The sequence below is a fragment of the Rana temporaria genome, chromosome 6 (assembly GCF_905171775.1).
Source record: "Rana temporaria chromosome 6, aRanTem1.1, whole genome shotgun sequence".
Lineage (NCBI taxonomy): Eukaryota > Metazoa > Chordata > Amphibia > Anura > Ranidae > Rana > Rana temporaria.
Genome location: NC_053494.1, coordinates 144101751 through 144678466, shown reverse-complemented (window position 1 = coordinate 144678466; position 576716 = coordinate 144101751). Strand labels below are relative to the sequence as shown.

Here is a 576716-nt window from a genome sequence, read left to right as displayed (position 1 = left end):
ACCACCTGGCCTTCAGGAGAAAGATCAAGACCCATCTCTTCTGAGGGCCCAGGGAATAGATACCAAGGGCCCAGAGGCGATTCAGTTCACATGTGTTGCGCTATATAAGTTTCTCACTCACTCACTCACTTACTCACTCAACAATATGTGTAATATGTCTAACCACTCACTAGAAAGTAGAAAAAATCCAACATCAAATTATTATTATTATTATACATGATTTATATAGCGCCAACAGTTCACGCAGCTCTTTACAATGTAGAGGGGGGACAGCACAATTACAGTACTGTTCGATACAGAAGGTACAGGAGGGCCCTGCTCGTAGAGCTTACATTCTAAAGGGAGGGGGTGGTGGAACCAAAGGTAATAGCTGCAGAGAATGATTTGATGGGGGTGGCTCAGGGACAGTTGTTAGGTGGGTGTGGGACAGGCTTCTCTGAATAAATTAGTTTTCAGGGATCTCCTAAAGGTGGACAGGGTAGGGGCTGATCGAACATACTGGGGCAGGGAATTCCAAAGGATGGGAGAGGCTCTGGAGAAGTCCTGAAGGCGAGCATGGGAGGAAGTAACAAGGGAGCTAGAGAGCAGGAGGTGAGCAGCATCAATTAAACATCACCCAATGTGTTTGGGAAAGGTCTGTCACAACCGTGCATTTCCACCAATCTAAACACTCACCAGATGGCAAACAATGATACACCCTAGACCGTTACTCTGAACCGAAGAGTCATCTTGCTCTGGCGCTCACTTTTTCTTTTTTGTTTAGAAAAAAAAAATTGCACTTACACTAGGATAAAGTAGTTCCAGCATTAAAATCAGCCTAGTTTGCACTCCATCTGCGTTCCAAGCTGGCAGAAGTGACGTGTCCCGGAAGTCCCACCCAAGAACATATACTTTAGCACAATTGATAGCACCATTTGCTTCACAGTTTCTGTCCTTTTTGTGCAGGTTTATGACTTTCTAGCCCTATTGTTTAACCAATAAATTTTCACACCATAATGTTGTGATAAGGAGCAATAAATTAGGACATTTCCACAAAAAAACCTGCATAAACAATTGAAATGCTTGCTTACAAGCAATTTCACAGGAAATGCCATACATAAAAACAGTAAAAAAACTTTCCACGTTCAATGAAGCACTTTCAAAATGTTTGATAGCACTTTCTAACACACATACATTTACATATGCTATTGCTAGGCCTTTTCAAGCATTTCTAGTTTTCGCAAATGCCGACTATAAATATCCCTAGTCATATAAAACGTCTGTGCATTCAGGAATAGCTGTTATCTACTCATTGTAGACATTGTAAGTGTTACTCTCTCCCTTGATCACACATCTTTCTTTGTCTTAACATTTTTATCACACAATTCCTCATCATTTGTATATTGCAGTTATGTGCGTAACATATCACATGATCCAACACTAATCACCCATGCTACTGCTAACTCTGCTCTTCACACCTGTATAGTGTGACTCACACTTCATAATCAGAGAATCTCTGCTGCCCCCCACCACTAGACATCTCCATAGCACGTCTATTTTCTCCACACACGTCAACATATACGTCTGTTCTCCCCCTCCCAATAACACACATCTCCCATCACACACATACTATGCTGGACAGACTTCTCCAATATTACCATTCTATGCCATTATTGTTCTACTTTCTGCAGATTCTACACATTCTAGACTGCACAGTCTAGAATCCTCTCTGTGTACCTTATAGCAGGACAACCAACACAACCTTCATTATCTCAGTGTAGCTACAGCCTACCATCCACACAACTATAGAATGCAGAATTCATACATAGAATTGTATGGTAATACGTTTTTACGGCAGCTGCGCCAAAAATTGCCAAGATCGTGAACAATGCACAAACCCTAGTGATACCGGGGTGTTTTTTTTTAACCTGTAGTAAAAACATTATTTTTAAATTGAGCTTTACATTCACATTACACGTCTTAGGAAAGAGATACTCCTAAAGCTATACTCAAACAGAACTGTTAAAGAGCTAACCATAATTCAATACAAAGGCAGGTTACTAATTTACTGCTAGCTAACTCGTTCTGCACTTATTGTAAGCAACTGGTGATATTCTTTAAAGGCATTGCACAAATGGTGTGGCTGGTGCCATCTGTCTACACATGAATAGAAGACAGCGTGACATCTATTGTGTCGAAATAGCAGCCTGTGTTAATTATGATACACATACAATATATATATATTTTTTTTTTAAAAACATGGTATTGTAAAATATCATATAATCAGAAAGACAGATGGACAGACAAAGATGACAGCTAGCTGGATATAAATAGATAGATAGATAGAGAGATAGATAGATAGATGGCACTGATAGATGTCTTAAATGATAGACATAACATTCTAGATAGATATGGAATAAGAAGCTACTCCTTTTAACTTGAATCAAATACAACTGCATTAGAGAGATTACTGTTCTGCTTTTAAAGAATTGTGCATTCTAATGTCCTTATTTGTGAAATGAAGGTTGCCTGCATATAAATGCAATGGATTCATTGCTGCATGGGCATAAATGCACAGTACTGGCACAGCCATAGATGCTATAATAGATATTTGTATCCGTACCTTTTGTCTTAGGATCAAATCCATCCTTCTGCAGAGCAGATTTCTCTGCAGGTTGCGGATCCCTCATTTTTTTCCAACTGAAGACTGTGCTGAATTCACTTGATGCTCAGTGTTTGACTGCAAAACTGCACAGGCAGCAGCTGAACCAACACAGGTGGGGAGAGGGGGAGAGCAGGAGGAGAGCTGCAGCGGTACAGTCAGTTCTCTAGAGTGAACCAATGCAGCTGCTACCCATAGATCTTGAATATATCAGCCCCTCTGATACTTGAATCTTGAGTGTTATACATTTGATTAACACATTATTATTGAACTAGATGGAAACGATAGTAATCAGATACCATTCCTACAGCGGTAAGATCTGATAAAAAGAAAGTGATGCAAAAAATGTGTAAAGGGGCATTGATAAATGCTTTCATTTATTGCAAGGAATAGTCTTTGCAAAAGAAGACATTCCAACCTTCTGGGAAAAAATAAATCGCCAACGTCAATAGAATATCATCTCTGATTCTGTGGACAAAAATAAGTAAAGATTTTCCTTGTTTGTGGCTCATCAGTCTATTCCGGCCACAATTTCACTTTTTAAATATAAATACCCCTGTAATACACAAGCTTAATGTATTCTAGTAAAGTTAGTCTGTAAACTAAGGTCCGTTTTGTTAGGTTGTTACAGCATTTAGACACTTTATAAAATAGAAATTGACTGGGGCCATCTTAAGTGTGGGCATCATGAAGCCAAACTGTATGACTTCCTGGATTTCAGCCTTGCAGATCTCGCACATCCTCAGTGCTGCACAAGCAGTGTAATAGGTTTCAGATCAGGTTTCAGCACCTGTACTGTCCAAGTCACATGATTCTTCGAGACTGGGGAGTGCACAGACTCCTGCACAGACTCCTGGAAAGTTACACCCACTACATTCCCAGGAGTCTGTGCGGTGTAGGTTAGGAAGCTTAAGCACCTAGGTGCAGGAAGAGGGAAGATTAACTATTTTGCCTAGCAACAACACTTTGAAGGCATCTAAAAAAATATTTTTTTTTCTTAAAGGACTAATGAGATTTTTTTAAAACTATTGATGTAATGTTATATTTATGGGTGGAACTCCACTTTAAGTCGATCTTTAAAAACAAAAAAGTGGGCCTTGGTAGACACTCATAGACAGATTTGCCCAATCTTTATGAGAAATCTGCCTGTTTATGGTCACAGAAAGCCTAAGGAATGTTAGCAATTTTCATCTTAGGAACCAAACTCTAAATTGCAGAAACTGAAAGTCATTGGAGTCAGTTTGATTTTACTCATCAGATATTTTAAGCTGATGGGGCACAAAGTTGGTCATGCATGAATGCTTTGTGTTACAGATAAAAGGAAACTCCACTTTCATAGGAAAAAAAAAACACAAAAAAATACCAAATATATATATATATATATATATATATATATATATATATATACAGTATATAGCATAAACAATTGTGACACAAGGTGTATTGTAATTAAAAAAGTAACTCCACTTTCGTGGCGAATAAAAAATAAAGAAAAAATGATATAGCGTATACAATTGCGACACAAAAATTACCTTTCCCTTCCAATCTGCAGTGCTGTAATTTTCTGTAAAATACAATGCAAAATGGCAACCTGGAGGCATTCTGTACACAGATGATATAAAGAACGCCCACCAGATATGTAATTTCCTGCTTGTGTGATTGCCTCTCTGATTTTCCCAGAAGTCTGCACTAAGATACAAGTCAGATTTTGAGCACCCCTGTCTGTCCGTGTTCACCTGATCCGATCCGCAGACGGATGGAAAAATAGGATTTCCTCCGTCTGCAGAATCGGAGCATTGCAGACCCGGATGAGATTGGGTGTCAGCAGATGTTCATCCGCTGACGCTCACGATCCCATAGGGATACAAGTATGTCCCGTTTTCATTCGTAAACGGATGGCTGAAAAAGCGGACATACGGTTCACAGGTGTGAAAGGGGCCTAACAAAAGGTAGAAACTTGCAACAAAGTTTGTTAAAATCCCTGCAATGTACATTGATCACTTAGAGGGTAGTGTTTTTTTTCTCAACAAAGGTGGAGTTATCCTTTAAGTTTTGCTTTTCGGCTACAATGGATGTCCACCGGAAAGCAAAGTTTTCCTTGAACAAGATGTGAAAAAAAAAATGTCATCTATGTTGTCACCTGAGCAGGAAGTGAAGGCAAATCCTCCAACAGTAACACCTGTTCCTATGACAATTTTCTAAAATAAGAATATGTTCATTTTGAAGAGATTTCCTTTTATTAAATGTTGCATCACCAGGTCAAGAAATAAGGGAAAATCTTCCCTGCAGGACAATGAAAGGTTTAAGCTTTAAATACACCCTTAAGTACTTTTGTCACAAACCTGGGAAAACGTAGTCGACGAGTGCTTTTAACAGGCGCAGCTACTCATACGGTATTGACACCCACAGCACCATAAGATCAATGCTGGAGGGCATATACAGTGATGAAGGGGAGTGAAGATTTCAAGGAACATAGCATTCACCAGCACATCACTGTTCATTCATGTAAGTATCATTCCTGGTACAGATTGTTTTTAAAAATCACTAGATTTCAAACACACAGCTCACGTCCTGTTCAGCTGAAAAAATATGAACTGTCTTATTTTGCTTAACATGGCAGCATATGGCAGCTTGGCATAATTTATAAATCCATCTGTGTAATTATAAAAGCATTTTTTATTAAATATGTTTAAACTTAAATTTGAAAATGTTTTAGTAAAATAGCTGTAATAACTAATCAGGATTGCATTAAAAAAACTGAAAATTGTACCATACTTACCGTAATTTTATTTTCCTGGTGTCTCTCCATGGCAGCATACCTGTGACAAGCTCCGCCTTGGCTCCTCCCTCAGGACTAGTGAATATTATAAAAGAGTTGGTTAACACAGCCCCCACATTCTCCCTAATATAGAATACCAAGGGTGGGTACTCAGGTATATTGCTGTGGGAAACCAAGGACGTCTTGGCCAATATGGTAGAACCGCTTTTACCGTTGTGGTTTCTATCATGATTCTTGACAGGAGTTTTGGAATAAGAGGCCATGGAGGGGAGGCATAGGCCAGATTGCATGCCCAGGGGGCTGAAAGAGCATCTACTGCCTCCGCCTGGGGATGCGGGAGCCTTGAGATTAACCTTGGAAGCTTGGTATTGCATGCTGCCGCAAATAGGTCCAGCTCGGGGGGGCCCCCACTGGTTCACTAACCAGTTGAAAATTCTTGGGTGCAGGGAGCATTCGTTGGTATCTAGGAACCTGCGAGATAGGAGGTCAGCTCTTGAGTTGAGATGATCAGGCAGGTAGACTGCCCTTAGGTCCTTTAGATTTCTTTCCGCCCAAAGAATTATGGGTTCCACCTCTCTCAGCAGGGACCTGCTGTGCGTCCCTCCTTGTCGGTGTATATAAGATACAGCGGCTCTGTTGTCCATCCGTAGAAGAACTGGTTTCCCTGTGATCTCGAACTCTAGGGCTAGTAATGCACGGTAGGCTGCCCCGGATCTCCAGGATATTTGATACCAGGCCTGTCGCATAAAAAAACCCCATCTCCCCTGCACTGAGATCTGGTTGCAGTGTGCTTCCCAGCCTGCCGAACTGGCATCGGTGGTAATTGTGATCCAATTGACATGCCCTAACGGACGTGACTTCATCAGCGTGTGCTTCTTCATCCACCAATGAAGACTTCTGAGCATCAGCGTCATCAGGTGTATGGGTTGAGATAGATATCGTTTGTTCCACTGCCTCAAGAACTCCAGTTGGAAATATCTCAAATGCCAATGGGCCCAAGGGACCATAGGGATACATGACGACATCCGGCCTATCAGGCTCAGACAGTTCGAGGTGGTCAGGTAGGGTCTCGCACTCACATTCTTCATATGCCGTATAATGGACGTAACCTTCTGAGGCGGAAGGGATACTGTACCATTCTCTGTATTGAACAGTGCACCCAGATAAATCATTTCCTGGGTTGGAGAAAGGTGACTCTTCTCCTGGTTTACCTTCCATCCAAATTCTACTAGCGTTGTCCCTGTGTTCCACTAATTGGGCTGGATCCTTCGCTAGAAGAAGAAGGTCATCTAAATAATGGTATACTTGAAGCCCCCGCTCCCTTAGAGGGGATATGATGGCAATCAGGGTCTTTGTGAAGACTCTTGGTGATGTGCAGAGGCCGAACGGGAGACTGCGAAATTGAAGATGTACCTGGCCTACTGCAAACCTCAGATATTTCTGGAAAGGAGGGAGTATAGGTATATGCAGGTAAGCATCCCATAAGTCTATTGATAACATCCAGTCCCTGAGTTGGATTACCTGAATGATTGTAGCGATTCCATCTTGAATCTTCCTAGGATGATGTAGCGATTTAGCCTTTTCAGGTCTATGACAGGTCTCCAACCTCCGTTCTTTTTGGGAACTAGAAACCGGGTGGAGTAAAAACCTGAAAATCTTTCTGGTGGAGGTACGGGAACTACTGCCTGCTGTTCTTGTAAAGAGAGAAGATACTGCTGTAGTGCCTCCGCTTTTTGAGGGGACTTTGACACCCTCGTTGGAGAGAAGAAGTGTTTGGGGGGTTTGTCTAAAAACGTCCAGAAGTGCCCGTATTTGATAGTGGAAATTACCCAAGGATCCTTGCACTTTTGCTCCCAGATCTTTGAGAAGTGTTGGAGCCTGGCTCCCACAGGGATCGCAGGGATCGCTTGGGACGTCAAAAGGACTTAGCAGGATCCTGTGTAGCAGGCACGGTTGCCTGTCTACGGTTCTTGAGAAAGGTGGACTGCGTGCTTCTCCAGTTTTGTCTAAAGCCTTTTCCCTGCCTGGACTGTCTGTAGTCCTTGTTCTTAGAATATTGGAATCTAGGTGCAAAAGACCTGGAGCGCCTGGATCGCCTGTCTTGGGGTAACAAGCCTGACTTCCCGCCAGTGACGCGAGAGATGGCTTTATCTAATTTCTCCCCAAACAGGGCTTTCCCTTCAAACTGTCCTTACACTGTCCTTACATGCAATGTGTTGGATACTGATATCAGTGCTATCGCAGGTTTACAGGCATTACCCGCCATCTGGTAAGCTTTCTTTAGGTCGAGATCCATTCTTCTGTCGAGTGGATTCTTGAACGAAGTTGAGTCTTCCATGGGCAGTGTAACATTTTTTGCTAACTTTACCACGGCTGCATCCACTACTGGAGGGCCCACAAGCATTGTGGAGTCGGCCTCTGAGAGAAGGTATAGCTTTTCCAGGCGATTGAGGGAGAATCTTTTCTCCGTATTCTTCCTCAATCACACTCTTAATCTCATCCATGAGAGAAAAAAAGGAAACCTGGCGTTTAAGAAAGGGGAAGTACTCTTTAGACTTCTTGACCTCTGTTTCGGTCTCTTCCCAGCCAATTGCTTGCTTTACTGCCTGTACATAGGGCTGGACCACGGCAAAAGCAAAGCCAGAGACCTCTAGGTCATCAGAGGATTCCCCTGAGATGTCATTCTCTTCCTGATGCTTAGAGGGAGAAGCCGGTGACGGTCGAGAAATTCCACTTGTGGACGGCCTGGAAAATGGCCTCCTCAGTCGGATGCTCCTAAAGAGGAGACGCTGCTTGCTGCTGTGGCATTGTGGCTACCAATTTCGCAAAGAAATCTTTTATTGCTTTCTTGTGGAGGTCCGCCACTTGGAGGCCCTCGGACTCTCTGTCCGCTGTATAGTCTCTTAGGCAATCTTGACAGATCAGTTTATGTGGAAATGGGGTGGCTCTACAGGCCTGACACTTTGGAGATCTAGGTCTCGGAGAGCGTGAGTGACAGCGTTTTTTGGCCGATGACTTCCTGCCACTCCCATGGTCTCCTAGCCTGGAAGACCTATCTCTGCTGGGACTTGAGTCAGAGTCTTCATGTCGCCTTGAGGTCTTCTTAGACAACTGCTGGCGTACAGGGCTGCAATACATAAGGGTACCAGCCTCAGTGCACTCTTTTTTTCTTTATCGTGCGAAAACTTACCTGGACGTAGGGCCTTACCTTAAGTGTAGAGCAGGATCTTGTATGGGCGGAAAATGGCTCATGTTAGGGGGCTTAGCAGAGGAAGCAGCTAAGGAAAGGAATAGGAAAGGGTCATGACCCAACCTGGTTAAACGGGACAACCTCTCCATGGGGGGGGGGGTTTCTTGCACATAAGCAAATATACATATACAATTAAATTAATTACAATTTTTTTTTTTTTTTTTAACTATTTCATATTTTCCTCCCCTTTTTTCTCTTTTTTTTTTACTGCATTTTTTTTCTTTCCTTACCTGAAAAGACAGGTATTTTTCCTGGAGCTCTCTGTGAAAGATATTCCTGGACAGCCTCAGCCATCCTACTGAGGCAGCCAGGGAGATAAAAATGGGAACCAGGTGGACAGAGGATTGCCTCTTCCCTGAAATTGGAAGAAATGGCAAAAATCGCCATCCTGCCCTATTCAAGGATGGCCGCCGTGGCCTCCGTGACCATCGCGGATGTGCGAACCGGCGGCCCTTGGACTTGGAAGTCCCGACCGTCGGCGCATGCGCAGAGCATAGTAAAAGACGCCGCAGGTAAACAAAACAGCTGGGGGTGAGCGCGCGCGATCCCTAAGGGAGGTGAGGAGACAACAGGGGAATGAAAATGAGAGAACATAAGATAACATAAGAACACAAGAGAACATAAGATAAGAAAAAAGGGCCAGAAGGAAGCCTAAGAAAGGGGGGAGGGAAGGGAATAGCTGCTGCTTCTGTTGCCAATTTGAGCCAATGCCTGAAAGATATGCCGCAGATAAAGCTCTTGGTTAAGAGACAAACTGCCTGTCCCAAAAGATCCTACAGAAGGGACTCCCAACCTTATTAGTGCGTTTTGCTGCCCAAGAGAAGGGACCGCATCCGGGAGAGGCTAGAACCCGGATGGACGCTGCCGAATGCAGAAGGTAAGGACGTTCGACCAGAATTCACTGCCATGAGGTATGAGGAAAAAAAGGAGAATGTGGGGGCTGTGTTAACCAACTCTTTTATAATATTCACTAGTCCTGAGGGAGGAGCCAAGGCGGAGCTTGTCACAGGTATGCTGCCATGGAGGCCTCTTCTGTTTACATCTCCTTGGCTTCATCAGGCATCTGCCATGCCAACCTGAGCACACCTTAGCTACACGGCCCTGCTGTCCAATGCATCTTCCTGGAACCACTGTCAATTAAAACAGCTGAGGGCATTACAAAAGGAGTTTCTGGGGATTCATCCTAATGTGTCAGACCAATGTGTTTTGACACGTGACCTTACAATTGTGTTTGCAGGCATGCAGCATAGGGTGCTACTACACTGTACAATACTGTACGCTGCTATTGCATCAAGACAAAGTGAGTGAACCTTGCTATCCTATCACAGCAGCTCCCTGGAGAAGGACATGATCACCAAGTACAATTACAGGAATGCAAGGCAAAGCAGAAGAAAGAAGAAAGGCAAGCTACCATATATTTGACTTTAAACTTTAGATTACTGCACACTTTAAACTTTCAAGCATGCTGTACATTAAAAGAGAAGTATGTTTTGTTTTTTTTCATACTTATCTAAGTGAATACAGCATCAGACCGATGCTGCAGCTGTCTCTGCACTGAGAACCGAGCCACCGAACATCGCTGATGGCTCGGTTCTCTGACCTTCCCCAGCAGAGAGCTGCTGACTGTCAATGAGCATCTCTCCTGCTCTGTTCCCCCACGCTCACTGGAGTGCTGAGCTGTGGAGGGGCGGGGAGCAGCCGTCTCAGTGGCTCAGCGGCTTCTCCTTTAAAGTGGTATGAAACCCAAAAACAAAAATATAATATATTACAGCTTACTATTAAATGTAGTGGTGGCATCTATTTTCTTTTTAGCCATTATTTTCACTTGGTGATTTGGGCAGTAACACACTTCCTGTCTTGGGATGTCCCCAGTCCACTGAAGGAGCAATAAAGACACCTTTGGAAAGCAGCATTGTCAGTCTGGGGAGAGGGTACAGTTAGATGTGCTAGCAGATACACATGGACTTGAATAACAAATTAAAGCTGAGTTTCAGCTAACCCTTTTAATGCAGTTACAGCATGAGTTTTATTCTCCTCCTTGGATAAAGGTTTTCCATAAATGTAAAAAACTGACCAATGTAAACCCCCCTGCCACTGTCAGCGCTATAACTCCCACTTTTGTTGGATAGCTTGGTCTGTGAAAGGAAGTTGAAAAAATAACTGATTTCCTTGCAGGATCATGGGTAAAAATTAAGAAAAAAACCCTAAAAAAAATGAAAACCAATGCAGACACCACATTTACAAATTGGTATAACACTATATTACATTTTTGTGGGGGTAGGGGTGGTTACTGCTTTAATAATGAGTTGCTAAATACAGACTAAAAGGTGTTTCCTTAAAGCGGAACTTCCTTAAATGGAGCTTCCGCTTATCCGAACCTTTCTGATACATGTATTTGCTCCCACTTCTTGTGAAAGATCGCTGCAGAATCCCCCTCCTGTGCCCCCTGCTGTCTTCTGGGAGACACACAGATCCCAGAAGACAGCAGGGACCAGTCAGAATGCGCAGCACGTCTCACACACATGTGCAGTAAGGAACCAGGCTGTCAAGCCGCAAGGCTTCACTTCCTGATTCCCTTACTGAAGATGCCGGTGCCTCCATCCGGAGCTGGGGGACGGGTGGGTTTCATGTGAAGGACATCACGGGCATCCTGGACAGGTAATTGTCCTTATTTTAAAAGTCAGCAGCTGCAGTATTAGTAGCTGCTGACTTTTGTTTATTTTTTTTCTGGCGGAACTCCGCTTTAAGTTTAATGATATTGGTGGCTATAGTGGTAGAAACATTTAAATAATATAAAGAACTTTTACCTAGTTTGGATGCGGTTACGGATATATTGTAAGTAATTACAGCACTAACAGATGCAGTCAGCATGACCTCATTCTTTGTAAAGCCTCACAATTAGCAGCCGATTCTCAAAAAGATGTTATTAACTCCTGGCTCATCTGTTCTTTGAAACTACTTGAAAGTAAAAATGTAGGCAATACTCTTCTAGAGTAAATTTCGAGATGCAAGCTTTCAATCCTCAGTTCTCTTTACAAGGCAGGGTTCATAAAATTACTCGGAAATCAAACTTCTACATACAATATGCACAAATACAGAAGGCATCAAAGAACTGGTGTCTGACAAAGAGAACAGAGTACAGAATTTTCAAATGCTTTCCCCCTGAAATATATTACATGGGGTTTTACCTACAGTTGTATCTTCCTCTTGCTATCTTTGACTAATGCACAAAGAAGGAAAAGCGATAAAAAGTTGTGGGCCAGATCCACATAGATCGGCACCGGCGCAGCGTATCAAAGATACGCTACGCCGCCGTAACTTACTTGGCTTTGTTTCAAATCCACATTGAATTTGCGCCGTAAGTTACGGCAGCGTAGTGTATTTCTGGTGGCGGATTTCAAATTGGGTGGGTAGGGGGCGTGTTTCATTTAAATGAAGCGCGTCCCCGCGCCGAATGAACGGCGCATGCGTCGTTCTGAAATTTCCCGCTGTGCATTGCGCTAGACGCTGGACATCATTTTTTTAACTTAGACGTGAGTTACATCCATCCCGATTCACGGATGACTTACGCAAAAAAAAAAAAATATCAAATTTCGACGCGGGAACGACAACCATACTTAACATGGCAAATCTAACTATACGCTGCAAAATACCTGCTTTAACTATAAGCCGGAAAAAGCCGACTAGAGACGACGTAAGAGAATGCGACGGCCGCGCGTACGTTCGTGGATCGACGGAAATAGCTAATTTGCAAACCCAACGTGGAAAACCCAGCGGACGCCAAAGTATTGCATCTACGATCCGAAGGCGTACAAAGCCGTACGCCTGTCGGATCGAACCCAGATTCCGTTGTATCTTGGTTTGAGGATTCAAACTAAAGATACGACGCGGGTAATTTGAAAGTACGCCGGCGAATCAGTAGATACGCCGGCGTACTCTCACTGTGGATCTGGCCCTGTGATTCTAAAAACCAGCACAAAAAAAAAAAAAAAATCCATTTGGCCTGAAGCAATGATTTTTTTAAAGCGGAGTTCCGGCCACAATTTCACTTTTTATATATAAATACCCCTGTAATACACAAGCTTAATGTATACTAGTAATGTTAGTCTGTAAACTAAGGTCCGTTTTGTTAGGTTGTTACAGCATTTAGACACTTTATAAAATAGAAATTGACTGGGGCCATCTTAAGTGTGGGCATCATGAAGCCAGACTGTATGACTTCCTGGATTTCAGCCTTGCAGATCTCGCACATGCTCAGTGCTGCACAAGCAGTGTAATAGGTTTCAGATCATGTTTCAGCACCTGTACTGTCTAAGTCACATGATTCTTTGAGACTGGGGAGTGCACAGACTCCTGGAAAGTTACACCCACTACATTCCCACGAGTCTGTGCGGTGTAGGTTAGGAAGGTTAAGCACCTAGGTGCAGGAAGTGGGAAGATTAACTATTCTGCCTAGCAACAACACTTTGAAGGCATCTAAAAAAAAAAATCTTTTTCTTAAAGGACTAATGACATTTTTTTAAAACTACTGATGTAATGTTATATTTTTGGGTGGAACTCCACTTTAAGCACTGATATTTAAAAAGGAAAATGGCTTTGATTTGCCAGCATATGACATTTATCTTTGGGCTTCTATTTAGGGTTGAAACTATATTTATTGATAATTTAAGAGATAATGCAAGGAACAACATATAAAGTTACAGTCTGGTGACAACTGCAAGTAAACATGTGTGATGAGTCGGCACAATGGCTATCGCCCATAGCTTAACTCTTATTGTCATACGTTATATTATTAAGGGCGACAACTGTCACTCAGTGCAAGGAGTAATTTTAATGGGGGATAGTAGTGGCATCATTGATAAAATGTGGCCATGGCCATATTTGGTCAATGTCATTGCCTAAATATAGCCAGTGGCCAACATGGCTGATAATTTCTGGCCATGTAAGCAATGTGCCAGTGAAAGCAGTGGTTTCTAGGGGTGCAGAGGGTGCCAGCATCCTCTGCTTCTTTAGGAATCATTGACAGGGGGAAGCTGTCATACATACAAGTTGTAGAAATACCACTTCTATATATGATGCTTGGCCCTTACTAAACAGGGGGCATTTAACCCTAATTACAAACTAAGCTCATTTCCATGTTTAAAACCTAATTTGTGCAGATTTGTTTTTTTACATTTTGAGACCAAAAATTAGATGTAGATTTATTATAACTTTCCAATCCTTCAAAATTCCTTATAAATCTATCCACACATCCAATATTTTGCATTTGTTATAATAACTGTGTATAGTAAGATTTAGAAACTAATAGCTAGATTCAGGTAGGAGAGCCTAACGTTAGGCAGGCATAGCGTATCGCATATACGCTACGCCGCCGTAAGTTAGAGAGGCAAGTGCTGTATGCACAAAGCACTTGCGTCCTAAGTTACGGCGGCGTATCGTAAATGTGCCGGCCTAAGCGCGCCTAATTCAAATTGTGAAGAGGTGGGTGTGTTTTATGCTAATGAATCGTGACCAGATGTGATTGATGTTTTTTACGAACGGCGCATGCGCCGTACGTGCGCATGCTCCAAATTACGCCGCAAAGACTTATTGGTTTCGACGTGAACGTAAATTGCGCCCAGCCCCATTCACGGACGACTTACGCAAACGACGTAACATTTTTACAATTCAACGCGGGACCGACGTCCATACTTAACATTGGCTGGGCCAGCTTTTTGGTGGACTAACTTTACGCCTGAAAACGCCTTACGTAAACGGCGTATCTTTACTGCGACGGGCAAGCGTACATTCATGAATAGGCGTTTCTTGTTGATTTACGCGTTCTAGGCGTAAATCAGCGTTCACGCCCCTAGCGGCCGGCCTAAATAGAAAGCTAAGATATGACGGCGCAGGCCGTCGTATCTTAGCTAGATTTAAGTGTATCTCAATTTGAGAATACACTTAAATATACGACGGCTTAGATTCAGAGTTATGACGGCGTATCTACTGATACGCCGGCTTAACTCTTTCTGAATCTGGCTATAAATTAGAACCAGAATCTTGGATTTTGCTAAAGAAACGTATCAGTTTGCAGGATGGATGGTTTTCCAGCTAACTAGAATACAGTACATATGGACTTTAGCTTACCATCCATTGCTGTGCATACATCCTCAATAAGCACATTGGGGCAGATTCACGTACAATTGCATGGGCGCAGCGTATGTGAGATACGCTACGCCGCTGTAACTTACTTTTCAAAGCTTTGAATCCAGAAAGAATTTGCGCCGTAAGTTACGGCGGCGTAGTGTATCTCTCGAGGCGTAACGACACGTAATTCAAATCGGCGAGTAGGGGGCGTGTTTCATTTAAATGAAGCGCGTCCCCGCGTCGAACGAACTGCGCATGCGCCCTCACTAAATTTCCCGTCGTGCATTGCGCTAAATGACGTCGCAAGGACATAATTGTTTTGAAGTGGACGTAAATTACGTCCAGCCCCATTCACGGACGACTTACGCAAACAAAATAAAATATTTTCAAATTCGACGCGGGAACGACGGCCATACTTAACATTGCGTACGCCACCAAATAGCATCTTTAACTATACACCGAAAAAAGCCGAACAGAAACGACCTAAAAGAATGCGACGGCCGCTCGTACGTTCGTGGATCCTCGGAATAGCTAATTTGCATACTCGACGCGGATTACGACGGGAACGCCACCCAGCGGACGCCGAAGAATTGCATCTACGATCCGAAGGCGTACGAAGATTTACGCCTGTCGGATCTATCCCAGATGCCGTCGTATCTTGTTTTGAGGATTCAAAACAAAGATACGACGCAGGAAATTTGAAAGTACGCCGGCGTATCAGTAGATACGCCGGCGTACTTCCTTTGTGGATCTGCCCCATTCTCTTTATTCAACATTGTGTGTAAAAAAATATATATATTTTTTTTTTGCATGATCCGATTACAGTAATATCTACATTTTACCATTGGATATACTGACCAAGGATACTGGATCATTACTCTAATAAATAGACGTTAAGCGTTCATTTAACACTTTAAACTGGAAGAAGCCAATCACCACAGAAACTACTGAAAGATGTGTAATATATTTTAAACGTAGGGACCCTGTCTTCAAACCTTGTGTATTGTACTGAGTTTGTCATTTGGTTTATTTTCTCAGGCCCCGTACACACGACAGAGGAACTCGACGTGCTTGGCACGTCGAGTTCCTCGTCGAGTTTTGGGATGAAGCCGCCGAGGAGCTCGGCGGGCCGGCTTCTCCCATAGAAGAACGAGGACAACGAGAAAATAGAGAACATGTTCTCTATTTTCTCGTCGAGTTCCTCGGCGGCTCCATCGAGCCAAAACTGTACAGACGACAGAGTTTCTCGGCAGAATCCGGGTTTTGACCGAGTTTCTCGGTGAATTCTGCCGAGAATCTCTGTCGTGTGTACGAGGCCTCAGGCTAACATAGAAAGTCAGTGCTATCACCTGTATTTGCTCATTGTTAGTGTTATTTTTAAAACCACACTGATAGCTGTTGCACTCACTCGTTTTTTTAAATGTTCCGTGGTGCAGATTTAATTGTTTTCTCATTGGTAATTTTCTATTTTTTTGCCAGGGGACCCCTAAGTTTTTAGATTCCCCTTGAATATCATTGACTTGTCATTGTGTTAATGCTGTGCATACTGCAACATTAGTTGCTTCGGTTTTAGGTAGGTCAGACTTTTGACAGTAAGTGCCGGGTGAAAGTTCTTTGAATCTTGTGTGCAAAAATGTAAAAATAAACTCCATAGTGTAGTTACACAGACATGAAGGACATATCTATTATTTCACTCACGGTCTGTGTGCCTCTATGGCAGCAATGGAATGCTGTAGGGCAACTGAGCTGATGTTCAGCCATGAAATGTCTAAATCAAGCATCCCTTATTACATCTAATGTCATTGCTTATGTAATCCTGTTACATGAAAATGTTGGATATTGAAAATCAGCTTTGTTTTTTTTAAACAGGATGCAAGTAAATGAGATAATAGAAACCATAATCTATGTAAAAAACAAACAAACACAAACATTCTCTCTTTTCTTTTCTATGTCAGATTTATTTTTTAACAATGCTTCAAGTACAGAAAAATAACTGTTGATCTACCAGATAGCCAGTGTGATTCCATCTTTCTGCTTGAGCTGACAATACAGTGCCATTGCTGCCCTAAAATCTCTACCACCATTGTCAACGCTGCCTGCTGGACTACAGAACTCCTCCTATCGTCACTTCTCTTTGTCCCCCTGCACATTCATACATTGATTTATTTGCCAGCAAAACCATGATGTTGCCTTCACTCCCAAGAGCCTGCCTACAAGAGTCTTTCAATTCTTGTTTGAGGTATCTTTGCCCATTCTTCCTTAAAAAAGTCTTCCAGTTCTTTGAGATTTCTGGGCTGTCTGTCACGCACTGCTCTTTTTAGGGGATGACTGCCATTTCTTAATTACATTCCGAACAGAGGATATTAACATCTGAAAATGCTTTGCTATCTTCTTATAGCCTTCAACCAGGGCTGGACTGGGATAAAAATGTGGCCCTGGACTTCATCCAGACTTTCATCCCACTTTGCGCACCCCCCCCGGTCACCCAAGCCCCCTCTCCCCCTTCACTAGCCACTAGCCGTTCAACTTTATTAGAGTAGAATGGCTGGTGCTGGTACTCTTATAGGCAGTACCAGTGGGAAAGCTAGACATTATTTCACCCGGGGGAAAGAATCAGTTTGGTGCCCCCCTTATGGGACAAGATTAGGCAGAAGTGAGAAACTCCCAGGCCATAGCTGTTGAGTCAGCTGTCTGTCCGCTCCACCCATGCTCCTCTGTCGTCGTCCCTGCTCCTCTGGTCCTCCCCCTGCTTCTTTGTTCCCCCCAGGTGAGCGCTGCAGGGAGAGAGAGACAGAGGAGTGGAGGGACGCGGCATTCCGCTGTCACTGAAGCCAGCCCACTGAGCCATCGGCCCACCGGGCCTGTAGTCCCAATGGCCAGTCCATCCCTGGCGTCAACTATTTTCAGTTTCAGTTTTCTAGATAACTGCTTAGAAGAACCCATGGTGCTGATTGTTGGGGCAAGGTCAGATGAGTCTGGGCATTTAAAACCTTTGAGATTGACATCACCTGGTCTTCCCAGATGATGATTGAGAACAATCCATGACACTGGCAGGTCTCAGCTTTGCAAAGGGGGCAGTGCATGCTATAAATTCTGCAGGGTGCCCAAACTTTTGCAGATGCCATTGTTTGGTTTTCTGTAATTTTGAAAGTGTAAATGATGGAAATAAAATCTAACTTTTTGACATATTATAAGAATGTCTAATCTGTAATTTGATGCATTTTGGAGATTTTTCCATCTTTCCTTGGCTTCGTTATGCACATTAATACATTTTTTTACCTGGGGTGCCCAAACTTTCGATCCCCACTGTATATATATATATAGTCTATTTTAGCTGGCCGGATTGCACTCTTATGCCCCGTACAGATGAGCGGACTGTCCGCTGAAAACGGTCCGCCGGACCTTTTTCAGCGGATATGTCCGCTCAGAGATTTCGGTCTGATGGTTGTACACACCATCAAACTGAAATCCGCGCGGACAGACAGCGCGGTGACGTGGCCGTGCCGTCGCCGCGACGATGACACGGCGACGTGCGCGACCCTGAAAGGTCAATGCTTCCACGCATGCGTCGAATCACTTCGACGCATGCGAGGGATGGCGGCCGATCGGACATGTCCGGTGAGTCTGTGCAGACGACCGAACATGTCCGACGGACATGGTTCCAGCGGACATGTTTCTTAGCATGCTAAGAAACATTTGTCCGCTGGAAACCTGTCCGATCCGCCGGACATTTGTCCGGTCGGCTGTACAGACGACCGAACATGTCTGCTGAAACTGGTCAGCGGACCAGTTTCAGCAGACATTTTCGGTCGTGTGTACGAGGCCTGACACTTCTTTTTGCAATCCTTGTAGTATTGGAATGCCGACAATGACTCCTTGGCCCTAGATTTTTTTAAAGGTAATTTTCTTCCTATTTGTAAATCTGTTTACCTCAAAGCTTAGCCACCCACGTTTAACCTTAGCTCGTATCTATTTGTTGCTCATTGGAATGCACTGGCTATTACCTTTATTTAATATGCTCTTAAAGCACTCCCATTTTTTCTCAGTGTTCAATGTTTCTAGAATTTTATCCCATTTAATATATTGTAGTAGAGTTGGGCGAACAGTTCGAACCAAGCAAAGGATTATTTCTGACATAACCTGCTTCACAATTCAAACCCTATCTCCAACTCCAAAGTTTCTGGTGAAGACCAGTTACTTCTAGAGTCTGCACCTAGGCCAGAGTCCGTTCCCATCCTGCATGTGCCTTAAAGTGGAGTTCCACCCATAAATATAACATTACATCAGTAGTTTTAAAAAAATGTCATTAGTCCTTTACGAAAAAACATTTCTGGGAATGTAGTGGGTGTAACTTTCCAGGAGTCTGTGCACTCCCCAGTCTCAAAGAATCATGTGACTTGGACAGCACAGGTGCTGAAACCTGATCTGACACTGCTTGTGCAGCACTGAGCATGTGCGAGATCTGCAAGGCTGAAATCCAGGAAGTCATACAGTCTGGCTTCATGATGCCCACACTTAAGATGGCCCCAGTCAATTTCTATTTTATAAAGTGTCTAAATGCTGTAACAACCGAACAAAACGGACCTTAGTTTACAGACTAACTTTACTAGACTACATTAAGCTTGTGTATTACAGGGGTATTTATATTTAAAAAGTGAAATTGTGGCCGGAACTCCGCTGGTATAAAAAAAAAAATACACATTTTACATACCTAAAATCACAGTCACATGATGCACATTCTCTTGCCCTCTGTTTAGTTCCTCTCTATTGGGTGTACATATTACTACCTACATGATGTGTACCTCTTTCTGATTGAGGCAACACTTCCAGCAGCCAGGTCCCCCTTTATACTCTCCAGAGCCAGGAGAACTCTTGGGGGCGGTGAGGGACACGTTTTCAAGAAGATAAGAAGCAAGGAAAAATGTCTGGACCCCAAGGCAAGAAATTAGCTTGGCTCGTAGAGGAGACTTTGCCTTTGATTTATTTCCCTGCAGGATGGTTTATGTCCCATTGGGGAGATTTTACTTTACTTTCTGTCTTGAGTACACAACAGAAAGAAAGAGGTAACCTCTCCAAAGTGAGTGTAAATTCCCTCTTGCATAGTTGTCATCGGAACAGTGTCCCAATGCACTGGACCTTGATTTCACTCTGCAAACAATTGCCAGAGACACAATTAGAGTCTGCCCATCACAAATGTGGGTCACAAGCTCACTCTGCTGATACTGACAGCACAATGCATTCATATTATTTCTACCTCAGGCTCTCTCAAGGAAATGGCTATATCTGAACCTGGCTGTCAAATTTAATAGTAATCATTGGCTTTTGGGCTCAAAGGCCCAGATTCACAAAAGAGATACAACGGCGTATCTCCTGATACGCCGTCGTATCTCTGTTTTAGGGTCTTCCTAACTATGCGACTGATTCATAGAATCAGTTACGCATAGTTAGCCCTAAGATCCGACAGGTGTAATTGAATTACACTGTCGGATCTTAGGATGCAATACCTCGGCCGCCACTGGGGGGGGGGGGGTTCGCGTCGTAAACCAGCGTCGGGTATGCAAATTAGTAGTTACGGCGATCCACAACGGTTTTTCGCGTTCGCTACGTCGCTGCTAGTCTAGTTTCCCGTCGCAAAGTTAGTCGTCGTTTTTGCTGCCCTAACTTTACACAGCCCACGTATGTGCTGTATAAAATATGGGCGTCGTTCCCGCATCGAAATTTGAAAATGTTTTGTTCTTGCGTGAGACGTTCGGGAATACGAAAGTACGCTACGCACGTCGCCGTTCGAAAAAATTACGTCACTTCGCGCAAAGCACGGCTGGAATTTCAAAACGGAGCATGCGCAGTAGGTCCGGCGCGGGAGCGCGCCTAATTTAAATGGCACACGCCCCTTTGAATTACGCGGGCTTACGCCGGAGGCCGCCAGTGTAAGTTTTCATGCAAGTGCTTTGAGAATCAGACACTTGCGATGAAAACTTGCGGCGGCGTAACGTATCTACGATACGTTACGCCGCCGCGATTCTACGTGAATCTGGGCCAAAATGACCACTAACTGTAGAGATCTACATAATACTATTATATAAACCTTTCTGTGTGTATCATGAAACTCTGCTTGCTGCTTTTTCACAGCAGCATCACCGATGACTGACCCAAAAATATTCATTTTCTAAATTCCGGAAGTTTAGAGACAGGAAGAGGACGGTGCATCCCTGCAGTGACGATTTCCACAGTATCCAGCTGCCTGCACAATGTGGAACATCCTTCATTACATGTAAGTTAGCTCTCTTAGGTTAAAGAGAATATTTTTATGGCCAAACTTTGGCTTCAAAATGACACACAGCTGCATTTTCTAGCATTTGGATGAAGATTTTAATTGAACCATACAGTTGGAATTTATTTTACTAAAACAAATGTCTAACTGGTTCCTGTTAGACATGTGCAATTTGTTTCGTTCTGAATTAGTTTTTTAACAAATTTCGACAAATTCATTAATTTGGAAATATCCGAATTAACGGAAACCCATTTAACCACTTAAGACCCGGACCAATATGCAGGTTAAGGACCTTGCCCCTTTTTGCGATTCGACACTGCGTCGCTTTAACTGACAATTGCGCGGTCGTGCGACGTGGCTCCCAAACAAAATTGGCGGTTCTTTTTTTTCCCCATAAATAGAGCTTTCTTTTGGTGGTATTTGATCGCCTCTGCGGTTTTTATTTTTTGCGCTATAAACAAAAATAGAGCGACAATTTAAAAAAAAATCAATATTTTTTACTTTTTACTATAATAAATATCCCCAAAAAATGTATAAAAAAAACTTTTTTTTCCCCTCAGTTTAGGCCGATACGTATTCTTCTACCTATTTTTGGTAAAAAAATCGCAATAAGCGTTTATCGATTGGTTTGTGCAAAATTTATAGCGTTTACAAATTAGGGGATAGTTTTATGGCATTTTTATTAATATTTTTTTTTTTACTACTAATGGCAGCGATCAGCGATTTTTTTGTGACTGTGACATTATGGCGGACACATCGGACACTTTTGACACATTTTTGGGACCATTGACATTTTCACAGCAAAAAGTGCTATAAAAATGCACTGATTACTGTGAAAATTACAATGGTAGTGAAGGGGTTAACCACTAGGGGGCGCTGTAGGGATTAAGTGTGACCTCATGTGTGTTTCTAACTGTAGGGGGGCGGGCTGGACGTGTGATGTCAGTGATCGTCGTTCCCTATATCCCTGACTTTGCCACACAGAAGAACGGGGAATGTGTGTTTACACTCACCTCTCCCCGTTCTTCAGCTCCTGTGACCCGATCGCGGGACACCCGCGGCGATCGGGTCCGCGAGTCCCGCGGGCGTGGTCACGGAGCTTCGGACCAAGTCGTGGGCGCGCCACTGGCGGCACGCACACGACCCACGGCTGGGCTCTTAAAGGGGACGTATATATACATCCCTGCGCCCAGCCGTGCCATTCTGCCAACGTATATTGTTGTGCGGCGGTCCTTAAGTGGTTAACGAATTTGTCAGAATATTCGTAAATTTTTATATTATAAAATTTGTAAATTCGTAATTCAATATTCAAATATTCGAATATTCGGAAATTCGAAATTCGAAAATCCAAAAATCCGAAATTTTGGAAATTCGAAATTCCAAAAATCTGAAAATAAGAATGAAAATTCAAAAGACCGAAAATCTGAAAATAAAAGCAAAAATCTAAATATTCAAAAACCGGAAAATTTGAAATAATTACTAACTAATAATAACTTAAAGGAGTTGTAAAGGAAAACATTTTTTTTGCTGAAATGACTGTTTACAGGGTATAGAGACATAATAGTATAAATGGAAAGACTCCCCAATGGGGTTTTTAGGCAGCAAAGGAAATAAAGGAATGCAACAGAGTGACAATTATGTAAAAAAGTAGAAAAAATATTTAATTGGTAGAAAAATATAAAACAATAAGCTCTGGTATAGTTTACACTAAAAACATATACACATGGAGTGTTGCACCAAAGTACATGACATCAATTAACATGAATGGTTAATATTCGGGTCAAATGGTTTCTGACGCGTTTCAACCCTTATGAAGGTCTTCTTCGGAGGAAATTGAGGTGCAGACTGTAACAAAGAATAAACGTATAACAGTAAAACAATAAAGCATATAGTGAAAAGTGCTAATGAAGCAAAATAAACTTTGAATGCATAGTTACCAAATCACGGTGTGTACGTTTTGGTTGTGTCTAGACCAGAGTTTGACTAAAATCCACAGAAGGACCCCTGGTTGATCATCTCCGCAAGGATGGCTGGAACACCCCGACGTTCTCGCAATGTGCCATAAGGAACGGCCTACAGAGACCCGTAGCAAAAAAGTGGGAAGGATCCAAGACACCAGCCAAGGAAACCCGGGCCGGGCGGGGGGAGGGGAACCCCAGCAAAGCGACTGCCAAAGAGTTACCTAGTAAAAAATATGATTATAAATAAATTAATATTAAATAAATCGTGTATCATATTTAAATTATATAAGTTTAATCCTTGAAGATAGTTAATGACGCTAGGCATGCACATAGAACCCATTTTATCAATAATGCACAGGGAGAGGAATTAATTGATTGCAATGAAGGTTAAGTATATTGTATTGGGATGGGTAAAGATATGCACTGGATATTATATATATAAGTAAAATTATATTAAATATGAAAATGTCATGTTGTAGTAAATATTATAAATAATGCTCAATGAGTGGAGTGAACGATGGTGAATGTGGGTATAAGTGCTAGTGTAAAAAATATGCAAATATTAGAATACAGCGTAATGCTGGATAATGGGTGAAAATGGCAAAAATGTATAAATGAGAAAGGGGAAAGATTGTATATAATAAAAATACTTGCAAAAAAGAATGGCCCGGATTCAAAGAGAATTGCGCTTTTTTTGCGGAGGCGCAGGGCAACGATTTTGCCATGCGCCCCCGCAAATTTGCTCCGCTGCCCTCGATTCACGGAGCAGTAGCTCCGTAAATTGTGAGGGCACGCCGGCAAAATTGCCCGGCGCTAGAGCACGCAATTTAAATGATCCCGTAGGGGGCGGGAATCATTTAAATTAGGCGCGCTCCCGCGCCGAGCGTAGAGCGCATGCTCCGTCGGGAAACTTTCCCGACGTGCATTGCAGCAAATGACGTCGCAAGGACATCATTTGCTTCAGAGTGAACGTGAATGGCGTCCAGCACCATTCACGAATCACTTACGCAAACGATGTAACATTCAAATATCGCGACGCGGGAACGACGGGTATCCTTTAGCATTGGCTGCCTCTACTATTAGAAGGGGCAGCCTTACGCTAAAGACGCCGTACGGAAACGACGTAACTTGCGTACGCAGGGCTCGCGCAACATTGTGAATCGGTGTTAGTATGTAATTTGCGTACTATACACTGAGCACAATGGGAGCGCCCCCTAGCGGTCATCGCAAGAATGCAGCCTAAAATCTGCGTGGCATAAGAGCCTTATGCCACGCAGATTTTAGGCTGCAGTCGGCGTTACGATGTTCCTGAATCAGGAGCATTCGTAACGCCGGAGCAAGTCAGCAATTGCGCTGCGTAACTATGGTTACGCAGGCGCAATTGCTCTCTGAATCCGGGCCAACGTGATCACAATAAACGCGCCTTAGTGACTCACACCGCTGCGCTCAAGATTGAATACAGTAAGAAGTTCACAGCTGCTGTTTTAAAAGGTACATGTGACAAAGTATATATAACGTATTCAAAATAGTGAAATTGAAATAAAATTATATATAAACAGCGCTAGTGTGTGTATGACCCACACAAATAAATATTAAAGAGTGTATAAGCAAATAAGATAAATAAACAAATGAGCAGAACCCGTGAATGAAAGTGTTCATAAGCAAAAATAGTTCATAGGTGTTAGAAGAAGCAAAGACAAACACTCTCTCTTTCTCAAATGTGAAATCTTCAAAATAAATCTTCAAAGAAATCTTCCACCACACCCGATGTGTAAAGTGAATCCTCCACCAATAAAATTGGCCACTCACCAGAACTATTTGCCTGACACTCTCGTGTTTCGGCACAATAGCATGTAATAGTTGTTCAAACCATTAAGTGAGCTTCCATTTCCAACCGTGTGATGAATAAGATCCTCATAAATAATGAAGAAAGCATATGATAGTGTGATAACGTAAAAACAGTTTTAATAACACACCACATAAAAAATCTGCAAAAGTTGCACTCACAAAAAATCTAAATCAAACTTGTGAATCAAAACAAAGCAGAACTCCTTCAATATTCGTATGGCTGATGAACTACGGTCACGGCGGACCTATGTAAACAACCAGGTGTTTCTCACCACTCGATCCGCACTGTGCTGGTAACCCACGTTGATGGAACAAAGCAAAATTCAATCGCTGGTCACTAGCCTCTCACGTTCAGGCCTCTCACGTTCAGTTCAAATGGTCAGAAGTCAAACTGTAGCCATGCCCCCGACATGTTTCGTCATACAATTGACTTAATCATGGGATTGGCTACCTGTGCTCCAAACGATCTTTAAATATCCCAAGATACACTTAAAAATTAAGCATCACCTGTAGCGCTCCGAGTCGTCCAATCAGGCGACTCGATCGCCAAGCGTCAGCCTCTGTGCGACGCATTCATCATTCGATGCGTCCCGCCAATCACCTGTAGCGATACCTGTAGCGATACTTATAGATAAAGCGAGATTGAGTTTAAATGTGATTGTAAATGGTAAATGATTTTTCTTAGAGACATAATAGTTAACTGATTCCTTTTGAAAATGATTAAAAATAGATAAAAATCAATCATATAATGTACCTGTAGTTTCAGTTTTGTTTTTGTATGTTTCCTGCTTCTCTGCTGCACAGAGCCAATACAGGGCAGTGATGGTTTGGAAAACAAAACTGATTGGTGTTGAGGGGTTTTAGACACATAGGGCCAGATTCATGTACAATGGTGCAGATTTGCACCGGCGTGGTGCATCATTTTTAGACTACACCGGTCCAGCGCAGAGCGGCAGTTAGGTGATTCAAGAAACTTTTTTTGTCTACGATGCCCCAGCGGGGCGGATTTTAGACGGCGTAAGGCGGGGTAAGGCCAAATGGGAGTCACCCTATGCTAATGAAGTGCCGACCGTGGCGCAGGGGTCACGCCGGGGCGCATCTTAGACCGCACATGCTCAGTGACATCCAGGGGTAAATGCCCCAATCTGCACATGCTCAGAACTGCGCCCTGGCGTGACCCCTGAGCTACGCCGGCCCACTACCAACACCCAGTCCATAAATCAGCCCAGACTTCCGCCCTGCAGGTGCAAATGTACTGAAGCTTTTTTTTTCCAAGCTAGGTCACTTGATGTGTTGTCCAGCAAGTGTTGTTGCTCAGCTTGTCTGTAACGCTGCTGCTTTAGCTGCTCTCCAGCTGACCTGTGCAAGTCTGGTGCAAAGTTACCCCTGCTTTTATGAGGGGTAACTTGGCACCGGAAATTTCAGTTCCGCACACCAGGAGTAGCCTGCGCCGGTCAAGCTTAGGTTGATGAATCGGCCCAAAAACCTCATTTGCATATTTAAAACACAAAAACCATGGCCGTGCCAGATCGGACCAGTGTAAATCTGCGCCAACGCCGCGCCGGCGTGGAAATGTTACACCGAGGCGATGAAGTCTATTTGGAAGCGTAATCTGGGTCTCTGGGTACGGCGCAGCGATCCGCCGGCGCAAATCTGCACTTACGCCGCGCATCTCCCAAAAAAACGGTGTAAGTGCTACATGAATCTGCCCCACAGTAATCACACCTCCTTGATTAGTGACCACAGAGAGAAAGCTCCCATGACTTTTTTCATCAGGAAACAGACAACCAGGAAGTGTTCAGAACAGAGAAGGATTAGAGCAAAAACGAACAATGAGGACATGAAACCAGGACTGCAGTAAGGTAAAGGAAGCTATTTAGCTAAAAAAAAATGTTCCTTTAGTGACCCTTTAACTATTAATAACTAATAAATTATAGGTATTGGAATTATTTTAAATTTGGCTGTTAGTGAACGTAACAAATATAAATTTATCTGAAGTTATGAATTATCGGAAACAATTTTTGTTGTTTCGAATTTTGGGATTTTATTTTTTTATTTTCGGATTTTTGAATTTCTGAATTATCGAATTTCTGAATTATCAAATTGATACATTTCCGAATTTTTGAATTTTCGGATTTTCTGATTTTAAAATTTTTGGATTTACGAATTTCAGTCAGTGTGAAAAGGCTGCGGTTGTAGGGACGCCTCCCATCGAGGCAGAGTTTTTCAGTTTTTTTTTTTCAGTCCGTCTGTGCTTTGATTGAAGATGGATTTACAGCACGGGACACTTTTTTAATATTTTTTTTTATTTTTAATAAAGAAATTGCCAAAAACTGTCTCCTATATTTAAACTTTTTTGACACTTTTTTTTTGTGAATGAGTAGGGGTACAATATATTCACCCATTCACATGGGGGTGGGATCTGGGAAGCCCCCTTGTTAAAGGGGGCTTTCAGATTCTGATAAGCCCCCCGCCCGCAGACCCCCACAACCACAGGGGAAGGGTTGTGGGGATAAGGCCCTTGTCCACGTCAACATGGAGACAAGGGACTGGATTCAGATAGATTCGTCTATCTATCTGCGGGCGTAACGTATCTCAGATACGCTACGCCGCTGTAACTTTGGGAGCAAGTTCCGTATGCAGAAAGAACTTGCGCCCTTAGTTACGGCGGCGTAACGTATGTGTGGCGGCGTAAGCCCGCCTAATTCAAATGGGGATGTTGTGAGCGTGTTTTATCTAAATTTAAGCTGACCCCGCATATTTTACGTTTTTTGTGAACGGCGTATGCGCCGTCCATGAAATATCCCAGTGTGCATTGCTCCAAAGTACGCCGCAAGGACGTATTGGATTCGACGTGAACGTAAATGACGTCCAGCCCTAAAATGGGTTTGAGATATGCGCCCAATCTAAAAAAACATCAAACAAGTGCTCTTGGAAAAATAGACCAGATCTAACGTATTGATGAAATAATTGGCTGTAGCTGCTACCTTAAAAAACAAGTTTTCAACAAACCAGTCAAAAATATATATAAAAGGGGATAAATTAAATAGATATGGATGTAGATACAAATCTAAATATAACCCAGGCAGCGCTTATGCATATATGAAAAATGCACATATAATATCCTTCTGGTTAATAAATGTCCATGTTGTGAAATTACAGTTGTAACACACAAATGATGAAAATATAGGGTATGAGAGTCCGCTTAGTCCCAGAAAATGAAGTAAAGAGGTCTTGTTGTGGACAGAAGATATCACCTCCACATGTGTGCTCACAGAGAACATGATGGGGTTTCTGTGGATAGTCACCCCCTCTTGCATAAACTCTTACCCCAAAATAATCAAATCACAGCATGTAGTATTCAGTGGAAAGGCAATCTCAGCAGATGTCTCCTGATCAGCGAGGCTGGTTACTCATGATTAACATACAAAAAGAGAGGGAGCGGACATAGCGTGACTCTGTTTAAAACTTTTATTCATACAACACTACAGAAATCATCAAGATGTACACTCGCATGTAGACATAGAGCAATCAGCTCAATCACAATTATAAACGTCAGCCCAGTGTCAGTGAAATGTGGATTCCCCAACCGCACGCTGCTTCCCCTGGTGCCGAGGATTGCGAGGATGGATGCCCCTACTCCTGACAGCGTCTGACGTCACCACTAGCGTTACTCATCCCAGGGGGTCCAAAGAATCTCCTCTTGTGTAGAGTGCACTGTAAGTGAGATAAAGTGAGGGTTGAAGGAAAAGGCAAACAAATGTGCTGAAGTATCAACTACACTAAATAGAAACATAAGTTACCTCAGTGTAATATGAGACCTTCCCCTCGTAGAGGTGTAGCTGGTGTGTGCATAGTCATGAATGCAAAAAGCTGCCATATGAGGCTGCAATTATACCCCCAGGGGAGGGACCAAATGCTCCGCCCCCAATGTCATGTACGAGCAAAGGAGACACACGTCGCTGCTGGGGCCACGAATGCGCAGTGTCCCCCATTGTTCAAGATGTTCCACACAGCCCAAATGTGACTACGCTGAAATTGGCGCCACCCGATGACCATGGAAAGCATGACATTGATATGTGGGTGGCCCTGCCCGATCATAAGGGCAGGAGGGGACAGCAGGAGATCTGGGAGCAGGCCCGTCGGCACAAGACAGGCAAAACAAGCAACTGCTTGGGGCCCCGAGCTGGCCTGGGGCCCCCAAGCAGGAGCCTGTTCGTTCCGCCGCAGGGATGGGGGCTTTCGTTTGCTGAGGGGAGAGAGAGAGAAGACAGCCTGAGACTGTGGACTGCCCCGCCCTCGCCTATCCAGGAACAGAGAGAATGTAGGGAGGCGGGGCAGACACTGCTGACACCAAGTGAGAGAAGGTCGTGGGGGAGGAGCTGCAGAGACACATGGAGCAGAGGGAGCCGAGAGAGACATGGAGCCATGCAGGGGAAACCGAGAGGACACTGACAGAAAGTAAGTGTCTCTGATTCCGGCACCCAGCCAGTCCCCACCACCACCACCGCTGATTCCATCCAGTCAGTCCCCCCCACCACAGTCACTCATCCCTAACCCCCCAGCACTGACACTCATCCCACCCCCCACCAGCACAGCCACTCATCCCACCCCCCACCATCACAGCCACTCATTCCTACCCCCCACCACTGACACTCATTTCTACTCCCTACCACTGACACTCATCCCTCCACCACTGACACTCATCCCCCCCACCACTTTAGCTATTGTGCACTTTTTTATGTATATTAATTGATTTTATGGTACAGTGGTGTTTTTTGCAAATGTTGAATTGTTGAAAATGTTCAAATTGTATGCACATTGTAGGCAACAGTAGTATTTGCACTGTAAACATTTTTTATTTATATAACGTGTGGGTGAACTTAAACTGTATCGCTATGTTGTGGTTCCTGTAGGCTTTGTGTGCGTGCGTGTGGGAGGGGGGGGAGGCTGGGGTTTGGGTGCCTCCATGTCCATTTTGCTTGGGGCCCCCAAATACCTTCAAACGACCCTCCTTGGCACATATCACAGCTCCCGAGATGGACGACGGGAACTGCCACCGACAGGGAGCAGCAAGAGGCATCAAGGACAACCCAAAAACCACCTGCCTATTTATACACGGCCAATTGTAAATATGTGCCGATATAGATGATTAATGGCTGATAGTGGCAACAGACCAGGTTTTGTGCTAAATCTTCCAAATCTAAATCTTTCTTCGAAAGTCTTCCACCCGAGTTGCATAGAGACATAATAAAAGGTCTGGTGTCACCCCAACATTACCTCCATCCCAAATTCAGCACATATATACATAGGATTTGCCCTGAGACTTTGAGTGAGGTGAGTATGGTTAGCCAAAAAACATATGATGGTATAAAAAGTCGATTTATTACAATATGTTGCGCATATAAAACACAACTGCAATGAATGCAGGCTGATAAAATATGCATACAATGTGAAAAGAAGACAATCCACATACATGGTAAACAGTGTATAACCAATACAGTATACAAACATCAGAAAAATGTGCTAACATCAATAGTACCCAACGACTATTCACGAGACCGTGCTCGCTCTTCAGGGGTAAATGCTTTACTATATCTGTAATACAAGTAGTAAATTAAATGAATGTATGTTGCATAAGATTGGCAGGGAGGTGAGTAATCATCAGGGTCAGAGTGAAGGGCCTCATACTCACACTTTACAGGCAGACTAAGGAGACCCCCCAGGCACAATATTTCACTTTTTCATTATTAAAATTGCTGCTCCTGAAAAATCTTCCATTTTTAAAACTTTTTTTTGCACTGATACATGTCCCCTGGGGCAGTAACCGGGTCCCCAAACACTTTTTATGGCAATAACTTGCATATAAGCCTTTAAAAAATGTTCTGGTTCGTGTCCCATAGACTTTAACGGTGTTCGCGTTTGAAAAAATGTTTTGCCTGTTCGCATGTTCTGCTGCGAACTGAACCAGAGGTGTTTGGCTCATCCCTATTGAGAACCACTGCTCTAGGAGAGCTGGACAGAGCCGTAGAAGGTCCTTAACCCATCAGCAGGACCGGTGTCTGATCCTTTGTGCAAGGAGGAACAGGATGAACACTGCCAGAGCCCTACAAAATTACCTCCAGCAGGCCATTGATGTGAATGGCTCTAACCAAACAATCAGAAACAGACATCATGAGGGTGGCCTGGGGGCCCAAAATCCTCTAGTGGGCCCTGTGCTCACTACCCTGCACCATGTAGCTTGATTGACATTTGTCATTGAACTCCAGAATTGGCAGGTCTGCCACTGGTGCCCCATGCTTTTCACAGATGAGAGCAGGGTTACCCTGAGCATATGTGACAGACGTGAAAGAGTCTGGCACAGCCGTGGAGAATGATATGCTGCCTGTAACATTGTTCAGCATGACCTGTTAGATGGTGGGTCAGTGATGGTCTGGGCAGGCATGGAGGGAGGTCTCATTAGGAGTAAGCCTCAACGTTGTCAGCCATGCATATGTAGCGGTACTCCCGCAGGAGCTGCTGATTAGTTTTGGGTCTACTCTCTGACCTATCAACCCCTTTAAGTGGCTCGAACCCTCCCTTGACACAACATGCAAATGCAAATGTATTGTGGGTCCCACGTTTTGCTAGGACCACAATAACACATGTAAAATACACAATGACATGCAATAATGTTGTTACCTTCTTCTGCATGCAGTCCTCAGGAGCAAACACACCTCAAACAAGCAATATAGTAAACCAAGGGTAACATTACTTGGCATGTAAAATAAAAAAATAAAAGAGCAAACAGCAGTTTACAAATATATATATATATATATATATATTGTACAGGACGCCATGGCTGGGTCCTGGAAGGACGTTATATTTCCCCTCTGTTTGGACTGTGGTGCCTTTAAGGGAATGGAAAGGGTTAACGCACCTGTCTAAGGAAGTAGTTTAAAGCAGACAGGAAGTGCAGGTGAGTGTGGAGGAGTGTAGGAGAGTCTATGCATGGTGAATGGTGGACAAGGAAAGCTGTGGAAGCTATGAAAAGCTGTGAAAGGACTTGGCAGTGTCCTGCCTGAAAGCCTGCTACTGAAGGACTTACCTGCAAGGACTGTTTAACTGCGATAGCAGTTCTGAGCTGTACAAGTCGGTGAGACTGTTATTTATTTTGTTTTTGCTGCTGCTAAGCCATTTAAGTTTAATAAACCTCAGTTTTGATTTAAAAAGCCTGTGTCCTGCGATCAAGCTGGTCCCCCAAACATTACACTGGTGGAGAATGCGGGCAGGACAGAATAACAGGCATAAGAAGAGAAAAAAATTAAAAAAACGTTTTTTTTTTTCTGTTGCATTGGACTTTATATTGAACTGACATTTAAAGGGACAGTACATTGAATTTATGTCCTGGGTTAAAGCTGCACAAACATTGAAAGTTGAAGCAATGGAAGAGCTAATTAAACAGCAGACACTGGCTAACATACAAGCGCAAACTTACCACAAAGAGGCGCTGGCTCTGCAGCAAGAAAATACTCGCCTGTTGGTGGCCCAGTTAGCAGCCCAGCAAGCAGCCCAGCAAGGGGTTATGCAGGCTCAGGTGACTGCCTTAAAGGAAGCGGTGCAGCAGCTGTCTCAGGTTCAGGAGCCAGCGGCTGTTGCCCCTGGCAACCAGGTGACTGTGAGGGCAAGCCATTTTCTACAGAAATTGTCCCTGAGCGATGATGTAGAGGCATTTCTTGCTATTTTTTTAGAGGACAGCGGAGAGAGAAGGATGGTCTCAGGACCAGTGGGCCTCATTGCTCCTTTTCTCACTGGAGATCCTCAAAAAGCCTACTTTGACCTGCCACCAGATGATGCTAAAGACTATCAAAAGCTAAAGGCAGAAATTCTGGCTTGTCTGGGGGTGAGTACGGCCGTTCGGGCCCAACGTGTACACCAATGGAAATATCGTCCAGATCGGCCACCCCGGTCTCAAATGCATGACCTGGTGCAACTAGTAAAAAAATGGCTGCAGCCTGAGGTGTTGTCTGGCCCCCAAATTGTGGAGCGGGTCGTGCTGGACCGATACCTGAGGTCCCTGCCAGATGACCTCCAACGGTGGGTCAGCCATGGAGACCCCAAAACAGCAAACCCCCTTGTTGAGATGGTGGAACGATATACAGTGGTGGAGGACCTGCTCGGACCTACCAAGCACATAGGGCCTAGTCTGCCACGGCCTGTTCGACCAACTGCTGCCCTTCGAAAGGATGTTCCAAGGAGCCCTGGGACAAACACCCCGGAAGGCCAAGAGATACTCCCGGTACCTTCGCAGCGTTCTGTTCCTGTTCGGAGAGGAGGGGATGTACAATGTTGGCGATGTCATTCCTGGGGTCATACCCGGGCACACTGCCCACTGCAAGAGGAGCCCATGGAATGCGGGGTTCTTCGGAGGGGGTCTTTTTGTGCCCATAAAGTGTGCACCACACACCTCGACCTGGATGAGGAAAAGTTTGAGTGTGAAGTCCAAGTGAACCACCTCCCTGCCCGGGCTTTGTTGGACTCTGGAAGCATGGTAACCCTGGTTCATCCTAGAGTGATTGGGAAGATCGGTCCGGTAAGAAAAACTTTACGGGTGGTATGCATTCACGGGGACACTAGAGAGTACCCGCTCATCACGTTGTCTTTCTCCTCAGCATGTGGCACTGTTACTCAAGAGGTGGGGGTGATAAAGAACTTGCATGATGTTATAATAGGACGAGACTGTCCATTGTTTACAAAACTGTGGGAACAAGGAGAACAGTTCAGAGACTGGGGAGAAACTAGCCCCCCTGTTCCTGCTGCTGAGAGGGATAACCCTGAACTGCCAAACGTTAATGTGGACCCAGATGAGGAAAATGCTAATGATTGGGTTAATGGTGATGAAAGTAGTGTTGATACTATTGAGGATGTCAAGATATGTGGTCCACAGACCTACCAAAACACTAAGGGGGAGGAGCCTTTCCCACTTCAGGTAATGCTGGGGGAAGAGGATGAGGAAGTGGCCTCTACCCCTGCGCTGCCAGATTTGGGTGTTCCCCAGGGGGCATTTGGGACTGCTCAGATGCAGGACCCCACTTTGGCCCATGCACGGGAACAAGTTGTAGTAGTAAATGGGGTTCCCCATGAGCCAGGTGCGAATAAGAGGTGGCCACACTTTGCAATATATAATGAATTGCTGTATCGGGTTACCAAGGAGAGAGAAAATGTGGTAGAGCAATTGTTGGTACCCCAACAATATAGATGAAAGGTTCTGGACCTGGCCCATGACGATGTGTTAGGGGGACACCTGGGAGTTGAAAAATCGGAGGCACGGATCACCGACCGGTTTTACTGGCCAGGTCTGAAAGCAGAGGTAAAGAGATACTGTACCTCTTGTCCCACCTGTCAGTTGACCGCTCCGGTGACTCATTTTCGGAGCCCTTTGGTCCCTCTGCCCATAATTGAGGTCCCATTCGAGAGGATAGCCATGGATATAGTGGGTCCCTTGGTAAAGTCAGCGCGAGGTCACTCCTACATATTGGTGATTCTTGACTATGCCACCCGATATCCTGAGGCGCTACCCCTGCGGAATTCCTCCTCAAAGGCCATTGCCCGGGAATTATTCCAGATGTTTACACGGACTGGTTTCCCCAAGGAAATACTCACAGACCAGGGTACCCCGTTTATGTCAAGGGTTATGGCCGATGTGTGTAAGCTGTTCCGGATTAAACAGCTACGCACATCGGTCTACCATCCCCAAACGGACGGGTTGGTGGAACGCTTTAATAAGACCCTTAAGTCTATGCTCAAGAAAGTGGTACAAAGGGATGGGAAAGATTGGGACTGCCTGTTACCAGCTCTCCTGTTTGCTATCCGGGAAGTGCCCCAGGCCTCCACGGGGTTTTCGCCCTTTGAGTTGGTATATGGGCGGAGACGTCGCGGACTTCTTGACGTGGTTAAAGAGGAGTGGGAAAGTGAACCTGTTCAGCATAAGAGTGTCCTGGAATATGTCTCCCAAATGCAGGAAAGGATCCAAACCGTGATGCCGCTAGTCAAAGAGCATTTGCAAAAGGCCCAGGAGGCTCAACGACGGTTCTATAACAGGGCTGCTTAAATAAGGCACTTCCAAGTGGGGGATCGAGTAGCGGTGCTAATTCCCACTGTGGAAAGTAAGTTCTTAGCCAGGTGGCAAGGACCCTTTTGAAGTTGTGGAAAAAGTGGGAGAGGTCAATTATAGAGTCCACCAGCCAGGCAAGAGGAAACCGTATCAGATATATCATGTCAACTTGTTAAAGCCCTGGACAGACAGGGAACCGGTGACCTCCCTGGCTAGTGCAAGGCTTGGGCCACAGGTTGGGGTGGAGAGTGTCCAAGTAGCAAATACCCTATCTAAATACCAAAGTCAGCAGGCAAAGGAGTTCTTGCAGAGAAATAAAGAGAAGTTTTCAGACTTGCCAGGGCTAACTAATATCATAGAGCATGATATTATCACGGAACCTGGAGTCAAAGTTTTTGTCAGGCCCTACCGCATCCCAGAGGCTCAAAGGAAGGCCGTTTCAGAGGAAGTAAAGAAGATGCTGGACCTGGAGATCATTGAGGAATCGCAGAGTGAGTGGTCGAGCCCGATTGTGTTGGTACCAAAGCCCAACGGGACTCTGCGATTCTGCAATGATTTCCGGAAACTTAATGAGGTTTCACGGTTTGATGCCTACCCCATGCCTGGGTAGATGAACTTATTGAGAGACTAGGTCCAGCCAGGTATATCACAACATTAGACCTTACCAAGGGGCATTGGCAAATCCCATTAACTAAGGCTGCTAAAGAGAAAACTGCTTTTTCTACTCCAGAGGGGAGTTTTCAGTACAAAAGAATGCCTTTTGGATTGCAAACTGCTCCAGCCACGTTCCAGCGAGCAATGGATAGGATTTTACGACCGCATCGGGAGTATGCCTCAGTGTACTTGGACGACATAGTCATTTTTAGCAGAGACTGGGAGTCACACTTGCCCAAAGTCCAGGCAGTACTGGACTCTCTCTGGAAAGAGGGGTTTACAATAAACCCTGAAAAATGTGCTTTGGGAATGGAGGAGGTGAAATACCTGGGCTATATCGTGGGTAGAGGGGTGGTGAAACCTCAGGTCAGCAAGGTAGAGGCTATAAAGAGTTGGCCCCGCCCCCTCACAAAAAAGCAGGTACGTGCATTCCTGGGCATGGTGGAATACTACAGGAGGTTCGTACCCAACTTTGCCACATTGGCGGCTCCATTGACCGATCTGACTAAGGGTCGGAAATCGGTCGTGGTGGAGTGGAATGCAGACGCTGAGAAGGCTTTTTTGGTGCTCAAGTCAGCACTGTGCCAACACCCTGTCTTGATAGCGCCCAATTTTTCAGAAGAGTTTGTTGTCCAAACTGATGCTTCCGATGTAGGATTGGGAGCTGTGTTGTCACAGGTTGTTCGTGGTGAGGAACCCCCAGTAGTCTTCCTCAGTAGAAAGTTGACACCAGCGGAGAAAAACTACGCTATTATTGAAAGAGAGTGTCTGGCCATTAAGTGGGCTCTGGAGTCCCTCAGGTATTACCTCTTGGGGAGGAAGTTTAGGCTCATTTCTGATCATGCCCCTTTAACATGGATGAGGCAGGGTAAAGGGACTAATGCCAGGATTACACGTTGGTTCCTGGCACTCCAAGAATTTAAGTTTGTAGTGGAGCATAGGCCCGGGAGACTGCATCAAAATGCAGATGCCCTCTCCCGAGTCCATTGTTTGAGCTCCACTGTTGCCTCCACCTCCTTGGCGTTGGGGCACAGGGGGGGGATATGTACAGGACGCCATGGCTGGGTCCTGGAAGGACGTTATATTTCCCCTCTGTTTGAACTGTGGTGCCTTTAAGGGAATGGAAAGGGTTAACGCACCTGTCTAAGGAAGTAGTTTAAAGCAGACAGGAAGTGCAGGTGAGTGTGGAGGAGTGTAGGAGAGTCTATGCATGGTGAATGGTGGACAAGGAAAGCTGTGGAAGCTATGAAAAGCTGTGAAAGGACTTGGCAGTGTCCTGCCTGAAAGCCTGCTACTGAAGGACTTACCTGCAAGGACTGTTTAACTGCGATAGCAGTTCTGAGCTGTACAAGTCGGTGAGACTGTTATTTTTTTTGTTTTTGCTGCTGCTAAGCCATTTAAGTTTAATAAACCTCAGTTTTGATTTAAAAAGCCTGTGTCCTGCGATCAAGCTGGTCCCCCAAACATTACAATATATATATATATATATATATATATATAGCTGACTCTGCAAAGGCCCTTGCAAGAGTCAATAAGAGCAAAACTAAAGTGTTAATGTAATCAAAACTGCAAGTAGCTATAAGTAGTCTATGCTCGCGAGCTCCCCCTAGTGGGCAATTCCTTTAAGTACAGTTGCTGGTAATCTCAATTAGGCCTGGCCCAGATAACTCCAGATAGTTCCTCAGTGGTGAAGTCTATTGTAGATACGTTGGTGCACTTTAACTTATTTGTAATCCAAAGGGTTCTCTAATCAGTGAAGTAATATAGAACAATATAGAACAGTAACTTCAATTGTGCAAAGTATCTGTGCACTCCTTCCTGGGAATATACTTCCAGCAGCAGTCACTTGATAATTAAATTAGGCTTAAGGCCTATACACACGTAACTGTATTGAACTGAACTGGTGCTGACACAATTATTGTTTCTCTCGGTATAATTGTCTATTAATCTCAGAATATGAGTCCCCAAAGCAGTGTGGAACTTAGGCCTATTTGTAACTCAGTTCAGCTTAATGAAGTTTTCTGCGAGGAACTACAAGTTCCAACAACACTGTAGTAGTAAGTCTAAGTGTAAGAGTGTATCAAGCAACTGTGGGCGGCTGCCCTGCTCACCACACTGGGCCTGGAGGAACTGGAAACCTCTGCTCCGGCTGTCCCTGGATCCTGCTTTCAGTCAGCACAAGCAAGCCGCTTAGCTTCACAGGACGGCTGGAACCCGCAGATGTCTCTGGATCCTTCTTGATCCCGTTCCTCTGTCTCTTCAGCTCAGGGATGTGACACAGGATCGCTGGATGTTCTTCCCCACAGTCTTGTAGGCCCCGCTCTCTGGATCACCTCCTCACAGCTCCCTGTAGGCAGGCCACACGTCCAGAAGAGACCCAAGATGGCCACGACAGGGCCTTTTTTCTTCTACCCAGCATGCACTTCAGCCCTGAGGGTTCATAGGTAGGTTATTTGCATAAAATCTCACCATGTTCTTGAAAAATTTAAATAAATGAAGTCCATTTCACGTTTTTGCCACTAGATGGTGCCACATACCAATTTATCACATAAGTCATGGATTAACACTAGTATAACATTTGAGAAGCAAAAATGCCCACGCTACACATACAAGCACGTGGGAGCCATACAAACTACCGAGTACCATTTTGAGATGCTGCAATAAAATTTCAGCAAAATGAACTAGCCTACTGCATAATTTTTTTACTTTGATTTTCAGGGTGTCTTGGAAATCAGCCCTCTATAGGTTGATCATTTTCATTTTCATCAAACGATGTGGCATCCTTTCCTTCTTAACACATTACCCAGTCCATATTAGTATAGATATCCAGCATAATATTTTTCTCCATTGAGATCTGATGTGTTTTCAAAGTGTTCCTTAAATTTTTATAAGCAGTGTATATACACAGGTGCAAACTTTTATAAATAAAATGTATTAAAACATGGACATGTAGGGCAATGAACAGTGGCAGTAGGGCAGTGGATGTTGTCAGTAGGTTTTTAATATTATGTTTTTTATAATTTTTTACAATTGTATTATTTTTTTATGAGCCCCATTGGGGGGCATTGGTGAAATATCAGGGGTCTAAGCAATTTAGCATAACATGTGAAAATCACTCCACTACATGTGTTTGTGTCAGGGTCTGGAATTGAACCAGAACCTTTGCTGTGTCGGGCAACATCTCTTCTTGCTGAGCCACCTGGAATGCTGGACAGTCCCTTGAATGATCCTTCCTTGAACCTTGTTTGTCTTGAACCTTGAACTCTATGCTCCTCCCATTAACTTACTGATTTAAGCCATGTCTCTGCACTTCCTGTTTGCCTGATTATTGTGCTCTCACCAGCCAGTATCTTGCTTTTGTCTTTCCTGCTGCTGTCCATATCTTTTATGCCACTCATTACTGACCCATGGCTTGTTCCTTGACAACGCTTCTGTTTAATCACAACCTGCAACTACTTGTTACTGACCTTTGGCTTGTTTACTGACTATGCTTCTGTTTGATCCTTAACTGCTATATCTGCTACTGGACCTCGGCTTGCTCACCTCCTGGTGGGACGATCCATGCAACTAAACCTGTCTCCACTATCAGGAGCTCTGGTGGACACTGGTTAGTACTTGAACTCCGCACCTCAGGTAAGCCTGCGTCATCTGTCAGGGTGACCTTCTTGTATACTAATCCTGCTGTCGGTGGGAGTCCCCCTACTGCTGTAGCTACTGACCCCTGAGCCTGACCCCAGAACGTGACAGTCTGTCAGAATTTTACCAATGGAAAGAACTTTGCTATAAAGGATGTCTAGAAACAGGAAAACAGGACCGATGTTTCTGGCAGGTAGTGATGATCCACGGTTGGTGAACTACAAACAAGTTCGTGTGCCGACCTGAACCCAACTGAATTCAATCAGAGCTGAATCTGTCAAATTAAAAATTACCATTTTCTAGACTAATAGCCAAGGGGTTGTCACAAAACAGCACAGCATGTGTGCACTGCCCTAGGGAACATGTACCAATACTAAGAAAATTCCATACAGCTGGGAGCAGTGGTTTTTGAAAGCACTGACACAATTGCTGGCAAATTACATCTCCCTCTTAACTTCTTTTTTTTTTTTTTAAAGAAAGAATGGCACACAGGTCCCTAAAAATACATGGCAGACCCCCAAATGTCAATTTAGTCTCCCCCAAAATACCTACCAGATCCTTTGAGTCTGGTATGGATTTTAAGGAGAACTCAAGCAAAAAAAATTAAAATGTGTGAGGTTCCCCTACAAATCCATACCGGGTGCTTAATCTGACCACACAGCATGGCTGGCTAGGAAAGTGGGGGCAACATGCAGCCATCTCCTCTTAAACCATACTAGGTTACTTGGGGAGTAGTGTTGAGCAGAATACGCCATATTCGATTTCGCGATATATCTCGAATATATAGTCGAATATTCGAGATATATTCGCTAAATTCGAATATTCGTGATATTTTATCGAAATGAAATGATTGCGAATTTTCGCTATTGCGAATGCGAAAATAATTGCGAATTTTCGACAACTGCGGTAGGAGCACTCTGATTGGCTCAGAATATTCTTGATATTTTTTCGAAATTTCGCAAAATGCGAATGCGATATTTACTGCGCAATTTCGACAAATGCTGTAGGAGCACTCTGATTGGCTCAGAATATTCGTGATATTTTACAATACAAAATAATTGCGAATATTCGGCAAATGCGGAAGGAGCACTCTGATTGGCTCAGAATATTCTTGATATTTTACAATACAAAATAATTGCGAATATTCGGCAAATGCGGAAGGAGCACTCTGATTGGCTCAGAATATTCTTGATATTTTACAATACAAAATAATTGCGAATATTCGGCAAATGTGGAAGGAGCACTCTGATTGGCTCAGAATATTCTTGATATTTTACAATACAAAATAATTGCGAATATTCGGCAAATGCGGAAGGAGCACTCTGATTGGCTCAGAATATTCTTGATATTTTACAATAGAAAATAAAAAGTGTTTTGCATTGGTGGTGATTCTTTACTCTATCCATCTGTCACAGCCGTTTGTCAATCAAACACCTTGAAGATTGAACACGTTCATGCTGCATGCTTTGGACTTTTTTTCACTTCACATATCAAAGACATTTTTATGAAAGATTATTTTTCTATTATTGGGACTATATTTCTTTATATATTTGTTTCACTGTGTATTTCACAAGTTATTTGCGCTTGCTTATTTTATAATTTGCCCACATGTCTTGTCACTAGACATATATTTTTTATTCTTGTAGAGCGACTCCATTTTCTGTCTTGTATTAATTTATGTTGTATAACATTTTTGAGTTGCTGCTGTATTCTCCCCTTTTTTTAAGGTATGCGCAATTTTTTCCTTCTTACAAAAAATAATAATATCAAACATACAAATATTCATAACAGAGACATACACAAAGCCCCCCCCTTTTGCATCAGAGACAATCAGAGTTCTCCTACCACAGTTATCGAAAATTTGCAATCATTTTCGCATTCGCATTAGCGAAAATTCGCAATTTATTTTTTTTTATATTCGGCAACATAAAAGGATCGCCTCAGCTTAGCTACTCGGCCCAGGGTCTCTAATCATACCAGCAATGCTTTTAGACGTCGATAGGATGTGATCTGTTTTAAAAATAAAATTGAAAAAATGCGAATATTCGGAATCGCGAATATTCACCGCGAAATTCGAAATATATCGCGAATACTCGAATATGCCATATTCGAGCCGAATATTCGCAATACGAATATTCGTGAGCAACACTATTGGGGAGGGGGGAGAGGGGGGGAAGCACCAACCAAGAAAGACATAGGCAGGATGCTGAACAATTTTGTGTTACATGTTTCATGGTGAAAACCCTGTGTGGGCAAACAACCTGAGCTAACGCCCCCAGAATATGATTTTATTTATATATATATATATATATATATATATATATATATATATATATATATATATATGTATATATATATATGTATGTATATATATATATGTATATATATATATGTATGTATATATATATATGTATATGTGTATATATATATATGTATATGTATATATATATATATATATATATATATATATATGTATATGTATATATATATGTATATATATATATATATATATATTAGGGCTGCGGAAATTAACGATTAATTGGTCGATTAATCGTTAATTTCTTTGGTCGATTAAAATTATTTTGATCGATGACGATCCGCGGAGTGAGCTCCGCGGTCTCGCCCATAGGAAAGGCCGCGGCTTCGGCCTAGCTCTGGAGCCGCGGCGCGCTGACGTCATCATCACCTGCCCGCCTGCTTGTATCTTCTTCCCTTGCGCACGTGTGTCCATCGGCTACGCTGCAGATGGGTCTGCCTGCCTGATAGTCAGGTAAGAAAGGACAACCATCTGTGTGTGGTAACATTATGGGGCAGATGTATATATTCCTGGAGTATGGGGACAGATGTGTATATTAAAGCATGGGGGCAGATGCTGTAATGTACACATCTGCCCCCATGCTGTAATGTACACATCTGCCCCCATGCTGTAATGTACACATCTGCCCCCATGCTGTAATGTACACATGGGGGCAGATGTGTATATTCTTGCAGTATGGGAGGCAGATGTGTATATTAAAGCATGGAGGCAGATGCTGTAATGTACACATCTGCCCCCATGCTGTAATGTACACATCTGCCTCCATGCTGTAATGTACACATCTGCCCCCATGCTGTAATGTACACATCTGCCCCCATGCTGTAATGTACACATCTGCCCCCATGCTGTAATGTACACATCTGCCCCCATACTGCAAGAATATACACATCTGCCCCCATACTGTAATGTACACATGGGGGCAGATGTGTATATTCTTGCAGTATGGGAGGCAGATGTGTATATTAAAGCATGGGGGCAGATGTGTACATTACAGCATGGAGGCAGATGCTGTAATGTACACATCTGCCCCCATGCTGTAATGTACACATCTGCCCCCATGCTGTAATGTACACATCTGCCCCCATGCTGTAATGTACACATCTGCCCCCAAACTGCAAGAATATACACATCTGCCCCATGCTGTAATGTACACATCTGCCACACAACTACTTTTAGCTGATCTCCTTGCATTGCAACTCTGCATTAGCCACTGGTAAATGTGGTGGGGGCAGTATGGGGGGCAGATGTGTATATTCTTGCAGTATGGGGGCAGATGTGTATATTACAGCATGGGGTCAGATGTGTACATTACAGCATGGGGGCAGATGTGTATATTACAGCATGGGGGCAGATGCTGTAATATACACATCTGCCCCCATACTGCCCCCACCACATTTACCAGTGGCTAATGCAGAGTTGCAATGCAAGGAGATCAGCTAAAAGTAGTTGTATCTGTATGTGCGTTAATTAATCGAAATTAGTCGATTAATCGATTAAAAAAAAAACCGATTAATCGAACACAAAAATTTTAATCAGTCACAGCCCTAATATATATATATATATATATATATATATATATATGTATATGTATATGTATATATATATATATATATATATATATATATATATATATATATATATATATATATATATATACTGTATACATATATTCACTTGCCTAGTTTTACCGAATAATTGCCTATCTCTGAATTTCCTTCAAATTTCAGTAAGATTTTTTACCTTTCCTGCTACAAGCTTTTGAAGTGGTCTGCTGCCACCTGCTGTATACATTTCATAAGACATTGCTGTAATTTAAAAAGTATCTACAGTAATTCCAAAAGCAAATCTAAAATGGATCGCAGTTTACTAATCTTTAAATGTAAGTTTTCAGGCTTTTTTTCTTTTTTTTTTTTTATCAATTAGTGATCTCCATTTTTTTCAACTTTCTTTAATAGACCAAGCTGTTTAGCAAAAGTGGCTACTGAAGGGTTAAGACAAATAAATGAACACTGACAGGCTGCTATGATGGAAAGCTTTTATTCATATAGTTAAAACCTTTCTCTGTTTACACCTAATCATTTTTGGGCATTTTTCTGCTGTAAGCCTCAGCTCTAAATACGCCCAACAAGACAAATCCCATTAATTATAATAGCCCCTGTTCACATATGAGCGTTCTGTCGCCTGAAGCGAAACACCAGTCGCTCAAAAAATTACAGGAGCTTCTTTTTTTGGCAGATTACAGGCATTTTCTGCTTTTTACATTGGTGACCTTTTGACCTGTACAAAATCACGCCAAAAATAGTGCAAACAAAAACCAACAACACAAAAACGGTTTATGTTACTGCTTAAAATTTGTGAGTTTGAGTTAGGCTCTAACTTGTTAGTCACTTATGTAAAGTCCCTCTCCAGACAATGCTGCTATAAAAGGGTGTCTCCATTGCTCCTCTATAGACAGAAGGACTGTTTTGGCCAGATAATCAGGTGAAAATAAAGAGGAAAAAAGCCTGAAAACAGAAAACAAATGCAGCCACCACATCCAAGGATTGGTAAGCTGTGATATACTAAAGCTTTGCTATGGGTTTTGGATATGCTATTCTTTGACTGCAATTAGCCTTAATGCTTAATTCCTTCCACTTCATAATTATATGTCACTTTGTGTTGGTCTATTAAATAAAATCCCACTAAAGTATATTTATGTCATGGCAGATTTTTATCAAGAATGTAATTGTTTCATTCATCCTTCCTTAGTGATATGAAGTTTTCCAGTACCATATGGTGAAAAACATTGCTGGATTAAGGACACTTTTATGCAATTGTTATTGCTTTTATATGGTTGCGCATTTTTTTCAATTTTTTCTAATAATATTTCATACACATTACTAAAGACATCAACACAACAATAAAACATATCCCTATGGGTAGCCCCAAACGACTATGTTAAAAGGGTGTGGTTAACCGCACCTTAACCTCTTGCCGACCGCCCACCGTAGTTTTACGTGATTTTGCATTGCAGCCACTAGGGGCGCGCGCCCCTGGTGCCGATGCGAGTGCCCGGTGGGCGCGATCACCGCTGGGCACCCGTGATCATTCATTACAGAGCGATCTGTCATTTCCCCTAGTCAGTCCCACCCTCCCTTCAGTTAGAACACAATGAGGGAACATAATTAACCCCTTCCTCGCCCCCTAGTGTTAACCCCTTCCCTTCCAGTGACATTTTTACAGTAATCAATGCATTTTTATAACACTGATCGCTATAAAAATGCCAATGGTCCCAAAAATGTGTCAAAAGTGTCCAAAGTGTCCGCCATAAGGTCGCAGTACCGATTAAAAACCGCAGATTGCCGCCATTACTAGTAAAAAAAAATATTAATAAAAATGCCATAAATCTATCCCCTATTTTGTAGACGCTATAACTTTTGCGCAAACCAATCAATAAACGCTTATTGAGATTTTTTTTACAAAAAATATGTAGAAGAATACATATCGGCCTAAACTGAGGAAAAAAATAGTTTTTTTTTACGTATTTTTGGGGGATATTTATTATAGCAAAAAGTAAAAAATATTATTTTTTTTTTCAAAATTGTTGCTCTATTTTTCTTTATAGCACAAAAAATAAAAACCGCAGAGGTGATCAAATACCACCAAAAGAAAGCTCTATTTGTGGGAAAAAAAGGACGCCAATTTTGTTTGGGAGCCACGTCGCACGACCGCGCAATTGTCAGTTAAAGCGACGCAGTGCCGAATGGCAAAAAGTGGCCTGGTCATTGACCAGCAAAATTGTCCGGGGCTGAAGTGGTTAAATTCAAAAACACAATGGCCCGGATTCACATACATCGCCACATATTTATGCGGGCGTAGCGTATCTAATATACTCTACGCCGGCACAGCGCAGAGAGGCACGCACTGGATTCACCAAGCACTTGCTCCCACTCGCTCTTAAAGATACGCTGGGTTTCCTCGGCGTAAGCCAGCGTAGGTGGAAGTGGGCGTAAGCCATGCTAATGAGGCGTGACCCCATGCAAATGATGGGGCAAGCGCCATAGAAGTACTTAAAATGAACAGCGCATGCGCCGTCCCGTGGCTGCATCGGAACTACGCCCTAAGATACGACGGATCACTGCCTACGACGTGAACGTAACCTACGCCCAGCCCTATTCACGTACAACATAAACGACAAAAGATACGACGGCTTGTGTTCCCTGGTCCATACCTTTGCATGAGTTGCACCTCCTATATGGGGAATAACTTTACGCCGGACGTACGACTTACGCAAACCGCGTATATTATGCACCAGGCGCAAGTACGTTCGTGAATCAGCGTATCTCCCTCATTTGCATATGTACATTGAAAATCATCGGGAGCGGCAAATGTGCCCAGCGTAAATATGCGCCCACGATACGCCGGCGCAGGAAAGTTACGTCGGTCGGATGAAGCCTATTTTCAGGCATATCTCAGTTTATGGGCACGGTGCATAGATACGACGGCGCATACTTACACTTACGCGGCGTATCTCGAGATACATCGGCGTAAGTACTTTGTGAATCAGGGCCATAATCTCTTGCTACTCGGAAGACAATTTTCTGACTCTCTCTGGCCGGTAGAAAGGCCGAAAATATGTCTTGAGGAGCCAACAGATAGATATTATCAATTTGAAAGAAATCTTAATTTAACAGGGCTACCAGATTGGATTGGGCAATAAATAATTTTCCTGGGACCAAAACAGCCAAATTAGTTGCAATTCAGGTTGATCTTAACTTCACCCAGACACGGCTTCAACACCCAGCAAGACAAATAATGTGGGACAATTATTAAATACTAAACTACCCTTCACACAGTACTTGATAATATTAAAGTGGAGTTCCACCCATAAATATAACATTACATCAGTAGTTTTAGATGCCTTCAAAGTGTTGTTTCTAGGCAGAATAGTTAATCTTCCCACTTCCTGCACCTAGGTGCTTAAGCTTCCTTACCTACACCGCACAGACTCCTGGGAATGTAGTGGGTGTAACTTTCCAGGAGTCTGTGCACTCCCCAGTCTCGAAGAATCATGTGACTTGGACAGTACAGGTGCTGAAACCTGATCTGAAACCTATTACACTGCTTGTGCAGCACTGAGCATGTGCAAGATCTGCAAGGCTGAAATCCAGGAAGTCATACTGTCTGGCTTCATGATGCCCACACGTAAGATGGCCCCAGTCAATTTCTATTTTATAAAGTGTCTAAATGCTGTAACAACCTAACAAAACTGACCTTAGTTTACGGACTAACTTTACTAGAATACATTAAGCTTGTGTATTACAGGGGTATTTATATTTAAAAAGTGAAATTGTGGCCGGAACTCAGCTTTAAATTATAAAAAGGAAAATATGATTCCTATAATTTTGGGAAGAAAAAATTGATTAATATTTATATGGTCAGTATCTCACAACTGTTTAAAAGGGAGAAATGTATATTCGATTCATCCTAACAGCAATGTCCAACGAGATATGGAGTGGTCACTTATCACCAAGCTTGTGTTCGTCCAAAAAGTGTGTGTCAGCGTGTGACTGTGTGCTCCTCGGTTCCTTGAATCATGTGTGTTTCTGCTTTTGTAGGGTGCAATGCCATTGTTGAGTTGTTACCTCCACCTCCTCATGTTTACCATCTTGTGATTGGTTGGTTCCAAATATGGGAGGTAACTGCCCTAATTCTCACCCACCCATCTGTGATCATGGTAAGGGTGAAATCAGAATATGATGTCTAGTATTTTTATGAAATGTATTTTAATATGTTTCAAGATAAGATAATATGGTGATTGCTTGCCTTCATGTATGTTATATGCTGCCCCCACCTTGTTTACTTTGCCGGCTATAAGAAATTTATACCTAACCAAATATATTGGTATTGACAGAGATTTATGGAATTAAACAACACAACCTTTTAACCATGAAAGACTAGTTTCAAGTCCTTGTCCAATATGTAGATGACTCCAGTATACATTGATTCTTACAAAATGCAACCTAGTAATGTAATATATATGTATTATATTGTAGTTTTTGTTTGAACTGAAACTGGGCTATTTGGTGTATGATTACCTGTGTATCTACACCATTGTTCTGGGCAAAAGCTGAGTTGACACTAGGTTCTTACTGAAGAGACGGTCACACCCTTTGAAACAATGGGGCTTTTTACCATGGCTTTTCCTTTATCAAAGGCCTTGCTATCCTGATCTCAAAACACCAGGTCATTTTATTGTCAGTTGGTTTCGTGTAAAGTGGCACCATTGTTCAGGTTATTCTGTTTCAACATAAGGGCTTGTATATTGATCTTCACCCTCCACTGGAGAGGATAATCCAATCAACCTTTCCTCTGGTGGGGGACAGATGGATGCTCCTCTGGTATGACGACTCCTTGATTGAGTGTTTCATGAATTATGAACATTTTTATGTATCCATGCTATGACAGTTCCCACCTCCAAACTTCACTGTTGGCATGGGGAATATGAAGCTGAGCACGTGCACTCAACTTCTTTGATCGACCATGGTGAGGCCTGTTCTGAGTGGAACCTGTCCTGTTAACCTGCTGTATGGTCTTGGCAACCATGCTTCAGGTCAGTTTTAGGGTATTGACAATGTTCTTACAGCCAAGGCCAGTGATGGCTAACCTTGGCACCCCAGATGTTTTGGAACTACCTTCCCCATGATGCTCATGCACGCTGCAGTGTAGTTGAGCATCATGGGAAATGTAGTTCAAAAAACATCTGGGATGCCAAATTTTCGCCATCACTGGCCTAGGACATCTTTATGTAGAGCAACAATATTTTTTCTCAGATCCTCAGAGAGTTCTTTGCCATGTTGTACTTCCAGTGACCAGTATGAGAGAGTGAGATACGTACCTGGCAGGGGAGACACCATGATCATGAAGGTGGTTCTCCCAGGGCGAGGCTCGGCTATTGCACACTCTAGGCCGTGCTGATCGTGGTTGTCTTCCCTGCCGCTTCTCGGCCTTTTGGCTAGGACTAGGTGTGGTATCTGTCCTTATCAGTTGTCAGCGGAGCGCTGAAGCACCTCCATTGGGAGGGTGGATGCAATCCAATGACGTCATTGCACCTGGAAGGATGGTTTCAGCAGGGACTACGCTGTGCTGCCCGACAGATACTGGGGGCCGGCCCATGGTTGAGTCTGAGCCATCTGGAAGGGTGCTCCTGGTGAGGATGGGTGCTGCGCTTGGTCTTGGTCTTTTTGCCGAGTTCTAGTCTGGCCTTCTGGCTGGCTGGTGTAAGTGCTATCTCTGTCAGCGATCCGGTTGGAGGAGCTGGTAATGCCCTGTATGGTGGAACGGGGTAGAACCATGCAAATCTGCCGGGTTGGCTGGCAGGGGTGGAGGGCTGCACTGGCCGGTCGGGGGGTCGGGTATGGAACGAAAAGCCTATGGTGCATGTGCCCCTGGAGTGGCAGTCCAGGGGTATCTGAAGATCACTGTGTGTGAGGGACACATTGATTTAAGATACCACGGTCACTGCACCAGATACACGCTTTTTTTTAGCACCTGCCTCCTGGGCCGGGCCTTTTGGCTAGGACCGGAGGAATTTTTTATTCCTGGCCGGAGGGCCTGGTCATTGTTGAACACAATGACCACTTCATTCACTCTCCTCTTCACTATCCCTTTCCCCCACTTTATTTAATTTAAGCCTGTGTTTGTCACTTTTTTGTCTTTTTTTGTTGTGCACGTTTTGTGTCACTGTGTGATTAGTAGGGTGCGGGTCCTCGGGCCAGCCCTGAACGTCTTGGGAGTAGGTGGACATGGCCTTCTGGCTTAGTTCACTTGCTCTCATGGGGTCTCGCTTCGGGGGAGCCCCACCTAGTACTGGGAGGGTTCTGTTTCGGCAGTCCCTCCGAGGAAGTTGGGTCTGTGTCGGCTTTGGTTGCTCGGACCACAGTACCTCAGTCCCCGTCTGGAGCCTAACGCCCCGGGGGATCAGGGTTTGGGTCCCTCTTCACAGGAGGACCACTTGACGTTGCACCCGTCTGCACATTTTTGTGAACACTCTTTATGTGTGTGCACATTTTTTCTGCACCGGGTGGAGTTTTTGGGTGTGTTCACACGCCATAGGCTTTTCAAAAAAAAAAAAAAGTATGAGAGAGTGAGAGCAATAGCACCAAATTTAACACACCTGCTCCCCATTCAGATCTGAGACCTTGTAACACTAACGAGTCACGTGACACTGGGGAGGGAAAATGGCTAATTGGGCCAAATTTGGAAATTTTCACGTAGGGATGTACTCACTTTTGTTGCCAGCGGTTTAGACATTAACCACTTAAGGACCGCCTCCTGCAGATATACTTCGGCAGAGCGGCACGGCTGGGCACAAGCACGTACCTGTACATTTTCTACATCCTGTACGTCCGAAGCTCCGTGACCGCGGGACCCGTGGACCCGATCGTCGCTCGAGTCCCGCGATCGGTCCCCGGAGCTGAACAACGGGGAGAGCTGTGTAAACACAGCTTCCCCGTTCTTCACTGTGGCGCTGTCATCAATCGTGTGTTCTCCGCCCCCTACAGTTAGAAATACAGATGAGGTCACACTTAACCTTTCAGCGCCCCCTAGTGGTTAACTCCCTAACTGCAATTGTCATTTTAATTTTAAATGCATTTTTTGCTGTGAAAATGACAATGGTCCCAAAAATGTGTCAAAATTGTCCGATGTGTCCGCCATAACATCGCAGTCACGAAAAAAAACGATGATCGCCGCCATAAGTAGTAAAAAAAATAAAAATGTATAAAAATGCAATAAAACTATCCCTATTTTGTAAACACTATAAATTTTGCGCAAACCAATCGATAAACGCTTATTGCGATTTTTATAACCAAAAATAGGTAGAAGAATGCGTATCGGCCTAAACTGAGGAAAAAAAAATGTTTTATATATTTTTGGGTGATATTTATTATAGCAAAAAGTAAAAAATATTGCATTCTTTTCAAAATTGTCACTCTATTTTTGATCAAATACCACCAAAAGAAAGCTCTATTTGTGGGGGAAAAAAGGACGTCAATTTTGTTTAGGAGCCACTTCGCACGATCGCGCAATTGTCAGTTAAAGCGACGCAGTGCCGAATCCCAAAAACTGGCCAGGTCCTTTACCTGCCTAAAGGGCCGGGTCTTAAGTGGTTAATGGCTGTGTGTTGAGTTATTTTGAGGGGACAGCAAATTTACACTGTTATACAAGCTGTACACTCACTATTTCCTTGTAGCAAAGTGTAATTTCTTCAGTGTTGTCACATGAAAAGATATAATAAAATATTTGCAAAAATGTGAGGGGTGTACTCACTTATGTGAAATACTGTATAGATACATACATACATTTACATTTTTTTGTGCTATGAAAAAACCCCAGCAATTTTGAAAAAATTGTATTCTTTTTTTACTTTTTGCTAAAAAACATATTTAATAAATAAATTTAAATCAAAAATCGAATTTCTTAATACATTTAGGTCTATATGTATTCTGCTACATATTTTGGTAAAAAATTATTGGTTAGCGTAAAAGTTATAGTCTACAAACTATGGGATATACACTGGAATTTTTTTATACTAGTAATGGCAGCGATTTGCGACTTATAGCGAGTTTGCGAAATTGTGGAGGTCAATCGGACACCAACTGACACTTTTGACACTTTGTGGGAACCAGTGACACTAATACAGTGATCAGTGCTAAAAATATGCACGGTCACTGTACTAATGACACTGGCTGGGAAAGGGTTAAACATCTAGGGCGATCAAAGGTTTTAATGCGTGCCTAGCCAGTGGTTTGTGTACTTTGTGAGGTGCTTTTACTAAGGGATGTGATGGATTTTCTTTCCCTGCTTTGCAGGAATACCCTAGGAATACCCATTTTTAGACCTTTGTCACAAAAACATTGGTCCCCACTGAACCATTTTCTCTTAATTCTTGCTCTCATGACCACTCTAAAATGTGGGATTTCCCCCACTTTCTGGAACCCTAACAATTACCACTAACCCTAATACCTTAACTCTGGACTTCTATTAAATGAACTGCACCATGAAGCCTTTCTCTTTCTGCCCCTATTAACAATACCGGTATGGTGAGCAAGTTTGCATATCCATTTGATGTGTAGAATCCATTGAAAAAGGAGTTTTGCATAGCATGGACGGGACATCTGCACCTTCATTGGAATCCTCAGATGCTGATCCCTACCTGGCTGATGGTGTTCTGACATGCCTTTTTGATCTCTATAACCGGAGATCCAACAGATCTGGTAAGCGGCGGTGATTGCCTTATTTTCTTACCTGCAGACAAGTTGTCATTATGAGATGGGATGAGCCGAACAACCCCCTGTTCAGTTCGCACCAGAACTTGCGAACACACCAAACGTTCGTGTGAACTTTAGAACCCTGTTAAAGTCTATGGGACTTGAACGTTTGAAATATAAAGTGCTAATTTTAAAGGCTAATATGCAAGTTATTGTCCTAAAAAGTGTTTGGGGGCCTGGGTCCTGCCCCAGGGGACATGTATCAATGCATAAAAAAGTTTTAAAAACTGACGTTTTTTTATGAGCAGTGAATTTAATAATGCTAAAAGTAAAACAATAAAAGTGAAATATTCCTTTAAATTTCGTACCTAGGGGGGGTGTAAAGTTAGCATGTGAAATAGCGCATGTTTCCCGTACATAGAACTGTCCCTGCACAAAGTGTAATTTCTGAAAGAAAAAAAGTCATTTAAAACCGGACTTGTGGCTATAATGAATTGTCGGCTCCCGGCAATTCAGAGAGGATTCATTCATAAAAAATAAAAATAGCGTGGGGGTCCCCCCAAATTCAATTACCAGGTCCTTCAGGTCTGGTATGGATATTAAGGGGAACCCCGTCGTCAATTTAAAAAAAAAATTACGTGGGATCACTTCTCCCTGGTCCTGGGGATCCCTACTCCACCAAAACTGAGGGTGACACCCTTATTTAATCAGGAATGCCACCCCCACATTCACACATCATTCACACACATTAAACAAATCATAAGTACAGTATACTAAAAAAAAAAAAAAAAATCAAAAATCAAAAGTACCCCCAAAAATTTACGGCGGCGCCCACGTGCACGGCCACGGCCAACCAGAGGCAGACGCTCGGCCACCCCCCTGGTCTCATGGGTCGCCATCCTGCCTGCAGCTGAGTCTTGTGGCCTGGGAGGAGGGGAGAGAGAGACCCTTGTGGGTGGAGCCCTGTTGGGGGAGGAGTGGGAGGGGCTACCCCTGATGGTGGTCTGACTGCTGCCAGCCTCAGGGGTCAACAAATCCGAGGCCAAAAGGACTTCCCTGGCAATGTCCATATCTTCATCCTCAGCCTCCACCCCCTCATCCTCCTCCCCCTCAACCTCCTCATGAGGGGAGGTGTGGCCACTCCCCTCTTCTGGGGACTCCTGCCCTTCTTGGGACTCTTCTGCAGCCTGTTGTCCAGGGGATGGTGCAGCAGCCTGGCCTGATGGCCCAGCAACCTCCTGGCCTGATGGCCCAGCAACCTCCTGGCCTGATGGCCCAGCAACCTCCTGGCCTGATGGCCCAGCAATCTCCTGGCCATCTGTGGAGGACACAAAACAATCACAGGTTGGAGGATCCACACACTTGGCACATCTTCCCTTCCCCCACCCACACATGCTAATCACCAGATAGAAAAACCCAAAACTTACCTGTCCTCACAGGAGAATCAGATTGATAGCCAGGCAGGCCCACCACCTGCTGTGGGTGGAAACACCGGGCCACTGCCCATTCCTCCTCACTCAGTCTGACGGCTCACAACAAACAAACACAAATACTCACACAACAAACAAACAAACAAAAAAATCAAACCACACAAGCAGACAGCTAATACAAATTCAAAAACAAACTCTGAAAAAACAAACAGAAAATACACTCAGAAAAAACACACAACTACTACACTCTACTACTCCTCCAAATCTTTTAACTAACACTAAACTCACCAACACACACCAACAGACGACAGAGCAGAAGCAACTTGCTCTAGGAAGGGGAACACAGGGATGTACTTTTGCAAGGGAAGTGTGTTTGTCTGGGGCTATTTATACACAGGGCGATTCTCAAACTAAGTACGCTTGGCCTTTTTCCTATCTCACTGATTGCGCCGAGCCAAGTTCTGCACATGCCCAGTGAGGTGCAGATTTGTGCGCGCATGCGCAGTACAGCCGGCCCTTCATTTGCATGGGGTCACGGCTCATTACAATGGAGCACGCCCACTTCCTTCCCACTTGCAATAACCCCGCCTTACGCCTCGGGATTTAAGTTACGCTTGCGCAATTTGGGGCGCAACAGTGCTGTGGATACGGCACTTACGACACAAAATTAAGGCGCCGTAACTTAAATGACATACGTTTTGAGTAACTTAATTTGCGCCGCTGTTTGTGAATCTGGCCCTCAGGAGGCAAGTGCTTTGTGAATACAGCACTTGCCTCTCTGATCTACGGCGGCGTAGCATAAATACGATATGCTATGCCAGGTCAAAATTACGCTGCCCTACCAGAATCCAGCTAGGTGTGTTTACTTTGTCCTAATAACAGCCGGGGCAGGACAGGATTTATATGTAACAAGCAAATGTAGGTGCTTTTGAGTACATTCTGTAGGAGAATTATACTGTACCCTAAGGCTCTATATTGCACCCTAAGGCTCTATATGGCGCCTGCGCAGTCAGCTCTACACGACGGGCGCAGGCGCCGTATAGCGCCGACTCGCATGTCGGCTATTTACGAAAAACTGGTGACGCTCTTTATGCGCCATGGGAAGATTTTCACCAGACGTCCATCAGCTAAGCTTTCAATAAGAACGCCCAGTCCCGCGGGAATCAGAACCTGGAAGCCTGGGCGAAAATAACAATTAAACAGTATGTACGGAGAAAAAAAAATACCAGCATACTTTACATGTCGTTAGTATGCTGGATGTAATGTTAGATTTTTTTTTTAGGGTGAACCCCCGCTTTAAAGCATTGTTTAATGTTTATCTAAATGTGATCTCTTGAAAGTGTACAGTATGACATTTTATGGGCTTATCAATATATATTTGATATATTTGTGTGGTAAACTGGCATACATTTTATCTGTGGACGTAGGACAATTACATTGAGGTGCTGCCTAAGGTGCTGTCAGGGCCGATCCTAGGCAGGGTGCTCGGGGTGCTCCGCACCCAGGCGCAGCAGAGGTGAGGGCACCGAAGCTCCAAAGTGCTCCCCTCCCTCCTCCTTGTCTGAGTCCAGAGGCAGATTGCATTTAGCGGGTGCTGCAGTTCCCCATCCCGCTTGCTCTCTCCGCTGGCAACCGACAAGAGCGCATACCTCCCGCTGTCCCTGGAATCCGGACTGGGTACCACAGTGGAGCCTATTACCAGAACACGTACACAGCGGAGCACTGGGCTCCACTAAATAATTCTGTCCGGTGTGCATGAAGCAGTCTCCTGTCTGCCCCTCTGCGTGTGTCGGCTCTTTTCCCATAGGCGGTGTGATGAGAGGCTTCTGGGTTGGCCAGAGCTGCTGCCAATCATCCCGTGCACTCCCAGAAATGCTCCCCGAGTGCCACCCTCCAAGTAACCAAAGATGCCACGTATGCCACGCCCCCAGTAATGTGCTTCTGCTCCCAGCGTGCACGAGCTACAGGGATCTATGGGGACACCTGATGTGGGGGGCTTCGATGGGGACACCTGCTGTGGGGGGGCTCTGATGGGGGACACCTGCTGTGGGTGGGGGCTCTGATGGGGGGCAACTGCTGTGGGGGGCTCTAATGGGGGGCAACTGCTGAGGGGGCTCTGATGGGGGACACCTGCTGGGAGGCTCTGATGGGGGACACCTGCTGGGAGGCTCTGATGGGGGACACCTGCTGTGGGTGGCTCTGATGTGGGACACTAATGAAGACTTCTTAGGGGAGCATCTCTGTGTTTGAGTCGTAGCCATAAAAACATGTGTAAAGGAGAGGAGTTAGTAAGATGACCACGCCCATGTGGGGGCGCCAGAAATATTTCTGCACCCAGGCGTCTGTGACCCTAGGTTTGGCCCTGGGTGCTGTGCTGGAAAATTAACAGCTAGAAGCTTATTCGTTTTAGTGAGCACCCTACACGTTCCTCTATTGCTGTTTTAGAGAATACACCAGTCACTAGCAAAAGACAGCTCACAGAAAATGCTGCATGAAATGTAAAGCAAATTTTCCATAGCAACCAGATCATAGAACCATGCAAAGATTCTTGTTACTGAACTTATTTTTTTTTTCACTAGGTAACCCTTTTGGCTCCAGCAAAGCAAGCAGTGAAACTTATAAGGCCCCTTTCACACGGACGGATAGAATGGTGCTTTTAGCTGCGGATTTTCTATTTTTCTACCGCAGCTAAAAGCACGCAATGCTTTCCTATGGTCCCATTCACACACAGCGTTTACCTACGATTTTGTTACAATAGAAAAAATAGAATTGAATGTGTCCAGGTGCGATGTAGCACAGCTATATGCACATAACCGCAAGTAATGCAGTCTTTTTTGTCAACTGCGGATAGCAGGGTGAGAAAAAAAAAACAACAGGAAGCACATCATAATCAAAAAAATAAAAAGTGTTGCTATGGGAATGACTACCGGAGCTAAACGCGGCCGCATGTAACCGCAATGTAACCGCAATGTACTAATGCAGCTAATCGCAGTGCCTGGAGCCTTGAATTTCACAAAATATTTTACATGATTTTAATTGCTGCAAAACAGCCATCCGCGTGAAAGGGGCCTAAACCTTTTGTATAACTAGATTTTTTAGTTTAAAAAAATGATATCAAAATGTTACCATTCCTTTACAAAAGCTATAGCGCTATGAAAAATTCAAAATGCTTTGAACCCAAATCATAACAAAAGTGTTTATTGATTGAACTAGATGGCTTTTTTTTCATGTAACTATGTACTATTAGGTAGATTCAGGTACAGGATTATCTTTAGGACGGCGTAGCCTAGCCTGTTTAGGCTACACCGCCGTAAATTAGCTAGGCTAGAAGTGATTTTCAATCTACTTACCTGCTAATCTACGGCGGCGTAGCCTCAAACGAGCGGGCGTAAGGGCGCCTAATTCAAATGACTTGGAGGGGGGCGTGTATCATGATAATGAGGCTTGACCTCACGTTTTTGACGTTTTTTGTCACTGCGCATGCGCCGGGCGACTACATTTCCCAGTGCGCATTGCGGCTAAGTACGGCGTACGGGCCTATTGATTTCCACGTGGACGTAAACTACGTAAATCCCGATTCGCGGACGACTTACGCAAACAACGTAAAAATTTCGAATTTCGCGGCAGGAACGGCGGCCATACTTAACATTCCTATTCCACCAGAGCATAGCTCTAACTTTAGGCGGCCTATCTCTTACGTAAACAGCGTAAAAGTACTGCGTCGGCCTGGCGTTCGTTCATGAATCGGCGTATCCCCTCATTTACATAATCTACGCCGGCCGCAATGGAAGCGCCATCTAGCGGCCATCAGCAACATTGCAATCTAAGATAGGACGGCGCAAGCCGTCGTATCTTAGATATGTTTAAGTGTATCTCTGTTAGAGAATACACTTAAACATAGGTCGGTGCAGATTCAGAGTTAGGTCGGCTTATCTGTGGATAACCCAGCCCAACTCTTTCTGAATCTACCTATCTATGTTGGCTCTAGCTTTTACCAGGCAGTTTTAAGCACACAGAGATCTGCTGCCCTTTATTGTTAGCTTCTAATGTCACAGTGTTATGTATTAGCACTTCCTGTCTTTGGGAGGCTGTCTTTAAATGCCCAGAAGGAGGAAGTGAAGAGAGTTAAAGTATGGGTACACATGTCCTGTCCATGGGAAAGCTGTTGTATTTCATAAGGACCAAAAGAAGAGACCATTACACAAATATTACTATGTTTAACTGCAGCTGCCCATAGCTTCTTGAGTGTATATCTAAATCCTTTTGACAGACTTACCCTGACCTAATATTATCTTACATGCACAGTGCCAAATAGCTAGGCCTGTGCTACTATATGTTCAGTATGTAGTGGTCACCTTGCTGCATATTAGAAGTTGAACCTGTTAATTGCAATAGAGTTTATAGGCAGTTTCTGTTATTTTAGTTAACCATATCCCCTCTGGTCTGGAATGTTATAGCTAGTTTTAGCTTAGGGCTCAATACCCAGCATAGGCTAAAGCCAGGTTAGGCATTCAATGGTTACTTCTGGTAGTTAGAGTTCCAGTTGCATGTCAAATTATAAACTACTATGGATAAAAGCACAGTAGGCGACTCTGATTTCCAGCGCCACACCACAGTTTCTACTGGGAAAAAGCTGTGTTCCAGGCTGGTTGGGTAATGACTGAATGGTCACATCATTATCGCAGCTCTTGTCATCAGGTCTCCAACACCAATATGAAAGCCACAGCATAATCTTTCTCAGGGGCTCCTGCAACTGGACCTTGATTCAACATTTATCTGGTGTTATTTCTATTAATATTTATATATACCTGGGTATATGTGCACCATTCTAACAGAACACTTGCTGGGTCCTTTGCTGTTAATAATACCTCTTTGTACATTGGATGTATGTACTATTAGTAATATTTTTATAATATATAAAGTTTGTTTTTCTATACTGGTGTGCACCTACTGTATATACTTATGGTCAATGTTATATACTGGTTGCAGTAATTCCTCTGCTCCAAATCACATTTATTAGATAACTGGTTAATTTCCCAGGAGGGGAATCCCCTCTATTCACAGAGACCCTGTCTTGGGTGGAGGCAATGCCAACTTAATTATCAAACTCACTCTTCCACGTAGCCAAAAATCTGGCTCTCTTATTTATCTAAAGGTTTAGCACAATATCCTGTTTGGGGAGGGCCATTTCTCATAACCTCGCCCCCACCAAAAGAGGGCTACACACAGAAATGTTTATAAGCTGAAGCTTGTGTTGAGAAGGACATTTCTGGATGGTTCCAGGAGCTATTCCTGATTTTTCAGTTTGTCTCTGGTGATTTTTGCCCTTTTAAATGTTCCTATTATTTGTACTAATACATTGTATCTTAAATTGCATTTTTATCTGAAATTTATATATTTGCTTTATATATTCTGAGTTTTACATTTAAAGTATGACTATTTCTTGGTGCTGAATTCGAACCATTAGCAGCGCCATTAGTAAGGCTGGAAAATAAATGTTATTTCAAGGGCACTGACAGAAATAGTTAAATCCCCATGGCGAGTTGCCACCACGCAAGGTGGTTGGGTGCTGTCCCAAAAGGCCAATTAATGAAGATCAGGCGTAATTGTGACAATGTCGGACTATTTACATCAGTCAGAGATTGTGGTTAATAAATTCAAAGAAAAGGGATACCGTGATCAAGACATTAGGTCTATTCAATTACAGACTATAGATATGGACAAAAAAGTACTTTTGGAAGATAAACCTAAAAATATATCGGACCTAGATTTTATAGCTTTTTTGAATAATTTCAGCCGAGAAATATAAAACATTGCCCATTACTTTTGAGAGACAATATACTATCAAAACTATTGCCCAACCGCCCCAGATTTATTTATCTAAGGGCACCAAATCTAAGGAACAGACTAGCCCCAAATGTATTGAACCCTCCAAAAAAAATTGGCACGTTTTTGGTGTAACTCAAAAGAATTTATGTACCCGCATCAATGAACATCTAAACAACATCAAAAATGGGTTCCCAAAACATAACCTTTCCAACCATTTCAGGATACATCACAATAGGGATCCTAGCGTGGCCAATCTTTTGGGATTGATAAAATAGACACAGATTGGAGGGGAGGGAATATGATCCATAAAATATCAGAAAATTTAACTGAATGGATCTATAATTTAAACACACTTACTCCTGTGGGAATAAATGTAGATATAGATTTAGATTTATAATTATCAAATTATTAGGAACCAGTATTTGTATAATGTTATTTTGTAAAAGGTGTAATCATTCATTTGAATCCATTCTCTATATTCGCCACTAGATGGCTCAATTGGTTACCTTTCTACTCTTCAAAATAGACTATGCAAATAGCCCATACCTGAACATCAGCTTTAAGGTAAAAGGAGGCTGGAACTAGTTCTAGGCTAAGCCATCTTTCAGTTTATTCATCTCTATTGTGTTGCTGACCTATAATAATGTAAGGTAAACCGGATCTTCACCACTAAGAGGCCAGTGCGGATACTTGCGCATGCTTGTGCACATTGCACTCATGCTAATATTCGTAAGCAAAGGATCAACATAATTTCTGCAATGCCAGTTCATCGTGCACGTATATGTGTGCGTGCGCACATGTGCTCGCAAGCGGGCGTGCAAACGCGTGCACGCACACACACCGGTTAGCACTTGGCACCCAATGGCCTATTTAAGCTGCTCTGACTTTGTAAACGATTGCTGGATGATCTTCAGCTTATTCCTGACTTCCCAAGACCTGATCTGCTGTTCCTGTCTGTTCGTGCATTAAACGGCTCACCTTTGGACTTTGCCTCTGCTTGTTCCCTAACTCTGTTTTCTGGTATCCTGAACTTGGCTTGTTTACTGGACTTGATCTGCCTGCTGACTTGGTACCACATTGTCCGGCTGTTCCTGACCCTGGCCTGCCATCTGGACTTGCTTTGCCTGCTGATTCGGTACCCTGCTACCTGTTTGTCGATGACTGCTGCTCTTCTCCTGGTTCCGCTCCTGTCCCATGCTCTGGTGCCAAGCTGCTTGTACTTCCTGCTCCGAGGACTGTGACTACCAGCTCTACCCACCTATAGAGTGGAAATCACCAACCAGCTACTCGTCACTCTTGCCACTCCTTGCCTTTACACTTCCTGTCCGATCAGTGTGTATCTGCAGAAGGGGAGGGCAGGATCTGTTAGGTAATTGGGGAAAAGGGTGGGGGGAGGTGTTTGCAAAAAGAATAAGTGCACTTTGTCTGAATGTACACTTATTTTTTAAAGTGAAAAGCCACAGTTTGGCAGCCAATCAGTTGGTGTGCCCACATAAAGATACTACGCCTAATTTTATGCCTATATACAGATGCCACCCCAGTTACAGCAAAAGATGGTACCTGCATGTACCTGTATTAGCTAACAATTCCTCCAAACTGTATCTTCAGGACTGATATACTGTGGAATGTGGGGTTTTCTAAAATGTTGAAATCTGCAACAGAATAACTTTACACTAAATCTCCCATGTGTGTTCTACATATATGATGTACTTTTAGAATGTAAATTGTTTTATTGTTGTAACCATCACACAAAGAAACAATAAAAATCATATATAAAAAATAGAAAATAAGAGAGCTCTTGGGGCGCAATACAAGCTAGCACTTTTTGGTGTCTGCTTTCATACCAGCCGCTTTAGTTTACATTTTAAAATTTATGTCAAATATACTTCAGCAGGTTTAGAAAAAAAACATAGGTTGACTGAGAGGGTATTTAGGCCTGAAAAAGGGTACCTAGAGGTGCTTACATGAGCTTTTAGAAACGTTATTAATCTCTATATTAGCCCAGAATCTCTGGAGATTAATTATGCAAATCAGAAGAGTGTGGCTGACCTAAAGAAGCCAGGGGCTTAGAAATGGCCAATAACTGCAGATAGTACTCCAGATCTGGAGTAGTTCTTGTAATTATTGGACTGTCTGATTTGTCCTAAGTTCTGAAAAATGAAGAAGGCCACACATTATGAATTGTTTATTAGATTCCAGTTATGTTTTATAAGTAAGATATTTTTTGCAAAATGACCACACTTCTATTGGCTATAGACAACTCAACTTAAACCATTTACAACCAGATTATAGCATAAAAGCAAGTGAATGGATACAGCAGCCTTATCTCTGAGGCCTCGTACACACGACAGAGTTTCTCGGCAGAATTCGGCGAGAAACTCGGTCAGAGCCTGATTCTGCCGAGAAACTCTGTCGTCTGTACACTTTCAGCCCGTTGGAGCCGCCGAGGAACTCGTCGAGAAAATAGAGAACATGTTCTATATTTTCTCGTTGTTCTATGGGAGCTCTCGGCCCGCCGAGCTCCTCGGCGGCTTCAGGGCTGAACTCGACGAGGAACTCGACGTGTTTGGCACGTCGAGTTCCTCGGCCGTGTGTACGAGGCCTGACACTTATTGTTCCACGTTGATTTGTTTCTGTTATGGAAAGCTTGTTAGAAACTTTTGGTTTTGCCACAAAATCGCCTATGGGATGGTCAGTATTACAGCACATACACACAGGTGTCACTTGCTGAATGCCCCCAACAACAGCCTTGAAAGTCAAATCTGCCCATGTTTGCTGGGTGTGAACTTGTTTTGTTCTATTCTGTCTCAGTATAGCTTGGGTCTTGCTAGTGTAGCGCTACCCCCTCAGGAGCCGCTGATTGTTTTGGGATCAGCGTATTAAGTTACCTCTATGTGTTGTCTAAGGGTGAAGGTAGTGAGTAGAGCAGTAATTGAATGTCCAGTCTGCAGATTAAGTTTTCTGAATGCTTTATTTCTTGGTCCAACACGACCAACATCAACTTGAGGTGGACAGGAAAGGTTGATGAAATAATGGAAACTCTGCAAACCTTGGATAAGGAAAAGCAGTCCTGCTTTTCTAAAGCTGTAACTATACGACGCCACTCTAGCCAGAGTGGGTGAAGTGCCCCCGGACAGACCTCTGCCACAGGCCTGGCAGCTGGGATGCCACTTTAGATTGCTGGGAAGAACAAGTCTCTGCCACCGACTTGGCTCTGATTAGATTAGGATGCCAGATGAAACCTCTGCCACAGGCTCAATGCTAACAATGTGAACAGCAGAGCGAATCTTCCCAATGGATCACGTCAGGGTCACCGGTTGACAGTGCAAGTGTACCTGTCAATGTCCGGTCACCAGATCCCCGATGGTTCGTTCAAGCCCTTTTGGATAACCTGCCTCCGGGTTTTCCTCAAGCCGATCCCCCACCGAACAGCACACAGCCTGGGATCTCCTCAGTAGAATTGGGGACCCAGTAAGTCACTGGGGCCCCTTTGTGGCATCAGTTTCTCCAGGCCAGAAGGGCCCAGAGTCTGGAACTCCGCGTGGCGCGCGACCCCAGGCCAGGTAGGCCATATTGGTGGGGCCCGCAATGTGCGCACACCCTGAAGGTGGGTGCCGCACCTGGAACCAGGAACCCACGAAGAACCCAGAACAACGGCCTCCGCAACAGAAATACCCCCTCCCAGCATGCACAGCGAGGCTCCTCTCATTGGCTGCTGGGAAGAAGCGGCTCCGCCTGGACCCCTGTGGCACCATCTGCCGTCCAGAGATGAGACCATATCTCTGGACGCACAGACTGACCCACAGGACAATACAGGATTTGGCGACAGACAAATTTAACAAAATTTAGAATGAGAGCAACTTACCTCTCTCATTCTCCCATTAACTTTAGCGTAGTGCCCTTACTGAAAGTAAAGGGGGCGCTACACTAGCCATTGAAGTATACTGCTTCATCCAGCTGCCAGAGATGTGTGAGCATATATGAATAAACATTTCTTCATCCAGTGTCTCTCTATATACAAGTCGGCAGACATTTAGTATGTGTAGAATTGCTACTCAGCATTACAAACTTTCCAACAAATCTATTTTTAATGAATGTATTTATTGTTACCTCACAGATGTAATACAATTTTCACAATTTACCTTAGCATAGTAGATTGGACAATGGAATTGTAACATGTCTGGCCAGCCTAAACTAATCCCATGCTTCGCTCATGTTAGCCAAAGCAACAGGTTCCCTTTAATGCTGGCCTTTGCACCATCTTATGCCGTGTACACACGATCAGTTTTCTCATCGGGAAAACTGTCATGTTTTCTCTTGGACGAGAAAACCGGCCGTGTGTAGGCTCTCCAGCAGTTTTCCTGACGAGAAAACTGCCGGGAATCACGACGGGAAAATTTAGAACATGTTCTAAATTTTCTCGAGAATGGCTGCGTTTTTTTTTCTCAGCAGTTTTCCCATAGGGAAACACTGCTAGGGAGCCTACACACAGATGTTTTTTTCGACTAAGAGAAAACCTGTCGGGAAAACCGGCCATGTGTACACAGGGAAAAGGGACCAAGCCGGTCCTCGGTTTTCCCGTCGGGTTTCTCGGCATAAAACTTGCTTTCCTCGCATGGACAAAACCATGGGTTCAATTTAAAGGGGTTTTCCACCCATTTTTTAAGTTTATTAAAAGTCAGCAGCTACAAAAAGTGTAGCTGCTGGCTTTTAATAAACTGACACTTACCTGCTCCAGTGTTCCAGCGACGCGCCGGCCGGGGGTCCGCTCCTCTCCCCCCTCCCCGGCCGGCATCTTCATTGTCACTGTGGGCACACGGCCGTGACAGCTTTCGGCTTCACGGCCGGGCACCCACTGCGCATGCGCGCGCGGCCCGGCGATGCGCTGTTTGATTGGACAGGCGATCGCCTGGGACCTGTCACGTGTCCCAGGTGATCGGCTACAGGGAGGGGCTGCCAAAAGACGATATGACGTATCGCCTTAGCAGCCCCTCGGCGGAAGGAGGAAGTGGGACAGGAAGTCCCCTTCTCCTGAAGCCCCCACTCCCCCCCCCCCCAAAAAAATTACATGCCAAATGTGGCATGTAAGGGGGAGAGGAGTGGGTTAAGAGGAAGTTCAATTTTTAGGTGGAACTCCTCTTTAAGAATGCATAGGTCTTGTGTTTGAAAGGTTTGACGAATAGCATGTTTGTTCCTTCTTGCAACCAATTAGTGTTTACTCTTCTTTTTTTCAACTTTCCATAACAACAGAGCTGATTGGTTGCTAGGAGAGAACTACAGAAAGTGGTATGGTTAGGCACATGACAGAGCTGTCAAGTATTCTTGGAAGCTAATGAGACATTGTTCTTACATTTTCTTTCCTCCTGCAGTACATCAGTAGGAGATTTCCCCTCACAGCCTGAATGTAGTTCATGCTGTACAGGTTCACCTCTCATCCACTAATTATATTCAAAGGCTCGAAGCTCTCTGTCATTTCTAATGGGAACTAGCTTATTACTCCACAATAGTGACTCAAGTGAATCATTGTTTAGGCTTATAATCTTAAAGTGGTTGTAAAGGCTCAAGATTTTTTTTTACCTCCATGCATTCTATTTAAAAAATAACCACTTTATTGTGGTAATAAACCCCAAAACAAAAATGTATTATATTGTATTTTGTCAATCCTCAATCGCTTCCCGTACAAACACTGTACATAAATGGCTGGGGAGACATAACCGTACGTACCCTTGGGGGGTGCATAGCAACATGACAGCAGATTACAGATCAAGGTGCAGGGCCAATGTCATTGGCTCTGTTCCATGTCTTTGCTGTGACCAATTACAGCGATCCCAGTAACGATTGTACCCAAAAGCTTTCATTCATGATGTCCTTGTTTACTACAGTGGTCTCTTTGATTTTCCCAGTGATTACATGGTACAGAGCTAATGAAATGGTACCATGTGATCACTGTGACCAATCACAATGATCACAGCAGTAAACAAAGACTGCATGACTACAGTCTTTAAACAGTTTTAGGGAACTGATTGCTTACAGCTGTCATCAAAACAATTGTAAGCAATCACAGTGTAAAAAATACCAATCAATTCTGAAATAAAAAAAAACAGAGCAGTACAGTGTCACTATGGTTTCTGCCTGGTGCCTGGAACTGATCCTTTGCCTGTTTGCTGATAAGATTTCATTCTGTCCTCTGAACTGACCCATCTGCCTGTCCAACTGACTATGTTCCTGTGAGACAACAGCTATCCCCTGCTGACAACCTCACTCTTTGCACCACAGCAACTCTTTTACTCTTCCTTTGCACAGCCTTCTGTCCTTCCTGGCCAGTGAACATGGCATTCCTGGGGGCAGCTACGTACCGGTATGCTTGGCTTGCTTGGCTTATATTACAATCCAACATTCATTTAAAGTGCTTCTGTGCATAAGACTCTGCTTAATGACAGGAATGATACTGACTGATACAGTGTTTTGAAAAAGTATTCATACCCATTGGAATTTTCCACATTTTATCATGTTACATCCAAGAACATAAATGTATTATATTGGGATTTTATGTGATAGACCACAGATAGAACACAAAGTGGCACATACCGTATTTATCGCGGTATAACGCGCTCCCGCGTATACCGCGCACCCCTAAAGTTGCCCCCAATCCTGTGGAAAAAAAGTTTTTTTTGTACTTACAGTTTTGGTGTCTTGCGCGGCGTCCATCGGCGGCCTTGTCGGGTCCGGCGTCCTTCTGCGGCTTCGGGTGTCCTCTTCGTCGGGTCCGGCGTCCTTCTGCAGCTTCGGGTGTTCTCTTCGTCGGGTCCGGCGTCCGTCTGTGGCTTCGGGTGTCCTCTTCATCGGGTCCGGCGTCCTCGCGTCCTCCCCGCTCGTTTCCCGCGCCGAGTTTGAATACTGCGCCGACATATACAGAGCGCAGTACACTCGTGTATTGTCGGCAATGCTCGGCTACCCGCGCTGATGTCCTGTACGTCCAGGACGTGAGCGCGGAAGGAGCCGAGACTGCCCAACTATACCCGAGTGTACTGCGCTCGGTATATGTCGGCGCAGTATTCAAAACTCGGCGCGGGAAAGTGGGTATCAGCGTACACTGCGCACCCACGATTTTGCCCTGATTTCCAGGGCAAAAAAGTGCGCGGTATACGCCGATAAGTACGGTAATTGTGAAGTGGAAGGAAAATGATAAATGGTTTTAAATTTTGTTTACAAATAAATATGTGAAAAGTGTGGCGTGCATTTGTATTCAGCCCCCCGGAGTCAATACTTTTTAGAACCATCTTTTGCTGCAATCACAGCTGCAAGTCTTTTTGGGTATGTCTCTGGCTGGGTTCACACTGGTACGACAAACGCTCCGACATTGGCAGCTCATATCGCATGACGTGTGAAAATCAAAGTTTTCCTATGTTTTCCTCCATCTTAACTGGTCCGACACAAGTCGGTCCGACTTTGAAAATGCTCCCTGTACTACTTTGGTCCAACTTTGATCCTACTTCAGCCCATTGAATATCATTGAAGTCGGATCAAATTAGGATCCTTGTCCTAACCATCCGACTTGTGACATCTGACATAAAGGTGAAATTTGAAAAATTTGAATATTGTGCAAAAGTTCATTTATTTCACTAATGCAACTTAAAAGGTGAAACTAATATATGTGATAGACTCATTACATGCAAAGCAAGATAGTTCAAGCCGTGATTTGTCATAATTGTGATGATTATGGCTTACAGCTCATGAAAACCCCAAATCCACAATCTCAGAAAATTAGAATATTACATGATTGTATATAGAACAATATCGGACCTCTGAAAAGTAGAAGCATGCATATGTACTCAGTACTTGGTTTGGGCCCCTTTTGCAGCAATTACTGCCTCAATGCAGCATGGCATGGAAGCTATCAGCCTGTGGCACTGCTGAGATGTTATGGAAGACCAGGATGCTTTAATAGCGGCCTTCAGCTCTTCTGCATTGTTCAGTCTCATGTCTCTCATCTTTCTCTTGGCAATGCCCCATAGATTCTCTATGGGGTTCAGGTGTCAGGCGAGTTTGCTGGCCAATCAAGCACAGTAATCCCACGGTCATTGAACCGTGGGATGTATGTATGAATTAAAATGTATATTAAACTTAAATGATAAATAAAGAATAATCATGCTACTAACCTTAGGACTAAAACTAGTGTTTTACAATTAAACATTAAAGGGGTTGTAAACCCTCATGTTGTTTCAACTTAATGCATCCTATGGGCACCCCTGCTATAATATATATCCCCAATTTTTTAAAAAAAAACACATTTCTTCCTCAGTTTAGGCCAATATATATTTTTCTACATATTTTTGGTAAAATAAATCACAATAAGCGTATATTGATTGGTTTGCGTGAAAGTTATAGTGTCTACAAACTATGGAAAAGATTTAGGGCATTTTCATATATTTTTTTTTACTAGTAATGGCGATTATTAGCAGTACTGTGACATTGCGGATTTGACACTTTTAACACATTTTTGGACCACTGACATTTATACAGCTATCAGTGCTGAATACTGTATACATGTCACTGGCAGGGAAGGATTTAGCACTAGGGGGAGATCTAGGGGTTAAATGTGTTCCCTAGTTAGTGTTTCTAAATGTATGGGCATAGGACTGACTGGGAGAGGAGACATATCGTTGTTCCTACTTAGTAGGAACAAACAATGTCTTCTCTCCCCTGACAACAGGGATATGTGTGTTTACACACACAAATCCATGTTCCTGCTCTCGTGCACACGGTCGCGTGAGGCCGGCGGGGATTGCGCCCACTGGCCACGCACATCATGTTTACTGCTGTGCAGCGCCCCTATCGCCCTTATAGGTACAGACAGCCGATATGGCGATTTGCGGGAAAGAACCACGTTGCCGACGTATATCGGCGTGAGCCGGTCGGCAAGTGGTTAATATATCACAGCTATGTGGTGGCTGCATTCGTTTTATGTTTTCAGACTTTTTATTCCCTTTATTTTCACCTAATGATCTGGCCAATAACAGTCCTTCTATCTATAGAGGAGCAATGGAGACACCCTTTTATAGCAGCATTGTCTGGAGAGGGACATAAGCGACAAACAAGTTAGAGACAAACTCAAACTAACACATTTTAAGCAGTAACAGAAACCGTCTTTGTGTTGTTTTTTTTTGGTTGTTTTTTCAATGAAGGTTTTAACTATATGAATAAAAGCTGACCATCATAGCAGCCTGTCAGTGTTGCCACTGCTTGGTCTATTAAACAAAGTTGAAAAAAAATTAAGATCACTAAATGATAATAAAAGGAAAAAAAGCCTGAAAACTCACCTTTAGTAAACTGCAATCCAATACATATTTGCTTTTGGAATTACTGTAGATACTATTTAATTTACAGCAATGTCTTATCAAATGTATCCAGCAGGTGGCAGCAGACCACTTCAAAAGCTTGTAGCAGGAAAGGTAAAAAAAATCTTACAGTACTGAAGTTTGATGGAAATTCACAGATAGGCAATTATTCTGTAAAACTAGGCAAGTGAATATATGTATACAGGGTTGCCACTTTTTCTTCAAGCTAAACCCTAACACTTTAGCGGTGCACAACTAATACATTATAGGATTGTAACAGACGGGGGGCCCATCCATTAAAGTGGTTGTAACGGCAGAAGGTTTTTTATCTAAATAGCTTCTATGCATTAAGATAAAAAGCCTTCTGTGTGCAGCAGCCCCCTTAATACTTACCTGAGCCCCATCTAGATCCAGCAATGTTGCAGGAGTGTCTCGAGTGTCTCAGACTCCCCTCCTCATTGGCCGAGACAGCAGCGTGGCACCATTAGCTCCTGTTCTAGTCAATCAAAGTCAATTAGCCAATGAGGAGAGAAAGGAGGGCAGGGCCAGGCCATGGCTCTGTGTCTGAATGAACACAGGGAGCTGTGGCTCAGCTTGGGTGCCCCTATAGCAAGCCGCTTGCTGTGGGGGCACTCAACAGGAGAGAGGGGCCAGAAGCACTAAAAAGGGACCCAAGAAGGGGAGGATCTGGGCTGCTCTGTGCAAAACCACTGCCCACAGCATGTTTGTTATTTTTAACAAAAAAAAGGGAGACTTTAGAATCACTTTAAGGGTGCAGCCCCTCCCTCCCCTGTCCATCGCCGCCTCCCCTATCCCCTATGCGACCGGCATCTTTCGGGACACCTGTGCATGGATTCCAATGCGGAGGGGCTGTTTTTTTGAAGCACCAATTAGAGCCAGAGGCTCTAATAGGCTTTAATATAGGGTGGGCTTGGATCGCAGAGAGTGCGCTCCGAGCTCACCCAGGTGTGTTACAACAGTGAATTAATATTCACTGTTGTAACACTGGTCCTCCTCCCGGCCAATCAGGAAGCAGGTTTTGACACCGGTCACCCGAGTGGCTGAAAGGACAGGCGATCCTATTGGAAGCCTAGGAGGAGGGAGGGGCCACACAGATGCAGAGAGGACACAGGAGTCGCTGCCCACCGCCACTAGGAGCCCGCAACTCACCGCCCATAGGAGCCCGCAACCCGCCCATAAGAGCACGCAACCCAGCCCCTCCATGCAGGAGCGTGCCCGCCTGCAACCGATGGGGTGAGTGGCAGGATTGGGGGGGTGCCACTGGTAACAGACCTGGCTGGGACACCTTAAAGCGATCCAAAGAGAATAGTCACTCTCCTATCAGGAAATTGTTCCGAGTCACATTCCTCTCTGAATAATGTGTCTGGGTTTCAGGTGGACTGAAACCAGGATGCATTCTTTAAAACCCGGACTGTCTGGGTGAATCCTGGACAAGTGGCAACCCTAACCCCCCCTCCCCCCAACATGTTGAGGGCATGTAGCCTAGTATGGTTGAAGATCCATACCAGACAGAAAGGATCTGGTAGGCTTTTTGGGGGAGGCTCTACAGCAAACTAAAGCAAAAGTGACATTTGCAACCAAGAAATCACACAATTAAAAGTGAAATGTGAATTGTAATTGGATTGACCGGGGAGCCTATGGGATTTCTTGAAGGCTTTTAACCACGTCAGCCCCAGACCATATTGCTGGTCAATGACCGGGCCACTTTTTGCGATTTGGCACTGCGTCGCTTTAACTGACAATTGCGCGGTAGTGCAACGTGGCTCCCAAACAAAATTGGTGTCCTTTTTTCCCCACAAATAGAGCTTTCTTTTGGTGGTATTTGATCACCTCTGCGGTTTTTATTTTTTGCGCTATAAACAAAAATAGAGCAACAATTTTGAAAGAAAATGAATATTTTTTACTTTTTGCTGTAATAAATATCCCCAAAAATATATAAAAAAACGATTTTTTTCCTCAGTGTAGGCCAATATGGATTCTTCTACATATTTTTCTAAAAAAAATCGCAATAAGCGATAGCGTCTACAAAATAGGGCATAGTTTTATGGCATTTTTATTAATATTTTTTTTTACTAGTAATGGCGGCGATCAGTGATTTTTATTGGTACAGCGACATTATAGCGGACCCTTCGGACACTTTTCACACATTTTTGGGACCATTGGCATTTTTATAGCGATCAATGCTATAAAAATGCATTGATTACTAGGGCCCCTAGTGGCTGATTCACGAGGTGACGTATAACTGCTGCGGCTGGTCGGCAAGTAGTTAAAGGAACTCTGGTTAGAAAGATCTTTTACAATACATTTCTTTGGTAATTATACACCATGTATTTTTTACTACTAATATTTAACCTTGGTAAAGAAATCAAATTTATAAATATAATCTCTTTACATCAAACCAATCCTCTGACAAAGACCCTGTTTATTTGGGTCGAAACGCATCAGTTTGTATACATACATATGCATTTTGATATGTAATGCTGTGTAACAATTTTGTGTTTGCATTTTTTGTATATGGAATATCATTATTTTCTCTACCATATTCTCTGCTCATATTTTAACTGTTATGACTATACTATACATCTATATTTAATAAAGAAACTACTTTTAACTAATACAGTTCTGGTAGACATTAAACTTTTCTGCCCAAAAAAACCCATTGGGGAACCATCCCATATTGAAATGTAAATTTTTGGCAAATAAAACTTCATTGATGGAAAACACAGCGATTTCTGTGTGCCATTCTTTCTTTTAAAAAACGTAGTTAAGAGGGAGATGTAATTTACCAGCAATTTAAAAAAATAATCCTTTGTAAGTGTCAATGCTTTCAAAAACCACTGCTCCTAGCCGTATGGAATTCTTATAATTTTTACAATTTTTTTTTGGTATTGATACATGTTCCCTAGGGCAGTGCCCCCATGCTTTGCTATTTTTTAACCCCCCTTGCCTATTAGCCCATAAAACTGGCATTTTAAATTTGACAAATTCAGCTCTGATTGAATTCAGTTGGGTTCAGGTCGGCACACAAACTTGTTTGTAGTTCACCAACCGTGGATCATAACTACCTGCCAGGAACATCGGTCCTGTTTTCCTGTTTCTAGACATCCTTTATAGCAAAGTACTTTTTCAAGGCACTGTATCAGTCAGTACCATTCCTGTCATTAAGGAGTCTTTAAAAGTTAGGAAGAGTTGGGATAAAACTGACTATCACTGAGCAAAGTTCTCTGAGGACTCACAGGTGTAAGCCATCAGGGGTGTGCTTTAAAAAGTCTCACCTTGCTTTGAATGTGCAAAGACTGGTCAAAGTTAACTTGTCAGACATTTAAAACTTTTGAGCGTAGAAGTCCTATCAAACAGCAATTACCGTGACGTGTTATTCTCTTTACAGCTCTCTAATTTAGTTTCACCTTGTCACTAGGGGCTTGGGGTCTTCTAAACTAAGTGCAGCCCACTTGCCTGCAGTTAGTTTAACTACATGCGGACTCCTCACCACCCTTTTACTGTGATAGGGTGTCCCCACTGTGCTGTACCATGTACAGGGCCGTCTTTAAGGCAGGGCAAAAGGGGAAGCTGCCTTGGGCCCTGTCATAGTTGTGGGGCCCAAAGCAGCTACCTCATACTTGCCAACTATTCCGGTTTAAATTCCCTTGTTCCTTGAAGTTTTAGTCCCATGCTGTGTCCTGATATCTCAGTGTGAAGTGTGAAGTGCTGCTACAAATGCTCCCCAGCTCTGCCCTATTGTTGTGTACAGATGACTCACCTGCAGACCCTGGGCCAGATTCACAGAGCGAGTACGCCGGTGTATCTACTGATACGCCGGCGTTCTTTCAAATTTGCCGCATCGTATCTTTAGTTTGAATCCTCAAACCAAGATACGACGGCTTCTGGCTTCGATCCGACAGGCGTACGGCTTCGTACGCCTTCGGATCAAAGGTGCAATACTTCGGCGCCCGCTGGGTGGAGTTCGCGTCGTTTTCCGCGTCGGGTATGCTAATTAGCTTTTTCCGTCGATCCACGAAGGTACGGGCGGCCGTCGCATTCTCTTACGTCGTGGCTAGTCGGCTTTTCCCGGCGTATAGTTAAAGCTGCTATTTTGCGGCATATAGATAGACTTGCCATGTTAAGTATGGCCGTCGTTCCCACGTCGAAATTTGAAATGTATTTATTTTTTGCGTAAGTCGTCCGTGAATAGGAAAGGACGTAACTCACGTCTAAGTTAAAAAAATGACGTTGGTGAGACGTCATTTCGCGCAAAGCACGGCAGGAAATTTCAAAACGGAGCATGCACAGTTCATTCGGCGCGGGGACGCGCTTCATTTAAATGAATCACGCCCCCAACCCGCCCAATTTCAAATACACCGCCAGAAAAACACTACGCCGCCGTAACTTACGGCGTGAAATCGCTGAGGATTCGAAATTCCGCCAGGTAAGATACGGCGGCGTAGCGTATCACTGAAGTGCAAATGTCTGTGAATCCGGCCCCCTGTGTTTATATGTAAATAACTGGCATTGATATGTAAAAAGCGGCTGCATTCATATGTAAACAGCCACAGACTGGCAGCATTCATATGTAAATAGAGGCAGCATTCATATGTATATCATGCCCCCCTGAGGTCAGATCCACAATCACCTATACTGAATGCTGCCCACTGGGGAGATAAAGGAGCATGCTTGAAAACTCCTCTTTATATTATAGTTGGTAAAAAAGTCAGTATTGCCGTTGATTACACCCTCCCCTTCACCCATCACTGCCAATAATCCCAGGAGTTCTAGAGTTCTATTGATGGGTCCCCTCACCACCCCAGTCCTTGGTGTACAGGCATGTGTAGAGTGAAATTGCATGGAGGGGGGCCTAAAAGAAAATGTTTGCCCAGGGTCCAATCAATATTAAAGACGGCCCTGATCACGTATATGTACGTGATCTGGCATTTCTGGGCAGGGGGCACATGTGTGCTTCCACCGCCACGTCTGTGCTGTAATTTGCTACAGCACAAGTCGGTTAGCAGGTCCCATGGCTGGAACCTGCTGATTGGCTTAGTAAACACAGGGCTCTGTACTATAATTTGCTAACAACACAGGGCTCTGTACACAGAGCAGATATGTGGTTGAGATAAAACAGTCATATCTCTTAGTAAAATCAGAACACATTAAACATTTTAGGCACACAGTTAACCCTTTAGTACTGTGACATTGTAGAGTATTATCACTGATCGCAATAAAAGTCCATATAAAAGTAACTGAAGCTGACACCCAGTGATACAGCGAAAACTCTTCAAACGAAAGTGATGTAACCTCCACCAACAAGAGAAATGCTTCCTTACCAGATGGGATGGACCATTTGCGTTAACAACTGGTCAAAACAGCTTGGTCTCACCATAGGAGAGAAGATGCGGATGGATCCAGCCGCATCTTCTCTCCTATGCTGAGACCAAGCTGTTTTGACCAGTTGGTAATGCTAATGGCCCATCCCATCTGATCGGATTACTTACCACTTTGCTGGATCCATCCGTGTCTTCTCTCCTATGCTGAGACCAAGCTGTTTTGACCAGTTGTTAACGCAAATGGTCCATCCCATCTGGTAAGGAAGCATTTCTCTTGTTGGTGGAGGTTACATCACTTTTGTTTGAAGAGTTTTCGCTGTATCACTGTGTGTCAGCTTCAGTTACTTTTATATGGACTTTTATTGCGCTGCACTTACATATTTTTTCATCTGCTACATTTGAGGTCGTGATTACCTTTTTTGTGTTCAGCTTGCAATATTTTTAGTTTAACTGTATTATTTGTGGACTGATTGTTGCTTTTATTGTTTATTTTCACTGATCACTGTATGAGTATCACTGCAGATGTCAGTGTCAGTTCCAATCCAGTGTCAGTTAGCGTGGGATTGTCCGCCACACTATACCAGTCCCACTATAAGTCGCTGATCACCGTCATCATTAGTATATATAAAAAAAAATCACAGTATACAGTATATACCATAGTTTGTAGACACAATAACTTTCACACAAACCAATCAATATATCCTTATTGGGAATTATTTTTTACCAAAGGCATGTAGCAAAATACATTTTGACTTAAATTTATGAAGAAATATAATTTTTACATTTTTTTAATTAGATATGTCATACAGCAGAAAGTAAAAAATATAGTTTTCCACATTTTCGGTCATTTTTCCCCATTGGTGATCAAATACCACTAAAAGAAGTTTCTATTTGTATGAAAAAAATATATAAAATGGCATTTGTGTACAGTGTTGCATGACTGCACAATTGCCAGTTGAAGTGGCACAGTGCCAAATAGCAAAAAATGGCCTGGTCATGAAGTGGGAAAAATCTTCCGAAGCTAAAGTGGTAATATGAGTATCCTTATTAGCTACTAATATGCTCCCTTCGGACGGGAGTGGGGTGGGGTGACAATTTGAAATACATTCTAGTATATCCAAATATGATCTTTGTTCTGGGAAAACCAACCTGGCGCAAAGCCATGAAATGAAACTTTAGCGTGTATTTGTTCAGTTTCTGAAATGATTTTTATTTGCATTGTCAATAAATGTTTCTAATCTGCAGCAGTACGATAAAATTGTTAGAATTTCCTTTTTAGATAAAATATTATTTGTGACTCTATTTGAACCTGTGACTGTACTTCAAAACTCATTTCTGGATGTCAGGTGACATCCATATATTTATATATCTGATCACAAGATGAATAACTAATCAGCACAGCCAATCTTTTACATAACACAACACCTATAGGCATTTCACGTGCATGTTGATTAGTCATGGGCTAAAGCTCAAAAGAGAGAGGATGAAAGTTAGTTTAAGTGAATAGTTGGAGAAGGTGTTCTGTATGGGGATCTCACACCCTGCCTCTTTTCTTTTGTGCCTATGCTGCCTACGCAGTCAGATTGTCATATTTTAACTGAACCAACAAAGACTCCCCCACTCCCCGGAGAATATAATGGAATTTACAGTATTTCCAAGCTCAGTCCAGAGTGCAGAGTCATCAGGTGTGGCCCCATTATGACAAGGAGCTTGCTTTTCCACTTACATCACCGCAGTGCCTGGAAAAATATACCATGATCGATCTGTCTGTTAGGAGAAAACATAGGTAATAGCGTGTTCAACTATTTTGGTAATTGGAAGAAACCACTTTGCAACTTTCTTCAAAGGAGTTTTTTCCTTTACCTTAGTGCACTTACCTCCTTCACTTACCTCATCCTTCAATTTTGCTTTTAAATGTCCTTATTTCTTCTGAGAAATCCTCATTTCCTGTTCTTCTGTCTGTAACTCCACACAGTAATGTGAGGCTTTCTCCCTGGTGTGGAGTTTCGTGCTCGCCCCCTCCCTTGGACTACAGGAGAGTCAGGACGCCCACTAACACACAGCTCCTTTCTCTATCTGCAACGTAGAGAGCGTCCCGACTCTCCTGTAGTCCAAGGGAGGGGACAAGCACAACACTCCACACCAGGGAGAAAGTCTTGCATTACTGTGTGGAGTTAGACAAAAGAACAGGAAGTGAGGATTTCTCAGAAGAAATAAGGTCATTTAAATGCAAAATCGAAGGATGAGGTAAGTAAAGGAGGACTGCACTAAGGTAAAGGAAGCTATTTATGATTTTTTTTTTTTACATTTACAACCCTTTATGTAATGAAGATTGCCTTTTAGCATGATTTATTTTGCTAATAAAATACGGCAATTGTTAAGGTAAAGGATACGCCTTAAAGAGGACGTAAACCCTCTGAAAGTATTGCTAAAAGAAAAAAAAAAAAAACTGCCCCCGTTCATCGCTGTTCCGGCCAGTCACAGCGCCGGAGCAGCGATACCCAGAAGTCACTCCTGCGCATGCACGTGGGAGCCGTCAGGGACGGTACGGTCCTATTCATTAACGGCACGCTCAGTGCGCCTGCGCCGTTGTCTACGGCGTGCATGCACCGTAGACATCAGTGCAGTCTTTTCTGCAAATATCTCCTTAACCATGTAAGTTAAGGAGATATTTATTGCACCTACAAGTAAGCCTTAATCTAGGCTTACCTGTAGGTAAAAGTGGTCTGTAAGGGTTTACAACCACTTTAAACCCCTTGTCTAATTCTCTGCGTTTTTTATTTTTTGCGCTATAAACAAAAAAAGAGCAACAATTTTGCTATACTTTTTTACCTTTTGCTATAATAAATATCCCAAAAGAAAAAAAAATGTCTTCCCTAGTTTAGGCCGATATATATTCTTCTACATATTTTTGGTAGAAAAATCTTAATAAGTGTATAAAAAGTTATAGCGTCTACAAAATAGGGAATAGATTTATGGCATTTTTATTATTTTATTTTTACTAGTAATGGCTCTGATCTGCGTTTTTTAGGGGGACTGCAACATTGCAGGGGACAGAACTGACATTTTTGACACCTTTTCTGGGACCAGTGGCATTATTACAGTAATCAGTGCTAAAAATATGCACTGTTATTGTACTAATGACACTGGCAGGGAAGGGGTTAACACCAGGGGCGATCAAAGGGTTAATTATGTTCCCTGTATGTTGTTTTCTAACTGTATGGGGGATGGGCTGCATCGGCAAATACACAGATCTATTTTCCTGGGTCACTGGTGGCCGATATGTCCTGGTCCAGGGAGAAGTCAGCACAGGATGGACGGAGCTGTAGATGGAACGCTGTGGTAGTCGAAACAACCATGCAGAGAGACAGCAATCCAAGCGATCCGTCATACGGAGCAGCGTGCGTCTCAGCGTGGACCGCAGCCAGGGATCGTTCGGATTGCTGTCTCTCTGCATGGTTCTCTCTGCATGGTTGTTTCGACTACCACAGCATTCCATCTACAGCTCCGTCCATCCTGTGCTGACTTCTCCCTGGACCAGGACATATCGGCCACCAGTGACCCCGGACCATAGTCACCGTAACATGCCTGTTATCTTTTAGCAATTGTGAGTAGCCAATTGGCTGTGTGCTCTATTTTTATTCAATTTTATTAAAACCTTCATACTGCACTTAGATTGGCGCATCCTCATCTGTGTGATCTCCCCTGTCAGAATGGAGATCCCCGTTCTGTCACTGCAGGGAAAGATTGCGGATGGCGGGCGGACATCGCGGGTGGCTGGCCGCCTCAACCGCTGATTGGCTTCCCCCGCTGGCCAGCGGGCGTGGTGACGTGCCTCCGGTGGCGTCCACACGCCCACAAACTAGAATTCCCGAGCCAACGTAATGAGCTGACCTGCCACAACTGTTGGCAAAAACCCTATTAGGTATTGGTAATATGCTCCATCAGGGGAAAAGTAAATTCCATCTTGATCCCCCCCCCGAAGGCAAAAAGATATTCTCTGTGTAGCACTACCCCCAAAGGAGCTGCTGGTTTAATTTGGGTGGCATGTTACCTCTGTATCTCCGCCTAGGTTACTGGATGAGGGTACTGGATGAGAGCTGGAATAAAGTTAATGTCCACACTGTCGATGTCTTTTCTGTGCTTTAATTACCCAACGGGGTAAAAATGGTAAATAGTAGAGAGGTGAAGAGATAGAAGAAGTGGAAGATGGCGGATTCAGGGTTAACTGGTTACTGGAAACAGTCCTGCTTCCAACGACAACTTTCTTCACCACTCTAGCCAGAGTGGGTATAGTGCACCTGGATAGGCCTCTCTCACCAGCCTAACAGCCAGGGTGTCACTCAGAAACTTTAGGGTGAAGTCTCTGCCACAGACCCTTCCTAAAGGAGGAGATAGTTTCGGTCCAAAATCCTTCTCAACTGGATTCAGCACCCGGATCTCCTTCAAACAGCTTTAGTTATGTCAGGAACTGATAGGCGACCATCGTCCAGCCTCTCAGATACGAAGTGTCATTCGATGAGAAAGTAGGCCTCTCCTGAGACACCAGCCTTGTGCTGGGTATCCCCCAGACAGGCTATCCATCGATCAGCTTCCTCCCATGGGACAGACAGCCCAGGATCACTTGCAAATTTTACACTCAGTCTACCTACTGAGTCTGCGAAGTAGATTAATGCTCCGGACCAACGTGGCCCCGGAGCCAGGAACACTGCAACACACACACCTCGGCCAGGAGGGCCACACACGGGGGTGGTGGGACGACTGCCCAGGTGGATGGCTGCAAGGCGGTGACGCAAAGCAATGGCGTCTGCCCCCTAAATACCTCTCCCCAGCATGCACAGCGAGGCAATCAATCCTCCTGATTGAGCACTGGAGAGAAGCATCCACATGACCCTGACCTTACTGCTGACACCTGCTGTCTGGGGGAGGGGGGGGTGAGAGTCCCCAGACAGCAAGCATGGGCACCCAGTATAGCCAGAGCTGGAACAGAGGCCTTAAATTTAGCCAAATAAACATGGTCAGAGGAAACTAACTCTCTGACCCCCTCTAAATTTACAGCAGCACCTGCTATGAAAGTAGCCAAGCGCTACATCTGGATCAACAATCTTTGGCGTTATTACCTAGAAATGTTAACACAGTCTACTGAGCTGGCCAGATCAAGTTCTGGGGGAGCCTTTTCCACATTTTCACAGTTCGAACTGTAAAAAGGCATTTCTGTATGTCGAGGTTAAATCTCTTTTCCCTTCTTTCCCCTGTAATGACCTTAAAGAGGAAGTAAACCTTTACAATAAAAAAAAACACCTGCAAGAGAAAGGCATAATGAGCTAGTATGCATAGCATACAAGCTCATTATGTGTCACTTACCTGCGATCCAAGCCCCCAAAGTCCTCCTCTGTCCCGTCCACCGCCGCCAGCATGTCCACTTGTAGTTGCTTCCTGTTTTCGCTGCTCCGGCGCTGTGATTGGCCTGGACCGTCGATGACGTCACTCCCGCGCATGCGTGCGGGACCGGCAGATCCCCGCACATGCCCGGGAAACAGGCATTAACACTGTAATGCCATTCACAAAAAACGCCAGGCTCAGTGCGCCTGTGCCGTCGTCTGCGGCGCGCCTGGGCCGTTGTCTACGGTGCATTGGTGTATTCCTTATTGCAAATATCTCCTTAACCGTGTAGGTTTAGGAGATATTTCTTCCACCTACAGGTAAGCCTTAATCTAGGCTTACCTGTAGGTGCAAGGTGAAAGGGGGGGTTTAAAACCACTTTAAAGTTAATAAATGTACAACAAGTTTACTATATGGACAACGTGTATATTTATATATGGTGATCATATCACCCCTGAATTGCCGGTCCCATCTGACTCCCCCCAAGGGCACTTCTCCTAGAATGTATGATGCGTGTATGATGCGTGCATGTTTTAGGTCCCAAGTGCATAAATTTACATTTATCAATATTAAATCTGATTTGCCACATAGTTGTCCAATCGGAAAGTTCATTAAGGTAGGCTTGTAAGTTGGAGACATCCTGTATTTCATGGGATGTTATTGCACTACATAGTGAGTGAGTGAGTGAGTGAGTGAGTAACTTATATAGCGCTACAAATGCAAATTAAATCGCCTCAAGGCGCTTTGCATCCAGTGTCGTCCTGATCCTTCAGAAGAGGTGGGTCTTAAGTTTTTTCCTGAAGGCCCGATGGTTTTCTTCAATGCGGATGTTTGTGGATAGAGTGTTCCATAGCCGTGGTCCTTGGACTGCAAATCTTCGTTCTCCTTTAGATTTGTAGTGGGTCTTGGGGATGTGGAGGAGGATTTGGTTAGTTGACCGGAGGGGTGTAGTGTTTTATTTTCTCGCATAGGTATTAAGGAGCGTTTCCTTGTGTGCATAGCTTGGTGTCATTTGCAAACACAGAAATGGCACTTTAACCAGAGCACTTTTTGCGATTCGGCACTGCGTCGCTTTAACTGACAATTGCACGGTCGTGCGACGTGGCTCCCAAACAAAATTGGCGTCCTTTTTTTCCCACAAATAGAGAAATCTTTTGGTGGTATTTAATCACCTCTGCGGTTTTTAGTTTTTGCTATATAAACAAAATTAGAGCGACAATTTTGAAAAAAAGGAATATTATTTTCCTCAGTTAAGGCCGATACGTATTCTTCTACATATTTTTCGTAAAATAAAATCGCAATAAACGTTTATTGATTGGTTTGCGCAAAAGTTATAGCGTTTACAAAATAGGTGGTAGTTTTATGGCATGTTTATTAATATTTTTTTTTACTAGTAATGGCGGCGATCAGCGATTTTTTTCGGCACTGCGACATTATGGCGGACACTTCCGACACTTTTGACACATGGGACCATTGGCATTTTTATAGCGATCAGTACTATAAAAATGCAGGGAAGGGGTTAACACTAGGGGGCAGGCAAGGGGTTAAGTATGTTCCCTGGGTGTGTTCTAACTGTAGGGGGGGTGGCCTCACTAGGGGAAATGACTGATCGCTGTTTATTCATTTGATGAACAGACGGTCAGGGATTTCTCCCCTGACAGGACCGGGAGCTGTGTGTTTACACACACTGCTCCTGGTCCTCGCTCTGTAACGAGCAATCGCGGGTGCCCGGTGGCGATCTCGCCTGCCGGGCACGCGCACAGGGAGTCAGGGACGAGTGGGGGGTGCGCGCGCGCCTCCGGCGGCACGCGCCCCTAGTGGCCACTTAGAGAGCCGACGTATAGCTACAGGCTCTCTTGCAGGGGAGCCAACCTGCCGCCATATAACTGCGAAGGCTGGTCGGCAAGTAGTTAAATTCCAAATTCTATATAATTTATAAAAAGGTTAAAAAGTAAGGGTACCAACACTGAACCTTGGGGCACACCACTAATAACCTAACCAGAAAACATTTAAAGTATGAATCACTAATCAATTACCTCTGAATGCCTTCCTTTAGCCAATTCTCTCTCCATTTACAAACAGAATGAAAAAAAATCCTTTTTTGAATCTGTCTTTGCCTGGCCTTTGCAACCAGGGAAACATCTGATCAAACACAATTTGTTTTTGATCATATGCTTTGAAGGGCATCAGACCCCTAATGCCTCAATATAAAGTCCCTGTTCCTGCCCAAAGCTATCACAAGGGGCCTTGTTCGGTGTCCTTGTGATAACAATAAAGTTAAATGAAAAAAAGTGTAAAAAAATATAATATAATAGAATACATTTTTTTTTTTAAAGCTCCCTCCCTCTCATGCTTAAAAGCAAACACACATATATAAATGGTTATTGTAATACGTGAGTTAGGTATCATCAGAGTGAGAGCAATAAATCTAGTGCCATAGCTCACATTTAACTCTAAACCAGAGGTAGGAAACCTCTCTAGGCCCTCTAGCTGTTGCAAAATTAAAAGTCCTGTCATGTCTCTGGGAGTAATTGTAACTGCCAGCCTTGCAATGCCTCATGGGAAATGTAGTTCCACAAAAGCTAGAGGGCCCCAGGTTGCCTACCACTGCTCTAAACTACTGACCTGTAAAGGCTTTAAAAGCATTGCTTATGGACAAATGTAGGTACTGTCGTTTTTTGCTATTTCACAGGTGTGTGCAATTATTTGGGCATCTATTTGCACAACGCAGCATCATTTTTTATAATTTACTAAACCAGTGAGTATTATATTTTGTTTGTGTGCAGTACAATGAATTTAAGTGTATTTTTTCAGGGAAATTTGCATTTAATAAACTGCTGCGCTAAAATCATTTGACAAAAAATTGCAAGAACCACTATTTTATTTTCCGGGAACCTCTGGTTTTAGAAAATATATATAATATTTGGGAGTTATCGGCATATAACACGCACAGGCGTATATAACACGCACCTTAATTTTAGGAGGGAAGTTTCAGAAATAAAAATACAATTTTAATTAGAAAACTTTGAAGCAAAATAAGTGCCCCTCAATGCAGCCTCACCATTGCCCATCTGTAGCCTTACCATTGCCTATCAATGCAGCTTGATTAATGCCCACATGCAGCCTCACCATTGCCATTAATGCAGCCTAACCAATGCCCATCTGCAGCTTCACCTCAGATTACTGCTGCCTCGGAGGGTTATACACAAATAAATACAGTAATTTTCTTGCAAAAAATGCAAATTTTAACAGGAAAAATTTAAAAATTTCCCCAGATGCAAAGCAGGTAAATATATGCATCTGATTGGCCTTGCACAAATCTAGTTGTACTGAGCCTATAATTAAAGCGGAGGTCCGGTTTAAAAAAAATAACAAATTAAAAGTCAGCAGCTACTAACATTGTAGCTGCTGACTTTTAATAAGGAGACTTACCTGTCCAGGGTGCCCGTGAGGACGGCAGCCGAAGCTGAGCAAACGCTTAGGTCTTGGCTGCCCCGCAGCCATCCTCGGTGAGGGAATCAGGAAGTGAAGCCTTGCGGCTTCACTGCCTGATTCCCTACTGCGCATGCACGAGCCGTGCGGCGCGACGTGAATGGGTGATGTCTCCTGGGACACACACAAGGTCCCAGAAGACAGCGCTGTCACATTTTGAATGAAAATTGCGTGGTCATGTATCACTGTACCCATAAGACAATTGTTGACATTTTTTTCACACAAATAGAGCTTTATTTTGGTGGTATTTTATCACCACTGGGTGTTTTATTTTTCGCTAAATAAACTAAAAAAAAATCTTAATTTCTATTATAAAATTTTGCAAATAAATAATATTTTTTCATAATTATAGGTCACCAGTGCAGTGCGGCATTGTCATGTAACTGGTGTGGTGGTTAACAGGGACACTGACTGGTGACAGTATGTAAAAAGTTAGTCTTTTTTTTTATTACCTTTTTTTATTACCTTTTTTTGCAGTAGGTAAATTGTCAGGCTTGGCTGGCAGCCAAGCCTGTGTGTTTTTCTGGGACAGGGTTTAAGTTACTCAGGGAGGACTGTATGACCAACAAGCAGCCTTTCTAAGTCCTCCCCCTACTTCTAGAAACATGTCGAAGATTCTAGAAGGAATGGGCGTGGAGGGGAGGAGGAGCTGCCTGGAGTATTCATGTGGGCCCTGGCCAATCCCCAACAGATGGGTTAGCAGGGGACAGGCCCCTTAAAATACTCAAGTTCAGCCCAGCTGGGGGCAGTGGATTTTGGGTGGAAGATGGAGATGGAGTGTTAGGCTCTTGGTGGCCCTTGAGGTGCCCCCTGGTCTGGGGGGTGGAGGACCTCAAGTGCTGAAGGGTCCCTTCTCATGACACATGGAGGGATTCTAACCAAGAGGGCATGGGAGAAAGGTTGGGGACAGCAGGAGAATACTGCCAGGAAAATGTTCAGGAAGTTAGACAGCCAGGAGGGCTGGTGGGTGTTAAGTCATAGGAGTGAGAGGCATACCTGAGAGGACTGGGTGGAAGCAGTCTGGGATGGATGCAGAGTCAGTCTGGGAGGACTGTGGAGTCTTAGCCAGGAAATCTAGTGAAGGGGCAGCTGCAGCCAGGTGTCTGTCACTGCCAAAAGAGGTGGTACTGGGATCAGTACCCAGTAGGACTGTGGTGGATGATTCTAAAATTCCTATTTTCAAATTAGGTTAATTCTTTTTATTATTAGAATCACTGAAATGTTTCTCTTTCCTTTATTCCTTATACTGTTTATTTGTTTTTATACGCATTATGCAAATGTATGTATGGGAATGATCAATACTGCTTATTTTCCTTGAGGATTTTATATCAGATATTGTTTTAAAGTTATGAACCCAGCATTGAAAATATGAAGAAGCAGATATTACATTGTAAAAAGTTACCATTTGAAATGAATAGCAGATGTCATTCCCCCCTCACTCTCCACTCTTCGCTCTCACTCCCAAACCACCCCTCCCTTCTAAATTCCTCAATTGTAACAGGAAAGCTTTCCCCTCCCCCTTCTTTTCACTCAGACCTCCTGAAAGCTTGTGTGACGCTTGGAAGAAAACTAGCAGAGCTGAATGAACTTTTTTACACTGGATGATGTGGGCAGCATGCCCAAACATGGACTTCCATCTCCTTGCTCCCATGGCCCCTGCCATCGTCTGAAATCAAGATGGCTCCTGGACTTTAGCAATATGTGCCATGTGCTACAGACAGGGCCGCCATCAGGAATTATGGGGCCCCTTACACAGCTTCAGTCATGGGCCCCCTGGAGCAGAGAACCGAGGGGGGGTGGGGGGTGCTGCCGTCTGAAATTGAAATTGAGAAGCGGGAGGGGGGGGGGGGCTGCTGCGAATTGAGAAGCGGAGGGGGGCCCTTTACAAATTATTAATAAAAATTAAAAATTTAAAAAAAATATTAAAAAAATATATAAAATAAATAAATAAACATTCAGGGGGACCTCTAATAAAAAAAAAAAAACATTAAAAAAAAAAAAAAGGGGGGTTTGCCACATGGGGCCCTGGAGACCTCATGAGCCCTTTAATATATATATATATATATATATATATATATATATATATATATATATATATATATATATATATATATATAAATAAAAAAAAAAAATATAAAAAAAAAAGAATTTATAAAAAAAGGGGGGTTGCCATCCGGGGCCCTGGGGACCTCTGGGCCCTTTAATAATAATTATCCGGGGCCCTGGGGACCCCCGTACCCCTAAGAAAAAAAAATTGGCCCTTTAATAAAAAATATATATTAGAAAAAATATATATTTTTTATAAAAAATAAATAAAAAAAAGGGGGGTTGCCATCCGGGGCCCTGGGGGCCTTCGGACCCCTGGGGACCTCCGGACCTCTAAAAAGGTCCGGGGGTGGGTGAGTGGGAGGGTAAACTGGGAGTAAAATGTATAATGTGAACCTATCATATGTGCTTGTGTGTGTGTCATATTGTTTATAAAAAGACCAATAAATGGGTTTGGTCTCTCTGTTGGGACTGAGCTGAGAAAGGTGAGGATGTGAAATCTGGTTTGCATGCTCTCACTTAATAATTTGGACAAGCGGCAGGATGGGTTTAATCCTGAAATTGTGTCAGGAAATTAATTAATCTATTACATAGCTGAGCATTGGGACTTCTTTTTACTACATTACCAAAGGGGCCCATGGTCCTTGCCTGCAAAGGGCATTTGCTATGGTCTGATTACGCTCTTGTTAGACCATCCTTACAGCGATCGCGCCCATGGATTACAAATATGTCCAGCGATCTGTTAATGCTAGACACACTGACTTTATGCTTCAATATGCTAAAGTAAAGTGTCCATGAAGACGTCTGCTGTTACCCATGGTGATCGGGGGTAAGCCAGCAAGCGCCTCCAGGAGGGAGTTTGCCAGTTGTCCAACCATGGCTGATGGGAAGGACTGTCCTAATTCTGCTAACTACAGTGAGATATGTGCCAGAGACTTTACTGTTACCAAAGACAACCACATGCGACTTCACTCTGCAGCTTGATGTAACTTTGATGCAACTTTGGATGAGTGGCACTTTGTTACGACTTTGACCAATGTGATAATTTTTTTCATGCTCTACAAAGTCGTTAGACATGTGCAGAATGGAAAAAATTGTTTAGTTTCATTTTTCCAAACTTTCAGAACGATTTGAATTTGAATTGGTCGAAAATTGATCGACCGATTTGAATTCTGTGTAAAGAATAGCTGGTTGTAACCACTTAAAGCGGGGGTTCACCCCCAAATTTTTTTTTAACATTCCATTTAGGCGAGTTGACATAATGACATTAGGCTGTTTTTTTTTTTAAATGCTTGCCCTACATACCGTATTATCTATATCTTCACCCCGGCTTCCGGGTATGTAATCTGCGGGACTGGGCGTTCCTAATTGATTGACATGCTTCCGACCGGCTCATACAGCGTGTCACGAGTTGCCGAAAGAAGCCGAACGTTGGTGCGCAGGCGCCGTATAGAGCCGACTTGCAGTCCGGCTTCTTTCTGCAACTCGTGACGCGCTGTATGCGCCGGTCGGAAACATGTCAATCAACTAGGAACGCCCAGTCCCGCAGATTACATACCCGGAAACTGCCGTGAAAATGTGGATAAAACGGTATGTACGGCAAGGATTTAAAAAAAAATGTCAACTCCCCTGAATGTAATGTTAAAACATTTTTTTTGGGTGAACCCCCGCTTTAAGGACTGTCTCATGTAAATATATGTCATCACTTTAAAAATGAATATCTCGGTAACGGCAGCAGCTGCTGCCACAACTGAGATATTAATATTTAACGTAGCTGGTCCTGTAAACAATAACGGTGGTCTCCGCGGCGGATTCGCAGCGAGATCACCGTTATCGGCAATGGGAGAGGGCCCCCCTCCCGCACGCCCAGCAATTCACACCTCCTTGAAGTCTAAGGCCTCGTACACACGACGGGACATGTCCGATGAAAACGGTCCGCGGACCGTTTTTATTGGACATGTCCGCTGGCAGATTTTGGTCTGATGGCTGTACACACCATCAGACCAAATTTCCCGCGGACAGCGAACGCGGTGACGATGTGCGCGACCCTGGAAGGTCAATGCTTCCACGCATGCGTTGAATCGACGCATGCGAGGGCTTTCGGCCGAGCGGACATGTCCGGTGAGTCGTACAGACGACCGGACATGTCCGACGGACAGGCTTCCAACGGACATGTTTCTTAGCATGCTAAGAAACATTTGTCCGCTGGAAACCTGTCCGATCCGCCGGAAAATTGACCAGTCGGCCGTACAGACGATCGAACATGTCCGCGGAAACTGGTCTGCGGACCAGTTTCAGCAGACATGTTCGGTCGTGTGTACGAGGCCTTACACGTAGAGAGTGTCCTGCCGCACAGATGTAGTTCCCAGGAGGGGGGGAGCACGTTACTGACCACCGCAGTAAACCCTCCCGTCACGGTGGTCAGTAAAATCAGACAAGCAGGAAGTGAACAGAACAGAGAAGAAATAGAGCAACTTCTGAGCAAAAACGAACAATGAGGAAGTGAAAAGAGGAATGTCTGCAGGTAAAGGATGCTTATTATGCAAATTTTTTTTTTCCTTTACATCCCCTTTAATTTGTCTACTTCATGTCCACAGGCACCAACTCTGAGTTATCTAAAAGGTCCACATACTCACACCTGACCTTTTTACTATTAATATATTTTAAAGAATTTTTAAGGCGTTGTTTGCAACCTGTCATTAGTTTTGAACTTTAGTGCCCTTTATTTCCGTTTTACACATTTTGTTACATTCTTTGTAACTCTCAGTTGATGACAGTGTTCGTTTATAAAGACTGGAAAATTTTCCCCCTTAAAGCGGGGGTTCACCCAAAAATATTTTTTTAACATTACATCCAGCATACTAAGCATACTAAGCATACTAAGGACATTTACTGTATGCAGGTCATTTTTTTTTCTCAGTACATACCGTTATATTGTCTTTTTGTCCAGGGCTTCCAGGTTCTGATGACTGTGGGACTGGGAGTTCCTATCCTTGGATTACATGATTGACCGCTTGTGAAACAGTTCCCCTGTCACACAACGCGCGTCACCAGATTTCCGGAAATAGCCAAGCTGCGAGTCGGCACTATACGCCGCCTACGCCTGCCGTGTAGAGCTGACTGCGCAGGCGCCGTATAGTGCCGACTCGCAGCTCGGCTATTTCTGGAAATTTGGTGACGCGCGTTGTGCGACAGGGGAACTGTTTCACAAGCCGTCAATCATGTAATCCTAGGAACACCCAGTCCCGCAGTCATCAGAACCCTGAGGCAGGGATAGAAACGCCCAGTTCCGCAGTCATTAGAACCCGGAAGCCCTGGACAAAATCAGAATATAACGGGATGTAAGGAGAAAAAAAAAAGACCTGCATACAGTAGATGTCCTTAGTATGCTGGCTCTAATGTTAAACATTTGTTTTTAGGGTGAACCCCCGCTTTAATGACCAGGCCATTTTTTTGTGATACGGCACTGCATCGCTTTACCTGACAATTGCGCAGTTGTTCAATGCTGTATCCAAACAAAATTGACATGCTTGTTTTCCCACAAATAGATTTATTTTGGTGGTATTTGATCACATCTGTGGCTTTTGTTTGTTTGCGCTATAAACAAAATAAGAGTGACAATTTTGAAAAAAAATGCAATATTTTTTACTATAACAAATATCCCCCCCCAAAAATATATAAAAAAAACATTTACCATATTTCTCAGTTTAGGCTGATACATATTTTTCTACATATTTTTGGTAAAAAAAAAACGCAATAAGCGTATATTGATCAATTTGCGCAAAAGTTATAGCATCTACAAAATAGGGAATAGATTTATGCCATTTTTTTTTTTTTTTTTTTTTACTGGTAATGGCAGTGAGATGATTTTTAGCAGGACTGGGACATTGCGGCAGACAGATCGGACACCTAACTGACATTTTTGACACTTTTTTGGGGACCAGTGACATTATTACAGTAATCAGTGCTAAAAATATGCACTGTTATTGTACTAATGACACCGACAGGGAAGTGGTTAACACCAGGGGCAATCAAGGGGTTAAATGTGTTCCCTGTAGGCGTTTGCTAACTGTATGGGGGATGGGCTGCCTGGGAAACACACAGATCCATCTTCCTGCATAGCAGAAAGATAGGAGCTGTGTGATCTCTCCTGTCAGAATGGAGATTTGCCTTGTTTACACAGTCAGATCCCCATTCTGTCACTGTGAGGAACAATCGCGGGAGGTCGGCGGACATCGAGTCTGCCCCACTAGAGTTGCGACCTTTTCTTAAAGTCAAACCCGAACACTTTAGCGGTGCACAGCAATTTTTTCTATAGTATAAACTATACATATATTTTTCAATTAAATAACATTTCTAATCATATCAAGTTAATCACAAGAGCCCCCCTTTACATCAGAATCCACAGAGTTCCCCCTTTTACATCTGAATCCGCAGAGTTCCCTTTCACTGTAAGATGGGACTCTGAAGACTCTGATGTAAGGGAGAACTCTGGGGTCTCTAACATAAGAGATGCTCTGGGATAGGGTGACCACGTATCCCGGATTGCCAGGGACAGTCCCACATTTTGCAGGTCTGTCCCGGGCACCTTCATTCCAGGACAATGCAGTGTCCCGGAATGAAACTGACACAGCTACCCCCCAAGCCAAACTAATGCCCCCAAAAAAGGCTGCCACATCACAGCTTTACTCACTGACAGTACTTGTCCTGGCCAGGAATGCCTAGAGGAGCACAGTCCCCACCCCCTGCTTGTGATTGGACACAAGAGGCGGGATTTATGATTTCTCCAATCACTGTGCTGTGATTCGTTACACCACAAGCTGATTTTTAGGAAGGGACGTGTCCCTGAATGGTAGTTTGGAAATGTGGTCACCCTACTCTGGGAACCCTTTATTAAGAGGGAGCACTGAGTAATCTGATGTACGGTGAGGACTTTGATGTAAGGGGTGCTCTGAAAACCCTGATTTACCTTAGTGTACTCACTCAGAGGCAGGAGAGAGAAGGAGGGGAGAGGGGAGACTTCAATCACAGACAGGAATGGATGGTGAGCTCACTCACCCTTTGGCAGTCAGCACCTCTCATCCAGATGTATCTGAGGTTGCTGGACTTCAAATTATGCCCCCCCCCCCCCCCACTTTCTGAGGCACAGCGCTGGGGATTGGAGTGTGGGCAGACACAGAGGGGTAGGGATCAAGCCCTCTCTCCTCTCATTTGTATGGGGGGGACTGTTAGTGCTGGCTGTGGGCAGTGTGAAAGAGAGGGTAACAGACACTCTCAGCTTAGACAACTGCAGCCAGCTACACTGCTGGAAAGCCAGAGTCCAGTCTGAATAACGTGTCCGGGTTTCATGCAGTTTGAAACCCGGACACATGATTCCAAACCTGAACTGTCCGGGGGAATCCTGGACAGGTGGCAACCCGCTGATTGGCTCCCCCGCTGACTCTTCTTATTCATTATGGCTGTTTTTACACAAGCTGATCGGAAATGTTCTTATTTCTGCTGTTTTCTTTGATGACAATAATCTCCCCTGGTAATCTCCCCAGCATTTAGGGGGTTAAAACAGGTGGTAAGGAGTGGACATATTGCTTCCTGTCAAATGCCTCTGAACAGTGCGGATCACTTTTCAGAGGAGTGTCAGTCCTTGCAACTATTATACAGTAAATCAGCCCTTAGGGCTCTTTCACACAGGTGTTAAGTTTAATTCAGATTGTCTTCAGAGAGCGTACGTGTTGCAATGGCGTTCAAATAACGTCAATCCATGCTCCTCAAACACCCTATGATATATATTTTATTTTTTTACAAGGCTACAATGCAAAATAGTCACTTTTGAGGCTTTGCAACTGCAGCCTGTGTTTACAGTGGGCACGTTTCAGTTGAAGTGAATGGAGGAGGTGTGAAAGGGTCAACACCCGTCAAATTCTGCAGACAGCATTATTTTTGGCTTACCCCAAAGTAAGGCAACTCTAAACCTGCAGTGTACACTTCCATCCACTTCCTATATATTTTTTTAAGTATTGTTTATTATTTCAAATACAAGTAACTTACAATCACAGTAAAATAAAACCACTAACAGGGTCTGTACCCTGAATAGCACCAGATGTACAATTGTCACAATGTGAAAGCTCGTTACAGAAATTTAAGTTCAGAAGATACAAAAATGAAATAGGAGACAGTGATGTACACAAATAGGGACAGGTCAGACTGTGAGAAGGGGTTGATGCCAAAAACTTTTTGGACAACCCCTAACAGCGGTGGTGTCACCCAGTGCAGTGAAAAATTGTGTCACACCCACCCCCCACCAGCAAGACAGGCAGTAGGGAATTACACGCCTCTCACGTCTCTATCCCCCCCAGCCTGCCACAGTGCTAATTGATAGTGTCACCCAGGGCATTCTTCTCAGGGAAAAGGTGCATGAACTCAACCAAGCACCTTACCCCAAAGTAGGAGGTGGGGGGGTTGAGCGTGCCACAGCAACTGAGTGTGGGAGGGTCCTAAAGGGTCATTAAATGAGGGTGCTACATACAGAATGCAGAGTTCAGGTGGGCACAGGGTGCAGGGTGCAGGTGGGTGCAGGGTGCAGGTGGGTGCAGGGTGCAGGTGGGTACAGGGTGCAGAGTTCAGGTGGGTACAGTGTGCAGAGTTCAGGTGGGTACAGGGTGCAGGTGGGTACAGGGTGCAGAGTTCAGGTGGGTACAGGGTGCAGAGTTCAGGTGGGTGCAGGTGGGTACAGGGTGCAGAGTTCAGGCTGGTACAGGGTGCAGAGTGCAGGTGGGTGCAGGGTGCAGGTGGGTACAGGGTGCAGAGTGCAGGTGGGTACAGGGTGCAGAGTGCAGGTGGGTACAGGGTGCAGAGTGCAGGTGGACACAGGGTGCAGGGTGCAGAGTGCAGGTGGGTGCAGAGTTCAGTAGCTGAGTGAGCTGGTCTGGTGGGGGAAGGGGAGCGGCTGGACATATATATATTATCTATAGCTGTGTCTAGCAGCGATAGAAGTGTATGGAGTGTAGTGAGTGACGTCACATCATCATGTCTGCAGTGTCAGCGGAAGATGTGACAGGCTGAGGTTCGCTGGCTCCATATGGTAGGGAGGAGGAAGAAGAGAAGGAGGACACACACCAGGCACGGCCGCGGCGCTGGAGGTGTTGTTTCAGTGGGCTGCGGAGTGTAAAAAAAAAATTACCAGTGCTTTGACTTTCCTCACCCTCAGGAGAGTAGGGAGGGTGTCACCCCTCTAGTGGGTGTCACCCGGGTGTGGACCACACCCCCCCCCCCCCCCCCCAGAAATGCCTCTGCCTAACAGTATAAGTGAAGTGATATTATAGGAGAGCGGCATTAAAGCGGAACATCACCCAAAAGGGGATGAAGTTTAGTTTGTCTGCTCCCCCCCCTTCTCTTTACATTTTGGCTCTTTTTTGGGAGGGGGGTGGCAGCGATCTGAGCAGAAGTTCAGCCCCCCTCCTTCCCTTGCAGCCTTCTGGGAAATGTCGCAGGTCCCAGAAGGCTGCGGGACCATTCACAAGGCTCAGTGGGACTCGTGCATGCTCAGTGGGAATCCAGCTGTGAAGCCGCAAGCAGTCACAGCCGGCTTCCCGAAGACATGCGAAGAGCCAGCTCAAGTGAGGACATGCTGGATCCCTGGACAGGTAAAGGTCCTATTAATAAAAGTCAGCAGCTACAGTATTTGTATCTGACTTTTAATATTTAATTTCTAGGGTGTAATCGGTTGTTTCCATTATGAGAGGGTTCATAGGAGTAACACAGTTTTTGGCATGGAAGATAACCAGAAGGTCCTCCACCAACCCTAACAGGCACATGTTAGGACATACAACATTTGGGAGGCCCAAGGCTGATTCAAGAGAACCATATATTTTTTGACTACAACAATTGTATCTGTGGGCATGACCATAGAGCATGGAAAAAGTCTGCATCCCAGCCCCTTTTTAATGCCTTTTTGCTCCATTGTTCTGCTTGCTACTGCCAGATCCTGTTACCATTTATCCTGATTGTGTTCTTGCCCTATACTCTGTTGCCTCGTCCTGATTCGAGGTGTGGTTCTCTCTATCCCATCTGCTCCCTGCACCCCCAGTTTTCCCTGCTTTTTTGGTATTCCCCATTGTGTATATATTGTACAGTACATAGTTAGTTGTAGGTAGGATTTCTGTTTGTTTGCTTTATTAGTCAGGTATTCTGTCACTGGGTTTTTTGGTTCATTTGTATTTTTATGTTTGCTGTGCGCTGGTGTTTGAACGGATTTTGTTTCATTGTAAATAAATCTCACTTAAAACATATACAGTCTGGTCCCAGTATCCCAAGTATAGCCACGCAGATTTGGTTATCTCTGCTGCTGATTCCTGACACTTAGGGAGGAGAATTACGTTTTGAGTAGTCCCCGATTATATCGAGAAAGCAATTTGGACTCATCAGATGACAGTAGGATGTTTCCCAAGGGGGGTTTGTTAAAGCGACATTCATAGGAAATTAAATTGGCTGTGAACAGTGTGTTGTAATTGGTGAAAGTGTGGTGATAAATGTCACTGTCAAAGAAGGGGTTAACACTAGGGGCGATCAAGGGGTTAAGTGTGTCCTAGGGAGGTGTTTCGAACTGCGGGGCAAGTGTACTGACTGGGAGTAGAGCGATATTGTTGTTCCTGTGTAGTGTAGTGCCCTGCTCCTGTTGAGTAGGCGCTTTTTTGTAAATTTAGTTACCTGAGCTGTTTAGCTCAGAGGATTATACCAAATTGTGGGTTTCTGTTCCAGTCCAGCTGTGTTGCACATGTTCCCCTTGCCTGCAGGTGTCGCTGTCACCGGCAGTCAAGGTTGGAAATGCAATAGGCTGGGTGCATTGGGTGCCTTCTTCCCAGAAGCAGCCCAGTGGGCATAGTCAACCCGCGGTGCATTCTGGGGGAGGGTACTTAAGGGACAGACACCGTTCCGGCGGGGGCCCAGGAGTTTCTGGACCCTACTGGTCCAGGGGTGGTCCTGTGCTGTCTTCCCTGCAGGAAGAAACCGAGCAATTGGGGACTCAATTGAAGGACGCATCCAGACCAACTTGCCTAACTGTGCTGCCGGCCTGGTTGAAAGATCCTGGCACCGTGAGCTGTGTACTTTCTTTGAAATTTCTCTAAGTGTGTGCGTGGTTACACGATCCTGTGGCAGAGGACTGTGTAACGACTCAACGACACTCATCAAGTCTGTGGCAGAGACTTTGAACGAGTTTCACACTGGCTGCTAGGTCATTGAGAGTGGGCCTATCCGGTGGTTGCTAAATCCGTTTCACACCAAATGCAGCTTTAAAATCGCACTACTTTAGCGCAATTTCAAAGCCCCTGATCATTGCGATTTCATGTGCGGCTTGATAACATCTGTGGAACTTCATGCACAGATGTCTATGCAAGTCACACATGAAATTGCCAAAAATAGTGCAGGAACCTTTTAAAAAATCGGTGCAAGGTGGAGTCACACCAATCTGAACGGCTTCAAATAGGGTGCGACTTGTCATGCAATTTTTAAAGTGGATGTAAACCCAAAAATTTGTATAAGATTTCCTATCATATGTGCCCATTGCCACACAGAGTTAATCCATCTCTGGGCAATCCTCTTATTGTTCAGTGAAAATTAACAGACTTCCAGATAAAACCCTGTCTAAATAAAAAGTCCTTTCCTCTCTCCTTGCTTTGAGTGACAGGTTATTTACATATCTAGCTTGGACATGTTTATCATATGTTATGTTTATCATAATATGAGGTGATCCGTAGTATAAAAAATGAGAAATCCACCCCTCCCCCACATAACACATCCTGGTAATATACACGGAACTGTGAATCACCTCATATTATGATAAACATAACATAACATATGATAAACATGTCCAAGCTTGATATGTAAATAACCTGTCACTCAAAGCAAGGAGAGAGGAAAGGACTTTTTATTTAGACAGGGTTTTATCTGGAAGTCTGTTAATTTTCACTGAACAATAAAAGAGGATTTCTCAGAGCTGCATTAACTCTGTGTGGCAAGACTGGGCACAGATGATAGGAAATCTTATACTCTACATTGTGACATCAAAAAAATAAAAAAATACAATTTTTGGGTTTACATCCACTTTAACCACTTACCCCCCCGGACCATATTGCTGCCCAAAGACCAGAGTACTTTTTGCGATTCGGGACTCTTTTTTTCCCACAAATAGAGCTTTCTTTTGGTGGTATTTGATCACCTCTACGGTTTTTAGTTTTTGCGCTATAAACAAAAATAGAGCGACAATTTTGAAAAAAATGAATATTTTTTACATTTTGCTATAATAAATATCCCCCAAAAATATATAAAAAAACATTTTTTTTCCTCAGTTTAGGCCGATACGTTTTCTTCTACATATTTTTCGTAAAAAAAATCGCAATAAGCGTTCATTGATTGGTTTGCGCAAAAGTTATAGCGTTTACAAAATAGGGGGTCGTTTTATGTCATTTTTATTATATATTTTTTACTAGTAATGGCGGCGATCAGCGATTTTTTTTTTTCGGTACTGCGACATTATGGCGGACACTTCGGACACTTTTGACACATTTTTGGGACCATTGGCATTTTTATAGCGATCAGTGCTATAAAAATGCATTGGATTACTATAAAAATGCCACTGGCAGTGAAGGGGTTAACACTAGGGGGCGGGGAAGGGGTTAAGTATGCCTGGGTGTGTTCTTACTGTGGGGGGGGTGGCCTCACTAGGGGAAACACTGATCCTCGGTTCATACATTGTATGAACCGAAGATCAGCATTTCCCCTGCTGACAGGAACGAGAGCTGTGTGTTTACACACACAGCTCCCGTTCCCCGCTCTGTACCGAGCGATCGCGTGTGCCCGGCGGCGATCGCGCCCGCCAGGCACACGCACGGGAGTCGGGGGCGAGCGGGGGGCGCGCGCGCGCGCCCCTAGTGGCGGCTGGGAGAGAGGACGTCATATTACGTGCTCTCGCCCAGCAGAGCCACCTTGTGGACGTATTTCGACGGTGCGGCGACGGCAAGTGGTTAACTGTCAAATTACATGACAAGTCGCACCGGTGCAAACCGGGGTTTCGAGTGATGGTCTTGCCCCGGGGGGAGATTAGACAATATCTATGTTCAGTGGATAATAAACCTCTAATGACTGTGCTGTAAACAAAAAAAAAAAAATCACATAACTTAAACAATAATATATAGTGATGAATAAGTGTTTAAACAATTAATCTATAACAGTGAAATCAATCCTGCTGTCTCCTTTACAATAAATATATCTTTCCTATGAAATCAAATCAATGTTAATAGATTCCAGAAGACGCTAGATCAATGTTAGAAATTCAAAGTTTGAAATGTTAAAGTTAATTAAAAAGTCAGTGCAAAAGTCCAACACATAACATGAATGCAAATAGCTGTGTTCCAATTGTGCAGGAAAGATGATGCGATTATCCCACTCTACAAGCAATCACCTCAAGTGTGAATTGGATTATGAAATTATGCAAATCTTTGTTTTGGGAGATTTACATTTTTTCACAACTACAACCAAGTAATTCAAGTTTGTTTATCCATGCTATTTTGAAGACAAGTGACACAAATGATATGCTTAAAATATATATATTTATTACCGGTAACTAAAAATACAGTGTAAAATAATATCAGGTATATTTTGTGATGATACAAAATGGATAATGGATATCAAAGAATTATGATGATACAGATGATATTCACATTTCTACGCAAGCTCTTATTACAAAATACCACATTTCAATACTTGAATGATAACCTGGTAAATTTTAGACTTGGTAACTTAGTGAATATCTTTCCGTGGCTTCACGGACTTGTGCAAACAATAGGCGTTTTCTTTAGCACTGTGATTCCATCTCAAAACAAACAGATCTTAAAGCCAAAAACACTTTTTCAATATATGGACAATTTGTTAACCATATAAAAACTTGGTAATTTTAACCAAGATTCACATTTAACTTTAGAATGAATCAATGGTTTAACGCTTGGTAAATGGATTGGTTTAATCAATCCAATTCTAATGTCGTGTACACATGATCGGAATTTCTGACAAATGTTCGATGGGAGCTTGTTGTCGAAAATTTCGACCGTGTGTAGGCTCCATCGGACATTTACTGTCGGAATTTCGGAATCAAGCAGAAGAGCCGCACTGCCTATTGAACTTCATTTTTCTCGGCTCGTCATACGTCTTGTACGTCACCGCGTTCTTGATGTTCGGAATTTCCGACAACATTTGTGTGACCGTGTGTATGCAACACAAGTTTAAGCCAACATCTGTCTGAAAAAAATCCACGGTTTTGTTATCGGAATGTCCGAACGTCTGTACGCGGCATAAGACTTTGAAGTCAGTTTTGTGAGATATGACAATATATGTATTTCCCTTGTTTTAAAAGCAAAACAAATTCATACTGCGGTTAGAATTCGCTGCACTCCAAAACTGAACTGTCACTATTGATTGGATTAGTCAAGCATATGTTCAACCAAACTTCAATTACCTAAAAGGTAAAATAAACAGAATAATACTTTACCAGGACTTAAGAATTCTGTTGTTTTGAGAAGCATCAAGTAGGTGTCCCACAGGACCTCTTTCAACATTCCTACATCTCTCCGTTATCTCCTCCTCTCATCTTTCAAGACTCTCTCCGGCTTTTCTTCAGATATTAGCTGCTTAGCCTCTCATCACCTCGCATTCTAGCCTCCCTCTTAACAACTGGTGTTGATACTGTTATACTGTACACATGGCTTGATAATTTGATCAAGACTTATTTTTTAAATTTAGAATGAATCTATTTCTAATCACATATCATGACAAAACCAGTGTACAGATGTTGGCCTTAGCTTTTGAGAGACAGACAAAAATGTGTATGTCCCTTACTATTTGGAATATAATTATTTCATACTGCAGTTAAAAATAATATAACTCCAATTTGCTCTGCCATATATTTAAATGGTTTTAGTAATGTATATACAAGAACAATTCAATTGCCAAAAAGGTACACATAAAAAGGATTAATATAGAAAAATACTTTACCGATGGTCTATGAAACTTTGGTTTTGAGAAGTATCAGACTATGAGTCCCAATGGACTACTTTCAACCTCCTACATATTTCCGTGCCTTTCAAGGTCTCCCAGTCTCCTTCTAGCCTTCGCTTCTGCTATGTATAATCACTTTTATACCACCTAAAAAAGTGTGTGTCACTACTACATAATGGATGGTGTAAGATGACGGTTTGTTTTCATGTTACCATGACAAACACGTATGTGCAGCCATCTTGAATTCTTAATATTTTCACCACCAGGGGGCGATGTTGTATAAGAATTGACCTTAAATGTTATTTTTGTTTATGTCTAAGTCAATTTATGAAAACCCTTGACTTAGATTTAGCAGAAAACCATTAATTGTCTAAGGTTGACAATCATGTGTCAATTCCCTCCAGACATTGTGGAGCCCCTCTAAAATATATGGGTTGAGAAAATCTCCCCACACAATTAGCTAGTATTGTTAAATTCCTTTTTAACTCAGATCATTGGAATTTAACCCTGTGTATTATTTCACCAATACAACTTCTAATTAGGGCTGTTACTGATCAAAAATTTTCTGTTCGATTAATTTTTTTTTTAATCGATTAATCGACTAATTTCGATTAATTATAACGCACATACAGATCCAACTACTTTTAGCTGATCTCCTTGCAGGCTGATTCCCAGTGCAGCTACCAACCACTGGAAAAATGGATAGCAGGATACAACAAACACACAAAGGCAGCGCTCGATGGGAATAGCATTAAAACTTTTATAGTCTTCAAGTAGGTAACCAAATAAATAATGCACTGGAGATAAAATCGATGTAGCTACATAAACTGTAAAAATGGTGCGAGTAATACCAAACGGTAGCAAAAGCAGTCATAAAAACATGTAGTTAAGTATGATACTGGTATAAAATGTGTACAACGATACCACTGCTAAATCCAGATGAAGAGAGGTTAACATCAGTCCGTCGGCATGTAGATGTCCCATGAAGGGAACTATCCCAACTCCCAGTGGATGGTTGTAGAATCCCAGGTTGATAGAGGGAAGTGTAACAGCCCTTGCGTGTGGCAGATAGTGAGGTCCCGCCGGCATGCAGATATAAAAGGAAAAGGAGCCCTTCAGATGGACACGGCAAGCCCCGCCGGCGTCCGTGATGTTACTGGATCTCCGACAGAACTCCCTGAAGGCCCAGAAGCCGGCGGAGAGGTGAGTACCAATCAAAAGAATTTTAATCGATCAAAAAGATTAATCGATTAAAAGTTAATTTGCACAGCCCTACTACTAATACTTTCAAACTTTTCATAGGATCTCATATTTGTTACCCTTATTATAATAATTAGGGTTGTCCCGATACCGATACTAGTATCGGTATCGGGACCGATTCCGAGTTTTTTCGGCGGTAGTCAGACGCCGATACCCCGCCCCGATACACAAATAGAATACTTAACCCCCCCCGCGCCGCGCCGCCACCGCCGCCGCCACCGGAGCGGCAATTCGCCGCTGCGATCCGCCGCTGTAACGCCGCTGACTGTGTAATACGGGCGGGAACATTACAGCTTTGAATAGCTGTAATGATTTGCGCCACGCATAGACACTCCCCCTTGCTCGGGTGAACTGTCCAATCCCGAGCGAGGGGGAGTGTCTATACACGCAGCGTGGCGCCAATCATTACAAAGCTATTCAAAGCTGTAATGTTCCTGGCCGGCCGTAGTACACAGTCGGCGGTAGCAGGTAAGCGGGCCATGGCTGCATATGGGGGGAGACACACAGGGCTGGATGGGGGGAGACACACAGGGCTGGATGGGGGGAGACACACACGGCTGGATGGGGGGAGACACACACGGCTGGATGGGGGGAGACACACACGGCTGGATGGGGGGGGAGACACACACGGCTGGATGGGGGGAGACACACACGGCTGGATGGGGGGAGACACACACGGCTGGATGGGGGGAGACACACACGGCTGCATGGGGGGAGACACGGCTGCATGGGGGGTGACAATGGCTGCATGGGGGGTGACAATGGCTGCATGGGGGGTGACAATGGCTGCATGGGGGGTGACAATAGCTGCATGGGGGGTGACAATGGCTGCATGGGGGGAGACAATGGCTGCATGGGGGGAGACAATGGCTGCATGGGGGGTGACAATGGCTGCATGGGGGGTGACAATGGCTGCATGGGGGGTGACAATGGCTGGATGGGGGGATACATTGCTGGATGGGGGGTGACAATGGCTGGATGGGGGGATACATTGCTGCATGGGGGGAGACAATGGCTGGATGGGGGGATACATGGCTGCATGGGGGGAGACAATGGCTGGATGGGGGGATACATGGCTGCATGGGGGGAGACAATGGCTGGATGGGGGGGAGACAATGGCTGGATGGGGGGGAGACAATGGCTGGATGGGGGGGGAGACAATGGCTGGATGGGGGGAGACAATGGCTGGATGGGGGGGAGACAATGGCTGGATGGGGGGGAGACAATGGCTGGATGGGGGGGGAGACAATGGCTGGATGGGGGGAGACAATGGCTGGATGGGGGGATACATGGCTGCATCTGTGGGGGGACATCGCTGCATTTGGGGACACATTTTAAAAAAAGTATCGGTATTCGGTATCGGCGACTACTTGAAAAAAAGTATCGGTACTCGTACTCAGTCCTAAAAAAGTGGTATCGGGACAACCCTAATAATAATATATATGTATTAATGGGTTTTATGAATATCCACACAATACATTATGAAAATATTAAGAAAGAAAAATATAATTAAAATACATAAACTAATATATGTGACATTAATCGCTTAATGATATATAATATATATTCAATATAATAATACCACATAACTTTGGTTAATATTATTACTTGTACTTGAGTACACAACACTTTTTAACCAATGTTAAAATACATCTCTTTCCTTACTTCAATTTAAGAAGAAAACATATTGTCTCAGTTCAGTGATATCTGAGACCTACCTTATTTTAGTCAACTGCTTATCTTGTTTATTTTACCAAGTGTCCAAACCTCTAATTTATGATTTGGGATAAAAATACAGACAAGATTTACAGTCTCCTTGTGAGACATTCTTGAGTAATCATGAACTCTGATTCAACTTTAAAGAGAAACTGGCTTCTCTCATGTTCATAGTAAAAATATACAGTATTCATGTCAGGAGACAGTGACTGGCTCTCAATGGAGCCGGTTCACACAGCTCCGGGACAGCTGCGGAGCGAATTGCAAAAGTGCGTCTTTTGGTCCATTTCAGGTCTGAATTCAGATCGAAATCGGACCTTAAACAGTGAACAGGGACGCACCAGACATCTGCTGTAAACCCAGCCTCATTCACCAAAAAGTTATGCCTCGTATATAAGATCTATGCAGTCTGCATTTGATCTGTTTCTGCAGTGCTTTTTGCTGTGCATTTTTATAGTTTATACACGTGTATTGGACGCATTTTTGATGCGTTTTGCATTTTTAATGCTCTTTTTAGGCCACTTCGCATGCTGATGTGGTGGGATATTGGTGCTGTATTTAGGATTGAGAGAGGGGGGGGGGGGATATAGTAATTTCAGTCTCTTTCTTTGTCTCAAAAAACTGTCAGGAGAGATTATTCTGGGAGACAGATTTACCTGAGAGAGAGGGGGAAGGATTATACTAAGGGACAGACTGACCAGGGTGATTATACTGCAAAACAGACTGACCTGACGGGTATGTACTGGGGTACTGACTGACCTGTAGGGTATTATACTGGGGGACCGACTGACCTGGGGGGTATATACTGGGGGACAGGCTAACCTAAAGAGGATTATATTGGGGTACAGGCTGACTTGGGGGGTTATATTGGGGGACAGACTGACCTGGGGGGATTGTACTGGGAAAAAGAATGACCTGAGGAGATGTTCTGGGGGACAGGCTGACCTGGGGGGTTATACTGGGGAACATAATAATGAAAGTACCACTCTAAAAAACAGAAAGTTCAATGTGGTCAAACAGCGCTAAAAATTGGTAATAATTGTCCAATTTCAATCAAATAACGTGCAGGCATTCATCTGAAACGAATTAAGGAGATCAAGGTAGTGAAGATAGTTGATAGAATATCCTACACCTCTTCCCAGGATAAGTCACCACTTGTGGGGCACACTCCCCTTCGGGGTACTCACTCACCAAAAGGCATAATATAGTATACACTGAAAGGTATCTTTACTCTCTGGATCCTCCGTTTCTCAAGTAGGTATCAGGCAAAGGATAAGGCTCCACATAAAAACAAAGAAGGGTACCAGACAATAGTGTAATCCCGTTTTTATTCCATAAAATGAAGCAATCCCTTTTAAAACAACAGATCCCCGCTCTAAATGCACGTACCGCACAATAGATGGTAACACACGTAAATCCTCGGTAAGTGAAGGTGTCCTCTGACCGGCATCCAATCTCCCAGGTAAACTTCACAAACAAACTTGCTGGCCGAAGTATGCAGGAAACCGTCGCATGGAAAGAGTACACTTTGAAACGCACGCTTGGAGCGCACGCGTCACTTCCGGGTCGCCGTAAGAATCTTACCCTGACCAGTTTCGCTGTCCAATCAGCTTCTACAGAGGGCGTGAGCTGACGGCGAGAATAGCTACTATATATGCACAGCCCATTGCTTACGTAGCACATGTGGGCGGCGCACCCTAGCAGCATCCACAATAACACCGATACGGAAGCCAAGAAGGCTCAGAAAGGTTTCTATATATCGGGGATTTAAATCTTTGCTGCACAAGTCGGTGGACAGAAAAAATGACATTTCTTTTAATATCACTATTCTGTATATACAAAAGTCAATAATATAGGATGAGTATATAATAATGCTTCAAAGTATATCATTAACACCTTATTAGAAAGGGACTTTGTATTTAAAAAACAAAGTATCTATAGAAGAAGCGGATGTTATATGTAAAGTGCCCTGGGGTCAAGGGTAACCGATCAGACACACCTCCTAAAAAACAGGAAAATACAGTATAAACTTAAGTGAATATTACTCCTAATATATACAATCTCATTTGCAATAGACAAATCGGTGTATATTTAGTAGGTGTATATAAATATTCCAATGACTGGTTTAAAACGCATTAAAATACTTTACATATAATTAAAAAATTACATTATAAATATATAACAAACACGGAGGCAATAGGTTTCAAACAAGAGACAATATTCAAAACCAAGCCCAACTATATGTTTACGTTTCTAAATTTCATAATTAGCGGAAATCAATTCATAGAAACTGGAAAATGAATAAATGGTAGATATTGAAGGAGATAGTATAATGATATCATAATTAATATAATATTAGAAAATAATTAAAATTGTTAAAAATTTCTTTATTAAAAAAATTCTTTATTAAAAAAATTATTAAAAATTTTTTTTAATTAAAAATCACTAATAAAACAATTGATATCCAATTCCACGTTGAGGCCTCTCGGAGCTAATGTGTCAATACAGTGGATCCATTTAGTTTCAAGCTTGGAGAGCTCTCTTACTCGGTTGCAGCCCCTCCAATTGGGGCTCAGATGCTCTATTCCCCAAAATTTCAATCCAACTGGATTTTCATCATGGAACATCTTAAAGTGTAGAGACACGTTGTGGTCCTTATAGCCAATCTTTATGTTGGCTATATGTTCCGCAATCCGTATCTTAAGTTTCCTTTTTGTACGGCCTACGTAGAGCAATTTACAAGGACATTCTAATACATACACTACATGAGTGGTGTTGCAAGTGATAAAGTCCTTAATCTGGAATATAGTATTATTACGGGAAGTGAAATTATCGAGCCCTCTCATTTTGCATGCTACCTCTTTGCACGGGCCACATTTTCTACATGCAAAAAAAACATCCTTTTGCCAAAAAGTGGCAGGTTTAGTAGGTGGGTCTAAGATTTTTTTCACAATCCTATCACCGTAATTCTGGGCTTTCCGATAAATAAAATTAGGTTTTACAGGAATCACATTTCTTAAAATTTTGTCCAACATTAAAATGTGCCAGTGAGCAATAAAAATCTTCTCGACTTCTCTATACTGTGAGTGGAAGCCGGAGACGAAGCTCCATTCATGATTAGTCAATGATTTAGTTGAAGGTACATTATTAAGATTAGAGGAAGAAGGTAGAACAATCAGTTGTTCAATAATGACATCCAACTTATTTTCATTGTATCCCTTTTCCACAAATTTATTCTTTAATATTAGGGCCTGTGAGTGGTAATCTTCGTCATTGGAGCAGTTCCGTCGGACCCTCATAAACTGCCCTCTAGGGATGTTTCTTAGCCAAGTTGGATGATGACCACTTTGGGTTGGTAAAAAACTATTGGCATCGGTAGGTTTAAAATAAACTCTTGTTCCTAGTGTATCCTCATCTCTGTATATCTGCAAATCCAGGAAGTGTACACTTAATTTGTTATATTCACAAGATAGTCTGATATTTCGGTTATTATTATTTAGTGTAATTAAAAAGTTTTCCAACGAGGTCAAGGTTCCTGTCCAGATAAAGAAGAGGTCGTCTATATACCTACGGTATAATAATAACTCATCTATTTTTGTGTTAAAAATTGTCTTATCCTCCCACTCAGACATGAATAGGTTTGCGATGCTGGGGGCAAATTTAGCCCCCATTGCAACGCCGGTCTTTTGGGAGAAAAATGAGTCATTATACCAAAAAAAGTTGTGGCTCAAACAAAAATCCAATGCATTATGTAAAAAAACTTTTTGTGTATAGCATAGGTCATCCCTCTTACATAATGCCCAATTCAAGGCCAGCAGAGCGTCGTCATGTTGTATAATTGTATATAATGAAGCGACGTCTGCGGTCACTAAATAAACTTCATCCTTTCCAACAAGATTGATGTTACTCAACAGGGCCAATAGATCCTTAGTATCTTTTAAATAGGCCTTTGTGCATTTAACACTGTCCTGTAAAAAGTGATCAAGATATTGTCCCATCCGTGACATTAATGAGCCAATACCATTGACAATAGGACGTGCTGGGGGGTGGAGTTTATCTTTATGGATCTTGGGGAGGGTATAGATCGTAGGGATCCATCCATTACTCGGTATAAGGTACTTCCTCTCTTTATTTGAGAGTACTCCTGTGCGGTGTCCCTTTTCTACTAGTATTTTAAGATCTTTTTCATATTGAGCGGTAGGATCTTTATTTAATCTTTGATATGTCGCATCTTCCATCAGCATATTTGTTAATTGATCTTGGTAGTACGATTTAGTCATGATTACTACCCCTCCACCTTTATCCGCTGGTCTTATTACTAGTTCTTTTCTCTTTTCCAGAGATTCTATACCCTCCTTAATGTAGCGTGGATTAACATTCCTTTTAGGTACAATGTTCTCCAAATCACGTAATACTAGACCTTTAAACACGTCCAAAGGTTGATTCGACCCCACAAGGGGGTTAAATAGTGATTTGTTACGTAATCCTGAATCAATTGGTAATACCATAGTATTGGTCGTTATAGTGGTGCTGACAGGAGTATTTAGATTTAAATTTCTATTAAGGAAATATTTCTTCATGTTAATCCTTCGCACATATTTATGAACGTCGATATAGACCTCAAATTTGTTAATTGGGCGATGTAGACCGCATTTTAGTCCCAAATTTAGGACATTAGTTTCTTTATCTGAGAGTATTGTGTCTGTTAAGTTGAAGATGCCGTTTAGTCGTGATTCTTTTCGTATTCGTTCCTTCCTCTTTTTTTGGACGAACCGTCCCGCCCTGCATCCTCTTCTTCTACTCTCGTGGATCTTGGTTGTACTTGTTGTTCCTTCTCCCGTTGTGGTGGATTCCTCCAATATTGGTTTTCGTTGTAAGTGTGATATTGTTCCCTGTATTGAGGATTGTGTTGGGGCTGCGAGGAAGACCTCCCTCTGTGGGGGTTCGAACCTCTGCCCCTCCTCTGCCATCCTCTGCCTCTTCCTAAAAAAGGTTTCGGAGACTGATAATACTGGCTATTATTCTCATCTCTTATAGGTTCAAACCTATTATATACAGGTGGATAATAGTCATTAGAGTAATGTTCGTGAGAATAATTTGAAGAACCCGCATTCACTGATCTACCCCTCCCAGAATTCGTCTCTTTTCTGTTCGGTGTAGATTGGTGAGTTGAATTTTTGTGAACCAATGGCACTTTGGATCTTACTACATTAGGGGGTTGACATACAGGCATCTGTGATCCCATTGCACTTGCCCCCTGTTGTGTTTCCATATTGTTGGTCACATCTTCTTCATCAACTGTAGTGACCAAGTGAGTAGCTTGCCATGAATATACATTCTTGGTCCTAAAATCTTTAAGATCACGATGAAACTTCTTGGTTTTCTTTTTTTGCGTCTCCTTATCTACTTTTTCCAGTTTCTTTTTAATACGTATATTAAAATCAATGATTTGTTGCGACTCTTTGATTGGGTCTAATTGGTTTTTTAAATCATTGATTTTTTTCTCTAAATTAGTCATCTTCTTCTTTTTCCGCTTTAAAATCACCGCACAGGAGTACTCTCAAATAAAGAGAGGAAGTACCTTATACCGAGTAATGGACGGATCCCTACGATCTATACCCTCCCCAAGATCCATAAAGATAAACTCCACCCCCCAGCACGTCCTATTGTCAATGGTATTGGCTCATTAATGTCACGGATGGGACAATATCTTGATCACTTTTTACAGGACAGTGTTAAATGCACAAAGGCCTATTTAAAAGATACTAAGGATCTATTGGCCCTGTTGAGTAACATCAATCTTGTTGGAAAGGATGAAGTTTATTTAGTGACCGCAGACGTCGCTTCATTATATACAATTATACAACATGACGACGCTCTGCTGGCCTTGAATTGGGCATTATGTAAGAGGGATGACCTATGCTATACACAAAAAGTTTTTTTACATAATGCATTGGATTTTTGTTTGAGCCACAACTTTTTTTGGTATAATGACTCATTTTTCTCCCAAAAGACCGGCGTTGCAATGGGGGCTAAATTTGCCCCCAGCATCGCAAACCTATTCATGTCTGAGTGGGAGGATAAGACAATTTTTAACACAAAAATAGATGAGTTATTATTATACCGTAGGTATATAGACGACCTCTTCTTTATCTGGACAGGAACCTTGACCTCGTTGGAAAACTTTTTAATTACACTAAATAATAATAACCGAAATATCAGACTATCTTGTGAATATAACAAATTAAGTGTACACTTCCTGGATTTGCAGATATACAGAGATGAGGATACACTAGGAACAAGAGTTTATTTTAAACCTACCGATGCCAATAGTTTTTTACCAACCCAAAGTGGTCATCATCCAACTTGGCTAAGAAACATCCCTAGAGGGCAGTTTATGAGGGTCCGACGGAACTGCTCCAATGACGAAGATTACCACTCACAGGCCCTAATATTAAAGAATAAATTTGTGGAAAAGGGATACAATGAAAATAAGTTGGATGTCATTATTGAACAACTGATTGTTCTACCTTCTTCCTCTAATCTTAATAATGTACCTTCAACTAAATCATTGACTAATCATGAATGGAGCTTCGTCTCCGGCTTCCACTCACAGTATAGAGAAGTCGAGAAGATTTTTATTGCTCACTGGCACATTTTAATGTTGGACAAAATTTTAAGAAATGTGATTCCTGTAAAACCTCATTTTATTTATCGGAAAGCCCCGAATTACGGTGATAGGATTGTGAAAAAAATCTTAGACCCACCTACTAAACCTGCCACTTTTTGGCAAAAGGATGTTTTTTTTGCATGTAGAAAATGTGGCCCGTGCAAAGAGGTAGCATGCAAAATGAGAGGGCTCGATAATTTCACTTCCCGTAATAATACTATATTCCAGATTAAGGACTTTATCACTTGCAACACCACTCATGTAGTGTATGTATTAGAATGTCCTTGTAAATTGCTCTACGTAGGCCGTACAAAAAGGAAACTTAAGATACGGATTGCGGAACATATAGCCAACATAAAGATTGGCTATAAGGACCACAACGTGTCTCTACACTTTAAGATGTTCCATGATGAAAATCCAGTTGGATTGAAATTTTGGGGAATAAAGCATCTGAGCCCCAATTGGAGGGGCTGCAACCGAGTAAGAGAGCTCTCCAAGCTTGAAACTAAATGGATCCACTGTATTGACACATTAGCTCCGAGAGGCCTCAACGTGGAATTGGATATCAATTGTTTTATTAGTGATTTTTAATTAAAAAAAATTTTAATAATTTTTTTAATAAAGAATTTTTTTAATAAAGAAATTTTTAACAATTTTAATTATTTTCTAATATTATATTAATTATGATATCATTATACTATCTCCTTCAATATCTACCATTTATTCATTTTCCAGTTTCTATGAATTGATTTCCGCTAATTATGAAATTTAGAAACGTAAACATATAGTTGGGCTTGGTTTTGAATATTGTCTCTTGTTTGAAACCTATTGCCTCCGTGTTTGTTATATATTTATAATGTAATTTTTTAATTATATGTAAAGTATTTTAATGCGTTTTAAACCAGTCATTGGAATATTTATATACACCTACTAAATATACACCGATTTGTCTATTGCAAATGAGATTGTATATATTAGGAGTAATATTCACTTAAGTTTATACTGTATTTTCCTGTTTTTTAGGAGGTGTGTCTGATCGGTTACCCTTGACCCCAGGGCACTTTACATATAACATCCGCTTCTTCTATAGATACTTTGTTTTTTAAATACAAAGTCCCTTTCTAATAAGGTGTTAATGATATACTTTGAAGCATTATTATATACTCATCCTATATTATTGACTTTTGTATATACAGAATAGTGATATTAAAAGAAATGTCATTTTTTCTGTCCACCGACTTGTGCAGCAAAGATTTAAATCCCCGATATATAGAAACCTTTCTGAGCCTTCTTGGCTTCCGTATCGGTGTTATTGTGGATGCTGCTAGGGTGCGCCGCCCACATGTGCTACGTAAGCAATGGGCTGTGCATATATAGTAGCTATTCTCGCCGTCAGCTCACGCCCTCTGTAGAAGCTGATTGGACAGCGAAACTGGTCAGGGTAAGATTCTTACGGCGACCCGGAAGTGACGCGTGCGCTCCAAGCGTGCGTTTCAAAGTGTACTCTTTCCATGCGACGGTTTCCTGCATACTTCGGCCAGCAAGTTTGTTTGTGAAGTTTACCTGGGAGATTGGATGCCGGTCAGAGGACACCTTCACTTACCGAGGATTTACGTGTGTTACCATCTATTGTGCGGTACGTGCATTTAGAGCGGGGATCTGTTGTTTTAAAAGGGATTGCTTCATTTTATGGAATAAAAACGGGATTACACTATTGTCTGGTACCCTTCTTTGTTTTTATGTGGAGCCTTATCCTTTGCCTGATACCTACTTGAGAAACGGAGGATCCAGAGAGTAAAGATACCTTTCAGTGTATACTATATTATGCCTTTTGGTGAGTGAGTACCCCGAAGGGGAGTGTGCCCCACAAGTGGTGACTTATCCTGGGAAGAGGTGTAGGATATTCTATCAACTATCTTCACTACCTTGATCTCCTTAATTCGTTTCAGATGAATGCCTGCACGTTATTTGATTGAAATTGGACAATTATTACCAATTTTTAGCGCTGTTTGACCACATTGAACTTTCTGTTTTTTAGAGTGGTACTTTCATTATTATGTTTTGATGCATACGTCTTTTTGATAGTATGTTTTAAATAGCTGCTTTTTACACACTTTTACCTATTTATATGATATTTTGGTAAATACTAATATATCCACATTTACTACTTGGAGGTTTGTGTGTCAGACCATTAACCTCTAGGTGATTGACTGAATTGTCAACATATCATTTGTGGCCTGGCATCCTGGCGCTAAGGTGTGTCACTAGGCCTGGTGTGGCACTGTATTAATACTATACTGGGGAACAGACTGACTTGGGGGGATTGTACTGGGGACAGGCTGACCTTTTTGGCCACACCCACTGTTCATCATGCCACCGTATAACCACTCTTCTTGGGGCACCCAAAGGTGTCCCAGGTCTTTTACAATCCTGCAAAAAAAAATTGCTGTACGCCACTAAAGTCTTCGAGTTTGGCTTGATGAAAAAGGTGGCAACCCTTTGTAGAAAGGAAGTGGCTGCAGAAGATTAGGAGTGTCAAGATGAAATAAAGGATACAAAAGGTGAAAACAAGTATTTTTTAAAAGAAAAAAACAGGACAATTATTTGATGCACAGTGTTTTATCAAACTGAATGCTTTAGGCTTTAGTAAATATCAGTTTTATTAAAACGGGACTAATAGAGACTGAGTGCTCACATCAAAGCACAGCTAATCCTATGTACACAAATCCTTCTGGCATCTAGCACATTGCAGGCTTGTGTCAGTTCTTTACATGGATACACAAACTGTCAATCCCAGTCACATAAATCAGTAGATACTTGCCGCTGGAACTCATGCCAATGAAGCCTTACTGCTATTAGGAAACAGAATCAATGACTACTCTTGCTGCCTTTTTGGACCCTCTTTAAACAGCAAGACTTTTCATAGCCAACCAAAGTACCACCAGCGCACAAAACAGCTTTTTATATCATCCCAGATAGCAAGTAATTGTGCTGCAAGTTTGAAAATGTCTTGGTAGACTTGCCAAGCCTTACAAGCTTGTTGTACAATTGCAGCAAGTCTACATTGCATGACTCCAGATCAACTTTCTTTACCAACATTCTGCAAGTCTGCTGCAAGTTCTGGTTCAGTTATGTTGTGTAATAGTCATCCCACCACAGGGGTCACTGTGGCTGAATTTACATCATTACTCGATGCTGCGTGTAAAGTTTTTCTTTAATTGGTGCTGGTGTGCAGAGAGGTGAGCGGTATCAATGAGATCTGATATGGAGTTCAGAGTGGTAGAAATCAAGGATTGCCTAACTTTATTATCCCATTGGTGGAGCACAATTTAGAATGTTTTATTTTTCCTTGTTTATATTCTAGCAGCTCACCTTAAAGTGGTTGTAAACTCAACCACACAACTTGCACCTACAGGTAAGCCTAGATTAAGGCTTACCTGTAGGTGAAAGAAATATTTCCTAAACCTGTACGGTTTAGGAGATATTTACATTAATTACAGACAACGGCGCAGGCGCACTGAAAGTGCAGTTTTTCACAATGGCATAACCTGGGTTAATGCCGTGTTTTCGCACATGCGCGGGGATCTGCCAGTCCCGCACGCATGTGCGGGAGTGACGTCATCGCCGCTCCGGCCAATCACAGCGCCGGAGCAGCAAAACAAGGAAGTATCTGCGAGGGGACATGGCGGCGGCTGCGGCGGCAGCAGCGAACGAGGAGGACTACGGGGGCTTCGATTTCAGGTAAGTGGCAGATAATGAGCTAATATGCTATGCATACTAGCTCATTATGCCTTTCTCTTGCAGGATTAGGTTTTCCCCCGTTTTTCACGTGGCGGTTTACTTCCTCTTTAAACAAAGACCACAACAGGTCTAGTGGCACTTTGGAGTGGAGTGGAATGCAGGATTTAGATGCAGGTGAGGAGAGGAGAGTGGAAAGTGAACTGTCATTGAGGTTTTGTATACCAAAGCGCCACTAGACCTGTTTTGTTTAAGGTGAGCTGCTGGGACACACTCCAGCTGGATGCCTGGATGGTGGGAACAGTTGTGTTCACAACTTTGAAGAACTGTTTCTGAGCATGTGATCTTCACATCTCATCACTTTTTGATATACTTTATTATTAGGGACTTATTTTATAGTTTTTTTTATGTAAAATCAGATGAATACCTGCTTTTAATTCAAGAACTTTTATCACTGTTTCACATATTATCACATATTATAGAGAGATGTCGTGTATGTACAAAAATTTTATGAGTGGTACCTTCGTCCCATCGAAATGAAAAGATAAGAATTGGGAGAAGGCTGTGTGTGGACATTTGAGGTACCGTATATTAACTGATGATACAGTCAAAATTAAGAAATTACAAAAAGATTTTATTACAAAATTAAATATGTTAACATATTCATAGAATAGAAGAATAAATTATGTACAGTGATTTTGTATTGTAGGACAGACATATCTTAGATATAAAATTTGATTATATTTTATGTATCTATATTATGTAAATGTTGTTTTATGTTTATGTGATTTAAAACTGACATCCGTTGTTTGAAAAGTTTTCTTTGGGGGATTTCCCATAGAGACACAATGTGGGTGTCATATGGTTATTCTCCAGTGGAGGGCCCACCATGGTTCTGTGTCTTCCTGCACGTAGACAAGGCAATGGCCTTATCTAACATGGCTCCATGGTCTTCGGTGCTGGGAGAAGCGTTGCGAGTCTGGCGTGATCTGGGTTTATGTGAACCCCAGTGAACATGCAGTCCCGCATGGGGGACTTATACTGCCGTCTGGTAGTTTCTGTTCCCATTGCCAATATGGCGGAGCACCAAGAAATTTAAAGTGGTGCTTTCACCGTACGGTACCTCAAAAGTCCACACACAGCCTCCTCCCAATTCTTATATTTTCTTATCACATATTATTGTATTTTTTTGTTTTTTTAAATTAGGGATAGTCATTTATGCATATTTGTCTTTTTGCTGTTTAGCTTCTTGAATGAGTGCATAGTATCACATATTATCGCATATTACTGCAATTTTTGTTTTGTTTTTTCTATTTATTTTTTTATTAGGGATAGGTATTCATGCATATTTGTCTATTTTTGCTGCTTAGCTTCTTGAAAAAGTGCACTTCATCACTGTTTCACATAGTATCGCATATTACTGAAATGTTTGTTTTGTGTTTTTTTTTTATTGTATAATTTTTAAAGTTTTTGAGAATGTTCTTTTTCATATTATAAATGTTCTTTTTTTATGTTTTTTTAAATGTTCATCCTAATAAAAAAAAACAAAAAAGCTAAGATGTAATCCAGAGTTATGTATTGAATTTATTGAAATATTTAAATAAATGTTTTTATAAAGATACATTTTGTCTTAGAGGGGTTGTTAAAGTGGGGGTTCACCCTAAAAACGACATCCAGCTCACTCTCTACATTGACAGTATGCCATTATTTTCTATTTTTTTGCTGTACATACCTCTGTACAGCTATTTTCTTCCCCGGCTTCTGGGTAGGGCATCCCGCGGGAGTGGGCGTTCCTATCCAGCAGGTGATTGACGTGATGACAAAAACGACATCCACCCGTCGCATAAGGAGCGTCACGGGTTGCCGAAAGTGGCCGAACGGCGATTCGTCGCTATACGGCGCCTGCACACCGGCTTATTTCGGCAACCCGTGATGCTCCTTATGCGACAGGTATGCTAGGTATCCTCTTCTTCAGCCGGCGGTCCAGTTTCCGATAATGGTGGTCTCTGCGGTGGATTCACAGCAAGATCACTGTTATCGGCGGCGGGAGAGGGGCCCGCCTCCCGCCACTGCCCCGTGTCCTCCGCTGCCTACCGGAGCCGTATGCAGCGGCGGAGGAAATCGGGTCCTCGTCGGGGCAGGTTATGGAGCGAGTGAGGGGAAGATGGCCCCCACCCGTCTCCATACCATAGCATGGCGGAAGCAACGTCAAAACGTCACTTCCGCCCATAGCTCTTAAAGGGCCCATCCCGCTGAGCTTGCATGCAGAAGCGCCCACACATGTGAGGTATCGCCGCAATCGGTAGAGTGAGAGCAATAATCTAGCCCTAGAACTCCTCTGTAACTCAAAACTTGCAACCTGTAGAACTTTTCAAACGTCGCCTATGGAGATTTTTAAGGGTAAAAGTTTGTCGCTATTCCATGAGCGGGCGCAATTTTAAAGCATGACTTATTGGGTATCAATTTACTCGGCGTAACATTATATTTCACAAAATAAAGAGATATTGGGCTAACTTTACTGTTGTCTTATTTTTTTATTTAAAAAAAAGTGTATTTTTTCCAAAAAAAGTGCGCTTGTAAGACAGCTGCGCAAATACGGTGTGACATAAAGTATTGCAACGACCGCTATTTTATTCTCTAGGGTGTAAGATTTTTTTTTTATAATGTTTGGGGGTTCTAAGTAATTTTCGAGCAAAAAAATTGTTTTTAACTTGTAAACAACCAAAGAAAGAGGCTCGGTCCTTAAGTGGTTAAGTACCGGTGAATCACCAGCATGTGTGTGTGTAGCCTATTGCATTGGGTGCGAACCCCAGAGATCAAACACACATGCGTGTGTGATTGTGTGTATATGTGTTGTAAGATTGGGGTTATTAGACTTCAGCAATAGATGCGTTTTCCAGTGAGTACGCCAGTCCAGAACTGAGTTTTTAAGGGCCTGGTAGCCCACTTTTATTTAAAAAACACGAAAGTTCACAAATACAATAGTAGCCCTCACAGGGGGTTCCACCATTCCTGTATCTTGACAAATTCAACAGTTTAGCCTCCTGGCTTTCACACACTTGCCATCCGGCTGTTTCAGGCCTTTAGCTTAGGCCCAAGTTCTGCTCCTCAGAACTACCCGTTTCCCAACGGTAAGCACACACCTAGCTTCTTCTGTCAGCGTCTTGCTGCGCAATTTCTGTCCCTTAGAACAGTTTCCTGGAGTCAAGCTCAAACCTTGCTTTCTCCAGTCCTTAATGACATCTGCCTCCTGCAAAGATGCATCCACTCTCTGACTTCTCTCAGAGAGATTTGGGAGTCACCTGACTCCCAGCACAGACCTCCTGTCTGTGGGGTGGGGCCCTGAGCCATGTCAGATCAGAACTATATAGCTGGACACACAGCTGTCCAATTAGTGTGTCTTTTTCTCCAGAATTTGGCGTAAACCAGCAATTTCTCACACAGCACAGGGTCCTACCCTCACAGTGTATATATATATATATATATATATATATATATATATATATATATATATATATATATATATACACAAACACATACAGACACACACACTCTTATGGTAGAGCCGATACAGTGAAAGAGAAGTAAGGTAGCACTTCATGAATGACAGAACTGGTCAGAGAGAGATATTTCCCATCTCCCTGCCTGCACACAGAGCCATAATGCTAATGCGCTTGGGGTGATTAATGTGTGCCCAGGCACACCTGGCACACCCCCTACACATGCCCATGATCACCAGATAATTGGCAAGAAAAAAGAAGCAAGCATTGCAAATCTATAATTCCACAATCTGGTGATAGTGAACCCACTGCTATTAACTTAATCCCTTACTGTACACGTGTGAAATGCATTCAATCCAACAATCGTGTATAATGATAAACTCTGTGTCATTGCATAAAATAATAAATCTATCATACAAAAATGATTTGTTTCTATGAAACAAACCGAGTGCAAATGCTGTTAAAAAATTGCAAAAGAAAAAACTGTGTGCTGACACAGCAAGTAAACAAAAAGTGCTTAGTGCAAGAAAATATTAATTAGTAAAATGCATGCCTCCAAAAATCTTATGTGTTAAATATTTGAAGTCCATTTTGCAATCCCAGGAAAAATCCAAGAAACTGATTATAATAATCTTTGATTTTTCCTGGGATTGCAAAATGGACTGCAAATATTTTGAACACATATGTATTTTTCAAATAACAGTTTGAATTAGCCACAGGTTGACACCCGTGACACAAAAAGAACAGTACAAAACTTCAGCAGAACAGTAGCGTAAGTAGTGTATATCACAGTGCAATAAGTCACAAGGCAGACAACAGAGGGAACCCCGCGGCTCCACATATCAGCAACTAAATCTCAAATACACTCTGCCGGAAACCTTGTTAAAACATACATAAAGGAAAACCATGGAAAAAAAAAAAAGAGAGAGAACAGAAAGGGAAGAACAGAAAGGTGGTGAAATAGGGGAAACAGAGAGAAGAACCTGAAGATATAGAGGGAGTAGGGGGGAGTAGGGGAGGGGGAAACTCGGTCAGTGGCTCAGAGAGAACAGAAAGGGAAGAACAGAAAGGTGGTGAAATAGGGGAAACAGAGAGAAGAACCTGAAGACATAGAGGGAGTAGGGGGGAGTAGGGGAGGGGGAAACTCGGTTAGTGGCTCAGGGTGGGTCTTCGTGTCGGCGCCACTCTTCCCAAATCGTGTCATGCATTTCCAATCTATCCTGTAATCTGGCTGTCATTTTTTCCATCAACTCTACATCTTTTATCCTAGCGTACAAGACTGCCTGAGACGGAGGGGATAGGCGCTTCCAATGAAGGGCAACCAGGCACCTCGCGGCCATCAAAATATGCATCAGCAATTTTTTGGAACATTTCGGAATTTGCAGGGGCGATACCCCTAGCAGAAACAGTTTCTGGGACCTGGGAACCGACACTCCTAGGAGACGGGACAGCAACTGCTGTGTGTCCGTCCAAAATGGTACTATCTTGGGGCAGGTCCAGTATATGTGGTACAGGGTGGTATATGTGGTGAAATAGGGGAAACAGAGAGAAGAACCTGAAGATATAGAGGGAGTAGGGGGAGTAGGGGAGGGGGAAACTCGGTCAGTGGCTCAGAGAGAACAGAAAGGGAAGAACAGAAAGGTGGTGAAATAGAGGAAACAGAGAGAAGAACCTGAAGATATAGAGGGAGTAGGGGGGAGTAGGGGAGGGGGAAACTCAGTCAGTGGCTCAGGGTGGGTCTTCGTGTCGGCGCCACTCTTCCCAAATCGCGTCATGCATTTCCAATCTATCTTGTAATCTGGCTGTCATTTTTTCCATCAACTCTACATCTTTTATCCTAGCGTACAAGTCTGCCTGAGACGGAGGGGATAGGCGCTTCCAATGAAGGGCAACCAGGCACCTCGCGGCCGTCAAAATATGCATCAGCAATTTTTTGGAACATTTGGGAATTTGCAGGGGCGATACCCCTAGCAGAAACAGTTTCTGGGACCTGGGAACCGACACTCCTAGGAGACGGGACAGCAACTGCTGTGTGTCCATCCAAAATGGTACTATCTTGGGGCAGATCCAGTATATGTGGTACAGGGTTCCCTTGGCTCCCTGGTAGCGCCAACACCTATCTGAGCTGGTTGGATAAATAGCGTGGAGAACATCCGGTGTCAGATACCAAAAGTAGAGAATTTTGTAAGCATTTCCCTTATAAAGTGTGCAGAGGGAGTTTTTTGCTGCCTGAGACCAGATCGTCTGCCACGTTGCCTCAGGGATCTCCTCCCCCAACACCTTTTCCCAGCGAAGCATGTATGCGTGCTTACCCAGGGTGCGGAAGGAGTGAGAATTTAGTAGTTGATATATGTCTGATATCAACTCGCGGCAGGCAGATCCCTCTAACACCAGCTTTTCAAAAGGGGTTGGCGCTGAGAATTGGAGCTTCGGGGCAAAGGATTGTGCGTAATGTCTTATCTGCAGATACCCATAGAACACCTGGCGAGGTAAATCAAATTTTTTTGTAGATCAGAGAATGGGAGCTGTTTACGGGTTATAGGATCCACCAGATGGCCAAAGTGGAACAGGTCTCGCGTCGCCCAAGGCGACGACATCTGATGAGTCAGCCCAGCAGGCATCCTGGGGTTGTACAGGAAAGAGGTCAGAAGAGACCTGAGCCGGCCTGAGTCCACCTCCGCGTTCGCGTACCAGAGCAGGCTATCCGGGTGTGTGGGCGCGAGGCAAATTTTCTCAATTTCTGTCCATTTGTTGGAACGCTGGAGGAACCAAGAGGTAATAGCGCGCAGTTGGGCTGCCTGGTAATACTTGAGCAGATCGGGGAACCCCAACCCCCGTCAGAGCGAGACGCCGTCAGAACCGTTCGAGATATCCTATGCCTCCCGTGGTTCCAGACAAAGCGCACCAAGTCCGCCTGAAGTCTCCGTAGATCTGTATATGGTACTGGGATGGGCAATGTAATAAGTGGAGAAGTTTGGGGAGGATGACCATCTTCACAGAGGCCACCCTCCCCAGGAGGGAAATGTGGTGGGCCCTCCATTTCTGCAGGAGCTCTCTTATGGACCGATAGAGGGGGGGAAAGTTAGTCTTCTATAAAGTGTCATAGGACGGGGTGATCTGGACCCCCAAGTATTTCAAGCCTTTCGTCGTCCAGTGGTAGGGGAAGCACTGTTGCAGGTGCCGGACCTCCGCGTCAGGGATGTTGATGGGGAGAGCTACCGATTTAGCCGCATTCATTTTGTAGCCCGATAGGGACTTGTATAGATCAAGTTCCGCTTGCAGATTGGGCAGCGAGGTCCTGGGCTGGGTCAGTGTGAGAATAACGTCATCAGCAAAAAGTGCCAGCTTGAACTCCTTGCCCCGCACCGGGACGCCTCGAACATCTGGATTCCTGCATATGGACGCCGCCAGAGGCTCCACGCAATAGCGGCGACAGTGGGCATCCCTGGCGGGTCCCGTTGGTTATCGGGATAGGGGTTATGGTGCAAAAGGGGTCTTAACCTGAGATGTAGGGTTTGTGTAGAGGTGTTGGATGGCCCGCAAGAAGGGGCCCCGGAGCCCCATGTGTTTTAACGTGGCAAACGGGAAGGGCCAGCTGAGGCGGTCAAACGCCTTTTTCGCGTCCAAACTGAGAGCCAGGGATTCTAGGCCGTCCCTGTTTGCCACATCTATCAAGTCGATAACCCGTCTCGTGTTATCCCCGCTTGACGGAGGGGGACGTAAACCACCTGGTCCTTGTGGACCAATGAAGGGAGTATCACGTTCAGACGCAACAAAAGGAGCTTGGTGAATATTTTTAGGTCCGAGTTTAAAATCGCTATTGGCCTGTAGCTAGCGCACAGGGAAGGATCCTTGTCAGGTTTAGGGATCAGTGTAAGGAACGACCTTTGCATATCCGAGGGGATGAGGGTTGCCTGAAGGAAGGCATTAAACAACTTGCACATATGCGGCAGGAGAATGGGGAGGAACGTCTTGTAGTACTCATAGGGGAGGCCATCCGGACCGGGAGATTTATGTGCGGGCAAAGTCTTGATGGCGGCTGTGAGTTTTTCCACCGTTAAGGAAGCTTTAAGGGAAAGGAGTTCTGATGCCTGGATTCTGGGAATTCCGCTGCATTCCAGGTAGTGGTGCAAGCGATCAGTCCCGCATGGGTGATCATGCGGGATTTCAGGATCGCTATACAGGGCCGTATAGAATTCCTCAAAAGCATGAGATATGTCCCGGGGGTAGGATAGGAGATGGCCCGTCACATCTTTGATCTGGTGAGGGGTGGTCATGTGGGAACGTTCCGACAGTTTGTGCACCAACAGGGAGTGGGTCTTGTTTCCCTTGTCATAGTACTGTTGTTTTAACTGGAGTAGTGCCTTCTCCACATGGCCGAGGGCCAGATCTCGAAGTGTTGTTCGTAAACAGATAATCTTTTTAATAAGGAACAAGGATGGTGCGGTTTGCAATTGGAGCTCTAGGGCCCTCAGGTCCCTCTCTGCCTGCATCTTAGATGCCCTTGCATCCTTCTTCATGGCTGAGGATAGCGCTATACAGCGGCCCCGAAGGACCGCCTTGTGGGCCTCCCAAAGAATGGCCGGGGAAATATCAGGAGTATCGTTTTCCAGAAAGTAGTGCTGCAGCGCAGATTCCAGTTCCTGTTTAGAGGGGCCATACTGGAGCAGAAAATTGTTCAACTGCCAGTGGTAGGGTCTATGGATAGAGGCACCTAAGTCTAGGGTCATGACCATGGGAGCGTGGTCAGATCAGGATATTGGTAAAATCTGGGCCTCCCTGGTAACGCGGAGGGTGACGTTATTGACAAAAAGGTAGTCTATGCGGGAGTGCATGCGATGCGGGGCGGAGTAGAATGTGAACTGCTTATCCCCTGGATTGAGGGCGCGCCACGCATCAAACAGGGCATAGCGCCTAGTGAGCTGACGGAAAAGTTTGGAGTCCCTGTGAGCCCGGGTCTGTGGATCCGAGGGATTTAATACGTGGCGATCAAGGGCCACCAACTGACATAAGTTGAAATCTCCGCCAATCAGCAGATATTCGTTAGGCGTTTGGAACAGCGCGAATACTTTAGAGAGGAAGTGGATCTGGTGGGTTTTGGGAGCGTGCAGAGTGCACAGCGTGATGGGTTGTGACTGCTATGAGTTCTGGTTTAGTTATGTTGTTCAGTAGTCATCCCACCACAGAGGTCACTGTGGCTGAATTTTTATGCTGTATACTTGCAGAGCTCTTGCTGTAGACTCACCACTGCAACTTTGCTCTTGATGGAGACTTTCCACGCAAATTTGCTACAAATTGGAAAAGATTAGAACTTGTGCTTCAATTGCTCTGCAAGTGTACAACTTGCCAGTGAAAATGTGCAGCAAGTTAACAGACTTACAATTCAACACTGCCACAAATTTGTGGCAAGTTATCCTTGCTATGTCGGTATGATACTAAATCAAGGTATCTCCTGTCTCTCATAATCTACCTCAACATGTTATAGACAAAAATGTGCTATTGCATAAAAAACAACTTCACAAATCCCCCCCCATTAACAATAATGTTGTGTGAGCTACTGTTGCAGCCAGAACATACAGCAGACACATAAGCTGCTATTACATAGGCTAACTGGTGATTTTTTTTTATACCTTGGCTGGAGTTCTCTTTTAATGTCATTGACCCGCATATTTATATAACACCCATTATGCAAAGTAAATGAAGAGGAACATGGGTGGTCTTATATACTATGGCCCGGATTCACAGACATCGGCGCATATTTATGTCACCGTAGCGTATCTCCTTTACGCTACGCCTATGCAGCGCAGAGAGGCAAGCATTGAATTCACAAAGCACTTCCTCCCAAAACTGCGCTGGGTTTCCTAGGCAAAAGCCGGCGTAGGTGGAAGTGGGCGTGAGCCATGCAAATGAGGCGTGACCCCATGCAAATGATGGGCCGAGCGCCAGACAGATACGTATAACGAACGGCGCATGCGCCGTCCCGTGGACGTATCTCAGTGCGCATGCTCACAATTAAGTCGGAACAACTGCCTAAGATACGCTGGATCACTGCCTATGGCGTGAACGTAACCTACGCCTAGTCATATTCACATCCAACGTTAACTACGTAAAATACGCGGGCTTGAGTTCCCTGGTGCAGACCTTTCCATGTCTGCTGCTGAGTTACACCTGCTTTATGGGGCTTAACTTTACGCCGGACGTACAACTTGCGTGCACCAGTCGTAGCCTGCGTCAGGCGCATGTACGATCGTGAATCGGCGTATCTAACTCATTTGCATATTTGAATAGAAAATCAATGGGAGCGCCACATGCGCCCAGCGTAAATATGCGCCCACTCTACGCCGGCGTAGGCAAGTTACAGATGAAGCCTGTTTTTAGGCGTATCTTAGTTTGTGGGTATGGCGCACAGATACAACGGCGCATATTTGCACTTATGTGGCGCATCTGGAGATACGTCGGCGCAAGTGCTTTGTGAATCCGAGCCTATATATTTACACTGTGATCATTTGATGGATTGCAAATCTTGTGCAAACTGTAAAGTAATCTATTTAGAGAAATGTATTCTGAGAAAAATATAAGTTCTACACATAGCAAATATGGGTGGAACTATCCTCATTGCAACATTGTTTGTAGAAGGTCACATCGAGAACTTGTGACGTATGATTACATTCCTCTGGATCCAAGATAAATGGTAATGTGACAGCTGTACCATACTGTAGATAGGAAAGTCATCTTGTGAGAAATACGGAGGCCGTCATTGACTTCTTCTTTTTCTTTAGATGCAAGAACTCCAGTGGGGGTTCCTGTGATTAGCTTGGAGAGGCAGCCCAATGAAAGCAATGGAAGCTCACACAGCTAATTGTCCTCAGCAATGAACTCTCCCACACCTGCCGCAACAATTGATTTCAGGTTGGCAAGCAGGAGAACATTGGGCAAGAGCCTTCCCTGATCTCCTCTGATGCGTACAAAGCCAGATGTGTTTAGCTGCTGTGGCTGGGGAAGCAGCTAATTAAGCACAATCTAGGCTTAAATAGCTGCAGTGGAGGGCAGGAGAGTCATTGGGGTGGTCTCATAAGCCCCCTTGCTATAGCAATAAAGTAAAAAAAATCTAAAAGTAAAAAAATAAAGTATTATAAAATTGATTAAAATAACAACAAAAATAATTTAAAAGAACCTCCATCCTCCTGTGTACACCCACAAATGCAAACAAGTACGTAGGGTGCACACCTGTATGTTAACAGTGCTTGTGCCACACATGTTGTACATCGCCCCAAATGTATGAGTGAAAGCAATAATTCTAGCTCCCCATTTACAATTTACCCTAAAGTGACGAGCAGTAAAGGCATTAAAATGTCACCTAATGATAATTTTGAGTACCGACATTTTATGCAATGTTGTGGGTACATGCAGTTTTAAGCTTGCTGTATTTGGAATCTACTTACTTGATACTATCTCATATTTTATTTTACATAAATAAATTGGGGATTAAAGGATACCTTCACATCTTTTATATATATAAAAAATAATAAATGCACTTTTTTGCAGGTTAAAAAATGTGCATTTTTTTTTTTTAACAGAGGAGCCTGCAAAGTGTTGCACCCTCGATCAGCTGATTGTGCATGCAATTTCAGGCTTCTGTACAGTCTCCCTCTGGCCCATAACTCTGTATGGGCTGTCAGCTTGAAACTGTTTTTACGCTCCATCGGACAATTGTCCGATTTTCTGCGTACAAATGTTGGATGGCAGACTTTAAAATTTTCCGCGAACATCGATCTGTTTTCGGATTTTCCGTACACAAGTTCTTGTCAGAGTACAAAGTACAAACACGATATTGCTCACCAAACACGATATTAGCAGAAGGTGCCCGAAAGGTGGCGCTCAAGAGCTGAAAAAACATGTACGTTCGTGTTTGTTGGCTGACAAATGTGTGCCGTTTGTATGCAAGACACATTCCAAGCACACGCCCTTCGGACAAAAGTCAGAGGCTTTGTCTGCGGAAAATCCGATCGTGTGCACAAGGCTTTAATGTAAATGGATTATGAGCATGCTAATCAGTATGATTGCGGCCAATTAAAACCACAAGGCCCAAAAATATGGGTATTATATTGTGTACATTGAAATTCATTAAAATATATTTATGCATTAGTGTGTAAAATTGCATTAAAAAAACTGCTGTGCAAATAACGAGTGATATAACCATTTTATTCTCTAGGGCCTCTGCTACAAAAATATATAATGTTTGGGTGTTCTAAATAATTTTCTAGCAAAAATAGCGATTTTTACTTGTAAACAATAAGTGTTGGAATAATGTCTGGCCCTTAAAGTAGATAATGCCTGAAGGTGCTCCTTGAATGTTGTGCCTTTCTATGTTGCTAGGCTATGAATTAGTCTCACACATGTGGTATCACCATACTCAGAAGGAGTAGCAGAATATTTTTTGGGGTGTTTTTGCAAGTATGCCTATGCTGTGTGTGATTAAATTTGTGTTAAAAACTAAAATGTCCAATTTTTTTTTTAATTTTTTTTTAAATTGTGGGGAATAAAATACATTTTGGGGGGGTTCTTGTACTGTCTTGGCTTGTTAGGGCCTCAAGAAATTAGATAGGCTGTCAATACTTCAGGTGTAATCAATTTTCAGTGATTGGTACCATAGTTTGTAGACTCTATAACTTTCACACAGACCAAATAATATACACTGATTTGGTATATTTTTGCCAGAGTATAAATTTTGGTCAAAATGTATTGAGAAATATTACTTATTTGCAAAATTTTATAACAGAATTTAATTTTTTTTTTAACACAACAATAAAAAACCCAGAGGTGATTAAATACCAACAAAAGAAAGCTCTATTTGTGTGAAAAAGTGATTCAAATTTCATATGAGTACAGGGTTGCATGACTGAGTGATTGTCATTCAAAGTGTGACAGCGCTGAAAGCTGAAAATTGGCCTGGGCAGGAAAGGGGCGAAAGTTCTCAGTATTGAGGTGAATGAACTCAAGCTAACATTTAGCATTGACAACCTTTTTTTTCCGTCTCTGAAGACAAATTTCTTGTGACTAGCAGGCTATACTGTATGCTGTGCTGAGAATGTTTCTATTTATTCTGCAGCTGTGTATATGTAACTTGATGGTATCTGGCTGAGCTCTTATGAGGGGAATTCAGACCCCCCCCTCATTGTACTTGCATATGCATTTACTTAGGTTTATATCAACGGAATTTATATGTATAATCGTGTGTAGAGAATCCTCCTTTTTTTTCAGTCTCTGGTTGACAAGAGATAGTGTTGTTTTACTGTTTATGCCCAAACTGCCATTTTAAATATCCTGGCCATTTTTTTTTCTTTGAACTTAAAGGGTTACTAAAGGAAAAAAATGTTTTAGCTGAAATGAATGTTTACAGGGTATAGAGACATAATAGTTAACTGATTCCTTTTAAAAATGATTAAAAATGGATAAAAAACAATCATATAATGTGCCTGCAGTTTAGTTTAGTTTTTGCTGTTGTTTGCTGGTTCTCTGATGTACAGAGAGCCAATAGAGGGCAGTCAGCCAATAGAGAGCAGTGATACTTTGTCTAAAACTCCTCAGCACCAATCCAGTTTCGTTTTACACACAGTAATCACACCTCCTTGATTAGTGACCACAGTGAGAAATCTCCCAGTACTGTGGTGATCAGGAAACAAACAACCAGGAAGTGTCCAGAAGAGAGGATTTACAGTAACATCAAAGCAAAAACGAACAATGAGGACATGAAACCAGGACTGCAGTAAGGTAAAGGAAGCTATTTAGCTAAAAAAAAAAAATCCTTTAGTGACCCTTTAAAGATGCAGCTCTTTTTTGTCCCCTGACTGTCCCCCTTTTTTTAAATGTCAGCTGCAGTTTTTCTGACGCTGGTGTTCCCTCTTTTTTTTTTTTTTATTCTTTTTTTTTTATAGTTTTTACTGTTAGTGTCAGTCCTTAATTTAAGGTGCACCAAACACCACTTTTCATTCAATAAGGTGCATCCAATCACACATTACCCTGTTTCTATTAAATTTGGGCAATAAGCCCCCCATTATGCCTGGGAGGGCAGGGGCTTATTACCTTCCTTAGGCAGGGTAAATTTGTCTCTGTTTAGTGATGTTGCCCATGCTATCCAGCCACAGAATTGCAGAGGAGGTGGTGGACTGGCTTACTAAACCATCCTCATCCTCCTCATCCTCTATGACCCAAACTGACACTAGTGCACAGTCCACCGTAGGTGCCAGAGGACTTATTCTGCCTCCTTGTCCACATCTACTCCTGCCATTGCCCCATCATCATGTGTAGAGAAGTCAGGTGAATTATTTGAACACAGCGCCAGCCACTTGCTTTTTGAGGATGCACAGACATTACTTGATTCTGATGTTGGTTCTGAGGTAGAGAAAGCGCGTAGCATGAGCCTACAGAGAGAGGAGAAGACTGATTAACAACAGATTGGCAGTCATGTTCCCAAGGTGGCTCCAGTGATGATGAGGATGGAGGGGATGATTATGATGAGATCACTAATGGGACTTGGGTGCCAGATAGAGCAGAGGAGGAAAGTGAGGGGGAGAAACAACCTGTAACGTAACCCCAAATGGGACAGGGGTTAAAGCCGTTTAAGATATTCCTTTCCCGGACCCAAGACAGCTACACTCCACAGTCAGGCAAACGAACCCCAATAACGGGACACACAGCTCTGTTTGAGGTTCCACACGAATAGACCCTTGTTTTGAGAAAATCAGGTTTTTATATACAGTTAGGATCCTGCGGTAACCAAAATGAACAATGACTCAACTCCACCCACAACATCAGACAATGGTTCCTAACGAGCCTTAATACACATGTTTCAGAGCCATTCTGGCTCCGGCTCTGACATAATTTACATGAGCTAATTAACTACAGCTGATAATTCCGACACCTGACCTTTAGGATGTCTGTTAACGCACAATACACATTTATCATCAATAGACCTTCACTCAATACAGGGTGAATTAGCACAAGCCACAATGACAGATCCTCAGAAGTTAGTCTGGATTCAATACACATCGCAACAGACAATAGAATGCAATCACAGCAAGCTTTATAGTACACTACATCTAACACACAATATATATATATATAATATATACAATATACACAATATATACAATATTAAATCTGACTAGCCCAGACCATAGTGTAGTTCTCATTCACCCTGTGCCCCTATTAGAGACACAGGGTTATCTACACATAAGAGCCATCAGGGAGCATCTGGGTCGCACAGGCCCTTTCGTTACACAACCCCAAGGCAGAATGTTCTCCAAAAGCAGCCATCATGGAAGAGTAGCGAGCAATCTACCCACTTCATCAAATTGTGGAGCTGTTAGCTCCCGTCCCACAGCTCAACTGTGTGAGCCTTTTTTAGCACATGTGCAGCCGATCACACTGTTGCAATTTGCAAACTCTACTGCAAGTAGATCAAGCGTAGCAAAAACACTAGCCATTTGGATACCACGTGCTTGAAAAGGCATTTAACCGCCCACCACTCAGCTCATTGGCAAGAGCACCTGAAAGCCACACACACAATTCTTCTCCTCCTCACTCCTCACCTTTTATGTCAACCCCCACTATATCTCATGACCTCTCAGCAGCCTCCAGTTACAGGGATAATAGTATAGCAAATGGTGTCACAGGTCCTTCCAACATGTCTACCCGCAGCACACTACCAGCTGTAGAATATAGCAAGCAAATTTCTCTGTTGCTGCATCAGAAAAAAAATACACTCCCTGCCACCCACATGCCCAGCGTCTAAATTCCAGCTTGTCCAAATAAATGGTACAGATGCGCCACATTACATGCAGACTAAGGGGACCCCCAGTCACTATTGTTAAAGGAATTTTTAATTTTCATTGTTTCACGTTAAGCATTATTAAAAATCACTGCTCCTTTAAAAACAATCTTTTTTTAAAAAAAATTGCATTGGTACATGTCACCCAGAGCAGTAGCCAGCCCCTATGCCATTTTTATGGTCAAAAACTAGCAAATAAGCCTTAACCAGGGCTTTTTTTCAGGGGGAACTCAGTTCCACCACCTCTGGCTCAGACCCTTTGGTGCCTGCTCACCACAATCACTTGTAAACACAGAAGTCTGGTTTCTGTGTTTACGAGTGACAGCTTTGTAACCCCCCTGAACTCTGCACTCTGTATGTAATGCAATTCTGGTATTTAATGCCCCTTTAAGACCCTTCTACTGTTTGTGAAATCTGAATGGGTCGTGGTTGAGTTCCTGCACCTATTTTCTGAGAAAAAAAGCTATGGCCTTAACAATTGGGAATTTAGATGTTTTGGGTTCGGGTCCCATAGACTTTAATCGTGTTTGTTGTTCAGGTCCAAACTTTTGCGATGTTCAAGAGTAAAACGAACCAGGGGGTGTTCGGTTCATCTCCAGTCCTAAAAGAGGTTCTCTAGCTCCCAGATTCACTATATCTAGGTGGATTTGACAGCTTTTTGTGGAAGTCTTTGAATTTTGAGATAAAGTGCTTTATTTTCCTATTAAAGCCCACTCCACTTGGGCAGTAAGTATTTGGTGGGCTTTTGTAACTAGGCTTAGGTGTTACAGATTTGTAAGGCTACAACCTGGTCTTCTGTATGCACTTTTTAACAAGGTAAATGTTCAATGTGTCTGCATCCACAGATGCTAACTTCAGTCAAAAGGTTCTGCAAACATTTTTTGTAATGCCCTTACCTTCCTATTGTTTTTTTTTTTTGGGGGGGGGGGTGGTTTGCCTGTGTTGTTTGAGTGTTCCAGGTTGCTTTTAGATGTCCCTAGTTTGATTAATATATTTTAGCGTTTTGTGTCCTATTTCCTGCCCTTAGACACGACAGAAGCTAAACGAAAATCTTCCAAAGTGAGGTAAATTCCCTAGACTGTTGTCACAGGGGAAAGTTACCCACATGTAGCCCCCAAGTAATTCTGCTGATTTTTCCCTTACTATCGTTTCTGGAGACAATGATCAACCAAGACAAGCACAGATTTTTTCCTGCTCACTGTATAAATGCTGCACACAACCACATAACCTGTCAGGGATCAGTGGCTAAGGAGACCAGACACTTAGCTACACAAGGGAACTGAGACCAAACAAAGGATATATATATTAAAGTGATATTTATTTACAATATATGTTGTGTCGTGTGTGGTGTGTTCTCAGCTGCTGACAGCCCAAATGACCCCCCTTCTTTCCAACCAGGTCTGTGAGAATGTAAAACGGATTGTATTGACATGCAAATGACCTGAGCCAAGAAAAGTATCTGTAATAGTGAATTGAAAAGTGCCTTAACTAAAATGTGTTTTGTTTTTACAGAGTCTTGCGAGAGGTTGTGATGACGTACAATGACTGAGTTGACAGGTACCTGCCCTGTCGCCTTTACTACTTTTTTTTCACTACTTGCCAGAACAATCCATGTACTGATTATAGTCCTTCAAAAAATTAGCCTGGAGATTTTCCAAACGAAATAGTTTAATCCCCCCGTGGACTTTTCCAAAGTATTCTAAAAGAAATGCTTACTGTACCACAGGGCTTTCCAAGCGTTAAGCTTGATTAGACCCTTTGATTGCTTGTAGGGCAGGAGACAGTTTAACTGATGCCCAATGATTTTTAGCAGTCACAATATAGCCAGTGTTTACAGATCTAATTACAAAGCTTACAATCCCCAGTTAGTAGTTTACACAGAGAGATAGATTCACATACATCCAGATAATTCAGGGTGACCTAGGCCCACAGGTGCAATTCAATCTCAAAGATTGGGAAGCATCTTGACCTAGACTCAAGGGTCAATCAGAAGCGCTTGTTGGCAGAAAGGCCCAGATTTCAATTCTTTTCACTGCCTTCAAGCATCCAATCAGAGCCCATATCATTCACGCTGACACCCTGCTGCAATTTCATTTTATATACATACATTATTCACAACCATTCTCATCAAAATATTTGCATAGACAAAAAGGTAAAGTTCTGAAAAGTTAGTTTGTTAGGTATTCAGACAGGTTAAAACAAAAGACATAAAACACATTTCTGGCATTAGGACCAGCTCTATCTACCATACAAGAAATAATATTCACCCAAACTTTAAACTTCCTCACACGGGGCACCAAATGTTATGGAAATATTATATTACCTCACTTAAATAATTAAAATAAGCGATTAAAACCTTTTTGTCTATATAAAAATTAAAAACAAAGAATAGCGGTGCAAAAAAAAGAAAATTATTACATTTATTGATACAGAAAAGAAACTTCTATTAACCCTTTCACGCCGAGCGTACGCATATATGCGTCCTCGGCGTTCGGGGGTTATACCGGGATGATGCCTGCAGCCGCAGGCATCATCCCGGTACCGTTGTTTAGAGCGGGCGATCGGCTTTCCAAACATAACAACCGATGCGGCTAAAAGCCGCTCGGTTGTTATGCCGGAGGAGCGGGAGGGGACATCCCCCCCCTCCCGCCGCCTCTCACCGCTCTGACCGGGCCTCCCGTCCCACCGGGAGACCCGATCCACGATCCGGCGCCTCCAGCGTCTCGGCGCGCTCTGAAACAAAGCCGTAAACGGCTTTGATTCAGTGTCCGCATTGAAACCACGGAAGCGGCGTCATGACGTCACTTCCGGGTTTCTCGGCTGCCAATGGCGCCGGATTTAAAAAAGTACACAGTATTCAGAATCGCCGTTTTCGGCGATCTGAATACTTTGAAGTGCAAAGGAGGGCTCGGAGGTCTTTTAGACCCCCGATCCCTCCATAAAGAGTACCTGTCACCACCTATTGCTGTCACAAGGGATGTTTACATTCCTTGTGACAGCAATAAAAGTGATCAAAATGTAAAAAAAAAATAAAAAAAAATTTAATATTAGAAAAAATAAATAAATAAATAAGAAAACAAAAAAAAAAATTTTTAAAGCGCCCCCCTCCCCGCGAGCTTGCGCAGCAAAGAAAGCGCATACGGAAGTCGCGCCCGCATATGAAAACGGTGTTCAAATAACACATGTGAGGTATCGCCGCGATCGTAAGAGCGAGAGCAATAATTATAGCACTAGGCCTACTCTGTAACTCTAACCTGGTAACCGTAAAAAAAGTTTAAAGCGTCGCCTATGGAGATTTTTAGTTACCGTAGTTTGTCGCCATTCCACAAGTGCGTGCAATTATAAAGCGTGTCATGCTTGGTATCTATTTACTCGGCATAACATCATCTTTCACATTATGCCAAAAAATTGGGCTAATTTTACTTTTTAATTTTTTTAAAATTCATGAAAGTAAATTTTCCCCAAAAAGTTGTGTTTAAAACACCGCCGCACAAATACCGTATGACATAAAATATTGCAACAATCGCCATTTTATTCTCTAGATTCTCTGCTAAAAATATATATATAATGTTTGGGGGTTCTAAGTAATTTTCTAGCCAAAAATATGGATTTTAACTTGTAAACACCAAATGTCATACATAGGCATAGGCATGAAAGGGTTAATCTGATATTCGTAACAGTAACATAAATGATATCATCTTTAAAAGAAAGATGTTACCGATAATACACAATAATACAAATAGGAATATTGCTTTTATGGACACATTAGTATATCAAGACAAGTCGTAGGAAAGGAAAAAGTACAGAGATAAAGAAAATTAATGATTAGAAATGACCAAATATCCCTAGGTGATGTTACAGGTATAGTGCTGCCAGGTTACAAGGATAACTAAGGCCTAACTCTGGTATGGTTACAATGGACATCAACCGACTCCTATTATACTCTTAGGCCCCGTACACACGGTTGGACCGAACCGATGAGAATGAACCGGAGTTCAGTTCCATCAGACCAAACCGACCGTGTGTATAGGCCATCGGTCTGTTTTCCTTCGGTCCAAAATTTTAAAACATGCTTCAAAACCGAACCGATGGACCGCTGCCTGATCGGACCAAACCGATGGTTAGTACAGAAAAGCATCGGTTCAAAACCCGCGCATGCTCAGAATCAAGTCGACGCATGCTTGGAAGCATTGAACTTCGTTTTATTCAGCACGTCGTGTGTCTGACGTCACCGCGTTCTGACCCAATCGGATTTTGGACTGATGGTGTGTACACATATCAGGCCGTACGGCCACTTCAGAGGTGAACCGATGAAAACGGTCCAACGGACCAGTCACATCGGTTCGGTCCGACCGTGTGTACATGGCCTAAGGAAATTCTTAAGATACAAGGAAGTAGGGAGAGAGAGAGAGAGAGAGAGAGAGAGAGAGAGAGATATTACGTCACCATGTGTGTCAGGTAATCATCTCCAGGGAAAAGTAAAGAGATGGAGAAAAGGGAATACATTACAGAGAGATCCATGTCTCATTCAGATCAGATCCTCAGGCCAAAAGGGCTGAGCTATGGGCTGCATTTTGATATATACACATCTTCGTAAAACCCCACCCCTCCTCAACCCCCCTTCTAGGATTCAAAATCCCTAGGATACGATTGGTGTAAAATTGCCTTACAAACTGATTGGTTGCATCTCAAGCCTAGATATTCATTGGTTCAAAGTTGTCTCAGATCCCGATTGGTTGAATCTAAAGCTTTTTTCCTAGCATGCCCAAATCTAAAAACCTCTCAGTCTATGGTGTGTGAAGCGATCCTTTGATGCATAGTTTGACCATTTACTACATTAGTATGCTAAGGGCCCCTGCTGTGATGGAGCCTTTCCTAGCTCTTCCTCAAGATAAAAGGATAATTTAACTAATTTAATTACCACCTGACACCTTTTACTGGTTCCCAAGACAGGAGATGAATACAGTATAAGCAGGGCCCTGTCATCATAGACAAAATATAACCAGTCCAGTAAGACATATACATCCATCTATGCAATGGTTCCCCTGGTCTAAATATGAAATATAACATTTCCACCACAGTGAAAGATAGCAAACCATGAACACAGCAAATACAGCACAGTAAACATGAACATAAACAAACCCCAAAAGACAAATAACAAATTAACCTAACTAGTATCTATATACAAAAACTATCTAAGGGAGAAGGGTACAGGGAATGCAAGGTTGCAAGAAAGGGGATCTCAATAGTGTACTCGAACAGAAGCAAGGCAGGGGAGGCAGGAACAAGTCAGAGAGGTACAGACTGGATCAGGCTAGGCATCAGGAACAGGTAGCAAGGAAGGGACCAGAATTGTGAAGTGCCGGGGGAAGGGAGGAGAAGCCTTAAGTAGCCCCCAGGCAACTGTACACTAATTAGCCTGATTACCTCAGCCTGCTGGCTCCTGAGAGACACCTGCTGGTGGACACTGGAGCTGCAGCAAACACAGAGCATGATAGTGCCACCAGCAGGTGAACTTAATCCTAACATAAACAATACCAGAGAGAAGTTAGATATTGTTTAAGGTATTTTTTCTCAACTGCAGTCCTCAAGGTGCCCCAACAGGTCATGTTTTCAGGCTTTCCCTCAGATGAAACGGCTTTGGTGATTATTAAGGCAGTGAAACTGATCAAATCAGCTGTTCAAAATAATGGAGCATCTGAAAACATGACCTGTTGGGGCGCCTTGAGAACTGGAGTTGAGAAACACTGGTTTAACCGCTTAACGACCGCCGCATGTACTTATACATCGGCAAAATGGCACGTACAGGCAGAACGACGTGCCCGCACGTCGCTGCCTTTCCGCGGGTCGGGGGTCCGATCGGGACCCCCCCTGGTACATGTGGCGGTCAGTAAGCCTCAGGGAGCGATCCGGGATGAGGGCGCGGCTATTCGAATAGCCGCCCCCTGGCGGTCGCTCCCCGGAGCTGAAGAACGGGGAGAGCCATATGTAAACATGGCTTCCCCGTGCTTCACTGTGGCGGTTGCATCGATCGTGTGATCCCTTTTATAGGGAGACACGATCGATGATGTCAGACCTACAGCCACACCCCCCTACAGTTGTAAACACACACTAGGTGAAGCATAACTCCTTCAGCGCCCCCTGTGGTTAACTCCCAAGCTGCAACTGTCATTTTCACAATAAACAATGCAATTTAAATGCATTTTTTGCTGTGAAAATGACAATGGTCCCAAAAATGTGTAAAAATTGTCCGAAGTGTCCGCCATAATGTCGCAGTCATGAAAAAAATCGCTGATCGCCGCCATTAGTAGTAAAAAAATAAAAATATATAAAAATGCAATAAAAATATCCCCTATTTTGTAAACGCTATAAATTTTGCGCAAACCAACCGATAAACGCTTATTGCGATTTTTTTTACCAAAAATCGGTAGAAGAATACGTATCGGCCTAAACTGAGGAAAAACAAATGTTTATATATGTTTTTGGGGGATATTTATTATAGCAAAAAGTAAAAAATATTGAATTTTTTTCAAAATTGTCGCTCTATTTTTGTTTATAGCGCAAAAAATAAAAACCGCACAGGTGATCAAATACCACCAAAAGAAAGCTCTACTTGTGGGAAAAAAAGGACGTCAATTTTGTTTGGGAGCCACGTCGCACGACCGCGCAATTGTCTGTTAAAGCGACGCAGTGCCGAATCGCAAAACCTGGCCTGGGCATTTAGCTGCCTAAAGGTCCGGGGCTTAAGTGGTTAAGGAACAAAACCTGTGCACCAAACATTGTAAACCCAAGTTTACATGCATACATTACAAAGATTGGTAATATACTGCAAAGGGTAATGTGGTATTAAAGTCTGACCCATGTGTTAAGCTTTTGTGGACTAAAGATGTTATCTTTGATTGAAATGACAATAATGTATAGGCGTCGGTATACAAGGTTAACCCAACCAAATACTGGTATTTTAGAGTTTCTGTAATAGTGAATTGAAAAGTGCCTTTACTAAAATGTGTTTTGTTTACACAGGTCTGAACATGTTGAGGATGATACACTAAAGGAATTAAGAATCTTCAATGATTAAGTTCAATAAGAAGTCACTTCAATTATCCAATTCTGTAATGAAAAAAATCCCTGTTTACTTTAAAAATTTGTGCACATGAAATAAGAAAAAAGGAATTTGCTTTTCACATGAATTGATAATGAAAGTAAACATTCACACAATTTATTGAGTAAAAATTCTCATATTCTTTAGTAAATTAGGGCCAGATCCTCAAAAGGGATACGCCGGCGTAACTGCTGTTACGCCGTCGTATCCCTGTTTCTAACTATGGAACTGATCCACAGAATCAGTTTTCCATAGTTAGGCAGAAGATCCGGCATGTGTAAGGGACTTACACTGCCGGATCTTAGGATGCAGTACCGCATCCGCCGCTGGGGGCATTTCGTGTCGAAATGCCGCCTCGGGTATGCAAATTAGCACTTACGGAGATCCACGAAGCTTTTCAGCTTCGTTTTTTCTCCGTAAGTTTTAGTTTGCAAACGCAAAATTAGGGCTGCTTTTACAAAGTGTAAACTGTTTACACCTTGTAAAAACAGACCCTTCTGTCCAGTGACGCGATTTTTTTTTTTTTTTTTTCGCGCCGTATCTTTTTTTTTTTTCGACGCAACTTTATTGACCCGTCGCAATCTACAAAGCTCGGCGTAATGTAATTTCGCGCTATGCACGTCGGGAAAATGACATCACGAGCATGCGCTGTACGGCTGGCGCGGGAGCGCGCCTAATTTAAATGGGAATCGCCCCCATGAAAATAGGAACGCCTTGCGCCAGCGGAATTTAAGTTACACAGCCCAAAATTTCTAGGTAAGTGCTTTGTGGATCGGGCACTTAGGTAGAAATTTTAAGGCAGTGTAACTTAAATGGGAAAAATTAAGTTACGCCGGACCTTTTATTAATATTCACTTTGTAATGATTAAATACATTTGTATAAGAAACCTTTCCCCTGTCAAATTATTTAAAATGGGAATGCCAAAGATGTTATCATCCAGAAGCATGTTTCTGGTACCTTTTCTGGCCATACCCAAGATTATAGTGTCTATGAAAGATGGTTACAATTCTGTTGTCCCACCCCCTGAACTATGAAGTATGCCTTTTTAGGCTGATCAACAATGACCAACAACTTATTTTCCACATAAGACCATTATCACCAGGATAAATGCCATTCTACCCTAAATCTAATACCCTTTAAATAGGAGTGACCTGTAAAATAGCATGAATTTTTTAACCCCTTCATAGCTCTACATCAAAATATGCGATCTGGAACTCCTGGCTCAGCTCATCCCATAAAGTGCCTGAAGAATGACTCCCAGGCCTCCCCAGTGTGAAAAGAAAACAAACGCGCTGACTTAAAATAACAAACAATAGCAGCCGGCACAACATAGGATCAATCTGTGAAATTAACAAAGTAAAAATGGTATAGTGCAGCGCTAAATCTAATGATTGAAAAGAGTGGGGCTCCTGCTGTTCAGACCAAAGCTGATAGCGGAGATTCACTAAAGTGCAAAAAACATATAGAAATTAATCTAATAATGACACTCAATGTGACTAATACATGATAAACAATAACACATGTACATGAAACAAAGGTGCATGTGCATATTTATATAGTCCATAAAGTGATTCCAGTGGATAAAGTGACTTTCCAAGGTGAGTAGTTGTAAACCAGGTTGTCTGTAGATATTTCACCACCAATAGAAAAAGAGGCTTACCAGACACGTTGAACTCAACTAGGCATACGTCCAATGAGTCAACAGAGCTTTTGGTGTAGCACACCCAGGGGAGAGAAGTATGTCAGCATACACAGCTTCCAATGTGGATATATGAAGCGCAGGTACCAGGGGTCAAGTCCTGGGGAAAAAAGTGTGGGAACTCCCACCCAAGATCCACTCCCCCACCAAAAAAAAAAAAAATGATACGCTCATATGCATAATTACTAAACCGCATGTTTGTTTGTTTTTGTTTTCGATCCACTGTACCTTAGTAATCCTTTATGTTACTGGCCGCTTCCTGTATATGGATTCATCGGGTAGTGTGCGGGTATTCCGTCACTTCCTCGATGCCGCAATGACTCCTGGGAGCTTTTGTCATTGTTCCCAGGAGACATTGCAGAGGTCTGCCGCGAGTTATCGCGGGATTTAGAAAGAAGTTCTTTCTAAATCCCTCATTAACTCGCGGCAGGATTACTAAGGTTCGCCTGCCCCTGACAGTGACTCGAGCTGGGCATCGCCGCTGAGTGAAGGATTGGCTCGGGCGGCTCGGCTCCTCTCGGCTGCTCTAGTCCTGCAAAGGGAACTGCGTTCCTGCTGTGAAAAAAGTGCAGGAACTCCGTTCCCACGCGTTCCTGCAGGACTTGAGCCCTGGCAGGTACGTCACACTATTGTCGCCAATAGGTCTCAACCAGGAATGTAGTGACCAAAACTCAAAGGCAATTCATCCAAATAGTACATTGATAAAAGGAGAGAGAATAGGCCACATAGTGTGATACCATTTAGACAAAAAATCTATTTATTGTATAAGTAAAAATGGACACTCACATTTGAGAAGTGGATAAAATCAAATAATCGCAGTGGCTTCAGCAGAGCCCATCCTGACGCATTTCATCCTGATAAGGTATCATCTTATTGATGCAGGATGTTGGACACACTTTGAATTGTGATTGTGACTCTCAGAACCAAAGCCTTTAAAAAAAACTTTTTCTACCAATACATGTGGCCACTGTGAATGAATGAATGAATGAATGAATGAAAAACTTATAAAGCGCGGCGCATGCGAACTGAATCGCTTCTGGGCGCTAGTTGTTCGTGTCTCATGACATCAAAAGAGCAGAGTTTTGATCTGTCTTCTGAAAGTCAGGTGGTTTTCCTCCAACCGAACGCTGGTTGGTAAAGCGTTCCATAGTCTAGGACCCTGGAAAGCAAACCTTCTTTCTCCTTTGGATTTGTATTTGGTTTTTGGTACCCTGACCAGATTTTGGTCGGTGGATCGCAGAACGCGATTCGAATTGTGAGGTTCTATCTTGTCGCAAATATATTGCGGAGCCTTCCCATGGATGCACTTATGTGTCAGGCAGAGTGCTTTAAATGCAATTCTGTCTTTTACTGGCAGCCAGTGAAGGGTTCTCAACGAAGGTGAGATTGATTCCCATTTTTTTTTCCCAGTCACCAGTCTGGCGGCCGTATTCTGAACGACTTGCAGACGGGAGATTTGGTACTTTGGGAGTCCGAGGTACAGGGCGTTAGCATAGTCCAGTCTGGAATTCACGATTGTTCCCACCACGACTGCTACGTCTTCTTTGGGGATAAATGGAATAAGTCTGCGTAGTAGGCGCAACAGATGGTGCGCTCCGCTGACTACTGACCCTATTTGTGGGTCCATTGTCATGAAGGTGTCGAAGATGACCCCGAGACTTTTGACTTTGGAGCTAGGGGTGATGATTTGGCCCAGAATGGGCGGCGGTGTCCAGGTTGTTGCCAGTTGACTCTTTCGGCTGGCGTGAAACATAAGGCGTTCTGTTTTTGAACTGTTGAGTTTAAGATAACTCTTAGTCATCCAGTTTTCTATCAAAGAGAGACATTTCTCTAAACTGGGATGATGATCCTTTTTGTTGCAGATGCGAAAATACAGTTGCGTATCGTCTGCATAAGAGTGATAGAGTAGTTCTTGGCTACTGATAATATCAAAGAGAGGGCGAAGATAGATGTTGAAAAGCACCGGTGACAGAGGGGATCCTTGGGGGACTCCACATGACACCGTGCGCTTTTCCGACGTGAAACAACCCAATTTAACTGTTTGTGATCGGTTTTCAAGAAAGGAAGAAAACCATGGTAAATCACCTTCTGCGACTTCTGCTACCTTGGCTAGTCGCATCAGTAACAGTTTGTGGTCTACCGTGTCAAAGGCTGCGCTTAGGTCCAGCAGAACCAGGAGACAAGATTCTCCTTCGTCTGCGGCCTCGAGGGCATCGTCCCATATTTTGAGTAAGGCCGTTTCTGTCCCGTGTCCGGGACGGAAGCCTGATTGTAATGGATCCAGTAGATTGTGGGTATCTAGATGCTGTTGCAGCTGTTGTACCACTACTTTCTCCATTATCTTGGAGAGAACATTTAGGCCTGTTATGGGACGGCGGTGAGTTGGGTCCTTGGGATCCAGGTTAGGTTTTTTCAAGATGGGCTGGATTGTGCCCTCTTTCAACAGGGATGGCACTGTGCCTTCCTTAAATGACTGGTTTATAAGCTGTGTGATGGGTGGTGCCAGGATGTCGGCACATTCCTTCAGCAGTTTGGTGGGGATGATATCATTGGGCGATGTGCTGTTCCGCAAAGAACCAATGATATTGTTTGTGGTATCGATGGAGATCGGTTCCAGAGTGAACTTTGTTGATTGTAGAGCGTTTCTGTGGGTGTTTTGTGGTTGATTGACGGTGGGGTTGAGGGGGGTATTGTTTTGCATGATGCTTTCCCGGGTTCTTTCAATTTTGTTGATGAAGAAATCCGATAGTTCATTGCAGAACTCTTGGGTGTCTGAGTTGGGGACTTCAAGACATCCTGGATTCATGGTCTGGGTGACCATCTTGAAGAGTTCGCGGGGGCGGTTTAGGGCGCTGTTAATCGCCATAGAAAAATGATGTTTCTTGGCTTTGAAGATTTCTTTATGATATCGTGTTGTTATTGCCTTGTAGATGATGAGGTTATCCTCTGCAGGACTTCTTTTCCAGGCGGCTTCCGCCCTTCTGCGCTCTTGCTTCAGAAGCGACAGCTGGTTGTTGAACCAGCCGGACTTTCTTTTTCGGATGCAGGCTTTGCGTTTCGGTGCTACAAAATCGGCTGACTGTAGCAGGGCTGCGTTTATGGCATCCAGTGTATCTGCGGCTGTTTGATGTGGATGGATTGTTTTGATTCTGTTTCCCAAGGTAGATTTGAAGAGTTCCGAATGGAGCTTCTTCTGAGATCTAGCCCAGTGTATTGTCACCGGCTTGGGTGCTTTTATCACTGGGGGAATTTTGGAGATTATGAAATTAATTGCATGGTGGTCTGTCCATGGCAATGGTTAATTTTCTAAAATGCTTATTTTCAGATTTTGTCTGAAAATTAGGTCGAGTGTGTGACCTGAAGCATGTGTTGGCCCGCATATAAGTTGCTGTAGCCCTAATCCCTCCAGGTGATCAATGCAGGCGTCCGCAATGGGATCCTGTGCGGAGTTGGCCCACAGATTAAAGTCCCCGAGCAGCAAAAGGTGTTTGCTGTTAAGGGTATAAGTGGATATAAACTCCGTTAATGATGGCAAAAACTGCGATTTTGGCCCAGGTGGCCTATAGCAGAGGAGAATGTGAACAGTCTCCTGGGGGGAAGTTTGAAGTTGAAGAGTAAGGGTTTCCATGAATGGAAGAGGATTTTGAAGGGCTGGCTTAGTGATTGTAATGCGATTCTTGTGGATCACCGCCAGGCCTCCTCCTCTTTGCCCTATTCTGTTTTCCGTTATAATGCGATAGTTTTCTGGCACCAATTCTCCGAGAATGGTGTTGCAGTCGTCTGAGAGCCAGCTTTCTGTAATAAAGAGGCAGTCTAGATCGTTTTGTAGTAAGAAATCGTGGATTTCTAATCGGTGTTTTACTGCCGATCTTGTGTTGATCAAAGCACATGATATGTGCTCGAGCTGGGTTAAATAGTTAACATTTTTGATGGTCGATCGTCGATCGAATCTCAAAAGTTGCTCTATTTTTAAGGCCTTTTTGGTGACGGCTGGTAATGCTGTTGCGAATTGTCTCAGACCCCGAATAGAGTCCGCAGATTATCGCAGATTAGCCATTGTCGCCAGTCACATTGTCGTCAGTCTTTCCTAATTGCGGCGGCCGCGAATGAGGCCTGGTCTGGCGCGGATGCGGGAAGAGCCGCGAGACGCCGGACGTGATGGGTGGAAGACTGTCCAAGTGAGCCGTCACTCGTTGAGTCTTCTCTCCCCGATTGGTCCAGAGGAAGGCGAAAAAACCCCAGGCGTGCTGTGCCAATCTGCAGCGATCGGGGAAAAAATTCCTTCCTGACCCCTTAACGGCGATCGGTGCAACCCTGGATCAATTGGCTAGGGGGGTGTGGTGGACCCTGCCTGGCTGCACTATCCCTGGGGAGAGCCGACTAGTTTGAGAGCGTCCTGCTCTCACTATCCCTGGGGTGAGGAGACTAAGATGAGAGCGTCTGCTGCACCGCTGAATCTATATAGCAAGAGTTCCAACTTTATTAGCTGCGAGCTTGTTCTGGATCAGTGATTGAAAAAAAATAATGAAGACTCCTGTCTTACCTCCTGTTTCAAACTCCTGGTTTTTAACTCGCACTTTTGATCAAAGAATGCACTTCTGGTCAGAGAGTCCACATGTGAAGCCACCATCAACTGGGAGCTTGTACAGCCACTTTATACTCACCTGTGAAGACCTGTGAACAAACACACACCTGTGAACAATTAAACCCTCCCCTTAATTAGCAGAAAGGAAAAAGAAAAAAAGCTGTTTAAAAAGTGTCAGAGAAAAAGAGGGGAAAAAAAATCTGCAAGCAGAAGCAGATGATAGCCAAATCCTGGTTTTTAACTCGCACTTTTGATCAAAGAATGCACTTCTGGTCAGAGAGTCCACATGTGAAGCCACCATCAACTGTGAGCACAGTATGTAGTTAGTATTCACTACACAAAGTAGACAGATCTGGGTTTACACAGAGATATAGGCACTTCCCATGCACTGCCTGGAGAAATAAAAGTTTTGATGATCTCTAAAATTTTTATCAAGGATTCTGAGGTAGGTGGTTGATGTCACAATCACCCCTACAATTCAGAACAAGCCTTGCATGCATACAAGTTTTCCTTTATATAGTAATTATTGACAATTATTTCTGTAAGTAAATGGGTTGTTCTTGTAAGATTGAGAAAACAAAAAGCTGCTTACTGTGCTCACAGTGCCCATAGGTATTAACAACAAAAAAAAATTGACCACATGTGACAGTGGAATACTTGAACTTCTTGTGATTTCTGCAAGTAATGATTGTGACTGATCTTATCACACCTGCAATATTAATTTTAAAAAGTGCTGAATACCTGCAAATGAAAGTTTTTATCAACATTGGTAATATGCATGTTTACAATTTTGTATTTCCAAGAACTAAGGTCTTCATTCTTTGCTTGAAAAGTTTGTTACTTGTTTACATAAAGCAAACAGAAAAATAAAACCCAAAAAATGGACAAAGGCCTAAACTTTTTTGTGTTTGATTTTATCAAAAATTATTAAATCGGTCTGCTTTCAATGTTAGATTTCAAATCTAACTTTTAAAATCTAAATTTAATTGATACCCTTTTTTAGCTAATTTAGGCTTTTGGCCACTCAAGGGTATCACCTAAACTCCATACTTCCCACATTAACCTATGGCTAACTTAGTACAAGTCTCCACTGAAACCCACATAACTGTTTATGCAAATACTTATATTATACCTTATACTGCTAGTTGGTACGGTAAGTAAGCTAATCTGATTTATATTAGCTATGATTTTAAACACCTTTTTGATGCAGTTTTTAAAAATTAAGGACCCACTCACACCAACCTGGTCCACTGTGGAGTGTTAAACACCTGCACGTTAACGCGTGTTGCAATACGCCAGCCTATTCATTTGAACGGCTTACAAATGCACCCCAACTAACCAAAATTCATGTATGCAGCATTTTCAGCAGCATACCGCGATATAATCCAATGACAAGGACTTACAATTTAGAATAAATGACACCACGTTATAGCAGTGCATGCAACCATAACTAGTGTTATCATCACACATGATATTTTTGAAATATGTAAAGATTTGTTCACAATAGATCGGCTGACATCATTGGCTTTGTGAACCTCTAAAGTACATAACGTGGTGTTGCCATGTCACTTCGTTATACAATGTGTCACAGTCATGTGGATCACCTAATTCAAATTTAACATCATATTACAATGGGCTGTTACAAAATTCAAACCAGTTTTATAAACTCAATTCTATCACACAACATAGATAAAGCCACCAAACACCATTGATAATTTGAATCATGCATGTATGGTCATGTGTATTTATATTGAGTTAACCAAGATAATTCCTAGCTAAGATCAACAAAGATTATTGTTACATATTCATGAGTTCCACCTTTTTGAAACAGTGTTTGAATACCGAATGGCAGTTCTGATTAGATAGCTTTGACGCCAGTCTGGTGGCTTTTACATTTTTAATACTGGTCTGACTATATTTTGCTTAGTGAAAACTTAAAAATATACTGTGCCCTGTCCATTACATATATAGCATAGACCTTGTGGTTACCATAAAACACAACCCTCATACGGGAAAAAATTTCCCCCTTCCTGTCCAGGAAACAGGCAGCAAAACATAAAGAGAAGAGAAATCTCCTGTTTGTGGACAACATTTAAAATCTAACAGATCTAACAGAATGTCAACTTATTGGGTACATACCACATTTAAAACATGACAGTTATAACTCTTTCCTACTCTATACAAAACATTTAAAACATTTTGGCTGGAAATAGGTTTGAAAATGGAGCTTCACTCATAAAAGGTGGCAGTGGAGCATTTTTACGTTACAAGATTATCTGTGATCTGAGTGTAATGCCGCGTACACACAATCATTTTTCGGCATGTAAAAAACAGCGTTTTTCAGCATCTAGAAAAAACTTTGTTTTTTCCAACTTCATCATTAAAACAACGTTGCCCACACACGATCGTTTAAAAAAAAATACTCTAGCAAAGTGCGGTGACGTACAACACGTATGATGGCACTATAAAGGGGAAGTTCCATGCAAATGACGCCACCCTTGGGGCTGCTTTAGCTGATTTCCTGTTAGTAAAAGACGATTCGCACTTTTCTGTCTGTTACAGCGTGATGAATGTGCTTACTCCATTACGAACGGTAGTTTTACCAGAACGAGTTTTCCTGTCTCATTACCTGCTTCTGAGCATGCGCACGTTTTAGCCCACACACGATCATTTTTTACAACCCGAAAAACTCACATGGTTTAGAAAGTCGTTAAAAAATGCAGCTAGTTTGAAAAAAAAATTGTAGTTTTTCAGAGCCCGAAAAATGATGTGGAGCCCACACACCATCATTTTAAATGACATTTTTTTAAAACGTCGTTTTTTTCATGCTGAAAAATGATCGTGTGTACGCGGCATAAGACATTGGCGTAGCATAAGGGATGCAGGGGTCACAATTGCAACCCCACCCCTAACCCTGCAGCCTCCCTGTCAAATTATCATATCCTCCACAAAGTGCAGTTCCAATCTGCCCTAGGGCCCCACAGCCACACTCCAGTACTGGGCTTCCACTATGCCTTTCACAGTCCACACCCCTCTGTTCTCATTGGCTGGGGAGAAGCTGTGAGCCATTTCCTGAATGGAGAAGAGCATGGGGTGAGAACAGCCCAGGATAGGGATGTGTTTGTGCTGTGTGCTGGCAACATGGAATGGTAACCAAGCTCAGCAATTTAAGGGGCGAAGAGTGCCGTCCTGTAGCCACAATGGGACCGATGTCACTGATGAGGTAAAACACCACTCAGTGTCTCCTAGTCACCAGCTGGGATTCTCTGAACCCCACCCGGGGATGTCCACTTACCCCACTTCCATGACAACTGGGGAAAAGACACACCTGTGGTGACCTTCCCCCAACATCTGCCAACACTGACGGAGAAACCTTCAGAAATTGCTAATAAAAAATTAGGGGCTGCAGGTTACAGATTTTGTGTCACATGGCTTTGCCCCCTAGATCTAAGTTGTGCCCCACCCCCCCTCACCCATTCTATGCCCGGCTGCTGAGCTCCTTTCATATTACAGCACTCTTAGGCCCCATACACACGATAGAATCCATCCGCTGAAAAATCCCAGCGAATGGGTTTCAGCGGATAGATCCTATGGTGTGTACACTCCAGCGGATCTTTTTCCGCGGATATTTATCCCCTGGGATGGATTCCAGCAGATAAATATTTGCTGACATGCTAAACAAATCTCTCCGCTGGAATCCATCCCAACGGATGGATCCGCTGGTCTGTATAGACTCACCGGATCCATCCGTCCGAAGGGATCCCCCGCATGCGTCGTAATGATTCGACGCATGCGTGAGAATTCCTTATATGACAGCGTCGCACACGTCGCCGCGTCATAATCGCGGTGACGGCGCGACACTTCATCGCCAGAGGATTTCGGCACGGATTTCAATGCGATGGTGAGTACACTCCATCGCATGGAAATCCGCACAAATCCTCGAGAGGATTTATCCGCGGAAACGGTCCGCTGGACCGTATTCGCGGATAAATCCTCTCGTGTGTATGGGGCCTTATACTGCTCTTCCTCCGCAAGGCTGAAATCACATTCCTTTACAACACAGCAAGTCAGCCACAATCTGCACAAGGTGTATCTGCTTACTGAGACTACACTGCCATTCTAAACAGAGAATTTCACAGATCAGAACGCCAAAAAAAAAAGTCTGATGGAGCATACACACGGTGGAAATTTCCGATGGAAAGCTCACATCAGACTTTTGCTGGCGAAAATGCTGCTCGTATGTATGGGGCATTAGTGCTTACGGCATCTGGGTTTGGTGTTTCACTTAACTGCTTGCCGACCAGCCGCCACAGTTATACGGTGGCAGGACGGCTCTGCTGGGCGAGATCACGTAGCTATATGTCATCTCTCCCAGCAGCCAATAGGGGCGCTCGTCCCTGATGCCGCCGGGCACCTGCGATCGCTCGTTACAGAGCGAGAACCGGGAGCTGTGTGTGTAAACACACAGCTCCCGGTCCTGTCAGGGGGAGAAATGCCTGATTGTCTGTTCATACAATGTATGAACAGCGATCAGTCATTTCCCCCAGTCAGTCCACCCCCCCTTCAGTTAGAACACACCCAGGGAACATACTTAACCCCTTCCTCGCCCTCTAGTGTTAACCCCTTCCCTGCCAGTGTCATTTTTATAGTAATCAATGCATTTTTATAGAACTGATCGCTATAAAAATGCCAATAGTCCCAAAAATGTGTCAAAAGTGTCCGAAGTGTCCGCCATAATGTCGCAGTACCGAAAAAAATCGCTGATCGCCGCCATTACTAGTAAAAAAAAAATATTAAGAAAAATGCCATAAAACTATCCCCTCTTTTGTAAACGCTATAACTTTTGCGCAAACCAATCAATAAACGCTTATTGCGATTTTTTTATGAAAAATATGTAGACGAATACGTATCGGCCTAAACTGAGGAAAAAAAATGTTTTTTTATATATTTTTGGGGGATATTTATTATAGCAAAAAGTAAAAAATATTCATTTTTTTCAAAATTGTCGCCCTATTTTTGTTTATAGCGCAAAAACTAAAAACCGCAGAGGTGATCAAATACCACCAAAAGAAAGCTCTCTTTGTGGGAAAAAAAGGACGCCAATTTTGTTTGAGAGCCACGTTGCACAACCGCGCAATTGTCAGTTAAAGCAACGCAGTGCTGAATCGCAAAAAGTGACCTGGTCTTTGACCAGCAATATGGTCCAGGGGTTAAGTGGTTAAAGATAAAAGGTGTCATTATCAGCATGCTCTATCCACCTAAAAAGCAGAAAACATAGCAATGGCAAGGTTATATACAGTAATTGCTTTGTATTGCTTTCAAGCTGCTAATCTTTTTCTGTATTTTACAGCAACTTTGGGTGAGTGTTAATATTTATTTCAGTAGGGAAAGGAGGGGTTGGGTAAATCAGAAAATCCATAATTATAGGTTTTCGCTATCAAGCACTTTAACCTGGGAGTTTTGGGTTCACACAGTTAGTCCTTGTAAAGCAGTTTGCTCTGTGACATTTGTTAGGATTAGTATGCATTGTTATTATCTGATGGCAATTTGAACACATAGGCCCGGATTCAGAAAGAATCGCGTATCTCATATGCGCTACGCCGTAACTAAGTCAGGTGAGTACCGTATTCAGAAACAATTTCCATCCCTAGTTACGGCGGCATAGCGTATATGGGCCGGCGTAAGCCCGCGTAATTCAAAGTAGGTTGGCAGTGGGCGTGTTTTATTAAAATGAACCGTGACCCAATGCAAATGAGGGGCCGAACGAACAGCGCATGTGCGCACATGCTCAGAGTCACGTCGCAAATACTCCCCAACATACGTCGGCTCAATGCTAAGTCGATGTGAACGTAACTTACGCCCAGTCCCATTCACGTACGAGTTACGCAAACGACGTAAAATACGACGCTGTTCCGACGCTTCCGACGCCCATACCTTAACATGACTTACCCCTGCTTTATGAGGGGTAAAGTTACACCGGACCGACGCCTTACGTAAACGGCATAGCTAAATCCGACGGGCGCAAGTAGGTTTCTGAATCGGCGTATCTACCTCATTTGCATATTCTACGCGTAAATCGACGGAAGCGCCCCTAGCGGAGAGCGTAAATATGCACCCAATATATGACGGCGTAAGAGACTTACGTCAGTCGTATCTTGGAAAAAAACTAACGTAAATGCCTTTCTGAATAGGAGTAAAGATGCGACGGCGCACATTTAAAATTACAGGGGCGTATCTGGAGATACGCCGCCGTAAATCCTTTCTGAATCCGGGCCATACAGTCCAGATAAGGCTGACATGAAAAGCCAGAGGGAAAAATGTTTTATGAAAAAGTGAGTGAAAAGATTATTTTTTTTCAAATATTGTATCAGTTAAATCTTCATTGGATTAGTATACTCTTGTATATGCTCAAAGGAGTTTCTCCCTTATGTATTGTATTTGTTATATGTTACTTGTACAATTTTCTCTGAATCACATAATAAAGATATTTTGACAAGGAAAAGATGGTAAAATGTATGCTTTCAGTGATGAAGGCCCGCTATCTTCCTTTTTCATAGCCAACTAGCTGCTAGTTCCAGGTCCTGGAAGTCACCCCTCCTTGCCATCTGCTTTAGGTCCTAGACCTCTGATGTCCCTGAGGCTTGGTTCACACGAGTGAGAATTCAGATGCGACTTGAGTCACACAGAATCACATGACAAAAAAAATGACATTATTTTCAGTGGTGCTTGTTCATATCAATGCATCACAGTCAGGGGCGGACTGACAACTCATGGGGCCCCTGGGCAATAGAAGATTATGGGGCCCCTCTGGCTTACAGATGACCACCACGCCAGGAGGTAGTGCAGAGGCGGGCAGCTAAAATCTTGGGATATTCACATTAAAAGCATGTCATTTTCGGACATATCAGGGACAGATCTAAAAAAAACACAAATTTTTACATACTGTCCCTGGTTTTACTGAGCCTGGCAACCCGGATGGGGCCCCCTAGTGGCATGGGGCCCTCGGGCAGTGCCCGAGTGACTCAATGGTCAGTCCGCCCCTGATCACAGTTCAATTTTGGAAAAGGGTCCTGTGCTAATTTGGTGCGATTCCAGCCCGATAGAATATGCAAACCACATACAATTAGCAATCAAGTTGCAAAACTTAATTGCATTAAACATCAGATCAAAATCAGATTGTAGCCTAACCTAAGACGGAGAAGTGTTGCCACAATATGAACTAGTATTGATTAAACAAAGTTATCCTGATGATGTCATCTATTTTATTTACAGCCTGCACAGGTTCTATTTACATACTGAATGTCTAAAACAATACCAACAGTAGTGCCGGTTCACACAGGGGCAACCCGTCTTACAGCGCGACTTTACAAGGCGACTTCAGCGCGACTTGGAGCAACTTACAACGCAACTTGAAGTTGCCTCCAGGACAGGCGACTTTGGCTGTGGCCAATCACAGAATAATCAGCTCTGTGGGAGGGAGGGAGGGAGGGGGTTGCCTGAGTAAATTATTTTATTTTCCTGTAAAGTTGTTTCAGTTAAGAGAGTGATCTGACTTTGGAGGCAACTTCCATTGAAATCTATGGGTACAAGTCAGATAGAAGTCGCCTTGAAGTAGTACAGGAACCTTTTCTGAAGTCGGAGCGACTTCAGTAGTGTACATTAAGATGGCTCTCACAAGTCGGATCCCAAGTCGCGGTAGTGTGAACGGGCACTAAGGAAACAACTAATAAAACAATAACGATATGCTGATGTTAGACTCTTTAGCAGTGGCGGCAGGTGCTAAATTTTTTGGGGGGAGGGCGCAAACAAACAAAAAAATACAGAAATAACAGAAATTGCATCCTCACTGTGTCCATCAATTGCAGTCATTGTGCCCATCAATTGCAGTCATTGTGCCCATCAAATGCAGCCACTTGTGCCCATCAAATGCCACCACTTGTGCTCATCATATATAGCCACTTGTGCCCAACAAATCCTGCAACTGTGACACCCCGCCCGCTGCCCGGAATTTACCCCGTCTTGGTGGCGGGTGACAGCAGCGAGCTGTGGGATGGCTCCTGTGTCCTCCATGAGTCCCTTCTCATTTTGCTAGGCTTCCAATTGGGGCACCTGTGCCTTCAGCCAATCAGGTGATGAGTATTAGACCTGCACTCCCTGATTGGCAGAGAGGCAGTTCAGTGTTAGAAAAGCAAATATTCATTTGCTTTTCTAACACATCTGGGTGGACAGCAAGAGCAATGCTTTGCGCTCGCAGTCCACCATTTGAAGCTTATTAGAGCCTACGGCTTTAATCAGGTGCTTCATTAAAAAAAAAACGCCACTGGAATTCAGGCGCCTGGCGCCCAGAAAGGGGCCGGATGCCTGAATAGGGGGTGACCATGAATAGATTCATGCAATGCGTAAATCTATCCATTATTCTTAGAGGGGGGTGGCGTAACAGAGGGAGCTGCACCCATGCACTCTTAATGGACACATGCTCTTTAGTCAACCTAAAGAAGAACGGCAAACTGCTAATATAAGTTGTAATAAAAACATTTTTGCTATTCTGAAGCTTTCCCTTAACCACTTTGCATATTATTTTATATATATTGTGATTCTGTACTTGCCAAATATGCTGCAGAAATCTCCCTCCACTAAGTCTGGCTGCATCCATTTTAACTGCTGCCTGTTCACTTCCTGGATTTACACAGACACACAGCGGCACAACTCCAGATTTGCAGCCCTGCAGCTTTCATTGGCCCTCTTATGATTCACCCCCTCCCTTTCTGGCAAACTCTCATGAGAGTGAGAGAGAAAGCTGTGCATGATGTCATAAGCCTAGGCTAACCTGACAAGACGGAGGAAGTGGGCTGTATAAGGTATTTACTGGCAGAAAAAGTTTTACTGGCAGAAAATTTACCATCCAAAGTTAAAACAAGGGCAGGAGATTTAATAGGTGGAAAGTTGAAAAAATGACTGAAGAGCCATTTTAACCACTTGCTGACCAACCACCGCAGATATACTGTGGAATGGCGACTCTATTGTGCAAATCGCCGTACCGGTATGGTGCTCCGTGCAATAGCTATAGCAGGCACACGCTTCCGGAGGCACCTTGGTGAAACCGATGCGTGTGGCCGGCGGCCACAATGTCTGCCAGCCACCCGCGATTACTCCACAGAGAGCCAGAACGGGGATATGCCAGTTTAAACAAAGCAGATCCCCATTCTGACAGGGGAGTAGAGAGAGATCATCTGTTCCTAGTGATCAGGAACAGCGATCTCTCTCTACTCCCAGTTAGTCCACTCCCCCCATAGTTAGAAACACCTCCTAGGGAACTCTTAACCCCTTGATCACCACCTAGTGTTAACCCCTTCCCTGCCAGTGTCATTTATACAGTGATTAGTGGCTATTTTTAGCTCTGATCGTTGTAATAATGTCACTGGTCTCAAAAAAGTGTCTGATCTGTCCACCACAATGTCGCAGTCCCGCTAAAAATTACTGATCACCGCTATTACTAGTAACAAAATCATTAATAATAAAAATGCCATAAATCTATCCCCTGTTTTGTAAATGCAAACTTGTGTGCAAACCAATCAATATACGCTTATTACAATTTTGTTTTATCCAAAAATATGTAGAAAAATACATATTAGTCTAAACTGATGAAGAATTTTTATTTATTTTTTTTTTTATATTTATTATAGCAAAAAGTATAATTGTCAGTCTTTTTTTGTTTATAGCACAAAAAATAAAAACAACAGAGGTGATCCAATACCATCAAAAGAAAGCTCTATTTGTGGGAAAAAAGGCCATAAATTTAGTTTGGGTGCAGCGGCGCGCGCCCGCGCAATTGTCAGTTACAGCGATGCAGTGCCATATCGCAAAAAATGGCGTAGTCATTAAGGGGGTAAATCCTTCCGGGGCTGAGGTGTGTAATGTCTTCTTGTTATTTGACCTGTATTTTGATATGCATACCTAGAAACTTGTCGCATCTCTGTTGACAATGCTGTTTTTTCTTCTCAATGCTGGCTTTCCAATTTGACACCGATGTAGAAGGAATTTTTTTACTGCACCTTGGACATCATCACATGTCTTTGTATTGACTCACTGAATAATCCTAAAAATAACACAAATTAACATTCCTGTAACTTCCTTTTCCTCCTGAGCAGCCTATGTATGTCTTCTGTTGTGGATTAGTGGAGAACAGTGTTGCCAACCTACCAAATTGAAATTTACCGTCACGACACCCGAAATTTACTAGCGCAGCCACGTTTTTACTAGCATTTCACAAAAGTTACTAAATTACATTTTTAGGTGCACATTTTAGTATTTAGACTACAAACAAGTACGCCAGGCAAATAGCAATGTGATTTAAGGTAGATATTAAGGTAAAAAAACATATTTTTGTTATTTGCGATATAATAAGGGCAAATTATTTAGTCACATCACCCCCTGCCTCCATCCCCCTCTGCCACCAACACCCCCTGCCTTCACCCCCCTCTGCAGTGCCACAATCTTCCCCTGCCTCCAATCTCCCTCTGCCTCCAATCTCCCCCTGCCTCAAATCTCCCCCAGGCCACCTGCCTCCAATCACCCCCTGTCTCCATCGTCCCCTGCCTCCATCCCCCTCTGCGGTGCCACCAACAACCCCTGTCTCCATCCCCTACCCTCTGCGGTGCCACCACCCCCCTCTGCGGTGTCACCAACACCCCCTGTCTCCAATCACCCCCTGCCACTAGCACCCCCTGCCTCCAATCTTCCCCTGCCTCCAATCTCTCCCTGCCTCCATTGCCCCCTGCCTCCATCCCCCTCTGCAGTGACACAGCAGCCACCATCACCCCCTGCCTCCAATCTCCATGCACAGTTCCAAGCCGAACTGATCTCGGCTATTTTTACTGGCACATTCACGCAACCACGGACATTTACAAACGGGGAAAAAAAGTGCCAGTTTTTATGAACTGTCCGTAAAAATACGGACGGTTGGCAACACTGGTGGAGAAGTGAGTGCTGAACTGCATATTACTAAGAGCCAGATAGGTGCATTATTATACTGGTCAAATCAGAGCCTATTGCCAGCAATAGGAGCATCCCAAAAGACGCTGACTTTGCGGCACCGCACCAATATCCAAAAGTAGGTCCTGCACTACTTTTGACGAATTTGGGTCCGATTTCAATAGACATCTGTGCATGAACCCGCACAGGTGTCTTTCAAGTTATCCCCAAAGTCTAATTGAAATGCGGGTTTAAAACTTGCATGATTTCAAAGCCGTGTTCAGTGTAAAAGAGGCTAAGGCTGGGTTCACACTGGTGCGACACGACAGCCGTCCTACTTTTTATCTGACTTTGCCCTCCGACTTGAAACCGACATACGTCCGACTTTCAATGAACGGGGATCCGACTTGGATCCCCGCCAATACCAGGCACTGTGTTTGGTATGAAACTTGAGGGGGAACTCCACGGCAAATTTTAAATAAAAAAATAGCATGGGTTCCCCCTCCAAGAGCATACCAGGCCCTTCGGTCTGGTGTGGATTTTAAGGGGAACCTTAAAAAATGGCCTGGGGGTCCCCCCAAAATCCATACCAGACCCTTATCTGAGCACGTCGCCCGGCCCGTCAGGAAAGGGGGTGGGGACGAGGGAGCACCCCCCTCCTGAACCGTACCAGGCCGCATGCCCTCAACATGGGGGGGTGGGTGCTTTGGGGCAGGGGGCGCCCTGCGGCCCCTCCACCCCAAAGCACCCTGTCCCCATGTTGATGAGGACAATGGCCTCTTCCCGACAACCCTGACCATTGGTTGTTGGGGTCTGTGGGCGGTAGGCTTATCGGAATCCGTGAGCCCCCTTTAATAATAAGGCCCCCAGATCCTGGCCCCCCACCCTATGTGAATGAGTATGGGGTACATCGTACCCATTCACCTGGGGAAAAAAACACACCAGACAGGTTTTTAAAGTCATTTATTAGGCAGCTCCGGGGGTCTTCTTCTGACTTCGGGGGTCTTTTTCCGACTTCGGGGGTCTTCTTCCGACTCTCCGTTTCGTCTCCCGCTCTCCGGTGCCTTCTGCCGGGCTCCTCTGCTATCTTCTTCCAGCTCTTTTACTAGCGTAGGCCCGGTCTTCTCCGTCGTCTCCTTCCGTCTTCTTTTATTCCGATGTTGACACAACGCTACTCTCCCACTGTGCGCGGTGTGCAACGATTTATATAGGCATGGGGCGGGGGTCACCGGGTGATGTCACCCGGTGACCCTGCCCCTCATGACGTCACAGTCCCAGGGCATGATCCTCTTTAAATCCATACCAGACCAAAGGGCCTGGTATGCGCTTGGAGGGGGAACCCATGCTGTTTTTTTTATCTAAAATTTGGCATGGAGTTCCCCCTCAAGATCAACAGAGCACAAGTCGCATGCCAAAGTCGGATCATGCAAGACGGTGTTCCGACTTTGATCCGACTTCAAAAGATATTGAATGGGCTGAAGTAGGATCAAAGTCGGACCAAAGTAGTACAGGGAGCATTTTCAAAGTCAGACAGACATGTGTCGGACCAGTTAAGACTGCTCCCATAGGGAAACATTGATTTTCACACGTCATGCGACATAAGCTCCCAATGTCGGAGTGTTTGTCGCACAAGTGTGAACCCAGCCTCATAGTCAAAGCTTAATTGAACAAGCTGATGTTAAAATCTGATTGGCTACCATGCACAGTTGCACCAGAATCTGTGTGCTCCAGTTTTAGCAAATCTTCCCCTTGATTTTTCTACTGTACAATGCAATGGGGTGGCATTTATAATAAATAGCACTGCAACACATTACATCTAAATTGATGTAGATGGCACTGCAACACACAGCACATGCAATAGTTTCCACAGTGCACAATGTAAATGAACCCTTAATAAATGTAAGGTAGTCTAACATTGATTGTCATTGCTCTGTCAGTGTTGGTGTAACAGAATTGTAAATTAAAGTGCCACACCACTGCTAAAAAGGTCCAGATAAGACTTTATTCCAGTATAGGTCCGGAGGACAATCAAAAGAGTATCAAATGTATTTTGGTGGTCCAACACTGCCGACTACAATAAGGACTGAGATTGAAAACCGTATAAATGGTCTAAATGTGGACTGGACCTTTAATGGTATTTTTTCCAGTGAGATTACAAGCACTGGTCTCAGCAGCTGGTTTGGCAGCCTCTCGTTCTAATAGTTTCCTGTAAGTCCAGACCATCAGTGATACACTCTTTTACCCTACGCTCACACCTATGCATTTTTAAGTGCGTTTTACAGTTTGCAGAAGTGCACTACAGTCCATTGGACATGGTTTCCTATGGTACACATTCACATATATGTGTTTCTCAGCAGATTGCCTTTTGCATGCAATAGACTTTAATGGAGCCACACCAGAAACGCAAGTGTTGCATTTTTGACGTGTTTTTTTATGTGTTTGTTTTTTCACTTTAACACTGTTTAAAGCTGGTTGCTAAGGAGTGGGCTGGGAAGCCGGCCGCTGCATCCTTAACCACTTGCCGCCCGCCAATGACAGATTGACGGCGGCAAAGTGGTTGTAGAATCCTGACTGGACGTCATATGACGTCCTCAGGATTCTGAGCCGCTGCGCGCAACACCGATCTCGGTAAAGAGTCTCTCACGGAGACTCTTTACCATGTGATCAGCCGTGTCGAATCACGGCTGATCACGATGTAAACAGGAAGAGCCGTTGACGGCTCTTCCTCACTCGCGTCTGACAGACGCGAGTAGAGGAGAGCCGAACGGCTGCTCTCCTGACAGGGGGGGTTCGCGCTGATTGTTTATCAGCGCAGCCCCCCCTCGGATCGCCACATGGACCACCAGGGAAGCCCACCCTGGACCACCAGGGAAGGGCAGATCAGAAAAAAAAGGCAAAAAAAAAAAGGCTCTAAAAAAAAAAAAAAAAGGACAGATAAAAAAAAAAAAAGGCTAAAAAAAAAAAAAAAAAGGGCTGTAAAAAAAAAAAGCATTAAAAAAAAAATTATGCCAATCAGTGCCCACAAATGGGCACTGACTGGCAACATAGGTTAATCAGTGCCGCCCCAGTGTCCATCAGTGCCACCCTACAGTGTCCATCAGTGCCACCCCACAGTGCCCATCCATGCCCAGTGCCCACCTATCAGTGCCCATCTGTGCCACCCATAAGTAGCCATCAGTGCCACCCATAAGTTCCGCCCATGAGTGCCCATCTGTGCCGCCTATGAGTGCCCAGTGCCGCCTGTGTGCCCATCAGTGCTGCCTATGTGTGCCCATCAGTGCCGCCTATGTGTGCCCATCAGTGCTGCCTATGTGTGCCCATCATTGCCGCCTATGTGTGCCCATCAGTGCCGCATACAAGCGCCGCCAATCAGTGCCACCTCATCTGTGCCCGTCAGTACTACCTCATTGATGTCCATCAGTGCCATCTCATTGGTGCCCATCAGTGCCGCCATATCAGTGCCCGTAATTGAAAGAGAAAACTTACTTATTTACAAAAAATTTAACAGAAAAAAATAAAAACATATTTTTTTTCCAAATTTTCAGTCTTTTTTTAGTTGTTGCGCAAAAAAAAAATCGCAGAGGTGATCAAATACCACCAAAAGAAAGCTCTATTTGTGGAAAAAAAAGGACGCCAATTTTGTTTGGGTACAGTGTAGCATGACCGCGCAATTGCCATTCAAAGTGCGACAGTGCTGAAAGCTGAAAATTGGCTTGGGCGGGAAGGTGTATACGTGCCCTGTATGGAAGTGGTTAACAACCGATGAGTCATCAGCTGTCAACAGGGTTCCTCTGTCAACGGATGCATGCTGAACCGCCAACATCACGGGGGGGACAATGGTGAGTGGCCCCATCCCTTAGCTATTTAAGAAATATCACACGGCAAGGCAGGCAGACTGTGGGAAAACATTTTTTTTGAGGGGGGGGGGGCATTTTGTGTCTGGCGAGGGGGGCGGGCATCGTGATTGAAGATGGATTTACATCGGGGGACTTTGTTTTTTTATTTATTTTAATAAAGGACTTCTCAAAAACGTGTCAAAAACTCTTGTACTGTCTTTATTCACTTTTACACTTTTTTGGTGAATTGGTAGGATACTCATTCACATGGGGGGCGGGATCTGGGTGCTCCCCCTCTTCCAGATTCCCATAAGCCCATCACCTGCAGACCCCCACAACCACAGCCCAGGGTTGTGGGGAAGAGGTCCTTGAACCTAGACTTAGGGTGTGTCATCATGAAGCCTGGGTTCACACTACTTCAGGACTGAGTAGTGTCCTCTACAGACACTGAGGAAGAAGAAAGAACCAATTACATCACCTAACCAGATAGAAGACTAAAAAAAGGAAAGCACAGGGTGTGTTTGTTTTAAAAAAAAGGGGATATCATGTATGTGCTTGCATATTTAGGGTGTTACACATTAATGAAGGATTTTCTTTAAAGTGATTCTAGAGGTTGTATTTATGCAGAGCAGCCCCTATCCTCTTTTTTTTGTGGTCTGCGCAGACAGTCCTTGCTCCTGCCCCCTGCCGAGTGCCGCAATAGCAAGCCCCTTGCTTTGGGGGCACTTGAGCAGGCTCGCTTCTGAGCTGCGCTCCTGTAAAATGGACATTGCCCATTCACACACACAGTGTGGTTTGTTCCTTCCCCCGCTCTATTCTCATTGGCTCACTGGCTGTGATTGACAGCAGCAATGAGCCAATGAGGAGAGAGAGACCCAGGAGAGCCGTTGCTCTCATGCAAATTGCTGAATCAAGATGGGGTCAGGTAAGTATAAGGGGGAGGGAGCTGCACCAGTGGCGGTGCATCCATAGTGGGCCCAGGAGCGTCGCCCCCTCTCTCCTGCACCCGCTCACTCAACAATACATAGATTCATGCATTGCCTGAATCTATGTATTTTCGCCGCTGCCACCCACTATTCAGATGGCCGGCCCCCTGTTGAGCCGGCCATCTGAATAACAGCAGTTGGTTGGTTTTGGAAGTGTCTATCACAGCCAGCGGCTCTGATAGGCTTCCCGATTATAGCCTGTGGGCTTCCAAATAGTTAACCAGGGAACGCACAGGGTGTGCGTTCCCTGGTTAACAGTGACACGCGTCTCAGCCAATCAGGTGCACCGGGTCTGGTTACCAGTAGCCTGATTGTCTGAAGCGACATCGAGGGCGGGAGAAGACATCGAAAGATCGTAGAGGAGGATGGCTGACCCGAGAAAGGTAAGTGCCGGCGGCATTTTACAGGAGGCAAACTGGCGGCAATTGATGGCACAGTGGCGACAATTGATGGGCACAGTGGCGACATACAATTGATGGGCACAGTCGCGACAATTGATGGCACAGTGACGACAATTGATGGGCACAGTGGCGACATACAATTGATGGGCACAGTGGCGACAATTGATGGCACAGTGGCGACAATTGATGGGCACAGTGGCAACAAACAATTGATGGGCACAGTGGCGACAATTAATGGGCACAGTGGCGACAATTGATGGCATAGTGGCGACAATTGATGGCACAGTGGCTGCGTTTGATGGCACATTGGCTGTGTTTGATGGCACAGTGGTGACAATTGATGGCACAGTGATGACAATTGATGGCACAGTGGCTGAGTTTGATGGCACAGTGGCTGCATTTGATGACACAGTGGCGACAATTAATGGCACAGTGGCTGCGTTTGATGGCACAGTGGTGACAATTAATGGCACAGTGGCTGCGTTTGATGGCACAGTGGCGACAACTGAAGGCACAGTGGCTGTGTTTGATGGCACAGTGGCGACAATTGATGGCACAGTGGCTTCATTTGATGGCACAGTGGCTGCGTTTGATGGCACAGTGAAGACAAGTGATGGGCACAGTGACGACAAGTGATGGGCACAGTAAGGCTGCAATTGATGTTTGTTTGTTTTTTGTTTGTTTGCGCCCCCCCCAAAAAAAATTTGAGCACCAGCCGCCACTGAGCTGCACCCAGAAGGTTTTTTATCTTGCAAAGATTGCATTAAGGTAAAAAAAACTTCTGTCTTTAGAACCACTTTAATACAGTTTTGGCTGTCATAGTTATCTTTAACACCTACAACAACTTAGAGCAGATATGATATCAGTGAACAATACATATAGAAAAGGATATTGCATAGCAAAATTGTCTGGAAAATATTAACAAGGAGCCAGGAATGGAATCAGAGGTTCAGTGTAGGAAAATTATAACTGATGACCGACACTGATTAAGCACAATGCTCACACCATGTATTCAAACCATGGCATAATAAAATAATGGATAAAACATATAGGTAACTAAAAACATTTGAATTTTTATATATTTTATACATTGTTCTGACAAAATCCTGCTTACCCTAGAACCAGAAAAATCCTATTTGTTTTTCCATGATAAAAGTTTGTGACGAGACCCCTGCTCGCTCGATTCTGCTTTCCCGACACTCCTCTGCTACCAGTGAGTCAGCTTGCAGATTGCAACGTCTGATGGTCCAGCCATCCAAGGTTCCGGGATCCAAACTACAGCTATGTGCCGTTCAGACCCATTAAGAACACACACCAGGCAGGCTGTATGTATGTTCAAGCAGGACTCTTTATTTTCCAATACACAGCACACTTTTATACAGAATTTGGAACATCCCACCCCCAACAACCGCTTTCCCATTGGTCAATTGTAAAGTATATGCAGTCTTCACTCAGGTCCTCCTTGACCATGCAAATAAGGACTTGAAATAGTTAACAGGGATTGGTCCAATAGCTTGGATAGAAAGACTTGTGTATTGAGACAGAAGCCCCAGGGGGTAATCAATGTACACAATAGCCAGCCACAGAACAATGGGACCGTCTGGAGAGTGAGTTAGCATTAAGACAGGGCAGAGACCCTTTTGACTTAATCAGTTACAACACAGTATTGGCATCACACAATAGAATATGGTATGTCATTCCACATCTTTAGACAGATGGTCTGTCTCTACTAACAGAAGATACCCACACCTGCTAATCAAAAGGCTTTAAACAGGCTTATCACATAATGGAAATGTCTCAGTATAGCTCAGTAACCACTCCAGTTACTCCAAGGTCCATGACATTACTTCCCCTGGGAAACAGTCCAACAGCCGCAGTGGGACCCAAATGGGTCAACTCGAGGATGTTGGAAAAGTTGTCTTAAAGTTCCAGGACTGTCTGCTGGGATGACCCATCTGCCTTCCTGTTTTGAGGTCCTGGCCCATAATCGGACGGCAAGAGGCTCGCATTCAGTCCTCTCCAAAAGCCCCTGTCCCGGCTAGGTCTGTTACACATCTCCCCCTTTGGCAGGAGACTAACGCTGGGAGAGACCCCAATTCCGGTACCCACCCTGTACCCCAGATAACTTGTCTCATTACTCACCCAGCCAATCTCTGCCTCTCTCAGAGAACACGCCTGCCGCTGGGGAGAGGCCTGGACTGGCCCTTCTCCCTGGAGTCCTTTCAGCCGCTGGAGAGAAGACAGGGTGGCTGGGCTCAGTTCATCATGCCGTTGGGGATCTGGGCCAACTGGCCAACATTCCTGGGGTATACCAGTGGAGACTGCAGTCCCATCCACTGATGCTAGGTAAAAATCCCCCGGTGCTTGCAAAGCAAAGCCGACATCCTCCTGTCTCAGTGCCGCACCATTTTCTGGGGTTGTGTCAGTGGAGATCGGAGTCCCATCCACTACCACAGGCACCCCCTCTTCTGTTAGTTGAGAGCAGAGGCCCGGGGCACTCTGCTCTGTTGCCAGCTGTTCTGCTGGGCTGCTGTGAGTGGAGACCACAGTCCCATCCACCGATATCCGCTCAAGCTGTAGTTGTGTGCAGCAGCCAGTAGCATCCTGTCCTGCTGCCAGTGATTCAGCTGGGAGTACGAGCTTTACCACCTCAGCTTGTTGCTGGGGAGGGGGGCCAACCGCCCCAGCTCCCTGGAACTCCACAGTTGGTCCCGGTGCTGGGCAGAGATGGCTAGCACTCTGCCCTGTTGCCAGCACTTCTGCTGGGGGTGCATAATCCATAAAATCCTCTGAACAGTCCATACATTCTGTAATCTGTGGCTGGGGAGTGATCACCATCTTCTCACCCTGAGCCTCTGGAACTGCCACAGGGGTGGGGCAGAGGTCTTGATCCCTCTGTCCGGTGACCAGCGCTTCAGCTGGGGAAGTTCCTTGTAACTCCACAAATACTGCCCTTGGTGCTGGGCAGAGCACAGTGAAGTTTGGCCCTGATACCAGCTATTCTGCAGGAGGCTCCCCAGGTTGTTCTTCCTCAGCAGAAAAGTCTATCAAATCCACTGTCTCTACAACTGGTGCCTGGGGATAGAGGTTCACCATCTCCTGTCCATGAAACCCAGAAGATGCTATAGGTACTGAGCAGAGGTTAGCAGAGCTCAGCCCTGCAGTCAGCACTTCAGCTTTGGGAATGACAAGCTCCCAATTTTTCACTGCTGATTCATCAGCCAGGATTTCATCACTGTCAGCTGATATTTCCTCATAGTCCCATGTAAAGGGAGCCCCACCCTGCTGCTGAGCGGAGTCTAGCAGCTGTTTGTAGGCGATTTCCAGCTCATGTTGCCGCTCTCGTGCTCTCTGTTGCCACTCTCGTTCTCTCTGTTCCTGCAGCTGGAGGTCTCTAATGGTATTCTGTATGGCCGTCTCTGATGGGTTAGCACCATATAATGCCAACCATTGTTAAACTCGCTGCTGGAACAAGTCTTCAACTGACTGGGGTCCTGCATCACCATCCCTCTGATCCATCTCGGCTAGCGCAATGATCAGGGTGGCCTTGTTCTTCCCACCGGTCCCTCCACGGCTCTCAAGCAAGTCTTTTAGCATGGTTCTCCTGCAGGCTGCATAGCTGGTCATTCATGGTGGTGGTTGTCCCAGTAACTGGAGAGCAAATCCCACCGCTGCCAACCAATGTGACGAGACCCGTGCTCGCTCGATTCTGCTCTCCCGACACTCCTCTGCTACCAGTGAGTCAGCTTGCAGATTGCAACGTCTGATGGTCCAGCCATCCAAGGTTCCGGGATCCAAACTACAGCTATGTGCCGTTCAGACCCATTAAGAACACACACCAGGCAGGCTGTATGTATGTTCAAGCAGGACTCTTTATTTTCAAGTACACAGCACACTTTTATACAGAATTTGAAACATCCCACCCCCAACAACCGCTTTCCCATTGGTCAATTGTAAAGTGTATGCAGTCTTCACTCAGGTCCTCCTTGACCATGCAAATAAGGACTTGAAATAGTCAACAGGGATTGGTCCAATAGCTTGGATAGAAAGACTTGTGTATTGAGACAGAAGCCCCAGGGGGTAATCAATGTACACAATAGCCAGCCACAGAACAATGGGACTGTCTGGAGAGTGAGTTAGCCTTAAGACAGGGCAGAGACCCTTTTGACTTAATCAGTTACAACACAGTATTGGCATCACACAATAGAACATGGTATGTCATTCCACATCTTTAGACAGACGGTCTGTCTCTACAAACAGAAGATACCCACACCTACTAATCAAAAGGCTTTAAACAGGCTTATCACATAATGGAAATGTCTCAGTATAGCTCAGTAACCACTCCAGTTACTCCAAGGTCCATGACAAAGTTAATGTAAGTATTCCTTTTCTCCATAACTATCTCGGGTCAGTGACTTTGGGAGTATTGAAGCATTAGCATCAGCATGACAGCCAGAGAATCAATACTCTCTATGGGGTTCAGCAATGGTAAATTTTATAATGACAGATGCACTTTACAACTTCTTTCAGTTTACTAGGACTAGAAGTGAGGTAAACTCTTCCCAAGAGGGTTGGAGAGTGCAAAAAAAGCTGTAAAAAGGCTCTAAACCTTGCTGGTGTTACACAGTTGTACTGAATTTATACAGACATGTTACAGTCATTACATCTAATGCTAGTCATACACCTATTGAAAAACATGGTCGTCAGAGCAAACAATCTTGCCATAATGTAATTGTAAAATAAAATGCACTATAATGTATATATCCTCTATTGTAACCTATAATATATATATATATAGCTATCGCATAAATGTATTAATGTGTATGTGTCCCTTGTTTGCTAATATATATGACCAGAGTGTATTAGGCTTAAGGCTATAATGCTAGTTATAAAGACTGACACAATTGCTAGTTGCACATGTTGTATTTATTTCCTTCAAAGTAGGAATATCACATTCTAACAACAGATATCTATACAGCCTACAACAATACTGGTAAAAATAATGATACTTAACACTTCCTTTCGGCTATCTCCTCACTGACTGAGCTCAGATGTTCAAAGAGAGGCCTCGGCTTTGACCACATGTCTTAGGCCCCAAAAATGGTCACCAGGCTTCCATGAGGTCTTCACCAGCCGAGGTCCTCACGCAAACTTGTGTCAAAGAGAATAGAGAGCTCTGTGTTACAACCAAACTCACTCATCACTCATTCAAACTCCCCCCCTTGCGTTTGGACCAATCACTATTCATAGGGCAGGCTTTTCTCCAGCTGGCTTGTAGAGTATTGTCTTTCACCTATGAGCCAGGCCCCCCTGCTATGCAGACTTTGCCTGGGGCCATCATCCTCTGTGCCTTTAAAGAAACCCATGGGATTGCAAGTGTCATTTTGTTGTAAAACCAGCTGTGTGGAACTTTTCGGCCCATACTAGATTGTTCTCCAACATATGCCGCTTTGCGCCTGAAGGGCGCATATCACCCTTCTTTAGCCATGGCTCCCATTGAACAGTTCATAACAGTCTTAACGTGCTGTGTTTCCCAACCCGTGTTTCCGGACCAGAACCTATGGAACAGTCTTTAAGTGCTTGTGCTTCAGAAACAGCTCCTATGGAATAGCCCACAATGGTTTTACCGTGTTGCGCCTCTCAACATAGGCTTCAGAACCGGTTCCTATGAAACAGTCCATAACTGACTTCCAACATTTGTTTCAGAACCAGTACCTCTGTAACAGTCCTTAACTGTCTTCCAACATGTGCTTCAGAAACAGCTTTTTGTTCCATAATAGTTTTAACATGCTGTGCTTCCCAACACGTGCCGCTTTGCTACTGGGTGACAAACCAACATTATTATTCCGTGGCAGCTTCCATGTCACCATTCCGTATCCTCTTCTTCTTTCTGACATCTTAATGAAGGGGTGAAGTACAAGGGGGTATCCATTCACTCACCATTCACCAGCACACACTCAGAGCAGCATATTAACCAGCATTTAACTACAGAGTCTCAAAGGGGGCCTTACTTGCCTATCCTGCTAGCCTAAAATACACCTTTATCACACTACACTATGATATAAATCAACTCATTGCCATAATATCTACATATATGCATATGACCCATCAAATTACATATCCCGCTCCCAACCTTCTATAACGCTTCACTGTAAATACGGGTCAGGATTATGCAGGCTTGCTCACAGTGGTTTTTCCTCCTGCAACTTGGCCTGTCTGCGTTACCTCAGGGATCTAAATTGGCAGCAAAGTCTCTAATTTGTACAAAGAGACCCTACCGTTAATTTGTCCCTCATCTTGCATAGATAAGCAGGAGAGCTTCCTATATAAGTTTTAAGTCTAACAACACATATAAATCTCAAACAATGACAAAAAACCCACACAATTCCATCCCTGTGATTGGATTCCAGTGACCATGCCCAGGGTATATCATGCACCTCTACCTACTGTCAGGTTCAAGAAATACCCTTGTTTCATGACTAACGTTACATCGGTATACTTTAGGACAAAGAAAAACTTGTCTACGTCCCAAATAATACCCAGGTGCTTCCTTCCCAGCAATGATCTCTCCATCCAGAACACAGAGTATCGTGTATTGACCTGGTATGCATAGGACATCGATGTCGTGCCTTCGACAGAGGGAAATATAAACCTGCCCCCAGCTTCCGTACTCTCTGACCACATGTGGGTCACTTAGCCATAAATGCAACAAGATAGAATCCCCAGTCAGTAAGCCCAATGACGCCACAAAATATACAGACCGAGCCTGCACTTCTGTACATGGATCATACAGCACACCCTTTCACAATCCAAACCAATATAGCCCATCCAGGTATTCGATTACCACTTTCGATTAGTGTAAGCGACGTGTTTTGCAAAGTGTTACTGAAGGGTGATGCTAACTCATCAGGCCACTGCCCCTCATAGAGAGACTGTACAATCAGCTTGATGCTGGTCGATAACTCCGCCTGCCGCTGCGTGCACGCCAGAGCCAATGACATATGTCTGTCCTATACCATCTCACACTCTCTACCAACCTCTCACCCTGGTTGACAAAATCTTGAGCCACTTTACACTGGGTCCTATTCCCCCCAATATAGTGCTGAATACATCCCTCCTCTTCTGGTTACTCCTCAGAGATAAGCGCCCTGAACCTCACTCTGTGTCCGCACATCTCTGGGAGCATGCCACTAATATACCGCACTTGATTCAGAGTATATTCAGCACATATAGGGTAATAGGTTTCTATCAACCACTGCGAGATGCTGAAGCGCCATGTGGTGACGGCATACTGTACCCTGGTAGCCAGCGTTTATTGCTGTAGTCACTGACATTACCCATGCAGGGTTTCAACCTCTCAGGTAAGACATCAATTAGGTGTATCTCCCACATGTCCAGTAACCGAGAGCTTCTCTATAGGACTGCTAAGATTGAGACACCGCCCCTACGAGGACGTTTTCATCCTATTGATGTGTGACCTGGTACCTTCTAGTCTGGCCAACACACACCTTATTATGCATAAGTGCCAGCCTCCTAGGTACCTGCACCATATTCAGTTATGTCAATACATGTAAACAAAAAACATTCCCTTCTTTCAATTCCTCCTCCCATAATAAAAAAAAACATATTTTACATCTCTTGTTCTGAAGGATTGGATATGTTATATTCCTTCCCCAACCTCCAACCCATTGCATTTGTATTCATAGTCCGTTTGCATCCATAAATGACAGGAGAGACTTTGGCAAAATGTTTCACGTGTCTCGTTGTTGGGCAAAGTCTTTCAGTATTAGTGCAAAAATTGTCCATAAGAAAAAGAAACCTTATATTTCAAGTATTAATCTGAATCTTTTCTCTCCTGAACATTTATCAGAACAAATTTTCGGTGTGGTATGGCACAGACGAACCGCCAACCAGATGAACATCTTTCATCTCTGTTCCAGAATCCTCTCCAATTTTGCTCCACCAAGATTCTGGAAGTTAAACACAAGAGCAGAATCAAATTCTTATTCATAATATATCATAACACAGGAATTTAGTTCCTGACTTCTGAACAAATTATGAAAACATCATGATTCCTCTAGGATGAACCCATTCTAAAATGGATCCCATGGTACAAGCAAAAATTTAAAATAATAAAAAAAAAATGAATGTGAACGTTGCTTCTCAAAAATTAAAAATTTTAAGCATAAAAAATAAAAAAAATGCATTATCTGTACCTTAAAGCGGAGGTTCACCCTCAGAGAGCACATTTTCCCCTTAGATTAATGCTCGTTTTTCCTAGGGGAATCGGCTAGTTGTTTTAAAATATGATCTGTACTTACCGTTTACGAGATGCATCCTCTCCGTCGCTTCCGGGTATGGGCTTCGGGAATGGGCGTTCCTTCTTGATTGACAGTCTTCCGAGAGGCTTCCGACGGTCGCATCCATCGTGTCACGATTTTCCGAAAGAAGCCGAACGTCGGTGCGCAGGCGCAGTATAGAGCCGCACCGACGTTAGGCTTCTTTCGGTTACGAGTGACGCGATGGATGCGACCGTCGGAAGCCTCTCGGAAGACTGTCAATCAAGAAGGAAGGCCCGCTCCCCAAGACCCATACCCGGAAGCGACGGAAGAAGATGCATCTCGAAAACGGGTAAGTACAGCTCATATTTTAAAACAAATAGCCGATTCCCCTAGACCAAACGAGCAGGAATCTAAGGGGAAAAGGGCAAACATTAAATAAATGGGTGAACTCCCGCTTTAAGATCTATGCACTACTCCCCCTTTCAGGTGGATAAATCCCAAAATATTGGAATTCTTTCCACCTGAATGAAAAGAAAAACAAACAAAAGAAAATAAAAACAAAACACAATTCCAGCAGCTAAAATGGCTTCCTACCCACTCTTGTCTTAGACAAAATGTAGCCAGCTGCTAATTGAGGACATAATTCAACGACCACCTAGTCACTTGCTAATGACCCTTTTCAGGTGTACTAAACCTAACAATTTTTCCACCTAAACAAAACAAAAATAAAATAGATGAAACACTAGTAACAAACAAATGAAAAATATCTAATTTTTTTTTTAAATAATAATAAAAAAATTACAAAAATTATAAAAAAAAATTAAATAATAAAAAATGAAAAAAAAAATGAAAATGATTAATAATAACAAATTTGAATAATAAAAAAAATTACATGAGAGACATTGTTGTTTTTAATAAAAATTCATAAATAAAAAATTAAAGGTTAGATAAAAAAAATGAAAATAAGAGGCTTATCCTTGAAAAATAAATAAATAAATAAATATATATATATATATATATATATATATATATATATATATATATATATATATATATACAGTGAGGAAAATAAGTATTTGAACACCCTGCTATTTTGCAAGTTCTCCCACTTGGAAATCATGGAGGGGTCTGAAATTGTCATCGTAGGTGCATGTCCACTGTGAGAGACATAATCCAAAAAAAAAATTCCAGAAATCACAATTTATGATTTTTTAACTATTTATTTGTATGATACAGCTGCAAATAAGTATTTGAACACCTGTCTATCAGCTAGAATTCTGACCCTCAAAGACCTGTTAGTCTGCCTTTAAAATGTCCACCTCCACTCCATTTATTATCCTAAATTAGATGCACCTGTTTGAGGTCATTAGCTGCATAAAGACACCTGTCCACCCCATACAATCAGTAAGAATCCAACTACTAACATGGCCAAGACCAAAGAGCTGTCCAAAGACACTAGAGACAAAATTGTACACCTCCACAAGGCTGGAAAGGGCTACAGGGAAATTGCCAAGCAGCTTGGTGAAAAAAGGTCCACTGTTGGAGCAATCATTAGAAAATGGAAGAAGCTAAACATGACTGTCAATCTCCCTCGGACTGGGGCTCCATGCAAAATCTCACCTTGTGGGGTCTCAATGATCCTAAGAAAGGTGAGAAATCAGCCCAGGACTACACGGGAGGAGCTGGTCAATGACCTGAAAAGAGCTGGGACCACCGTTTCCAAGGTTACTGTTGGTAATACACTAAGACGTCATGGTTTGAAATCATGCATGGCACGGAAGGTTCCCCTGCTTAAACCAGCACATGTCAAGGCCCGTCTTAAGTTTGCCAATGACCATTTGGATGATCCAGAGGAGTCATGGGAGAAAGTCATGTGGTCAAATGAGACCAAAATAGAACTTTTTGGTCATAATTCCACTAACCGTGTTTGGAGGAAGAAGAATGATGAGTACCATCCCAAGAACACCATCCCTACTGTGAAGCATGGGGGTGGTAGCATCATGCTTTGGGGGTGTTTTTCTGCACATGGGACAGGGCGACTGCACTGTATTAAGGAGAGGATGACCGGGGCCATGTATTGCGAGATTTTGGGCAACAACCTCCTTCCCTCAGTTAGAGCTTTGAAGATGGGTCGAGGCTGGGTCTTCCAACATGACAATGACCCAAAGCACACAGCCAGGATAACCAAGGAGTGGCTCTGTAAGAAGCATATCAAGGTTCTGGCGTGGCCTAGCCAGTCTCCAGACCTAAACCCAATAGAGAATCTTTGGAGGGAGCTCAAACTCCGTGTTTCTCAGCGAGAGCCCAGAAACCTGACTGATCTAGAGAAGATCTGTGTGGAGGAGTGGGCCAAAATCCCTCCTCCAGTGTGTGCAAACCTGGTGAAAAACTACAAGAAACGTTTGACCGCTGTAATTGCAAACAAAGGCTACTGTACCAAATATTAACATTGATTTTCTCAGGTGTTCAAATACTTATTTGCAGCTGTATCATACAAATAAATAGTTAAAAAAATCATACATTGTGATTTCTGGATTTTTTTTTTTGATTATGTCTCTCACAGTGGACATGCACCTACGATAACAATTTCAGACCCCTCCATTATTTCCAAGTGGGAGAACTTGCAAAATAGCAGGGTGTTCAAATACTTATTTTCCTCACTGTATATATATATATCAATATATATCAAGGTTCTCTATAATTTTCCAAACATGACAGGCAAATCTCTGTAACTCACATCTAAATCCTATTCATAGCAAAGAAACGTTAAACCGAAAATTCTCACCATCCCTGCAGCTCTTTAAGGGCTGCTACCATTGTTTCCTCCCATTGCTATCTTTGAATGAATATGTGGCTCCTCCTCTTTATCATAGTAATATCTCTCCTGTCTTAATTGAGTATTATGGACCTTATGCCTCGGGTTACCTCATCTCACCGAATACACTTCATAACGCCTTGGGGTAGTTTTGGGGTGTTGAGATCTTATTTTGATATTATTCGCCACCCAACAATATTTGGCAATGTGACCCACCCTTTTACATAAAAAACATTTAAGGGTCGGTCTCCCTGCATGGGCCCTTCTCTGAGCATAAGGTGATGGAGACTCACATTGTTACATAACATTAATCTGAACAGACTGTACACTTTCATCGTCCGAGGAGTAATCACTAGCGATGGACTCATCAGACGTCTCCACTGATTCAATACCAGAATAATTTTCCAATGCGGTTACCGCTCTTCTATTTAAATTTGCAACCTTGATTTCTATCATATTATTATTACTTGCATTAACTATAGCATATGGTTTTTCTGCATGCTGCTTAACCTCTATCTTTATTGTGCACTGAGCATGTGCGGATGGTGTCTCCACTATTGCACTTTCGGGTAATTCTTTCCTGACCCTCTGTTCTAATACACACTTCTCATTCACTAATTGTTCAATACAGTCACAAGCATCTGCGTTGTCCTTTTTAGCTATACTCATTATATTGTCTAAGATGTCAATGATTTGGTGTCTTATAGCAGGGGTCGTCAACCCTCGGGCCGCTGCCCACTACCTCAATGTCGGAAGTGCACAGGGATCAGAGGGATGACACCATATCTCACCACCCCCCCGCATCACCGCTCTTCTGCCTTCACTCGGCACCCACCACATGGACTAGTGCTGTCACCAATGCAGTGGCAATTTGCATCTGGTGGCAGGTGATGTGGCAAGTGACATTCCGTATCTTGTGGCAAATGACATTCCGCATCTGGTGAAAGGCAACGTGGCAGGTGACGTGGCAAGTGACTTTCCGTACCTGGTGACAGGTAATGTGGCAGGTGACATTCCACGTCTTGTGGCAGCGTGGCAGGTGACATTCCACATCTGGTGACAGGCAACGTGGCAGGTGACGTGGCAAGTGGCATTCTGCATCTGGTGACAGGCAACGTGGCAGGTGACGTGGCAAGTGACATTTCCCATCTGGTGGCAGGCAACATGGCAGGTGATGTGGCAATTGACAATTCACATCTGGTGACAGGCAACATGGCAGGTGATGTGGCAAGTTACATTCCGCATCTTGTGGCAGGCAGCGTGGCAGGTGACATTCCGCATCTAGCGACAGGCAGCGTGGCAGGTGATGTGGCAAGTGACATTCCGCATCTGGTGACAGGCAACGTGGCAGGTGATGTGGCAAGTGACATTCCGCATCTGGTGGCATGCGACGTGGCAAGTGACACGCTCAGGGCTCCCATGGATTCTGCATTATGGTGAGTTGAACTATTTCTAATATATATAAATAATGCGCTGACAAATTGCCCGCGAAAAATTGTTTACCCCCCGCGTGCCAACCCCTACCCCGCCCCCTGGTCTTGGCACAATTTTCGTCCACGCAGCCGGTCCACGGTGCCAAAAAGGTTGGGGACCACTGTCTTATAGCATTCTTTTGTATAGTATTGAAGCCATGTGTTTCTGTGTTAAGGAATTTTTCAAGAAAACACATTGTTATGCTAAATCTGCAACTAGCTACACTGAAAACCTGTTTGACCAGTTGCTTAGACAATACACACCTGAATCAACACAAAAAAAAAAAAATGCTATAAAGCTTATTTAAAACTTGCTACTACTTGTAGTCCTACAGAGCACACTCTTAATCAGTGCTCTCATATTAAATTGCAGGCCACATTGAACTTCTGTTGGAACAGCACGTGGGTAAAAAAAATTAAAAGCTTAAAAAAAAATATATATATATTTTCTCCCACTTTTTCCGCAAAGATGTATGGTAAATCCTGTCAATTTCTAACCAAGGGTGATCAGCCCTTTACTCACCAGGCAATTTACCCAGCTACACAGGCCTATCACAATTTGCATTCACTTGTAGTTCCACAGAGCATACAAGGCAGACCACACTATCTAATGCTCTTCCAAACCAGGAGATTATCTCCTTATTACCACTGATTTCTAGCCCTCTTAGATTGCAGGTCACATTGAACTTCTATTAGAACGTGTGGAAAAATAAATAAAAACAATCTATATTTCTCCCACTTTTTTTCCCGCAAAGATGTGTGTGTCAATCTGCAGGCTATATCAGATACCCAGGGATGATTAACCCCTCACTCACCAGTACAATTGATTGGTTACAGGCCTAACACACATTAATAATACAATAAACGTTTAACATATACAAATATGTCAGCCAAAAATCTCACCAGTTTTTGCTTTCCTGATGAAATTTCACAGAACTTTCCGGATCATCAAAGCAGGGTTTCAAGATTCGTGAGCCAGTGCCAATCTTTTATCCGCACTAGAGACGGTTTTCAGTTCTGGGTTGAGGACTTTTTAGCTTAATGGACTCAATACAAAAATACAGAAGGGTTTGTGAATTCTGTGTTGAAAGACATCTAGGGTGCCAATTGTAAAATAAAATGTGCTATAATGTATATATCCTCTATTGTAACCTATAATATATATAGCTATCACATGAATGTATTAATGTGTATGTGTCCCTTGTTTGCTAATATATATGACCAGAGTGTATTAGGCTTAAGGCTATAATGCTAGTTATAAAGACTGACACAATTGCTAGTTGCACACTTTGTATTTATTTCCTTCAAAGTAGGAATATCACATTCTAACAACAGATATCTATACAGCCTACAACAATACTGGTAAAAATAATGAAAGATACTTAACACTTCCTTTCGGCTATCTCCTCACTGACTGAGCTCTGTCAGGTATGTACTCACCAAGGCCAAGATGCTGAGGACGGCTCACCTTTGCGACTTGGCGCACTCCGCCCCCTGGAGGTGAGACAGAGGGAGGATGGCGCGAAGAGGCACCGGTACCAGCGGGGAAGCTGAAGCTTGATAGCTGATCAGGTGGTGCTGGACAGGAAGCTCAGTTGGTGGTAGGTCACTGGAGACAGACCGTGGGTCAGGTACTAAAGACAGTTCAGGCAAACTGAGAGCAAGTTCAAGGGCTAAGACTGTAGGCGGACCGGGATACAAGCAAAAGGTCAAGGACTGGAGAAGGTAACAGGTCCGAGGTACAAGCCAGAGGTCAGGGGTTGGAGACAGCAGCAAATCCAAAGAAGGGAGCCAGGGGTCAGGTTCAGGAGAGAGAGCAGAGTCGTCAAGTCAATCTGGGTTAAATGAGTTCAGTAGGCAGGAGCTGACAACAAACCAGCAACCCGTCATGGGACTGGGGCTGGTTTAAATAGGCTGGTCAGGTTTCTGATTGGCACCGCTGGTTCGCGCATGCGCGCGCACCGGCATGTGCCGAAGCGCTGTTCCACTGCGCATGTGCGCCATTCGGAGCCTGGCCAAGTTAGCTCTCTGACAGCTCAGATATTCAAAGAGAGGCCTCGGCTTTGACCACATGTCTTAGGCCCCAAAAATGGCCACCAGGCTTCCATGAGGCCTTCACCAGCCGAGGTCCTCACTCAATCTTGTGTCGAAGAGAATAGAGAGCTCTGTGTTACAACCAAACTCACTCATCACTCATTAAAACTCCCTCTCCTTGCCTTTGGACCAATCACTGTTCATAGGGCAGGCTTTTCTCCAGCTGGCTTGTAGGGTATTGTATTTCACCTATGAGCCAGGCCCCCCTGCTATGCAGACTTTGCCTGGGGCCAACATCCTCTGTGCCTTTAAAGAAACCCATGGGATTGCAAGTGTCATTTTGTTGTAAAACCAGCTGCATGGAACTTTTCGGGCCCATACTAGATTGTTCTCTAGCAGTAATGAACGGATTTTTTTATTTTCATTATTAAAAATTTTATTTTTATTAAAGTTTAACACATAATCAATAACACCATATTACATATATTCGTAATATCAAGACAAACATCACATTAAAGCGGTGGTTCACCCTCCTTAAAGCGGGGGTTCACCCTATAAAATAAAATACAATTTTTTTTCTTCTAGCCTAAAATTCGGCATTGTAGCGCGAGCTACAGTATGCCGGTCTTAATTTTTTTATCGCCGTACTCACAGTGTAATCGTACATAGTAGATTCCGACTGCCCACGGGGAATGGGCGTTCCAATCCAGACGGAAGGTGATTGACGGCCGGCTCTGGCGCGTCACGCTTCTCCGGAAATAGCCGAAATAGGCTTGGCTCTTCACGGCGCATGCGCATAGTCTGTGCGCAGGCGCCGTGAAGAGCCGAGACCTACTCCGGCTGTCTTCGGGGAGCGTGACGTGCCAGAGCCGGCCGTCAATCACCCTCCCTCTTGAAAGGAATGCCCATTCCCCGCGGGCAGTCAGAATCTACTATGTACGATTACACTGTGAGTACGGCGATAAAAAAATTAAGACCGGCATACTGTAGCTCGCGCTACAATGCCGAATTGTATGCTAAAATGTTGTTCTGCAGGGTGAACCACCGCTTTAACAACAGTCTAGCATTACATTCGGCATAGTAGCGCGAGCTACAGTATGCCTGTCTGTATTTTTTTATCCCTGTACTCACTGTGCTATTGTACATTGAAGATTCCGACTCCCGCGGGGAATGGGCGTGCCTATGGAGAGGGAGGATGATTGACGGCCGGCTCTGGCACGTCACGCTCCCCGAAGACAGCCGGAGTAGGTCTCGGCTCTTCACGGCGCCTGCGCACAGGCTATGCGCAGGCGCCGTGAAGAGCCAAGCCTATTTCGGCTATTTCCGGAGAAGCGTGACGTGCCAGGGCCGGCCGTCAATCACCTTCTCTCTCCATAGGAACGCCCATTCCCCGGAATCTTCAATGTACAATAGCACAGTGAGTACGGGGATAAAAAAATACAGACAGGCATACTGTAGCTCGCGCTACTATGCCGAATTTAATGCTAGAGGGAAAAAATAAATAAAAATTTATATAGGGTGAACCCCCGCTTTAACATCCAATATCCCCCCTCCCCAGCAAAAAAAAGGATATATTAATTAATTTCCCCTTCTCGCTCCTCCTCCCCTCCTAACGTACATTGTATATATTAAACCTTCTCCCGCACTGGCCTTTCCAATAGTGAACCCAAACTCCCTAATTGTTTCAAAAAACCTTAATTATAAGTGAAAAATTAGGGGGCTTCTGTGAGCCCATTCACACCACACTGAAATACAAAAAAAATTATAAAAAAAATTAAATATTATACAAGGCTTCTGGAGCCATATTACACCCCCCCCCCTCTACAAATCATGAGTATTCCCTTCTTGGGGCTCTAGATGCCCCATTACACCCCCTTTTCATTAACCCCAACTGTTCCTATTACCCCCTATGTGTCAAAGCTTCCCTTATATTATACCAACTCCCTCATCTCTACACCTGCCTATATAGGACTCCCCTTTTAAGGGCAGTGTCGGATTCCATCATTTAACGGTCACATGCATCGTTCTTAAGAGTAGAAAGAAAGAGAAAAGGAGGAGGAGAAGAAAAAAAAATATATATATATATATAAAACACAATTTCCAGGGGCTTTTATGCATCCAAACCTGAAGGATGCGCAGCTCTCTATATATATATTTAAACTAGTGGTTTCTTTTTTAATCCAATCTCAGAGGAATAATATTCCCAACCTGCCCATATTTACTTAAATTTATCCTGTTTATCTGTAACTTCATGCACCCATCTTTCAACCTCTATTATTAGGTTGACCTCTCTCTTCCATTCTGACAAAGTAGGGCATCGGGTCTGTTTCCATAGCCTGGGGATCAGTAATTTAGCTGTGTTCAATAAATGTGGGGTAATGCTATTTCTATATGATTTAATAGATCTTGGGGTCCCATGGAATAGAAAATGTAATGGTGTTGCCTCCATGGGGCTAGAAGTTAACTTCTTGACCCATGGGATAACTGCCTCTAACCTTGGGACATTCCCATCATAATTGAAGAAAGGTGCCCTTTTGTTCACAACCCCTTCAGCATCTAGCATCGACTGTCGAGTACATCTGTGACAGCCTGGCTGGGGTTCGATACCCCCTGGCCAGAAATTTGTAAGACATTTCTTGTACCTGAGCGCTTATAGAGGTAGAGTGCGTGGAATCTATAAGCTTCCTAATTTGTACAGGAGTAAATACCTTAATTACCGGTAATTCTCCCTCCCATTCTCTAATAAAGTAGGGTACTGTATTATTTTGGGCCCCAAGGACCAATCTGTACATTTGTGACAACAAATGTCTGGCATTTGTTAAATGGACACACATAGATTCAAATATAGTAAAAGAATTTTGAGGCCTCAATAAAGGTTTTCATTTGTTAAAGAAACACCTCATTTGATGGTATCTCCACTCAACCATTGGCACGTTCCCCAACGTCAATGCTAGTTCTGTAAGAGGGGTTAACCTTCCCCATGGGGCAAACTTACCACATGTCATGTCGCCGTCACTCCCCCATGCCCCAAGTAATCCCACCTCCTCCCCCAGAGGAAACCAAGGGTATCCCTCCAGTGGAGCAGGGGGGGGGGGGATATCTGCGGGGCATATTCCCCTAATTTATTCAGTTTATCCCATACCAATAAAGAGCTCCGGGTTAGAGGAGATGTCCTTTTCGAGAGGCCCCTGGATGATAATGAACAAATTTTGATTGATAAATTGCTTAACAGACATAAATGAATCAGTTTTTCGTTTGTTTTGTCACATATGCCTCGTGCAAACTATTCGGGCGAGAAACACATTAACCTTTCAATTCATCATTCATTCGGCCACAGTTTTTCTTCGATTTTATGGTTCAAAAAAGTCACAACTGCTTTTCGATTTGTGCTGTGATGATAAACGAATGAACTGTCCAAATGAAAGATTTTCAAACATTTTTTTGTCCAGTGTATGACCACCATTAGGCTCCATTCACACCTTAGTGTCGTGGAAGAATTCCCTTGGGCTTTGTACGCAAATCCACACCGCGCCAAAATGTGCACTTCCAGCGTCTTAATGCACACAAAGCACCAAACAATTCCCTCGTGCTTAAAAGCAAGTTTTGTATCAAGCTCTTTGTACAAGGAATGTGAAGTCACTTCATGGCACCAGGAAGAGTCAGAAAACAATGCTAGCTGGAATCTCAAGCTTCTGCACTGAGCACAGGAAACTCAAATTCTTTTATTCATTGGAAACAAAAGAATAACAAAGCAGGAAGTGATGGCCCCAACAGCCAATCACTTCCCTTAATACAAAATCACATGACAGGAAATTACAGAAAAGGGGAGGGCACTCAAAGAAAGGCAGGGGGAGGAAGTGCACACACCCCATCTTAGCCAGCATGGATCCCATTCAGACATTGTTCAAAGTAAAACAATATCAATAAGATCATTCTACTTGTTCTTACAGGCTTGAGACAATCAGCGGGGACACTGCTACTGCTGTTGTCAATATACGGTACAAGTACACCCACAAGACAGATATCAATGTCCTCTCAAACAGATATGGGATAACGAAGTCCGCAAGAGAGATATAATAGGTTTCTCTCGTTATGCGGACTTCGCTTCTCTAATGTGTATAGTCATTGGAAAGCAAGCAGTCCAGCGCATTGCGCTTGATATCTACAAACCAATAAATGCCCACACACACAGAGAACACGTTTCAATACCATAAGAAGGTGTTCATACTGACCATTTTTACTGCTGGTCTTGATTCAACCCAAGTGCGCTCTGCTAGAGCGATCCTCGATTAAACATCCGACACAGGGAGACAGATGACAATCTATAAAACACACATCCTAGAATAAAATGTCCACATATATAACATTTTCCACAACAGTAGCATTCTGGATCGCAGGCGTAATTCACTGCGATTCTGCCCCTTTATTCCAGAATGCGGAGTGCGTTTGCAATGCCATTATGTCTTAATAGCACCCCAAACGTGGGGACATTTTGTTTCATTTGTCGAGCGACATACGCTCCTGCCTCTGTGCCAAGATTTGGTACATGAGCTTCTTTTGGAGCGGAGGGAGGCCCATTCAAAATAATGATGCAGCTCCAAAACCAGTAAAAAAAAGAACAACTAGAACTATCGTTCAAGTGTGAATGAAGCTTAGAAAATAAAAAAACTACTTTCTAGGTATGTTTTTGTTAGATATGCCTAAAGCACAACCGTAGTAATAATGACTGGAATGACAGCCAGCATTATTCAGCCCACTTCCTCTAAGGCCTAGTACACACGAGAGGATTTATCCGCGGATACGGTCCACAGGATTTCCGCGGATTTGGATCCGATGGAGTGTACTCACCATAGGATCGAAATCCGCGCCGAAATCCCATCGCGATGACGTGTCGCGCCGTCGCCGCGATGATGACGCGGCGACGTGCGTGACGCTGTCATATAAGGAATTCCACGCATGCGTCGAATCATTACGACGCATGCGGGGGATTCATTCGGACGGATTGATCCGGTGAGTCTGTACAGACCAGCGGATCAATCCGTTGGGATGGATTCAAGCGGATAGATTTGAAAGCATGTCTTCAAATTTTTATCCGCTTGAAATCCATCCCAGGGGATAAAAATCAGCGGAAACAGATCCGCTGGATTGTACACACCAGGGGATCTATCCACTGGAGCCGGTCTGCGGATCAATTCCAGCGGATGGATCCTCTCGTGTGTACGGGGCCTAAGAATGCACAAACAAGTCAGCTAAACTCCTTCATCAACTTTGACAAAACTTTATTATTTCAAGAAAAGTTCACAAAAGAGTCCTCCAAGACCAAGCCTTACTTTGAAACGTTTTAGCCAAAATGGCTTAAAGGAACACTAAAGGTTCGTTTTTTATTAGATCAATTGATTGCTGTAAGCTAGAGCATTTAAATATCACTTACCTCGTTTTTCCTTTTGACCTCCAAAATACAGTAATCCAGGTTTGAAAATGCCATTTCCTGTCTCTCCTCTTCTTGCTTTCCACCAGCATCTGAGCCGTTTTGCATGGTGGAAAGCAGAATGTGCTCACCCCCTCCCTATGACTACAGCCCTGCGTGAAGATGCTCTCTTATCCCTCACAGGCATGGAGGCTAAGCCTAATGGGTACTGTAGTTCCCATTAGACCATGATGTAGCAAGAATGAATGCGCACCGCAAACCAGGAAGTCAGTGAGAATAACGATTCAGGAGTGCTGCAGGTGAATAAAACACCTCGATTTCAACAGGTATCAAACTAGTTATAATGCAAAACATTACTTTTTACTTTATCAGCTAGTGTCAGACTTTAATTTAAGAGGAAAATATTTTTGTCTTTACAACCCCTTTAAGTACAGATGAAGGAAGGTAGGAGGAAGGGGATCTATTTTACAGAAGGTTAAAGGGATTGTAAAGGTAAAAAAAAAAACTAAATAGCTTCCTCTACCATAGTGCAGTCCTCCTTCACTTACCTCATGCTTCGATTTCCTCACTTCGAAATCCTCACTTCCTGTTCTTCTGTCTGTAACTACACACAGTAATGTGAGACTCTCTCCCTGGTGTGGAGAAAGCCTCTTAATGGGGGGAGGGGGTGAGCAGGAGGGTCAGGACACTCTCTACTTTGCAGATAGAGAAAGGAGCTGTGTGTTAGTGGGCGTCCTGACACTCCTGTTCGCCCCCTCCCCCCTCAAAAGACTTTCTCCACACCAGGGAGAAAACCTTGCATTACGGTGTGTAGTTACAGACAGAAGAACAGGATGTGAGGATTTCTCAGAAGAAATAAGGACATTTAAAAGCAAAATCGAAGGATGAGGTAAGTAAAGGAGGACTGCACTAAGGTAAAGGAAGCTATTTACGGAAAACAAATGTTTCCTTTACAACCCCTTTAAAGCATATATTGCCAGTATAATGTGGAACTTCAAAAATAGCATCCAAAAGTTAAGCAATCACATCATAGCAAAGAATTGCGATGTTTTGCAGTGCCCCTGTGACCTTGTATTTATACAGAATTCAAAGTAAGCATGGTGGGCCATTCACAAAGTAGTATCTACTGCTTTAAGAAATGTGGTAAAATACTACTAAAGCCCTGTACAGACGATCAGTTCATCTGATGAAAACAGAACGATGGACTGTTTTCATCGGACAAACCGATCGTGTGTGGGCCCCAAATCTCAAAAAGTAGTACAGAAACTACTTTTTGAAATTAGTGCAGCACCCCAGATGCGGCGTCGCACCGCTTAGGGCGGTACCATTGCCGACAATTTCTGGCAAATGCCGCCGATTTGACATGCGATTTTATATGTCAATTCGCATGTCAAATTGCACCAGTGTGAACCAGGGCTTAAACAGGAAGAGAAAATCTCCTAACACAAACTTTCTAAACAGTATATAAATGTGAAGACAGCAGATATACATATAAAACCTATTTAGGGAGATTTCATTCATCCCTGTGTATCATCTGAGGCTGTTCACTTCACTGAGTGTATAGACGCACGGGGGCGGAGAACGGCACCAAATTCAAAAAAGTAAATAAACACATTACATACAGTATACTGTAATCTTATAGATTACAGTACTGTATGTAAAAAATACACCCCCCCCCCCTTGTCCCTAGTGGCCTGCCCAGTGCCCTACATGTACTTTTGTATAATAAAAACTGTTATTTTTGCCTGCAAACTGTAGATTATCCATAGCAACCAAAAACTGTCCCTTTATGTCAAAAGTGGTTTTAGAGCAGCTAGAAAACAGCGATAATAAATTATAATCACTTGCAGAATTGAGCGATAGCGATTTGTGGGGAAAGTCGTCATAAAAAAATAAAAGTAATGACAGCGACAATTCTGCAACTGAGCAAATTTCAGTGATTTTGAGTTGATTACATTATTGAATAATTGTTATTATAATTATATTATTATTTGTTATAATTATTTATTATATTATAATTTATGATTTTGTTTTTCAAACTTTTTCATACCCGGATGCCTACTAGTCTTGTTTGGACAGATTTAAGTGAGTTATTCCTAAGAATTACTGGCCTACAATGTAAAACACCAAATTTCCTTGCAAAATAATGGTACCACTTTCAGCACTTAAAATCTGAAATAATAATACCGCTAGGGAGGTTAAAGTGAAGATGCGTGTTATATGCTATGCGTGTTATACGCTGATAAATACGGTATTTCCAAATAACACGCCAAAGCTCATCCTTAGTCCTGAGCAGCACCCAGGGATTCGTTGGGGAGCCCACAAAAGATATATATATATATATATATATATATATATATATATATATATATATCAGTATTTGCGGACTATATTAAGCCGAGCAGGGCAATAATTTTTCTGCAGGATGTGCAAACCTTGTAAGAAGATCTGAACAAATTCAAGGGGTGGGCAACTACATGGTAAAGAAAGTTCATTGTAAAAAAATGTAAAATAGTGCATTTGGGTGCCAAAAATATAAATGCAATCTACTCGCTAGGGGGAGAAATCTAAGATGCCAGGGCCTAGGGGGTCTTACTAGATGACAGGCACAGCAATGGCATGCAATGCAAAGCTATTGCAAGCAAAGCCAACAGAATATTGGCATGCATTAAAAAGGGGATTAACAACTAGAGAAATTAAACAATAATTCTCCCACTCTACAAGACTCTGGTCCGGCTGCACCTGGAGTATGCTGTCCAGTTCTGGGCTCCATGCCTTCACGACGGATGTGCTCGAACTGGAGAGGGTCCAGAGAAGGGCAGCAAAACTAATAAAGGGATTGGAGGACCTTAGTTATGAAGTTACTGTATGAGGAGAGATTAGGAGTACTGAACTTGTTCTCTCTGGAGAAGAGACGCTTGAGAGGGGATATGATTTCGATGTACAAATACCGTACTGGGGACAGTACAATATGGATAAAACTTTTACGTGCAAGGGAACATAAAAAGGCACGCGGCCATTCGCTAAAATTAGAAGAAAAGCGGTTTAACCTTAAACTGCGTAGAGGGTTCTTTGCGCTAAGAGCGGTAAGGATGTGGAATTTTCTTCCACAAGAAGGGGTTTCAGCAGGGAGCATAGATAATTAAAAACAATTCTTAGATAGGCACCTATACGATCACAACATACAGGGATATACAATGTAATATTGACATAAAATCACACACACAGGTTGGACTTGATGGACTTGTGTCTTTTTTCAACCTCACCAGCTATGTAACTATGTAATTATGGAGCCGGGATCATGGGATGTGATCCTGTCCACACCTTGCCGCCTGCGCTGCAGCCACTTCTCGCACCTGCTGCTGTCACTGGACCAGGCCCTTGTGCAGTGCTCTGCAGCTCCACGGACCTGTGGCTGCGCCCCCTAGTGGCAGTGCACCCAGGCCCGGATTTCCCACAAGGCCACTGAGGCCAGGCCTTGGGGCGGCAGGGCTCCAAGGGGCGGCAGTGGCATGGAGTCCCCCGACGCCCGGAACATACAGTTAAGGGCGGTAAGTTATGGGGGAATCCGCTCGCTCGTTAACAAGTGATTGCGGCGATGTCGCCAAAATCACTTGTAAAATATGTGCTCCCGTCCGTCTTCCCCTCTCCCCCCCACCCCACATACCTCTCTCTGCTGGCTCTGTCTTCGGGACTCTGTCCTCCCCCCGGCCACCGAGTCTGTTACCTGTCCCTGCTGCCGATGTACACAGTGAGAGGGGAGAGCTGTGCTCTTCCCATCTCAGCTGTGACAGGAGTTCTAGCACAGTGCTAGGACTCCTGTTTTGGAGGTGACAGGGTCAATAAAGAGAACATGTCACCTCCACTTGCTATCACACAGGAAATAGTTTTCTCCTGTGTGATAGCAAAAAAGTAAAGTGAAAAAAAAATGATAAATAATAAGAAATAATAATTAAATTAATAAAATAAAAAAGTAAAGAATAAGAAAAATAATAAGAAAATGATACAAAAATTAAAAAAAGTAAGCGACAAGCTACAAATAAATAAAAATAAAAAAAGTGATAAAAAAGTAAAAAAACAAGCAAAACATATTTGAACTAACCGTGTCGCACATTCTCCGTTAATTTTGGGGGGGGGGGGTTCGGTTGGCGGGGAGGGGGTGCATTGTGGAACCTGGCCTTGGGGCGGCAGGGAGAGCAAATCTGGCCCTGAGTGCACCCTAGGCGGCTGCCTAGCATGCCAGGAGGTAGCGTCGGCCCTGAACACAGTTTTAAGCTTGCCAAACATATGTAGATTTTCGAATGAACATTAGTACTAACATTTGTATGAACATTCATATGCAAATTTTTAGTACTTTTATGCCTTGTACACTCGATTGGAATTTCCGATGAAAAAAGTCAGATGGAATCTTTTCATTGAATATTCCGACCGTGTGTGGGCCCCATCTGACTTTTTCCTGTTGGAGTTTAGAAATAGAACATGTTTTATTTTTTCCGATGGAAAAAAATCCTATCAAAAATTCCGATCGTCTGTGTGGAACTCCAACGGAGAAAAAAACATGCATGCTCAGAATCAAGTCAACGCATGCTCGGAAGCATTGAACTTAATTTTCTCGGCTCGTCGTAGCGTTTTACGTCACCGCATTTTGGACGGTTAGAATTTGGTCTGACAGTGTGTATGCAAGACAGCTTTAATGGAATTCCGATGGAAAATTCCATCGTATTTTAACCCATCGGAAATTCCGATTGTGTGTACAGGGCATTACTGTAGCTTGACAAATGTAATTTAAAAGTACTGTTCTTTCATATTTTCTCATCACTGCGGTTAAAAACGAATGTCACTTAAAATAAAAAGTTTGAAACCATTTCTACTAGTGTATAGCTAGCTTTATTGAACAAGTGCTTGATGTATTCTCGTGCCTTCTGACCTTGTATCAATCAATCAATTTAGGAAACTAATTCATGATTTTAAAAAGGCATCTTAAAGAGGAGGTCCAGCCCCCCCCCCACACAAAAATGTTTAAGACTGCAGCGACAAATACTGCAGCTGCTAACTATTAACATATGGACACTTACCTGTCCAGAGAGCCCACAATGACGGGTGTAGCCGCCATTTCTGTTAAGGGAACCCAGCAAGGAAGCCTTCCGTCTTCACAGCCGGGTGCCTACTACGCATGCGTGAAGCTGCGCTTTCTATTTGGTCCTGCGACGGAGGAAGAAGGAGGGGGTCAAACTTCCGAGAGACCAGGCCGCGGAAGAAGGAGGCAGATAAGCGGAAGTTCCACTTTTGAGTGGAACTCCGATTTAAACTAGCATATAATGACTCATCATTTAACCACTTGCTTACTGGGCACATAAACCCCCTTCCTGCCCAGGCGAAAATTCAGCTTTCGGCACTGTCACACTTTGAATGAAAATTGCACGGTCGAGCAATGTGGTTCCCAAACAAAATTGACGTCCTTTTTTTTTTCCACAAATAGAGCTTTCATTTGGTGGTATTTGATCACCTCTGCGGTTTTTATTTTTTGCGCTATAAACAAAAACGAGCGAAAATTTACAAAAAAACACAATATTTTTTACTTTTTACTATAATAAATATCCCAATTTTTTTTAAAAAAAATATGTTTTTCTCAGTTTAGGCTGATACGTATTCTTTTACATATTTTTGGTAAAAAAAAAAAAACGCAATAAGCGTATAGTGATTGATTTGCACAAAAGTTATAGCGGCTACAAAATAAGGGATAGAATTCTGAATTTTTTTTAATTTCTTTTTTTACTAGTAATGGCGGTTATCTGCGACACATCGGATACTTTTGACACATTTTTGGGACCATTCACATTTATACAGTGAAGAGTGCTATAAAAATGCACTGATTACTGTATAAATGTGACTGGCAGGGAAGGGGTTAACACTAGGGGCGAGGAAGGGGTTAAATGTGTTCCCTGGGAGTGATTCTTATTGTGGGGGGAGGTGACCGATCTGTGTCCCTATGTATAAGCGTCACAGCATCGGTTTCCTCTCTCTGACAGGACGTGGATCTCTGTGCTTACTCACAGAGATTCATATCCTTGGCTGTGTAACGGCCGATCGCGGGCACCTGGGGGACATCGCGGCCGCCAGGCACGCGCATCGGCATCCCAGAGATGCGACAGGCATGCGCGTGCGCCCCAAAGTGGCCAGAGGAGCAGAGACCGTAAAAAGACGGCCTCCCGGACCTATAGAGCCACCTTGTGGCCGTCTTTTTACAATGGCCCGGGTCTGAAGAAGTTAAAGGGTCACTAAAGGAATTTTTTTTTTAGCTAAATAGCTTCCTTTACCTTACTGCAGTCCTGGTTTCATGTCCTCATTGTTCGTTTTTGCTTTGATGTTGCTGTAAATCCTCTCTGTTCTGGACACTTCCTGGTGTCCTGATCGCCACAGTACTGGGAGATTTCTCACTGTGGTCACTAATCAAGGAGGTGTGATTACTGTGTGTAAAACGAAACTGGATTGGTGCTGAGGAGTTTTAGACAAAGTATCACTGCTATCTATTGGCTGACTGCCCTCTAGTGGCTCTCTGTACATCAGAGAACCAGCAAAAACGAAACTACACTGCAGGCACATTATATGATTGTTTTTTTATCTATTTTTAATCATTTTTAAAAGGAATCAGTTAACTATTATGTCTCTATACCCTGTAAACAGCTAAAAAATGTTTTCCTTTAGTGACCCTTTAAACTATAACTTGATTTAAATAGATCTAGCACAGGAAAACATTTTTTAAAATAACCTCTCAGACAAATACCCTTCTGCTGCTGGTTGTGTAACATTACCGGAACACGAGGGTAATAAATGGAGTCACACTTGAGATAATAATCTCTTATCTGTTATCTTTTGTAATCATTTACCTGCATCTGTCAGTCAGATAATCACATGTCAGTGGCCTGAGAAATATTGCATTCCGTCACACTAAATAAACTGAAAGGTACCATCTTTATAGATGACGTACCATGATCAGGATGCAAATTCAGTGTTTCACATAGACTTGTAACGGGTAATTAAAAACATACATTTTAGAGGCAAATGTTTCTTTAAGACCTCTTTCACACTGAGGCGTTTTTCAGGCGCTAAAGGGCTAAAAATAGCACCTGTAAAGCACCTGAAAAATTCCTCCCCTGCAGCCCCAGTGTGAGAGCCCGAGGGCTTTCACACTGGGGCACAGCGCTGGCAGGATATTAAAAAAAGACCTGCAAGCAGCATCTTTGGGGCCCATTCATTGAAATGAATGGGGACCGCTGCCAAATTGCCTGCAAAGCGCTTTGGCAGCGGTGCTTTTAGGGTGCATTTAACCCTTTCTTTGGCTGAATAGCGCCACTAAAATAACGGTAAAGCACTGCTAAAACTAGCATCGCTTTACCGCTAACGTGGCAGTGGCTCAGTGGGAAAGGGCTCTTAGAGGAGTGGGTGTGGGGCTGCTTGTGGTTAGTATGCTAGGACGGTGAAGCGCTTTGGCAAATAAATTGTGGTGATACATATCATATATAAATCAAAACTTCTTAATAAATTAGTATGATTGCAGTACCTTATTAGTGGACACATTCATAAACCACTAAGATTATATAACACACACAATATACAATAAAGTGGCTGTGCTTGTAATATTCCTTAGCATCCGTGAAAAGTGACACGTGCTTTGTTACAATAAAAGGTCACAGTGACGTGTTCTAAAAAAACAAAAAGTCCATAATGTAATGGTTATCACACAAGCTCCCTCTTCTTCACCTCCCTCGCCAGAGTTTCTCCCCTATGAAGGGACAAAACAGCATTCACAGCACTTTGTGAATGATTCCAGATACAGGGCTGCCTCGGATTCTTCAGAGATCTCCTGTCCCTCCAACTCCTCATATGCAGCGACAACAAACTGTGTAAATCTGTTTTACCATTAATTTCAATTTTGGTATAGAAATGCATTTACATTGTGTAAAAGAATATACAGCGCTTAGAATCAGGAAGTCTGGGATGCTTATGCGCTCCACGGACCTAAAAGGACACTGGAAGCTCTATCCTACGCGTTTCGTCACATCAATGTCATCAGGAGTGGCGCCATATTGCTACACTTCCGAGTTTATATATTCTGCGGTTTTGTAGCAACCCAGGGACAGATGGCCGGTGGCCATATTTATTGTTCAGTTATAGTGTCTTTCTAATTGCCAAAGGCTTTTTTAACAATGGATATGTACCCGATTTGTTGTTTGATTGGCTAATGTTATTAACCCCTTATTAGTAAACTAATTTGGTCTAGTATTGCAGGAATGCCAGCATATTTTTCCAGGAGTTCTGTACATATTTAAAGAGCAAAGTGCTTTCTATGTACAAAGTCTATTCCCGGAGTGTGGGAGCTCTTCTATATATAAACTTAGGTCTTGATGGAAGTATTTTGCCTAATGTTTTATCTGATTTCAGAATTGGCCTGTGTTTTTTTTTACCACTCCCTCTAATACTTTGTATTGCCTATTGAATGGCAACAAAGATGAGTACACCCCTAAGTGAAAATGTCCAAATTGGGCCTAATTAGCCATTTTCCCTCCCTGGTGTCATGTGACTCATTAGTGTTACAAGGTCTCAGGTGTGAATGGGGAGCAGGTGTGTTAAATTTGGTGTTATCGCTCTCACTCTCCCATACTGGTCACTGGAAGTTCAACATGGCACCTTTTGGCAAAGAACTCTCTGAGGATTTGAAAAAAATAATTGTTGCTCTATGTAAAGATGGCCTAGGCTATAAGAAGATTGCAAAGACCATGAAACTGAGATGCAGCATGGTGGCAAAGACCATACAGCAGTTTAACAGGACGTATGACCGTATGAGTGCTGCCAGCATTGCTGCAGAGGTTGAAGTGGTGGGGGGTCAGCCTGTCAGTGCTCAGACTATACGCTGCACACTGGATCATACTGGTCTGCATGGCTGTCATCCCAAAAGGAAGTATCTTCTAAAGATGATGCACAAGAAAGCCAGCAAACAGTTTGCTGAAGACAAGCAGACTACTAAGGACATGGAATGCAGGAACCATGTCCTCTGGTCTGATGAGAACAAGATAAACTTATTTGGCTCAGATGGTGTCAAGCATGTGTGGTGGCAACCAGGTGAGAAGTATAAAGACAAGTGTGTCTTGCCTACAGTCAAGCATGGTGGAGGGAGTGTCATGATCTGGGGCTGCATGAGTGCTGTCAGCACTGGGGAGCTACAGTTCATTAAGGTAACCATGAATGCCAACATGTACTGTGACATACTGAAGCAGAGCATGATCCCTTCCTTTCGGAGACTGGGCCGCAGGGCAGTATTCCAACATGATAATGACCCCAAACGCACCTCCAAGACAACCAGTGCCTTGCTAAAGAAGCTGAGGGTAAAGGACAAGCATGTCTCTAGACCTAAACCCTATTGAGCATCTGTGGGGCATCTTCAAACTGAAGGTGAAGGCCTGCAAGGTCTCTAACATCCACCAGCTCTGTAATGTCATCATGGAGGAGTGGAAGAGGACTCCAGTGGCAACCCGTGAATCTCTGGTGAACTCCATGCCCAGGGTTAAAGAGGAAGAAAACCCTCTTAAAAAAATCTGAAAAAAAAACACCCCTGCAAGGAAAAGGCATCATGAGCTAGTATGCATAGCATAGCATAATATGTTGCAGGTCCAGGTTGCAACACAATTGCTTTCAGTCACAGTAAAAGTATAGGTGGCTGATCAGGCACACTCCTCTAGTGGGAGTGGATCCACACCAGTTACTACTGTGCCTGCCAATGTAATTGTAACGGGAGGACCGTGGGACCCAGAAGCTCTTGCAAAGTATGAGCCAGGAAATAATAGACATTCAGGGCCAGATTCACAAAGAGATACGACGGTGTATCTACAGATACACCATCGTATCTCTGACTTACACTAGTCCTATCTATGCGCCTGATTCATAGAATCAGATACGCATAGATAGGGCTAAGATCTGACAGGTGTAACTGTGTTCTTACGACGTCTTCTTACGACGTTTCCGTAGTGGCGTACCTGTCGTATACTTACCCCTACTTTTATCAGGCGCAGCCAATGTTAAGTATAGCCGGTGTTCCCGCGTCGAATTTGAATTTTTTAACGTCGTTTGCGTAAGTCGTTCTAGAATACGGATGGACGTCGTTTACGTAAGCGTCGAAACCACTGACGTCCTAGCGACGTCAGTGGGAGCAATGCACGCCGGGAAATTCCCCGGACGGCGCATGCGCATTTAAATCGGCGCGGGAACGCGCCTGATTTAAATAGTACACTCCCCCTAGCCGCGGAATTTAAATTCCGTCGGGGGATTTAGGATCCTCCGCCGCAAGTTTGGAGGTAAGTGTTTTGTGAATTAGCCACTTGCCTCTCAAACTTGCGGGAGCGGATCTTAAATCACGTAGATTGAGCGGATCTATAGATCCGCTGATCTACGTGAATCTGGCCCATAGAATATATCTTGGATTGCTTTAACAAGGGTCTGTAATTCACAATATATTCCAGGATATCTTGAACTATTTCTGATTGTTGATTTTGAACTCAACAGGTTAATTAAAAGAGTGACTCATTCAATGTGGGGACACATACTGTTAGGTGTTAATGTTGTCTATTGTGATGTAAATTAATCTAGGATGGCTCCTGAGGGTCTGTCATTGTGGCTTATGCTAATGGGCCCTGTATTGTGTGAAGGAGTCCTGTGATAAATGTGTATTGCAAGTTAACAGACAGTCTAAAGGTCATGTGTCTGAGACATCAGCTGTAGTTAATTACCTCATGTAAATTAGGTCAGAGTTGGAGTCATGATGTCTACCAAAAATATGTGTATTGGAGCTCATTGTGTGATGTTGTGGGTGGAGTTGAGTCATTGTTCATTTTGTTTACTGCAGGATCCTAACTGTATATAAGAGCCTGATTTTCTCATTAAAGGGTCTATTCGTGTGGGACCTCAAACAGAGCTGTGTGTCTCGTTATTGGGGTTTGTTTGCCTGACTGTGGAGTGTCGATAGCTGTCTTGGGTTTGGGAATAGAATATCTTAAACGGCTTTAACCCCTGTCCCATTTGGGGTTCCGTTACAGTAACAATAGGGGGTTTCAGGTGGCTCTACACAGATTGCATCAGCTCTGCCAGGAAGTATGGCCAGGGCAAGGTCAAAGGCCAAAAAAGCAGATAAGACCCCTTGGGAGCGCATCTAAAACCTAAGGGAAATGGATCACATTTGGAAGTGTGTTTGTGGAGATTTTTCTTTGATGCCGTTAAAAATATTCAACTTGGACAAAGAAAAAACAAATGAAAACGAAAAAAATAGGAAAAGAAATGAGCTATTGTTTATTTCCTCATACAATATAAAATTAGCTTTTAGCCTTTGCAATTTTGGCCATTGTTTTTTGTGTTTTAGTATATCAAGTAATTTATTCAGCAGATGACAGTTAGACCTTAGCTATGGTGAGACCACAAGAAAATGAGTTTGTGGTTGAAACTTATGACGCACAGGGAGGCATCCTCCACAACCTTAGCCTCAAATTGCAAGAAACACTGTTGGCAGTTCAACAAAGGACCTTGCAGATTTAAAAATGTGTACCAATTTCGTTAGGAGTATTCTGGTTGCGGTGAGTGACTCACCTTGTCTCTGTGCTTTAAACTCAACAAAGGAAGAACAGGTGATGTTGGAAAAAGTGAAAGTAGAAAAGAAGCAGGTAACCTAACAAGGGTTTTTTTAGATTGGTTTCAGAGAAACAACATAAAGTGGCTCTGGGACGGATCGCTGTCCTTACTGTTCTTTTCCATTGCACAATCTGGTTATTTCTCCCTTGGGTGTGGTTAATAAATAAATACTGGCTCATCCATCATTTGTTAATTCCTAGAAATTATGCCATTGATTCAGAGTTATATACAGTCTGCTATAATTTATTTGATGAGGTGGTGGTGGTGTCCTTCGGACCGTTCTCATCGGATGGACTGATCGTGTGTACGAGGCTTTACTGTATTGTATACTTTAAATGGTTGTCTGTTGTGTTGAGGTCCATTTTGGATATAGTGGAGAAGGATTAGAATACCTAGCATGTTTTTATTGCTGTCTGTGCACCTAAACTTACTATTATCATGGAGAGTGAATGTAAAAGAAAATCCCACATTTTTGGTTGGCACCAGAGGAGGGAATAGAGGGCAAAATGTTCAATGGAGACATTAGTTCTGGTAAGCATATTTGCATGGAATTCAAATCTTTTTGTGTTTTTCAATCAATAGGCATTTTTATTTTTTTTATTTTATGTAGAACTTATGTCTGGTCTCCAGAAAACAAAACAACAAAGAAATGTTTAAATAACTAAATACAAGCAATTAACACTAATAACTATTTTCACTGTGAAGAAACAGCATTAAATTGTGGTCCTAACAAAGAGTTTTATGTCTGTGCCCACATACGTCATGTTAATTGTAAGCAAAAAGGATTATGGGTGCAAAGCCTCTAATCTGGTTCAGTCCTGCTAGTCAATGGCATGTTAGGGGGAGAGATAATCACATAAAGGTTCATTTTTTTTCTTTTTTGGGTATGAGGCAAACGTTTTATTATTTGTAAGGTGTATTGTTGCTTTAACATTGTATTTTTTTAAGTTCTGTAGTGGGATGGAAGACCCTTTGATTACAAGTCCTGATTTAAGGTTGTTCAGCAACACCTCTCTGCCATTCATACTGTTACAAGGATATTGAGGAGGTAAAGGTCAGTTAAGACTCAGTTAGTTGGTGGGTAGTAGAACAACAAATGGTGTCTTCTTGTTGAGAAAAGAGCTGGATTTTTGCAAACGCCATTTGCTTTAGATCTGACTAAGTCAGTGTTTGATGAAACTGTCAGTGCTAGCTGGTCCTGGGAGGTGTAGTTCTACAAGCAAGTCTGTACTGGAGGTAGAATAGGAGAAGGGTATATACTGGCGGTATATAGTTTGTGTCTCTGAAGATGTCTCTACTGATCAGGTGGGCCCCCATAAGAACCCTTACCCCATCCAAATTTAATCCCCCTAAATAAAACAAAAATCAAAGCTGTAAGGACTGCTTCTTGTCTCCAGAGTGAGTGGAAAATTCATGTGCCAGGCTGTGCAGGGTGGGAGATACCCATTTTCACCAGTGGCTCCTACTGGGGTAGCGCTAAATACCACTGCCCTGGATAATTTTTTTCCAATAATTATGTTGTTGAAGGGTTACTAAACCCTCACGTTTAAAAAAAATAAAACAACAAACATGTCATACTTACCTCCACTGTGCAGTTCGTTTTGCACAGAGTGACCCTGATCCTCCGTTTCTAGGGTCCCTCAGCGGTGCTGGTGGCTCCTCCCCGAATCGAGTGCCCACGTCGGAGAAGCGCTCTCCTACGGTGGACACCCATGCAGTCGCGCTCCCGAGGAAGCAAGACTCGGTCCCGCCCCCCAGCGCCCGCGTCATTGGATTTGATTGACAGCAGCGGGAGCCAATGGCTGCGCTACTATAGAACTACTACAACTACTATAAATCTATCCAATCAGGACTGAGGACATGAGACACCGTCCGGAGCTGGAATGCATTTAGGTGAAAAACCATGAGGGTTTGCAATCCCTTTAATCTGTTTTCTTGTTTGTAACTTAGCAAGAGTAAACATGTTGTACTTTTGTTTATTATAGGTATGACATGCTTGAGGGGATTTACTATGGGGATGTGTATAAGCAGGGGTTAATTACCTTCTCCTGTAAGCCCCACACCCTGGAAGTGGTAGATAGTTGAGTCTCCTTTTTGTATACATCTTCCCACAGGGCAGGAGAGAGGGGCTGAATGAGAAACTGGTAGAGATACCCCTCTCTTGGGAGGAAGAGAACCAAATTCAAGGAAACTTTAGAGGAAACTGGGCAGGGGAATAATGAGCAAAAGCTGCAAGGTTGATGTAAGAGTTGCTACACATTTATGGAGAGGACAAATGAAAAAATGTTAGAACTGCTCTCTACCAAATATATATATATTTTTTTAAGCAAAGCAGCTGAAAAGGCTGACCGCATAGGGGCATATTCTTAAAGATCTGAGGCGGCGGAACGTATGTCCTTTACGTTACGCCGCCGCAAGTTTAAGTGGCAAGTGCCTGATTCCCAAACCACTTACCTGTAAACTTGCGGCGGCGTCGCGTAAAGTCCACCCGCGCAAGCCCTTCTAATTCAAATGATCCTGGTAGGGGGCGTGGATCATTTAAATTAGGCGCGCTCCCGCGCCGATCGTAATGCGCATGCTCCGTCGGGTAAATTACCCGACGTGCATTGCGCTAAATGACGTCTCACGGACGTCATTTGTTTTGACTGTAATGTAAATGTCTTCCAGCGCCATTCACGGACGACTTACGCAAACGACGTTAAATTTTCAAATTTCGACGCGGGATCGACGGCCATACTTAACATACAAAACACTACGGCGGGCAAGCGTACGTTAGAGAATCGGCGTGACTAGTCATTTGCATATTCTACGCTGACCGCCACCTAGCGGTCAGCGTAAATATTGCAGCCTAAGATACAACGGCGCAGGCCGTCGTATCTTAGGCATGTTTAAGTGTATCTCAGTTGAGAATACACTTAAACATAGGATCAGACTTACGTCGGCGTATCTGCTGATACGCCGGCGTAAATTATTTGAGAATATGGCCCATAGACATTAATTTTATTTGCAGAAGTTTCAAAGTGTACTGTGGAGGTGGGCCTCAAGCTGGAAGTATGTGAGTAGCCAAAATGGTGGAGTTCCCCCATAACCAAGGTGTGTGATACCCCACCTAATTCCTGTCTCAAGAGGATGATAGGAGGTGCCCCGCATGGACATTGGTGGTGACCCACCAGGGAACTGCTAACATACTAAAGACTATGGCCCAGATTCACGTAGGGCGGCGTAAATTTAAGCGGGCGTAGCGTATCGTATTTACGCTACGCCGCCGCAACTTAGAGAGGCAAGTGCAGTATTCACAAAGCACTTGCGTCCAAAGTTACGGTGGCGTAGCGTAAATGTGCCTGCGTAAGCGCGCCTAAATCAAATGAGGAAGAGGTGGGCGTGTTTTATGCAAACTAATCATGACCCCACGTAAATGACGTTTCGAACGAACGGCGCATGCGCGCGCATTCTCAGTATCACGTTGAATTTTCAAAGTAAATTACGCCCGCTCAAAGCTTAGTCGACGTGAACGTAACCTACGCACAGCCACATTCACGGACGACTTATGCAAACGACGTAAAATACGACGCTGTTCGTACGTTTCCGACGTCCATACCTAACATGACTTACCCCTGCTTTATGAGGGGTAACTTTACGCCGGTCCGACGCCTTATGTAAAGACGTATCTTGATACGCCGGGCGCGCGTACGTTCGTGAATCGGCGTAGCTAGCTAATTAGCATATTCAATGCGGAAATATACGGAAGCGCCACCTAGCGGCCAGCGTAAATATGCACCCTAAGATACGACGGCGTAGGAGACTTACGCCGCTCGTATCTAGGCAACTGTGAGGCGTATCTGATTGTATGAATCAGGCGCCGAGTTGCGACGGCCCGCACTCAGAGTTACGACGGCGTATCTGGGGATACGCCGTCGTAACTCCTTTGTGAATCCGGGCCTATGATACTAGCTGCTGTACTTTTGATATCTCTTGGAATAGACAACCTCAAACAAGGATTTTTGGACATGGTAGCAAAAGTCCACACATCATTTTAGTTTTTTTACTAACTTTATTGAAATTCCAGCATCAAATAAACATAGGCAACATTACACTTGCTATACAGATATAAACAGGGGCGGACTGACTATTGGGACTCTCGTGCACTACCCCCATGCCACTAGGGGGCCCCATCAGGGTTGCCAGGCTCAATAAAACCAGGGACAGTATGTAAAAATTGGTGTTTTTTTTACATCTGTCCCTGATATGTCCGAAAACGACATGCTTTTGATGTGAAAATTCTGAGATTTTAGCTGCCCGGCCTCTGCACTGCCTCCAGGTGTGGTGGCCATCTGTAAGCCCGGGGACCCATAATCTTCTATTGCCCGGGGGCCCCATGAGTTGTCAGTCCGCCCCTGGATATAAACCATGTGTCCAGCTCTCTAAAATCTAAGCTTTTAATTTACAAGGTGTCATCACTACTCTGTTTATCCCTTTGGTGTAAGCAGCAGTAAATCACCTCTGATAAGATCAACAGCATTCTCAGAGTAATCTGTTCTCCTCTGGTTTGGGGCCAGCTTCAAAACAAGGCTTCAGACAAACTTTGTTAAAGCTCTCTGAACACCGGTCAAAGCTCCTGTCGCTAAATTAAATGGTTAGCTTACAGTCCTGTTTACACCTTGCTTTTGCTTTGCTTAAAAAATGATACCCCATGTCGCTTTAGTGGTGCTTCAAAACGTCTTCAATGCCTCCATAGAAGTCTATGTTAAAGCTTGCTTGAAGCACCTGCAGCTTTTGAGAGACTTTAATTCAGCTTTAGCTTCGCTTTGTTTTGGTTTTTGTAGGTATGAGATATCAGCACACATCTGCCAAGCTTTAAAAGAGCATCACCAAAGCATCACTAAAACTTCACCTAAGCATCATTAAAGCTTCATCGAAGCACCACCGAAGCTTCATTGAAGCACCACCTAAACATCAAAAACACATCATAAAAGCATGTTGAAGCAGTAGGAGCTTTAACCACTTAACGCCCGCCGCACGCCTATTTACGTCCACAGAATGGCACGTACAGGCAGATGGGCGTATATATACGTCCTTGCCTTTTAGCGGGTGGGGGGTCCGATCGGGACCCCCTCCGCTGCGTGCGGCGGGCGGCTTACCTCGGGGAGCGATCCAGGACGACGGCGCGGCTATTCGTTTATAGCCGCTCCGTCGCGATCGCTCCCCGGAGCTGAAGAACGGGGAGAGCCGTATGTAAACACGGCTTTCCCGTGCTTCACTGTGGCGGCGTATCGATCGAGTGATCCCTTTTATAGGGAGACTCGATCGATGACGCCAGACCTACAGCCACACTCCCCTACAGTTGTAAACACACGTTAGGTGAACCCTAACTCCTACAGCGCCCCCTGTGGTTAACTCCCAAACTGCAACTGTCATTTTCACAATAAACAATGCAATTTTAAATGCACTTTTTTGCTGTGAAAATGACAATGGTCCCAAAAATGTGTCAAAATTGTCCGAAGTGTCCGCCATAATGTCGCAGTCACGAAAAAAATCGCTGATCGCCGCCAATAGTAGTAAAAAAAAATAATAATAATAAAAATGCAATAAAACTATCCCCTATTTTGTAAACGCTATAAATTTTGCGCAAACCAATCGATAAACGCTTATTGCGATTTTTTTTAGTAAAAATAGGTAGAAGAATACGTATCGGCCTAAACTGAGGAAAAAATATTTTTTTATATATGTTTTTGGGGGATATTTATAGCAAAAAGTAAAAAATATTGCATTTTAAAAATTGTCGCTCTATTTTTGTTTATAGCGCAAAAAATAAAAACCGCAGAGGTGATCAAATACCACCAAAAGAAAGCTCTATTTGTGGGGAAAAAAGGACGCCAATTTTGTTTGGGAGCCACGTCGAACGACCGCGCAATTGTCTGTTAAAGCGACGCAGTGCCGAATCGCAAAACCTGGCCTGGGCATTTAGCTGCCTAAAGTTCTGGGGCTTAAGTGGTTAATGTGTGTTAAAGCCGAAGCAAGTGTAAATGAGCCCTTAAGGAGAAGAGAAACGTTCTACAAATGCTTAGAACTCAGGAGAACTGGGAATGCCGGCTGTAATCTTGTGAAACATCACATAATCTTGTGAAAGATTACAGTAACCAGTATGAAAAAGTGAAAGTAAAGCCAGTCATAGACAGTTCGAATCATGTATGGCCAGACTTAGTGTGCCCAAATGTATCAATCGATCAACTTGGGTACAACCAGCCTTCTGGATTTTACATGCAATTATTGCTAGTGGTTGTAATAGCCGCTAGCAATAATCACTTTATTCTCTCGGCAGGGATGGCTTTCCCCGTCCCTCAGCAGCACAATGGCGGACTCCCCCATCAACACTGACTGATTGATGTGTTGCCTGTATTGATAAGGCATCGAGCAATTATTTTAAAAAAAAAATCTGCAACCCATGGTTGCAGGAAAGAACTTCACTCTGTCTATGGCTGGCTTAACATTCACCAAATAAAAAACTTCATAATAAAAATAGAATTTTAAAGTTAATGCCCCATTCACAATTAACAAACACACCATAACTATACAACATTATAATTATTAATATGTAAACAATAATCAGACATGTGCTTTGTCATTAATAATGGTATCTAGTGAAATGGTTGAACCTGTATCTGTCATGCAGCTATATACCATCCATAAAATGTTAAAATAAACCGAAAAAAAAATAATTCAAACTAAATTCTAAAAATAAGAATATTTTATATACATTTTTAATATAATTATAAATTATTTATATTTGATACATTTTTAGAAATAATTAAAATCTATAATTATAAATATTTAATATAAAAATAAAAAAGACTGGGGAAATTAATTCCAATGATGTGAGCACACAACGGCTGAAAATTTCATGTAGCCAAATAATTTAAAACCCCCAATAGCCTGACCATTGCAGTAATGCAATGAGTTCTCCTGGTTAGGGGCTTAATTTCTTTGGCTATAAAGTGGTACACCTCAATGACCCCCTCTCAGTTCAGCTGAAACATGTCCCTGATATCATTTTCAGAAAGCTCATCCAGGACTGTATGGCCCAGATTCTTACACGGGCAAGTGCTGTATTCTCAAAGCACTTGCTCCGTAAGTTGCGGCGGCGTAGTGTAAATCGGCTGGCGTAAGCCCGCCTAATTCAAATGTGGAAGGGGGGGGCATGTTTTATGTTAAACTACTGTGATTCGACGTGATTGACGTTTTTCACGAAAGGGCGCATGCGCCATCCGTGGAAATCTCCCAGTGTGCATTGCTCCTAATACGCCGCAAGGACGTATTGGTTTTGACGTGGACGTAAATTAAGTCCAGCCCCATTCACAGAATAGTTACGCAAACGACGTAACTTTTTTAAATTTCGACGCGGAAACGACGGCCATACTTAACATTGGCTGCGCCTCATATAGCAGCGGCAACTATACGCCGGGAAAAGCCTAACGTAAACGTCGTAACTTTACTGCGTCGGCCGCGCATACGTTCGGGAATTCGCGTATCTAGCTAATTTGCATACTCGACGTGGAATTCGACGTAAGCGACACCTAGCGGTCAAAAAAAAAATTGCAGTGTAGATCCAACGGCGTAAGAGACTTACGCCTGTCGGATCTAATGGATATCTATGCGTAACTGATTCTAGGAATTAGTCGCATAGATACGACAGCTCAACGCAGAGATACGACGGCGTACCTGGAGATACGCCGTCGTATCTCGGTTGAGAATCTGGGCCTAAGTGTCCTGAACACACAAGGTTGTCTGAGCCTAACATTTCTGATCCTATTCTGGGCTTTGCAAACAGCGGCCAATGCATGCAACAGCTATTATAGCTGATAATAGGAGTGTATCCTCGACATACACATTTTTTCTCTGGCAGAATTTATGATTTCTTGGCCATTTTTCAGAGAATATGAATGATAACACAAACTTTTCTTTCACTCATGGTTAGTGTTTGGCTGAAGCCATTTATTATCAAACAACCGTGTTTACTCTTTTTAAATCACATTGACAACAGAAACTACCCAAATGACCCTGATCATAAGTTTACATACCCTGTTGATTTTTGGCCTGATAATAAGAACACAAGTTGACACAAAGATGTTTGAATGGCTAATAAAGGTAACCATCCTCACCTGTGATCTGTTTGCTTGTAATTAGTGTGAGTGTATACAAGGTCAATGAGTTTCGGGACTCCTGACAGACCCTTGCATCTTTCATCCAGTGCTGCACTGATGTTTCTGGATTCTGAGTCATGGGGAAAGCAAAACAATTGTCAAAGGATCTCCAGGAAAAGGTAGTTGAACTGTATAAAACAGGAAAGGGATATTAAAGGATATCCAAGAAATTGAGAACACCAATCATCAGTGTTCAAACTATAATCAAGAAGTGGAAAAAATTAGGGGTTCTGTTGAATCCAAACCACAGTCAGGTAGACCAACTAAAACTTCAGCCACAGCTGCCAGGAAAATAGTTTGGGATGCAAATAAAAACCCACAAATAACTTCAGATGAAATACAGGACATGTGGTGTGGCTGTTTCAAGATGAACAATAAAGAGGCACTTGAAGATGGGCTGCATGGTCAAGTCGCCGGAAGAAAACCACATTACGCAAATGCCAGTATCCCGCTTACAATACGCCAAACAGCACAGAGACGAGCCTCAAACCTTCTGGCACAAAATCATTTGGAGTAATGAGACCAAATTTAGCTTTTTGGCCACCACCATTAACGCCACATTTGGAGGAGTGAACAAAGCCTATGATGAAAGGTACAGAGGTGGATCGCTGATATTTTGGGGATGTGTGAGCTACAAAGGCACAGTAAATTTGGTCAAAATTGTTGACAAGATGAATGCAGTTTGTTATCAAAAAATACTGGAGGAACATTTGCATTCAGCAGCCAGGAAGCTGCGCATGGGATGTACTTGGACATTCTAACATGACAATTATCCAAAACACAAGTCGACCTGTCATTGGCTACAGCAGAATAAAGTGAAGGTTCTGGAGTGGCCATCTCAGTTTCCTGACCTCAACAGAGATCTCAAACATGCAGTTCATGCAAGACAGCCCAAGAATTTACAGGAGCTGGAGGCAGAAGATAAAGAGCCTCATCCACAAATACCACACACAACGTTAAGCTGTCATTGATGTTAACCTCTTGACCACTGGGCACTTAAACCCCCTTCCTAACCAGACCAATTTTCAGCTTTCGGTGCTCTCACAATTTGAATGACAATTACTCAGTCATACAACATTGTACCCATTTGAAATGTTTGTCCTTTTTTTCACACAAATAGAGCTTTCTTTTGGTGGTATTTGATCACCTCTGGGTTTTTTATTTTTTGCGCTAAAAAGAAAAACGACTGAAAATTCTGTAAAAAAAAAAAAAAAATCTAGTTTCTGTCATATTAGCGGGTTATTTCTCACACACAGCATATGCATACCACAAATTACACCCCAAAACACATTCTGCTATTCCTCCCGAGTATGGCGATGCCACATGTGTGAGACTTTTACACAGCGTGGCCACATACAGAGGCCCGACATGCAGGGAGCACCATCAGGCGTTCTAAAGCACCCAGGCCAATTCTGACATTTCTCTCCTACATGTAAAAATCATCATTTATTTGCTAAAAAATTACATAGAACCCCAAAACATTATATATGCTTTTTTAGCAAAGACCCTAGAGAATACAATGGCGGCCGTTACAACTTTTTATCTCGCATGGTATTTTCGCAGAAATTTTTTGAACGCGTGTTTTTTAAAAAAAAACTGTTTTGTGCTTAAAACAAAACAGTAAAGTTAGCCCAATGTTTTTTCATAATGTGAAAGATGAAGTTACGCCGAGTAAATAGATACCCAACATGTCACACTTCAAAATTGCACACACTCATGGAATGGCGCCAAACTTCGCTACTTAAAAATCCCCATAGGCAACGCTTTAATTACTTTTATTGGTTATATGTTTTTAGATACAGAGGAGGTCTAGGGCCAAAATGATTGCTCTCGCTCTAACGTTCGCAGAGATACCTCACATGTGTAGCTTGAACACCGTTTTCATATGTGGGCGGGACTTACGTATGCGTTCGCTTCTGCATGCGAGCACACTGGGACAGGGGCGCTTTAAAAAAATGGGTATTGCAGAGTATTTGGGTATTGCAGAGTATTTGGGTATCGCGCAGGGTATTGCAGAGTATTGGGGTATTGCAGAGTATCGCGCAGGGTATTGCAGAGTATTGGGGTATTGCAGAGTATCGCGCAGGGTATTGCAGAGTATTGGGGTATTGCAGAGTATCGCGCAGGGTATTGCAGAGTATTGGGGCATTGCAGAGTATCGCGCAGGGTATTGCAGAGTATTGGGGTATTGCAGAGTATCACGCAGGGTATTGCAGAGTATTGGGGTATTGCAGAGTATCGCGCAGGGTATTGCAGAGTATTGGGGTATTGCAGAGTATCGCGCAGGGTATTGCAGAGTTTTGGGGTATTGCAGAGTATCGCGCAGGGTATTGCAGAGTATTGGGGTATTGCAGAGTATCGCGCAGGGTATTGCAGAGTATTGGGGTATTGCAGAGTATCGCGCAGGGTATTGCAGAGTATTGAGGTATTGCAGAGTATCGCGCAGGGTATTGCAGAGTATTGGGGTATTGCAGAGTATCACACAGGGTATTGCAGAGTATTGGGGTATTGCAGAATATTGTGGTATTGCAGAGTATTGCGCAGGGTATTGCAGAGTATTGCGCAGGGTATTGAGGTATTGCAGAGTATAGCGCAGGGTATTGCAGAGTATTGGGGTATTGCAGAGTATTGCGCAGGGATAGCTGAGCTGGGATGTATGGATGACTGGATCTGTGACTGCAGTTGTCACAGATCCAGCCACAGTGCTGCTGCTGACACCCGCTCCCCCCCCCCCTCCTCTCACACTGTACCGAACGGTACAGAGTGGAGAGGGAGGAACCGGCATCATCAAATGACGCCGGTTTGTTTACAAGTGATCGCTCCATCATTTGACGGAGCGATCACGTGGTAAACGGCCGCTATCAGCGGCAATTTACCGCGATCCGTGATGCGCCGGGTCTTCTAGACCCGGCGCTCACGGATGATTCCAGGAGCGCGCCCCAGGGGGCGCGCAAGTGGAGGATTCTGGGAGGACATCCCAGGGACGTCCTCCCAGAATAACTCGACCGCGCTGTAGCAGTAAAATGGCTATGGCGCGGTCGGCAAGTGGTTAAAGGGGGCAATACACAGTATTAAGAACTGGGGTATATATATATATATATATATATATATATATATATATATATCATCATACCCTTCACATTCCTCTCCTGTACATACTGCCCCCATCATACCCTCTGCACCCCTCTCCTGTACATACTGCCCCCCCCCTTGATACCCTCTGCACTCCTCTCCTGTAAATACTGCTCCCATAATACCCTCTGCACTCCTCTTCTGTACATACTGCCCAAACATACCATCTACACTCCTCTCCTGTACATACTGCCTCCATCATACCCTCCGCACTCCTCTCCTATACATACTGCCCCCATCATACCCTCCACAGTCTTCTCTTGTACATACTGCCCCCATCGTACCATCCGCGCTCCTCTCCTGTACATACTGCCCTCTGTCATACTCTCCACACTCCTCTCCTGCAGATTCAGATGTAAAGGGAAATTGAGTATTCAGATGTAAAGTGGAAAAAACCCTGTGAATTCAGATGTAAAGGGGAACTCTATGGATTCAGATCTAAAGGGGGACTTTTGTGATTAACTCCATATGATTAGAAATGTTATTTAATCACAAAAATATATGTAAAGTGTATACGAAATTAAAAATTGCTGTGCTATGCTTTGTACATAGGTAATTAATTTAATGTACTACAAAAAAAATACAAAAATTGCCATGCTAAAGTGTTTGTGTTTGGCTTGATGAAAATATGGCAACCCTACTGCTAAGTTCTTTTAAAAAATGGTATGCAAGTGTACCTAGAAGGATTAAAGAATTGAGGCTGTTTCGAAGGCAAAGGGTAGTAACACCAAATATTGGTTTGATTTGATTTGGATTTTTCTTCTGTTCATTTACTTTCTATTTTATTTATTAATAAAAATAAACTATTAACACTATTTCTGAAAGCATTCTTAATTCACAGAATGTTTTTACACTTCCCTAAAACTTTCGCTTTGTATTGTATATTCTGTATATATAGTGTATGTGTCCCATATAAATATACACAGTATATAAATATATATATATATATATATATATATATATATATATATATATATATATATATATTTTTTTTTTAAGTTTCTAACCTACTCTATCATTTTTTTTGGGTGTGTGTGATGGGTGGGGCAATGTGATTTTTCACTGTTGCCTTGGTGGCTCTGAAGGCCGAAGAAGGAAACCAATAAACTTACTCCTTCCTCCTTAATTTTCAGGCCAATTTCCTCCTGAAGAAGCTTTGCTTATGGCGAAACATAAAGAGAATGTAACATCTGTATCTTGATCAAGTATCGATCGAACCAAATACTGTTGAATGATACCATACAGTGATTATTGGTTTAACGGAACAACATCTGTAACCTTATACAAGTGGATTAGCTAAAAATGTAGGGATGAGTCGAACACCCTGCTCGGTTTGCAGCAGAACATGCAAAAAAATTGTTCTAACAAATGTGAAAAATGTGAAATGTGAAAAATGTGAAAAATCAAAAATGCTAATTTTAAAGGTAAATATGCAAGTTATTGTCATAAAAAGTGTTTGGGGACCTGGGTCCTTCCCCAGGGGACATGTATCAATGCAAAAAAAAAGTTTTTTTTCTCTCATCCACCCTCGTTTCCTGCGGCCTGCCAGGTTGCGTGCTCGGATAAGGGTCTGGTATGGATTTTTGGGTAAACCTCACACCATTTTTTTTTTTATTTTGTCACAGGGTTCCCCTTAAAATCCATACCAGACCTGAAGGGTCTGGTATGGATTTTGAGGGGGACCCCTACGCCATTTAAAAAAAACTGGTGCAGGGTTCCCCTTAATATTCATATCAGACCTGAAAGGCCTGGTATGGAATTTAGGGGGACCCCCACGCAATTATTTTTTTCATATTTTGGTTCAGCGTTTTTTTTCTCTCATCCCCCCTCTTTTCCTGCATCCTTGCAGGTTGTGTGCTCAGATAAGGTTCTGGTATGGATTTTTGGGGGGGACCCCCGCATCATTTCTTTTATTTTGGGGCGGGGTTCCCCTTTACTCTGACCCTTTACAGGCCCTTTACTCTGACCTGTGATCAGCCGAGTCTCATTAACTCAATGATCACAGAGTGCGCCGCATGGGCAGGAGGTGGGTAATCTCTTCCTCAGGGATGATTAGATGTCTTTCAAGTTATCCAAAAAATATTACCACTTCTCATGATGACTGCCCATATCAACCTCCACTTGCTTGTGAGCAGGGGTGAATTCATACAAGGATCACAAAGATTCCTATACCATGGAAAAGGGACTTGTGAAGATTATGCAAGGCCCATTTTTCACTGCTGTTCACACAAACCAAGCTGTGCAGGTCTGCTCCTTAGCACATCTCTGAGGCCGGGTACTCACGACCAAACATGTATGGTGAAAGCGGTCCGTCGGACCGTTTTCACCATACATGTCTGCCAGAGGGCTTCTGTACGATGGTTGTACACACCATCGTACAGAAGTCCGCGCGTAAACAATACGCGGGGTGTGTCCGCGGTGTCGCCGCGTCGATGACGCGGTGTCGCCGCGACAATGACGCAGCGACGTGGGCGGCCCGCCTTTAAAATGCTTCCACGCATGCGTCGAAGTCATTCGACGCATGCGAGGGACGGCGGGCGCCTGGACATGTACGGTAGGTCTGTACTGACGACCGTACATGTCCGAGCGGGCAGAATTCCAGCGGACTGTTTTAAAACAAGTCCAGGAATATTTGTCTGCTGGGAAAAGGCCCGGCGGGCAAATGTTTGCTGGAATTCGGCCCGCTCGCGCCCACACACGACCAAACATGTCTGCTGAAACTGGCCTGCGGACCAGTTTCAGCAGACATGTTTGGTCGTGAGTACGGGGCCATATGCTTGTGAACACATTATGCATTTTTCTTTTTTGGTTGCCTTCAAAATCCTATAAGAGTGTCTTTTTCCCATTTTAAGAACAGAAAAAGGGATGGTGGCAATCACTTCCCTGAACAGAATAAACATATAATAAAAAAATAACAAAACGGTAAAGTTACCCAATTATTATTATTTTTTTTTATTTAATTTTTTTACACTTTTTTTACACTGGTTTTTATCACTTTTATTCCCATTACAATGAATGTAAATATTCCTTGTAAAAGGAATGGTTCATGACAGGTACTCTTTATACTGAGATGCAGGGTTAATAAGACCCCAGGCTGGAAAGCATGAGATAAAATAAAATCACAATCTCATGCTTACCAGCCGCGATCGTGGCTTTGTTTACAACCGTGGTGACCATGTGGTCGCCGGAAATCTCTATGGTCATCATCCGGCAACGGCCGATTCTTTCTCCGGGTTCCACGATGGCACAGAAGAGCCTGGAGAAGCACCAGAAGGGCAGCGGGAGGGGGGGATGTCCCCTCCCTCCCGTCGCCTGTAAGCAGGGCTGGACTGGGACAAAAATTTGGCCCTGGACTTCATCCAGACTGGCCCACTTTGACAGGTCTTTACCATGGCGGCCGGACAACTCCCGCACAACCCCCCCCCCCCCGAGCCCTCTTTTCCCCTTCACTAGCCACTAGCCGTTCTACTTTATTAGAGTAGAATGGATGGCACTGGTACTCTTATAGGCAGTACCAGTGGGGAAGCTAGACATTATTTCACCCGGGGCAAAGAATCAGTTTGGTGCCCCCCTTATGAGACAAGATTAGGCAGAAGTGAGAAACTCCCAGGCCATAGCTGTTGAGTCAGCTGTCTGTCCCCTCCCCCCCGCTCCTCTGGTCCTCCCCCTACTTCTTTGCTCCCCCCAGGTGAGCGCTGCGGGGAGGGAGAGGAGGTGAGCGCTGCAGGAAGGGAGAGACAGAGGAGCGGAGGGGGGCGGCGGTCCGCTGTCACTGAAGCCAGCCCACTGAGCCATCGGGAAACTCCCTGTAGTCCCAATGTAGTCCCAATGGCCAGTCCATCCCTGCCTGTAAGAACGATTATGCAGTGGAACTGCCACTATGATCATTCTTATGGTGCACAGAATTGCTGGCTAAAAACGAGGATATCTGAATGATCCCTGTAGATGCAAGCATCATTCAGATATTCCCACTGAAAGTCAAAGACGTCATATGATGTCCTTGGGCTGGAAGTGGTTAAAGACATTTAGATATTCCCATAAAATATAATATACAAGTATTATGTTTATATGGGAAACATATTACAAACCCAAGTAGTCAGAGACAGCATCAGCAGGGTGGACATTAGGTAAAATTAAAGGGATTGTAAAGGTAAAAAAAAAAAAATCCTTAAATAGCTTCCTTTACCTTAGTGCAGTCCTCCTCCACTTACCTCATCCTTCGATTTTGCTTTTAAATGTCCTTATTTCTTCTGAGAAATCCTCACTTCCTGTTCTTCTGTCTGTAACTACACACCGTTATGCGAGGCTTTCTCTCTGGTGTGGAGAAAGCCTCTTGAGGGGGTAGGGGGTGAGCAGGAGTGTCAGGACGCCCACTAATACACAGCTCCTTTCTCTATCTGCAAATCAGAGAGCGTCCTGACACTCCTGCTTGCCCCCTCCCCCCTCAAGAGGCTTTCTCCAAACCAGGGAGAAAGCCTTGCATTACGGTGTGTAGTTACAGACAGAAGAACAGGAAGTGAGGATTTCTCAGAAGAAATAAGGACATTTAAAAGCAAAATTGAAGCATGAGGTAAGTGAAGGAGGACTGCACTAAGGTAAAGGAAGCTATTTAGGGATTTATTTTTTTACCTTTACAACCCCCTTTAAGCTCCAATAAAAGGCTTTTAGTCCTGTTATGTAAAAAAAAGAAAAAGTTACCTGTAATGAGGTGTATCCCACGGCCAGACACTTCCCATTCTTATAGATTTCTCATTCAGCCTCATAGTATACAGTAGCTTACTCTATACTTCCAGCCCCCTGCAGCTATGACTGCTGTGACTCTCATACACAGAAGCTGCAATGTAGAGATTAAGCCAGTTAAAGCATATAGCCTGAAACTGATGATTCATAGTTTTTTTTTTTACTTTATGGAAGATAATAGATTTAAACCTACTTGAATTATTTAGGTATTCTAAAGGCCCGTACACATGATCGGATTTTCCGACGGGAATTGTGTGACGACAGGCTGTTGTCGGAAAATCTGACCGTTTGTATGCTCCATCGGAAAATTGTTTTCAGATTTTCCGCCAACAAATGTGGGATAGCATGCTTTACAATTTTCCGCCAACAAATGTGGGATAGCATGCTTTACAATTTTCCGCCAACAAATGTGTTGTCGGATTATCTGATCGTGTGTACAGAAGTCCTTTGGACAAAACTCCAAAGTACAAACACGCATGCTCAGAAGCAGTGCTAACATAACACAACATTGGCCGAATTTGCCCAAAGGGTGGCTCTAAACATGTAGTTTTGTGTTTGTTGGTTGACAATTTTTTGCCATTTGTATGCAAGACAAGTTCATGGCCAACGCCCTTCGGACAAAAGTCCTACACTGTGTCCGCGGAAAATACTATCGTGTGTACCAGGCTTAACTGTTAGAATCAGTTCACAAAGATTATCACTTCTCTGCTTCTCATAATATCAAAGGGCCAGATTCACAAAAGGGATACGACGGCGTATCTCCTGATACGCCGTCGTATCTCTGTTTCTATCTATGCGACTGATTCATAGAATCGGTTACGCATAGATATCCATAAGATCCGACAGGTGTAATTGTTTTACACTGTCGGATCTTAGGATGCAGTACCGCGGCCGCCACTGGGGGGAGTTCGCGTCGTAAACCAGCGTCGGGTATGCAAATTAGGAGTTACAGCGATCCACGACGGATTTTCGCGTTCGCTATGTCGCCGCTAGTCTAGTTTCCCGTCGCAAAGTTAGTCGTCGTTTTGGGTGCCCTAACTTTAGTCAGCAATCGTATTGCTGTCTAAAGTATGGCCGTCGTTCCCGCGTCGAAATTTAAAATTTAACGTAGTTTGCGTAACATGTCCGGGAATACGGAAGTACGCTACGCGCGTCGCCCTTTCAAAAAATGACGTCACGGCGCGCAAAGCACAACGGGAATTGCGAAACGGAGCATGCGCAGTAGGTCCGGCGCGGGAGCGCGCCTAATTTAAATGGCACACGCCCATTTGAATTGGCCCGCCTTGCGCCGGAGGCTGCCAGCGTAGTTTTCATCGCAAGTGCTTTGTGAATCAGGCACTTGCGATGAAAACTTGCGGCGGTGTAACGTATATACGATACGTTACGCCGCCGCTCACCTACGTGAATCTGGCCCATAGACTTCAGGCAGGCAAGACTTGTCTACGAAAGTTAGGAGGAAAAGAAATCAATTGATGTATTGATAAAATATTGTTTCTTGAAGTGAATATAAAAAATAAATAGCAGATCCAAATATACATGTTTGTTTGTAAACGTAACATTATTAGGAGAAACGTATCAAGAGATACAGTAACAAATGTGATTAAAGGGTCAATAAAGGAAAAAAATAATTTGCCTAAAATTAATGTCTGCAAGGTAGACAGACAGAATAGTGTAATGATTCTGTTAAAAACAAGTAAATACCTATTAAATTCCTTCATCTATATCACCTCCGGCGTTCTAGTTTCTGTTCTCTCATTCACTTCCTGGTTTGCATCGTTTGTTCATGTAAGAACTTCATTTCCCAGTATGCATTGCGGCACGCCTTGGAATCACACCTCCTTGAAGTCTCTAACACGTAGAGAGTGTCCTGCCGCACAGATGTAGTTCCCAGGAAGGGGTGAGCACGTCACTGACCACCGCAGTAAAGCCTCCCTTCACGGTGGTGAGTAACAATCAGACAAGCAGGAAGTGAACAGAACAGAGAAGAAATAGGGCAAACTTCTGAGCAAAAACGAACAATGAGGAAGTGAAAAGAGGAATGTCTGCAGGTCAAGGATGCTTATTATGAAAACAAAATGTTTTCCTTTACAACCCCTTTAAATCCTATCTCTGGTATTTAAAATGGTCTTATACAACCCCCTCCCCCTTCCTCTAATATATAATCTGGCTTTAAAACAAATTCTAAACCTCAAAATGACTTAACTGAATCCTTGGTCATGTGACCCTCTGAGGCCCCTCCTCTGTGGGCGGGGTCGTGAGCTGGGATTGCCTTCTGTTTTCCACTGGTCTCTGCAAAAGAACCCTCTGTAGATACCAGTAACAGAAAAAAATACTTAAAAAAAACAGCCAATAGGCACAATTTCAGCTAATTATTTTGGAGTCTTTTAGCCGGATTCAGGTAGAGAGGCGTATATTTGAGCGGGCGTAGCGCAGCTCATATGCGCTACGCTGACGTAAAATAGAGAGGCAAGACCAGTACTCACAAAGCACTTGCTCCCTAAGTTACGGGGGCGTAGCGTAAATGGGCCGGCGTAAGCCCGCCTAATTCAAAGTAGGCAGGTAGTGGGCGTGATACATTTAAATTATCCATGACCCCATGTAAATGAAGGGCCGAACGAATGGCGCATGCGCGCGAATTTACTCCCTAAGATACGCCGGCTCAATTCATAAGACTTGAACGTAACCTACGCCCAGCCCCATTCACGTACGACTTACGCAAACAACGTAAAATCCGACGGCTGTTCCGACGTCCATACCCTAACATGACTTACACCTGCTATATGGTGGTTTATCTTTACGCCGGACGTACACCTTACGTAAACGGCGTAGCTTACTGCGACTGGCGCAAGTACGTTCGTGAATCGGCGTATCAAGGCCATTTACATATTCAACGCGTAAATCAATGGAAGCGCCCCTAGCGGCCAGCGTAAATATGCACCCAAGATACAACGGCGTAGGAGACTTACGTCGGTCGAATGGAGCCAAAATTCAGGCGTATCTCCTTTGCAGAATCAAGCGCATTGATACGACGGCACATCCGTGGACTTACGCGGCGTATCATTAGATACGTCAGCGTAAGTCTTTGTGAATCCGGGCCTTTGTTATTATTGTTTTTTTTTGTTAGTTTTTTTGCAGAAAATTAGCTTTTAATAATTTAGTAAGTTTAGTTTGAACCTACAATCACTTTATTTGTCATTTATGCCTACAGAAAAGGTAGGTATTATTATTATATCATTCACAGGTATTAAAGCAGTATTAAACCCAAAAGCAAACATTTATTATATTGCAGCTTACCATTTCTTAGATGTGATGGCTGTATTTGTTTTATTTTTTAGGCTTTCTTTCTTTCTTTTCTTTTCATCTTCAGTCTGTTGTTTTTCTAAAGAGCAAGTTCAATTGCCGATGTATCAGTTACAAAGATGACACAAACCATTTAACACTGGTAATGGGCTTAAAGGGGTTGTAAAGGTTTGTTTTTTTATTTTCTAAATAGGTGAACCTCCGCTTTTTGGATCCCTTCTCCCCTCCGGTGTCACATTTGACACCTTTCAGGGGGGAGGGGGTGCAGATACTTGTCTGAGACAGGTATTTGCACCACTTCCGGGTTTGTATCCCCACGGGGAATCCAGCCTGGCACGTCACCAAACCCCCCCCCCCCGCTGTCTTCTGGGAAACACTGTTCCCAGGAGAGAGCGGGGACCAGGGATGCACATGCGGGAATCGGGCAGTGAAGCCGCAAGGCTTCACTTCCTGATTCCCTCACCGAGGATGGTGGCGGAAGCATCCCAGGACTGAGCGATTGCTCAGCCTCGGCTGCTGACATCGCGGGCGCGCTGGACCGGTAAGTGTCCATTTTTTAAAAGTCAACAGCTGCCGTATTTGTAGCTGCTGGCCTTTAAAAACAAAAATTTGGTCGAACTTCCGCTTTAAGCTAGTGCATTGTTGGTTCACTTACATTTTCCTTCGATTTCCCTTCTAAATGTTTTTTTTCTTTGTCTGAATTTCTCACTTCCTGTTTCTCCTCAGTAAGCTTTCCACCATCATCTGACTGGGGGTTAGTCAGCCAGAACAGCTTACTGAGGAGGAACAGGAAGTGAGAAATTCAGACAAAGAAAACAAAGAAAAAAAAAACTTTTAGAAGGGAAATTGAAGGAAAAGGTAAGTGAACCAACAATGCACTAGCTTAACCACTTAAGGACCGCCTCCTGCATATTTACGTCGGCAGAATGGCATGGCTGGGCACATGCACGTACAGGTACGTCCTGTGCTAGTACCCAGCCGTGGGTCGCGGTCCCCGGAGCTGAAGAACGGGGAGAGCTGTGTGTAAACACAGCTTCCCCGTTCTTCACTGTGGCGGCGGCATCGATCGTGTGATCCCTTTTATAGAGATACACAATCGATGATGTCACACCTACAGCCACACCCCCCTACAGTTGTAAACACACATGAGGTCACACATAACCCCATCAGCGCCCCCTGTGGTTAACTCACAAACTTCAATTCCATTTTCACAGTAAACAATGCATTTTAAATGCATTTGTTGCTGTGAAAATAACAATGGTCCCAAAAATGTGTCAAAATTGTCCGAAGTGTCCGCCATAATGTCACAATCACAAAAAAAATCGCTGATCGCCGCCAAAAAACGAATTAATGAAAATGCAATAAAACTATCCCCTATTTTGTAAACGCTATAAATTTTGCGCAAACCAACTGATTAACGCTTATTGCCTAAACTGAGGAAAAAAAATGTTTTTTTTATATATTTTTTTATATATTTTTGGGGGATATTTATTATAGCAAAAAGTAAAAAATATTGTATTTTTTTCAAAATTGTCGCTCTATTTTTGTTTATAGCGCAAAAAATAAAAACCGCAGAGGTGATCAAATACCACCAAAAGAAAGCTCTATTTGTGGGGAAAAAAGGACGCCAATTTTGTTTGGGAGCCACGTCGCACGACCCCGCAATTGTCTGTTAAAGCGACGCATCTAGAGTGGGGGCACTGCAATACAAGGAGTATGTTACTGACCAAATCACAAGGTGAAAACTGAGGGAACAAAGAATACAAATGCAGCCACCACATCTAAGGATTGGTATGCTGCAATATTATAATACATTTTTGGTTTTGAGTTCCAAAAAAAAAATCTAACATTTTGAGTTGTCCCCAGAAGAGTAATAGAGGGGAAATCTTTGAATGGGGGCCCTAGTTCTGGTGACCTGGGGGTCCCCAAGGAATTCCCCTCTCACTTCCTGTTTGGCTATGAGACAGGAAGTGAAGGGAAATCTCTGCAATTGGACACAGATGGTAAAAGAAAAAACAATGACGGGGGATTATAACCCTCCCTTACTTTATTTACATTTTAAAACGTTTTAGTTCTACTTTAATTTATTGTCACCAACAGTTTTGATATTTTATTTGATTTTTTTTCAAATGTAATTTGCAATAAAAAGAAAAAAAAATCCTCTCCCACACACATAGCTTGTCATAAACACGGCTTATCTCATTCTTCATTGTGACATGTGTGACTGAAAGGAACCAAGGTGTGTTGTAGAAGAGAGGGGAGGGGAGACGTCAAGGTGTGTTTTTAAGGCTAAACAGTGAATCAGTAGCATCTCTCCTTTCACCGAAGGCAAATCCAGAGACAAGCTGGGCTGTCTAGCAACAAAATCTCCCTTCCTCAAACAAGCGCTTAATGGGGCCCCAGAGATAGCTTCAATCCAGAATGACAAGACATGCTTTCTAGCTAATTCCTGTCAGGAGAACTCACAGAATGAGGAGCTGAAACTAGACTTTTGTATTCTAATTTGTTTTAGATTCTATTTATTTTTTTAGGGCACTTTTTGGGACATTAACCTGGGAAATAATGGCTTCATTTTTCCATCAACTTAAGGTGCTATTATGGAAAAATTGGCTAAGCATCTACAGGCAGCCGGTAAGTGAACCTTTTTGTTCATTTATAATGAATTTAAAGAAACTGTGACATTATTCTGGGCATGCTGTACATTAAGTTAGGAAGTCAGTGAAGTGACGATACATCATCTTCCATTGGATCATTATTTCCTGATGTTGGTGAATTAATCTTGATGCCCTGTGCTTTATTCAGAGCTTAAACTTAATGTAGCTGTTAAAAGTACTTCAGGTTACGATTTATAGAAACACTTAAATCTCAGCCTCAGCAGTGTTCCCAATCACTTATATGGGTCTGTACAGTAACTTGTTGACTTGTCTGGCATGGCAATCAATAAGATTGAAAGACGACTTATTAAAAATGTCATTTTCTAATCATGTTTCCAGTAGTTTGTCAATCCATCCCAGGGCTGTCTTAATGCATGGGCACCCCTGGGCAATGCCCAGGGCCCCAGGTGCAGGGGGGCCCCATGATAGTCTTGCATTATATCATACTTGCCAACTATCCCAGGATTTGCAGAGCCAGTCACGCTTTTTACTAAGCTGTCCCAGGATGGTTGTTTCCTGAGCAGCATCCTGGAAACTGTACTGTGCCCTCTCGATCCCAGTATTATGCCCTCCTCATCCCAGTATTCTGCCCTCCTGACCCCCCTGTACTGTGCCCTCCTGATTCCAGTATTCTGCCCTCCTGACCCCCCTGTACTGTGCCCTCCTGATTCCAGTATTCTGCCCTCCTGACCCCCCCCCCTGTACTGTGCCCTCCTGACCCCCCTGTACTGTACTGTGATAGTCTTGCACAGAGCTTTATTTCTCAGAAAATAGGTGCAGGAACTCAACCACGACCCGTTCAGATTTAACAAACAGTAGAAGGGTCTTAAAGGGGCATTAAATACCAGAATTGCATTACATACAGAGTGCAAAGTTCAGGGGGTTACAAAGCTGTCACTTATAAACACAGAAACCAGACTTCTGTGTTTACAAGTGATTGTGATGAGCAGGCACCAAAGGGTCTGAGCCAGAGGTGGTGGAACTGAGTTCCCCCAAGTTCCCCCTGAAAAAAAGCCCTGGTCTTGCATTATATCATACTTGCCAACAGTCCCAGGATTTGCAGGGCCCGTCACGCTTTTTACTAAGCTGTCACAGGAGGACCGTGTCCTGAGCAGCATCCTGGAAGCTGTACTGTGCCCTCCTGATCCCAGTATTCTGCCCTCCTGACCCCCCCCTGTACTATGCCCTCCTGACCCCCCTGTACTGTACTGTGATAGTCTTGCATTATATCATACTTGCCAACTGTCCCAGGATTTGCAGGGCCCATCACGCTTTTTACTAAGCTGTCCTAGGAGGACCGTGTCCTGAGAAGCATTCTGGAAACATTACTGTGCCCTCCAGATCCCAGTATTCTGCCCTCTTGACCCCCCTGTACTGTGCCCTCCTGATTCCAGTATTCTGCCATCCTGACCCCCCATGTACTGTACCCAGGGCCATTTGAAGGAATTTGGGGGCCCCAAGCAAAATGGACATTGACATTTGTTTTCAAGTTGAGAAGGGGGGGGGTTGCTGCTGAGTTTATTCAAGCAGGGGTGCTCCTGGGGGGGTTAATTCAAGATGAGAAGCGGGGGGGGGGAGGGGGTTAGGCCGCTGCTGAAGATGGCTTCTTGGTTCTTGATTCCAACATCCACCTTCCTTCTCTGGTGCAGCGAGCAAGTTGAGAGGGAGGGGCCCCAGGCAAGCACGGGGCCCCAAGCAGTTGCTTGGTTTGCCTGTCCTGTCACAACGGGCCTGACTGTACCCTCCTGATCCCAGTATTCTGCCCTCCTGACCCCCCCCTGTATTGTGCCCTCCTGATCCCAGTATTCTGCCCTCCTGACCCCTGTACTGTTCTCTTCTGCCTCCACCCCTGTACTGTGCCCTTTGTGATTTGATTAGTCTTTGTTTTATGGAATGCTTTTTCTATTGTTTAAAATAAATTTTATTAAACGACCTAATAAATAAATGATTTAAGGTACTTATATAGCATTGCCAATTTACATATACAGTGTGCATTCACATCAGTCCCTACCATCAAGTAACTTACAATCTAAGGTCCCTAACTGACATTCATATACTAGGCCCAATTTTTTTAGAAAGAAGCCAATTAGCCTACCAGCATGTCTTTGGAGTGTGGAAGGAAACTAGAGTACATGGAGGAAACCCACACAGGCACAGGTAGATCATGCAAACTCCAGGCAGGTAGTGCTGTGGTTGGGGTTCAAATCAGTTTTCTGCTAGGTGAGAGTGCTACCCACTACTTTTTTCCTTTTTCCTAGAGGTGTTATGTCACCTTGTTAATGCAGTGATTTTAGGAGGGGGAGGCCTGATGTAGTAATGCTAGTCTCCATATTGAAAACGTATAGGTTAATAAAGTATGAAAATTCTCATACGACAGAAGAAAAATTTGGAGTGATGTAATGTATTTGTATTGTATTTTTGGGCGTAAACTGTACTGATTAACCGCTTCCTGGCCGGCTCCTGCATATATACAGCGGCAGAATGTCTCTGCTGTGTGAATCGCTGTGTATATAGACTGCGGCTCCTTTAAGAGCCATGGCAGGCATGCACGGCAGGAGACCCGATGCACATGGCCAGCGGGCGCGATCCCCGCAGGCCACCCACGGTTGCAGGCAAGAGAACAGGAAGGGGGATTTGTGTGTGTACACACACAAATCCCTGTCCTGGCAGGGGAGGAGAAACAGATCATCTGTTCCTACTAAGTAGAAACAATGATATGTCTTCTCCCCCAGTCAGTCCAATCCCCTCACAGTTAGAACACACCTAGGGAACACACATTTAACCCCTTGATCGCCCCCTAGTGTTAGCCCCATTCCTGCCAGTGACATTTATACAGCAATCAGTGGCTATTTTTAACTCTGGACGCTGTATAAATGTCAGTGGTCCCAAAAAAGGGTCAAAAGTGTCCGATCTGTCCACTGCAATGTCGCAGTCCCGATAAAAATCACTGATCACCACCATTACTAGTAAAAAGATAAAAAAAAAAAATGCCATAAATCTATCCCCTATTTTGTAGATGCTATAACTTTTGCGCAAACCACTCAATATACACTTATTGCGATTTTTTTTTTTTTTACCAAAAATATGTAGAATACATTTTGGCCTAAACTGATTTATTGTCTTTTTTCAAAATTGTCACTCTTTTGTTTACAGTGCAAAAAATAAAAACCGCAGAGGTGATCAAATACCACCAAAAGAAAGCTCAATTTGTGGGGGGGGGGGGGGGGAAAGACAAAAATTGTGTTTGGGTACAACATCGCACGACTGTGCAATTGTCAGTTAAAGTAATGCAGTGCTGTATCTCAAAAAATGGTCTGGTCAGGACGGAGGTCAATTCTTCCGGTGCTGAAGTGGTGAAACAAAAATCGTCCGATCTGCTATCGTACAAAAAAATTGGTGTTTGTCCCTTCGGAAAAAAAACGACAGCTGTGTACTAACAATCAGATTATAGTACGATCGCTTTGAAAGCGGTATTTTTTGTACGATATTGTGTATGGGGCTTTATTAGTGCAAGGCCTGCTTTAATTAAATTGTGCATACTGTATTGTTAATTGTGATAAAATCTTCTGGGTGTTTTTAAAACTCGTTAACAGTGTTTTATATATTGTGTGACCTGGACAAGATAATATTTTTCACATGAAGTAGAATTCCAGCTTCATCCTAACTACTCCTAAAACTGACCCCATCCTAACACCTGCCCCCTCTCCTAACACCTGCCCCCCTCTCCTAACACCTATGCTAACTAACCTGTATAGGAAAGCTCTGTATACTTTACTAGTAGGCGGCTCTGGTCTGGTCACATTATCCTGCTCCAATATGTTAGTCAGCGCTGCTGCAGGGGAGGGGAAGGATGACCAACAATAGGTAGGCCATTGAAGCCCCTGGGTGATGTCACAGCTTCAGGCATTTCCAGTGTTTGCTGATAGTGAATAAGACAAAGAAGTGATCGCAAACTGGAACTCCAAATTTGCTGTAATGTAATGTAATCTTTATTGTCATGAATTTTGTCAAACACAGGAAAAGCAGTTGACGCGTTTCACAAGCGATAACTTGCTTCTTCACAAGCAAGCAAGCTATCGCTTGTGAAACTCGTCAACTTCTTTGTCTTATTCGTGTTTGACGGTGGTGAGCCGAAGGTCTGCACACGTCATCTGCCTTGCACCTAAAAATTGCCTGGAGCGGTGTGTCTCTCTTTGGTTTCTGTTCTGGTTATAAATAATAAACCTTGCAGCTAGCAAGATGTGGAAAATCCTGTTTTTAAAGTTTTTAACGCAAAGACTGTTGGACAGGTTAATTTGGTTGGTCAGCCGATTGGTTGGTGAGTTCAGCTATGGAATGTTCTGTCTTTTGTCTTTTCTACCTATATCTAGCTGTATGTAGTCAGTAGTATATACACCCTGTAAAGCAATCCTGTTTGTGTAGTTATATGAGTTTCTAAAAACAATATTATAAACAAAATTCCATACTATTCTTCAGTGCCTGTTGAATGTTGTTTTTCTTGTACTTAACACACAAATAGCACTGTGACTTGCCCTAAGCCATAGACAGCCCTAAAAAAATATGAAGGAAACTATATCTTTAACTATAACCGACCAAGCCGCCTATCCAAAATGTACACTTGTCCAATAGGAGGTATAATCTGAAAGATTCAAAGCGAAGGGGGGCTTTGTGATGGGGAGGCATCTTGGATGGGGTGGGGTCTTTCATGGAGAGAAGTCTGTGATGGGGGGATCTGTGATGGAGAGGAGTCTGTGATGGAGATGAGTCTATGATGGGGGGCTCTGTAATGGAGAGGCATCTGTGATAGTGAGGAGCCTGTGATGGAGAGGAGTCTTCGATGGGAGGGGGAATTTGTTTATATTTTTTCAAGCTATAGTCCGGCCCCCCAACAGTCTGGGGGGCCGTGAACTGGCCCCCTGTTTAAAAAGTTTGAGGACCCCTGCTTTAGATAAAAAGTTTAATTAGGTAACACACCTTATCAACATTACATCATAGTGCATCTAATTTCATATACCACTCCAACCCTTCAAACTTGTTTCCTAGCCTTGAAAATTACCCTGAATTAAAAGAAAGTAATACACAATTTTGTAAAACCACAAAAGTAGTAAATGGAGGAATCAAAATGAACGTATGGACAATCACCAAAAAGTGTAAGTGCAACTTTTGTGCACTTAGGCAAACCATACATAGAGCGAATTTATTTCCTGCAACCACGGGTTGCAGGAAAGAAATTTGCTAGATTCCCCCATCAACACAGACAGTGTTGATGCAGGAATCCCTCCTGCCAGGTCATTGTCTTCTCCCGGAGGGGGGACACCATCCACACCAGGAGAAGACAGCGATTTTCGCTAATGACTATAGCAGCCGCTAGCAATAAACATAGATAAACCCGGCATGCTGGTTATACCAAAAATGATCAATCGATCAACTTGGTACATTCAGCCTGCCCATACACGGTTCGAATCTTGGCTGATTCCTGCTTCACTGGCCGAGATTTGAACCATGCATGGCCTGCCTTACACTTTCATATGTGTACAGTATATAGAACTATAGAGAGAGAGAGCCTGAGAGAAAGGCATACGGACCAACCTGTTAAGTACAACAGTACACAGCACAATGATGAAGCATAAGATGCATTAAAGTGTATTTCTAGGCACGTTGTTTTAATTTTAGAAAGAGAAGGGAAAGGCCTTTGTTAAGATTTTATTGCTGTCTCTGTCGCCATTGAAGAGATTCACCACTTTTTATACTGGTGGATATTGTTATTGAGAAAGAGGGAGCAAATGGAACATTTTAGACCTCATTCACAAGCGCATTTAGGGACTACTTACAATTTCCAGTGTTTCTGAGACAAGCAGCAGACAGAAAGCCCCATATAATGCAAGGAGAGGCTGACAGCAACCACAGTCAATCTCGGATGTTCATATATGATTGGACATGCAGCAATTACGGTACCTATGGATCTTTGGCTCTGGATGCAACCAATTTGTCTGATTACGTGCGAATGCTGCAGGCACTGTCAGCCTCCTGTTGCTTTCAAATAAGGCTTCCCACCATGGCTGTTCATAGAAACCCTGTTAAGTTACCCACAGAAAGTCACAATTAGCCCCAAAATGCAGGATTTAGGCTGCATTCACACCTGAACGCGGCGTATGTTACCGCGATTTGCCGCGACAAATTGCAGCGTTTTGTCCCGCGATTTGCTGCGACAAAACGCAGCGTTTTTTAAGCTTAATATACGCCGGAGGGGTGATCAACATTGTCGGCTATGCCGAACGCCGAAAGCCGCCGGAAAAAAAGGTCCGGGACTTGTTTTGAGCTTCAGGCGTACGGCGTTTCGGCGTGGAGATGTGAACCATCTCCATAGCCGACAATGTTAAATCACCCCTCCAGCGTATTGCAGGCTCCAATAGCGTTGCGCTACAGGCGACAATACGCCTAGGTGTGAATGGAGCCTTAATGAGGTTCTAGAGATGTCTGCAGATTTCCTCTAATTTTATGTAGCTGTTTGTAAAAACAAATTGATTTTAGCCCTACTTTATAAAAAAAAAAAAAGGTTGGCTCTACCTACACTTTAAACCATAGCAAATATTCAGATTTCTTAGTCAAAGAATAATTTTTGATAAGTTGCCATGGGTTACTACACTTTCCAGTTCATCCTTGATTTTTGCATATTTACTGAATCAATCCAAACGAGTTTGATTTATAATAATAATTAAAAAAATATATAATTTGCTAATATTGTTTGATATACAGTATATGGCATTCTGTGTACATTTAACTTTGGTATATTCACTTTTCCTGATCATCTGATACTTGGATGCTATGTTCTGATAATACAGTAGTAATATAATATCAGACAAAAAAAAACAAATATATTCAGATATTTATATTTGTTAGAAGAGGCATTTGAAGTGTGTCCCATGATTGTAAAGGGATTAGGATCGTGTTGCATTTTAATAAAAATGCTGCCCAGGATCCGGTATTAAAAAAAAAAAAGAAAAAAAAGAAATTGGCATAACCGGTGGATGTGTGTTCAGTTACATAAAGGCTATAAATAAATATTTCGTGACTTAAAGCATTCTTTACGGATCTCTTTTTAAGCACTATAACTAAGTTATGAAAGATCTCTGAATTCTTATAGTAGTGGTTCAATGATGGGACTTGTAGTTTATTCATTCACAGATCACTGTGGCAAAGTCAATTTAAAATGTGACTGTGGGGGAGAAGAACAGAAGAACCTCCACCCACTATCATGTGTGTGTAGGGGGGGGGGTCACAGGGGGTGGTGGTCGTGAAGTGCTGGAACATGTTACACCCTAAAAAACTGGTGTAGTATGTAACATGTTCCAATGGTGAACTAATGCCGCATACACATGATCGGAAATTCTGACCAAAAAAACTTGGATTTTTTTACGACGGAATGTTGGCTCAAACTTGTGTCGCATACACACGGTCACACAAAATTCAGACCGTCAAGAACGCGGTGACGTACAACACTACGACGAGCCGAGAAAAATTAAGTTCAATGCTTCTGAGTAGGGATGAGCCGAACACCCTCCCGTTCGGTTCGCACCAGAACCTTCGAACGGACCGACCGCTCGCGTGAACATTTAGAACCCCATCGACGTCTATGGGACTCGAACGTTCGAATTCAAAAGTGCTAATTTTAAAGCCTAATATGCTAGTTATTGTCGTAAAACATCTTTGAGAACCCGGGTCTTGCCCCAGGGAACATGTATTAATGAAAAAAAAGTTTTAAAAACTGTCGTTTTTTCAGGAGCAGTGATTTTAATGATGCCTAAATTACAAATAAAATAGAAATTCCTTTAAATATTGTACCTGCTGGGTGTACATAGTATGCCCGTGAAAACGTCTTTGAGAACCTGGGTCTTGCCCCAGGGAACATGTCACTATCAATGGAAAAAAAGTTTTAAAAACGGTTGTTTTTTTTAAGGACTCCTGAAAAAATGACAGTTTTTAAACTTTTTTTTCCATTGATACATGTTTCCTCGGGCAAGACTCGGGTTCTCAAAGACGTTTTCACAGGCATACTATAGACACCCAGCAGGTACAATATTTAAAGGATTTTTTTTTTTTTTTTATTTAAGCATCATTAAAATCACTGCTCCTCAGGAGCAGTGATTTTAATGATGCTTAAATAATAAAAAAAAAGAAAAGAAAAATTCCTTTAAATATTGTACCTGCTGGGTGTCTATAGTATGCCTGTGAAGTGGCACATGTTTAGAACTGTCCCTGCACAAAATGAGATTACTATAAGAAAAAAGTAATTTAAGACTGCTTGCGGCTTTAACGTAATGTCTGGTCCTTGCAATATGGATGAAAATCATTGAGAAAAATAGCACAGACACAGACAGTACACACACCACGTAGCTTTAGGTGCAAACTACAAAGCACACGGCCAGTACACACCAAGTAGCTTTAGGTGCAAACTACAGAGGACACAGGCAATAAACCACGTAAGAATACTGCAGCTAGCACAATCACCTGCCTGCCAGTAAATTAGGAAGAACTGATCTAGCTAAACTATACAGTGTATAAATATATGTACAACACCTGGGATGTATATATATCCTCTACACACTGTAACATTAACTGACTAGCCTGCCTGCCTGCCTGCTCTATCTACCTGCAAAAAATTCTCTCTATCTCTCTCTGTTCTCTCTTAACCACCGCAACACACTACACAACGCCGACCTGCAGGTGGCCTTTTATAGTGTGGGGCGTGTACTAAACCCCCTGAGCCATAATTGGCCAAAGCCCCCCTGGCTTTGGCCAATCATGACTCTCCGTTTTTTGCAAGCTGTGATTGGCCAAGCATGCAGGTCGTAGTGCATGCTTGGTCAATCATCAGCCAGCAATGCACTGCGATGCCGCAGTGAATTATGGTCTGTGAAACGTAACTCAAATTTGACGCAAACGGCCTGTAACATTCGTAATTTGACGAACGATCGAACATACGATGTTCGAGTCGAACATGAGTTTGACTCGAATACGAAGCTCATCCCTACTTCTGAGCATGCGTCGACTTGATTCCGAGCATGCATATTTTTGTGCGTCGGAATTGCATACATACGATCGGAATTTCCGACAAGAACTTTTCTTGTCGGAAAAATTGAGAACGAGCTCTCAAATTTTTGTTGTCGGAAATTCCGACAGAAAAATTCAGATGGAGCCTACACACGGTCGGAATTTCCGACCAAAAGCTCACATTGAACTTTTCTTGTCGGAAATTCTGACCTTGTGTACGCGGCATTAGCCTTTGAAACTCAATTTTTCTTAATGTTGTCCAATTTCAGTTTAATAAGGATGTGGTACCCCTAAATTGTACTCACCACAACCCGTTTGTAATAATTACTAGTAGTTAGTGTTTTAGCAATCACCATGCAGATGGCTGCTGCTTAAAATAAAGCAATGTTGACAATTCTAGTGGGTGAAATAGGAATTCCCTCTGCCTCCTCTACCATGGCTATTTTGAGGGAGTGTAGGTTTAGACCCCTTTCACACGGTTTGCATGTGCCACTGCGCTAAAAATAGCGCCTGCAAACTGACCTGAAACAGTGGCTGCTGTTTCTCCAGTGTGAAAGCCTGTGGGCTTTTACACTGGAGCGGTGCGCTAGCAGGACGGGAAAAAAAGTCCTGCTAGCCACATCTTTGAAGCGGTGAAGGAGCGGTGTGTGTATACCACCTCTCCACCGCTCCTGCCTATTGAAAGCAATGGGACACCCTGGCTATACCGCCTGCATAGCGCCTCTGCAGAGGCACTTTGCGGTGGTTTTTAACCCTTTTTCAGCCACTAGCAGGGGTAAAACCGCCTGCTAGCGTCCGAATAGCGCCGCAAAATTAGCGGTAAATTGCCGCTAAAAATAGCGACACTTTACCGCCACCGCACCCAGTGTGAAAGGGGCCTTAGAGAGATGATAGTTTGTCAAGTAATTCCTGTGAATTCCATAGTATAGTCAAAGGGGCCCAACTCTTAGTATATACTTAGTATAAGACAGTGGTAGCGATGCTAGTCAATGTATCAATATAAAGGCTTTCCCACAATCTTCAGGAGAGAGAGGGGCCTCAAGTTCAATTAATTCATAGAGTGGGGTAGAGAGGGATGGGTGTGGGAGAGGAGGGTGGTGTAAAGTGAGGAGATAATTTGTGTTGGGTGAGAGTCTTGTAGCAGAAGACTATACACTGGGGTTGTGGGGAGGAGAGGTTTTGTTTTGTCTCTGTAGGAAGTAGAGAGCTGTTGGTATGCTAACTATTGTAGGGTTGTCGAGATAGTGCCCATTAATAGGGTCTCTAAAGTTGGCAAAGTTGTGATTTGCGCCAGTTTAGCAAAGAGAGGCGTCATGAGGCCTGTGATATGATAGATTTCAAGTCTAGGAATTAGCTTGTTCCAAGAAGTGATGAGATAGAGTGTGAGTCTGGGAACAGAAGATGTTCTACCTGTGAATGTGTCCAATGCAGTAAAGAGCTTATAGATCACAGCAGGTTGTTCAGTTCCTTAGCAAAAAAATTTAAGAAATGTGCATCCACCCATAACCTAGCTATATGTTAGTCATTGAGATTTAGCATTTATGACGCACTTAACACTTTTAACAAAAACAATTTACATCCTGCTTCATGCATGGTTTACCTGAAGCAACAAATTCCAAATGCTGTGTCTTTCTTTTGTAAAATATGATTAATGACATATGATGAAATTGTATTTCAAATTTTTTATTACTGTCTGTGCTTTGTTTATTCTACATACTGTATTGGCATCATAAAACAAATTACAGTAAAAAGGCTGGACCAGACAATGTATGGTATTTTACAAGATTAAGCATGAACAAAAAGTTAAAGAAAAACTCAGTTTTCCTACAGTTTGATGGATTAGAGAAGGAGAATTGTACTAACTCCTACAGCAGATTATAAAACAATAAGTATTTAAAGTGATGGCCAGCATTCACCTTGATAACTGCCACCGGTACACTACCACAAATCTCTGAAATTCTCTGAAAACCCTCACAGTGCCCTCAACACCCCCCCCCCCCCAATGACCCCCAGCCCTCCCCACACAGTGCCCCCAACATCTCAGGCCCCCTACACACGTCCGAGGAACTCGACGTGCCAAACACATCGAATTCCTCGTCGAGTTCTGTGTTGAAGCCGCCGAGGATCTCGGCGAGCCAACTTTCCTCATTGAACAACGAGGAAATAGAGAACATGTTCTCTATTTGGCCCGATGAGTTCCTCATCAGCTTCCTCGGTGAAAAGTGTACACACGACCGAGTTTCTCGGCAGAATCCAGCTCCGATCGAGTTTCTGGCTGAATTCTGCCGAGAAACTCGGTCGTGTGTACGGGGCCTCACAGTGCTTTCCAGCCTGATGCAGAGCCTCAAGCTCCCCATAGTGCTCTCAACCTCTGACAGGACCCCACTATGCCCCCCCAACCTCCAACTGTGCCACAAGGTAACACCCAACCGCATCCAGACCCTTCCAGGCCCTCAGCCCAATCCAGAGCCCTTAGCACAATGCAAAGCGCCCACATTATTCCTCCAACTGACAATATCATTGCATTTTCTCCTCCTACTGGCCACTGATGCCCGATGGAACATCCCCCTACTGACCACCAAGCACCATATTTTATATTCCCATATTCTTATGGTATGAGTATACTTTTCTAACTGTTGGAGCATGGTAGGTTTTGGTTGAGAACCACTGATCTTTACACACAATGTAACCTGATTTGTGAAACAAATGCAGTATTCTTACTTCTTCCTTGTGGCCCTCAGCCGTTCCACTCAATTTGGCCCACTGCGAACCTTTCAGTTTAACATGCCTGCTCTAGTTTGATGATAGGTGAAATCTTCTTGCATTTGATCTTTAAAGTATAAGTTCACATTTAGTAGCATATTACACCTGTATTTAGGGTGTAAATACAAGTACGTATGTACGTGCTTTATAAATCCTGTTAAATAATAATAATAATCAGTTCCAACTTACTGTTCGACAGTTGCTTCAAACTGACCGACTTTAATAATGTCCAGATAAGGGAGTGTTGCATGATTCAAGATAATATTTTGTGCCTTTGTCTTTATTACACAAAAATTTATATTTTGTATCTTCTTTTTAATTCTAGGTGTGGTCTATCGTACTCATCTTCTGGCCTGTTGTCATATTTTTCATTATGGCAATGACGCGAACTAAATTTCTTCCTGTACAAGCATCAGTCTGTAAGTTACAGCTACTGTTTAGTTATAGAGGGACTTCAGTTCCTTTAATTATTGATCTCAATAACCTTGCATACATTTTATAATTTGTAATTATGCATTGACATTTAAATGCATGTATTAATTTTCTGTAAAATTGCAGGTTTAATTGTACTTCTCATATAGTCTGGGTAGGTTGTGTAGAACCTTATTAGCAAATATAGTGACTATTTCCTGCATCATTAATGTGATGTATATCTGTGTGTGTATAATATATATATATCTATATATAGATAAATACATATACAGTATCTCACAAAAGTGAGTACACCCCTCACGTTTTTTGTAAATATTTTATTATATGTTTTCATGTGACAACACTGAAGAACTGAAAGTTTGCTACAATGTAAAGTAGTGAGTGTACATCTTGTATAACAGTGTGCATTTCCTGTCCCCTCAAAATAACTCAACACACAGCCATACATTTCTAAACCGCTGGCAACAAGAGTGAGTACACTCCTAAGTGAAAATGTCCAAATTGGGCCCGATTCGACATTTTCCCTTCATGGTGTCATGTGACTGGTTAGTGTTACGAGGTTTCAGGTGTGAATGGGGAGCAAGTGTGTTAAATTTGGTGTTATCCTTCTTACTCTCTCATACTGGTCACTGGAAGTTCAACATGGCCCTTCATGGCAAAGAACTCTCTGAAGATCTGAAAAAAAGAATTGTTGCTACATAAAGATGGCATAGGCTATAAGAAGATTGCCAAGACCCTGAAACTAAGCTGCAGCATGGTGGCCAAGACCATACATTGGTTAAGGAGGACAGGTTCCACTCAGAACAGGCCTCGCCGTGGTCGACCAAAGAAGTTGAGTGTACGTGCTCAGCGTCATATCCAGAGGTTGTCTTTGAAAAATAGACATATGAGTGCTGCCAGTATTGCTGCAGAGTTTGAATGGGTGGGGGGTCAGCCTGTCAGTGCTCAGACCATACACCACACACTGCATAAAATTGGTCTGCATGGCTGTTGTCTCAGAAGGAAGCCTCTTCTAAAGATGTTGCACAAGAAAGCTTGCAAAAAGTTTGCTGAAGACAAGCAGACTAAGGACATGGATTACTGGAACCATGTCCTGAGGCCTAAAGAGACAAAGATAAACTTATTTGGTTCAGATGGCATCAAGCGTGTGTGGCAGAAACCAGGTGAGGAGTACAAAGACAAGTGTGTCTTGCCTACAGTCAAGCATGGTGGAGGGAGTGTCATGATCTGGGACTGCATGAGTGCTGTAGGCACTGGGAAGCTACAGTTCATTGAGGGAACCATGAATGAGAAATATGTACTGTCACATACTGAAACAGAGCATGATCCCCTGCCTTCGGAGACTCTCAAACACACCTCCAAGACAACCACTGCCTTGCTAAATAATCTGAGGGTAAAGGTGAAGGACTGGCCAAACATGTCTCCAGACCTAAACCCTATTGAGCATATGTAGGGCATCCTCAGAAGGAAGGTGGAGGAGCGTAAGATCTCTAATATACACCAGCTCCGTGATGTCGTCATGGAGGAGTAGAAGAAGACTCTAGTAGAAACCTGTGAAGCTATGGTGAACTCCATGCCCAATAGGGTTAAGTCAGTGCTGTAAAATGATGGTAGCCACACAAAATATTGACACTTTGGGCCCAATTTAGACATTTTCACTTAGGGGTGTACATACTTTTGTTGCCAGCGATTTAGACATTAATGGCTGTGTGTTGAGTAATTTTGAGGGGACAGCAAATTTACATTGTAATACAAGCTGTACACTCACTACTTTACATTGTAGCAAAGTGTAATTTGTTCAGTGTTGTCACATGAAAAGATATAATAAAATATTTACAAAAATGTGAGGGATATACTCACTTTTGTGAGATACTGTATATCATATAAATTGTGCATATCACCTTGCCTATCAGGCTCCGTTCACACTGCCGCGACCTTAAAGCTGCATGAGTGACTTTGCCAGGCAACTTACTGATGATTTGCTCAGGACTTGCTAGCGAGTACAACTTGATGCGACTTAATAGCGATTTTGAAGAGAGTTCCAGGGAATGCCTGGATAATCTTCCTGTAATATTGGATTCAAATAACATCAATATAGATGAGGATCTAACTTGGAGACAACTTTAATTAAAGTCTATGGGCACAAGACAGATAGGAGTCACTTCAGTAGTGCTAATTAACACAGCTCTCATTGACTAACAAGGAATTTCACATATCATGCGACTTGGGGTCTCACAAGTCAGATCCAAAGTCAAAGCTGCGTGAGTTAAGCCTTAATGTTGGTGTTCTGTTGCTTACACCTTCACCTAGAATTTTTAAGTCAGCTTGGAAGCGCTTTAACACTTTGCTTGGCTTGTTCAGTGTCATAGCTTGACCAAAGAAAAATCTATTTGCTTTATAAATGTTTCTGAGGCTGGCCTACCTTGTGCCAGAAAAAGCAAGTGTGGCACTAGCCCCAGTGCAACTGTAATGCCCTGTACACACGATCGGAATTTTCATTGGGATAAACTCCGACGGATTTTTCAGACGGAATTCCGTTCAAGCTGTCTTGCATACACACTGTCACACCTACTTCCGACGGTCCAAAACATGGTGACCTACAACACTACGACGAGCCGAGAAAAATTAAGTTCAATGCTTCCGTCGGAGTTCCATACAGAGTTCCATACAGACGAACGGAATTTCTGATAGAATTTTTTTTTATCGGAAAAACAGAGAACATGTTATCTTTCTAAGTCCTTCGGAATTTCCGATGTAAAAACTCAGATGGGGCACAAACACAATCGGAATATCCATTGAAAAAATTCCGGCTGAATTTTCCATTGGAATTTCCGATCGTGTGTTCAAGGCATAAGATTATATGAAAACATACAATGCAGAAAATAAACTGTATGTTTTTGGTTACCTAGTGGGTGGTTCTGTAAACACCAACCGGTTGATTAAATCCACTGTGACAGTTGGAAAATTATCAGCCGAACAGTGCCTATATTCTGTCAGATGTGTTATTCACTGTTTGACAGAGCCACTGTATTCAGGCAACCATGGGTACTGTCTATGGAGGCTTTCTGTTTGTGTGTACGTGTGTGTTTTTTCTGTTTGTTAAACTGGACGGAGTAGTGTTTTTTTTTCAACCAGATGTTACTATGGGTGCGGCTACCTGACTGCAATAGTTGCTAGTGGATACTCCTTCATCCATAAGTGTGGATGGTGGAATTGATTGACCATCATACACGACTCGATGGGTGAGCCAGAAAGAATCAAGCCGTGTATGGCAGTCTTGAGGGAATTTCTCTCTAACAGAGCTCCAGATAAAAATAAAATTTGACAGGGGTTTTAACCTTGCCTTATTCTATCCAAAACTAAAAATATTTTGGGTATAGATGGTCTGCACATTAACCTCTTAGCCACTGCCCCATAGCAGTTTTACTGCTACAGGGCAGCAGCTGTGTGCAGGATCACGTGTGTGTATATATATATATATATATATATATATATATATATATATATATACGTGATCCTGCATTTCTGCCTGCAGGGGGCATGTGCATGCCACTGGGGGGACTCTTCTGCTGTGAAAATTCACAGCAGAAGCCGATCTGCAGGTGTCGGCCACTCAATGTTCTTCAGCACCCATTGATCGTTAGTAAACTAGACAGAACGGGAATCTGTCTATGTAAACAAGGAAAATCCCTGTTCTGACAGCGGGGAGGCATGGATTCTGTGTCCCTGCAAAGCCTGCAAATCCATGGCTTGCCCTAGTAAAAGCAGCACATGCAGTAAACAAAAACTTTCACTGATCACTGTGTTAGTGTCACTGGTTTCCACAAGGTGCCAAAAGCATCAGCTAGTGTCGGATTGGCCGCCGCAATATCGCAGTACCACTATAAGTCGCTATTCCCCACCATTACTTGTATAAAAAAAAATTCAATTAATGTATCCCATAGTTTGTAGACACTATAGCGTTTGCAATAAACCAATCAATATACGATTACTGGGATTTTTACCAAAAACGTGTAGGAGAATACATATTGACCTTAATTTATGAAGAAATTCGAATTTAATTTTTTTTTATTTGATATGCTTTATAACAGAAAGTAAAAAATATTTTTTTTTTTCAAAATTGCCGGGCTTTTATTGTTTATAGTGCAAAAAAATAAAAAATGCAGTGGTGATCAAATACCACCAAGAAAAAAGCTCTATTTGTGGGAAAAACAAGTAAAAAATGTATTTGGGTACAGTACCGCACTACCGCACAATTGTCAATAAAGCAGTAATTTGCCGTATCGCAAAAAATGGCCAGGTCATGAAGGCCAGGTCTTGCTGTGTATGGTGTGTTCGTATATCCTAGTTTCAGGTCTGATGTAGTTACAGGTGTACTTTAAAGCAGTTTGAATTGCTTTTTCGGTGTCTGGTGTTTTCTAGAGATGGAATGTGCCTATTTGAAATATCTATATTTGTTCAGAAATAACTATTTTTAACTGGAAGCTAAACAATACATTTGCATGCTAGTCTCTACTCACATTGCATGCGGATGAGCTGCAAGGAAGCACGTGCTGAGAGTTCCTAGAGATGCTAACAGCAGAGCTATCCAATCATAATAGTTCTTAGATATCCACGAAACACACTAATTAGGATAATGAGCTGATTTTATCTCTTGGGGAAATGGTGTTTTTATGTTTACTCCCTCTGGAATGTGTTGTAGCTCCAAGCAAAGTGTGTGTGTGTGGCCTATGTACTGTTGCTACATTACATAAGAGATGGGAGATCTGATAAATGAGCAAAGCTGGGAAAAGCTGTTGCATTTGTAACAAACATTCTTGACAAAGAGAACAGACTTTATCTACTAACAGAATACAGTGTGAAGGTTTTATTAATCCAGGTCATATCTAGTAGTACAGCCGTGGCCAAAAGTTTTGAGAATGACATAAATATACGTTTTCACAAAGTCTGCTACTTCAGTGTTTTTAGATCTTTTTGTCAGATGTTACTATGGTATACTGAAGAGTAATTAAAAGCATTTCATAAGTGTCAAAGGCATTTTATTGACAATTAAATTAAGTTTATGCAAAGAGTCAATATTTGCAGTGTTGACCCTACTTTTTCAAGACTTCTGCAATTTGCCCTGGCATGTTGTCAATCAACTTCTGGGCCACATCCAGACTGATAGTAGTCCATTATTTTATATTCAATGTTTGGAGTTTGTTAGAATTTGTGGGGTTTTCTTTGTTCACCCGCTTCATGAGGATTGACCACCAGTTCTCAGTGAGATTACGTTCTGGGGAGTTTCCTGCCCATGGACCCAAAATTGTAATGTTTTGTTCATCAAGCCACTTCATTATCACTTTTGTCTTATGGCAAGGTGCTCCATCATCAGGGCTGGCCCAAGACATTGTGCTGCCTGTGTCCAAGAATGAAATGCTGCCCCCATTGTCTAAGATTTGTCAGCTATGTACTACCAAAAGTTGAATTTACTTGTTACATTGTCATACACTGTATACTTTTTTTTTTAAATTTCGTAAATAAACAATTTAAAAAAAAAGAAATTCTGCCCCACCCAAAACATCCATTATTTTGAATCATGATATTTACAACTAAAATTTAATTTATAAGGAAGTCAGATTTACAGGGAACAGCATTTTGTCTATATGCAAAATTATATGACATAATATTATGTTTAATTCCAACGGGCGGGCTAGAGTAGAATAGGGACAGGCTAGGGTAGAATAGGGACAGGCTAGGGTAGTATAGGGGCAAGCTAGGGTAGTATATGGGGATGTGGATCAGTGGCAGTGCTGATGGGGGTGGGATCAGTGGCAGTGCTAGAGGTATGGGGACCAGTGGCAGTGCTAGGGAGGAATGGGGATCAGTGGCAGTGCTGTGGAGGGATGGGGATCAGTGGCAGTGCTAGGGAGGGATGGGAATCAATGGCAGTGCTGGGGATGGATGGGGATCAGTGGCAGTGATGGGGATCAGTTGCAGTGCTAGGGAGGGATGGGGATCAGTGGCAGTGCTGGTGGGGGATGGGATCAGTGGCAGTGCTAGAGGGATGGGATTAGTGGCAGTGCTGGGGAGGGATGGGGTTCAGTGGCAGTGCTGGGATGGGGATCAGTGGCAGTGCTGGGGGAGTCAGTGGCAGTGCTGGAAGGATTAGTGGCAGCCCCTCATACTTTAGGCCTCACGAGCCAGCTGACTTCTGGTGTCCGTCCCCGGTCATTCCGTGAGCAGAATAGGTGGCTGTAAAGAGGCTGAAAGGGGGACAACAGTTTTCAGGGACAGCCCAGCTTCTTTGTGTCCCACATGCAGCCCCGCTCACTGCTAGAATGCACCATCCAACTGCCTGGATGAGGAGAGACGTGGAGCTTCTCGTGTGCGTAAGTCCCCTTTCCGTCTCAGGCTGCCCCTAACCTGCACAGGCGGCCAGTGAGGAGGGGGCACCTACGACTCCCCTGACTAAAGTGTGCTGGTAGAAGCGCCCCTGCACACAAAACTGCTAAAAACAAATTTGGGCATCAATTTGTCACCCCTCTTAAAGTGCTGCCTGAGATCATGGGACCCTCCGGGACCCATGGTAGGGCCGGCCCTGTCTATCATGCTGGAAAAGGAATTGTTCCTCACCAAACTGTTCTTAGATGGTTGGGAGAAGTTTTTCCTCGGAAGATGTTTTTGTACCATTCTTTGTGTGGCTGTTTTCAAAATTGTGAGTGAGCCCACTCCCTTGGCTGAGAAGCAACCCCACACATAAATGGTCTCAGGATGCTTTACTGTTGGCATGACACAGGACTGATGCTAGAGCTCCCCTTTTCCTCTCCGGACAAGGTTTATTCCAGATGCCCCAATCAATCAAAATTGGCATTCATCAAAGAAAATTACTTTACCCCAGTCCTCAGCAGTCCAATCCCTGTACCTTTTGCAGAATATCAGTCTGTCCCTAATAAAGTGGCTTCTTTGCTGCCCTTCTTGACACCAGGCCATCCTCCAGAAGTCTTCATCTCACTGTGAGTGCAGATGCACTCACACCTGCCTGCTGCCATCCCCGAGCAAGCACTGGTGGTGAACCAATTTTGCAGCTGAATCAACTGTAGGAGACGATCCTGGTTCTTGCTGGACTTTCTTGGGCGCCTTCTTCACAAATGCAGTGGAAATGTAAATTGTTGGGATTCGGTTCATTTTCATGGCAAAGAGGGACTTTGTAATTAATTACAATTCATCTGATTACTCTTCATAACATTCTGGAGTATATGCAAATTGCCATCATAAAAACTGAGGCAGAAGACTGAGAAAATTAATATTTGTGTCATTCTCACAACTTTTGGCCACATCTGTAGTTAATCAGTTAATTTTTACTAGGGCTGTTACTGATTACAATTTTCATGTTCGATTAACCTCCCTGGCGGTATGATTCTGTCTGGAATTACGTACCAAAAGCGGTACAATTATTTTGCAAGGAAATTTGGCGTTTTATACTGTAGGTCTGTAATTTTTAGGAATAACTCACTTAAATCTGACCAAACAAGAGTCTTGTAGGCATCCCGGGTATGATTTTTTTTTTTTAAACAAAATTATAAATTATAATATAATAAATAATTATAACAAATAATAATATAATTATAATAAAAATTATTCAATAATGTAATCAACTCAAAATCACTGAAATTTGCTCAGTTGTAGTATTGTCGCTGTCATTACTTTTATTTGACGTATTTCCCCACAAATCGCTATCGCACAATTCTGCAAGTGATTATAATTTATTATCGCTGTTTTCTAGCTGATCTAAAACCATTTTTGACATAAAGGGACACTTTTGGACAATCTACAGTTTGCAGGGAGAAAGAACAGTTTTTATTATATAAAAGAACATGTAGGGCACTGGGCAGACCACAAGGGACAAGGGGGGTGTGTATTTTTTACATACAGTACTGTAATCTATAAGATAATCTATAATCTGTAATCTATAAGATTACAGTATACTGTATGTATAGTGTTTGTTTACTTTTTTGAATTTGGCGCCGTTCTCCGCCCCCGTGCGTCGTAACGTCGCAGGGAACGGAGATCGGCGGCACACGGGGAGACTGTGAATCGAGCGAGGAGGACCCGCTCGCTCACACAGCGGGGTGGCATCGCTGGATCCAGGGACAAGGTAAGTAACTTGCCTGTGGATTCAGCGAGCAGGTAAGCCGCGCCGCTGCACGCTCTGCACGTCCACCCCGAGCGTGACTCGGGGATACCGATCCTAACATCGAAAACCCACCCCGAGTCACGCTCGGGTTTACCACTAAGGGGGTTAATAGATTTTTTTTAATTGACTAATTTCGATTAATTATAACGCACATACATTTTTCGGATCACCACCATATATAGTCCCTACTGTAATATCCACAGACATCTCCCCCACTGTAATATCCACAGACATCTCCCCACTGTAATCCACAGACATCTCCCCCACTGTAATATGGTCCACATCTCCCCCACTGTATAGGAGGATTAGTGCTTGCTTAGTCTTGCTAGAGAAGCCGGGCGAACACGAGCAGTTGAGGCCGGGTGATGACCTCAGCACGCCGCTCTAGGCCCACCTAGGCCACCGCCGGGTGGACCAAGATGGCCGCCGCTCCGGGAGCTAGGCCGAAGACGCGGCCTTTACTATGGCCGAGGCAGCAGCAGAGCTCCGCAGATCACGTGGTGTGCCGATCCGCATATGGTGACCCGTTCAGATCACGGATCATTTACGATCCATTGCACCACTAGTACCGATCAAAACTTTTTTAATCGATCAAAAAACATTACGATTATTCGAGGAATTAATCTTGAATTTCCACAGTCCTAATTTTTACTTACAGAAAATGTTCAGTTAGCAAAATGAATAAAGAAAAGTTGTTTGCACTTCGATTAGCCAGTCATGTGCAAAGCAAAATCTTGCACTTGGGGTGAGGGTTAGGTAGTACTAGAAGAGAGGCATGCATTTTACATTTAAAGGATAATATTTTGACTAGATTCTTAGGGTGTGTCCTGTAACTACAACATTTTGTTTTGTTCTTTTTTTTTTTTTACAAAATGTCAATTTGGTGCACTAAAAAATATACCGTATATTTTTGTCACCCGGTAAAATTTGCAGGGTGAACACACAAAGAATTAGATAGATTTTCCCCAAGCCACATCTGCCCTAAATGTAATTTTAACTCTAATGGGCAATGATGGGTTGCAATATTGGCTTCATTCTCTTGGGTATGAATGAACTAAGTTCAGACTCTCTTCCAAAGCCATGCAGCCAAGAACACCAGGAAGTTGTCACCTGTAATGGGCTAATCATCTGTGGTGAGGGAATTTCCCATCCCACAGACGCTCATATACAAGAGGCACGTATTACGTATAGCTGCAAGGCAGTGAATGCCTAAGCTGCAAATTATTGACCTTTTACTGGTGACAGCTGCCTTAGTGGCTTAGTCACATGGTTTCAGAAGAGCATCCGAACACACCCAAGCTCTTCACTACTCTTGGAGACTCTAGTGGTGAGACTTCCTTGTAGAAGTTTGTACACCGCCCTCTAACATAACATCATACAAAGGTATCTCTCTTTTGAAGCTGGCCACCAACCCCCCCCCCCCCCCCATCATGTACTTATTCTGTACGTGGTCACTTCAGTCTAAACAGAACTGACGGTCCTGGTCCCAGCCTGCCTTGCTCCCATACCGTCGACCCAGACACAAGGCTCTTGGTCCTAGCCGACTCCGGACCAAGCCGAGGGTCACAGCCATATTTTTTATTGGCAACCTTTTAATTTTACTGGCATTTACTGGCAGGAGTAAAAATACTGGCGGTTGGCAATACTGTTCTGCACTGAGAAACTTATTACAGTCTATCAAAAATGCCAACTGTACGTTACTCTTTCTCTCTCTCACTATGTAAATATACAGTACAGTATATAAGTATATACTATATACACAATGGGGTTGATTTACTAAAACTGGAGAGTGCAAAATCTGGTGCAGCTCTGCAAGGTAGCCAATCAGCTTCTAACTTCAGCTTGCTCAAATAAACTTTGACAAAATACAAACAAACTGCAAGCTGATTGGTTTCTATGCAGAGCTGCACCAGATTTTGCACTCTCCAGTTTTAATAAATCAACCCCACTGTGTACATATACAGTATACACACACATGTACACATACTGTATAGACTTGCTATGATCCATGAACACGTCTTCATCACTGTGATTGTGCACTCTGTGAGCAGTAGCATCAACTTGTCACATGGTTTACCTTTACACACTGTAGCAAGGATCGGCACCTATATACAAGGTTAACAATAAGAACAAAGGTCAGTGATTGAACCACTCGAAGCATACAGTTAGCAGCAGCCAATATATTAAAATACATCTACTGATTGGTAAGCTGCAATATATTACATTTATGTTTTTGGGTTTAATACTGCTTTAAGAACTGCTAAAAGCATGATATGTAAAACCAGGCAATACAGAAAAGTCAATTTCAGCTACATGTAAAAACCAAGCAAATAAAATCTCCACATTGTAAGAATCTATAATATATACCATTTTATTACAAGTCTTTTAAAATATAATACACTAAAGAAAATATATGGTGGTTGATTTATTAAAGGCAAATATACTGTGCACTGCACGTTCACTTGATCCAGAGCTTAGTAAATAAGGTGAAGCTTCACTTTGCAAAGAATACTCAACGACATGCAAGGAAAATAAAAAACAGCATTTTTGCTTGCACATAATTGGATGATAAAAATCAACAGAGCTTCCCCTCATTTAGGAGCTTCCACTCAGATCTACAGCAAATGCGTTTGCAATGCACAGTATATTTTTTTAAATAAATCCACCTACTTAAAGTGATAGTAAACAATCACCTTGTAAATCAACCCACTCAGTTTAAAATTAAAATTAAAACATTTGTGTATAGATATAAAAAAAATTATAAATACCTTTTTGTTCACTTTTTTTTTTTAAGTGATCACATTCCATCTGTTCTCAGTTGCATAAGGACTATGGGAGGAGAAACAGTGGCTCCCTGAGCATCCCAGTGAAAGGCTGTGTTTGTGTGTGGGCGGGAGGGGTGTAAGGTCTAGTGTGGTCATTGGAGGAGAGTGCATGGAGTTACCAGCATAGCTAGAGAACTGACCACATGAAGGACTTGTCAAAAACTAGCTCCGGGTTTTTATTTACTTAGGCCACTTTTTGGTGAATGAGTAGAGAGACTGTGTAATCCCGCTGTAATCCCAGAATCTCGTTGACAGCAGAGGAGCCATGCTTGTTTTAGGACGTGGCGGGTGTCAGCTTCTTAACAACCAGCTATTAACTGATTGATAAGGATGCCGGCAGGGGCCAGTGTGAAAATATCTCAAGTTTTCACTGCTAAGATTACGCATCACTTCAAGAAATAGCCCATGCAGTATTTAAAGCGGAGTACCGCCATTTTTTTTTTTAAGTCAACAGCTACAAGAAGTGTAGCTGCTGACTTTTTATAATCAGACACTTACCTGTCCCACGGTCCAGCATTGTGGGTGTACAAAGCCCCGCCCCGCTCCTCTCCTCCTCCTCTCCATGGTGCCGGAACTCTTACTGTGGGTCACCCAGCTGTGGCTGTGGCTTCACAGCCGGACATACACAGCCTTTTTGTCCAACATCAGTGCCTGACCTCCAAATGTGGTTCTGGAAGAATGGTCAAACATTACCATAGACACACTCCTAAACATTGTGGACAGCCGTCCCAAAAGAGTTGAAGCTGTTATAGCTGCAAAGGGTGGGCTAACTTGATATTAAACCCTATCATGTGCGTGTAAAGGCAAGCGTCTGAAATAGATGATTTTAATAGAAGAGGCACCAGCTAGTACATGGGTTTGATGTTGAAACTCACCACAGTATACAATTTAAATGGAAAAAAACAGTGTTCCTATAGCAACTGTATCCTTCTGATATGTCTCATTGCAGTTCTGAAAACAACAACACTTGTAAATAATAACTCCCATGGACCAAGTTATATACTAAGGCTCTATGCCTTCTTCCTTAATGTTTTTATTATCTGAATTCATACCTAAAGGGTAACACAGAAGAAGTTAATTACTTGTTAGAACGAAGGGAACTTGCTTCTTGGAAGAATGTTATACATTAATATAATATGTGTGATTGAAAGCAGTTGTTATCACTTAAGTTGAGCAGGCTTCATAACTAAAAAAATACCCTTTTGATTCATTCATATGTTGCTACTGGAGTTTTTGTGTCAAACCCTTGAAAAAAATAATTATAATATTATATATATATATATATATATATATATATATATACATATATATTGTAAGGGGTTAGCTCGGTAGGGATGGGTTCAGCACACACTGAATTTATACAGACTGGCAGTCGAAGACGGTTGAAAACAACGTTTTTGGTTTATTTTTCCATCTTGCTGGAAAACAATTGCAAGCATCCAAACAGCATAAACAAAATCAAGCATAAAATAAACCCTAGCCACTCTGGGCGTCTACCTTCCACACAGGAACCTATCTATGGAGTCTGGCTCAACCTAGCGCTGGGTAGACAGTGCTGGTCGTACAGCACAAACAATAGTCTTTTGATTTTTATCACACAGAAAAATCAATCCTCTCCTCACCTCCACAGAAGACCTTCTGGCACTGCTCTCCTACTCACACAGCCTTAGGAGTGATGCAGCCAATTCGTGTTAATCCCTTGGGCTACTTATAGAGGCCTTAATTGCCTCATTCTGAACAGCTGGAGTCTTTCAACGCCCTTAGACCTTGTCTGGCTATTTCTCGCAGCCGACGCCTAATAATGATTAGTGTATTGTCTAAGCCAGTGTTTCCCAACTCCAGTCCTCAAGGCACACCAACAGGTCATGTTTTCAGGCTTTCCATTATTTTGCACAGGTGATTTGATCAGTTTCACTGCCTTAGTAATTACCACAGCCATTTCATCTGAGGGAAATCCTGAAAACATGACCTGTTGGTGTGCCTTGAGGACTGGAGTTGGGAAACACTGGTCTATGCAAGGCAGAAATGTATGTCCTGTTTGTGACAACACCCACAGATTTACCTGACTTCCTGTCACAATATATATATATATATATATATATATATATATATATATATACTGGCTGCAGCATAACATTGATATTTCAGTAGAGGAAGAGAAGAACAAAAAAGCAGTGTCTCCTTCTCCATATTACTGTAGGCCAGCTCCTGGCTACAATCTCAACATTTTTAGATTTGAAATGAGTTTCCTGAAGGTAGGAGAAAAGCAATCTTAATGCCCCGTACACACAACCTTTTTTTTCCGTCGACATAAACTCAGACGGGTTTTTCCGACGAAATTCCATTTGTCTTGCATACACACGGACACACCAAATTCCGACCGTCCAAAACGCAGTGACGTACAACACTACAACGAGCCTAGAAAAATTAAGTTTAATGCTTCCGAGCATGTGTCGACTTGTTTCTGAGCATGCATGTTTTTTTTCTCCATCTGAATTCCATACATACAAACGGAATTTTCTCTTTATAATTTTGTCGGAATTTCCGACTGAAAAAGTCCGATGGCCGGAATATCCGATGAAAAAATTCTGTCTGACTTTTTCCATCGGAGATTCCGATTGTGTGTACAAGGCATTAGTTTCCCTTTCCCTATCCTCATTGGTGCCTCTGTACACCATAGCAAAACTTTTTTTTTTACTTAAATTATATTGTTATGTGCTACAAAAATGTCCTAATTGTTTCAGTGCACGCAAACCCAGTACATTAGTGTGAACTGAAGAAATAGGACATATGGCAAATGGCTTTGTTTTTGCATTGGGCAACACAGTCCACCACTGCTGGTCTGAATCGGCTCTCAGTCAGACTGCACTTTGTACCAAACTGATAGTTTGCAGCTGGAGGCTGAACAGGAAGAGCACTGTGATCTTTACACAGTGCAGTCTTCCTTCACTTACCTCATCCTTTGATTTTGCTTTTAAATGTCCTTATTTCTTCTGAGAAATCCTCACTACCTGTTCTTCTGTCTGTAACTCCACACAGTAATGCAAGGCTTTCTCCCTGGTGTCGTGCTCGCCCCCTCCCTTGAGGGGGGGCGGGGGTGAGCAGGAGAGTCAGGATGCCCACTAACACACAGCTCCTTTCTCTATCTGCAACGTAGAGAGCATCCTGACTCTCCTGCTCGCCCCTTCAAGGGAGGGGGCGAGCACGACACTCCACACCAGGGAGAAAGCCTTGCATTACTGTGTGTAGTTACAGGCAGAAGAACAGGAAGTGAGGATTTCTCAGAAGAAATAAGGACATTTAAAAGCAAAATGGAAGGATGAGGTAAGTGAAGGAGGACTGCACTAAGGTAAAGGAAGCTATTTAGGGATTTTTTTTTTTACCTTTACAACCCCTTTAAATGTTACACTACTTAGTAGGCATGCATTTTATACTTGCTGCTAGGTCCACATAAAGCTGGCACTTTAGCACAGAAAAAGGTCACCGGTGCAAGCCTGGACTTACTAAAGAAAGTGTCACAATAGCAAGTTATTGTACAGTACAACCATCCTGTTTATAGAACAGCTTTTTTAAAGAATTATGAGGCTTCTATGTTTTAACTTCTAACAACGTTACTTGACTGGATTTTGATTTGGCTTAAGTACTTTTTGATTCCTTGGCCAGTAACACATATGCATGTCAGGAAAGTCAGAGGTGTTTGTCTGCCCACTTTTCCAGTTTATTGACCTAAAGAACTGATGTCAGAATGTCAGCATATCCAGTGGGTAATTCTACTTTTTCCAATGCATGGCTCACTAATGGCAACTTTCATAGATTTCTTGTGAAAGATTTTATTTAATAAAAATCCTTTACCTAAAAATGAAATTTCAAGAGCTTTCGAGGCACTTTTTGTATTTTGGGGGTGTTCCTAGCTTCTTACAAATCGACACATCACAGATATATGGCTTGCTGTTATTCAGTTACTGAAGTTATGTAGTGTTCTTTAGGCTTACGAAACATTGTACTTAGACTGGAATAGAAGTTTAACCAGCCTGTATTTATAGAATTCGATCCCTGTTGACTCACATTATAATAATATAAGGAAAAGGTTATTACAACATCTTTTTGAGATCCGGCAACAATTGACCTCAGATGATTTTGAACTGCCTGTGTTTTTTTTATCACTCATTTAAAGTCAATAAATACTGCAGTTTAGCAGGTTTGCATACATTTTTTTTCTAGCTTTTATGGTTTTGAATTTTGCAGCTCTTCTGTTTAGCATCTGATCTATAAATTTCTGAAATGGAAAAGAGGGACACTTTTTAAAGCAACAATTGGTAGGCAAAAAAATTGGAACATCTCTATTATGCAGAGCATAAGAAATTCATATGTAAAAAAAAAACATACATTTATGAATACCAGACAAGCATTTATACATTTATGAATACCAGAAAAAACATATACTTAAAGTGATATTAATGAAGTAGAAGTAGGTACTTGTAATATTGCAAATATCAATAACCATGAGATGACCACCGATTGATTTAACTGAGCTAAGAAAAGTGTACATAATATTTTATGACAGTGTTCCCCTAATTGAACATTTGTGTAATTATTATAACGCACAGTTTAAAAATAAGACTTTATAAACAGTACACAAAAAAGCTGCACATATTCAAAAGCATATTTGAAACCCTGATTTAAAAACCATGGGGCAGATCCGCATACATACGCTGCGCCACGCGCAGATGTAACTTACTTGGCTTTGGTTTGAATCCTCAACGAATTTGCACCATAAGTTACAGCGGCGTAGTGTATCTCTTGCGGCGTAAGGGCGCGGAATTCAAATTGGGCGGGTAGGGGGCGTGAATCATTTAAATGAAGCGCGTCCCCGCGCTGAACGAACTGCGCATGTGCCGTCCGTAAAAAAAACTCCCAGGGTGCATTGCTCCAAATGACGTCGCAAGGACGTCATTGTTTTCGACGTGAATGTAAATGGCATCCAGCCCCATTCACGGACGACTTACGCAAATGACATAAAATTTACAAAATTATGCGCGGGAACGACGGCCATACTTAACATTGAGTACGCCACCATATAGCAGCTTTAACTATACGCCGGAAAAAGCCGAACGGGAAACAACGTTAAAAAAATGCAACGGTGGCACGTACATTCGTGGATCGTCGGAAATAGCTAATTTGCATACTCGATGCGGAATACGACGGAAACGCCACCTAGCGGCCGTAGAAAAATTGCATCTAAGATCCGAAGGCGCACTAAGGCGTACGCCTGTCGGATCTAACACAGATGCCGTTGTATCTTGTTTTGTGGATACCAAAACAAAGATACGACGCGCAAAATTTGAAATTACGCGGCGTATCAAGAGATACGCCGGCGTAATTTCTTTGAGGATCTTCCCCCTTATATTTTTGCATGTGTGCTTTTTTATAAACTCTGATGTTATTATTATAACCATACATGTATATATTTTACATGGCAAGAAGGAAAAGAAAATGTGGTTTAACAATAAAAGTTTCTTCAAAGGGTATTTCCATCTTCTCTCTAGGGATGCCCTTTATCTCTAATAATCCTATGACTCATATTATTCAGCAGCAGATATTAAAGAAGGGCCATTAGTTGTACAAAACAATGAACACTATGACTCTCTCCTGAGGCACCTACAATATATAGCTCAAAAACACAAATGCGTCACAGCTTTCTTTCCTTTTTATCTTGGGCCTCTGTGTCCAGAAATGAAATCTTCACTGAAAGAAAAGCACAATGCGTCTGCTTCTTCTTTTAAAGTGAAAGTCAACATAGAAATTCGAATCAATGTGTATTAAAATCAAAATGTTTGCTCTGAAACAAGAAGCTAGTTCATTTCAGCCACTAAATCAAATTCTAGATCTGAATAACAGTATGTATTGACTGATTTAGTGGAACTGCAATAAAAAAAGGTGCTATTCTGCCACTTCTGATGCCACTACAGCTCGGAGTATGAGCTGGAATTGTTACCCTGCAATGACATTGGATAGCACAAATGAGCAATATCAGTAATGAAAATTGAGACAACATGCTCTGTTAAAATTGGAATGATCAATTTTTGGCCACAGTGTTTATTTAAGGGTAACCTCAATTTTAACATCACAAAATACCCAGATAAAAAATAATTATATTTCTATTGGCTTAAAAAACACCTAATAATCAAATCCAGAAAATCCAGTCACGATGTCCATCAAGATTAAAATGGATGACTTACCCCCACAGCCAAAGTCAACTGGCTGAGCCCCCCCCCCCAACACTATAGCCTTTCAATTAGGTTCTGTAGTTCGTATTGAAAATATTTAAACCTATCTCCAATAGTTGTATCAGATCTTGCCTATATGAACCGTATGAGAAATTTGACAACTCAACATGATGATATGAGAACCCTTCAGTAGAAACCAGAAAGTTATTAATAGTCCTGTTGAGGCATCTCCAAGTTCTCTCTAAATAAAACAGATTGTCAGAAAAAAAACCAATGAATTTAATGGGAATGATTTTGGGAACAAAAGCTTAAATTAATACAGATCTCTTTTTATTTCACATAAAAGGTCCCACATTTTAACTTTGCCCAAGTCACGAATAATGAATACATCTGGAGATGGCTAAATTTCTGACAAATGAACAAGTTGGTCCCTAACATTTCTCAATTTAAGGCCTTTAATACCCCACCATAAGATCTGAAATATACTACTGTCCAAACCCAGATTCATTGAATAAATCCTGGGTGCTGCTTGTTTTCTAGCCAATCAACAAGAGAATGACCAACTATCCACATTTAGCTAAACTTGAAATAAATGCATTCAATCAATGGTTCAGGACAAATATAGATCTTATATTTATCTCTACCCCAATGCCCCACCCAATAAAGCTTGTTGGGGATGGGGTATTGGGCAAAAACCTAAAGAACTAGCTATTGTTGCTGCCCCTATCCTAGATGAGTGAGAGGAAACATAAAATCATAGGGGTTAGGTTTTTTAAGACAAGTAGACAGGAGAGATGAAAACAGAAATCTTGTAAGAGCAGACAGGTCAGCATGGATGAAAAAGGAACCATCAAAACTGGTCTAATAGAGAGATACTCTGAAACATTTACAACGGGGCAGATAACTAAATTAGATGAACTCTTTATGGTAATATGGTGACCATTACTCGTTTGATTGGCTTTTTTTTTTTTAAATCAGATAAGTGTTTATTGAAACATTCACAGTTTTACACAGATAAGACATCTCTCCACTGCACATACATATGGCAAGCCCTGAACGACATATCATGCATGAAAAGAGAAAAAATAGAAATAAAAGAAAAAACAGCAATATTTTTCGTATACATGCTTGTCCCTTGCTCCACCCACCAGCACCAGTACTCCCCCAAGATCCACTGTGCATGTTCTCCCTCCCAGCACCAATAATACATTCAACATGCCTCGGCAATTTGATTGACTTTTGATCTACTAATGCATAACTTCAGTGAATTGTCCACCAACAAAACATCATAAAAGAAAAGAAAAGAGCTTGAAGACTTATTTGGTGCTGTAAACTCCCTGATTCTCAAAGCCTCAAAAAAAAAAGCTAGTGTTAGAGCAGCTCGGAAAAAGGATTAACTTAAATGGAAAAAACAAACCCTAAAATGGAAATCATTTTTTATAACAAATCAACAGGAATTGGATGTCTACCATCTATTGCTGGGTGAGACTTACTAAAACCTTAAATGATCTGGCAGACCTGATAAAAGAAGGGGGGCCCAGAATTTTTAGAAATAACAAAATTCCTACTAGGATCTTGTGGACTGAAGAGGGACTGAGACACAAGTTCCTCAAGTAATTAACAAAACACAGAGCTATATAAGCATTAACCTCTATGATGATTTTCCATGGGTCACCAAATCCTGGGCTGTTCCTGAAGCCATCACCTCTTTTGCAGCCACCCAGCAGGGCTGTCCTTGGAGCCCACAGCCGCCCACTCAGCCTCTTTGCAGCGGCCCATTCAGTTCACAACATGGCTGGGGGAGCAGAGACTCTAGGTCAGCTGACTGGTGAGGAATGTGAAGTGTGAAGTGTGAGACATAGTGAGTAACACTACCTGTGATTATAGTTCCCATTAAAAGTCCCCACTACAGTTCTCAGATCAGCAAATGACCTTGATCAAAAGCACCTATGTTGGCTGATCAGAACTCTCCCACCAGCACTGCCACTCATTACAACTCTCCCACCAGCACTGCCACTCATCACAACTCTCCCACCAGCACTGCCACTCATTACAACTCTCCCACCAGCACTGCCACTCATCACAACTCTCCCACCAGCACTGCCACTCATCTCAACTCTCCCACCAGCACTGCCACTCATCCCAACTCTCCCACCAGCACTGCCACTCATCCCAACTCTCCCACCAGCACTGCCAATCATCCCAACTCTCCCCCCCCAACTGCCACTCATCCCAACTCCCCACCACCAAGGAGTAGGGGAAACGGGAGAAAGTAAAGGAAAAGAGGGGGAACAACAAATAAAAAGGGAGAGAAAGATTAAGAGAAAGAGCAAGAAAGATGGCTAGATTGAGGGATGGGGAAAAAAAAGAAAGAAGAAATTAGGATAGAGAGATATAAGGGAAAGAAAGGAGAACAAAGAGTGGTACATACTAAAATGTACCATAAGGGGTTTTAATACTTCACAAATGTAAGGGTTAGGGGCGCAAATTACTTGTTTTGCCTTGGGTGCTGACAACCCACGCTACGAAAATTTTTACTGTTAGGGGTCCCCACAACTTGGTTGAGAACCACTGCTCTATACAATCAATTTACACATTTAAACAGAATGAACACCTTCTTGACGAAGCAAGAAAGTAGTCCTCCCACATGTTAGATGAAACTGAATTCTTGAGATTAGATGCAATTAATGCCAGATCAAGCCCCACAGGAAATCTGGGCATAGAAAACTGGTTGGAACTGCCTCTGAAGCCCTCGTAAAAAACCTTGTAAGCTGTAAACGAGATAATGAATCAGCAATGCTGGTATTGACACCAGATACAAGCTTAGCTTTTAGCCATATGTTATATTTAATACAATACAAGACTAAAAAAATTAGCAATTTGACCACAAATTCAGATTTAGATGAAAAGCAATTTATGACAAAAAACACCCTTATTGTCGGTACATAATATAATTCAACGATTTTGAAAATAATTCACTTCAAGAGGCAAACCAATGTCCATTTAAGAAAGCATTAAAACCAATTGACCCTGAGGTATCTGTAAATAAACCTGAATCAAAATTGTCAATAAAATTCTCCCTTCACATAGTGGAACCATTAAAACTCAATAGAAACTCATCACAAATTTTCTAATGCTCCTGGAGATAGTAATATGTGAGTAAGGTTTCTTAGGGTACTTTATGGTCAATGCAAACCTGAGAGAAAATATTCTCGCAACAGGGAAGACATTTAATAATGGTAGTTGGGAGTACAGTTTTCTCCTAAACAAGAAGGATGCCAAATGAGTTGCAATCACCAAAGAAACAGGATAAAGATTCAAAACAGATGAGAGAATTAGCAGGCCAGAGAAAAAAAAAAGGACTGAGCTATACCACAGGCTGGCTGTAAACTTCAATTCCCACATCAAAAACAGTAAAGAAGAGGGACAACAGTAATTTTCCAGGACTGAAGAAGGAAGAACTATCTCTTTCTGTGGAAAGACCAGGCTGATAAAAACCAAATCCCACTTGTATGCAGTGAGAGTGATCAATGTGACATCCTTATCTAAAAGCAGACATTACCTTTGAGTCTTGGACTGTGACCTGGATGGTGGGGGAGCCTGCTGTGGGCTATATGTGAAGGATACCACCAGGGAAAGAAAGAGGGAAGACCTTTTCCAGACGTATGGACTGAAAGCCTCTGTGTACACAGGACTGGTGGTGGTGAATGGCCGCTGGTCAACCATACACTGCAGTCATTAGCAAAGAGACAGATTTGCTGGCTAGGAACACTTGACCATTACATCCATAGACTCCTAAAGGGTCAGCACCCCAAGCATTCCAATGCAATCCTAAACCCAATTAGCTGGCCAGCAGAAGGTATAAAGAAAGTGTTTTATTGATTACTGACTGTGTCTCTGGAGATCCTTTTATAGGTCCTTTCACTAGTTAAGATTACCCATAGCAGGTGAATGAAATATGTATGCCCTTGCATATTTCTGTTTGCTGCCTGTTTAATAAACTGTTCAGCTGTTGTGTTATCACTATTTGATGCTGTTTAATTGTGCAGTTTATTTGTCTGATGCTTTAAGATGCTGCAGGATATCTTCCAACTGTTAATCAATGTAGTATAATATTTTTTCTGGTTGATTTACCATTGCCATTGCCAAGTTTTTAATCTGTGGCAATACATTTTACTACTATGTGTCATGATGTAATTTTTATGGTGCATTTGTGTTACTGTGCCTTGGAGATATATATATATTTACATGCAGAATTATCTGCAACCACCTCCTCATCTCAGCCAGGTGTGTCAGAGAGTACAGAGTTGTCCACAGGGTAGAGGGCACAAGAATGGAAGACCTGATACATCAAGGGGCTCATTTGGGTGTAAGTGCTACAGTTTCCAACTAGAGTCTCTGCACCGGGCCCCTCTTAGAAGTCGAATCTTTATTAATAGAAATCACGACAGCCAGACCATATGACCTAATTTTTAAAGACACATTTTCTGAAACTTTACCCATTTATTGAGTAAAGAGTTAAATATATATATGTGGATCTGTCCTGTTGCAGGCACCATGTTTTCTGCTTTAAGAATATTCCACAGTTGCCTTTCCAGAAGTGAGGATATACTGTAAACGTGTTATTTGGTGTACATTAGTTGTGTGAGGACTGCCCCCTTACCATTGTATTACTTTTTAATTGTATCACAACAATGTTGGTAGGATTCTTTCAGGCGAATTTAGATGGGTGCAACCTCTGCTGGATTTCCTTGCTGCTGGGCTAGATTTTTCTAGTATTATCTTTCATCACAGTTGGCCATTTTATTTCTTATTATTTCACAACCCAGGATTCTAAAAGACAGAGCTATTTGGTCCATTGATATACTGTGCAATCTAATATTTACTGTTGCAGTCAATTTCCCCCCTCTGTCCACACCTCTTCTCCCTCTGGAGGTAAAGTGGTTCTAAAGGTTCAAGATATTTTACCTTCATGCATTGTATGCATGAAGGTTAAAAAACCTTCTCTGTGCAGCAACCCCCCCACAGCCCTCCCCAATATTTACCCAGAAAAGTAATAGAGGGGAAATATTCTAGCGGGGACACTAATTCTGGTAACCTTGGGGTCCCCAAAGAATTCCCTTAATGTGCAGGGATTTCCTTTCACTTCATGTTTGGCTATGGGACAGGAAGTGAAGAGAAATCTCCAAAATGGGACACAGATGGCGAAAAAAAATCTGATGGGTTTTTAACCCTCTCTTGCGCTATAAAAAAAAAAAATTTTTTGCCTATAGTTCGACTTGAACTAGCTGAAATTAGAAGCTGATTGGCTACCATGTGCAGCTGCACCAGTTTTGCACTCTGCAGTTCTAGTAAGTCAACCCCCATGTTCGTATATTGCTAACCTTTGTTAAAACTCTGCGAAAGGAGAAAAAAAAGGTTACCAAGGTTCATTTTCAGCGCTGGGCTTCTTACGTGCGCAAATATAAGCTATACAACTTGAAATGCCACAGCCTTAAGGAAAATAATGCTCCCAAGTTCACATACACTAAAAACATATGCCTATTGTATCTTACAGCCACTCCCTCGGTTTCTTTATTCATCACTGTCTTATGTTTGATGCATTTAACCTATTATTTAAAATGGTAGTTAATATAATAAAAAAAAATGATGACCAGAATGGAGAGATAGATTATGAAAGAGATATACAGTATTATAATGTTGCGGCTTCATTCATAAATGTCTTCCTCTGCTGCTCTAAAGCAGCTTTTGGATAGAAACCTAGCCATGGCCGTTCATGTGTTTCGGTTTGGAGTGAAAAATTAGACCTATTAACTGACTGCCCAGGATTCCAGGCATGGGAGTCAATAATCCACAGAAAAATGTGGCACTGACCAAATTGGCTAAATGAAAGACAGCCTGATTTGAGTATAATCATGTCACTAATTAATTTCATAAATGTCCCCCACTGTCTCTAATGTTCTGCCAAAAGGCAAAAAAGATGCTGGATACAAAATGAATCTACACATAAAATGATATACAATAATAATATATTCTGTTTTATTGAATTCCAGATATGGATTATATAGCATAGACATATGGGCCCGGATTCACATACAGCGGCGCATAGTTATACCGACGTAGCATATCAAATATACTCTACTCCAACGTAGCGCAGAGCGGCGAGCACAGTATTTACAAAGCACTTGCTCCCAACGTTGCGCCGGCGTAACGTAAATTCGTAGGCGTAAGCCAGCCTAATTCAAAGTAGGTGGAAGTGGGCGTGATCCATTTAAATGAAGAGTGACCCCATGCAAATGATGGGCCGAACGAACGGCGCATGCGCCGTCCCGTGGACGCATCCCAATGCGCATGCTCAGAATCACGTCAAAAATACTCCCTAAGATACGTCGAATCACTGCCTACGACGTGAATGTAACCTACGCCCATCCATATACACGTACTACTACGTAAACGACGTAAAATATGACGGCTGTTCCCTGGTCCATACCTTTGCATGAGTTGCGCCTCATAGATGGGGAATAACTATACGTCGGACGTAAGCCTTACCAAAAACGCGTATATTAATGCGCCGGGCGCAAGTACGTTCGTGAATCGGTGTATCTCACTCATTTGCATATTTAAATCGTAAATCTATGGGAGCGCCCCTTGCGGCCAGCGTAAATATGCACCCACGATACGACGGCGTTGGAAACTTACCTTGGTTGTAGGAAGCCTATTTTCAGGCGTATCTAGTTCTGTGGGCACGGCACACAGATACGACATCGCACATTTACACTTACGCGGCGTATCTCGAGATACGCCGGCGTAAGTGCTATGTGAATCCGGGCCATGGTGTATAAAAAAAAATGATTAAAAACATGCAAATCTCACCAAGCACATGTTTCATGAATTACATACAGTACTAAATGCTTGGCAGATATGCTGCGTTCGGAGAAATATATTTTTCAGCGCCTGGGCAAATTTGATAAATTGTGGTCCCCTTGGCTAGATACCCCAGGACTTTCTCCTGTAAAATAAATTTTCGCCTGCCTACTTATTTGATGCACTTTTTTGCTGTCGATAGTTGAGTCTATGTTTTCAGGATGGAGTTCAATAGTGGTTTAGAGATTATGGTCCACTAAGTATGAGCCATAATATATGTGACGGTAATTGGAACTATTGTGTTCTATTTATGTATTTTTGATGTGCATACTCTTTGACATGCACTGCATTCATCTGTACATGTTTTGCCTTAAAGCGGAGTTCCACCCACTTTTACAACTTTATCTTAAAGGAAAGACCACCCATCCACCACTCATTGTTGGATAACTATTTATTTATACATTTTTTGTTTCTTACCTTTTCTGAAGTACTGAATGTACTTTCGTCCTACCTCGACCACGGCCCAGGGCGTCATTTCCTCCTGCTCCCACGCTGCCTTCTGAGACCTGTTTGTGTCCCAGAAGATGACAGGGCCATTCAGAAAGCGTCCACGGCCGGTTTCCCTTAGTTCCAATGGTGAGCCTGCTCCCGAGCCGATGGACTGATCGGTCTTGGGGGGCGACATCATGGGCTCCCTGGACAGGTAAGTGTCCTTATTAAAAGTCAGCATTTGTAGCTGCTGACTTTAAAAAAAAAAAGTGGCTGAAACACTGCTTTAAATTTGGTTTCTTTATTACTACAGTATTACCTGAGTATTTCCGAGTCTCCCTGGCTCCCCCCACATCTGGGCCACATGCCGTATTGCATGCAATAGAAGTCAATGTGGAACAAATAATCTTTGTTTCCATTGACTTCTAATGCCGCGTACACACGGTCGTTTTTTGGGATGAAAAAAAACGACGTTTTTAAAAACGTAATTTAAAATGATCATGTGTGGGCTTCACATTGTTTTTTGTCTTCTAAAAAACAACCAAAAAAAAATTCGAACATGCTTCCATTTTTTATGTCGTTTTTCAAAATGTCCTTTTTTGTGTCATAAAAAATGATCGTGTGTGGGCTAAAACTACGTTAAAAAAACTATGTTTTTAAACCCGCGCATGCTAAGAAGCAAGTTATGACTCGAGCTTGAATGGAACAGAGTGCCGTCGTACGTGTTGTACGTAACCGTGCTTTGCAAGAGCATTTTCAGAAAACGATGGTGTGTGGGCAACGTCGTTTTTAAAAATGAAGTTTGAAAAACGTCGTTTTTTTTCATGATAAAAAACAACGTTTTTTTCCAAGACAAAAAACGACCGTGTGTACGCGGCATAAGAGGAAACTCGCTTTGATATGCGAGTGCTTTAGATTACAAGCATTCTCCTGGAATGGATTGTGCTCATAATCCAAGGTTCCACTGTATATGGAATTAGTGAAACTCAAGTGCTTGATGAGATTTTCATGTTTTAAATCACTGATGTTTTTAATGTAATTTTGGAATAAAATCATTTTGTATTTTATTTTTGACATATGTTTTTTTTGTTGGCACCTTAAAAATCTATGTTAATTTACAAACTAATTTGATCTTATAGCATATATACTGTACATGTTTCCAGTTTGCACTAATGTAAGTGCATATGTGGGGGCTGGAAATCCTTATAGTTCTCTGCTTCCAAAATGATTACCGCTGTTTTCTGGGTCCTGCATCAAGCGGCTTCCCTTCTGCATTGTGCACAAAGGAAGTTACTCACTCAGCTATGGCACTAATCACAAAATGCTTTTTTTTGTCATTTAAGAAATAGAGGTAAAATGATAGGTAGTTCCTTTGAAGTTATTAGCCATAATATATATAATTAAACCCTGCACTAGGTGGCTCATGTGTAGGTCAGGGATATAATTTACAGCTCCACTGTAGTTTTGATGTTATTTGAGAATCCCAAAGGGCAGAAACCGCTAAAGTCTGCCAAAGTCAGATGTTTTAATAGTTTGTCTATGAGGATTCTGTTTTGCGTATGTTTTTTTGAACTAGATGGACTCTATTGAACCTATTATGTAACCATAGTATATATAGGAGAAATATATTAGTCATAATGATGCAATATCTAATAAAAATAAAACACATAAAACTAAACTTTAATAGATGAGCAATAAAAAAACAAAACAGGTATCAGTGTGAATGAAGGGTCATATCCTGTATCTTGAGACAAGTTTGTCAGCTTGTAATTTTCCTGTTTGGTGAGCTGATTTGCAATATAAAGAATGGAAACATAAAAACAAGCAAACTTTTCTGTTGTATGAAAAATAATATCTGCATCAATTAGATATCTGATTTCAGAAAGAAAGCACATCCTGGTCTTTATTATGTGTTTATTATATTTAATATAGGTATTGTAGTATTGTTGTACCGGGCTCGGCATCCTCAGCTCAGCAGGGGGGGGGGGGGGCCGGTCAGCCTCACAGACAGTCAGTGCAGAATAAAATAAATACAGGCTTTCTAAATTACACCCCCACTCAGCCCCTCCTACTAGCTTAGGGGGTGTATTATTTCTGTTTTCTGGGCCGCTCTCTGATGATGTGTGCCTGCGGATACCCATTTCCTTCCCTGGCAGAGTGATCTTCCTCCGCTTAGCTTCCCACTCAGTAGTCGGCCGGAGAGAGACAGAGAGCAAGAGGCTGTTAGGCGGGTGGTGGCGGCAGGCAGCTGACAGCGCCCAGGAGGAGATTCATCTTGGCTGCTGCAGCATAGGTGTGTCTGGGGGTGGGTGAAAGATGTACTGCAGTGCACTATACATTACTATACCACCATTGACAACACACAGGCAGCAGTCAGCAAGTTCTCTGGCACGGTGTGTTACTGTACATGACATGGCTGTTGGGTGCTAATTGTATTATCTAAGTGGTCATAAGTTATCAAGGGCACCCAACAGCCATGTCATGTAACACGCTGTGACAGTGACAGCCATGATAGGGCACCTGCTGCCTATGTGTTATCATAATGCTGATGATCTTAACCTGTCTGTGTTCCTCCTTGTTATCAAGGCTTCTTTCACACAGAGTGGAATCCAGTTTTTCAACGAGGGATCTGTCCACTGATCCCCCACTGAGTGGAGTGGGCAGATGACAGGTCAGTGTCCACTTAGCTTATGTAGAGCAGACACAGCCTGCCCTGCTCTAAGGGACTTCTGGTGTAAACAAATCGGCTGTCCATTTACACCTGCCTGCCCTCCAATCCGATCCATTAAATGGAGGGGAACGAGTCCCTTTTTGTTTTGTTTAGCAGATCAGACGGGTGTAAATGGACACAAGTCTGTTTAGATCCGTCACTCTATAGTAGTGAATGGAGGGTCAGATCGGGTCTGTCTGTCCATGAGAAAAAAACAGCCAGATCTATTAGTAAAACCAGCACATATTACACATGTTACACTTGTTAACCCAGCCAGTGCCTTTAATATAGTGTACACTGTACAGTATTTTAGCTGATCACTATATTAGTGTCACTATTGATGTCAGCGTCAGTTAAGCCAGCCATAGATTGTTAGAATCTTTCCCAGTTTATCAGGGACCGGCTAAGATTCGAACCATCTATGGGCAGGCTGATTGTACCCAAGTGATAGATCTACTTGGGTACAACCAGCCTGTTCGATTTTTACATGCGATTATTGTTTTAGGGTCTGGGGAGGGGCCAGGGGTGAGGTTGAGGGTGGGGCTAAAAGAGGGCCCTGTCAGGTAGGCTGTATGGGGCACCATGATTTCTATCAGCAGCCCTGATTGTAGCATATGGCATCATGCACATCAAGCTTAAACTGCTTTTACAGGTGTTGAGGTTTTTTTTTTCCAGCTTTTAAAAGCACCTCTATGTAAGCCTATGTGTCAATGCACACAGGCATTTACAGGTGTACAAGGAGAGGACCATTTACAAGCTCCAAAAAAAACATATATATTACTTCCCATATAGGTAAAGGCAAATCTCCCCAATGGAAACAGTGAAAACAAATGCCAAGGGTTCTAACTTTTTCCTACTTTGTCCAAAACTAAAAAATACATTGTTTATAGATACAGCTAATAGTCTACGAGGTTGATTTACTAAGACTGGAACTAGAGGGTGCAAAATATGGTACAGTTGTGCATGGTACTGTAGCCAATGAACTTCTAACTTTAGCTTGTTCAATTAAGCCTTTACAAAAAAAACTGGAAGCTGATTGGTTTCTATGCAGAACAGCACCAGTTTTGGTAAATCAGCCCCTATACAGTAGCTATATGTAGTGGATGGTTTGTACTAGTTACTAACACCCACCAACATATCACCCTGCTGCCAGACCTTCATCTATCACCTCCGAGACAATGAACAGTCATTTGCATTGTTTTGTTTTTGTTTATTGGGGGGTATAACTTGGTTGGGGGGAAAGGGAATATGGGATGCACATAGAACAAGTTACTTTGCCATCATATTTAAATAACTTGAACAAATAGATTGTGCCTTGAAGAACTGATGGACCCCTAACATTTACAGTCACTTCCCTGCATAAACCCATGCAGACTATTGCTCCTCCTTTGCATAGCTCCTGCAGACTGTTGCTCCCAGGACTTCTCTCCTCCTGCACAAAACTTCCAATGTAAACTATTAAGCCTCGTACACACGACAGAGAAACTCGACGGGCGAAACACATCGTTTTGCTCGTCGAGTTCCTTGTTAGGCTGTCGAGGATCTCAGCGAGCCAAATTTCTCCATTGCCGTCGATGAAAAAGAAGACATGCTCTATTTTTGGCTTGACGAGATCCTCGACAGTTTCCTCGTCGAAAAGTGTACACACGACCAGTTTCCTCGGCAAAACAAGTTTCTTGCTGTTTTTTGCCGAGAAACTCGGTCGTGTGTACGAGGCTTTAGCCTTTCTGTCCCATCATCTTCACTTGACAAAAAAGAATCACTCTGAATAATCCCAGATTGCTGGCTGTAATTAGTTGTACTTGGTGGTAATTTGCTGTGTAGTTACTAGGCCGGAGGCCTGCAGGACCTCTCCCCGGCGGCCTAGTAATTAAGCAGCTTTAGTTGAAGGACAATTGATTCTAGCTAGCCCACCCTGAAAATCCTGCACCCGCAGGCTGCATCGATTTGACAGGAATCCCTCAGTCTCTCCTCTGGCCTCGCACCCAGCTCCCCTGGCATGCCTCTTCCCCTCACCAACCTTCACCTGCCCCGAGTTCATGATGGAGAACTTTAACTGGAGATCCTTTCCAATAGCTTCTCCAGCCCCTTTGTTCCAGGACACCTCCTCCATGACCGTGTATGGAGGAGGCTCCCTCCCAGCTTTCCCGGGCTCCTCCGCCGGGCCTCACACCCACCTGTCATATCCCTGGTAGCCCATCCCCCCCACAGTTAGAACACAACCAGGAAACACACTTAACCCCTTCATTGCCCCCTAGTGTTAACCCCTTCCCTGCCAATGTAATTTTTACATTGGTCAGTGCATTTTTATAGCACTGATCAATGTAATAATGTCACTGATCCCCAAAAAGTGTCATTTGTGGTCAGATTTTTCCCCTGCAATGTCGCAGTCCTGCTAAAAATCGCAGATCACCACCATTACTAGTAAAAAAACCAATCAATATACACCTATTGCGATTTTTGTTTACCAAAAATATGTAGAAGAATATATATTGGCCTAAGCTGATGAAAACATTTGTTTTGTATATATTTATTTGGTATATGTATTATAGAAAAAAAAAAAAAAAAAAGGTTTTTTTCAAAATTGTCGCTCTTTGTTTATAGCGCAAAAAAAATTAAACGCAGATGTGATCAAATACCACCAAAAAAAATTTGCTTTGTTTGGGTACAGCGTTGCACTTCTGCGCAATTGTCAGTATCGCAAAAAATGGCCTGGTCATTAAGCGGGCAAATGCTTCCGGTCCTTAAGTAGTTAAGCCCTTGTCTTCCGTATGAATACCATTACAGAGGTGTTTAACAGGCAGTAAGGAGCCCATATATCGCCTCCTCCCCACGTATTCTAACCCTGAAAATGCCATCCTACCACACTGAAACTGCATGGCTCCTTTTACTTGATTGGGTCCCTTTCTGCAGCAGTATCGCCCACCAAATGCAAAATGCCATAAAGTGATCGTATGCCCATATTTGGCACCAGCATCGTATCACATTAAAGCAAATATCTGCAGCAATGTGTTTAGGCTCCTGGACACATCAGCGCTGATATTGTAAATCCATGAGAATGCTGAATAAATGCCTAGAAAACAGAATCATATTTGAAAATCCAATCTCTTTGCTTTGGCTGGTGCTGACTTTGCTATGCCATGAGAAAAGCTTATTTTTAATTGTTTTCAAGTTTGTTAAAGATATATATGCATGGCGTTAAGAAATATATATATTTTTTTGTAAATGCCAGTATGTATGAGTCCTAACTGGGTTTTTGGGAGGGTATCAGCTTGTAGTGGTGGACCTAAATGTAATATTTTATTTAACAATAATGCCTCGTACACTAATTCCTGACATGGCAAAACCCAATGTTTTTCCCGACGTGATTCCTCTCAATCCTGCCTTGCATACACACGTTCAGTCAAAAAAACGCTCGACCAAAGTGCGGTGACGTCCAACACGTACGACGCCACTATAAAGGGGATGTTCCATTCAAATGGTGCCACCCTTTGGGCTGCTTTTGCTGATCGTTGTGTTAGTAAAAGTTTGGTGAGAAACTATTTGCGATTTTCAGTCTTCGTGCTTTTAAGTCCGTTACAGCGTGATGAATGTGATATCTCCATTAAGAACGCTGGAAGAGCGCTCCCTTCTCATATTTGATTCTAAGCATGCACGTTCTTTTTTCCCCTCAGAAAAGCATAGACATGAGCGGTTTTCCCAACGAGAAAAAGACCGACGGGAAACACGACAGGAAAAAATAGAGCAGGTTCAAATTTTTTTGCGGGCAGTTTTCTCGTCGGGAAAACTGCTATGGAGCATACACACGACCGGTTTTCCCGACCAATCTAAAAAATGTCAGTTTTCTCGTCTGGAAAACCGGTCTTGTGTATGAGGCATTATGCCTCGTACACACGATCGTGATCACGATGTGAGCTTTTTGTCGCAAAATCTGACCATGTGTATGCTCCATCGCACTTTTTCTGTGAGAATTCCGGCCAAGAAAAGATTGCAACCAGGAACTCAAATTTCGTGACAGGAAAAATTCCTATCGGGTATCGCGATCATCTGTATGTAATTACGACACGAAAAAAAACGTGCATGCTCAGAATCAAGCAGAAGAGCCAAATTTCCTTTTGAACTTCATTGATCTCGGCTCGTTGTACGTGCTGTACGTCACCACGTTCTTGACGTTTGGAATTTCATCCAAGATTAGTGTAAACGAGTGTATGCAAGACAAGTTTCAGCCGTTTTCCTGCTGAAAAAAAAAACGTGTTTTTTTGTCGGAAATCGTGATCGTGTGTACGAGGCATTAGACTTGATTATAGCTGTTGTCTTTTCCTGTAAATAATATTTTTTAGGTTAATCCCTAATTTTTTCCCACAATGTTAAAAAGTGTCTGTATTAAGATACTATACAAAAAAAACTGTCCGAATGTGACTGTTTCTCACTCCTGACTCATGATGACTCGTGTGACATTATTAGTTGTCATTCACGTTGAAATAGGTTATGTGGACATACTGTATGCAATGCTAATATAACCAGTCAATAGTGGGCACACCCACTAAGTGTCATGACTACCAATCATGCTTTTATCCAGATATACAGGTGAAAGTGTGTGTGTGCCTTTTTAGAGTAAATACCCTCTTAGAACAGCAACAGTCTTTGCAGATTATTTAAAGGTGTTGTGCGTGCTGTCTTTTTATGTCATGTGAGGTTTTGTATAGAGCTATAGAAATCACTTCCACTCCTTTGCATAACCATTTGTATCCAAGCAAAGAGAAAATCCACTGTTAACCCCTATCTAACCAGAGAAATCTTTTTCTGTATTGACACACAGTTTGTTCTTGTAATTTTATGAGTTTTTTCCTATCTAGAATGAATTTACAGGCGTATGAAAAATAATGAGACAAAAATAATTTGACAACTTTTGGCTGCTTGGGGCCAATGAACGTCAGTATTTAGGTCAAGGGAAGGGGGAGGGATTTTGGAAGGGACTTTTCGCGGCACTGATAAAGACAATCTGATAAAAGGTATCGATATTTATTTAACAAAAAAGAAAACAGGTATAATACAAAAGACAGTTTAAGAACAAACCCCACATTTCACATCAGAAAGCAAAAAACAGACTGTGTCTTAATGTAAGGAATCGATGACCTCAACCAGTTTCGCGGTGATTTACCGCTTCTTCAGGAGGAGATTTTTTTCTAAAAAGTATGCATAAACATGTAAATAAACAAGCAAGATATACAATATGTGTATACATTGTGTACAAATCAATACAACGCGTTATGTAATGGAGCAGAGCACTCACCCAGGTTGGTCATATGATCAGACGTGGAGCCTGGTAAAAGCCTTCTGTGGCGCGTGGAGGGGGATATTTTATTTAGACGGGCTCTATTAGGGTGAGGAGTAGAATGAATCAAATGTACAGGGAATGGTCAGTTAATTATTGAGGTATGGGTCACCAAAGAGTGAGAGGAAATGTGTGTAAGTGACCGAAAAAGCGGGGGGGAGGGGAAAGAAGGAAAGGGGAGATAGGGGGGTAAGGAGTGAAGGGAAGGGAAAGGGGAGTGAAAGGGGAAGGTTTTGAGGGAAAGGAAGAAAAAGGGGGGGGGAAGGGGGATTAGATTTGGAGAAACCTTAAAAGGAAATAAGGTTGGAGTTGACGTAAAGGGGAGAGGGGGGGAGGGAAAAAGGAAGGGGGGAGAAGAAGGGAGGGGGGGGTTTATTTGGGGGAGGGGAGAAAAAGGGAAAAGAAAGGGGGGGGAGAGGGGAAAAAAAATGGAAGGTATTGGTTAAAAGGGGAAGGGTAAACAATTGGGATAACAATATAGTGAAAGGGGAAGATGGGGGAGGGGAAAAAAAGGGGGGGGAGGCAAGGGGGGGAGGGAGAGAGGGAGGGGGAAAAAGGAAAGGGGGGGAGAGGGATCAGTGAGGACTAGTGAAGTAGTGTTAAGGGTATCTGGAGAAGGGGGAGAGAAGGAGGGAAAGAGGTGTGGGGGAGGGGGGGGGAGGGGAGGGTATTAATAAGGTATGTGGGGTGAAGGAAAAATGGGAAGGGAAAAAGGGGGGGGAGGGGGGGAAGGGGGGGAGGTAGAAAACAAATGGGGGAATAAGGGAGAGGGTTTATTTTGGGGGGGAGGGGGGGGGGGAAGGCGGGGAGGAAGGAGCCAGGAAGAGGGGGGGGGGGCCACTTAGGGGACTGGAAGAGGATCTCAAATGTTAACGTAAGAAAGATTTATAGGAATTAATTTCATTTAATCCTGGGAATGTCGTGGCATCGAGATGCTCAATCCCTCCCCCTCCCTCTTCCTTCCCTTCCCTCGCTGATGTCCTAATTGCCATTCATCTTGAAATAGGTTGTGGCATTTAATTTGGAGGCCTCCTTTTGCCTCAACATATATATACACATATGGACATTAGAGGGTAATTGTCTGATGTTATTCTAATACCCCATCTTGGCAATAAAAAACCTTGAACTCTGAATTAATAGCCAAGCATTGTGATGGGGCAACCCCCCGCCATTTATATGTATTTAGTACTGATCATGTTTATCGCTGTATATGCAATGTAAATGTTCATGTATCTCTTGTTTATAATACGGCGCGTTTTTTGGAGCTCAGACGCCCTGGTTGATTGATTGGGCCTTGGACCTGGTTTCTCCCCCTTCGATTGGCGCGTGGAGTGTCGTCCCCGGCAGAGAGCACCAATTGGAGCTCTCTGCTTGCAGCCTATGACCTGGCGTCATGCCATTGGGTCAGCAGCTGCACACCCACGCACTCACGTGCAGGGGTTGGTGGGACGTTGGACGGCGGCGGCGTCGCAACTCGATGACGTCACGCGCCGTCCAGGGATACTTACAAAAGCGGCTGACACAGCCGCTTCTGTGAGTTAGCACGGATGCTCTCCCTGGGGACACACGTGGATATCCTCAAGTTTAAGTGAGTAAGCTTGATGCCTAATTGCAAAGGCTTCTCTTCTGCTGACCCTGTAATCATACCCATGGCTAAAAACCTCCTCCTTTGGATTCCTCAGTTGGACCAAGTGTTTAGCGATTGCCCTTATCCTGGCAATGTGAGATAGTATACACAAGGCTGATATTATCTGTCTCTCTGTGCCCCAGTAATCTGCGTACCTTTACTGCAGTGATGGTAAGGACCCCTCGGGGAGTTTGTATTGTTGATTGGTCACCCTGGTGATGGGCTCTTTCAATCTCAGTAATGCGCCTGGTGATAGGTTCTTTCAATTCACCACCTCCTTATTTTCATGTATCTTTTTATATAACATATAACCTCCTTATTTCAATTCACCACCTCCTTATTTTCATGTATCTTTTTATATAACACTGCACTTTTTGTATATGCTGGTGTTTCCCTAATCGGGTTACCAACCTTACGTTTTTCACTGGCCCTCAACTCCCCTTTCCCCCCCCCCAATTTCCCTGCCCCTTCTACCCTTCCCTCAGTTTCCTTACCAAACCCCCCCCCCCCCCCCCCCCCCCAAAATAAACCCTCTCCCTTATTCCCCCATTTGTTTTCTACCTCCCCCCCCTTCCCCCCCCCTCCCCCCCTTTTTCCCTTCCCATTTTTCCTTCAACCCACATACCTTATTAATACCCTCCCCTCCCCCCCCTCCCCCACACCTCTTTCCCTCCTTCTCTCCCCCTTCTCCAGATACCCTTAACACTACTTCACTAGTCCTCACTGATCCCTCTCCCCCCCTTTCCTTTTTCCCCCTCCCTCTCTCCCTCCCCCCCCCCTTGCCTCCCCCCCCTTTTTTTTCCCCTCCCCCATCTTCCCCTTTCACTATATTGTTATCCCAATTGTTTACCCTTCCCCTTTTAACCAATACCTTCCATTTTTTTACCCCACCCCCCCCCCTTTCTTTTCCCTTTTTCTCCCCTCCCCCAAATAAACCCCCCCCCTCCCTTCTCCCCCCTTCCTTCCCCCCCCCTCTCCCCTTTACGTCAACTCCAACCTTATTTCCTTTTAAGGTTACTCCAAATCTAATCCCCCTCCCCCCCCCCTTTTTCTTCCTTTCCCTCAAAACCTTCCCCTTTCACTCCCCTTTCCCTTCCCTTCTCTCCTTACCCCCCTATCTCCCCTTTCCTTCTTTCCCCTCCCCCCCCCGCTTTTTCGGTCACTTACACACATTTCCTCTCACTCTTTGGTGACCCATACCTCAATAATTAACTGACCATTCCCTGTACATTTGATTCATTCTACTCCTCACCCTAATAGAGCCCGTCTAAATAAAATATCCCCCTCCACGCGCCACAGAAGGCTTTTACCAGGCTCCACGTCTGATCATATGACCAACCTGGGTGAGTGCTCTGCTCCATTACATAACGCGTTGTATTGATTTGTACACAATGTATACACATATTGTATATCTTGCTTGTTTATTTACATGTTCATGCATACTTTTTAGAAAAAAATCTCCTCCTGAAGAAGCGGTAAATCACCGCGAAACTGGTCGAGGTCATCGATTCCTTACATTAAGACACAGTCTGTTTTTTGCTTTCTGATGTGAAATGTGGGGTTTGTTCTTAAACTGTCTTTTGTATTATACCTGTTTTCTTTTTTGTTAAATAAATATCGATACCTTTTATCAGATTGTCTTTATCAGTGCCGCGAAAAGTCCCTTCCAAAATCCCTCCCCCCTTCCCTTGACCTAAATACTGACGTTCATTGGCCCCAAGCAGCCAAAAGTTGTCAAATTATTTTTGTCTCATTATTTTTCATATTAAATGGGATGTAGGCACCTTTTTACTTCTTGTACCCTTATTCTAAAAGAGGCGATACTCTCCCCTTTTTTCAATTTACAGGCGTACATGACAAACATAAAAGGCGTATTCTTCCAGTAATAATCTAATAAACATGTAGAAATGTATTGGTATGGGGTCCTCCATGCAGCAACAGCAACATTACTGTGTTATTGTTTTTTTACCATAATGCATTCTCTGCATTAAAGTGATACTAAAGCTGAGACACTCCTGCAACATCACTGAATCTAGATGGAGCTCAGATAAATATTAGGGCGGCTAAGGGGGGCTGCTGCATGCAGAAGGCTCTTTCATCCTAATGCATAGAATGCATTAAAGCGGAGCTCCGCTGAAAAATAAATATTAAAAGCCAGCAGCTACAAATACTGCAGCTGCTGACTTTTAATATTAGGACACTTACCTGTTCTGGAGTCCAGCACCATCCGCAGCAGAGGACGAGCGATCGCTCGTCACTCTGCTGCCCCCCCCCCCCCGCCATCCTCGGTGAGGTAACCAGGAATTGAAGCGCTCCGGCTTCACTGCCCGGTTCCCTACGGTGCATGCGCGAGTCGTGCTACGCCTGCCGATTGGCTCCTGCTGTGAACTGGGAGCAGAGTGTTCCCAGAACACAACGGGGGGGACGGGAGGTGACGTCATGCCCGCAGTCTGCCCGAGACTGTGTGGCCGGAAGCGGGTGAAAATACCTGTCTTTAGACAGGTATCTGCACCCCCCTGAAAGGTGTCAAATGTGACACTGGAGGGGGGAGGGTTCCGATCAGCGGGAGTTCCACTTTAGGGTGGAGCTCCGCTTTAAGATAAAAAACCTCCTGCCTTCACAACCACTTTAAGGGTAAAACAACTTTTAATAGTAGCTCCACCCGACCCCACCTAAATACTCACCTGAGTCCAAACCAGAACTGTGCACATCTGCAGCAGCTCTTCTCCCCTCGCTCCTGTCTCACAGGATTGGCTGAGAGTAGCGGGGGCCTCTGGCTCTTGTTGCTGTCTGTCAAAATCTGTAAGCAGAGAGCAGGGGGCAGAGGGGAGCGGGGCTGTGTATCTGAATGGATGCAAAAAGCCTGCCTCAGGATTGAGCACACACTCGTGACCGCATAGAAAGTGGTTTTCGATTGGGCACTTAACGGGTGAGGAGCCAGGAGCACTGGTGGGGGACCTCAGTAGAGGAGGATCGGGGCTGCTCTGTGCAAAAGCATTGCACAAATCAGCTAAGTATGACATGTTTAATCTTTTAATGAGAACAAAATGTAAAGATTTACTATCACTTTATGTTTTAGAAATTCACATCATCTAATACTGTACTAATTTTGTGTTGTTGATAATTGGGTCTAATTAGGGTCTAGGGTCCTCCGCGGACCAGTTTCAGCATACATGTTCGGTCGTGTGTAGGCGCGAGCGGGCCGAATTCCAGCAAACGTTTGCCCGCCGGGCCTTTTCCCAGCAGACAAATATTCCTGGACGTGTTTTAAAACCGTCCGCTGGAATCCTGCCCGCTCGGACATGTACAGACCTACCGTACATGTCCGAGCGCCCGCCGTCCCTCGCATGCGTCGAATGACTTCGACGCATGCGTGGAAGCCTTTAAATGGCATGCCCGCACACGTCGCTGCGTCATCGCCGCGTCATCGTCGCGGCGACGACGCGGACACGACCCGCGTATTGTTTACGCGCGGACTTCTGTACGATGGTTAGTACAGCCATCGTACAGAAGCCCTCTGGCAGACATGTACGGTGAAAACGGTCCGACGGACCGGTTTCATCGTACATGTTTGCCCGTGTGTACCGGGCCTAAGGGGAATCTAGAATGAAAATATCTGTACCATACACGGTATCCAAATGCCCTCCTCCCACTACAAGTTATCTCTTTATGCCGGCGATCACCTGGTCTACATACAAGACCCCCATATCTCTCTGCCATCCCTCTTTGCAGAATTCCACCACTTTGGCTCATTTAGCAACTTTAAACTCAACATATCCAAGACTGAGGCCCTCAACCTCTCCCTCCCCTCCTCCACGATGGCTACTCTCAAAGCAAATTTCTCTTTTCAGTAGGCAAAAGGGGTTTCGTACATTGGGGTCATTATTCCCTCTAACCTTTCCAATCTTTTCCCTTTAAATTATGTCCCCTTGCTTTCCCGCATATGGAAAGATCTGGAGGAGTGGGGAGGGTCTTCTTTGCCGTGGTTCGGACGAATCAATACCCTGAAGATGGACACTCTGCCCAAACTTTTATATCTCCTCCAAACGGTCCCCATTATAGTCCCCAAATCCTTCTTTACCTCCCTACGCTCCCTTGCTGTTAGATTCCTCTAGGGCCGGGGGTTGCCTAGGGTGAAGTATACTCTACTCACCCGCCCAAAACTGCAGGGCGGAGCGGGCATCCCTGACTTCGAGACATATTACAAGGCTACCCACATAGCGCGTGTCCTGGAATGGTTCCTGCACCCTTTTCTAAAGGCCTCTGTCGCGAGCAGGACCTGGCCCCCGTGGATCTACGAGCGCTGCTATGGGGATATAAGACTAATCTGGTGCATATGCCCCCTTCCTTCCCGCTAACACTAGCCTCTCTTAGACTTTGGTAAAACAGGGGGTTATGTTCCATTCTTTCCTCCGATTCTTCCCTGTTGTCTCCCCTATTTGATAACCCCTCCTTCTCTCAGGGTGTAGGGGCTCCAACAATAGGCCCCTTTAAAAGGACTGAATGGCCCTAAGCGCTTTCCTTTGTGCACCCAACACGAGGGACACTGGTGACACCGGCTCACTGCCCTACATTTATCCACATTCACAAAGCACTTACATTCTTCCTCCCACATACACCGTCCCAGGACTGAGTTTGAATGGCTGTGCTCCCTCTCTGAGACTCCCAGGCACCTACTCTCGTCCATATATAGCCTCCTTCAGGCTCTCACACATACTGAGCTACCTTCTTACACCAGGATGTGGTCTGCAGACTTGGGTGAGGACATCCCGCAACCAGATTGGCAGACTTCTTTTCACTTCACTCACAAGTCCACAATTTCCTGCTATTTGCAGGAAAAAAACTACAAGATTTTGTCAAGATGGTACAGGGTCCCCTACACGTTGCACAAAATCTTTCCATCCACCCTGGCGTCTTACTGGCGATGTTCTGCTGCCACAGGGACTTACCTACATGTCTGGTGGGAATGTGAGAGAATCCACCCCTTCTGGACTCAGGTATTTGAATGTTACAACAAAACTTATGATGAATTATTGACCCCCTCTCCTAAGATTGCTCTTCTCTCCATACTACCGGGATCGATTACATCACAGAAGCGGAGTCTCCTTCGTTTTTTTATGTCTTCAGCTAGACAGCTCATACCATCCTATTCGAAATCGACCACCATTCCTCCTTTGTCACATTGGGTTTCGATTATGAACGACACTATGAGAATGGAGGAGATGTTGGCCCTTGATAACTATAAACTACTGTGGCTCATCTGGCTCCGCTTCTCCTCCTCTGATACTCTTGCGAATATGTTGTCAACCCCGACATGATCATTCCTGCATATCCCATTGCTCTAGGACAGGCTATGTTTACCCCAGGGTCTCCCTTCCCCGTACGCCCTTTATTACCTTTCTTTGATTGTCTTCTTAGCAGCTCATACTCTTCGTTCTGTTCCCCTTTCACTTACTTCTCTTTCCTCTTTTTTCTTCCCCCTCCTTTGCCCTCTTTCCCTTCTTTTCCCACCTCCTCCCGTTTTAGATTTTCGACACAACCGTAATATGCTAAAATTTCAATAAATATATTTTCAACCCTAAAATTCTTTTTAAAGAGACAAAATTCATGAAACTGTCAAATGCTCACTATGCAATATTTTGCTGCTACTTTGCAACTGTTGCAACCTAAGTAAAATAGAGTGAACTTGTCTCTGCCCTGACTATAACTGGGTTCAATGAGGAGTGGAATCTAAAGGATGGAATGTGCTTACCAGGCACCCTCTTACAGGGGTTTGGAATCAGTTTGGAAGATAAGATAGGACCACCAGCGGAAATGCCCAGGTGACTAGTAAGGAAGTGGAGGACACTGTTGGGAGCACCATAGATAGATGCTCGGAAGTGCCCAGTTACTTAAAGAGACAGATATTCACAAATAGAGCATACCAAGCATAGCTGCGCCCAGCTGCAAAGGCTTGGAGGAACAGAGTTTGTCAAATAGATTGTATCAGAAATAGCTGTGTTCAGCTACAGAGGCTAATTGGAGCAGAGTTTGGCATACTGTTCAGGAATAGTTGTAGGAATAGCTGTGCCCAGATGCAAGGGATCAGAGTAGCAGAGAACTGTGCAACTGGCTAAAGGCAGGTGGAGTATGTAGCGGCCTGCTCCTGTTGAACAGGCGCTGCTGTAGATTTAGTGGGGGTCTGAGTTGCTATTTGGCTCAGACTGATATGATTATTGGCAAATTTAGCCTCTGTTTCAGCCATGGCTGTGCTGAGAGTTCCACCATTGTTCACCTGGGGGTGTCATTACCACCCCAGGCCAATGGTGGCAGCAGCAAGGTCAGGGTGCATTGGGTGTTCCCCTCAGCAGCAAATCAGTGGGAGTGGTTGCCTGCTGTGCATGCTGGGAAGGTCTACATAAGGGACAGACGCCATTGGTGGGGGGTCTGTTGTACGCGCCTCGTGGCCCTCCTGGCCTGAGGTGCGTGTCCTGAATCCTGACTCCGGGACCACATTGCTCTGGGATCTTGGCTTTGCCTGGTAGGCCCAGTAGTCAGAATGGGGCCTGCTTTTCAGAGGTGATCCTGTGCTGTCCGTCCTGCGGGAGGAGGCCACTTGATGAAGGAAGCCAGGGGAGGACCTATCCTGGAGGGGGCCATGCAAGAGGCTGGTACCTTTGGAGAAGGCCTGGAAACTTCATCGAAGGATGCACCATACACTGACACTTCCACCCCTTTACTTATTTTCTACCAAAGTTCTACAAATAAATCCCAGAAAAAGAAGTGCATTGTGTGGACATTGACATTCTTTGGACTCTCCTTTCACCCTGGACAGCGAGAACATAGAGGTAACGTGCCACCCAAAAATACTCAGCAGCTCCTGCGGGGGAAGGAGTGCTACACATGTATGCATCCCAATATTAATTTCTAACAAGCAGATGGTGTGGGCATATAATATAATGAGTATGTAGGACAAAGGCACAATATCTTCAGCATTAAGGGCCAGATGCAGTTCTGTACAGTTCTGTGCGCATTTTTTTCTGCACTAAAAATGCATGCACAGTGTTTTCCATGTATTCCAATGGTTCTAGTTCACACCATGCAGTCAGTTTCCGGTGAGTTTTAGGTGCAGAAACTGACCAGAAACTGACGGCATGGTGTGAACTAGAGCCATTGGAATACATAGAAAACACTGTGCATGCATTTTGTGCAGAAAAAAAAGCGCACGGAACTGAACGAAACTGCGTCTGGTGTGAACTAGCACTAAGGGTAGGTAAAAGGACAGATGGTCTACCATTTCCCACAAGTGGTAAATGGAACCTGCCAAGAACGTATGCTGCCTATGCTGTGAACTGAGCCTATTGTATCACTGTTGTCCACCGAGCTATGAATCACGCTGTGAAATGACAATGAAGATTCAGTTGATGATTCCTTACATCATGCATTTTGGTTTGGAAGCCCCCAGAAGTCTAGTTGAGGCTTTTCAAAGAACGTTTTGGTACCTGCTTGTTGGGACCTATATTAGTATTATGCTTTGTAATCATGACGGGTTCCAATCCAGTAAATAATTTTCATAAGAGAGTTTCAGAATCTTCTCTTGCACTGCCCAACCAGAAAACCAGAATTCACATGCGTTCAAACACTCCAGGGATTTTGTTAGGTCTGTAGGGAGGTATTATAAAAGAAAAATGTGTTTGTTATAGGCACAGTCATTCTCCTTTTCATCCTCCTATCATTGATCAGACTGTGTTGTGACTTTTCTTCTGTGTGCTATAGAGTTCATTCATGTAACATTATGGGGTTTCTATGAGCATTGTTATTTCCATATGGATAATCTTACAGGCTTACTTAACAAAGCACAATAATGATGTGACACAAGAACAATCACATTCACAATTAAACAGTTTGGAGAATTTAATATTGTTTGCTTACTGTTCTTTATGTATTAGTGTATTTTGCAAGATGCTGGATGCATCTTACATTTTAAGCTTGGACTAGGCAGCTTTTTCTATTTCGTCCTGTTATTGATACGTATAATTAGAAATGTATTTCCTTTATCCATACAGTGATCCAGTTCAGTGGCGGCTGGTGCTCAAAAAGTTTGGGGGGGGCGCAAACGAAAAAAAAAATTGCAGCCTCACTGTGCCCATCAAATGCAGCCACTGTGCCCAGGGCCGTCTTTAATATGGTTTGGGCCCTGGGCAAACATTTTTTTTGGGCCCCCCTCCAGCTTATTTTGGGCCTGGCTGGTTCACGTGTATGTTTTGGCAGTCCTCATTTGTGCAGGTACAGCAGCCCATTGATTTGAATGGGCTGCCATGCCTTTGTTTCCTGCAGAAAAAAGGTGCATTCAGCATTTTAAAAATACAGTTGCCTTGAAATCCATTCTGCTTTTGCACCATGCTACTAACCTGCAGTTCTTGCACACACAATCGCACTGTGTTTTTAAAAGCGTGACCTAAACGTCTAAAAATGCAGCAAGTTTGACAGTGCGGGAACTGCAGATAAGTCACAGCAGACAGCAGAATGGACAGACAGTGCTGTATTTCAGTGCTTGATGGGCATAGGCGTGCCGCGTGCGCAGCCTATTACATGAGGCATGCGCTTTTCTTTGCAGGAAACGCAGGCATGGCGGCCCATTCAAATGAATGGGCTGCTGTGCCTGTGCAAATGTGGGCCTCCAAAACACATACATGTGAACCAGCCAGGCCCAAAATAAGCCCATCAAGCAGTTAAATACAGACAGTAATGCCATGTGCTCTAAGGCCTTACTCAGCCTGGACTGCAGGTCTGGTCTGTGATTTAAAGAGTTCCTCTATTTTACACATGGCATGGCATGGGGTCCCATGGTGCTAAAGCAGAATAGACAGACGGTGCTGTGACCCCCATGCCATGCCATGTGTAAAATAGAGGAACTTTTTCAAACACTGACCAGACCTGCAGTGAATCATCAAATATTATAAAGACTTTGGGCACACTCTACAGAAAACTTCTATTTACAATATAGATTAGCAAACAGTGACATACCTTGAGGAGCAGGACATGAAGAAGTCAGCCTCGGGAAGAGCAAACTGGGGATGTTATAAAATCACATTCTAATTCACTTTTATATACAAGCAGCACCCAGTGGCAGGAAGGGAGAAGTGCACGTCTAAAGAGAAGCCAGGGGTGCTGTACATTTTAAAACACTGGGAAGGGAAGCAGTACTGTCACTGGCTGCGTGCCGCTGATGATTTTCAGCCTGATTTGTGGGCAGCACAGGGGCTTAACGGGTGGCAGGGCTGCCATCAGGAATTATGGGGCCACTTACACAGCTTCAGGCATGGGGCCCCTGGAGCAGAGAACCGGGATGGGGGGTGCTGCCGCCTGAAATTGAGAAGCAGGGGGGGGGGCTGCTGCGAATTTAGAAGCGGGGGGCCCTTTACAAAAAAGAAATAAAGAAAGAAATTAAGAAAAATATATATAAAAAAGGGGTGTAGCCATCCGGGGCCCTGGGGACCTCTGGGCCCTTTAATAAAAAGAAAAAAAGAAATAAAAAATATATATAAAAAATATATTTTAAAAAGGTGGTTGCCATCTGGGGCCCTTTAATAATTTTTTTTTAACAAAAATAAATTACAAAAAAGGGGGGGGTTGCCATCCGGGACCTCTGGGCCCTTTAATAAAAAATAAAAAAATATATATAAAAAAGAAACATTTATAAAAAAAAAAGGGGGGTTGCCATTCAGGGCCCTGGGGACCTCTGGGCCCTTTAATAAAAAAAAATAAAAAATATATATAAACAAAAATAAAAAAATAAACATTTATAAAAAAAAATAAAGGGTGTTTGCCACATGGGGCCCTGGGGACCTCTGAGCCCTTTAATAAAAATATATATATATATATAAAAAAAGAAATAAAAAGAAAAAAAAGAAATAAAATAATATTAAAAAAATGTTTTTTTATAAAAAAAGGGGGGTTGCCAACCGGGGCCCTGGGGACCTCTGGGTCCTTTAATAATAATAATAATAATAATAATAATAATAATAATAATAATAATAATAACATTTATACTATATTATATATATATATATATATATATATATATATATATATATATATATATATATATATATATATATATATATATATATATATATATATATATATATATATGAAATAAAGAAATATATAAAAAAATTCTTTTTTATAAAAAAAGGGGGGTTGTCATCCGGGGGCCCTGGGGAACTACGGGCCCCTGGGGACCCCCTAGACCTCTAAAAAAATAATTGGCCCTTTAATAAAAAATAAAATAAAAATATATTAAAAAATTTTTTTTTTTTATTTAAAAATAAATAAAAAAAAGGGGGGTTGCCATCTGGGGCCCTGGGGGCCTCCGGGCCCCTGGGGACCCCTAAAAAAATTGTCCTTTTAATAAAAAATACAAATATATTAAAAAAAAATGTTTTTATTTAAAAATAAATAAAAAAAAGGGGGTTGCCATCTGGGGCCCTGGGGGCCTCCGAACCCCTAAAAAGGGGGTTGCTTTGGGCCCCCAACAGTGACAGGGCCCAGGGCATCTGCCCCATTTGCCCTGCGGTAAAGACGGCCCTGACTGTGCCAATCAAATGCAGCCACTGGGCCCATCAAATGCAGCCACTGTGCCATCAATTGTCACCACTGTGCCATGCCATAAAACGCAGCCACTGTGCCATTCCATCAAACGCAGCCACTGTGCCATCAATTGTCACCACTGTGCCATGCCATCAAACGCAGCCACTGTGCCATCAATTGTCACCACTGTGCCATGCCATCAAACGCAGCCACTGTGCCATCAATTGTCACCACTGTGCCATGCCATCAAACGCAGCCACTGTGCCATGCCATCAAACGCAGCCACTGTGCCCATCAACTGTCGCCACTGTGCCAATTGTCGCCATTGTGCCCTTTAATTGTCGCCACTGTGCCAATTGATGCCACTGTGCTCTTTAATTATCGACACTGGGCCAGATTCAGGTAGGGCCGCGCACTGATACGGCGGCGCAGCGTATCGTTTTTACGCTATGCCGCCGTAAATTACAGGAGCAACGATGTATTCACGAAGCACTTGCTCCGTAATTTGCGGCGGCGTTGCGTAAAAGGGGCCGGCATAAGCGCGTGTAATTCAAATGATCCCGTAGGGGGCGTGGATAATTTAAATTAGGCGCGTTCCCGCGCCGAATGTACCGCGCATGCGCCGTCCCTAAATTTTCCCACGCAAACGACGTAAAATTTGAAAATTGCGACGCGGGAACGATGTCCATACTTACCATTGGCTGCGCCTCCTAATAGCAGGAGCAGCCTTTACTACGAAAACGACTTACGCAAACGACGTAAAAAACTACCGTCGGGCGCGCGTACGTTTGTGAATCAGCGTAAGTATGCAATTTGCATACTCTACGCTGGCAACTACGGGAACGCCACCTAGCGGCCAGCGTAAGAATGCACCCTAAGATACGACGGCGTAAGAGACTTATGCCAGTCGTATCTTAGGCTACAGTCGGCGTATCTAGCTTTCTGAATACAGAAAATAGATACGCCGGCGCAGCTTTTGAATTACGCGGCGTATCTATGGATACACCAGCGTAATTCGTTCCTGAATCTACCTCACTGTGCCCATTGTCGCCACTGCGCCCATTGATGCCACTGTGCCCATTGTCGCCAATGTGCCTATTGATGCCACTGTGCCCATTGTCGCCGCTGTGCCCTGTAAAATGTCCCTCCCCGCCCGGCACTTACCTTTCTGGGGGGTCAGCCATCCTCCTTCCATGTCCCTCGATGTCTTTTCCCGTACTCGATGACGCTTCAGCCAATCAGGTTACTGGAAACCAGAACCGGTGAACCTGATTGGCTGAGACGCCTGTCAGTCTTATCCAAGGAACGCACGCCCGTACGTCCCCTAGATAAGTTTACGGAAGCCTGAGGGCTGTACTCAGAAAGCCGCTGGCTCTGATAAGCACTTCCACACAGCCAACCAGCTGCCGTTATTCAGGTGGCTGGCGCTCACCATCCGGCCATCTGAATAGTCGGTGGCAGCGGCAACAATAACATAGATTCATGCAATGCATGAATCTATGTTATTGTAATCAGTGGCGCCCTCTATAGACGCACCGCCACTGATCCAGTTATAACTTGCAGTGCTGAGATAAAGATCTTCCTGCCGGTTGCAGTGAGGGGAGCATGTGCCTATGCACCATTCAGGGGTGTAGAAGCATCACCCTATGGGGGCATGGCTGGAGCAGCGCTGGCTGAGGCCACACATAGGCCTCGTACACACGACCATTTTCCTCAACAAAATCCATCAAGAAACTTGAGGGCAGAGCTTTTTTGCTGAGGAAAACGGTTGTGTGTATGTTTTTCGTCAAGAAAACTGTCGTGGTTCTCGACGAGAAAAAAAGAGAACAAGTTCTCTTTTTTCTCGTCGGGAGTCTCAATTTCCTGGTCGTGTTTCTCGTCGGGCTGGTTTACAACGAGAAACACGTTCGTGTTTAGAAACCCGCGCATGCTCAAAATAAAGTATGAGACGGGAGCGCACCTTCGGTAAAAGTAGCGTTCGTAATGGAGATAGCACATTCGCCACGCTGTAACAGACTGAAAAGCGTGAATCGTCTCTTACCAAACTTTTTCTTAACACGCAGTAACATGAGATTAGCAAAGGCAGCCTCAATGGTTGTGCCAGTGGAATCGAACTTCCCCTTTATAGTGTCATTGTACGTGTTGTACGTCACCGCGTTTGAGAACGACGAGATTTTGTCTTGACAGTGTGTACGCAAAGAAAGCTTGACAAGATTCTCAACAAGCCTGACAAGTAATTAGTCCAAGAAAACAATGGGCCAAATTCTCAAAAGAGATACGCAGACTTAACTCCATTTTTCTAATTTTACACGGCGCGTATATGTTTTTCGTCAAGAAAACTGTCGTGGTTCTCGACGAGAAAAAAAGAGAACAAGTTCTCTTTTTTCTCGTCGGGAGTCTCAATTTCCTGGTCGTGTTTCTCGTCGGGCTGGTTTACAACGAGAAACACGTTCGTGTTTAGAAACCCGCGCATGCTCAAAATAAAGTATGAGACGGGAGCGCACCTTCGGTAAAAGTAGCGTTCGTAATGGAGATAGCACATTCGCCACGCTGTAACAGACTGAAAAGCGTGAATCGTCTCTTACCAAACTTTTTCTTAACACGCAGTAACATGAGATTAGCAAAGGCAGCCTCAATGGTTGTGCCAGTGGAATCGAACTTCCCCTTTATAGTGTCATTGTACGTGTTGTACGTCACCGCGTTTGAGAACGACGAGATTTTGTCTTGACAGTGTGTACGCAAAGAAAGCTTGACAAGATTCTCAACAAGCCTGACAAGTAATTAGTCCAAGAAAACAATGGGCCAAATTCTCAAAAGAGATACGCAGACTTAACTCCATTTTTCTAATTTTACACGGCGCGTATATTTGCGCGCGATCGTCAAAACGACTTAAGCAAAGATTTCCGTATTTTCAGCCGTACTTAAATTAGTTACACCTGCGCATTCCCGGGCGCAAATTACGCTAGGCTCGCCGCTGTTTTTGATAGGCAAAGATGCAAATGAGGGAGTTAGGGCGATTCTCAGAATTAAGTGTGTGTGCCGTATTTTCCGCCCTGTGCGCACCTGTTAGTTTTTCTGACTAAATTTCCACATTATAAAACCAGCCCTAATTTTACACATGCTGTGGGAGGGTTTGCAGAAGGAAGTGATTAGAGGTTACAGCTCTAGTTGTGAAGGTTGTTGTTTAAAAATGCCAGGACCAGCAATGATTTTGACGGCACTTGCTGCCTTACAGGCACAAAGGAGGAGGAGGGCACAGAGGAGGAGGATGAGGGCACAGGCGCGTGTTTATCGGCCACGCCGTGATATTTGGCAAATGCCAGCTTATGAGGTCATCGGCAACTACCGATTTGATAGGGAGGCCATCCTGGAGATCACCCAACTCCTTCATGAGGATCTAATCGCCCCAACCCTACGTTCCCATGCCCTGACACCTCTTGAAAAAGTTATGGCAACCCTCCATTTTTTAGCGAGTGGCTCATTCCAGCGAGCATCTGGAGGTGTGGCTGGGATGGTGCAGTCAACCATGAGTAAATGTCTACATCAGGTGGTCCCTGCCATACTGCGGCGCATGAGCCACCAGTTTGTCATGCCCACCCAGGAGGACCAGCGTGTGCAAGCAATGACAGACTTTTACAATATTGCTGGCTTTCCTAAGATCATCGGGGCGATTGACTGCACCCATGTGGCACTCCAGCCCCCCCATGATACTGAACACCTGTTCAGAAACAGGAAAGGCTGGCATTCGATCAATGTCCAGATGATCGTAGATGCACATGGCCTCATCTGGCACGTTTGTGCCAAGTTTCCCGGCTCGTGCCATGATAGTTTCATCCTAAGGCAGACCAAGATCTACAGAGACTTTGAGATGAACGTGTATGGAGACAGCTGGCTGATTGGTGAGTGACATTGGTGTCAGGTATGCCCCCCCCATGATGGAGACATCACAAGGGGCACATGCATGACTAATATCCTCCTGTCTTTTCCCTTACAGGTGACTCAGGATATGCATTGGGACCCCACCTGATGACCCCCTTTAGGAACCCCCAAACACCCGGAGAACGAAAATTCAATGAGGTGCACAGCCAGACCCGGGCTATAGTAGAGCGGACTTTTGGCATGCTAAAGTCAAGATTCAGATGCCTGGACAAGACTGGGGGTACACTATTGTATTCCCCAGACTTTGTATGCAAAATTATTGGTGCATGTTGCATACTGCACAATTTTGCATTAAGAAGGGGCATGCATGTGGAGATATCTCCTGACCTAACCCCCCACCCAGGCAATCCCCCCCCCCCAAACCCCTCTACCCGGTCTGCTGAGGGCCAGGCAATCAGGAGACAACTGTCTGAAGGCATCTTTGCCCAGTAAATGCATCCTAATTATATTTTTGTTTTTGATTTGCCAAGACCAAATCACAAAGATTATGTGACCTTTAAATCTTTATTTTGCTAAATAAATGCACATTACTTATATGCCAAAGAGAATGTTTATTTTTATTTACAAAACGCACATTAATTATCTCACAATGAGAATGCATGAATGCACGTCACTGTGGTCCCTAGCACAGACACATCACATGCACATCGAATTGGATTAGATCCAAGTACCCCCCCCCCCTTTGGTACTTGGGAGCAGTAACGCCCCGCCACGGCTCCAATTATGTCACTGTGCATTCATACACCATTCAGGAACCTAGGATGACTTCTCCCTGGTCCTGGGGATCCCTACTCCACCAAAACTGAGGGTGACACCCTTATGTTTTCAGGAATGCCATCCCCCCACATTCACACATCATTCACACACATATACCAAATCATAAGTACAGTGTAAAAAAAAAAAAAAAAAGTACCCCTGCAAATTAGGGATGTTGCCGAGTGCTCCTTCTGGGCTGCCCACGGGCACGGGCACGGCCACGGCCGACTGGGGGATCTTCACGGGGGGGGGGTCTGTGCAGGGGAGGGAGTATTTTCAGGGGGGGGGACTGTGCAGGGGAGGGAGTATTTTCAGGGCGGGGGGACTGTACAGGGGAGGGAGTATTTTCAGGGGGGGGGGACTGTACAGGGGAGGAAGCAGCCTCCCCTGGTGTCTGTCCTCCTGCTGGCCTTCCCTCCAAGGCAACGGCTATCCTTGTCAGACAGGAAGTTATGTCAGTCGTATTGGCCTGCACAGCCCGGGTATTGGCCTGCACAGCCTGGGTGAGGGCAGTCACCTCCTGGGCCACACCTGTTGTGGCGTTCCTCAGGTCCCACAAACAGGTGATGACCCCCACGGAGTTGGTGGCCACGTCACCCAGTGACTCCCTCATTGCACCCAGGCTGCGCTCCACCTTGCTCATAGTTTTTTGGATTGCAGACAGACTGCGGGTCTGCCGGACATTGTCTCTCAACAGACTGACCGGCAGACGCACCAACCCCCCCTTGTTTTCAGGGGTCGGCATCCTACTTGCCCCTGAGGCTTGTGGCCTTGGAGGAGGAGTTGGAGTGAGCCATGGGTGCTGCTGCATGTTGGAGGAGGGTTGGAAGGGGCGACCCATGATGGTGGCCTGACTTCTGGGCGCCTGTGGGGTTCCCTCAGGGGATGATTCAAAGGTCATATCTTGGCCCATCATTATTTCCTGCCCAATCAGAATATTGTCATCTTCCTCCCCCTCATCCTCCTCCCACTCAACATCCAAATTAGGGGAGTTGTGGGCACTCCCCTCCCATGGCGAATCCTGCCCTTCTTGGGACTCTGCATGAGCCTGTCTTGGGGGTGGTGCAGCAGCCTGCCCTGATGGGCCTGCAACCTCCTGACCTGATGGGCCAGCAACCTCCTGACCTGATGGGCCAGCAACCTCGTGACCTGATGGGGCTGCCACCTCCTGGGCTGATGGGGCTGCCACCTCCTGGGCTGATGGGGCTGCCACCTCCTGGGCTGATGGGGCTGCCACCTCCTGGGCTGATGGGGCTGCAACCTCCTGGCCATCTGGGGAGGACACAAAACAATCACAGGTTGTTGGATCCATACACTTGGCACATCTTCCCTTCCCCCACCCACACATGCTAATCACCAGATAGAAATTCAAAAAAATTACCTGTCCTCATAAGAGGATCATTGTCAAAGCCAGGCAGGCCCACCACCTGCTGTGGGTGGAAACACTGGGCCACTGCCCATTCCTCCTCACTCATCCTGACTGGGCAGGGTCCCCCTCCTCCAGTGCCCCCGGTATGGGCATGCAGCGTTGCCAGCTTGTTCCGGGACACGCTCCTCAAGTCATTTATTTTTTTTTTAACTCCAGCGATGGTCCTGGTCTCCCCCCCCCCCGCCGCATTGATCCGATCGGTGATCTTTTGAAGGATCTCCTTCCTCCTGGCCGGGGTGGTGGTGTGGCTCTCAGGGCCATGGAGAAATCGCCCAAATTTAATGACGCCCTGAGCAAGTATATGCTTCTCTGCCGGTGAAAAATTTAGCTTCCTGCGCTTGGGAGCCATGACAGACAACACCCAGCAACAGGGAACTCACCCAAAAAGCAAACAACAATACACACACACACCAAAGAAAATACAAACAAGCCAAAATAAAAAATAGACAGACAGCTACTATTAATTAGAAAACAAACAGGCAAAAAAGGAAAACAAAAAATATAAACAAAACCCCAAAAAAAATATTATGAAAAACAAACAGGCAAACAATCAAAACAAAAAACAAATTAGCAAAAACAAACACCAACTATACCCTCCAACTCCACAAACACTTTTCTCACAAAACAATCTTACCAACAAACACTGACAAACGTTCAAAGCAGAAGCAACTTGCTTTAGGAAGGGAACACAGGGAAATACTTTTGCAATTGAAGTGTGTTTGACTGGGGCTATTTAGACACAGGGCGATCTTCAAACTAAGTACGCTTGGCCTTTTACCTATCTCACTGATTGCGCTGACCAAAGTTCTGCACATGCGCATTGAGGTCCAGATTCGTGCGCGCATGCGCAGTACGGCCGGCACTTCATTTGCATGGGGTCACGGCTCATTACAATGAAGCACGCCCACTTCATTCCCACTTGCCATAACCACGCCTTACGCATTGAAACTTAAGTTAAGGATGGCGCAGTTTTGTGCGCAAATGCACTGAGAATACGGTAGTTACGACACCAACTTAGGGCGCCGTAACTTAAATGACATAAGTTAGATAATCCTAAATTTACACATGGTTTTGAGAATTTGGCCCAATGTTTCTTTTACAACGAGTTTCTCGGTCATGTGTACGAGGCCTCATTCACATATTCATGCACTGGGTTGGTGAACAGCGCTTTTTCCTTTCTCTGATGATCCTTTATGATCCGAGGTACCATAATATACAGTACCTGTATAGTCTTTGTCCATCTCAGGAGCAAGTAAGAGTGGCTACATTCCTACATGCAGTAAGACCATTGAGAACAAATGTAGCCACCCTCTAATACAGTGGTGTCCAAACTTTTTTTTAAAGAGGACCAGATTTGATGAAGTGAACATGCATAAGGGCCAACCATTTTGCCTGACATTCTTTGAACCATTAAAATTTGGTCTAAGTGTGTTCGTCCGAGCACTAATACACTACCCAATAAGAATTCTCTTGCCTTTGTGGCTATGTGTGGTGAAGAGATGAGCTGGGGCATGTTATTTGTATATATATCTTTTGTGGCACCCAACAAATCCCCGAACGCCGCTCAGGACTAATGCCGCGTACACACGATCAGAAATTCCGACAAGAAAAGTCAGATGGGAGCTTTTGGTCTGAAATTCCGACCGTGTGTATGCTCCATCAAAAGATTGAGAGCAGGTTCTCTATTTTTCAGACGGAAAAAGTTCCTATCGGAAAATCCTCTCGTCTGTATGCAATTCCGACGCACAAAAAACACACATGCTCAGAATCAAGCAGAAGAGCCGAACTGCCTATTGAACTTCATTGGTCTCGGCTCGTCGTACGTCACCGCATTCTTGACGGTCGGAATTTCCGACAAGATTTGTGTGATCATGTGTATGCAACACAAGTTTGAGCCAACAATTCACGGTTTTCTTGACGGAATTTCCGATCGTGTGTAAGCGGCATTAGAATGAACTTGGGCGTGTTATTTGGATATACCATATTTATGGGTGTATAACATGCACAGGCATATAACACGCACCTTCATTTTTAGAGGGAAGTTTCAGGAAAAAGCTTACATTTTAAATAAAGAATTGTAATCACTTCGACGCATGCGAGGGCTTTCAGCCGAGCAGACATGTCCGGTAAGTCGTACAGACGACCGAACATGTTCGACGGACAGGCTTCCAGCGGACATGTTTCTTAGCATGCTAAGAAACATTTGTCCGCTGGAAACCTGTCCGATCCGCCGGAAAATTGTCCGGTCGGCCGTACACACAACCGAACATGTCCGCGGAAACTGGTCCGCGGACCAGTTTCACCAGACATGTTCGGTCGTGTGTACGAGGCCTGAGATGTCAGCATACCAAGACATTTTGGATAATTTCATTCTCCCAACTTTGTGGGAACAGTTTGAGGAAGGCCCCTTCCTGTTCTCTATGGCCTAAGACTGGGATGTGATTAAAGTTCATGTGTGTGTAAAGGTAGGCCTCCCAATACTTTGGTAATATCGTGTATCTATCCCTTTTATGACTAAGGCCTCTTTCACACGGGACGGATCAGTGATTATCTGCCCCGTTAACCTCCGCTTGCTCAGCTAGGGATCGCTCTGTTGATCCCCGCTGAGCTGCCGGATGACAGGGAAGTCCCTGCACACTGTGCAGGGACCGCCCTATCAGATCTCCACTCCTCCGCTCTCCCCTATGGGGGGATCGGATGAACACGGATAGTCTGTCTGTGTTCATCCAATCCGATCCGCAGACAGATGGAAAAATAGGGTTTTCCTCCGTCTGTAGAATCGGAGGATTGCGGAACCGAGTGAGATCGGGTGTCAGCGGATGTTCATCCGCTGACACCCGCAATCTCATAGGGACCTTACACGGATGGATGAAAAAGTGGACATACGGTCCGCCCGTGTGAAAGAGCCCTTAGCCTATTTTTTACATTTGATGCTTACAAATTAAAATTCATATTTTTTTTTTATAGAAAATGACTTGGAACCCCGAAGCATTATATATATATTTTTTTTAGCAGAGAATCTAGAGAATGAAATGGCGATCGTTGCAATATTTTATGTCACACGGTATTTGTGCAGTGGTCTTTCAAACGCAACTTTTTGGGGAAAAATACACTTTCATGAATTTAAAAAAAACTAAACAGTAAAGTTAGCCCAATTTTTTTGTATAATGTGAAAGATTGTGTTACGCCGAGTAAATAGATACCAAACATGTCACGCTTTAACATTGCGCATACTCATGGAATGGCGACAAACTACGGTACCTAAAAATCTCCATAGGCGACGCTTTGAAAAAAATTACCAGTTACCAGGTTAGAGTTAAATAGGAGGCCTAGTGCTAGAATTATTGCTCTCGCTCTGCAGCGATACCTCACATGTGTGATTTTAACACTGTTTACACATGCGAGTGCGACATATGTATGCGTTTTCTTTGCTGCGCGAACTCGCGGGGACGGGGGAGCTTTAAAAAAAAAATGTTTTCTTATTTATTTCGTTTATTTTAATTTTTTTACATTGTGTGACAGGTACTCTATATGGAGGGATCGGGGGTCTAAAAGACCTCAAATCCCTCCTTTGCTCTTCAAAGTATTCAGATCGTCGAAAACGGCGATTCGGAATACTGGATTTTTTTTTTAAACCGGCGCCATTGGCAGCCGAGTAAACCGGAAATGACATTGTGACGTTGCTTCCGTATTTACAGAGAGAAGACTGGAATGAAGCAGTTTCTGTACTTTGTGCCAGTCAGTCTCTAGGCGTCGGAAGTGGCGGATCGAGGATCGGGTCTCCCGGTGGGATGGGAGGCCAGGTAAGAGCGGTGGAAGGCATCATCCCGTTACAACCCCCTAAAGCCAAGGCCGCACATATGCGTACGGTCGGCGCAAAGGGGTTAAATATATATATATATATATATATATATATATATATATATATATTGTAATGTTTGGGGGACCAGCTTGATCGCAGGACACAGGCTTCTTAAATCAAAACTGAGGTTTATTAAACTTAAATGGCTTAGCAGCAGCAAAAACAAAAGAAATAACAGTCTCACCGACTTGTACAGCTCAGAACTGCTATCGCAGTTAAACAGTCCTTCCAGGTAAGTCCTTCAGTAGCAGGTTTTTAGGCAGGACACTGCCAAGTCCTTTCACAGCTTTTCATAGCTTTTCATAGCTTCCACAGCTTTCCTTGTCCACCATTCACCATGAATTGGACTCTCCTACACTCCTTCACTCTCACCTGCACTTCCTGTCTGCTTTAAACTACTTCCTTACACAGGTGCGTTAACCCTTTCCATTCCCTTAAAGGCACCACAGTCCAAACAGAGGGGAAATATAACGTCCTTCCAGGACCCAGCCATGGCGTCCTGTACAATATATATATATATATAGAGAGAGAGAGAGAGAGAGAGAGAGAGAGAGGGGGGGGGGAGAGAGAAAATTTTTGCTTAAAACAATGATTTGAAAAACAAAATTTAGGATGGATCGGATATTTATTTTTACTTTTTTTTTATTTTCAGTACTGAGTAAATCAGAGATCAGAGCTGCACTACATTCTCTTTGCTATGAGACACATTGTAGATACAGCTGTTATGAGAGAAGAAAAGGATTGTAGATTTATGAAAGGGTGTCCTGGGACCTGTCACCTCTTACAATGCAGTGCAGCATGGGACATTAGGCATAATAGTATATAAGACTGATTACTGGCATGTTTGATAAAAGCTGAACGAACCAGTGTGACAAGTCTTAAATTAGAACAACCCTGAAAACTGGTTCCACGCAAGAAAAACCAGATTTCTGAAGGGGGTTAGAATAAAACTATAAAAGCTATTACTAAACTATAAAAAAAGGCTATTAATAAATAAAACAGTTTCTAATAACAGACATATTAACCACTTAAGACCCGGACCAATATGCAGGTAAAGGACCTGGCCCCTTTTTGCGAATCGGCTCTGCGTCGCTTTAACTGAAAATTGCGTGGTCGTGCGACGTGGCTCCCAAACAAAATTGGCGTTCTTTTTCCCCCACAAATAGAGCTTTCTTTTGGTGGTATTTGATCACCTCTGCAGTTTTTATTTTTTGCGATATAAGCAAAAATAGAGCGACAATTTAAAAAAAAATGCAATATTTTTTACTTTTGCTATAATAAATAGCCCCCAAAAAAATATAAAAAAAAACATCTTTTTCCTCAGTTTAGGCTGATACGTATTCTCACTGACCCCTGAACATAATCCAAATACCAAAGGCTCAAACTATTCCATAAATTTACTGTTAAGGTATAACTGAAGGCAAACTTCTTTTTTTTAGCTTTGGACAGAGTGGCGAGGGCTTAGTAGTCCTGTCAAGTTTTAATTGCGGTCTACCCGCAAATAACCCCCCCCCCCCCCCCCCCCGTTACGGTGATTCATCTTCTCTAACTGTCCTGTTTACCGTTATACTGTTATGATTGAAAGTAAAAGAAAATCCTCATATGCCTCGTACATACGACCAGTTTTCCCATCGGGAAAACTGCCATGACAGCTTTTGGCTGGGAAAACTGGCCGTGTGTATGCTCCATGGAAGTTTTCCCTACCGGGAAGCCCAGCGGGAAAAATTAGAACATGTTCTCTTTTTTCCTGCCACGATTCCCGGCGGTCTTTTTCACTGCAGTTTTCCTATGGGAAACACTGTGGTGGAGCATACACACGGCCAAAGCTCTCATGGCAGTATTCCTGCCAGGAAAACCGGCCGTGTGTAGGGGGAAAAAGCTGCCGAGCAGGTTCTCGGTTTTCCCCTTGGGTTTACCGGCAGTAAAAAGTCCGCCGGGAAACCCGTACGAGGCATTAGAGGGTAAATCTTCCAATGGAAAAACTATGAAAGGATTTCCTCTCACTTCTGGTTGTGGCTATGGGATAGGAAGTGAAGAGAAAGTTTCCCAGTGGTACCAGGTGGTAAAAAAAAACCCTAGCAGGGGTTATAACCCTCCCGTAATTTATCTAAAATAGGAAAACTAGCCTTTAGTTTTACCTTACCTTGAACCTAAGCCCTACACAAAACTCCCAAACTGAAAAGCTTCCAATACCGATTTTCATGGTGCTAGCAGCAATTTTCAAAGTCTTCTCACAAACAGCCATAATAGACCACCATCTAGTGTTCAAAATTACTCTGTGGATGAGCAGCTCACGCCACAGACAGGGAGGTCTGTTATGCATAAAAAAAGAAGGAAATTGTAGAAGTATTGCACAAGGCGAAACCCTTTTAGATTAAAGGGAGGCACAGAGCAAAAAATAAAAATCTTTTTCTTTATAAGAGTGACAGGGATGTGACTAATTAACTAAAGTAAATGTACTAGAAACAGTAGACCTGGTGCCAAGATGTCTTTTTTGGTAGCAATAAACATAATGGTAATCAAATGGAAAAGTCACCTATATATTTAATGCTAAGCAGGGATCCAGTCCTAGTTTTCACTTTGTAGCAGTGAGAATAAAGCTGTCTGGTCATTGGTTCTGTGGGCGGGGAAGGCTGACAGCAGAGGAGGGCAGAGCACTGGACATTCACAAAACAGAGCCCTGTGTACAGCGTGCATGCTGTGGGGAGAGGAGGGGGAGGTGCTTTCGGGTAATCAGACACTGTGGCCAGTTTCTAGGCGACGCATTTCGGAGGCGTACGCCTTCTAAAAGCCCTTCTCCACTGTCAGCCTTTCCTGCTCAAAGAACAAGGCCAGCCAGCTCTATCCTTACTTCTACAAAGGGAAAACTATAACCGGATCCTTAATCAGTTCAATATACACGTGACTTCCCCTCTTGATTAGCATTTTGTTTATTGCTAACCAAAAATAAATCTCAATGCCAGGCTTACTATCTCTATTACACTTATAAAAAAACAAAGCAATGGACAAAGTAACTCATGAAACCTGTCTTTGTTTATTGAATATACAGTACTTATATAAAATCCCTTTCACGCCAAGCGAACGCATATATGCGTCCTCGGCTTTCGGGGGTTATACCGGGATGATGCCTGCAGCTGCAGGCATCATCCGGTACCGTTGTTTAGAGCGGGCGATTGGCTCTCCAGACATAACAACCGATGAGGCTAAAATCCGCTTGGTTTTTATGCCGGAGGAGCGGGAAGGGACATCCCCCCCTCCCGCCGCCTCTCGCCGCTCTGACCGGGCCTCCCGTCCTAGCACTAGACCTCCTCTGTAACTCTAACCTGGTAACCGTAAAAAAAGTTTAAAGCGTCGCCTATGGAGATTTTTAGTTACCGTAGTTTGTCGCCATTCCACGAGTGCGTGCAATTATAAAGCGTGACATGCTTGGTATCTATTTACTCAGCGTAACATCATCTTTCACATTATGCAAAAAAATTGGGCTAACTTTACTTTTTCATTTTTTTAAAATTCATGAAAGTAAATTTTTCCCAAAAAGTTGCATTTAAAACACCGCCGCGCAAATACCGTGAGACATAAAATCGCCATTTTTATTCTCTAGATTCTCTGCTAAAATATATATATATATAATGTTTGGGGGTTCTAAGTAATTTTCTAGCAAAAAATATGGATTTTAACTTGTAAACACCAAGAGGCAGATCCTCAAAGAAATTACGCCGGCGTATCTGTTGATACGCCGCGTAATTTCAAATTTTGCGCGTCGTATCTTTGTTTTGGTATCCACCAAACAAGATACGACGGCATCTGTGTTAGATCCGACAGGCGTACGCCTTAGTACGCCGTCGGATCTAAGATGCAATTTTCCGGCGGCCGCTGGGTGGCGTTCACGTCGTAATTCGCATCGAGTATGCAAATTAGCTATTTCCGACAATCCACGAACGTACGAGCGGCCGTCGCATTTTTTTACGTCGTTTTCGTTTGGCTTTTTCCGGCGTATAGTTAAAGCTGCTATCTGGTGGCGTACTCAATGTTAAGTATGGCCGTCGTTCCCGCGTATCATTTTGAAAATTTTACGTTGTTTGCGTAAGTCGTCCGTGAATGGGGCTGGACGCCATTTACGTTCACGGCGAAAACAATGACGTCCTTGCGACGTCATTTGGAGCAATGCACCCTGGGAGTTTTGACGGACCGTGCATGCGTGCATGCAATTTAAATGAAACACGCCCCCTACTCGCCGCATTTGAATTTCACGCCCTTACGCCGCGAGAGATACACTACGCCGCCGTAACTTATGGCGCAAATTCGTTGAGGATTCAAACCACCTCAAAGTAAGTTACAGCGGCGTAGCGTATCTGACATCTGCGCCGGGCGCGTAGGTATGTGGATCTACCCCCAAATGTTCAGGCTTAGGCATGAAAGGGATAAACATACTCACATGAATAAAGAAAGAAAGAAATTTACAGAATCTACTAAAACAAGCACAGTATTTATGTAAAGAATTTATGATTCTGAGGTGTTTGTGTCTGTTTTAGAATGATTATGGATTTTATTTCCTTGTGAGTATTCTCAGTAAACAATAATGTATTTCGCAAGGTCAAAACACTTTGTTAACCCTAACTAAACCCCAACCTAAATTTCACTATAATTACTAACCTAAAACACATAAAAATTGTATACTACGACAGCTATGACTGAAATGTGATGTCAATTCTGTTGAAAATGTTTATTGCTGTGCAGTTTATGAGAAGTTCCCCCTTTATACATTTTTTGGGCTGAATGATATTCTAAGTCACGGCAGCAAAATAATCAGCTTTTTAAGCTTTTTACTATCAAGCCTCGTACACGAGAAAACTTCTGCGATAATAAATATCCCAAAAAAATGTATAAATAAAAATATTTTTTTTTCTTAGTTTATGTATTCTTCTACATATTTTTGGTAAAAAAATCGCAATAAGCGTATATAGATTGGCTTGTGCAAAATGTATAGCGTCTTCAAAATAGGGGATAGTTTTATGGCATTTTTATTATTCATTTTTTTTATACTAGTAATGGGGGCAATCTGCGACTTTTATCGTAACTGCGATATAATGGCAGACGCATCGGACACTTTTGACACATTTTTGGGGCCATTGTCATTTATACAGCAATCAGTGCTATAAAAATGCATCAATTACTGTGTAAATGACACTGGCAGGGAAGGGGTTAACCACTAGGGAGCAATGAAGGGGTGAAGTGTGTCATAGGGATGTGTTCTAACTGTGGAGGGGATGTGCTACCAGTGACATGACAGTGATCACTGCTCCTGATGACAGTGAGCAGTGGATCATTGTCCTGTCACTAGGCAGAACAGGGAAATGCCTTGTTTATATAGGCATCTCCCCGTTCTCCTGACCACAACCGTGGGCCGCTGGTGAGTTCCTGGGACCCGCAAGCACACTCCCGAGGCACGCTGGGCAGCAAATTCAAAGGGACGTACAGGTATACCCATTTGCCTGCCTGTGCCATTCTGCCGACGTATATTGGCATGCGGCAGTTGGGAAGTGGTTAAAGAAGACCCCTAGAGACATCTGTACACACCTTCAGATATCTCAAGGAGCCCAATTATTTAAGTAGCAACTTCACCTATGAAGTCAGATGTCACTACTCATGCATGGCCAGAAAGAAAGCTAAATAAAGCCCTAATGCCGCGTACACACGATCGTTTTCTGTGATGAAAGAAAATAACGTTTTTAAAAAACGTCATTTAAAATGATCGTGTGTGGGCTTCACATCATTTTTTGTCTTAAAAAAAAACGACCAAAAAAAAATTTGAACATGCTTAAATTTTTTATGTCGTTTTTCAAAATGTCGTTTTTTGTGTCATAAGTAATGATCGTGTGTGCTGGATCTTGAAGCTGGGCTCTTATGAGTTGGCTGTCAGGCTGACAGCAGAAAATACCAAATAGCAGACAGCAAACAAGGACAGGAAACAGATCAAGGTCAGGATCGGGCAGACAGCAAGAGGTACCAATTCAGCAGACAGCAAGCAAGAAGAGGAGGTAGGTGGAGGTCAACAACAGGATAACAGCTGAGGATACCTAATCAGCAGGCAGCAAGCAAGGTCAGGAGAGCAAGTCGCAGTAAGTCACAGAAAGTAGAGATACAAAGTCTCTTAAGAATTACAGGATCAGGACGTGAGACATCAAAAAAATAAAGACCAATCAGTAGCCTCTCAAAGCTATGTTTCAGTAGGCCATGTAGCAACAAAATGAATTCTGGGCATTCACACTCACCTGTGCTCATATTGTGAGGCACAAGTACATATAAATGCATGCTTGCTTGGGATGAGACTCCAAAAGCTAGACATTGTGCCTTGTTGTGTGGTTGCACTGGTTCTCTTACATGGTGACAGAGTTGACATTGCCTTGCACACACCCACCCCTGGTGCTATGCAAAAAATATCTGCATCCTATGGTCAGCAACTTACCTATCACTAATTAATAAGACAATTCTTAGTTTTATAAACAAGTATTTATTTACTGTATTATTGCTATTGTCAATCAGTGTAACTCTCTAGTAAAAAAAAAAATCAATTGTGGTTAAATAGAATAGAATCAAAGAATGTATTGATTTAAGTGGACCACTAAAAAATACAACGCAATAAATTTCCAACATCTTTTAAAAACACATTCACAATGTGTATTGGTTTCTTGGGTAGGCAGTGGAAGATACAAATAGAGTCACTTAAAGTAGGACATGTAAAGCAAGAACAAAACTTTTAACATACTGTATCTGAAAACAGGCTCTTAGAATATATTGTTTAGCCTTGAATGCTCATGCGCAGGTTTTTTCTTTTTTTTTCAGGTTATCTGGCTCCCAGGAATCTTCAGAGTACAGGGATGATTCCATTTCTACAGAGCTTCCTTTGTAACACAGATACAATATGTAGTAACAAATCGTATGCGCCAAACCCAGTTACTACAACAAGCAGGTAATTTTCTAAAAGGTTATTTGTTGAGACCACTGCATGGAATCAAGCTGACTGTAGTCTTTAGAGATGGATTATTCATGCAGTAAACAGGTGTACATAAACATCATAGATGAACATGTTGTACAACCATACGGCAGTTTACATTGTACGGTTTTAATTCTAGCTTGACTTTCATCCAACATATGCTTTGCATTTTGTCATCAACTGTCATCTTACAACACATATACAATATAAAAGAAAACTGCGCCAAGTAGGAAACCAGATATCAGGCTGGTAAAAAGCAATGATAATAGATAATATGAATAAAAGCACATTCAGTCCAATAAAAAGTTCGTAGCAGCACCACCATGTGTCAGCAAAACTTCAGTGTGAACACACCACCACCAAACTGAAAGCCGCTTACCAGAACCACCCAAACATTAGGCCTGTAGACAGATTCTGTTCAATGGGCTCCACATCAGATTAGCATCAGACTGGGGAGGGATCCAGGGAGCAGATCTCAAATTGCACCACATCGATGATTGAACATATCCTCGGTATATAAATGAAAACGGCCCATAGCGTGATACCGTACAAAATATTTTATAAAAATGCATAAGACATGTACTTACAAACATCTCATGATTAAAAGCGTGTATGTATGCCGGCCGGCAATAGGAGCCCTTCCTCCTTCAGATGGAACGCGGTGACGGCAGTGTGCGCCTTCCCAGACAACATTTCATCATTAACAGACGTTCTCAATGGGGATGATACAATGCTTTCAAAAACAAGTAACTGACTTTTTAACAGATACCGTGGGATAATGTATATTCAACACCATATATGACCTAAAAGACCTAGTCTAAAAAATCCCATACTCCCAAAAATAAAAAAACAAAGACTGTAAAAACAAATAACAACTGAGCAAGAACTGAGAGTAAAGCCCTGTACACATGGGCAAGAATCTCGTCAGGAAAAAAACATTGTTTTTCCCGACGAGATTCTTGGCAAGAATCTCTTGCCGCCACAGTGTACAGATTCTCGTTTTAAAAGAACCGCGGTTCTCTTGAAAGGAAAGAACGCAGTGACGTCATCGCGTACGACGAGCATGCGTTCGTCACATTCGATGCCGTCATCTTGCTGCATACTACCTATGCCTAGGAAGCTACTGCGCATGCGTCAAAGTCATTTCGAGCATGCGCGGGTTTCCACGGCGACCAGGTAAGTATACACACTCTCGGGTTTCTCGGCAAGAAAACTACCGAGAATCTCACGACGAGAAAATAGAGAACATGTTGTCTATGTTTCTCGTCTAGATTCTGGGCAGTTTTCTTGTCGAGAAACCTGAAAGCCTCATACACACGCTTGGTTTACTTGGCAAGAAAGCTCTGCCAGCAGGTTTCTTGCTGGTTCTTGCCGAGAAAACCGAGCGTGTGTACGAGGCTTCAATCTACCAAACTCAGCCTTGGAAAGTGGTAAAACCCACAGAGGTTCTTCTGAGGCCTCGTACACAGGACCGAGAAACTCGACGGGCGAAACACATCGTTTTGCTCGTCGAGTTCCTTGTGAAGCCGTCGAGAAACACGACAAGCCAATTTTCTCCATTCCCGTCAAGGAAATAGAGAACATGTTCTCTTTTTGGTTCGTCGAGTTTCTCGACAGTTTCCACGACGAAAATGTACACACGACCGGTCACCTCTGCAAAAAATATCTCCCAGCAAGTTTCTTGCTGATTTTTGCCGAGAAACTCGGTCGTGTGTACGAGGCCTAACCCTTTCTTACTCGATCCAAAACTGTCTGGACATATACTAAGCACCTTAACTTGTTTTCAACATTGCTTAGTAACTAATATTTACATGGAGCATTTGCATAAAAAAGTCCTCAAATATTTTTTATTTGTTCAAGACAGGTTGAGCAAAACAAGTACACGTTGTATGTTAATGGGTACTGTGCAAGAAAAAAATGCATTCATACATGCTTTTTGGTCAATATGCCTTAAAGGCTCATACAAATGGGAAAATTAGCACTGTATTTGAGAGCAGCCTGAGACGATTATGATCATTTTAGTTCCTTTACAGGTGTTTCTGACCTGCTTTAAGCTGTTGTAAGCTACTTTTGTATTCCCACTGAATTGTATGGAAAGGAAAGCAATTTTGAAGCTCACAATATACACAATCCCTTATAAAGTTGTTGTATGAAATATGAATAAAGAAAAACTCAACAATGGTTACTTTCGGACACAAGTAGGTAGGGCGACAATACATCATTACACCATGGTTTATGGAGTATATAGATTTAGGAACAAAGGTTACAGTCAAAAGATTTAAGATTCAGATACTTTGATTGTGCATTCATTATCATTATTATTCAGGATTTATATAGTGCCAACAGTTTGCATAGCACTTTGTGAAATAAAGGGAGACAGTACAATAACAATACAATTCAATACATGAAGGTTAGGAGGACATACAGTCTTAAGACATTCAATGAGAACTTACTGAGAAAGGCATTAATTGTGATAGAAGAGCTAATGGAGAAAGTCAAAGTTTAGTTCTTAGATGGAAACAAGATAGGCTTCCCTAAAGATTTTCATTCAAGGTTCAAAGAATGTAGTTGTATTGTTTTGCTTTATGCTGTCAGTCTAATGATGTCAACTTGCTTATGGGAAGGAAAATACACGGAAAATGTGGTCAGTTTGCTGGTTCTCTTTCATTGTCCATTGAGCAACATGGGGGTGAAGAATTGATACCTCTTTGATTCAGGCAAAGTTGAGAGACAGATATACTATATTACCAAAAGTATTGGGACGCCTGTCTTTACAAGCACATGAACTTTAATGGCATCCCAGTCTTAGTCCATAGGGTTTAATATTGAGTTGTATTCAGTTAAAACAGCTTCAAAGCTTCTGGGAAGAATGTCCACAAGGTTTAGGAGTGTGTCTCTTGGAATGTTTGACCATTCTTCCAGAATTTGTGAGGTCAGGCACTGATGTGGACGAGAAGGACTTGGCTCGCAGTCTGCGTTCGAATTCATCCACAAGTTGTTCTGTCAGGTTGAGGTCAGTCAAGTTCCTCCACCCTAAACTCGCTCATCCATGTCTTTATGGACCTTGCAATGTGCACTGGTGCGCAGTCATGTTGGAACAGGAAGCGGCCATCCCCAAACTGTTCACACAAAGATGGGAGCATGAAATTGTCTAAAATGTGTTGGTATACTGAAGTCTTAAGAGTTCACTTCACTGGAACTAAGGGGCCAAGCCCAACTCCTGGAAAACAACCCCACACCCCCTCTACCAAGTGATTTGGACAAATGCACATAGCAAGGTCCATGGAGACATGGATGAGCAAGTTTGAGGTGGAGTAAACTTGACTGGCCTGACCTCAACCCGATAGAACAGCTTTGGAGTAAATTAGAGCGGAGACTGCAAGCCAGGCCTTCTCGTCCATATCAGTGCCTGACATCACAAATGTGCTTCTAGTAGAATTGTCAAACATTCCCATAGACACACTCCTAAACCTCATGGACAGCCTTCCTATGTAGAATGAAGTTAGCTATCCTAGAACAGGAAGTGTGAGAAAAGATTGAAATGAGATGAAAAAGAGGAAAAGAAAGATTGAAGGTACATTCTAGTTATATTTAGACATATTGCATTTATTTCATTTGATAAAAATGTGAGTTACGTGTAACCTAATTAATGTTTTAATGGATATATAACCTGAATAAATTGTGTTTTTTTATATGAAAATTAAAATATGTTTGCTTTCATTACCCCCAGGTTAAAAAAACGGTTTGCCGATTCAGGCGGAGGAGGTTCTGCATTCCAGATGAGAAGTTCTACTGGTGAGACAGCAAGCTCATGTAAGTTATTTCTATTGTGATTTTATTGATTCAGCTGTACTTCAGATTCCTTAGTTCCCATTTGTCACAAACAGAAAGAGTCACATTTACTGACAAATAAAAGCTTGTTTTTCCACCAAATATCTGATAAGAGTACATACTAGTTTGTATTTCTCCTTTGTAAGTTGCAGATTTTTCAAAGAAAACATGAGTGATCACACCGATATATTAAATCTTATTAAAAAATTAGCATACCCTTAATTCTTAGTATTGTGTATTACTCCCTTTGTAGTCTTTTTTGATAGGTATGAAGGCCCTTCATTTTTCCAGGTGGCTGCCCATTCTTTTTGGTAAAAAGCATCCAAATTCTGTAAATTCGCTGTCTTTTTTTTTTTAACGGTCTCTAAAGCAGTGGTTCTCAACCTGGGGTCGGGACCCCCTCAGGGGTCGAATGACGATTTGCCAGGGGTCACCGAATCCTGGGCTGTTTCTGAAGCCTGCGTTGCTCTCCCAGTCTTTTTGCGGCCGCCCAGCAGGGCTGTCCCTGGAGCCCATGGCCGTTCACTCAACCCATTCAGTTCACGGCATGCCTGGGGGGCAGAGATTAGAGGTCAGCTGACTGGTGAGGAATGTGAAGTGGGAGGGGCTGGAGAAGACCCTATCTCCTAATTTCAGCATAGGTGTCACTGCTACGAGACACCACAAAGTCGGAGACACCATAAGAGGGGGGAGGAACAAAAAAAAAAGGGAGAGTAATAATAAAAAAGATGGCTAGAGAGAGGGATGGGGGGGGGGACGACAAGAAATTAGCATAAAGAGAGATAAAAGGGAATGAAAGAAGAACAAAGAGAAAGAGTGGTACATCCTAAAATGTACCCCTAAGGGGTTTTAATACTGTACGAGTGGAAGGGACTCAGGGAGCGCTAAATGTCCATGGGTTAAGGGCGCAAATTACTTGTCTTGCCTTGGGTTCTGACAACCCACTCTACGAAAATAATTTTACTGTTAGGGGTCCCCAAAACTTGGGAAATTTTATCAAGGGGTCACGACACTAGAAAGGTTGAGAACCACTGCTCTAAAGTGACTCACAGACTTTGATAAGGTCAGGAGATTGTGATGGCCACATAAGAACCCTCCGTTACCTTAATAAAGGTTCTACATGGCCTTATGTTTCGGGTCATTATTATGTCGGAAAGTCTAAGTGCACCCTGTGTACAACTTGCAGGCTAATGATTGCAAATATTCCTCCATTATTTTCTGAGAGTATGCCTCATCTATCTATCAAATTTGAGTAAATACCCTGTACTGTTGAAGCTTGCACACCTCCAAAACAACCAAGATGCATCTTAATGCTGCACAATAGGAATGATTTGCTTCTCTTCATAAGCCTTGTTGAGTAAGTCATCTTCAAACGTATTATTTTTGGTTGTAACCATAAAGTTCAGCTTTGGTCTCATCACTTCATATGCTTTTGCCTCAGAAGATTTGAAGCTTCTTTAGGTGCTGCTTGGTATATCGTAAGTTGGCTGTTTTGTGGTATTGGTTCAGCAAAAATGGCTAACAATTTACTAATTCTGTACACTTATGAGTCCCAAATTGAGGGGCAGATAGTGCATTTGAGTTCTCTCGTCCATGTACCTGTCAAATTGGGATGAGCGGCTGTGTCCATGCAGCAGCTGTGTCCCCATAAACTTACATGGCTTTCCTGCATGCAATACCTAGCCATCTAAACAAAAGACCCAGCCCTTTGCACCTGTGTGAACGAGGCCTCAATTTTAAATAAAACAGAGCTGCTTACCAATATCCAAGGTGAAAATAAATCTATAAAAACTGTAGTTAGAGCATTAGAATGGTATCTTAATAACATACTGTAATATCCTATGATGTTAGTGATGCTGATTAGAATTTCACAGGAGACTCACATCATTTACTTATTTCTTATTTTAGGGGACAGAACAGTGGCAAACGACTGGACAGCTGCTGTAGAAATAATCAATACAGGAAAGGTAATTGGGCTGCCAACAATTAAACTGTCACCATTTTTGTTTTTTTGTTCTTTCACGTCTGTATTTAGGCCCTTTATACCAATATGCCTTGTACACATGATTGGAAATTCCGACCCTGTGTATGCCCAGCTGAGTTTTTCCATTGAATATTTCGAGGAATTCCGTCAGAGTTTACATAGAGAACATGTTCTCTTTTCCTCCAATGTGAATTTGGTCGGACAAAGGTCCGATTGTGTGTACAGAGTTTAAGACACTGCAGCAAGGTTCCCTAAATAACACTTTCATTTCAATTTTTTTTCTAGTCCGTGATGGAGGACATTAGTTCAGGGGATTTGAAAGGAGCATTGTGCAGTACCATCAATCTGTACCCTACACAGCAAGCTTTACAGCAGTTTTGTCAGTCTAATGAAACACTGGCCAGGTTCGTAATGGGGGCACTTCTTTCACAGGTAAGATATGCATATATTGTAAATAGTGTAAGTACTCTAACATGCATATTCATAACAAAAAAAAAACAGGATTAGTCCTATGTGACAGAAAGTTTATTCCAGTTCAGACAATTTTCACTTTTAAACAGAAGAATAAAAATACCTCCTAAATTGTTTGGAACACGCATAGCTAAGGCTCAATGAGCAGAAAAAAACAGTCTGGTACCAGGAAACTGGGACATCTATTGCACTAAGAACCTTGTGAATGTCCTGCAAGAGCCCAAACGAGCAGCTGTGTGGATGAGCACACCAGGAGGGGTGTGAATACAAGTAAAAACATTCAGAACCAACCACAATTGAAAGCGTTGATCGGAACAGTCTTGAAAGGACGAACAGTCAAATAATTAAACCGTTCAATGAGAAAAAAGCATGTGTCGATTTAATAATAACATATGATTGGATGAAAAATTATCTAGACCCGAAGAAGAGCCACGCCCCGATACACGTAGTCAAGACAACAGCTATCTTCCCAATCTACTCTCCTCCTGTTGTGCTCCAAGCTTAATTTTGGACCTGCGCTCCTCGATCTTATGACGTCACGTTCGGGTGTTCTCGTCCACTAGCTTCGGTCGGTGGCTGCTCTGGCTGCCTCTCGGTCCCCCCTTTGCTTCCTGGCTGCTGCATCTTTCCACCACACATCATTGGGGATCCCATCGAGGCTCCACACTGTCCATCCTCCTCTGCACACACTGGTTTCCCTCTTCCTAGTGACATCTAGGAACACATGAAGGTTTTGCCATTGCAGGACTGCCCCACTAAGTCTTAATTATTTGGCTGTTTGTCCTTTCAAGACTGTCCCGATCAGCGCTTTCAATTGTGGTTGCTCCTGAATGTTAAGGCTCAATGAGAGCAACCTAATTTGAATGGAACCTGACTTTTTTGATGTGGAATAAAGTGTATACTTTTAATATCAAATGTTGGGGAATTTTTGTATTGGTCAGTGTTTTGCCCCAACTATGTTCAACTTTCCCTTGAAAATTCTTAAGGACAATTCAACTCTACCAATAGCTTCCTAGTACATTACAATGGTAAATAAGCAGAATGTTACTGTTTATTTAGGTTGTAAAGCAGATCACAGCCAAAACTAATGCCTTGTAAACACTGTCAGACTTTTGACCGTGCAAAAGTCCGCCATGAGTCCGTCGAAAGTCCGATGGAAAGAAATGTCCGTCGGACTTTCGAAAAAAAAAAGCCAGATGGAGGCTACACACGGCCGGACTTTCCTAGAAAAAAAATCTGGTCAGACTTTTTTTCTCAGAAAATCTGGCCATGTCTACGAGGCATAAGTATTTCCCCAGCCATTATATAGTAGGAACAGACTGCTGCTATCCATGTGAAAGTAGCAAATCTGTATGCTGTAGTCTAACATTCCCTCTTGTGAGTCAGAGCTTGAGCCATCTGACATTTCTTAGTTTGTATACTTTAAAGTGTATGCACAGACAAAACAGACGTCATCTTTTGGGAGAATTATCCTCTCTATTGGTCCTGGTGGCCATAGTCACTTGTATAGAAAGTGATAAAAACTCTAAAGCTATAGAGTGTCACAGGAACAGGAAAATATGTCAGTGGGAACACTTGTTCTCATAACTATAGTTTAAAAGGAATTATCTACTCTCTTTGGAGATCTCTCTTTTTACTTCCTGCTCCTGGACAGTAAATTAAGGAAAATTTCCCTGAAGGGATGCAGATAGCAATAATAAACCTGCTAGGAATTAAACTCCTTTCCATACTCTATCCAAATTTAAAGAAACGTTTTGGCTTTTTGCATTATTTGAAATAATCTTGCTGATGACCTTTTTTTTAAAGTGTAATTTCAGACCTTGTGTATAGAAAATGTAAGGAAATCCAATCATATTAAAGCTGCTCTGCCACTATAGTGAAAACAAGCTATAAGCAACACAGATAGTTTTCTTAAGGATACCCCCTGAGTTTACAATAAACCAATGATTACATTTCAAACCCTTGTCCCTCAAGGCAGAGGTCTTGCATTCTCAAGTGGGAGGATCATCACATATTCCTAAAAAGGGGCACTGTCAGGAAAAAGTGCCTTGGTAGTTAAAGTGGTTGTAAAGCCAGAAGATTTTTTATCTTATGCATTGAGATAAAAAACCTTGTATGTGTGTGTAGTAGCCCCCTCAGCCCCCTGATACTTACCTAAGCCCCATCTCTGTCCAGCAATGTCCACGAGTGCCTCGGCCATTCGGGACTCTCCTCCTGATTGACTGAGACACAGCAGCGGTGCTATTGGTCCCCGCTGCTGTTAATCAGTCAGTTAGCCAGTCAGGAGAGATAGGAGGCAGGGACGAACCGGGACTCTGTGTCTGAATAGGCTCAGGGAGCTTTGACTCGGCTCAGGTGCCCCTATAGCAAGCTGCTTGCTGTGGGGGCACTCAACAGGAGGGAGGGGCCAGGAGACCCAAAGAGGGACCAGAGGAGGATCTGGGCTGCTCAATGCGAAACCACTGCACAGAACAGGTAAGTATAACATGTTATTGTTATAGAAAAAAAGCAAGACTTTACAATCACTTTAAGAGTAGGCCATCCCATCCATATTTTCAACTGATAAATTCTTCTCTCTTTACACATTCATGCTATGAAATAATAGTTTTGTTTCTTCTATCTTTACAAATTCATGCTATGACATAATAGTTTTGTTTCTTGTTTTGCTATGAAGGCAAGCAACCTATCATCTACGCAGATTCTTGCATCTGTAACTAAATACTCCACAATGGTGGAAGTGTTACAAAGTAAAACAGAGTCATGGAATTTTCTGCTGATGCTACCAGAATATTTAAAGAACCCACAAAGGTAAACAACCCGAAAAATACTATTGAATGGGGGTGTGCGGGGAACAAATATATTTTTTAGCTCAAGTCTGATTTCACTCAGTTAAAAAAAGATTAACCTCCCAATTTGGTACAAAGAACATTTTATAGGTTAATATGCTTTGAGGTAAGGAGTTTCTCTATGCGTTGTTGGATTCCAGGAATGGATGAATCTGTGAGCAGCAAAGTGTAATGATATAATCAACATTCCCCTTAATGACATTGTTTTTCTCCTGATATTTCAAAGGCATACCTTTAACCCCCCTTACGATCGGGTAACACATACTGTATATGCAGCATATAGGAGGTGGGCTTTAAACCTGGGCCCTGTATATATGTGTTCTTGTGTTTGTGCTGGGAATGCGCTTGATCGCACGCTCCCAGCACTGAAGTCATTGACAGCCCAGGTTCTCTACTAACAAACGGGACCTGGGGAACCAAATCCTGATCATACAATCGCTGTGAAAGCCTATCACAGTGATCATCCAATCAGTAGCCCACAATGTTTTTTCTGTGATTACACTTTCCCTTTAGCGAGGAGGAGAAGATACTTTGGGGAATCTTGTGAAAAGGAGGTGCCTTTGCCTATCCATTTGTGCTCATTTGGAGCTGCTTTCTCCTGGACAATCACTAGTCTCACTATAATTTAAGATATATTTCTGAAAACGAAAAAGAAGAAATGTACATCGTATATAACAAATCTGTTACTGTCTAAATGAGCATAGGAAAATAATAACTGCAATCCTGGAATGTTAGCCACATAAATATTGAAAGAGTAATTTATTTTTGCTGGGATCGGAATTATTAAAAATCCACTAATACACTGCCTAATTGTTTCTAGATATGCTAACACTGGTTGGAAAGTTAGAAACATTGAGTAGTATATTGCCCATGTTACCAATGGCAAATAGAAAAGAAAATTGCGTAGGAATCCTTTGGGTATTTATGTTTCTATGACATGTTATCATAAACACCTACAATGAAATCACATTAAGTCACTTTAACCATGCAATGGTGACCACAAGAGACTGCTTAATGAGCCATCGTTATTTTCCTTCCTTGCTTGGGATGTCTAACCAAAACATGCTGACAAAACTACTCTTTGAACTACTGTATTTTCCCTGCTTCTTGTATTTTATTGATATTAGCTAAAATATGAAATCATAAAACAGGAGCTAATATAACTTGGTAGAAAGTGCTGTCCTAAGTTGGCCAAACTTGGTTCAAATTTAGGATGATTTATGCCAATTTGGCTGAAATGTGAACCGCAGGGGGCTCTGTCTAGCCAGGTGGAAAAATGTCAGCCAAGCTATGACTGCATCCAATCAGGTGCAACCATGGTTCTTGTATTCAGACAACTGCGGTTGCCAACTGTTGTAATACAAAAGCAAGGGACATTCCTTCATCCTTGCACAGAGTGGGAGGAGGAATATATTAAAATTCCCTCAATTAGCCGGCAGGATGAATAAGAGAAATCTATAGATGTATGGCTAGCCTTATTCATAAGGCAGGCCATACATTATGCAATTTTCTTTCCTTTCATCCCTGGGCTGAAAAAAAAAGAAAATTGCAAGGAGCCTTCCCCACAGTCAGAATTCAATAATCACTACTGATCAGAAGTGACCAGCAGTGATCAGGCGAAAAAAAAACAGGATCAACTTCAGTACAACCAGCCTGACTATAGACGGATCAAAATTCGTCCAGTTCCTGCTGAATCGGCTTAAAGGGAATGTAAAGGCATAAGGTTTTTTTCTTAATACTATGCATTTTAAGCAATAAGATTAAAAGCCTTCTGTGTGCAGTAACCCCCCTCAGCCCCTCTAACACTTACCTGAGGTCCCTCTTTGTCCAAAAATGTCCACGAGTGTCTGAGCTGTCCGAGATTCTCCTTCCTGATTGGCTGAGACACAGCAGCAGTGCCACTGCTGTCAATCAAAGTCAGCTACCCTATCAGGGAAAAGAAGGGGCGGGCCAGGTCAGGGCTCTGTGTCTTAATGGACACAGGAAACTGTGAATCAGCTTGGGTGCCCCGACAGCAAGCTGCTTGCTGTGGCGCCACTGAACAGGAGGGAGGAGCCAGGAGCACAGAAGAGGCACCCGAGAAGAGGAGAACCTGAGCTGCTCTGTGCAAATCCACTGCAACAGAGCAGGTGAGTATAACATGTTTGTTATTTTTATAGGATAAAAACAAGACTTTACAATCACTTTAAGTTGTATTCTACATTAAATCATATAAGGATTGTCACCTGATTCAGACAATAATCCTTATGACTGTGGAGACCTATCAATGTTTTGGAAATAGTTGATAGCTTGAATTTCCATTGTTTTACTAAGATAAGATCATTATGGTAGTAGAGGCAGTAATTCACTCAGTTCAAGCATTAATGTTCATGTGCCAATTGTTTGAAACAAAATAATTGAGTTCATATCTTACTGACAACTTCAAACTTTCCCGTTTTTATCTTCAGAATGTATGTTGTAAACAGTGAATGGTTGACACATGTCCTATGCAATGTCACCTCCTGAAACACAAGACATATTGGCATTGCTTCAGACTCTGCTTAGTCACAGACACTCAAAGTCAGGTTACATAATATAGCATTAGAAGGTGTTCAGTTTATTAGATTACATAATTGTTGGCAATAAATAATGATGACTAAGCTGCAATCATTGTGCTTTTGTTGCTTTAGATATTGACAAAGCAATTACAAGTTGTAGCTATCTAAAGAATTTATGTTATGCTGAAATATCATGTACAATAGGTAGGTTGTAGATATTTTAAGCACTTCCTTTTATTCTGGGATTTCCCATGCAATAAATCATTTTAATGCTTATTTGCAATATCTACTTCACCTTTGCCGTTCCTCATTTCTGTGCAGTATTAACTGGAACCTCTCTACTTCAAGGAGCTCCCAGATTGCCACACTTATTACATAGCACAAGCCCAATAGTCCTGCAGAGAAATCTTGTTTCTTTCTTCCTTTTTTTAAAAAAATTGTATTAACTCATAAAAGCATAGAACAGTAGATATCAGTTGTTCAATGACATTGGTTACATGGAGAAAATTAACCGATCATTAGAATAAGATAAGACAAAGACAAGACAGGATACAAAAGGTGGGGAGGGGTCGGACGAAATAGTCTCAAGGAAATGTCTCAATTATGTCAGCTTCTGTATGGTGGTCAGCTAGTACTGGTAATGCCGCATACACACGATCAGTCAAACCGATGAGAACGGTCTGATGGACCGTTTTCATCAGACCAAACCGATCGTGTGTGGGCCCCATCGGTTATTTATCCATAGGTTAAAAAAAAAGCAATCTTGTTTTAAATTTAACCGATGGATACCTAACCGATAGAAAAAAAACGATCGTTAGTAGGCACGTCCATCGGTTAAAAATCCACACATGCTCAGAATCAAGTCGACGCATGCTTGGAAGCATTGAACTTCGTTTTTTTTCAGAACGTCGTTGTGTTTTACGTCACCGCATTCTGACACGATCGGTTTTTAACCGATGGTGTGTAGGCACGACTGACCATCAGTCAGCTTCATCGGTTAACCGATGAAAACGGTCCATCAGACCGTTTTCATCGGATGGACCGATCATGTGTACAGGGATTAAAAAGGAAAAAGTGCGCCTATCAATTTGATGAATTTGTAATGGAGTCAATTTGGAGTGTAAAACCGATTTGAATCCTCTAAGGTCTGTAATGTGGCAGATTGTAGAATATGTATATAAAAGGATGTTTCTTCATATTTTCAACAAAAGGATAGATCCCCCCGGTATTTTCGCAACAAGCATTTTGTTTTTTTTAACCAAAACTTTAGTGTCCATGTTCCCTGGTTTAAAATAGTCATAGCCAGTCAATGGCATCGGTTACGAATAGTAGGATCAGTTGTATTTGTTGGTTGGGAGTTACAAATGTTCACTACTGAAGTGGAAAGAGAAACTTGTTTCTACCGCTTGATCCTGAGACCTTGTTCTCTCTATCATTACCTGTAGCTTATAAACATAGGTGAGGTCAGGTAACAGGATTGCAAATACTTAAAGGGGTTGTAAACCTTCCTGTTTTTTCACCTTAATGCATCCTATGCAATACTTACAGGCCCCCCAGCCCCCCGGTTTATTTACCTGAGCCCTCGAAAGTCCTGCATCGAGAACACCCTGGCTTCTTGGCTCTTCTCGACCCAGGCTTCTCAGCTCTTCATTGGATAGACTGATAGCAGCGCAGCTTTTGGCTCCCGCTGCTGTCAATCAAATCCAATGATGCGGGCACCGGGGGGCGGAGCCGAGTCTGGCATTCGTGTCTATGGACACAAATGCTGGACTCGGGAGCGCGCCGGCAAGGTAACCCCCTTGGAAAAGCGCTTCCCAGAGGGGGTTAGTTGAAGCAGGGAGGAGCCAAGACAGCCCCTGAGGGACCCCAGAAGACAAGGTTCGGGGGCCACCTTGTGCAAAACGAGCTGCACAGTGGAGGTAAGTATAACATGTTTGTTAGTTAAAAAAAAAAATTATGAACCTTTACAATCACTTTAAGGTCCTTCACATAAGATATTGTTTTCACATATAGTTGATGGTAAAACTCTTGAAGAAACTATAATGGCCTCAGATTTAAAAAAAACATCCTAAATTAAGTTGAAATCAATAAAGTATGTATTTAAAACTTTCATAAGGAAATACAGCAGCTGCAATTGCTGATTTTTTATTTATTTTTTGTATTGTTTTTTGAAGTACATATAATTGTGCTCCCCTTGCTTGACTGCTTTGTAAATCACTGACATAGTAGAAGAAGTGTATATAAGGTGCTTGTTCCAGTGTGGTGACAATAGTTATGTCAATAGTAATTTTCCATGTTCCCATCTTCATGGGCAACTCTTAATATAATTGTACTTTAAATATTTTTCACTTGCCCTAAATGGTGCCACTTCTTTTTTATTGGTGGTTGATACAAACTTTTTAGGCAAACCTAAAATGGAAAATAAATACTCTGTAGGTCACTAACTAGGAGAGAAGCAGCCCCCTAAAGTCAGTTATGGCATTATGATTGTTTTACATTTTTGTTCTATCTCTATAATCTACTCTGGGTACGTAAAAGGATGTGAATGTATTTATTAATTTATTGTTTATTTTCAGTTTTGCATATTCTGGAGAGTTCGTCCTCAATTTTTCAACAATTCCTCAGGAACTTTCCTACATACAGCCCTGTGTAAAGAGTATACTTCAAATTATTAATCCAGGTAAAATATATAACTTCTGTCCTATATAAGAAAACATTGTGACATGAGATCTCATTTGTTTGGAAAAATATATTATATAAGTATATAAGGGTTGGATTATAATGCCAGTGTCATTTCATATATTCTCTGCTTAAAGCAGTATTAAACCCAAAAGCAAACATGTATTTTACATTAGCTTAACTTTTTTTTAGATGTTATGGCTGCAATAGATTCCCTTTTAGAGCCGGTTCACACTGGGGCAACACGACTTTCAGCACAACTTTGGGAGGCAACTTGAACACGACTTGAGTATGAATCACAACGCGACTTGAGGTTGTCTCCAGGAGGGGGAACTCCATGCCAAATTTTAAATAAAAAAACGACATGGGTTTCCCTCTAGGAGCATACCAGGCCCTTAGGTCTGGTATGGATTTCAAGGAAAACCCCCTACGCCAAAAAAAACGGCGTGGGGGTTCCCCCCAAATCCATACCAGACCCTTATCCGAGCACGCAGACCGGTCGGTCAGGAAAGGGGGTGGGGACGGGCGAGCCCCCCCCCCCTCCTGAACCGTACCAGGCGGCATGCCCTCAACATGGGGGGTGCTTTGGGGCAGAGGGAGCGTCGAGTCAATATCAAAGAGGAGAAGAGGAGAAGAGGAGAAGAAGAGAAGAAGAAGAAGAAGAGAAGAAGGCGACGCAGAAGACCGGGCCCCCGCTGGTAAAAGAGCTGAAAGAAGACAGCGGTGGTGCCCGGCAGAAGAGAAAAATAACCGGAGAGTGGTAGAAGAGAGCGGAGAAGTCAGAAGACCCCCTGAAGTCGGAAGAAGACCCCCCCGAAGTCGGGAGAAGACCGGCCACCGCTGGTAAAAGAGCTGAAAGAAAACATCGGTGGTGCCCGGCAGAAGGCCCCTGAAGTCGGAAGAAGACTCCCAGAGCTGCCTAATAAACTACTTTAAAAACTTGTGTAGTGTTTTTTTATTGACATTTATTTTCCACCAGGTGAATAGGTAGGGGTACGATGTACCCCATACTCATTCACATGAGGGCTTACAGATTCCGATAAACCTCCTGCCCGCAGACCCCAACAACCAACAGTCCCCACCCCCTTTCCTCGCCCGTCCCCACCCCCTTTCCTGACCGGCCGGTCTGCGTGCTCGGATAAGGGTCTGGTATGGATTTGAGGGGAACCCCCACGCCGTTTTTTCAGCGTAGGGGGCTCCCCTTGAAATCCATACCAGACCTAAGGGCCTGGTATGCCCCTAGAGGGGAACCCATGCCGTTTTTTTATTTAAAATTTGGCGTGGAGTTCCCCTTTGGGATGGAGGAGCTTGCCTTAGAACAGGTTCACACTGGGGAGACTTCCTGTAAAGTTGCCTCACTGTGAACGGGTATCTGACTTGGAGGCGACTTCCATTGAAAACAATGGATACAGGTCGCCTACAAGTCAGATTGAAGTAGTACAGGAACCTTTTCTGAAGTCGGAGCGACTTCAGTAGTGTACATTAAGACGGCTCCCATTCACTTCCATTCATTTTCTCGACCACACGACTTGGGACGACTTGGGGCGTCTTGAAGTTGCATCCCAGTTCACCCCAGTGTGAACCGACTATTAGGTTTTCTTTATTTTACTTCCATCTGGTGATCTAAGCAGTACATTTGTTGTTTTTCAAAAGAAAATGCTCTCTTCGGTTACAGGGATACAACCAACCATTTACCACTGACAGAAGTGCTTACAGTGAGCTTTTATTTATTTGTGTATAACCTTTATCCCCCAAAAAAAAAAAAAAAAAAAATTTGGTAAGCTGCAATATAATACATTTTTGGGTTTAATACCGCTTTAATGAATATTCTAGAAGTCACCAGCAAATACATTTTTCTCTAAAACAAATACTTCATGAGCAATAGCATAAATCATAAACTGAAAGATGTAAACCTGTATGGCAACATTGGGGTCTACAATTGAACAATCCTGGATTGAATGCTGTATAATTTTTGAGTCTATTTAGTAAAACAGTTTAGATTGCAAAAATATGTTTTAATAGCTGTCATTCAAAGTATTTTTTGGTGCTGATATGAGTTAAAGCACTTTGCTTATTGCACTTTTTGACAAATTAACCCATTTGGGTAACATTTTAGGCAATGGTTTGTTTTTAAGGTGTCCATAGAAATTAGATAATCATTGAACCACTTAAATTTGGGCACCACAGCAAAAGCACCTTCATGAGCTTTTTAGGCATTGCTAAGTTCCTTTAATGATCAGATCTTTTGATGTCTAAACCTGACCATAGACAGTTGGCATCTGCAAAATCCAGTGCATACCCAAGGATTGCTTGATCAAGTTCAGAGACTGTGGTCTAATGCCAGTGGGCACCTTAAATGTAACCCTTTCTTTGTCCATACTGGCAAAAGTTTACTTCATAAGAGGCACCATACCAACCATAAGCAACCAGGAATCTAGATTTCTGTGTTCCCCTTTATCCACCAGCTGACTACCTGAAAACTATTGTACAAGGTTAGATTTTTTGATTGCCAAACGATACAAAGAGTAATACATGCTGGCATATGTGACTGCATTTAGGTGTAGTGATTGACTACTAAGGTGCCAAAGGTTGACTGTTGTATAGCCAAGGTAAGCCTATGTTATTTCAAAATCAAGACATACTTATACTTTGGGGGGCTCCTTGTGCAGATTGATGCTTTTGCAAAGCTCGTTATGGTACCTCCTACGTAGCAAACATTTTACTTTGCCTAATACAGGATTACTCAAACTGCTGCCTAAGATTTACAGTATTGGTAGCACTATAAGAATAATGTGGGCTCTTTCAAATAGATTTTGTAATTTTCAATGTCTTATTTAATAAATCTTTGTGTTTACGACAGTCATCATGCCAGCAAATACAACTAATGTATCTAATATCCTGCAAACACTGTCTAACCAATCATTGGCCACTGAGATGAAACCATGCATTTCCCTGTTTCAGGTAAGAATAATTACTTGCTGATACATAATTAGATCCAGTGAAATAGTTATCAAAATGTATAACAGCCTTCTTTGATCATCAGATAGTATACATAGCAGATACCATTAATTTTTGTGTGTGTAATTAAACATTTTATTTTCATTACTCCCCTAGTCTCAGTTTTAACAGTTATTAAATTGTATTTTAGTGTTTCAGTTTAAAGAGGAAGTAAACTTTGATGGGTTTTACTGCCTCTTTGTTTCCCTGCAAAGGTAAAGCATAATGGGCTACTATGCATCGCATAGTAGCCCATTATGTGACACTTACCTGCAGGAGAAGCCTGCTATGTCCCCGTCTTCCTCACTGGCAGCAAACGTCCATTCTTCACCTCTCTTCCTTCCGGGGCCGGAGTCGCGTGACTGACCAGAGTCTTATGCCACCTGTAGGTTAACCCCCTTGGCGGTATTCCCGAGTCTGGCTCGGGGTAAGATTTCAATTCCAAAAGCGGTATCCCCGAGCCAGACTCGGGGCCGCCTCGCAGCATCCACAGGCACAAGTTACTTACCTTGTCCCTGGATCCTGCGATGCATCCCCGCTGTGTGAGCGAGCGGCGTCCTCGCTCGATTCACACAGTGCCTGTGTGCCCCTGATCTCAGTTCCCTGAGACGTTACGACGCACGGGGGCGGAGAACGGCGCCAAATTCAAAAAAGTAAATAAACACATTACATACAGTATACTGTAATCTTACAGATTACAGTACTGTATGTAAAAAATACACACACCCTTTGTCCCTAGTGGTCTGCCCAGTGTTCTGCATGTACTTTTATAAAATAAAAACTGTTCTTTCTGCCTGCAAACTGTAGATTGTCCATAGCAACCAAAAGTGTCCCTTTATCTCAAAAGTGATTTTAGAGCAGCTAGAAAACAGCGATAATAAATTATAATCATTTGCAGAATTAAGCGTTAGCGATTTGTGGGGAAATTCGTCATAAAAAAATAAAAGTAATGACAGCGACAATTCTGCAACTGAGAAAATGTCAGTGTTTTTGATTTGATTACATTATTGAATCATTTTTATTATAATTACATTATTATTTGTTATAATTATTTATAGTTATTTATTATATTATAATTTATGATTTTGTGTTTCAAACTTTATCATACCCGGGATGTCTACTAGACTCTTGTTTGGACAGATTTAAGTGAGTTATTCCTAAGAATTGCAGGCCTACAATATAAAACGCCAAATTTCCATGCAAAATAATTGTACCGCTTTTGGTACAAAATTCCAGACATAATCATACCGCCAGGGAGGTTAAAGGGATTGTAAAGGGTTTACAACCACTTTAATACTTATTCTGCCCCATGGAGGCCTCAGATTGTCATAGACTACAATGTAAACTTTTAGTTGAAACAACATTTTTTTGTGAAATCTAATGGTGCCCATACACTAGAAGAAAAATAGTTCTAAAATCTATCATTTGGACAGTGAGTTTGTTTTTCGTCCAGTTAAAGCAGTAGTAAATACCACTTTGTGATTTTTACCTATAGGTAAGCTTATAATAAGGCATACCTGTAGGTAAAAAAATTATCTCCTAAATGTGCATTGGCACCTGCGCTCTGGCAGTCCGGCATACTGTGCCAGACCTTCAGAGCACTGAGAGCTTCTGCGCACTTGCGCAGGTGTGACGGCATCGCCACTCTGGCTACTTACAGAGCCAGAGTCCACAAGCCCGGACGGAAGACCGAGGAAAGATGGAAGCCCTGTCAGTGGTGACAGTGTGCCACTGGAGGCCTGTGTTCTAAGTTAAGTATTTATTAATGTATTAATATGCGATGCATACTAGCACATTATGCAATTGTCATACAGAGGAAAGATTTTTTTTACTGTAGCAGTTCAGTAATAATCACAAATAAAAAACTGGTTGTGACATTTTTGAGCCAAAAAAATCTAGGGAAAATTTTGGAAAACTTCTGCCGAATGGACGATAAATTGAAAGATTAATGTGGTTCTCGCACGTTAAAAATTGAACTGTTGGCATTTCACATATGTGACTCAGAAGCAAAAAATGAACAAGATACTGTACTGATTAATTTATGTCCAATAACAGCTGTCAACAAAACTGGATTTATCCAATAGATGTATCTGTTTTGCTACCATTTCCTGTAACCTAAATATTTCCATTCTGTAGATGTTGCCTTGTGAATCCAGCAATGGCTGTCATGCGGTGGAACAAACACAAACATTTCAAATAATCTACTGGCTGATGACATCTTTGACTAATGAGAATTCCAGTAATGCTTGTAAGTCATCTATAACAGACACTATTTTTATGATACAATGCAACTGGATGACTTTTAAAGTTGGGAAGCCAGTTTAGTCTCTCACCAGAATATTCTTGTCTGAACTTGTATGCTTAAAAAATTACATTACATCAATGTCTGTTTTTGGCAATGTTTCTGTACCACACTGCATACGATGCGTACTGTGAAGCCCTGTACACACGACCAGGATTCCCGCCGGGAATTCCGACGGGAAAACCGAGAACCTGCTTGGTAACTTTCCCTGTGTACACACGAGAGGTTTTACTGTCAGTAAAACTGCGGAGAGAGCTTTGGCCGGGAATCCCCGGCTGTGTGTATGCTCCCTCACAGTGTCTTCCCATAGAAAAACTGCCGGGTTTAAAACCGCGGGGAATCCCGGTGGGAAAATAGAGAGCAGGTTCTCTATTTTCGCGCCGGGATTCCCGGCAGTTTTCCTGTCGGGAAAACTGCGTGGAAGGATACACACGTCCAGTTTCCCGGCCAAAAGCTCTCTTTGCATTTTTTCTGTCAGGAAAACCGGTCGTGTGTACGGAGCTTTATAGTTTTTTTGTGCAGTTTTATAATGGCTGAATGCAGACCTTTAGCTGCAAGCAAATACTGATGTTTAAATCCACTTAAAAGCAACTGTGTAATTGATGTGCATGGAAAATCAGAAGAATTATTGCAAACGTTGACTAATATCTATTGTAAAACCAGAGGTGGTGTACTGTACAATAACAGAGACATTGTTTTTAGGAGTACTGTACTTGGTTCTATCAATTTGGCCAGATTTGTGTTCCTCATTTGTTAAAACACAGGGTAATATTCCTGTGTAAATTGCAATAAAGGTACAAACCATTTTCAGAGAAGTAGGAACACATATTTTAATGTAGAACTACAGTATCAATACTGTAATATGGCCAGCACCCAAACATGGACTGGAAGTTGCCAACTACCGTATATATATTCAGTCCACTTCCATCTACCTAAAACTGGTGATCTGACCCCTGTAAGGTTGGGGGTTGTTAACTCTCGTGGTATGCGTTTTTTCAGTGATTCACACCAGTCAGGAACTATATTTTAAGGGCATGGTAGCCCATTTTTATTAAAAAGGTAAGAATAAAAAGTTCAATGAAAGGTTTCCCACGTAGGGGATTCTTCTCCATCAAATACAAGCAGAAAATGCTAGCCCACCTGGCTCTCGGTAGCAGTACTTCTGCACGTTATCCTGGTCACCCAGACCAGCGGACTCCTCAACATAGACGGCTTCCCTTCAGTGTCTACAGCTCTGCCTCTTGCAGTAGCCAACATACAGCCTCTCTGATTTCTGGAGACCTCCTGTCTCTTACAGGAGCTGTCTCCAACTGGGAGCCATGAGGTCTTCGCACACTCTCATTATAAAGGGCTGTGCTCACCTGAGCACACACCCTGCTGGTAATCACAAAGTCTGGATACAGGGTTGGAGATTCCGTCCCACCCCAGACACTGTGGAATCTCCAGACTACAGAGCCCCATGACAAAGTACCAAAAACCTGGAGAAAGCTGCACAAGCAGTCTTCTCCAGTCCACATCTACGCTCTGTAGAGTTGCACCCAGCAAATGTGTATACCCTGTGTCCATTTTAACACGATTTCTACTGCGACAGAGCCTCGCTCTGCCACACCCCTTATAGTTAACCACTGTCCAGGCTTGGACATCAGAGTACTAACATATCCTTACCAAGCAGTAAATGGCCTTTATGATTCTATGTATTTTTATTGAACAAATTAAATGAATAAAAGCATACAAACTCAGACTGAGAAAGTCCACATAGAAGTTAACCACTTCAGCCCTGGAAGGATTTACCCCCTTAATGACTAGGCCAGTTTTTGCGATACGGCATTGTGTCGCTTTAACTGACAATTGCGTGGTAATGCGATGCTGTACACAAACAAAATTGATGTCCTTTTTTTCTCAAAAATAGGGCTTTCTTTCGTGGTATTTGATCACCTCTGTGGTTGTTATTTTTTGCGTTACAAATGAAAAAAAGACTGACAATTTCTTAAAAAAAACTATATTTTTAACTTTTTGCTATAATAAATATCACCCCAAAAAAAAATGTCTTCATCGGTTTAAGCCAATATGTATTCTTCTACATATTTTTGAAAAGAAAAAAAAATCAATAAGCGTGTATTGGTTGGTTTGAGAAAAAGTTATAGCGTCTACAAAATAAGGAATATATTTATGCCATTTTTATTATTATTATTATTTTCACTAGTAATGGCGTAACTGCGACATTACAACTGACAGATTGGACACTTTTGACGCTTTTTTGGGACCAGTGACATCATTACAGTGATCAGAGCTAAAAATAGCCACTGATCACTGTATAAATGGCACTGGCAGGGAAAAGGTTAACACTAGGGGGGTGATCAATGGTTTAAATGCGGAGGTGTTTCTAACTATGGGGGAGTGAACTGACAGGGAGTACAGAGAGATCGCTGTTCCTAATCACTAGGAACAGACAATCTCTACTCCCCTGTCAGAACAGGGATCTGTTTGTTTACATTGACAGATCCCTGTGGAGTGATCCCCGCCGGCCCCGCGCATCGGCCTCCTATAGCTGTTAAAGGGACTGACATACAGCTATGGCGATTTGCGCAGCCCATCCAACCTGCCGCAGTATAATGACAGCGGCTGGTCAGCAAGTGGTTAAACAGTGAGCGTATACAAAGTGTCATGCTTGCATCAGAGTAGGGTAGTATTTCAGTGATATTTGAAGTCTGAGAAAGTTTCAAGAAGACTTCATATAACACATAATGCATAACACTTAAAAACCTGTACTGTACTGTCTCCACAACATCTCCGTAAGGACTGTTAAAGGAGTCAAAGAAACATATGGGAACAAGCAGCTAAAAGGTAATCACAGGAACAAATAAAAATTAACAAACCAGAACAAAATCATAAGTATAAACATACAAACAGAAAATGTACCCCGTTCGCCATGTATATTGCAGTAAAAGGGTTGAAACATTTTACCGTATTTCTCTGTGTATAAGGCAACCGGGCGTATAAGACGACCCCCTAATTTTACAGTTTTTTACCTGTACTCACCGTATAAAACGACCCCCCTTCCGAGGCTTCTGACCCTTCATATTTCTTCCTTCTGGAGCGATATTTTTGTTCATTCTTGCTGGAGCTGGAGCCATATTCTTCTTCATTCTTGCTGGAGTTGGAGCCAATCACGGCGCGCAATGTATTCTATTAATGAATACAAAGCCTGCTTGCATTGGAAGAGGCTGTAACAACATCAGCCCACGCCTCTCTGACTCTCAAAGCCAATCCGAGTAGGCTACTGTATGTAGCCTGCTCGGATTGGCAGAGATTGTTACTCCAATCCGAGCAGGCTCTGTATTCATTTAAATACATCGCTCACCGGGATTGGCTAAGCGGTATATACTGTATGTAGCCGAAGCTACATACAGTATTACTGCACATCCAGCAGGCATCTAAGCAGCTAACCTGGCGTATAAGACAACCCCTGCTTTTTGGTCAGTTTTTTAAGTGTAAAGGGTAGTCTTATATGCCAGCAAATACAGTATATGGGGTTGTCTTTTAAGTATGTTTGGGACCAAGCTATCTATTTAGATTGAAAGGATGCCAAGGAATTTGAGTTGTAGGCTATTTCTAATCCTTTGTTTTCATTTAATTACATTTTTTTGTAATCACTAGCTGAGAAGCTATGAAAATATAAGACACAATAGCGCGATATTGTAGTGAGTATCATTCTATATACATGTTAAGAAAAGCTAGGCCTGTACCTACAGGCACTGTTGCATAATTCATCCCCAAATTTCACAGCAGAAGAATATGTTTTGTCAAAATATCAGATTAGCTTGTTGCACCTGTGCTGAGCTACTAAAAACTTCAGTTATTCTGTTGTGAAACTACTTGAATGCCTCAACAAAGCCTAGTGTTTCAGGTATAGAAGGTATGGAAGTAGAAAACATGTCTGTCCTATTTTTGTGGATCAAATTGTGGCTTTATATGAGTACTCTTTAGGACAACCCTGATAACAGCTAATGAGACCTGGATTATGTCTCCTTTGCTACAAGCTTAGTGTCTTTTTAACATAGTAAATGTATAGTAAGATACCTCTTGTTATTATCTGTTGATCTTTAGAAGGATTTGTTTAGTAAAGTAGCAGTTCAGATTTTTTTTGGCCTCCTTATTTATTTTGATTGTTTTCAGAAAGGAATAAGTGTTGAGCACCTCTATTCCTTTCTGAAAATGGCTGAAATGAAAGCCTCGTCCTTCAGTAATGTCACCTGCCTACTTTCAAAATAGTTTATTCATTAATACATTTGTGTTCAAATGTAGTCATTGTACTTGAGACATGTAGGCTATGGTGTGTATTAGGTGTTCATCACTGTATTTCTTTTATTTTCTAGGTAAATATAATTTTTCTAGTTTGGTTTGCAATGGCTCCGTCGATTGGAACCTTTTCCTGCAAAGTTCACTGACACTTTTAAAAGATGTATCTGGTAATTCTTCAACAGCCGTTACAAGGTGGGTGTGTTATTAAAAAGGTGGGCAATGAAATAGATTAAAAAATATTGTGCTATTAAAGGTTATCATTTATAAAAATTTGAGGAACAAATATGAGTTTCCAAAGGCATAGCCGGTGGTGTTTAAAACTGCCATGCAAATACATAAATGCACAGTTAAAATTCTTATATGGGAATTGTTTAACCTGCATAGGATTCGGATTTGTGATCATGGCACCCCTGTCAGAAAGCTTAGCCAGGAGTAAGACATCTACTGCAGCTATAGCAAAACCCAGACACAAACCCAGGTTGCTGATTGAACAATTAAGCTGTTGAGGTTATCTCCCTAATATTTTTTCCTGTCAGTGTGATCGCTGCCAGTACATGTATACATCTATATTTTAATATGTTTATTGAAAATATCTTGTAAAAACAGAAATAACACTGGAACAAAGCCAATTCTCAGGTTGTTGTCATATCCAGACACAAGTAAAAAATGCATGAACAGTGAAGATAAGTAAAATGCAACATCAAAAGAAAAAGGCATACATCAGGCAAGAAATGGTCCCAGGTTAATATCCAAAAGTTAAATGTACTATCGATCATTGTCAAGAAATAAAACAAAAAGACGTAGTCCTGAGCAATAATGGGTCAGAGAGTAAACATTTCCTATTGGCAACTAGGAATACAGTTATGTATAATGGAGAGTAGGAACAAAGGCATGGTGCGGGGGAACAGAGTGAGGGGGGAGGAAAATAATGGGTAAGGAGTAAGAGGGAGACCCCCGACACTAATACCTGAGACAAGACATGTGCACAACTGAAAAATGTGTTTAGATTAGTTTATTTTCCGTCCTGTTGATTCGTAATCATTCGAAATTTTGGTAAACGGGATTTTTCGTGTTCGGACTAATTCGTATTTTCGCAAGCGTAATTTTTCGTTGAATCGGAATGATTCGTATTAATGTAAGACTTATTTTTAGTTGATTTATCATTCATACTTTCGGTAGAGTACATTGTTTTTCATTGATTCGTAACTTTTTTTGGTTCGTTGATTCATAATTTTACGTGTCTCTCTCACAATGGCGCTGCCTAACGTTCTTCGAATAGATTTGTACTTTCCTAAATACATTGCGGTTATTTGTAACGATTCAAAACCTCGTATTTTACTTTCGTTTTTGACATGCGGCTATAGCCTCCGCCCCTGTACACCATTCAGTGAGGGAGGAGCAGAGAGTGTTATTGTTGGACGTGTGGTTGGGATCACAACAAGTCGACTTACTGTTTAATTAGGGCGCATTAACGCAACAACGAATAATGCCGAAGGCATTCGGGCATTCGCTATTTGCGATATAATTTTTTTCGGATTTGGTTTTATTCGTGATTGCTTTGTTCAGAAATTCGAATGCTTCCGAACCTCCGAAAGTTGCTTAATTTGTCCGAATTTTGATTTGTTATGAAACGAATTGCACAAGCCTACCTGAGACTATCGTTGGGCACACAACTGTGTAAGGCCCTAAACCGAATATACATTAAATGTAGATAACAAAGAAAAGGGAAAAAGTAAGAAAAGAAGAAGAAAAAAGGGGGGAATTAGAAAAGGAGAAGAAGAAGAGGGTCAACCCGGAGCTTATTGGGGAACCTTCAGCTTCAGAATCTAATTGGCTCATAGTGCCACCACCACTCCCACTCACAGGGATTTCCATCTAAATGTTGCCATGTACAGAATAGGCCATCATAAATATTATATTAAGATTATTATACATAATATACTGTATTTCATTCAGTATAATGTTTATTATATTGCAAGTATACCTGTTAGAGGAATAGTCGTAAAGGCACACTTAATACAGACAAGTACCTCTCATATGCAACCATCTGTTTATCATGGCAATGTAAATGTAAACCCACATACATATTCTGAAGGATTTCTGGTTCCCTGCACAGTGTTAGAGATCAGGTAGGTATCTTCTCATCGGTTGATCAATGCACTAAATGTTTCATGCTTAATTTAATGGTATCAGGGGCCAGGTAAGCAGATGTCAATGTTATTGATCTTCTCCATCTGCAGCAAAGAGATGACTCCATTTTGGAACCTTGTTTGAAAAGTGCACTTGAAATGTTTAACGTAGTGGCATGCTGCATGTATTAATAGCCTAGGTAGGGGGTTTATTTAATCTGTTGGGAGTGAATAAATGACCTAATGGTAATCTTATTATTTCCTGAGATCTTTAAGTTAAACGCCAGAAAAACACAGTTAGAATGATATACTGTATGTTTTTTTTTCAATTTCTTTATTGAGTATAAAGTACATAATTAATGCGAGGCTTTCTCCCTGGTGTGGAGTGTCATGCTCGCCCCTCCCTTGGACTACAGGAGAGTCAGGACACTCTCTACATTGCAGATAGAGAAAGGAGCTGTGTGTTAGTGGGTGTCCCGACTCTCCTGTAGTCCAAGGGAGGGGGCGAGCATGACACTTCACACCAGGGAGAAAGCCTTGCATTACTGTGTGGAGTTACAGACAGAAGAACAGGAAGTGAGGATTTCTCAGAAGAAATGAGGACATTTAAAAGCAAAAACGAAGGATGAGGTAAGTGAGGGAGGACTGCACTTAGGTAAATGAAGCTATTTAGGGAAAAAAATTGTACCTTTACAACCCCTTTAAGTGGTTAAATTAAGTGAAAATTCACTTTGCAAAGTGAACATGCTTTATAGTAAATCAGAGGCTATTTATTAATGGCTCAAGCCAAGCTAGAAATAGTGAACTTTTATTTACAGAAGCTCCACTATTTTACCTTATCAAGTATTACTACAACTGATATATGTGAATATTGTACAGTACTTAAGTAATCAAACATGGGCAAGGTTGTTCTTGAGCATGCTGATTAGAAAATTACTAGAAAGAATAAGAACAGCAGGATGAGTCAGCCCAAGAATGTTTCCACACGTTTCAAGGTTCAAGTGAACTCCTGGGAATGAAGCAGTACAGGTTTTTCAAGTATTTTCTTTTCATAGATCCATTATTAAACAGCAGATTACTGTGCATACAAGTGAGTGCCATATAACTAATCTCTGTGGAGGCCCCTAGGCAGTTGAGACTTTGGGACCCTACTCACTGGTTTTTGGAGGTTCCCCTTGTGTGTGCTCTGGAGAGATAATTGAACTAAATAGTCTGCATGTCGTAAACTAAATGGAGATTACCATCAATACTGTAAATTACATGTACTTAGGGCGCATTATTTTTTTTACAAACTGACAGCTAAAAGCAGATGAGCTTTTAAGAGACAAACTACTGTGAACCTAATGTTTATGTATTTGAAGTATTTATTGGGTTACATTACATTAATACAGTATTTTCTCTATAGTCTTTAATGTAAAGTTTTCGTTTCTTTGAGTTGATAAAATGTTTCTATTTTTTATGAATAATTTAGAAAAGCTTCATTGTAATTTTCTTTTATGATCAAATGAATATTAGTTTGATCTGTTGTTGTGGGGTCCTCAACCACTTCAGCTCTGGAAGTTTTACTCCCTCCCTGACCAGGCTATATTTTGAGATACGCACTGCATTGCTTTAATTGACAACTGCATGGCCGTGCAACACTGTATCCAAATACAATGTCCCTTTTCCCCAATAGAGGTTTCTTTTGTTGGTATTTGATCACCTCTGCAGTTTTTTTTTGCGCTAGAAACAAAGAACGACAGACAATTAAAAAAAAAATATATATGTATATATATATATATATATATATATATATATATATATATATATATATATATATATATATATATATATATATATATTTTTTTACATTCTGCTTTAAAACATTTCCAATAAAAAAATGAAAAAAATAATTAAAATGTCTTCATCAATTTAGGCCAATATGTATTCTTCTACATATTTTTGGTAAAAAAATCCCAATAAGCGTATATTCATTGGTTTGCGCAAAAGTTACAGCGTCTACAAACTAAAGTACATATATTTTTTTTTAACTAGTAATGGCAGCGAACAGCGACTTATAGCAGGACTGCAATATTGTTGGGACAAATCGGACACCTAACTGAAACTTTTTGCACTTTTTGGGGACAAATTACATTATTACAGTGATCAGTGCTAAAAATATGTCATTGTACTAATGGCACTGGCACAAGAGGGGTTAACATCAGGGCGAGAAAAGGGTTAAATGTGTGCCTAGGAAGTGCTTACTAACTGTGGGGGAGGTGCTTTTACCACTTGAAGACATGGATCCTGTGTTCCTGCTTCACAGGAACACAGGATCTATGTCTTCTGTACGCACAGAATGACAGTCTGCCTTGTTTACATAGGCAGACTGTCATTCTTTTAGAGTACCGAGCGATCGGTGGGTCTCGGCAGACATCAGGTCTGCGTAGGGTTGCCACCTGTCCGGGATTCACCCAGACAGTTCGGATTTAGAATCATGCTTCCAGGTTTCAGACTGCTTTAAACCCAGACACATTATTCAGACTAGACTATAGCTTCCCAGCAAGGTTGCTGGCTGCAGTTGTCTGAGCTGAGAGTGGCTGTTACACTCTCTTTCACACTGCCCAGAGCCAGCACCAACAATCCCCCCCAAACACACACACAGACAAGAGAGGAGAGAGGGCTTGATCTGCACATCTTCCTCCCGCCCCTACCCCTCTGTGTCTGCCAACACTCCAATCCCCAGCGCTGTGCCTCAGAAAAGGAAAGTGGGAGCCAGAAATATGAAGTCCAGCAGTCTCAGATACATCTGGATGAGAGGTGCTGACTGCCAAGGGGTGAGTGAGCTCGCCATCCATCCCTATCTGTGACTGAAGTCTCCCCCCTTCTCTCTCCTGCCTCTGAGTGAGTACACTAAGGTAAATCAGGGTTCTCAGAGCACCCCTTACATCAGAGTTTCCCTCTACACCAGAGGCCACAGTGTCCCCCCTTACATCAGACTCCTCTCTGTACATCAGAGTTCTTAGTGTCCCCCCTTTCAATCAGAGTTCCCAGAGCATCCCTTATGTTAGAGGCCTCAGAGTTATCTCTTACAATGAAAGGGAAGTCTGTGAGTTCAGATGTAAAAGGGGAACTCTGTGGACTCTGATGTAATGGGGGGACTCTTGTTATTAACTTCATATGATTAGAAATGTTTTTTTAATAGCAAAATACATGTATAGTTTATACTATAAAACAAAATTGCTGTGCGCCACTAAAGTGTTCAGGTGGCAACCCTAGGTCTGTGGGACGCACTGATCAGCTCCTGATGTGTAAAATCAGAGCAGGAGAGAGCCGGTGGCGGCACACGCTCACGCCCAACACCCAGAAAAGCAGAATCACGTATACATACTTGATTCTGCACAGAGTGGCCGCCCTGTAGCAGTAAATCTGCTATGGGGCAGTCGTAAAGCAGTTAAACAGCATTGGGCCCATAGGCAATGCTGTATCCTGGCCTAGGCCAACAAGGCCCAGGCCTAGGGCAGCACTTTGCAGGGGGAAGCACAAAAAGAGTGCCTGCCGGCTTGCGCTACACTGTTACATAAAGCGGCCGCACTGCTTCCGGTATGCAGGCGGCCGGCATTCTGCAACTTTGGGGGGGGGGGATCTTCTAATTTTGATTGTCCTATCATCCTGGACCACAAACCTTCCTCACTTATATGTTTCTGCTGCACCATTGGCATGGTTATATCTTCTTAGTCCTCTCCATAAAATTATCAGACATTTGTGCTTAAAGTAGAACTATAGGCAACACTTTTTATTTTTCATTTTGGATAGAGTAAAGGAAGGTTAGAACCCCTGTCAGTTTATTTTTTACCATCCATTGCAAAGATTTCCCTTCACTTCCTCCCCCATAGCCAAACAGGAAGTGAGGGGAAATCTATGCAAATTAAGAAAATCCATTAACACCCCCCCCCAGGCCCTCAGAACTAGTGTCCCCACTCGAAAATTTCAGGGCGGGTCTTAAACAACAAGAGGTGTGTCCTTGACAGTAAGGGTGGGTCATATTTAAATTAGGGGGTGCACAAGTTTAGTCAGGCCTAGGGCAGCACAAACCCTAAATACACTACTGCCCATAGGTCGATACCTACTCTGTCTATTTGGTATTTAGACACTGTATACAGTTACAAATGAATATGACATGGTCATTTTTAAAGTGTAGTTTAAGCTGTTATTGGTAAAAATCCTCCTGAAGATACATTTTAACAAAGAATTTTAGGTAATTGGGAAGATCTGCTTCCTGTAATCATATGATATTAGAGAACAACTGCTGGAGAAAAGTTAGCAAGTCAATGACATGAGCATTCATTTTCTTTTATGAGGGAGTTCTGTACACAAACAGTGTATAGAACATCTCAGCATTTCATGGTTACAACTAGGAAACCTTTCACATTTTTGTCAGTTTTATAAAAACATATGACTACAGAATCACTCCCTTAGGGCACACTTAACCCCTTCACTGCCATTGTCATTTTCACAGTAATCAGTGCATTTTTATAACACTTTTCGTTGTGAAAATTACAATGGTCCCAAAAATGTGTCAAAAGTGTCTGATGTGTCCGCCATAATGTCGCAGTCATGGAAAAAGATCTCCATTACTAGTAAAAAAAATATTATTAATAAAAATGACTAACTATCACCTATTTTGTAAACGCTATAACTTTTGCGCAATCCAATCAATAAACGCTTATTGCGATATTTTTTTTACCAAAAATAAGTAGAATACGTATCGGCCTAAACTGAGGAAAAAAATAAATGTATATTTATTTTTGGCGATATTTATTATAGCAAAAAGAAATCTAAATTGTCGCTCTATTTTTGTTTATAGCGCAAAAAATAAAAACCGCAAAGGTGATCAAATACCACCAAAAGAAAGCTTTATTTGTGGGGAAAAAAAGGACGCCAATTTTGTTTGGGAGCCATGTCCCACGACTGCGCATAATGGTCCGGGTTTTAAGTGGTTAAGAATATTGCACCTTGAATCCACCACCAAAGTGAAAGAAGTGTGTCCAACTCCCTTTAGTGTGACACTCACCTGACCTAATTGCCATTCGTTTTCATGAGTGGCAAATAGCACTTTTTAAAACTCCATTCCGATCATTCAGAAACAAATCTTCACCTTCCTTATTCTATTAATTATTAGAGTAGTCATACAGTGCGTTGAAAAAGTATTCATACCCCTTGAGATTTTCCACATTTTGTCATGTTACAACCAAAAACGTGGATGCATTTTATTGGGATTGTATGTGACACATAATTGTAAAGTGGAAGTAAAATGATAAATGGTTTTCAACATTTTTTACAAATAAAAATGTGAAAAGTGTGGCGTGCATTTGAATTCAGCCCCCCTGAGTCAAAACTTTGTAGAACCACCTGCAAGTCTTTTTGGGGATGTCTCTACCAGCTTTTCACATGTGGAGAGTGACATTTTTGCCCATTCTTCTTTGCAAAATAGCTCAAGCTCTGTCAGATTGCACAGCAGTTGGATGCATTTTGAACTGCACTTCAACTGCATAGTCACCCCAAAATGAAGGTAATCCTATGGGCATAGTCCACATCACTGCAGTACAGTTCAGAGCAGTTAAAAAAAAGTGGAGCATGCTGCATATTTCTGCACTGTAAATGCAGGTAACACGCTACGTATGTGCTTGCAAATGCACTGCCAAGTGTCCCTTTAAGCCAAGAAAGCCAAGCCCAAAAACTTAGAGAAAAATACACTGCAAATGCAGTGCTAAGCGCAGCGCAAAATGCATGCAAAATGCATTCAAGTGAGCATCAAACACACATGAAGCTTCCTTCAAATTAATGCAAACATGCAGTCAAAAATTAGCAATTATGTGCAGTTTTTGGTGTTAGAGGGCCCTAAAAGGACAGTAGGAGATGGGGTCTCTGTCAGGCTGGCTATTATTTAATAAAGGGCCAGGTCCTTCTTACCTTGCAGCTCACATAGTACACTCATTTTGTGTTGATAAAAACAAGCGCATCCAGAGAGGCTGTGGTTGCTCTGCATGAGAGCCGCCCACTCTCAGCGAGGATCCTGGAAAGCAGAGAGACTCCACACAAGGACACGTGCATGTGATCCTCAGAAGCCAGCTAATAGATGATGCTTGATGATTGCTATGACTATGAGTTTCAGAGGACGTGACCCCCTTCTTCAGGTCTACCATGTGGTTTCATAGGAGCACTTAAATAGTGTTTGTCATAAGGTTGTTACCCATTATGTACCATTCAATAGGCAATCGCTTAGAGCACATGACTACTGATGAGCAAACCAATCTTTTTGTCTGATAGAAATCATTAACCCCTTTACTTTATATGTTATATCTAAATAAAGAATATATGTATATTATATTTTGAATAAAGCATCAAATAGATATAAACGTATATATATATATATATATATATATATATATATATATATATATATATATATATATATATATGCGTTTCTCTCATAGAAACAACCAAATAATCAAATGTAATTGGTAAATCGATTGTAATTAGTCTAAAAATGGTTAAAGATATAAAAGATAAACTATATATATATATATATATATATATATATATATATATATATATATATATATATAGTATAATGTAATTAGTATAGAGAAATGTAATAATATATAGATGTATATACATAAATGTCTGAAAAACATGGGCTTCAGCTGCCCACAGTTAAAATGGTTGCTGCCAGACTTAGTGGAGATAGATTTCTGCAGCATATTGGTCAAGTACAGAAGTTTTAGAATGGCAAAGATGTTTTTATTACAAATTATGTGAGCAGACTGCAGTTCCTCTTTAGGTACATTGTAATACATTTATGGTAATCTATATTTACTTCAAAACTTCCAATAACATGGAAGGGAAGTTAATAAGGATAGTTCTCCCACACAGTTGGATGGTTAAAGTGAAAGCATAGCCCCTTACATCCAACAGTACTTGATCTGTGTACCGCTTATAGGTATGACCTATATTCAATTATTATTTTTTGTTTATTCTTACAGATATGTGCAGAAAATATGGACTCTCTTAAAACAGAACGGTGTAAACCAGATAATCATAGAGAAGCTTCAGCAAGAAATTAACAACACCTATCCTGTGGATACAGAGTTACAGAGTATCCTCAAAGAAACGGTCAACCTGTTACTGAACATTACTGATGTTCTGACTATGGATTTCACTACAGAACAATATTTTGGAGCCCTTCAGGCAATTCTAATCAAGCTGGAAAAACTTGTTCCAACAGAACAATTAGGAAACAACACAGGACTAATCAATAATATAACAGAAAGTATCATTAATGATGTTCAATACTGGATACGTCTGAATGGCCTGTTTTCTTCATCTAATGTGTCTCTTCAAACGTTAGTAGAACTGCAGTCCATAATTGAATCCTTTTCTACCAGCAGCACAGAAGCCGTTAATTACTTCACAAAATTTCTCCAAATTCTTTCTGGTTTTAATCAGACAACAATCCAAGAATTTACACAAAGTCTCCAAACACTTCAAAGCTTAAATCTAGTTACTGCTAATATAACTGCAACACTGAATCATGTAATTGTTCTCTTTGGTGATATAATAAGTAACCCCAATTCGAACGACAGCTTTGTACTTGCTGACTTTTACTTAAAGCAGATATTAAATTTGTTGAACAGTGATACTACCTTGCGGGATTCCCTTGGATTGCTAAGTATTTATTTTAACAACAGCCAGGCTGGTGATTTCAGTAGATATGCTGCTATTTTGTCAATTTTCACACCATCAAATCTACAGGCGGTGGCCTCTAACCCCAGCAAGGCACCCTTGGCGTTGCTCAGTCTCATCTCTGGTTTCATTCCAGCTGAAGACCAACAGTTGTTTAATAAAGTAGAAAATGTGTTGGTGACTCTTCTGGATTCCATTTCCACTTGCCAAGTAGAACTCACAAATTGTTCAAGTTCTGTTCTTAAGTACCAGCAGCAGTTGTACGAATTTATACAGTTCATAAGTTCAACTAGTGGAGATGTACAGCAATTTCCTCAGTTAAACCAGTTCACTGATGGCGAGATCAAAATTATCAATAGCGTGTTTTCAATGATTCTGTGTTCTCAAGCACATCCTAACAATGCCTCCTGCAACAATGTCCAGGATATCTATGGAGAACTGAGCTATATTATAAACATGACATTAAAAACGGACCCTAACATCCTGTCCATCTATTCTGCTTCAGAACAATTTAAACAGAATTTTGACAATATCCTTTATGTTCTTGGATCTGTTGACCTTAAAAAGCTGATCTCTCAGCTGGATTATGTAAGTGGGCTGCCTAAATGTTATACAAATAGATCTGTTGATCCTTTGAAGTGCACCTTAGACCTAAGTTTAAGTCTAATGGATCTTCTTGACATGTTGCTATTTCCTCAGCCTATTAATGACACTCTTGTTGCGGCTTCTTCTATTATTAGAAATTGGCTCAGTGAAGTCAATAGAACAGTGGATGCCTACCAACAACTAATTTATATGTATGATTTAACAAGCATGGCATATCAAAATCAGTCTGTGCTACAGCAAATTGAAACAACTCTCCTTCAAATTGTGCAGACTTTAGAGGAATTAAGCACAAATTCAACACTAGTTTCTCAAACTAAGGAGGAACTGGAGAACATAAAAACTCAGTTTCAGACTATTCAGTGGTACATTCTTTACATGAAAAATGAGACAGAAACTTTCCATACCTCTAGTAATATAGATAGTTTTGTAACACTTATAGAAGTCATGATAAACAAAACTCTGTCTCTTATGAAAAGCAATCCTTCCCTTGTACCTACAGTGAATAAAATACAGTCTGTAATTAGCTGGTTGGAAATGTCTCACATTCTGCCTGCTTTCCAAAACATGATAAATACGGCATTGCAAAATGGAGGTTATACCAGTGACACCTTTATTTATAATGCTACAGTGGTCTTTCAGCAGATTATTCAACAAGCATTTGTCAGTGGAAGTCCCTGGAGCTCATTTTTTAATCAAATCACAGACAGTGAAGCTAAGTTTGTGCTGCAGTTATTACAGGAATATGATAGGGGAGGGCTGAACAATCTATCTTCTGTTATGTTATTCACAGAAAAGGTCCTTCTGGCAGCTGAAAGTTTTTTGAAAGACATACCTGAAATCTCAACATTAAATTATAACTTACAAGCAATCTACAACATATCCCATCAGATCTTGGGTATTGTGGAAAACAGATTAAATCAGAGTGTTCTATATTATGTATACAGTTTATTGCTGGACAACTGGAGTGGAAACATCTTTTATGAATTTCCATTGTTGAAAACTAAGTTGATGAGTCTTTTGAATTCAAGCATGCAGTGTTTAACAGATCCAACAATGCCTTCAATAAAGCAGAACTGTTCAAGCACAGATATCACAAATATGTTGCAACTCATACTGAACGATTTGGGTTGTCAGATAATCCTGGAAGCACCCAAAATTGATGGTAATGTTACACTTATAAATATCTATGAATATGCCCTTAATTCCACATGGGAAGAACATATTAATGGCTGTACCATCGAAAACTCAAACTCCAAAAAAGAACTGGCATGCCTTGTTGAGACACTAGCATCCACCCTCCAGTTCATTTCTACCATAAATGATCTATCAGGTATCAACAGTCCTTGGGTTCAAAACATTGGTGAAGCACTAGCCATGGTTACCAACAAACTTTCAACAAAAAATATTACCTGTGCAGCAAAGGATAGTCAAATTATACATATAATTTATGAGGCACTTCATAATCAGTCAAGTCATTTGGAGTCTCTGATTTCAGTATTTATGAATCAGACAGAACTGTATAGCCAAAATCCATCAGAATATTCAAAATACTTGATCCAGGTGTTTAATATTTTAAAACTGTATGGCTCCATGCATGAGCAGATACTTCTAAATGAAACCATTGTTAACTTCTTGTACAACACGATGCTGCAGTTGCTAGAAGTCACTCAAAACAGCACAAGTCCCACTAGGTGGCAACTGGTATCATCAATGCTGAACACAGTCAACAATATTTCATCCTTCCTTAAGACTACAGATTATCCCATAGAGTTCCTTAATTTATTAAATGTTGTCAACAGAGTTCTAAATCTTACAGATGACATTGTCACACTAAATGCAAACCTGTCACATATTTCACTTGTTAACATTTTTGATGGAAACTTTTCCATGATAAATAATCTTCTAAAACAGTTTCTTTTTAAAATGAATATCACATCAGTTGATAATTGTGCAATTTCACTTAAGAACCTTTCTAGTTTGTACCACAATAATATGAACCTATCCATCAATGACATGTTTTGTTCTAACCTTAGTTCATGGACTTGCAATTTAATACTTGGCAATAACTCTGGATTTAATTGGCTAAAGGAATTGGAAAGCATCTCAAGTATGATAATAACATCAACGTCAGGGTTACCAGCAGACTCTGCCATGGAGATAATAACATCCTTCACCAAGTTTGTGAATGATACCAATATGAACACTTTGGAGGCATTTTTGACATCCATAGCAAAATTCTTACAGCAGGAAGAACCAACCAGCAACTCGGATGTATACCAATCTATCCAAGTGTTACATAGCTCTTTACAGGCCATAATAAAAGAAGCATTGTTGAACAGATCTGAGCCCATGGATGAAATAATCACTATCAATGTAATGGGAGCACTGAGCAGCTTTCTTAGAAGCCTCAATATCACAGGCTATGAAGGGATCCTTACCTTTGCTTCTGACATATTACAGATTTACTTTAATAATCGGAACAGCACATTACCTCCGGAAAGCCTTGCCCAAAAGTAAGTTAGACTATTGTTTCCAGTATTATGGGATGTGAGGATGTCTGAATTGTTGTGCTAAGTGATGTCTGGATGTTCAGAGAATTTCTTAGGCCTTGTACACACGATAAGTTAACCAGAGGACAACAGTCTGTAGGCCCCATAGGTTATTTAACCTTAGGATAAAAAAATGGCAACTTGCTTTCAAATTTAACCAATGGATTGCTAACCGATAGGTCAAAACCCGTCGTTAGTACGCACAACCATCGGTTAAAAATCCACGCATGCTCAGAATCAAGTCGATGCATGCTTGGAAGCATTGAACTTTTCGGCATGTCGTTGTGTTTTACGTCACCGCTTTCTGACACGATCGTTTTTTTAACTGATTGTGTGTACGCACGACGGAGCATCAGTCAGCTTCATAGGTTAACCTAGGACAACGGTCCTTCAGACCGTTGTCCTCTGGTTAACCTATCGTGTGTACAAGGCTTTAAACAGCAGGAAACTATTTTCATAGGTTGGCTCCTTTATTATTACTTCAAGACAATTTGTGTCAATTAACGGATACATTCAAATTTGAAAAAATAAAATAAAAATAAATGCACATCTTTTTGCAGGTAAAAAACAAAATGTGTTTATTTATTTTTATAAGGAGCCTGGAAAACATTGCACCTGCGATTAGCAGATTACGGGTGCCATGCAGGACTCCTGCAAACTGCCTGTGTAAACTGTCTGCTTATATCTTGTACAAGTAGGCACTTACACTCTGACAGGAAGAGGCAATGAACTACCTAAGCACTCAACACCGCCCTGGTGGTTTATTGTGAATTACAAACTGACAGCTGCAAAGGCTGATGGTAGTTATAGTTCTCCCATTCACAGACTTCTGTGAATGAATGACACGGCCACGCAGGTGGAGCCCCACATGTGTTTTAAAAATAATTGTGACAGTGAGATCGGGGAGAAGATCCCTGGCTTGCAGTAACTAGAGAAGGAGTAGGTAAAACAACTCTGCACCTCCTGTATTAATGAGATCTGTAGATCTCATTAATACAGATGGCCAGAATTATACCATGAGCTATACTTTCCAGCTGAGTGAAAATGTAAATTTCCTAGTAACCAACAATCCAAGAATATAGTAAGGAATATAGTAAACCAAGTTCAGTAGAGTTCCCTTGATAAATAGGTCTCTTCCTCAGCTAAGAATATTGCCTGTGCCATTTTTCAGGATGCATGACCCAGGGCCTCCCGCAATTTGGCCTGGCCCAGTTTTTCAAGGTCCCTGAAAATTGCTGCACATATATTGATGGGTGATCTGTAAAATAAATGCAGCCATTGAGCAGGGCTGGCCTCTAGTTCCCTGACCATCATAGTCAGCTATGTGCATGTACATTACCCCTCTCATTTTTTTTAACCTATAATAAAATATAAGGAAATGTTAAATAAAGATACAGAATACATTCCGATATTACAGATAACCTTGCTGACCAGCTCAGTGACATATTTCATGTTAAACAATAACATGTCTTCTTCCCATCAAAATGTCATAGATAGCTTAACTTAAAGTATGAAAAGCATTTGATTCTTGCAGATCTTGTCACTTGACAAAGGATTGGGTACTTCATTTTGCGTCATTGAATTGTTGGCATGTTTTGCAAACAGAATCTTTAAATATGACACACGTATCAGTCTTTTGAAATTATTGTGCTCTTTGACAGATTATTTTCGTGCTTCTTATTCTGGCTTTTCACTTTCAGCAATTGCATTGAGCCAGAAACATGATTTACATGTATACTTTATTACAGAAGCAATACTAAAAAAAAATTGCCCATTTGAATTTACTAATCTGTGTCACTTGCGTTCTAGTTTCACATAGATGACTGCAGATTAGCAAATATAATAATTTAAAATGAATTAATGGCATACAGAACATGCTAGCTATATAAGTATAAAATGTTGCAGTCGTAACAAGAAATGCTGAGCATTTTAAATGTATTACGGTAATCTATATTGTTCAGCCCAGTGTTCAGCACAATTGCTCCATCTCCATGCATGTTGTTCCAATGCTGAAAATCACAAATTTTGGGTTGACATCGTAACAGGAATAGAGGGGACATCTTCCAATAAGGATACTAGTTCTGGTGACTCTGGTGACACACCAGGATTCTCTCACTTTGAAGGGTTTTTTCTCTCACTTCCTGCTTTGGCTATGGGACCATAGGACAGGAAATTAAGGTAAAACCCTGCAGTGGGACACTAATAAAGAAAAAATTACGAGGTGATAGCCTCACAAATGCGCTTCTGGAAGAATGGTCAAACATTCCCATAGACACACTCCTAATTGTTATAGCTGCAAATGGTGGGCCAACTTAATATTGAACTCTACGGACTAAGACTGGGATGCCATTAAAGTTCATGTGCGTGTAAAGGAAGGTGTCCCAATACTTTTGATAATATAGTGTATGTTCATATGAACATTGTCACTGAGCTTGAAAGTAAGGAAAAATCAATATTTTGAGTTGTCACCAGCTTCAAAATAGAGGGGAAATGTCCCAGAGAAGACTGACTTCACTATAGAGGGATTCCCACACTTTATTTGTGTCTAGATGACAGGAAACAAAAGAAAATTTCTTGAAGGGAACAAAGATGACAAAAAACCCTCTATTCAAAATGCAAGAAAAAAACTTTTCTTTAGATTGTAACTTCCCAGGAAGATTTATAACAAAAATCTGAAGCAACTTAAATGGTCTTCAGATACTAAAAGCAGCCTAATGCCGCGTACACATGGTCGGAATTTCCGACAACAAATGTTCGATGTGAGCTTGTTGTCGGAAAATCCGACCGTGTGTATGCTCCATCGGACAATTGCTGTCAGAATTTCCGAAAACAAATGTTTGAGAGCTGGTTCTCAATTTTTCCGACAACAAAAGTTCTTGTCGGAAATTCCGACCGTGTGTACACAATTCAATTGTACACAGTAATCAGTGCATTTTTATAGCACTGATCGCTTTATAAGTGTTGATGGTCCCAAAAATGTGTTAAAAGTGACCGATCTGTCCGCTGCAATGTCTCAGTCCTTTCAAAATTGTCGCTTTTTTTTATAGCGCAAAACAATAAAAACCGCAGAGGTGATCAAATACCACCAAAAGAAAGCTTTATTTGTGGGGAAAAAAAGGACGTTAATTTTGTTTTGGTACCACATCGCACGACCACGCAATTGTCAGTTAAAATGACGCAGTGCCGTATCGCAAAAATGGGCCTGGTCATCAAGGGGGTAAATCCTTCTGGGGCTGAAGTGGTTAAATATCACATGAGTTGTGTTCAAAGCATGTAGCTATAATGATGAAATGTTTTCTTTTTCTTATAAGGGTACTGGGACATATTTTAACATCTTTCAAAGAAAGTGGCCTAGAAAAAGTCGCCATTCAAGCACTGGAAAATCAAATCTTCACTCAGTCTTCAGAGGAACAGAAAATTATTCAGTACATTATTAGCATTGTGATGTCAGCTATTAACGAGACCGCATCCAGTGTGGCACTACAGCCACTAGATAATAAAACCAATACTATGGTCCAACTTTTTATTCAAATGTTAACTGAAAACCAATCAAACACAACTGTACTGAGCCAATTGGAAAATTGGATAAATGCAACACATATTTTCAATGAAAACAACCAAATTCATGGTCTCAATATTTCGGAAGTTATAAACAGTCTAATGAAAGGGAATTTAAATAATGCGCAGGTTGAAGAAATACTTTGGGCTTTACAGAATGTCTTGTCTGCTCAAAACATCACTGATGGGTCAGACATCTTTCACCTTTATGAGTTTTTTGTAGGTATTTTAAACCAGACTATTGCTATTGGACCTATGAATTTAACACAAATGTTACAACCTTTCTTAACTATGGACTGTGAAGGCATTTCCAAAGTAATTAATTCTGTATATATAATGATACAAAGGTCCAGTGCCTCTACCACATGGCCAGTCAATACATTTGTTTCAAATTTAACTATGGATATGTGTCAATTATTACAAGGGAATTATTCACAGAATAACTGGATCAACATTCTTCACACCTCCAGAGAATGCGTTGCCTTTGTAACACCTCTTTTACCAGTCAGTGTAAGAAAGTATTTTGCTGTAGTGGATGACATCATCAAGGTGGCAAGTGACTTAATAGCAGACCCAACTATATCTCTGAGCAAGATATCCTCTATTATGAACATTGTATCAGATATAAATGAGTTGTTCAATAACGCATCAAGCTCACCCAACTGGACACAGAACACAGTTTTAAATAAACTGGTTTATTTCTTGGTGGATCTTGCCTGGACATCTGCATCTGACAAAGAACTTCTTTTGTTCAAAACACAGAATTTCTTTTTGGACATAATCCAGGACATACAAAATATGCTTAAATTACAGAATGGTTCACCAAATGATGTTTGGATATCCTTTGCTCTGGATGTGATGGGAATTTCTATAAACACAACTCAAAATACATCTCTAGAAGAAAGGTTAGTTCTTGAATTGTTCTATAAATTGTTGTAATTTAAAATCCAAATCCAACCAAAACTATTATTTTTGTTGTGCATAGAATGTCAAAGGGAGTAAAAAACCTTTGTCAACCTTTTTAAATGTTTATGTCTCCAATGGTGAAACTTCCTCTAAATTCCTATCCCTGTGATATGGAATCAGATGGACATTGAGGGGCAGATCCACAGAGCAAGTATGCCGGCGTATCTACTGATACGCCGGCGTACTTTCAAATTACCCGCGTCGTATCTTTAGTTTGAATCCTCAAACCAATATACGACGGCATCTGGGTTCAATCCGACAGGCGTACGGCTTCGTACGCCTTCGGATCGCAGATGCAATACTTCAGCGTCCGCTGGGTGGAGTTCGCTTTGTTTGCCGCGTCGATTTTACTTTTAAATGTCCTTATTTCCTCTGAGAAATCCAAACTTCCTGTTCTTCTATCTGTAACTCCGCACAGTAATGCAAGGCTTTCTCCCTGGAGTGGAGCGTCGTGCTCACCCCCTCCCTTGCACTACAGGAGAGTCAGGACGCTCTCTACATTGCAGATAGAGAAAGGAGCTGTGTGTTAGTGGGTGTTGAAATTGATCGAAATTGGGCCGGTTCTGCAGAACTCTGATCCATGTATGGGCAGTTTGGTTGTATAGTAGTTGATCAACCAATCTGCTTCTGTACAACCGCCTTCTTGAATTTGCCCCACTTGATCAGGGCTGCAGGCTAGCATCCTAGGGTATAAATTATTGGTAAATCCCTTCAGTGGAGTCAGAGACACGATTGAAAGCTAAAAGACTGTTAAAATCTCCTCCTTTTCATAAAAAAAAGATTTCTCTGACAAAGGTTGCCCATTGTGTTAACATACTGATGATCAATATGTCCCTTCAGTATGTTGGCCAAGGAAAATATTATTTTCTCTAGCTCTGTACACAACTTATGCAGATGGTACAATGATCCTTGGGTAGTGCTCACCCCCTAAGGAGTCACTGAGTTCAACTGGCCCTCCTAATCTTTCAGAAGGTAAACTGTCCCACAGCTGCTCCAACACTTGTAAGGTGACCAATTAACTGAATTTCACTTTTTCATTTTTTTCTCGAAGGAAATGTATTTGTACAAGATTGAAGGGAAAGAGAGTTAGAGCACAGAATAACCCAAAAGAGAACTAATCACAGACACAGTTCATAGTCCAAATGGATGAGGGCATCCATCCTGGCTTCAGCCTCACTCCTCCTGGTTATACCCCCCAGCCTGGAATTGCAGGCTCTTTGGATTCTAGACCTGCGCCTCACAGCACAGGTGCCCAGACCGGCTCCCTCATAGCACATGTGCCCTCTGTAGGCAGCAGACCTGGGAGATTAGAGAATTCCAGCAGTATACATCCTCAACAGGCAAAGTCTGGGAGGCAAGAGGGAACACACAAGATAACTCAAAACATGTATTTCTTCCCACAACTTGTACCACTAGCAATAAACCTCCACATGGTTGGCCACTAGGAGACATAGATACTCATAGCTCAGTATTTTTTCATTTTGTTAGGTAGAAGTTTTTTTCACCTTAATGCATTCTATTCATTAGGGTAAAAAAACTTCTGTGTTCAGCTCCCTTCCCCCCAGCCCCCCCCCCCCTATACTTACCTGAGTCCAATCTTGATCCAGTGCTACCCCTGAGTTTGTGAGGAGGTAGTGGGGAGGGGCAAGACCAAGCCATGCTGTGTGTGTGAATGGATACTCAAACCCTGGCTCAGGATCGAGTCAGCACAAGGGCCCCATAGCAATCGGCTTGCTATGGGGGTACTCAGAAGAAGGGAGGAACATCAGCAGGGGACCCCAGAAGAGGAGGATCGGAGCTGCTCTGTGCAAAACCATTGCACAGAGCAGGTAAGTATGACATGTTTGTTATTAAAAAATTCACAATCACTTTAAGTAAATTTTCACTTTGCAAAGTAAATGTTAGTAAATAAGGTGAACCAGTTTTCACTTTGAATACCCAATCATGTGCAAGGTAATTTAGAAAAACTGGATTTTTCCTTTAGTATTAAATAAGCCTATATGGTGATGTCTAAGGACATGGCATTTGGAAATGGAAACTAACTAGGAAAAAAGCTCTATTTTGCATTAAGAACATGTATGATTATTATACCAGCAGAGCATGACATTTCAAAGACCATTTTGGCAAGCATATATGCAAATTGGACTTGAAATTAGTTATGAAATTTCGACAATTAAATTATTAAATATATTTTATTTTTGTTTGTAACTTGCTCCGACTAGTTCTTGAGAATATGAATGCTTTCTGGCATTAAGGCTGAAGGTTATTTTTTATCTTCATGCATTCGAGGTAAAAAATATAAATAAAATACTTACCTGAGCCCAATCTTGATCCAGCGATGTGCACAAGAGCAGTGGCTCTCCCGGATCTGTCCATCGTCATTGGTCCATCGTCACAGGGAGCAGGGAGCAGGGGTGGGGCCGAGTTGTACTCTGTGGTGCGTCTTATGAGCGTGCATGTATGAGTGCCCCCATAACAAGAGGTTTTCTCAGCAAGGGGGAGAAGAGGAGGATCAGGGCTGTTCTGTGCAAAACTATTGCACAGAGCAGGTAGTATAACATTTTTATTATTAAAAAAAAACACACACAGATAAGCCTGTAATATTACATTATTTATTGTGTCCCTTATGCTGCTGGTTTCTATTTTCCTTCAAATCTTCATCCTCCAACTCCCCCCACTAAATTCAGGTGGGGTGGGGTTAAAAGAACTGAGGGAGCCTTTTCTTCCCAGATCCTCCACTCACAGAAGCTGTATTATACTTTCTATAAAATAAATGTGATCTATAATTGAAGGACAGGCAGATAATTCAAAGGTTCGCCTCCTTCATTCATACATGAATTTTCATTAATGGAAGCAGTAGTACAATGAAATAGCTGGATAGAAAGGGTAGGCAGGGGGTAGGGGTGGATCTGAGGATGAGGATTTTAAGCAGGACACACCAGATTAGTAGTAGGTAATGTCCCTTGTGCTGATTTCATTTTTTTATTATTATTATTTTATATTATATATATATATATATATATATATATATATATATATATATATATATATATATATATATATATATATTTATATATATATAAAATCAATAAGGTTATTATAGAATGAGCTACTCAAAGAGACTAGTATATCAAGATAATCCCTCCGCTCATGTTGAACTGTCTTTAAAGTTTATCTAGAAGAGTACAGTTACAAGATTATGATGATGAAGGGATTAAACACATTATGTATATTAAATGTTTATGTCATATATAAATGGAAATTATTAAAAAAACATAAATAAAGAGAGGAAAAAAATCAGAAATTTAGGTATAGTAATTTTTACATATTTACATTGGTCCAGCTTGGCCCAATCTAAGTATATATGTATCATACCTGTGGAATCCTAGTCGAAACTCAAAATCACTGTAGTAGCCAACACTACTACAGTAAGCTCCACTAGTTTGGAGATCCCATGCCAAGTGGCAGCCCTGCTGCTTAGTGGGGCTACCTTGGTGGTTCTAATTTTAAGGCTTGGCAGGCATTTATCGGCCACAAATGTCTGGTGAGTGAGTAATATTTCTAAACAAGGTGGAGCACAGTGTTTGGATTAAAGGATCATTAATATTGCACTTCTTCTTAAAGGCACAGTATTTGGGAAGATACCTATACACTTTATAAACACCATTTGATATGTGATATTGCATAATTTTGTTTTCTATAAATTTGCATTAAAGGACTGTTCTAATAACAGCTACCTGAAAAGTAATTCCTAGTATCCAAAACAAAAACATAAAAGTCAGCGTTTTTGCTGGAGTTTCAGTTTATGCATGTGAGAAATTCACTGTTCCTACTATGGTAGTTCTACACCAGGTAGCTGGTAGATTGCTTTAAATGTATGCATAAGCTTTCATTAAATATATTGAAGTTACATACAATTAAGTGGCTGCATACCGCTATATAATAAGCATTGTTTCTCTTCTCCCCCTAGATTCCTAAATAAAGTGTGGGATTCCTTTAAACAAAATGGTTTGGAGAATGTGATCATCTCTACAATCAGTCATCTTTGGCCTACTAATGGTTCAGCCAGCTCTGAGAATGCCTACATACTGGAACATTTCATACAGCTTGTCTTCAATATCACTGATATGATCATTTCTGAAACCCCATCAAATATGACTACTAATACTATAGGAAAAGCTGTGAACATAGTACTGAATGACCTATTTCAGATCTTACTGGCACAAAATAAGAACATTTCACTCTTACTGGATGAAGGTCTTCAGTATGTTAATATGACTACAATTCTGAATGAGCTTGAAACATTAATTACCAGCTTGACCATCATGAATATTCCACAAAGCATCTCAAATGAATCTGCAATACTGGTAAACCTTCTTAATGCCCTAAACCAATCAAATGTCATGAATATCATTGGCAATATTGCACAGATATTAACTACTTCTGATAATGTGAAGTACATCAAGACAGTGATGGGTGCATTGGAAATGTTCGGAGAATTTGTCCACATGAATAACAGCACTGACATTCAAGAATTCTCTTCAATCCTAGTTAAGTATCTGCCTATTTACTTGGATACAAGCAACCAAACTCAAACTTCTGTAATGCCCATCCTCAATTTGTGGCAACAGTTTACTAATATAACTAATACACAAATCAGAGATACGAGCACAGCAATTGTAGAGTTACTGCCTCTTTTCAAATCCCATTTTCTGCTAAATGAAAGCATTGATGTTCGCAATCTCTCTTCATGGCTTGTTGGGATTATTGCTCAGTTGACACCACCAGAGGAACAGACCAGATTAGAAAATGCAGCAAATGCCACTCTCCTACTCATCCAGTCTATTCAGGAATGTAATATTACACCCATGACCTGTACTGGGCTTACTAAAGTAGTAGAGAAGTTTATGTCTGATTTAATACAGTTGGAGTTGGCAGGACAGAATGCAACTTTGGTAAATAACTCCCTCCTGCAGTTTGGATCTTTTAACCAGTCAGATATTAAAATGATCAATGAAGTATTTCTGGTGTTGTCATATGCATTAGGATATCCATCTAATTCTACAAATGGGAATGCACTTTTTGAAGAATTTTCAGCTTTGACAAATTTACTCTTAAACACCACAATAATGGATAATCTAAATATCACTTCTCTTTCATCCCTAAAGAATATTGTAGATGTGCTCAATTCTGCCAATGTTACACAAATTCTTCTTCAGACAGAAAACCTTCTACATGCCTACATATGTATGAACCAAACTGATGCAAACCCGTTATTGTGCAAACTTAATGTGACTTTTAAATTAACTCAGCTCATGAATCTGCTGCCCTTGGCACAATCAACTCATGAAGGCTTAGCAATTATAACTTCTATAACAGAGCAATGGCTAAGCAAGCTTAATATCAATACTTCAATCTATGAACAACTTATTGATCTCTACAATGTCACAGTTTTAACATTTCAGTACTATCCCACACTACAAGCAATAAACACTTCGTTGGTTAATATTGTGCATATACTACAGGACATGGGTTTACTACTCAATACAAGTTTACACGGATATGATACTGCAGTAAACCTGCTCTCTGAGATGGTAAAAGTTGAATCCAAAATTGTGTACAGTGTTTCCAATTCATCCCAGTTAAACATTAGTGAGCTATTAGAGACAATAAAATTGGAGCTGGATACCGTAAACTGGTTATTGCTTCAAGCAGAAAATCAGACAGGAACTTCAGCCAGCTTTCCTGGAGCCTACACAATGCACACAGTAACCCAATGGATTATACAGAACTACCAGCAGCTGACCATAATAGTAAAAGACGTGGAAGGTTTAATTAGTTCTTTTAACAGCAGCTCACCCAATACAACCATTGATGCACTGAAAGCAATAGTGGAAGATTTCCTGATAATGTTTCCTCCACAAACTGAAGATGTTCAACTAATAGAGTCTTTAGAAACTGTAATAAATGTGACAGACATCTTGCTACAAATAACTAGTCAGGATACATTAAATAAACTTGAAACTTTTATTAACAGCTTGAAAAATTCTGCATTTCAGTTCAATATATCAAATGGCCCTTCTACACTATTCAACATCCTTTCTGGGTTAAATCAGACAGATTTCATTTTCAAAATAGCCAAAGTTATCCAGGGTGTCACAGGAAGGGATGTGCAATATGGCAAAATGTTCAGGAATGCTCTGATGATGTATAACGATTTGATCCAACTGAATAACACGACAAATATGCAAGATCTCTCAGCAATCTTTACTAAATATCTATCCATTTTTTCAAGCTCTATGAACCAGACACAAGCTGATCTGAATGTTATTCTTAATCTATGGCAATACCTTATTAATCTGACAGAGAAACAATCTAACCTGAACCAAGTTGTTATAGATATACTACCATTTTTCCAATCCCATATGTTCTTGAATGGAAGCATTGATGTTAGCTATCTGGCTTCTGGGATTGTCAACCTGATCTCTCAGTACATACCGCCAACAGAAAAGGACATGTTTGAACACGCAGCTAACGCCAGTCTGCTCCTCATACAGACATGCAGTGTTACGCCAATGACCTGCACAGGTTTTGTTGAAGACATACAGAAGTTTGTATCTGATGTGACACAACTGGAGTTAATGATTCAGAACAAAACTCTGGTAAATAGCTCTCTTCTTCAAGAGTTTGGATCCTTTAGCCAGTCACAAATTACATTGATCAATAACATTTTTCTGATGCTGTCACAAGCATCAGGATCCCCATATAATTTTTCCAACAATGGAAGTGGAATTTTTGAAGAATTTTTTACATTGACAAGATGGTTTTTGAATGCAACTAATGGGAACAATATAAACATCACTTCTATTACATCCCTACAGAACATCATAGAAATGCTAAAATCCATCAACATCACACAAGTTCTTCTTCAGTCAGAAAACCTGCTCCGTACTTACAATTGTAGTAACAGTTCTGATGTAGAACAATTGCAGTGCAAACTAAACATGACATTTTATTTTACACAATTCTTGAACAATTTGCCACTGGAGGAGACAACACGAAATAAACTGGCAGCTATCTCTTCGGTAGCAGAACAATGGCTAAGTCAATTGAATAATAACATTTCCATATATCAGCAGCTCACTGATCTCTATAATGTCACAATTCTTGCGTTTCAGTACCAACCAACACTGCAAGTAATAAACACATCTCTTGTGGGGATTGTTCAAACGTTACAGGATATGGGTGTACTATTAAATTTCAATTTAAATGAGTCAGATTTTGCCATAAAGCTGCTCTCTGAGATGACAACAGTCAATTCTAAACTAAACATCTTTAGCCTTTCCAGTTTGTCACAATTAAACATCACTGAAGTTTTGGAGATTTTACGGCTGGAATTGGATACAGTAAACTGGTTATTGGTTCGGCTTGAAAATCAGACAGGAGCTTCAGTTACATCCCCAGGTGCCTTCACCATGCAGACTATAAATCAGTGGATTATGAATCATTACCAACAGATAAGTCTTATTATAAAAGATATAGAATCTGCAAGTAATTCATTTACCCTTCTTGCACCTAACAGTTCAGTAGATGCACTGAAAACAATAGTAGAAGATATTCTTACAGCTTTCCTTCCACAAACAGAGAATGCACAGCTGACAGAAATTTTACAAACTGTGCTGAATGTGACCAAAATCCTACTTGACGTAACCAGCCAGGATACAATTAGCCAGCTAGAAATGTTTGTGAAGACATTAGTATTCCAATTTGATATATCAACTGACCCAGGCAAATTATTCAATATGTTATCCTTTTTGAATCAAACAGATCGTTTATCACAAATAGTCAAACTAGTAAAAAGTGTTATTGCTTCCAATAACATACCAAATATAAAAGTCTATCTGGATGCACTAAAGATGTTCAATGATTTGCTCCAGCTGAATAACACCATAAATATTCAGGATATTTCTAACATTATTACTAGGTACTTGCCCATTTACATGGATGCAAGTAACCAGATGCAAAATTCATCAAAGTTTATATTTAACTTTTTGCAGTATCTTCTAAGTTCAATGAATACACAGTCAGGTGATCTCAGTAAAGCTGTTGCTGAAATATTACCACTATTCCAAACACATATTCTATTTAATGAAAGCACTGACATCTACAATCTGTCTTCTTGGCTTGTTGGATTAATTTCACAGTATATACAACCAACTGAACAGGACAGGTTTGAAAAAGTGGCCAATGCCACTCTCCTCCTCATTCAATCCATGCAGGTGTGTAGTACCACACCTATGATGTGTACAGGACTAATTGATGGAGTACAGAAGTTTGTATCTGATGTGACACAACTGGAGTTGATAGCACAGAATGAAACTCTGATAAACAGCACTCTTCTGCAGTTTGGATCCTACAACCAGTCACAGATTGCAATAATCAATAAAGTGTTTCTGGTGCTGTCACATGCAACAGGGTATTCATTGAATGCTTCTACAGATCAAACCAACCTTTATGAAGAAATTCTTATTCTCACAAAGTTGCTACTTAACACAACAATTAAAGATAATCTAAATACCACAACATCTACATCTCTGAAGAAAATTCTCAAAGTACTAACATCTACCAACATCACACAATTCCTTCTTCAAGCAGAAAACATAATCCACAGTTATACTTGTTCAAATCCAACTTCTATAGAGTGCAGACTGAATGTAACATTTCAATTCACACATCTCCTTCAGCTGGTACCACTAGCACAGTCAACTCAAGACAATTTAGGAATCATCTATTCTGTAGCTGAACAATGGTTAAGTCAGGTTAATAGTAATTTGTCAGCATCTCAAAAACTTGCTGACCTTTATAATGTCACAATTCTAGCACTTCAGTACCACTACCCAATACTTCAAGCAATAAACACATCTCTGGTCAATACTGTTACAATATTAAAGGATATTGGCATATTTAACTTCAATTTGAATACAACAGACTTAGCCATCAGCATTCTATTTGATGTGATACAAAAAGTTGATTCTGAAATCAGTATGTACTCCCTTACCGACGTGTTACAGTATAATATCAGTAACACTCTGGAAAACATAAAGTTTCAGTTGGATACTGTCAACTGGTTGCTACTTTGGGCAAAAAACAAGTCTGAAGGGTTCAATGGTTCTACAGCAGCCATTCAAATCAACACAACTGCAAAATGGCTTATCACTATTTCTGAACTGATTACTTCATTCAATAGAAGCTCCATTGTGACAGACCTGCTGCACATTTTGAGTTTAACTATGTCAGATAAGCCAATCCAAGGTCTTATACAGCAAGCTGGCACAGAAATCCAGAGTTTTATGAATATCTCTTTTATTAGAAATCTGTTTATGAATCAGAACATCCAAAAAGATGCTGAAATAGCTCTGATGCTGCTACAAGAAATTAACAGAAACAACATATCATATATTCTATCATCTATTAATCAAGTAATACAAACTGTACAAGGTGTACAAGGGCTTGAATTGGCATACCAATTGTACAGCAATACCACCACTGTGAAAATCCTCACAATAGTAAAGGAAGGTATGAGGATCATTAATGAAATCGAGGCAAAAGGGACAATAGGAAAAGAAGCCATCTATGAAATATACAATTTTACATATATGTTAGTTCAGGGAGAATGGAACTGGGTACCATTCCAAAACATATCTGCAATGGAAGCTGAGCTGCTGGATGTCTTCTATATGGCTATGAAACCTTTCCTAGGTGGCAATTGGACCCAAGTCTATACTGGTAACTGCTCCCCACATGATGTTCTACAAATACTTGTGCAAACAGTTTTTAAAAATGCCACAACCAAACTGACACTAGAGAACACAACATGTGACTGGCAGTTAATCTATAACAATTCTGAAATTAGCTCAATCAGTAACCAATCACTAGGAGATATGATCTATCTGGCATTGCAGAGCTCTCCTGTTTTCAACAATGTCTGCAGTAAAGACAGTTTGCATCCTCTAGCTGAAGAGTTAGCATGCTTAATGCAAGCAATGAGGCTCTCCATAAGCCTTCTGGCAGATTTAACTAAGATATCAGGTTTACAAATACCACTAATTCAGTCACTGAATGATAGCCTGACTTTTATCTGTAACAACATGCCAGTTCACAATTCTACATTTCAGCAGGAAACTCAGTTATTAAATACTCTTAATATAATGTTTTTAAACCAATCCAACCCAATGCACATTTTTATTCAGTTTCTTATTGACCATTACAGTTCCCCTGTAGAAATGTCAGATTTGCAGCAGATGTGGGCACAAATCTCAAAGATCATCGATGTTCTTGCCCCAATAAATTCATCTTTAAATGCAAACATTAATGAGCTAGTTGCAGCAACTGCGAATATGACTGTTCAACCAGGATGGTTTGAATCATGGCAAATCTTAAACAAACTTATTGCCATGAACTGGACAGCTGCTAATATTGACGTTTCCCTGGCTGCATTGAATCAACTGAGAAAAGCAATTATACTCATAGACAGTGGGTTGGATATAAAAACAATCCAGATTTATCAGACAATTGTTTCTTTAATGAAAAACTATCCAGTAATAAATGACACTATGTCCTTAACACCAGAATGTACATCTGCCCTAAGTGCAGTGGTCAACTTATTTCACTCTATCTGGACAGCTTTTGATCCTACAAACACATATCTGGATAAAGAATTACTCTCTAACTTTAGTCTACTGGTCTGTGATAGCTTCCATATACAACCTGCAAATATAAGTACCTGGATTTCACCTCTAGAAACATTTAAGAACATTTTGCCATACCTGGCAACCAACACATCAACTGATATAGTAAATTACATTACTGGTTTAGAGAAGATCATCATGTTTGTTTCTGATGCCGTTAACTCCCAAAATATTTCCCAGGAGATCATGTTTGGAGGTGTTTATAAAGTCTTTATCCAAGAACTGAAGATTTTTAGTAATGATTTCATTATTGCAGACTGGATAGAAATGATACCTGTAAATCAAATCATCCCTAGTTTTACAAAGAGTATCACAGTGGATCAGACAATTGCTATAGAAAGGGATATTTTGCTTATGCTGTCAAAAACCCTCAATGCTACTTCATACTCAGAGGGAATTTCCATGTTATCTGATCTAGTCGCTAATTTGTCCAGCAGCACTGTCAACCAAAGTACAGCCACCAGTTTCATTCAACAGTAAGTGAACTCATTATTTAACCTGTTATATGTCAATTAATTTTCTTCTTAAGAACATTATCAGAGAAATGTCTTAGTGTTATAGTGTTATTCTATACTTATAGCTAACATAAGCCATTTTCTAGCAATTTAAATCTGTTTTTAAATACAAATTGAACCGTGTGATTACAATGAGCTTAATATTGGTTGAAATGTATAGAAAATTGCCCTTTTTATAGTTATCATTAAATCATCTCACAGTCAATGCTCACCAAACTTGGCTGATTCTTTGGATGAAAATTTCTCTCGCTACAGAATTCTCTGAGTCGACAGAGTTAGAGAGTTTTCTGGTGTAATTTAAGCCAAAACTTTTACCGGAAAATGTTTACCTTGTAAAAAGCAGTATTATATGTATGAGTAGCTTTAGGGCTTGTGTCAATTGGCCAATACAGCTTACTTTTAGGTGCATTCCACTTGTGTTTCTAGGCTAATTTGAGATACCTCTGGAATCATTCAGAGTTTTTGACCTGCAGTATGTTCTGCAGTTGACGTCCTGCTGACTAGCAGTTGGCTTCATTTAAAGTCTGCTTCAAGCTACTTTGGCATTCCAATTGTCTTGTATGTGAAGAAAAGCAGTTCTGATGTGAAAAAAAGGCACAGGTCCACTCCTTAGACTAATTCCCTTAACTCCATGACCTGTCAGATTTGCCTTTTATTTTCTCAAGCATTATGCACTGTGAACCATGCACTGTCGTGTTCAAGTGTAGAAATTGTCAGAAAATCTGTGCTTGCAATAACATGTACAGTAATTTTAAAGTTTAAAGAATCTCATTATCACCATGTTGTCTCCACTCATATAGACCAATTTCCTAAAAAAAATTACTTTTTTAAGTTGCAGTTTTGCTTTCAGTTAGTTAGTAGATCCCTGAGGCTGGTTTAAAGGAAACATCTCCTAAGAGAAATATTTATGCCATGTATATTCCGATCGTGTGTAGCCCTATCTGAGTTTTTTCATCGTATATTTCGAGGAATTCAGTGGGAGTTTAGATATAGAACATGTTCTATTTTACTCCGATGGAATTCCGTCGGAATTCCGATGTGATTTGGCCATGCAAAAGTCAGATCGTATGTACAAGGCATTAGGCTACCCTTGCTGATCTTCTTTCCAAATACCAATTACCTGGCTATTCCTAGCTAGGTCTCTGATTTCTGTCAGTGGCTAAAAAAACAAAAAATGTGATCAACATGGAAGCTAGGCATTGAGCAAATATAAAAAGAGGACAGTAATGACCGCTCCCGTATTTGTCTAAATGCAGAATTCCTTTAGATAATATCAAATATATTAGTGTGCATTCAATGTAATATATAATGTTCCTATTACTAATGTTAACATAAGAATATCTATTTAGGGTATTGTCAGTAGAACAATCATTTATGAAGCCCATTTGCATCAAACTCCACCTAGGTTAAAAACAATTGATATTCTTCTTATGAGTGGATGACAATAGTTTCATGGATTCTTATACTGCCCAGTGTGGCCTTCAAGCTAGAATTTCCAGCTTTGCTTACCCACTACATTCATCATAAAGCCAAATGGGGGGGGGGGGGGCTTGGCGGTTCCACTCTAATATCTGTAATGTAAAATAAATCTAGACGTAAGAGTAATCCCCTTCCTAAATGCCTTGTATGGCAAACACATATAGCTGGGAATTCAGATTCTGAGATATAGTTGATGGAGTCCCAAGAAACAACACCTATGAGGGATTCAAGGCTTTGGTGTAAACCAGAAAGAATGCACTTAATTTTTTTCTATTGAGGCTAGGCTATTATTATTATTATTATTATTATTATTATTATTATTATTATTATTATTAATATTTGCATAGTTCCATCATATAACATAGAAGATTAATGTAATTAAAAAAAACATGGCTTAATATATGCACCTCAATATTATTACGTGGCAAATTCTGTAAAAAAAATGTCATTCATATGGTTGTATGACATTAACACAACTCTTTTCTGCTGCAGACTTCTGAACCTTATAATAAAATTCACAGTTACTGTGCAAGTTCCTCCGCTGGCAGAACCTTATGGAACTGTAATGAACTGCTTGAAGAATGTGACTCAAGACCTCTCCAGCAATCTGAGCGGTATAGAAAATGTCTTTTTGTGACCAATATTTGCCATTTTCGGCCATTTATTTTAGAAAGTTTAACTAAGCTTGGCACTAAAATGTAATAAATAGCTTTGATAACTAAGGCATGCAGGCCACTAATTAAGCAGTATTCTATAATGTGATATAGATTTTTGTGCAATTAATGCACTTACTGAGTATCTAAGAATCTGGGCTGAAGAAAGAATTTCAGTATGGATTTCCTTGTGGTTAAGGGTTCTTGATTAATCATCTTATCTTCTGTAGGGCACCTTGAAGAAGCAATTCAGCTGGCCAAGGATTTGTTTACTCAAAGCAATGAATCAGCAAATGCATCAGCAATTCCAGACTTACTCAAGCAAAAGGCAAGTTAGCTAAAGCAATGTCACATCATGTATATAATTCTCTTCACAGTACCTGAGAATTATGCTGTCACACGACAATAACTCTTTCAGGCAGGAATTAGCCATTACCTTTATTTAGGGTCAATAATGTTATCCATCTCGTTCCTTTATACTTTTAGGGTGGGATAAGCAAAGCAGTTTCACTGTCCAATTTTGTTTTTACCCCTTGATCACTAATTTCTATGTTTCTGTTATTTAAAAGGTAACTCCACTTTCATTAAGGGAAAAAAAAAGCAAATAAAAATAATAATATAGCATATACAATTGCGACACAAGTCATATTGTCATTGAATGTTATTACAAATTACCTTTTTTTTCAATCTGCAGCACTGTAATTTTCTGTAAAATGCAATGCAATATGGCTACCTGGAGGTGTTCTGTACACAGAGGGCCAGATTCAGAGATACGTTGTATCTCTGAGTGTGAGGCATCGTATCTTGGTGCCTGATTCAAAGAATCAGATACGCCAGAATTTGTCTAAGATACAACCAGAGTAAGTCTCCTACGCCGTCGTATCTTAACTGCATATTTACGTTGGCCGCTAGGGGAGTGTACGCTGATTTATGCCTAGAATATGTAAATCAGCTAGATACGCCTATTCACGAACGTACGCCCGGCCGTCGCAGTACAGATGCGCCGTTTACGTAAGGCTTTTTTTGGCGTAAAGTTACCCCTGCTATATGAGGCACAGCCAATGTTAAGTATGGACGTCGGGACCGCGTCCACTTTTCCGTCGATTACGTCGTTTGCGTAAGTCGTTCGTGAATAGGGCTGTGCGTCATTTACGTTCATGTCAAAAGCATTGGCTTTTTGCGGGTTAATTTGGAGCATGCGCACTGGGATACTTTCATGGACGGCGTGGGGTCACAATAAATTAACATAAAACACGCCCACATCTTCCACATTTGAATTAGGCGGGCTTACCCTGGCCTATTTACGCTACGCCGCCGCAACTTTGCTTTGTGAATACTGCACTTGCCTGTCAAAGTTGCGGAGGCGTAGCGTAAATAGGATACGTTACGCCCGCACACAAATACGCGCTCCCTACCTGAATCTACCCCAGAATGTGTACAACACCCCCCCCCCCCAGCAACATCATTTTCTGCTTGTACTTGATTGGCTCACTGATCTTCCCAGAAGTCCACACTAAAATAAAAGTCAGATTTTTGGCATCCCCTGCAACCAAAATTGTATTTTTGGTAAGATACTCCCAATAGGGAATCACGTCTAAAGTGAATCAGACCCTGCAATTTTTCTATTTAGAGCTCTGCATTAGCAGCTGGTTAATAATTATGAAACCACTCCCATTAGACTCAGGGTGCACAGGGGCACGGAGGAACAAACATGGATTTATTGAGAATAACAAAAGATAGGAATCTGCAACAAAGTGTGTTAAACTCCTTGCAATGTACATAGATCACAAGAGGGGACTATTTTTTAGCTTTTAAATAATTTCAGCTTTAAATTCTGTCATCAAACTAAATAATTTGACACAAATTATTTTTTTTTGGTATATTGTATATAACCACACATTTTTGTAGAATACTTTTACTTAAATATATAATTGGTGTATGAGATGAATTACATACAGTATCTCTAGACAAGCAGGAGTGGTTTCTCTCTGCAGCCAGTACACTGGGAAAAATATATTGAAGGAGTATCTTTACTTTTGTAGGAGAAAATTATCACAAATAAAAAAAAATATATAGCATATACAATTGCAACACAAGCCGTATTGTACTTTATTGTTATTAAAAATTATATTTCCTTCTTAGTCTGCTGTGCTACAATTTTCTGCAAAATTCAAAGCAATATGGTAACCTGGAGTTGTTCTGTACACCGTTAGTATACTTAACATCCCCAGAGATGTAATTTCCTGCTTGTGTGATTGGCTCACTGATTTTCCCAGACGTTTGAACTAAGATACAAGCCAGATTTTAGGCATCCTTGGCTCTGCTTGGACCTATTTAAGTATATACACTAATTTACTAAAATTGGAGAGATAAAAATCTGGTGCAGTTCTGCATAGAAAACAATCTGTTTCTATTTTTTTTTGTCAAAGCTGAACTGGACAAGCTGACATTAGAATCTGATTGGCTACCATGTAGCGCTGCACCAGACTCTGAGAGTTCCAGTTTTAGTAAATCTCCCCTTATGCGGCATACCTGTGGGATCCCAGTGGAAGTTGGAAATCATTTTAGTAAGCATCATTACTACAGTGATTTCCAGCTTCCATGGGGATCCCACAGGTATGGCACTGGCATACTTACATTGGTCCAAGCTGGGCCAATGTAACTATGGAAAAATTGCCAACCCAAATTTAAACCCAAAAATGAAAATGTAATATATTGCAACTTACCATTTCGTAGACATAGTGGATGCATTAGTTCTCTTCTTTCAGGCTTCCTACCCCCCCCCCCCCCTTTATTTTAACCTGGCAATCCTGGTAATAACATACTTCCTGTCCCTTCATAGCTATACTTTTTTTCTCTACTCTATCTATGGGGGCAGCGTTTGTGGTCCCACAGGCTGGAATTCAAGCATGTCTGCCTTTGTTTGCTTCTATTATATGGTGATTTGATGAAAACTAATGCAGGAAGAAGCTGATTGGCATCACAAGAAGCATATACTGACAGAAAGCATGCTGCTTGGATGAGGCAGTACAGTGACAGAGAGATGAGTTCATCTCTGTGCTTCTTCTCCTTTGACTGCCAATCACAGTCGATCCAGAATGATCTGGGCTCACAAAAGTGGGTTGAGGACATCTAGTGGCAGAAAAAATATTACTGCAAGGAAAATCTCTGGTGTGAAGCTGAATATCTAGGATAAAAATGATTCTTCTTTTTTCTTATTTGGCTGATTTTCTTTATCTTGTTGTTTTTGGCTGGAGTTCTTCCTTAACCACTTACCCTCCGGACCATATTGCTGCCCAAAGACCAGAGTACTTTTTGCGATTCGGGACTGCGTCGCTTTAACAGACAATTGCGCGGTCGTGCGACGTGGCTCCCAAACAAAATTGGCGTCCTTTTTTTCCCACAAATAGAGCTTTCTTTTGGTGGTATTTGATCACCTCTGCAGTTTTTAGTTTTTGCGCTATAAACAAAAATAGAGCGACAATTTTGAAAAAAATGAATATTTTTTACATTTTGCTATAATAAATATCCCCCAAAAATATATAAAAGAACATTTTTTTTCCTCAGTTTAGGCCGATACGTTTTCTTCTACATATTTTTCGTAAAAAAAAATCGCAATAAGCGTTTATTGATTGGTTTGCGCAAAAGTTATAGCGTTTACAAAATAGGGGGTATTTTTATGTCATTTTTATTATATTTTTTTTACTAGTAATGGCGGCAATCAGCGATTTTTTTTTTCGGTACTGCGACATTATGGCGGACACTTTTGACACTTTTGACACATTTTTGGGACCAGTGGCATTTTTATAGCGATCAGTGCTATAAAAATGCATTGGATTACTATAAAATTGCCACTGGCAGTGAAGGGGTTAACACTAGGGGGCGGGGAAGGGGTTAAGTATGCCTGGGTGTGTTCTTACTGTGGGGGGGGGTGGCCTCACTAGAGGAAACACTGATCCTCGGTTCATACATTGTATGAACCGAAGATCAGCATTTCCCCTGCTGACAGGACCGGGAGCTGTGTGTTTACACACACAGCTCCCGGTCCCCGCTCTGTACCGAGCGATCGCGTGTGCCCGGCGGTGATCGCGCCCGCCGGGCACACGCACGGGAGTAGGGGGCGAGCGGGGGGCGCGCGCCTCCGGCGGCGCGCGCGCCCCCGGCGGCACGCGCGCCCCCTAGTGGCGGCTGGGAGAGAGGACGTCATACTACGTGCTCTCGCCCAGCCGAGCCAACTTGTCGACGTATAACGGCGATGGCCGGTCGGCAAGTGGTTAACCTGCCTGGCGGTGTTCCCGAGTGTGACTCAGGGTGAGATTTTCAGGCTGCGAATGGTAACCCCGAGTCACACTCGGGCTTGCCTCGCTCGATGCAGAAAAAAAGGTTTTCTTACCCTTTCTCCGCGATCCAGCGTTGAATCCTCGCAGTGCACGGCGGGCGGATGTCCGCCCGATGCTGTGTGTTCCCCTGATTCCCTTCCCTGCGAGCGTCGCGACGCAGGGGGCGGAAGGAGGGGGGGGCGGCGCAAAATTCAAAACGTATAAGTAGAAACAAAGTATAACACAGTAAAAACACACTGATATCATTGGATAAAATTTAAAAAAAAATACAGTGACCTTTGATTGCCCCCCCCAGTGCTTTCCAGTGCCCTGTCTGCAGAATTACTGTACCATTACTGTACCAGTGTCTGTATATTGCACAGCAATAATGGCAAAGCGCGCCTCTGCATCAAACTCATTATGCGACCTGCTGCCAAACAGCGACAGCGATGCCGAATCCATTGCGGAGGAGCTGAGCGACAGCGACGTGTGGGAAAGTTCATCGTCGGATGCAGAAAGTGATGTGGTTGACGATCCTGCACCTGTGCCCAGCGACGTGCGGACCTGGTGCGCAATTGATTGTGCTACGGAGCACGTAGCGCCCCCTAGGTTTCCGTTCACAGGATCACCTGGAATAAAAGTGGACATAGAGGATGACAATCCCTTAGAATACCTCCGACTATTTTTGACCGATGAGGTGATCGACAAATTTGTTTTGGAGACCAATCGGTATGAAGAACAGCAATCTGCTACCCAGCAGTTATTTTCAAGATGCAGAAAATGGGAGCCTGTGACCAGCGAGGATATATGGAAATTCCTTGGCCTCCTAATTTTGCAGGGAGTGGTGGGAAAACCACTCCAAAAGTGGTACTGGACCACAAATAAATTATTGGACACATTATTGGAACAGTAATGTCCGAATATCGGTTTTCACTTATAATGAAATATTTGCACTTTGCAAATAATGAGGAATTTGACGAACGGTCTCATCCAGCTCCAAAGCTTAAAAAGAATTGGGATATTTACCAAATGGTCCTGCAGAATTTCCAGCGGACCTACATACCTGAGAGGGACATTACAATAGACAAAAGTCTCATGGCCTACAAAGGTCGCCTAAGCTGGATTCAATTCATTGCGTCTAAGCGCGCTCGCTTTGGGATAAAATCCTTTATGTTATGTGAGTCCAGCTCTGGATATATTTGGAACTCAGTACTTTATACTGGCAAAGGGACCAAATTCTCACAGAGATTCAGTGACTATGGAATGGCAACCGCGTCAGTGCTTTCATTGATAGAGCCCTTGCTCAACCAGGGCTACTGTATCACTACGGACAATTTCTATACGTCCCCAGAACTATACGAGTTCCTACTTCTGAATAGGACAGACGCTTATGGGACTGTGAGGCCTAACCGGCGTGACATGCCGTCAGGATTTCCAAACAAAAAGCTCGGGAAAGGACAAGTAGCTGCATGGCAAAAGGGGAAAATGTTGGCTCTGAAGTGGCGGGACAAAAAGGACGTTTCCCTTTTGAGCACGGTCCACAACACCTCGACCGCCATGGTCCATACCAAAGGTGGAAAAGACGTTCTAAAGCCACAGGTGGTGTTGGACTACAACCACACGATGGGAGGTGTGGACAGGGCTGACCAGGCCATGACTTTTTACCCTGCAATGAGAAAGCAGCAAAAAAAATATTATAAAAAGATTTTCCGACATCTTTTGGAGCAATGTCTTTGGAACTCTTTCATCCTGCTCAAAAAAAAAATGTCAGGTCTATGGTCCATGCGGACTTTATGTGGAAGGTGGCTGAACAAATTTTCCTCAAAAACCAAACACCAACGGCGGTAAACCGTTCTGGACGATGGGCTTCTGGGGTTGTAAATCCAGAGCGACTAACTGGTCTTCATTTTTTGGACCATGTACCACCCACTCCAAAAAAAGCAGCACCCACACGGATGTGTGTGGTTTGCTGCTCCAAGCGCGACGCCAGCGGAAGGAAAATTCGCAAAGAAACGCGCTACTGTTGTCTCGACTGTGATGTTGGACTTTGCGCCATACCGTGCTTTAAGGATTTCCACACCCGAGACATTTATTGAATTATCATTTTGCACCCCTGTTTGACCCCCCAAAAAATCAGAGTATCTGAATATATTATTTGTTAAAATTTATTGAATAAAAACTATTGTTATTATTAAATTATTATTTGTTATTATTTATTATATTATAATTTATGATTTTGTGTTTCAAACTTTGTCATAGTCTATTAGAGACTCTGGTTTGGACAGATTTAGGTGAGTTATTCCTAAGAATTGCAGGCCTGCAATCTAAAACGCCAAATTTCCATGCAAAATAATGGTACCGCTTTCAGCACCTTTTTTCAGAAAGAATCATATAGCCAGGGAGGTTAAAGAATATGTAAACCCAACAGTTCATATTCCTGATATGTGCCTGCTGTACCATGTACTTCTATGAAAAGGTATCCTGTTCTCTTTTCATTGCTTCCTTTGTGTGAAATTCCTGGTGTTCCTGCCAGTCCCTCTGCTTTCCTATTAAAAATGTACCACACTAGGAATGAGAGCACAGCATGATCAGTGTTCTGGATGTGCTGGGAGCTAATCCTACTATCAGGCTTGTGCTGACATGCCCCTCTCTGTACAGCCATTCACTGAGAAGACCAGTGTGCTGCTGTTTCTCCTCTCTGTGCTCCTTATGCAACTGAGCACAAAAGGGCATGTGATCACTTAAAAAAAGGAAAATAAAAGGTATTTGTAATGTTTTTTTTTCTATGTATACATAAATGTTTTGCTTTTTATTTATATTTTGAACTGAATAGGTTGTTTTACAAGGTGAGGGTTTACATACATTAAAGCAGAGCTCCACCCAAAAGGCAAAGCTTTGCTTGTTTTCTTACTCCCCCCTCTGCTGCCACATTTGGCACCTTTCGTTGAGGGGGGGTGAAAACCAGATATCCACTCCCACTTCCGTGTAAGATCGCCACGTCTTTATGCAGTGATCTATGAAGCTTCCGCCCCCCGCTGCATTCTGGGAGACACACAGGTGCCAGAAGACCATTCAAAAAGTACAGCACCACAGCGCTTTAACCTGCCTGGCGGTCTTCCCGAGACTGACACGGGGTTAGATTTTCTTGCTACTATCGGTAACCCCGTGTCAGTCTCGGGCTTGCCTCGCTAGATCCACAGGCACTTTTTACTTACCTTGTCCCTGGATCCAGCGATGCCACCGCGCTGTGTGAGCGAGCGGGACCTCGCTCGATTCACATAGTGCCTCCGTGTGACGCCGATCTGCGTTCCCTGCGACGTTACGACGCACGGGGACGGAGAACGGCGCCAAATTCAAAAACGTAAACAAACACTATACATACAGTATACTGTAATCTTATAGATTACAGTACTGTATGTAAAAAAAACACACCCCCCCCTGTCCCTAGTGGTCTGCCCAGTGTCCTGCATGTCATTTTATATAATAAAAACCTTTTTTTCTCCCTGCAAACTGTAGATTGTCCATAGCAACCAAAAGTGTCCCTTTATGTCAAAAATAGTTTTAGATCAGCTAAAAAACAGCGATAATAAATTATAATCACTTGCAGAATTGTGCGATAGCGATTTGTGGGGAAATTCGTCATAAAAAAATAAAAGTAATGACAGCGACAATTCTGCAACTGAGCAAATTTCAGTGATTTTGATTTGATTACATTATTGAATAATTTTTATTATAAATTATATTATTATTTGTTATAATTATTTATAATTATTTATTATATTATAATTTATAATTTTGTTTTTAAAAAAATGTAATACACGGGATGCCTATTAGAATCTTGTTTGGTCAGATTTAAGTGAGTTATTTCTAAAAATTACAGACCTACAATATAAAACGCCAAATTTCCTTGCAAATAATGGTACCGCTTTTAGCATGTTTTTTCTGAAAGAATCATACCGCCAGGGAGGTTAATTGAGTTCAGGGTGGGGTTGGTTTACTAAAACTGCAGAGTACAAAATCTGGTGCAGCTTTTCATACAAAACAAATCAGCTTCCAGGTTTTATTGTCAAAGCCTAATTGGACAAGCTCAAGTTAGCAGCTGATTGGCTACCATATACAGCTGCACCAGATTTTGCACTCTCCAGTTTTAGTAAATCACCCCCTATGCTTTGTTCATAGGCAAATAAACTCAGCCAGAGTGATTATTTTACCTATGCTAAAATTATTTCATCCTATTTATGCTGCAGTGGGATGATGTGTAATGTATGGGGGGGGGGGGGATAGTAGAGATAAAAGAGTCCAGCATCCTCCAACACTTCATACTCAAATTACATTTATATTGTCTATTCTAAGTCCTGGACATCTGAAATGAGGAACTTGTAATGCCTCTACTATTTCAAATTTCTTTTCAATACAAGTAATTTCTGTTTCTGTAAATCATCATTTGTTTTCAAAAGAATTCTGCCTTTTTTCTTAGAATAAGGTACCAAACATTGTAATAGGCAGTACATATGTATGCAACTGTTGTCCACCAAACATAAGACGTGTTTTTTTTTTTCTTGTAGATGTACCAACTCCACTACCTGTCCAGTATAATCTGTGGATTGGAAGGCTCAAACAACTCACTGACATACTGCTATATGCCCTGTCAGTATATTTCACTGCTGCAGGATGTGGGCAACCTGTTGTCTTCAGGAGCTAATGTCACCAAGACAGCTATTAGTTCACCAGCAATAATAACATCATTCCTGGGTAGCCTATGGCAGGTCTTGGAAAATGAAATGAGTGTCCAGCTGAGCACACTGTGAGTTGATCAGTATCAATATGATTGTTTAAAGAAAACTTGTTACTCCATTCAAACCCCATCATAGCTCCTAGCAATCTAAGAAGTCGGGGATAACCCTACTGCAGCATATTGAGCTTATTATTGGCACTGGTGAGACCACTAAACAGTAAATGAGAATGCTTTGTACATAAGAATACTCTCAACCACAAGTGATGATGACAGCTGTTGAGGCTCTTACCTTTGGGCTTCATCATGGTTGGGATAACTGAGATTCTTATGCCTCGTACACACGATCGGTTTTCCTGACAGGAAAAGCACAATGTGAGGTTTTTGTCAAGAAAACCGACGTGTGTATGCTCCATCACACTTTTTCTGTCAGTTTTCCTGCCAAGAAAAGATTGAGAGCAGGATCTCAATTTTCGTGACAGGAAAAAATCCTATCGCAAATCGCGTTTGTCTGTATGCAATTACGACGCGCAAAAAAAAGTGCATGCTCAGAATCAAGCAGAAGAGCCAAACTGCCTATTGAACTTCTCTGATCTCGGCTCGTCGTAGGTGTTGTACGTCACCGCGTTCTTGACAAATTTCAGCCGTTTTCCTGCTGAAAAAAAAACTTGGTTTTCCTGTCAGAAAAACTGATCACGTGTACGAGGCATTATGGTTACACCTGTCCAAAAATTCCAATGTTGTTGAAAAAATGTGCAACTTGTGCAGCCTTTCCAATAACTCACTAATGAGCATATAGTACAAATATAACAAAGCACTTGTTTGGAAGTCTAAACATGGCACCATTTAAAGCTAGCCTTCCTATTTGTTGGCTGAACAGAAAATGTATTTAACTTTTTCCTAATTTCTGCTACAGAATTAACAATGTGGTCACTCAAAGTCATCACAGAGCCAGATGGGATTTATAACTGTGGAATCTAATTTTAAGAAATTCTTTACTAAAGGCAAATAGGTTGTTCACTTTGCAAAGGAAGTTGCACTTTGTAAGTGAATTTTCCCCAGAGCTTAGTGAATGAGCTGACCTCCATCATCCAATCATGTGCAAGCAAAAGTGCTGTTTTTTTTCCCTTGAACATAATTGGGTATTATTTAGTCTAGGTTCACATCTGTGTGGGCGGTGCGCCATGCTGCTGTGTCTGCATTTAACCCAGGGGAAAAGTCCCTGACCCCTTTTTAAAAATGTTTTCACATGAAACTGCATGGTACTTTGGCACCATGTGGTTTCTTTTTTTTTTTTTTTTTTTTTTTTTTTTTTTTTTTTTTTTTTTTTTTTTTTTCCACCTCAGACATAACCATTTACGGAGGAAGGTCGCGAGATTAACCCGCCTTTCATTTGCCCGCCATATCTCCTTCCTGGTTTCGCATCATATGTGGAATTTTATTTTAGAAGTTTTTTTTTTTTTTTTTTTTTTTTTTTTTAACTTCTATCGTGTGTATTTTATCATAATTTTAAACATTTTGCCTTTAATTCTTATCACTCTTATCCCTCCATTTTCCACCTCCCCCCCCCCCCATCCCCTGGGACTCCAGTTGCCATTCTGACTTTTTTTTTTTTTTTTTTTTTTTTTTTTTTTTTTATTATATATTCCGAAGAAATTTTATCGGATATTATGCCCTATGCACCCATAAGCTCCGCGAATGTCATGGAATTTTTGAACTCCATCCACTTAGACCATATCTTTTCAAATTCCTCTAAACTATCTGAATCACTTAGCCTTAGAAATTCTAAGTTTTGAATATAATTCATTTTATTGCACCATTCTTTAATGGGAGGACTTTCCCTTTCTTGCCAATGACTGGCTATCATACTTTTAGCTGCCGTTAACATATGGGGTAAGAGACTTTTCTGGTATTGTTTCGTGGGTAAACTTATCCTCTGATGCAGACATCCCCAGGGGTCATCTGGGATCTCTATATTCGTAATTTCCGTAATTAATTGTCTAATTCTTCTCCAATAGACTTTGATCTTTGGACACTGCCACCATATATGGGCCATATTTCCAATCTGCCCGCATCCGCGCCAGCACATCTCTGAGGCTTCTTTCTTATATTTGTGGGCCTTGTCTGGTGTAATATACCATCGGTTTAGGCATTTATAGTTTAACTCAATTGTTTTACTATTTACTGATGTAGTGTGCACTCTTCTCCAGATTTGTTTTAATTCTTGACTATTTAACGAATATCCCAATTCCTCCTCCCACTTTTTAATACATGGTGGCGTGTCCAAACAATCAGTTTCTATGAAATTCTTATAAATCTTGGAAATAACTCCTTTCCCTGTTTGTCCTTGGCTAATTCTCTCTAGTGGGTGTAGGTTTTCTGCTGATCTATGCGGCTGTGGGAGAGCCTCAAAAAAATGTTTTAACTGGGCATACCGCCATTCGTTTATTTCTATTATCTCTCCTTTTTCCTTCAGTTCTTCATAGGTATTTAATTTATCTCTCGTCATGACATCTTTCAGCTGGGCATTCTTTTTTTTTATCCATTTACCAGATATCTTTTCTAACCCCGGTGTAAAATAGTGTGAATCTATTAATGGCATTAGTGGTGAATTAAAATCCCATTTTTCCCTCTTATGAACTTTATCCCATATTTTTATAGCATGACGAGTGATGCTATGTGATTGTCTACCTAACTCCCTATATTTATCTGGGATCCAGATGATGCTCCCTAAAAGGGCATTGCTCATCTGAGATTCCATGCTTACCCACCTTTTTTGCTTAGTGTCCCTAATCCAATCTATCACTCTTGTGAGAATTACTGCTTCATAGTAACCTCTTATATCTGGTGCTCCCCATCCCCCTTGTGTCTTATTTTTTTTCAGCGTTGCCCAACTAATACGAGCTTTTTTACCCTGCCAAACAAAATTTAATATGATCGTTTGTAAAGTCTTAAAGTACTTCTGGGGTAGAGCTATCGGTAGCATCTGTATCTTATACATGATTTTGGGCAGGATCACCATCTTAAATATATTCATTCTCCCACCCCAGGATATCTGTCCTGTAGTGAGTCTGCTAAGTTCTGTTTTGATATCTTCCAACATAGGAACAAAATTTACTTTATATATCCTCTCTTTAGAGATTGCTATTTTTACCCCTAAATATTTTATTTCTTTTTTCCCCCACACAAACGGGAACTCTTTTTGATAAGTTATTTGGTCTTTCTTAACTATGTTAATACATAAAGTTTCGGACTTGGATGGGTTCATTTTGTAGTTGGAGAGCTCTCCATATTGTTTCAATAATTTTATTAAGTTTGGTAGCGTTGTTCTCGGGGATGTTAAATAGAACAAGATGTCGTCCGCATATGCCGCAAGTTTATGTTCCTCTCGTCCGCATTCTATGCCCTTAATATCAGGATTCTTCCTTATTTTCCTTAACAATGGTTCTAGTGCTAGGATAAATAGTAATGGGGAAAGGGGGCAACCCTGTCTTGTACCATTGTGTAGTTCAAAGTCCCCTGAAAGGGTCCCATTAATTTTTACTCTTGCCCTGGGTTTATTATATAATACCTTAATCCAGGTCATCATCTTTTGGCCTAATCCAATTCTTTCTAAAGTCTTATATATGAAGCTCCAGTCTACTCGGTCAAACGCTTTTTCAGCATCTACTGATAAGAGTAGACCTGGAGCTCCACTATCACTGATTTTCTGAATGGCTAGCAGTGTTCTGATCCCATTATCTCTCCCCTCCCGTCCTGGTACAAAACCAACCTGGTCGGGGTGGATCAGATCCTTCATTATTCCCTTCATCCGCTCTGCTATTATTTTAGAAAAAATCTTGGTATCGCAGTTCAAAAGAGAGATCGGTCTATAATTCGAGCAAAGTGTACTATCCTTCCCCTCTTTCAAAATTAAAGTAATGGTAGCCTCAATGGCTTCTTTACCCATGTTCCACTTCTCGCCTAAGCCATTCATATACGAACACATTTTAGGGGCCAGAATATCTATAAACTTTTTATAATAAAGAGCAGTTAGGCCGTCCGGTCCTGGACTTTTACCATTTGGGGCATTTTTGATTATTTCTCTGATTTCATTTTCTGAGATCGGGGCTTCGAGCTTATTAAAATTCTCCTCGGATATTACCTCCCATTCTATTTCATTTAAAAATGTGTTTATGTTTTTTTCCCTTAATCCTAGTTCTTCCATTGTCTCCTGATTCTTGATTGAATATAGTTTTTCATAATATTCTTTAAAACTCTCTAGTATTTCACTAGTTTTATGAACTACTTCCCCTCGACTTGTTTGTATTTTCTCAATATAATTTACGCTTTTTTTTTTTTTTAATAAATTTGCTAAGTGTTTCCCTGGTTTGTTGTCCCAGAGATACCTCTCTTTCTTCACTTGATTAAACGTACTTCTTGTTTCTTGTTCTATTTGCTCTCTTAACTCCTCTCTTTTGATATTTAAATTTAATAAAATTTCTTTAGTTCTGTCATGTTTATGTTGTTGTTCTAGCTTGTGAATTTCTTTTATGAGTGTTGTTCTGATATTCTTATCCTTCCTTTTTTTTTCCGCCCCCGTCTTGATTAATACTCCGCGCATAAACGCCTTGTGGGTCTCCCATACTATGGCTTCCGAAACATCTCCTGTTGAGTTTATTTCGAAAAACTCCTCCATTTCCGTTTTTAATCTAATTTCTATTTCTTTATCAAGCAGGAGTTCTTCATTGAGCCTCCACTTCCTATTATTTTCCTGTCTCTCCCCTATTTTTAGTTGCAGTGAGACTGGCGCGTGGTCAGAGAAGGTTACTATTCCTATGCTAGAGTTATTTATTTTTTCTAGATACCTATGCTCCACCAAAAAAAAATCGATCCTTGAGTAGGTCTCGTGTACAGGGGAGCGGAATGTGTAATCCCGCTGTTTGTTATGTTGTATCCTCCATACATCTACTAATTGAGACTGATGGAGTTTTTTTTTCAATTTGTTTCTCCAGGCCATTCCCGTCCCCTGTGCACGAGACGTACTATCCGTATCTGGATCCATATGGAAATTAAAGTCCCCTCCTATTATAGCTATTCCCCGTTTGAACTCCATAAAATCTGTTATCCTTTTTATTACATAGCGGATGGGATTCTTATTTGGGCAGTATATATTTGCAAATGAGATTTCCGTTCCGTTCAATTTTCCTCTAAGGAACAAATATCTTCCCTCTGGATCTACCTTTTTATCCTCTACTATGAACTTGATCTCTTTGGCAAAGCCTATCGCGACCCCTTTCGCTCGGCTTATTGGAGAGTCCCCAAAAAACCATAACGGGTGAAATTGCGTCATATTTTTGCGGTTTGTCTCTACAGTGAGATGAGTCTCCTGTAGCATCATCACATCACTCTTTAATAAACTAAGCTCCTTCATTACATTTGCGCGTTTTATGGGTGCATTTAGGCCCCTAACATTATAAGATATTATGTTTATCATAGGTGTTTTTTTTTTTTGCGTATCCTTCTAAATATATTAGCGGCCTTCTGGAGTCCCCCCTTCCTTTCTACTATTCCCTCCCCCTCCCTATCTTCTCTACCCCCCTCTATCTCCTTCCCACCCCCCCTACCCCCCCTCCCTTCCCTCTCCCCTATCCCTTGGAGGAAATACTGGCCTCGTTGAGGCCCTTGGCTGTGGCCCTCCTTTCCTTTTCCCGGCCCCCAGCTCATCCTCCTAGAGGTTGAGCTCTGATAGGATACAGAGATCGAGTGATCTGTCCACCCGAATTCACCCCATCCAGCTCTATCCCCCCCCGAATCTCCCCTCATGTCCGCCCCCCTACATTTCTAATCCCTAACCGGATGCAATATTCTTTCATCCCTTCTTTTTTTTTTTTTTTTTTTTTTTTTTTTTTTTAATTTTTTCTTTTATTTTTTTTTTTTTCCCTTCTATAATTTCTTTGTCCCTTTCCTCCCTCTAGTTCATTTCCCTCTTTTACCAAACTCCCACTTCTCTTCTATACCTCCCCCTCTTTCGATCTCTCTCTACTATTTCTTTCTTCCCGGTGGTCTTTTCCAAACCGGTTGCCAAGCCTGAGCTTCTTCTGGACTATCTGTTTGCTCTGATCTCTCCCACCATCCTGGGATCTCGATTAGGTCTATGTCCAATCTTCTACAGAAATTTGGGGTCTCCTCTGGGAATCTTAGTGTTGCTGCACGGCCATCTTTGCGGCCTGTCAAACAAGCCGGGAAGCCCCATGTGTACTGGATATTTTGTGATTTAAGTACATCCAGTAGTGGTTTTAAAGTTCTTCTCCGAGATAACGTTTCCCCTGATAGATCTGGAAAGACCTGTAAACTAGTCTCTCTATATTTGGTCGGTTGGTTAGCTTTCATATATCTATTTATTAATTCCTTGTCTTGATAGTTATGAAATCTAGCTATAACGTCTCTTGGAACCTCTGCCCCTACTTCTGGTGGTTTTCTGATCCGGTGTATCCTTTCAAACTTGATTTTGTTTGTGACATCTTTTGTACCCAACATATGACCGAAGATCTCGTCCATTTGTTCTTGTAGGTTGTCTTCCCCTGATTGTTCCGGTAGGCCTCTAATCCTTATGTTCTTTCTTCTATTCCTATTCTCCTGGTCCTCCATTTTGTACCTCATGTATCTCTGTTCTCTAGATATTTCTTCCACTTGTTTCTTTAAGCCTTTTAATTCTAAACTATGACAATCCATTCTTTCTTCTACTTCCTCCACTCTTTGCAGCATGTGTTTCATGTCTTCCCTCAGGATATTTATTTCTCCTTTTATAGAGGACTCTAGTCTTAGTTCCATGCTTGCTAGCATCTCTGCTAAGTCCCCTTTCGTCAGTTGTTGCTTTTTTTGTCTAGTTTCCATTTCTCCTTCTTCCTCTAGTTCTTCTCTCAGCAGGCTGGTAGAGTCAGAGTTTGTTTTAGTACTCGCTTTATTAATAGGGCTAGCTTTTCCTCCTTCCTGTATTATATATTTTCTTATGGATCCGGGACTTACGCTTGTTCTAGGAATGTTTGCGATCGCTCCTCTCCCTGATCTGCCCTTCATCTTTGAGTTCATGGAGAGCAGCTCCCTATATGTACTCCTTCCTGGGGGACCCCAAGTACAGCCTAGGGTATGCTTACTTAGCGGGTAATATTAATATTGAGCTAAATCACTCCTGGATACGTTCTGTATGCTCTACTTTCACCTCAGGAACTGTCATGGACGTTTAGAAACACCTGTATGGAACCATATCTTAGATTTCCTGCACTCCTCCAGGGGCCGGGTGGTGTATTACAGTATAGTCAAGACTGTGGAAAATACCACTGATATTATCCGTGGCAGCTTCTCCGCACTGTCACAGGTAAATACTTTCATGAGTGCAAGATGGGTACCAGACATTCAACCCAACAATTTTATTCCCTCCACCACTCACTGTTAATTAGAGCTGGAACCCGCCAAACCCTCTTTAGCTGTATAGCTGTTGTATCAATTAACCACCCGGTATCCACCTAAATCTACCACCTATCCGCTGCACTGGTCTATATCAGTGTATGCTAATTTAGAACAAGCAATAACACTTAAACTGACATTTTTTTTTTTTTTTTTTTTTTTTTTTTTTAAGCGGGGTCCGTGTGGCCGAGAAGGTTAGTGGTTGATGGTTGTTAGTCAAATTGTTAGTAACATTGTTCGTAATATCCTCAAACAATAGTATAACAGGTTTTAATTATCTCCCCTCACCCAAAAAAAAGCAGAAGCAAAAGGAAATCACAAACAGTACCAGCAGCCTGCAATTAAAGTATTCTTATAATATTTTCCATCTAGAAAAGATCTTCCTGAATAAGCAGGGTAAAGCCGAGTAGAGCTACAGCTGTCCCAGTGTAGCAGCGAACATGTTATAGAGATATAGTAGATAAGGGGAGAAAGATATAAAAATCGCCAGGTATGCTGAATAAACCGCAGGTATTCCAGGGTCCCCCATAGGGGGGGGGGGGAAATCCGTGTACCTAATCCCTGCTATCCCCAACCCGGCCCAATCAATCCACTCTTTGCTGCGTTTTTTTTTTTTTTTTTTTTTGGGGTCTCAGGTAGGAGGTAGACAGGGTGAACCCCTATGTATTCGCTCTGATCAAATAATGATCAAATAATGTGGGGGGCGGGTTGAAACCGCATCTACCTGCATGTAAGCTGTCTTCAGGCTGCTCTATAGTATGCTCTATGGCGGACCTATAGCTGCCTAAGGCTGGCTATAAGCTCTGTCAGTCAGTCCTTCCTCTCAGGTGACTAGTCTCAGACAAGCTCAGCTTTAGTCAGTCTGCATTAGAGTTCTAGTATCAATTTTTAATATCAAAATGTTAGAGTAGCAGTATTAGAGCAGTATTAGAGCAGTACCAGAGTAGCAGAGTGTGGCAGCATGACAGCGCAGCAAAACAGCGACAAAAACAATGTTCCAGCGCTCAGCATTCCAGCAACCTAATAGACAGAATGGGGATACAGAGTACCTGAGTCCTGCTTCAGACCAGCTTCCTAAGACAGTGTGCAGCACGCTGGGATCTTGCAAGCGGGCGGGCGAGCTGTAAGACGGGCGGTATGACGGGCGGTGTGAAGGACGGTGGAGGACGGTGTGACGGCGGTATCAGCTGGGACGGATTAGTCTCCCTCGCATCGCATGTCTCATGTCTCCCCCGTGGTGAGCGCGGCCGCTGCAGGACATCTCGGGGAGTTCGGGGAGCGGACGAGATCTGGACAGGCTGGCGGCACTAGATCTTCATACCGCTGGGTGGTCAGAGCGGTTAGGACGCGCTCAGCATGTGCAGCTGCCGCGTGCCTTCACACATCTCGATCCCGACTCTCCCATCACGCTCCTCCCTCCAATGGTCCCGCGGCCTCTATGAATTTTGCAATTTTTGCAATTTTTGGCACCATGTGGTTTCAAGCACCCAAAAATGTGCTGGGTTTTCTGATGCACTGTTCGTTTGCAGAAGAGCAATGCATTTTGGCTGTGGGCACGGAAACGTGTGTGATTTACACTTATTCCCGCACACGCAACCGGGTGAACCTAGTGTAGTGAAGTGAAACTTCACCACATTCACTAAGCTCTGGGGCAAATTCCCATGAAAAGTGTAACATCTTTTGCCAAGTTAACAGCCGATTTGCCTTTAGTAAATAGACCATATAAAAATAACAAAAAACACCTGTTAAACAATTCCTTGTTTTTATACAGTAGTATTTTGAGTCCTTTGTTTTCCTAAGCTTAAGTTGGTATACATATATATATATATATAATGATACTGAATATTGTAATCTTTTTATTTTGTATATTATTGTACTTTTGTATTTTTTTGTTGCAGTCTTCCGGTGAGCGACCTTTCAAATATCACTGCATCACTCAGCCAATTTATCAATACTACAAGTACAAATTTTGAAGGTAGGGTACAATGCAAAAAAAAATAAAAAATGTCCAACTTTATTTAATATTTTTTCAATAAACAAGCATTTCTATACAAAAAAATATGACATACATTCCACAAGTATATATTCTGCCTTCCCCCATCCCCCTCCCATCTCATTTAAAGTTAGATCATTTACAAAAATGACTTTCTTAAAGTTTGCCCTCTTGGGCATCAGACCTGGAGTTTCTATCCATTTATTCTATATCTTTTCAAATCTACCTCTATCTCCCCTTCCCATATAGGCCAATCTCTCTCTTATTATTGTGTTATTAACCATTCTCTGCCACTCCATTGATGATGGTGACTTAGGGTCTAACCGTTTCCAGGTAATCGCCTTTCTAGCTTGATACAGACATCTCAGAACTGTTAGTCTCATAACCCCAGATCCCACCCACTGCTCCATGTATCCTAATACGCACGTTATAGGCCAGGGTCAAGACATAAGTTTGTTCCAAAAACTAGATTTATTTTGTACAACACCTCCTCCCAATATCTGTATAGTTTTGGGCACCTCCAGAGCATATACATTAGATCTCCCAAGGCACGTCCACATCTGGGGCAAGATGTCCTAAACAAGAACAATGTTTTTGGGGTGTAATATGCCCTATGGACAATGTAAAACTGCATGAGCCTTTGGGTTAATGAAAGAGAAAGTTGGTCTATTGAGGCCACAATACCATTCCATTGCATATCTGTTAGTTTTCCCACATCCTCCTCCCATAATTTTCAATTTAGGTCGACTTGAAAATTATTGTTTTTTCAAAATCTTTTTTTAAAATCAGTGGTTATACATGTACTGCATTTTAATATGTCTATAAAATAAAATATTTGTCAGCTTCTCTGCAACAGGAAGTTAGAGGAAATCTTCCAAAGTTGGGGGAATTCCCCACTTAGACAGTTGTCCCCTATCAGGTATACACATGTAACTTTTCCCTTATCTCTTGTTTTGGCGTCAACTCTAAAATTTTGTATTTGCCTTACTTCTCAATGACAATGGTCACCAGTACAAATACCAGGGTAAATCTCCCAGAAGGAAATAAAATATGACAGAGACACTAAGTCAACTCCACTCAGAACAAAAACAGAGATATACTATGCCTAGAGATACACTTTAAAGTGTATCGGCACCGGTGCACAGGCGCCGAATAGAGCCGAGCCGACCCGAGCTTCCTTCGGGAAGTCGTGACGCGCTGTGTGCGCCGTCGTTTAGCATGTCAATCAATTGGCATGACAATAGGAACGCCCACTCCCGCGGGATTTCCTACCCGGAAGCCGCGGTGAATTCCACGGCTAAACGCTATCTACGGCAAAGAAAAAAAAAAGGTCAGTGTCATTTTATATGCAGGACTGGGCTGGATGTAGTGTTAGAAATTTTTTATAGGGTGAACCTCCACTTTAACTTATATTTAAAGTCCAATCTGTGTCCAACAGGAACTTCGAAATTGTGTAATGACTATATATTACCATCATCTATCACAAAGTATTACAAATAAGGGTTACCTATATGGATAAAGAATAGATATACATAAAACACTTCCCAATCCTGGGAAAATTCATGTAGTTGTATAGCAGTATGAAGATACAGCAGGAAACAGAGGCTTGCCCATATAAGTTTACAGTCTTGTGAAATTACTTTATTCAATTCAACGCATAACCATGATTATTGCAATCAGTTTTTCCGTTCCAGCGTTTCAATATACAGTTGGATAGTACAATACTTAAAAAAATCATTCCTCTTGTTCATTGGTAGATAAGATCCAAGATTATCAAATTTATCTTAAAAATGCGATGTGTTTGGGCACCTTTAAACACATTTGCTGTTGTACTCCTTTGCGCATTGGTAATCCACTTATGTCATTGATGGTTGAAAACAGCGATAAATGAGATTTTTTGCTTTCTTGTCTAAGTGAGGCCTCGTACACACGTCCGAGGAACTCGACGGGCAAAACACATCGTTTTGCTCGTCGAGTTCCTTGTGAAGCCGCCGAGGATCTCGGCGAGCCGAAATTTCCCATTGAACAACAAGGAAATAGAGAACATGTTCTCTATTTCCTCGCCGAGATCCTCGTCGGCTTCCTCGGCCAAAAGTGTACACCCGCCCGGGTTTCTCGGCAGAATTCAGCTCCGATAGAGTTTCTGGCTGAATTCTGCAGAGAAACTCGGTCGTGTGTACGGGGCCTGAGAAGGACTTAGGACCCCCCCCACACACACACACACACCCCTTGGGATTTCTACAGCACATCCCAGGCGGCAGGGTTGAGCTGATGGGGGCATGCATAACTTCAGATTCTGCACATGTCAAGATATTTCGCAACTGGCTGAGACTTACATGGGGAAGTTCTGTGCATGTGCACATGTGATGCGGTTATCTACAAGGTCCCAGATACCAGAATCCAATGAAGTGTATGCTCATGTGTGGGAAACTACCATTTATCCTCTTTAATGATAATAGATTTACTTTAATTGTTTTAAGGAAAAAGTGTTTGATTAATGATTATTGCCAATGTAATAATCAATAATATCGTGAAATAAAAATGCACTAACAATGTTTGTCATTTTCCTTGTTGCATAGCAATATTGGCAAACGTTTTCCGGAACAGCAGCCATGTGGAGAATGAGCTAGCTCAATTTGTAAAGCTGAATCAGTCAAGTATTACAGCTTTGATGAACGTGCCAATCCCTGACAACAAAACTGATGTAAGTTTGTATTCTGTAATTCTGTATTCTGTTGCAGTTTTTTAGAGTTTATGACATACAGTACATACATACAACCACTGTGTTTTGCAATATCTTTGATTAAACACCAGATATTGTTGATCCAGGAAATATCTGATTGTCCTAGGGCAGGGATCTCCAAACTACAGCCCTCCAGCTGTTTTGGAACTGCACATCCCATCAGGAATTGTAAAACTTTGACATTCACAGACATGACTAGGCATGATGGGTATTGGAGGGCCATAATTTGGAGACCCCTGTCCCAGGGGATCAGAAAAAAATTGTTTTTCCCCAGTTGGAGCAAATGCTAGGAAATGCTATAAAAATGGACTATGCTTTATAGGGCTTATTTTCTCTTGATCAACTGTGTGTATAGGGTTCTATATATTGAGGTTTTCATATTTATTTTTAACTAGCTGAATACCCGGCGTTGCCCGGTCTTCCTATCTTAACCTTTTGGGGAGGAAAATCATAGTAATATAAATATACCCATCTTTTATATAAGGGTGTAGGTAAGGGTTAATTTAACTGTCATATATTTTTATTTGGCATATAAGTAATATGTGTACCAGGTATTATTGAAATATCTCCAGGCGTACAGAAGTTATGTGGGAACATACATTTCCCATTGATTTGCATGGGACTTTAAACAAAAACCCAGACCCTCACAAATGGGGGTAGTTAAGGGATAAATTAACTATCCTATAGTTTAAGTGGACATATAAGTAACATGTGACCAAGTGTTATCAAAATATCTACAGCCGTTTGGAAGTTATGAAGTAACATGTATTTCCCATAGAGTTGAATGGGACTTTAAAGGAAAACCCCGACCATGGCAAATGGGGGTGGGTAAGGGTTAAACCACCTATCCTATGTTTGTTGCTGACATATAAGTAACATGTGTGCCAAGTTTCATGTTAATATCTTTAGCCGTTTGGACGTGATGCTGGAACATACATACATACACACATTGAGTTTTATATATATAGATTGGTTGACTTAGATGAACTTGTGTCTTTTTTTAGCCAGACTAGCTATGTAATTATGTAGGCACTCTTCTTGAAAATGTCAGATATTGTATTTATTCTTGTATCTATCTTTGTATTTTTGTACAGATTGGTACTTGGTTTACCATTCTAAACCAGTGTAGTAACAACGCTTCATTAGTGGCCAAACCGTTCCAAGTGTTTTGTAATCTGACTGCAGAGCAGGGATATGAGATGGCCATAATATTCCTGGAGAATGTGGATCTTCTGAAATTATTTTATAGAGTAAGTATAAAGCACACGGGGAAATCTGAGTTGAAGACACAAGGTTTTATATTAGCTGGATAGTGTCTGAGCAAGCCATGACAATCCAACTTTACTGCTTACTAAGGCCCCTTTCAGACTGGGGCGGGAGCTGCGGTGGCGGTATAACGCCGCTAAAAATAGCGGCGCTATACCGCCGGAATTGCCGCGGGTATCAGCCGCTAGCGGTGCGGTATTAACCCCCGCTAGCGGCCGATAAAGAGTTAATACCGCCCGCAATGCGCCTCTATAGAGGCGCATTGCGGGCGGTATTGCCGCGGTTCCCATTGTTTTCAATGGGAAGGAGCGGTGAAGGAGCGGTATACATGCCACTCCTCTCACCGCTCCAAAGATGCTGCTGACAGGAGATTTTTTTGTCTCCCGCCAGCGCATCGCCTCAGTGTGAAAGCCCTCGGGCTTTCACATTGAGTCTGCAGTGCAGGAGTTTTTCAGGCGGGATAGCAGCGCTATTTTTAGCGCTTTACCGCCTGAAAAACTCCTCAATGTGAAAGGGGCCTTAGGTATGTTTGTTCTTTCCAAAAAGCAGGTAGTATGAAAATCTGTAAAGTGTATTTTGAGTTATGTTTACCTAAATTATTTATGTAATATTTCCTATTCATATTATTGTAGGTTTGTGCATTTCCCTCTAGTAGCTTTTTTTAAACTGCAGTCAGCCCCCTAGGTCAACAGCTGGCATATAAACCCATCCACATAGCTAATATATTGTTTTCAGTGTCCGACATAACTGGGAGGTTAATACAGAAATGGATCTGCACACAGATGTTCCTATGAGAATGATATTCAGGGGGATACTGTAGCTGTTGGTCACATCAGTTGTGGATTGGTAGTGGATGTACTAGGCAGTACACACAATCTACTCTTCATATGTTGAACTTCTCTACAGAAGTAAAGATAGGGCACTGCATAAATAGAATGTTTCCAACATGTTGGAAAGTCTCCATTTATGACAAACGCATTTGAGAGGTGACTGTTTTCACTTCCTAAGGAGGTCATTCATTCAACTAAGCTTGTAAGCATTACTCTTCATCCACTCTAAAGTACTGTAGAAGTTCACCCTAAGGCCTCTTTCACACTGGGGCGGGAGGCGGAATAGCGACGCTAAAAATAGCGGCGCTATACCGTCGGATTTGCCGCGGGATTCGGCCGATAGCGGTGCAGTATTAACCCCCGCTAGCGGCCGATAAAGGGTTAATACCGCCCGCAATGTGCCTCTGCAGAGGCGCATTGCGGGCGGTGTTGCCGCTGTTTCCCATTGTTTTAAATGGGAAGGAGCGGTGAAGGAGTGGTATACACGCCGCTCCTCTCACCACTCCAAAAATGCTGCTGGCAGGAGATTTTTTTCTCTCCCACCAGCGCATTGCCTCAGTGTGAAAGCCCTCGGGCTTTCACATTGAGTATGCAGTGCAGGAGTTTTTCAGGCGGTATAGCAGCGCTATTTTTAGCACTGTACCGCCTGAAAAACTCCTCAGTGTGAAAGGGGTCTTAAGCTAAAATCTGCAAATCTACTTGCATCCACAATCTAAAGCCTCGTACACATGGCTGTTTTTTCCGACGGGAAAACTGTCCAAAAACCCTCGGACAGTTCTCTCCGACCAAAATTCCATCGTAGTTTTCCTGTCAGGAAAACCGGCCGTGTGTAGGGGAATAGACTGACCGAGCAGGTTCTCGGCTTTCCCCTCGGGATTTCACACAGGAACTTTTCCCGGCGGAAATCCCGCACGTGTGTACGGGGCATAAGGCCTTGTACACACGATAGGTTAGCCAGAGGACAACGGTCTGAAGGACCGTTTTCATCAGTCCAAACCTATTGTGTGTAGGCCCCATAGGTTATTTAAACTTAGGTTAAAAAAATGAGAACTTGCTTTAAAATTTAACCTATGGACTGGTAACCGATAGGTCAAAACCGATCGTTAGTATGCAAAAGCATTGGTTAAAAACCAGTGCATGCTTAGAATCAAGACGACGCATGCTTGTAAGCATTGAACTTTGTGTTTTACGTCACTGTGTTCTGACACGATCGTTTTTTTAACTGATGGTGTGTACGCACGACGGACCATCAGTCAGCTTCATAGGTTAACCTAAGACAATGGTCCTTCAGACCGTTGTCCTCTGGCTATTCTATTGTGTGTATGAGGTCTCAGACTAACCTATCTAGCCCTGTAAAGAAGAAATCTCTATACATACCTTTTCTGAAGCCGCTCCAGTCTGGTCCCACGCTGAGCTGTCAGCGGTGGCTTCTCTGTGGAGTCGGGTGCAGAGGAGGCAGCCAACAATGGAAGCCTCATAGTAACTCTATGGGTGACGTCACTTCCCTGGCATTTCACAGCCCTTGTCGGCTGTCTCCTGCACAGAGCTTCTGCCGCTGGAGACCGGACCGGTCTCCAGTGGTGGACGGTATGTATAGCGATTTCTTCTTTACAGGGCTAGATAGATTTGTCTTGGATTGTGGATGCCAGTAGATTTACCGATTTTCGTTTTAGGGTGTGCTTTTACTTTAAGACCAGGCTTTTTCTGGCATACGTTTCAATCAGTATTTTTTGCTAGAAAATTACTTATAAGCCCCAAGCCCCAAAGCAGCATCTTTGGGGCGGTGGCGGAGCGGTGTATACACTGCTCCTGCCCATTGAAATGAATAGGCACTACTGCTGAACCACCTGCAAAGCGATTTGGCAGCGGCGCTACACAGGCACATTTAACGCTTTATTTAAAAGTGCCCACTTTTGGCAGAAAAAGTGCCGCCAAAACGGCAGTAAAGCGCCGCTAAAACGATCTGTGTTTTACCGTCAACGCCTGCCCCAGTGTGAAAGCAGCCTTAGAGTATAGCTAAGATGATATTTTTCACTTTTGTAAAGCTATACATATTCAAACGGCTTAATTCTGTAATAGAATGCATAACGTACAACGTTTTTGTATTGTCTTTTTTTTATGTGGTCAAGACTGAAACATAGCATTTAAAAATATTTTTAGACAGGTATACTGTATATAAAATATTGTATATTATTAGTTAGCATCCTCCTTCTCCTCTTAACACTAATACGTGTAGTTCCAAGCTGCAACGTATGCACACAAATGAATGACACATTGTCACGTACCTGATGGTGGTGAGCCTGATATAGCAGAGTGAGGCCTCCCTTATGGCTCCTACTCTCGGCCCCTGGTAAAGTAACAGGAGGCGCAGGAGTGAGGAGTGGTACGAGTGCCTGGCAGGATCAACAGAGGTAGAGGTAATCCGGACGTTCAGGAACTCCTCAGGAACTGGGAAGCTGAAGCAGCTGACAGGTTAGGCAGACAGGAGCTGGATCAGTGGACTGGAACCAGGAACAAACAGGCTCAGTTCAGCAGACTGGAACAGCTTGGACTGGAACCAGGACAGACAGGAGTCGTTCAGCAGACTGGACTGGAACTAGGAACAGACTTCAACCGTTCAGCTGGACTGGAACTAGGAACAGACTGGAACCGTTCAGCTGACTGGACTGGAACTAGGAACAGACTGGAACCGTTCAGCTGACTGGACTGGAACTAGTAACAGACTGGAACCGTTCAGCTGGGCTGGAACTAGGAACAGACTGGAACCGTTCAGCTGGACTGGAACTAGGAACAGACTGGAACCGTTCAGCTGGACTGGAACTAGGAACAGACTGGAACCGTTCAGCTGGACTGGAACCAGGAACAGACTGGAACCGTTCAGCTGGACTGGAACTAGGAACAGACTGGAACCGTTCAGCTGGACTGGAACCAGGAACAGACTGGAACCGTTCAGCTGGACTGGAACTAGGAACAGACTGGAACCGTTCAGCTGGACTGGAACTAGGAACAGACTGGAACCGTTCAGCTGACTGGACTGGAACTAGGAACAGACTGGAACCGTTCAGCTGGACTGGAACTAGGAACAGACTGGAACCGTTCAGCTGGACTGGAACTAGGAACAGACTGGAACCGTTCAGCTGGACTGGAACTAGGAACAGACTGGAACCGTTCAGCTGGACTGGAACTAGGAACAGACTGGAACCGTTCAGCAGACTGGATAGTCAGACAGGCCGGGTCGGTTATCAGGTGGTCGGCGAGGTACAGAGGTACAGACAGAAGGGTAGTCAGAACAGGCCAAGGATCAGGTGCAGGCGGATGGCTGGAATAGTCACAGGTAAGCCGGGGTCTTTCACAGGTCAAGTTACAGATCAGGTTTCAGATACACAAACGCTGTAGAGCAGACAGCAGGAATGGTGTGTGAGAGGCCGGCTTAAATAACCCGCCTGGCTCCAACAGGGGTGTGCACATGCGCACGCACACGCATGCGCGGTTGCAGCCGCGATCGGGAACCGCAGAGTCAAAGGCGCCTGTTTCTGGCAGGATCTTCATGACACACATCCCAGTGTCACATGCCTTATACGAAAACTCAGTTCGAAAAAATATAATCAGACAAACTGAGCCTACAAGCAGGCAATATTTATTGTGCTGTCTTTTTGCCTATCCCATAGTTCTCTGGGAATCCTTTGTCACACAAACACACATATATATATATATATATTTATTTTTTATTATTATTTATTTATTTATACTGATGCCACATTTCATAACCCACCTTCCAAGAGTCAATTCGTTCCAAATAACTCATATTATTTTTCTTATTGCAGTTGGCAGTTCCATCAACATGGCAAACAAGCTTTGACCTTATCTTATCCGCACTGCAAGCTCTGCTTAATAAAGTGGACAGTTTCCTAAAAGATATACCATCAGAGGAGGAAATATCCAATTTGCTGAGCTTAATAAAGAACTTTACAGGCGTATCAACTACTTCAAGTACCAGGAGAAAGAGGAGTCTAGTATGTATCCCAATAAAGCGGATCTTCAGTAATTGTTTTCAACTTTCCATCTATTAAATCTTCTGCCCTTGTTGTTTTAACTTTGGATAGTAAAACATGCTTTTTCTGTCAGTAAATACCTTATACAGCCCACTTGCTGTTTCTTGACTGGTAAAAAGCATAGGCTTATGACATTATGCACAGCTCTCTCTCCCGCTCTGGTGAGAGTTTGCCAGGAAGGGAGGGGGGATGAGTCATAGGAGGGCCATAAGAGGACCAGTGAGAGCTGCAGAGCTGTAAGTGTGCCTCTGTGTGTCTGTCCAGAAAGTGAACAAGCAGCAGCTTCAGCTGCCCACAGTTAAAATGGATGCAGCCAAACTTAGTGGAGGGAGATTTCTGCATTATATTTGGCAAGTACGGAATCACCGTATATATAAAATAATATGCCAAGTGATTGGAGGGAAGCTGCAGAATGGCAAAAATGTCTTATTACAAATTATGTGAGCAGACTTCAGTTCCTCTTTAATATGGCTAGCAGCATTGTAAAAAGTTATATGTAACAGTATATAATGGACAATTTCATCTTTGAGTATATTTTTCACAAAAATATTAGATAATGTTTTAAACATCATTGCTTTTATTAAACCTTTCAATTAGTTTTATATGTGGCATTTTAAAACATATAGCTACAGAAGAAAAAAGTTAGCACTTACCTTTTTTGAGTTGACATATATGATATGTACTATGTGTTACATACGATAGATTGCATGAATTTAGTGCAGGCTCTATAGTATCTTCCTATTGTTTGCCTTAGACAATACCAAGACTATGGAGTTGCTTATCTAGTACAGGACTCTTGGCTCATTCCCTGAGTGTATGCCAGTAATGGGCCAATTCTCAACTAAAATTTAAGAGGTTGTGTATGTTTTTTTTTCTAAATAGGTTCCTTTAACCACCTCAATACAGGGCACTTTCACCCTGCACTTTGCAACACTGTAATAATTTTTTTCCCACAAGTAGAGCTTTCTTTTTTGCGCTATAAACAAAAGAAGAGTGACAATTTAGAAAACAAAAGCAATATTTTTTACTTTTTGCTATAATAAATATCCACCAAAAAATATATATAAAAATTTTTTTTTTTCCTCAGTTTTGGCAAATACGTATTCTTCTTCCACATTTGGAAAAAAAAATCGCAACAAGCATATATTGATTGTTTTGCGCAAAAGTTATAGCAGGTACAAAATAGGGGATAGATTTATAGCATTTATTTTTTATTTTTCTTTACTAGTGATTGCGGCGATCAGTGATTTTTATCGTGACTGTGATATTGAGGGGGACACATCGGACACCTTTGACACTATTTTGGGACCATTCACATTTATACAGCAAACAGTGCTATAACAATGCACTGATTACTGTGTAAATGTGACTGGCAGGGTTAACACTAGGGGGAGATCAAGGGGTTAAATGTGTACCCTAGGGAGTAAGTCTAACTGAAGGGGGAGGGGACTGACTGGGGGAGGTGACCGATCGGTGTCCCTATGTACAAGGTCTCCTCTCCCTGACAGGATGTGGATCTGTGTGTTTACACACACAGATCCACAGTCCTGTTCAGTTACTGGGCAATCGCGGGTGCCCACCAGGCATCGCGGCTGCCGGGCATGCGCATCAGGTCAGTAGAGGCTTGGGAAGGTGAAGACGTCATATGACGTCCTCCCAGAACGAGAGGCTTATCGTCCCGTTGTCATATGACGGCGGGCGGTAAGCTAGTGGTTAAGCTAGTGCATTGTTGGTTCACTAACCTTTTCCTTCGATTTCCCTTCTAAATGTTTGTTTCCTTTGTCTGAATTTCTCACTTCCTGTTCCTCCTCAGTACTCAGTAAGCTGTTCTGGCTGACTAACCCCCAGCCAGATGATGGGTGCAAGTTTACTGAGGAGAAACAGGAAGTGAGAAATTCAGACAAAAAAAAAACATTTAGAAGGGAAATGGAAGGAAAAGGTAAGGGAACCAATAATGAACTAGCTTAAAAAAAACTATTTAGAAAATAAAAAACAAACCTTTACAACCCCTAAAAATAAACTGGTGTCTGTCCTGTTTTAGCATTTGAAAACAGCTATCTTCTCAGGCCAAAAATAAACAAATGAAAAAGCCAAAGCAATGGAGAAGAAAAATAAAATAAAATCAAACACATTTTAACCAGACAGTGAAGAAAGTAAAATGGCATTCAGTCTTTACTCAGCACTCGTATCAGAACATAGGATTATACTATATACTGCCTTCTGTGGCATTCCTGTGGAATTCTGAAGATATGCTCAGGCACCTATACAGCTATTTCACAGGGAGACTACCACTGCTGAACTCTGATTCTGAAAATACTAGTTGCCTGACTACTAGCTTACTAGCTTTTGCTGATTTCGGGTTACCGCATGTTAGTAAAAGTTTGGAGAAAGACGATTCGTGCTTTTAAGTCTTCGTGCTTTTCAGTCTGTTACAGCATGACGAATCTCCATAATGAAAGCTAGTTTTACCAGAACGAGCGCTCCCGTCTCATAACTTGCTTCTGAGCATGCGCGTTTTTTCACGACTTGAAATAGAACGACATGAAAAACGACGAGAAAAAATAAAGCAGGTTCTACATTTTTAATGCCCATTTTTCTTGTCGAGAAAAATGCTCTGGAGCATACACACGATTGTTTTTCACGACCAATTAAAAAAATGGCATTTTTCTCGTCATGAAAAACAGTTGTGTGTACGCGGCATCATGCTGACACTCCTTAATTATTTGAAACACCAACCTGGCATGAGCATTCAGATAACAGCTTCTGACTTTTCTCTGACTTTCCTGAACTTCATACAAGTTCTAGGCCAATGGTGTGGGTAGTATTGAAGCTAGTGGGGTAGATTCAGAAAGCAATTGCATCTGCGTATCCATAGATACGCAGCGTAATTGCTAATTTGCGCCGGCGTATCGACTTTTCTGTATTCAGAAAGCTCGATACGCCGACTGCCGCCTAAGATATGACTGGCATAAGGCTCTTATGCCGTCGTATCGTAGGCTGCATTCTTACGCTGGCCGCTAGGTGGCGTTCCCGTAGTGGTCAGCGTAGAGTATGCAAATTGCATACTCACGCCGATTCACAACCGTACGCGTGCCCTGCGTTTGCATTTTACGTCGTTTGCGTTCGTCGGTTTCTGCGTAAGGCTGCTCATGCTATTAGCAGGGGCAGCCAATGCTAAGTAAACCTGTCGTTCCCGCGTCGCGATTTTTAAAAATTACGTTGTTTGCGTAAGTGAATCGTGAATGGCGCTGGACGCCATTTACGTTCACGTTGAAGCAAATGACGTCCTAGCGACGTCATTTACCACAATGCACGTCGGGAAAGTTTCCCGACGGAGCATGCGCACTACGTTCGGTGCGGGAACGCGCCTAATTTAAATGATCCATGCCCCCTACGGGATCATTTAAATTACGCGCGCTTACGCCGGCTAGTTTTACGGCGCACCCGCGCAAATTACGGAGCTACTGCTTCGTGAATGAAGCTAAGCGCAAGTAATTTACGGAGGCGTAGCGTTAAAACGGTACGTTGCACCTCCGTAAGAGTGCGCAGCCCTACCTGAATCTACCCCAGTGGGATCAAAAAAACATCCAGGTGAATAACATTTTTCAAAGAGCACTCAGCAATAGTAGGGCCAGTTTTTCTCATGGCAGGTTTGCTTTAAAGTGGATGTCACAATGTAGAGGATAAGATTTCCTATCATCTGTGCCCAGTCTTGCCACACAGAATTAATCCAGCTTTGAGCAATCCTCTTTTTATAGTTCAGGGAAATAAAACAGACTTCCAGATAAAAACAAAAGTCCTTGCTTGAGTGACAGGTTATTTACATATCTCGTGCACTGCTTGCAGACATACACAGCTTCTGTAATAAGTGCTTAATTCACATCCCCCTCCCCTCTTCCCTCCAGCTCTATGTATATTCTGATGGCTGTTGCATTTTCTCATGTCACTGAACCCCATATTTTGAAAACATTTAATCAAAACACAAGGGGGGGGGTGAATTTTGCACTTTTTTTCAGAAGCAAGAACTTTGGTTTTTATCTGGAAGTCTGTTGTATTTCACTGAACAATAAAAGATGATTGCTCAGAGCTGGATTAACTCTGTGTGGCATCAAATTTTTTTTTAAACCTTACCTTGAGCACTAATAAGACAGCAGTGTGTATGTTCTTGCCTGTTTTCAGGATCCTTCAGGAACCCTTCGAGCCAGCACACTTTCCTTTACCACCCTCTCCAGAATTGTGTGCAGCGGAAATACGACGCTTCTCAGCCAAGCCCTCTATTCTATGTATACTTCAACCAGATCAGCTACAAACTTCAAGAGTGGACGAGCACAAACTATTTATGAAACATATGGAATTCCTACTGATAGTAAGCAATGGTCACCATGAACAGCGTGATAATTGTACAACTTGTGTTGTCTGCCTTAAGTGACTAATGGAGTTTTGTGTTTTCAGATGCCTTTTGCGCAAACTTATTTCTTAACCTAGTAGAGAGTACTAGTGGTGCTGCCACCTGGATGTTGATGAAGCCTCTGTTATATGGACAGATACTTTATACACCACACACTGATGTAACAGAGAAGATTATGAATAAGGTATATCTATATGTGTCTGTATTACATTACTGTACATGTGGGGAAGTCTAAGTAGTAAAACCCAACAGGGGTTCTATGTGGTCCTCACTCTATCCAGCAGAAAAAATGTAAAAAAGTTTTGCTTAACATACACTTTAAGTTACAGAGAGGGTTGGGTTTACATCTTGGGAGTCTATTTATTATTATTATTATTATTATTATTATTAATATACTGGGTTTATATAGCGCCAAGCCACCAACAGTTTACAACATAAGGGTAAACAGTACAGTTACAATACAATCTTTAGAACTTACAATCTATGGGCCTGATCCACAAAAACCCTACGTAACTTAACTTTTGACATTTAAGTTACACCGCCGCAAAATCTCTACCTAAGTGCCCGATCCACAAAGCACTTACCTAGAAATTTTGAGCGGTGTAACTTAATTCCGTCCGGCGCAAGGCGTTCCTAATCTAATGGGGCGAGTCCCATTTAAATTAGGCGCGCTCCCGTGCCGGACGTACTGCGCATGCTCCCGACGTTATTTTCCCGACGTGCTTTGCGCGGTTTTACATTACGCCGAGTTTTGTGAATCGCGTCGGGTAAAAAAAGTTGCGTCGGGAAAAAAAAAAAGATGCGGCGGGAATTTTTTTTTTTTAAAAAGACATTTGACAGCGTCGCGGGAAAGAAGGGTCTACTTTTACATGGTGTACTAACTTTACACTATGTAAAAGCAGCCCTAATTTTACGACGGCAAACTAATACTTACGGAGAAAAAACGAAGCGTAAAAGCTTTGTGGATCTCCGTAAGTGCTAATTTGCATACCCGACGCTGGATTCCGACGAGACATGCCCCCAGCGGCGGCCGAGGTACTGCATCCTAAGATCCGACAGTGTAAGTCCCTTACACATGTCGGATCTTCTGCCTATCTATGTGAAACTGATTCTGTGGATCAGTTCCATAGATAGAAACAGGGATACGACGGAGTATCCCTTTTGTGGATCAGGCCCTAAAAGTCTATAAGCGAAGAAAATCTGAGCCTTAAAGTGGTTGTAAACCCTGAAGCCTCGTACACACGATGAGTCCATCCGATGAGAACGGCCCGATGGACGTTTTCATCGGTTAACCGATGAAGCTGACTGATGGTCCGTCGCGCCTACACACCATCGGTTAAAAAACGATCGTGTCAGAACGCAGTGACGTAAAACACAACGACGTGCTGAAAAAAACGAAGTTCAATGCTTCCAAGCATGCGTCGACTTGATTCTGAGCATGCGTGGATTTTTAACTGATGTTTGTGCCTACTAACGATGGTTTTTTTCCCATCGATTAGGAATCCATCGGTTAAATTTAAAGCAAGTTGGCTTTTTTTTAACTGATGGTTAAATGACCTATGGGGCCCACACACGATCGGTTTGGACAGATGAAAACGGTCCAACAGTCCTCTGTTTAACCTATCGTGTGTACGAGGCTTTACAGACCACTTTGACCTACAGGTAAGCTTAGATTAAAGGGGTTGTAAAGGTTTGTTTTTTATTTTCTAAATAGGTTACTTTAAGCTAGTGCATTGTTGGTTCACTTACCTTTTCCTTCCATTTCCCTTCTAAATGTTTTTTTTTTCCTTTTTTTTCTTTGTCTGAATTTCTCACTTCCTGTTCCTCCTCAGTAAGCTGTTCAGTAAGCTGTTCTAAATGACATTTTACCGCTTGAATGATGGTGGAAAGCTTACTGAGGAGAAACAGGAAGTGAGAAATTCAAACAAAGAAAACAAACATTTAGAAGGGAAATCGAAGGAAAAGGTAAGTGAGCCAACAATGCACTAGCTTAAAGGAACCTATTTAGAAAATAAAAGACAAACCTTTACTACCCCTTTAAGGCTTACCTGTAGGTGCAATAAATATCTCCTTAACATACACGGTTTAGGAGATATTTCCAAGAAAGACGGCACTGATGTCTACGGCACATGTGCCGTAGACAACGGCGCACAGGTGCACTGAGCGTGCTGCTACTAACGGCATCATGCGCGGGAGTGACGTCATCGCTGCTCCCGCCAGTAACAGCGCCGGAGCAGCGAGTATCATGGCAGCGACGGAGGAGATGTCCGAGGACCGCTGCGGGGGCTTCGTTCTCAGGTAAGTAATTCATAATGAGCTAGTATTCTATGCATACTAGCTCATTATGCCTTTGACTTGCAGGGTTTTTTTTAAGAGAGGGTTTTAATTCCTCTTTAAGCCCAACTCATGAACAGACCACATCCTGATGTAGTGCTTAAATTTTTTTTTCTTTCAATGGTATTCATTTTTTAGCACATTATACATGATCAAGATCATGTATGACATTATGAAAATATATGTAATGTATTTATACATTTCTAATAAGTAAAAAATGTGTTCCCTTTTCTTTTTATATTGGTGTACTTTGTTATTGAGGTATTTTATCCATTAGAGGAAAATAATTTGAGGCACTTTTAACAACAAAGGCATGCTTGTTTCTATTTGAAAGTAGCTATTTGAATTGCTTTTTTCCTGTTATGCCGCGTACACATGACTGTTTTTCATGTCATGGAAAAAAACTTTGTTTTTTTCGACGTGATTCCTCTCAAGCCTGCCTTGCATACACACGATTGTGATAAAAAATGCTTGAGCATAGCGCGTCGACGTACAACACGTATGACGGCACTATAAAGGGAAAGTTCCATTCGAATGGCGCCACACTTTGAGCTGATTATGCTAATTTCCCGTCTCATAACTTGCTTTTGAGCATGCACGTTTTTTTCCCCGTTGTTAAAGCGTACACACGACCGTTTTTCATGACGAGAAAAACGATGACATGAAAAACTACGAGAAAAAATAGAGCAGGTTCTAAATTTTTAATGGCCATTTTTCTCTACGAGAAAAATGCTCTGGAGCCTACACACGACCGTTTTTAACGACCAATTTAAAAAATTGCATTTTTCTCGTCATGAAAAATGGTCGTGTGATTGATACCTATGCATTTTTTTGTGCTTTTTGCATTTTGCAGATTTGCACTACGATCCATTTAACATGGCTTCCTATAAAACACATTCTGTAGTACAAATCTGTAAAAATGCAGAAAACACAAAAAATGCATAGGTGTGAATCAGGCCTTATTGTGTAAAATGCATATAAAATATGAAAAAAAAAAAGGAAGTAGAATCAATTTAAATTTCTGTGTTTATATTTATGGTAACATTTTCAATGTTTATTAATGGATTTTTTAATGGATTTATGTTCATGACATCCAGTTATCTTGCCTTCCTCCCTGTGGCTGTAGCTACAGCTGGATGTTCTGGAAAAGTAAAGTTCATGGCGGGCAGATGTAACTTAGTTTGGGGGTAGGCAGCTGGGAATGGAACATTTCAGAGAGGTGAGGTACTGAGAGGAAACAACAAATGCTGCTGTAAAAGAGGATACAACAAATGCTGCTGTAAAAGACCAGGACTTAGGCCTCGTACACACGACCGAGTTTCTCGGCAAAAACCAGCAAGAAACTTGCTGGGAGAATTTTTTTTGCCAAGGAAACCGGTCGTGTGTACATTTTTGTCGAGGAAACTGTCGAGAAACTCGACGAGCCAAAAAGAGAGCAAGTTTTCTATTTCCTTGATGGTAATGGAGAAAATTGGCTTGTCGAGTTCCTCGACAACCTAACAAGGAACTCGACGAGGAAAACTATGTGTTTCGCCCGTCGAGTTTCTCGGTCGTGTGTACGAGGCTTTAGATGTCAAAACGACAGCTGGTCTGGTGTTTTCAGGCTCCCTGCCCGAGTGGCACCTATAGTCACTTGCCTGGCATTCTTAATGGTACAAAAAAAACTATGAGCACTAATGATCTAATCTTTCATGAGAAGAACTTTAACTTGTATTACACTTTATTAAGGGTCTATAAGTTGTGCTGCATCCAAAGTTATTATAAAACAATTATTAATGGCATTTCTTCTTTCTGTTCCCTTATAGACCAAAAACTCTTTACTTCAGGTGGAGGATTACATGAATACAGTAAAGAATATATCTAAGAGCATACAACCAATTCTGACTAATTGGCCTTTTATGAAGCTAGCTCAACAGCTCATTGGAACAATAAAGGTATGGTTCCGCCTGACTCTGGTGGTTTACAGTGCATTCTCTGTCATCAGTAATAACTCCCAGCTTAAAGCGGTTGTATACCCTTTTTTTAAACTTTTACCTACAGGCAGGGCAGGACTTAGGGTGGTGGGGGCCCCTGGGCTTGAGTGTTGAAGGGGCCCCCTGGAGCCGAGAATTGGGGGGGATCGAAGTTGTTGAGCGGGGGGGGGATTTTGCAGTTGTTGAGGGGGGGGGGTGCCTCTCACCTGTGCCAACAGCCGGGGCCACAGACTGTCATTAGCCCGGCTGTCGGCTTTCTTCCCTTCAGCAGCCACAGTCCTCCACACACCACTCCGGTTCCTCCTGCTTCCGTGCTGCCTCCTCTTGCAGTGCGGGAAAATCCCTTTTGCGGGACTGCGGGAAGAAGCTGTCTGTGCGGGAAAGTCCCACAGAATCCGTGCGTGTTGGGAGGTATGCGCAGGGCCGCCATCAGGAATTTTGGGGCCCCTTGCACAGCTTAAGGCATGGGCCCCCTGAAGCAGAGAACCTAGGGGGGGGTGGGGGTGCTGCCGCCTGAAATTGAGAAGCGTGGGGGCTGCCGCAAATTGAGAAGCGGGGGGGCCTTTACAAAAAAAGAAGAAATAAAGAAGAAAACAAATATATATAAATATATGTAGCCATCCGGGGCCCTGGGGACCTCTGGGCCTTTTAATAAAAAGAAAAAATAAACCTCTGGGCCCTTTAATAATAAAAAAAAAAACATTTATAAAAAATACATAAAAAAAGGGAGGTTGCCAAACCCGGGGGCCCTGGGGACCTCTGGGCCCCTGGGAACCTCTGGGCCTTTTAATAAAAAATAAAAAAATAAACAAAAATAAAAAAATAAACATTTATAAAAAAAATAAAAAAAGGGGGGGTTGCCACATGGGGCCCTGGGGACCTCTGAGCCCTTTAATAAAAATATATATATATATATATATAGAAAAAAATGTAATTTTTTTTATAAAAAAATAAAAAAGGTGGGTTGCCATCCGGGGGCCCTGGAGACCCCTGGGCCCTTTAATAATAATAATAATAATATATATATATATATATATATATATATATATATATATATATATATATATATACACATATTATATATATAAAAATAAAAAATATATAAAAAAAACATTTTTTTACAAAAAATAAATAAAAAAAAGGGGGGTTGCCGTCCGGGGCCCTGGAGACCCCTGGGCCCTTTAATAATAATAATAAAATATATATATATATTATATATATATATAAAAATAAAAAATATATAAAAAAAAAACATTTTTTTACAAAAAATAAATAAAAAAAAGGGGGGTTGCCGTCCGGGGCCCTGGGGGCCTCCGGGCCCCTGGGGACCTCCGGACCCCTAAAAAAAAAAAAAAAAAATAAAAAAAAAAAAAAAAAATTTTTTTTTTTAAGGGGGCCCCCTATTGGGTGGGGCCCCTGGGCTTGAGCCCAGTCAAGGCCAATGGTAAGTCCGGCCCTGCCTACAGGTAAGCCTATAATAAGGCTTACCTGTAGGTATAGAGAATATCTCCTAAACCTCTACGGTTTAGGAGATATTCCCCTCGCAATGCGCCTCTACTACTGGATGGGGAGTGGAGGAAGATCACTCCACCAGTGAAGGCAAGGAGTTAAAACAGGCGGCTGGCCGGGACTTGAGCCAAGGCAGAAGAACATGCGAGGGGAGCTAAATGGGCACCCAAAACTGAAAAAATATTCCCTCCACTCCGACCAGCACATGATCATCAAAAAGGGGGTAAAATAATGGAAAAAATACATCCCCTAATCTAGTAGGAACAGCGGAGTGGGGGGGGGGGGTGTAATTCAGATTTTTTTTATTTTATTCTGCACTGACTGTCTTTGAAATTGCCTCAGCCCCTGTTCAAATCCAATCTGAGGACAAAACTGTCCTCAATCAGGGGACTGTCCCCTGAAACCGGGGATGTCTGGTCACCCTATCCCAGCTGCCCCATCTTAAAAAGGACAGCTGTAATGTGCAAGGGCTTGAAAGATCGCAATTCCAAAATTATTGTATTCTGTTAATTGAATGTGATAAGTATATGTAATAATAACATTCAGTATTTGTATTCCTTTTTACATGCCTTTATTTATATTGTGATACTCATTTACATGTTGATCAATCTATCCAGCAAAAGTGTCGGTGAATGGGGATGGAACAAACTATAACATTGCCAGGAGTGCTTACAACAGTCACTTTTTCTGCACGTAGTTTACATCTTCTGCACCCCTGTCACTGTCGCTTTTGTTGAACAGCTTTTCCTACGTGTAAATGAGGTGAAAAATATAAATAAAGGTCTATTATCAATGTTATTAGCTATTATTGACATCTAAAGTGTTTGTTTTTGCAGACATTGCTGAATAATACTGTTATAAGTGGAGTACTGGAGGATTTCTTGAACCTGAATGTCACAGACCTGTCTGAAAAACTAAACAAAACTGGTAAGATCATTCACGGTGCATTCTTCTATTTTCCCACTGGAGGGTACTATTTTACCACAAAAAGCCTACAGTAGTTAGAATTGTCTGCAATATTATTTACATTAGTAGTCTGTTAATACGAATTTGTAAGTAATAAGGCAGGATCAGGATTGGGCAGTTCATATAGTTTTCTTGCATGCATTTCAGATTATTACCTTTTTATATTCTGTAAAAAGATTATCAAAATTTTAGCTATCAATCATTTTTCCCGAACAAAGGGGACTTAAGGCAGTAGCACGATACAAGATAATCACTACCAGCAGCTTTCAGTAAAAAGAAATTGTTTCATTAACAGTCACAATGGTTTTAGCATAGCATAACATAAAAATAAAATTAAGTAACCACAAAATGGAATACATAACAATCCCTTCTGACCCATTATTTGCACAACAGAAAATACACATTTTGTATAGAAGGGCCCAACAGGATCCTATATTTGTAATGTTGACATACTCGTATTCCTGAAATGCACTCTCCTGGAGTAGGTATTGAGAAACGGCTATTACAAAAGATCTTATCATTTAACGGTCTCTTTTTTAAAAGGTTTATTGGTTAGGAGCATCAATTAAAGCCAATGCATGTTGGGAGGGAAAGGACTCCTCCTTCTTCAGAGCTTGAGCAATGGATGCTGGAATTACAATGTGATGTAATAGAAGACCTACAGTATGTTAGGATTTAATATTGAAGCCTTGTACACACGGCCGGTTTTCCCGGCAGGAAAACAGCCGAGAATCCCAACGGGAAAATAGCGAACCCTGCTCTCTATTTTCTCGTTGGGTTTCCCGGCAGAGTGTTTCCTGCCGAGAAAACCGGTCATCTGTATGCTTACCTGTCCTAGGTAAGCCCGCGCATGCTCGATAAGAGTTCGACGCATGCAGGTAGCATACAAGTTTAGTGTGGGGTGTAGCAAAATGGCAGCCACAGCATCGAATGTGACTAGCGCTGGCTCATCGTAGTCGATGACGTCACTGCGTTCTTGACATTCAAAAGAGCAGCGGGTCTTTTGAATGGCCGTCTGTATGCACGGCTTTGCAAGACAAGCTTGCCAGAAATCCCGTCAGGAAAACCAATGTTTTTTTCCTGACGGTATTCCTGGCCGTGTGTACGGGGCCTAAGTGTCATCTTTTGCCCACACTGTGAACTCCTGTGTCTATCTCAAGACTTACCTTTAACCTGTCTAGGCATTATCTATTATAAAAATAGTGCTTATTTGCTGAAGAATATAACATAAATAAATGTTTTATTAGATGTTGACTCCTGTGATGTATTGCACTATTCTCTCAATACTCCCTGGTTTGGTGGGAGAGTAATTGTGATGCTTCCGTACATGTTTTCTATGATGTGTAAGCAGCTGCTAGTGATAAATTTCACTTGATCATTTGCTGTGGCACGGAGCGTGGAAGGCAGTGTAGTAGGACTGACTAATGCTAACAGTTAAGCCAATATCATGTTAATGCATTGGAAGGTGGCGGTGGAAGGGTATTCCAGGATGTCAACAGTGATATATCCGGATGCACCTTGTGCCAGGACTTTACAATAAACTTCTGCAGCTAATACTTCTGCAGAATGATTGACATAGATAAGGTAATATTTTTACAATGTATAGTGCCTTGAAAAAGTATTCATACCCCTTGAAATCTTCCACATTTTGTCATGTTACAACCATAAACGTAAATGTATTTTATTGGCATTGTATGTGATAGACCAACACAAAGTGGTACATAATTGTGAAGTGGAAGAAGAATGATAAATGGTTTTCAATATTTTTTACAAATAAATATGTGAAAGCGTGGCGTGCATTTGTATTTAGCCCCCTCAATACTATGTAGAACCACCTTTTTCTACAAGCCTTTTTGGGGATGTCTCTACCAGCTTTGCATATCTAGAGAGTGTCATTTTTGCCCATTCTTCTTTGCAAAATAGCTCAAGCTCTGTCAGATTGGATGGAGAGCGTTTGTGACACATGAATATGCTTTGATCTAAACCATTCCATTGTAGCTCTGGCTGTATATTTAGGGTTGTTGTCATCCTGGAAGGCGAGCCTCTGCCCCAGTGTCAAGTAGACATGTGCATGACAAAAATTTTTTTTAGTTTTGTTTCATTTTAATTCGTTAATCTAGTTATTTCGTTTAGTTCAATTCAGTTGATTCGTTCAATTCGGGATTCATATTTGGAATTCTTATTCGGAACTGTCAAATTTTCTTTGAATTTACCGGGTTTTTTTTTCGATTCAAAACGTTCAAATCGATAAATTTGAATCGGTAGAAACAAAAATGTTATATTGTTTTGAAATGGTACTCACACGGTCTTTACTTTTAGCAATATGTGTAGTTAGGATTTGACTGGAGTTCAATGTAAAATTTAAATTTGAATTTCAGCCCGAATTTCCGAAATTCAGATGAATTTCATTACGTTATGCAGAGCATTCAATACAATTTGTTTATAATATTATTCACCTATTCGGATATATCCAAATCTCTGAATAACCAAAAATGTGTCCGAATATTAATTCAGAATGAAACAAATTTCATTACGTATTAGGAGCATTCAGTAAAATTTGTTTATATTCTAATTCGGGTATTCGGATATATCCGAATATCGAAAAATGTATCCAAAACAAACTGCACATGTTGAGTCTCAAGTCTTTTGCAGACTCTAACAGGTTTTCTTCTAAGACTGCCCTGTTTTTGGGTCCACCCAACTTTCCATCAACTCTGACCAGCTTCTCTGTTCCTGCTGAAGAAAAGCATCCCCACATGTTTCAGGGTGGGGATGATGTGTTCTGGGTGATGTGCAGTGTTAGTTTCCTGCCACACATCTGACCAAATTACCTTCTTCCACGTGTTTGCTGTGTCCCCCACATGACTTCTCGCCAAACTGCAAACAGGGCTTCTTATGGCTTTCTTTCAACAATGGCTTTCTTCTTGCCACTCTTCCATACAGGCCAGATTTGTGGAGTGCATGTGTAATAGTTGTTCTGTTGACAGATTCTCCCACCTGAGCTGTGGATCTCTGCAGCTCCTCCAGAGTTACCATGGGCCTATTGGCTGCTTCTCTGATTAATGCTCCCCTTGCCAGGCCTGTCAGTTTAGGTGGACGGCCATGTCTTGGTAGGTTTGCAGTTGTGCCTTTCCATTTTCTTCATGAGTTTAAAGCTTGTGATATTTTTTTATAATCTAACTCTGCTTTAAAATTCTCTACAACTTTATCCCTGGCCTTTCTGGTGTGTTCTTTTGCCTTCATAATGCTGTTTGTTCACTAAGGTTCTTTAGCAAACCTCTGAGGGCTTCACAGAACAGCTGTATTTATACTGAGATTAAATTACAGGTGGACTCTTTTTACTAATTAGGTGACTTCTGAAGGCAATTGGTTCAACTATATTTTAGTTAAGGGTATCAGACGGGGTAAAGGGAGCTGAATACAAATGCACGCCACACTTTTCAGATATTTATTTGTAAAAAAAATTGGAAACCATTTATCATTTTTCTTCCACTTCACAATTATGTGAAACTTTGTGTTGATCTATCACATAAAATCCCATTAAAATACATTTACGTTTTTGGTTGTAACATGACAAAATGTCGAAAATTTCAAAGGGTATAAATACTTTTATTCAAGGCACTGTATTTGTGCATTATCACTGCATGCCATTACAGCTCTCCTTGTAGGAACATCGGGCCAGATCCTCAAAAGGGATACGCCGGCGTATCTACTGATACGCCGTCGTATCCCTGTTTCTATCTTTGGAACTGATCCACAGAATCAGTTTCCAAGAGATAGACAGAAGATCCGGCAGTGTAAGTCCCTTACACATGCCGGATCTTCTGTCTATCTCTTGGAAACTGAAACTGCAGTACCGCATCCGCCGCTGGGGGCATTTCGCGTCGAAATGCCGCCTCGGGTATGCAAATTAGCACTTACGGAGATCCACAAAGCTTTTCAGCTTCGTTTTTTCTCCGTAAGTTTTAGTTTGCAATCGTAAAATTAGGGCTGCTTTTACAAAGTGTAAACTGTTTACACCTTGCAAAAGCAGACCCTTCTGTCCAGTGACGCGTTTTTTTTTTTGTTTTAAATTTTTTTTTTTTCGCCGTATCCTTTTTTTTTTTCGACGCAACTTTATTGACCCGGCGCGATCCACAAAGCTCGGCGTAACGTAATTTCGCGCTATGCACGTCGGGAAAATTACGTCACGAGCATGCGCAGTACGGCCGGCGCGGGAGCGCGCCTAATTTAAATGGGAATCGCCCCATTTGAAGAGGAACACCTTGCGCCAGCGGAATTTAAGTTACACAGCCGAAAATTTCTAGGTAAGTGCTTTGTGGATCGGGCACTTAGGTAGAAATTTTAAGGCAGTGTAACTTAAATGGGAATTTTTACGTTACGCCGGCTCTTTGTGGATCTGGCCCATCAAGTATATTTAGAGTGACAAAGGGGACCACATAGAGATGTTGTCCATGTTAACATTTTTGAAGACATCCTATGATTCTTTTTTTTTCCTTTGACATTTAATATGTTTTTTTTTCCAGTAGGCTTTGTCTGTTACCTTTGTGGTATGTCCACCTATTTTATATGGATTTATTTTTTCAGTTTATTATACATCTCTCTCTTTTGCTTTTTGTAATCCAACAGATAGCTTCATCTCACTTGTTGGAGATAATTTAAATTTAATTCAGGCATTTCAAAATATATGTGATGTACTGTTGAACCTTATGTCCTGCGTATCCTATGACCGTCTTCAACCTATGAACTCCATTGAAGAAATGATGACCAAAGCGAACCAGCTTCAGGGGACCAACAATCTATTTGCAGGTAACAGGCATTTATTGTCTGACAATAATGGAATTATATTAGCTGTTTTTCACACATCTGATTGCTTTGTATGTGAAAAAACAGGATAATTGTAATTGTTGTCACACTCAAAGGGATAAGCAGTGAAAGTGCTTTGTGTGTGTTATTTGATTTGATAAAGGACATTCAGAATGAAAAACAAAAACACAACATACCTCAAACCCAGAGATTGAATAACAGTCCATAAAATGTTAAAGTAGTTTAAGCAAAATATATTTCAGCTGTGATAAACAGTTCAGGTCCCCCAGTTATTAGAGCATCAGAAATATTTTTTTTTCCTGACTGACCAGATCCAGAAACTGTCGTCTAATATCTGTGGAAGCCTTCACTTATAGAGGGAGATTATGCAGTAATTAACACCTCTCAGTTTATTAATTTTCATAGGATTATTTTACTGCGGCTATTCTGTTTTATATCTGAAGTCTTATCAGTAAATTTAAAATACTCATAAAACCTGATTAGGAATGTACCTTTCCTACAAAAACTAGGGCTGATTTACAAGAATCGTCACTCAAATAATTGTGTGCAGCCCTTTTTGGCAGCCCCTTTAAGGGGTAGGTACCACACAACCCAATAATTGTAGCTACTTTGTATCTTACCTTGCTGTCTCTAACCACTGGATTGGACACTGCAGCTGGGAGAAGCAAGCTGGAAACTAGTAAGAACCTGATTGGCCACATTTGTGGTTGAACTTGAGCCTGCCCACCAGACTGAAGGAGGAAGAGAACACTGGCAGGAAATTACGGGGGAGGAAGCCTGGGGAGCAGTGGGGTAAGGAGGCTCCTGAGGCTCTTGTATGAGAGAAGAGAGGAACAGACTGCTAGAGAAACTATGCTGTGTGATGGAGCTTAGAGCAGGGTTAGTCTGAGTACAGACCCTAAAAAGAGAGAGAGCAGGCTTGGGAAGCTGTACAGAACCCTGCAAGAGAGACACTATGAGACTGTAGATTGACATGGGAGCTGTGCTGTGTGCAGACCTGCAGAGAGGAGCAGGGACAGAGCTATGAGTATCTGTTCTGTACTCTATAAAGGAAGGTTTCTGCCCGCTGTACTGCTAAACACAGAGGGCCAAATCCTCAAAAGAGATACGACGGAGTAACTGCTGTTACTCCGTCGTATCCCTGGTCCTAACTATGGAACTGATCCACAGAATCAGTTTCCCATAGTTAGGACGAAGATCCGACATGTGTAATTGAATTACACTGCCGGATCTTAGGATGCAGTACCGCATCCGCCGCTGGGGGCATTTCGTGTCGAAATGCCGCCTCGGGTATGCAAATTAGGACTTACGGAGATCCACAAAGCTTTTCAGCTTCGTTTTTTCTCCGTAAGTTTTATTTTGCAAACGCAAAATTAGGGCTGCTTTTATAAGGTGTAAACTGTTTACACCTTGTAAAAACAGACCTTTCTTGCTCGCGACGCGATTTTTTTTAAATTTAAAAAAAAATTTTTGGCACCGTACCTTTTTTTTACCCGACGCAACTTTATTGTCCCGTCGCAATCCACAAAGCCTGACGTAACGTAATTTCGCGCTATGCACGTTGGGAAAATGACGTCACGAGCATGCGCAGTACGGCCGGCGCGGGAGCGCGCCTCATTTAAATGGGAATGGCCCCCTGGAGAAGAGGAACGCCTTGCGCCGGCCCGATTTAAGTTACACCGCTCAAAATTTCTAGGTAAGTGCTTTGTGGATCGGGCACTTAGTTAGAGATTTTGCGGCGGTGTAACTTAAATGGAAAAAGTTACGTTGCGCCGGGTTTTTGAGGATTAGGCCCAGAGGTCCTGCAATCTGTACTGAGATAGATCCAAAAGGGCCTACCAGAGACATGAACAGTAAAGTAAATTGAGGGCGAAAGGGATAGGTTTGAGAGGAGAGCCCCTCTGTGTGGTGTGACCTCTTCCCTGGCCCCCCAGGAATGGACTGCTGACTTATGGACCCCTGAATGACATTACTTGTGAGAGGCCTTTTGACCAACTGTATTGGCACAGAGCTGTTTGTATAGAAACTTTGCTACTATATGGAGAGTCAGCCCAGAACTTTTTTGGCCTTCCCTTGCATTAAGTAATCCCATGAGAGAGAGTGACAGGGCCCCAACACCAGCGGACTGCATGTTAGATCCCCACTGGCCAGTAGTATAGTTAGGGTCTCCAAATTAAAAGTAGGCCATATTCTCCCTTTTATCCAGTTACAACAGTGCATGTTTCTGAAATTGTTATTAAGCCTGCTTGTTATTGCCATACTGCCTTAAGTAGTTCTCCTCTGCAGGGCTTTGATTAGTTCTTAAATAAAACCCTTTTAACTCTTTTGTATTAATAAGTTTTTGGTCCAGTTAAGGTTGAGTCACCACTGGGAAGGGCTGTAGAGCCAAATATTCTAGCAGCTCCTTAGAGAATAATTCCTTTCAGGTAACCAATTATATGAAAAGCAAATGGCCTGTTTTATTTTGAGTGAAGTTTCTCAACATTTTTTGAGTGAAGATTATCAGTATATTAAGTAAATCAGTCCTACTGTCTCGGCATTGCGGATCTTTAATACATCTTAAACACCCTATGCTCTCTATTGAATTGAGAACTATCATGCAACAGCTTCTCACTGTTAGCTAGTGGCAAAAATGTTGCATTTTTTTGGAGATCAAACATAAAAAACATATGTAATTTTGCCATTTAGTAGTGACATGCAGAGTTTTTTAAATCTTGCGAAGCATTGTCAGATGTTGTTCTTTATTTTAGTGAACAAAGCCTGTTTAAATTCACCCATAACTTTTTGTAATGATTGATTTCTCTTTTAAATTGTCCTGTTTGAAACCTTTCATTTTCAGAGTGTATTACTTTAAGGTAACTGAGATAATGACCATGAAACAAAAAGGGGTTGTAAAGGATTGTTCTTTATTTTCTAAATAGGTTCCTTTAAGCTAGAGCATTGTTGGTTCACTTACCTTTTCCTTAAATTTTCCTTCTAAATGTTTTTTTTCTTTGTTTTCTTTGTCTGAATTTCTCACTTCCTGTTCCTCCTCAGTAAGCTGTTCAGTAAGTTGTTCTGACTGACTTTCCACCGCTCGGATGATGGTGGAAAGCTTAATGAGGAGAAACAGGAAGTGAGACATTCAGACAAAGAAAAAAAACATTTAGAAGGGAAATCGAAGGAAAAGGTAAGTGAACCAACAATACACTAGCTTGTAGGAACCTATTTAGAAAATAAAAAACAAACCTTAACAACCCCTTTAATTTATTTAATTATCATATTTCATTATTTACCCTTTTTAGGGTGTTTTTTTTTTAAGATTTAAAAAAATGATATTTATGCTTACAGCTGTGTCCTTCAATCTTTCATCCGGGAGCAGTAGGCAGAAACGTGATCTATCGAACATGCCCAAGCATATCTCTTACAGTATCACCATGCGTTCCCTACTTTCTGAAAACACTAATACCATCAGAGATTCTTTCTGGGTTCCTGGACCCCACAGTTCTACGAATATGTACAGCCGTGGCTTTGTCTACCTACAGGAGAATATTGATAGAGCCATCATTGAAATGCAGACAAATAAGAGTGTGGATAATGTTGCAGTACAATTCCAGCCCATGCCTTACCCTTGCTACACAAAAGACAGGTAGGTGCACTTCTTAGTATCCGGCAACTGCTGGCCATTGGGCCTTAGAGATTTATATATACAATATATATGTATATATATACAGTACACCTTTTCATTCAAAGAGTTTTCTTTATTTTCATGACTATGAAAATTGTAGATTCACACTGAAGGCATCAAAACTATGAATTAACACATGTGGAATTATACATAACAAAAAAGTGTCAAACAACTGAAAATATATTTCATATTCTAGGTTCTTCAAAGTAGCCACCTTTTGCTTTGATTACTGCTTGGCACACTCTTGGCATTCTCTTGATGAGCTTCAAGAGGTAGTCACCTGGCGCAGCACCCCATCACTCTCCTTCTTGGTCAAATACCCTTACACAGCCTGGAGGTGTGTTTGGGGTCATTGTCCTGTTGAAAAATAAATGATGGTCCAACTAAACGCAAACCGGATGGAATAGCATGCCGCTGCAAGATGCTGTGGTAGCCATGCTGGTTCAGTATGCCTTCAATTTTGAATAAATCCCCAACAGTGTCACCAGCAAAGCACCCCCACACCATCACACCTCCTCCTCCATGCTTCACGGTGGGAACCAGGCATGTAGAGTCCATCCGTTCACCTTTTCTGCGTCGCACAAAGACACAGGGGTTGGAACCAAAGATCTCAAGTTTGGACTCATCAGACCAAAGCACAGATTTCCACTGGTCTAATGTCCATTCCTTGTGTTCTTTAGCCCAAACAAGTCTCTTCTGCGTGTTGCCTTTCTTTAGCAGTGGTTTCCTAGCAGATATTCTACCATGAAGGCCTGATTCACACAGTCTCCTCTTAACAGTTCTAGAGATGTGTCTGCTGCAAAAGGTGGCTACTTTGAAGAACCTAGAATATGAAATATATTTTCAGTTGTTTCACACTTTTTTGTTATGTATAATTCCACATGTGTTAATTCATAGTTTTGATGCCTTCAGTGTGAATCTACAATTTTCATAGTCATGAAAAGAAAGAAAACTCTTTGAATGAGAAGGTGTGTCCAAACTTTTGGTCTGTACTGTATATATATACAGTGGCACCTCGGATTGGGAGTAACAAGCGTTTCGCAATACGAGCACAGTGTTGTCTCGCAAAACGAGCAGGATTCAGGCCAAAGCGGTGTGCAGTACCACGCTCGACCTGAGGTGGGGGGGCGCTGAATCTGAGCGGAGCCAATCACAGCCGTTCGGAAATGCACGGAAAGGCCAGAGGACAGCTTGGCTGACCTCGGCAAGCGGGAATGTAGTCTTTCCGAGGTTTGCCGAGGTGTCCTCGGGCCTCTCTGGCCGTTTCCATGGCTCTCCGGAGCCCCCCACCTCTGGCTGCATGCGGTATTGCATGCCATTGAAGTCAATACGGAACAAATTATTTTCGTGTGACTTCAATGGGGAAACTCGCTTTAATATGCGAGTACTTTGGATTGCGAGCATTCTCCTGGAACAGATTATGCTCGTTATCCGAGGTTCCGCTGTATATTGGGACATGCTCATATGGTAACTCTGTGGTAGGAAAGCATGGTACAATACAGTCTTTTTGAGGGATTACTGGTCTCATCTCATGTATAATATTATAAATGTTATTATGTAACCAATTGACAGAAAATAAACATTCACTATAGCAGTAAAACAAAAAAGTTCTGCTTACATTAGCAATGTCTCAATAGAGAACCCTCTAAGTTCTCTCGCACAACCATACATACAACCATACAACCATTCAGCATCCACAGAGTTGTTTTAAAAGGTCCTTAGCACAGCTTCTTCCTGTGATGTTTTTCAGCCTTTTTTTTAACAAGCCAGGTACCTTGGACTTAGGAACCAGGGCATGAAATCCAGGCCCAACATAGAACTTTTACGACCAGCCTCTTAATGGGAGACTAACCCATGTTTCTCACAAACCTTCCATGGAACCCGACCCCTATTCTGGGTTACAAATGTCTCCCATCCACCACCTTGTCGGTCATTTTAGCCTAGCCTGTCATAAACCTAGGGCTGTGTTCGTATTTTTATACATAAATTGGGTCAATAAAATGAATGTGAAATAAATCAATTTCCTTATTTTGCACAGTGGTGAGTATGTACAGTATTTAAAAAAAATAGCACATATTTGGTAACAAGCAACATTGCGTGGGCCACCTAACCTCATGGACCTAGGAGCAGTTTCACAAACTGCACCCAGAATAATGATAGCAGAAGGGACCTGACCACCCTGGCAGCCCTAGGATACTCTAGGGTCTAAAAAGATAATAGGGCCCTCATCACACTGTAACTGCTACTATGGTTGTTGCTGTGGTGCCCATTTGGGAAGGTTTCCACTTACTTTCCACATTGTCATTAGGAAAGGAAATCAGATAGCAAGCAGGAATAATCTAGCAGAAGTTATAGGACTGTGATGCGTTGTACACAGGATCGGTTTTCCCGGTGGTAAAAAGTCTGCCCGGAAAACCAAAGGGCAAGCCGAGAACCTGCTCGGCAGATTTTTCCACCTACACACGGCTGTTTTTTCTGGCAGGAAAACTGCCATGAAAGCTTTGGCTCAGCCGTGTGTATGCTCCACCGCAGTGTTTCCCATAGGAAAACTGCCGGGAAAAAGACCACCGGGAATCCTGGCAGGAAAAAGAGAACATGTTCGAATTTTTCCCAATGGGATTCCCGGCGGTTTTCCTGTCGGGAAAACTGCCATGGAGCATACACATGGCCAGTTTTCCCGGCCAAAAGCTGTCATGGCAGTTTTCCCGACGGGAAAACTGGTCGTGTGTACGAGGCATCGGGCAACAATAATGACTAGAGCTTCACTTTAAATATTTGTTTCTTGTTCTTTTAAAATGGATAAGTGACCCCAGTTCAGGTCATGTTCCACTTCCCTGTGGCTTAAAACAACCAATCCACCTTTAATTTTAATTTTCTAACCTGCGCTATGGAAAATTAATTATGAATTTTGATAGGTTGCTCCTGCCAACAGCACCACTTTTCTGTACCCAGATTTCTAAGTTGCCACACAGTGTTATCATGCAGCATCAATAAGAGATAAAGAAAAGATTTCCACAGTCATTAATAACTTAACTTAAAGTTCTCCCATAAGGTGACTGCTGGCAGGAGATCAATAAACTGTGATTCTTCATTTCTCTCCACAGTTTCCTCTTCAGCATGTCCTTCTCCCTCCCCATTGCATTGATGATTACTTGGGTCCTTTTTATAGCATCATTTGTAAAAAAACTTGTACATGAAAAAGAACTTAGACTACACGAGGTAAGGGTCAACAAAAGAGCTATTCTCAAATGTTTGCTATGACTATAGAAAATGTTGTTGGTGTATTATCACAGCTAGGGATGGCTGAATTGCATTTCAAAGCTGAGAATTTGGAAAGGGGGTAGATTTTTATAACAGATTTTTGAAAACTGTAAAAGTGTCTTACAACTTTATGTGCATTGACCTCAGAGCTGTGTGTGGGCGGCCCAAAAAAGTGGATGCGCACGTAGCAGTAGTATTCACTTCTACGGGCTGCCTGCTCACAGCTCCGAGGCCAATGCATATCCATCTGCCAGTGGCTCTGTAAGGAGGATGTGTTTTATTGCCCATCTATTGTCCTAAATCAGTTGTACAATATGCTTACAAAAAGCTGAAGATGCAGTAAATGCACACTTGCTATCACTACTGCCTTTCAAAGGAAATGGCAACTGCAAAATGGTCTCCTTTCTGTCTTATATATAGAATGTCATGCCAATAACTATCGTACTAAACTGTATATGACCACACAAAAACAAATCTAAATGTAGAGCAACTTTACTAGTAATAGGGATTTAAGAAGGTGAACCAGAGTTCCTCTTTACTGTGATTAAGACAAACAGCTATGTTGGGTAGAGAGGGTCTTCAAAGCGTTCACCCAGCAAATGAGCTGTGTTGATATGGATATTGGTCATAGCAGAACTGGGACAAGGGGTGGGCAGGAGGGGGAAGCTGCCCTGGGCACTGTGGTATCATATAAAGGTAGGGGGGCACCACAAGGAGATGGGGGGCTTTGTGTTGGGAGGGGTAGCAGAGTTGTTTTAGGAGGGGAAATTTGGGGTGTGTGCTAGGAATGGTGATCTGGGGAGATTGTTGTTGGGAGGGTGGATGGGGGAAGAGGATTCATGCTAGGAGGGGGGATTTGTGCTAGAAGAGGTGATATGGCAGAGGTGGAGGGGATTTGTGCTTGAAGGAGACATTTTGGGGGGATTTGTGCTAGGTAGGGGGATTGGAAGAAGTTGTGCTAGAAGGGGGGATTTGGCATTGGAGGAGCGGATTTGGGTTTGGAGGGGAAATTTCATGGGTAGAGGATTTGTGCTAGGAGGGGTGATTTTTTTGGGGGGCGTGGGGGGGAATTGGGGAAAAAAGAGGATTTTAGCTTGGAGAGGGACGAGGAAGTAAAGATGTGTGCTGGGAGTTTAGCAGGGTGGGGCAGATTTGTACTGGGAGGAAGGGGGATTTATGCTTAGGGGATAGGCATTAAAATTAGTGCTTGTACATCTGGGGGGGGGGCAGTTTGGTATGTTTGCCCTGGGCTCTAGATGACCTTGTGCCGACACTAGGTCATAGTATTAGGGTACATCATTTAACAACATAGTGCACCATGGCGAATGATGAAAACCACCACCAGTTCCCTGAATTTAAAGGGGAGTTCCAGGCTTTTTTTATGTTTATTAAAAGTCAGCAGCTACAAAAAGTGTAGCTGCTGGCTTTTAATAAACAGACACTCACCTGCTCCACGGTCCAGCGACACGCTGCCCGGCTCTCCGCTCCTCTTCTCCCTCTCCGGCCGGCGTCTTCATTCCTAGTGTGTGCACCCGGCCGTGACAGCTTTCGGCTTCACGGCCGGGCACTTACTGCGCATGTGCCAGTGGCGCTGCACACTGTGAGTGGTCAGACGCTCGCCTGGGACCTGTCATGTGTCCCAGGCGATCGCCTACAGGGAGGGGCCGCCGTAGGCGATATGACGTATCGCCTAAGCTGTCCCTTGGCGGAAGGAGAAAGTGGGACAGGAAGTCCCACTCCTACTGAAGCCCCCACTCCCCCCCCCCAAAAAAAATTACATGCCAAATGTGGCATGTAAAGGGGCAAGGAGTGGTTTAAGTGGAAGTTCCACTTTTGGGTAAAACTCCACTTTAAGTATGCCCTGGTATACAAATTGCAAACAGACACATTACAAATTGAACGTAGGAGGGGGCAGGTTGAGCCCTATCTTTTCCAACATCATAAGCCTTACTATTGGTCCATCACAATGATGACATCCAATAGTAAGGATTAGGAAGTGGAGGAGGACGAGTCCAGCTTCTGTACCCCAAAAGCTGTGTTGATATTTACAGTATATACCAGGAAACTATGGCCCGGATTCAGATACGAGATACGACGGCGTATCTCCAGATACGCCGCCGTATCTCTGAGTGCGGGCCGTCGTATCTATGCGACTGATTCAGAGAATCAGTTACGCATAGATTTCCCTAAGATCCGACCGGCGTAAGTGTCTTACACCGTCGTATCTTAGGCTGCATATTTACGCTGGCCGCTAGGTGGCGCTTCTGTATAGTTACGCGAGGAATATGCTAATTATGTATTTACACTGATTCAGAAACGTATGTCCCGCCGGCGCATTTTTTTACGTCGTTTACGTTAGGCCTTTTCCGGCGTAAAGTTACCCCTGCTATATGAGGCGTAGCTAATGTTAAGTATGGACGTCGTTCCCGCACCGAGTTTTGAAAATTTTACGTTGTTTCCGTAAGTCGTTCGCGAATAGGGCTTTGCGTAAGTTACGTTTACGTCAAAACCAATGAGGCTTTGCGGCGTACGTAAAAAACGGCAAATACGTGGGGTCACAGGGTATTTACATAAAACACGCCCACATCATCCTCATTTGAATTAGGCGGGCTTACGCCGACACACATACGTTACGCCGCCGTAACTAAGGGCGCAAGTTCTTTCAGCATACGGAACTTGCGCCCTAAGTTACGGCGGCGTACCGTATGTGAGCTACGTTACGCCGCACCGGCAGATACTGTAATGTATCTGAATCCGGCCCTATGTGCGCAATATTTAAATAAATTCAAACTTTGCATTTACATTGACATATGAACATACTGTATTTATTATTCATAAGTTGTAAAACATATTTGACTAATGGATTGCTATCCATATTTTCTTGCAGTACATGAAGATGATGGGAGTCAGCTCTTGCAATCACTTTTTTGCTTGGTTCATTGAAAGTGCAAGCTTCCTGACTGTCACAGTTAGCATTCTTGTCATCATTTTAAAATTTGGCAAAATTTTGACACTAAGCAATGGATTCATCCTGTTCCTGTTCTTCCTGGATTATAGCTTAACGATCATTGCCATGAGCTTCCTCATCAGTGTCTTCTTCCACAACACAAATGTGGCAGGTCTAAGTGGCAGCCTGATCTATATAATTACCTTCTTTCCATTTATTGTGGTAGTGTCTAAAGAAAGCAGTCTGTCCTTTGCTGGAAAGACCTTGCTGGTAAGTTTTACATTGTTCTTTCCTTATTTTCCTTATATCGGTAAAAACCACTGCTAAAGATCAATGAATTTCGAAAACTTCTCAAATAAATTTCTTTCTAACTTTTTTGATAACCTCTTGTTTTATGTTTGTTATCCATAGAGCCTTTTCTCTCCAACTGCATTGAGTTATGCCACACAGTATGCTGTTCGTTTTGAAGAGCAAAATGAAGGTGAGCCAATGAATGATCTAAGTCTGCGGTACATCTCCATAGATGCAAAATGACACAATAAAAATAGTGCTAAGCTGCTGATCTTTACATGAGCACTTAAAATAAGCAATGCAATTTGCCAACACTTAATCCAGCATTTCAGAGCATAGGCTCTACTATAAACTGTTTTTAATATTTATGTTGAATTGAATTTCTTTGCATGCATTTACTAATAAAAGTGTCAAGACACTGGAACATCAAGGCACCTTGTTAACGTGTGCAGGGGCAGATTGACCATTCGGGCACTTGGGCACTGCCCGAGGACTCCATGCAACAGGGTTGCCAGCCTCAGTAAAACCAGGGGCAGTATGTAAAAATCTTTGTTTTTTTACATCTGTCCCCGAAATGTCCCTTACCGACATCCTTTTAGTCGAAAAATCCCAAGATTATAGCTGCCCCGCCTCTCCAGTACCTTCTCAGTGTGTGTATGTATACTGTGTGTCTGTATGTGTATGCTGTGTGTATGTATACTGTGTGTGTATATTGTGTGTCTGTGTGTGTATACTGTGCATGTATACTGTATATGTGTGTGTGTGTGTGTGTGTGTATGTACACAGTACTGTGTGGCCCCATAATCTATTGCCTGGGGGCCCCATTATCTCCTATTGCCTGGGGGCCCCATAATCTCCTATTGCCTGGGGGCCCCATAATCTCCTATTGCCTGGGGGCCCCATAATCTCCTATTGCTTGGGGGCCCCATAATCTCCTATTGCCCGGGGGGCCCCATAATCCCCTATTGCCCGAGGGCCCCATGAGTTGTCAGTCCGCACCTGAACGTTTGGTTCTATTTGTGTGAGGTACATTATATGGAGCAATATATAAATTGAGAGCAGTTTACCTGCAATAAGTCCCATCCTCCTCACAAACCTGGGCAATTCAAACTGAGCATATATTGCACAACTGAAAACTACATATGAGAACAATCAGAAGATACAAGGATACAGAGAGCTGAAAATGCTTGCAAGTCTTACATTTTTCTCTGGGAGCCACATCGCAGGTTTTCTGCAAAAGTAATTTGCAGAAGTTACAGAGGCCCATGTCTGTTTAACCACTTTAATACCGGGCACTTTCACACCTTCCTGCCCAAGCTAATTTTTAAATGACAATTGCGCGGTCATGCTACACTGTACCCAAACTAATTTTTTATAATTTTATCCCCACATATAGAGCTTTCTTTTGGTGGTATTTGATCATCTCTGTGGTTTTTCTTTTTTGCTAAATGAATAAAAAAAGACAAGTTAAAAAAAAAGTTTTCTTAGTTTCTGTTATAAAATGTCATAAATAAGTAAGTTTCCTCCTTCACTGATGGGCACTGATAAGCTGCCCTGATGGGCACTGATAAGGCGGCACTGATTAGTTGGCACCAATGAGATGGCACAGATGAGGTGGCACTGATGGGCACTGACGATGGGCACTGATAGGTGGCACTGGTGGGTGACACTGATATGCAGCACTGATGGGCATTGATAGGTGGCACTGATGGGCACTCATAGGTGACACTGATGCGCACTAAAAGGCCTGGCACTGATAGACTGCACTGATAGGCATCACTGGTGGCACTGGCAGGCATTTCAGGTGGGCACTGATTGGCAGCTGCCTGGGCACTGATTGAAAGCTGACTGGGCACTGATTGGCATATCCCTGGTGGTCTAGGGTGGCATACCTGGTGGTCCAGGGTGGTGGCCATCCCTGGTGGTCCTGGCAGCATCCTGGTGGTCCTGGGCTGGCATCCAAGGGGGGGCTACCTTGATAAGCAATCAGCACAGACCCCCCTGTCAGGAGATTAGCCGATCGGCTCTCCTCTACTCGCGTCTGTCAGACGCGAGTGAGGAAAAGCCGATAAATGGCTCTTCCTGTTTACATTGTGATCAGCCGTGATTAGACATGGCTGATAACTAGTAAAGAGCCTCCATCAGAGGCTCTTTACCGAGATCGGTGTAGTGGTGTGTCAGACTGACACACCACACCATCAATCACCGCAATGCGCACCCCCACAGGCGCACAGCGGTTGTTATCCTGCTGGATGTCATATGACGCCCAGTCAGGAAAACTGAACCACCGCCCAGCCGTCATTCTGCTCTCGGCCGGGCTGGATGTGGTTAAAGAGGTCACAGATTTATTGCAGCTTAAAATCGAAAAGGGGGCAGCATTAGTAAAAAACAATGCATAATTGGGCTAGCATAGAAAAGTTAACTGCTAGGCACAACGTAGCAAAATCATTCTGGTGTCTGTGAGGCAGCCATAAATAATAGGATGACAAGACTTTAAAAGAAAAGTTTGGGGTATGGCTTTTTTTTTTAGAACAATGCTTACCTAGGTGGATGCAGCATCGGTCCAATGCTGCATCTGTCCCCCACCGTCTCTAACACAGAGAACCGAGTGACTGATCATCATTGATTGCTCGGTTCTCAGAGCTCCCTCAGCAGAGAGCTGGTGGTGACTGTTGGTGACAAGCTCACTGGAGAACAGGATTGTGGAAGGGGTGGAAGCGGCCGGTTCAGGCTCTCAGCGTGAATGAATATGTACTTGTGCTATTCTGGTTTGAATTGTAACCCATTTCCATGTGGGTATGATTTGGGGATGATGTTTTGGTGAAATTACTATTGAAATGTCTGAACATGCCAATACTATAATAAGTACCTTAATAGGTGTTATCTTCTTTTTTTGCAGGGATTCAGTGGCATAATATGTATACATCAACGACGCTGAATGACAGTTTTAGTTTTGGCTGGTTGTGCTGGATCATGCTGATAGATTCCATGATTTACTTTATGATTGGCTGGTACATTAAAATTGTTTTCCCAGGTAAAGAACTTGGTGAATACATCTTAGTTTACATGATACCATAGACTAGTGCATCTAATTCATGATTTTTTTTATTGTCATACTTTTCATTTAGGACAATATGGTATTGGTGCTGTTTGGTATTTCCCTGTTCTGCCATCTTTCTGGATGGAATGTTGTGGATTCCAAAGTGTGTGTTCCAAGAAACCAAGTGGACTGTTAATGTCTAACATTGTAGAACATGGCGTTTCTGAGAAAAAGGGTAAAGTCTTAGAAAGCAGCCACTGGGCTATATTACTAAACTGGAAAAAATGTTATCATCAAATCCTGTATATGTAATGAGCAAATATGCTTGCCCTCCCCAATGCACGTATATAAATAAAATACATATATATTTTTTAAATATTGGGCCAGATTCACAGAGACTTACGCCGACGTATCTACTGATACGCCGTCGTAAGTCCAAATGTGTGCCGTCGTATCTATGCGCTGATTCTTTAAATGAGATACGCCTGAATTTTGCCAAGATACGACCGACGTAAGTCTCCTACACCGTTGTATCTTGGGTGCATATTTACGCTGGCCGCTAGGGGCGTTTCCGTTGATTTACGTGTCGAATATGTAAATGAGCTAGATACGCCGATTCACAAACGTACTTGAGCCCGACGCAGTAAGCTACGCCGTTTACGTAAGGCGTACGTCCGGCGTAAAGATAAAATACCTCTATAGGTGGCGCAGCCAATGCAAAGGTATGGACGACGGAACAGCCGTCGGATTTTACGTCGTTTACGTAAGTCGTCCGTGAATGGGGCTGGGCGTAGGTTACGTTCACGTCGTTGCCATTGAGCCGTCGTATCCTATGGCGTAAATTCGACATGATTCTGAGCATGCGCGCGCATGCGCCGTTCGTTCGGCGCTTCATTTACATGGGGTCACAATTCATTTCAATACAACACGCCCACTACCAGCCTACTTTGAATTAGGCGGGCTTACGCCGGGCCATTTACGCTACGCTGACGTAACTTAGGGAGCAAGTGCTTTGTGAATACTGTACTTGACTCTCTATGTTACGTCGGCGTAGCGCATATGAGATGCGTTACGTCCGCACAGAGATACACCGAACTCTGTAAATCTGGCCCATTATTGACAAGGTTGTCTACTAACAATAATTATTCTGTATATATCTAACAAAAAAACAAGAAAAATTACAATAGCTTTTTTATGCTTTGGCCTGATTACACTGATGCTTGGTGATCAGCTGTTGAGCCACCAAGCGCTGTTGGGTGGGGTAAAGGTTCTCCAAGTTGTAGCCATACCAGAGAGGTAGAGAAGCAAATGGAGGGTATGTGCAGCTGGAGGGGATGCCAGTACAGCAAACCAGTTGCTTTGTCCAGTATTGGCAAAACATGTGCTTACTTGCTCATTCAAAGTTTATTTACCATAGAACTAATATGTAAAAAGAAAACCTTAGTAGGGAAAATATATACATTGTTATGTTATCTCTTTGCAGGAGATGAACTTTATCCATATAAGGAGAAGGACCCTACTGATCTGAATTTGGGGGTCTCTCTTCATGGCTTAACAAAAGAATATAAGTCAAAAGTCGCTGTCCAAAATCTGAATTTAAATTTCTATGAAGGCCACATTACATCGTTACTGGGTCACAATGGAGCTGGAAAAACTACCACACTGTAAGATAAAGCTATATTTATCTAAATAGTTTGAAATATTGTAGTATTGGTATATAGAGTGGTTATTTGAGTTACTGTTGCCTTTCTACCATCTCAAACGCCCATTCTCCTCTGACCTCTGACATCAACAAGTAATTTTCCTCCACACAACTGCCGCTCGCTGGATATTTTCACTTTTTTTAGACCATTCTTTGTAAAGCCTAGAGATGGCTGTGCATGGCAATCCCAGAAGATCAGCCGTTTTTGAAATACTCAGATCAGCCCGTCTGGCACCAACAACCATGTCACGTTCAAAGTCACTTAAACCCCTTTTCTTCCCCATTCTGGTGCTTGGTTTGAGCTTAACCACTTAACCAAAATGCAGCTAAAGGACCTTGCCCCTTTTTGCGATTCGGCACTGCGTCGCTTTAACTGACAATTGCGTGGTCGTGTGATGTGGCTCCCAAACAAAATTGGCGTCCTTTCTTTCCCACAAATAGAGCTTTCTTTTGGTGGTATTTGATCACCTCTGCGGTTTTTATTTTTTGCGCTATAAACAAAAATAGAGCGACAATTTTGAAAAAAATGCAATATTTTTTACTTTTTGCTATAATAAATATCCCCCAAAAATATATAAAAAACATTTTTTTTCCTCAGTTTAGGCCGATACATATTCTTCTACCTATGTTTGATAAAAAAAATCGCAATAAGCGTTTATCGGTTGGTTTGCGCAAAATTTATAGCGTTTACAAAATAGGGGATAGTTTTATCGCATTTTTATTAATTATTTTTTGTTTACTACTAATGGCGGCGATCAGCGATTTTTTTCGTGACTGCGACATTATGGCGGACACTTCGGACAATTTTAACACATTTTTGGGACCATTGTCATTTTCACAGCAAAAAATGTATTTAAAATGCATTGTTTATTGTAAAAATGACAATTGCAGTTTGGGAGTTAACCACAGGGGGCGGTGATGGGGGTTATGTGTGACCTGAAGTGTGTTTACAACTGTAGGGGGGTGTGGCTGTAGGTGTGACATCATCGATTGTGTCCCCCTAAAAAAGGCATGACACGATCGATGCAGCCGCCACAGTAAAGAACGGGGAAGCCGTGTTTATATACGGCTCTCCCCGTTCTTCAGCTCCGGGGACCAATGGCGGGACTAGTACAGGACGTACCTGTACGTACATGTGCCCAGCCGTGCCATTCTGCCGACGTATATGTGCAGGAGGCCGTCCTTAAGTGGTTAAGCAAGTTGTCTTCACTGTGTCTAGTACATGGGTCTTCAAACTACGGCCCTCCAGTTGTTCAGGAACTACAATTCACATCATACCTAGTCATGTCTGTGAATGTCAGTGTGTTACAATGCCTAATTGGGATGTGTAGTTCTACAACAGCTAGAGGGCTGTAGTTTGAGGATCCCTGGTCTAGTAGCTGCCATGTGATTGGCTGATTAGCAATTTGTGTTACCAAGTAATGGAACAGGTGTACCTAATAAAGTGGCTGGTGAGTGTATATACACACACGCAAGCATACCGTATTTATCGGCGTATACCGCGCACTATTTTGCCCTGAAAATCAGGGCAAAATCGTGGGTGCGCGATATACGCGGATACACGCTTTCCCACCACGAGTTTGAATACTGCGCCGGCATATACAGAGCGCAGTACACTCGTGTATCTTCGGGCAGTCTCGGCGCCTCTCACGCTGACGTCCTGAGCGTACAGGACGTCAACGCGAGAGTTGCCAAGCCTGCCCGACGATACACGAGTGTACTGCGCTCGGTATATGTCGGCGCAGTATTCAAACTCGGCGCGGGAAACGAGCGGGGAGGACGCGAGGAAGCCGCAGAAGGACGCCGGACCCGACGAAGAGGACACCCGAAGCCGCAGAAGGACGCCGGACCCGACGAAGAGGACACCCAAAGCCACAGAAGGACGCCGGACCCGACGAAGAGGACACCCGAAGCCGCAGACGGACGCCGGACCCGACGAGGCCGCCGATGGACGCCGCGCAAGACACCAAAACTGTAAGTACAACAAAAACTTTTTTTCCACAGGATTCACGGCAACTTTAGGGGTACGCGGTATACGCGGGAGCGTGTTATACCGCGATAAATACGGTAATTATAATTTGAATTATCATTTATATTATATTATAATTATAATTTCATGTCATTGCTTCATTGCTGTGATCTTGGCACTCTGAAATCTCTGCATGGGACACCTACAGTGCCAATAAGGTAAGAAATTACTATAAGGGACTGCTGATTTGTGGTACAACAAACGTATGATGGTACAAAATGTTTATGCCTTTGACGTTTTAGAGATATACTGGAGTAATACAAAGTTGTTATTACATTTACTTCTCCTCTTCTACAGCTCCATGCTGACAGGACTTTTCAGTGCCACATCAGGCACCATATATGTCTATGGTGAGGATATCCGTACACGCTTAAGCCAAGTCAGAAAGAACTTAGGTGTCTGCATGCAGTATGATGTGCTGTTTGACCACCTCACCACTAAGGAACACCTGCTGCTGTATGGATCTATTAAAGCTCCAAAATGGAACAAGACACAGCTCCATGAGGAAGTAAAAAGGTACGTGTAATAACTGTCTAAGAATGCAGAGAAGTGTATTTGCACATTAAAAAAGACTTTCAGCTTTCAGGGGAAGATATGGGATTTCATGGTAAGTATCTCAATTAAAGTAATTTATAAATAATAACTATTATATTTATATCCAAATTACATTTTGCCCCCCATGCAGAATGTATTTGTTTATTTCTGTCATCTTTTTAGCTAAACTTGGCAAAAAATTGATTATATTGTTCAAAAGGCCACAACAAATAAAAATGTGCAACTAGGTCAAACATTCAGGTAAAGCTCCAACAAGGGCCAGTATTTATCCTATACTGTACATATGTTTTTGTTGTGTTTGTGTTTGAAGGCATACATTGACAGATTTAAATATACCATTTCCACAGTTCATTATACAAGTTACATAATAAAGCTAGGTGTCAAGTAAGCAATGAAAATTCCATAGTGACACAAGAGAATATAATACAGATTGGTAAAGGGTGCAAGAAAGGTGTACATACAATTTCAAAGCTGAGGGAGTGTTTTTTTTTCTTTGTACAGCTTAGGTTGCTATCAGGTGCTGAAGGCTGCTATTGTACAAAATCCTGGTGGCATTGCTAATTCTTTAGCCTAAAGTAGTGCAATTCATGAACCTGACTTGAAACTAGTGCCTGTTCCAGGACACCAGTCCCCTGTGCAGCTCCTTCTTTAGCAGTGTATGTGGCACTGTTGCTGTTACCTGTGGTTCTTCACTGATCGATCATAGGCCCAGGGCGGGCAGTGGCAGCATATTCTCTCTAGTCTTGGCCACTGCATACCACGCACCTGTGGGAGGAGCTGGCGCCACGCCGGCCGGATCGGCATAGGCATAGCAAGTGCAACATACATTTACACAGGCAGGCAGGCTGAGGCAACCACTCATGGAACAGAACAGCCGGGATGTTAAGCCGAGGTCCGAGCAGCAGAGCCAATCCAATGCTCAGTCCGGGGGTGAGGAGGGAAGGACGGATGTGTCTGTATATATCGCGGTGAATAATCAACAAGGGAGAGTATTGCCTCTATTAGATTAGCTATAAAATCAATCAAATGTTTGATTTGTAGAAAGTAAAACCTAATGAATAAGAACCAAAGGCTGCTTGAGGCCAATTAGTGTCTAAGATCACAGGTCAAAAAAGGGAAGAGGATTGGGACTTTCGAGGCACTGATAGAAGACCATGAAGGTGAAGATAAAACAATATTTATTTACATACAACAAAGTACAATATAAAAAGCATTTGGGACAAACCCCACAAATCAGATCAGGTAACAAGACCATCTGTGTCTAATGGGTGGTTGTAACGCTTCTTCAGGAGGGTCTAGGAAATATGTACAGAGTATATAATAAAAAACAAGCAATATATACAATGATTTACACAAAAGAAGAAAATCAACAGTGCATTCTTTAAGGGAGTCAAGAGGACTTGCTCACTTATGCTGGTCAAGGCGATCAGGTCCAGGGTCTGGCAGTGGCACACGAGGGGGATAATAAGAACGGGCTCTGATAGAGTAAAATGGTATTTTTAATAGTAATGGTCAATTTTAATTCATATCGAGGTGGGACACCGGGTGCTAAGAAAAGACGTGGAGTGGGGGGCAGAGAGGGGAGTGCGGATAGGTTGGTGAAAAATGGAAACAAGGTAGGGATTGGAACAGGGGAAAAAGGGAAAAAGTGAAGAAAAGAGGGGGGGGGGGAGGAGGAGTGGAAGAGGGGGGAGAAAAAACGGAAGGGGGGAGGGGTGGGGGAAAGGAGAGAAAAGAAAAGACAACCAAGGGAAAGTAAAGGGGATAAAAAACAAGGAAGAGAGGAAAAAGGGAAGGGAAGGAAAAATTGAAAAGAGGGAAAAAAGAAGAAGGGGGGAAAAAGAAAGAGAAAGGGGGATTAGAAAGTAAGAGGGTGAAGGACATGAGGGAAAGGGGATGGGGAGTGACAGTCAAAAGAAATTGAAAGGGGAGGGGAAAAGGGGAAAGGAGGGGAGGGGGGAGGGGAGGTGGAGGGAGAGGGAAAAGGGGAAGAGAAGGAAAACAGGGTGAAGAAGGGGGAAAAAAGGGTAAGATGGGAGAGGGATGGGGAGACAGGCAGGGGGCAATAGGACAGCAAGGAGGGACAAGGGTGTGCAGTCCTAAGACCCAATGGCATGACGCCAGGTCAAAGGCTGCAAGCGGAGAGCTTGGATTGGAGCTCCCAGCTCAGGACGGACACTGCGTGTGCCAATAGGGGAGAGGGGGCGTCGCCAGGGCCGGATCACATGACCGGGAGAGCGGAGCTCTCAGAAGGCACTATTGATAATACAAAAAACAAAATACAATTAAGTACATGAATATAACATTCATCAATAATACATTATAAATGCATATATATAGGGGGTTAATCTTATAATCTTTATTCATTGCAAAGGGGAACCGAGTAGTTCAAAACTCAGAGGAAAGTATGTACGGGGGAGGTATAGTATAAGGTGGATACATTATACAATTGATGGGGATAGGAGTAGTAGGAACAGTCCAATCAACCTTATGATAGTAATGATAATGATTTTTGACCCGTGACCTTAGACACTAATTGGCCTCCAGCAGCCTTTGGTTCTTATTCATTAGGTTTTACTTTCTACACATCGCGTGAATAAGTCGAAACAAACTGAGAGCAGCCCCAGCCCCCAGACGAGCAGCAGACTTAGAAAAAAAAATCCACGGCTGCCGCGGCGGCCATTGCAACACAGTCAAGTGTCTTCTCTTACGATTCCAGGGGGGGCAATTGCCCCCCTTTCCCTATAGAGTGGACGCCCAAGCTGACAGGGTCTTCTTTAGTTAGTAATTATCTGGTATATTCACATAATTATAAAGGAAATGTAAAAGGAATTCTGCAACATATATTTTATTATAAATTACCTTTTTCTGTGACTTAGACATATTTATTGGGAAATGCAATACAGTACGTTATTGTCTTTTTTTTCTTGTCACTTGTAAGCCTGAATAGTTTATGTTCTTAACAACAGCTCTCTATAATTACATCTTACAACAATTCAAATCATTTATGCATAAACAACAATTGTCTTGAAATTGCATAAAAAAAATTATATAAGAAAACATGGCGCATTAACATCTAATCTGGAAAAAAAAATGTATCTATTGAAAACCAATTTTGGCATTAGCGGTTAACTGAATTGAAACAATTTGGCAAACTGATGCTTAGAAGGGATTAAATTGACTTCTAGATTTGAAAACCTTTTTTCTACAGTCTATTGAAATGGATTACATTTCTGAATCAGAACTGTGCATCTAGAAAAAACAGGCTTTGTGTAAACAGGATGGGTATACTCAAAAGACATTTTGCTGAATGTATGTCTAAACATAACGTTAGGTATTGTTCCTTAATCTTTGTCTTACTTTAAAAACCTTTCCCAAGTTAGAGAACAACCGTTTTTGCTTCTCATGCATGTTTAAATGGAAAGTACAACACACATTGCTCCTCAGAGGGCAGCCACGACAAGATGTGAGTTAAATTCCCAGTCAGATGTAATTTAGAAGTTTTTTATTTTCCTTTTAATACCTGATAAGAACCATTTTACTTTTCTTCCTCCTCTCTCTCTTGTGAAAGTTACCGACAGAAGTACTGATTCATCACAGTTAAATATCTCTAGCTCTGAACTTTCTGATCAATGGTCCAGAAAAATGATAGGTGATGGCAAAACGATGCCTCACTGCATTTTTTTTCTTCCGGATGATCCTATATTGATTGCAGAGTGTTTGTGGAACATTTTGGAATTCTGTATACATATAAAACACAATATAAATGCAAATGCCCATTAGGGTCTTTTTACTGCTGCAGTGCATTTTCACCGTTGTTAAATATTTTGTTCTAGCAAGAATGCACTTTCTATACAGTATACATCCATACATTTGAAATACAGATTTATTTTCTTAAAGTGGATGTAAACCCCAATTTTTTATGTCACAATGTAGAGAATAAGGCCGCGTACACACGGTCGTTCCAAACCGATGAGAATGGACCGAAGTTCAGTTTCATCGGTCCAAACCGACCGTGTGTATGGCCCATCGGTCTGTTTTCCTTCGGTCCAAAAATTTAAAACATGCTTTAAAACCGAACCGATGGACCGCTGACCGATCGGTCCAAACCGATGGTTAGTACAAAAAAGCATCGGTTCAAAACCCGCGCATGCTTAGAATCAAGTCGACGCATGCTTGGAAGCATTGAACTTCGTTTTTTTCAGCACGTCGTGGGTTTTACGTCACCGCGTTCTGACCCGATTGGTTTTTGGAACGATGGTGTGTACGCAGACCGTCAGGCCACTTCAGCGGTGAACCGATGGAAATGGCCCGTCGGACCATTCTCATCAGTTTGGATCGACCGTGTGTACGCGGCCTCAGATTTCCTATCATCTTTGCTCAGTCTTGCCACACAGAGTTAATCCAGCTCTGAGCAATCCTCTTTTATTGTTCAGTGACAATTAACAGACTTCCAGATAAAAACCTGTCTAAATAAAAAGTCCTTTCCGTCCCCTTGCTTTGAGTGACATACATTACCTCTCACAATGAACTGTGGATCACCCCCCATATTATGATAAACATCCAAGAATGTGCATGTGTCCAAGCTAGTGCACGAGATATGTAAAAACCCTGTCACTCGAAGCAAGGGGACGGAAAGGACTTTTTATTTAGACAGGTTTTTATCTGGAAGTCTGTTAATTTTCACTGAACAATAAAAGTGGATTGCTCAGAGCTGGATTAACTCTGTGTGGCAAGACTGGGCACAGATCATAGTAAATCTTATTCTCTACATTGTGACATCAAAAAAAAAAATTTGGGGGGGGTTTACATCCACTTTAAAGGGGAACCCAGACAAGTGTAATTGGCTGTATAACAGAACAGCAATGCCATGCAGATGAAACTGGTAACCTCCTGCTTTAAAAAAATTCTACCCTTTTATGGTGCACCCATGAATGTGACTGTCATCCATGTTTTCAAAAATCTGTGACCCTTCCTTTTGAAGGCAAGATAAGGAAAGATGGAACCAACCAGGAAAATAATAGCTTCTCTGATGCAGTGGCAGCTTTCCCTACTATTGTATTATTTTAAATGTTCCCTCAATTAATGTAGCACATACTATATGTTGTAAGTATACTACCACTAAAAGATAATTAGGTTATTGTTGTTAAAATGTCCCCAAATGTTATCATTGACCTACCTGTGAACATGAAGGAGTATACCCAAGTAATACACAGTCTCCAGCGTGACATTCGATACTTTGTTTGCAGAACATTGAAAGAAACTGGACTATACAGTCATCGACACAAGCCTGTAAAGACCTTATCTGGCGGCATGAAGAGGAAGTTGTCTATTTGCATAGCCCTAATTGGTGGCTCCAAGGTTGTTGTTTTAGATGAGCCCACTACTGGAGTAGACCCATGTTCAAGGCGCAGCATCTGGGAAGTCATTTCCAAAAACAAGAAAGGTACAAGTCACAGGGTTACATTGCATAATATTACCTCCTGAAATGTACAATTCATTATATACTTGTAACCCTAAAAAAATCTAAAAGATTATGTTTTAAGAGTCACCTACATGTGACATTTGTAATCATTTAATGGAATGACAATAATGTCTGGTTGACATTATTAATAAGAAGTTGCTTAGTTTACAACACTGTGGTTTTATTGTGTTGCAAACTAGGCATTTGTTAAAAAGAGGATACTCTTTTACTATTAAAGTAAAAGTCCAGGTTAAAACTAACTAAGCTTAAAATGGCTCCCGCCCCTTTCTAACATCTAAAGAAGGCAGTGTTAGTTGCCTGAAGCTGGCTTCAGGAGAGAGTAGGGACAGCCGACAGTAGATGTCCCATAGTAAGCCTATGGGTGACATCACTGGCCAACCATTCCATCCATATTTGGCTTTTTTCCTTTCCCCTGAAGCTGGCTACTGAGAAGATCAAATGACCAGACTGGAGCATTCTGAGAGTAAGTATATGAATCTTCCTCTTACATGGCAATTGGTATTGGAATTAGAAGGGGGTGGGAGCCCCCTAATTATTATTGCTTATTCAGGGATCATCACTGTAATCAGAATGTAAAACAATACAATGTCAATGTCACCAGACCAGTGCTGCCAGTCAGTATCCCGAATCACTGCCATACCAGTCAGAATCCCCAATCACTGCCACCCACTCACAGTATCCCTAACACTTGCAATCCACGCACAGTGTCCCTAATCAGAGCAGTTTCCTTACAGTGTCCCTAACCACCACAGTGCAGCCACAGTGTCCCTAATCACTGCCACCCACTCACAATGTCTCTAATTACTGCCACCCACTCACAGTGTCCCTAACCATCCCAATCCACTCACAGTGTCCCTAATCAGAGCAGTTCCCCTACAGTGTCCCTAATCACTACAGTGCAGCCACACTGCCCCTAATCACTGTGTCCATAATCACTGCCACCCTCTAACAGTATCCCTAATCACTTTTGCACCAGTCATATTGTCCCTGATCACCGCCACACCAGTCATATTGTCCCTAATCACCGCCACACCAGTTACAGTGTCCCTGATTACTGCCACACCAGTTACTGTGTCCCTGATTACCACCACACCAGTCATTTTGTCCCTGATCCCAGCCACACTATGCACATTGTCTCTAATTACCGCCACACCAGTTACAGTGTCCCTGATCACCATTAAACCAATTGGAGGGTAGAAACATCATGTCACCTCCACAGTTCCAGAGTAATATAACAAGCCAGCGAATGATTCTATATGACAAATTTTTACCAAATAAAATATTAAATCCTGTATAGACTATTCATTGTAGTATATTATAGCTTCACTGAGTAAATATTCCAAGTTGTTTGAATAGTTTTCCCCTATAAATCATGATAAGTATACATCATAAGAGAGATTTTAATTTAGACCCATCATGGTACACTGCAATTACTCTTCCTAATTCTTCGCAACTCTTTTGTGATAAGATATCTAAACTGTAACAATCATATTTTTGCATCCAATAAATAGACAATTAACACTGTACCTTTTGACTTCAGATAAAACAATAATCCTGTCCACACATCACCTGGATGAAGCAGAAATACTGAGTGATCGCATTGCCTTTCTTGAGCAAGGGGGTCTAAGGTGTTGCGGCACCCCAATGTTCCTCAAAGAGAAATTTGGAAGTGGATACCATCTCACGCTCACCAAAAAGGTAGGTTAATTTCTATTTCTTAGAATTTAAAAGAAAGATGTGCCAAGGATGTATAGTCTACAATTTAACATCTTATGCCGCGTACACACGGTCGGAAATTTCCGACAACAAATATTCGATGTGAGCTTTTGGTCGGATATTCCGATCGTGTGTAGGCTTCATCAGACATTTGCTGTCTGAATTCCTGACAACAAATGTTTGATTGCTGGTTCTTTTTCCAACAATAAAAGTTCTTGTCTGAAATTCCAATCGTCTGTATGCAATTCCAGAGCACAAAAATCCTACGCATGCTCAGAATCATTGAACTTAATTTTTCTCGGCTCGTCTTAGTGTTGTATGTGACAGCGTTCTTGACTTCGAAATTTCCGACAACATTTGTGTGACGAGAGAGTGGTACCGCTCTAAAAACTGCTGATCCCTTGGGTTTACTTCCGTCCCACTAAACCAAAAGGGTGCTGGCTATGCACAGGTGCATTGGATAGAAGAAGATCCTGGACTGCCGCACTACTTAAAATGATGACTTTATTGTACAAATGAAATCCAAAAAACAAGTAAGCATCACATGATGTGAAACATGTCAGACACCTTTTTCCTGTTGTTCACTTAATTTTGACTGCATTGTTTTGGTTGTTTTTTGGATTTCATTTGTACAACAAAGACATCGGGCCAGATTCACAAAGAGTTACGCCGGCATATCAGTAGATACGCCGACGTAACTCTGAATCTAAGCCCGTCGTATGTCTAAATGTATTCTCAAACTGAGATACACTTAAACCATCCTAAGATACGACGGCCTGCGCGTCGTATCAAAGGGTGCAATATTTACGTTGGCCGCTAGGTGGCGCGTCCATTGAGGTCGGCGTAGAATATGCTAATGAGTAGTTACGCCGATTCACGAACGTACGCTTGCCCGTCGCAGTAAAGATACGCCGTTTCCAGAAGCGTTACGCAGTGTAAAGATAAACATGCCCCCTAGGTGGCGTATCCTATGTTAAGTATGGCCGTCATTCCCGCGTCGAAATTTTGAAATTTAACGTCGTTTGCTTAACTCGCCCGTGAATAGGGCTGGACGTCAATTACGTTCAGGTCGAAACCAATGACGTCCTTGCGACATAATTTAGCGCAATGCACATTGGGAGATTTTATGGACGGCGCATGCGCATTAGGTTCGGCGCGGGAACCCGCCTAATTTAAATGCTCTACGCCCCCTACCCGGCTGATTTGAATTACGTGGGCTTGCGCCGGGGGATTTACGCTCCGCCGCCGCAACTTTACAGGCAAGTGCTTTGTGAATCAAGCACTTGCCCGTAAAACTTGATCTACGTGAATCTGGCCCATCGTTTCAAGGAGTGTGGCAGTCCAGGATCTTCTTCTATCCAACATTTGTGTGACCGTGTGTATGCAAGACAAGTTTGAGCGAACAATCCGTCCGAAAAAAAATCCACAGTTTTGTTGTCGGAATGTCCGATCGTGTGTACGCAGCATTAGTGTTCTGACTCTAGACCAAGTTGACAGCCCTAGAGCATACATCGACAGCTCCCATATCTCCACCATGACATGTTCCCTTTGATTAAGTAAAATTCCCAAAACATGTTATTATAATTGTCATTATATCTGTAGCTAAATTATATGGTTATTAAATAAAAATATTTAGTTTTTTCAATCAATGGTGACAATCTAACATTCTTAGTAGAGACAATAATTGTATATACCGGTCAATTGTTTATGAGAATGTAGCCAGTTGAATACATTGAATCAGGATCAGTAAGATTATTTTTCATAGCTGCAGAATTTGATCTATCTCCCGAACAAAACACCAATTTTCTTGCAGCTGAAATGGTTAACACATAACTATCCTTTCCTTAGCTCAGCTCAGCCCTAAGAACCAAAGCTACCAGCTAAATTAATTATTTTTTGATTTTAAAACATCAGGGCCTGATGAATCCTATTGGGTTGACCTCTAGCGTGAACCGGCTTATCGACTCTAGAAGTTCTAATTCACAATCTAGACATGCCTCGATCACAAGGCCATGAAATAAAAGCAAAGGCAGTATAATGATGCCCTGTGCATGCATAAACTATGATAAGTGGGCGCCAGGACATGGAACAGATTCCAACTTTCCTTCTACAGCCCCTATAATCCTGTGCATAAAGAACTTTGTGATTGAATGCATGGACCATACATTAATGAAGGCACTGGAGATATACAAGGCCAAACAATTAAATACAGACATGCCGCTCACTTACCATGGAAACTTGACAACTGTGGGTTGAAAACTGCATGCTAAATGCAAGGATTTTGCAATCCAATTAATAATCTCATTTGTATCCATTCTGCTCTTTTTCTCAGCTATCATTCTGACCTTGAATGAGGCGAACAAACACTTTAAAAGTCTGTTAAAGCTTAAAACAATATTGTGATGTTACGACAAATAAAAAAATAAGAAACTGTGTTGTCATGATGGAACCTGATAGTGAAGTGGGCATTTAAATCAATTACAATTTTTTGGAACCTTTAGTATATTGTTCATCATAAAAAAGAACCTAACTCACTGTATTGATGCCCCAAATAGTTTTGTCAGATTTATTAGTTACATAAGAAATACTGGCAGAGATTTATTAGTAAAGCAGACAGAAATATAGCAAAAAGTGCTAAGATCCTTAGAAAGAAATCCGACTTTTAAAGTGAACCATAGGCAGATATAAAAACATACAAATGAACCACTTCAGCCCCGGAAGAATTTACCTCCTTCCTGACCAGAGCAGTTTTTGCGTGCGACGTTGCACTCAAACAAATTTGACGTCCTTTTTTCCCCACAAATAGAGCTTTCTTTTGGTGGTATTTGATCATCTCTGCAGTTTTTATTGTTTTTGCTATAAACAAAAAAAGAGCGATAATTTTGAAAAAAAAAATATTTTATACTTTTTGCTATAATAAACATGCCTAAAAATATCTAAAAAAAAAATTCTTTCTCAGTTTAGACCGATATGTATTCTACATATTTTTGGCAAAATAATTGCAATAAGCGTATATATTGATTGATTTGCGCAACGGTTATAGTGTCTACAAAATAGGGAATAGTTTTATAGAATTTTGCGATTTTTATCATGATTGCAACATTATGGTGGACATATCGGACACTTTTGACGCTATTTTGGGACCATTGTCATTTATACAGCGATCAGTGCTATAAAAATGCACTGATTACCGTGTTAATGACACTGGCAGGGAAGGGGTTAAACACTAGGGGGTGATCAAGGGGTTACGTGTGTCCTAGGGAGTGATTCTAACTGTGGGGGGTGGGCTTACTACAGAATGACAGAGATCACTGCTCCTGATGACAGGGAGCAGTAGATCTCTGTCATGTTGGCAGGGGAAATGCCTTGTTTACATAGGGATCTCCCCGTTCTGCCGCTCCGTGACACGATCGCGAGCACCCAGCAGTCACCGAGTCCACAGGACCCATGGGCACGTTCAAGGAGCAAGCGGCAGGTGTGCGCCCACTATGCCGTGATTTAAAAGCGACATACAGGTACGTTGCTTTGTCCAGCCGTGCCATTCTGCCAACGTATATCGTCATGCAGTGGTCGGCAAGCGGTTAACATGTCTCTGGAATCAGTAATACATTATAAAATGTATTTTTGAAATGCATACAGTGTCAGTTTCTGAAATTGACTTGCTATCAGCCTCTTGCAACTGTACAGCATTGCTGGATTGTGAGAGGAAGAAGCAGTACAAAGAGCTAACAAGAAGCATGCTGTTAGGGGAAGAAAACACAGTGACAGAGAGATGAGTTCATCACTGTGTTGCTTTTACCTTCATGGTTCAGTTACAGACTGGGGCAAGTCCAGGATGACATGGGCTCAGAAGAAGTGGGTTGAATGATGCTGGTCAGAGGACTGAGGATAACTAGCAGCATATAAAATAGTGCTATTTTAAAAAAAATCTCTGGACTGAAGTTGAATATTGCAGCACATGCTATTTTTAATTGTATCTTTTAATGGGCATTTCATTTTTACATGAAGGTGTTTTTCTGCCATTTGTACAAATTGATTTATTTTTTCCTTTTCTGCCAGGAGCAGAGGAAATACAATTTGACTGAACATTGGTTGTAATTTACACTTATATATAAACAGATAGGCACATGTAACAATCTGGAGACACAGTTATCTGTTGCTGAATTTCTAGAAGCTGTTTATTATTAAAATCAGGGAATAAATATGTATACTTTTTATATGATGGCTACAGAGCGGGCAACCAAGTGTTGCCTATGTAAGGGTATACAAAACACATGGTCACACTTAGAAAAAAACAATAAAATGAAAAGCAGCGTTGTGTGCATAAAAAATTTGGCCGAAGTTACAAATGTTTTGGTAGCTAAAACAGGACTTGCATATGCATTTTAACTGTGGAGATCAGATTTAGAATACTGTAACGTTTGTCTATAAATCACATGGATTCTGATCACGTTTGCTTGTTCTTAATAAATCTGCTCTATTCCAGTTCCCCAACCAGAAGGATGATAGGTTATGCGATACTGAGAGGGTGACGGCTCTTATCCAATCACATATTCCTGAAGCAACACTAAAAGAAGATGTGGGAGGAGAACTTGTCTATGTCTTACCGCCATTCAGAGCTGAGATATCAAGTGCCTACTTATCTCTACTCCGAAATTTGGATGCTAACATGCATGATCTGAGTTTAGGCTGCTACGGCATCTCAGATACAACTATAGAAGAGGTGAGATTACACATCAACTTCTTGAGAAACCAAAGTGTTGAGAAATGTTTAAGTACTATAATCACCAAATTGGCAGCACAGTCATACTATCTTTAAAAAGCAGTGGCAGCTGGTGCTAAATATTTGGGGGGGGGGGGGGCAGCAAACTAAAATTTTGGGGGGAAGCAAACTAATGCCACCCCCCCACATGTCCTAGACGGGAAGGCAGTGGTGATTCACCACCCCCCCCCCTTGCGGGAGACGGGCCTTACGTTAGGAGGCAGGGGGAAGGAAGATTCAGGGCTGTTGCTTCTCCTCCCAGCTGAACAGGAAGTGAGCCCTGAGACCCGATTGGTCAGGGAGTCCTAAGACTCCCTGGCCAATCGGGTCTCAGGACCCACTTTCTGACTGGCCAGGAGGAGAATCCGGAAGACTACAGCGAATATAATTCCCTATTGTCACACAACTGGGTGAGCTCAGGGTGCAGTGCTCTGTGCCTCGAGCCCACCCTGTTTGGAAGCCAATTAGAGCCTGAGGCTCCAATCATGTGCCTTAAAAAAAAGCCTCATTGGAATCTATGAATTTTTCATGTAAGGCTCCCATTGGGGATATTTAAAACATATCCAAAGTTAAAAATTAAAATGCAATATAGTTTACAGTATTTGTCCTTAGCTGTGGTGGCTGCATTATTTTTCTTTTATGCATTTTTTCTCACATTTGATACTGCCAATAATGTCTGTTGTTTTCCAACTGACAAAGCTGTCTAGTAGAAGAAGCAGTTAGTAAGCTGAAACAAACCATTTAACACTGACAGGGGTTCTTACAACAATCAACCATTATTAAAGTGGTTCTAAAGCCTAAACATTTTTTACCCTAATGCATTCCTTGCAATAAGGTAAAAAATGTTTAGTCATTAGCATCCACACTCACCACCCCCTTTTACTTACCCAAGACCTCATTTGATCCAGCACCGTTCACATCTCCATCTCTTCTCTCACTTCTTCACTCTCACTTCCTGGTCTCGCTGGCTTTGCTGGAGCACCAGGAGCCATTGGCTCCCAGTGCTGTCAATCCAAGCCAGTGAAGTGGAAGCAGGGTGGGTACCACTGTATGTGTGAACAGACGCAGCAGCAGGGCTCAGAAACAAGCATGCACGAGTGCCCCCATGGGAAGCCGCTACCCATTGGGGCACTGGACAGGAGGGGCCAGGAGTGCCTGAGAAGAGGAGGTTCAGGGCCACTCTGTGCAATTCTATTGCACACAGCAAGGTAAGTATAGACATGTTTGTTATTTAAAAGGAAAACATTGTACCTTTACAATCACTTTAATTTAGTTAATATCACAAATATCCTAATTTTAGGAATCTGTATCTCCGTAAAAAAAGTGTTAGCTGGAGTTTGGCTTTCATTTATTGGTCATTTATGTAATGCCATCTAAATCTACTAGCCCATCCCATACTACACTCTCCACAGTTTGGCACCACCCTAACACAGGAATTGCAATAAAAATAAATAAAATGCTGCGCAATTAAACAAAACTAAACCATAACCATAGCATTGAAATCACTTTCAAAATGCATGAATTATAAATCCGTGTGACTAAAAAAAATTCTATCCCAAATATAAAGTGCCAAGTCCAAAATGCAGTGTGACATCCACTCAGGGATGGACTGGCCATTGGGACTACAGGGAGTTTCCAGGTGGGCTGATGGCTCAGTGGGCCAGCTTCAGTGACAGCAGACCGCCGCCCCCCTCCGCTTCTCTGTCTCTCCCTTCCTGCAGCACTCACCTCCTCTCCCTCCCCGCAGTGCTCACCTGGGGGGAAGAGAGAAGCAGGGGGAGGACCAGAGGAGCAGGGGGGACAACAGAGGAGCATGGGGAAGGGGACAGACAGCTGACTCAACAGCTATGGCCTGGGAGTTTCTCACTTCTGCCTAATCTTGTCCCATAAGGGGGGGCACCAAACTGATTATTTTCCCCGGGTGAAATATTGTCTAGCTTCCCCACTGGTACTGCCTATAAAAGTACCAATACCAGCCGCTCTACTCTAATAAAGTAAATAATAACTTAAAGTGAAGGGGGAGAGGGGGCTTGGGTGGCCGGGGGGGGGGGGGGGGGTGTGGGAGTTGTCCGGCCGCCATGGGAGAGACCTGTCAAAGTGGGCCAGTCTGGATGAAGTCCAGGGGCCAAATTTTTGTCCCAGTCCAGCCCTGCATCCACTTATGTGCAAATGATAACAGTGAACAATTATATAGCGTAAAAAAGCATATAGTTCACCTCCTTTTTCTTCCACTTCAATTTGAGTCCATAAAATTGTTAAATGTGCACCAGTGAATATTCAGATTTTGACCTATTGAAAATGAGCTCAATTTGTACCTTGCCCTTTAAAATGTCCATGTCTCCATGCAAACTTGTATCTGTTTCTTTCTCTACATACGAACACCTTTCCTCCAAAAGTATCAGCTTACCAAATCAAATTATTAAAACAAAGGTTAAAATCTTACTCACAAAATAAGTGCACCTCATCCAGTGCACATAGAAACAATTGCCTTTTTACACAAGCAGGTAAGACTTTGGCTTCAGATACTTATGCAGGATGGCCGACTTCCGGTTCATGTCAGCATAATGACGTCATCCAGCCATGCTTTTGACGTGTTTCGTCATCCAATCATGATTGCAAACTCGGGAAATGTGTTCTGGCCAAATCAGTAGGTAAAAATAAAATAAAAAAGCATACAATAGTTTAAAAAATAACGTTGCAACCACATCTAATGATGGGAAGGTGCAATACTGTATATAACATTTTTGTTTTTGGGTTTGATATGCTTTGAGACACAACTTAGAGGAGACTAAAGGCCAGTCACAGAAGAGGCTGGAGGAGTTATATTTCACAGATGACTTGGGAATGCTGGAATCCTCAAGGAAGAACTTGAGTCCACAGCCAGGCAGGTTTGATTTGCTCAGCCTGCTGTCCCTCTGCCTATAAAGTAGCATAAGGTTTCTCTGATTACAGATGTTGACTGCTTTTACTTTGTTGCAGGTGTTCCTAAAGCTGACTGATGGACTTGATGAGGATGACCAGAATTTCTCCCACAGGGCTGTACCTATTCCTAGTAACAATTATGTTATGGAGGATGAAGCTTCCACAAGTTCTTATAGTTTTACTGATAACGATGGTATGTTTCAAAGACTGCAGAGGAATGTTTTGAAGGTTTTATTCAGTCTGCTAAAATAGGATCTTCAACGTCAAAGAATATATGTAACAAATGTTTTAATGTGGTCCCTACCCTTCTTCCTGTTTAAAGTCATTATTTTGGGAAGAGAATTTAAATGTATTGTGATTAAAGTTGTACTTATCTTAGGCTGGCCATAAATGGTGCAAGCAATGCTCTAAAATCACACATTGCTTGTAGTAATCAGGCTGTTTTTGAGCTCCTAGAAACCAATACCCCACCCCCCCCCCCCCCACACACACACACACACCTTCCTCAGACGGGTCCCATAATCCCTCTCTTCTCCTCCCTGTCTCTCTTTTCCCTTCTCTCGCCCACTCTTTTGGTCCATCGTTCTCCCTCTTCTTTTTTTGGTCTTCAGATCCATAATATGGATAAACTGATCCTCCTCCTCCCTTTCCCCCCAGCAGATGCAATCTGTAATGTTAATAAGGAGCAATCTTCATTGGCCGTATATGCTAAATTATTTTCTGTCCTAAAGAGTTTTTGATCTTCCGACAATGTATGTAACTTGCCTCTGTACATACACATCTTTAAAACTGCTGGGTATCCATTGTGTTCTACTCTTATTGTTATACATTTGTGTAACCTCTAATCCTGCATACATTGTTCACTATCTTAAAACCTAATAAATTCTTCATGAAACAAAAGCTTTAGATGTTTAGAATTATCTCTATTATACAAGAACATTTTGCAACTGGAACATTTTCTTGTAAATGAGGCCCAATATTTTGTGCGGAATAATGAAGGATAATGGCATACAATGTCAATGTCAGCAATGGGTCGGTAATGTGGCTGGTCCTAGGGCTGAAAAAACTCACAAGGTGATTTGCAGATATCTTTCTGATATGTGTCCATCTGCAGTCACCTTTAGGTCATTTAACTCTGTAGGTTTTCGCTTCCCACTGTTTATGTTGCCATGTACTTCAGTGGATTAATATAATAATGCTAAGTTAGGATATACTGACAGATGGAGCAATGGGCATATTGAAGTGAGGAGCGTGATTAAAGCGGGGGTTCACCCTATAAAAAAATTCTAACACGACTTCCCGAAAGAAGCTCGGGTCGGCTCGGCTCTATTTCGGTGCCGGTGCGCAGGTGCCGAATAGAGCCGAGCCGACCCGAGTATCTTTCGGGAAGTCGTGACGCGCTGTATGCGCCGTCGTTTAGCATGTCAATCAATTGGCATGTCAATAGGAACGCCCACTCCCGCGGGATTCCCTACCCGGAAGCCGCAGTGAATTCTAACGATAAACGCTATCTACGGTGAAAAAAAAGGTCAGTGTAATTTTATTTGCAGAACTGGGCTGGATGTAGTGTTAGAATTTTTTTATAGGGTGAACCCCCGCTTTAAGGAAATTTTGGGCCCTTGTATTTAAACAGATGCCTTTAGCACCTCTCATGAATATTACATTTATATTTTGGTATTGGTCTCATTTAAAACAAAAGTATTGATAAATCATGTTTTCTATCAAGGTGCATGCAGGATACATAATCTATTAAAATAAATATTACTTACCTACTGTATTTTTTTTTTTTTATTAAATAGACAGACCTCTGACCAAGAAAGAACGTGTAAAAGGAGTGAAGCTCTTCTTTAAGAAGGTTGGGGCCATTTTCATTAAGAGGTTTCATAATTCCAGGCGGAACTGGAAAGGCCTAATTTCTCAGATCCTCCTCCCGGTGTTGTTTGTTATTGCGGCTATGGGCCTTGGGTCACTCTCAGCAAGTACTGCAGAATATCCTAAGCTCTTGTTATCTCCCGAAATGTATGGCACCACAGAGCAAGCAGTGGTATTTGGGTAAGGATGACTTTTTACATTTTTTACATTGCATATACTAACTTTTTCTATGGAAAGCTTTGGCCTTCTATTAGAAACAGTGAGGTTGATTTACTAAATGCAAATACAGTAGGTTGTTCTACAGGATGGACCAGATTTTCCCTTATCATAATAAATGAGATGATGCTCTGTTAACATCCATCATTCAGTCATGTGCAAGCAAAATTAAAGCTTTTTTTTTTACATTTTCATTGCGCATGATTGGGAACCTTTGCAAATTGAACTTCCACCACAATAAATTCCCTTTCAAATGCTCTACCCATAAAACAACCTCAGTGAAGCTTCTTTAAAGGGTCACTAAAGGAATTTTTTTTTTAGCTAAATAGCTTCCTTTACCTTACTGCAGTCCTGGTTTCATGTCCTCATTGCTTGTTTTTGCTCTGATGTTGCTGTAATACTGCTCTGTTGTGGACACTTCCTGGTTGTCTGGCTCCGTATGAAAAAAGTCATGGGAGAGTTTAGTTTAGTTTTCCTAGCCATGACTCTCTATGGCACTGTCCAGCACAGAGGCATAAAATAACATGCAAAGACTAAACTACTTTCAGTTTCGTTTTTGCATCTAAGGCCCCGTACACACGAGAGGATTTATCCGCGGATACGGTCCACCGGACCGTTTCCGCGGATAAATCCTCTCGAGGATTTGCGAGGATTTTGATCCGATGGAGTGTACTCACCATCGGATCGAAATCCGCGCCGAAATCCCATCGCGATGACGTGTCGCGACGCTGTCATGTAAGGAATTCCACGCATGCGTCGAATCATTACGACGCATGCGGGGGATTCATTCGGACGGATTGATCCGGTGAGTCTGTACAGACCAGATGGATTCAAGCGGATAGATTTGAAAGCATGTCTTCAAATTTTTATCCGCTGGAAATCCATCCCAGGGGATAAAAATCCGCGGAAACAGATCCGCTGGATTGTACACACCAGGGGATCTATCCGCTGGAGCCGGTCCGCGGATCAATTCCAGCGGATGGATCCTCTCGTGTGTATGGGGCCTAAGAGACACATTATATGATTGATTTTTATCTATTTTTAATCGTTTTTAAAAGGAATCAGTTAACTAGTATGTCTCTATACCCTGTAAACAGTCATTTCAGCAAAAAAAAATAATTCCTTTAGTGATCCTTTAATAACACAGTGCATACAGCAATAAAAAGCTGAAATTTTTAGACCCCTTTCACACTGAGGACGTATTGTAGGTGCTATAGCGTTAAAAATAGCGCCTGCAATCTGCCCTCAAACAGCTGCACCATTGTCTCCAGTGTGAAAGCCTGAGGGCGGTAAAAATAGCGGAGTTTTACCACCGATGCTATGGGCGGCTCAGTGTGAAAGGGGTCTTAACAACCAGGAATGAGCTGCTATCAGTTACATGTAGTAATCATACTATTTCTTTCCGATTGGTTTCATTGTATACTGTTGCACTTTGTGCTATTTTGTTAGGTGAAACATATGTATTTAACAAGATGGTGCAAGGCATAAAAATATGCATGTACCCATACCAAATAATTTGATTTTTCTCTTCAAACTGTTTTCTATGTGTCAGTACAATGTGTATGTTATACTTTACATCAGTTTTGAACAGGCAGAAAAATGGCAGCTGTTAATTGATTGCAATGGGTTACTTTACTTTGCACATTTTTCTTGCATTGCAATAAAAAAAATATTGTGCTGGATCCACCTGCTAGAATATAATTACCATTCACTTTGTCTTTTTAACTTAAAAATGTATATTCAAATGCAGTGGCGGTCTATAGAGGGCGCTGGAGCGCCGCCCCCTCTGGCTCTCGCACCGCCACTGAAATAACATAGATTCATGCATTCCATGAATCTATGTTATTGTTGCCCGCCGCTGGTCTATTCAGATGGCCGGACCTTGAGCGCCGGCCACCTGAATAACGACAGCTGGTTGGCTGTGCGGAAGTGCCTACAGCCCTAAGCCTTCCGGATGCTTATCCAGGGAACATACAGGGGGTGCGTTCCTTGGATAAGACTGACAGGCATCTCAACCAATCAGGTTCACTGGTTCTGGTTATCAGTAACCTGATTGGCTGAAGCGTCATCGAGGGCGGGAGAAGACATCGAGGGACGTGGAAGGACTAGGAGGATGGCTGACTTCCAGAAAGGTAAGTGCCGGGCAGGGGGGGGGAGAAGAGGCATTTTACAGGGCACAGTGGGGACAATGGGCACAGTTGGGACAATGGGCACAGTGGTGACAATGGGCACAGTGGGGACAATGGGCACAGTGGGGACAATGGGCACAGTGGGGAAAATGGGCACAGTGGCGGCAATTAAAGGGCACAGTGACATCAATGGGCACAGTGGCGACAATTGATGGGCACATTGGCTGCGTTTGATGATATGGCACAGTGGTGACAATTGATGGCACAGTGGCTGCGTTTGATGGCATGGCACAGTGGTGCGAATTGATAGCACAGTGGCTGCGTTTGATGGCATGGCATAGTGACTGCATTTGATGGCATTGAACAGTGGTGACAATTGATGGCACAGTGGCTGCGTTTGATGGCATGGCACAGTGGCTGCGTTTGATGGCATGGCACAGTGGTGCGAATTGATGGCACAGTGGCCGCGTTTGATGGCATGGTACAGTGACCGTATTTGATGGCATGGCACAGTGGTGACAATTGATGGCACAGTGGCTGCATTTGATGGGCACAGTGAGGCTGCAATTTTTTTTCTTTTTCGTTTGCGCCCCCCCAAAAACTTTGAGCACCAGCCGCCACTGTTCAAATGTGTATTTAATATAATACAGGTTTTTGGGAAATGTCAGGCCTCGTACACACGGCCGAGGAACTCGACGTGCCAAACACGTCGAGTTCCTCGGCGAGTTCAGCCCTGAAGCCGCCGAGGAGCTCGGCGGGCCGAGTTCTCCCATAGAACAACGAGAAAATAGAGAACATGTTCTCTATTTTCTCGACGAGTTCCTCGGCGGCTCCATCGGGCCGAAAGTGTACACACGACAGAGTTTCTCGGCAGAATCCGGCTCTGACCGAGTTTCTCGCTGAATTCTGCCGAGAAACTCTGTCGTGTGTACGAGGCCTTAGACATGCTTTATTATAAAAGGTAAGCTTGTCTCTGCCAGCCATTTTGACTAATTTAGGCATGTCTTTCTTTTTTTATTTGAAATCTGAATCTTTTTATCATGTTCTCTGCATCCATTTATCCACACAGATTGAAAATCTAAAGAGGTTATTAAGACTTATAAATTATCCATTGCTGCATTACATTTCTGGAAATGTAAATAGTTTCATATAAAAGAATATACGCTTTGCAACACTTCATCTATCATATATTGCTTGATATTCTGACATTTTTTTCAGCATAAATAACAAGAACAGTGAAAGTTTGATGAATTCGATGTTCTCATTCCCTGGTATAGACAATTTCTGCTTGGACAATGCAGCGTAAGTATATTCTTTAATTTGTAAGAGTTTCTTGTCTTAATGGCTTGCTATTGGCTATGACCTCATGTATAATATATTCTCATTGCTCTTTTGTTCTGTGCATCTTAAGGGTCTTCTCTAGCGTTAGCTCAGTGTGGGGTGGTGATTGATATACAGCTTTATTTAGTCAATATTTTGTAATAAATTGCACACTTTGCTGTCATAATTCTGCCACAACAAACTGAATTAATATTTATCTGTAGAATTTATACATTTAGTCAGTTAATTTGTTGGTTGTTGGCAGACTCTCAGTACGGACAGATCAACTCATTAAAGCCTCAAGAATATAGACAGTTTAGCAACAAACCACACAAATTATATATTTTTATTGATCAAACAGTTCTGCACTGCCCAAGAGATCAGTAAGTGATTTCATTGAGTTACTTCTCCACATTTACTGGAAAAAATAGTACAAGAGTAACCATGTATGGCCTGATAGGTACAAGTGATACAGTAGGTGTCAGCATTGTTTTAGTTATGAGATCCTCCAAAAACGTGCACTAAAATATTTCCAACGTGCTGAAAAATCTCTCTGCTATTGATTGTATGTCATTCCCTTTTATTTGGTGAAAAGGAAACCAATTCATTGCCATGAGTGAAATATATAGATTTGTCAGTTTACTCAGTCTCAAGATTTATTAGGTTTGAATTCAGATTTCCCATCATCTATTGTTGTCAGTCGTAAACCCACACATCTATCCACCCTAAAACACAGATCTCTAATAGATTTCTGACAAATATCCCTTAAATTCAGGCTTGAACCTAACCTGTTTTTTTTTCATTTTGTTTTTGTCTGATGAGATCCCATTTAGTTGTTGAAAGTGTATCTCTAGACAAAACTTTTCTTTTAGTTTTGAAAATTTCGGGCCATATTCTGGTAGAAAGTAGGCGGGCGGCGCGTAAGCCATTTACACTCCGCTGCCCCAACCTACAGGAGCAAGTGCTGTATTCCCCAAACACTTGCTCCGTAGTTTGGGGCGGCGTAGTGTAATTGGCCCGGCGTATCCCCGCGTATATCCAAGGGGGCGGCTTGTATTTAAATTAAGCACGCCCCCGATTCGAACGAACTGCGCATGCGCCGGGCTTAAAATAGCCCAGTGCGCATGCTCCAGTTCTCGGTGTAAAACGTCAATGACGCCGACGTGTGCGTCATTGACGTAAAGTCGTATTCGCGGACGACGGGAAAACACGATGCGGACCCGACGCTATACTTAACATGGCCTACGTGGGACTGGCGTAAGGTTACCCCTCATATAGCAGGGGTAACCTTACGCCTACGCAAACAACGTTAGCGACGGTTACGCGACGCGATTTCGTTCGTGAATCGGCGTATCGGCGTATCATTTGCATAAACAAATGAGACCTGAACGTAAACGCCACCTAGCGGCCGGCGGAGTAATTACATTTAAGATCCGACAGTGTAAGTGACTTACACATGTCGGATCTTAAGCGTATCTATGCGAAAATGATTCTAAGAATCACTCGCATAGATACGCGGCCCAAAAAAGAGAGATACGATGGAGTATCCTGAGATACTCCATCGTAACTATACTCAGAATATGGCCCATTAAGGCTAGAACTTTTGTCAAGTTTTAATTGCAGTCTGTTTCCACCCAAAGGTTATATAACCTCTCTATTCACCCTAGTGGCCATTGCCACTGGTATGAAAGTCTTCCATTGAGGTCACCTGTTCTGGTGATAACTATCTCAGAGGGGATTTCCCCCACTCCCTTGGTGGAATAAGCTCCCCAAATAAGACATAGACAGCAAAAAAAAAAGCAAACAAAAAAAAAGGGGTGTTTAATTATTCTCTACTCTATCTAAAAAGAAAAAAAAAAATTCTAGAGATACACTTTAAGGGAGTTGTAAAGGCAAAGCTGTTTTTATCTTAATGCATTCTATGCGTTAAGATTAAAAACCTTCAGTGTGTAGCAGCCACCCCAGCAAACCCCTAATTAGTTACCTGAGCCCCATCTCTCTCTCTAGCAAAGTCCACATCTGTCTTAGCCATCTGGGACACTCCTCTTGATTGGCTGAGACACAGCAGCAGCACCAATGGCTCTGGCAGCCAAAGTCAGTCAGGGGAGAAAGGGGGCGGGGCCGGCTTTGTGTCTGAATGTACACACGGAGCTGTGACACGGCTCAGGTGCCCCTATAGGAAGCTGCTGACTGTGGGGGTACTAGATAGGAGGGAGGGGCCAGTACCAGCAAGTAAGGCTCGGAGAAGAGGAGGATCCAGGCTGATCTGTGCAAAACCAACTGCACAGAGGAGGCAAGTATAACACGTTTATAATTTTTTTTTAAAGAAACAAGTCTTTACAATCACTTTAAGTCGAAACATGCAGGTAACCACCATTATGTGGTTTATGCATATAGTAAGCCATATGTTTTTTGCTTTACAGATCATGAAAGCAAAATAGTTACATTAGGTAAATAGTAGATGACACAAACTTGTGCAATAAATCACCTAGTTCAGTACAGGCAATTGCAGTTGATAGGTGAGGGAATGGTCAGTTTAAAGGGTCATGTTGGAAAATATGTAGCAAATTATTAAATGCACCAGCAGATTTATTACATTCATCTGCCATGTTTCTTATAGGCAATGCTTGCCTGCGAACAGCTTGGGGTCATGGAACAACTCTGATGTGCAGATGTCCACATATAACAACTGCAACTGCACAGCTGGAATCATGGTAGGTGGAATGAGAGCTCTGCGTTCTCCATCTGACTGAAGAAGTAGAACCCTTATGTTAAATCGTATGGCTTGCCAATTAGAAATGTAGTACATTTAGATTTGTCACATTTTTTTCTTTTCTATGCATATTTCAAATAATAAGCTAAATGTGTTTATTAATGACAATGTGCAAAGGGGAAAATCACAAGAACAAGACAGCGACTTTAGGCAGCTTTTATTGTGCTTGTACTAATTTAATTTACATTTGGCTGATGTGTGTTACCATGTACAATTTCTCTCAGTACTGTTACTTAACAATGTCAAAGGATTTTGACTGATGTCTGGAAATTTCTGATATATACCATATTTACAAATTTGTATTCAAGTAAAGAAGCAAAGAACATACAAAAGACAAAAAGAAGTGTCCCATAGTGACAGTTTCGGGATCACACCCTTCTTCAGATAGGAACACATCAAAATCTTTAAAACACAAACAGATATTTCTATACATTGTAAACACTTGGAATCAATTAGTTAATTAAACAATCATCTGAAACAACATCAGAAAGGTGTACTCAACTAATCAAGGGCAAGGCGATGACTCAAAAAATCCACTTCCATCCCAATAAAGACCAATTGTGAAAAATAACAATAACAACCATCACCAATAGATCAATATTAAATCATATCTAAAACATCCTCAAAAATAAATAAAAAAAAGGAGAGATTAGAAAGAGACTACTTTAAACAAATAGATTGAAATCCATTTTAGAACTAAGTCCTCTAGGGTACAATGTATCGAAATACCTCCCTTTTTCTCAGAATCATCTAACGAATTCCACCTCTTTTGTTTTTATTAACCCCATCTATGACCATACTATTCAATTGTGAGATTGCATTCTTATTGAATATTTGTGACGTGCAATGCGAACTTTGATTTTTTTGAGTGGTCTCAGCCACATAAAGGAGCCCGCATGGGCATTTTAATCACCTGGATAGTAAAAGAGGTTTGGTATGTATAACATCACTTAGCATGAATCCTATGACCTCTGTGTGGGTGAGACAAAAAAAACTTCCCCTTTATCATAGAGTGGCACTGAATGCTAAACTAAGCAATTCCCAGATAAGGCAGGGAAATTAGCCAATTCTACGGGGTCCCAAAAATGTTGCAGTGGGAGTGGGTGGATATTATTGGTCAGTCCTCACTAGTCAATCATGTAATGTTCTATACCGTCTATATGAAGAAAAAGGGGGAACACAAAATTCAGGAACATTTGGATATTTCTCATATAGACCAGTGTTTTTTGATAATATTGTGTGTGTGTGTATATATATATATATATATATATATAATTTTTTTTTGTAACCTTTACCTTTGACCTACCCACCCAAACTGAAGATTGTGTAACATATTTTGTAGTCTGGCTAACATTCAACGTCCACAAGCAAACCGTAGCACTTCCTGTTTCAGGCTGACAATGCTCTGCCTCTGCCTTGTAAATAGCAGCATCACTGTCAGCCTGCCATGTGCTGTCCCCCACTTGTCTGTCTTTTAGGTGTATCAGACAGGCACCCTAATAGGCAACTGAAGTAGCCCACACAGCAAAATGCAAATGCTGCTGCTAATTTCAAGGCAATGGCTTAGTGTTGGCAGTCTGCAACAGGAAGTGCTGTTACGTAGATCCCCGAGTAGGAAACTACAGTGCTTTGAAAAAGTATTCATGCCCCTTAAAATTTAACACATTTTTTCATGTTACAACCAAAAACATAAATGTATTTTATTAGGTTTTCACGTGATAGACCAACACAATGTGGCACATAATTGTGAAGTGGAAGGATTTTTTCACAAATAAATATCTGAAAAGTGTGGCGTGCATTTGTATTCAGCCCTTTTGAGTCAATACTTTAAAGAACAACCTTTTGCTGCAATTACAGCTGCAAGTCTTTTTGGATATGTCTCTACCAGCTTTGCATATCTAGAGAGTGACATTTTTGCCAATTTTTCTTTGCAAAATAGCTCAAGCTCTGTCAGATCTGATGGAGAGCATCTGTGAATAGCAATTTTCAAGTCTTGCCACAGATTCTCAATTGGATTTAGGTCTGGACGTTGACTGGGCCATTCTAACACATGAATATGCTTTCATCTAAACCATTCCATTTTACAGTGGGTGACCGCAATATTGTGTCAATCTCGCTCTTTTTCGGCAAGATTGACCACCTACCAGCCCCATCGCGCGAGCCAGCGCCAAGCCGGCTTGCTGCGATGGGGAAAAAGCTGTCATAGAAGCGACAGGGATCCGACTTGGATTCCCGCCAATTCTACCCATGGCAAAAGGTATGAATCATGAGGGGGAACTCCACGCCAAATTTTAAATAAAAAAATGGCATGGGTTCCCCCCCAGGGGCATACCTGGCCCTTAGGTCTCTTTTTCCTCGATGGGAGTCTCAATTTCCTCGTCATGTTCCTCGTCGGGCTGGTTTTCGACGAGAAACTCGAGCGTGTGTGTGCTAAGAAACCCACGCATTCTCAGAATAAAGTATGAGACGGGAGTAAAAGTAGCATTTGTAAAAGAGATAACACATTTTTCACGCTGTAACAGACTGAAAAGTGCAAATTGTTTTCCGACCAAACTTTTACTTAACACGCAGTAACATGAGATTAGCAAAAGCAGCCCCAATGGTTGTGCCAGTGGAATCGAACTTCCCCTGTCATTGTATGTGTTGTACGTCACCGCGTTTGAGAACAAGGAGATTTTGTCTTGACCGTGTGTACGCAAAGCAAGCTTGTCGAGTTCCTCGACAAGCCTAATAAGGAACTTGTCGAGGAAAACGATGTGTCTTTTCCGACGAGTTCCTCAGTCGTGTGTACGAGGCCTAAGGCCGCGTACACACGATCGATCCATCCGAAGAGAATGGTCCGACAGACCGTTTTTATCGGTTCACCGCTGAAGCAGACTGATGGTCTGATGTGCGTACACACCATCAGTTCAAAAACCGATCGGGTCAGAACGCGGTGACGTAAAACACACGTCGTGATGAAAAAACAAAGTTCAATGCTTCCAAGCATGCGTCGACTTGATTCTGAGCATGCGCAGGTTTTGAACCGATGCTTTTGTGTACTAACCATCGGTTTTGACCGACGGTCAGGCGTCCATCAGTCCGATTTTAAAGCAAGTTCTAAAACTTTGGTCTGAATGGGCCGTACACACGGTTGGTTTGGACCGACGAAACTGAACCTCAGTCCGTTTTCATCGGTTTGGTCCGACTGTGTGTACGCGGCCTTAGGCTTTTTTCCCTCTGTATCCATCTGGTGATCTGGCCTCCTCGATTAGTGTGCCACCACTCTGGATAAAGGAGAACAGGAGAGCAGCATTGTCAATCTGGGGGGAGGAGAGTGTTAGATGGACTAGCAGATTTGAAACTGAACTTCAACTCAAACTTTATAAGCAGTTACAGCAAACAGTTGTTTTTCCTTTTTAGATAAAGGTTTTACATAAATAAATAAAACCTGATCATTGTAAGCACCCCTGCTTAAGTTAGATGGTTTGTCTCAACTCTAAATTTTGCTTCTTCTTTTGAAAAACAACAGACTTACTGGCCAGATTGTCAGATGAAAATAGAAGAAAGAAAGAAAGCCTAAAAATAAAATGAATGCAGCCATCACAACTAAGAATTGATAAGCTGCAATATAATGGTTGCTTTTGGGTTTAATACCACTTTAAAGTGGTTGTAAAGGTTCCCATTTAAAAAAATAACAAACATGTCATATTAACCTCCACTGTGCAGTTAGTTTTGTTCTGGGGTCCCACGGCGGCTCTCGCAGCTCCTCCCCACAATAGATAACCCCCCTTTGGGAAGCTCTCTCCAGAGGGGGTTACCTTGCAGGCACGCTTTCATGTCATACACTCGGCGTCCATAGCCGCTGAGTGTATGACTCAGCCCCACCCCCGGGAGCCAATGTCTGCGCTGCTATCAATATATCAGATAAAGAGCAGAGAAGCCATGGAGAGAGCGACACGAGATTGCGCCCATAAAAATTTGGGGCTCAGGTAAGTAAAACGGGGGGGGGGGGCTGGGGGGCAGTATACTGCAAGGTGTTTTTTCACTTTAATACATAGGATGCATTAAGGTGAAAAAACATGAAGGTTTACAACCCCTTTGAGTGAACCTAGAGGTTGTGGTGTGGTGGTCGCGCAAAGGTTCAAATGAGATGGCTAGCGATCTGAGATGTGGCTCGGGGGGTTCTCCAGAAAAAGAAAGGGGTGGTAGATAGGAGAACCCTTATTGAGTAGCAAATTCATTCAAAAGGAAAGGTTCTCTTTAAATTTGTTCAGACTACAAATACATTAAACACAACATTAAATTGATTAATGGCTCTTGTGCAGTCTTTGGTAAGTTCAGAGTGATAAACGTGCCTTACATGCTGAATGTACACAATTCAGCATTAAAACCTACCCATATACTGAGCTGTAGGGTGGAAACTCAGCGGTTGGACATTCCATTTTCAGGAGCCATTATTACTGTTCAAGGCTACCAAGTACAACTACGGATTACTCTAGCTCATTTTCTTTGTGCATAGTAGAGCAATTAGCAGCATTTGTAGAAAAAGCATTTTTATCTGGTTATATGATGCATAGGGCACAATAAATAAAAAAATAACAGGTATTTGTATAATTGGTTCCTTTGTTTGCATTTACTGTATGTCTGTTTTTACTCTTGCTGTAGGTGGTAAATTTACTTTATTGCAATAGTTTCCAATTATGATTGAACATATAGTAGACAAACATTACAATTGTAGAGTAAACTGCCCACATCTAGTAAATTATTTTGCAGCAAGTGAGTTAAAGCTCTACTTAGTTCCTTGAAGGTGCATATGTCACATGAACTAAGCATTCAAACACTGTTCAAACATCAATGTAGCCCTGACCTATAAACAGCAATGTGTCAAATTCCAGCAACTGAAAGAAGGGGTGTTGTATTTTAGGAGCTTATTAGTCTTGGGGTCATATTTATTAGTTTAATAATATATATATATAGATAGATAGATAGATAGATCTATCTATATATATATATATATAATTGCACTTACAGATTTAAAATAAAGTCAAGCGATGGCGTCAGCACGTCGCTCCGCCATACACGTTTCGTCACAGGTGACGTCATCCAGGGAAGAGGACTTAAATTCTCTCACTAAATTCACCCCTGGACCGTATTTGGATTGTTTACTTTTTGTGCACATTATTTATGATTACTATATTATTATGATCATTTATGGTTGTTATATCATTATTATTTTGTAGCGCGACTCTTTTATGCTATTTTATTGCATAAATTCACCTTACATCTGATGCCCTGCAATTTTTCCCTTTGCACCTACTGCTAAAGAAGCTTATAAAGGCCAGCTAATGAATGTGAATGTAGGCAAATTAATCTTGTACATTCTTGGCTTTTTACATGGCACTGACAATGAATAAAGACTATGTTAAATTATGTAAGCTGGAAACATTACTGAAACATTATTTCATCTGGTGTTCAGGACTTTTAGGTCTCACGCACACTGGACATTAAAATAACCTTATTAAAACACCAGTAGCTTTACAGTGAGTTTTTAAGCTTTCTTCAACGTTTTTTCAATAGCGTTTTTTAGCATTCATAAGCGTTTTTCATCGTTTTTTTTTTAAGAAAACTTTTTTTTTCTTTTTTTTTTCAATGGATCAAAAACGTTAAAAAACGCTTGTGAGTGTCGTTTTTGAGCGATTATCTGTGTTTATCGATGTTTATCAGCGTTAGAGTGTTTTTACAGCTGAAAAACTTCTCTCAGAGCCCACTAGTTTTGGGGGTTTTTTTACTGCTCAAAAACGCCACTGCCCAAAACTGCTGATAACAGCCTATGTGTGCATGGACACATAGGATAACATGATGGAGGGTTTTTTGACTGTAGAAAAAAACGTCTACTGCAAAAAACAGCTGCTGTAAAAACGTCCAAAAACATCCAGTGTGCATGAGGCCTTAAAGTTCAGTCTGATTCTCATTACAATGCTTTTATTAGACATGAATATTGACCTGCCCTGGTAGCTAATAAAGACAGCATCTGCACGTCTTATGTAGCTAAAAAATATATATACATACACAACAGAGTATGTCTCTGTATCTGTCTCTGGATTGTGGATTGTAGCCTAATGTGCACTGGGTAGTTAATAAGCAATAACTGCAAATAGCAACAATAATTTGCAAAGAGCAGCAACCCATGTCAAATCCGAATTCATTTTACTATAAGGAGAAAGTGTCTGATTACTATGGATTGTACTTTTCACCGTTGTATTGACTACTGTAATTTGTGTTTTATTGTGCAGTCCTGTGATTCATTTGGTGGCACTCCTCCCCACCGTATGACCTTCTCCAAACAGATGTTGTACGATGCCTCTGGAACAAACATGGAAAACTATCTTCTCGCAACAACCTTGCAATATATACAGAAGCGGTAAGTCTTACAATTCCAATGCACTTTTTTATTGTTAGAGCCCACCTCCAGGATTAAAGTACCCCCAACCCCTCCCTCCATCCCCGTCTCTCTGATTGGTGGGTTAAGGAAAAAAATCCTAAATGCCCCTTTACGTGGGGTTTAGTGGGTTAACGTGTGGTACTGTATTAGTACAGGACAGGACAGCGAGGGTGAAGAGATTTAGAATATAAATGACCTCACTAGGTAAGGAAAACTTTACACTGGGCAGGATGGGTTAGAGCAGTGGTTCTCAACCTGGGTCGGGACCCCTTGGGGGTCGAATGACAATTTGCCAGGGGTCCCCAAATCCTTGGCTGTTCCTGAAGCCCGCACCGCTCTCCCAGGCTTCTCGCGGCCTCCCAGCAGGGCTGTCCCTGGAGCCCGCGGCCCCCCACTCAGCCTCTTCGTAGTCGCCCATTCAGTTCATGGCATGGCTGGGGGGCAGAGACTAGAGATCAGCTGACTGATGAGGAATGTGAAGTGGGAGGGGCTGGAGGAGACTATCTCCTGATTTCAGCATAGGTGTCACTGCTGCAAGACACTGCAAAGTCAGAGACACAGTGAAGCCAGATAAACAGTGCATAACACTATCTGTGATTATAGTTGCCATTAGAAGTCCCCACTACAGTTCTCAGATCAGCAGATAACCTTGATCAAGAGCATCTAAGTTGGCTGATCAGAACTCCCCCCAGTGCTTCCACTGATCCCAACTCCTCACCAGCCACTGCCACTGATCCCAACTCCACCAAAATAGAGAATACATGGAAGGGAGAGAAATAGAGGGAGAGGAACAAAGAAAAAGGGAGAGAAAGAATAAGAGAAAGAACAAGAAAGATGGCTAGAGAGGGATGGGGGGGGGGACACATGAAATTAGGATAGAGAGGGAAAAAACAGGGAAAGAAAGGAGAACAAAGAGAAAGAGTGGTACATCCTAAAATGTACCAAAAGGGGTTTTAATACTGTACAGGTGAGGGGACTCGGGGAGGGCAAAATGTCCCTGGGTTAGGGACGCAAACTACTTGTCTTACCTTGGTTGCTGTCAAACCACGCTACAATTTTTTTTTATTGTTAGGGGTCCCCACAACTTGGGAAATTTTATCAAGGGGTCACGGCACTAGAAAGGTTGAGAATCACTGGGTTAGAGGGAGTGGGTGAGATGGATAAATATAAAAAAAAAATCATGTTTATCTCAATTGTCTTTTTGTCTACTTAGAGAGATACCAGGTATAGGTATGTTGAGAGGTGGGGTGTTACACCTCACTCATCACTGCCCCAGGGGCACCTGATAGCACTGCAAGACATATAACTTTGTACAGTGAAGTCACTTACACTGCATGGATATTAACACTTCACAGGCCTGAGGCCAATTAATTCATACACTCAATACTGACAATAACACTTTTCAGGCCAGAAGCCACTTCTTCACTGTAGCCCCACACACAGACATACAAGGACCACATGCCCTCTCTTCTTCAGCCTGCAGCTTGGTCTGTTCCTACCTGCCCCAACCATGGAATCCATAGCATTTTGAGAAAGTAATACAGAGTATGTCCCTAATGCCATCTTAGAGCACTTGACACCTCTCTTATACATTTTACACCCTTGGTAACACAGGGAAGCCACCGTACTTCACTTTAGCAAGGCCTTGCATACCAAGATTCCAAGCTGGGTCCCTAGGCAGGCCATGTAGCACAGCAGGCTCCAATATCAAGACCAAGCCACTAATAAACTTTCCACATGCAATGATCATTCACAGAAACTGAATACCTTGTCAAGTAACATAAATCTTTCTTAGAAAAAAAACTTGCAGATTACAGAGTCCTAGCTGGGCACTTCGAATTAGTAAATTGACAATTATCTGCATATTCTTTCTTTGTGCCCTGATCGGTGATGCTGCCCATACCTGAACAAGTACAAAGTCTTCTTTAGCAGAAAGTTCATGGTCCTGGAACCTCAGCTCGAACCCACTGGAATATGGTGCGCAGACTGAATAAGATACATTAATATTACAGGTCCTCTGTCTTACATTCCCATTGCTGACAGCAACCACAAGGTAGCTCTTCTCCTAAATTTATGTACAGTAAAACCTTGGCTTGTGAGCATAATACGTTCCAGAAACATGCCTGTAATACAAAGCACTTGTACATCAAAGCGAATTTTCCCATAAGAAATAATAGAAACTCAGATGATTCGTTCCACAACCATTTATTGATAGGTCCTTCAGTTTATAGTCCATGTAAAAAGATTATAGCAATGTGATTGTTTAACCATAACATGTTTATCCACAAATGGAAGCCTTCACAATGGGATAAGAAGCAAAATCCAAAGGAGATACAGACTATAAAAGAGAAGAGAGACGCCTCTAAGTGTAGAAATATATTGCTAAATGTTGTATCTTCATTAAAATTTGTAACCATATTTTTACACTTAGCGGAGCCTCGCTTCTCTTTTATACTCAGTTGTGACATGATGCTACTTGTATATCAAGACATCGCTTGTATATCAAGTCAAAATGTATTAAAAGTTTTTGCTAGTCTTGAAAAACGCTCTCAAACCAAGTTACTCTCAAACCAAGGTATAACTGTATGTCAGAAAAGGAAGTCACATGAACACAGGAGAATGAATGACTCATTAAACAAATCTTACCTCCTACATTAACAGTAGTAGTACAGTGCAGAACATGCATGAAATCATAGCAAAACACAATAGGCACCTGTCCAGGGGTAAGTATCACTAGGTTGATCTGAAAATGTTGGGCAATTGGCTACCATGATGAACTCCTTATTTGAATACTGAGTCACTGACCTAGGACAATTATGAGCATAGAGACTTTTCCTCTGTCTTGCTTATATGCATACTTGTTCCAGGTCAGTGACTCAGAAAGTACTAAAACTAAAAAGCAGCGTGACAAGGGAGTGGGGGCGGGGCTGAGCCATGCTGTCTGTGTCTATAGATCCAGGCAGCATGGCTCAGGATTGAGCCCACACAAGTACCACTAATAGTATGCAGCTTCCTATGGGGGCCCACGCAGAACAGGTAGAGCTAGGAGCACCAGAAGGGGAGGCTGTGGCACCTCTGTGCAAAGCCATTGCACATAGCAGGTAAGTATGACATGTTTACAAAAAACTAAGTCACTTCCAGCGCTAATAGGTCTTCCAAGGTGTGATGTAACAGATATCAGATAAAATGATGGTGTAAAAGGTATATATGGTATCCCAGACCTAGGTAGATGCTGCCTTCCTCAGATGATGTAATCCGAAAGGATATACAAGAAAAACAGAAATGAAAGGCGCGCACACCTAGTGCATTACCAGAGATAATTTATTAATAAAAAATGTTTTAGTATAAAAGTGGGTAATCACAAAATGCAACTGACAAAAGCCCATAAACACAGGGTACAGCTAACGCGTTTTGGGGGCTCATACCCTTCCTCAGAGCCAGGAAGGGGGTTCTCTTAATAATACTGATATAATAATCATGACTTACTTGTATTCTTGCAGATATGGAGGATGGAGTTATGGCCTTCCTAACTCACAAATAAAAAGTTTTCTACCTCTACCTGAAAACCTAACTTTAAGCAAGGTAACATCAATTATGTATTTTAGGAACTACAAAAAAAATGTTTAATTTATATTTCCCGTGTTATCTATGAAATCCAACTCTGTGCATTTTCTTTAGCTGTCCCAGGAGGTAATAAAACAAAAAAGGATATATGTTTGAAATATTCATCTCCTGTTCAATGCTGTCCTCCATATTACTTCCTTTTCACCATAAGATACAGTCTAGACACCCAGTGCCATTCAACCTGAAAGACTGAGGACATACTATGACTGAAGGATGTCATGGTCCTTCCCCTTCAGGGGGCTTCACCATGGCTCCCTGTATCCACAGTGTGGCTGACATCCGCAATTTAGTGCTTTTCTATGCTCTGCTTCATTGAAGACCGCCCACCTCTTAAGCCCCATACACACTATAAGTTTTCCTGATGGTTTTCTCTTCAGGTTTACCAAAACCATCTAATATGAGGTCAAACCTTAAGCGTTTCAATTTGAATGCAATCAGGCAGGCCCTTGTACTACATGGCTTATGGTAAACCTGAAGAGAAAACCAGCAGGAAAACTGATAGTGTATATGGGGCTTAAGGAAGAGGACTCCACATTTCACATGACCAGCCTGAAGACATATAGAAAAAAAAAGCAGAAAAATAAAACATGAAATTCAGCCAGTGGAGACCTCTGTAGGGGGGGGGGGGGTAAATAAATAGAATACAATAAATAGCATCTTGACTCAAAATCAGCAATGATTGCGATTGGTTGCAAGAGGTTACAGCACACATTATGGCTCACTGATTACAGCACATCATCTCCTCACTGCCTGCACACTCAGGCAGCGAGGCCTCACTGCCTAGACAGAAAACTCCTAGGGATCCAACAGCATTCAGTATAGGTGATGGTGAATATGACCTTTAGGGGGGCATGATATACATATGAATGCTGCCTTTATTTACATATCAATGCCACCTGATGCCGCTATTTACATATCAATTCCGGCTATTTACATGTAAATACAGGGTCTGCAGGTGAGTCATCCATTCACAACAATAGGGCACAGCTGGGTGGCGTTAGTAACAGAACTTCACACTGAGATACCAGGACACTTGCCTGACGAAGAGGTCCTATGCGGCCTCGAAACGTTGCACCTCTTGTGATGTTTTCTGTGCATTAAAACTTTTTTGGACGTTATATACGATCCGTGGTGTGCTGGCGAATATGTTCATGAGGACACAGCACAGGACTAAAACTTCAAGGGACAAGGGAATTCAAACCAGGATAGTTTGCAAGTATGAGGCAGATTCTTTGGGCCCCACAACAATGACAGAGCCCAGGGCAGTTTCCCCTTTTGCCCTGCCTTAAAGATGGCCCTGCTAAGGATGACTCTCTCTTATTTCCTTTTATGTTAAAATTCAGGCTGGTGCAGGTTTTCTAGAAGATAGATTGTTTAATTGCTATCAAGTAACATAATAACAGAGTTTCCTTGGTCTTGGAGGGCCAACAGTTTTGTAGGTTTACTGATGTTATAGGTTTATTTTAGTGCAATTTTAACATGACTGTAAAACAGCTGAATCAGAGAGGTATTCAGCAACATGCACGTGCATTGGTAGATTCAACCAATTAATCCTTTAAATTGGGGCGGTCAATTCATTTGGTCTTAGAGATTTGTGGGTTGTTACCTACTTTAGTACTAAATAACTTACAAAAATAGATTTTCTCAAATACACTGTCAGATTCTGCCGTGTAAAATAGAATTCACCAGCACTAGCTGTTTTCAAGAGTTTATCTTTGAAATTGTGAGAGAACTGTAGAGGTGAAATGTGAGAGAGATGCAATTGTGGGAGAGTTGTAGAGGCACTAAGAGCATGATTTCCAGCCGTGATATGTGACTCCACTCAGATTATCCACTGTAGATCGCCAGCATTAAGTGTACTGGTATAAGAATCCTTTAAACTGACCATTTCACTTTCAGATATCATGCTCAAAAATAGATTGTAATACTCCCTACCCCCTACTCTACAAATCAGTGTAAGCCAGCAACATTAAGATGTTGATAAAGCATTATGCTAATGAAAATGCTTCAGTCAGTGAGGCCAAGATGAATGCTTGAAAGCCTCTAAATGTTTAACTAGGTGTGGAATCAGTTGCATTTGTGTAATGGAAATGTATCTTATACTTAAATGTGGGCCTATGGGTCAACCGTGACCCTATTTCTGAATGCAAATATATAACACATAAAAATGCAAGAAAATAGGAATTTCATGGTGGTTGGATGCTTGCACTGCCAAGCTCCCAGTCAAAAATCAAGTCTTCTGTCCATCCTATCCAAATACAAATCTGGTAAATTATTATTATTATTATTATCGTACCGCATTTAGACAGTTTGCACAGTGCTTTACAAAAAAAAAAGGCAAACAATACAGTCACAATGCAATTCAATACACGTTGAGATAGAGGGCACTGCTGGTTACAGCTTACAATCTAGGAGGAAGATACAAAAGATAATAATTGTGGGGAATAAGCTGATAGAGAAAGTAAAAAGACAATTTTTTTGTTAGAAGCAGCAGAAGCTTCTCTAAGGAGATAGATTTTCAGGGATCAACTTAAGATGGATAGAGTAGATGATAGTCAGACAAATTGGGGTAGGAAGTTCCAGAGGATGGAGAGACTCTGGAGAAGCCCTGGAGTTGAACATGGGAGGAGGTGATGAGGGAGCTACTGTAGAGAGCAGGAGGTCTTGTGAAGGCCAAAGAGCACGATTTGGTTGGTATTTTGAGATGTAGCTGAGACAGAGTTGAGGATGGCTTTGTAAGTTGTTAGTATTTTGAATTTTATTGTTGAGTGAGCGGAAGCCAGTGGAAAGATCTGCAAAGAGGGGGGGCAGGAACAGTTGGTAAAGTGGATGAGTCTGGCAGCAGCATTTAGGATGGACTGAAGGGGGAAATACCCTTTGTAAAGAAAAGCCCAATGAGGAGGGAGTTGCAGTTGTCGATGTGATTGTTAACTGGGGAGTGAAATAGCAGATTTGTGGTGTCGTTGATTAAGAAGGAGCGTAATTTGAAGATGTTGCAGGCAGCACAATCGGATGTGAGTCCAGGGTTACATCTAGCACCATGGCATGTTGGGACAAATTGATAGTTGTGCCATCAATCTCGACAGAGAAGTCAAAGGAAGGGGCACCTGGGGGAGGAAATAATATAAGCTCAGTTTTGGATAGACAGTGTTTGAAGAAGCGGGGTGACATCCACATTGATACTGTACATCCGTTAGTAAATTACTGATGCGTATAATTGAAGGCACCAACACAATGACAACACGATACAGCCACAAGGTCATGGAACACACCATCATGCTAAGCCCTATTTACCTACTGGCCCAATTAATGATTGTCTAGGTTTTTACTTCTACAGTATCTGTGTTGCGGTTATAGAAATTTCCCCTCATTTCCTGCCCTGTGAAAACCCTTTTATCAGACAGGAAAGGGATGAATCTCTCCAATGATGCCTCAGATTGCAGTAAACCTGACAAAATACTTCCCCAAGCTGGCCAAAACTAAACACAGATTCTATTACATTTTAAGATAACACATTGTTGGGTGCTACATGTCTGCTAACAATATTATGTTTCTTTTTTATTTAATTAGTATAATACCAGTGCTTTAAAGACATTAGTTGTTGCAAACATTAACCTAAAATTTACTTTCTTTTGTCTAGGTTTGGTATAATAATGAGGGCCGTCACAGTCTCCCAGCATTCCTAAACAGCTTCAGCAACTTCCTCTTGAGAGCTAATCTACCAAGTGATCAGGCTGCACAATACAGTAAGAAAACAAATAAAATAATTACAGTGGAAGTTATTTATACAAGTCAGTGCAATAGGAACCCATTAAAGGAGGCATTTATTGTATGTATCAATTATTACAGTCAAATTTCTCTCTACTAATGCTGAGCTGTGCTATGTGTATGAAGAATGCAAAGTGGTGTAAACTAAAGCATAACCTACAGGACAGTAAAGTACATGATAAACATGTCTACACTTTGCTGGGAATTTGACAGGTGTCATGAAGGCTCTTAAGGTGTGTGCTATAGGGTGAGTAATAAATTAAAATGGGACTGCAGCCAAAACCTAAGTTTTGGCATTGACTGAGTAAGGGCTGGAACTACCATGTTTTTTAGGTTTTAGCCAACTCTCATGCTAAATCATAGCAATAGTATTGTTAATATTGTTTTATATATATATATATATATATATATATATATATATATATATATATATAAAATAAAATAAAATAATATTAATAATTATGGGCCAGATTCAGAAAACACTTACGCTGGCGTATCTACAGATACGCAGCGTAAGTGTAGCGATGCACCGTCGTATCAATGCGCCTTATTCACAATACTAGATACACCTGAAATATGGCTTCTTCCGACCGACGTAAGTCTTAGTACGCCGTCGTATCTTGGTTGCATATTTACGCTGGCCGCAAGGGGCGCTTCCGTCGATTTACGCGTCGAATATGCAAATGACCTGGATACGCCGATTCACGAACGTACTTGCGCCCGTCGTATTAAGCTACGCCGTTTACGTAAGGCTTACGTCCGGCGTAACTTTACCCCTCATAAAGCAGGGGTAAGTCATGTTAAGGTATGGACGTCGGAACAGCCGTCGTTTTTTACGTTGGTTACGTAAGTCGTACATGAATGGGGCTGGGCGTAGGTTACGTTCACGTCACAGGTATTGAGCCGGCGTATGTTAGGGAGTAAATTCAACGTGATACTGAGCATGCGCGCGCATGCGCCGTTCGTTCGGCGCTTCATTTACATGGGGTCACGATTCATTTAAATACATCACGCCCACCTTCCACCTAGTTGGAATTACGCGGGCTTACGCCGGCCTATTTACATTACGCAGGCGCAACGTTGTCGGCGAGTGCTTTGTGAATAGTGATCTTCCCTCTCTATGTTACATCGGCGTAGCGCATATCAGACGTGTATCTGAATCTGGCTATATATATATATATATATATATATATATATATATATATAGATATATATATAGTATATATACAGTATTGCTAACTCTTAGGCCTCGTACACACAATAGGTTAAACAGACGACAACGGTCTGATGGACCGTTTTCATCGGTCAAAACCGATCGTGTGTGGGCCCCATCGGTTAAAAAAAAGCCAACTTGCTTTAAATTTAACCATCGGTTAAAAATCCACGCATGCTCAGAATCAAGTCGACGCATGCTTGGAAGCATTGAACTTCTTTTTTTTTCAGCACGTCGTTGTGTTTTACGTCACCACGTTCTGACACGATTGTTTTTTTAACCGATCGCGTGTAGGCGCGACGGACCATCAGTCAGCTTCATCGGTTAACCGATTAAAACGGTCCATCGGTCCGTTCTCATCGGATGGACTGATCATGTGTACGCGGCTTTAGAACCTTGATCCCCTATATGGACATGTGAGAGGCAATTCAATGTCTTGCATCACAAATATTTTGTTAGCTGGTAAAAAAAGATATTTTTTTTAAGACATACTTTCACCTTTTTCAGATTTTTCCTTATGTAATAAAGTATTCTTTTTGCTTTAGATCACACTATAAACTTAGATCTCAGTACAGACCAGGCATTTTTACTGAAAACCCACTGCCCTTTCCCAATATGACAGCCTGTACCGCACATATCAATATTCAACATACAGGCAAGACTTCTAGCACATCAGTATCTAACAGTTCATGTAAAATTGATGCTTATGGTAGCGTTTGAAGTTACATGAATGTGTCAAGGTACTTCCATCCATTGAATATGAATAAGCAGCCTGCTGTTCACACAGCTCCAATCCACTTCACATGTAAGGTAAATAGCCCCTAGCCCCCCCAAGGAACCTTATAAGACTTACATTGTATCCTCCTTTTTATTTAAGATCTAAATAAGCATTCTACTGTCGTGCAAAACATATCTTCTACATTACAAAAATGACTCCTGTTTTCTATCTAAATTCTAGACCTTTAATTACGTGCAGTAACCTCCCACTGAGCGATGGGCAGCAGATGATAAATATTTGATAAAAGTTTAGTCACTTAGCAACAGTGCAAACAATAGTGCCGCCGGAATCGATTCTTGGAGGACTCGTGATTCTTTCACTGAGAAAATAAAGCATTTTGATGATCTCTAGACACCGCTTATTTTCCATAAACACGTTAGATTTAGGCCTGCATTTATCTTGCAGTGAGAGGCCATTATGCAGGTCCTGCATTCAATCCCACTGACATTACAGCTTAATTATACCACTATCCATCATGATTATAGCTTTTAGCTTCTCCTCCAGATCGCCAGGGAGATTCCCTTGAGTCAGTTTCCTAACTACTCCTGCGTTTGTGCCACCGCTCTGCTAAAAATAACACTTGTTATCTGCTACGTAATACAAATGCTTTTCTGGATTCTTGCAGTGGGGATCATTTGCAAAAAAACAAAACACAAATTGGTGTTGGCTAGCATGGTGGCTATGGCTTACATCGTGGTCTTACTGCACAAAATTGCTGTGTCTGATTCCTTCTAGGCACAATAGTTGCATGGAGTTTGTATATCACCCTGTGATAAGAATACGTTTATTCCAGGCATTGTATTAAAGCCTGGTACACACTAATGCCGCGTACACACGGTTGGAATTTCCGACAACAAATGTTCGATGGGAGTTTGTTCTCAGAAAATGTGACCGTGTATATGCTCCATCGGACATTTGTTGTCGGAATTTCTGACAACAAATGTTTGAGAGCTGGTTCTTCAAATTACATTTTTTCTATTTCTACTTTTCATCAGTAAAATTTTTTTTTTGCCAATAAACATTGCCAAAATACATCATAGACCAGCCTTTTTCAACAAGGGTGCCCAGGCAAAAATCCCAAAAAATTGCCCAAAAATTGTATACAAGCCGGCGTGAGGATGGAGGCTGCCTTTTAGTTACACTAGTTTAGTTTTAGTTACACTAAGTCACAGATTTTCAGTGTGCACCATTACAACCTCTGCCCCTTTCCATCAGCAGTAGGATTACATTGGCTGAGTAATGGAGAAACATTGGAATACTAGTCAGTAGCAGCTTGCAAAAGCGTATTTGCTTTTGTAGAATAAATCACCTCTAATGTTGGGCGTCCTACTAAGGCCTCAAGCACACTGGACGTTAAAATAACATTATAAAAAACACCAGTAGCTTTGCAGCAAGTCTTTTAACATTTTTGTCACAGTGATCACATGGTACAAACAGGGCCAATCACATCCAATTTGTACTATGTAATTAGGGAGGGGGTATTTGGGGGAGGGGGTATTTGTGCTGGGGGCATATGGGAAGAGAGCGGTTTTGTGCTGGGGGGGGGTAGGGGCACAGACTAGTGCTGGGAGGATGGGGTATTTATGCTTAGAGGTAAGCCTGCAGATTAGTACTCACTATTTTTTTTGGGGGGGGGGGGGATTTGGGATTTGTGCTGGGGGCATATGGGGAGAGAGAGGATTTATGCTAGGAGAAAATTTAGTTTTTTGTGGGGGAGGGGGGATTTGTGCTGGGGCATATGGGAAGAGAGAGTTTTTTTGCTGGGGGGGTAGGGGCACAAGTTAGTGCTGGGAGGAGTGGATACCTATGCTTAGGGGTAAGACTGCAAATTAGTACTCACTCTTTTTTGGGGGAGGGGGGTTTGTGCTGGGGGCATATGGGGAGAGAGAGGATGTATGCTAGGAGGAGAAAATTTTGATTTTTTGTGGGGGAGGGGGGATTTGTGCTGGGGCATATGAGAAGAGAGAGGTTTTGTGCTGGGGGGTAGGGGCACAAGTTAGTGCTGGGAGGAGGGAGTATTTATGCTTAGGGGTAAGACTGCAGATTAGTGCTCACTCTTTTTTGGGGGAAGGGGGATTTGTGCTGGGGGCATATGGGAAGAGAGATGTTCTGTGCTGGGGGGGGGGTAGGGGCACAGATTAGTGCTGGGAGGAGGGGGTATGTATGCTCATGGGTAAACCTGCAGATTAGTGCTCACTCTTTTTTTGTTGGGGGGGGATTTGTGCTGGGGGCATATGGGAAGAGAGAGGTTTTGTGCTGGGGGGGGGGGGTTGGGGCACAGATTAGTGCTGGGAGGAGGGGGTATTTATGCTTAGGGGTAAGCTTGCAGATTAGTGCTCACTCTTTTTTTGTTGGGGGGAGGGGGTTGTACTGGGGGCATATGGGAAGAGAGAGGTTTTGTGCTAGGGGTGGGGGTACAGATTAGTGCAGAGAGGAGGGGGGATTTATGCTTAGTGTAAGCCTGTAAAATATTGCTCGCTCTTTTTTTTTGAGGGGGCTGTGCTGGGGGCATATGGGGAGAGAGAGGATTTGTTCTAGGAGGACATGGAAAGAAGGAGGTTTTGTGTTTAGGGGATGAGCCTGCTGATTAGTGCTTTTTTTTTTTTTGCACTTTTTTTTGGGGGGGGGGGGATTTTCACTGACAATAATGCTCATACATCATGGAGGGGGTACAATTTTGCATCTTCACTCTGGGCTCTAGATGAGCTTGTCCCGGCACTGGTCTGCAGCACTGTAGTCGGGTGCCTACCATCACTCATGTAATAGAGATAACCAACAAACCATTTACTGGATACTATTGAATGTGAAAGCTGTTAAAAAGTGCAAATAGTGTGATTCTAACACAGCTGACTGTAAAATGTAAATGTCTCACCCATGGTAGCTCGAGTCAGCATGGAATGAGAGAATCATTCCCTGGGGCAATGAGCAATTGAAAATCAATGCATTTATTTGATTTTCAACTGTCAAGAAAGTATGATTATGCTCTAACTTAATGATTTTTTTCTACCCTGGGCAATGTGTTTTAGAAGTAACCAACTTAGCGTTGAACCTTATCTAAAAATACGGTAACTGAAATTGCCTGTGGCATCTTTAGCAAACAACCATATTCTAGCTGTTTTCCAATGAAGGGTAGCAAAAGGATGCATCTGGTTGGCTGCTATGGGCAGTACAGACATTTTTCCTTTCCTCTATTGTACATAGTGCTTGGTGTGTTTTTTTTTGTTTTTTTCCCCAACAGTTCAGCCTTTTTAGCCTCAGCGTTGAGCTAGCCTCCCTGCCTTTCTCTGATTGCTGCTCAAACAGTACAATTCATTGTTGTAACTGCTGTGGCTTCTGTTCCTTTAGCTTCCCATTGGGAATAAAACGACAGAGACTGTGCTAGAATGAATGGAGATAAACTTCTCTGAAGTACAATTCATCAAAAATCCCTCCTAGTAGAAGAGCTTTTGACACTTTAAAAAAGGGGGATTAAAATGGCCAGATAAAAGTCTGCTGCAGCTTTAGTGATTTGAAAGGGAATCAAATCCTATTTTCGAGGTTGGGCTTAGGCTTTCTATAAAAAAAAATAAAAAAAAAACATAATAAAAAGTCCAATAAAAGGGATTTTCACTGTGCCACATTTCCGTTTTAGCAGTCTAGTTCAGGGAGTATGCCAGAGCATATGATACACTCTTCAGACTCAGGAAAAAATAAAAAATACAGCACTGAAAGGCTTTGTGGCAACTGACACGTATTTTCTTTATGAGCTTTTTTGTTTTCAGTCTTTAGAGTTTTGTCTCAGAAATAAAATACATTCAATCTGTTGCTCCCTATTCTTCTTTATGTATCTAAGGGGTCCATTTATAAAACATTCGCCAGATGAATGTCAGAAGCATCCATCCAGGCTGAACAATGTTCCCTATATTTTCTAGAATATCTTCTTATGATCCTCAACTCTGACTTAGTGGCCAGAAATGTGGTGTATTCTTTGATTGAAGTATTTCAGAAAAATATTCTGCATTGTGGCCACTAGATGGAGCCAATGACCATAGGAAGTCGTGGTGTTAGAAAAAAATGCAGGGACAATTTGTGCAGTCTGGACAAATGCTTGTGACATTCATCAAATAAATGTTTTATAAATAGACACCTAATTGTTCTATATTTTGGAGCATATAAGTCATATAAACTACAAAGCACTTTTATTGGGGTTGATTTACTAAAACTGGAGAGTGCAACATCTAGTGCAGCTGTGCATGGTAGCCAATCAGCTTCTAACTTCAGCTTGTTTAATTGAGCTTTGACAATAAAACCTGGAAGCTGATTGGTTTCTATGCACAGCTGCATCAGATTTTGCACCCTTTATTTTTAGTAAATCAACCCCATTGCTGTGTATCTAAGGCAAAGAGAAATGTGTTCCAATTCTTTAGCAAACAATTTAGCCCCTCCCAATCAACTTTTATTGTGGATATATAATTTTTGAGTAAAAAAAAATACAAAATTAAGGTACACCGGTGACAAACCTAGGCAGTTTGAACTTATGCCTCGTACACACAACCGTTTTCCTCGGCATGAAAATAAACAAATATTTTCCCGACGGGATTTCTCTCAAGTCTGCCTTACATACACACGCCTGTCCAAAGCGCGGTGACGTGCACCACGTACAACGGGACTATAAAGGGGAAGTTCCATTCAAACGGCCCACCCTTTGGGCTGCTTTTGCTGATCCTCGTGTTAGTAAAAGTTTGGTGAGAGACGATTCACGCTTTTCAATCTTCGTGCTTTTCAGTCCGTTACAGTGCGACGAATGTGCTATCTCCATCCCGAATGCTATTTTTACCAGAACGAGCACTCCCGTCTCATACTTGATTCTAAACATGTGCGTTTTTTTCCCCCTCGGGTAAGCATATACACAACCGGTTTTCCCGACGGGAAAAAGTCCGCCGGGAATCCCAGAGGGAAAAAAGAAAACATGTTCTATTTTTTTTTCACAGTTTTCCTGTCGGGTAAACTGTGATGGAACATACACATGGCCGGGATTCCCGCCCAAAAGCTCTCATGGCTGTTTTCCTGCCAGGAAAACCGGTCGTGTGTACGAGGCATTAGAAGTGAAAACACCATGACAATAATCAAAAGTCTCTGACATATAAGTAGCTGAATTTTTAAGCAAGTCCCAACTTTACACATAAAAGTAAGCAATGGTTCCAACCCCTTTTTCCTCATAAGCCTCCACATTGATCAGTGAGTCTGCAAATCACATTAAAGGGCCAACAGGGAGCGATGGGTAAGCTGAGACACACTTTTGTATAGAAAATCGAGGAATACGTATTATTTTAGCTATGGGTTGTTTTGGTACATATTCTTTTTTTTGCAGACAACCTCTGCTTATGAATGTTTTCACAATATGCTCAGACTTTGTTTGTTGTTGTATTTTTCTTATTCCAGATTTTTGTTTCATATTGATTGACATATTTTTTTACTAAAGGCAAATAGACTGCACTTTGCACAGTGCAGTTGCACTCTGCAAGAGCAGTTGCTCCAGAGCTTAGTAATTGAGTAGAAGCTCTGATGACTTCCGTCATTCAATCATGTATAAGCAAAAATTCTTTTTTTTTTATTTCCTTGCACGTGTTTGGGTATTCTTTCAAAGTGAAGATTTACCCGATCTACTAAACACTTTACAAAGTGCACAGTCTATTTGCCTTTCGTAAATCAATCCCTCTTGGTGAATACTTGTGTACGGAGGAGCACGTGGTACAAAAGTTGATCTCACTTGAAAGGCTTTTTGAAACAATTATTATGAAGAGTCTCTTGCTCTCTGTCATGATCTGCAGCCGTCCCGCCCCCTGCCTTGCTAATAGGCTGACACACAGGACATACAGGCTGCTATCTATACTGCGGTCCGTGACAGAGCTCCCCTCTTGCTCTGATGGCGGCCCGCTCAACAACAGGCCACAAACCAGGACTGGTCTGTGGCCTGGAGGTTGATGGCCCCTGCACTAAGGGACCTGTGTTAAGGTTTGATGAAGACTATGCTTGATCTAAAAGCAATAGAAGAAGGAAAATCACCGCTCAAGGTGGGTCTGCTATAGGGTCATACACAGGTGTAGGATTCCAAGGGTGCTGGCAGTGCACTAGGCAAGCATTGGCGTAAAATTAAGGATGGATGGCCGCACTCCAAACCAAACAGGTTGTCTTTATTTAAACGAACAGCAAAAACATACCAGATCACAGCAACAGAAACAGGAGGGTAACCGACGTTTCGCACTGACTTAGTGCTTATTCATGGCTAACATGCATTAAGTCAGTGCGAAACGTCGGTTATCCTCCTGTTTCTGTTGCTGTGATCCGGTATGTTTTTGCTGTTCGTTTAAATAAAGACAACCTGTTTGGTTTGGAGTGCGGCCATCCATCCTTCATTTTACGCCAATACTATGCTTGATCTACTGAGGGGATTAAAGGTAGCTGGCATTCCCTGTCTTGTTGAAAATAAAATGCATACCATTTTAATCCCTTGATTAACCGCTTGCCGACTTTATACTGTGTATATATATATATATATATATATATATATATATATACGGTGGCAAGGTGGCTCTCCTGTGCTACATGATCCTGCACTTTCAGGCTGGGGGCGCACAGGCACGCCAGTGGCCCACTCTAGCTGTGAAACCAATCAGAATATACCATGGACTAGCTCAGGTGTGGAACAGCCTCATCTCCCGCCGAGGGAGGGGGGGTGGCCTTGGTTTGCTGCCCCCCCCCCCAGAATTATTGTGCACCAGCTGCCACTGGAGTATTGCAAAAAATGGCCTGGTCAGGAAAGGGGGTAAATCATCCAGAGGTGAAGTGGTTAAGATTTTAATTTTCAAGAAGAAAGCATGCCACACAGTTGGTGGCAAAAATGATGGAGCACATAATTCACATGTACATGCAGTGCTTGCTTTCTGAACACAGCTGATCAAAATGTCTTAGATTTCATTTCACAGGTTATATGTAAACTTTATCTTTTTATACAAGGTTACAAAACGGTGCCTGCTTTTTTTAACAATACATTTGTATTTTGAATGTTGACCTGTTCTTGGTCTGTGCAGAGGCACATATTAAAATCAAGCAAACACCATTATTTTACTTGTGGTCAGTGGCATTGTTATGTGAGATTTTTTTAATATATTGTTGTACCTACCACATTTCAATGTGTTGATTCAGTGGGTGAGATATATAGCCAATCAGCATTCATCTCTTTGAGAGCCCAAATAATTTTTATTTTTTAAATAGTACTGGTAGAAGGACTTTACTGAATAGGTTTATTTGAATACCTTTATACTTAGCATCCTTTTTTTGGTAAAACCTATAGTAGACTTGACGAATATTGCTTATTTTTCAGGTATTTCTGTCTACAATCAGCCCCTTCCTGGATCTGTGTCTCAATCTTCTACGTAAGAAATCACTTTTAAGTTACATTATCAATGCATATAAAGCATGGCCAAAGCATGTACAGTAGCTTTTTGTCAAATGGGAAGATCAGGGAAAATACAGCATACAGTAAATTCCTTTCATGAACAGCTATGTGTGGCATTTCCCCATGACTGAGTGGCACTCTGCGAGAACAGCTTATTTCTGGAGTACTGTAAGCCCTGTCTGCATGATCCCTAAGGTGGGCATGTAAATGTCAGGCTGGGCTTGTTTAATATGGGAAAACTGACAGAGTGTTCTTCTGCCTTGAAGAGGATGGCTGGTACTGGACTGAGGAGGAAGTCGGGGACAGCACTTGAGCATGCATTGGCACAATTTTTTTTAGGGGGGTGGGAGACATAAAAAAATAGTTCTACTTTAACTTTCTATTTTATTAGGTGCTGCAAGAGACAGAAAATACCCATTTTAAACTTTTCTTTCATAAACCAGCAAGTGGAGCTGTAGCCTTATTTTCAGATGTTTACTTTTGTCTATTCTAAAGCTGCTGTGTTAAAAAGTGTGCTATTTACAGAGCTCAGTAGCTCAAGCTCAAATTTACACACAACTGTATGATTTAAGGGAGTGGCTTATCCCCACATCTCTGCTTGTTTTTCCCAGATGAAGCATACAAAGCTTATATTAGAATGAAAGAGAGAGACATAAGTAATCATTGTTGTTGCTTTGACTTTAACAAAACTGAAATGCTCTGCGATTCCTGTGTCAAGGGTGCACCCTGTTGTTATAATTTTTATCTCTAAAATAAAGATTTTGTATATTTGCATAGTTAGAATAAATGTAACACATCAGTTCGAAGATGCATATAGTAAACAAATGAATAATTGACCAAAAACATTTCTAGTCTCTCTTATTTCTAAATAACAGAATTGGAATTGTTAAGCTACCCAGTCCTGTTCTATAACCAGACCGATTTTCAGACTGCCTTAAATATGCAAATGTTGGCCACAAGTATAGATAAACTCTCTGGAGCATTGCGGCACAATTATTAGCCAATTATTGAACAGCAGTAGGACTGTTATATAAAATTCAGAGGTAACAGAAAATCACAGGCACAAAAATGGATCCTGTGTCAAGGATTGCACACAGAAACATCAGCTTGCACACAAAATATATTGCTGTCTTTTATGTTGCCTCATGCTCCTCTGGGACTCCAGACTTCTAGAAATTCTTCTTTCCGTTAGAGGCTTAATACATTTCTGGGTATTATGGTCACACTCATAATTTAAAAGCCGTGCTGCAGTAATGCAGAAGATGTATTTACCTGTCTGTATTTTTAGGCACCCTTATTCATCTCTTTAACAACTGTGTAGCAGTTCTCTGTGTATTTTTATTAATAAGTAATAGCGAGAGTATAGAGAGATGAAGGAGCCCATGAAATGTACAATTCCCATCTGGTGGGGACATGTTTCCTCCTCTGAGAATCATTCTTCTTCATCTGCAGGACCATTACCTTGGTGAATACGTTGGTGGCACTTTCTGTTCTGGTTGGCTACTCCATCACTACGGCAAGTTTTGTTACCTATGTTGTGAAAGAGTACGACAATGGTTCAAAGAGACTGCAGCACATTGCCGGCGTTGGAGAGGTCCTTTATTGGATAACAAGCTTCCTCTATGACTTGGTAAATGTTCAGTTTATTCTCTGCTTCGAGATAATTAAATGTATTCAACTGTGCATGTATCAGATCATTACCTCCCAAGAGAAGAAAGATAAAGAAATACATTTAAACCCTGACTTGGAACCTACTAATTTCTGCCCAAGACTAGTAAATCAATTATACTACTTACTAATATGTCCCATCCTTTGAAGACCACAGGCCTTGAAGTGTATCTAAACCTAAAAACAAAAATATTGATATATTGGTTGCATTATTTTTATTTTCACCTGGTAATACAGCATATGTTGCTTTATGTTCTGGCTTATTTTCTCTACTGTACTATGGGGCAGCCATGGTTGTCGCATAGATAGGTCATTAAACATGTCTGCCTTTGTCCATTTCCATTACATGGAGAATTTATGGGACAAGCAGTTTCCACAAAAAACATATGGATGATTGTGAATTATTTTAAGCTCACAGTAGGTGACAATGACACTGCATTTTTGGCAATTTCAACAGGTATTTTCTGTAATTGCTTAACATTTTTTAATGTAAAAAGTAATGCAGCCAACACATCTGGTGAGCTGCAATATATAAAAAAAAATTTGGGGTTTAGATATGCTTTAACTCTCAGTTAAAATGTGGCCTGTCATGTTGGCAAAATGTGCTAAATTAAAAATTATTGATTGTTTATGAAATTTACTAAGAAAGCTTTTTCTAGTGCTGTTGTATGCTTACCTTAAAAGCGCATATATGCTGTTTTATTGTAAGCTTAAAAAAACAATTACTGAGTACATACCATAACCTACACAAAATATATAAAGATAAGTTGAAAAGAGCCACTATAGAATAATAGACCAATAGAAGAAAGAAAGACTCTACTAAACAGAGCTAGACTAAAGCCTGATACACACTATCAGTTTTTTTTTCCTCAACCAAAAGGCTGAATAAAGAAAAAAACTGAAGTGCTCCAGAGGAGATCATGTATTAACAATCCAAGCTATTGTGTTCTGACAGGGGGACTGGATTTTGATTCAGTGTTATACTAAATCTATTAAGTGTTTTTTACCCCCCTGGCGGTGTTCCCGAGTCTGACACGGGGTGAGATTTTTTGGCTACGATCGGTAACCCCGAGTCAGACTCGGGCTTGCCTCGCTGAATCCACAGGCTTGGTTTACTTACCTTGTCCCTGGATCCAGCGATGCCACCGCGCTGTGTGAGCCACAGATCTCTGTTCCCTGCGACGTTACGACGCACGGGAGTGGAGAACGGAGCCAAATTCAAAAAGGTAAACAAACACAATACATACAGTATACTTTAATCTTATAGATTACAGTACTGTATGTAAAAAATACACACCCCCCTTGTCCCTAGTGGTCTGCCCAGTGCCCTACATGTACTTTTATATAATAAAAACTGTTCTTTCTGCCTGCAAACTGTAGATTGTCCATAGCAACCAAAAGTGTCCCTTCAAAAATGGTTTTAGAGCAGCTAGAAAACAGCGATAATAAATTATAATCACTTGCAGAATTGTGCGATAGCGATTTGTGGGGAAATTCGTCATAAAAAATAAAAGTAATGACAGCGACAATTCTGCAACTGAGCAAATTTCAGTGTTTTTGAGTTGATTACATTATTGAATAATTTTTATTATAATTATATTATTATTTGTTATAATTATTTATAATTATTTATTATATTATAATTTTGTTTTTAAAAAAATGTCATACCCAGGATGCCTACTAGACTCTTGTTTGGTTAGATTTAAGTGAGTTATTCCTAAGAATTACAGGCCTACAGTACAAATCACCAAATTTCCTTGCAAATAATGGTACCGCTTTCAGCACCTTTTTCCTGAAAGAATCATACCGCCAGGGAGGTTAATGCTAGTATTAGGTCAATATACACTGCATTACCAAAAGTATTGGGACACCTGCCTTTACACGTAAATGAACTTTAAAGACATCCCAGTTATAAACCTCGTACACACGATCCGATTGTTAGACAACCTAGCGTCTGATTTCTGTCAAAAGGGCATGTGCCTGGATCTTGTCTTGCATCCTAACGAAACACAATTGTCGGCCAACAAACATGAACGTAGTGATGTATTATGAGGAATTTCAGCTCTTGAGCGCCACCCTTTGGGCCCCTTCTGCTAATTTCATGTTTGGTGAGCATTGAAAATGAGCGCCGAAAATTTACTAGGCTGCCATCCAACATTTTTTGCCCGAAAGTTGGACAACAATTGTCAGAAGGAGCGTTCTAACGGTCAGATTTTAGGACAACAGTCTGTCAACAGACAATCCCCTGCCAACCATCGGATTGTGTGTACAAGGCTTTAGTCCGTATAGTTCAATATTGAGTTGGCCCACCCTTTGCAGCTATAACAGCTTCAATTATTCTGGGAAGGCTGTCCACAAGGTTTAGGAGTGTGTCTATGGGAATGTTTGACCATTATTCCAAAAGCGCATTTGTGAGGTCAGGCACTAAAGTGTGTCTATGCTCAAACATTCACATAGACACACTCATAAACCTTGTGAACAGCCTTCCCAGAAGAGCTGAAGCTGTTATAGCTGAAAAAATACAGGTTTGTGATTATACCACCATTATAGCTGAAAAGGATGGGCCAACTGATTATTGAACCCTACAAAATGGGATGCCATTAAAGTTCATGTGCTTGTAAAGGCAGGTGTCCCAATACTTTTGGTAATATAGTGTATGTGCCCCTTAGTCTACAGTACTAGCGTTCCTCTATTTTATCACTTTGGTTATTATGCGTATGGTCAAGGCAAGCGTTGGCAGGTCAGACCCATGTTTTTCTGTGAGGCAGCAAATGCCACCCAAAACACATCTGCTCAAACCCTTACCCATGCCTTTGTGGTATAATCACAAACCTGTATTTGTTACACTACTAAAACAGTCTGAAGATGGAAGCAGAGGTGTTAAGTAGGCCAGCTTTGCATAATGCAAAGAGATCTGTACTAACCATAGAAGAGAAAACATTAACACGCTAGTTAGGTCTACTGCCAGTGCCAACCCCTGGAGCTGTGCCATCTGCAAATCTGTGCCATTTGAAAAGTCATCTTTGCATCTGGAAATGGTGCCTTGGGCACAAGCAGATACATAGGGAGCATTTATTCAGAACAATCACAACCAATTTGAAAAAATATAGTTCTTGCATGTTTTACAATTTTTGTCCCATAGTTACCATAGGGCTAGCCTTAAATATATGTTTCCCTATAACTGCAGGGAACTAATACCTAATCCAAATGCCTTGCTATCTGGGAAAACATGTAGCTAAAATTGAGTTTAGATTTTTGCTTTTAGCAACAGTAACCCGATAATTGTTATGCTAGCCTGCAGCCTTGCCCTGCGTACACTGAATAATGTTCAGAAAGTTGATATGAATATTTTATAGGAAACATCTGAGTAACACAGACAGCTGCCTTAAGCACTTGTAGGAAAGTGAAGCTGTATTCAGAGACAAATCACACTTCTCCAGTCATCCAACACAGTTCTTGCTACTGTATCTACATTACTTTTCTCTTACACCTCATTAACCCTAATAGCCCAAGTCACAGCCAAAACTCTGTGGCTGACCTTGGATATGTCAGTGACAGCTGGGGTATATTGCTAAGAGGATCAGTGAAGGACAGGTCCCTGTCATTTGTCAAATGTTTGTCTCTGCACTTTATGAACAAACGGAGATAATATGCTGACTGGGCATGACTGGACACAAAAATAAAAATGAAATAACGTTGAGAGGAACATGAACAGTTCACACTCAGCCATAGAGAAGAGAACATGAATTTATACATTAAATATAGCACTGCTGCAGTTTCTTTCATTAAAAAGGAAAAAGGGGACTAAAACAAACAGACTTGTAGCAATAAAATTCATATTTATTTCTTTTGGAAATTACATAAAATATTTAGCAAAAAAAAAATGTTTTTTAAGCTACAACCAGGAACTTGCATTCTAGAATAAGCATTTAAAGTTAGACTGCAACGTCAACAATTTTGTGACTTATAGTTTGATTTATTTATGTATTGCAGTGGATTTTATAAAAGAAAATGAAAATGTATTAAAACAGATCTCCATCTCCAAAAATAATTAGGCCAGCAGTCTCTCCTTTTGCTGCAATACCTACCTTTAGTCTAACGCAGATGGTCCACTTTATGTTTTTGGGTTAAATGACAGCCAGCATCATTTAACCTACGGTACTTCTTAGTACATGATGTCATAAGATACACCCCCTAAGAATGTGTTCTGGATAGACAAAATGTCTGCGGAGCCCCCCCCCCCCCCCCGACACAAATTTATTTCATGCATTGGGAAAAACTCTCATTGGCGACACATGCTGATAATAGAGGAACAAAGCACCGGAGAAAAACAACACTTACAACTTCGGAGGAAGATAAGGAAATACACTACATATATATGTGCTTTTCTCAGATTCCATGACTGAAGTTTACAACCACTTGAACTTGCATTCCAGCCTGTTTGTGCCTATAAGGGCCCTTTCACACAGGGCGGATCAGTAATGATCTGCTTCCGTGTGTCCGTAAGCTTAGCGGGGATTGCTTCGTAAATCCCCACTGAGCTGTCGGCTGACAGGGCGGTCCCCGCACACTGTGGAGGGACCGCCCTGTCTTTTCTCCGCTCTCCCCTATGGGGGATCGGATGAACACGGACCGTGTGTCCGTGTTCATCCGATCCGCAGACGGAAGAAACAATAGGGTTTTCTTCCGTCCGCAAAATCGGATCTTTGCGGAGGCGGGTGATTACGGGTGTCAGCGGATGTTTATCCGCTAACATCCGCAATCACATAGGGACCAATGTATGTCCCTTTTTCATCCGCAAACGGATGGATGAAAAAGCGGACATACGATCTTCACGTCTGAAAGGGGCCTAAGTGTAATGCCGCGTACACACCATCACTTTATGTGATGAAAAAAAACGGCGTTTTTAAAAATGTCACTTTAAATGACCGTGTGTGGGGGAACACGTCGTTTTATGTCTTGTGAAAAACAACAAAAAATTGAAGCATGCTTCAATTTTATGTGTCGTTTTTCAAAACGTCGTTTTTTACTTCACAGAAATTGACCGTGTGTATCAAAAAACGACGTTTAAAACGACGTTTTTACACCCGCGCATGCCCAGAAGCTAGTTATGAAGCGAGCTTCAATGGAAAAAAGTGGTGGAACGTAACCTCGCTTTGCTAGAGCATTGTGAAAAAACGATGGTGTGTAGGCAACTTCGTCTTTGAAAATTGAAGTTTCAAAAACGTCGTTTTTTACTTCATAGAAAATTTCGTTTTTTTTCCATCACATAAAGCATGGGTCTTCAAACTATGGCCCTCCAGTTGTACAGGAACTACAATTCCCATCAGGCCTAGTGAATGTCTGTGAATGTCAAAGTTTTACAAAGCCTCATGGGATGTGTAGTTCCGCAACAGCTGGAGGGCCGTAGTTTGAGGATCCCTGACATAAAGTGATGGTGTGTATGCGGCATAATGGTCAATATTTAAGGTATATCCCATAGATGACCTAGATTGAGATTTGATACTATTCTCAAGTAAACACTGCTGCCATCAATTTGAGATGTTGTAGTAGAGAAAAATGTTATGTGAGAGAAAGATATTTATCCCATATTAAGTTATTCACCTATGTTGTTATCTAGGTCTGCATATAAATGTGTAGAGTAAAGTAAAGGGTTTTAAAAAAAAAAAAAAAAAAAAAATTACTGTATATCCACTTGACTTCCAGAAGACCAGGCCATTTTTTGTGAAAACGGTACTGTGTTACTTTACTTGACAATTTTCCACACAAATAGAGCATTTTTTTTTTTGCGCTATAAATATAAAAAAAAAACAGATTGTTTCTTTCTGCTATAAAACACATCCAATAAGAAAATTGAAAAATCTAATTTCTTCATTAATGTAGGCCAATATGTATTCTGCTACATGTTTTTGGTAAACAAAATCCCAATAAGCGTATATTGATTGGGTTGCGCAAAAGTTATAGTATCCACAAACTTTATTTCAATTTTTTTTACTGGTAATGGTGGTGATCAGCAACTTATAGTGGGACTGTGATATTGTGGCGGACATTCGGACAATGACTGACTTTGTTTGGAGACCAGTGACACCAATACATTGATCAGTGCTTAAAAATATGCAATGTCACTGTACTAATGACACTGGTTGGGATGGGGTTAACATTAGGGGTGATCAAAGGGTTAACTGTGTGTCTAGCTAGTAGCCGACCAGCCACCGTCATTATACGGCGGCAGGTCGGCTCTCCTGGGCGAGAGCCCGTAGCTATACGTCCTATCGTATAGCCGCCACTAGGGGGCGCGTGCGCGCCGCCGGAGGCGCGCGCGCGCGCTCCCCGCTCGCCCCCGACTCCCGTGCGTGTGCCCGGCGGGCGCGATCGCCGCCGGGCACACGCGATCGCTCGGTACAGAGCGGGGAACGGGAGCTGTGTGTGTAAACACACAGCTCCCGGTCCTGTCAGCAGGGGAAATGCTGATTTTCTGTTCATACAATGTATGAACAGAAAATCAGTGTTTCCCCTAGTGAGGCCACCCCCCCCCCCCCACAGTAAGAACACACCCAGGCATACTTAACCCCTTCCCCGCCCCCTAGTGTTAACCCCTTCACTGCCAGTGGCATTTTTATAGTAATCTAATGCATTTTTATAGCACTGATCGCTATAAAAATGCCAATGGTCCCAAAAATGTGTCAAAAATGTCCGAAGTGTCCGCCATAATGTCGCAATACCGAAAAAAAAATCGCTGATCGCCGCCATTACTAGTAAAAAAAATAATTAATAAAAATGCAATAAAACTATCCCCTATTTTGTAAACGCTATAACTTTTGCGCAAACCAATCAATAAACGCTTATTGCGATTTTTTTTACGAAAAATATGTAGAAGAATACGTATCGGCCTAAACTGAGGAAAAAAAATGTTTTTTTATATATTTTTGGGGGATATTTATTACAGCAAAAAGTAAAAAATATTCATTTTTTTCAAAATTGTCGCTCTATTTTTGTTTATAGCGCAAAAAATAAAAAACGCAGAGGTGATCAAATACCACCAAAAGAAAGCTCTATTTGTGGGAAAAAAAGGACGCCAATTTTGTTTGGGAGCCACGTCGCACGACCGCGCAATTGTCTGTTAAAGCGACGCAGTCCCGAATCGCAAAAAGTACTCTGGTCTTTAGGCAGCAATATGTTCCGGGGGGTAAGTGGCTAGTCAGTGTTTTACTACACTGTGGGAGATGATTTTACTAGGAGATGGAATTGTTCCCTGCTTTTCAGGGACAGAAATTCTATCTCTCCCCTACTGTCAGATAGACAATCTGCTTTGTTTTTATAGGCAGACCACTGTTCTGCCTCTCTGTTAGATGATCGGCAGGTGCTGACGGACATCGACTCCGCGGTACATGCTGATAGGCTCCCGCGGTGTATAATCACAGTGGGAGCGAGCCGGCGGTGGCGCACATGCACGCCCCCTACGCAGAAGAGTCAGTATCCAGCGCAGAGGTGTCGCCTTTTAGCAGAAAAACTGCTATAGGGCAGACCTTAAAGGGGTTGTAAATTCTATGCATTAAGTTGAAAAACCTTTTTTAGTGGCTCCCGGGAGAGCGCTTCTCCTAGGGGGTTATCTGAAGTGAGGAGGGGCCACGAGAGCCACCGGGGGACCCCAGAAGTCAGTGTTTGGGGCCACTCTGTGCAAAACGAGCTGCACAGTGGAGGTAAGTATGACATGTTTGTTATTTTTATTTATTTTTTAACGATCCTTTACAATCACTTAAGTAGCTATACAAGCATTACATATATTAACTGTATACAGTTAGCAGAATATAATATCTTTTGTGACAGTGGTCCTTTAAATAATGGGCAGGTGTTCTAATTTTTATCATTATCATTTGTAGTTAGCACAACAAAATTGCCTGACACAGATTTGAGTTTTTCCCATGTGTCTCTTTTTGGTTGCTGGAAAACTGCTAAATGGTTGTGTTTGTTTAGAACAAACACAAGAAAACATGGATTATGATGCTAATATCTTGAGTATACAAGTAAATATTAGCAGTGAGAAATGAATTTAGTAAGCGCAAACCATGCACAGTAATGATAAAAAAAAAAGCCAGCCTATTACACAGGACTACATCTGCCCCGAGACATGGCTGTAGTCTGGGGAAATGCAAGAAGGTTCTTTAGCTCTTGGAGCTATAAATTCTCCATTCTGTATTTAATCTGTTGCTTGCTATATACATAACATCTCAAAAAACAAGATAGCTTAGATCTACTCAAAATGTTTAGTTCTGAAAAGGAAATTAAGGAAAACTGGGATTGATTCAGGGAGGATCAATAAATGAAGCAATTCGGTGTGAACATATTTTGCTTGGAGTTGTTTCATAATGACTTAACATTATTCATAGTATTGAATGTATGTAACATTTATTAATGTTGTACCCAGACTTTTCATTTAATTTAAGCAAATACTCATTTAAAATGAATGGTAAGACGTGGTATTTTATTAGCGGCCCATGGTACTGCTGGCACTACAAAGTTTTATCAACATTAACTAGCAAAAGTGTGCACATTCGTTGAACAAGCTGCAAAAAAAAGGATGCATGGCTGTGATGGCAGAGAGAAGAGAAGTGCATATTAGTACAGTGGCAACAAGCTTTGAGGTAGGAGTTGGGGCAATGCTAAATAAGAAAGTCACATGTGGGAAAAGGTGGCGAGAGCAGGGGGAGAGGATGGGGGACGAATACAGTGGTGAGAGAGGCGGTGGGTGTGCAAATGTGGTGCAGGAGTAGGAGGATAAAGGTCAGCTGCAGTGGTAAGAGCTGGATGGGGGGGGGGGGGTGAGAGCAACAAAGGTGCATGGGGGGGATTGCTGGCACAGTAGTGATGAGGGGAGTGATTGCAGGAGTGGTAGTGCCTATGTGAGAACAGTTGTAACTACAGTTTTAGTCCTACTAGCCAGAAGTAGGAGGGGGTTGGATAAATTGGTGTTGTAGACTGCCAGGTTGGAAAAGTTCCTTTTGAGTGCTCTTTCCTAGGATTAACTCCACTCCTTTTGAGGAAATCTACCTTCAACAAGTCAGTGTAAGTTTAACCCTTATACCAAAGTGGCCTTCCCAGGCAGCATGCCTGACAGGTCAAGAATGCCAGCAGGCAAAGTCTAGGAGACAAGAGAGCTCAAATAGTCGCCCCAAACATTTATAGCTCCCCCCAGCCTGCACCACTAGCAAACAGTAAACCTCCTAGTGGTTGGCCAGGGAGACATAAATATTATTAACCCAGCATTATTGTATCTTCTCCCTGACAGCAGCCAGAAGCAAACAAGAACATTAGGCTCAGGGGAGACCAAATGAGCACAAAACTATCAATTTAGCTGGGCTGATTACAAGCCCAGGCTGATTAAAAGCCCAGTAGAACTAAATTTAAAGAGTCACTTCTGCTTAGCTCAGGATGGCTACATGCATAATCAGAATGAACCTAAGGTGGGGGACTAAAACTCTATTTTAATATATTTCTTCAAAAATTAGAAAAGGATATAGTAGTTCTATCACTTTCTGATCTCCTGTTTAGAACCAAGGCAGACTTGTGATGATAAACCATGATGGGAACTCTGCGTGTGACTGTCTGAATTCTCTGCTTACATCATTGTATTAATTATAATATCTAATGCTGAACTATTTTGTATCTAGTAAGTTATTGTACTCAGCACTGTAAGCAGATAACCTGTGGGAGTAATTTCTCTGGTAAAATAAATCGAACGCCAAAACATATATATTTTTTTTTTATATGGGTACCCCTGTCAAGGTTTTTGCCATTTGTGTCCCATTGGGGAGATTTCCCTTCTAGTCCTGTTTTAAGGACACAGCAGGAAGCAAGAGGAAATCTCTCTAATGCCCCGTACACACGATCGGGATTCCCGGTGGTAAAAAGTCTGCCGGGAATCCCGGGGGGAAAACCGAGAACCTGCTTGGTCACTTTCCCTGTGTACACACCAGAGGTTTTCCCATCTGGAAAATTGCAATGAGAGCTTTGGCTGGGAACCCGGCCGTGTGTATACGCCATCCCAGTGTTTCCCATAGGGAAACTGCCGGGAAAAAGACCGCCAGGAATCGCAGCAGGAAAAAAAAACATTATCTAATTTTCCCTGCCGCGATTCCCGGCGGCTTTTCCTGTCGGGTAAACTGCCATGGAGCATACACAAGGCCAGTTTTCCCGGGCCAAAAGCTGTCATGGCAGTTTTCCCGACGGGTGTACAAGGCATATAGTGAGCTACTTGAGCAACCATTGACTGTTCAACTGTTGTCCCTAATTGAAGGTTTTCCCTTTATCCCTGCTCTATTGTCTGTTTGGGTTTTCCCTCATTTTCAGACCCTGTGAAAATGTTTACTAGAACAAACAGGGAGGATAAATCTCCCCAGTAGGGATACAGCAAAAAAAAAAAAAAAACCTGACAGGGTTACTAATGTTTCCCTATTATAACCAAAACTGCAAGAAAAAGTCTGGCTTAAGTTAAAGCAAAGATAAAGTAATTTTATATTAAATGTTACCCTATGTTCTTCCTAATGTACTTCTATATCATCAAAGAACCACTGGCTCCTTGTGCAACAACTAGCATTTTAGTAGCTTGCAGTAGTTGAAAAGCTAAAGCAATGTTGACATGTACAATGATCTTTTTTCACCTAGTGAAAAAGCTTTGCAAATCAGGAGAAATTGCAAGGAAAACATGTCATGCCTCATTAGGACTTTCCCCCTTTTGATGACTCAAACAATATGACTATGTGATATGTTCTCCATATGACCTTTTAACATACAATATCACATATTTCAACTTTATTAATCAGACATTATTATTCATGTAAAAAAGTATACAGGAAAAGGCTGCAAAGCTGACCATACACTATGCAATTTGATTGTACAACCCTCTTTAAATCTACCATTGACTATGTACTGTAGAGACCTGTCTTATTTAATACAGATAACATAAATTGCTTAAGGTTGTCCTCATATTACATATTATTAGTTTTGGTAAATCTAAAGAGATTGTAAATACATTGTATAATAAGATTGTACAATGTAACGCCATCATATGGAAGGTCATACACAATGGGTAGATCTCCCTTAAATTTGACAAGATGTTTAGGATTTGTTCATATATGTTGGTCCAAACTGCTCTGACTTTTGCTTTTACCTTGGGCAATTTCTGATGGTGTAAAAGAGTGCCCCCTTTGTTCTAAGGAGTAGTATATGAACCTTAATTTCCATGGCTCAGGTGCAGGGTTGGCAGTTCTTTATTGTAGAATGTTTCTTAAATGTTAAACTACAGTCAGAATATAAACTTACCCTTAGGTTAACTCCATTAATAATTAAACCAATAATTACCGATTCCCTGAAATGCCTGAGTGAGCTAACACATGCCTGCTGAAAGAAGAAATAATTTTGACAATTGTAATGTTATGCAATGCTAATTGCTTTAATTTTCTTCATGTACACATTCTCTCATTGATTAGATTCATCCTTATGTATGAACAACTAAGCAAGTTATTTTGTGTTCTCTTCACCAGGCCATCTACTTCATACCAGTTGGCCTTTCCATTGCAATGATAGCAGCCTTTAAACTTCCAGCATTCTACAACTACCCCAACCTTGGAGGAGTGTCTCTGCTGTTTATTTTGTTTGGGTAAGCTGGTCACCTCAGTGGGTTTATTTTAGATTTGCTCATGCTATGTGATCTCTTCAATGTTTTCTGTATTTTGTCCTGTTTCACCATATCCCCACTTGTGTGGTCTTTTCAACCTTTGTCTAATTAAGGCCTGCCATGTGTCATTACTTTCCACAGAAAAATTGATGTTCAACTCTGGTATCTCTATGCATCCCGGCTTCTTAGCCTTGTTATTCCGTGCATATAATTCTTGTCTAATTGTTACCTTGGCTTTACCACCATCCTTACATTCAGCCTTTACATTTCTTGACAGTGTTCTTTCAACCCTGTCACTCCATGTATTCATTTGTTCTCCATGCCTGTAGCTAGTCTGTCATTACCTGTTTGTCAGCTGTCACCAGCAAAGTAATACTCAGTCTGGAAAAGTATGCTAGGGCCAATTCCGTAGTCACCATCAGTGGCTCTGTTGAAGTCCAAGCACATATAAGCTCCTAGATCTAGCACCTCATAATGCCACCTCCTGCTGGCAATGTATATGGAACACTACCAAATAAAGTGCTTCTGTAGCGATACCCCTGAAATGGCCATTGGCTGATGATGGTCAAAAGCATAGTCACTGTACACTTTCAGCACAGATAATGATGATGACTAAAGTTCTTTCGCTAATACAGAGGGTGCCAGCACACACCGACACAAAGAGAAGTCTAGGGGATGTATTTTTCTTTAATATTATTTTATTATTATTATTATTAGTTCTTTAGAGAACTTGGATGGCATGTATAGTATGGGATACTTCAGAACCACTAACAGAAACAGAGGATGCTCTTTTCTAAGTTGCAAACTTCAGGAACAATTCTTATACTCAGTTCAGCATGCAATCCTCTTAGAGACTAACTTTTCAGGACAGTCCTACCAGCAAAAATCAGAGGAGACCTATGTCTGTACCTCTCAGGAGAGGAACTACTTAGCTTAAAGTTTTTCCACAAAACTAGAGGGGACTGGTTGGTATGTACCGGTCAGGAGAGGAACTACAAACCCAGCAATCTCAATAGTACTCAGTCACTAGGATCTTGCAACAGAGCAGTACTCCCAAAGCCAGTGGAGTAGCTTTGCCCATTCAGCTTCTTCCAGATGTCTGTCAGTGAGGTTAAGTGGGTCAGATCCTTAAGTGGAGCCACACAATGTCCAGTAGCCACCCCCCCCCTACCTAAACAGGTGATATCCTCAGAAGACTGCAGCCCAGACTAATCTGGTCAGTCACCTTCTGGGCACACATCCCCATGGATAGGCTGCAGCACCATATGCGAGGTGTGTCTATTAAATAACGAGACTAATTAAATAACTCAACTTTAGCCCCTGCAGCGGTGCTTGGTGATTGGCCGGACCCCGATGACATCACTCCCAAGCATGCGCGCGGGAGCCGTCAGTGACGGCACGATCGCCTTCACTAACGGCACGCTCAGTGCGCCTGCGCCGTTGTCTACAGCGCGCATGTGCCGTAGACATTGGTGCAGTCTTTTCTGCAAATATCTCCAGAACCATGTAGGTTTAGGAGATATTTGTTGCACCTACAGATAAGCCTTAATCTAGGCTTAGCTGTAGGTTAAAGTGGTCTGTAAGGGTTTACAACCACTTTAAACACTGATTTAACTTTTGGGAAAAGCTAAAATTTGCATGGTGCTTAATCGGGTGAATATGGAGGATGTTCAAATGTTCAAATACTGGAAGATCCAGGTTTTGTCACAAGAGACTACTTTATGAAACAGGTTTCAAGTTGCTGTAGAATGTCAACACAACATTCCTTGCAATGTTCTCCTTTGCTCTGGTGAGAGAACCCTTGGGACCATCTTTGCACAAACTTTCGTCATGTTAAGATTCTTGTGCAAAATTTTCCATGCAGTGTCACGGATTCAGATAATATTCGAACACTGAGTCAGCGGTCTTTTCGAAACAAACTGATTTTTTTTCTACGTTCTCTTCGGTTCTTGAAGTGCAAGGTCATCCACGGCGTTTATCATCTTCGACAATATCACGTCCCTTGCTGAATCTTTTGTTACACTCAAACACATGCGCACAAGACAGGCCATCATTCCCATAAGCAGTAGTAAGCATTTGAAAACATTATGTTGGTGTTTTGTGCAATTTTACAAAAAAATTCAAATTGACACCTTTTTTAAACTTTTAACTTAGCATTTTTTCGGCACACTACAGTAAACACAACCAAATTAAATGACAACTCACAATCAACTGAACTTCATAGTGTTGCTGCTTGGGTTCAAACATGTTCAAGGTCACCATACATGCAGTTATAACCGGATATGACTGCTTTGTTTACTAGGTGGAATCACAGTCTTGTTATTTAATAGACATACCGCGTATACATGCTGCCCATTTTCCTTGGTACAGTACCAGCCAAAAGAAATCAGCAACTGCTCCAATGATTACAAATGAGCCAAAGAATAAATTTACCTAGCATCCTAGCAGCTTAACTAGGAGGGTGCTACACTTATAAGCAAGAATAACATTGAAGATGCTGTTTGGGATAGCAAATGTTTTTTTTATTTATAGCAATCAGTTTCCTGATTGGCTGTTACTGAATATTTTTTGTACTTTTGTCCTTTTTCTTTTCTCAAGTTGAACTACATTAACAATGATTAACTTGTTCCAGCCCCTGCTATAGCCAAAAGACAGCTAGAGCGTGGACCTCCAGTTCTGGGAGGACATCTATGGACATCCTCCCGCGTGACTCCTGGGGAGCGCATCGGGCATGCTCTGTGACCACTGTGTCCTTTGGCCATGTGATAAGCTGTGTCCAATCACAACTGGTCACATGTAAACAGACTTGCCGGTTATCGACAATCCTTTCCACACATTGTTTACACTGATTATCAGTATAGCCCCATCAGTGTCCATCAGTGCAACACATCAGTGCTGCCCATTAGTGGCCATCAGTGTCTCATCAACGCACATCACCAGTTCAGCCTCATCAGCACACATCAGTGGAGAAAAAAAAATAACTTATTTGTAAAATACTATAACAGAAACATATATTTTTATAAAATGTTCACAAAAAAAAAACAGTGTTGATTAAATACCACCAAAAGAAAACTCTGTCTCAAAAATTTATAAAAATTGAAGTTGGGTTCAATGTTGCATGACCACACAGTTGTCTTTCAACGTGCGACAGCACTAAAAGCTGAAAATTGGCCTGGGCAGGAAGGGGGTAAAAGTGCCTGGTACTGAAGTGCTTAACACAGCATGAAATTTAACATAGTCCTCTGTGCCACTTGATAAATACTATAGATGTTTAGTGGTGCAGCACAGTGTCTCTTGCGTACCATGTGAATTAGTATAATAGTTTGTTTAATGCATATGTTTATGAAGCTAACATAATTTGTCTAACACACACTATGTGGGTAAATAAACTAAATGAATATATCTGTTATTATTTTAAGAAGGTACTTGACCATGGTCGTTTATATTTTACAATTGTGTCTCTCAGCTATGCAACTTTTGCCTGGATGTATCTGATAGCTGGAACTTTCAAGAACGCTGGCATGGCATTCATTACTTACGTGTGCATCAACCTATTTATTGGCATCAATACCATCATCTCTTCTTCTGTAGTGTATATGCTTCTCCAGCAGACAAGTACAACTGACGAAAAATACCAGGTATTTAATGTTGTCAACAATGTATATTATTAACATTGTACACTTATATACAGTATGTATCTCAGAGTCACTGTATAATTTGCCTTTCTGGCAAGATTTTATAAAATACCAGCAATGATTTTTAGCTGTCATTGTGAATACAAAACCTGAAAATATTTAACATTTAGAACAATATAGCTGTCTCTTAAGAAGTGGAACAGCTATATGCATAAATAAATGTTTGCAATACATACCGTATTTATCGGCGTATAACACGCACCCTAACTTTTAGAGGGAAGTTTCAGGAAAAAATAATTCCACAGCCCCCTGCGTATAACACGCAGGCACAGTTTACCCTCTATTTTCAGTAAAAAAGTGAGTGTTATACGCCAATAAATACAGTATGTGTCAAATGTTCAACATCTCTTTGTATTCTCAAACTGTAATGTTAGCTAGGATTTGTGCACCATTAATTCATTATTGCACGTTTGTATTTTTTTATTGTCAACCAGGTTGGCTTTGTTATTCTTTAGGTGCCTACCTATGCTTTCCTCCCATGAACTATGCAAACACTTGCTTCTCCTGCTTCCAGGGCTTGAAAACATGTTAGCGTGTCAACAGTGTACAATGCAGCAGTGCCTGATCTTCTCCCACCCTCATTATGTTCTGTTTTGCAAGGGATTATTTAAATATAATATATATAATAGACAGTATAATACAATGCTATCAACGTGCAAAGAGAAGTGGTGTATGGTAACCCAGGTCATCTAAGCTAACAAGAAACGGCTTTTAACAGTTTTACAAACAAAAGATGATTTAGGATAGATAATCATTTGTTGTCGCCTACGTTTCAATATTTTACTGAATGCAGCAAAAAAATAAAAATAAAATTCTGGTCACTCGGAAATCAATATAACAGGAAATTCAGTTGTGCCTTGTGAACATAAAGATATTGTATAGCAGGGGTAGGCAAACTTCAGCCCACTAGGTGTTGTGGAACTACAAGTACCATGATGTGTTGCAAGACTCTGACAGCCACAAGCATGACAGAAGCAGATGCATGATGGGACTTGTAGTTCTGTAACAGCTGCAGGGCTGAGTCTTTGGAAATGCCAGCACAAACATGTATTTCTGCCCGTGGCAAATGTGCAACATGCTTGTGGTGCCATTATTTCTTAATGGCACACCAAACGCAGGTAGCAGTCTCATATTTTGTTGTGCTTTGTTGTGGAACATGGAACGCAAAATGCTTATGGCTCAGTGCCAATTAAAGGTGCTTGAGCTACTTTGGCACGTTTGTAATGCATAGGGAAGCCCATTCAACTGAGTAAGCTTTCATATGCTGTTGCACGACAAACGCACCGACATGCGCTAAAAAAGTAACACATTACGGCACGCAGGTGTGAATGGAACCTTAATGTCCACTATGCACTGGGAGAACAGACAGCAACTGAGCTCACTCCCAGCATTTAAAACTGAAATATCCTTTAAATGGCATCTCTCAATACAATTAAAGTAGAACTACACTGCATCAGAGTACCACAAGCCTGGCCATGGCTATCTTGAGTAAGGACAGATGATTCATTTGGAATTCATCTGCCCAAGCTCAGGCATGCATGCAGGGGGGTGAAATTGGCTGAGAAATTTCTCCTTCCCTCCACCCCTCTGGCAGACTCCCAAGATGCATGACATCGTTTGCCTAGGTCTGGAAACCAGGAAGTACCGTAACTGAAGAATATATATATATATATATATATTTTTTTTTTAATAGGATATACTGGGTACTTTCCTATCTATTTCCACTTAAATTATTTTCCACTGATGTCCTATTAGTAACTTTTTGTACATGATTTGCTAGTATCTTCTCTAAATATCACAGATATCAGCAAAAATCATATCCATTACCCTGTAAAGGAAACAGTGTGAGATCTAATCTACAGAAGAAGATTGTATTTTGGTACAATTCCCTAGACACATTGACAAATGATCCCACTGGAATAATAAAGGAATTGTTCTTAGTAGTTGATGAATGTTATGCCAAAGCTGTTAAAAAGACATGCATGATGCATAGCTGTGTATCCAAAGCTATAAAAATTGATATTTAAAGATTTCATATGTAGCCCTACTCCTGTAGGAGCTGCTGATAAGGATGGGTCCTATGTTTTCTGCCTCAACCTTTTCCAAACAAAACTCAGCCCCCTCGCACACACCAGTTTGAGTGTACAAACATACAATATTCCAGGAAATCAACAAAGGTAATACTTAGTACACAGTAGCAGCGATGTATGAAAGGAAAAAGGCACCAAACCAGGCAGTAAAGGCAAACAATATATTGTCACCCAATATGATTGGTAACTAAGCAAGCATAAAATGGATTAACAATGATAATAACACAATTTAGCATACAAATTAATGACAGTAAAGACTAGGCACATGAGGGCATTCAGGTCAGCATAAACAGTAGCAAGGCCAACTCAAATACATTAAGGTGAAGACTCTCGTGCCTCCACTAAAACTAAATATGTGTAATGGTGATTGCAGCTCAATCTAAAGTGTAAACAAGTGCACCAAAATGGGAAATAAATAAATAATAATAAGCGTAACTACCTACATTAAATGATAAATAATATCTCAAATGTGTATGACAATATTCCAATATAGTCCAATGACATAAAGAAAGTGCAACAGTGCAAATAAAGTGCAATGGTGCATGTGGAATAATTCCTAAATAAAATTGGAACAAAATTGGTGTATCTTCGTGTTGGTGAACACACAATCTTCTACTAAAAGGTTCTCCCAGGTTTCAGTGCTCTCAGAGCGCTTACCTCACTCCTGATAAAATACACCTTTATTTTATCTCCTGGCTTTCTCTGGTATCCGGTCCTAGCCATGTTCTACTTCCAGCAGCTACACTCAGTATACCACAAGGTTCCAGAGATACTATAGATGTCCGTATAGTTCGGTGGGTAAGTGTCTCAGAATGTGGATAAAAGCATAAGCAAATAGCCTCCCATAGCGTGATAATATAAAATAAATGGGGATTTTATTCAAAATATATTGCTCTTACAAAAGTTAGAGGATCGTAGGCAAATAAATAATATTTACGTTCGCGTTCCACGTCACTTCCGTCCTTCGGGTATATCTGGCCTTAACATGTTACGCCACGTCACGTGGCTTCATCAGAGACCTCAATGTAAGGAAAAAAATAAAAATAAATTTGTTTACACATGGTTGGATAATGGAAGTCAGCTTCACCTCATTTACTAAGCTCTGGGGAAACATTCTATGCAAAGTACAACTTCTCTTACAAACTGAACAATCTATTTGCCTTTAGTAAGTCAACCCCATATTATCTTGCATGCTGTTTGGAATGAATGACACTGATCATTATTCAACCCAGAAGAGAGAAGATATCTTGAGGCAGATAAGCAGTACTTCTGGGGACAGCACCAGATTAAAGGAGAATATTGTAACCATGGGTGTTTAACCAGCTGGGAAATCATATGAAAAAAATAAATAGCCCAGAGTTGGGCTCTTAAGCTCAGCTTTTTGTATGTATGAAAATATCCTTTAAAAGTGGCCACCAACTCCATAAATAATTTCTCTGCAAATCAGATTCAGCCAACCATCTACTGCCTGGCTAAACCTATAAATATGCTAACAACATTTTGTAACTTTCCATATCTTAATATATTTTATTTTTTCTTACAGAGCCTGAATACCACATACACTGTCCTCACAAACATTTTTAAGGTCTTCCCTCAGTTCTGTTTTGGTTATGGGCTGATTGAACTAGCACAGCAACAGGCTATACAAGACCAGTTAGCCATCTTTGGAAGTAGCGAGAAAGTGAATGTTTTCGACATGGACATACTGGGATATATGTTTGTGGCCATGACTGTCCAAGGGACATTCTGCTTTCTGCTACGACTGTTAATCAATGATGGAATAATCTACAGTGTTAAGTAAGTGGCCTTATTGTTAAAGCTAAGCCGAAATTTAAAACCCAATTGTAATATTTGGAAAGGGGTAAGGGGTAGGAACTGTTTTGGGTTCTGCTTGTATTTCCATTGGGAGAAATTTCCATTTTTCTTGTTCTGGTTGTCACTGGGACAGAGAATAAAAGGGAATCTTGCTAATAGAGGAATATGCAGCAATTGGACTTTCTCCATTGTACTCAAAGTGTATCATTGCTTGTCAGTATTAAAATTGGAGATTTTTCACCACACTGAGCCCCTGTGTACAGGGCCGGAAATATGCAAACATCTTCACAGTAGAGACACAGACAGCAATAAAAAACTGGCAGAGGTTCTATTCCCTTTCCCACTCTATTATAAACAAAAAATCAGGTTATATGTTAGAGTGCTAAAGTGCCAGCATCAGCTTGCTTGCAATAATCCGATGAATATTTGGTGATGTAGGACTTCCTTCAAAGTCAACAAAAAGTTATTTTGATTGGTGAAGCTTTTATTATAAAACAATTTTTCTAATATGTTGGAAATTCTTTGGTAATAAGCACACGCATTTGCCTTTTCTTTTGTTAAATAAGGGAAAGTCTTATAAATGCGCTTTCCACTACACAATGGCTGAGTTTTATAGAATATCAGAAAGGGGTCTCATCAACTATTGTTTTGAGTGCAACACTTACTCTTCATTAAAACCATTTACAGTTACCCTATATGTAAAAAGAGAGGAGGATACAAACTGAAATATGAAATTGATTACAGTTACATGGATGAATTATTTTAAATTTCAAAATGTGTTATTTTCATTGACATAGTTGGGGCCCAACTCACCTGTTTTAAATGTAACAATGGTAAATTTAGTAATCACAAGCAGTCATGTATGGTATGAATACGTCTTACATAGAGAAAGTAGGTGTTTTTATTGGATGCAGAGAAAGTAGGCGTTTTTATTGGATGCAGATGTCACACTGGGTTATTTATGAAAGGCAAATCCACTTTGCACTACAAGTGCACTTTCAAGTGCAGTCACTGTAGATCTGAGGGGGACATGCAAGGAAAATAAAAAACAGCATTTTAGCTTGTACATGATTGGATAATAAAATCAGTTTAGCTTCCCCTCATTTCAGATCTACCCCTTAGATTTACAGCAACTGCACTTCCAAGCGCACTTTCAGTGCAATTTCAAGTGCTCTTTGCACTTGTAGAGCAAAGTGAATTTTCCTTTCATAAATAACCCCCTCAATGTTATATATTACTTTTAACACCTGAGCTGCATTCAGCTTTGCGCATGTACTCAGAACTGAAAGTTGGGACTTTTTAAATGCACTAAAAAGATGTGTTGTCTCTGTAGAAGATGCATTTGTGCCCTACATCCTAAAGCATACACAGATGGCTTAGGTTGAATCAAAATGGCTGATATGATAAAGTTACTCTTCAGACCTAAGCTTATTTCATCAAAAATCTAGGTCCCGTTTCCAAATCAAAGCCCATTTTTTTTAAAGGAGGTTTGGCATATACAGAGAAAAGGGTAGATAGAACCAAATTGCCTGCAACAGTCTTCTTATTGCTTGGAAACCACAGAAGCCAAACCTTAAGGCTAGGTTCACACCTAAGCGAATTGAGTGCGGTTTCAACCGCATCCAAATCGCAGGACATTTTAAAATACATTGTTTTCAATGAGGCTGGTTCACATATGTGCGATGCATCCGCACTGCGCATTGCCTCCAAACCGCGTGCGGTTTTTATGTCTTGCGGTGCGGTTCAGGTGCGAATTCAGTCCCATTATCTTCTATGGGTACGCAGCTGAATTCGCAGATCTGTTCATTTCTCTTCAGTATATGTCTCATTCAGTTCAATACACTTCCCCCCTCCCCCTCCCCTCTCCCAGGTCTCCAAATTCGCACCTGATCTGCAACTAAAATGCAGTTGATCTGCAGAACACCTTATAGAGAAATTCGCAAAGACAACAGAGCTCCAAAACGCAACGCACTAGTGTGATTCTGGCCTAAGAGACAAGATTAATATTTTTCTCCTAAGCCAGTTGCACACAGACATAAGAATTAACTGCATGTGAATGCATATGAAGGCACATAGGTGTATACAAGTATAAAATTCTCTCATTACAAATATTGCAATATATGCGTATCGGCACGTAAACACGTGTATGCGCGTAAATTACTGCACTCAAATGAAAAATTGTCTGTTTATGTTTTGCGGCTCTGTACTCATCACTCTATTGCTGATCTTTACACAGCTGTTATGGTTCCATAGACAACAATGCATCTATATCTAGATCACTAAAAACATGGCAATTTTTACTCCCGTGTGCAAGAGGCCTTAATTTGATGCTTCCAGAAAAAATTAAAAACCTTCTGCGTGCAGCTTTCACGGAAGCCCCCCTTAACCTCCCTGGCGGTCTTCCCGAGACTGACACGGGGTTAGATTTTCTTGCTACTATCGGTAACCCCGAGTCAGTCTCGGGCTTGCCTCGCTAGATCCACAGGCACTTTTTACTTACCTTGTCCCTGGATCCAGCGATGCCACCGCGCTGTGTGAGCGAGCGGGACCTCGCTCGATTCACATAGTGCCTCCGTGTGACGCCGATCTCCGTTCCCTGCGACGTTACGACGCACGGGGACGGAGAACGGCGCCAAATTCAAAAACGTAAACAAACACTATACACACAGTATACTGTAATCTTATAGATTACAGTACTGTATGTAAAAAAAAACACACCCCCCCTGTCCCTAGTGGTCTGCCCAGTGTCCTGCATGTACTTTTATATAATAAAAACCTTTTTTTCTCCCTGCAAACTGTAGATTGTCCATAGCAACCAAAAGTGTCCCTTTATGTCAAAAATAGTTTTAGATCAGCTAAAAAACAGCGATAATAAATTATAATCACTTGCAGAATTGTGCGATAGCGATTTGTGGGGAAATTCGTCATAAAAAAATAAAAGTAATGACAGCGACAATTCTGCAACTGAGCAAATTTCAGTGATTTTGATTTGATTACATTATTGAATAATTTTTATTATAATTATATTATTATTTGTTATAATTATTTATAATTATTTATTATATTATAATTTATAATTTTGTTTTTAAAAAAATGTAATACACGGGATGCCTATTAGAATCTTGTTTGGTCAGATTTAAGTGAGTTATTTCTAAAAATTACAGACCTACAATATAAAACGCCAAATTTCCTTGCAAATAATGGTACCGCTTTTAGCATGTTTTTTCTGAAAGAATCATACCGCCAGGGAGGTTAATACATACCTGAGCCCAATCTCAGTCCTGGCATGTGCACAAGAGACAATGCTCTCTCGATCATCCTTAGTTCAGATACAGCAGTGGGAGATATTGGCTCTTGCTGCTGTCAATCACAGTCAGTGACGAGGAAGCTAGGGGGCGGGGCGGGGCTGAGCCTCAAACAAGCGCGCACAAGTGCCCAAAAGCAAGAGGCTTGCATTCGGCAGGGGGGAAGAGCCAAGAGTGCCAGCAGGGGACCTGAGAAGATAAGGTTTGAGGCTGCTCTGTGCAAAACCATTGCACAGAGCAGGTAAATATGATACACTATATTGTCAAACGTATTGGGACGATACACGCACATGAACTATAATGGTATCCCAGTCTTAGTCCATAGGGTTCAATATTGAGTTGGCCCACCATTTGCAGCTATAACAGCTTACTTTAACTGTGTTTTTTCCAGCTGTGTAGTAGTGTTATTAAGAGGATATGTGATTTAAACTAATACTTTGAGGAAAACTAAGGACATTTTTTACCCATTTTATGCACTAGGACTTTCTTCAAAAAACTGTTCAAGCTGTACCCCCGTATTGTGAAAGATCCAGATGAAGATGAGGATGTAAAAGCCGAGAGAGACCGAGTAGACTCTGGTTGTGCAAATGAAGATCTTTTAGTTCTTGAAGGTTTAACCAAAGTTTACCATCAGGTCAACAAAAAAGTGTTTGCTGTCAACAACACGAGCCTGGGAATTCCACCTGGAGAGGTGAATATTACCGTGTGCCATAGTACACCATTTAACATATTGTGCAAATGATGATACTATTTCAAAAAGATTCTAAACTGGTGTTATCCCTCAGGACATAAAACTGCCGGTGTGGTTAACTGCTTCAGCCCCGAGCCATTTTGGTGGTCAAAGACCAGGCCACTTTTTGCGATTCGGCACTGCTTTAACTGACAATTGCGACGTGGCTCCCAATTTTTTTCCCCACAGCTTTATTTTGGTGGTATTTGATCACCTCTGCAGTTTTTTTTATTTTTTGCACTATAAACAAAAATAGAGCGACAATTTTGAAAAAAAATGAAATATTTGTAACTTTTTGCTATAATGAATATCCCCAAAAAATATATAAAAAAAACGTTTTTTTTTTTTCGATTCGGCATTGCTTTAACTGACAATTGCGCTGCCGTGCGACGTGGCTCCCAAATTTGTTTCCCACAAATAAAGCTTTATTTTGGTGGTATTTGATCACCTCTACATTTTTTTGTTTTTTTGCACTATAAACAAAAATAGAGCAACAATTTTGAAAAAAAATTAAATATTTGTAACTTTTTGCTATATTAAATATCCCCCAAAAATATATAAAAAAACATTTTTTTTCCTCAGTTTAGGCCGATATTTATTCTTCTACATTTTTTGGTAAAAAAAAATTGCAATAAGCGTTTATTGATCGGTTTGTGCAAAAGTTATAACGTCTACAAAATAGGGGATAGTTTAATGGCATTTTTATTATTATTTTTTTTTTTTACTAGTAATGGCGGCGATCAGCGATTTTTATCATGACTGCGACTTTATGGCGGACACTTGACACATTTTTGGGACCATTGTCATTTTTACAGCGATCAGTGCTATAAAAATGCACGGATTACTGTGAAAATGACACTGGTAGTGAGGGGGTTAACCACTAGGTGGCGTTGTAGGGGTTAAGTGTGCCCTAAGGAGTGCTTCTAACTGTAGGGGGGATGGGCTGTGTGTAACACAAAAGTGATCACCGCTTCCGAAAACAGAAATCTGTGGTCACCGTCCTGTCACTAGGAAGACTGGGGAAATGTTTGTTTATATCAGCATTTCCCCCTTCTTCCTCACCGTGACACGATTGCGGGCATGCCCGTGGACATCGAGTTTGCGGGACACCAACGGAGCTGTCGATGTATATGGCTGTGCGCTGGTCGGCAAGCAGTTAAAGAAGAAAATGTTTACGCTTACATTTGACTACAATAATTTTATTTTCATACTTTATATTTGGCGTAACAGTAGCTGGTCATCGTGTATCATACTTATATCACTGATGTTTATTTCCTCTTATTCTATTTCACTAATTGTTTGGGATTCAGCCATTAAGTTAAACTGTTTTATATTTTAAGTGTTTTGGACTGCTCGGTGTAAATGGAGCTGGAAAGACCACAACATTCAAGATGCTCACAGGAGATACTTCACCATCTAGTGGAAACATCCAAGTCAGGAACTACATGGGGTATTTAAAATATAAAAAGTATTTTGTCAGTTCGTTCACATGGATTGGACAGAATTTACTCACCAGAATTTTTCTCTTTCATCCAGGAATATGGTGAATGTTTTAGGATTCAATACAGAATGGTCGTCCTTTGGGTATTGCCCTCAGGAGGATGCACTGGATGAACTCATGACTGGATTGGAGCACTTATATTATTATGCAAGAATACATGGAATCCCAGAAAAAAGGATCAAATCAGTAAGTACATTGATTTTAGATCTTTTAATAATCAGATCATGTGTTCTACCCTTTACTTGAATATAAGCAGGCCCGGATTTCCCACAAGGCCACAGAGGCCAGGCCTCGGGACGGCAGGGCGCCTCGGGGCAGCAGCAGCATGGGGTCCCCCGACGCCCGGAACATACAGTTAAGGGCAGTAAGTTGCTTTCTAGCAGGACTAAATGTAGTGTGGGGGAATCCGCTCGCTCAATAACAAGTGATTGCGACGATGTTGCCAAAATCACAAAATGTGTGCTGCCATCCGTCTCCCCCCTCACATACCTCTCTCTGCTGGCTCTGTCTTTGGGACTCCTTTCTCCCCCGGCCACCGAGTCTTTCTCCTGTGCCTGCCGCCGATGTACACAGTGAGAGGGGTGACTTAAAGGGTCACTAAAATAAATACATGTTCTTGCTGAAATGACTGTTTACAGGGTATAGAGACATAATAGTTAACTGATTCCTTTAAAAATGATTAAAAATAGATAAAAAACAATCATATAATGTGCCTGCAGTTTAGTTTTTGCTGTTGTTTCCTGGTTCTCTGATGTACAGAGCCAGAGAGCCAATAGAGGGCAGTGAAGGTTTTGCAAAACGAAACTGGATTGGTGCTGAGGGGTTTTAGACACACCTCCTTGATTAGTCACCACAGTGAGAAATCTCCCAGTACTGTGGTGATCAGGAAACAGACAACCAGGAAGTGTCCAGAACAGAGAGGAATTACAGCAACATCAAAGCAAAAACTAACAATGAGGACATGAAACCAGGACTGCAGTAAGGTAAAGGAAGCTATTTAGTGACCCTTTAATTAAGAGTACTAAGTATCATTTTTGTCTGCTGCCTTGTTCTTCTGCTATCAGCATGAGTCACTTCTCTCATGTTTTCTTGACACCAAGAGAAAAAAGGTGACAGGGAGGGAACTCAAGTTGATTCACAGTCTCAGCTCTGTTCCTGTGCGCTGTGTGAAGGGGGGGTCCCTTCTTTCCAATCAGCTCTTAGAACTCATTTTCATGAGCTCTGCAGAGTGTAACTTCAGCTCAGACAAGCTTTATAAATTCTGGATCTTGAATTGCTATAGAGAAGAGAAGACTGACGATTAACAGGTACAACAAATGTAGGAGGATTTGTTTAATCTCTGTGCATCACCTGACGCGGGTTCTTTGGGTATATGTAAGGTTTTACAACCACTTTAGATACTGGAGATGCATAGTGTAGAATTCCAAGAACTAAGGCCACAATAAATGGACGGTGTACTAATCCTTAAGGATTAAATAACCTAATCATAGGCTATATCATAGACTATACAGGCCTACCAAAACGGTAGAGACCAACTGTTCCAGCCTTTGTTAAGACATAAAGATCAAAGGAGTATGGATCATTAAAAAGATGGCTACATTTTTTATTACATAAAATGTCATACTGTAGCATTTGGTTCACATATTTTATCAGTTCAGCATCAAGGAGTATATTTATAAGCAGTGAATGTGACATTCACCGAACATTAACCGCAGGTGTAGCTTTTATCCGGGTACATGTGTTTTTAATTACAGTGAATGATTAGTAGATGTCATACTAATTTATATATAACTCAGATAAATATGCCCAAATGCAAACAGATCATGGATATAAATCTAGCACCTAATGCCACGTACAGACGGTCGTTTTATGCGATGTAAAAAAACGACGTTTTCTGTGGAGTAAAAAGCGACGTTTTTGAAACTTCAATTTTCAAAAACGATGTTGCCTACACACCATCGTTTTTTCACAGTGCTCTAGCAAAGCGAGGTTACGTTCACCACGTTTTTCCATTGAAGCTCGCTTCATAACTAGCTTCTGGGCATGCGCGGGTGTAAAAACGTCGTTTGAAACGTCGTTTTTTGCTACACACGGTCAATTTCGGTGAAGTAAAAAACGACGTTTTGAAAAACGACACATAAAATTGAAGCATGCTTCAATTTTTTTTGGTCGTTTTTTAGAAGACATAAAACAACGTTTTCTCCCACACACAGTCAATTAAAGTGACGTTTTTAAAAACGTCGTTTTTTTACATCGCATAAAACGACCGTCTGTACGCGGCATTAGAGACCTAGCTGCTGTGATTCTTTTTTTTCAACCTGTGTAGCTGTCTGCTCTGTATGGTCCTGTGACTTTAGTTTTTTATGAATGGCCTTAAAATTTGATGCAAGGCATAGGGGGTTATTTATGAAGTGCAAACTACAAGTGCAAAGAGCACTTGAAATTGCACTGAAAGTGCACTTGGAAGTGCAGTCGCTGTAAATCTGAGGGGTAGATATGAAATGAGGGGAAGCTCTGCTGATTTTATTATCCAATCATGTGCAAGCTAAAATGCTGTTTTTTATTTTCCTTGCATGTCCCCCTTGGATCTACAGCAACTGCACTTTCAGTGCAATTTCAAGTGCACTTGTCGTTTGCACTTGTAGTGCAAAGTGGATTTGCCTTTAGTAAATAACCCCCATAGTGTTCTTTGGTTTTTAGATTCTTTGGTTCTGCGATTGCACAGCCATTACAGATCTTTTGGCAATTAAATTAGTGTAAATGTATAACTTCTACGAGTTGAGTAAATATAGAAAGGGGGTGTACCATCATCCAACATATGGGAAATAGAAAACTAGGGAGGTTGGTCCTAACCTGGTCTCCCAAAGAACAGAAAAATGGACTATCACGGTACTGGTTTGATTGGTTTGAATTCAAGTTATATAGTAAATAAATAAATAATTTTATTATTAATACAAAATTAATATAAAATAAAACAATACATTCTCAAATACACATTAAAATGCACGATGAATAATCCATATATATCACCAGCATAAAGATCCCCAAAGGGGGAGGATGACATTGAGATAATTGTTCACGGAAAGCATGTCTCAACTAGTTTCGCAGTCTAAGACCGCTTGCTCAGGAGAAAATCTGCAATTTGATTAACAATCAATCAATATATAAAAAAACATAAACAAAGTAATCAAAATGTATTAATTTAACATTGGGAAAGAAATTGCGGATGTTGCTTACCCGTGACCAAGGTCCACACAGAGCAAAGGTTCCACCAGAGGTTCCCCTGCGGCGGCTAGGGGGGATGTGCAAGCAATGGACGTATATCTAAGTAAACAAGGGAAATTAATAAATGGATAGATGAATTGTACATATGCATTTTAAATATATATTTAATGTTTTGCTATTTGTGCAGTCTTGCTCAGATGGACAGAATAAGACAAAAAATAAATAATAAAAGACAAAAATACTTATTAATGGGGAAAATTCTGCTGCATCCTCCCTCTACTGCTGGTCATATAACTAAGTCTGAAGCATTTTAATATGTAATCATTATTAAAGAAAATGATCAGAAATACGGTCGGAATTTCCGACATGAAAAGTTTGATGTGAGCTTTTGGTTGGAAAATCCGACCGTGTGTAGGCTCTATCTGACTTTTTCTGTCAGAATTTCCGACAGCAAAAATTTGACAGCTGGTTCTCAAATTTTTAGATGGGAAAAGTTCTTGTTGGAAATTTCGATCATCTGTGTGCAATTCCGATGTGCAAAAAAACCCACATGCTCTGAATTAAGTCAACGCACTTTTTTCTTGGCTCATCATAGTGTTGTAGTCACCCCGTTCTTGACGGTCGGAATTTTGTGTGACTGTGTGTATGCAATACAAGTTTGAGCCAAAATTCAGTCGGAAAAAAAATCCATGGTTTTCTTGTCGGAATTTCCGAACGTGTGTACACAGCATTAGAGTTTTGCAATGTGACCAGCACTGGAGGGAGCATAGAGCAGTATTTTCTCCATTTCAGCTCTTCTGTTGCTTTTTATTTATCCATCCCTGCAAGGCTGTTAACATAACTATAATAGAAATATCTGCTTAATCCAGAAGAAAATATGCCAGTATGTGCCAAGGCTTCACAAGTGTTTTACAAGAATTGCATTTGCATCAATTTGTTGTGTTTTGGGACATTAAAAATGCTTGTTACAAACCTTGACCATTTTTATGGAGCACAGTGAGATGTGAAAATGCTTGCATACAAGACATTATTAGAATGTACATACACTGAATGTTCCCACAATCGTGCACGTTCCTGGCTTGCAGGCAAAATGCACTGCTCTTAAAGCGGTGGTTCACCCTAAGAAACCAGTTTCTACCATTAAATCCAGCATACTAGCGTGAGCTACAGTATGCCTTTATTTTTATTTTTTTGCGCCGTACTCACAGTTTAATGCCGTAGTGAAGTTTCAGACTCCCCGTGGGGAATGGGCGTTCCTATGCAGAGGGAAGATGATTGACGGCCGGCTATGGCGCATCACGCTTCCCGAAAATAGCCGGAGTAGGTCTCGGCTCTTCACGGCGCTATACGGCACCTGCACACAGACTACGAGCTGACTGCGCAGGCGCCGTGAAGAGCCAAGTCCTATTTCGGCTATTTTCGGGAAGCGTGACGCGCCATAGCAGGCCGTCAATCATCTTCCCTCTGCATAGGAACGCCCATTCCCTGCGGGGAGTCTGAAACTTCACTACGGCATTAAACTGTGAGTACGGCGCCAAAAAATAAAATAAAGGCATACTGTAGCTCGCGCTAGTATGCTTGATGGCATGCTAGAAAATGTTTTAGGGTGAACCCCCGCTTTAAGCAGACACGTGGGGGCATCATTCATTTTTAATGACACCCCCATGCATCTGCAAGTGCAGTGCGTTTTCATGCGTGCCAAATCGCAGAGTGCTGCAGCACCATGTGACTTGGTTAGGTGCGATAAAACAAAACAAAAAAGTCAGGAACTTCTTTTCCTGTATTTCTGTAGGTCCAGCAGCCCATTGCAATGAATGGGATGTCTACACACAGAACACAAGTTGCACATGTGATAAACCTTAGGCCTCGTACACACGACCGAGTTACTCGTCGGGCGAAACACATTATTTTCCTCGTCGAGTTCCTTGTTAGGCTTGTCGAGGAACTCGACAAGCTTGCTTTGCGTACACACTGTCAAGACAAAAATCTCCTTGTTCTCAAACGCGGTGACATACAACACATACAACGGCAGGGGAAGTTCAATTTCACTGGCACAACTCTTGGGGCTGGTTTTGCTAATTTCATGTGTTTGCGTGTTAAATAAATGTTTGGCAAGAGACGATTTGCACTTTTCAGTCTGTTACAGCTTTAAAAATGTGTTATCTCAATTACAAATGCTACTTTTACCCCCGTCTCAAACTTTAATCTGAGCAAGCGCGGGTTTCTTAGCATACACACGCTCGAGTTTCGCATCGGAAACCAGCCCGACGAGCCAATTTGAGACTCCCGTCAAGGAAATAGAGAACTTGCTCTCTTTTTTGCTCGTCGAGTTCCTCAACAGTTTTCTCAATGAAAAATGTACACACGACCAGTTTCCTCGGCAAAAAAGCTCTCCCACCAAGTTTCTTGATGGATTCTGCCGAGGAAACTGGTCGTGTGTTCGAGGCCTTAGCCTGACAGTGTGAAGTATGTTTTAAGTATAGTCATAGATTTACTGTGTCTCAAAAACAGCGTAAAACACCATGACAAACCTAGTCATATTTTACCATGTCTCTTTATTTATAGGTGTCCAACCAATTACTTCACAAACTCCAACTTGTTCAATACAAAGACCGAATAACTGGCAGCTACAGCTGTGGTACAAGAAGAAAACTTTCAACAGCTCTTGCCCTCATTGGAAAACCATCAATTCTTCTTCTGGTAAAAAAAAACAATTTTTAAACCACACCTGAGAAGCTACATAGTAACATTAACTGACTGTTATATTTCGAATCTCTTACAAAATGTGCAATTTGTATATAACATTGGTCTATGTTGTATACTTGTTTGAAGTTAGTCACATGTACAAGTTTTAAATTGGTATGGTCGGTACTAATGGTAGAAAACTGGTCCAATTCCTGTGCATATCCTGGTGTGAGCTGCTGTCTTGTTGAGCTGGTTCCCCTATCGGATAGGTTCTGGCCTCGACTGCGCAGGCGCGGTCAGCTGTGGAACTTCACGCCGCAAGGGGCGGAGCACACGCCGCTCTATACTACACGCCGCTCTATACTACGCACCGCAGCAAGGGCCGGAAAAAGGGGTGGAGCCTCATGTGATATTGAGCAGTGCTTTTACTTGCTGCCCCTTGCTGTATAGAGTGGCGTGTAAACAAACAAAAAAAACACTGCTCAATACCACATCTGATCCGTCCCTTGCTGCCCCTTCCTGTTATAGAGCGGCATGAAGAATAAAGCGGCATGTATAACTAAGCATCGGGAGCGAGCGCATCTACAGCTGCCGAACAGCTGTTAAAGCTCAGAGATTTCCGCCGGCTCGGATTGGGCCTGCGCAGTCAAGAGGGAACCATATCGATAGGAGGAACCAGTTCAGCAGAACACCTGATCCTAAGAGTATTTATATGGACAAACAGATCCTCAGATTGAAAAAGCACCTCATCCCATTAATGGTATGTATAAAAAGAGGGAAGTAGGGTACCTGAGGACCCTGGGACTATTATGCGGTGCAAATAGATTGTGAAGGACACAATGGTTTTTAGAAAAATAGAAAAGATTTTTTAATAAAAATTTTAAATAGTACAAAAATATATATAGAGATCAATACAAGACCAGCTGAAGTGTATATCATAGAAACTTCAGTTCCACATAACTTGTTGCAGTTCTCTCTACATGTTTCGCTCGTGAGAGCTTCTTCAGGAGTGATGTTAGAACTGAACTGTAATGGATCAAAAAAGAAATCAATATACAGCAATGGTCATTGCAGAAGCAATAATGAATACAATTCTGTAGAGTTTGTATAAATTAACAAAAAAAAATAAAAACATTTTTTTTTGTGATATGAACTTTTAAAGATAGAAATATCCAAGGAAAATAATAAAGTGGACAATCAATATTGACAATATAGCAGTTCCTAATTATCAAATATTTCAGCAGAAGGGAAGCGCAACAAGAACTTACCTCAACTTGTCAAATTCAAAGTAAAAACACATCAAAATGAGTCAATCAAGTGGATGGAAACCTTCTTCGGATCATCCTAAGAAGATAATTTCAAGATTGATGCACCAAACAGTCCCTGAAAACCATAATCAATATAAAGCTATATAAGGCTCTTTATACTTGAATCATTGTGGGGATGAACTCTCAAGAAAATTTCATAAAAGAAAAATTCATCAATCTTGAAATGATCTTCTTAGGATGATCCGAAGAAGGTTTCCATCCACTTGATTGACTCATTTTGATGTGTTTTTACTTTGAATTTGACAAGTTGAGGTAAGTTCTTGTTGCGCTTCCCTTCTGCTGAAATATTTGATAATTAGGAACTGCTATATTGTCAATATTGATTGTCCACTTTATTATTTTCCTTGGATATTTCTATCTTTAAAATTTCATATCACAAAAAAAAATATTTTTTTTGTTAATTTATACAAACTCTACAGAATTGTATTCATTATTGCTTCTGCAATGACCATTGCTGTATATTGATTTCTTTTTTGATCCATTACAGTTCAGTTCTAACATCACTCCTGAAGAAGCTCTCACGAGTGAAACATGTAGAGAGAACTGCAACAAGTTGTTATGTGGAACTGAAGTTTCTATGTTATACACTTCAGCTGGTCTTGTATTGATCTATATATATATTTTTGTACTATTTAAAAATTTTATTAAAAAATCTTTTCTATTTTTCTAAAAACCATTGTGTCCTTCACAATCTATTTGCACCGCATAATAGTCCCAGGGTCCTCAGGTACCCTACTTCCCTCTTTTTATACATACCTGATCCTAAGAGGCAATGCAAGCAGAGGGCCCAATCTGCCTAGGCTCACATAGAACCTGCTTACCTGCATATACAGAATTAAAGACAATATGGAATAATGGGCCCCATCCTGCAATCTTAGCTGCCTATGCATATATGGTGTGCAATGGGCATTTGCATTATTTGTATTACAGTTGTGTTCCTGGAAATCATGACTGTACCCTATAGTTAAAACAGTTTCATACATCAGTGCTTTGCATGTCTGTTTCTTTATTGATAGCACACATGTTCTAATCACACCCCCATAGAGAGTGGTGGGGAGGGTTTATTCACCCTCGCAATGCAGGGCTCTCTACTGCCATGAATAAAAAAAAAATATCATTGGCTCCCTTAAAGCGGGGTTTCGGCATAATTTTTTTTTTTAAATGAAAAGTTACAATTAATCACATTAAATAGTCCCTAAAACATATTAATAGCTCCCCAATTGTTCCAGAAATCATTGCAAACACTTGCCTTATATCCTCCAGCTCATATTGTAGCCGTATCCATCATATGTGTGGGCATCTGAAGCCCAGTTCCTTTTTCTTCCTGGTTTTTAGGGAGAGGTGCATGCTGGGTGATTTTTAGGCACAGTAATGTCCAGAGACTCCTAGGAAATGAGTGTCATCATTTCCCAGGAGGCAATGGAGTCTTAGGACAGGAAGTTGAACCACCTAGGACCAGGAACTAGGCAGATTACAAAATCTGCCTAGTAACAACCAGATAGAAGTGAGTAAAACATTATTTATTTTTTTACATTAAAAGGCAAGCTGTAAATAGAAAGTTCATTTTTAGGGTGGAACTCCACTTTAAATGTTGTCACTAAGATTACTCTCTTTTTTTGGTTTACCAGGATGAGCCAAGTTCAGGAATGGATCCGAAAACTAAAAGGCATCTCTGGAAGATTATTTCTGAAGAAATTCAGGAAAAATGTGCAGTGGTGCTAACATCTCACAGGTAACTAGTGGGCTGTTTCCATTGTCATTTACAAAGTAGGGTAATGGCACTGTGTTCCATTGCATGATGATAAGGACTCATTCACACCAGCAGCAGAAGCCATTTTAATCACTTGACCTCCAGAAGATCTACCCCCCTTCATGACCAGGCCATTTTTGGCGATACTGCGCTACTTTAACTAACAACTGTGTGGTCGGGCAAGTCTTTTTTTCCGACAACTAGGGCCTTCTTCTTGTGGTATTTGATCACTACTGTGGTGGTGGTTGCGCAATAAACAAAAAAAGACCCATCGTTTTTAAACAAACATTGAATTTTTTTATAAACTTAGGCCAATATGTATTCTGCTACATATTTTTGGTGAAAAAAAAATGCCAATAATCATATATTGATTGGATTGCGGAAAAGTTATATAGCTGGATTCATGTACAGTTACGACGGCGTATCAGTAGATACGCCGTCGTAACTCCGAATCCGCGCCGTCGTACATTTAAGCGTATGCTCAAACTGAGATACGCTTAAATGTTGCCAAGATACGACCGGCGTAAGTCTCCTACACCGTCGTATCTTAGCTGCATATTTACGCTGGCCGCTAGGGGCGTGTACGCTGATTTACGCCTAGAATATGTAAATCAGCAAGATACGCCTATTCACGAACGTACGCTCGACCGTCGCAATAAATATACACCGTTTACGCAAGGCGTTTTCAGGCGTAAAGATAAACCACCAAAAAGATGGCGCAGCCAATGTTGAGTATGGACGTCGGACCAGCGTCATATTTTTCACGTTTTACGTCGTTTGCGTAAGTCGATTCAGAATAGGGCTGGGCGTAGGTTACGTTCACGTCGAAAGCATTGACTATTTGCAACGTGATTTGGAGCATGCGCACTGGGATACGTCCACGGAAGCGCAAATGCGCCGTTCGTTCGAAGCGTCATTTACGTGAGGTCACTGCACTAATGGGATTAAACATCTAGGGCGATCAAAAGGTTAAATGTGTGCTATCCAGTGTTTTGTGCACTGTGTGTGTGGCGTTTTTGCCAAGGGATGTGATGGATTTTAATGCCTGCTTTGCATGAAAAGAAAATTCATCACTTCCCGCCTGTCGGGACAGAGCTCTGTATTGTTTACATATGCAGAGCTCTGCCCAGCCTTTCTCCTTGATGATCTGCAGAGCTTTGTCCAGCCTTTCTCCTTGATGGGAAAAAAACAAGTTGCGCTAAACATTACAAACAACTGGTGTGAACACATATAAAACAAACGTGAATTATAATGATCAATTAAAACGTAACAATCATCATCTAATCATAAAACATGCGAGATAATACATAAAGCCTTCAGCAGGAGTCCATGTATCAAAAGTAATTGAAAACGCTGTGACCAAAATAGAAAGATAAAGTAGAATACTCCTTCACCAGTGAAGAAAAAGAGTCCTCGGAATGTATATCAGATGAATCACCAATACAGAGTGACAACCAGCCAGCTGAAATCCTCCACCGACAAAGCATATAAATCTGCTTACCAGATCCCGGCGGTCCCTTGGTTATAGGGGACCCCAGGTAGCATGAAGATATAAGGGATTGCGAAGCCACAAGCTGGATGGAAACAGCCTATTGGGAATCATCACCTCGTTATATTAATCCCAAGCATTTATGTTCATATTTCATAGATATGGAAAAGAAGAAAAAGGGCCCTCGATCGTGTAAAACCTTTAAAACTTTAATGTAAAAAATTGTACATGCTAAACACTCACAATTTTGCAGTGATTAGAGAGCCTTGTAGTCTGATGTCCCGGCCAGATACATACAGACGAACCCGTCCAAACAGGGAAACCAAGCAGTCCAGGGGGGTGATGCCAAATGTACCGCACGTTCCACCCTACTAGTTTCGCGAGAGATCGCTTCATCAAGGGGCACGGGCGGCACACCGCATCACCCCCCTAAATACCTCCCAGCATAAGATGAGCCTCGGTTCCAGTCCATGTGCGCATGCGCAACTCCCTTACAGAAGAGCCAAATCTTGTTTGGAAGTGTCTCAGGTGGCTCGTGCCCATGCCCTCCACGGCTGAAAAACCAAGCCTCGTAATAAAACTCCACCTACACCCACACCATCTGGGTGGAAGTGAAGGCAATATGATGTGAAAAACAACGGGAAAAGCCGATGGCTTTTACCCAAGAACCAATGAGTGCATGGACCATCCCACCAGTTGTTTGTAATGTTTAGCGCAACTTGTTTTTTTCCCATATTTCTCTCACTGTTTAATGTTACACAGTAAGTTGCAGCTTCACAATTTGCTTCACTAGCAACCACCTTTTTTTCACCTTTCTCCTTGATGATCTGCGTTCAAGGCCGGCACTGGCTGATCAACTTCTGCTGTGACAAATCACAGCAGAAACAGCGCTTGTGCCTCCTATCCGGCAGTGCAGAATCGCATATATATATATATGATTCTGCACAGAACAGCTGCCCTGTAGAAGTAAGGCAGGGTTTTTCACATATGCGACCACGGTTTCAGTGTGGCAGTCTAGTGCATTTCTCTTCATCATTTCAGATATGCATTTTTACCTAAAATTGCACCTGAACCAAACCCAAAAACACACAGGACCCTTTTAAAAACTGCACCACAGCCGTCCGCACATGTGTGAACCTTGAAAGCCAATCACATTCACATGTTATGCAAATTGAATGTGGTTAAAACTGCATCCAGTTGCATATATGTGAACCCAGACTTAATCTGCTATACCAGGGGTCATTAACCCCTGGGCCGCGGCCCACTATCGGGCCATAGCATCTCTAGAGACGGGCCGCGGCAGGCAGAATGGCATTTTAAGGGGGGCGGGTGAGAGAGCCCAGTGTATCAGAGAGGCAGGCAGGCAGATGAGAGAAGCAGGCTGGCGAGCAGAGATGGCCTCATCTCTCTCCGCCCACCTAGCATCACCGCTCTTCCATCCTCACAGTGTGTGAAATGTTGGCGGTGTGGCAGGGAGCAGAGAGATGACATCATCTCCCTCTGCCCGCCTAGCATCACTGCTTTTCCACCCTCAGAGCATGCAGAATTTTGGCGGTGATAGCATCTCTCACAGCCCACCCCGTATCTCTGCTCTCCTGCCCTCACTCAAGAACGACCACTGAACCAGTGCCACCAATGCAATGACAACCCACATCTGATGGCACTGGCAGGTGATTTGGTAAGTGACATTCCTCATCTGGTGGCACTGGCAGGTGGCATGGCAAGTGGCATTCCTCATCTGGTGGCACTGGCAGGTGACATGGCAAGTGGCATTCCTCATCTGGTGGCACTGGCAGGTGACGTGGCAAGTGGCATTCCTCAACTGGTGGCAGGCAGTATGGCAACAGGCATTCCTCAACTAGTGGCAGGCAGCGTGGCAAGTGGCATTCCTCATATGTTGGCAGGCAGCGTGGCAAGTAGCATTCCTCATCTGGTGGCAGGCAGCGTGGCAAGTGACTAGCTGCATCTGGTGGCAGGTGACGTGGCACGTGACACACTCAGGGCTCACACTGATTCTGCATTATGGCGAGTTAAACCATTTCATTTATATTACAATGTTATATAAGAAATAATGCGCTTCAATCATTCTGACACCATACCAACCATGGTGTCGTGATGATTGAAGCGCCAACAGCAGAACACCAGCTAGTGCCACAATAAATTGCCCCTGAAAAATCACTTACACCCCCTGCGGCATACAATGCCATATGGTCGATCAGATATCCTCTATTTATAAAAATAATTATATTAACTAAAGTATGAAGCAGGAGTTAATAACGGAAATCTGCCTTGTTTACAAAAAGGTTGCAAAGTCACGTCTCAGATAAGTATAATGAGGGCATACATATCTAATACCAACTATCTCATTATTGGCTGTGCTAGTGCGCTCTACTCACAGCACACAGTGAATGAGGTATTTTTAAAACAAGGAAGGCAGCTATTTATAAAGCCACGCGATTGTTACAGTACAATGGTACATCAGTGTTTTTTTGTTTCACATCTACCCATTATGAGTTATTGCCAGAACTGTGGATGCAGGGAAAACGAAATCGAACCGTTTAAAAAGTATATTTCTTTGTTCTCTTTTTCTATACGGTTTTGATTCAGCTGCGTTTCCTCGCTCCTTATCTTTTGATTTCTGTTTTATCACCTAATAAGCCTCTCCAGAATCTAAAATTAAAGATCTGGGATTGCATACACGATGTCTTCTCGGAGGATATGGAAGAGTATGTACAAGCGATAATAAATCAGATGGACCCAGCACACTTGCTCTGTTTGATTTAGTGCTGTGATTCCATCACATAATGACTGTACATGTTTTAGTTTTTCCACTGTTTTGTGCACCATATAAAATCTTTCTGCTCTTTACTATAATATGACATATTGAGGTGCACATGTCAAGCTAAAGAAATTGAAAAGTGAGGCGGAAAGGCATTGCTGGGCTGTGTCAATAAATTAAGATGTTTGCTTCAATTTTTCTTTTTATTCTTGGATTGTGAGAATAGGCTGGAGAGCAAATCACTGATAGGAGGTAAGAACGATATCACAAGCGGGAATATGGGGCAGCATACTCAGTAATAGGCTGTCATAACATGGGGCAACGGGCAGGGTAATTGGTTTTTAAGGATGTATAAGAACATAAAGGCATGATGTGAAAGAATTATATACAGTTGTTAGGGGGATTAGAAGGTGCTGGGATATAGAGCAATAACAATAAATGGAACATCATAATGCAGAATTATGTAGTAAAAACAGAATGAGCCATGGTAGGAGAATTGATCCATAACTAAGAAGAAACCACATGAAATTGGTGGTATTTCATTGCTTTTTTGGCTAATTGTGCAATGCTGTGGTAGTCACATGTTGGTGTTATTTTTTCATGGTGATCTATATACAATGGCTTTACTCATTGCTGAAAGAATGTTGTCAGAGTCAATGTCCTTAACCACTTGTTTACTGGGCACATATACCCCCCTTCCTGCCCAGGTGAAATTCTAGCTTTCAGCGCTGTCACGCTTTGAATGAAAATTGCGCGGTCGTGCAATATGACTCCCAAACAAAATTGACGTCCTTTTTTCCCCACAAATTTTGGTGGCATTTGATCATCTCTGTGTTTTTTAATTTGTTGCGCTATAAACAAAAAAAAGAGCAACCATTTTGGAAAAAAAACACAATATTTTTTACTTTTTGCTATAATAAATATCCAGTTTCTTTAAAAAAAAAAAAACGTATTTTTTCTCAGTTTAGGCCGATATGTATTCTTCTACATATTTTTGGTAGAAAAAAAAATCGCAATAAGCGTATGCTGATTGGTTTGCGCAAAAGTTATAGCACCTACAAAATAGGGGATAGAATTATGATATTTTTATTATTATTATTTTTTTTACTAGTAATGGCGGTTATCTGCAATTTTTGTCAGGACTGCGACAATACAGCGGGACCATTCACATTTATACAGTGAACAGTGCTATAAATATGCACTAATTACTGTATAAATGTGACTGGCAGGGAAGGGGTTAACCACTAGGGGGCGATCAAGGGGTTAGTGTGGGACTGACTGGGGGAGGTGACCGATGGTTGTCCCTACGTACAAGGAACACACCATTGGTCTCCTCTCCCTGACAGGATGTGGATCTCTGTGTTTACACACAGAGATACACGTCCCTGTCTCTGTAACTGCCAATCCCGGGTACCTAGCCGACATCGCAGCCGCCAGGCACGCAAATTGGCATCAAAAAGACGCGGCAGACACACGCGCGCGACCCCAAGTGGCCGGGATGAGCCAAGGACGTCAATAGATGGCCTCCCGGCATTGTAGAGCCACCTTGTGGCCGTAATTCTAAAATGGCCGAGATGGCAAGTGGTTAAAGAGGAACTGCAGTCTGTTTACAAAATTTGTAATAAAAACATTTTTGCTATTCTGAAGCTTCCCTCAATCGCGTTGCATATTATTTTATACAGGGCTTTTTTTCAGCAGGAAGTCCAGCTTCTGTGTTTACAAGCGATACCTTATCTCCCAGTAGCTCCAACAGGTCAGATCTCCTGAACAGATCCCACTGAGTGCAGGACAGGGACAAGGGAGATACAGAACAGGTGCCCAGGGTTCAGTGCAGTCATGGGCAGTAGGGGGCACATGGTAGGCTGCACCCTCTGTGGTCTCCATTTTTTCCATGGTGACCAGATGCTGATGCTCCTACTGCATGATCTCCCTTATAAGTGTCTGTAGTATAGTCTAGTAAGCTGGGAGGTACTACAGCCGGATGGATGCTTCAGCTTAATATTGAAACCAAAGTAAGACACGTGGCAAATGCTGAAGCTTTTAAGGAGGGGGCAGAAGATGAGGGCAGTGGAGGGTGTGGTTGTATGCAGAGGGAAGAGCTATTATTTGATGCCATTTGGCAGGTATGTGTGTGTGGCGGGCATGGTTGAGTTCCTTTACCTATTCTCTGAGAAAAAAAGCCCTGATTTTATATAACTGTGGGCAGCTAAACCACTTAAGGACCGAGCCTCTTTCTGAGATTTGGTGTTTACAAGTTAAAACATTTATTTTGCTAGAAAATTACTTAGAAAAAAAATGATTATATATATATATATATATATATATATATATATAATGTTTGGGGGTTCTAACACTCTAGAGAATGAAATGGCGGTCGTTGCAATACTTTTTGTCACAGATTCAAAAATCTGACATAATCATACCGCCAGGGAGGCTATTAGATGGAAAGATGAAAAAATTACTGAAGTTCAGCTTTAATATTTCTTTCTCGCATATGCTACACACAACTTTCTAGATATCCTATTTTGGGCAGGATGGTGACAATTTTCTGGACACCCGATATGGTGAGATGTAGTAATATGGACATAGTTTGGACAATTAGGATCATATGATTGTATGAGTCAGTCTAAAAATCAAATATAAATGCTCCAACATTTTTTAAACAATATTAAAATGTATATTATTTGGTTAATTGTAGACACAAAAAAGTAACAACTTTATTTCTCTTTGCAGCATGGAAGAATGTGAAGCCCTCTGTACAAGATTAGCAATCATGGTGAAGGGGAAGTTTCAGTGCATTGGCTCCTTACAGCACGTAAAGAGCAGGTTAGCATTACATAAATATCTGACAGTTAAATAAACATTTATAACTTGATTCTATTACTAAGGCTGCATAAGCTTCACCCGTTTATAAAGTATATTGTAGTCAACCCTCTTACTTAACCTCTAGGGGCCAGATCCACAAAAGGGATACGATGGCGTATCTACTGATACGCCGTCGTATCCCTGTTTCTATCTTTGGAACTGATCCACAGAATCAGTTTCCAATAGATAGGCAGAAGATCCGACATGTGTAAGAGACGTACACTGTCGGATCTTAGGATGCAGTACCTCGGCCGCCGCTGGGTGCATTTCTCGTCAAAAATGCCGCTTCGGGTATGCAAATTAGCACTTATGGAGATCCACAAAGCTTTTACGCTTCGTTTTTTCTCCGTAAGTATTAGTTTGCAAACGCAAAATTAGGGCTGCTTTTACAAGGCCCAAACTGTTTAGGCCTTGTAAAAAGTAGACCCTTCTATCCCGTGTCGCCGTCTTTTTTTTTTTTAATTATTTTTTTCCCGCCGCAACTCGTATTTTTTTTTACGCCAGTCGCGATTCTCAAAACCCGGCGCAACGTAAAACCGCGCAAAGCACGTCGGGAAAATGATGTTGTGAGCATGCGTAGTACGTCCGGCGCGGGAGTGCGCCTAATTTAAATGGGACTCGCCCCATTTGAATAGGACCGCCTTGCGCCGGCCGGATTTAAGTTACACAGCCGAAAATTTCTAGGTAAGTGCTTTGTGGATCGGGCACTTAGGTAGAAATTTTGCGGCAGTGTAACTTAAATGGGAATATTTAAGTTACGGCGGCTGGCTGTGGATCTGGCCCTTGGTTCCTGCTGCTTTTTAAAAGAGTATGTTTTTTTTTTTTTTATAATCTTACCTTGGTGGATGCAGCATCTGCCCAATGCTGCATCTGTCCCCTGCTGGCTCTAATGCCTTGTACACACCATCACTTTATGTGATGGAAAAAAACGACATTTTCTGTGAAGTAAAAAACTACGTTTTGAAACTTAAATTTTCAAAAACGACGTTGCCTACACACCATAGTTTTTTCACAATGCTCTAGCAAAGCGAGGTTACGTTCACCACTTTTTTCCATTGAAGCTCGCTTCATAACTAGCTTCTGGGCATGCGCGGGTTTAAAAACGTCGTTTGAAACATCATTTTTTTGCTACAACACGGTCAATTTTTGTGAAACAAAAAACGACGTTTTGAAAAACGACACAAAAAATTGAAGCATGCTCATTGTCATTTAAAGTGATGGTGTGTACGCGGCATAACACTGAGAACCAAGTGATCAAACACAGACGATCGCTTGGTTCTCAGAGCAACCTGAGCAGAGAGATTGTGACTTTTGCATGGTCAAAAGTCCGACCGTGTACAAGACATAACACTCCCCTCCTCCCAGACTTACAATGTTGCTGTCCAGATCTGCCCCCTGTGTTCATTCATCCTGGGAGGTGTCTGTATAACAGAGGAGGTGCATTACTGGTCAGATCACCCAAACAGAGGGGGGGGGGGAAGCCTACAAACTAATACAGGCACTGCAGCTAAAGATTTGTAAGCTGCAATATATTACATATTTGGTTTTGGGTTTTAATGCCGCTTCAAGCACAGCACACAGGTGTAAAAAAAAAAAAATCCAAATTCACTTTGAGTAAAATGTATACTTTTTTGGTTTATAAATAAAATATATCCACATCAAAAGTCAGAGAAATAGTGGCATTTGGAGACACGCACTGCTTTGCAGTCTGTCTCAGTGTCCTACAATAATGTATAAGTGAGCAGATAATGACTTTAGAAGCAGTTTGGACTCGTACACGGTTGACGTTACTTAGTGACGCACAGTGCACATACTGTGAACTCTTGACATTTCAGCTGTTGCTGTAAAGCTCTCATCTCTCAGTTTCCGCTTCAAGACCAGACTTATTTTTGAGATACTGAAACCTTTGGGCTTTCACAGTCACATGCAAGGTACATACTGTAATTAGGCTCCATCATATGAATGTTTTTGTCATACATTTAGGTTCGGAAGTGGGTTCACCGTGAAGATGCATCTCAAGGACTCTTCCATCATTATCAAGACAATCACCGACTTTATGCACTTTCATTTTCCAAACACTTATCTAAAGGTACAGCTTAACAAAACTTCTTTTGTTTTACATATTTTCAGAGTCACTTTTTAAAATGCGATATCTATCATGCATATTTTAATAAAAGTTGCATAAAGGTTTGGCCCTACAGAGTTATAGCCATTGTATAAAGCTGTCCATACACTGGAGACTTCATCCAGTTCCTTAGAAACTAGCCAAACTTTGCTTAGTGGTTGGCTCTGCCGCTGCTGCCGGACCCACTCCATTCATAAAAAGTTGAACATTCAACTTCTGTTGAAGGAACCTGTTGGAAAATGTTCAGCGGCATTCAATCAGATTCAGTCCAGGGCTCAAGTCCTGCAGGAACGCGTGGGAACGGAGTTCCTGTACTTTTTTCACAGCAGGAACGCAGTTCCCTTTGCAGGACTAGCGCAGCCGAGCCACCCGAGCCAATCCTTCACTAAGCGGCGATGCCCAGCTCGAGTCACTGTCAGGGGCATGTGAACCTTAGTAATCCTTTATGTTATTGGCTGCTTCCTGTATATGGATTCATCAGGTAGTGTGCGGGTATTCCGTAACTTCCTCGATGCCGCAATGTCTCCTTGGAGCTTTTGTCATTGTTCCCAGGAGACATTGTGGAGGTCTGCCACGAGTTAACGCAGGATTTAGAAAGAACATGCGGTTTAGTAATTATACATATGAGCGTATCATTTATTTTTTTGGTAGGGGAGTGGATCTTGGGTGGGAGTTCCCACACTTTTTTCCCCAGGACTTGACACCTGATTCAGTCACTATTTTGACAGCCAGTGGGGCCAGCTGTCAAAGCAAAAAAAAAAAGATGTCATCAGCTGCATGCACTCTATCTCCTAAACTGTGCAAGATATTCACAGTACCTACAGGTAAGTCTTATTATTGTCTTACCTGTAGGTAGGCTGACTATAGATGTGCATCCCCTAATTTAAATATGACCCACCCTTCCTGTAAAGGCCACACCATTTTCTGTTTAAGACCCGGCCTAAAATTTTAGAGTGTGTACACTAGTTCTGAGAGCCTGGAGGGGGGGGGCAATGGATTCCCTTAATTTGCATAGATTTACTCTCACTTCCTGTCTGGCTATGGGACAGGAAGTGAAGGAAAATTTCTGAAATGGGACAGGGATGGTAAAAAAATAACTGACAGGGGCTATAAACCTCCCTTACTCTTTCCAAAATGAAAAAGAAATGTTGCCTATAGTTCTACTTTAAGCACAAATTTCTGATAATTTCATGGAGAGGACTAAGAAGATATAACCATGCCAGTAGTGCAGAGAAAACATATAGCACAGTGAGGAAGGTTTGTGGTCCAGGCTGATAGGACAGTCAAATTAGAAGCACTGCCCCCCCCCCCCCACAGTTGCATAGCTCCCAACTGTCCCTGATTTGGAGCAATGTCCCTCTGTTCCTCTTTCCTCCTCATTTGTCCCTCATTTTGGTCTGATCTATATAGATGTATATAAAATGCACTTTTTATCTATCAAAAAGTGCTTCCCGATGCTAAAGCTTTCTTCCAATTTCTACATTGCTACATTTGTAAATCCCAAAACCCAATATAGAGGAATAGTACTGTTAAAAAAAAAAAGAAGCACTTGTGGGTTTAACTAATCTTGTTTTTTGTAAATTTCTCCTTTAAGGGGGCGTGACAAGGGGTGTGTCCTATGCTTATGTACTTTTTCTTTTAGGTGTTCCTCATTCCCATCTTCAAAAGTGGGGGGTATGCAGTTGCGGAATGCTGGTCTCCCGCATACCGAAAGCAGTGCGTCCGCTTTATGGGGGTGCTAGACTAATTTGCCTCTCAGCCCAGTCCGCCCCATCAGACTGGCACTACACTAAACAGTGTAGCGCAGGCTGGCGGGGACTCTTTCCATGCTGCCCCCCTGCAAAGTGCTGTCCTAGGCCTGGGCCTTGTTGGCTTAGGCCAGGATACAGCGCTGCCTGTAGGTACAAGTGGTGGTACAGAGTTTACTACCATTTTAAAGGAGATTAGGTCTGAATTGGTTTTGGCATCTACCATAGTGTTTGTTGACACAGTGTAAAGGGATTTTCTGCAGACTATAAGTGCAGTGAGTTAATATCCCCATGGGAGATTGCAAAATAATGTTACAATACTCTGGTCATGATTATGCAATCTAATGGATATGAAACACCATGCATTTTCCATTAAATGTTAGCCTTGATGCTTCACAAACAGCTTGAAACATAGCATATAATTATAGTTTAAGCAACTTATAACCACCCCTCCTGGAAAGGGGTATGTAAAGGATTTTCGAAGGACTTCTAATAATAGTTATTTACAGCTCATGTGGTTCCCATCTGGCTAGAGGATAATGAGAGTTGTAGTTTGAAAACAGGTGGAAAGTGATAGGCTGTTGGAGCAGTCAAAGCACTTCTCCCTGAGCTTGTTCTCATAACGATGCTCTCCCAGCAATTGCTGCCAAAACAAATATCCTACTTTGACATTGCCTAGAGCCGTGCCTGCTCATTGGAAGCGTAGAAAGAAAAACTGTGTGCTGCAATACATCTTAATAATTCTGGACAGGTTTTCCAGTATTGGATGAAACAATGTTGATCACTTAATTACTAACTCATGATGCAATTTCATTTGCCCTACCTTAGTCTCCTGGATAATGGACCGCAGACAGTTAAAATGTTTCTGAATAAGAAGAAAATAGGAGCTAGAAAAATTTTCAACAATAATGCCTCACGATAATTCCTTTAAACATTATTTTCTAGTTTAAATCAATGGCCCTATATCTGTCCCTAGCTCTCGTTTTTTGAGGATAACAAGTCTTCTGACTAAACAAGCTGTGTTTTCGCTGAATATAAAAAAAAAGAAAAGGAAAAATCCTTCTGCAATGCAAAAGGTTTATTCAGAACAAAAGATTATTGTTTGCTTTAAGGAAAATGATTCTCTTCTGCACTGTAAATAACATGTTTGAACAGATGATGATCCACTGTGTATAAAGCACTGGACTGTAAGAGAATAGCGTATGCGATTTGATGCTGAAACAGAGAAAAATTACATTTCTTTAGATTAGCTATTCAAGCTGAAATTCACTGTGTTTTAGGAGTGTATTTTTTAAAAGGATAAGTGTACTTTTAGCACAGGGCTTGTTATCACTCATTCCTGCAAAAAAAAAAAGAAGAAAACAGAACGAAGAGGCTCTTTGTGACAACAACTGTAGGATTAAAATACAGCTGCCTGCAGCCTCCTAGTGTCTGGTTCCCAAGCGACAATTAAAATCTTTTAAAAGTTAAGGGGAAGTGAAAGGAATAGTCAAAAAGGAGGGGAATCCTTTCTTAGGCCAGGTTCACACTTATGTATTTTTTAGTGCGTTTTCAGCTTTGCAGAAACACTGTACAGTCCATTTAGCATGGTTTCCAATGGGACATGTTCACATTTTATGGAAAGGGCCAGGGACTTTTTTCTGGTTTTTGGTTCCATAGACTTCAATGGATTAAAAATGTGTATTGAAAAACACAAAATGCACCTGCAATGTGCAAACTGCAACCTGCATAGGTGTGAATCCAGTCTAAGGCTGGATTCACACTGGTGCGACGCGACTGCCGATCTGACTTTTCTCTGCAACATCGGTCCTACTTCCATCCGACTTGAATGAGCAGGATACGACTTTACTCCGAATTTGAGATAGTCAGACTTGTCCTTTTGGCCAATCAAAACAATTCTCAGTGTGACGTAAATTCCTTTTCCTGCTGCTGTGATCACCATGTCGGATGTCACAAGTCGGATGGTTAGGACGAGAATCTGACTTTGATCCGACTTCAATGATATTGAATGGGCTGAAAATGGACAAATTTAGTGCAGGAACTTTTTTCAAAGTCGGACCGACTGTAACCAGTTAAGACGGGTCTCATAGGGAACCATTGATTTGTACACGTCATGCGACATGTGCTCCCAAAGTCAGAGCGTATGTTGCACCAGTGTGAACAAGGCCTTTGCCTGTGCAGTGTATGAAAACTGCTTCTATGTGTCCTCCACCCTACTCAGCAGAGGCGGCTGGTGGTATATTTTTGTGGGGGCAAACAATGCACCCACAGCCACCCCCCGGTCGGTCAGGTCACCCCACCGGGTAAGTTGGTCAACAGCCCCGCACTTGCCCCGTCTAGGTCTAGGTCTCGGGCAGCGCTTCTTCCAGGCGAATGGCAGCGGCTTCCCCTGCATCTCCTTCTCCTCGTAATCATAGGGGCTTCCACCGTGCGTCTACTCCCTCCTCCTCCTAGGCCAATAAGATAATTTCTCCTTTCGGCCAATCAGGAAACAGGTCTCAGGACCTGGGTGGGCTCGAGGCACAGTGCTCTTTTGAAGCCTATTAGAGCCTCTGGCTCTAATCATGTGCTACACAAAAAAAAACATTGAAATCCATGTGTCTAGCTCCCTGCAGATTAGGGGGACGGATGCATTGGATAGGGGGGTGGTGCCCCTGTGCCTTGCATTATGGCCGCCACTGCTACTCAGTATGATTTATGGTATTTTCTTAAAGCATAAGGTAGTCATGTCTCAGTAGTTGACATAGTCTCATGCCGCATACACACCATCACTTTATGTGATGAAAAAAAACGACATTTTCTGTGAAGTAAAAAACTACGTTTTTGAAACTTCAATTTTCAAAGACGAAGTTGCCTACACACCATCGTTTTTTCACAATGCTCTAGCAAAGCGAGGTTACGTTCACCACTTTTTTCCTTTGAAGCTCGCTTCATAACTAGCTTCTGGGCATGCGCGGGTTTAAAAACGTCGTTTTAAACGTCGTTTTTTGCTACACACGGTCAATTTCTGTGAAACAAAAAACGACGTTTTGAAAAACGACACATAAAATTGAAGCATGCTTCAATTTTTTTTGTCGTTTTTCACAAGACATAAAACAACGTTTTCCCCCACACACGGTCATTTAAATTGACGTTTTTAAAAATGTCGTTTTTTTTCATCACATAAAGTGATGGTGTGTACGCGGCATTATAAGTTGACTTTAAAAACTCATTCTTAGAGCTCCATTTGTGCCTTTTTGAAAAATTTTGAATGTATTTTAAAAGATACTTGTATGTATGCATGTATATAAAAAATGTTCTATTTTTTTCTGAATAGGATCACCACTTCACCATGGCAGAGTACCATGTCCCTATGTCTGTAGGAGGAGTCGCCTGTATATTTGACCTTCTCGAGGCTAATAAAACAGCCTTGAACATCATTAACTTTTCAGTCAGTCAAACAACTCTGGATGAGGTACACTGAAAAATATTTTCTAATGTTTTTTTATATATAATATAGATGTGCTTATCTCCTAACTTGCACAGCGACAGGCATTTTGCTAAAAATTATAGTTCGCAGAAATTAAAAATATTTGCTCATATTTCCTACTAATAATAAATAAAGTGCAACGCTTACAAAATAATAAAATATTAAATGACACATCAATCACAAAATACCACCTACCTTTGTGTATGACTATAGAAATTAAAATAAAAAAATGGATCAGATTATAAACTAGTATAAATATAAAACACATATTTAAAAGATAAATGGAAAAATAATGTACAATCCAATAAGTGAAAACCAAAGTGAAAAAGTGTTGATAATTGAAAATGACAATCACAGTACTTGTATATAAACTATGTGAGATTTCCCACAGTGACCTCACACCAAAATGCAGGTCACACAATTTAGAATGTGAATAAGAACCGTGATTGTGATTTTCGATTATCACAATTTTTTCACTTTGATTTAAACTCATTTGATTGCACATTATTTTTACATTTATATTCTACATACAGTGCATCCGGAAAGTATTCACAGTGCTTCACTTTTTTCACCTTTTGTTATGTTACATCCTTATTGAAAAATTTATTAAATTCATGATTTTCTTAAAAATTCTACAAACAATATCCCATAATGACAATATGAAAGAAGTTTGTTTGAAATCTTTGCAAATATATATATATATATATATATAAAATAAAAATCACATGTACATGAGTATTCACAGCCTTTGCTCGATACTTTGTTGAAGCACCTTCAGCACCAATTACAGCCTCAAGTCTTTTTGAGTATGATGCTACAAGCTTAGCACACCTATTTTTGGGCAATTTCTCCCATACTTCTTTGCAGGACCTCTCAAGCTCTATCAGGTTGGATGGGTCGGTGCACAGCCATTTTCAAATCTCTCCAGGGATAGGGTTCAAGTCTGGGCTCTGGCTGGGCCACTCAAGGACATTCACAGGGTTGTCCCGTCGTCACTCCTTTGTTATCTTGGCTGTGTGCTTAGGGTCCTGTAGAAAGATGAACCCTCTCCCCAAGCTGGACCAGGTTTTCATCAAGGATTTCTCTGTACATTGCTGCATTCATCTTTACCCTGATCCTGACTAGTCAACCACTTCCTAAAGCTAAAAAACATCCTCACAGCATGATGCTGCCACCGGCATGCTTGACTGTAGGGATGGGTGGTGCTTGGTTTCCTCCAAACATGACACTTGCCATTCAGGCCAAAGAGTTCAATCATTGTTTCATCAGACCAGAAAATGTTCTCATGATCTGAGAGTCCTTCAGGTGCCTTTTGGCTCCAGGGGGGCTATTGTGTGCCTTTTGCTGAGGAGTGGCTTCCATCTGGCCACTCTACCATACAGGTCTGCAGATGATTGTTCTTCTGGAAGGTTCTCCTCACTCCACAGAGACATGCTGGGGCTCTATCAGTGTCCATTGGGTTCTTGGTCACTCCCTGACCAAGACCCTTCTCCCCCTGATCACTCAGTTTGGCCGGGCCGCCCGCTCTAGAAAAAGTCCTGGTGATTCCAAAATTCTTCCATTTACGGATGATGGAGGCCACTGTGCTCATTGGGACCTTCAATGCTGCAAAACAAATTCTGTACCCTTCCCCAGATCTGTGCCTCGATAAAATCCTGCCTCGGAGGTCTACAGACAACTCCTTGGACTTCATGGCTTGGTTTGCTCTGTGACATGCACTGTTAACTGTGGGACCTTATATAGGTCCTTTCCAAATCATGTCCAATCAACTGAATATTTGGTATTTTGTGATTGATGTGTCATTTCTGAGAACCTTTGAGAGTGCTGCACTTAATTATTACTATGTGATTGTTGTGAGAATCACAAGAAAGTGGGAGCTGCTCTTATCTGATATTTTTGTTGGTTTGTAGAAAGTAAGCAGCACAGGTTGTTTTTTGTATACAACATATTTCATACTGGTCAAATGATAATGTAGTTTGATAAACTGAGGTGACAACAGGTATGTTATATTTTATATCACTCAGCCCTATTAGTAGCAAAGAGGTCCTAATTAAAATGAAGACATTCATCTATCGAGTTTAATCTCTTCCAACTCTAGCAGCTTTGGTTCAGAAAAAACGCAAAATAAATATACCAGTCAGCTTTTAGGTGCATACATGATCAAGGTGCCATTGGACATATTGTACAGTGTATATATAGCTGAGAGCAAGTTTATTTAGGGCCTACAGTACCTCTGACCTCCATAAAAGTGATTATGGTGTTGCCTGGTTTTTCATTATTTATTGCATTTAGGACAAAAAAAATTAAAAGTTTAAGAGAAATTCAGTTTTATGTAGTCGGCCAAATATGAAATATTACATATGAAAACTTAAAATGTACCCTTTCCAGCCAGCAGATAGAGCTCTATGCTCCCTTTCACATGTTTACTGTGATAATCGGACTGTTTTCCCTCAAGTTTACAGATCTCAGTAGCTGAAGCTTTAATTACTGACATTTGAATTGTCTCATCTCTCCTCCCATTCCCTCTCCTACTGCTCAGCAGAGAGAAGTTGTCTAAAAGCAAACAGATTCTCCTATTTCTTTAGATTTTTCATAATGCTCTTTGACACCAGTGTTATGTGTGAACTCTGTTACATAGGTTTTATAAAAATCAGCAGATAAAAAAATGACATTTGCTCCAAAACTATTGTGATTCTTTTTGAGAGGTACATACAGTATAAGAAACACAGATTTCCTGGGGCAACTGAAGACCTTTCATGTAGGGCTATAAATAGATTATTCTTCGTGTTACTACTTTTCTGTTTCCAACAATTAAATATGACCAATTGCCTAGTCAAGACCTTGTGTTATATACAAAAAAACACTATGCAAAGTACAGTAAGATATAGCAAATCTGATTGGTTGCTTTGGGTTAGTGCCTCATGACTTTGAAAGTGCTGTAATACTATTTTTCTCTAATTTGCCCTTTTATTTTTTTCTAGGTTTTCATCAACTTTGCTCAGGCCCAGACAACCCCTGATAATTCCAGTCTCGGCAGTGGTAGCAGCCAGGACTTACGGGTGGTGGTTGCATAAAGATTCTACAGATTGAATGTTCCTTAAAAACCTCTCAGGGGATATCAGCATCAAAAAAATTAAGAATTAAGCACTTTATGAAGACAAGGTCACCCAAAGAGACAAACCTAAATGTGATTAATCATGACCATCACTCTCCTTTAACAACAAACGTCTATATGTATATTTTTTTATGTAGGCATTGTAAGTCTGTGATCATTTTGATAAAACTGCCTTACTGAAATGTAGTAATGGTTTCCATGATAGTGCCATATTCAGAATGACAGTCATGACATTTCTAAACAGAAAGAAAATGCAATTTATAGAAACAGATGAATCTTTTATTGATGAACTCAGAGCTAGATATATAAGGTGACATGAACATATATTGGCTCTTAAATTCTGTCTTGCTGTTCAGTGGTCAAAAATGTACATTTAAAGATACTATTAAACCAAGACGATGAGAGAGATAAAGTCCAATAATAGAAGATTTATTTAACAGACTCTTCATTGCTGCAAGCAGAAGAGGATACGATTGTTTACATTTTTTCTAAATGTTTGCTAGAATAGAAAAATTAATTTTGCCAAGTCTTTAAAATGTTTATCTGGACTGTATGCATCCATGCCTTTTTTTTACACATATTTATGCACTTGGGCTGTTGGACTGCGCTTAAAGCATATCTAAACATAAAAACAAACAGTTAGTATAATACAACCTACCAGTCCTGGCTGCATTGGTTTTATATATATTTGGCTTTTTTTTCCCTTTATGTTCACCTGGTGATCCTGCCAGTAACACACTTCCTTGTCTTAGAGTGGCTACACTCACTGCTCCACTGTATCTATGGAGGAGCAATGTACCCTCTTTAAAAGACAACAGCACTGCCAACCTGTGGAGAGGGCAGTGTTAGATAGACTAGTGAATTTAGATGGATTCTACGTGCTTGGCTAACAAATTAAAGCATGACTCCAGTTAACACTTTTTAAGCAGTTATAAAAGCACATCTGTTGGTGTTAAATGGTTTGCCTCAACACTACACCTTTTCTGTACAGCTTGGTCCGGTAAAGGTTGTTTAAAAATAACAAACAGGTTCAACAGGTAATAAAACTATGTCACTAGTAACTACTGACAGACTGCATCATATATGCCATTTTGCCCAAAGTTTCACTTTATAAATTGGCACTGCATGGAAAGTCCACAACTGTTTATGTATTTGCACTATTTCCAAATATAGTATAATAATGACTAGGTACAAAAAAAAAAAAAAAGCAGCATCTACATTTGCTGTTACTTGACTGATTAAGGATGAACAACCCATAAGAGCTCCCGCGGGCTGCAATTGTTGTGAGATACACCTGTGCTCATTGCCAGCCCTACCAGATGGATAGTCTGTGTATAAATATGATATCTCTAACTAGTCGTAGGAACCCTTCTTACATGAGTGCTGAATTATGAGGGCACCGATTTCTTCCCCAGAAGAATGAACTGAACAGCATTAACCAGGCACGTCTATGTGTGGCACTTACCCTCATGTTGTATGTTTTGTCTCTGCTGCCTATTGATTTGCACTGCTCTCCAAGAAGGTCCCACTGCTGAGAGAGAAAATGTCAGGAATGCTGCACAAATATAATTCATTGGTCAGCAATTATCGGTCTCAGAATTTTTTTTTTAATCATCATGATAAGAGTTAACATACTCTATTAAGGCTTAATATACCCTTTGGTGAACTGCATTATTTGTCTATGTGCATTCAGTACTAGCCCTGCAAAAGTGGTGCAACAACAATGCTGGAACACAATGATGTGTCTAATGGGTACCCAGAATTTTTGTAAAAATATTAAAATTAAGAAAACAAATGCAGTTAAAAAGAAAATAGATATAACTATGTTCTACTACCAAAGATTTATTGTTTTAATTGTGTACTCCATAGTATACATATATTTGTAAAGATATACCTTGTTACTGGTCTTTCAATTTCAGTCATTTTCTATTTAATGATTGTACCAAATAAAAGAAAAAATGGTGCTAGTGTTTAGCATTTTGAATGCAATTTTTGTGCACATTTAAGATGATAATACTGTAAGAAGTTGAAAAAAATATATGTGTAATTAAGTTTCTGTGATTTGATTCTGCCATCACTACCACTAAACTAATTTATTTAAACTTTTTACGTGACCTTTTTAAAAGGCATCCAACTGATGCCAGGAAGAAAAGCACTTAATTTTGCTGAAAATTCACTAATTATTATACAGAACTATATTCCATTTTAGAAGATTTGCTTTGTAATATTTTCAGTAAAATGAAAAAACTGAAACATTTTCAATAAAATTTAACATATTCAATGTCTTTATTTCCCAACGTTTTTATTTTCTTTATTCTTAAAAGCCATTGATTAAAATGGCAAATGCAGTGACACAAGGACTTTCACCGTGAGCAGCAACAAATATTTTCAAGACAGGCATACTTATTTATAAATTATGTTAACAGTGCCATTGTTGTCCTTTTAAAAACAAGAATGGCTTTTTAAAAGCAAAATGTTTACAATAAATGTTTTCTGTTACCTGGTTGTTCTCTTTTCATTTTGTAGATTTGATTATTCAATTCTGACACATAACTGGCAACAAGTAGAATAGAATATAAAATTATATATATATATATATATATATATATATATATATATATATAAAAAATCTGTGGCGGCTGGTGGTTTATTTGGGGGGGGGGGGGTCAAACAAGCGGCAGGGGCACCTCACCCCTCCCGCTGTTTGCCAGTTGGTCCCGCACTTGCTCTATCTAGGGGGGAGGCAAGCAGCGGGCAGTGTGCAGCGGCTCCTTGGCCTCTCCTCCATGGCAGCTTCCAGCGTGCAGCTCCTCCCCTCCTTCTAGGCGTCCAATAGGATTATCTATCCTTTCAGCCAATCGGGTGATGGGTGTCAGAAACCCACTTTAGGATACAACGGTGTAAGACACTTACACCGCTCGTATCTGAGCCTAATTTAAGCGTATCTGGTTACCAGAATAGGATCAGTGATACAATAGAGAATATTCATTTGCTGTTATAACACTCTTGGGAGGGCTATGAGCGAATAAGATACATTTTGGAGTTGGTGGCAATCATTAAATTGTTGTAAATCTGAGCATGTGCATCGTTTCATACAAGATATTTTTATATACAATATTTAAAAGAGATGTATGGACAAACCATTTAAACATTTACTTTTGTTCTCATGTGACCTAGAGACGGCTGATAACAGGCTAGTGCTCGCTATCAGCTGATTGGGCCGAGTATAGGAAGGATATAGGTATAGGAAGGATCCCCATAATGTTGTTGGGATCCATCTATCTGCTTGACTGGCAGCTGGCTCCCACTTTCAGCACACAGCTGAGAGTTGCCTGATCCATGGAGGTAATCACTCAGGTCTTGGAGCCAGCTGCAATGTCACACAGATGCTGCAGCATGGAGCCAAGTATACAAAATATGTTTGGTTTTTGGATAATTTTCCACAAATTTAAAATTTCGTGTACATTCATATTCTGGAAGATAAGGATGTAGCAACAGGGGCAGAAAGTCCTGAAAGTGTTGTTCCTAGCTTCAGTAATACAGCATCTATATATCAGAATGGAGATGCTATTTCAACACAAGACGGGGTACTAGAGAGTATATTTCTTTACAATTCTTGCACCTCTGCTCAAATTTAAAAGTACACACGACCGGTTTTCCTGCCAGGAAAACTGCAGGGTGAGCTTTTGGCCGGGAAAACTGGCCGTGTGTATGCTTCCTCGCAGTTTTTCCGACAGGAAAACTGCCAGAAATCCCAGCAGGAAAATAGAGAACCAACTCTCTATTTTTCCGCCGGGGTTCCCAGCGGTTTTAAACCCGGCAGTTTTCCTATGGGGAAACACTGCAAGGGAGCATACACACGGTCGGGATTCCCGGCCAAAGCTCTCCCCACAGTTTTCCCGACGGGAAAACCTCTCGCGTGTACACGTGAAACTTACCGAGCAGGTTCTCAGGTTTCCCGTCGTGTGTACAGGGCCTAAGAGGTGGTGACAGAGTCTCATTGCAGACATTTTTTATAAATGGGTAGCTAGATTAAATGTACATTTTTTTGCTTACTTAGAGTTCAGCTTCAAAGTTGAATATACCTTACTGATGCTTAGGAAAGATTTGAAGCTGCTGGAAATACTGGGTTCTCTGACCGTTTCTGGTGCTGATAAGCCCTGTAACTGCCCATACAAAACACCAAATGGCACAAAAATATGCTTGAAAAAAATCAGCAATAAGTCCTGAAAAAAAACCAGGAGGTGGTTAAAACAGTCTTAGCAATGGTAACTGAGTGTAGGGTAGATGATCATTCTTCACCCCCAGTGAAAGGCTGTGCCTAAAATGCACTAGTTAAGTGGAGAGCAAAACTGCAGGCTATAAAAAATAAATAGTGCAACCAATAGCCCTGATTTAGAGTAAGGAGGATGTCACAAACTATGGGCCCTAACAGCAGTTTACTAGACACTAGTAGGTGGATTCAGAAAGACTTAGGCTGGCGTATCAGTAGATACGCCAGCCTAAGTCTGAATGTGCGCCGGCGCTAATTTAAGCGTATTCTGGTAACCAGATACGCTTAAATTAGGCTCAGATACGAGCGGTGTAAGTGTCTTACACCGTTGTATCCTAAAGTGTATTTTGTAGGCTAACCGCTAGGTGGCGCTTCTATTGCGGTCGGCGTAGAATATGTAAATCACTAGATACGCCTATTCACGAACGTACGCCCGACTGACGCAGTACAGATACGCCGTTTACGTAACGCATTATCAGGCCTAAAGTTATTTCATCAAATAGCGTACTTAGCCGCAATGCACACTGGGATATGTACACAAACGGCGCATGCGCCGTTCCAAAAAAACGTCAATCACGTCAGGTCAACCCAAATTAACATAAAACACGCCCCCTCAGCCTATTTTGAATTAGGCGCGCTTACGCCCGCCGCATTTACGCTACGCCACCGTAACTTAGCAGGCAAGTACTTTGTGAATCATGTACTTGCCTCGCTATCTTACGGCGGCGTAGTGTAAACACGATACACTATGCCGCCGCAAGAATAAGCCTGCCTACCTGAATCTAGCTATAGGTACCCATTAGCCAGCGAGTAAAAACTATCAGAGTCTGTTGTCATTGGGATCCTTTAAAATTAATGGTAGGATGCCCAATCCACAAGGTAAAATTATCTTTGCAAAGTGTCCAAAAAAACAACCAGTAAAATGATTTAGTGTTCCTCCTTAACTACTTGCCGACCAGCCGCCGCAGTTCTACGGCGGCAGGTCGGCTCCCCTGCGCGAGAGCCGTAGCTCTACGTCGCCTCGCAAAGCAGGCACTAGGGGCGCGTGCGCCCCCGCTTGTCCCTGATCCTGACGCGCATGCCCGGCAGGTGTGATCATCGCCGGGCACCCGCGATCGCTCGTTACAGAGCAAGAACCGGGATCTGTGTGTGTAAACACACAGGGCCAGATTCACGTGGAATCGCGGCGGCGTAACGTATCCTAGATACGTTACACCGCCGCAATTTTTCATCGCAAGTGCCTGATTCACCAAGCACTTGCGATGAAAACTACGCCGGCGGCCTCCGGCGCAAGGCGGGTCAATTTAAATGGGCGTGTACCATTTAAATTATGCGCGCTCCCGCGCCGGACCTACTGCGCATTCTCCGTTTCTTAACTCCCGCCGTGCTTTGCGCGCCGTGACGTCATTTTTTTGAACGGCGACGCGCGTAGCATACTTCCGTATTCCCGGACGGCTTACGCAAACGACGTTAAATTTTGAATTTCGATGCGGAATCGACGGCCATACTTTAGACAGCAATACACTTGCTGACTAAAGTTAGGGCACCAAAAAAAACGACTAACTTTGCGACGGGAAACTAGACTAGCGGCAAAATAGCGAACGCGAAAATCCGTTGTGGATCCACCGAAACTCCTAATTTGCATACCCGACGCTGGTTTACGACGCAAACTCCCCCCAGCGGCGGCCGTGGTACTGCATCCTAAGATCCGAGAGTGTAAAACAATTACACCTGTCGGATCTTAGGGATATCTATGCGTAACTGATTCTATGAATCAGTCGCATAGATAGAAACAGAGATACGACGGCGTATCAGGAGAAACGCTATCGTATCTCATTTGTGAATCTGGCCCACAGCTCCCAGTCCTGTCAGGGGAGAAATGCCTGACCGTCTGTTCATACAATGTATGAACAGCGATCAGTAATTTCCCCTAGTGAGTCCACCCCCCCTACAGTTAGAACACACCCAGGGAACATAATTAACCTCCCTGGCGGTATGATTCTGTCAGAAAAAACATGCTAAAAGCGGTACCATTATTTGCAAGGAAATTTGGCGTTTTATATTGTAGGTCTGTAATTTTTAGAAATAACTCACTTAAATCTGACCAAACAAGCTTCTAATAGGCATCCCGGGTATGACATTTTTTTAAAAACAAAATTATAAATTATAATATAATAAATAATTATAAATAATTATAACAAATAATAATATAATTATAATAAAAATTATTCAATAATGTAATCAAATCAAAATCACTGAAATTTGCTCAGTTGCAGAATTGTTGCTGTCATTATTTTTTTTTTTTTATGACGAATTTCCCCACAAATCGCTATCGCACAATTCTGCAAGTGATTATAATTTATTATCGCTGTTTTTTAGCTGATCTAAAACTATTTTTGACATAAAGGGACACTTTTGGTTGCTATGGACAATCTACAGTTTGCAGGGAGAAAGAAACGTTTTTATTATATAAAATGACATGCATGACACAGGACAGACCACTAGGGACAGGGGGGGTGTGTTTTTTTTACATACAGTACTGTAATCTATAAGATTACAGTATACTGTATGTAAGGTGTTTGTTTACTTTTTTGAATTTGGCGCCGTTCTCCGTCCCCGTGCGTCGTAACGTCGCAGGGAACGGAGATCGGCGTCACACGGAGGCACTGTGTGAATCGAGCGAGGTCCTGCTCGCTCACACAGCGCGGTGGCATCGCTGGATCCAGGGACAAGGTAAGTAAAACATGCCTGTGGATCTAGCAAGGCAAGCCCGAGTCTGACTCGGGGTTACCGCTCGCAGCAGGAAAATCTAACCCCGAGTCAGACTCGGGAATACCGCCAGGAAGGTTAACCCCTTCCCCGCCCCCTAGTGTTAACCCCTTCTCTGCCAGTGGAATTTTTATAGTAATCAATGCATTTTTATAGCACTGATCGCTATAAAAATGCCAATGGTCCCAAAAATGTGTCAAAAGTGTCCGCCATAATGTCGCAGTACCGAAAAAAAATCGCTGATCGCCGCCATTGCTAGTAAAAAAAAATATATTAATAAAAATGCCATAAAACTACCCCCTATTTTGTTGCTGTTATAACTTTTGCGCAAACCAAATGCTTATTGCGATTTTTTTTTTACGGAAAATATGTAGAAGAGTGCGTATCGACATAAACTGAGGAGAAATTTTTTTTTTTTATATATTTTTTGGGGGATATTTATTATGGTAAAAAGTAAAATATATATATTTTTTTCAAAATTGTTGCTCTATTTTTGTTTATAGCGCAAAAACTAAAAACCGCAGAGGTGATCAAATACCACCAAAAGAAAGCTCTATTTGTGGGAAAAAAAGGACGCCAATTTTGTTTGGGAGCCACGTTGCACGGCCGAGCAATTGTCAGTTAAACAACGCAGTGCCGAATCGCAAAAAGTGCTCTGGTCTTTGACCAGCAATATGGTCCGGGGCTTAAGTGGTTAAATAGGGCTCTACCAGAGGCAGTAGCATCCCAGCAAGTGTAGGAAAATTCCAACACGTACTAGGATGGCCAAAGGCCGCTCACCACACTGTCTTCACAAATGCAGTCTGTCCTCTGATGGAAGATGAGGAGTAGGCTGCAAAGTCCTGGCTGAATGAGGCTCAGGCCACACTGACACTCATTGTAGCTTTCTCTTGAATGCAGATACTGGGGTCTCTGTGCAGTCTGAGGTACTGTGGCCCTCAATGCGGAATGTGGACTGTAATATTGTGGTTTCCCAGGTCACCCTGCTCTGGCAGATCCATGTGTGTCTCCCTCTCCCTGTGTTTCACTTGTCTTTCTTCCTCAGCTCCCTGCCTCCCTTCACCCTTTCCCCCTAGGCCTGGTCAGTGGGTTCCTGTCCCTGGTCAACAGGTCAACAATACAGCCAATCACATCCCTCCTCTATATATGATGGGTGGGTCCAGCTCTCTACTGGCCTGTCAATCAAATGGCCCAGGAGAGGTAAAGCTGAGGCACCGCCATAAAGATGGCTGAGCTGTGCAGTTAGCACCTTAAATGGGCTGCTGGCCGAGTTACACTGTCCCCCACTGACAGTCTTTGGTCCTTAGAAAAGCATAATTTGTACTCAACTCAACATTTGCATAGAAATAAGTAACTGTTACAGACATAATGTGTAGCCAAAGGAACTTCACACCAAATGGGTGTCAGATTTACTCAGGAATAAGAAACTGTACCCCCCCTCCAAAACAAAAAAAAGACCATCTGCATCTCTGCTCCCAATTCTTGCTGAACACTGCTCAACTGAATTGAACTGAAATCCAGGCAAAGCTGTGAACCATTAATTTCCTGTAGCATCTAACTTGGCAGTTGTGAGAATGTTAGTGAACAAGCTGTTGTCGGTCTTGACCTTGAACTCTTTCCTATACAGGTAGACATTCAGCTGGTCTACAATTGCCCATTTTATAGTCAGAAACTTCAGTATGTGGGATGGACACCAGGATAATAGAGTAGGAGAGCAAATAACATCCAATAATTTTTTAATGCTCAATGATATTGCTATCTTGAATGAGGCACTAAGACCTGAGGAAAAGTATAAAGAAGGAGATAAGCTTAACCAGTGGTTGTCATTCCAATGCGCCTGATCACATCCCATATAGACTAGAATTTGTAAAGAGGAATGCCCCTGGGATAGTATGGATTGGCACAATGATATGTAATTGACAAATGCATAAAATATATAAAAAAAAAGTAGAAAATATTTATTAAATACAATAGTCACAATATGACAATATACAAAATTATAAAAAGGGTAGGTTAAATACAAAAGCGAAGAACTGACATGCACATAGAGTTGCCACAGTGCATAATTCCACACTCGAATTGTAGACAAGAGATTAATACAAGGGGTGAATGAGAACCAACAAGTTTTGGATACAGATGGCTGGGTTTATTCAAAGCTCATATGTATATATTTCTTCTTCAGGGTTTATGTACAGGCAGACAATGTATATGTTTTTTTCTAATGCCTCGTACACACGACCGAACATGTCTGCTGAAACTGGTCCGCGGACCAGTTTATGTGGACATGTCCGACCGTGTGTAGGGCCTAGCGGACCGGATTCCTGGCCGAGCGGACAGGTTTCCAGCGGACAAAAGTTTCTTAGCATGCTAAGAAACATGTCCGCTGGAAAGCTGTCCGTCGGACATGTCCGATGGTCAGTACGACTCATCGGACATGTCCGCTGGCCCGAAATCCCGTGCATGCGTCGAAGTGATTCGACGCATGCGTGGAAGCATTGAACTTCCGGGTTCGCACGCGTCACAGTGTTTTCTGTCCACGGGGAGATTGGTCTGATGGTGTGTACACTAGGGGTGCAACGGATCACAGTTGATCCGTGATCCGAACGGGTCACCCCCTTCGGATCGGAACACACTGTGATCCGCGGATTGCCACGGCTCCGGAGCTAGGCCGAAGCCACGGCCTTTCCCAACGTTACGGCGGCGGCTCCGGAGCTAGGCCGAAGCCGCAGCCTTTCCTAATGTTATGGCCGCTGCTTCGGCCTACCTCCGGAGCCGCGACCATAATGCTAGGAAAGGCCGCGGCTTCGGCCTAGCTCCGGAGCCGCCGCCGTAACATTAGGAAAGGCCGCGGCTTCGGCCTAGCTCCGGAGCCGCGGCCATCTTGGTATACCCGGCGGTGGCCCTCCTCTGTTTACACCCACAGAGGAGGAGCCCGCACTCGTGGGACACACCGCTCGTCTGTCGGTACTAGCTGGGGGGGTCACTGTACTGAGAGGAGGGGGGGTCACTGTACTCTGAGAAAGGGGGGGGGTCACTGTACTCTGAGAAGGGGGGGTCACTGTACTCTGAGAAGGGGGGGGGTCACTGTACTCTGAGAAGGGGGGGGTCACTGTACTCTGAGAAGGGGGGGGTCACTGTACTCTGAGAAGGGGGGGTCACTGTACTCTGAGAAGGGGGGGGTCACTGTACTCTGAGAAGGGGGGGGGGTCACTGTACTCTGAGAAGGGGGGGTCACTGTACTCTGAGAAGGGGGGTCACTGTACTCTGAGAAGGGGGGTCACTATACTTAGAGAAGGGGGGGTCACTGTACTGAGAGGAGGGGGGTCACTGTACTAAGAGAAGGGGGGTCACTGTACTGAGCGAAGGGGGGGGGTCACTGGACTGAGAGGAGGGGGGGGGTCACTGTACTGAGAGGAGGGGGGGGTCACTGTACTAAGAGGAGGGGGGTGCACCGAGGGGGTACTATAGTTGGTGGGCGGGAGATATGGATATTACAGTGGGGGCGATTTTTTTTTTTTGCCGATCCGATCCGTGACTCCTGATCCGAGGAACGATCCGAACCGTGAGTTTTCTGATCCGTTGCACAACTAGTGTACACACATCAGACCAAATTCTGCCAGCAGACATGTCCGATGAAAACGGATCACCTGGCAAGTCAAGTTCTTATTTATACAAGAAATAGCTGCATCTACCGATGGTAGGCTCCATTTCTTGGAAAACTTCTCCTCCATAAGAGAATGTCAAACTTTTTAGGTGAGAAACGCTTGTCTGGATGTTGCCAGTCTGCGTACATTAGTCCCTATAGTAACGGGTGCACCGGAAAAGAGCTTGCACTATGCTGGGCTTTTAATGAACCCAGGGAGGAGACAGGTGATTCAGTTAGACCTGCAGAAGGTAACTTAAATGCGGAACGCACTGTTCCCACATAACATTGCGACTTCAGGATCTGGGATGCAGAGAAAGCCTCCTCTGATACTCCTGATCCATCCGACTCCTCATCCTCTGCAGGTGAAGCATCATCCTCAGATTTTTCTGAAAGGAGGTCTACCACAGAAGGGGATCTGTTTCGCTTTTTCTTCTTTTTTTTGAGGATTTAGCAATTAACGTAGCGATTCTTCCTTCTAAATTGTCGGTCACATACGCAGGCCCAGGCCTCACCGGAGAACCCGCTATTCCTGATAGCGGCAATGGCTCATCCTGTACAGGTGCATCGGCTACTATCGGTGAGGAAGGTACTGAGCCAGCAGTGCTAGAGCCTTCCGCCTCAAGCGGCTTCTTTTTTGTCCTGTTCATATTGCTTATGCAAAGCCAAGGTACTCCAAAGCATATACTACTGTGCTCAGTTTAGCAATCTACATAAAGTATGCAACTTCAAACACACAGTTTCAATGCCCAAGTGAGTGTCTCTCTTGGTAATGTACCAGCCCAACTACATGGAGTCTCACGTGTCCCCTGTAATGCTGCTGTATCCTTCAAGGAGAAAGGTCTGCTGGCATCTGTAGTTCTTTAATGGCGTTTTGAATTTTGCGCTATTTTGGTGCACGCACGCGTGCCCCAGCTTCCATAAAGCTCGCCCCCCGCACCGGAAATGGTGGCGATTGTATGGGTAAGTTCCCCCCCCCCCACTCCCTCCCTTCCAGCTGTTTAGGGTGAAAACCCTTAGTTTTAGTATGGAAATGGTTTGTTTTAAAAGTTGTATTTTTTCCCCCATTACTAACCTCTTGTCGTTACTTCTCTGAGAAGAGGAGGGGAGAGATGCTGACCAAGCTTTGCAGCAGGGAATGGAGCCTTTAGCTGACATCCACACGCGGTAGTTTGCAACTCTTTACTACCCACGGTGGCGGAATTAGAGAAGACATCTCACTAAAAATATAGGAAAGGTCCTTAAAAATCTTTTAGGACCTCAGAGCCCAATCCCAGAAGACATCTTGTATGGGGAAACACGTAGGGCAGAGCTTTGTGATGTCATCACGCAGGGGCAAGCTCAAGGACATCGCGGCCATGCTGCTTCATATTTCTATTTGTAGTGCAATTATTTTTAAATAAATCACGTTTGCTACAGTATAGCAATATGAGATTTCTTCCTTTGCTTTTGATATGTACCTGCCAGAGCGTTATTGATTGTGATTGGATCGCAAAGCTCCTGTGAGATCCGATGGTGAGAGCGTCGGATCTCTAAGGTGGAATACATTAAACACTACTGATCTCCTTACTGTGAGATGAATAGGTGTTTGTTATGAGGCCTCTTGGTTTACCTTTCATCACTAAAGCACTTTTTTGAGAATTCTGGGCACTAAGCACTTTCCAGCACCTGGGTGGACTTTTTACTATAAAATGATGACCATTTTTACTTAAATTTCAGTTTTTATAGTTTACTTCCTGGTGCGAGACACACTTAAAGAGACAGCGCACTTTCTTCTTTAGTTATAATGACAACGTTATTGCCAAACACCATGGCCCATAGCAACATTTTAAAAATTGCTTTGGTCCATAGGGGGATGAACAGGTGTGAGAGGCAAAATGGTTACAGAGGTTTGTGGCAGTATAAGTAGGGGTCCACCTTACAATAACATGTTGTCTCCTACACTTTGTGAGAAGTTCAACCAGTGAAACACAAGTTTCCTCAAGTCAGCATTAAAGCTGAAAATGTATGGGACTATTTTTAATCAATTCATTCAGCAGGAGTTGCAAACACAATGGAAAGCAATCACCAGGAACTAAGCAATCTACCATATACAAGTTTAGGCAGCCATCATGATTGTGTCATTAGTGAAATCAACTCTGGGCAATGAATTGACAGCTTGAATAAAAAAGGAAAATTTTGACTAGATTAAAATGGGAACAAAAAAAAGACACCTATTTTATAAAAATCAATTTAATTTTTCACTGTTGACTGGGGTAATTTTGTCTCCATCACCTTACAGCAGATTGAAAGCACAATTTAATGTCTTCAATAGCTTTGCAGTTTCTACAATAGAATTAATAGTTTTTCCACTAACCCAAATGACCACATATATCACCAGTTTACTATTTGTTTCACAATGGCAGATAACATCAGAAGTGGCTCTTTAAGTTAAATCTGTAATTGCAGATCTTTGTCCCAAATAAAACTCAGGTGCTGTGAAAAGAATCACTTTAATGACATTTTATTTCACTTTAGCCTGACGTAAGGACCCCTGGTGGTTCTGCAACATTGCAGCTATGTTGTAAGACATTTTGAACAAAGATCAATAAAGACAATTCTTTTTTCACATAGGATTAAAGTATTCTGGCAACATAAAGTTTATCTGGGTTACCCTGTGTAGCAGAAAACAGAGGAGTCCCAAACAAGGGATTACCAATTTTCCAAAACATATTCTTTACTGGAAGGAAATGTTCAGATTTTGCATTGGGACCCAGGGAAGTTGGTTGCGTTATTTTTACCCCTAGAGAGGCTTTTCTGTGAGATTTTCCATTACATGCTAAGATAACCTTGACTTCCGACTATATTCCATAGGTGCCTCTCTATGGAAAGTGTAACACACTGCTTAGATCTCATAATCACATGACATGTCCTGCATAGGGTTTCATTAATTAAATTGGACTCAATACATATCCTGACACGTTAGAGAACTTACCTTTCCATCATTCAAACAGTGGCAATATCGACAAGACATATGGCCACACGAGAAAGAGCCTGGAGTATGAAGCCAGGTGGGGGTTGGATGAGTTTCTGATAAAAAAAAAAACGGAGCCAAGAGACTTCCTAAAGTTGGAGCTCTGCGAATGACAAACCTACATCCTTGGTGTAAGATAGCTAGAAGATCCTTATCTGAATATAGGACAGGTAGGTTCTTGCTAATGATATCAACTATTCTATTATATTCAGAAGAGAAGCCAGTGACATAAGTGACTGTACTGTTATGCATTGAAACTTGTTGTGATCTCTTCCTTCTACCTGTCCTTCATTACCTACGTCAGAAGCTGATCCATTGGCACTGGAAAGAAAACCAAATCCAAACTGACGCAGGTCCCCGATGACAGGTGTATAATGAAATACTGAAATTCCTGACAAAAGGGTTAACGCTTTATTGCAGTAACTACTGAGAGAATCAAGCTGTTAGTACATTTTACTGACAGCTGTTTTGATCATTTCTAAGCCATTGTGACTGCTTTGAATCTGAACAGTCTTTTATCCTTAAGTTCCTCATAGAAAAACCGTGATCTCTTAATCACATTTACTTCCAGATTTATGGCAAGATGCTTATTTGCTTTGAGACATAAAATGTCAAAGGATGTTTTATAAATTGTGTCTAACACTGACACTCTTCTGTTTGGTGAGGGATTTTGTTACTGAACCTGAAAGAGATAAATTTTACTTATAAGCATTTCATGCGCTTGGGCAATTGCACCACACACACATACAAAAGTAACAGAATTCTTGGAATAGTTTCTTCAGAGACGAGCCAAGATAAAAAAAAAAAAGTGGAATATATTGAAAAAAGCTGAGGAATATATCAGCTGCACAGAGTGCGTGATAAATGGCATTAAATATATTGGAGAACTGCAGAATTAGGAAGCTTCATCACTTTTCCAGAAACAAAAGAACAAGTATCAAAAGGAATCTGCACACAATATAAGACAACAGAAATTGACTGCCTGTATAATACCAGGCAAAGCATATTATCTGTGTGCTACCTTTCATTTGTCATGTATAACCTCCCATGCAAAAGATACAGTATAAACACAGTAACAGTACCTGCCAACACTACATCACTGTTCTATAGCAAAACCAAGAACATAATACATGCCTTCAATAAGCACAATCAGCCCTACAGTGTACATAACTCCAAATGTTTTCATTTGGTGTAGTAGATATCCGATATAAATATTGAACTATAAGCATACTCTTTTTTGAAGTGCTTTCGGTTTCTTTGAAAGTCCATAGCAAGTCTGTGTTTGGAGATCTTCACAAAAAAAAAAGCAGGGGGGCGTGGTCTGGCCGCGCTGGAAGATGGCTGCTTAATTGCAAGGCTCCCGCCGCTACGGATCTTAAGATCTCAAGATTGTGGAAACGGTGTCCCGAAACTCTTCCACCTCTCGTTCTAGATCTCCCGCAGTCAAACTGGAGACGTTGTCTTTCCTTTACTGCAAAATACTCGGAATCAAAGACGCAATATGGCTGCTCTAGGACTGATTCCTTCGGAAGATTTATTCCCCCCACTGAATGGAATTACATCGGCTCTTGTTGATACGGAACCGAGAAGCCGTTCACTGGAATCATTGCAACAACAACCTAGTTTGAATGATCTCCACACAATAGCAGCCAATATCAAAGATACATTATCAGCTGCCATAGCGGAACTACACATTGATGTACGTGCCATCAATTTAAGAATGCAGGAGGTGGAAAAAACTACTGCGCAACAAGGCTCTGTGATCCATCATGTAAACTGCAAGGTTGACTCACATACCCTTCACCTTAGAGAACTCCATCGTCAGGTGGAGGATTTGGAAAACAGAAGCAGACGCCATAATTTAACCACTTAAGCCCCGGACCAATACGCTGTCTAAAGACCCAAGGTGTTTTTACAATTTGGCAATGCGCTGCTTTAACTGGTAATTGCGCGGTCATGCAATGTTGTACCGAAACGAAACTTGCGTCCTTTTCTTCCCACAAATAGAGCTTTATTTTGATGGTATTTGATCGCCTCTGCGATTTTTATTTTTTGCGATATAAACGCAAAAAGACCGTAAATTTTGAAAAAAAATTATTTTTCTTATAACAAAAAGTAAAAAATATCGAATAAACTAAATTTTAGTCAAACATTTAGGCCAAAATGTATTCAGCCACATGTCTTTAGTAAAAAAAAAATCGCAATAAGCGTATATTTATTGGTTTTCGCAAAAGTTATAGCGTCTACAAACTAGGGTACATTTTCTGGAATTTACACAGCTTTTATTTTATGACTGCCTATCTCATTTATGACTGCCTATCCCCATTTTGGAAAGTAGACACCCCAAGGAAACTGCTGAGAGGCATGTTGAGTCCATTGAATATTTAATTTTTTTGTCCCAAGTGATTGAATAATGACGAAAAAAAAAAAAAAAAAAAAGTTTACAAAAAGTTGTCACTAAATGATATATTTCTCACACATGCCATGGTTATATGTGGAATTGCACCCCAAAATTGGTTTTCGGGGTCCCGTACGCGGCTAGGCTCCCAAAAAGTCCCAAACATGTGGTATCCCCGTACTCAGGAGAAGCAGCAGAATGTATTTTAGGGTGCAACTCCACATATAACCATGGCATGTGTGAGCAATATATCATTTAGTGACAATTTTTTTTTTTTTCTCATTATTCAATCACTTTGGACAAAAAAAAAAAAAATCAATGGACTCAACATGCCTCTCAGCAGTTTCCTTGGGGTGTCTTCTTTCCAAAATGGGGTCATTTGGTTTTTTTTTGTGCTATTTTGGCATTTTATGGCCTTCAAAACTGTGATAGGTAGTGAGGAGTGAAATAAAAAATTTACACCCTTAGAAAGCCTGAAGGCGGTGATTGGTTTTTGGGGTCCCAAAAAGTCTCACACATGTGGTATCCCCGTACTCAGGAGAAGCAGCAGAATGCATTTTGGGGTGTAATTCCACATATGCCCATGGCATGTTTGAGCAATATATCATTTAGTGACAACTTTGCGCAAAAAAAAAAAATATATATATATATATATATATATATTTATATTTCCCGCAACTTGGGTCAAAATCTAAAATATTCCATGGACTTAAGATGCCTCTCAGCAAATAGCTTGGGGTGTCTACTTTCCAAAATGGGGTCATTTGGGGGGTTTTTCAATTGTCCTGGCATTTTATGCACAACAATTAGAAGCTTATGTCACACATCACCCACTCTTCTAACCACTTGAAGAAAAAGCCCTTTCTGACACTGTTTGTTTACATTTTTTTTTTTTTTTTTTTCCGCCTCAGAGAACTATCAGGATATTCAATCAATTTGCGTTCATTTCGCAGTCTCCTTAGTTCGCATCATGGTTGGAAAATTTATTTATCTATCCATTTCATTTTCTTCCCCTTTTTTTTTTTTTTAATTTTTTTTTTTTTTTCTTAAATATATGTCAGTAAATATACAAAGGAAGAGAAAGAAAAAAATACTTAAATACATAAATAGATACATTAGTTTCCCCTAGCCGAACAAACCCTCGTCCCACCCTCAAGCCACCCCCAACCCTTATCCCCTCCTTCCCACCCTCCCCTATCTCCGGAAATCTGTCTCCTATTGAATCACTCTTTGCCCATTAATCTTCCTACACTATATCATATCATCATATCATCCTGTCTATATACCTTGGTGCAAGTTTAAAATTAGCCCAGTCCTGCCATTTTCGTTTAAATCCGCCTTCTCCTTCCTCTCCCATATACCTGAGCTGTTCAGCATAATATATATCATTGATTCTGCAAAACCAGCTCTTCTCTGTCGGGCTCATAGGGTCCTTCCATTGTTTGGGGATCAGACTCTTTGCTGCATCTAGTACGTGAGGAAGTAAAGTTCTCATGTACTGTTTAGTTGACATTTCTGTCCCATGGAACAAGCAGACCCATGGATCAGGAAGTATTTTAATTCCGGTTATCTCCTCAATTACCAATAATACATTATTCCAGTATGTTTTAATTTTTGGGCAGGTCCACCATATATGTGACATAGTTCCCACTTCAAGACAGCCCCTCCAGCAATTTTTGGAGGTGTCGTCTTGATAACGGTGTGCTATGGCCGGGGTTATATACCATCGTGCCAAACACTTAAAATTCATTTCGATCAATGCACAATTGAATGAGGTCGTATGGGTCCTTTCTAATATTTTCCTGACCTCTATCTCGGTTTTACCCGTTCCCAATTCCTCTTCCCATTTATTAATATAAGGAGGGAGGCCGGGGTCTTTCAATCCCATCAATATTTTATAAATTGCGGAAATCGCGCCCCTTCCCCCTGGGGCCAAACACAGACGCTCCAAAGGGAGCAAGTGTCTATCTGACCTCAGGGGGGAGGGGAAGGAATCCACAAAATGCGTCAACTGCAAGTATCGCCACCTGTTCAACTCAAACAATTCTTTTTTTTTACTTAGTTCCTGGTAGGTAAGAATTTTGCCGTCTATTAATATGTCTTTCAATTGTGCATCTGGTTTTTTAATCCAGTTACCAAACAGGTCCATTTTCCCTGGTACAAAAAAATTTGTGTCATATAGAGGGATTAGTGGGGAGTTATAGCCCCATCTATGTTTTTTATGTGCCCTATCCCATATAGACGTGGATGCCAATGTGATTTTGTGCATGTGCGGATTTATTTGTCTAAAATGTGGCGGTATCCAAATCTCTTTTCCTAACCGTGACTTATTTGAGCAACTTTCTATTCTCACCCACCTTTTCTCTTTGTTATCTCTGACCCAATCGATCACCCGTGCCATGTGAATAGCCCTATAATATGTGTAAATATCCGGTACCCCCAAACCACCATGTTCCTTATCTCTAATTAACACCTCCATACTTATGCGCACTTTTTTGTTCCGCCATATAAACCTATTTAGTAACTGTTTTAGTATTTTAAAATAAACACCCGGTAATGCGATTGGTAACATTTGCATTATATATAATATCTTAGGGAGTGTAAACATTTTAAAACAATTTATTCTCCCTAGTAGGGATCTTTGTCTCAATGCAATTCTCTTTAAATCTTTTTTAATATCATTTAATAATGGTATATAATTCTGCAGGTAAATTAGGTCAGGGGATGATGTAATATTGACTCCCAAATATTTTATCTCGGTATCTTTCCAAATAAATGGGAACTCTTGCTTATATCTCCGTACATCCTGTGCGTTCACGCTAATATTGAGGATTTCTGATTTTAGAGGATTGATTTTAAAATTAGATACGTCTCCATACAATTTGAGGGTTTTTAATAGATTCGGGAGTGTTATAGTTGGATTCGTTATAAATAATAAGATATCGTCGGCGAACGCTGCAAGTTTATGTTCCCCATCATTTGTTTGAATCCCCCTGATGTCGGGGTTATTTCTAATCCCGGCCAGCAATGGTTCCAAAGATAAAATAAATAAAAGAGGGGACAGGGGACACCCCTGTCTAGTCCCATTGAACATTTCGAATGTCCCTGACAATGTCCCGTTCACCTTAACTCTTGCCGTTGGGTGTTTATACAGAGCGCTTATCCACCCCATCATTTTTGGACCGATCCCGATAAATTCCAATGTGTTCAATAGAAATCCCCAGTCTACCCTGTCGAAAGCCTTTTCGGCGTCTATAGACAGGAGTAGACCTGGGGATTTACTATCTTTTATTATCTGTGTCAACAGAAGTGTTCTGATGCTGTTGTCCCTACCTTCCCTCCCGGGGACAAAACCTACTTGGTCAGTATGTACTAAATCTTTCATGATTGTTTTCATTCTCCCTGCTAAGATTTTGGCGAACAATTTTACGTCTGCATTTAATAGCGAAATGGGTCTAAAACTAGAACATAAGGAGGGATCTTTACCTACCTTAGGAATTACTGTAATTGCAGCCTCCAAAGCCTCTTGACGAATATCCCAGTTTAAACCGATACCGTTTATATAGGAGCACATCCTGGGGATCAGAATGTCACTGAACTTTTGATAGTATGCAATTGTTAGCCCGTCGGGGCCTGGGCTTTTCCCCTTTGGTAACTCCTTTAAATTATTACGGATTTCCATTTCCGTTATAGGTTCTTCTAGAAAGCTAATTTTGTCCTCTGGTATTTTATTTAAACGTGTGTTACTTAAGAATTTTTTTATATTAACGCTTCTCCTTTTTGTTTTTTCTGAGGTGTCCCCTTGCGATATCGAATACAACTTCCCATAGTATTCTTGAAATTCTCTTGCAATTTCTGATGTTATATGTACCTTACTCCCTTTGCCTGTTTGAATACTTTCTATATAATTACCCTTAAATTTGTTTTGAAACCCTTTTGCTAGGTATTTACCGGACAAGTCACCCGATTGATAGTTCTCTTTCTTACGTCTGTAGGATGCCGCTCTATTATCATATTCAATGAGATCTCTTAATTCCTCTCTTTTTAAGATAATGGTGCGCTCCGCTTCCTGCTCTCCTGTTAGTTTTGTATAGCTCATCATATTTTTTCTTAGTTTCTTTTTTTTTTGCTGATCCTATTGCGATCAGTATGCCCCTGATATAGGCCTTGTGAGCCTCCCAAACTAATGATTCCGACATGTGTTCGGAACAGTTTGTCTTGAAATACCATTCCAATTCCTGTTTTATCCTTACTACAACCTCTTCGTCCTGTATTAAATCCTTGTTAAGTCTCCATTTGGTGTTGCTTTTAGGAGTTCCCTCGTTTTTTAGGTTGATTGAAACTGGCGCATGATCCGACAGGGTAGTTATCCCAATTCCCGAACTTGTCACTACATCCAGTGAGCTATGATCCACTAAAAAAAAATCGATCCTAGAGTACGTCCCGTGCACAGCGGAGTAGAATGAATAATCTCGTGTTTTCGGATGCTGAATTCTCCAAACGTCTATCAATTGGAGTTGGTGTAATTTTTTTTAAGTAATTTTCTTTGTGCATCTCCAGTCCGCTGTGCACGGGACGTAGAATCGAGGTCCAGATCCAGGCAGAGATTCATATCACCCGCCACAACTGCCCTGCCTATCCTAAAGTCCATAAACATCTCAATGACCCCCTTAAGAAATCTCATGGAGTTCTTATTTGGACAGTAAATGTTTGCAATAAAATAGTCCACTTCGTTTATTTTTCCTCTAAGTAGGAGATACCGCCCCTCGGGATCTACTTTTCTCTCTGCCAGGACGAATCTAACTTCCTTAGCAAACCCTATGGCAACCCCCTTTGCCAGTTTAGTCGGTGAGTCTCCATAGTACCATAGTGGGTATTCCGGTGAACTTATTTTAAGATTTGACTCCTGCGAGATATGTGTCTCTTGTATGAGTACTATGTCTGCTTTAAGATGTTTAATTTCTCTTAAAATATTACCCCTTTTTAACGGGGAATTTAATCCCCTTACATTATATGAGAGTATTTTTAAGGTTCCCATAGTTCTACCAGATAATCCCTCGCCCCCGGACCACTCCCGTTACATTGTTATTATTATATTCAGTTGTTATGAATTGAGTCATGTCACTCGTCATCTTACATAGATAGGATTTCCAATAGGCATCAGAGCAAAGCCACAACAGGCAGCTTATTTCTAATACTGCTAACCGGAGATACTCCCCCCGAACCCTCTCCCACAACCCCCCACCTCCCCCCATTTACTCTGTACTATGACCCCTATATTCACCCTAACCCTCCCCCCTCCCTCCCTTCCCCCACCAATAGGGGCATTACGGCCTAAAATAGGCACCTGGATCCGTGGCCAACCTGCACCACCCGGCCCACGGTTCTCGCCCCAGAGGTTGAGCTCTGTAAGTGTGACTACATCCCAAACTGCCCCCGCCCCCCCCCCAACCGGGGGCTGGGGGTGGGTGAGTAGCCCCAGGACCCCAGAACCCCCCGGGCTCACACCAGCCAGTCCCCCCCCATCCCCCCCCCTACCCCCCATCATCTCCCCTTTTTATTCATCTTATGTGGATTTTTTCTTAATTATTTTCCTCTTTTATTTCCTGGGATGAGGTTCCATGTCTGATGACCCGGTATAGGTGATGTCTTCTCTTGTGGTTCATTCCATCCAGGTATTTCTATCAATGGAATGTCTAGTCTCTTACAGAACTTAGTCATCTCTTCAGGGAACCTTAAGGTCGCGGACCTGCCCTCCTTCTTCCCGATTAAACACGCTGGGTAACCCCAGGAATATTGGATACCATGAACTTTTAAATGTTCGAGTAACGGTTTTAATAATCTCCTTCTAGAGAGGGTCTCGGTGGCGAGGTCCGGAAAAATCTGTAATTCAGTCTCATTGAATGTAACCGGCCTGATGGTTTTAAGACGCTGCCATATCTGTTCTTTATCTTGGAAATTATGAAATCTTGCGATCACGTCTCTGGGAATTCCGGCTGCCAATTCCGCCGGTTTTCTAATCCGATGAAATCTTTCAAATTTGATTTTTTCCGTTTCAGTTTTACACAAAATGGGGCCGAATAATTTATCGAGTTTTACTTGGAGGTCTTCTCCTTCCAGGTCTGGTAAACCCCGGATCCTCAAATTTTTCCTCCGGTTCCGATTTTCTTGATCTTCCATACGATACCTCAAGTTCCTTTGTTCTATTTGTAGTTCCTTCATTTGCATTTTTAACTCTGACACCTCAGCTGCTTGGCTATCCAGTTTTTCTTCAGTTTCTTCCACTCTTCTCAATAAGTGACTCATGTCTTCGTGTACAATCGTTATCTCATTTTTTAACGAGAGCTCCATTCGTGAGATTGATAATTCTAGTCGCGAAAACATCTCTAATAGCTCTGTTTTTGATGGGGGTAAATCTTTATGGGTGGCACCGTGTGGTTCCGCAACATCCTCCTCAGACTCTCTGATTGTCACTGTTTCAGAGTACCTTCTCTGTCCATTTTTTTGTTGGCCCAATGATGATCTGCTTTTGGCCCCAGATGTTTCGCTAGGACAGTCTTTGGAAGTGTCTTGTGTCATGTATTTTTTTATGGTGCCAGGGCTGGCACTTATTTTGGGGGCGTTAGCCACAGCACCCCTTACTGGGCGGCCTCTCATTTCCTATATTCAGCTGATGAACCTCTGTAGATAGAAAGGTGTCCTTTGTTTTCCTTAATTTTTCTCTTTCTCCTTTATCTCACGTCTCCTGCTCAGTCGTCTCCCATCCTTTGGTATTTAAAGTGTAGTGAGAACCTGCGGACTGTGGGAGCAATGTGAGCTAGTAGGTGCGCTTGAGCTTAAGCTGAAGGGTGGTAGGAGGCAGGGAAAGAAAGCTACGCCTCCCCGCACACTGTTCTGGCACACTATTCCCCACACACCCCACGCCCCTTGTGATCCCTTAAAGTGGCAATCCACTATCCACTATCCACTTCGGTTTCTGCTTCAGCTTCAGCCTCGCTCACTAAAGTGCCCTGTAGTGCGCTGTCCCCTGACACGCTAATCACTACTCCATCGCTTATAATTGTAATCATTTAAGATGACTTATAGTTACTTATAGTTACTTATAGTTGCATACAGTTGCTGTATAATTAGCTTATGATTAGCTGATAGTTAGTATTTATTTAGCATTTAGTTAGTGACAGTCTTCAATCGGCCAACTGCTTCAGCACTTATCATCGCTTGCTGGAGTGCAATTTTATAGTTGACAGATGGTTGGCGTTTTAGATAGCATTAGATAGCATTAGATAGCATTAGATAGCATTAGATAGCATTGGGTCAATTGGGTCAATAACAGTCTACTATTGATCCTCCTCTATCAGTAATCTGCTGCCGCTGTAGCCACATTCACTGAGATGCCTTTGTATATGCCTTGTATGCCTTTGTATAATTAGCTGTTGGTAATTGACATTTAAATAGCATATAGGTTTTATCAATGATAATGAATGAATATTGAAAATGAAAATAATAATGAAAATGATAATCACTGTCTTTCTGTTAGTCCACTGTCAGTAGTCAATCAATAGTCTATCAGTAGTCAGTGGTCAGCTGCTGCTTCACTCACTGAGGTACGCTGCATGCTGAACCGTGCTGACACACTGACACACTGGGGAGCTCTCACCGCCCGAGACAGACGAATCAGACTGCAGTTTCTCACCGCTCCTCAGCTCCTTAGACCGCACAGAGCGCCCAGCACACCCAGCACACAGAGCCCGAGCCCCTCGGCTCCTCCAACACCTGCGAGCGTCGGGGCTCACAAACTCACGTCTCCAGGGGGATCCTCACGACCGCTCTCCACAGCGCAAGGTACCGAGGCAGCACAACGGCGCAACAGGACGACAGGACGAGAGGTGGGGGGAGCGGGGGGGGAGAAGCACGGCGGGGGGGAAGGGAAGAGACGCAGCCTAGTGCACGCCCGAGTGATCCATGGAGCCCACGGAGCTCCTCAGAGCTAGCAGCGTGCTAGCAGCGTGTTCCGACGAGCACCCTCATCAGGCCCCTCCCTCTTCCTCTTCCTCCAAATTGGCTGGACAATTTGAGCAAAAAGACTGTTTGTTTACATAAAAACATATTTTTTTGCAAGAAAGTTAAGTTGAACCCCCAAACATTATATATTTTTTTAAAGCAAAGGCCCTACAGATTAAAATGGTGGGTGTTGCAAAAAAAATTTCCACACAGTATTTGCGCAGCGTTTTTTCAAACGCATTTTTTGGGGAAAAAATACACTTTTTTATTTTAAAGCACTAAAACACACTATATTGCCCAAATTATTGATGAAATAAAAATTATGATCTTAGGCCGAGTACATGGATACCAAACACGACATACTTTAAAATTGCGCACAAACGCGCAGTGGCGACAAACTACATACATTTTTAAAAGCCTTTACAGGTTACCACATTAGATTTACAGAGTAGGTCTACTGCTAAAATGACTGCCCTCGATCTGCCCTTCGCGGTGATACCTCACATGCATGGTGCAATTGCTGTTTACATATGACTCCAGACCGACGCTTGCGTTCGCCTTTGCGCAAGAGCAGGGGGGGACAGGGATGCTTTTTTTTATTTTTTTATATATTTATTTCGCTTTTTTTATTTTATTTGTTAACTGTTCCTTCCATTTATTTATTTGTTTACCATTTTTATTGTTATCTCAGGGAATGTAAATATCCCTAATGATAGCAATAGTTAGTGACAGGTACTCTTTTTTTTTTAAATGGGGTCTATTAGACCCTAGATCTTTCCTCTGCCCTCAAAGCATCTGACCACACCAAGATCGGTGTGATAAAATGCTCTCCCATATTCTCAATGGCGCCGTTTATATCTGGGGGGGGGGGGACATTCCCTCCCACTGAATGTAAAAGCAGTCTAGAGGCTAATTAGCCGCTAGGACTGCTTTTACATGAAAGCCGACCGCTGGCTGAAAAGAATGATACCAAGATGATGCCTAAACCCGCAGGCATCATTCTGGTATAACCATTCAAAGTCCAGCAACATACCAGTACGTTGATGGTTCTTGTTGGACATGTATTGTAATCTTTTTTTTTTTCATGCAGCCTGTTGGCTGAACAAAAAAAAGATTGATCGGTGGGTATGCCCACCATTAGAATACCTCCCTTCATCCACCCACTTCTAATGATGGGCATACATGCACCATTTATATATGCCGAAGCATGGGGGCATCCTCCCGCAAAAAAGTTATGCCGCGTACGGTCGGACTTTTCTATGCCGCGTACACACGGTCGGACTTTTCTATGCCATGTACACATGGTCAGACTTTTCCACAGGAAAGCCTCCGTAGGAATGTCAACCGTATGTACGCGGCATTAGGAGCAAAATCGCTCCTCCGCCCCTAATGCCCCCATGCTCCGGCATATATGCTCTTTTTTGAACTGTAGTGGTGAAATCACCTCCTACAGCATTGGAGTCGCGGCTTTATATATCGTGGGAGCAAACGCTGTTGCTGTCACGCTAAATAAATCCGCACTGCAACTGAATGGCGTACCTGCTAAGCAAATGATGGTTAACATTAAAACAAAGTAACATTCCAGTATAACCGTAAGATCATACCATACCTGCAAAGCAAATACCTATAAAAAAACATAGTAAAAAATAAAAAAAAATTTAACGCAACCTGTGCCTAAAATATATATATGCCGAAGCATGGGGGCATCCTCCCGCAAAAAAGTTATGCCGCGTACGGTCGGACTTTTCTATGCCGCGTACACACGGTCGGACTTTTCTATGCCGTGTACACATGGTCAGACTTTTCCACGGGAAAGCCTCTGTAGGAATGTCAACCGTATGTACGCGGCATTAGGAGCAAAATCGCTCCTCCGCCCCTGCTGCCCCCATGCTTCGGCATATATGCTCTTTTTTTTAACTGTGGTGGTGAAATCACCTCCTACAGCACTGGAGTCGCGGCTTTATATATCGTGGGAGCAAACGCTGTTGCTGTCAAGATAAATAAGTCCGCGCAACAGCTGAATGGCGTACCTGAAAACAGTAAAATAAATTACATACCTGAAAAGCAAGCATGAAAAAACATAACAACAATAAAACTTTGCAGAATAGAATACAGTAAAAAAGAGCAGAACAATAGAGAGAGAATAGAGAGGGAGAGAACAATAAAACGACAACTATTTTTGGTTTTTTTATTTTATATTTTTTTGTGTGTTTTTATTTTTTACTTTTTTTTTTTAACACTTTTTTGTAACTGTGAACTGTAACTTCAACTTTTCGGTTCCAGGTTTGGGTCTCTCAAAATGCGATGGCATCTTGGGAGACCCTGTGTGAGTGTGCCTAGCCTGTGAAATGTTTCACCCTACACTAATAATTAAACGTGTGTGTGGAAGCGTTCAAAACATTCACCAATACAAAGACCAGGATCGGCAGGACATTTGGGACAAAAATAACGGGTGTCACGCCTAAATCCGCGCTTGGTACAGACACGACATTTTCTTTGGGGGGCTCGTTGGGTAGGGGTACTCTCGAGGACATAAGAAAAATGCCTCTCATGCAGTCGGCTTACTGCATTTGGTAGGGGCTGGTGAGGTACAGTACCACCTGGATACAGGAGTTCTGTGATGATATCCCTCTGGAATTGAAGGAAGGATTCATTCCGTCCTGAAGCTCTGTATACGACATGAGCATTCAGTAGAGCCAATTGAAATAAATGTAGAGACACTTTTTTGTACCAGCGTCTCGTCTTACGGGCAATATGATACGGCGCCATTAACTGGTCGTTGAGGTCCACCCCTCCCATATTAAGGTTATATTCGTGGACACAGAGGGGTTTCTCCACAACACCAGTCGCCGTACGAATTTGGACTGTCGTGTCTGCGTGAAGGGTGGTAAGAACGAAAACATTCCTATTGTCCCGCCACTTCACAGCGAGCAAATTTTTACATCTGCAGCAGGCTCTCGCCCCCGGCCTAATACGGGCATCTACAAGCCGCTGGGGGAAGCCCCGGCGATTAGGTCGCACGGTGCCACATGCTCCAATCTGTTGATCAAATAAGTGGCTAAAAAGTGGCACGCTGCTGTAAAAATTGTCCACATACAAATGGTACCCCTTTCCGAATAAGGGTGACACCAAGTCCCAAACAATCTTGCCAGCGCTCCCCATGTAATCTGGGCATCCTTCCGGCTCTACCTGACTATCTTTTCCCTCGTAAACCCTAAAGCTCCATGTGTAGCCTGTGGCCCTGTCACAGAGCTTATAGAGCTTGACCCCGTATCTGGCACGCTTGCTGGGAAGGTACTGTTTGAAAGACAAGCGGCCAGCAAATTTAATCAGGGACTCATCAACGCATACAACCTGCTGGGGATTAAACAAGGCTGCAAAACGTTCGTTGAAATGGTTTACGAGGGGCCGAATTTTGTAGAGCCGGTCAAATTCAGGGTCTCCACGTGGACGACAAAGTGCATTGTCACTGAAATGCAGGAACCGCAGGATCGCCTCGTATCGTTTCCTGGCCATGTGAGCAGAGAAAACGGGCATATGGTCGATGGGATGTATGGACCAATACATCCGCAATGACGGAAATTTGTGTATGCCCATGTTGAGGGTAAGGCCCAGAAAGGTCTTAAATTCAGAAACCTCGAGAGGTTTCCATTGTTTGGCAAGGCGAGACTGGGGGTTAGCGGCGATGTAGGTACCAGCATATAAATTAGTCTGGTCCACAATAGATCTATAGAGATCTTCCGTGAAATACAGCGAATAAAAATCAAGTGCCATAAAATTCGCTGTATCCACCTGAATACCGGGTTGGCCAGTGAATGGGGGAAGTACAGGTGCTGTAGAAGTGGTGGGGACCCAATCAGGATAGGCAAATTCTACAGGAAGGGCACTATGGGCACGACGGGCCTGTCTTCTTCTTGGTGGCAGCGGGACACTACTTGTGCTTGCCACATCGCCAGCTTGAACTGCACTTATGGGACTCGCCACGTCACCAAGTGTTACTGCAGTGCTGGATAAACGACCAGGGTGTACTAGGCCGCTGGTGCTTGCCAATCCACCAGAAGGAATAGCGGCGCTAGTACTGGATCTCTGCTCCATACGAGGGTCCTGCGGTTCTTGCTGCTCAACAACATCAGAACGGGATCGGGTACGCCTGGCCTTAGCAGGGACCTCAACTTCGTCGTGCGAGCTATCTGACATGGAGCCGCTGTCGTAAACGGGTTCGTATTCTGAGCCAGAATCTGTCAGATGCGTGACCTCCTCCTCTTCACTATCTGACATGCACATGAACTCCAAGGCCTGCTTATCATTGTACCTTCGCTTTGCCATTTTGGACTCTAAATTTAGTGGTACAATGGTAAGGATTCACAGGTAAAAAAAGCACCTGATCTGTAGAAAAGCAAACGTAGAAAACGCTTCAAAAAAAACTAAGCGATCGCAGGGATCAGGCCTGTCTCTGCGAACGCTGCAGTTATGTGTCTTGTGTTTTGTAAGTGACAGTGATCGATCGATACTCCACTTGGGTGGGTTGGGCTGGGCAGAGGGGGAAAACGCAGGTGCTAGCGGGTATCTGGGCTGATTCCGCTAACAATGCGTTTTTGGGTACCCTAAACTGCTGGGTACGCTAGTATAGATCTGATCAGATCAGGTATCGATCCGTTCAGATCCTATACCACTAAGGGGGGTGTATGCTTAGCGAGTGGGTGTAAGCGGTACTGGCTCTAACCTAACGCTGCCTGGGGCGACGCAGACCCTGACTGGCGCTAAAATTAAATTTATATCACCCGCCGGGTGATCAGGGGGTTAAACCTATTGGGTTATATACGGCGGGTGCCCTGATGCTATAAACAGCAAACTAACCAACCAGCGTCAACCGTAACACTTATACGGTGATCACTGGTGAAAGGGTTAACTAGGGGGCAATCAGGGGGTTAAAACCTTTATTCGGTAATATATGGGGGTACCTGACGCTTTCTAAAAACCTGGTGGCGAACCTAAAATAACTAACTGGCTAACCACGTCACCAGTGACACTTATACAGTGATCAGTGGTGAAAGGGTCAACTCTAGGGGCAATCAGGGGTTAAAACCTTTATTTATGGGGGTACCTAACGCTATATAAACCTGGCGGCGAACCTCAAAAAAAACTAACTGCCTAGCGGCAACAGTGACACTAATACAGCGATCAGAAACCGATCGCTTAGTGACACTGGCAATAGGGGTGAAAGGGTTAACTCTAGGGGCAATCAGGGGTTAAACCTTTATTGGGGGGGGGGGGGTAGGGGGCTACCCTGGACCTAAAGGGGCCTAAACCTAACTGCCCTGACACTTTTTTCTGTCACACTGACACTAAAAGCAGTGATCAGAAAATAAATGATCACTGCAATCAGTGACACTGTGACAGGGGGTGATCTGGGGGTGCTGGGGGGGTGATCGGGGGGGGGGGGTTATGTACCTATGTGTGCTGTGTCAGTGTGCTGTTGGTGCAACTCACAGTACAGACGTCTTCTCTCCTCTGGAACCGGACGAAAAGACCGCCAGAGGGGAGAAAACGTCACTTCCTCCCTGCCTGTGTTTACAGTTACACAGGCAGGGAGGGCTCAGGTGGAAGCTGATTCGCCGAGGGAGATCGAGAGGGGACGGCTGGAAATCAATAGCCGCCCCCTCCTCCCGGACCTCCCGTACACCGTTCCCGGCCATCGCATGTACCGGAGGGGGTCCCGATCGGACCCCCGAACCCGGGAAAGGCGGGGACGTACATGTACGCCCATGTGCCTGTACGTGCCATATTGTGGACGTATATGTACATGCGGGGGTCGGGAACTGGTTAAGAGTCTGCGCTTTACCTGAAAAGGTGGATAATGATCAACTTGATGCAGTCATGACTGGTATTTTCAACAACCTTTTGGGCCGACCACCTCAATCAACGATAAAGATGGAGCATATCCACCGCGCTCTACGGTCTAAGGGGAAATCCACTAATCCACCTAGGGATGTAATTTGTTGTTTATATGACTTCCATTAAAAGAGGAAATCCTTAAAAAAGCCAGGATAAGACCCAAATTTACGCATGGAGGTTCAGATATTCACATATTTCAGGGCTTATCTAACATTACGTTACATCGAAGAGACTTGAAACCATTGCTAGATCCGCTACATAATAGAGAAATAATCTACAGATTGAAATTCCCATTTGGTTTACTGGCTACTAATCAAGGTTGTACAGCGCAGTTGCGGGTACCAGAGGATTTACAAGCCTTCTGCAACACTTTGGGCATTCCCTTAATTGATGTACCTAACTGGTACGCAGAATTTTGCTTTAAGACCGGCAAAAGGGAACAACCCTTTAAAGATACAATGGATGCTCAAACGACCCGTCATCGCAGACAACGCTCGATGTCAGAAAGGAGATCTCATACTGCTTCCAGAGACCACCGTGATGATTTCAACTCGACCAGATCTCCTCGCTCTAGAAAATTTAGACGTGATTACTGATTGCTTGTTCAACATTGACTATGTCTATCGCCTAGAATGGATTCTGAACAGTTTTTCTTTTTGGTTATTTTGTATGTTTTTCTGGCTTTTGATACATACAATTTGCATGTTAAAAACTCTGTCAAAGTTGATGGTCACCGCAGGTTTGTTTACACTGTGTGTTGTATCCAAATGACATGAATGTATCTTTCAGATAGTCAGTGGCCCGGATTCACATACATCGGCGCATATTTATGCCGCCGTAGCGTATCTCCTTTGCGATACGCCGACGCAGCGCAGAGAGGCAAGCATGGAATTCAGGAAGCCAGTGCTCCCCAAGCTGCGTCGGCGTGGCTTAGATTTCGAAGGCGTAAGTCGGCGTAGGTGGAAGTGGGTGTGACCCCATGTAAACGATGGTCCGAGCGTGGAGCAGTGTTTTACGCCCGGTGTATCATGAACGGAGCATGCGCAGTGATGCGGACGTATGATCGCTCCCCTGTGCGCATGCTCACAACTACGCCAGTGCAACTTCCTGGGATACGCCGGACCACCGGGTTACGCCAAACTCATAAATACGCCCAGCCATACGCCCGTCCGGCGCAAAAGTACATCCGTTTGCTTGTTTCCCCCCCCTGAAGCAAAGTACTTTTGTTGAGCCATGGCAGCTGCTAAGGAGAGGAGGAAGATAACTTTTTCTAAGGAGGAGAGGGCTATACTGCTATCTGCAATAGCCAAATATGATGTGTACCTCCATGGTGCCCACAGTGCCAGGACCAGCAGGGCATATAAGAGGGAGATTTTGGAGGCGATATCAACAAGAAGATAAATGACATGAGACGTCGGGTCCGTGATAAGCTGGCCAGAATGAGGAGGCACGCCAGGGGCACGGGAGGAGGACCAGCTTCTGCTCTGCGGTTGACTGATGAGGAGGAGGTCATCGCCAGCTGTCTGGAGCGGAAGCAGGTGGAGGGAATGGAGGGCTTTGACTCCAGTGAGCAGGACTTGGACAGGTAAGTGTGTTTTATCCTCCATTCGTTGTGTAGCATGTGAGGGGGTGGAAGGGAACATGTGACAAGTGTGTGGGTCCACCAACATGTGAATGTTTTGTGTCATCCACAGATGTGCTGGAGGGAGCTGGGCCGTTGTGTGCCGGTGTCCAACCCATGCAATCCCCGGAACATCCTGTGCCTCAGCCTGACCCCCTGGGAAGCCCGGTAATATTGGTGGAGGGGAGTGCCCACACCTCTCCTCTAGAGGTTGTTGTGGAGGAGACGGTGGATCTCCAAAAGGAGGAATGCCTCTATTATGAGGAGGCTTCCACCTTCCCCGTACCCTCAGACAACTCCCCCCCATCGAGTCTACCCGCTCCAGGGCTACCCCATCCAGGGGAACCCCCTCCCGGGCTACCCCGTCCGGACGGGCACAAGCCTCTCCATCCCCCAGGAGGGCTATACGGAAGACCAGGGGTGTACCCGGAGCCCTCCAAGAAGGGCTGCAGAGGGAGAAGGCCCGGCAGACACGCCATATGGGTGCTCTAGCCGGTGATCTGCGCTGTGTGGCAGACAGCCTGGCCTCCTCAGCCTCCCCACCAGGCTGAGCAGAGCAGCTCCATCTCTGACAGCCTTCAGGATGTCAGCGCAAACTGCGCTGCTATGGTGACCTGCATGGGTGACCAATGCCAGACCCTGGAGGCCATGCGGCAGCACATGGTGGCAGGGGGTCCCTCACCATCTGGTGACCAGGGCTCTACTGTGCAGGTCAGCCTAGAGCGACATAGCCTGGTCATTGGGGAGCTGCAGGCCACAGCAGCAGGCCTCATGGCAGAGGTGAAGAGCCTGGGAGTGGCTATACAGGCCAACACTGCTGCCATCGAGGCGGAGGGACGGCAGACCAGGCGCACCAGCGGCACACCACCACCCGCGGATGCAGGCGCAGACGAACTCTGTCCTCACCCGCATTGCCCTTGCGTTGGAGGGCACGCAGCCAGCATCTGCCAGGAAGGAAAGACCAGGGGATGATCCTCCTCCTGATGCACCACCCCCCCACCCAAAGCTCCCCCCAGACAACTGAGGAGCTGGAGCCGTGGCACCAGGCCTGGCCCACGACAGGCCAAATGAGTGCTCTTTTTTTTTGTTTGCTCAGTCTATGAGCTTTTTTTTTTTTGGAGAGACGTGCACAGAGGGATGTGCCGTCCTCCTATAAGGGCATGCCATGTCGGCCAATGGCATGATCCCTTTTATATTTTTTTGTACTGACTGCACACGGTCAGTAGTGCAGGCTACAGTGTGACTGGTGTGTGAATGTGTGGGTGACATTCCTGCCAGCAAGGCGTGTCACCTTGGGTCATCAGGGAGAGGTTATCCCCACGACCGTGTGAATGTGGTATGAATGGACAGCAACACCATTGGAGCCTTGGCGTGGCATTGCTGCTCCCAAGTCCTGCATTGTGGACTTGGGCTAAACCAATGTGAGGTGGATGTGGTGTGTGTGAGCTCGGGACCACAGTGGTGTGAATGCATGCATTCTCCTTGTGCCATTAAGAATGTGTGTGTTTAACGTGCAAAGATGCGTTCCGCGAGGCAACTCCTGACTGCTGTTCCTTCAGCAGACGGGGTAGCCTTGGTAATGGGGGGACTGTCTGGTTCGGGGGTCAGGTCATCACATATGTCAATCTCCAGGCCCTTTCTCATGGCGTAGTTGTGCAGCACGCAACATGCACCGATGATCTGGCACACAAAGTTTGGGGAATACAACAGGGTCCCCCCGGACTTATCCAAGAATCTGAAACGGGACTTCAGGATGCCAAATGTGCGCTCCACCACTGCACGGGTGCGTATGTGTGCAGCATTATATCTTCTCTCTCCTCTGGTTTGGGGATTCCGGTATGGAGTCAGGAGATGGGGCCCAAGTGCATATGCAGAGTCACCTGGAAGGGAAAAGACAGGAGGATATTATTTGTGCATGTGCCCCTCGTGATGTCTGCATCATGGGGTCGGACAGTCATGCCTGACAACCATGTCACTCACCAACCAGCCAGCTGTCCCTGTACACGTTCTGTTCGAATTCTGTTGGGATGTTGCTTTGACGGTATATGTAGCTGTAGTGGCTGGCTCCGGGGTGTTTGGCACGGACGTGCCATATGAGGCATTGGGCATCGGCTATCACCTGTACGTTGATGGATGCCACTGCTTACGATTGCGGTATATGTGCGCTGTGGCACGGGGGGGGGGGGGCGTAGTGCCACATGTGTGCAATCAATGGCCCCCACAGTGCGTGGCAATCCGGCAATTCTGTAGAAATTCTGCATTGCCTTCTGCCGCAGGTGCTCATGGGTGGGTTTGATGATGTGGTGGGACATGCGTGTGAGGATTGCAGGTTGGTGCACGCATCTGCTCATGGTGAATTGTGACATCCCAGACACGACTCCACTTGTAAGTTGGAATGATCCACTGGCAAGGAAATGCAGTGTTGCCAGTACCTTGACCAGTGGCTGCACTGCATGTGAGCGTTGTGTCTGGCTGGTGATTTCATCATGCAGGGTTGTGGCTAATTCCAGGATGGCATGAATCTGAAGATGCGGTACACCTCTGATTCCCCCAAGCCAAAGACGTTCATGCGCATTCGGTATATCCTCTCCCGTGCCTGTGGACACAGTGGTGCTATGGCTGCCCCTGGCATGTTGGCATACGGATGTGTTGTCCTGCAAGTGTGGTTGCTCAGCTCGTCCGTAACGGTGCTGCTGCAGCTGCTCTCCAGCTGACCTGTGCACGTCTGTTGCTGAGTTACACCTGCTTTATGAGGAATAACTTTAGACCGGACGTACAACTTACGCGCACATCGCGTAGCCTGCGCCGGGCGCAAGTACGTTCGTGAATCGCTGTATCTCCCTCATTTGCATATTTGAATAGAAAATCAATGGGAGAGCCAGATGCGTCCAGCGTAAATATATGCCCACGATACGCCGGCGTAGGCAAGTTACGTCGGTCGGATTAAGCCTATTTTCAGGCGTATCTAGTTTTGTGGGCACGGCGCACAGATACGACGGCGCATATTTGCACTTACGCGGCGTATCTGGAGATACATCGGCGCAAATGCTTTGTGAATCCGGGCCAGTATGTTTAGAGCTATCTCAGAGCTTTTTGTCCATCAAATGAGCTCTATGATATTATGTCTCATCCTATTTTGAACTACTTAGTTCTTAAGATCTATGATTTTGTTTTCCTTCTAGCCTACTAATTCTTTCTCCGATGGTTCCCTTATAATGTTAATGGCATATAGTCATTGTTTGCTAATGATTTCTCTAGGAAGGATTGTTACCATATATATTTCCTTAAAGCGGGGGTTCACCCAAAAAAAAATTTAACATGACATTCAGCCGAGTTGTCAGAATGACAATCGGCAGTTTTTTTTTTATTTCAGTGCCGTACATACCGTATTTTCACCGCCGCTTCCGGGTATGTAATCTGCGGGACTGGGCGTTACTAATTGATTGACATCCTTCCAACCGGCGCATACAGCGCGTCACGAGTTGCCGAAAGAAGCCGGACTGCGAGTTGGCTCTATACGGCGCCTGCGCACCGACGTTCGGCTTCTTTCGGCAACTCGTGACGCGCTGTATGCGCCGGTCGGAAGGATGTCAATCAATTAGGAACGCCCAGTCACGCAGATTACATACCCGGAAGCGGCGGTGAAAATACGGTATGTACGGCACTGAAATAAAAAAAAAACTGCCGATTGTCATTCTGACAACTCGGCTGAATGTCATGTTAAAAAAACTTTTTTTTAACCACTTAACCCCCGGATAATATTGCTGGTCAAAGACCAGAGCACTTTTTGCGATTCGGCACTGCGTTGCTTTAACTGACAATTGCACGGTTGTGCGACGTGGCTCCCAAACAAAATTGGCATCCTTTTTTTTCCACAAATAGAGCTTTCTTTTGGTGGTATTTGATCACCTCTGCGGTTTTTAGTTTTTGCGCTATAAACAAAAATAGAGCGCCAATTTTGAAAAAAACTGAATATTTTTTACTTTTTGCTATAATAAATATCCCCCAAAAATATATATAAAAAAAACATTTTTCCTCAGTTTAGGCCGATACGTATTCTTCTACATATTTTTCGTGAAAAAAAAAAATCGCAATAAACGTTTATTGATTGGTTTGCGCAAAAGTTATAGCGTTTACAAAATAGGGGGTAGTTTTATGGCATTTTTATGAATATATTTTTTTTACTAGTAATGGCGGTGATCAGCGATTTTTTTTCGGTACTGCGACATTATGGCGGACACTTCGGACACATTTTTGGGACCATTGGCATTTTAATAGCTATCGGTGCTATAAAAATGCATTGGATTACTATAAAAATGCCACTGGCAGGGAAGGGGTTAACACTAGGGGGCGGGGAAGGGGTTAAGTATGTTCCCTGGGTGTGTTCTAACTGTAGGGTAGGATGGCCTCACTAGGGGAAATGACTGATCGCTGTTCATACATTGTATGAACAGACGGGTCAGGCATTTCTCCCCTGACAGGACTGGGAGCTGTGCGTTTACACCTCAACCCCTACTTCATCTCTCCTGGCAGGTGGTGCCTGCAAGCCCTCCATGGCGTTGGCCAGGTGGTTGAGGCCGGTGTTGGTCTGTCCCAACATCCTCATCTGCCATGTGGTGGTGATCCTCAACTGCCGTCGGGTAAGTCTCCCCTCCTCCCGCACAGCAGCAGTGTTGGCCTCCACCGCACCTGCCAACCTGCTCACCTCCGAAGTTAATAATGCAGTGGCATCCTGCTGTTCAACCAGACAGGTCACAATGGCTGCGCAGTTGCCACTAACATCCTCCAGGGTCTCATTCTGTCGGTCCCCCCGGTCAGCATGGTGGGTGAGGGCCTGCTGGACAGAGGAGGAGGAGGAGGAGGATGCCAGGCTGTCCGCCACCCGCCTCAGGTCTCCCACCATCTCCCCTATATGGTGGGTCTGCCGTGCCTGCTCCTCCTGCAGACCCTCACGGAGGCTGGAGGGTACACCCCTAGTTTTAGAAAGAGCCTTCCTTGGAGGAGAGGCTGGGGCACGAACTGAGGGAGCAGAAGGGGAGGGGGTCACACAGGAGGGAGTGACACTGGAGGGGGGGACACTGGAGGGGCTTGCCCTGGAGGGGGATGATGTTATGGTCGGGGGGGGTGGTGGGTCGGTCAGGGATGGTGGAATCCTCCTGGAGGGACACTGCTTCCTCCAGATTGAGGATAACGGCCTACTCCACCGCTTCCTCCTCCCTAGATGGACTCTGGCCGATATCCTCCTCCACCGACATGCCCAGGATCTGCAGAGGGCCTGACTGCACCCCATGATGTTCTGGGGATGGCGTGGGTCGCCCTACAGCCGACGACGGCCCAGCCTCATCATCAACATCTGTGGATGACACAAAAAAAAAATGTTGCTGGAGCAACACACTTATCATATGTTCCCTTCTACCCCCTCCCATGATACACAGCAGATATGAGAAACAAAAAAAACTTACCAGTCCCCAACAGTGGAGTCATAGCCTGGCAGTCCCTCCACCTGCTCCAGCGCTAGACTCAGAGATGACCTCCTCCTCCGGATTGAGTCGCACAGAACAGGCTGGTCCTCCTCCGGTGCCCCTGCTGTGCTTTTTAATGAGGACAATTTTGTCCCGGACGCGACGCCGCATGTCCGTGAACTTTTTCTGGATGTCCATCCAAGTCCGGTCCTCAAAGCCCAGGGCATTGATGTCTAAGGTTATCGCCTCAAATATTGCCCTCCTTTGGGCTACGGTAGTATTTTGGGGTTCAGCGCCATACAGAACAGCAGTATGGCGCGTCAGTGCCGCCAGCGTGATCTCCATCTCCGATGCCACAAAATTAGCCTTCCTCTTTTTTTTTTGGCCGGGAGGTGCCATCTCGCAGCAAAGGGCAAAATTACCTTGCTCGGGGGGGGGGGGGGGGGGGGGGGTGTAACAAGCAGGATGTAATTTTGCATAGGACCTGCACAGGTCTGCCCATATTTATTTGCTCAGTGCAAGCAGTTGGGCAAAATTTGCCCTGAAAATAGGCGCAAACCACTGCTGAGTGGAAAAAAGATCATTTGCATAGGGCACACCCACTTTCACTTGCGCTGCCTTACGCCCTGATTTTTGCCTTACAAAGGAGCAAATTAGCAGACAAAAGGAATCCTGAATCAGGTGGCAATCTTTCCAATTTGCCCCAGCGCAGAGCAAATCAGCTGCTCTTCACAGGAGTAACTAAAGGGCAAATCTACCTGAATCTGGGCCACTGCTTTTTCATTGCACTCAGGATAAGAAAAAAAATACACATTTTGTCACGTTATAACGAAAAATGTAAATTAATTTTATTGGGATTTTATGTGACAAACCAACACAAAGTGGCACATAATTGTGAAGTGGAAGGAATTTTCTTTTTACAAATAAATATGTGAAAAGTGTGGCGTGCATTTGTATTCAGCCCACGATTCTGGCGAAAAGAAGATTTACGATTTTTTTTACCTTATAAGATAGATCATGATTCTCTCACGATTCTCGCAGCGTAACATCATCTTTCACATTAAAACAAAACAAAAAATTGGGCTAACTTTACTGTTTTTTTTTATATATTCATTGAAGTGTATTTCCCAAAAAAATTGCATTTGAAAGACCACTGGGCAAATACAATGTGACATAAAATATTGCAGCAATTGCCATTTTATTCCCTAGGGTCTCTGCTTATATATATATATATATATATACACAGTACAGACCAAAAGTTTGGACACACCTTCTCATTCAAAGAGTTTTCTTTATTTTCATGGCTATGAAAATTGTAGATTCACACTGAAGGCATCAAAACTATGAATTAACACATGTGGAATTATACAGAACAAATAAGTGTGAAACAACTGAAAATATATTTCATATTCTAGGTTCTTCAAAGTAGCCACCTTTTGCTTTGATTACTGCTTGGCACACTCTTGGCATTCTCTTGATGAGCTTCAAGAGGTAGTCACCTGGCGCAGCATCCCATCACTCTCCTTCTTGGTCAAATAGCCCTTACTCAGCCTGGAGGTGTGTTTGGGGTCATTGTCCTGTTGAAAAATAAATGATGGTCCAACTAAATGCAAACCGGATGTAATAGCATGCCGCTGCAAGATGCTGTGGTAGCCATGCTGGTTCAGTATGCCTTCAATTTTGATTAAATCCCTAACAGTGTCACCAGCAAAGCACCCCCACACCATCACACCTCCTCCTCCATGCTTCACAGTGGGAACCAGGCATGTAGAGTCCATCCGTTCACCTTTTCTGCGTCGCACAAAGACACAGGGGTTGGAACCAAAGATCTCAAGTTTGGACTCATCAGACCAAAGCACAAATTTCCACTGGTCTAATGTCCATTCCTTGTGTTCTTTAGCCCAAACAAGTCTCTTCTGCTCTTCTGCTTGTTGATATTCTACCATGAAGGCCTGATTCACACAGTCTCCTCTTACCAGTTCTAGAGATGTGTCTGCTGCAAAAGGTGGCTACTTTGAAGAACCTAGAATATGAAATATATTTTCAGTTGTTTCACACTTTTTTGTTATGTATAATTCCACATGTGTTAATTCATAGTTTTGATGCCTTCAGTGTGAATCTACAATTTTCATAGTCATGAAAATAAAGAAAACTCTTTGAATGAGAAGGTGTGTCCAAACTTTTGGTCTGTACTGTATATATATATATATATATATATATAAAATGTTTGGAGGCTCCAAGTAATTTTTTTACAAAAAATATTGATTTTAACCTAAGAAACAAGTGTCAGAAAAATATTTGGACTTTAAGGCCTCTTAGGCTTCTTTCACACTATGGATTGTATGTCCGTTTTATAATATCCGTATTACACCTATTAACGGACGTTTATTAACGGATTTAATAACGGATACATACGGATAAATATTTTACCATTCTTCCTTTATTGAAAACGGATAATGTTTATCCGTATATATCCGTATACATCCGTTATATCATTCCTTTCTAACGTCCGTTAATAAAAAACATTTCACCCTTTCTTGAAGTCCAGCTCCAGAAGTCGCATGGATATTCAGGGGAACCCCGCCGTCAATTTAAAACAAAAATGACGTGCGGTTCCCGGTAAATATCCATAACCAGACCCTTCAGGTCTGGTATGGATATTCAGGGGAACCCCGCCGTCAATTTAAAACAAAAATGACGTGCGGTTCCCGGTAAATATCCATAACCAGACCCTTCAGGTCTGGTATGGATATTCAGGGGAACCCCGCCGTCAATGTAAAACAAAAATGACGTGCGGTTCCCCCTAAATATCCATAACCAGACCCATTATCCGAGCACGTTGACCTGGCCGGCCGCAGAAAAGAGGGGGGGACAGAGTGCGGCCCCCCCTCTCTCCTGAACCGCACCAGGCCACATGCCCTCAACATGGGGAGGATGTCCCCATGTTGATGGGGACAAGGGTCTCATCCCCACAACCCTTGCCCGGTGGTTGTGGAGGTATGCGGGCGGGAGGTTTATCAGAATCTGGAAGACCCCTTTAACAAAGGGGACCCCCAGATCCTGACCCCCCCCCTGTGTGAAATGGTAATGGGGTACACTGTACCTCTACCATTTCACGAAGGAAGTAAAAAGTATTGTAAAAAAACACACTGACACAAAAGAATAAAGTCCTTTATTAAAAAAAAAAAAAAAAAAAACTCCAGCGCTGAAAAATCCACTCGTTCCCGGCTTCCAGCGTTGTCCTGATCCTGCGACGGGTGCGGGTGATCTCCCGCGATGAGAAGATCCAGCGTCGGGTGATCTCCGCTCCGGCGATGTGAAGATCCATCCAGCGCAGCATCCCGGACCTCCTCTCACCGCTGGGCACAGCCCAGCGAATGAGCGGAGGCAGCAGTGACATTTCTTATATAGAGGAGGCAGAGCCACTCGTCACGTGACCCTGCCCCCTCTGACGTACCTCTGCTACGTCACTGGGGAAGACCATGAAGAGGAAAGACCTTTCCTCTTCATGGTCTTCCCCAGTGACGTAGCAGAGGTACGTCAGAGGGGGCAGGGTCACGTGACGAGTGGCTCTGCCTCCTCTATATAAGAAATGTCACTGCTGCCTCCGCTCATTCGCTGGGCTGTGCCCAGCGGTGAGAGGAGGTCCGGGATGCTGCGCTGGATGGATCTTCACATCGCCGGAGCGGAGATCACCCGACGCTGGATCTTCTCATCGCGGGAGATCACCCGCACCCGTCGCAGGATCAGGACAACGCTGGAAGCCGGGAACGAGTGGATTTTTCAGCGCTGGAGTTTTTTTTTTTTTTTTTTTTAATAAAGGACTTTATTCTTTTGTGTCAGTGTGTTTTTTTACAATACTTTTTACTTCCTTCGTGAAATGGTAGAGGTACAGTGTACCCCATTACCATTTCACACAGGGGGGGGGGGTCAGGATCTGGGGGTCCCCTTTGTTAAAGGGGTCTTCCAGATTCTGATAAACCTCCCGCCCGCATACCCCCACAACCACCGGGCAAGGGTTGTGGGGATGAGACCCTTGTCCCCATCAACATGGGGACATCCTCCCCATGTTGAGGGCATGTGGCCTGGTGCGGTTCAGGAGAGAGGGGGGGCCGCACTCTGTCCCCCCCTCTTTTCTGCGGCCGGCCAGGTCAACGTGCTCGGATAATGGGTCTGGTTATGGATATTTAGGGGGAACCGCACGTCATTTTTGTTTTACATTGACGGCGGGGTTCCCCTGAATATCCATACCAGACCTGAAGGGTCTGGTTATGGATATTTACCGGGAACCGCACGTCATTTTTGTTTTAAATTGACGGCGGGGTTCCCCTGAATATCCATACCAGACCTGAAGGGTCTGGTTATGGATATTTACCGGGAACCGCACGTCATTTTTGTTTTAAATTGACAGCGGGGTTCCCCTGAATATCCATGCTCAGTAAAATTAACGTCCGTTAACATAACGGACATTTATGGAGACATTTACTAACGTCCATGTGCCATAGACTTCAATGTTAAAATATAACGGACGTTAATATATCCGTTACTTGCAACGGACAAATAATTTACAAAAAATAGTGCAAGACCCGTCACATATTCCGTTATAACTAACGTCCGTATGTTATAACGGACTATTACGGATCTTTACGGAACATAAAAAAATCCCATAGACTTTAATGATATTTTATAAAGGACGTATAACTTCCGTTTTTTAACATTATCTGACGGATTTTAAAACGGATTATTAAAACGGATTTATTTTGTAGTGTGAAAAGGGCCTTACACACTAGGCGGACTCCGTCGCTATGGAGTCCGCCTGCTCAGCGGGAGATCAGTCCGCAGATCTCCGCTGAGCCGGCGGACGACAAGCTCCTCTCTGCTCACTGACCGGGGAGGGGCTTGTGCAGTGCCGCTGATTCCTATGGAGCAATCTGATGAAAACGGACAAACTTTCACTTTTTAATACTTGGTTGCAAATCCTTTGCAGTCAATTACAGCCTGAAGTTTGGAACGCATAGACATCACCAGACGCTGGGTTTCATCCCTGGTGATGCTCTGCCAGGCCTCTACTGCAACTGTCTTCAGTTCCTGCTTGTTCTTGGGGCATTTTCCCTTCAGCAAGTGGAAATGCATGCTCAATCGGATTCAGGTCAGGAGATTGACTTGGCCATTGCATAACATTCCACTTCTTTCCTTAAAAAACTCTTTGGTTGCTTTTGCAGTATGCTTTGGGTCATTGTCCATCTGCACTGTGAAGTGCCGTCCAATGAGTTCTGAAGCATTTAGCTGAATATGAGCAAATAGTAATATTGCCCGAAACACTTCAGAATTCATCCTGCTGCTTTTGTCAGCAGTCACATCATCAATAAATACAATAGAACCAGTTCCATTGGCAGCCATACATGCCCACGCCATGACACTACCACTGATGAGGTGGTATGCTTTGGATCATGGGAAGGAGAGGTGGAGGAGTGGTAAACACACCGCTCCAAAAGTCCTGCTAGGCGCATCTTTGGAGCGGTGTGTTTACCGCTCCTCCACCTCTCCTTCCCATTGAAAGCAATGGGAAACTGCGGCTATATGCCTCTGCAGAGGCGCATTGCAGGCGGTATTATCCCTTTTCGTCCGCTAGCAGGGGGTAAAACCGCACCGCTAGCGGCCGAATAGCGCAAAAATAGCGGCGCATTACTACACCTCCCACCCCAGTGTGAAAGTGGCCTAATAGATTTTCTTCTAAGATTGCCCGCCAAGTTGCACTGTAGGAGAATGCACAAGAATCACACAGACTGATAGCAAATCTGGTGTAACCTGGCCCTTATAGAGGAGCTACATACAGTCTCCTATGTAATACAAAAACTGCAGCTGCTGACTTTTAATAAACAGCCACTCACCTGTCCTATGATGTGCTCGGCCCAGCAGCTTTCACCCTGTGTCCTCTCTGCCCGACATCTTCACTAAATGACATCTGGCTGTGACAGCTTGCTGTGCACTGTGAATGGTCCTGCAGTATTTCTGGGAACTGAGGGGGGTGAAAAACTTCTGCTTCCAATGACCTAGTTTATTGTCCTTCAGACTTTAGGGGGGCCAGACTGTGACCATTGGGAGTAGAAATTGTCCTGGCATCTCTGGAAATAAACAATGCATCTTTGATGTCCATGGTAGGAATACTGCCCATCACTGATATTAGTGGAAGGATTAGATTCCCATCGTAGGTGTCCATGGGAGGAATAGTACCCATCATTGTTATCAGTGGGTGAAATAGTCCCCGTTGTTAATGTTAGTTGGAAGAATAGTGCCCCATCATTGGTGTCCATGGGAGGAATAATGCTCCGTCATTGGTATCAGTGGGTGAAATAGTGACCCATCATTGGTATCAGTGGGTGGAATAGTGACCCATCATTGGTATCAGTGGGTGGAATAGTGACCCATCATTGGTATCAGTGGGTGAAATAGTGACCCATCATTGGTATCAGTGGGTGGAATAGTGACCCATCATTGGTATCAGTGGGTGGAATAGTGACCCATCATTGGTATGAGTGGGAAGAATAGTGACCCATCATTGGTATCAGTGAGAAGAATAGTGATCCATCATTGGTATCAGTGAGAAGAATAGTGATCCATCATTGGTATCAGTGAGAAGAATAGTGATCCATCATTGGTATCAGTGAGAGGAATAGTGATCCATCATTGGTATCAGTGAGAAGAATAGTGATCCATCATTGGTATCAGTGAGAAGAATAGTGATCCATCATTGGTATCAGTGAGAAGAATAGTGATCCATCATTGGTATCAGTGAGAGGAATAGTGATCCATCATTGGTATCAGTGAGAAGAATAGTGATCCATCATTGGTATGAGTGGGAAGAATAGTGACCCATCATTGGTATCAGTGAGAAGAATAGTGATCCATCATTGGTATCAGTGAGAAGAATAGTGATCCATCATTGGTATCAGTGAGAAGAATAGTGATCCATCATTGGTATCAGTGAGAGGAATAGTGATCCATCATTGGTATCAGTGAGAGGAATAGTGACCTATCAATAGTTTCAGTGGGAGGAATAGTGATTGATCATTGGCATCAGTGGAAGGAATAGTGTCCCATCGTTGGTGTCAATGGGAGGAATAGTGTCCCATCGCTGGTGTCAATGGGAGGAAAAGTAACCCATCATTGAGTGGAATTGTGCCCCATTGTTTGTGTCCATGGGTGAATAATGCCCCATCATTGTTATCAGTGGGTGGAATTGTGCCCCATCATTGGTGTACATGGGTGGAATAGTGACCCCGCTCTGTCTGGGGGGGGGGCTGAGCACACACACCCCTCCCCCCGCTCTGTCTCTGGGGAGGGTGAGCACACACACCCTCACCTGGCTCTGTCGGGGGGGGGGGGGGGTGAGCACACACACCCTTACCTCGCTCTGTCTGGGGGGGTGAGGACACACACACACCCTGCTCTGCCTCATCGTTGGTGTCAATGGGAGGAATAGTGCCCCATCATTGGTATCAGTGGGTGGAATAATGACCCATCATTGGTATCAGTGGGAAGAATAGTGACCCATCGTTGGTATCAGTTGGAAGAACAGTGACCCATCATTGGTATCAGTGGGTGGAATAGTGACCCATCATTGGTATCAGTGGGTGGAATAGTGACCCATCATTGGTATCAGTGGGTGGAATAGTGACCCATCATTGGTATCAGTGGGTGGAATAGTGACTATCAATAGTTTCAGTGGGTGGAATAGTGACTATCAATAGTTTCAGTGGGTGGAATAGTGATCGATCATTGGCATCAGTGGGAGGAATAGTGCCCCATCGTTGGTGTCAATGGCAGGAATAGTGCCCCATCGAGGGTGTCAATGGCAGGAATAGTGCCCCATCATTGGTGTCAATGGCAGGAATAGTGCCCCATCATTGGTGTCAATGGCAGGAATAGTGCCCCATCATTGGTGTCAATGGGAGAAACAGTAACCCATCATAGGGTGGAATTGTGCCCCATTGTTGGTGTCCATGGGTGAATAATGCCCCATCATTATCAGTGGGTGGAATAGTGCCCCATCATTGGTGTACATGGGTGGAATATTCACCCCGCTCTGTCTCTGGGGGGCTGAGCACACACACACCTGCTCTGCCTGGGGGGAGCTTAGCACGCAAACACCCCTCACCATCACCCGCTCTGTCTCTGAGGGGGGCTGAGTGCACACACCCCTCTGTCACCCCGCTCTGTCTCTGGGGGGCTGAGCACACACATACCTCACCCTGCTCTGTTTAGGGGTGGGGGGCTGAACAAACACCTCGCTCTGTGGGGGGGGGGGGGCTGAGCGCGCGCACAACCCTTACCCTGCTTCGTCTCTAAGTGGGGCCTACACCCCCCCCCCAAACCCCGCTGGGCTCGCACCCCTCATCCCGCTCTGTCACTTTCCTCACACACTCCTCCATACAGCTCCAGTCCTCACACATGTGCGCCGTGTCCTCCTGGAAGCCCCTCCTCTCCTCCATCTCCCGCCATTTTTGAAGTTTCCGCCCGGAGCTGAGTCGCTGTGCTCGCCATGGCTTTACGCGTCCGATCCGGTAACCGACCTCCGGACAGAGGGGACCCCGACACGGTCCAGCACATGGCTGAATGGAGCCGGACCCGAGAGGCACTTCGGGAGCTGGAGGGGAGACTGCACTGCTCTGTATGGTAGGAGATCCATTCCCGTGTGTAATCTATCATCATAGGAGGATATGTACAGACAGGTCACTGTGCTGTGTCTATTGGGGGGCTGTGCTGTGTAATGTAATCTGTGGGGGATTGTGATTGGTTGCTGCAGTCAGAGTATACATGTTGACCCCTCAGAGCGGTCATTGCTCCCATACATGTCTATGAGGTCTGTGGGGACTGGAGGTAAGGGAGTGTTCCAGAGGGAGGGGGGACTTCCCAACCATAGTAATCACATTGGTCAGGACTCTGTACACACACCATGGGAGGGGGATACACAGACAGGGTGTTGGACCAATTGCACACCAGGCTGTTTCTGGTACTTTCTGTTTACATGTAACAATCCAGTATTTTTTTTTTTTTTACTAGAAAATTACTTATAACCCCCCCAAACACCACTTCTTCCCTCTCTCTCTTTTTTTTTTTTTTTTTTTTTTTTTTTTTTTTAGCAGAGACCCTAGAGAATATTTTTTTTTATTTTTTAATAATAATGTAAAAAACACAATACATAACCCGATTTAAATTTTTTTTGTTTCTTTGTAAAACAGAAAAGATGATGTCACACAGAGTAAATAGATACCAAATGTGTCACGCTTTAAAATTGTTCACGCCCGCACAACAGTGACAATGTAAATTTTGCTATCCCCTTGCATCAGACGTCCCCATCAGAGCGCCCCCTTGCATCAGGCGTCCCCATCGGAGCGCCCCCTTGCATCAGGCGTCCCCATCGGGGCGCCCCCTTGCATCAGGCGTCCCCATCGGGGCGCCCCCTTGCATCAGACGTCCCCATCGGAGCGCCCCCTTGCATCAGACGTCCCCATCGGAGCGCCCCCTTGCATCAGGCGTCCCCATCGGAGCGCCCCCTTGCATCAGGCGTCCCCATCGGAGCGCCCCCTTGCATCAGGCGTCCCCATCGGAGCGCCCCCTTGCATCAGGCGTCCCCATCGGAGCGCCCCCTTGCATCAGGCGTCCCCATCGGAGCGCCCCCTTGCATCAGGCGTCCCCATCGGAGCGCCCCCTTGCATCAGGCGTCCCCATCGGAGCGCCCCCTTGCATCAGGCGTCCCCATCGGAGCGCCCCCTTGCATCAGGCGTCCCCATCGGGGCGCCCCCTTGCATCAGGCGTCCCCATCGGGGCGCCCCCTTGCATCAGGCGTCCCCATCGGGGCGCCCCCTTGCATCAGACGTCCCCATCGGAGCGCCCCCTTGCATCGGGCGTTCCCCCCCCCCCCCCGGAGTGCTTCCCTACATCAGGCAGTCACATCATTGCCCCCTTTACATCAGAATGCCTCCCTACAGCTTTCAATTGCAGGCAGGCTGCAGCTGTGCACAGAGAAAGCTCTACTTCTATCCTCCTGTGATGCCAGAAGCGGGGCATGCACGTGACATCATTGGCTGTTAGGACTACGGTGGGCCTATCAAACATTCACTGCTGAAGATGGGAGGAGCCTAAACTTGGGACTGGCTGGCTTGCTGATGGTCCTGATAGAACTGTCGCTCAGTCCAGGTTCAGCCTGTGGTATGCCATTTAGTGATGCCTAATAAATATATATATATATATAGATATGCACTACTACAGGGCTTGACAAATTTGCCTGGAATCTAGGAGCCAGCTAAAAAAAGTTAGGAGCCAGGAACGCGCCCTGTCCTGCTGAGCTTGCGTGCAGAAGTGAACGCATATGTAAACGGTGTTCAAACCACACATGTGAGATATTGCCATGATTGGTAGAGTGAGATCTATAATTCTAGCCCTAGACCTCCTCTGTAACTCAAAACATGCAACCTGAAAAAAAAATTTAAACGTCGCCTATGGAGTTTTCAAAGAGTAAAAGTTTGTCGCCATTCCATGAGCGGACGCAATTTTGAAGCGTGACATGTTGGGTATCAATTTACTCTGCATAACATTATCTTTCACAATATAAAATAATCTGGGTTAACTTTAATAAAAGAAAAAAAGTGTATTTTTTCCCAAAAAAGTGCACTTGTAAGACCGCTGCGCAAATACGATGTGACAGAAAGTATTGCAACGACCACCATTTTATTTATTTATATATATATATATATATATATATATATATATGTGTGTGTGTGTGTGTGTGTGTGTGTGTGTGTGTGTGTGTGTGTGTGTGTGTGTGTTTGGGGCTTCTAACTTCTAAGTAAAGGAAGGAGATGGAAACAGGCAGGGAAGCTCCATTAGCATTGCTGGTTGTCTTGTTATACCAACGGCCACCACAAGAGAGCACCATATTCCAGAGGGAACCATAGGACTGCAGAAGGCTGCCGAGCCGCGGCCTCAATTACCGGCCGTCGCGGCCTCACGCGATCGCGAGGGGGGTGCGCACGGAGACAGGGTACCCCAGCTGTGCCGTGCCAGGTCGCTAATTCTAGTCACAATTGCGACCTTTTGCAATTTCCAAAATTCCCAAAAGTATTGTGGCGCCTGCCTTTTCACCCACATGGATGAGCGAGTTTGAGGTGGAGGAACTTGACTGCCCTGCACAGAGTCCTGACCTGCAAGCCTGTCAGGTTCCTCCACCCCAAAATCGCTCATCCATGTCGGTATGAACCTTGCTTTGTACACCAGTTTAAATTATTTGATGGAGGGGGGATTATGGTGGGGGGTTGTTTTTCAGGGGTTGGGCTTGGCCCCTTAGTTCCAGTAAAGAAAACTTTCTTAATGCATCAGCATACCAAGACATTTTGGACAATTTCATGCTCCCAACTGTGTGGGAACAGTTTGGGGATGGCACCTTCCTGTTCCAACATGACTGTTCACAAGTGCACAAAGCAAGGTCCATGGAGACATGGATGAGCGAGTTTGGGTTGGAGAAACTTGACTGGCCTGCACAGAGTCCTGACCTCAACCCGATAGAACACCGTTGGGATGAATTAGAGCGGAGACTGCAAGCCAGGCCTTCTCGTCCAACATAAGTGCCTGACCTCAGAAATGCGCTTCTGGAAGAATGGAAACGTTTCCATAGACCAGTGTTTCTCAATTCCAGTCCTCAGGCACCCCCAACAGGTCAGGTTTTCAGGATTTCCATTATTTTGCACAGGTGATTTGATTAGTTTCACTGCCTTAATAATCACCACAGCCTTTTCATCTGAGGGAAATCCTGAAAACCTGACCTGTTGGGGGGGCCTGAGGACTGGAATTGAGAAACACTGCCATAGACACACTCCTAAACCTTGTGGACAGCCTTCCCAGAAGAGTTGAAGCTGGTAAAGCTGCAAAGGGTGGGACATCTCAATATTGAACCCTACGGACTAAAATGTGCATGTAAAGGCAGGCGTCCCAATACTTTTGGTAATATATATATTCTTGTTTGTAAGTGCATAACTTTAGCCTAAACAAAGGGCAAATATTTAATTTGTATTATATATGCATACAAGTCTTTACACGTATAAACACATCTATATGCAGGTATTTTACTGATCATTACAAAATGTGTCCGAGATAACGCATGCGTAATAACATCAGTATCATTTTTAGGGCCATGTGAATGTATCCTGACATTTCTGGTGATGTTACAATGGGATTCTAATGCGTATGGCAAGCATTCTTTATTAACTGCTTCCAGACCGCCCCACATACATTTATTGCGGCTGGGCGGCCTGAGTGCGCAAAATCACGTACCTGTACGTGATTTCCTGCACATGGTCTAGGGGGGCGCGCGCGCCACTCCTGCTCTGTTGGACACAGCAGGAGACAATCAGCAGGTCTGGCAGTCACGATGGCCGCTGCGACCTGCCGATCGTTCACGGGAGAGATGGATCAGTGGTCTGCCGATGTAAACAAAGCACACCGCTGATCTGTCAGGGAGGAAAAGTGAGAGATCGTGTTTCAGCTAAGTTGAATCCCAATCTCTCTTTTCCTCCAGTGAATCCACTCCCCCCGCAGTTAGAAACACCTCCCAGGGAACACATTTAACTACTTGATTGCCCCCCCTATACAGGCATAAGTGCATCTTTTTAGCACTGATCACGGTAATGGCATCACTGGTCTCCAAAAAGTGTCACTTGGTGTCAGATTTGTCTCCGCCGCAGTCCCGCTAAAAAAACGCAGATCACTGCCATCACTAGTAAAAAAAAAAAGTCACTAAATCTATCTCGTAGTTTGTAGATCTATAGCCTTTGCATAAACCAATCAATATATTGGGATTTTTTTTTACCAAAAATATGTAGCAGTAGCATATTGCCCTAAATTCGATATATATATAATACATAGCCAAAAAAAATAATGTTTTTCACATTATTTTTTTTGGCTATGTATTATAGCAGAAATAAAAAAAAAAAAATATATATATTTTTTTTTTTTATTTCTGCTATAATACATAGCCAAAAAAAAAAATAAAAATGTTTTTCATCGATGTATTATAGCAGAAAAAAAAAATATATATATATATATATATATATATATATATATATATATATATATATAGTAAACAATTGTCATCTTTTCTGGTTTATAGCGCAAAAAATGTATTTGGGTACAGCGTCGCATGGCCGCAAAATTGTCTGTTAAAGAGATGCAGTGCCGGATCGCAAAAATGGCCAGGTCAGGAAGTAGGTAAAACCTTCTGGGGCAGAAGTTGTTAATTTCAAGGAGGTGTGAATTACTGGGCGTGCCGCAATGCATACTGGGAAATGTAGTTCTTACATGAACGAGTGCCGCAAACCAGGAAGTGAATGAGAACAGAAACTAGAACGCCGGAGGTGATATAGATGAAGGAATTTAATAGGTATTTACTCGTTTTTTAACAGAATCATTACACTATTCTGTCTGTACACCTTGCAGACATTAATTTTAGGCAAAAATGTTTTTTCCTTTACAACTCCTTTAATGCACTGAAAGCGCACTTCTACTTTTCAGGAGGAATTGAAGAAGAAAAAAAGAAAAACTTCAGCTTTTTTTACACTTTAAATAGCTGCCCCAAATGAACGATATCCCTCACTAACATGTGAGGCCGCTCGATGCGCTGTATAAACTGTATGTATTCTAACAATGAATACAAAGCTTCCTCTGATTGGCTGAGTAAGAGTTGTGACATCATCGTCTCTCCTCTCTTACTTCATTGCTAGAATACATCGCTTTCTATGAATGGCTGAACGCCGATGAGATAGACTCTAATGTGTTCTGAGTATGAGAATGGAAGTTCTCGACTTGCAGCCGGAAAATCAAGGAAAAGGAATCTGTACACAAGGTCCAGCAGTTCAAGGCTCTCCCTGCCTCTGTTGAATTCATCATGTGAGTTTGTACTTCCTCCACCTGTCCTGCTACTTCTCATTACCCCAACACCAGTCATCAGATCACAAGTTATCAGGACGTAGGTCCGAAACACGGAAGCCATGCCTTCTTCTATACCAAGATGGCTGCCTCTGCACAAAGACACTCTGGGGGTTATTTACGAAAGGCAAATCCACTTTGCACTACAAGTGCACTAAATGCAGTCACTTTAGATCTGAGAGGGACATGCAAGGAAAATGAAAAAACAGCATTTTTGCTTGCACATGTCCTATACCTGATGGAGATCTAGCTGTAGAGGGGGCTTCTCTAGCACCTCCTGTCCAACACCCCTGGTAGTGGCGACAGGGAGTGGAGGACACAGAGTGGCACGAGGGCCGCTGTAGCAGATGGCTCTGGCTGGGTCTTGGCAGGAACCAGGTGATTGGAGAGCGCTGGGCCAGAACTGAGAGCAGGAGCCCCGTGTCGCTGGATCACCAGCTGGAAGCGTAGCTGGGACGTGAGCCACGGGGTCATCAACAGCCGAACAAAGCAGGTACCGAGACGTGAGGCAGAGGCAAAAACGGGACACGGGCCAGGTTCGGTACACAGTCGGGCAATGAGGCACGGGAACATCAGGCAGAAGCGGAGTCAAGCACAAGCTGGGGTATGAAGTAGGCAGGCGGAGGTCAACAGGAAGGTTCAGGCAAGCCGGGTCAAGATACAGGGTACTGGTACAGATCGGGTTAACGGGCACTAGCTGAAAAGACCATTTGGCAAAGTATGCATGTTATTGGCAGGTTTGAATAGGCGGACTGGTGCCAATGCATGCACGCGCACCAGCTCGCGCCCATGCATGCACCAGTACATGTCTTTTCTTGTGGATTTCTTAGACGGACCACACCTGCGCACTACTGTGCTCTTGTTACCCGGGTTTCTCTTACAGCACATGATTGGATGATAAACTCAGCAGAGCTTCCCCCTCAGATCTACAGCGACTGCACTTGTAGTGCGAAGTGGATTTGCCTTTCATAAATAACACCCTCTGTGTCAGTTGCATACAGTATTTGACTGTTTGCCTAGAGGAATGCTTTAAGTATTACCTATAGATATTGTTGTCACCATCCATATTATTGCTAGCGTTGTTCTTGTGTGCCTGCTAATAACTAGAGCAGCAACTAGATACCAGTGTCTTGCTAAATGCACTCTAAGCACAGTAAGGAAAAATGAAAATTGATGGTGGGAAGTTTGAAGCATCCAATGTGTCTTGTCAAGTGGGCTGTCAAGAAGCTTAGAAAATTGGCAAACTTGTGCTTGCTTTGAAGAGATGAGAGAAAAAGTGCAAATCGGCTATCCACTACTAGCACCGCTAAAGAGAGGGCGATTAAAGATGCAGCCATATTTATTATGCAATACAACTTTTTTTTATTTTATTTTACTATGCGTAGCTGAGGAATACCGCATCTGTGGTCTCTTTAATGTGCTATTTTCATTTAATCGTTTTTTTTTTTTGTTCCCGCAGCTTATTGATGTTGAAGCAGCCTGTGTGCTTGGGTGGATGTGAACATGTGTTTTGTAGGTAAGTTACAGTTTTCGTTATCTGACTTAATAGGTAGTCAAAGGTAAATATTTCTAGGTGCATCTTAACTTTTAGACAAGATTTAGACCTTTGCAGTACTTTACTATATGCACTTTAACCACTTGCTTCCAAGGCCAATTTTCAGCTTTATGCCGCGTACACACAATTGGACATTCCGACAACTAAACCGTGGATAATCTGCCAAAGGATGTTGGCTCAAACTTGTCTTGCATGCACACGTTCACACAAATGTTGTCGGAAATTGCGAACGTTAAGAACGCGGTCACGTACAACTGCACAATAAAACGGAAGTTCCATACCAATTGCGCCACCCTTTGGGCTCCTGCTAATCTCGTGTTAGTAGAAGTTTGGTGAGAGACGATTTGCGCTTTTCAGCCTTGTGCTTTTCAGTCCGTTGCAGCGTGACGAATGTGCTATCTCCATTACGAACGCTAGTTTTACCAGACTGAGCACTTCCATCTCATACTTGATTCAGAGTATGCTTGGAATTTTGTGCGTTGGAATTCTCTGCACATACTCTAAATTTATGAGAACGGATTTTGATGTCGTAAAATCCAGAACCGGCTCTCAATTTTGTTGTCGGAAATTCCGACAGAAAATGTCCGATGGAGCCTACACACGGTCGGAATTTCTGACAAAAAGCTCCCATTTGTTGTCGGAAATTCTGATCGTGTGTACGCGGCATTACAGTGCGGTCATGCAACACTGTACCCATATGAAAAATGTATAATTTTTTAATTTTTTCAAACAAGTAGAGCTTTCTTTTGGTGGTATCTATTCATAAAGTTTGGTATAAAATGTTGCAAGCAGGTAATTTTTCTCCTTTACTGATGGGGCAGTGATAGGGTGCACTGATGAACCGGCACTGATAGGTGGCACTTATGGGCATGATCAGTACCAATGTCCCTTTAACAGAAGCATTTTATCGGCTCCCCTCTTCTCTCCTCATGCTGTCAGCGTGAGGAAAGAAAAGCCAATAACCGACTTGTGTTTACATCCATGATCAGCTGTCATTGGACACAGCTGATCATGTGGTAAAGGGCCAATGTAATTACTCCAATCCGTGATCAGCTTAATCTGAAGGGCTCAGAGATCACAGATTGTGCCACAGAGGGCGCGCAGGCAGGGCAATCAAGGGAGTAAAGTAAGCCTGCACTGTAGCGGTCTTTCGGCTATAGCGCAGGTGGGAAGTGGTTAACATGCCTTTATAGTAAGCTGCCCCATTCATTTTGAATGGACTTCAAATGTACATTTTTACAGACCTACACCTGTGGGGAATGTGCCTTAAGCCTCGTACACACGATCAAATTTTCCAACCGTTTGTACGCTCCATCGGGCAATTGTTGTCGGACTTTCCGCGGACAAATGTTGGAGGGCATGCTTAAAAATTTTCCGCGGACATCAGTCTGTTGTCGGCTTTTCTGATCGCGTGTACACAAGTCCGTCAGGCAAAAGTCCAAAGTACAAACGCGCATACTCGGTAGCAATGCTCATCAAACACAACATTAGCTGAAGGTGCCCAAAGCGTGATGCTAAAGAGCTGAAAAAACATGTAGTACGTCACTATGTTCGTGTTTGTTGGCCAACAATTGTGTGCCGTTTGCATGCAAGACAAAATTCATTCACATGCCCTTCGGACAAAAGTCCAACGCTTTGTTTGCGGAAAATCTGATTGTGTGTACGAGGCTTGAGGGTGCCATTTAAAATGCTTGTTGTCAGTATTGTGCTGGGGCTGGAGAACTGACAGATTCTGTGCTGCTTCTAATCAAGAAGAAAACATCCAGGAGGTGCTGGGACTGTGATGTGAGTTCATACAAAGTAAAGAGGTGACAAAAACATTTTGGAGAGCTTACTGGCTCAGGTTGGGCTGCTCACAACAGACAAGGCTACCCTTCAGTGGCTGCTCCAGCAGATTGCCAGAAAAAAAGCATGCACTAATGGAGGGAGGGCCAGACAAAAGGATTAAAGAGTCCTAATTCATTTTATCATTTTGCAAAAAAAAAAAAAAAAATCCATTGTGTTTCAGGGTTCAGAAAACACTTTCCCATCACCAGGGCTGCAACAAAACACTAGATAATGTAAATGTGACGTGCTTTGTTGTAGCCCTGTTGATTTCGGAGAGTGTTTGTTTGTTTTCTGACCCCTGAAACACGTTGGTGGTTTTTATTATTATAAACAAATAAATTAGTTTGGACTCTTTTATCCTTTGATCTTCCATCTGTTCTGCTTCTGGCTGACACTTCTAATGTAAGAGAGAGAGGCTACAACTAAATAATCAAGACAGTCCTCTTTCCCTGAGTGAAAACAAAAGAAAGAACAGCACAAACTCGTAGAGTAGCATAAAAGATAAGATAAATGACATTTTATTTAAAAATAGAAATGCACTCACATTTTGGACGTGACATAAAGGTGACTTGGGAGCCAGAAAGTCTAAGGCCTCATACACACGATAAGTTAACCAGAGGACAACAGTCTGATGGACCGTTTTCATCGGTCCAAACCGATCGTGTGTAGGCCCCATAGGTTATTTATCCATAGGTTAAAAAAAAGCCAACTTGCTTTAAAATTAACCTATGGAATCCTAACCGATGGGGGAAAAAAACGATCGTTAGTAGGCACGTCCAACGGTTATAAATCCATGCATGCTCAGAATCAAGTCGACGCATGCTTGGAAGCATTGAACTTCGTTTTTTCAGCACGTCGTTGTGTTTTGCTTCACAGCGTTCTGACACAATCGTTTTTTTAACTGATGGTGTGTAGGCACAACGGACCATCAGTCAACTTTATTGGTTAACCTATGACAACGGTCCTTTAGACCGTTCTCATCGGATGGACTGATCGTGTGTACGAGGCTTAAGAAGTAGCCAGAGAACCACCAGCCTTGGCCAAGAGCTGGGGTTGAAGCGTGCTGAAGATGGAGGCAGCCATGGTCACTGCCTTAAAACAAATGAAGTTGCCGACTGGCTTTGAAACTTGTCATTTGTCTACAGTGACGTCAGGGATTTCAGTCCAGGGTTGAACACCAATTGCAGTTGCAGTGACAGCAGAGGGACACTAAAGGTTCGTTTTTATTGCCTAAATTCATTGGTGTAAGCTAGTGCATTACCGCGTCACTTATCTCGTCCTTCCATTTGCACTCCAAATGTGAGTAATCCAGCTTTCAAAAAGTAATTTCCTGTCTCTCCTCATATTGCTTTCCACCAGCATCTGAGCCGTTTTGCATGGTGGAAAGCTAAACGTGCTCACCCCCTCCCTATGACTACAGCTCTGCGTGAGATGCGTGAAGACGCTGTCTACAATTTACAGGCAGGGAGGCAGGGCATAAGTGGGTGTCTCTATAATGTGGCTTTGTTGGCTGGGGAGGCGGGAATGTGTGTAGACTGGGGAGACATTAATGTGTGTAGGCTGGGGAGGCGGGAATGGGTGTATACTAGGGGCGGAGTGTGTCCGAGAGAACATTAAAAAAAAAAAAAGGTTCTGCGCATGCGCAATGCCGCTAAGCCTAGTATTGTAGTTCCCATTAGGCTGTGATGTAGCTATTATGCACCTGCACTGCAAACCAGGAAATTAGTGGAAATAAAGATTCAGGAATGACGGAGGATGAGAAACAAGCTCTATTTTAACAGGTATATAAGGATTTATAATGGCAATCATTCGTTTTTTCTTTATCAGCACCTGTCAGATGCTCGTTTAAGCGAAAAATATTTTTAACTTTACGACCCCTCGCTTTGAGCTGCGGTGGCTCAACGCGATTGGCACTGTGCTGACAGGCCATTCACCTCTGCAGCTAGGGGTTCGGATCCTGGTCTCGGCTACATGTGAATTGACTTTGGTGGTCTCAGCCCGGCTCCCGGTGGGTGTGCTATGCGAGGTAAGCCTGCGCTTAGTACGCCCACCCCCCTCCCACAAAAACCACCACACTTACACACGCACTCGAAATTGGGTTAACATGCACGCACTTTGACCACGCGGTCTCTAAAAAGAGAGGCGAAGGACTAACGGGGCTGGTTGAGCGGGCTAGATCCTCTCACTCCCTTATAGGGAGTCCCTCTGCCCCGTTGGGCTTCAAAGCGGAGCAGGTAGGGTGGGCTGTGTGGGAGGACCCCCTCACACACCCGCCATTGCCACCCGGGGCATGGAGAAAGGTGGCAGATTGCCTCTGGGGGAGGCCTGCCTACTCCCAACTCCTGCAGTCCGGCTCCTCTCTCGAGTACACGCACAAAATACACTTTAAAAGAAAAAAATAAATAAATAAATTTACGACCCCTTTTAAGTGCACTAACCAGCCCTCATAAACCTTATTTTCTAAACTAAAATATATACCTGTATCGACCAGCTACTTACTAACCACCACAGTAAGACAGCTGTGGTCAGCTCTGTGTTTTTTATTTTATTTTTTTTACATCTTCATTTTTTTTACATCTTCAATGCCAAAATTTTCATTAGAGCTGGCTTTAGCGGCAAAGTGCGGTTTCTTACACTCCTATAGGGCAATCTCTGGTCTTGGTAGAGTACCCCATAAAGCTTATGCAAACTTGATCTTCCTCTGTTAAGGACTATGAAGAAGTGCTTCTGCCAGCTTGGAAAGATGATTTCAGAACTGCTAGCTAATGTGTGTGGGTTTTTTTTTTTTTTGCTTTTTAAAAGTTATTTTTAAGGGAATACTGCAATAATCACATTTATGTGCCCAGTGAAAATGTACAATACTATGTTGGTTTAAAGTAAGCCAGCTCTTGAACATAGGATACAATTTATTTGAATCCCCTTATTTACAAGTAATTCTTTGTTCATTTAAGTTACAGTAGAACATCCATATTTCACAGTCCAAAATAATAAATGTTTCGATTGGGTATTTTTGAGCTAACAACCCTTGGATTATTTTTCTCTTTGTGTTTTAAGGACTTGTGTGGATGACCATGTTGGAAATGAATGCCCCTTGTGCCACACACCAGCCTGGGTAAAAGATGTGCATATCAACAGGCAACTTGATAATATTATTCAGCTATGTAGTAAGCTAAACGGCATACTGGATAAAGGAAAACAAGATGGTGAGTTTTGTTACATTTTTTTTTTTTTTACAGTTGCGAACATTGATCTAATTTTACACGTGTGTGTGTGTGTGTGTGTGTATGTGTATGTGTTGGCCCACCCTTTGCGGCTATAACAGCTTCAACTCTTCTGGGAAGGCTGTCAATGAGGTTTAGGAGTGGTTGTATGGAAATTTTTGACTATTTTTCCAGAAGCGCATTTGTGAGGTCAGGCACTGATGTTAAACGAGAAGGCCTGGTGTAGGCCAGTCAAGTTGCCCCACCAAAAACTCGCTCCTCCATTTTTATATGTTATATTATATATATTTTACACACACGCACGTGCTATAACTTTATGACCACTGATAGGGTAAAGTGATTAACGTTGATTGTTTTGTTACAATGGCATCTGAAGGTCAGTGGGATATCTTAGGCAGCACGTAAACTGGTTGACCCTGAAGTTGATGTGTTGAAAGCAGTTTTTTGTGTATGCAGCTGTGTTGTTGCCTTGGCCATGTGTTTTGGGTCATTGTCATGCTCTGTGGGTGGAGCCCTGCATAGTCGCGTTATTTTCTAAATGTGACAGCAGATGCGGGGAGAAGATCCCCGGGTTACTGTCACAGGATCGGGGGAGAGGAGGGCAGGTCTGGAGCATGTTATATCCAAATAAGGCCCCTTTCACACTAGTGGCTCGATTGGGTCTGCCTGACAGTTTTTTTATGTGTACCAGATCGGACCCTCCATTGTCCTCTATGGATCAGTGTGTGTAAAATGACATGTGTCTGCTAAAAAAACGGATGGATAGGGATCTGTTCCCCTTCCATCTAGCGGATTGGATGGTACTTGCGTGTAAATGGACAGGCGGTCCATTTTACATCCGACCACTTATAAAGGAGAGTGGGCTGTGTCCACTCTGCATAAGCAGGCTGGACACTGACCAGTCAATCGGCCTGCTCCGTGGGTATCCATGGACAGAGAAAGTGGACTCCTGGCAGAGTTCGCCCCATGTGGGAAGAGTTCTTGTTGGGTGTAACATGCTCTGCCAAGTGAACTTCTCCTTTTATTAAGCTCTTTTCTTTGGTCCTGGAGCCCAGAGACGTTATAGAGCTTTGGGTGGAAAAAGGCTTCTATCCCTAGGTCCACATCTTGCCTAATAACCCTGTCCACAGGTCTTTGTATACGTGAGCCTACTGCTGCTCAGGGTCTTTCTTTTTCTCTCACTTTGCCTTATGAGCCTATTTATGGGTGTATGTGCTGACAAAACAATAAAAAGGGTAGAAGTGTTGCCTATTTTGGGGTCAGCGCAGCCTGTTGGTCACCAACTGACTTGAGCTTAGTTAGTGATTTAAATGAACAGAAGTTTGGTTTTATAATGTGGACTCGCTGCACAAAATCCTTCTGCATTGAAACGGGGCCTGTTTACTGCCTAGTTGAATAAAAGGGCAGCAGAAGCCTGCTTGGACTGTTCTAGGTGTGCTTGTCCACCTTTAGTGTGTGTGTGTGTCGCACAAACGCAGTATGTGTTTGGTATATTAGGTATATATGTTATGATTTACTGATGTCATCTTTAAAAGAAGGTAATTGGAATCTGCATTTCCAATTATGTGGGGGTTTCCTTGTCCTACATTATTAAATGACAACAAAATACACTTTTGTTTGCCTGCTGTTTAAATCAGAATTATGTAGAAGTGCCTTATAGCCTGATCATAAGCAATATCAAAAGTACTTGATCAGAGAAAGAGAGTTTTCTAAATTCGAACTGGAAAGGGCTGCAAAGATTTTGCTAAGACCTGGCTTCTATCTGACCACAATAACAGAGATGGGGACGGTCAAGGGGTAAATGTGTTCCCTAGGTGTGTTCTAACTGACTAGGGGGAGGAGAAAGATCGGTGTTCATACTTAGTATAAACACACAATCTGTCTCCTCTCCCCACAGATCCCGGTTCTTTTTTTTGTCACTAGTGATCGCAGGTGCCCGGTGGTCATCGCGCCCGCCAGGCACTCACTTCGGCGCACGACCCCTAGTGGTCAAAAGGCGAACCGACGTAAGGTAACGTAATTTCGCTCACCCGTGCCGTTCTACCACAATAAATCTGTAGCGGCTGGTCGGGAACTGGTTAAGGATGTGGCGGCCCTGCTCCTTAAAAGATAATTGCCAACTGTCAGAGAACTGAGCCTGAAAATATCAGGTTCGGGTATAGGAGCATCTTCACGAGTTTGCATTCAAGGAACAAATGGCACCAGTCAGAGTTTAACATGTCAACACAATCCATAGATCCAGAGATATAGGCTATTTCTGTAAAAGGCTGCCTGGCGAGGCTTCATATTGGTAACCGAGGCCTTGAGAGGGCAGAATGATAAAAATCCAGATTGTTATACTGTAACTATTTGATCATTTTGACTTATGAGGGTCTGTGATGAGGTTTACTTTTCTGAAATTTTAGAATATTTAGTATGTGTTGTATTGAAAAACATAATCTCAGTAAATTATTCTTGAAGAGTATGGACAAATTAGAGAAAAACTTCATACAGAAGAGACCTGTAATTTGTATGGTAAATCAACCCAATTTAGATCTAACAAGGCGATTTATTTTAGCAGCTTTTTAATCCAGCTAATTTATGTGATTGTCATACTGTTTCCCATTCACTGTAATTAGTGTGTAAAGATTTCAGGTGGTCTCAGAAATATTTAAGTTTGAAGCAAACACTGGAAAATACTTATTTGGGCTTATTTCACTATAAAAGAGTTTTGTACCTTGCCGCAGGGACCCCTGATCCAAGGTCGAGCTACAGCTGTAGCACTTGACTTTCAGTTGCTCGTGACTCTCCTTCCCCTCCTTCCCCAGACACTGCAAAAAGTGTTTTGTTTTCTCTCGGTCAGAATGTCACGACTTCAGTGCTTAGATGTATTGCTGAGTACTGTAGTAGGGAAGAGCGCTTAGAGAGTGTACTCTGAACTCAGAAAACAGCCTCTTGGACTTTTGGCCCAATCTACACGACTTTTTTGTATTTTGGTATACCTCAGGGTAACGGGGCCCATCCAAATGTATTACTGTATGATGAAAGTTGACATTTTACCTGTATAATGTCCTTGGGATGGGGCTCCCCGGGGCTGTGAAGCCTTTAGGTGCCTGCTGTCAAGCAATAAATACAGAGTGATAAGTTGTTCATAATACCAGATTTACTTTATTCACTAAAGAGAGAAAAATGTATGCATTTTCAATTATTTAACATCTACCTGCTCAGCCGTGGCCTTCTTTTAAAAGCAGCTTTTTTTTTTTTATCTTCATGCACTCTATGCATAAAGATAAAAAAAAGCTTCTGTGTGTAGCAGCACCCCACTAATTACCTACCTGAGCCCCTTCTCCAGCAATGTCAACCACCTTTCTCCTCTGGAGGTAGGGGCTAGGAGCAGCGAAGAGGGACGAGAGAACAGGATCTGGGCTGCTCTGTGCAAAACCAACTGCACAGAAGAGGCAAGTATAACATGTTTGTAAAGGCTTGTTTTTTTTAGTTTTTTAAAATAACAATCACTTTAACTAGGCTGTTGCATCTGGGAAGGGGATTAAGGTCTGCCCAATCATGTGACCAGTGTGATTGTCTCACAAATGGGCAGGGATTTGAGCTGAACCATGTCTTTCATTTACTTCACACCTGAGTTGAATACAGTGTGTGGCCATACTTGTATGCTATATTGTGATTGCCTATCACGATCAGAGCTCACAGAAGCTTCAGAAGGGTGGCATGTGGGTTTTGAATGCCACCCTCTTCTTCTTCTTTTTTTTTTTTTTCTTTTTTTTTACTGCACGTATGCAAAGAGGTTAAAGTGATATTTAACCACTTCCCTACTGGGCACTTAAACCCCCCTCCTGCCCAGACCAATTTTCAGCTTTCAGCGCTGACACACTTTGAATGACAATCGCGCGGTCATACAACGCTGTACCCAAATGACATTTTTATACATTTTTCACACAAATAGTTTTCTTTTGGTGGTTAAAAACCCCAACGGTGATTCAATTTTCTTTGCTCGGAAAAGGTGGCACTGGTAGGCGACACTGGCACTGTGGGCTCTGATGGGTGGCAGTGGTGGTCACTGGTAGGCAGCACTGTTGTGCACTGGCAGGTGGCACAAATGAGCATCAGTCCCGGTCTCCTTCATCCCTCTGACAGCCGCTGGTGATCGGCTATTTCTGATGGCGTGAGGAGAAAAAAATGCTGATTACCGGCTCTGTTTACATCACATAATCAGCTGTCATTGGCTGACAGCTGATCACGTGGTAAGGGGTCGCGATCTGTGATCAGCCAAGTTTCATTGACTCGCTGATCACAGGGTGCGCAGGCCGCTCGAGCACATGAGGACGTCCAGGGATGTCCTCACGGCAATTCAGGTCCGCCCTGTAGCCGTCTTTAGGCTATAGTGCGGATCTGAAGTGGTAAAAGCTTTGTTTTTTAAAATAACAAACATGTTATACTATGCAGCCGTTTTACGCAGAGCAACTCTGATCTTCTTTTCGCAGTGCCCCCAGAGAAATCCGCTTGCCCTGGGGGCATCGCTGGGTGCTCGCTCCCAAGGCCCTGCTTTTATGCATTCATAAGACACAGAGCCGTGGCTTGGCCCTGCCTCTTGTTCTCTCCCAATTTTCTCACTGGCTGTAATTGACAGCAGTGGGAGCCAGTGGTCTCCAGCTGCTGTCTCAGTCAATGAGGAAAGATAGTCCCTCAAATTATCTCTGGATTGGATGGAGCTCAGGTAAGGATTGGGTGGGGGGGGGGGGGCTGGGGGGCCGTTGCACACAAAGTTTAGAATAGCATGTAGGTTAAAAAAAGAAAACATCAGCCTTTTAGAACAGGGATCCTCAAACTACGGCCCTGCAGCTGTTGCAGAACTATACATCCCATGAGGCATTGTAAAACTCTGACATTCATAGGCATGATGGAAATTGTAGTTCCTGAACAACTGGAGGGCCATGGTTTGAAGACCCATGCTTTAGAACCACTTTAAAGTGGGGGGAAAAAAAACATTCAGAACATCTCGGCACATGCACATTTGCCATTGTTTTGGCTTAAAAACCCGCAGTTTCAGAAATGTATTGATCCTCAAGTGAGCTCTTAAATTCCTGTACTGAAATCCCCAGTAGTGTTGTCAGCCCTGTCATGCCTTGTACACACGATCGGTTTTCCTGGCAGGAAAACCGCGAACCTGCTCGGTAGCTTTTTCCCCCTACACACGTACACACGGCCGGTTTTCCTGGCAGGAAAACTGCCATGAGAGCTTTGGCCGGGAAACCCGGCCGTGTGTATGCTCCATTGCAGTGTTTCCCATCGGAAAACTGCCAGGAAAAAGACAGCCGGGAATCCCAACAGTAAAAAAGAGAACATGTTCTAATTTTTCCAGACGGGAAAACTGGTCGTGTGTACGAGGTATCGGAGTTTTTCACTGTTGGACAACAGACCCCCCCTTAAATTATATTATAAAGATGGGGAATGGGGGAACCCGAAACGATTAAAACCTATATCCTGCTGTGCATATAAATAATAAAATGGCAAGTGCCACTTTAATACTCTGTGTGATGGAAATTCTACCTCTATCCATGATATCGGTTGCAATCCAGCCTTCACCTTGTCATCACCTTTCCACCAAACTTGTGCTTCCCCTTGTTTTTAACTTCTTGGCACAGACGATGTGCAAATACGCGGCCTCTTGTGGCTGTTTTTTTTACTTTCTGCCATAAAACATATGCAATAATATAATTTCTTCATTAGTTTCAGACAAAATGTACTCTGCTACATGTCTTTTGGCAAAAAAAATTAAGCCCCAACAAGTGTATATTGATTGGTTTGCGTGAAGGTTATAACCTCTACAAACTGTGGTGTGTGTGTGTGTGTGTTTTATTTATATATATATATATATATATATATATATATATATATATATATATATATATATATATATATACATACATTCAGGGCTTTTTTCCACCCCTTAACCACCTCCGAGCACAATTCCTTGGTTCCACAACCTACCCACCTCCGAGCACCGTTCCTTGGTTCCACCCCTTACCCACCTCCGCCTACCGTCCCGTGGTTCCCACCTCCGCCTACCGTCCCATGGTTTCAACCCTTACCCACCTCTGAGCACCGTTCCTTGGTTCCACCCCTTACCCACCTCCCAGTACCACCCCTTTTTAGAGAATACAGAAAAAGGTATCATTTTGTGGTGCTAAGTACTTTGTATGGAATTTGTTTATGATAACAAGAAAGGCAGTAAAATAGATCCAGCAACAATGGACACCCCAGCAACAATAGATCCACCCCAGCAACAATGGACTCCCAACAGCCAGCATCCATACATCCTCCAGCAACCAGCAGATCCCTCCCAGCAACGATTGACCCCCCTGCAACATAAGACCCAACCCCATCAGCAATATATCCCTCGCTAGCAACAATAGACTCCCCTTGCAAAAATAGATCCCCTCCAACAACAATAGATTCTCCAGTAGCCAGCATCAATAGACCCTCCAGCAGCCAGAAACAAAGACCCCTCCCTCAACAGTGCATCCCTCCTAGCAATGACTGACCGCCCAGCAACAATAGATCCCCACGAGCAACAGAAGAACTCCCTAGCAACAATAGACTCCCTTCGCAAAATAGATCCCCTCCAGCAACAATAGATCCCCCAGCATCAATAGACTCTCCAGCACACCCCATAACCTCTTTCCATTACATACATTTAGTTCGGGAGGTGCCAGAACTGCGTTCCGGCTGAAATATATATATATATATATATATATATATATATATATATATATATATATATATATATATATATATATATATATATATATATATATATATATATATATATAAAAATTAGGCATCTGTTCTAGCTGGGCTGTACTGTCGGTTCATTCTGTGTTCCTGAGGTGCTTTTCCACCCTGGGGCGGCAGTGGAGTTCGGGCTTGGGTGTCTCTTGCCAGCAGCCAATCAGGAAGGGTTTTCCCTCACTGGGCATGCTGGGGGAGAGTACTTCTGGGGCAGACACCATTTTGGGGAGTCTTGTTCCGGGTGTGGCACCCACCTTCAGGGTGACCACACATCACAGGCCCCGGCGATGTGGCCTACCAGGCCGGGGCGCACCTGCTACACAGTGTTCTTGGTTCCGGGACCATGCTGGCCCGGAGCAATTGAGGCTGTGGCGGGGCCCCAGTGATCGACTGGGTCCCCAAGTTCTGAGGAAAGATCCCAAGCGAGATAGCTGTTCCGTGAGGAGTCAGCCTGAGGAGAGCCAAGAGAGGCAGGCAATCCAACAGGGCCTCGACAATTCATCGGGGATCAGGGTGACCGGACACTGAGAGACACGAAAAGTACCTGAAGGCGATTCGGGCACTAATACTACTGAACAAAGGGGCCTGTGGCAGAGGTTCAACTCTGGTTTTTACTTCTACCGAGACTGTGGCAGAGACTTGCTTCTTCTCAAAGTTCCGAGTGATACTCTGGCTGCCAGGTCAGTGTGAGAGGCCTGTCCAGGTACACTATACCCACTCCGGCTGGAGTGGCGACGAAAATAAAGTATTGTTGGAAGCAGGATTGTTTCCATTGCCGTTAGGCCTGAATCTGCAAATTCTCCTACTCACCCATCTTTTATCTATCTACCTCAAGTTTACGGTTTGCCGTGTTGGGCAAGAGTAAAAGCACAAGAAAGACACCTTGCTGTTTGGACATTCCATCATTGCTGCTCTCATCTGTCTACCCCTAGACGCTCATAGAGGTAACACGGCATCCCAATCTATAACCAGCGGCTCCTCCGGGGGTAGCACTACACACACTACATATATATAATGTGTGTGACACAGTATCTCACAAAAGTGAGTACACCCCTCACATTTTTGTAAATATTTTATTATATCTTTTCATGTGACAACACTGAAGAAACGACACTTTGCTACAATGTAAAGTAGTGAGTGTACAGCTTGTATTACAGTGTAAATTTGCTGTCCCCTCAAAATAACTTAACACACAGCCATTAATGTCTAAACCGCTGGCAACAAAAGTGAGTACACCCCTAAGTGAAAATGTCCAAATTGGGGCCAAATGCCATGTACATGCGCTCGAAATTCTGACTGTGTTTAGGCTCCATTGGACAATTTTCTGTCGGAATTTCCGACAACAAAAATTTAAGAGCTAGTTCTCAAATTTTCCGACAACAAAATTTGTTCTCGTAAATTCCGATCGTGTGTGGACAATTCCAACGCACAAAATTCCACACATTCTCTGGATCAAGTACGAGGAAGCACTCAGTCTGGTAAAACTAGCGTTCGTAATGGAGATGGCACATTTGTCACGCTGTAACGGACTGAAAAGCATGAGGCTGAAAAATGCAAATCGTCTCTCACCAAACTTCTACTAACACGAATGGTATTGAACTTCCCTTTATACCTTTTTAATTATTTTTTCTTTATTTTAAATAATCAAGGTTATAGAAAATTTCACATAACATATATCTTATATGCATTAACATATTACTATCAATCATACAGTCTGAAGGAGACCATCAGGCAAGCAGGCCGGAAAAAATAAAGAAGAGAGGGAGAACTCGGATTTATACCATCCCGGTTCCCCTCCCCTATTTTTCTATTAGCCAACTTCCTATCCGAAGCCTGTTTTCCCATCTCCTCCAGGCCACTGTATTACTTATTACATACTCTGTTCCCTTAACCTTCCTTATTCCCTACCTAACACCCCTTTATTCTAATAAACAAAGCAAACCTCCCAGGAAAAAAAAAAAAAAAAACCCCTCCCCCTTCCCCTCTCCCCCCCCCCCCCCCCTCTCCGTCGGAGATGGATATATCCTCTCTTATTTCTCCTCTTCAACTCCTCTCCGTCTACTCCCGTCCTGACGGATACTGCTCTTTCTCTATTCCTCTAACATCCTCTTCCCTTCTTCCGTTCTCATGTACTGATTCCACCCTGTCCATGTTTCTACGTATTGTTCCTTTTTATTCCTAGCTGAGAGTATTAAGTCTTCTATAGCTCCGGTCTCTCTCACTCTGTTAAGCCATCTCGCAATAGATGGTGGTGTGCTATCTCTCCACTGTAATGTTATCCCTTGTTTGGCCGTATTTATCAGGTGACATATCACCGATTTTTTATATTCTCGCATTGGGATTTGTGAGCAATGGAGCAGGAAAAAGGCCGGATCATCCGGAATCTGGTGTTCCGTAAATTTTTGAACGATTCTCTGGACTTCTTTCCAGTAATCTCTTACTTTTACACATGACCAGAAAATGTGTAGTAAAGTTCCCTGCTCCAGCCCACATCTCCAACAATGCTCAGAATTTTCCTTGCTAAATCTGTGCAGCTTTTCTGGTGTATAAGTACCATTGGGTCAGTAGTTTGTAGTTGGATTCCTGTATACGTGTGGATATTGAGGATTGTAATGCTAAATGTATTATGTGTTTACGCTGGGTCTGTGAAAAATTTCTCCCCAGATCTCTCTCCCATTTTCCCAATCCCGGCAACTCAAAGTCTTCTTGAGGGGAGTTCAATATTCTATACATCTTTGAACTTACTCTTTGTATTGGTTCCTCCTCATCACAATATTGTTCAAACTTAGTTAGTTGTCGCCGAAAATTAGATGGTTGTCCCAAGGATCTTAAGAAGTAACTTAATTGAAGTGCTTGCCAAGCGCTTAATTCATAGTTCCCCCCTCTCCTCGTCAAATCCTCTATTGATGGCCATACTACACCGGCTGTGTTTATTTGTAAAAAGTGTGATACCTGCACCTTGCCCCTTTCTTTTAATTTGTTGAAAACTATTCCTCCTGTGCCTGGTGAAAATCCTGGGTTCCCTAATATGGGAAATAGGGGGGAGCATTTTGTAGAAAATTTTGGATTTTTGCATATTTTAGCTGCAATTAACAGCGTTGTGGGATGTTTCTTCATCTTATTTGGTAGTGTTTTATAACACCAAGGGGCCCTACTTAGTGCCATTGAGCAAGACTGCTGTTCAACTTCTACCCACCTTTTATAGTATCCGTTTCTACACCAGTCTATTAATCTCGTCAGGTGTGCCGCCTGGTAATATTTGGCAATATCTGGAACTGCCATCCCACCAAAGCACCTGGGTACCCTCATCACCTCTTTTTTTTATCCTTGCCTTTTTCCCCGCCCAAATAAATCTCATCAAAAGAGACTCCATTTGTCGGAGAAAGGCCTGCGGTATATTCGTTGGCAAAGTTTGAAACAAATATGTAATTTTTGGCAGGATATTCATTTTAATTATGTTGTTTCTACCGAACCATGAGTGAAATCCGTGTTGCCACTTCTCAAGTAATGTTCTTACTGAGTTATAAAGCGGTGGAAAATTTATTTTAAAAACTTCTTTTAAGTTTGCTGGGATCAGGGTACCCAAGTATTTAAGTGCGGTCCTCCATTTAAAGCCAAAATTTTGTTGTATAATCTCCCGTTTCTGAGATGTCATCGACACGCTCATTGCTTCCGATTTTGCTTGGTTTATTTTTAAGTTAGAGAACTCTCCAAATTTGGTTATTTCTTTGACGAGATTGGGAAGAGAGACATGTGGGTTTGATACTGTAAACAGCATGTCGTCTGCAAAAGCTGTTACTTTATGACTCCCCTCCCCTATCTGGATACCCTGTATATCTGGGTTTTGGCGTATTTTGCTTAACAAGGGCTCCAGAGATAGCACAAATAGTAGCGGCGACAGGGGACATCCCTGGCGCGTTCCATTTGTAATTTGAAAATTTTTGGAAAATATCCCGTTTACTCTCACTGCCGCACGTATGTCTGTGTATACGCTCCCAATCCAGCTTAACATATTTTCCCCCATCCCAACATGTCTCAGCACTGAAAACAGGAACTTCCAACTCACTCTATCGAAGGCCTTCTCGGCATCGGTATTTAGGAACACGCAAGGGATATCCCCGTCAACCGCCCCATGCACCAAGTTGAGGACCCTTATTGTGCCATCTCTTGCCTCCCTTGTGGGAACAAACCCTACTTGATCCCTATCAACTAGCTCGGGTAGCCATACCTGAATTCGTCTTGCTAATACTTTCGTGAAAAGTTTTTTAAATCGGAGTTTAGTAGCGAGATCGGCCTATAGCTACTACACTCCGCCGGGTCCTTCCCCTCTTTATGGATAACTGTAATATGGGCCAATAATGAGTCCGGCGGGAAAGTAGCCGTCTGGCCCACTTCATTAAAGAGTTTTGTTAACTGCCCTCCCAATAATGTTCCAAATTCTTTATAGTATCTTATTGTGTAACCATCTGGGCCCGGGGCTTTCCCGTCCGCCATAGTTTTTAGTGCGGCCTCTAATTCTTCTGTCGAAATCGGGGTTTCTAAACTGTCTCGGGCAATTGGTGACAGCCTAGCTAGTTCAGTTACTGAGAGATATTCTTCTATTTTTGATGGCTCTACTGATGGCTGTTTCAGATTATATAGAGAGGAGTAATATCTACCAAACTCTTCCACTATGTCTTTTGGTTTCCGTTTTAATTGACCCTCCTTCCCCTTGATTTGTGGAACGTATGTCTGTTGGCTCTTCTCTTTCAGTTTCCCAGCTAGCAATTTACTGCACTTATCTCCGAATTCATAATTTATTTTCCTTCCTCTTTGTATGCTTGCTTTGGCTTTATAACGTAAGATATCTGTAATCTGTCTTCTCAGGTGGCTCAGTTCTTTGCCTATCTGGGGGGGGTGTGATTTTTTATGTTGGAGTTCCAGTTCCTGAATTTCTGCTAGTATATTTTTAACCTGTTGTTCTCGCTTCCTTTTTAAATTTGTTCCATGTCTAATCAAGACCCCTCTAATCACCGCCTTATGCGCTTCCCATACCATCCCTGGATTGCTCCCGGGGGTATCATTTATTTGGAAATATTCTGTAATTTCCCGAGCGACGTCTTCCCTCACTTCCTTGTTCTGCAGAAGGCTTTCATTTAGTCGCCACCTTCTCTCCTGAGTGGGCCCTGTATTAAACAGTATGATACGTAAACTGACCGGAGCATGGTCCGACCATGTTATACTACCAATAGATACCTCTACCACAGAGGAGATCAGATAGTGAGGGATCATGAACAGATCTATTCTAGAATACACCTGGTGTGGGTTGGAGTAAAAAGTGTAATCCCTTTCCTCTCCGTTCATCGTCCACCAATTGAGCTTCGTAAAGACTGCGCAAGACCCCCCGTCTGACCCCCTCTGTGGCAGATGAGGTTCCCTTCGAGGTGTCCATTTTTGGGTTCAGGGGGATATTAAAATCTCCCCCCAAGATTAACTTCCCTTCTGAAAATTCCATCAGCTCTTTCAAGATTTTCCTCATAAAGGTGTCTTGGTGCACATTAGGTAGATAGACCGTAGCTAAGGTTACTTTAATTCCTCCTATCGTCCCTTTCAGGAAGAGATATCTTCCTTTTGGGTCTTGGTGTCTATCTTCCAAAGTCCATGGGATTCTATTTGATATCAATATAGAGACCCCTTTGGATTTTGCTTCCTGATTTCCTGCGTGATAAGCTAATGGAAAGAACCTGTTTTGCAATAGGGGATACCCCTCCGTTCTAAAATGCGTCTCCTGAATGTAGGCTATGTCTGTCCCTGCTATCCGTAGGTCATTCATCAACATCCTGCGTTTTTCAGGGACATTAAGTCCCTTAACGTTCATGGAGGTTATTTTTAATCCCTCCATCTCCGGCGTTGAAGGAAGGAGGAGGGGAAAGGAAGGACCAAAAAAAGGAAAAAGGATCCCCGCCCCTTAACCCCACCCTCCTACTCTACTTTTCCTTTCCCACCCGTTCCCCCCCTCCCCTCCCCTTTTCTAATTCCCCCCTAGGGAAGTTGCCCACTTTAAACCTCCCCCTCAATAGTTCGGTGGGCAATAACCTAATCTGGGGACTGGTCCAATTGGGTGGCTCGGCACACAAAAAAAAAACAAAAAAAAAAGACCACTTAAACATACAACATAAAGAAAAGAAGAATAAAAAAAATATATAAAACACCCAGTCTGCTCCTCTCCCTCCCCCCACCCCCCGACCATCTTTGTTACCCTACAGTCTTCTTTTCTGCCCACTTTGAAGGATTTCCGCTTTTTCTCTTACTCCTTCCTTAATCCTTCCTTCCTTCCCCTTACATTAACTCTCATGTGCTACATTGTCCCTGAATTTTCTGAATTTTCTTTTTCTTTCCCTACCTGCTAACTCCTCCCCTCCTCCTCGTCATCCTCCATCCCCCCGACCCTCACTTCCCCTCCCCTCCCCCCAGCCCCCCCCCCAACCCTCACCCAGCCCTCTTCCAGCCCCATCCCTATAAATATATTCTGTGCTCCTTAATCAGCCGGGGGTCATGGGGGGGGGAGGAATCTCCCCTCCCCCGACCCCAGGCCTAGTGCATAGTGTATCTAGATATATTTCAACGCATTATATTATATCACTTTGTGCATAGTGCTACTTCTTATGGTATCACGGTTTAATCTCACCATGATCCAATAACAAAAAAAAAGAGTGAAAGTGAAAAGTGATAGCCACTCAAAAAAAAAAAAAAAAAAGACCCAGAAAAAAGGCAAAAGCCAAAGAAAAAAAGAAAAACACCATATGTCCTCATAGACACATTCTGAGGTACCTTATCTGTACCCCTACATTCTAGTGTATATATGTTCAAACTTAACATCTACATCCGTGTAGTGTCCCTCAATCATGGGGGACTTATGGATTCTCCTCCGAGACAAAAGGGAGAATTTTAAACCCTCCAAACCCACCCCTCCTCCTAAGGAGAACAGTGGTTCAAAAAACCAAAAAACCAACAAAAGAAATCAGTTTCCCCAAAAAAATTAATAATTAATTAAGTGGATGGGCCCCCCTCATATGGTCTGGGCACGAGGGCATGACAGGACATGGGAGGAGTACCCTCTTCATACTCATCTATATAAAGGAAGGGGGGAGGGGGGAGCGAAAATATATATATATATATATATATATATATATATATATATATATATATATATATATATATATATATATATATATATATATATATATATATTAAAAAAAAAAATAGTACGTGGGGATGGAGATAAAAAAAAAAAAAAAAAAAAAAACCCGGGGGGTGCTCCTTCCACAGGGAGTCATATTATCTAGCGATCAATGAAGCACGTTCACCTAAAAAAAAAAAAAAAAAAAAAAAAAGGGGGGAAAAAGGCAAAAATAGAATATACAACTTGTCCATAGACTCTGTATATAGGGGGACTGCTGCCCCCATTTTTAGCCGATCTCTGGTCTTCTTCTTTAATGGGGTACTATATCACTCTCCTTTCTCCCCTCTGGCCTCCTCTGTCCTATAGGCTTGGCTGTACCTCTCGAGATCCCTGGTAAGTGTTGTAGCCAATTTGGTACCTCTATCGCCTCTATGTCCATAAACTTAAACATCTCTGGGAGTTCTAGGGGTTGTTGTAAATGGAATGTCTGTGAGTTCTTTTTTATTATAACCGCAATTGGGTACCCCCATCGGTAAGTCCCTCCTGCTTGCTTAACTCTGTCCAGTACTGTACGTAGCATTGCCCTTCTCTGTAGGGTGGCGCGGGAGAGATCTGGCAGTATCTGTATCCGGGACCCCTCAAATATAATCTCTCCTGCAGCCCAGGCCTTCCGGCTTATAAGTTCCTTATGTGAGAAAAAATGAAAACAACAAATTACATCTCTTGGCCTGTTTAAATTTTCTGATGGAGGCCCCAAGGCTCTATGCAGCCTCTCAAACTCAAGGGGCTGAGAGATAGGGGGGTTCATCAGTTGGTGACATATTGCTTCAATTGTTTGCTGTAAAACTTCTTTCCCGATTGACTCGGGTACCCCCCTAAACCTCAAATTCTTTCTCCTACTGCGGTCCTCGATTTCCTCAATTTTGAGCTGTAGGGAATCTACTTGCTGAGCCTGTGATCTCTGTACCTGTTCTAGGCTTGCCACCCGCCTCTCCAACAGCCCCCCCACAACTTCTACATTGGCCAACTTATCTGTCAGTTGCTGTACATCTTCCTGTACAGTTTCCAGCTCCTTTCTGTAAGACTCCTCCATCCGCAGTACTAGAGCCTCCATCTCTGCTCTTGTGGGCAGAGCGAGTATGTCCGCACGTGTAGGGAGGGTGAGTAGCATTGCTTTCAGGTCTCTGTGCTCCGGCTCTTGTATTATCTCTCTGGCTTCCACCTCATGGTGCTGCTGAGCCGTCTCTTCCTGGTCCGACCGCATCCCCCTCCGCATTGCCCCTTCTCTCTCCTCTCTCGTGGCTGTCACTGGAGATAGTTTCCGATGTATCGCCGTATCACTCTTCCCTGACACGCTGGGTATGTGTATGTCCGCGCTTGTAGTGTCACGTGGTACCGCGGATCGATTCCGGCTTGCAGCTGCTCTGGTCTGCGGGAAATATTGCTGAATCTCAGCCTGAACGCGGACTTTGGATAGCACCTCCTCCTTCTTCATCCCAGGTATGCACTGCTCGTAGCCAGCAACACCCGCCCGGGCTGCTCACGCTGCAGACGCCGTTTTTAGGTTAAGGCTGTGGGTATTCACTCGGCTTCCAATATTGGTCGGGAGGCGGACGGAGGTAAGAGGAGCTCTGGAGTTAGTGTGCCTCTACTCCACCGCCATTAGGCCACTCCCATGAGTCTTGAACTTCCCTTTAACAGTGCCATTGTACGTGTTGTACGTGACCGCATTCTTCGTTCAGAATTTGACAACATTTTTGCAACCGTGTGTATGGAAGACAATTTTGAGCCAACATCTTTCAGGAAAAAAATCCACGGTTTTGTTGTCGGAATGTCCGATCGTCTGTACGTGGCAAAAGTGTAAATTTTTTTGTGTGGCCAGCCACCATTATTTTCCAGCGCTGCCTTAACCCTCTTGGGCATGGAATTCGCCAGAGCTTCACAGGTTGCCACTGGAGTCCTCTTCCACTCCTACATGATGACATCACGGAGCTGGTGGGTGTTGGAGACATTGCGCTCCTCCACCTCCCGTTTGAGGATGCCCCACAGATGCTCAATAAGGTTTATGTCTGGAAACCTGCTTAGCCAGTCCATTACCTTTACCCTCAGCTTTTTTTTTTTTAGCAAAGCAGTGGTCATCTTGTAGGTGTGTTTTGGGGTTGTTATCATGTTGGAATACTGCCCTGCAGCCCAGTCTCTGCGGGAGGGGATCATGCTCTGCTTCAGTATGTCACAGTACATGTTGGCATTCATGGTTCCCCCCAATGAACTGTAGCTCCCCAGTGCCACTTGCCATCCGTCTGTGGATCGGATCGGGTGAACACAGACGGTCCGTGTTCATCCGATCCCCCCCATAGGGCGGTCCCTGCACAGTGTGCGGGGACCGCCCTGTCATCCGCCGGCTCAGCGGGGATCAACGGAGCGTTCCCCACTGAGCAAGTGGAGGTACACGAGGTGGATCATCACTGATCCGCCCCGTGTGAAAGGGCCCTTAGTGCTTTCACAAACTGTGTGAAAGAGTGAATAGAGTTTAAAAAGGCAGAACTGAGCCTGAAGCACCAGATCTCACAAATGGATCCGGCACATCACTAGTGCAGTGGAATTTGGGTTTGCAGACTTGGTGTCACCTAGAACCCTGGTATTACTTTGCTTTATGTTGATTCACATAAACACATGAACAAGTGTGCAATCAATAACTTTTAACGTAACCACACACAACCTAAATTACTAGTTACAGTGCAGTCTGTTTATATTGAAATGATTATTCTTTGTACAAAAATTATGTCTTCAGAAACCAACATTATTTTTTACATAAAACTGTATGTGATTTTTCAGCTATAATTATTATGATGGCAGGCAGTGTCTAGATTAGCAGTACCTTTTGTTAACTCCATTTATTCACAAGGAGATAATTAATTTGTGAAATATGTAAATATGCTTTGATGGTAATTATTCATTTGTTATCTCTTTATATTCTTTTATCTTCTTTTTCACCGTCATATTTTTGTCATGGTTGTCATATCATCTCTAAATCTGACTTCACTTGGTCATATCAAATCTTGTATTTAAATTGTTATTGTTATCACAACCAAGACCTTTTACAAATATCATCTTTTTCATCGCTGTATCCTATTAGTTTGTATTTAATTTATGTAATATTCCTTTAAGTCTAAACTCTGGGGAGATAATAAAAATACAATTTTTAAAGCAGTCATGCGTTCTTTGAAAAAATATTGAATGTATTTTTACATCCTGCTTAGCCCATTTTCCTTCTTTAATCGTCTGCAGATCAGTACTCTGAGAGAGAAAAGGTTAGCATCATAAGGCAGTCACAAAGTGTCACTGTGCTTGGGTTCCAGTAAGAGGAAATGTTGTCACCAGTCTGCTGCAGGCAGGGCATGACATTTCCACTGTCTCCCATCCCCTAGTTATTACACAGAAGACTGCACATTGTAACCTTTGAGGAGTATTAACCACTTCAATACCTGGCACTTTCACCCCCTTCCTGCCCAGGACAATGTTCAGCTTGCAGCATTGTCACTCTTTGAATGACAATTGCACAGTCATGCAACACTGTACCCGTATTCAATTTTCGGTGGTATTTAATCACCACTGGGTTTTTTATTTCTTTGCTAAATAAACTAAAAAAGATTGCATTTAAAAAAATAAAATAAAAAATGTAAGCACATTTTTCTTCATTTTGGTTATAACATTTTGCAAATAAATAATCTTCCTTCATAAAATTAGGCCAACCTGTATTTTTCTATTTCTTTGGTGAAAATAACCCAAATCTGTGTTTATTATTTAATCTGTAGGAAAGTTTATAGAGTCCACAAGCTAGTGTGTGTGTGTGTGTGTGTGTGTGTGTGTGTGTGTGTGTGTGTATATGTGTTTGTTGGAAACGAAGAAATTAAGAAATACAGTATTATTTTTTGTACTTATACCTTTTCTTGTGAAGAAAGTGGAGAGTATAGAGAGAAGGGGATGGTTCAGGTACGCGGTACAGAATGCACAAAAATATCTAAAGTTCCAATCAGTCAGTCGCCACCCCCTCTTGAGTGGGTATTGCTCACCTGGATAGACCCCTCACATGGCCTAGCAGACGGGATGATGCACGAACCAGTATGAGAATGATCATGGATAGCCAGGAATCCTCTGCCACAGGATTTAAGTCCCGAACTTCCAGCCTTACAGTAAAGAGCCTTTAAGCCGATCCAGCGAACTGTAGAGACAAGTAGAGCTGTGGATCCCTGTATAACAAAGTCACCAGGCCTATCCCAAGACATTAGCTTGCTTTTGCTTGGTCTCCTCCAGGGCAGGTCCTTCCCCAGTTTCCTTCGTTGGGCGCTTCCCTCACTTGGATGGACAGCTTGGGATCCCCTTTAGAATCATAGGCCACAGCCAGCATAACTGGGCCCACCCAATAGAGATGTAGCCTGGGACCAACGTGGTCCTGGGGCTGGAATCACACGCACGTACCTCGCTCCAGGAGGGCCACAAGGCGAAGAACTCCCACTGGGCTGCTGCCGAGAAGTATCACCCAATACACTATGGTTTGCTTGTGTTCCAACATTGGCCTGAGGGTTTATTTTTTTTAACCTTCATTCATTCTATACTTGAAGGTAAAAAACAAAATCCAGTGTGCAGCTTCCCCCCCCCCCCCCCCCCCCCCCCCTTATACTCGCCTGAGCATGATTGCAATCCAGCGATGTGTATGAGAGCAGTAGCTCTCCAGGTCCCTCCCTCCTCATTGGCTGAGACACAGCAGCAGGAGCCTTTTCCTTCCGCTGCTGTCAATCGCAGCCAGTGAGGAGGAAGCAGGGGACGGGGCCAAGTCATGCTCTGTCTCATAGACACACAGGCGGCTCGGAAGCTAGCACTCGTGAGTGCCCCCAAGGCAAGAAGCTTGCTATAGGGGAATTTAGCGGGGCGAGGGGCCAGGAGCACCAGCAGGGGACCATAGACGATTGGAACTGCTCTGTGCAAAACCATTACACAGAGCAGATAATGACATGTTTAAAATAAAAATAAATCACCTTTACAAGCACTTTACCTAAAGGCTAGGCTGTGCATTATAGTTCTAAATAATTTAAACTTAGGAATTTGGATGTTTTGACCTAATTTTGGTGTCCAATCATTCTTTCGAAGAGATCTCTTAGCCACTGGTGTCTGTGGGGTAGCATAGACCTAAGAATATTATCTGGTCAGACTAAAATCTGATGGATTAACTCAACTTTACAGTGTTGGAGTAAGGCTGGTTCACACATGTGTTGTCTGGTTTCCACACTGGATAAACACCAGTCACTACTAGGGCACATAGAACACAATTGTTTTTTAAATGTCCAGTTCACACTGCAATGTAGCCGCACCACATGTTGCAGAGATATGAATGATGTTACTTTTGACACTTCAAATAAAAGTTTATTAAAACAAACAAAAACTGACAGCTGCTTGCACGCTAAATGCTCCACCGTGTGAATGATCCCTTAATGTCTAATTTTTCATCCAGGAGATTTTCCATGTCTGTCTGCCAGGTGACAAATTTAATGCCTTTTTTTAAAACTTGTTTAGCATTTTGGGACTTGCACAACCATTCATGTTGGCGATGAGATGGATGTCTCAGTCCAGATTATTCTTTTCCGTTAGTAAATGGCCCCTACTATGTGTCCATATGACTCATTGAGAAAACTGAGTCTCTTTTTTCTGTAGCATTAGATAACATAGTGGTGTCCTTCATTTGTGAGCCAAAACTTGCATATTTCAATTAGTAATGCACCGAATGCGGAGTTCTATTTTGGAATTTAGCTTAGCGCCAAAGGTTTCAGGATTCAGTCAACTGAATCTGCATTCTAATTTCTTTGAAATTTTAGTGCACAGCAGGAATCTTTTATAGGAGTAAAAATGACACAACATAATGTTATTTATTTCTAGTTAATTTAAACATTTGGTGTTATAATGACTTGTACGCAGTGTAATATTTGTTTCTGTGTGTTGTATCCCTTAAGTGTCCAGAAGGGCCATCTTTTATTTCTCTTTTTAATTTT

At 42.5% G+C, this 576716-nt stretch overlaps 3 protein-coding genes and 1 pseudogene across 5 annotated transcripts in view; 3 read left to right on the top strand and 1 right to left on the bottom strand.

Moving 5' to 3' along the window:
* Positions 1–2753, bottom strand: part of MREG (melanoregulin) — an 82619-nt gene extending 79866 nt beyond the window's left edge. The window contains exon 1 of one of the 2 annotated variants that reach the window (XM_040357484.1): positions 2603–2753. In XM_040357484.1, coding sequence (XP_040213418.1) covers positions 2603–2669 — 67 coding nt within the window. In that variant the 5' untranslated portion in view covers positions 2670–2753. The remainder of the gene's footprint in view (positions 1–2602) is intronic. The other variant, XM_040357487.1, reaches the window with a different exon arrangement.
* A 45692-nt stretch (positions 2754–48445) lies between these two features.
* LOC120944497 lies at positions 48446–48626 on the top strand (annotated as a pseudogene).
* A 160782-nt stretch (positions 48627–209408) lies between these two features.
* On the top strand, positions 209409–501565 carry ABCA12 (ATP binding cassette subfamily A member 12). The gene is made up of 58 exons (XM_040357483.1): positions 209409–209729; positions 221892–221985; positions 283653–283779; positions 287534–287616; positions 289543–289601; positions 289904–290050; positions 292764–292897; positions 298049–298152; positions 301012–301112; positions 303285–303396; positions 307827–307944; positions 316907–320725; positions 324073–325224; positions 329256–336509; positions 338520–338641; positions 338911–339008; positions 347565–347803; positions 357076–357152; positions 359750–359874; positions 361008–361163; positions 365834–366022; positions 370241–370427; positions 370514–370653; positions 374609–374737; positions 377122–377212; positions 381881–382060; positions 385409–385706; positions 388850–388964; positions 391894–392223; positions 392365–392434; positions 395144–395278; positions 395373–395519; positions 396768–396948; positions 399313–399531; positions 404820–405016; positions 406596–406753; positions 411258–411494; positions 414513–414648; positions 416255–416507; positions 419891–419974; positions 422613–422706; positions 429041–429168; positions 432690–432771; positions 436454–436559; positions 445936–445987; positions 447463–447640; positions 459219–459334; positions 462819–462990; positions 466681–466934; positions 470738–470948; positions 472328–472437; positions 472524–472674; positions 478279–478413; positions 481355–481458; positions 488478–488570; positions 490593–490698; positions 495799–495936; positions 498933–501565. Exons 1-58 carry the CDS (start codon positions 209661–209663, stop codon positions 499023–499025), a joined length of 19989 nt encoding a protein of 6662 aa, XP_040213417.1. The 5' UTR covers positions 209409–209660; the 3' UTR covers positions 499026–501565.
* Positions 501566–544561: 42996 nt separating this feature from the next.
* BARD1 (BRCA1 associated RING domain 1) overlaps positions 544562–576716 on the top strand; it is a 120838-nt gene continuing 88683 nt past the window's right edge. Inside the window, exons 1-3 of one of the 2 annotated variants that reach the window (XM_040357482.1) lie at positions 544562–544817; positions 551581–551637; positions 556558–556706. In XM_040357482.1, coding sequence (XP_040213416.1) covers positions 544684–544817; positions 551581–551637; positions 556558–556706 — 340 coding nt within the window. In that variant the 5' untranslated portion in view covers positions 544562–544683. The remainder of the gene's footprint in view (positions 544818–551580; positions 551638–556557; positions 556707–576716) is intronic. The other variant, XM_040357481.1, reaches the window with a different exon arrangement.

Excerpts from the sequence above, each read along its gene's own strand:
- ABCA12 (XM_040357483.1), top strand. The coding sequence starts at position 209,661 with ATGGCTTCATTTTTCCATCAACTTAAGGTGCTATTATGGAAAAATTGG. Across the intron at positions 301,113-303,284 it reads CATGCATTTCCCTGTTTCAG|ATGTTGCCTTGTGAATCCAG; the intron begins GTAAGAATAATT and ends TCCATTCTGTAG. Across the intron at positions 411,495-414,512 it reads CAGATACAACTATAGAAGAG|GTGTTCCTAAAGCTGACTGA; the intron begins GTGAGATTACAC and ends ACTTTGTTGCAG.